The sequence below is a fragment of the Taudactylus pleione genome, unplaced genomic scaffold (genome assembly GCF_031769625.1).
Source record: "Taudactylus pleione unplaced genomic scaffold, aTauple2 ptg000019l, whole genome shotgun sequence".
NCBI classification, from domain to species: domain Eukaryota; kingdom Metazoa; phylum Chordata; class Amphibia; order Anura; family Myobatrachidae; genus Taudactylus; species Taudactylus pleione.
Window position 1 is genome coordinate 26,251,438 of NW_028284421.1, and position 510,077 is coordinate 26,761,514.

At 43.4% G+C, this 510,077-nt stretch overlaps 1 protein-coding gene, 1 long non-coding RNA gene and 1 other non-coding gene across 8 annotated transcripts; 2 read left to right on the forward strand and 1 right to left on the reverse strand.

Annotated features, from left to right (window-relative positions):
• Positions 1-34,436: 34,436 nt before the first annotated feature.
• Positions 34,437-34,555, reverse strand: LOC148540447 (U5 spliceosomal RNA). The gene has a single exon (XR_015869843.1). It is a non-coding gene; the product is annotated as a U5 spliceosomal RNA (small nuclear RNA).
• Positions 34,556-107,231: 72,676 nt separating this feature from the next.
• LINGO1 (leucine rich repeat and Ig domain containing 1) lies at positions 107,232-427,115 on the forward strand. Of its 6 annotated transcripts, none has more exons than XM_088443838.1 (6): positions 107,232-108,074; positions 177,454-177,514; positions 283,775-283,898; positions 286,467-286,610; positions 356,905-356,989; positions 424,757-427,115. In XM_088443838.1, exons 4-6 carry the CDS (start codon positions 286,474-286,476, stop codon positions 426,593-426,595), a joined length of 2,061 nt encoding a protein of 686 aa, XP_088299964.1. In that variant the 5' UTR covers positions 107,232-108,074; positions 177,454-177,514; positions 283,775-283,898; positions 286,467-286,473; the 3' UTR covers positions 426,596-427,115. The 6 variants fall into 6 exon arrangements, with proteins under 6 accessions (XP_088299964.1, XP_088299969.1, XP_088300002.1 ...); XM_088443843.1 differs by having other exon boundaries at positions 107,232-108,062; XM_088443876.1 differs by lacking the exon at positions 286,467-286,610.
• Positions 427,116-474,829: 47,714 nt separating this feature from the next.
• On the forward strand, positions 474,830-480,251 carry LOC148540449 (uncharacterized). The gene is made up of 3 exons (XR_015869531.1): positions 474,830-474,940; positions 476,449-476,493; positions 479,982-480,251. It is a non-coding gene; the product is annotated as an uncharacterized LOC148540449 (long non-coding RNA).
• The last annotated feature ends 29,826 nt before the right edge of the window (positions 480,252-510,077 follow it).

Consider the following 510,077-nt stretch of genomic DNA (forward strand, 5'->3'; position numbering starts at 1 on the left):
GAACACTTCAGACTCAGGGCACATTCCCAATGCCACAGTATCAGTAATATTATGAAATGGGTCTAGGTTATTTACTTCTAAATATCTTCCCAACAGAGCATAATACATTAAAGAAGGAATAATCCCACAGCGACTACAGTGGGACCACACTGTGTTTCTATGTTGACTTCAGCAGCAACATAATACCCAGTATCCCTGTGTATACAGGTTATACTAACAGTTTTTCTTGATGTTTTGAGTGGTCATCAACTCGACTTTTGCAAGAGTAACCAGACTACTAGAATCAGAGCCTCAACCCATTTGCCCTCTTCAGTGATTATACACATTTGCTTACCTGTCGGTCTGCAGTGCAGGCTACCTGAGCAAAGAAAAATACTCTGCGGTTCACATAAGCAGTATCACATTGCATTGGTTCAGGGGAAAGTGGACCTTTAACAGCAACATAGTCAAAGCCACCACATCTAAAACATCTGATCCACGTTTATCAAATCTTTTACGATGTAGGAACCTTCCTGGCACAGCTGGCCAATCTCCAGATTCCAAGCCTGCCATCTCTGAATTTTTAAGTTCATTCCACTGCCCAGGACCCTTTTTTCCCCTGATACAGTCTTACCAGAATATGCAGGACTAGGACCCATTGGGGTACACTCCACATACCTCTCCACTATTTCCACCAGCTGGTCTGCTGTTTAACAGTCCCCGTGGCTCACCCGCTTGCGCAGAGTCTCTGGTCATTGCCAATTCTTGGTGAGATGAATGAGGTCATGCATTTTGAGAGTGGGGAGGCTTATCCATTTGATATTTCCAGCGATTAACTGTTGTACTCTAACAAACATTGTGACACCCAGATAAGTCAAAATCTCAGTTTTAAGTTTCTCATTGTCCTTAGATAAAATATGCCTTTTGTGGTTACTCTGACAGGAAGGGTGCCAAAAGGCCTGCTCACTGATATTTAGACCAGCGTTCTCTCTCTTTGCTGATCTTTTTGAAAAAAATTACTAGCCTTTATGGAGTTGGTGCTTGTTGTGAAATCCGTGGAAGCATTTCCAAGCGGTGCTGCCAGGTGCTGTTCCACTTCTTTCAAAGCTGCATGGTTTTGGTGCTGCTTTCTCAGGGTTAATGCAGTATATATATATTTGTTGTTGCCTTTGGAGTTCATCGATAGGCAATTGTTTTTGCTTACCGCTCCCTAAACCTAAGCCTCCCAGGGAGGTGCCTAACCCTAATCTCTCCCTGGGGCACCTAACCCTAACCCTCCCCCTAGGAGTTCCTAGACCTAATCTCCCACCCCCAAACCTAACCCCGCTAGACTCCCTAATCCTAACCTTCACCTTCCCCATGGCTAACGCTAATGGCGTCCCAGACTTACCTTCGTTCAGGCTGGCGTCCTTGGCGTTCCGGCATCGGGGTTAACATCGTGTTGGTATTTCGACGAGTATGCTAAATCCGGTATTCCGCTGTTGGAATTGAGACCGGTGACCATGTGGCCGCCGGTCTCATAACTACATCCACTAATCAATAACTAATTACTGCACCCTGGTAGCTTTCTTCTGAGCTGCTATAGCCTTTAGCAGCACCTTAATTATGTCTTCCATATTATCTTGTGGGATAGGTGAGAAGCAAATTCTGGCTCCCCTAACCATCTGATAACGACCACACCAGGAATTTCACAACATAACAATCATTTCCAAACAGTAATAAAAACAAATTGGGTGTCTGTCACAAATGTTTCACAGAAATTTTTTTGGCTGCAATTTAGGTGCAATGCTCTCATTCTCCACCATGTGTGGAAAGATCAGGGTAAGGGTGCTCCTATGGTAAATGGTTGTACTTGTCATGCAGCAGCCAAGTACTAGTACATCATTCCAAGGCTCTGGTCACCACAGCTAGTTTTATTAGTAGCACAAAGATAAACAAAACATAATAGTAACTCCTGGCCTGTCCAGCTCCAACTAAACAAAATGATTCCCTCTCTCAGAGTGAAGGGACGTCATGTCCGTCTCACAAAACAGTGAGTCTTTAGCACAGCACTTACATTTTGTAATCACAGTGTCTCTCAACAGGCTTTTGACCTGTTCCAAGGCAGTGAGAGACTGACTACAGAGAATGCCACACCCTTTATCAGACTTTCACCGGTCATCTGTATTGCTTCCGTCTACCAGACAGAAGCTAAAAACCTAGGGCATATACAGTATATCTCCCACTTACAACCTTTTCAGTGTTTGTGTCACACTAAGTTTGCAGGGAAAATACAAAGAGGTCCACTGTGCAAAAGTGTAAACATCATAACAAATGTCCAGGTCTTAGACCTATAGAGACATGCAAGTAGACATGCAAGTAGGAAAACAAGTTGACAATGTTTGACAATTAAATGTTTTTATTAGTTTCAACATTTGCAAACTCAGGGGAGGTACTCGTAAAAGGGCTGAGATTCAGTTTACTGCTATTGACACTTCACAAAGTGACTCTGATAGAAGCCCTTTTTTAGGAGAAAGGATGTACATAAGGGGTGCACTGAAAGATGGGAAGGAAATAAGAGACCCTGTAGGAGAGGGGGCCGCAAGTACAAAAAAGCGAGGGAAAGGATACAGGGGACCAAAGAGGTAACTGTGCTCTCGAAGGGTTTATCTTTTGTACAAACATTTAAGCAACGCAGTTTTGATCATGAAAAGGAGCTTTATCATTTCCACAGGATGCTGAGACTTAAAGATTTTTTTGTGAGGAAGGGAGAACAGGAGTCTGTTACTAGACCCTTTAAGGTCAGTAGCACTTTTGATCCCCCTCACCAAATGCCTCTATTGAAACATTCATGAGGTTGGTTAAATCTGAGACATTACCACAAATACAGAAAGCTAAGATTTTTCATTCTAATCTTTCTAAGCAAGAAATAGCAGCTATTAAGTCTTTACAAAACAATAATGCTATTGTGATTCGCCCCGCCGATAAGGGCAGGGGGGTAGTCATCATGAACCGTACAGATTATGTTGATGAGGTTATGCGTCAGCTGAGGGATGTGGATTGTTGTAAACCGCTTACCTTTGATCCTACGGATAATTTTAAGAGAGAGATTGATGCTTTTACTCAATTAGGCCTTGCTAACGGTTGGATTGATGATTACACAGTACGCTTCCTTAAACAAGATTTTCCTAAAGTGCCTTTATTGTATATTTTACCAAAAGTGCACAAGTCGCTTGTGCACTTTTGACCAATTATAAGTTCTCGAGGGTCCCTTTGTCAAAGTCTGTCGCAGTATGTAGATTACTATTTACAGCCGGTCGTCCAGGGTACTCCCTACTTTCTTAGAGATACTTCTGATTTCTTACAAAAATTATCATCTGTTGGCCAGCCAGCAAAAGACTGTCTGCTGGTGACATTGAATGTCAACAGCTTGTATACTAATATTACACATGTTGAAGAAATAGAGACAGTTCGGGAAGTTCTCTCCTCTAGTCCGCAGTATGTGGGTCCTCCTATTGAGTTTATTCTTTTACTGATGGAGATTATCTTACATAAAAATTATTTTTTATTTAATAACACTTTTTATTTACAGCTTAAAGGGATGGCCATGGGGTCGAATATGGCCCGTCATTTGCTAATATCTTTCCGTATTATTTTGAGAAATTACACTTTATGGCCAATCCGTATTTTTCACATTATATTCATTTTTATGTTAGATTTATAGACGACCTTTTCATGCTGTGGACTGGGGGAGAGGAGGCCCTTCAAGAGTTTGTAGGGGGTCTGAATCAGTTACCGGGATCTATTAGGCTTACCTATAGTTACAGTACAGAAAGATTAGACTTTCTGGATGTTTGTGTGAAGATCACCCAGGATAATTTTTCTACTGAAATCTTTAGAAAGCCAACGGATAGAACACTCTTTTATCAGCGATAAGTTTTCATCTGTCACCCCTCAAAAGGGGCTTGCCATATTCCCAGCTTGTTAGGGTGGTTCGAATTACATCAAAGGCATGTCGTCTACCAGATGCACTGGAAAGTATGGGCAACAAATTTATCGAGATGGGATACCCTCAAGGAGAAGTTAATGAGGCAATAAAGAGATGCCTGGCATTGAAAAGAGATGATCTGCTTAATCCATCACCTATAAGGGATGATGATATGCGGCTGTTTTTTTCAAGTACATATTCTATCACCTCAGGGTTAATCAAAAAAAGCTATATTGCGCCATTGGCACATAATTCAGACTGATCCTATATCAAAAGATGTATGCAAGCATGCACCTTTGTTCTGCTACAAAATGAGCAGCAATACAAAAGACAAGATCTCAAAGTCTGATATTGGCTCCAGCAGCAAGTCTACCAGCAGTTTGCTGAACCCCCAGATTGGGTCTTTCAGATGTTTGGGATGTGTTAATTGTCGACATATGAAGATCGGCAGTTCTATTACACACCCTACTAAGGGGACTGTGTATCACCTTAAACACCGAATGTGTTGTGATACAAAATTTGTCATATATGCGATTATTTGTCCCTGCAATAAGATCTATGTGGGGAAAACCATCCGCATGCTTAAAGAGAGGATCGTGATGCATCGGTCCTCCATCAAGAAAGCCTTTGTGAAAATTGAGCCTAATACACCACCAGTTGCTCGACATTTCGTCGCAGAGGGACATACCCTCAAGGATTTTCTCTTTATGCCCATTGACCATGTGCCCCCCCCCTCGTAGAGGAGGTGATAGGCATGGATTACTGTTGAGACAGGAATGCAAGTGGATCCATAAACTTGGAACCATGGTTCCCCATAGACTGAATGAGGAGTTCAATTTTGCCCCTTTCTTGAGTGTAGAAATAGAGATAACAAAGGTAAGTTCTTACCATATCTCTTATTTTTAGTCAAAGTCCATAGGGTTCCACAGGATACCTTGGGGTATAGGCAATGGCGGCAGCATCGGGCACCACAGAGTTAAATCTTTTAGCCTCCCAGGACGCACTGGGGTCCCTCCTCTATACCCCACCCCCTAGCCAAGGCCATCAGTTTTGTAAAACAAGCCATAGGCCAGAGGAGGAGAAGAAAGAGAGAAGAAAGTCTGGAACACACAAGAATCACGTTCTCACCAGAGGAAGACGGAAAAACTGGCGACCAGATGAAAGCCCATCTGCAGTACAGGTGCGACAGGGCGGGAGTCCTGTGGACTTCGTAGAAATAGAGATAACAAAGGTAAGTTCTTACCATATCTCTTATTTTCTACTACAGGGTCCATAGGGTATCCACAGGATACCTTGGGGATGTCCCAAAGCAGTATCCTTTAAGGGTGGGGACGCTCCTGTGCTGGAAGGAGAATCCGCCGCCCGTAGGAAGCATCCTGAGAGTCGAAGGTATGAAAAGCATAATACCTTACAAAAAGTATGGACAGAAGACCACGTGGCTGCCTTGTAAAGCTGAACAGCAGAGACACCACGGTGAGCTGCCCACGACGGACCCACAGACCAAGTAGAATGAGTTCTAACAGAGGATGGAACAGGAAGGCCTTTATGAATGTAAGCCTCTGAAAACTCCATGCGAATCCATCCTGCCAAAGTTTGCTTAGTGGCAGGCCAACCCATCTTATGCAAACCATAGAGGACAAACAGGGAGTCCGATTTTCTAAGGGAACTGGTACGATCAACATAAATCCTTAGAGCACATACCACTTCCAAGGAGGCCTCACTAGCGTAGAAGTCTGGAGAAAGAAAGCCAGTACTATGATTTCCTTAGTAATGCGGAAACTATATACCACCAGAGGTAGAAAACCAGGGCAAGTGCAAAGCACCGTCCTGTCACTATGAAAAATCAGAAAGGGTGACCTGAGAGAGACCCCAAATCTGACACCCTTGTAGCTGAAGTAATGGTCAGAAGGAATACAGCCTTAGCTGTAAGCCATTTTAAATACACTGAGCCTAGCTGTTCAAATGGCAGTCCTTGGCGAGCTCTTAAGACCACAGCCAAATCCCAAGGAGCCACTCGTGGGATGAAGGGAGGCTGAATACGAAGTACACCTTGCATAAAGGCGTGGACATCAGGAAGTGTAGCAATCCTACACTGAATCTAGACTGATAGGGCAGAAATTTGCCCCTTCAGAAAAGCAAGGCAAAGACTGTGATCTAATGGCCGCCTGTAGGAATGCCAAAACCCTGGATATCCTAAAGACCTGAGGATCATATCCTTTAGGATGACACCAAAGAAAGTACGCCACAGACAGTGGTAAATTCTCGTAGAAGTAGATTTTCCAGCTTTGGTGTTAACCACAGAGCCGGAAAAACTCCTGGACCTTAAGAGGGCTGTCTCAACAGCCATGCTGTCAAAGACAGATTACCCAGGTCAGGTGATGGAAAGGACCCTGAGACATCAGGTCTGGACGTAAAGGCAACTGTATCGGAGTGTCTACTAAGAGACCCCGAAGATCTGAGAACCAGTGCCGTCTGGGCAACTCTGGAGCTATCAACAGAAGCGTGTCACCTTCTTGCTTGAAACTGCAAATCAGTCGAGGAAGAAGGGAAAACGGAGGGAATAGGTACACAAACCTGTAGGTCCATCTTATCGACAGAGCGTGTACCAGAAGAGATCCTGCGTCTCTTGTTCCTTACCCGTACACAGGCAGCTTGTTGTTGTGTCGGGAGGCCATGAGGTCTATGTCTGGAAGGCCCCACTTGTTCACCAGTTGTTGAAATACCTCCCGGGGAAGAGACAATACCCCTGAATGCACGTCTTGATGGCTGAGGAAGTCTGCTTTCCAGTAGAGGACCCCTGGAATGAACACTGCTGATATGGCAGGGAGAGTGACCTCTGCCCAAGCAAGAATGCGGGACACTTATGTCAGAGCTGCCCGACTTTGGGCTCCATCTTGGAGGTTATGAAAATCACCGTGGTGGCGTTCCAAAGTTCCAAGAGATTTATTGGAAGTGCAGATTTTGTTAGCGCCCACCTTCCTTGAAAGAAGTGTGGACCCTGCGCTGCTTCTCAGCCTCAGAGACTGGCATCCATCGTCAGAAGGATTGAGTCAGCAAAGCAAAAGGGACGTCCCCTGTCCAGGTGAGCAGTCCGCAGCCACCAGGCTAGAGACAGACGTACCTACAGGGAAAGCACAAATGTCTATGTCTTTATCCAATTGGGCAACCCCTCACAGCTGTAGTGGATCAACTGCTGCAGAGGCCTGGAGTGGAACTGGGCATATTCCACCATGTCGAACATCGACAACATGGAGCCCAGTAACCTAATTGCTGAGTGCACAGGCAACCGACGGCTGCGAAGGCAACTGCGTATTCCTGCCTGTAATGCAGAGATCTTGTCTTCTGTTACAAAGATCACCAGGAGATGGAAGACCAACAGGGCACCGAAATGGAGCATCCTCAATGAGGGAACTAGGGTGGACTTCTTTAAGGTTATCAGCGAACCATGATTCTGCCGCACAGATATAGTTAGTAGCAGATTGTGCTGAAGGATTCCTGGAGACCCTGCTAACAACAGGAGATCGTTCAGATAGGACAACAGGCAAATCCCCTGCATCCGCAGGTGGGCTGCCATGACTGCCATGACTTTAGTAAATACTCGAGGCTCAGTGGTCAGACCAAAGGGCAGTGCCTGAAACTGAAAATGGCGGCTTAGCACCGCAAACCCGAGGAATTGCTGATGCGCTAAGATAATAGGGATATGCAGATAGGCATTCTGAATGTCTAGAGACACCCTGAAATGCCCGGGTTCCATTGCCAATATAATGGAATGAAGAGCCTCCATCCTGAACCGAGGAACCCTGAAAGACCTGTTTAGGGACCAGAGGTTGGGCCGGTAAAACCCATTGGGTTTCTATACCAGAAAGAGATTCAAATAATATCCCTTTTCCCGCTGGGATAACGGAACAGGTACCATAACTTCAACCTGGAGCATAGAGTGCAGCACTTTGTGGAGTCTCATGGCCTTGATCTGATGGAAGGCCTGTAGTGAAAAACCATTTGGGAGGCCTTTGCCGAAAGGAGAGGCATACCTCTCTGGCCCAAGTGTCCACGGTAGTCAGATACCAGCATTGGGCGAACTGAAAAAGCCGGCCTCCCACTTAGGGGTCCCCCCAAGGGGAGTCCCGTCAGGCTGAAGGCTTATCCGACTTGGGAGTAGGACGTGTTGTACTCTAAGCCTGCTGCTTTGGCATGGCCGATATGCTGGTTGCTGACTGCCTAGGAAAGGACTGCACTTTGTATTTACCCTGGGTCCCATAGGGCCAAAAGGACAAAGCACCAGACCAAGATGGGACCGTAGCTGATGGCAGACACGTAGACTTAGCTGCTGCCATAGTATCCACAATTCAAATGAGGGCCAAATAGGACATGTCTATGAAAGGGCAAGTATTCCAAACTCTATTTGGAATCTGCATCCGCTGTCCAAGAGTGCAACCATAGGGAGCTGCAAGCTGCCACGGCTGCCGAGAAGAATCTGGAAGCGAGGAAACTTATGTCCAAAGCTGCCTGATTAATATACGTGGTTTAGTCTCTGAGATTGCCCACCAACTCCGCCTATTCCGGCGACGAGTCAGAGTCCAGAGACAATTCCAAGCTATCAGCCCAGCGCTCCATGGATCTGGCCACCGAACACACGGCCATAGCCGGTCCGGACGCCCCTCCAGCAAGGGAATAAAGAGAATCTAGGCATATTTAAACCTTACGATCCATGCATCCTTGAAAAAGGACATGGAGGACATGGGTAACGCAGCACTCCTCAATAGGCGTGTTACATGAGAAACTACCTGAGGCGGAGTTTCCCACTTGGAAAAACAATTATCCGCAAAGGGGTATGCGACAGCCAAATATTTCTGGGGCTGGAATCTTCTACCCGGATTTCTCCACGCTTTCTCTAAATGATCCATCACTGACCAGATAGAGGAACGCAGTGGCTTCACCTTTAATATCCTTAAAGAAGGCATATTAAGTTTTGGGTACGGGGGGATCGTTATCCTTAATAACCAAGACCGCACAGACTGCCCGTAGAAGGCCTGGTACATATATTTTTGACTTAGACTCCACCTTTTAGCACGAAGGGGTTCCTGGTCTGAAAGGTCAAACACAAAATATCACCGTCATCAGATGTCATGGCAACATTATAATGCAGAACATTCTGATACACTACAGGCCGCAATGATGACTCCCCTGCAACACTTCCTTTAGGTGCTGTACCGTATTGGACAGTGAACTTACACACGCAGGGTCCTGCAAGACCTGGGTGGACAAGAGCGGGAGATACTGGGGTATCACCAGCTGCCTGGGGCACCCCTGTATTTGTGAGAACCCGACCGACTGCCGTTATAACCCATTTGGGGTAACGCAGATGGTAACGCCGGGGTTGTGGCCAGCTGACCCACAAGGGTTATAAGTGCCTTAGCAAAATAAGGCCAGGGCATTCCTGCACAAACGCCGGCACAGTAATTGGGCGTGATATCAGAAAACATGCCCTGCATAAACCCCCAGTGATTAAATCACCCTCCGCTATTGGTACCATACAAGTGGTACACTGTTGCCGTAGTGGAAATTCACGTTCACTCTCAGACATAACGAGTGCAACGGAGTGTATGTGACTCCCCTCACAGATAAATATTTTTATAGTGAGGCATAACTACCCTGCAGCACCGCACCGCAAGGGCTGGATAGTAAAAAGGCTGATAGTCAGAGTGAAAGTACAGTCACAGCGCTAGCATAAGTCACATACAATGCAGAAATAACATGCTGCACTACCAGCGCTGAGATCAACTACACAGACCAGAGTCTGGTAGGAAACAGCGCAGCATACACTGACCTTACCTTAGTTGAAGGAGAGGTATGCAGGGGGACCCGGACCACACAGCCACCAGCTACAGCGTCCAGCAGCGCTTGCACATTCAGGTAAAATGGCTGCCGAGGAGCAGCAAGGAGGTGGGCCCCGGGGGAGGAACGTTTGAACAGACTGTCCATGCTGTCAGCTCTATATGTGCAGCCACAGCTGCCTCGGAAGATCTTCAGGGGCTGTAACAGCCCCACTCTGCGACATGTGCTCCGACTCCTGGCTGGGCACCAACGAAAATTGGTGGCCTTAGCTAGGGGGTGGGGTATAGAGGAGGGACCCCAGTGCATCCTGGGAGGCTAAAAGATTTAACTCTGTGGTGCCTGATGCTGCCGCCATCGCCTATACCCCAAGGTATCCTGTGGATACCCTATGAACCCTGTAGTAGAAATGTAAGCGTTTTTCTGGGTTATATAGGTTGATCCCCTAACTGATTCGGCCCCCTCCTTGGATGCGTCTGTTTTGACGCATCAATATAATTTTTAGGAAGTTGTTCTGCCTTGTGATTTATATGTTTCATGTCCTGTCTGTCATGTGTATGTCTTATCTTTAATAATGCTCTACTCCTTATTTTGATTAATATAGCTAGGTATGTTGGTTATCTGTATTGACTATACTGTTGTTTTTAAATAATATATCTGTCATTATTGGGTATCGACGCAGGATAACACATTGATGCGAGTTGTATAGTACATGTATTCATATGAGCCCTCTCGCATCTGTTTTGTAATTGGGTGTATGTTTGCCAGGTCCGCCGGCGTCACTTCCGGCACCGGGGAACCTTTGTGTCTTCCTTTGCGAGTAGCAATGAGACGATGGTTCCGGCTGTTGTACCATTTCCGGTGCGACGGCTGTTTCCTGGTGTCACGTGCTGCTCCAGAGACACGGGACTCCCAGAGGCTGCATGGTGCGGCGTTTGACCTGGCACAGGTGAGCTCTATTGGTGGGTGATTGGTAGGGGTATTTATTGGCGCCTGTGGTATTGTGATTTGACAGTCCCCTGACGAAGGAGGTGCAAAATGGCTGCTGTTGGGACTCATCGGGTTATGAGCTTGTCTCCCCGAGCCCATTGGAGGCTATCTGTGTTGGACATTATGTGCTATCATTGTGCAATGGCTGGTTTTTACCCCTGATGGTGATTTTTTCATTAAACCTGTTTTCAATTGGTGTGCTGGATCTGTCCCTTTTTGGGCTATGCTACTATATATATATATATATATATAGCTTGAGCCAAATATGGCAGAGCCTAGATCATATATCTGAGAGTCAGATTAGGGACTGGCCAGATGGGAAGACCGTGAAGTGGTTGGTCAGCTTGACAAGTTATTGCAGTATTTTGGAACTAACACTCCCTCTACTCAAAGGAATTACAGTTTGAAAAGTGATATATATATATATATATATATATATATATATATATGAAAAAACAGCAGCACTCACAGGACTTGTAAAGAAGACTCAAGACTCCCAAGGTCAAGTTCGGACCATCAGAAGGCACCCAGGCATATGTATTTTGTTTAACCTGTGGAAGTGCCGGCGTTAATTTGAGATATATATATATATATATATATATATATACAAACAAATGGCGGCACTCTCGACGGCTAACAAAACAAGCAGAAGCCCGTTGGTAGTTATCAACGTTTCAGGGACATTTAATCGCCCTTTTGTCAGGATATAGAAAAACATATAGCATACACATCTTACCTTAAGTACTGTCACCCACGAGTGAACAGACGCTGGGATCCCGTCACAGACGCGCTTAACCCTGACGTCATCATGCAGTGACTAACCCATCACCATGGAAACAGACACACAGACAAACAGAGACCTAGGAGGGACATAATAATACATTTAGACAATTATAGATCGCATCAGAAGAGTTTATCATACGGTAAATACAGCTGCCTAATTACAACTGTTAAAAATAAGATCACCTGTCAAGAAAAAAAAATATCTAATCAAAATGCATCTATAACAAATATAGCAATAATTCCTTTTTGAGCAATTACAAAGAAACATTGCAAATCTAACTGTTCATTAATTCCTTTAGGAGCTACCGTATCCAGCAAAAAGATCCATTTGGACTCCAATTTTAATAGTTGCCGTGACCGATCACCCCCTCTAAAATTAGGTGGGACGTGGTCAATAATCCTGTATCTAATTGAGGCTATACTATGTTTTGCCTCTAGGAAATGTTTGGCCACAGGTTGATCGCTATGTCCCCTATCCAAAGCCAATCTAATGGCACTTCGATGAAGCGCCATACGCTCCTTAAACATCCTATCGGTTTTGCCAACATAGTTTTTACTGCAGGGACAAGTTATAAGATAGACAACATACTTGGTAGTACAGGTCAGAAAATACCTAATTGTGAAAGGTTTGTCTGTTAGAGGATGATGGAAAGATGCACCACTGGTCATATACCTGCACGTAATGCAGTTTGGGCATTTGAAGCATCCCTGTTTCTTAGTGCCCAAAAAGTGGCTCGAAGGGCTCTTTAATTTAGAAGTAACATCTGATTTGACTAATAAGTCTTTCAGATTTTTTTCCCCTCGTATAGCAGGGCATCATTTTTATATCATGTACACTTGATAGATTTTTATCACTAGAGACAATGGGCCATAGTCGTGATGTATGTCGTTTAATGTTGGTACTTTCAGGGTTATAGTGATTAACCCAAATTATGCGGTTGTCTATTTGTTTTTTCTGTTTGGTAGTGAGTAATTGCTCACGAGATAATTTCAATGCTTTATCTTTCTGTTTTAAAAGATCACCAATTTTATACCCCATCTGTAGAAATTTTGATGTCTAATTGGGGTTCTAATTCTTCTCTATTGCTGGTGATTCTGCAATCACTCAAAAACTGCGAATAAGGAAGCCCCTGTTTTAAACCTATAGGATGGAACCTTTTAGAATGTAACAGGTTGTTTCTATCTCTCGTTTTGACAAATAAATTGGTCTTAATATTTGTTCCATCTTTTTGAATGATTACATCCAGAAAATTGATTGACTGGGACTGATGGTCATACGTGAACTTAATTGGATGAGAACTGCTATTATGAGTTATAAACAAATTACAAAATTTTTCCAACAGACCTTCCCAAAAAATGTATAAATCATCTATGTATCTTAAGTATAGACATAGATGTTGACTGATTTCTCTATTAGCAAAGAATAGGTCTTTTTCAACTGCAAACATGTAACTGTTGGCAAACGACGGTGCCACCGCAGAGCCCATGGCACATCCCGTGAGCTGGAGATAATAATTACCATCAAAATAGAAGTAATTACGTGTGAGGGTCATTTCCAGTAGTGTAATCACAAGGTGAATGTCCGTACCCCCATAACTTGGATTGTTGGTCAAAAGTTGTCTTAAGCTGGCCACACATCTAAAGATTATCTGTCCAACCAGCCAACTAGTTGATTGGTTGGAATGAAAATCTGGTAAGGATTGAAAGCAAATGACAATCAGCAATTTGCTCCCAAACGGCGGAAAATGGACAATTTCTGTTGTTTGAACTAATTGTTTAGATCAAATATTTAATAAACTTGTCTGACGACCATTTTCACCTGTTTTCTGGCATTTGAGCAAATTGCTGATCATCATTTACTCCCATATGTTACCAGAGTTTCATTCCAACCAATCAACTAGTTGGCTGGTTGGATGAAAGTTGGTCTAGTGTGTGGCCAGCTTTACTGCTGCTAGACCGCTTGAATGAGGGATACTTGTGTACAGGCTTTTTATGTCTGCCGTGCACAAAAGTGATGACTCAGGTAATTCTGGTAGATCTTGTGGCATCCGTAGTAGTGTTGTATCCTTGAGGAAAGTCTTCTCATTTTGCACACATGGTTGAAGTAGACTATCCAAGTATATGGAGACTGGTTGAAAGAGAGAACCTTTTGCCGAGATGATCGGTCTCCCGGGCAGTTTAATGAGTGACTTGTGGACCTTTGGGACCGTGTATAACAAAGGCGTAATTGGAAAATCCTGGGTCATAGCTCTTTGTAGCTCAGAGCTTAATCTGCCTTCCTCCACTGCCTGTTTTAAAAAGCAGTCAAGTTCCTTTTTAAAGATGGACGTAGGGTCACCTCCAAGTTTCTTATAGGTTCTAAAGTCCGAGAGCTGGCTGTAAATCTCCTCCTTGTAGTCCATGATGTTCTGTATTGTGATTGATCCTCCCTTGTCCGAAGGCTGATGACAATGTCATCATAACTGCTTAAATCTTTCAAAGCTTGTTGGTCCTGTTTATTTAAATTAGGATGTACCCGAGTCCTATTTTCACTGGATATAAAGTTTTTTAGGAGTCTAGAAAGGTTTTGATTGAGTGGTTACTAGCTATAGGGTCAAACTTAGAATGAGGTTGTATCGCTTTAAGCTTATGTGGAATGGGATCATCTGCTGAAATTTTAGAGGTGAATGCTTTATCTTTGAAAAAATCTTTTATATTAAGGGTTCTTTCTAATTTGTAGTTCTCAATCTGCCACTGAAATTGATTGAATGTAGTGGTCGGTACAAAGGACAAACCCAAGTGTAAAACTTTCAATTCTTCTTCAGTAAATACTCTGTTTGAAAGATTGAAACTAGGTTCTCGGAGCTAGGGGCGGTTTCTTGCCTCTTCCTTTCCCTTTCATTTTGTTGGCCCCGCCACGTGCGGGTTCTCTTTGTCCAGAGTCGAGGGCTCTGGTTGACATGCCTAAAGGGAAGGTATTTACATTGGAGGTAGTACTAGTACACTCTGTTTCGCTGGCTGTACTATTCGATTCCCCACTGGTTTCTGTGTCAAATCGATATTTACGTATTTTGTATGGCCTAAAGCTTCGTCTTGGCTGTTGTGCCCCCGTCAACCACGAATAGACATATTGTTTGTCATAGTCATGGTTGACCTGTTCCAATTTCGATTTTTTAAATTTGATTAATTCTCGTGTATATTGGCCAATTTGTTTCTCTAATTTCTCTAACCACTTGTTTGAAGTATCATTAATCAGGGTTTCTTTGTGGCGAACTTCAAATGCTGAAATGTGCTCTTTGGTTATGTTCAGCCCCCTGGTAGCCTCCTCTATAACCAATAAATTGAGGTCCAGGGAGCATTTGTTCAAGATCGCCACCCATTTTTTGCAGAACAATACGTTGTTTCTGCCTATCGTCGGTACATTTTTGACTCTGAAACCTCTGGGAATTTTTCTACTTTTAAAATAATCAGACAGTGTTATACCGTGATAGAGGTAGTCTACTTCACGTTTTCAATTTAATAAGATCCCTGTAGATGTCCTCGCAGGTCACTTCCTCTTTGTCGGTAAGTTGTTCTTTAAACAGGATTAATTCAGCCTCCACATCCGAGTAACTATAAATATCTCCAACCTGTAATTGAATCCCTAAAGTTGCATCCTCCATGATGTTCCAAATAAGCGCACAGAATCTCCAATAAGTTTGTTTTGGAAAATATTAGCTGTTATGCCGTTATGTTGCCTCCAGGCAATAGATACCAAGTCTCTGAGAGTAAGCTCAGCCCTGACCGGACTTGAGACAAAAAACACAGAATAAAACACCAGCTCAGTCCTGTTGATGTATTCAGATACACATAGAAAATAGCTGGGTGCCTTGCTGGTAAATTACTGTAACGGGTTAACAGAATAAACCAAACATGTAGTTCAAAAGAAACTGGCACTCATGTACTAAAAAGAGATACTTGCGTCGGGTGCCCTCCGTGTTAGCTCCCCCTGAACAGGTGAGGACACAAATGTATGCAAACAAATGGCGACACTCTCGACGGCTAACAAAACAAGCAGATGCCTGTTGGTAGTTATCAACGTTTCAGGGACATTTGGTGATCTTTTAAAACAGAAAGATAAAGCATTGAAATTATCTCGTGAGCAATTACTCACTCCCAAACAGAAAAAACAAATAGACAACCGCATAATTTGGGTTAATCATTATAACCCTGAAAGTACCAACATTAAACGACATACATCACGACTACGGCCCATTGTCTCTAGTGATAAAAATGTATTAAGTGTACATGATAAAAAAATGATGCCCTGCTATACGAAGGGAAAAAACCTGAAAGACTTATTAGTCAAATCAGATGTTACTTCTAAATTAAAGAGTCCTTCAAGTCACTTTTTGGGCACTAAGAAACAGGGATGCTTCAAATGCCCAAACTGCATTACGTGCAGGTATATGACCAGTGGTGCATCTTTCCATCATCCTCTAACAGGCAAACCTTTCACAATTAGGTATTTTCTGACCTGTACTTCCAAGTATGTTGTCTATCTTCTAACTTGTCCCTGCAGTAAAAACTATGTCGGCAAAACCGGCAGGATGTTTAAGGAGCGTATGGCGCTCCATCGAAGTGCCATTAGTTTGGCTTTGGATAGGGGACATAGCAACCAACCTGTGGCCAAACATTTCCTAGAGGCAAAATATAGTATGGCCTCAATTAGATACAGGATTATTGACCACGTCCCACCTAATTTTAGAGGGGATGATCGGTCACGGCAACTATTAAAATTGGAGTCCAAATGGATCTGAATGAACAGTTAGGTTTGCAATGTTTTTTGTAATTGCTCAAAAAGGAATTATTGCTATATTTGTTATAGATGTATTTTGATTAGATATTTTTTTTTCTTGACAGGTGATCTTATTGTTAATAGTTGTAATTAGGCAGCTGTATTTACTGTATTCTGATGCGATCTATGTTTGTCTAAATGCATTATTATGTCCCTCCTAGGTCTCCGTTTGTCTGTGTGTCTATGTTTCTATGGTGATGGGATAGTCACTGCATGATGACGTCAGGGTTAAGCCACGTCTGCGACAGGCTCCCAGCGTCTGTTCACTCATGGGTGATAGTACTTAAGATAAGATGTTTATGCTATATGTTTTCCTATATCCTGACGAAAGCTGTAGCACATGCAGGGGGGGTTTCCGAGCACACAGAAACCCCCCAGACGAATCAATTTTTTTTTTAAAGACTGAGACGACCATGACTCTGCAGAGTCAGCGGTCCACCCGCATCCGCGATTGGAGGTACCGCACATGTGCAGCAGCTCCTCAGGCAGAGACCTCTGATCGGAAGAGCTCTCTGCACTGGATACAGGATATACGGATGGATGAGGGAGCTGAGGCGCATGTGCGGCATACTATCTGCTAGGGTAGCCGCGGCGGTGAGCTCCTCCTCCTCAGCCCTGGGTTTATGTGAGTACTATATATGCTGTATGTGTGTGTATATTCTGTGTGTGAGCGTATGCTGTGTGTATGTATGCTATGTGTGAATGAATGCATGCATGCTGTGTGTATGTTTGCTATGTGTGTGTGTATGTATGCTATGTGTGTGTGTGTATGTATGCTATGTGTATGTATGTATGCTATGTGTGTGTGTGTATGTGTAAATATGAAAATTCTGTCAAAGTCCCAATATATATATATATATATACAGTCAGGTCCATAAATATTGGGACATTGACAGAATTTTCATATTTTGGCCTCTATTCACCACCACAATGGCTTTGAAATGAAACAAACAAGGTATGCTTTAACTGCAGACTTTCAGATTTAATTTGAGGGTAATTACATCCAAATCAGGTGAACGGTGTAGGAATTACAACGGTTTATATATGTGCCTCCCACTTTTTAAGGGGCCAAAAGTAATGCATTGTTGCAAATCCTTTGCAGGCAATTACAGCCTGAAGTCTGGAACGCATAGACATCACCAGACGCTGGGTTTCATCCCTGGTGATGCTCTGCCAGGCCTCTACTGCAAATGTCTTCAGTTCCTGCTTGTTCTTGGGGCATTTTCCCTTCAGTTTTGTCTTCATCAAGTGAAATGCATGCTCAGTCGGATTCAGGTCAGGGGATTGACTTGGCTTTGTGGAGCTCCCTGGGACTGCAGGGAGATGAGAGATGAGGCAGCAACAGCTCAGCCTTGCTTCTGTATAGTCACCCCCTGCTCTGTAGCTTACAGAGCAGGGGGTGAGGCCACACCACAGGCAGTAAGATGCATAGAAATAGAGCTAATAGAGGCAGGCCTCAGAGTATGGGGGTGTGCTTTGAGCACTGATGGACACCTTGGACGTGTCATGTGACCAGGAAGTGCACTGCAGTGTTTAGAGATTGGAGCTCAGTCAGCTGCAATAAGAGAAGGCACATTGATGCAGGTAGGAGAATCAATGGACATTGAAGCTTAGTGTAATGAGGGGAGAGTTACAGTGAGTAGGGGATGAGACAGGCTCCCAGCCCTCAGACCCATCTCCATTTGTGCCTCCCCAGCCCTTGACCTCACCGCACGTCACTGTAAACAACACCACCCATATTTTGAAGCACACGCTGAGAAACCACCCATGTCCATGGCCACACCACTTTAATGACCTCTCCAAACCTGATGTGGCACAATATGGGAACAGATGATGGACACATGAGGCCAACGAGAGAGACTACATTCTTAATGACCATAAACAACTGCTCATCTTTCACTGTGCCAAAATCTTTAGCCGATTCCTTGCTACCCAAGAAAGTTGCCACTAATCCCAAGTCGCTGAGAAGGTCTTCAGGGTCGATGAGGTAATGGCTCTCCTATCAAACCCTTCCAAATCTGGTAATTTGCCAGACATTAAAAGGTTGAACCCTGTAATAATTAGAGATGAGCGGGTTCGGTTCTCAGAGATCCGAACCCGCCCGAACATCGTGGATCCGAGTCAGATCCAAGCTGGCTCGAGTTTTCCCACCTGGCTCGGATCTGAAAATGAGGCAAAACGTCATCATCCTGCTGTTGGATTCTCGCAGGTTTTGGATTCTATAAAAGGTCTCACGATCGCCGCCATTTTATAATCCGGCTGTGGAGCGTGCACAGGGAGGGAGCGGGGATCTGTTGCTGACGCTGACCATAGGGGCTGGCTGGCTACTGTTGTCTATATAGGGTCTGGCTGGCTACTGTTGTCCATATAGGCACTGGCTGGCTACTGTTGTCCATATAGGGGCTGGCTGGATACTGCTGTCAATATATGGGCTGGCTGGCTACTGTTGTCTGTATAGGGGCTGGCTGTTGTGCTGTGTTGTCCAGGGGGTGCTCTGTCATTCAGGGCTGCTTGTCTTCACCCACCCCCAGTGTGAAAAAAAATATATATTTTTTTGTGTGGCTAACACGCACACACAAAAAAAATATATATATTGTTTTCACACTGGGGGTGGGTGAAGATGAGCACCCCTGAAGGACAGAGCACCCCTCTTTCAGGGGTTCACCCACAGTGTGAAAAAACAAACAATTTTTTTTCTGTGTGTAAGTTAGCCACACCATCAGTGAAAAAATAGAAATTTTTTTTTTTTAATTTTGATCAATATTTTTATTGCATTTTGTAAACAAAACCAGTAATAAAAAAATCTCTTTTTCAGAAAAACCAAATATGAATATTGCAATGAAAACCTTTTTTTTTTTTTAAATTATTGAGTTACAAAAATTTTTTCTTTAATCTGCTGCCCTCCCACAAAAAAACAACAATTTTTTTTGTGTGCATGTTAATCACACCTGTCATTGTCATCGGCGTAGCTGCGCAGGTGTGCTGTGCTGCTGTCTGTCAAGGGCTGCTGCCCCCCCAAAAAATTAAAAAAGTAAAAACCAACAATTGTTTTTATTAGTCACACCTGTCACTGTCATCGGCTTAGGTGTGTAGGGGTGGTGTGCTGGGGCTGCTGCTCAAAAAATGTAAAGAAAAAAAAAAAATTGTGTGCGTGTTAGCCACACCTGTCACTGTCATTGGAGTAGGTGCGCAGGGGTGCTGTGCTGCTGTCTGTCAAGGGCTGCTGCCCCAAAAAATAAATTAAAAAAGTAAAAACCAACAATTTTTTCTGTGTGCGTGTTAGCCACACCTGTCATAGGTGTAGGTGCGCAGGGGTGCTGTGCTACTGTCTGTCAAAGGGCTGCTGTCAAATAAACATTTTTTCGTGTGCATGTTAGCCATACCTGTCATCGACGTAGGTGCGCAGGGGTGCTGTGCTGCTGTCTGTCAAGGGGCTGCTGCCTCTTTCAGGGGTTCACCCCCAGTGTGAAAAAAAATAAATTCTGTGTGCATGTTAGCCACACCATCAGTGAAAAAATAAAAACTATTTTATTTTATTTTTAATTTGCTAAATATTTTTATTGCATTTTGTAAACAAAACTAGTAATAAAAAAATCTCTTTTTAAAAAAAACAAACCTGAATATTGCAATAAAAACTTTTTTTTTTTTAAAGTTATTGGGTTATAAAAAGTTGGTTTTTTTTAATCTCAAACATAGGTTAATATTTCTGCTAACAGCTTATAAAGTTATATGCTCTAAAAAACTAAAGCCTAGATTTACAAACCTATAGAGTGTACATCCTAAATTCTAAAACTGTTCTATTCAAAAACATAAGCAAAAGCAAAGATTATAAGTTTAGTGTGTTATTATGATGTTAGAATGTAGAAAGCCAAATCTTGGGTGGACCACACATGGCTGATTGATCAACCATGGCGACTGGATTAGTGTCATAAGGAAGAGGAGGCTGCAAACTGGGGTCATGTTATGAGTTGGCCATATGGGATATGTCGCTGTTAAGGGATCAGGCTGGTTATCAGTGGGCACATTATTATAGTTGTTGTTATTCTGGGTTGCCATCTCCTGAAGGGTGTTTACCAACAGACAGAGACTACCTATCAGCTCTGGTATAGACACTTCCAGAGGAACAGAGCTCTGTTCTCTGGAGGGAAGCCAAATAGGTGGGAGCCCCTGCTCCAAAATCTGAAGCTCTACTCTCTCCACATCATCTACTATAGATGAAAAAAAATTTCATCGGGGACATCTAGCTCCTCTTTCTGTACCCTTCTCACCCTTTTTGGACAGGAAGTCTGGGATGGATGGTTTGGAAGAAGAAGGCCTAGCAACAGATGGGGATGGTCATTATCAAGACCTGGTCCCCCCAGTGGGTGTAGTCTGGGAGGTATTGGTTGGCATGCAGGCAGCAGAATAACAAAGGCCTCCATGTTGTCTGCGCTCACTATTCCATATTTCAGTTTGCGATTCAGGTAGGAATAAAGTTGGCTACAGAACACAGAATCACTGGATGTCTTCGTGCATTCAGACCAGATACGATCCATGAATTCTCAGACAGATTCCGGACAGATGAATCCTTTGCTTATGATAATCTTTGGTAATTCCTGGCAAAAGTGGGTGTTATAGCCAGACACTTTGAAGGCTGTAACTTTGAACTGCTTTAAAGAGGAGACTTCTGTACTTATTTTTGTACCTCACACCAGTATTATACAAGTTGTAAATTTAATTCTCTACATTCTTTGCCAATTTTTTTCAATGTTTCCAGATGTACATCAAGATTTTTTGCTCCTGAACTCTCTTCAGCAGAACTTCATATAGCGTCTGTACTGTGGTGGTCCGAATCTCTTTAGGTGACTTGCCTGAAGCCAGCATCAGGGAGGAGAGAGTCTTCATTCTTTTACACATTTTCTTTTTTGACTTTTCTATGGGCTGTGATACGTTTAGGGATTCTGGACTCGCCAACAGGTCTCTTGTCCTTTTTGTATCGAGCATAGTGGTTAAGTGTGTCTGAGATTGTTCTCCATCCTCTTCACGTATTATGTCACCATCATCATCATTCTGGATGAGAATGTGCTCTCTCTGACCCATCTGGTCAGAACAACTCTCCAGCTCATCCAGTATCTATACTCTTTGAAATCTGCATTCCAGTATCCTAGCAGCTGGCAAGTTTGATCTTCTTTCTTAGTTTTAACAGGAGAGACTCTGTTCATCATCCAGCGTATCTTCTCCATCACTGAGGTATTGTTCAGAGTAAGTGCATTCACATTTTCAGAAATATGGTTATCCAGAGAATGCTCTGTCTGCCATTTCACATGAGGAGATTTTAGCACGGAGATAAACTGAGCATCGAGAATGGGATCAGACAAGGTGTTAAATGGAGTTTCCACCACGTACTTCTCAATTAATCCCAATAGGCTGTAACATTCACGGTTCTGTGGTGACACAGCAGGGTTAGCTGGATCCTGTCACACGCCGGCCTGGAGACCCCAGAATCAGACCTCGTCGCTTACCTGTGCGGGCGCTGACCCGCGCTGTCTTCCGGCTCCTGCGCTGTACGCTCCTTCCTCTTCTCCCAAGGCAGTCTCCGCTGTTGTCCTCTGGAGGGTCCCGCTGCTGTGCTGCTCCCACGCCGGCTCCTGCTCACCGCTGGTCCCCGCTGACTACCTCCAGGAAGCGCTGTCCTCCGGTCCATGGGCGCGGCCATCTTGGATTGCCCATGTGACCCCACTACCACCAATGAGGAGCCTTCTCCTTCTCTCTCAGCCTGTCAGCTCCCAGTGTCCACTATAAAAGGATCCCCAATGCTCACACAAGTTGCCAGTGCAACTAGTTTCTTAGTTTAGCTAAGTAGCCTTCCCACTGCGCTCTAGCCGCTCCACGTAGCCGCTCAGCTACCAACGTCTACCCACGGCTATCCAGCCGCTCCACGTAGCCGCTCAGTTACCAACGTCTACCCATGGCTATCCAGCCGCTCCACGTAGCCGCTCAGCTACCAACGTCTACCCACGGCTATCCAGCCACTCCACGTAGCCGCTCAGCTACCAACGTCTACCCACGGCTATCCAGCCGCTCCACGTAGCCGCTCAGCTACCAACGTCTACCCACGGCTATCCAGCCGCTCCACGTAGCCACTCAGCTACCAACGTCTACCCACGGCTATCCAGCCGCTCCAGGTAGCCACTCAGCTACCAACGTCTACCCACGGCTATCCAGCCGCTCCACGTAGCCGCTCAGCTACCAACGTCTACCCACGGCTATCCAGCCGCTCCACGTAGCCACTCAGCTACCAACGTCTACCCACGGCTATCCAGCCGCTCCAGGTAGCCACTCAGCTACCAACGTCTACCCACGGCTATCCAGCCGCTCCACGTAGCCACTCAGCTACCAACATCTACCCACGGCTATCCAGCCGCTCCACGTAGCCACTCAGCTACCAACGTCTACCCACGGCTAACCAGCCGCTCCACGTAGCCACTCAGCTACCAACATCTACCCACGGCTATCCAGCCGCTCCACGTAGCCACTCAGCTACCAACGTCTACCCGCGGCTATCCAGCCGCTCTACGTAGCCACTCAGCTACCAACGTCTACCCACGGCTATCCAGCCACTCCACGTAGCCACTCAGCTACCAACGTCTACCCTAGGCTATCCAGCCGCTCCATGTAGCTTCCTAGCTATCTCGTTACTGCCGCATTCCTCAAACTCCTGTCAGTTCGCTGCACCCTCTCATGCGGAGAAACTTCATTAAGCCAAGCCTCCTCCAGCGAGCGTCTGCGCCAAGTAATACAGATCCAAGGCCCAGTCCGGGAACACAGCTCCTAAATTCCACGCTTGTGACAGTTTGCACTGGCCAGATGGACTCGGCAAGTGGTCAAGGATCTGGGATAGAAGCCTCGCAGGATGTACTATCCCGTCTGGAAAGACAGGAGACCTCTCAGGCTCAGCTGATCCAATTTATCCAAGATATGTCGTCACGCCTGGACAACATTCAGTCCTTACTGGCTCATCCCGCTCCCGCTGGCTCCCAAGCCGCCTCTCCTCCTGTGGTGTCACCTGCTCCTCCGGTTCTACCTCCTGCTCGTCTTCAGCTCTCCCCTCCGAGCAAGTTCGATGGCAACCCCAAATTATGCAGGGGTTTTTTAAATCAATGCGAAATCCAATTCGAGCTACAATCCGCCAACTTTCCGACGGCCAGAACCAGGGTGGCATATATCATCTTTCTACTCTCTGGCCAAGCACTCGATTGGGTCTCGCCCCTTTGGGAGAAGTCGGATCCCCTGCTCTCCAACTACCCCGAATTTGTTGCTACATTTCGCAAAATCTTTGATGAACCCGGAAGAACCACCTCCGCATCAGCTGATATTCTACGCCTCCGTCAGGGCAGCAGGACCGTCGGCCAATACGTAGTCCAGTTCCAGACTCTGGCTTCAGAACTCAATTGGAACGAGGATGCCCTCATCGCTGCCTTCTGGAGTGGCCTTTCTGAAAGGCTCAAAGACGACCTAGCTTCCCGTGACCTTCCAACCAGTTTGGATGGGTTAATCTCTCTCTGCAGCAAGGTGGATCTCCGTCACAGGGAGCGTGCCTTGGAAAGAGGCAGATTTGATCGTGGAAGGCCACGTCCAGTTTCCCGCTTACCCTCTCCTCCTCTGGGCGAAGAACCCATGCAGGTCAACCGCTCTCATTTATCGGCTGAGGAGCGTCAGAAAAGGCAGAGGCAGAATCTCTGTATGTACTGCGGATCTCCTCAACATTTAGTTAAAACTTGTCCCATTCGTCCGGGAAACGCCTCCTCCTAACTTATGAAAGAGAGGTTAAGTTAGGAGTTGCCATTGAATCACAAAGGAAGTCTGATTCCACCATCCAGGCTCATTTAAAGTGTCCTCGAGGTTCCAAAGCTGTATTAGCTCTCCTGGATTCCGGAGCGGCAGAGAACTTTGTCACTACTGAATTTGTCCAGAAGCATCAAATCCCCATGGAAGCATTGCCTCGAGTCATCACTTTAACCGCCATCGATGGTAGTCGCATTTCTAGTGGAACCATCACCCATCGTACAACACCACTTAAACTTACCATTGGGGTGCTCCATTCCGAACAACTATCCTTCCTAGTGATTCCCAAAGCCTCTCATTCTTTAGTCCTCGGATTACCCTGGCTACAGAGACATTCACCTCAAATCGATTGGACCACCATGCAAATAATCTCCTGGGGTTCCAATTGCTTCAAAGGTTGCCTTCAGCGAGTAATACCTATCAGATCTTCCGTTGTACGGGATTCTACAGACCTGCCCAAAGCCTACGATGGGTTTCAGGACGTCTTTAGCAAACAGAGCGCAGACCTGTTACCTCCCCATCGTGATTGGGACTGTCCCATAGATCTGATTCCTGGGAAGAATCCTCCTAGGGGCCGAACCTATCCTCTATCTCTCCCTGAGACTCAGGCCATGTCGGAGTACATTACGGAAAACTTAAATAAAGGCTTCATTCGACCTTCCACGTCTCCAGCAGGGGCTGGATTTTTCTTTAAAAAAAAAAGATGGTGGCTTGCGCCCGTGTATTGACTACCGGGGTCTTAATGAAATAACTATTAAGAATCGCTACCCTCTTCCTCTCATTACAGAGTTATTTGATAGAGTCAAGGGAGCCACAGTTTTTTCCAAACTCGACCTAAGAGGAGCCTATAATTTAATTCGTATCCGTCCAGGCGATGAATGGAAAACGGCCTTCAACACCAGGGATGGGCACTACGAGTATCTCGTTATGCCCTTCGGCCTCTGTAATGCTCCAGCTGTCTTCCAGTTTTTCGTCAATGAAATCTTCCGGGACCTCTTGTACAAGTGTGTGGTCGTTTACTTAGACGACATTTTGATTTTTTCTCAAGACCTCCAAACTCATCGAGACCAGGTCAAACAAGTCCTTCTGAGGTTGCGGTCCAATCAACTGTTTTGCAAATTAGAGAAGTGTCTGTTTGAGGTCTCAAGTGTACCATTCCTGGGATACATTATCTCCGGAACAGGCCTTCAAATGGATTCGTCAAAACTACAAGCCATTCTTGATTGGTCTCTTCCTTCTTCCTTAAAATCCATACAAAGATTCCTAGGATTTGCCAATTACTATCGCAAGTTTGTAAAAGGTTTCTCGACTCTGGTAGCTCCGATTACAGCCCTCACCCGCAAGGGAGCAGATCCAACTATATGGCCTGTCGAAGCTACCTCTGCATTTCAACTTCTTAAGCAAGCCTTCATCTCCGCTCCCATCTTAAAGCAACCAGACTCCACCCGGCCCTTTATCCTGGAGGTGGACGCATCCTCTGAAGGTGTCGGTGCAGTGCTCTCCCAGCGATTTAAAGATGAAAAACTTCATCCCTGTGGTTTCTTTTCCCGGAAGTTTTTGCCTGCAGAGAAGAACTACACCATTGGAGATCAAGAGTTACTCGCCATGAAACTAGCCCTCGAAGAATGGCGATATCTTCTAGAAGGAGCTCATTACCCCATTACCATTTTTACTGACCATAAGAACCTCCTTTATCTTAAATCTGCAAATTGCTTGAACCCTCGTCAAGCCCGGTGGGCAATGTTTTTCTCCAGATTTAACTTCAAAGTCTCCCCCAACGCCCCGGTTCACAAAACCTCAAAGCCGACGCACTCTCCCGTTCCATGACGAGCAACCCTGATCTACCCATGGAACAGCCCCAACCAATCTTGAATTCCACTTCCTTCGCCTCTACCCAATTATCTTCTATACCCCCGGTTGGGAAGACTTTCGTCGCTCCGGAACTCCGCAAGAGGTTATTGCATTGGGCTCATGCTTCCCGGTTCTCTGGTCACCTGGGTATGGATAAAACCCTAGAATTTATCCAGCGGTCCTATTGGTGGTCTTCGATGAAAAAGGACGTCAGGTCTTATGTGTCTTCATGCATCAAATGTGCCCAACACAAGATACCTCGACGGGTTCCACACGGTCAACTCCAACCTCTTGCAATTCCATCTAAGCCATGGACTCACCTATCTATGGATTTCATCTCTGATCTTCCTCCATCTCGGGGCCACAACACAATTTGGGTTATCGTGGATCGTTTTTCTAACATCGCTCATTTCGTACCACTTACTGGGCTTCCGTCTGCACCTCTACTCGCCCAGAGCTTTATAAAAGAGATCTTCAAGCTCCACGGCCTTCCTCAAGAGATCATCTCCGACAGGGGAGTACAGTTCGTAGTGAAGTTCTGGAAGTCACTCTGCTCAGCCCTTCAGGTAAAACTCAAATTTTCTACCGCTTATCATCCCCGGACCAACGGTCAGACCGAAAGGGTCAATCAAGACCTGGAACAGTTCCTGCGCACTTTTGTCTCCTCCTCCCAAGATGACTGGATTGAACTTCTTCCTTGGGCCGAATTTGCCCACAATAATCATTATCACACGTCCACCAGCTCAACTCCTTTTTTTACAGTTTTTGGTCAACATCCTCGAGTGCCAGATTTCCCTCTTCTTCCCACATTAGATGTGCCTGCGGCCAAAATGTCCCTTCAACGATTCTCCAACATCTGGGAAAAGGTTAGTTCCTCTCTGACTAAAACGTCAGCCCGGTACAAGAGATTTGCTGACCGCCAAAGACGAGCGGTTCCAAATTTCCGACCTGGGGATATGGTCTGGCTCTCTACCCGAAACCTAAGACTCCGAGTACCCTCGATGAAATTTGCTCCGCGATTCATTGGTCCATTCCCAATCATCAAAGTCTTGAATCCTGTGGCTTACAAGTTAAAGCTTCCTCCATTTCTTCGCATTCCAAGTTCCTTCCATATTTCTCTTTTAAAACCACTAGTCTAAACCGATTTCAGAAGGTCCTGCCTAAAGCTTCTAGTGTTCAAACACAGCAGGGAGAGGAGTTCGAAGTTGACAAAATCTTAGATTCCCGTTGTCGATACAACCGTCTTCAATACCTTATCGACTGGAAGAATTATGGTCCGGAGGAACGAATCTGGATAAATGCCTCCGATGTCCATGCACCCCGTCTGGTCAAAGCGTTCCATGTGAAATTTCCTCATAAACCAAGGAAGTGTCCTGTGGCCACTCTTGAAGAAGGGGGTACTGTCACACGCCGGCCTGGAGACCCCAGAATCAGACCCCGTCGCTTACCTGTGCGGGCGCTGACCCGCGCTGTCTTCCGGCTCCCGCGCTGTACGCTCCTTCCTCTTCTCCCAAGGCAGTCTCCGCTGTTGTCCTCTGGAGGGTCCCGCTGCTGTGCTGCTCCCACGCCGGCTCCTGCTCACCGCTGGTCCCCGCTGACTACCTCCAGGAAGCGCTGTCCTCCGGTCCATGGTCGCGGCCATCTTGGATTGCCCATGTGACCCCACTACCACCAATGAGGAGCCTTCTCCTTCTTTCTCAGCCTGTCAGCTCCCAGTGTCCACTATAAAAGGATCCCCAATGCTCACACAAGTTGCCAGTGCAACTAGTTTCTTAGTTTAGCTAAGTAGCCTTCCCACTGCGCTCCAGCCGCTCCACGTAGCCGCTCAGCTACCAACGTCTACCCACGGCTATCCAGCCGCTCCACGTAGCCGCTCAGCTACCAACATCTACCCATGGCTATCCAGCCGCTCCACGTAGCCGCTCAGCTACAAACGTCTACCCAAGGCTATCCAGCCGCTCCACGTAGCCGCTCAGCTACCAACGTCTACCCACGGCTATCCAGCCGCTCCACGTAGCCACTCAGCTACCAACGTCTACCCACGGCTAACCAGCCGCTCCACGTAGCCACTCAGCTACCAACGTCTACCCACGGCTATCCAGCCGCTCCACGTAGCCACTCAGCTACCAACATCTACCCGTGGCTATCCAGCCGCTCTACGTAGCCACTCAGCTACCAACGTCTACCCACGGCTATCCAGCTGCTCCACGTAGCCACTCAGCTACCAACGTCTACCCTAGGCTATCCAGCCGCTCCACGTAGCTTCCTAGCTATCTCGTTACTGCCGCATTCCTCAAACTCCTGTCAGTTCGCTGCACCCTCTCATGCGGAGAAACTTCATTAAGCCAAGCCTCCTCCAGCGAGCGTCTGCGCCAAGTAATACAGATCCAAGGCCCAGTCCGGGAACACAGCTCCTAAATTCCACGCTTGTGACAGATCCACACTCACTTTCTTGATAGACCTCCGCAAAGCTTTCTCTGGAGCTGTCACACATAATAAACCAGCTGTGTCAGCGCAGCCACCGCTTCATTAGCTTCAATTTGAAGACCACTAACTAACTCTGTTTTTTTTTAATGTCCCTGTACAGGTTGGGAAATGCCTTTACAGAAGATAATCCAAAAAATTATTTAAGTCAATTGTTTCTTTCTTTTTGGAAAGCATGCTTCCTGGTCCCCTTCTGGGATGAAAAAAATCCACTCCCAGCAAGCAGGCATGGTGATCAAGAATTTCCAAAAAAGACACAACGTAAGACTTAAACCTTAAATCTGAAGTGTTGCATTTAATGCTCTGTTCTGCTTATTCACATATCTTATATGGTTAAGTGGACAGTGGGAACAATGGCAGTTTGAACTAAGGACCTGATTCAGACCCAGTCGCTAAGTTGCGCTGGCTCGCTCTAAGCGATTTTCGCCCGTCTGCGCATGCATATAATTCGCAGTGCACGTGTGCAAGCCATTCTTTGCAATCTGTTTTTGGTTGCTCGTAAGCCACTATCAGGTCGCTACTTTGAGTGACAGATAGTGCAGTTTGTAGGTGGTAACAGGGGAAGGTACTTGTAAACGGGGGAATGGTGTTGCGGATGCAGGCGTGTCAGGCCACCAAAACGCAGTTTAAAGGACGTGCATAAGTAGCAAAGTAGCATCATTGTACACATCACCTGCATGTATTTCAGCCCGTACTGATCGCTGTGCTTGCAGCAGGTTAAGGCAACCTCAAGGGCTGCGAGCAGCTCTGATGGCTCTCGATGTTCCTACATTTCCCGGAGATGACGTGTGTTGCGAGTGGCAAGGGGGCGTCTTTATACACTTGCGTGTGCACTTTGCCATTGCTCGCTAAGACATAGAGGGCATTCTTACGCAATGCAGTGTGAGAGCTTCATTTAAATATCCGGCCCCTTTTTTCCAGCGAGCGGCCGCAACTTGTGATCAGGTTTGAATGATCTCCGAAGGCCACTAAAACTAACTGTTTTTTTTAATGTCCCTTTACAGAAGATAATCCAAAGAATTATTTAAATCAATTGTTTTTGGAAGCCATCTTCCTGGTCCCCTTCTGGGATGAAAATCCACTCCTAGCCGCAGAAGTAGGTGCAGGATTCTCAAGAAAGACACAATGTAAGGCCTTAAATCAGGGGTAGCCAACCTTGGTCCTTGAGAGCTCACGTTTTCCAGGTGTATTCATTACTCACCAACACATTTAGAAAGATACACAGGTGGAGTTAATTATTATAGTTGTGATTCTGTGAGAGACTTGGAAAACATGCACTGTTGGTAGCTCTCTAGGACCAGGGTTGACTACCCCTGCCTTAAATCATAGTTCTTACTCTTGAGGCCACTAACTAACTATGTCTATTTTAATGTCCCTGTACAGGTTTGGAAATGCTTTTTCATATGGAAAGCACTACTAGAAGTCTTCCTGGTCCCCTTCTGGGATGAGAAAATCAACTTCCAGTAGCAGCAGCCATGCTCAAGGATTCTTCTGTGGCAAGGACTGATGTGAATGTATCACATTTTTTTTCTAAATGCCTCCTCCCCTCCCCTTCTCCCTTATAAATTTTCTTCGCAATCAAAAAATTAAATAAAATTTACTGCCAATTAAATCAACCCTTCCTGTCACTGCCCTGCCTTCATCTACATACATACTCCAACTGCCTCAGGCGTCTCTTGAATAATAAAAGTGTTTCCTCATGTGCCATGGTTGAAGTTGAGCTGCCATGTGTTTGTGCTGCCCACTGCTGCTGCTTAGCTTAGTCAGCCAGCTAGCTTGGTGCAAATTTTGGGCCTAAACTGGATGAAAACAAAATAGTGAGCTATATATAGGATGTTGAGCCCCGGAGTGCATTTCGTTACCCTACATTGTCTATATATATAGAGCTGAGGGGAGTAGACTGGCTGGTAAAGGGACCACAGAACACAGCAGGGGAGGAGTGGAGGCAAGTGCCAGCGAGCACGCATATATATGCACATCCCAGAGACCTGGCAAGAATGGGAGTTGCTGACAGGGGAGATGAGGCCTTATACAGGAGTAGGTGAAGGGAAGCAGAGTGCTTAGGACAGAGCAATATGGAAGCAAAAACAAAAGGGAACAGAAATCCATAGAAAAAGAAGGAAAAAGGAGTGATAAGATAAGGCAGAAAACAAGTATACAAATGGAGACAGAAGGGAATAAGGGGCATATTTATCACATTCCGCATTTTTGTTGTGCATGTGATAAAAATGTTACGCCTAAATTCTCAAGGTAAAAATTTACATTTTCACGCAAATTTAGCATCAAGTTCTTGCTAAGAGACAGGCACCGATAAGAGCCCATCCTTGGTTTGGCATCTGAGCGCACACTGTGCATGCGGGGCCGTAGGCCAGAGCCGCGGATTCCATAGGCCTCGCCATACTCGTTTTGCTTTGCATTCCGGAGCTTGGTAAATTCAACTGCAAACCCAAAACCTATGGGGGCTGCTTTAAGGTTGGAAATGGAGGAGCCACCGTGATAAATCTGGGAGATCCGTAATATTTGCTGGACAATGGGTGTTTTAGGGGGTTAGCCCACAATTAGTTAATCATTAATATGCCACTAAGAGAAAGCAGAAAAGGATCACAATGAAAAAAAAAAATGCAATAAAATGACAGTAATTTTAGTCATAGATATATAGCACAGTGTACTTATCCACCAGGAAATTGGAAAGAGACCAACTTCCTGTCAAAGGGAATACTTACATGAAACTAAAACCCACCTCTAAGCTACTCTGATGGGTTCATACTAATTTAACAGGAACAACAACAACAAAGCCTGTCCATCAAAACGTGTCAGTACCTCACAATTACCAGCCACAAACTAATGACGCTTGTTCTCACTTTACGCCTAACTGGCCCTCTCTCCTTTTAATGTCCCTGTAGAGGTTTGGAAATGCTTTTTCATGTGGAAAGCACTACTAGAAGTCTTCCTGGTCCCCTTCTGGGATGAGAAAATTCAAATATATTCAATAAATTAGTAATTTTGCAATCATATAATGGCACCAGAATCCAGTGCAATTAATATCCAACAGTCAGTCGTGTCTTATGCAATAATAAAGGATGTGATAACACATAAGCCAGCTAGCCAATATAGTTTTCCAAACTCATATTACAATGACAGCTGTTCCACCTATAGAGATAATTGAGGATCTGGAATTTACAAGTACCTGCAATAATGAAAATAATAAAATAAAATTGGCAGGTACTTGTCATTGCATTAGCAGTTCTGTCTCTGGAAGGTTCTGAAGTCCTCTCACCTATTTCTCCATTCACAATGTTAGAAACCCCATTGGCCAGCAGAAGAAGATACGTTTTCTGTGGCACCAGAAATGCCTCCTCGGGCTTTAAAAGCTCAGTAAATACCATTGAGAATGCCCTGGGTACGAAAGACAATAGCCTTCTAAGCACAGACTTTTATCGCCAAACCACATAGTATGTAATATAGTGTAATGTGATCTATTACATGTGGTAATTGTGTGGCAATTGCAAGGACTACTTATCATGCCAAGGGCAACAATTTACATGTTCTATCCCTTAAGCAAGCTTTCATAACTATTAGTGTATTGTATACTATTGTATAAAATACAACTAATGCCTTTTTAGTCATTTACTGACATTGTATCATCTAATTATTCAGGTAATAGTAACAATGACATTTGTTACAATAGTTCCATACATTTTTATGACCATAAATAAGTGCTGCCTATTAAAGTTGCCTCATTATAGGTACACCCCACGAAGCAGAATACTTGTTTATGGCATGCAAATGCTGAGAAGCACTGGCCTAGTAGTGTACGATAGATAAATCACAAGCCCTAAGAGATCATTATGACTATATTCTAGATAAAGACAATGCTTATCCCTACACAAATAACTAACCATACTGCCCATTACTCAATGTATTGCTGCTGCATCCACATCTCTATCCGGTTGATATGTACAATGTGTTGCTATCAGAAATGACAGTCCGCTCTTCAATCATCTAGCAACCATTCCCGTCCTTTCCCAATGTCCTCCAGTAAATCTCTTAATGTATACAGTACCACAGCTGTTTCCTATCCTAGGTGATCACCAAAAGCATATAGGCCACAAGCAATCTTCCAGTCTATTCATGTGTTCTTCTCTGACATTGCTGCTCCACTGACTCCCTTCCTCTTACCATTTACATCCCCTTGTACACGCCACAAGCAATGCCTTGTGCTCTGTGACCAGCAGCTCTGTCTGTCTATGGGAGGTGAAAAGATTTTGGGATTTAACATGTCATGACACAGTTTAGTGTACTAGCTGCCATCAAAAGTGATGTGCTTTCTGGATTATTCATACATACCGAGGGGTTCAATGTGTTGCTAATATTGGCATCATTTAAGACACCAGTCTATTGTTATATTTCTGAGCCCACATGACAGCGTTACTGTGTGTTAGTGTCAGAAACAGGCTTGCGGCACATGAAGGTCAGTGGTTTGCCTTCATAGATGTTAGTAAATTGTGTGTGTATGTATATATGCATGGCATGAAATTAAATGTCATGTTGATAAATCCTTTTATTTCTGAGAATATTTTTTCCATGCGTGCTGCGTGTGAATGCATCCTATGGAGTGAAGCTGTAGCCTGATTTGTGCACCGGTAACCCTTTCTGTTAAACAGTGACATTTTATAACAATCATGTCATATCATGTGGTGGAGAGCCGTCAATTTGATTTTCTCTTAACTTGAGGTTAATGTAAATATTTCTTAAAATATATTATTATAAAGTATTTTATTATTACAGAGGATGAAACTGTATTAAGTCACATGCCTCTTCTCACTGGACCTATTTAGTTGTAAAAGAATATACTTTATTATTGGAGTAACCTTGGTAAATTAGCTCCCTTGGCAATGACAGCTGTTTAGAATGTGTTATCTCTATATTTAGTAGGAAAAACTGTACATGCAATATTAGGTATCATTTTCCCTGCACTTAAAAATGTCACTAACACTTTTTGCATCACAAATTGCATTGTACAGGTGCAAATCTGCACCCTTTAGTTGGATTTGCTCCTAGCTGTAAATTAGGCCCCTCGTGGTTAACAGGTGCCAATTAGTAAATTATACTGATATTTTTTTTTTACTTCCTTATTATTATCTGAGGTTATGTTCTCCTTTGTTGTTGTTTTTAACATTTATAATGTACCTCTTTTTTATACTTGAGAATATTTGAAATGCAGCAATTTTTTTATGAAATTTATGAGCTAGGTTTGAAATAGGAGTAACTCTTTGATTTGTAATGGACTGTTTGGCATTGGCTATTTGTGTTTTCCTGACTCAAGTGCTTTTTATTTGCTAAGTAATGTACAGTATTTTTCCTTTTATCCTTTCCTTTTATAGCAATAAGCAGTAATGAAAATTCAGCAACACAATAAACCACAGGTTGACCTGGGTGTTCCGTTGTTTGTTTTAAGTCGGGGTTTCCCAAACTCATTCCTCAGGGAGCTTTAAAGGCCCCCATACATCAGCTATCGATTGTGGCAATTCTGCAATTTGCGATCGATTGTGTATAAAGAAATCTGCAATGTATGGGCTTCACAGATCGCAGATTGCAACCAAAAAGTGATTGGAATTGTTAAATCAGATTGTCCAACATGTTGGATTTCACAGATGGATTGGGGCTGTAGATTGTTAATGTATGGACATGATCAGCAGATTTGCAGACCGTTACTAGTAAAATGATGGGCCTTTCAAGATTGGCAGATCTGTGTTTGCAGAAAATGATCTGCAAATCACTGAAAAAGATCTGTAATATAATGTATGGGTGCAGATCGCTAAGATCGGGCAATAAGTCTTCAAATTGTTCAATTGTGGTTTTCAGATTGCTGATGTATGGGGGCCTTAACAGTGCATGTTTTCCAGGTCTCCTCATAGAATCACAAGTGAAATAATTAGCTGGACCTGTGGATGTTTTTTTTTTCCTCTCCACAGAAATCTTTAGTAAAAGGCGAAAGATTTATTCGATCTGAAGAGAAACCAGAGTATCACCTGTGGATCTTTTAAAATGTGTCAGCCAGTAATGAATACACCTGTGCACCAAATAGGAAAAATGGAAACCATACAGTGTTAGTGCTTCCTGAGGAATGAGCTTGGGAAACACTGTTTAAAGTCAATATGAGAGGTGTGTTGTATTACCACTAAACTGGCCAATATTTTTTCACAAAATCACTCAGAAATTACAATTTATTTAAATCTATTTAAGTTAAAAACATATTTTTAAAACCTTATTAATAATTTTAGTGGAAAAACATGCCTGTTTAGCGTCCACCCCCTAATGTCCATATGCCCCAATATAGCATTACGCACACACCATCAGTGGCAATAGCCAACCATTCCCCAGTGGTAATAGATCAGCCAGTGTCTCACCCCACCCCATCCAGTTCTAACCTGTATTTATTTTGTGTTTATGAGTCCCAGTTGAATGAAGCATGCAAACTCCACTGTCTCAAGACTTAAAATTAAGTATTGCTGCCTGTATTACACTACCTGACCCACCACAGACCATCGCAATGACCGCCATACAATACAGAGAGCATCACAGTGTCCACAATAACACAACCTTGACAGCCACGGTAACCACCATGGCTCACGGTAACCATCATATAATGCAGAGAACATCACAGTGGCCTGCACATAATGCAGAGAACTTCAAAGTGACTGCTATACAATACAGAGAACATCACAGTGACACTCATATAATGCAGAGAGCATCGTAGTGACCAGCTCATAATGCAGAGAACATGACAGTGACATAGGCTAAACTGGGGGGTGGTCCCAGGGTGCACTGGACCACCCATTAGCCCTGTTCTGCAATATTTACTGAAGGCAGCAATGCAGTGCCTATTTGGCTGGGCCGCCTGCTGCAGCCGAGCACGATGGTTTAAACAGCGCCATCAGCAGATCAAACACGGCGCTGGCCATGAGGCCAATCACAGCTCACGGAATAGCCAATCAGGAGCAGCCACATCAGGAGCAGACACATATATTATTACCATACCCCCTGTGTACCCCCCTGTGCAGCAAGCTTGCCCTGTGGCCCCCATAAAAGTCCATCCTTCCCTACCTTGTGTCCCCCCAGGTCCAGCCTTCCCTGCCCTGTGCCCCCACAGGTCCAGCCTTCCCTGCCCTTCTATGCCCCTCCTCCACCATATCTATCCATCCCTGTGCGGTGCCCCCAATAGGTCCAACCCTCCCTGTCCTGCACTATCCTTAGTCTAGCCCTACCTTCCCTGTGCCCATAGGCATTAGAACAGGGGGGTAAGGGGGGCGGCTCACCCCTCCAAACACTGAGCTGCAGCCGTGCACGGTCAGGGGCAGTGTATTTATTTTAAAGTGGCCCTGGAAAAGAACTCTGAATGTGGTTCTATGTGTGTGTGGCCAAAAAAAATGGTGAGGCCTCATTGGAATGGGTGTGGCCTAATGTGAAATGCCATACCCGCAAGCCACTCCCCCCTCCCCCTGTTTTCATCATGCTGGGGAGTCCCTCTCTCCAGTGAATAAGCACAGCGAACATGTGAGAACGTTTTTTCTTACCTATATAATTTCTCTGCAACGGGTCTCCACTGAAGAGATTGATCATCCTTGGACAGTTAGTGTCTTGATTCGGTATTCCCTATTCATGCAAGAAGCCATCTGTTTGTGTAGCAATAAAGCCAAGTCATCATAATGCAACAGAGGTTCAAACAGTAATAATAACAGAAGTAATGGGTCAGGACAAAAAGTGAGTTTTCCATATCAATCAGTTTTATATTAATAAAATATATTTGCTCAATTGGTACCTTTTGCATCAGTAATATGGTTTCATTGGAATTGTTGTCTTACCGATGATTACTGTCCCCCTGTCTTTTCTACTAATAGTACCAGTGGTTCTACCATCCTTTATGTGTGTCTCCAGCATCATCGCCTTGGTGTGTCTCCAGCCCATCCCTCTCTGTCTCTTCAACGCCACCCCCTGCTTCTCTTCAGCACCATCCTTCTTTGTCTCCCCAATGCCATGATCCTGCATTTCCCCAGCGCAATGATCCTTCCACTCTGCCCCCCCCCAGGCAACCAGCCTCGATTGACTCCTCTCCACTCTGCCCCTTCCCCAGGCAGCCAGCCCCGATTGTCTTCTCTCCACTCTGCCCCCTCCCCAGGCAGCCAGCCCCGATTGTTTCCTCTCCACTCTGCCCCCTCCCCAGGCAGCCAGCCCCGATTGTCTCCTCTCCACTCTGCCCCCTCCCCAGGCAGCCAGCCCCGATGGTCTTCTCTCCACTCTGCCCCCTCCCCAGGCAGCCAGCCCCGATTGTTTCTTCTCCACTCTGCCCCCTCCCCAGGCAGCCAGCCCCGATTGTCTCCTCTCCACTCTGCTCCCTCCCCAGGCAACCAGCCCCGATTGTCTCTTCTCCACTCTGCTCCCTCCCCAGGCAGCCAGCCCCGATTGTCTCTTCTCCAATCTGCCCCCTCCCCAGGCTGTGAAGTTAAAGTTTAACTTCACAGCCTGGGGAGGGGACAAAGTGGAGAGGAGACAATCAGGCTGGCTGGCAGACAGCAGCTGATGGCAGCCCCGTAACTTACCCCACCTGCTGCCGCCGGCCACGGCCACGGTGCTCTCTTCCTCCAAGGTGCTAGTGGCGTGTGATGCCTCTTCTCGCATTAGAGGAAGGCCGCAGGCAGCTGCTAGCACCACTAGCTGTGACATGCAAAAAAACAGTGACAGCCAGGTTTCATGATTCGGGGGGCGGGGTCAAAGTTGATGCGCCGCTCCACAGACCAATTGGCCCACTGGGATTCTTCCCGCATAAGGTAAGGACCAATCCGCCCCTGGACACTTATATATCTGTGTGCGACTGATACTGTAAACAGAACTTGGCACGGAAAAAAGCTGCGGCAGCTTCATTTTAGCACTTAACATGCTGATTAAGAGACTAAGTCGTACACAGATATACAAGTGTCACATATCAAAGTAATGAGCACAGTCTACTGGTGCATCCTAGTCAAATCACATTTTGACTTAGACGCATTTTCATCAAAAAAGACGCAAAATAGATGCCCAGCGCTAGCAGAGTCTCACAGGACCAGGAACTCCAAGAGGGGCTTTTTGATGTGACTGCAGAAAAGATGATTGAGGATATATATATATATATATATATATATATATAAAAAGCACTAATCCACGGCACTCACCATTCCTAGTTTTGGGGTGCAACATGGTATGTGACCACATTGTTTAAATAGAAATCACTGGGGCTCTGCACTCACCATAATAACTAACAATAATAATAATAAGCATAATAAACAGTGGGGGTTTGGTTCATGAATTGATCAATGCATTCCCCCGTCACGGGACCCCACTTTACTGCAAGTCCCTACTCTATCGCTCAGAATTATAACATGGACATAGCCATCACTCAGGGTATGCTATCAAGGTTTAAAGCTCTAGGCAACTTTGCTTTTAAATGTGAGACAGTTACCAAGCACACCTGTTGCAAAGCACCTAGGACAACAGCTGACACAAGTTAGATAACTAGTTAAAAGGGGTGCATGAGAAAATGTGATCACAAAAATGATTAATTATAAAAATTAATCATAATAAACAAAAAGCACTAATCCACGGCACTCACCATTCCTAGTTTTGGGGTGCAACATGGTATGTGACCACATTGTTTAAATAGAAATCACAGGGGCTCTGCACTCACCATAATAACTAACAATAATAAACATAATAAACAGTGGGGTTTTGGTTCATGAATTGATCAATGCATTTAAGCTTGCAGCCCCCGTCACGGGACCCCACTTTACTGCAAGTCCCTACTCTATTGCTCAGAATTATAACATGGACATAGCCATCACATTAGTGTTAAACTCAGGGAATGCTATCAAGGTTTAAAGCTCTAGGCAACTTTGCTTTTAAATGTGAGACAGTTACCAAGCACACCTGTTGCAAAGCATCTAGGACAACAGCTGACACAAGTTAGATAACTAGTTAAAAGGGGTGCATGAGAAAATGTGATCACAAAAATGATTAATTATAAAAATTAATCATAATAAACAAAAAGCACTAAACCACGGCACTCACCATTCCTAGTTTTGGGGTGCAACATGGTATGTGACCACATTGTTTAAATAGAAATCACAGGGGCTCTGCACTCACCATAATAACTAACAATAATGATAATAAACCTAATAAACAGAGGGGTTTTGGTTCATGAATTGATCAATGCATTTAAGCTTGCAGCCCCCGTCACGGGACCCCACTTTACTGCAAGTCCCTACTCCATTACTCAGAATTTTTTTATATATATATATATATATATATATATATATATAGCCACAATGGTGCTGCACTCGTATAATAAATAAATAACTGTGCCTGGTGCCCCCACAACAAAAATAGTAACAGCAATACCACGGGAGTGGCACTCAGGGCTATGTAGAAGAATAAAAACTGCAACACCGCAAGTTGTTACATCGTTTCAATCACTTCATGGTTTTCATCATTACCTGATGAAAATCATAAAATGATTGAAACGTTGTAACAACTTGCAGTGTTGTAGTTTCTACTCTTCTACATAGTCCTGAGTGCCGCACCTGTGGTATTGCTGCTACTATATATATATATATATATATATTTATTTATATACTGTATATATATATATATATATATATATAGTCCACCAAGCGCTGCACTCAATGGTCTTAGAAATAAAAACTTCCTTCACAAAGTCATAGCTGCAACGTTTCGGGCTTTATTGCCCATCGTCAGGGTGCACGAAACGTTGCAGCTATGAGTTTTTATTTCTAAGACCGTTGAGTGCAGCGCTTGGTGGACTGTATTATTATTTGCAGCTGGCACCGCGGCAGTTGGCATTTAAGGGAAGGAGTGTGCTGAACCTGGTCGGTGATTTTATATATATATATATATATTAGCTGGAGTACCCGGCGTTGCCCAGGATTTTAAGAATGGTTGTTTACACATCATCCTCCAACCAACCTCTCCTTAGGCAGGCCTCATGAAACGAGTGACAAACTTCCCCATCAACAGTCCTAAGGTCTTCGAAGGAAGTAGGACCTGTAATGGTGTAAAGCAAACTTCGGAGATAGCAGCATTCAAAATGTGTCGGATGTACAGTTTAAACACGGCCATGAGCTTCTGTTGCTCAGATACCCGGATGACGATCTACAGCAACTCCCTGTTTTCTGCGCAGAAAGCTGTGGGAGAAGCATTCCATGTGTAATATTTTGCTCACAGTACAGCAGGGTCATTGCAAAGTCATCATTTTGACACAGTTGGAAGAAAGAAGTAAATGTTGTTGCGTAATTTGGTATAGTCAGAGAGCTGAGAATGCTGGCAAAGCCTGGTAAAGCTCTCTTCGATAATAAATATTAAGATCATGACAAAACATTACAACACAAAATGCTTGCTCCGAGGCCCTACCCATATGCCATGACACCCCACAATGAGCGTCCAGCAAAAATTGTGGTTTTAAATTAATTAAAAATTAACAGTAATCAATTTCGATTTAATTTTTTTTTTAGTTGCCTCCGCCGTGTTTTAATATGCTCGTATGTAAAATGTTGTGATCTTTGCTTGTAAACTGTGGATTTGTATAGAAAAACAGAAGGACAAATTTTTGTTTTGATATAGTAGAGAAGATAGAAAAGAAAAATTAGTAGATAAGCTAAATCCTTTTGTAATTCCGTACCTGACCTGTAGAGGGCAAATGCTATGCAAAAATGTTGGTGTTTACTTAATTAAAAAGTAACAGTAATTAATTTCGATTTAGTAGAGAAGATAGAAAAGAAAAAATAGTAGATAAGCTAAATCCTTTTGTAATTCCGTACCTGATCTGTAGAGAGCGAATGCTATGCAAAAATTGTGGTTTTTCATTAATTAAAAATTAACAGTAATTAATTTCAATTTCAAATTTTTTTTAGTTGCCTCCGCCGTGTACATTCGTATGTCAAATTTCACGATCGTGGCTTGTAAACTGTGGATTTTTATAGAAAGACAGAAGGACAAATTTTTGCTTTTATATAGTAGAATATATATATATATACTGTATATACATACATGTACATATATACAAGGCACACAGGAAATGTTTGTTACAATGATCATACTGACTGCAATCTCACCAAGCCCAACTCCCTAACCCTTCCCACTTATTCAATCTATATACTGTATATATATATATATATATATATATATATACTTATGTTTGCGACTTTCAAAATTATTAAGCAGCATCTCTGTTAAAATCCATTTGTAATTACATTGTTAAACACATTTGTTTCCAAGAAACAAATGTAAAAAGTAAATATAAAAAGCAGTTATAGCATGCATAGATTTACACACAGTATTATTATTGCCGTCTGTATTGGGGATGAAATATGCTGTTTACAGCCTGTGCGCAGCTGGCCAATCACACTTCAGCTTTGGCTTTTCCTTGCACTGCTGTAAGTGCCAAGACATCACTTTGATGTTAACTCAATCCAAATGCATTAGAGAAAAAGAGAATGTAGTGGAGAGAGAAGGTAACTTAAGTAGGGAGAGAGCAGGATGGGATGAAAAGGTGAGAGTGAGTGACATAGATACTGTAGTGTTATGGTGCTTTACAAGGGTGTCCAAGGGAGTAGGAAGCAGCAGGGTGGGGGCAATGTAGTTATTCTATTGTGTTACAATATATGTGTTGTTGTTTGCCTGTCTCCAATGAATTTGCTAATGGCTCCCCTCTCAGTACTGGCTGAAAACAAATATATATTTATTCTGCATTTCCAAATATTTAGCTCTCTGTGAGAGTCTGTGATATACATGTCCTGCATTCAGATATGTCTCCTTTACTTCTCCAATGCAATGCATCACAATGCAAAAGACATACTGCAACTTCGGCGTTACTTACGGTGGAGCGAAGGGTGCTGCCACCCAGAGACACAAGACAAAGTGGGCACTGCAGTTGCTACCTCAGCATTATCTTTCTCTAGCTCATTCTTACTAACTTCCCTGATCTGCTCTCCAGGAGATCATGGAAAGAAAAAGAGGGAGGTCTATGGAGGTGGGACGGTAATGTGGATGAATTTCATTATGGCGGGGGAACTTGCCACAAAGGTTTGCCATGATTCCGGACTTCATGTCAAGTAGCGGGGACATAATAATGGAATTCATGACACCTGCTTACTTCACTGCGATGTGGCAAGATGCAAACGCGTTGTCCACTGTCCCGGGAGCCAAGAAAACTCCTACAAATTTAGTGAAATATGATTTGTATGATATTGCAGTAAAGTTCTAAGAGAAGGGGAATGGAGTGGAGCTTACCACTTTTAAAGTGCTAGGCCAGAGGTTCCCAATCACGGTCCTCAAGGCTCCCCAACAGTTCAGGTTTTAGAGATATCCATGGTTGAGCACAGGTGATTTAAGTAGTACCTCAGTCAATTTGATTTAACACCTGTGCTCAACCATGGATATATGTAAAACCTGAACTGTTGGGGAGCCTTGAGAACCGCGTTTGGGAACTTCTGTGCTAGGTGCTAACTTGGCCCATAATCTGGAAATCCCCCCTTACCTCATTTTGTAACATATTAATCATGAGGGGTAGTGCATAAATGTGTCTGCAATCTTGTGATAGTTTAGGCCTGGTATACACAGGTAGTAATATGGCTATTACTTGTGTTTTGATGCTGATAGGCCAAAAGTAATGTGACATATACTTGTATTTTGAGAAGAGTTCACTTTGCCTTGTTTTGCACCAAACATGAAGAAGTTTGAAGCATTCATGGTCAGTAGCATTTTATAAATTATAATATCTATGGAAGAAATCATGAAGTATATAATACACTCTACTGCAAAGGCAATCACTTGGGACATTTAACCCCCCCTTTCCCCCTTCTCCTAGGGGTATATTTACTAAACTGCAGGATTTTAGAAGTGGAAATGTTGCCAATCGCAACCAATCAGATTCTAGCTATTATCTTCTAAGAGGTGCTAGTTAACTGTTGGGTAGACTCTGATTGGTTGCTACAGGCAGCATCACCACTTCTAAATATCTGCACTTTAGTAAATATACCCCCTAGAGAGGTGCAGCACTGCACGGATCAGCAATCTGCTTCAAATGAAGGAAAGTCTGGAAGGGAGCTGAACACACTGAGCTTCACGCCAGGCTTCTTTCATCCATTCACTAAGAATATTGGGCTTGTTTCTGAGATGGATAACATAACCTCTTTATTGGCAGTGGCTGTGCTAAAATATGCAAAAGCCACAGGAAGCTCCTTGAGTAAATAGATGCCCATTGCCGGGTTCACTGATTCTCTGCTGCGTCCGTAGATGTAGCATCGGATCAACTGCATGAACAATGGCATACTGTATTTGCCTACTTTTGAAAAAGCATTTCAGGGATATTGTGAAAGCAACACCTATGATTGTGGTGGTAAAGTGGGCATGTACTGCTACATCTGAGAGTTGTGTCACATGACTGACTTACATCCAAATGTAAACGAGCCCCAAGCCAGTAGTCTATTTGTTGATGAAAACACACTGAAGGGTCTATTTACTAAGTAGTGTTAAGGTGCATACACACGGTCAGATTTGTCAGATGAATGATTGAACGATTGAACTATTGAACGATCTGAACGATTTGATGAACGATTTGACCAACGATCTGAACGATTTGAACAATTTGAACTATGAACGATTTTTGACTGCATTAATATGGATGGAATCGTCCAAATCTGACTGCAAACACATCAGATGTCAGATATCGTTATCTGACCATCGGGAACACGCATCGTTCATCGTTCAAACATGTCAGATATGTCAGATTTTCCTTCAGATATGAATGATTGAACGATTTTTTAAATCGTTATCATTCAGATCTGAAGAAAAATCTGACCGTGTGTATGCACCATTAGGAGACAGAGGCCCTGATTCAGAGCCGGGCGCTCTGAAAGAGCGCTCGCTCTGAATCTGGGCGTTTCATTTTTTTTTTTTGTGCGGCCTCCTGGCCGCTTGCATAGCTGTGAATAACCACCCACAGCTATTGCGGGCGGCCAGGTTGATGGTCGCGATGGTCAAGACCAACGCGACCATCAGGTTTGCGACGAGACCCTTGTGGTAGGGTCTCGTGGCCGCAAGCCCCTGAGAGCTTCTGGCTCTAATAGAGCCGGAAGCTCCCCCACTGACATCACTTGTGATGTCAGTGGGGCCGCCCACAAACGGCAGGCGTTCGCTTGGGAACGCCTCCGTTTGTGAAGCCACCCCCCGGCCACGCGACCGGGTCTGAATCAGGCCCAGAGTGAAAAGTGATAAGGTGCCAACCAATCGGCTCCCAACTGTCATTTTTCAAACACAGCCTGTGAGATGGCATTTAGGACCTGATTGGCTGGCACCTTATCACTTTTAACTCTGTCTCCTAATACTGCTTAGTAAATAGATCCCTGATTCTTTTCAGACAATGCATGTAGCCATCGGGATCATTGTGTCTTATAGTCAAAGCAGGCAAATGATACTAATGATCCCACTTGAATCATACATTCCTACTCTCTCGGGAGTCGCGGGAGGGTCCTGATTTTTCGGGTAAACCCCCGCACCCCCGGAAGAGTAGACAAATCTCCCTCATCCCGCCCACTTCCTAGTGACGCGGGCAGGATGGGGAGATTTTCCGAGAAATTTGCTGGTCCGTAGTGAGGGGGAGGGCTAAATGACGCAAATCGTGCCTTTTAGCCCCGCCCCCTTCTCACGGACCCACGAATCACGGGGTTTTCTTGTAAAGGTGCCTAATGGCTGTTATAGTCAGGCTCCGCCCCTCGAAGATGAGAGAAGCAGGACCTCTCTGGATGCTCCCGGAGGGGCCCTGAAAAGTCGGTAAGTATGATATGAATGTATATCTATGATTATTTTTTTTTTAATATAACAGCTTCATTATGGGGCTAAGGTGCAGGTGCAATCAGGGAGATTGCCAGACTCTTCAGGGAGACAGGGAGGTTGCTACTATTTCATGGAGTCTCCCTGACAATGAGGGAGAGTTGGCAAGTATGCACAAAGGACACCTGAGTAACTCTCAGCTAATTTAGGATGTCTGCAAAATCACGCTGCCAACCCCCCTCTCCCTTTTCTGGAACACTCCCTGATCTTGCCCCCAAATGCGAGCGGCACGTCATTCATGCGGCGGCTTTGGGACACTGCGACCAACACAACGCAGAAACATATCTGCACGTGCGCACATCTGCAAACATCAGAGATTTACATAAATATAAAATTTCTATACATCTCTGACTGAATGAGGCCCACTGTGCATTATGCGTAGCATACATTTTTACAAATGAAGTATGCATTTCTATAATTTTACATTTTAAAGTTAAAAAGAGTATAAAAAGGTGTATACAGTGCATGTATTAAATGGGATGTAGTTTATATCCCAGCTGTCGGGATGGCGGCGTTCAGAATCCTGGCGCAAGAATCCCGACACCAATCGGAATCCTGGAGCCAGCATCCCGACGGTAAGTATTGGTGTTAGGGGAAAGGTTAGGGGTTAGGCTGCGGGGGTAGTTAGGTTTAGGCTGTGTGGGGAGGGTTAGGTTTAGGCTGCAAGGGGAGGGTTAGGTTTAGACTGCAGGGGGAGGGTTAGGTTTAGTTTAGGCGCCAGGGATGGAGGGTTAGGTTTAGGCTGTAGGGAGGGAGGGTTAGGTTTAGGCTGCAAGGGGAGGGTTAGGTTTAGGCTGCAGGGGGAGGGTTAGGTTTAGGCGGCGGGGATGGAGGGTTAGGTTTAGGCTGCAGGGAGGGAGGGTTAGGTTTAGGCTGCAGGGGGAGGGTTAGGTTTAGGCTGCAGGGAGAGGGTTAGGTTTAGGCTGCAGGGGGAGGGTTAGGTTTAGGTGGCGGGGATGGAGGTGTCACGACCGGCTCCTGAGACTACATCTGATGAGGTCAAGAACCGAGGGGTTTCGGATACTGAATGAGAATGGGCGAGGATGACAGACTATGTCTCCCAATTGCGGTCAAACCCAGACCTGCCCAGAGGAGCGGAGTCTAACCCACTTGGTGGTTTTCTCCAGTGACCCCCCCAAGCGGGATATGGTTTTCGCCATACCCAGTGAGCAGGTCGCGGCCCTCTGGACAGGTACCTGGGAGAGACAGAAGACTATAACTATATAACTGACACAGGGAACTCTGGGAAGCAACACGGAGGAATGGATTGCACTGAAACACAGTAATAAGATGCCACTTGAGGGAGCACTGGAAGAGTAGACAGGGCTAGTGTAGAATGTAGGGCTGAAATAGACAAGGATGGGAATATCGGACACAAGGTGCGGCTCTGGACACACTGACAGAAGTTTGGAGGTTAATACACAGGGATGTGTTTTGTACACGAAGGGGCGGCTTCGGACACACTGGCAAATGACTTGAAATTTGCACACTGGAATGTGTATTGGTACACTAAGATGTGGCTCCGAACACACTGACAGATGAACTGGAGGTTTGTACACCATGGAGAGAATAGTACACTAAAGTTCGGCTCCGGACGCACTGGCAGATGAACTGGAGGTTTGTACACAATGGAGAGAATAGTACACTAAAGTTCAGCTCCGGACGCACTGGCAGATGAACTGGAGACTTGTACACAGTAGTGAGTAAGGTGAGGCACACAGGTAGACTTGCACAGGATTCAGGGGCTTGAATACATAAAGGTGCGACTGGAGACAAACAGGAAGCCAGTAATTTGTATGGAATACAGGAACGGTATGCACAGTGGGGACTAATGTGAGGCACACAGGTTTGTCTTGCACAGGACGCAGGGACTTGAATACATAAAGGTGCGACTGGAGACAAACAGGAAGCCAGGAACTTGTAACTTGTATGGAACGTAGGAACGGTATGCACAGTGGTGAGTAACGTGGGGCACACAGGTTTAGACTTGCCGTGAACACAGGATAGAAAGGAAATCATGAGGGAATCACAGGTAACCAGGAACAGTGAGGGAAACAATACAGCCTCTGGAACAGCAGTTGTTGAACAGTAACTTCCTGAAGTTCTGGGGGCAGATTTATACCCAGGGGTAGCAGATTATTGGAGCACAGCGTCAGCTGACTGTGATCATGCTACCATTGGTTAGGAGGACTGTCACCTGAGAGGAACTGTCATGGCGGCACCCATGAAGGGAACTCCGATCCCCAAAACACACAGCCGACCATGGAAGTCTGCAAAAGCACCTAAGGCAGAATACTCAGCATCTCACCCCTCACTGCACCAGACATCGGACCACAAGAAAGTCAGGGGAAGCCGGCACGGAGGTGAGAGATAGCCGATCCTAGGCTGAACCCTGACAGGAGGGTTAGGTTTAGGCGGTGGGGATGGAGGGTTAGGTTTAGGCTGCAGGGGGAGGGTTAGGTTTAGGCTGCAGGGGGAGGCTTAGGTTTAGGCTGCAGGGGAGGGTTAGGTTTAGGCTGCAAGTAGAGGGTTAGTTTTAGGCTGCAGGGGGAGGGTTAGGTTTAGGCTGCAGGGGGAGGGTTAGGTTTAGGCTGCAGGGGAGGGTTAGGTTTAGGCTGCAAGTAGAGGGTTAGTTTTAGGCTGCAGGGGGAGGGTTAGGTTTAGGCTGCAAGTAGAGGATTAGGTTTAGGCGGCGGGGATGGAGGGTTAGGTTAGGCTGCAGGGGGAGGGTTAGGTTTAAGCTGCAGGTAGAGGGTTAGGTTTAGGCTGTGGGGGGAGCATTAGGTTTAGGCAGCAGCGATGGAGGGTTAGGTTTAGGGGTAGGATACATATCTGCAGGTGTCGGTATCCCTACCCTGTCGGGATGCCGGAGTCAGGATTCTGACTGCTGGGATTCAGAGTGCCGGCATCCCATACCCAACCTGTCAGTGTGTGTATACAAGCAAACTATACCTATGCTGGTGGTATACATTGAGAACACACTTAAGGTGCCAATACACAGTGCGTTTTTTTACACGATTTGGCCGTTATCGATCATTCGTAACAACCAACTGTATAAAAAGTGGCGTTTTCTGGACAATTACGATGCCGATCCATGTTTCCGGCGTCATGTATCGGCATCATATATCAACTGAACCTGCAGTAAGATTTCGACTTATCGTGTACGATGTGACAAACATCGTACGGTGTTTGTGCACATCATGCAAGATAGAGATGCACGTAGAACGGACCAGGGAGATCCGTGCTACATGCATCTGTGTCATTGACACATAAGCACGGACGGGTCAGTGAGACCCGTCTGTGCTGCTGTGTATTTCAGTGACACAGATGCACGCACGGACCAGGAGATCTGTGTTACTTGCATCTGTGTCATTGACACAGATGCACAGATGAGTCAGTGAGACCCGTCTGTGCTGCTGCGGTACAAAAAAACAACCTGTTTAAAAAAAGAAAAGTATGGCGTCCCCCCTCCCCCCCCAAAAAAAGAGCAAGAGCAAAAAAGGGCTCCCCTGGCCGTGGCATTAGCCCCCTGCTAGAAAAAGTCAGGTGCTGGTTCTGGATCATACAGGGGGACCCTGCTCATTTTTCCCCCTGTATTTCCTGGACCAGGACCGGATCAGAGCCCAGTGCAGGTTGCTCAAAGTACGGGGACCCCCTATGTCCTTTGTCCCCCATATTTTGGCAACCAGGGCTGGTTCTGACTAGCCCGGTGCTGGTTGTGCTTAAGTACAGGGGACCCCTACATTGTTTGTCCCCTGTATTTAAGCACAACCAGCACTGGGTCACTAAAAGCCCGGGGCTGGTTGCTCCGTTTTTTTGGGGGAGGGGGCACATGACATTTCTTTCTTTTTTTACAGTTTTTTTTTTTTCTACCGCAGCAGCACAGTCGGGTCTCTCTGATCCCGTCTGTGCTCTGTGTCAATGACACAGATGCATGTAGCACGGATCTCCCTGGTTTGTGCTATAGGCATCTGTGTCATATCGCACTCGATCTAATGATTATGCAAATTTTTAGATCGTGCACGACAGATTGGGTGAACATCGTGCGGCTTTTGCTGAACATCATTCACTTCAGCTGCCGGAGAGAGTTCAAGGGCAATTGCATACGAGATCGCATCGTATGCAAATCGCACTGTGTATGGGCACCTTAAGAGGCATATTTACCAAATGTCACTGCGACCGCCGACAGTACTGTACCTTGACACATGCACAGTTCGACTCGGACACATATGAATTTTACAGATAATAGCTCAACTGCATAAACATCGGCATTGCGTCCATCTGTGAATCAGGCCCAATCTTCTGATAACAGTAGGTCTCATTGTGAATCACAAAAAGGGCCAAGGCACAGTGCAAACCTACATTTGTGCAAGTGCACCTAGATTTTTATCACCTAGCACTTAGGTTTACAGAGCAATTTCATAGCATTCACATAAGTTTGCTCAGGCAGAGAGGAGGAGATGGCTGGAGTGATGGCGTGCCTTGAAACATATGGAGGCACAGTATGGCACCTAGTTTTGCGGAGCTGTGCAAAAATTAGTTCTCAATTTCCAGAGCAAGATTACTGAAATGAGGTGTAAAAGTGGAGAGGATGCATTTTCTGCGTATTTCTTGCTGTGTGGGGGGCAGACCACGGAGGTGCACTTGTGCGAAACAAGTGTTTTGTTCTGTACATTGAGTGCATATTGTACATGGAGTCCACTGTCTGCATATGTTCAGGTTAGAACTATTTGTATTTCACAGTTCTGTAATATTGTATGCCTCAGAGCACTGTACGTTTTAACACCTTGGATTTATGTATGCCTTTACGAGATGGATATATTTAGGCACATAACTAGGAACTAAATATTGAGAAGGAGGATTGGACAGAGACAGCTGAAATGGTCTAGGAGGAGTTGTAAGGGAATTGGGGAGAAGAAAGAGCGAGCAGAGGGTTGGGAGAAATGAATAATACGTTGTAATAATAATAATTGTAGAATAAACAGAGCGTAGACAGAAAAGATAGAACACATGGCAGGAGATAGCTGAGAGAGATGAGCATGGATTTATAGGAACATGGATAATGAGAAAGAAGTGTGAAGGAAACATCCATACAAAAGACAGCTTGGGACAGCAATTTTAGGCAGCATAGAAGTTCAGAATGGGTTACTGGGAGCAGCATGAGTTAACTGGTCTTTCTTTTAAATAAAGGATTATCAGAATTGAGTGTCCTGTTCTATTTCTAAACGGAACTTCTGAGGATCATAGGGGATTTGGGGTGACCGAGAAGGACAGATGGTTTCTAGGTTAGTCAGTGTATCCAAATATACACTGATGTTAATGTCCCTCTTTTTGTTGAAAAGGGACACACATAACAATTTATAGCTAGATGTGAAAAAAAATATATCATGATAGATTTGCAATTTGCCGACCTTTTAAATTGAGACAAAGAATAATTTTAGAACAAAAATATGCTGACCTGTAAAATTGAGACAAAGAATAATTTCAGAACAAAAGGAAAAAAATAAAGGAGCGCAAATGGATAGATGATGATTTAATAACCAAAATGATGACAAAATAACACAATTAATAAACACAATAATGTAATTTAAAATCACAAATAACTGAGTAGAAGAACATTGCGCATGTCAGAAAAAAATCTAAAAACGGTCGCCAGCTGACAACAAAACCACAGTTTAGTCTTTTTTAAAAGAAAAAGAAATCCAAATTAGCAAATTACACTCTCAAAGTCTTAAGCAATGAGCTTATTGTAAGTCAGTGGGTAATGCTGGGTACACACTTATCGATATATCATTTGTTTGATTGTCAAGAGGCGCTTAACAAAGCCATGAACCAGTGGCATATTTGATAATATTTGTAAATGTCTCAATAGGAAAAGCCAAATTGATATTGGAGGAATTTAAAGGAGAGATATGTTGGGCACACACTTATCTATATATCGTTCATTCGATCGATGAACTATATATCTGTAGTGCATTGTCAGGTGTTTTGCACCTGATATGTCTGTGAACGATGTCGGTCTGACGTATCAGGTAAGCCCTGCAGCACAGCTGATGCCGATATATCGACCCGCCAACTGCCCGTACACTGGGCCTGATTCTGAGATTTACACAGTGCAGATCTTTACGATCGAGCGATTGTTAGCCATTGCGCATGCCGCACGTGCAGTGATTGTATTGCAATCACGCTCGCACAGGGGATTCACAAAGTGAGTGACAGGTAGTCGGTTTGGGGAGGTATAGGGGGTTGACTAGGCAAATGCAGGTATGCCAGGACTGTTTAAAATCTGATTCATGGGTGTGCATAAATTGGGCATTGTGATCTCCTTCGCAGCATGAGAGCCCTCTGCATATCAAGAGAGCTGTAGGGGTTTGAAGCAGGTCAGACTTGACTTACAAACTGCCCGAACTGCGATGATGATACCGATGTTGACACAGTTACCGATGTTTACAAAGTTGTACATCTTTGGACGGATATGAGAAGGCAGCAGTGTGCGTCCCAATGTTCGGCTAAGTTTTGGAAGGTATTAGCATATTTTAACAACTGTGATCCGTAAGTGATTGCAGTTGTGATCGAATAAGCGTAATTCTCTAAATCAGGCCCATTGGCTGCAGTGACCATCGGCACTGACATCAAAACAGGATAGGCAAATTTAAATGCATGCTCAGTTATGATGTCAGGCCAGACATATCGAGCGGCCGATTGGCAAATGTGTACAGCTTACCAATCGGCTGCTCAGATGGCAGATCGGTCTGCTGACCGATCCGTTGTCACAGTGTGTACCCAGTGTAATGGTGCATAACACGGTCACATCTGTCAGATGAACGACCTTTGTTTAGAGGTGCCCAGTGGTAATCAGATGGGCCCCTTCGATGCTCCTTAAAGTGGCTATTACATGCAGGGACTCACAGTAGTGATAAGGCTAGCAGCGGTGTTGAGCAGGTCTCAGAAGCTGGCTGCGAAGTCTCAGATGCCAATAAGTTAAAATTTTAGCTCAAATTAAACCCTACAAGAGCTCCTCTAACTCTATGTAACATGTTTACTTAGCTTGAGGGTTCCTCAATTTCTGAAAAATACAGTAGGAGTTCGTCAATGATAAAGGTTGGGAACGACAGTGCTGCAGGGAATCGGTATGGTATGTCAGAATCCCGACACTGGCATCCTGACAGGGCTAGCATACTGACACTTGTTGTTCGGTATACCAACCCTCCCCCTCTCCCCACCCTAACCCTAACTCTCCCATTTTGGTGCCTAACCCTAAACTCCCCCCCTAGTGCCTGAACCTAATCCCCCCTCCCCGCACCCTAAACCTAACCATCCCCCCTCAGTGCCTAACCCTCTCCCTAGTGCCTAACCCTAACCCCGCACCCTAACCGCCCCTCCCCCGCTACTTGCTTTGTGATAGGCGTCGGGATTCCGGCGCTAGTAATATCAGTTCTGGCATCGCAGCCGCCGGGATACTGACTGTATCCCTGCTGCAGTATCACTGAAGTGTAATCTTCTAATCCCTCTATTGTAGCTTGGGCAGCTACTGTAGGAAGTGACTTCACAACATGGAACAATGTGGAAAGGACTTCACCAGGACAGTCTCTTTTTGGAGGCGCTGTGCAGGTTTTTATGGTGAGACCGATGGTTTATCAGTGTCTAAGGGCTCTATTTACTACAATCCGCATTTTGAATACAGATTGTAGTGTGATATTACCGACTGAATTCGCATTGCGAATTCAGCCAATATCACAGGGATTTACTAAAAATCCCTTGCAGGGACAGAGCTTGCGATAAAGCTCTGGGCCTGATTCTGACGCGGTCGCAAGCGCTGTGCGCTCGCAAACCAGGTCAATGGTGGGCCAGTGCGCATGCGTACGATGGAGCCGGCTCCATCGTGCGCATGCGCGAGACCCGGATCGCGACGGACAATCCGTCGCTCCGAGTCTCGTACCAAAGGGGGAGTGCTGTCGATGTTGAGTGACAGCACGCCCCCTTTGGTGGGCGGGCCGGGGGAGTGGCTGCCCAAACGGAGGCGTTCCCATGTGAATGCCTCCGTTTGGGGGCGGCCCCACTGACATCACGAGTGATGTCAGTGGGAGAGATTTCAGCTCTGTTAGAGCCGAAATCTCTCTGGGGCTTGCGGCAACAAGACCCTACCACAAGGGTCTCGTCGCAAGCCCAATGGTCGCGATGGTCTTGACCATCGCGACCATCTTCCTGGCCGCTCGCTATAGCTGTGGTCACCCACAGCTATGCGAGCAGCCAGGAGGCCGTTCTTAAAAAAAAATAGCCCGGCCCTGTTTCATAGTGAGCGCTCTGTTAGAACGTCCGGCTCTGAATCAGGGCCTCTGTCCCTGCGAATCCCCTCTGCACACTTATCACGGTATTTGCGCAAAAAATACTGTGACATGCGCCGACCGGTCACTACTAAGCCATGCCCCCTGTCGCTAAGCCCCGCCCCCGCTATCACAACCCGCCCTCACTTAATTGCACTTACCTCCTTTGATCGGGCTCCGGTGATGTCCTCCATGGCTCCAGTCAGCTGACACCCCATCCTGCACTGGGACCTGGTCACCTGATGACCGGGTCCCAGTGCAGTATGGGAGATCACCTGATCGGAGGGAGGTGATCACCAGAGCACCGATCTCCGGTCCCTGTACTCAGGTAAGTTATTTTTTTTTTCACTATTTTTTTAACTTTTTTTTTTTTCGCAGTGTATCAGCGTGTGGTCTGTTTAGACCACACAGCTGATCACTGGGGCCGACTCTGGGCCCTGCTCTGCCTGTTAGACCGGAGCAGGAGTCCGGTAAACGGGGGAGACCCTGGTGGCGTATTATCACAGGGCTTCCCCCGGTATTTTTTTAACAATTTATTTTTAGTAACTACCAGGCAGATCGCATTTTCCATTACAATTATGGGAAATGCAATCTGATTACTAAAAATAAGTGATAATTAGGGGTTGGTGTAGAATTTTACAAATTTTACTCCAGTTGCCCTTTAGTAACTTTAGGTGACACTAAAATAATGTGAAAAGGTTTTCACTTTATTTTAGTAAAAATAATGATAATAATAATAAAATAATAAATAGAGCCCTTAAGGCAACTCAGTCCTTGCACTTTCAGACACATAGCTGTACACCAGGGAAGGGCTTGTAGAGGTATTAGCATAAAGCTAAAGCATCCGACTCAGCCACATAGAGTTAGTGCAAACAGATTCAGGGGTACAATCACTAAAAATAGATAGATACTAGACTCCACAGTAGGGATCCATACTCCCCACGAGAAATACATTCAATTATAGCAAGGAACTTTGGGCCTGATTCAGAGCCGGACGCTATTTGCGCTCGCTCGTCAAGAAAATAGGGGTGGCTATTCAAATGAACCGTTCGCTGTTTGCGGTCTGTTCCCGCCTCTAGGTCTGAACGAGCGTACAAAACTTGCGGACGTTTTTTGGGAAACTACGCCCCCTGGCCGCTCGCATCCTACGTCATGTCCGCTATTTATTAGATTAATCGAGTACATCGACCAGGGTATGAACTGCTCGCTATTCTTGGGGTTGGTTTTTGCTACCACAATTTTGCGAGCAGTTCTGGCTATAAAATAACCCAGTGACGTGGTCAATGACGCTGCTGTTTTAATTATGCACACCCATAAAACGCCCGTTTTGACCTTTAAGCACGCCTGCGTTCGGATCTCCACTCCCTATTTTCAAGCACCTTCCCCTGTTACCACCCACAAATGCCTCATTCTGTCAATCAAAATAGCAGGCATTCGCAATTTAGCGAACAAACGATTTTCGGCCGCACTGACTGGTTCGCGCATGCATATTATGATCCGTACGCATGCGCAGTTGGGCAAACATCGCTCGGAGCGAACAAGCAGCCACTTGCATCCGGCTCTGAATCAGGCCCTTTGATATCAGCCAGACTGACCACTCCAGCATTTAGTGCACCAAAATTGCAACTACAGAAGTATTGTTTAGATATAATTGAACAGATAAAGTACTGTAATCAGGTTTAGCATTATACTTTCAGCACAGTGAATTAGGTCATGGGCAAGACAATGGATGCAGTATGTTGTTGACTCCTTGAACTTATTTACAGTACACTGGGCCTGATTCAGAGATGGATGCAAACCCGATATTTTCACAGTTGGCTGATGTTTTAACTACTGAGCATCTGTCTGAGTTGCACGGTGCATATGTCCCAATGGATGAACGTTGTCGCTAGCGGCGAGAATAAGTAATTGATAGAGAGGGATCATTTGTAGCACCGTTTTGTGGGCGCAAGTATGCCGTGACCATTTTTTGGCATGTGCCTCAGCCTGTAACTGCGATTCTGCACGCAGTTGCAAAGGCTTTGGCATCTCAGTTCCGATTGCCATTCTGAGTAACCATAGAGTTACTCTGAAGTTTGATAATCGACTGATTTGCATCCGGTAGCTTGTCTTTGTAAAAAAGCGCTTGGATTTGCAAAGACACTGTTAGGCGCCTCCATACAAATCAAGGGGGCTGCGCCACTTGCATATTTTCGCAGTTGTTGCTTACAAAGACGCAGTCACAATGGGATTTCTGTTCTCTGAATCAGGTCCACTGTTCACTAGGGTTATCTTACTGTAATAAGTAATTTATTGATAATTGTTTATACAGCCAATGGTGAATCTTGCTAATTATTCCATCGTCAATTAATTCCTTTTTTCCTATGAAAACAAAGTAGCGTTCTCATGTTGGTTTGAGGGTACTATTCTCTGGTTTAAGCCTGGTACACACTATACGATTTCTCGGACGATATGCCCGATTCCAATGGATCAAATCATGAAGTGTGTACCCACTATGTCGGCCGTGGTGTCGTCAGCCGCATCGTCAGGTCGCCCCTACATGCAGCTCAACCTGAAGATGTGACTAACGACCCCATGCAGAGGTATGCGGTGGAGGCCAACATATCGGGCGGTCGGGCACCGGATCGTCTAATGTGTACCGGCCGCTCAATATGTCAGCCCGGGTGGGTCGGCAGTCGCATTGCTGGGTACACATATCGTATAGTGTGTACCCAGCTTTAGGTCAGAGGCATCCCATCTCTGAAGAAAAGACAGAGGGGGTCATTCAGACCCGCTCGTGAGCCGCAGTACGCTCGCAAGCAAGTCGATGTTCCCCCACTGCGCATGCGCACGACGGAGGGAGCTCCGTCGTACGCATGCGCGAGACGCGGTGAGCAACGGGCTCTCCATCGCTCCGGGTCTCGCACCAAAGAGGGCGTGCTGTCGATGTTGATTGACAGCACGCCCCCTTTGGTGGGCGTGCCGGGGGCGTGCCTGCCAGATGGAGGCGTTTCCATGGGAACGCCTACCGTCTCAAGCCAGCCCCACTGACATCACTAGTGATGTCAGTGGGAGTGATTTTGGCTCTGATAGAGCCAAAATCACTCCAGGGCTTGCGGCAGCGAGAACCTACCGCAGGGTCTCCGTCGCAAGCCCGATGGTCGCGATGGTCTAGACCATCGCGACCATCATCATGGATGCTCACTATAGCTGTGAGTGGTAACCCACAGCTATGCGAGCGTTCATGAGGACGCTCCAAAAAAAGGTAGGAGGGCCCTGATTCAGAGCGAGAGCTCTGATCAGAGCGTTCAGCTCTGAATCAGGCCCAGAGTACACATAACAAATCATCTGATAACAGAACCTGGAGACATCAGAATACCTTAGCAGTGAGCTTAGAAAACAGTGCATGCTGTACTAACAGCTAGTGCTATTGATTTAACAGTGAAACTCCAAAAATTAAATAAAATGAAACAAGAAAATATGTATAACCCAAAATAAGATATCAGTTCATACAAACAGATAATTAGGGGTTAGTTGAGTTGGTTTTGCAAATGATCCTGCATGTTTCCGCACAGCGCACAAGTACGAGCAATATAGCATAGTGAGCTACTCAGACACATCTTCATTTGTGGCTAAAGGGGTGCCATTGAGTTGTAATGGTGTAGAGAAAGTGTTCCCCTGGGAAGTTTTGACTGCAGCACTGGAGGAGCAGCAGAGGCATTTAAAATTTGGCACCTGCTGCCAGCTGATCGCAGCTCACGGACCGGCAGCCAACCTGGAGTGGCTGCAGCGAGCCAAACCCGGTTTGCGGCATCATTGCTTCACCTACTCACGCTGGCTTTATTTAGCCGGCGCAAGCATCAAAAAGTCAGAACACTGGCGGAGAAGAAGCAGACGCCTAAGCCCTGTGGTCAGCGAAAGGCTTTTGCGAAAAAGCTTCTGCTAGCCTTCCGCTACCCAGGTGAAGCCCTTGCCAGTCAAGACCCATAAAATGGCCAATACCCTAAGTAGGAAAACATCTTTTATAAAATTTGAAATATTTACTGAAGGTATAGCTATATATTAACAATGAAAATAAAATGTTTCAGGCATCACTGTTTGATCAGAAACTATTTATAGATAATTGTTCCTAGACTTTTGGTGACTAAACTCATCAATTATTTGTAAAGTCAAGACCCTTTAAAACCTCATGCTCTAAGCACATTATACAGTACATAAATGGTCTGTTCTATCTTGTCTCATTTGGCTCCTATGTCATATGTGACATACTGAACATTTTTTAAACTGTTTAAACTATTAAACTGTTCACCGCTGTAACTTGAGACCATCATAGAGAAATATATCTAAATATTTTTTTTCCAAATGATAAAACATTTGGGTGAGTCCTTTCATATGGATAAATGGTTTCTTCCATACAGAAGTATGATGTATGATCTATTGATCATGTTATCAGAGCACTAGAAAGCAGAATTATTTCATTTTCAGGCATCAGGTCCTTTCAAATATCACTGCAGAAGGTCTGCAGCTGATTTCTTGATCTCATGAGATGAGAGAGTAGAATGGTTGGGCAGGAATCCAACTTTGGAACGTCTCTAAGCTTGCAGACGCTGCAGTAAACCACTAATTAGGTGATCTATGAGTGCTAGGAAAAACCTGTGTTGTGAATTTATCTTTTGGTGTGAGAACAGTGTCTTCCGCTTCTCCATCATCATAAGAGGGATTGTGTGTCCAAAAACTTCTAAAAGCTACATTGTGGCCACACAGCTTGATCGTTTGCATTTTGAATGACTCATTCTGCTGAGCTTTCATAAGGGACAAGGGACTGTAGCAAAAACACAAACATATTCAGATTCAAACCAGCCTCTCGCATGGAAAGGTTGATCATGAGCAATCGTTCTAAAACAGTAGCCCAATGAAACAATTATAATAGACAACGTAATCTAACCCACCTGATTTTCAAAGGCAATTTATATAAATTATGAAGTCCATGTCTAAAACATATTACATTTGTAACCTTTAAAAAGAGATATCACTGCTTAATATGTTGTTGACTATCGAGTAGCTGGACTGTCCATATACAAGTCAATGATAAAAGTATATGACCAATGTAGCATATCAAAAAATGTATTAGAATCATATGGATTGCTGTCAGCAAGTGTTTTGCCAACTACATTTAGTGAGACTGCTGTACATAAAAGTATCTTACAAACATTGGCCCTCATTCAGAGCCGTACGCTCTGAGCAGAGCGCACGCTCTGAATGAGGGCCGGCCTCCATGAAAATGGAGCGTCCTCCTGGACGCTCGTATAGCTGTGGGTCACCACCCACAGGCTATACGAGCGTGCAGTTTGATGGCCGCGATGGTCGTGACCATCGCGACCATCGAAACTGCGAGCCGGAGCCTGCGGTTGAGGTTTTCAACCGCAAGCTCCGGAGTGATTTTGGCTCTATCAGAGCTAAAATCACTCCCACTGACATCACTAGTGATGTCAGTGGGCCGGCTTCTGACGGGAGGCGTTCCCGTGGGAACGCCCCCGTCAGAGAGGCACGCCCCCGGCACGCCTACCAAAGGGGGCGTGCTGTCAATCAACATCGACAGCACGCCCCCTTTGATCAGACACAACGAGCGAAGGACTTTCCTTCGCTCGTCGCGTCTGGCGCATGCGCACGACGGAGCTCCCTCCGTCGTGCGCATGCTCAGTCCAGAACATCGACCCACTTGCGAGCGGACAGCCGCTCGCGAGTGGGTCTGAATCAGGCCCATTGTTATTTAATATTACCCTGGACAACATTGTACTTCACACTTATGCTTGAAGCACTGTCATATGATTGCCCAGCAATATTTAATGGCAGTACAGAGGAGAATTTGGATAGATTAACATGGTGAATAATGTCTATTATGTGTCTGGTGTTAGCGATTGCCTGCCGAGAGGGCACAAGGCCCACTTCATCTGGGTTTATCAGGGAGCGAAGCATAGGATTAAGCCTATTAGCTGCAAAGAGTTTAAAATTGTTGTACAGAGGGGAGAAAGGGCGATAGCAACCAACAAGGGTTCCTTGCCCAGTTTTGGTAGAACTGTGATTTTAGTCCTAGTAGTGTCCAGGTGATAATAATTGCCATCTATGATCTTGTTAAATGTAGCAGTTAAATATGGGAGCAAGGATAATTGGAGTGCAAGAGGAGAGGTATGCAGAGGTGGATCGTCTACCGAGATGGACTGTTCCTGTTAATTGTAGACAGTTATAAATGTCTTTTATAATGTCATTAATATCTGTCGAATTACACTGGAGAGCAGCAGCAGGGTCTCAAATAGCAGGTATACCTGAAAAGACCTCGCAGGCTTTTAGGCGGCTGGCGAGCATAGTGCCCACTTTATTACCTTTTTCATAGAAGCATAGGTTGAGCCAAGTGTTTTTTTGATTTTTTTTTTTTGGGGGGGGATAAAATAGAGTTAGGAGCTGATTTAGCAGAGAAAAGCCTTTTGTATACAGTGCTGGTGGGGGTGCGTTTGAGAGGATGTCTAGTTGATGGACCGTATCAGTGCGTTTCGAGAGGTGCTGTTTGCCTTCCTTATTCCTATAGGAAGTGAACAAAATTATATGCTTACAGACCAGGGGGTAAATTTACTAAAGTTCGATTAGAGATTCATTTTTATGAATCACTGAAATCTCCTGAGATCGAATTGAACTTGAACAACAAAATCCCTTAGCAAATCTAAAATTTACTAAGAATCGATTTTGCTTTCGATTTTCAGTTTAAGAAGGGATTTGCTGTTTGATTTTGCATGTCCATGTCCAAATCGAACAGCACATGCCACACAAAAACGAACTTCAAAGCCCCAAATGAATATACCTGCTTCATGCTTTCATTTTCAGCATGAGAAGTTCTTTTTGACACAGATACATTCATACATCAGTGAGATGCATGCATGTATCGTAATGTAAAAAGATTGTAAAGAGTTAATGTTTAATAAAAAAATGATGTGGGGTCCCCCCCTAAATACACAACCAGCCCTGGACTTTTCATAGTCAGTCCTGGTTGTGTAAGTACAGGGAAAAAATTGCGTAGGGTTCCCTTGTACTTAGCACAACTAGCACTCAGATCTGGTCCTGGTTCTGGAATTACAGGAGAAAAAATGCGTGGGGTTCCTCTGTAATTTCCCCAACCAACAACGAACCCTTTCTAACGGTGGGGGGGTAGTGTCACAGCTAGGGAAACCCTATCACCGGATTCCACAGCCAAAACATTACCCCTGACCGCTAGTCAGCCCAGGCTGGGGATCCCTGGGGAGTTGGGGACTCTCCAATAAAGAGGTCCCCCCCTCTCGGGCACCTCAGGCCTAGGCTGATAGCCCGGGGCTATCCCCGGAACCCGTGGCGGTGGGTGGCGGGTTGATAGTGTAACTGTAGTGTAAAAAAAGATAATTGTAAACATTGTCTTTACGAGTAGAACTGTAGGTCCCAGCAAGCCTCCCCCACATGCTGGTATTTGTAGAAACACAAGTACCAGCATGCAGGGCATTAAGGGCCCGCTGGTACTTGTAGTTCACCTGTAAAGAAATGTTTAAATAAACACAATACACACACTGTGACAGTATAGTTTAAATACGTACATACACACTCACACACACTCATCTAGATTACCTGGACTGGTCCACTTCTCCCTTTAGGCATCCTAGGTCTTCGTAAAATAAAAAAAATTAGAAAATCCGAGCCACGCAACAGGTAACAACCACAATGGTTGCTACCTCCCGAATGAAGAGCTCAGATGCGGCTCTTACAGACTGGATTGCTGAGAAGGCTGAAAGTATAAGTGACAACAAAATGGTCAGACCAAGGGTAGAAATAATGGTATAGCCTGACAGGTGTTTGGAGGCGAGGAGGTCAGAGAATAGCATATCAATCCGGGAGTAGGTACGGTTCAGAGGTGCGTAGAAGGTGTAATCTTTGGCTGAGGGGTTAAGGGCGCACAATGTGTTAAATAAACTAGACCCCCTGATGTGTTTGTTGAAGGAACGGTAAAACTGGGCAAGAGCAGGAGTGAGCTGAAGGGGCGGATAAGTCCAAATGTGGTTTCAAGAACACTATTAAAGTCCCCCCCAGGAAAAGAAAACCCTAGGAAAAGACAGTCCTCTGGCAATTTGCAAAAGTGTGGAAAAGAATGAGGAGAAGAAGCGTTGTTGGCCTGTGTTGAGGGCATAAACAATATGAGACATTTCCCATCGGAGTCCGTTAAGATAGAGTGTAGAACAAAGGGTAGGTTGCTGTTATTTAAAATGGTGACACCATTGTACTTAGTAGCGGCAGAAGAATAGAACACAGTGGAGAAGCGTTTAAACTGCGGGAAGGGGTGTCCTTTAATTTATCAGTACAATTTCAAATATTCATGTACCTAGTAGCACAGAGTAATGACACATTTATAAAATGTATGCCACTGGTAGCTCACTGTATATTTGCAGCCTCGTGGTTGGTCATCCCGCTCTGCGGCCATTTTGTCCCATGTCCCTTGTTCTAACTTTCATGATAGTGTTCCTTTTGTCGCTTTATCCGTGCCATTAACAAAGTTCATGTACTTTACACACACATCCCTGTACCCAGTCAAATAAGAGTAACAACACATTTCTTAAATGTATGCCGCTGATAGCTATGTTGGCTGCCTCATTAACCTGAGAAGCATGGCGTGGACCCTCTCAAGGGTTTGTCACAAGTTCTACATGCCGTGGCAAAGATGCCTGTTTTGTGCGACTTAAGCCACAGTGTATGAGGACGTATCTGTACATACCTAAATTTGTAGCCATCTAGTCAGAGTACTTATTTGTAATTTTCATTTGAACTAGGCAGGAAGGATGATTCCAATTGATGGATGTAGCAGTGTTTGTATTTCATTACATTTTATCTACAAAACTTAATTTAGCATTATTAATAACATTGTCACGGCGGATGCAAAACTTATGGGTACTACCAGTGTTATTTTTCAGTAGGGACAAGCAGGAACTCAGGGCCTGATTCAGAGCCGCTCGTAAGCGGCCGCTCGTTCGCTCCGAGCGATGTTCGCACATCTGCGCATGCGTATGGGTCATAATGCGCATGCGCCAACCAGTCATTGCGGTCGCAAATCGTGTGTTTGCAAAATAGCGAGTGCCTGCTAATTTGAGTGACAGGATGAGGCGTTTGTGGGTGGTAACAGGGGAAGGTGCTTGAAAACGGGGAGTGGAGATCCGAACGTAGGCGTGCCAAACGCGTTTTAAGGGTGTGCATAATTAACAAAGCAGCGTCATCGGCCATGTCACTTGGATGTCTCTTAGCCAACCACAAGCACTGCGAGCAGTTCAGACGCCTTGCGATGTACTCGATCAATCTAATAAATAGCGGAGATGACGTATGATGCGAACGGCTAGGGGGCGTCTTTACAAAATAGCGAGCGCATGTTTCGTTCGCTCGCTCAGACATAGAGGCGTCAACAGACCGCAAAGAGCGAGCGCTCAATTTAAATAGCCGGCCCCTTTTTCTGAACGACCGTTTGCAAATAGCGTCCGGCTCTGAATCAGGCCCACAGTTCCTGAACCTCTCATTAACTATGACGTAATGTCCTGGGCCAAAATGTATTTTCCATAAGATAAGTCCATTTTGAGTGCCTTCTTTTATAAATACTATATATATGTATATATAATATATATTTGTATATATAATATACATAATTGTGTTTCTATAGTTCCACCCCCAGTAGCTCCACCCACAGTTCCTGAACATATTTTGCCAGAAAAATAGCCCTGGGTACAATGTAGCAATATCTCCTACCTAAGTTAATCACAGATCATCAGTTTGTTGGAGGATCTGATCTGCAATAACGTTTATGCAACTTCCACATTTGTTCCCATGCTCTAAGTCATTTGACACAATGTCCTGGATTCATCTATCTAAAAAAATGTTTGATATTAGGGTATACAGTAGGGGTGAGCGGGTTCGGATTTCTGAAATCCGAACCCCCCCGAGCCCCCCCGATCCGAGTCCGATCCGAATCAGGCTCGACTTTTCCCGCCTGACTCGGATCTGAAATCGAGGCAAAACGTCATCATCCCGCCTTCCGAGTCTCGCGGGTTTTGGATCCTATATAAGGTACCCGCGTCGGCGCCATTTTCTCACTCGGCTGTGGACAGTGAAGAGGGAGGGTGGGAGTTAGGGCTGTGTAGTGTAGTGTAGTGTAGTGCTGCTGTTGTCCACTACTTCAAAGTCCATAGGGGCTGGCTGTGTTGTGCTGTGCTGCTGTTGTTAATAGGGGCTGTGTCCACTACTTCAAAGTCCATAGGGGCTGGCTGGACTGTGTTGTGCAGTCAGTTCTCCATAGGGGCTGTGTCCACTCCAAAGTCCTGTGCAGTGTCCCAGTCCTAAAGGGGTGCTGTAGTGTTGTCCAGGGGGTGCTCTGTCCATCAGGGGTGCTCCCCCCAAGTGCTAAAAAAATATATATTTTCTGTGTTTGTGAATTGTGTGCGCAGTAGCCGCACGTGTATCAACAAAGTAGTGCCAAGCGTGCGCCTGTGTCATAAGTAAAGGGCCGGCTGGCTTGACCGTTAATTACCAAAAAAAAAATTATTTTCTGTGTTTGTGACTTGTGTGCACTTTGGCTGCACGTGCATCAACAAAGGAGCAGCGCCAAGCGTGCGCCTGTGTCCCATAAGTAAAGAGCCGGCTGGCTCATTTCTTAAAGGGTGGTGTAACCCACAAAGTGCACTACTCTCCAGCAAAAATAAAAAAATATTTTCTGTGTTTGTGTGCGCTTTAGCCGCACGTATATATATCAATATAACATAAATGGAGGACCAAACTTTCTCCGATAAAAATAAAATAGGGAAAGATCAAGAACCACTTCCTCCTAGTGCTGTTGCTGCTGCTGGGAGTTGTTCATCATCCCAGAGAGGAAGTAGGAACATCACTACTTTTACTAAACAATTGACCCTCCAACAGTCCCTAGCGATGAGGATGAAGTACGACAGCAGTCATCCTGAAGCAAAACGTATAACTGAGGCCTTGACTGCTATGTTGGTGTTAGACGTGCGTCCGGTATCCGACATTAGTGCAGTGGGATTTAGACAATTGATGGAGGTAGTGTGTCCTCGGTTCCAAATCCCGTCTAGATTCCACCTGCATCCTCAAAGCAGCAGCGACAAGCGTGCGTCTGTCTGTTAAAGGGTGGTGACACCCTCAAAGTGTGCTACACAAACAATTAAAATATTGTTCTTTTTTTTTCTGTCTTTGTGAATTGTGTGGGCTGTAGCCGCACCTGCATCCTTAAAGCAGCAGCGACAAGCGTGCGTCTGTCTGTTAAAGGGTGGTGACACCCTCACAGTGTGCTACACAAACAATTAAAATATTGTTCTTTTTTTTTCGGTCTTTGTGAAATGTGTGGGCTGTAGCCGCACCTGCATCCTTAAAGCAGCAGCGACAAGCGTGCGTCTGTCTGTTAAAGGGTGGTGACACCCTCAAAGTGTGCTACACAAACAATAAAAATATTCTTCTTCTTTTTTCTGTCTTTGTGAATTGTGTGGGCTGTAGCCGCACTTGCATCCTCAAAGCAGCAGCGACAAGCGTGCGTCTGTCTGTTAAAGGGTGGTGTAACCCTCAAAGTGTGCTCCACAAACAATAAAAATATTCTTTTTTTTTTTCTGTCTTTGTGAATTGTGTGGGCTGTAGCCGCACTTGAATCCTCAAAGCAGCAGCGACAAGCGTGCGTCTGTCTGTTAAAGGATTACATCGGTGACAGCATCCAAGTAGGCATGTCAGACAGTCCGTACCTGTACTGGCAGGAAAAAGAAGCAATTTGGAGGTCCCTGTACAAACTGGCTCTATTTTACCTGAGTTGCCCCCCCTCCAGTGTGTACTCCGAAAGAGTGTTTAGTGCAGCCGGGAACCTTGTCAGCGAAAGGCGTAGGAGGTTGCTTCCACAAAATGTGGAGAAGATGATGTTCATAAAATGAATTATCAACTCTTCCAGGGAGACCAGCCTCCAGAACGTACAGAGGGACCTGTGGTTCCAGCAGGGACGAATTAATACTCTGTGAGGATGAGGATGTACACACTGAAGAGGGTGAGGAATCGGTGGATGAGGAGGATGAGGATGACATCTTGCCTCCGTAGAGCCAGTTTGTGCAGGGACAGATAAATTGCCAGCTTGTTTTGTGGGGGCCCAAACGAACCAATCATTTCAGCCACAGTTGTGTGGCAGACCCTGGCGCTGAAATGATTGGTTTGTTAAAGTGTGCATGTCCTGTTTATACAACATAAGGGTGGGTGGGAGGGCCCAAGGACAATTCCATCTTGCACCTCTTTTTTTTCTTTGCATTATGTACAGTTTGGGGCCTAGTTTTTCAATGCCATCCTGTCTGCCACTGCAGTTTCACGCCTAGATGGGTCACGTGTTTGTGCCGCCCACTCGTGTCGCTTAGCATAGTCATCCAGCTACCTCGGTGCAACCTTTTGGACATAAAAACACTATTGTGAGGTGTGAGGTATTCAGAATAGACTGGAAATGAGTGGAAATTAAGGTTATTGAGGTTAATAATAGCATAGGAGCAGAAAAACCTACAAATTCTGTGATTTTAGCTGTTTTTATGCTTTTTTTCAAAAAAATACAGATCCAAAACACAAAACCCAGAACCCAAAACACGGAAGGGTGGTTTTGGCAAAACCAATCCAGATCCAAAACACGAAGAAAGATCCAGATCCAAAATCAAAACACAAAACACGAAAAGTGGCCAGTGCACACCCCTAGTATACAGTCAATACTTTACTAAATTTATTAAATATGTATATTAAAAACCTCTTCACCCTCTTTCTAATAAACATTTATAGAAAAAACTGGCATGACTAGAGGCACAAATCAGGTGACCTACATAAACACTGCTTTTTAACCTGTCTTTAGAGCCTCTGAGTCATTTAAAATTGGTCCACATTTAAAGGCATACAGATAGGCATACGACACTATAAATACTGCAGCCATTGCAGACGTTCTGCTTCTGTATATTTACAATCTGAAAATATTGGTTTATCATTTTATAGCCACTGTTGAAGAACTTTGAGACAGTTTGGGGATTTTTCAATAATCTTGACAAATCCATGACTATGGCCCTGATTCAGAGCCGGACGCTCTGACCAGAGCGCTCGCTCTGAATCAGGGCCCACCTCCATAAATATGGAGCGTCCTCCGGCCGCTGCGCGTGTGCAGGTCCTAAACATCGACCTGGTTGTGAGCGCTCAGCGCTTGCGACCGGGTCTGAATGAGGGCCATAGCTCCCCCTGTGCTATAATTTTATTTTTGTTTTAATTTCTTATTGTTTTAAATTTATATGTAATTTTATTCAATTGCTATTTTTAATATTATTGACTGAAATTTTTCGTATTTGTTATTTTGATCTTTCTACACTGATTATTTGCACTATTATCATGATTTCATTATAGGATCACTTTACTGCAGGACCTACTAGTGTATTTATAATATAACAACTTGTTCACTTTAAACACAGTAGTTGTTACTGATGCATTCTGCCCACTGTATTGGAGTATATTAACACTGCAGGACAAGGACATTAAAATATGAATTATTTAATAAAGAAAATTTAGACCTTTACTTGCAGTAGTGAACATGTATTTTTACTATAGATCAGGATATTACGTGAGTAACATGATGATCCAGAATTGGTTTGAGATTTGCTATTTATTAGGGTTTTAGACCCCCCCCCAGGAGATACTTTATTTGCATATTCCCTCAGAAGTTATTTTGAGAGCTCTTTCTCTCCCCCAAAGCTGCAGTCTTATTTATCAGCACATACCCTTAAGGCACCAACTATATATCCTATGACCGTTGTTGAAGGGGAGTCAACTCAGCAGGCCCAGCATGAAGATTCTTCTCCCCCTCTACAAAGCAGATAACTTTTATGAGAGCTGCATTGGATGTATTCAGACAGGCAGTAATCATGCATGTCCAACATCAAATTCAGCAAACTAAAGCAAAAAATCATATAGCAAAATCTCAGGAGAGAATGGATACCAGGCTACTAAAAATGACGGGCATTGCAGGGTTTATCTGGGTCTGTTATGGAATTACTGTTCTTTCCCAGTTATGCTGTGAGCAGTTGGCAAGCCTACCTCTTGTGACTCCTTAACTGGAAGTAGTTCTTGCAGAACATTATAATCATATGTGACAGTTACTCATCCAATATGAAGTGTAGCATACTTACCAACTCTCCCTGATTGTCAAGGAGACTCCCTGAAATAGTAGCAATCTCCCTGTCTCCCTGAAGAGTCTAGCAATCGCCTTGAATGCACCGTAACTCCATTATATAGCTGTTATATTTAAAAAAAAAAACAGAGATATACATACATTCAAATGGGATCATAAGTACCATTTCCCTGCATTGGGTATAAAGCACAATGATCCCTATGCATTTTCTGAAAAGTATCAGTGCGTTTTCATCAACATATAGATCTTACTAACAGCTTTTGGGCTTCTCGTTTATATTTGGATGTAAGTCCGTTTTATGACACGCCTCTCAGATGTAGCAGTACACGCCCTCTTTAACATGCGCTAATAGGTATTGTTTTCACAATCTCCCTGAAATGCTTTTCAAAAGTAGGTAAGTATGAAGTGTAGAGGACTAACTAGTGACATCACTAGTGAAACAAATAGGTTATTAACAGATAAAACAAAATATTGTCTTATTTTATGTTTGTAATTCTGTACAGCACTGGTAATAAGTAAAAAGCCTTTTGAAGACGTGAAGTGCTGTTTAATAATATTATGTCTGACCTTCTCCCCACCATATTATCCACATCATCTTCTGGTATCAGGCTTCCTGCTTCCTCACTGTTTACTGGCCTGTGTGCAACACTGCTTTTTATCTCTAACATAAAGGACACCCAACTGTTGTCTGTTCCTGCGTGTACCCAGGCCAATAAAGACTGTTATATTTTCAGCAACCCATGTCTGTTGACATAAATCTTCACACATTCTCAAGAGAATATTCTGGCCTTACTTAGGATCTGCTTGTAGGTTCCCAGCTCCAGCAAGTATGCACACATTTTCTCAGAATCCTAGGAAATCTGCATAATCAGTTCCCAAATCTTTTTTATGAGGTGATATGCAATTGACAAATGTTCTAACCCAATTTATTATGTTCAGGACAATTTTTTATATTACCCAATTTTTCATGTTTCCCCAGCTGAAGAGTCGTGCTCTGGAATGTGCCATTAGACATACTGATGATGACAGCTCAGTATTTAAAATGGAGGCATGTTTAGACAAAGGTTAATTCAGATATTTGAACCTGATGCTCTTCATTAGCCTGTTACCATCATAGAAGAGGACAATCCTATCCCTATTACCATTCTCAGACCCCTATTGCCATTCCCAGAGTAATGGATTGTATCAGGAAGTGAAGAAAGTCCCTGCACTAACCTATAGCAGACTACAATTAATGCATTCTGTCCTAAGGTTCCAGTCAGTGACTTCAGTCCATAGGTATCAGTTACTGCCTAGTGTTTTTCTAGTCAATGCCTCCTGTCCAGAGGTCTTTGATTAGAGTACCCTGGCCGAGGTCTCTGAGATCAGGGCTGTCAAGAGCATTGATGGGCCCTGGTAAAGGGAGGGTGCGTGGTCAAATACCTGAGGTGGGGCCATGCCCCTTCCCAATTATTAAAAATAAAATCCAATTTGCAGTGCCGCGTAGGGGTGGATTTGTCCCCCTTGACCAGGGGACAGATCCTGGGGAGAGAGGGCAGGCAACAGAACAATACACCACCCCCGTAACACTTTCACAGAGAGAGAGAGAGAAGGCTGCTGCTTCTCAGTGGCAGCAGCCTCCCTGGACCCTCCTCCACCCAGTATACAGTGTACATTTCCAAAAGCCCAGGGTTTTGTGAAAGTTGATTCTTAAGGTGTGATTAGTATAGTGTTGAAGGTCCTTCCATAAAATGTGCACTTGGGGGCAGTCTCGTAACTAGTGTATTAGGTTTGCATCTGGAGCATCACATTTGTAACAGTGGTAGTTGGGGACATCTCCAATAAGAATTTTAACTTTGGGCTGCAGTATGCTCTATGTAATATTTTAATATGCATTTCTGGGTAAGAAAATTATACCAAGCGTTTATTCGTTTTAAGGCAAGAAGTAATAGTATCTGTCATGGATAGGTCCAGGAGGTCAGCCTGCCATTTCAACAACCAGTATTTAATAGAGAATGAGAATAAGAAGTACATTTACTATAGAGAGAGTTTTGAGTAATGGAGATGTTGCCCATAGCAACCAATCAGATTCTACTTAACATTTAACTAGCACCTTCTAGAAGATAATAGTTAGAATCTGATTGGTTGCTATGGGCAACATCTCCACTTCTTAAAACACTCACTTTAGAAAATATACCCCTATGAATATATAAAGGAGTTGGAAGATGGGGTTTGGGTTTGTCGAGGCAGCACACCATCCAAACCACAACTAAGATCCCTTTTCAGGCAGGCCATTCAATATTGTTTGTATATAACCCATGGCCTGTAAAAACAGAAATACCACGCATGACAATGTAAAGAGGCTCTGTATACCACGCATACCACGCATGACAATGTAAAGAGGCTCTGCCAGGCAAAAAGGAGGGATTACCCCACAGTGGCAAAAAAGGGATGTATAGACAGACAAGCGGGAACGAATCACACACCCGGCAACACGTGATAAAGAGTAATATTTTGTCTTTTATCTCAGATGGAAGTGAGAGACGGTGTGTGTTTATTAGGGAAACAAGGTTTCGGTGTGGGCTAAAACTCTGCTCCATGGATCTCGTGGTGTAGATATCAAAGCCTCCAATCGATACCAATGCAATGCTAGAATTGGCTGCCAAAGTATACTGCCGAAGGCATGGTAGATTCAGATCCCCCTAAGTCAGTTGTTAAGTTGTTTTAATTTAAAGAGGGAAATCCTACGACATTTACCTGCCCATGTACATTTTTGTAGTGCCTGATTAAGAAATCCCAAATCTATTTGTAGTCAGTAAAATTAGCACCATCTAAATAACGTAAAAAAGTCTGAGAAAACTAATATTATAAAGGTGACATCTGCCAATATAGGACAAGGGTAGGATTTAGTAAAATCTGTATCCAGGCGGTCAGGATGCTAGCAGTTAGAATTCCGGTGCTGGAATGCCAGCAGCAGCCTGAATCCCAGCTCCAGAATCCCGACCGCTGACATCCCGATGGTGAGTATTATGGTTAGGTTTAGAGGTTAAGGTTAGGCACTAGGGGGAGGGGTAGGGTTAGGCTGCAGCAAAGGTGGGTCAGAATTAGGGGGAGGGTTAGGGGTTAGGATACTTCCCAAATTCTGTTGGGATTTTGACAGTCGGGATGCTGCCGTCTGTATTGACTGTCGGCATTCTGACCGCTGGGATCCCGCACCCTACCCTTTCAGTAATAGCGGGGATAAATTCATCTTATATCATTTGGAAGGGTGGGAAGTAATGCTAATGCCTAAGTATGGCTTGTCCATATAAAAGAGAAAGGAGACCTCCCCCCATCCCACTCTGGTCTCCTCGAAAAAGCCAATGCTTCCGTCTTAGAATAGTTCATCTAAAACCCTGCTATCTACTCAAATTCTGTAAGTATCGATAATAAAAGAAGGAAAGCCGTTTTTTGGTTCACAAAATAAAGCAATGTTTAATTAGCACTGAGATCTCTTCTTACATAATAGGTGAAACCAGAGTCTACCCATCAGAGTTCCGGAGCTTATATAGATCAGCCTGTTTAAAAAACTCAATGCCTTTATCTGGTTCATCTGTGGATGCTATGTACAAAGATTCTAAAATCATGGAATCTGTTGTGGATTCGCTTGCGGACAGACAAATAGTGGATATATGTTTAGGGGATGTAAAGGATCGCGCTTAGTTTGACAATACTTTTCCCGGGCGCTTGCCTCACCTGAAAAATTTTCTGGAAGTGAATATTCAATTGAGCCTGTTCCATACAAATACGATCATACAGAGCCTTAATTCTCTGTATTCCAGAGAATGAGAGTCTGAAGGGTCATTTAACAATTTGGAACAGGCAGCTGCCACCTCTTCACTAGCTTGATGGAAACTCTTTTGAAGCTTTTTCTTTCTGTGAGCTACATACGCAATTATGTAACCCCGTAGAACCGGTTTAGATGCCTGCCAAAAGAGATTAATGTCCTGCCTGTGAGTAATATTGTCATCTGTGTAATTCTGAAATGGGTAAGCAAAGTGCTGTTGGAAGTCTTCCGAGGAGGATAAATATAAGTAAAAGGAGCAGAGTCTCAAGTACCAGGACCGATTCTAGACGTGTTTGACCAGTGCGGTCGAACAGGGGCGCCACCCATAGAGGGCGCACCCCTCCCCAACATCCCGATTTCAGCATGACAATACTGTCCCGCTGTTCCACCCGTGGGCCGTAGTGGCCCGCGAGTGGTCAAATCGGGAGGTTGGGGACCCCTACCGCCACAACTGTGCGACGGTGCCGGACCCCGGAGTCTGAATGGATGCTGCATGCATGCGCGCAACATCCATTCAGTGACTGGAGAGGGCTCGGGGAAGCCCAGCTAGTGAGGCTCCCCACCCAGCCTGACGTTGTTTGGAGGCGTGCCATGCGGGCATGCCTACAAATAACGTCACGCAGGAGGCATGACCTATGGTAATTAGGGCACGCCCCCATTTTCAGTCGCGTGCGGCTGCGCCGCTTGCGATGTATGGGCGCACTAGAGAGCCAGCACAGGGTGCTCCGACCACTGGACCCGGCCCTGTCATGTACCAACCAATAATTTAATCTCAAAGCTATGTGCTATGTGGATGTGAATAGAAGGAGTGCTCTCTGGAGTCAGGGTGTAAGTAATTCCAAGGGTCAAACAATTAAAAAGATTCCATGAGCAATTACAGGGTAGATGCTGCTTCTCACTCACCCCAACACCCCCGGGTCCTCCCGATGGATCTACAGCAGATACCATAATTGTATTGAGGTCACCTCTAACTATCAATGAACCCTCCCTCCAGTCTTGCAAAGGAGCATAGGTATCCGAAACAAAGGAGGAGCCGGGGGGGGCATATGCAGAAGCAAAAGTAAATGGCCCATTTTCAATCAACACTATTAAAAACAAAAATCTACCTTCCAGGTCCGTCCACTTCTCAATTATTACAAAGGATATGGATTTGCTAAATAGAATAACAACTCCTCATTTTTTAGTGGTAAACGAAGCACTTCTATAGCCTCCTACTCATGAGTCAAGTAAGGTATTGCGATCACCCTGCCACCAATGCGATTCTTGTGAAATTCCTGTAAAATATATCCAATAGGGTTGTCCATAATATAACGTAAGTCAACAGTGTTTAGATAAGCATGACAAACAGAGCTGTGCGTAAATAGCTACACACATAGATCTGCGGTGTGCAACCTCACAGAGGGCAATGACATCAATATCAATCATTTCTACACTATGTAGACAAAAGTGATTGGACACCATGACAGCAAATAGATCAATGAGCGTTTATTGACGTCAGTACTTTGTAGGTCCACCACATGCAGTGATTACTGCAGACACCCTTCTTGGCAAACTGTCCACAAGTTCCTGGACAACAGCAGGCGATATATTTTGCCATTCCGCCTTATGTACAGTGACCAACTGTGACAGTGAATGTCGAGTCGGCCTAGAATGCACCCGTTGCTCTAATTCATCCCCGTGGTTCTCAACGGGGTAAAGATCTAGGCTCTGAGCTGGCCAGTCCTGACAAAGTAATAAACTTCAAAATGCTGAAGCTACCTGTTGCTACTGGTTTTCTGTTCCTGAGTGTTGCCCCTTCCATGTGTATTATGTGTATATATATATAGTTAAATTCTGACCTAGTGTTTGCATTTTTCCAAGTCCTGTGAGTGCCGTCATCTGCATTTATTTATTGTCGGAAAGAGTATCTTACCCAGGGAGGGCACTGAGGCATGTAATATCTAATTTCTCTGGATTAAGGGAGTGTCGGTCGAGTGGACATATATATATATATATATATATATATATATATTTTTTTTTATATATATATATATATCTGACCTCATTTCTACCACACTCACTCCCACCCCCTCTGCTCTTCCTCTGACTGTCACCACAACTTTACTCTAGTTGCATCCTCTCATGCCAATCTCCCCCTTGGGACTCACTACCTCGAAAAGTCAGACTTCCCCTGATTATTGCCAACTTCAAATGGTCACTAACAACATACCTCTTCTCTAACGACTAAAGCTAAATCTCTCCTCTCTGACTTTCCTATGGAAATTCAGAATAACCCATTGTTGATGTTCACCTGAGCCATGTGGATGTGTATTCACAAAATGGAGCCTCTTAATAGTTATCATTATTTTTGACGCTTCTTAGTAACACTAATTGTTAACATGGTACTGCTGCTTACCCCTTCACCAGGTGGGCTGCCCAATGGCTCATTTGTGTAATTTGTAGATGCTATTACTTGTAAACCCCTGACCCATATCTTTGAAACACACCTAACAATGCATTATGTCTGAATGCTAATTGGCCAAATGACACCAGTTGATTTGTATAATGATCTTTACAAAATGTTAATTAGACCCCTGGCAGCTAACAGAGCTGTCTTTGTGCATTACAGCCTCAAGCAGGTGTTTGATTTCTCCAAAATCATAGCGGGACTCTTTGGCTGGATTGACACATTCTTATTTATTGAGGTATTTTTTAACACTCTACAGGCAAGCACATACAGAGAAAGGTTTTTGAATATATTTCATAGGGGCTATTTGTCTCCCCAGTGATGATTTGCAATGGGTTTGTCTGACTCAGTGGTCTTCCCGAAATTGAGCCAGCATATCATTGCTTGTGGAATTTGGGGTTGTGCCTACATGTGCCTACCATCTGGTAGAATACTCTGTACTTTGCCTAGAGTCAGCAATACTAGGTGTAATCAACCTCTAGCGTAAATTTACTGAGGGCAGTTAGAAATCCTCACTATTATACTGTATCTACAGTAGCGATTAAGTTTATTCTCCAAAATTGGATTAGTTGTATCTCTCTTTGTGAACAAGCTGCTTTTTTGTTTTTAGGATGGAGTGGTTAGAGTCCTCGCTTCAGAAGGAACAATGCTCTTTTTTGATTGGGTTACTCTTTGGGTCCTGTGCTTACCTACTTGTATCTGTCTTAACTAGGGATGTGCAGGCTCGGATAGGTTCGAGTTTGCACGTGGAGTTCGGATTTTTCCCTCCAAAAAAACAGAACTCAGAAAGAGGCAAAACGTCATCTTACATGGACGAACATCATCATTCCTGGACTTTTCATCTTACATGGACGAACATCATCATTCCTGGACTTTTGTCCAGGAATGATGATGTTCGTCCATGTAAGATGACATTTTGCCTCTTTCTGAGTTCCGTTTTTTTGGAGGGAAAAATCCGAACTCCACGTGCAAACTCGAACCTATCCGAGCCTGCACATCCCTAGTCTTAACTTGTATTGATCCATTTTCTTGATGGGACAACTTCTGGAATCACATGGTTCTTTTCTCTTTATGCTATATTTATTATTCTATACTTGTAGTTTATGTGAGTCCTATTGTATCTTATAAATTATTCTGATATTGCATATTCCTTGTTTGTTGTATTTACGCTGACATTGTGCTGTCTATGAATCTTACATATTATGTACTATTATTGATTTGTGACTATTGCTTTGGATTGTATTTTCCATTTGCCTTTATTCCTATAAAGAAAGACTTTGTATAAAAAGAGAAACAAATAAATACATTTACAAAGTGATGATTGTTTTTATATAACCACTAGCCATTCTTGGTGGGTTTCTCCTCTCAAACTTGTGGTATAGGGATGACTATCGTATCATATAGGAGTCATGATATAAACCAGAATAGCCTGCTACTAGGCTCATGACGCTCAGGTTTGCATCACATACCGTCTATACATCCAGGGTGGTAATGTGGCAAATAAGACATTGTTTAGCTGTCGGGTGAGATGGCCTCAGACCAAAATGTATACAATGTATGACTCCAAAGACATTAGGAAGTCCTGAGAGATTGTATAAAGCTAACTTTAGCCCATGCCATTGTGCTGCCCGGCGAGGGAAATAGATGTTACAGGTGTGAAACAGACTTTTTTAGGACAATTAATACTTTAGAAAAGTGCCTTACATTTTTTGCCAGTGTAATGCCTGACACTTGTAAGCACAAAGGGCCGAATTCAATTCAGTGCGATGTTGAATAGCTGCGGGAGGGAGCTCCCACAGCTATTCAATTCAACGTGCTGTTTTCCTGGTCGGGAAGCAGGTAAGTCTGAGAATGCTGGTTCTCGCGACTTAACCTGGGTCTTAAGGCGTGGTAACCGGCATTCTCCAACTAAAGTGCCGGGCGCGCGGCTGTTACAGCTGCACTAAGTCGGCAAACAGCTGCCCGCCCAGCACTTTTGCCGGATTTCTCTTTGCATCCCCAGGCGGGTGCGAAGAGAAATCCTTTAGCCACCCCCAAACAGCGGAGCGTATTGAATAGCTTCGGGAGCTCCCTCCCGCGGCTATTCAACATTGCACTGAATTGAATTCGGCCCATAGATTGAAATGATCCATTGGCCATCAAGCACAAAATGTGCGCACTCCATTAATTGCATTGGAGTGTGCAGGGTCCAAATTATCCCTCCCTGCTCTTAAAGATTAAGGAGGCTCCTTTTGTTAAGCAAAAGACATTTGTATGACTTCCTGGTTTGTCAAGTATTCCAGGGTCAATCTTTGTCTGAACTGCTGACTCTGTAGAAAGTCTGCACCTCGTGCTGCTGTTACTCCTCTTCCTCCCTCCTTCTGACCGCTTCTTCCTCCTATTATATGGAGAGGAAGGAAGGGGGAAGGAGGAGAATAATTGCACAGGAGTAAAATAAATATGAAAAAATCTACAATAGGGATATAGAGTAGTCAGGGGGTGCTCCCTGGAGTAGTAACAGTGTAGAGAACGTGGAATGAGTTTCACTGTTGGATGGCATACATAGAAACAGTGCAGGCTGCTTCTGCTATTAGTGTCACCGTATAAGTGATATCTCTGTTGCTCTAGGCAGCGCAGAGACTCACAGTACAGGCATCTAATGAGAGAGCAGAGGAGAAGATAAAGGCAGTACCTGTAAAAAATGCTCTCCACACGGGTGTGAGGTGAAGGGGTCCTCAGTGCGCACTGGGATGCCCCAGCTAACAAGCCGACGCGCATTTCGCCGGGAGCGGGCTTCCTCCTCCATGTGATCAATCTCACCACCCATCAGCATCTCGAAATTTCCCCAGTAGTAGAAATGCTAATGGGTATTTTTATAGACGTCATAGTCAAATGGAATGCAGTTCGAGTATACCATAACAATTTCTACCATAACAATTTCTACACGCACATAAAACCACCAAAAACCATACTGATAACCATACTGATAAATCTCCCAGAAAATTTCTTCCTAATCAACATTTTCATTCACTAATTTTATTTCATTTCTCTTTGTCAGTCTCATGATGCCAAAATGCTTACATTTTTTTTTTGCTGTCTATTCCTGAAAATACCTATCTATAAATGGTTATGTTTTTTTAAATAAGGTACAGTATAATGTACTACAGGTTGAGTCTCCCATATCCAAAATGCTTGGGACCAAGGGTATTTTGGATATCGGAATATTCCGTATTTTGGAATATTTGTATACCATATTGAAATGTCTTAGTAATAGGACCCAAATCTAAACACAGAATGCATTTATGATTCATATAACACAGCCTGAAGGTAATTTTAAACAATATTTTCAATAATTTTGTGGCTCAAACAAAGTTTGTGTACATGCATGAAATTAATGTATGTTTCATATACACCTTATACACATAGCCTATAGGTCATTTTATACTTTATTTTTAATAATTTTGTGCCTTAAACAAAGTTTGTGTACATCGAACCATCAAAAAGCAAAGGTTTCACTATATCAGTCATGCTAAAAATATTCAGTATTTCGTAATATTCCGTATTTAGGAATATTTGGATATGGGAAACTCAACCTGTATTTAGTAATGCACATAATTTTTTATGGTATATATCTGCTTGGATATTTTTGTATTGTATTTAAAATGTTAGACCATCCTATATGTAAGACATGTATATAAATGTGGTATTCCTGCCAACGTCTATCTCTTTTCTTCCAAACAAATTTAATAATACATAACTTTTAAAAATTACATTTTTTTACTACTCTAACTGCTGCTTCCATAAAAATTAAGTTAAAAACAAAGACATAAATAATACGAATTTGAATGGGAAGTAAAAACCAATGCAACTACTCTCTTTAGTGTCCAAACGTCAGCCAATAAGAAGAGTTTTACCACACTGGCTGCATGAAATTGGTTAGTGGCTAAGGTCACAGCAATTGAGCAGCGAACTCTCATAGTAAGCAGTTGCGTTGGCTTTCATATTCTCTTCTTCATCCAGTGGATTAAAAAGACAGAAGGATTTCAAGTTATATGATGACAAATATTTTAATGTATAGTAAAGTGGTCAAAGAGGAGTTTCGGTAAATTTTTTATTCAGTTACACCGTAAATACAAATATGTGTCGGTGTGTTTCGTATTGCCAGTTTATTGACACTCATTGATGTTTCCTGAAAGTAGTGTGGTTTCTTCAAACCTGTGTATTTAGGAGTGTGGAGCTTATATTTACACTTAGCCTGGAGGCTGTTTAACTGTAAATATACACCAGTCATCCATAGCGTTAAAACCGCAGGCAGGTGAAGTAAATACCATTGATTATCTCATTACAATGGCACCTGTCAGAGGGTGGAATATATTAAGCAGCAAGTGATCACTCAGTTCTTGAAGTTGATTTGTTGGAAGCAGGAAAAATGGCCAAGTGCAAGGATCTGAGCAACTTTTACAAGGGCCAAATTGTAATGGCTAGATGATAGGGTCAGAGCATCTCCAAAATGGCAGGTCTCGTGGGCTATTACCAGTATGCAGTGGCTAGTATCTACCAAAAGTGGTCCAAAGAAGGACAACCGGTGATAGAGTCATGGGCGCGTGAGGAGCGAAGGCTAGCCCATCTGGTTCTATCCCACAAAAGAGCTCTGCAGCAAATTCTGGCTATGATAGAAAGGTGTCAAAACACACAGTGAATCACAGCTTGCTGCGTATGGAGCAGTGTAACCGCAAACCGGTCAGCGTACCCATGCTGAACCCTGTCCATCACTGAAAGCACCTACAATGGGATCGTGAGTATCAGAACTGGACCATGGAGCAATGGAAAGAGGTGGTCGGGTCTGATTTATCACACATTTTCTTTTACATCATGTGGATGGCTGAGTGTGTGCGCGTCGTTTACCTGGGGAAAAAATGGCACCAGGATGCACTATGGTAAGAAGGCAAGCCGACGGAGGCAGTGTGATGCTTTGGGCAATGTTTCTGCTGGGAAACCTTAGGCCTGGCATTAAGGAGGATGTTACTTTGACAAGAACCAACTACCTAAACATTGTTGCAAGCCATGTACACCCCTTTATGGAACGTTATTCTCTGATGGCAGTGGCCTCTTGCAGCAGGCTAATGTGCACTACCACACTGCAAAAAGTTTCAGGAATGGTATGAGGAACATGACAAAGAGTTCAAGGTGTTAACTTGGCCTTTAAAATCCCCAGATCTCATTCCAATCGAACATCTGTGGCATATGCTGGAAAAACAAATCCAAGTCATGGAGGTGTCTCGCAACTTACAGGATGTAGAGGATCTGCTGCTAACGTCTTAATGCCAGATACCACAGGACATCTTCAGAGGGCTTGTGGAGTCTATGCTTTTGACAGGTCAGAGCTGTTTTGGCAGGAGAAGGGGGCTGATTGGTGTATACTGTACATGTATAATTAACTGTATTTCCATCGGTCCACCTGGACTGGCTGTAGATTTTGCTTTGCCTGTTTTTGCAGCACCCACCTCTGTCATTGGACTAGTCTTCACATGTGCAACTTTACATCACCCTGTTCATTTATGGCATTGCAAAGTGCTTGATATAAGACAGGAAAAAAGCATGAATGGAGGTGGTCCACTGCTCCTATGGTGATTCATCAGCATTTTTATATGTTGATGATGCTGGAGGCATTTTCTACACTCCAGCAAGTGTGCTCCCCCCTAGCATGCCCGCTGGCCTACCGCCAGACTGTGTGCCACAGGCCTAACGACCCACAACACCCTAGTAGTCTAGGGTGGTAATAAGTAAAGGGTGTCCCACTGGGACATTACCCACTCCGCCGACCCTGGTAGTCATACCAGGTAACCTTCTACTCTTCTATGCTCCCACTCCACCATCATATGAGTTTCCGTTGCTCGAACCAGCTAATAAAAACTGGAGTGAATGGTCGGTGACAACTTTGAAATGTGGCTACTTCATCTGCACTGGGGTTCAATGCCAAGGAAATATAATTTTTCTTTCAGTAATAGGAAGTGAGACCACTAAACAAACCACAAGAGGGGAAAACAGATTTAATTAATTGTGTCTGTGGGAATAATATTGGATTCACAAAATGAGTACTCTAAAACCTGAAGGTATAAAGGAAACAGTTGAAGTTGATTTCGACAAAATAATTAGTTGGTCCAAAAAATACTTCACTGTTAAATTACCATGTTGCATGTCCCTATAGTTGTTGGTATAATTATGGCCCATTGGTGGTCCCTCAATAGCCATGGAGTACACCAGAGTTCCCCCAGGGTACCCCCACCTCCTGGTGGACGCTCCTTGTGCCATGTTTCTTACCTTTCTGTCTTACATACACCTTTTCCCACATTGTACTTTTTCTTGCATTTCTGGAAATCTACCCTCTCTCTTACATTCCTTCATTCCTACTTTCAACTCTTCCTTTCCCTATTTACCTAATCCTTACCATGGCCATGTTTTCTTCAACTCCCCCCTTCACTAAATGTCTACGTAATCTTTTGTTCTGCCCCTTGCTTCCACCTTTATCCTTTCCTCCTGGTCTACTCCACTTCCTTCTCCCATTTTCTCCCCTGCTCTGTTTGCCTTCCTCCACCTCTTCTCCCACTATTCCACTTTCATTCTCTTATACCCCACCGGGGCCCTACAACCACACTGCTAATCTCTCCTCCCACTCCACCCTCCCCTTCTCTCCCTGTCAGTTCACCCCACCTCTATCCACATATCATTAATCTCCCTCCCTGCCCCCCTCCTACAACAGTGTTTCCCAACCACAGTCCTCAAGGCATACTAACAGTCCGAGTTTTAGTGATTTCCATGCTTCAGCACAGATGGTTAAATCAAAATAACTGAGATACTAATTAAGACACTCGTGCTCAAGTATGGCTATTCTTAAAACCTGGACTGTTAGTGTGCCTTGAGGACAGTGGTTGGGAACCCCTGTCCTACAGGTTCCCCTCCTAGCACTGGAGCCCGTACGATCACTACACTCTATTCATCTCAGTCCCCCAAATTAATCTCACCTCCATGCTACAGCAACCCTGATAATCTCATTCACATCTCTTCCACAAATTCTGTCCCTCTATTCTATGCCCTTTGGAATGCCAGATTAGTCTGTAATAAACTGGTCCCCATGACCTTTTCATCTCCAACTCCCTGAATCTCTTAGCCATTACAGAATCATGGATTTCACCCTCTGACACCACTTCTCCTGCAGCTCTCTCTGTCATTTACCATCCCCCTAGCTCTCCCCCAAGCTCCTTGACAACTTGCTCCTTCACTTTCTCCCCCTCAGATCTTCCCTCCATTATCCTAGGTGACTTTAATATTCCAATTGATATCCCCACAGAATCCTCTGCCTCCAAACTCCTCACTCTCACATCTTCATTTGGCCTCTCCCAATGGACCTCCTCACCCTCCCATGTGAGTGGACATTCGCTTGATCTGGTCTTCACTCACCGTTATGATATTTCTGATTACTCCAATTCCCCATTCCCCCTCTTTGACCATCACCTTCTCTCTTTTAACCTATCCCTTTCTCCTTCCCCTCCTCTACCTCCTAAAGCCACCATCACTAAGCGTAATATTGAGGCTATCGACACAGTCTCCTTTTCTTCCTTGTTTGACTCACTTCTCTCCCCTAATCTTTCTCTCTCCTGCCCTGAACAAGCTGCTTCCCTATACAACACCTTCCTTACTTATGCTCTTGACTCTGTTGCTCCGGTGATCACTACTCACCCTCGCAGATCCACACCTCAACCCTGGCATTCCAAATTCACCAGATACCTTCAAAAGTTTCCGTGAAATGCCGAGAGATAGTGGAGAAAATCACGCTCTAAGGCAGATTTTCCCCATTTCAAATTTATGCTGTCATCCTACAGTGCTGCATATCAGAAGAGCAAAGAGAAAAACTGAAATGTCCAAAAGGTGGTGCACTAAAAATTCTTATATTAAAACATAACTTTTATTATTATTCAAATAATATAAAAAAAATTGCGAAAATGGGTTAAAAATATAGAAAATGTGATAGAGTATGAAATACGTGTCTTAAAACTGATGCAGCATCCTTGCCGTTCTCCCAAATGTCATATTACCATCAATTATTTGGCATTAATCAATTTCTATGATCTCTGGCCCTGATTCAGAGCCGGATGCTCTGACAGAGCGTTCGCTCTGAATCAGGGTTGTCCCTCTTACTTTTCAGAGCGGCCTCCTGGCCGCTCGCATAGCTGTGGGTGACCACCCACAGCTATAGCGAGCGGCCAGGAAGATGGTCACGATGGTCAAGGCCATCACGATCATCGGGCTTGCGACGAGACCCTTGTGGTAGGGTCTCGTCTGCCGCAAGCCCTGGAGTGCTTTTGGCTCTATCAGAGCCAAAACCACTCCCACCTACATCACTAGTGATGTCAGTGGGGCTGGCCCCAGACGGTAGGCGTTCCCATGGGAACGCCTCCGTCCGGGCAGCCACGCCCCCGGCACGCCCACCAAAGGGGGTGTGCTGTCAATTACCATCGACAGCACGCCCCCATTGGTGTGAGACCCATAACGACAGCTTGGCCGTCGTTATTCGAGTCTTGTGCATGCGCACTTGGCCAACATCGACCCGCTTGCGAGCGCTCAGCGCTCGCGAGCTGGTCTGAATCAGGCCCTCTGTCTATGTTTTACAGAATTCAATAACTTAGACCTTCTATGATTGGTCAAGAGTCGTTCGTACTGTTTCAAATTGACAGATCGTGTATATTTAGAAAGTTATCGCCTTTTGATAAATAAGCCTATATCCATTGAGTTATACTCAGACTTGACTGCTAGACAAAAACAATTTAGTTTATATTAATGAGCTCAGTGTATTCTGTATGATTCCTTACAGTAAATACCAGGAATCTATTAGTTTAATATACAGGAATTCACCACTTATTGTATCAAGAGGCATATCTGTTTTTTGTACACAGTGTTGTCAATAGACTATTGATAAGTGGTTCTCCCAAAAAGTTGTTACCCTAATAGTGAGTGTATATTCTTTATGTAACAGATGTAGTTAATACTTCCACATGTCCATCCTCATTAATTAATCTCCTATTCAGAGAGATATATGCTATGTGGTTTTAATTGGGGTGCGTCCTGGGAAATAAGTATGTAAATTAACATCAGGTGTTTCATTTACATGCACTCACCTTTCTCATTGACAAGAATCTAATGGGAAGACACATGTGTGGCTAAATTCACCAATATACGACTATCTCCTGTCAGTATAAAAAGAAGGAGAATATTCCTATACTTAATTTCTCATCTACTTGGTCAGACAGATAGATAAGCCCATATCCAGTGAGTCAGGAACCCACCACTATTTGTATCAGGAGCATATCTATTTTTTGTACTCAGTGTTGTCAACAAACTGTTGATAAGTAGTTCTCCCAAAATGTTATTACCCTAATAGTGAGTGTACATTTTTTATATATTGAATGTGGTTAATATTCCCACATATCTGTCCTCATTAATTAGGGATAAAGAATGATATATAATATTCACCCAAAATTGAATCCTATTCAGAGAGATGTATGCTGTATAATTTTAATAGGGGTGCATTCTGGGAAATGAGTATGCAGATTAGTACCAGGTATTCCATTTACATGCACACACCCAGTTCTCCCATCCTACAGTGCTGCCCTTTCTCTCTCTAAACAGTCATATTTCAAGAATCTCACCTCCTCCCAGTCCACAATTCCACAGCGTCTCTTCTCCATCTTCAACTCCATCCTATGTCCACCCCCTTCTCGTCTCCCCTCCTTGCACTCTACCCTTGACTTTGCTACCTACTTCACATCTAAAATTGATTCCATATGTCATAACATCATATCCAACCAGTCCTCCAGCTCTCCACCTCCTCCTTTCCCGGATCACTCCTCCCCATCCATTTTACCGACGCTGACATCCTTCTCCCCTGTATCCGGAGAGGAAGTCATGGCCCTCATTCGGTCCTTCCCCCCTTCCACCTCCCCCTCGACACTATCCCCTCCCGCCTCCTCCGCTACCTTTCTCCTTCTGCCTGCTCCCATCTTGCTCACCTCCTTAATCCTTAATATTTCCCACTCATTAGGCACTGTCCCTTCTGCATTCAAGCATGCCCTTGTCTCCCCCATTCTTAAAAAAACCTACCCTTGATCCTAACTCTACCAACCCATCTCTCTCCTCCATTTTGCCTCCAAACTCCTTGAGCGCATTGCTCACAACCACCTTACCACCTTTCTTTCCTTACACTCCATTCTTGACCATTTTCAGTCTTGCTACCGTTCTCTCCACTCCACTGAAACTGCCCTCACAAAGTCAGACCTCCTCGCTGCCAAACCAAGGGCCATTACTCTCTGCTCATTCTCCTTGACCTCTCAGCTGCTTTCGACACTGTGGATCACCCTCTCCTGCTGCAAATTCTTCACTCCCTTGGTCTACGTGACATTGCCCCCTCCTGACTGTCCTCCTACCTATCTGACCGATCCTTCTCTGTTTCCTATCATGACTCCTCTTCCCCCCCACAAATTTTTTCAGTAGGTGTTCCCCAAGGTTCTGTTCTTGGACCTCTCCTATTCTCCCTCTATACTTCCTCTCTAGGTGAACTCATCAGCTCTTTTGACCTCCATTATCATCTCTATGCTGATGATACTCAGATCTACCTTTCCTCCCCTGATCTTTCCTCTTCTCTACTGACTCGTATCTCCAACTGTCTCTCTGCTATCTCTTCCTGAATGTCCTAGCAATTTTTTAATCTTAATATATCTAAGACAGAGCTGATCGTCTTCCCACCCTCCACCATAACCTAATTTCCCACTATTTCTTTATCTATTGATGGCACAACTATCTCATCTAACCCCAAAGTGCTCTGTCTTGGAGTTATCCTGGACTCATCCCTCTCCTTCAAACCCCATATCCAGAACCTCTCACAGTCCTGTCGTTTTCATCTCAAAAATATTCCAAGATCAGACCCTATCTCACCCAGGATGCTACTTAAACCCTCATACACTCACTGGTCATCTCAAGATTGGACTACTGTAACCTCCTCCTATCTGGCCTCCGCAAATCCCATCTCTCTCCTCTCCAGTCTGTCCTCAATGCTGCTGCTAGGCTCATCTTCCTCTCCAAATGCTCTACATCTGGCTCCCCTTCCCTTTCAGATCCCAATTCAAGGTTCTCACCCTCGCTTACAAAGCCCTCTCCCAATCTTCTCCCATTTATATCTCTGATCTAATCTCCCTTCACTCTCCTGTCCGTCCTCTTTGTTCAACTAATGCACATCGCCTTTCATGCCAACTGATTACTTCCTCTCACTCTCACCGCCAAGATTTTGCCCATGCAGCTCCACACCTTTGGAACTCTCTCCCTCTCCCCGTCAGACTCTCCACTTCTCTACAATCATTCAAACGGGTTCTCAAAACCCTCTACTTCATTAAGGCCTTCCAGCTCTAATCCTAACTTGCTGCTATATGCTCCTTCCTCCCCGTCTACCCCATCTGTGTCACACCTGTTTGTCTGCCCTTCCCCTTTAGAATGTAAGCTCTTATGAGCAGGGCCCTCTACCCTCTTGTGCTTTTCCCTACTTTACTTTCATCAACTTTTTACTCCCCACTAGGGCACCTAACACTTGGTTGCTTAAGCTCTGCTGCTTATGTGGGGGTTATGGTCGCTAATATAGCAATGTCTATTGTCCATGTTCTTGTCCTGTATTGTATTGTATTGGTCACGTATTTGTTTATATATTTGTAAGGCGCTGCAGAACACTTGTGTCACCATATAAATAAATTATAATAATAATAATAATAGTAATAGCTATATAATATATGTCTCTGAGAACTTGTAACTTTTTGCAGGAATATAGAATATAAACTACATTCTTTTTTATTGAATATAATATCATTAAGAAGCAGAGTATATATTTTTGTACAATCATACTCATGTCCTTATATAATATTATTCTTTATACTTTATTCCTATTACTTTTGATTTTGTTTTTATGGTAAGAAGATTATGTAGACATGAACACATTTTTAAAGGTCTGACAAATATAAGATGCAAATATTCTTAAAGATGCAAATGTCTTTTGTTCATGAATTAAGAAGTGAATAAATACAGATCAACAAAACCAGAGAACCACACCAGTTGACCGATTAATCAATTCATCTATATGGACACTGTCTATACAAGCATTTCCGCCAAGCTTCTCCTAACAGGTATTTCTATCAACAGCTGGGACAAGCTTCTATTCAAAAGCTCTGCATTTCAGACAACTGAATTCTGGACATTTACGGAGATCTCCTAATCGGGACGCCGCATAATACCAGCCAAAATACAGCTTATTGGAACATCCAGCATATGGAACGCTCTGATGTAGAGCACTGTTATTAAGAGATCATTTGTCAGCTATGGTACTGGTTAAAAATGAATACACCGAACATTGACACGTACATGAGCCAGGATCTGTTTAGTAAATAACAGGCTTTGTAATATCAATTCACTCCATTGTTCCCCTCCATTTACCTGGCTTGTATAAAAAAAATTACATCAGCTGGAAACTACTATACCCAGCGAGACAACTGTTTCTTTTCAGTTTTTTTAACTGTCTGCTCTTAATAGAAATTAAATTAAATAATACACTAGTTTATACTTTATTTGGAGATTTTAGCTTATGTAGTAGTTATTGTATATGGCTATGCATTTATTTTTGGTAACTCTTTTGTAATGCTTTATGTAGTTTTAATATTTTCTGTGATGTTGAGTTTATTAAATGTTATATGAAATTGACTGAATATTTGAGACAGCAATTATTATTCTTTTATTATTTCTTTTTTGGATTTCCAGATGGTCCGAAGTAATCCAGAACAGGTGGCACCCCCTCTGGAGGTAGGTCGACCTATGCCCAGGGCTTGCCCTGCCCAGCATGATCTACCTGTCAGTACTATTTTCAAACATCTGATGAATCAAAATTAGTGCAAGATGTATTCATGGTTCATCAGGGGTTTGGTAGAAGCCCAAAGAGGACTATACTGTCCAATAGTTGCATTATTGGACTCCAAAAGATTGGAGCCTATCAGAACGGAGATGTGGATATTGTGTTACTCACAGTGTCCAATGAGATTAAGATAGTGAAATAGGTGCCCTGAATACCTAATATTTATGCTTATATTAAGCGGATTGATCAGAACTTCAGCTGGGAATCTTGAGATGTTACAAATCTATTTTTCACAAGTGATTGCTTTAATGCACGCCCACACAAAGTGTTTTCTCTTGTTGAATTCCAAATGCAATGAGAGCAAATCAGTGGGGAAATGCTTTGGCATACATACAGTATCCCCTGACCTTTATGCCGTGCCCCATATGAAGACAAGAGAGACAACAATCATTTATGTGGCACTCAGGTTACAACAAGAAATTGCAGTCTACACAAAAACTAATGCAGTCATTAGCAAATATTCCGTTTGTCAAAAAAAAGTTACTATCTAGCCCAGCAGTGTTACAAGAAAATGGGAAATTTGAAAATCCAGGATCATTGTTACTTTATAAGAGGTAATTTCACTTCAGCACATTGAGCTGTTATAAATTGTGTCAAATATTTACAACACGTGAAGCTATTTAGTTTCAGCTGAATATATATAATTGGCTTCAATGAAAATAGCACTTACTTAAATGAACAAGTATGTATGTTCGCACATAGTTAAACACTGCACTGTATACTCTAGTGACAATGACAGCTTGGGTGTCCAGAATTGGGGGCGATGCAGAAAAACCTAGGGATTCACCTTTACACTAATGCATTCATGCTAAAATGTAAATATCCTAACCATGCAGAAACAGAATTTGTTATTTTCTCTCCTAACACAAGGGGCAAAATTTGCTAATGCAGTGGTTCCCAAACTTTTTTGAATCATGGCGCCCTAGAGTATCAGCATTGTTTTCATGGCAGCCCTAAGTTTAAGGGGTCTATTTACTAAGCAGTGTGAGGAGACAGAGTGAAAAGTGATAAGAAAGTGATAAGGTGCCAGCCAATCAGCTCCCAACTGTCATCTCACAGGCTGTGTTTGAAAAATGACAGTTGGGAGCTGATTGGCTGGCACCTTATCACTCTCTTATCACTTTTCACTCTGTCTCCTAACACTGCTTAGTAAATAGACCACTAAGTTTGTTATTGAGAAATTCAGAAAAAAATCTAGTAACGTAGTAAAGGAAAGTAAATTGTGCTTGCCTGTCATCCTTAGGTTCAGTTATGTGGTGGTGACAGGTTTAAACTTCTGTTTGTTTACATATTTCCATTACATTGACCATAAATAATTTGATTTGGTGCTGGGCCACCAACCTGAGGCACCCCTGGAAGTCTCCTAAGGCACCCCAGGGTGCCACGGTGCACAATTTGGGAACCACTGTGCTAATGGGTGGTTTATCAAAGCTACTGATCATTGGTGGGTTTGACCGATGGTTTTAAAACTGCAACAGGAATCCATGCTAAATAAGCCTCATTTACTGTAGCATTGATTCCTGTAGCTGTTTTAAAACCACCTTATAGACCCCCAGGAGTGACACAAAATACACTTTGGACGAATAGTAACTATTCTAATTGAGAAATCTGTGACCTCTCTTATCTAATCTTAAAAGTCTTTCCATACCATCTTATAGTCTTATTAGATGTTCGCATTGTACTACTACAACCTAGACAGAGCCCCAGCTTTTCACAAAACGTGTCCCAGCCAGTATTCCACACATGAACTATCTGACTGCCTGGGCTTAAGCTACTCAAGTATCACATCTTGACAAAATCCTTCAAGTAACCTCTTTAACCTAACTAGAGTGTATTCTGCCGTACGTACAAATTAACCATTCAATCATTCTTACTGTTGGGAGGTCTCTCTCACCTGCTGTACTGCAAAGCAGAGCTGTGGTGAACAGATGGCGCATACATGTGTGTGGCATCCAAACAGTAGAGAGAAAAAGACTGGGGGCAGCAGAGGAGCTTGGGAAGCGTTGGGCATACCCCAGGCATGACGAGAATGGAGGCGTGATGCTCAGGTACACCTGTATGATGCAAGGCCATGCTCCCTTTTCTTGTGATCGCCTTTGGTGCATGCACACCGTTCCGATCCCACCTCCCAAATGTTGGAAGGTATAATGTGTAATGATGCAAGAAGAATATAGTGGGTGTGAGTGTGATCAGTTTTTCCTCTCTGTGGGGGCAATTCAATTGTTTTTTAAGGCGTGATAATTAATGAGCGCCCAGAAGGATGCACACACCGCGGGAGGTGCTGGGTGGGAGCCCTCTACCATTAAAATAATAGGCAAAGTTATAGTACTACAGACAGTATTGTAACGGCAGTGGCGTATCTATAATGGGTGCAGTGTGTGCGGGGCACATGGGCCCCTGGGTCCAGGGGGGCCCCACACCGCACACCCTGCACCCATATTATGTTAAACTCATCTGTCCGTGGTCCAGCTTCGGGTATCAGCACTGCTCAGAACACCTGGAAAATGGCTGCCGCAGCCATTTTTCCAGTGTTCTGCGCATGCGCAGTAGACTCCGGGCACACTCTAGTGCCTGGAGTATAGTAATGCTCCGGTGGCTGGCCAGCCACGTCAGTTAGCTGCCGGCCACCAGGGAGAGAGGAGGGGGCCCCGCACGGGCAGTGCACACGGGCTCCCTCCTCTCTTAAGATGCCCCTGTGTAACGGTTTTAGTATCATTAAACATTTTGAAGATAGAAATCAGTGAATCAGTAAAAAATTATTGTACGATTCTTTAGAGTTATGCAGAGTTAGAATATAGTTATTATAGGCTAGCAATTATAAATATCCAAACATTATACAAGTGTTCACAAAACGTATTCCTCAGGAATCACAAGTGACATTATTAGCTCCACCTGTGGATCTTTTAAAACGTGAGTAATGATAACACCTGTGCACCAACTAGGAAAAATGGAAACCATGCAGTGTTATACTCAGGGGTGCCGAGAGGTGGGGGAGCGAGTACCAATTACCCGGGCCCGGGCTTGCTGGAGGTGCCCGGCGGGGGCCGGGTCCGACACCGCTCCCCCCTCCCTCTTATGTCACAGCAGTCCAGCACATGCTGCTGTGTGCTGGGCTGCACTGCTAAAGCAGCAGTCGGAGCAGTCTCCTATGCCTATGGGGGGGAGCGATTACGCTGATCGCACCGCCCATTGGCTGTGCGCCGGGCTGAGGGGCACACAGCGCCCCATTCCCCATCATGCGGCTTCGCGGGGCTGCAAAAATGAATTTTCCTGCTAAGGGGGCGTGGTCACACCTCCCGCAATTAGACCACGCCCCCTGTCACCTGGGCACGGCGCGGCTGTCGGCGGCCCTGGTTATACTGCTTTTGTACCTAAATTCCGGGTCTGACCCAGAGGTTGGAACAGAGGGCTGGGTAGATGCGTTCGCATGCCCGTCAGCCGCCAAAGTATGCATTTCACGTCAAGGAAATTATGTTTTGGCATGCGATCACGGTGTGTATTAAGACGCCCACCAGCCTGTCTTAAGACGCCCACTTATACACGTCATCTCCAGGAAGTGTATGCAACCATCGGTAACATCAAGTACAATCAGTAGCGAGCGCAGCACTTGTGGTTGACCATACCCTACCACAAGCATTGCGAGTTCTTCAGTGTGTAAATCAACCATGTGACATGTACTATGACGCTGCGTCTTAATTATGCACTCCTCTGAAATGGTGTTAAGATGCTCAGGCACACCTGCGTTTGCACTTCCACTCCCCTGCTTTTATCACCAACCCTTGTAATCACCCACAAATGGCTCATCATGTCACTCAAGCTAGCGAGGCATCTAAGCGTAAGGGGCGATCGCTTCGCAAATGCAAATATCAGCAGACTGCGTGCGAACGCCTTTTAGCGAGCAGGTCTGAATTGGGCCCAGGGTTCCAAACCGGATCAGACCTGGAATTTAGCCCGTGCCGACCCAGGATATTTCCGAGTCGGGGCCTTTCACACTGGAGCCGTGTCTGCAGTGACCCGGCTTTTCTGGCGTTGAAGTGGACGCTTGGAGATGACTTCATCTCCAAGCACCACTGAAGCCGACCAATCGGCAGGCATGCGGCACGATCCAGGTCATCGTGACCCGGATCACGCCGTTTACACTGCAGGGTTTCACGGGTTATTCCCATGTAAAACCCTGCAAGTTACCTTGCCGGGTCACTCCACCTGGGAATCCAACTCTGTCCCCTTTTACTCCAAGGAGCTACCTGGGTTAACCCTGCCATAACCCAGGTTTTAGCTCTGGTGTAAACTGGGTATCAGTGTTCCCTGAGGAATGGTATTTATTATAGCAGTTATTGTAGAGAGTAGTTACAGTGAATATCAGCAGATGCAGAGCTCAGAGTGAAGCATGCAGTTGTCCCAGGAAGCAGGTAAGTAGTTTCTGTAGTGTAGTTAGAGAGAGAGCTCTATGATGCAGGGTTTTGGCTTATAAAGGCGAAAACTCCTGCTGCACGCTCTCCCCACAACCATGTGTGGATGGCAACATCACCTAATACACATGGAATGCCTGTAGCCTCCTCACGGGAATGTTTAACTTTAAACACATCTACTCAAGAAGCCAGTCCATACTGTTTAATTGCATGCACCAATTGGGTACATATGCAGCGTGCAGGTCATTGTGTGTATGTGCTGATCAGTGTATATGAAGACTACATTCTAAACTGGCTCCGGCCATAACTGGGAATCCACCCTGGCTAAAACTGTGTTCAACCCCCTCCCCCCCCCCAAAAAAACCCCGGCCACATCCAGATTTCATTAGCCGTCGTAGCCTTCCCCGGGAATGGCCACCGCACATGCATTGCCAGCAGACCACACATGTGCTGTAGCATTGCAGCACCCCGAAAGAGAAGTGATCAGGTTAGCGATTACTTCACCTCTAAAGCTGCATACACACTTAACGATTTTAATAACCAACGATTTTCGTTGACGATTTTCGTTCAGATTTTCCCTTGAAAAAGTGAACGAAAATCATTTACAAAAATTGTTGGTTACTAAATTAATGATTTTCATGAACGATGAATGAACGATTTCATCGTTCATTGCTCATTCTGTACAACATGAACGATTTTCTGAACGAAAATCGTTAAGTTGGACAGTCAGAATGAACGATGAACTATAAACTACAAACGGGAGCGCGCATGAACGATTATCGTTCACTCAAAAAAATGAACGATTTTTTAAACGATTTAACGATAACGACGTTGTTATAGTTAAATCGTTCAAAAAATAATTACATGTGTAAACACCTTAACACATCGCAGGGATGAGCTCCTGTTGGAGCCCCTGTCCCTACATATGATATTTACTACATTCTGGTAAATCGTAATTTCTTATAGCTGCGAATAGTGGTGATAATAATTAGAATTATCACGTCTAAGACCTAATGATTAATAAATATGCCCCTAAGAGAGACCAAATGTCGTCCATTCTGACTTCTCAAGGTCCACACTAGATTCTCCTTTATATATTTATAGTATATGAAATATTTCATATAATGACTACTTGCTAGTGTGGAAAACTAACTAATAGTATGGAGTAAATGTATTGAACCTTTCGTAAAACGTTAGGGTTTTTTCTGCCTGTTTACCTGTATATAAAAAATAGAATTAAAAACATAGGGCCTGATTCACAGGTGGGGAGTAATGCAGCCATGACTGCCTCTTTTTAAGCAGCGCTACTGTGTCTTTATGCGAATGCCGTAGCCGATGGGCTTCGTACAGAGACTGCGACTCAATTTTGCATAATAAGTCGCATCATCGGACGCACATTGGTCGCACCATCGGACTTTAGAGCCGCCCTATCTATGGTTGCTCAGAATGTCTGTCAGCACATGGCTGCTGGTGCCAGTGTATCTGCAAAAAAAGACGCCACCCCCTGTACCCACTCAGGAATGCCCACTGAAATTGTTTCTCTCTGCATCCACATTCGTTCTGCATCCCCCGGTGGTAAGCATGCATGCGCAGTGTGAGAACATTGGCTGCGTGTGACAGAAAATTACATTGCGTCCGTCTCTGAATCAGGCGCAGAGTCCCATATTTGCCTGAAAATAAAAACAATATAAAACTCACTTGGGTAGAATAATAAAGTGTTACACCTGAATCCAGGTCATTAGGGTACAAAGGGCCTGATTCAGTTGTGCGCAAACCCAATGGTTACGTACATCTCCGATGTTTGGCAATCTGCGCAAGCGAAAGATTTGTACTGCGCCTGTGCAGATGTGTCTGCGATGGCGGTCACAGTGCCCCCTAAGCTGCAGCATGGTTGACATGCTGCAGTTGTTTGGGGCGGGGAAGGGGAGGCCAGCGTTACAGAAAACAGGGTCATGTCATACCTATTTTCTGGCTTGTGACGTCCCCGTTTTCTGAGCATGCCGAAGCAGTGGCTGTGTCCTTGTATGCAGCTTCACTGGCCTTGGAAGTGGGAAATACACGTCCATCCTGAGAAACTGGGGGTTACTCAGATGATCAGTGTTCATGCAGATGATCCGATGCTTCGTCTTCTGAATGTTGGGAGTGTAAGAAAGTGCAGGCTTCAGGGTATCACACAGCCATTGGTCCGGGAACAAAGACACTTTGTTTTTTTTTATTGGAATACAGACGGTTTATCAACACTCAATATGTCAATAAACTTGTGGGCTGGATAATGCAGACGTCATGCCGACACAGTTGTAATGTTAGTTAAAGATTATTTTGCTTTGTCAAACATTTTTATTGAGACATTTCAAAGAAATGTACAGGAGAGCCAGTAGGAGCATAGCTACAAAATCACAAAGGCATACAATGATATACAATATAAATTAAATAATAATCTCTGTGGTCAAACTAAATAAGGTGAGGATAAGAATCAGGTGGTTAATACTAGAATCTGCCTTCCATACCGAGAAATTTGCAAACAATAGCAGTATAGGATGGAAGTGTAAGTGGAGTTTGAACAGGTGGTTTACAATAGCCAAAACTTTGTTCCAATAGCAGGGAATCTTCTGACACAACCACATGTTGTAAATGAAGTCTGCACGGGAAACGTTATACTTAGGGCAGGGACCCGATTCTCTCCTTTGCCTTTGTGAAACATACATATGCCCTATGAAGAAATTTAAGTTGAACCTCCTGCAGTGTAGAAGAACCTAATACCTTAAAAATCTTGGCAGTGAGGGAAATAATATCCTGATAATCAGTAACTGTGAGCAAATCCTTGGACCAGGTCAAACCAAGGGGGCCCCATAGCTTAGTAGGGTCTTTTGCCACAAATTCTAAAGATATCTAATTCAAAATATATTGAGAGGATTTATATATTAAAATTGAGAGGAATTATATATTACAAAGGGGTAGATGTACTAAGCCTTGGAGAAAGATAAAGTGGAGAGAGAAAAGTACCAACCAATCAGCTCCTGTCATTTTTCAAATACAGAGGTCTATTTACTAAGCAGTGTTAGGAGACAGAGTGAAAGGTGATCAGGTACCAGCCATTCATCTCCTAACTGCCATCTCACAGGCTGTGTTTGAAAAATGACAGTTGGGAGCTGATTGGCTGGCACCTTATCACTTTTCACTCTGTCTCCTAACACTGCTTAGTAAATAGATCCCACAGCCTGTAAAGTGACAGTTTGGAGCTGATTGGTTGCTACTTTATCTCTCTCCACTTTATCTCTCCCCAAGGCTTAGTACATCTACCCCAAACTGCTTTAACTGCTGGTAGGTGAAAAAGTGAGAACTGGGCAGATGAAACCTGTCTTGTAGTTGTTGGAAGGAGAGCACGAGGCCTCCCGGGTCAAAGACATCTGAAATGGCTCTGATTCCCCTACATATTCATTTGAGGAACCACGCGTTATGTAAAGATGGTAAAAAAAATCAGGGTTTCCCCAAATGGGGATGCAGCAAGAACTAGTGTGGTCTCTTCTCAATACTTTATTGACCGCTAGCCATGCTGCATAGGTATCCATAAAAGAGAGGTGAGTCTGTATATGAGGAGGGATATGTACTCTTCAGAGATGAAGTAGTGCTGCTGGGGCGTATGGGGCAAACAAAGCCTCATACAGAGGAATATTAGTGAAATTACAGCGATTCAACAGCCAATCCGTAATATAGCGGAAAAAGGTTGCATTGGAAAAGGCCTGGAAATTTGTGTTAGGTGTACAGATAATTGAGATATTTTGTTTTTTTTAGATTGCCAAATGTACTGTATTTAGTAAATGCTCTAGAACAGGCTTTAACATCGGCTTTTGAGATGGCTAGTGGGATCTATCTATCTATCTATCTATCTATCTATCTATCTATCTATCTATCTCTCTCTATCTATCTATCCATCCATCTAACTATCATTTTCAAGTATCTTAATTTATTTTATTTTAAAGTCACTAAAACAGCAGAAGCGGATTTATGTTATTGTGACAATTCCATTTTTACAATGAACACTTTCTATTTTGCTTTCCTCTATTTTGAAATATGACTTAATCAAACAAAAATTGCAAAAAAACAGATGTTTTTCTTCTTCGAGCACTTAAAATGGCTCATGGAGAGTGATTTTAAGGACTTGAAGAAGAAAAACATTTGTTTTCACAATGTTGACTTTGACAATCTTGACCTCAAGGTTAGGGACAAAACTAAAGCAAAAAACCCTGCTTAATGTAAGGCGAATTATCATTGCAATTGATTTATTAGGGAAAAAATGTATATAAAACACAAAAACACAGAGAAAAAGGCATTGACGAAAGAGTTCACGTTTTCCAATTCACAGAGCAGTTGCACAGGTGTAGTCATTACTCACTGACACATTTTAAAAGATCCACAGGTGGAGCTAATTATTTCACTTGTGGAGACCTGGAAAATGTGCACTGTTTGGGGTCCTGAGGACCGAGTTTGAGAACTTGTGCACTAGATGATAAATTGAACGATATGGACGATAACGATATTGTTCATGTGTTCAGATCATCCAGTGTGTATGCACAAAATCGTTACCAATGTGCGCTCCCGCGGATCGTTAACAATGTCTTTCATTGCCCGTACTTGCTGCCTGACGATGTCGCCAGTTTCTGCAAGTTCGGGAATGAGGGAGGGTAATGTTACTGAACTATATCATTAACGATATCATTCAGTGTTTATGCTTAATGTCGGGAACGACATTGAGCCCCGGAGTTCAAGGTAAACACTTAACGATATCGCTCATGGAGCATATCGTTAAGTGTGTATGCACTTAAATTCTTGAGTTAGGAGAATTTCCAAAGAAAAGGAGCAATCTTGAAGACGTTCCAGGCACTGCTGCACTTCCAGGTGCTAGTGGCCTGGCCCACATCATACACAAAGTGGGCAGAGACGGTACAGGACGCTACTAAGCCCTGTTACTGCCCTGCATGTTGCACTGCAGATGGGGCAGATTTAAAATATGCAGATATTTAAAATTAGGAAGAGGTGTGTTCTAGCTTAATCCTAATTTTCAGTGTAAAAAGAAAGCTGTCCAGTATTTGTTCACTGCATTCAAAAACTGTCCGTATTTTCCCTGCATGCAAAACAATAAATACATTTGCATCCTTTGCACTGCAACATGGTTTGTTCCAAGAGCAAAAATTTTAAAAAGAAAACGTAATGGTCATATCCCCTAGATTCTTTACAGTTCATCAGTATTTGGAACTGAAAAAAGTCTATGCAGCAAAATTGTTGATCTGGTCAAACATTCAAAAACATGAATGAGGAGGTTCTGGGTGAAGAGTAATGAACGGCACCAGGGATTGTGGATAAGGGCAGGACAACATTTATGCAGAAAATGTCCTCGTTCTGCAGTTCCTACAGTACATGCGTAACAAGGAAGTCTTTTTGATCAAAAACTGACCTAAAATGGTGATATGCTGGGACTTCAGAAAAGCCTCATCGTAACTGTTCATTAAGCTCTTCCCATGAACAACTGCAGCTTTATTCACTAAAATGGTTCATTGTACACCTTTTCCCATATTGATTTATCTTGTTGATAAACTTCCTCCTGCACCCATTGATGATAAGCACACTGCCCCCTCTCACGTCCCTCTGTTAGGTGGAAAATATCAAGCAGACTTGTCTTTAGCACAGACTTCATTACCTTTTGAAAAAACCCCTGTAAGAGGGGAGAAACATGTCAAGGTGTTCTCTGAACTGCTTTTCCAACTCTTGACCCTACTACACTGCTGTATTCCATCTGAGGAACCATTGTTTGGTGATCTGTAGCACCTGCATATGAACACCCACCAGTGTTGCTGAGACACACTGATGGACATTGCTGAGCCTGTTTGTGCGGACCATCATTTCTGCTATCTGTTGCCACCGCTGGACGGGGGGATTCCCCACAGAGGCAGACTGTCCAGCCTTCACCCCTTGCCTCCTGATCGGGAGTCGCTGAGGCGCGAATGGCTCACCATCCTGCATGACTTCCCTGCTTGTGAGTCATTGGAACCACGTACAGTCCCACAGTTAGTCGCTGGAGCGGCGCTGGTCAGATGGGCCAACATCACACCTACTTGTTTCAATTTGTCTGGGAGTTGCAGGAGCAGTTGGTTCCCAGGGAGACTTTGGAACTTTGAGTCCAGTGGGACAGGTGAGATACTGGACTGCGGGTCTTGGTCTGGAGACCCCCCGCTATTATATTCACCATACCAAGATTTTTTGTTAGCTCCACGGCTCCGCTATCTAGGCAGTCACTATACCCTACATTAGGATTAACAGAGTGACTATACCTACTTAACTAATTGATATCATTCTGGTTGCTAATAGCAACATATGCTGATCACCATCAAGGCTCTACATAGAGTTTAAAACATCTATCTTTTTTCCTATGATATATTGGAAACAGCATGTGTTTTGATTATTAATGTAACATTCTATCTCTTTTTTCATTCCATGTGCAATGTTTATATATGTTTTTAGAGTTGAACTGCAGTTAATTTTTTCATATGTTTAATAAAACAATATATTTATAATTTTCACAGCCTGTTTTTTTATATAGTGATTAGTGCAGACACCTTATTTGTATTCTTGTCTTTAGCACATACTGTAGAAAACCATGTGCATGGAGAGCAGTAGCAACCTGCCCAGACACCTCCAGCTCTTGCTGAACCCCACTGAGAACCCCTCTCTTATCTGTGCAAGAAAGCTCTTCCAAACTACACCATCCACTCCTGGCACAGCAAACCCACTTTTCTGAACACTCAGGGCCGCCACATTCACTGCAACTGATACGTTACAGGAAACCCTCTATCCTCGTTATATCATCAGCTACATGGACTGGCCCCATCCAGAATAGAAGTTCCTTTAATGTCCTTAGGTTATATGTGTCCTGCAAGCTGCCAGAGTATTAGATTCATATCCCTAGCTTCAGCACATATATCTGTTTTGCATTGTGGGCCTGCATACTAGTTCCTTGCTTGTTATTTTGATATTGCACCTGAGCTTGTTATTCTGAATTTTTACGTGTATTACCACTTCTGAACCTGAGCCTGTGACCCTGACTTTGGCTACATATGACCACTCTCTGGATAACGATTCTGTACTAAGCTACTGGTTCCATCTGTTCATACTTCCCTACTAGTCATAAAAAAAGGGCAGTTAGAGGGCTGAAACCTGCAGGTTCCTGGCAGCAAAACCGGTATGGCCTTGAGGCCGTTCCTGGTGAAGCTTAGGGGGTCCATTCAACTTCTTGATACAGCCAGTGATAAGGCCTTACTGATTAAATTAAACCAGATATCTGTAGTTGTGATATTGCAAGCATGGTTGTTGCTTTTACTCTGCCATCTTCTCTCTTATAATAATGTTTTTAACATTTCTTTTCTCACCTTTGATTCCACCACGACACTCATTCACACACTCATTAACTCCCGCTTCGACTGCAGTCTTATTTACCCCTCTTTGCATGTGGCTTCACCCCTCTGCTTTACTGGGTCTCTATCTACCACTATGCGTCCCTGTCATTATAGGCACCGCTATCCCTAGATAGGGCGCCGAAAAGGGGAGGCTATGTATTAATGGTCGGTGACACTGACTGTTCCAACAACTGCAGCTATTGATTTCTACAGCTGTCATTGCCGTACCACACAGCACTTTCCCTGGTTGGTCCGACAATGTTTTATTTATTTTTTCAATCAGCCGCGGGTGCTACTTGGAGTTTCCGACATATGCGCAGACTCACTGCAAGCGCCGGTCAGATGACAAAGGAGGGACATTGTGATTCGTCAGAGAGGTGAGTTAACACTCTTCCTATTCGGCAAAAGTTTTTTTGAATACATGTGGTCGGTGTCTGGACCTGCTTCAACTTGATAATGGACGAAGCAGGTCCAGAATTTACAGCACGTTACAAGGTCCTTTCATACATCTCTCCCATAGGGGCCTATTCATCAACACTAAATTAACGGTTTTAAATAAATTTTTCCTTAATTACCGTTTTTTAGTATTCATTAACGCACTTAACACAGGAGATATCATAAATAAGGCTATTTATCAAATTCCAAAACTTATGTATTTTTGGAATTTGATGGTGTTACTATACGCCAAGTTTAGATGACGTACAGCCCCTGTAAGGCTACACAATCTGCAGTTTACAGATTGTGTAGCAGCTGTATGTTATATACTTACCTTCAGGTCTTCCTCCAGCTCTGGCTGTATGTTCACCCCACTGCCTGCTGCCCGAAGGGTCTCCCCTCTGTTCTCCGGTCCTCCAGGTCTCCTCCTACTCCCTCCTCCATGTCCCTCCGCTGGCTCCATCCTCCATGTCCCTCCGCCGGCTCTTTCCTCCACGTCCCTCCACCGGCTCCATCCTCCTGGTCCCTCTGCCGGCTCCATAGTCCAGGTCTCCTCCGCCATTCAGGTCTCCTCCGCCGGCTCTGTCCTCCATGTCCCTCCACCGGCTCCCTCCTCCATGTCCCTCTGCTGGCTCCGTCCTCCATGTCCCTCCGCCGGCTCCATCCTCCATGTCCCTCCGCCGGCTCCATACTCCATGTCCCTCCGCCGGCTCCGTCCTCCTGGTCCCTCTGCCGGCTCCGTCCTCCAGGTCTTCTCCGTCGGCTCCGTCCTTCAGGGTTCCTCTGCCGTCTCTGTCTCCAGGTCTCTTCTGGCTCCCTCCTCTATGTCCCTCTGCCGGCTCTCTGTCTCCTACTCTGGGGCTCTCTTTTGGCTTCCTCCGCCGTGTTTCTCCAGCTCCATCCTCCAGCCTAGATGTTACCTTAAAAGGCTATATATATATATATATATATATATATATACACACACATATATATATAAATATATATATTCAATTAGCACAGCTGTAGTCAGTGCTGCGCATGTGCTGCTTCTCCGAATAGAAGCGTTGCATGCGCAGCACTGATTACAGCTGTGGTAAGTTAGAGCAGGTAGGGAAAAGTATCTATTTCCTGAAAAGCTGTCATCGCAAAAATGATAGCTTTTCGCTATAGATTCTTATGGAGAGGAGGAATGATGAATTCCTCCGGTAATTAGGTAGAACTCCATGCGAGTTCTAAACCTAATTACCTCCAGAGAATATTTAGTAATGATGAATAGGCCCCTTAGTCATTAATCCCTCTTCTAAATCTCTACATCTTATTTATGTTGACACTCTCTCCACTCTTCCACTGCTTGCTGCCTCATCTTCATCCTGGTTACCTCCTTCCATGACCACCTTCAAGTCTTGCTCTATCCCCCTGCTCTGGAACTCTCTCCCTCACCAATTTAGACCTTCTAGAAGGCTTGCCCAATTGTGCACTCAAAGCACACAGTTTTTTTTATTACAAATAACCTAACCTCCTCCTAAATCTCCACAAGCAATAAGAAAAGCACTACCAGCTTCAGAGGTGAATCTGCAATTAGCCAATCAACAGCGGCTAGCTAGTACTGGCAACTGTCATTGTAAAGCTAGGTACACACGATAGATATATTGTCCTTTCCATTGAATGTTCGATATATCTATAGGACATTGGCGGGTGTGTACACCTGATATGTCTGTGAAAGACGTAGTTCACAAACATATCAGATCGGTCCTGCAGCACAGCCGATGTATCTGAAAGATATATTGGTCATCTGCTGGTGTGTACGGGCGATCCGCCATTTGCCCGTACACATGCTGAAGGGACCCTCCTTGAGTGAAAGCTCAACTGGGCGGGCAAGTTTATTTGCCTGCCCAGTTTTGATGTCAAGCCCGGCACATTGGGCAGATGAATGGTAAGTGTGTATGCAAATACCAATCATCAGATAGGTCAGCGGGTCGGCCAACTCGTCAACCTAGTGTGTACCCAGCTTACATAGACAGACGTATTTGCATCTCCTCTCTGCAGTCCTACCCTCCACTAGCCTTTCTCTACAGTACAATGCCTTTAGCATGTACATATAATTCCTTATTGCTAGAATTAAAAGCATAACCTGCCACTTTACTTATCTATTATGAAGACAGAATGTAATAAAAATTAATTCATAAAAGGATGATCAGAATGGACAAACAATTCTGTAAAATGCATGCAATATGGCCACACTACTGTAAATTTGCATTTTTTTGGCATGTCAAGTGAATAACCTTGTAAACATATGAAATCATAGTTGCCGACATTCTGGGTGGGAGATATGAAGGGGGGTGTCATTGTGAGTCTCATTTCCATGGCCCCATCCTCTACTGTTCCACAAATTGAGCCATCAAACACTCAGATCACCTTCTTCACCATCGCCTTCATCACCATCGATCTGGAAGGCTGGTGTACTCCTGGTAGTCCGGAAAGTTCCCCAAGATTCAAGTGTCTCCCAGACATTCTGGGACAATAGGCAAGTATAATTTGTATTCACACAGCCAGCACTTCCAGCTTTACTATTAGCAGGTTACAGTGGCATACGTTCATCCCAGATGCCCTGAGGCAAGTTATAATTTGGTGCCCCCCTCTTCCCTAAAGAAAAGAGAATATATATATGATGCATATCTATCTATCTATCTATCTATCTATCTATCTATCTATCTATCTATCTATCTATCTATCACATATGCACAAAAACACTTATATGAAAAAGCCTTAAATGGGGTGAATATATTGTGGGCAATAGGGGGGGATGATGTATTTAAAGTGCATATGGTTTATATCATTCTGTCATGTTAAATAATTTAACATGGCAGAGCGATAAAATATAAGATCTTTATCTGGTACCTGGCAAGTATGGAGAAAATCACTGCTTATCTTAATAATAAATTCTCTAGTTTCCTACTGGTTTGGAACCCATGGTATAATTTTCAAAACCCCTCACACCACTCCCATTTGTTGGGTGGACTTTCAGCCCTTCTGTTCTGACCGTCTGTTTTTGTCTATTCATTTGTCTTTTTCTTTATGCGTGCTTATGAATGCTTTCTTAAATCTATTTTAGTACCATATGTAAATGTTAAATATATTGTTGCGGTGTTATACCAGTGGAGTCCTCCATCCCTCCCTTTTTTTTTCTCTCCCTTTCTTCTTTCTCAACCTTTCCTCACCCTCTGTTTTTTTTTTCTTGTACTTTTTCTTCTACTCTTTTTTTATTGCAACTGATGTTGTAGTTATCTGCAATATATAGATATACTAGTTACGATTATCTAAGGTTATTAAGGATACTGTTTTGTTTTTATATGAGTATTATATCTAGCGTATCTTCCAGATGTACATTCGACTCACAATGTGTTTTAATCTCATCTAAAAGCTTATGTTGTGACTGCTTTATATATTCCAAATAAAAATAAACTATTTAATAAAAAAATAAAAAAATTTGATCTTTAAATATACCCCCTAACATGACTGAGTGATAAAATATGTGCTTTTTAAATATATCATCCTCTCCTCCCCTCAGCATATGAATTTGGGGGGGGGCTATGGGAGTGGGGTAGGTGCTGGGGGTTGATATATTTGTCATGTAAGGGGGAGGGTGATATATTTAAAGACCATATGTTTTATCACTGTAATGTTAGGGGGCTGATATTTTTAAAGAGCATATGTTTTATCACCCTGTAATTTTAGGGGGGGGGGATGAATTTAAAGAGCGTATGTCTTATCATTCTGTCATGTTAAATAATTTAACATGGCACTGGCAGAGTGATAAAATACATGATCGGCGCTCAGCTCAGCTCCGCTCCTCTACTACTTGTTAGAACTGACTGAAGCCGGTAGGTGGAACGGCTGGGACCCGGGTGACAATGGAGCCAGGTGCCCCCTTTAGGGCTGGTGCCTGGCGACAACTAACTTCATTGTTTCAGGGAGTTCCGCCACTGGAAGGTATAAAAAAAGACATAGGCCTATTGAATGTAACTCCTAGGGGCATATTCAATTAGCCGCAGGGCTTACTGCCGGATTTTAGCAGCTAGGTTAAGAGCCAGGACTTATTCAATTATATTCTACAGTACGTTCCGCGGCTAATTTAATATGCCTCCTGGAGGAGTTGGGTGTTTTAGTTGCCAATTTTACCTCAAAGTGATGGAAATCAGTTTATTTTGGACCCCAAAAATAGCAAATGGATACATTCCCTGGATCAATCACCCACATAATGTACCCTACTAACAATACAATTACCTGTGATAAAGGTATACAGCCCATTTGTACATCGTTAGAGAATTTGCTATCAGCACCTTATGTGGTAAGATATTCCATTGTTTAATCAACTTTACAGTAAGTTATGCTCATATAATTTGTTCTGACATGTGTAACACCACTTCAAAAATACATTAATTTAATAAATGAATAATTCAGAGCATGACTAAATGTTTACAATATGCAAATCATAAATTATTATTTTATGTCATGCATTAATAAAAGCTGTTTCCCCTCTCCCCATCACTCCAGTTTCCTGTTGCACATTGCATGAGTAGCTTGCTAACTGATAGTGTGAAAGGGGATGCAGTCAATATCCCAGGAAAGAGGATGCCGGTGCTTAGAATACCGGCACCAGGGTCCTGACACCGGTATTCCGCAGGTAAGTACTGGGGATAGAGGGAGGGTTAGGATTAAGGTTAGGCAGGAGGAGGAGGGTTAGGGTAGAGCACTAAAGGGGAGGGTTAGGGTGTGGGAGGGGGAGGTTGGGCTTAGGCACTGTGGGGGAGGGTTAGGCACTAGGGGAGGAGGTATTTGGAATTAAAAGGGTACTGCCGGCGCTGTTTATGATCTATTCTGAATGAAAGAGCTTCTTGATAGTGTTCTCAATTTGTTCAGAGATATATGTAAAAAATTGAAAACAACAATATCGTGTAATAAAGTAAAATAAGTTTGTTCTCAATGGATATACTGTAGGTGTACACTCACCCTGTTATAGTGATAAATAGACGTTGGACCCAACTTACACCGTGGTCCTGCGGTGGTTGCGGAATGCAACGTACAGCCCGTCAATATTGTCCGTGAGTACCTCTGGATCGATGTGTATTATTGGGGGAAACACATATAACAAGCCTCCATAGTGCAAATCAGTATACCCAATGCAAGGTCCTATAAGGTCAAGTAATATACTCATCTTGAATGGGAAATAAATTGAGCTTTGGACATTTATTTATCAGTACCTGATGTCCGTCAGTGTTGGCTGGATCGTCAATAACTTCCTGGAACTAAATAGCAGTGTTTGGATCCAAATAACTTATGCAAGATCCAGTTACCATAAAAATGTATTAACTTATTGTGGTGTGGTCATATAACACCAAATGTTTACAAAGGTAAAAGGATATACTACACAAAAAATGAATACAATAAAATAAAGAGTTTACAAAATAAAAAAAATAATCAATCATAAAATAAAAATAAATTTATATATATATATATATATATATATATATATATATATTGTTAAAACATTGCTATCAATGAAAAAGTGGAGAGTACCAATCAGTGGTAACTTGGCAAAGCTTTTCACAGAACCAACGTCTGCTTCCTCAGGCTGATGGCTAAAGAATGAACAACCTAGCCCTTAAGTAGGGAACTATGGGTGTGGTATTGATGATTGAGAGAACACTTAATTCTAATTGAAACTGATTGAAATAAGTGAAATAAAAGGAATTATGTTGATGTAACTGCTGTTAGCTAATGCTAAAGTTGTAAGTAAGAGATCTTACTTAGGATTATGTAATATTAAAAAGTGCAAATAAATATATTTGTAGATGGGAGGGGGTAAATGTTTATTTAACCCATCCCATCTACAAATATATTTATTTGCACTTTTTAATTTTACATAATCCTAAGTAAGAGCTCTTAATTACAACTTTAGTCTCCGATATCCAAAATGCTTGGGACCAGGGGTATTTTGATTAACGGAATATTCCGTATTTTGGAATATTTGCATATCATAATGAAATATCTTGGGAATGGGACCCAAATATACACACAGAATGCATTATGTGTTATATGCACCTTATACACACAGCATGCAGGTAATTTTATACAATATTTTCAATAATTTTGTGGCTCAAACAAAGTTTGTGTACATACATAAAATTCAGTTATGTTTCATATACACCTTATACACAGAGCCTGAAGGTAATTTAATACAACATTTTTAATAATTTGTGCCTTAGACAAAGTTTGTGTACATTGAACCATCAAAAATCAAAGGTTTCATTATCTCAGTCATGCTAAAAAAATCTGTATTTCAGAATAATCCGTATTTCGGAATATTTGGATATGGGAGTCTCAACCTGTATATCCTTTTACCTTTGTAAACATTTGATGTTATATGACTACACCACAATAAATTAATACATTTTTATGGTAACTGGATCTTGCATAAGTTTTTTGGATCCAAAGCCTATTATTTAGTTCCAGGAAGTTATTGTCGATCCAGCCAACACCGACGGTCATTGGGTTCTGATAAATGAATGTCCAAAGCTCAATTTATTTCCCATTCAAGGTGAGTATATTACTTGACCTTATAGGACCTTGCATTGGGTATACTGATTTGCACTATGGAGGCTTGTTATATGTGTTTCCACCAATAATACACATTGATCTGGAGGTACTCACAGACAATATTGACGGGCTCTACGTTCCATTCCGCAACTACCACAGGACCACTGTGAAACTTGGGTCCAACGTCTATTTATCACCATAAAAGGGTGAGTGTACACCTATATCCTATGAGAACAAACTTATTTTGAGCTATTACACGATATTGTTGTTTTCAATTTTTTACATATATCTCTGAACATATTGAGAACACTATCAAGAAGCTCTTTAATTCAGAAGAGATCACAGACAGTGTCGGAACTACCCTTTTAATTCCAAATACTTACCCAGAGGAGCCCTGTTGAAAAGCTCTGACTGCTCCTGGCTGCACATCTGGGTCTCTCATCTGATGTTTAAGGGAACGAGGTGCAAGTCACATGCACTCTTAGTACTGGGGGAAGGGGGTTAGGGTGTGGAAGGGAGAGGTTAGGCTTAGGCACTGGGGGGGAGGGTTATGGGTAGGAGAAGGGTTAGGACACCTACCGACAGATGTCGGTATCCTAACCCTGTTGGGAATTTGTCCACCAGGGATCCCGACCACCGCCATCCCGTACCCAGCCCTGTAAAAAAAGTAGGGACAGGAGACTATTGGGACAGGAGGGGAGGGGCTGTGTTTACACCTAAGCTATTTTTAAAATAGTGGCATTTACTACAGAAAAGCCCATTAGAGGCACATCTAGAGTCAGACAAAGACCTATTGTTGTTTATATTCGGATTAAAATATGCATTTCCATAAGCATACTTGACTTTGTCGCATTTTAAGCAGAAAGGAGGAGGCATACATAGGATGAGTAAAAGTGTGTTGATAAGTGGTGCAGAGAAAGCGAGAAAGTGGGTACAAACATATAACAAATGCTTTTTTTTGCTGTCAAAACAAATGTTTGGTTTCAGTGTATCTGGAAGTTTGCCTGAAGTAAATTTGTCACCTTGGCCACTGGTGTAAAGCTGGATGCTTATGAGATGCCAATGACTCAACATATGGGCACAAATATTTTTTTTTTTCTTCAACTTTTGAAAACATATTGTTTATGCATATGCGACCAACTCGGCATGAACCACAGTGTTTGATGAGCAGTTTAGAAACTACTGATGAAAACAGAAATTAGGAAGGACCTTTAATAATGTTGTAGATTACGTTCGTTATTATAAATTTAGAAAAAAACACCTCACACCTTTGATTGGTACCCACAATGCATCAGCCTATTGAATTGTTCTGCAATAATTTAAAATATATTGACAGCCCAGAACCAGGAAAAGATCAATACAAAATGGCCCAAATTGTTTACTTAAGAGAGATGCATCAGGACAGGAACATAAATCTATAGTTGCAGTCAAGTTATGCCTAGGGTTAATGCATGTATATTTACTATTAATGAAGGACCTTTATTTTCATTGACCACACATTACAAAACTGACAGAGCAAACACAAATCAGTCAGTGTCCAGCATTTAGCCTACCTGCTACTATGGTTAGCACATGTACAAGATGGAGACCCATGGATCTCTCATATTAACGCAAATCCAGAAACTAAAAGAAAGAAAAAAACTTAAATTCATAAAAATATTTGACATAATGCACCAGGCTACAATAACGTATAAATCGCTGAGGGTAATTTTGGATTAAATGCAAATCACACACCTTCATGGTGACTTATAATATCCTTATCATTGTAGTAGACTCTAATTCATTATTCCTTAGAATGCAAATGCTTAATATCTCCTGACAAGGAAATATATATATTTGCTGCGTGTATGTATTAGCATGTATATATATGAAAAAAATTTCAGTATTTTGGTGAATTGGATTGTTGGATTCCCTTGTCAAAATCATTTGCTGGGCCATGATTTGTGTATTACATAAAGAAATGCAAAAGCACAGGGCCCAGATTGCAGTGCACGTGGTTCTGAGGTCAAGATTACACTGACCACAATGCATTGCAAATCAGACAGCTCAGGGTCTTGCTAAGGTCTAGCATACTGTAGGTCTGAGAGCAGCACATTAGATGTGAGCCAGCAGGACTACAGGGCCCAGAATGCACATGGTAATGAAACACAACATCTCTGCAGTCAGCAGTTGCTGGGAGGGGCAGCTGGACCAGTCTACTGCTGCTAGATAGGGAATAAGATAGGGAGGCAGCAGCAGGCACAGAGCAGGGAGGGAGAGGAGCCACTGAATCAGCACAGCCTTCCTGCTGCTGCTCCTGCTCTCACAAGGGCACTGATAGGGGATCCCCAAAACAGCAAATAAGGGTTGTACAAGGAGGAGGAGGGCAGTGAAGATTGTGCGGCTGCGGGATGCTGGGCAGATCCATGTGATTATAGATCCTGCTTACATTGCACTCACTCCTCCCCCGCCTTCGCCTGCTTTCACCTGCGAGCAGGAGGAAATAAGGACTGTGGAAGATTTGGGGAATGAGTGCGGAGAGGCGATCTGCGTGTTCCCCTGTGGGGGGGTCAGAGATCTAGTCGGTGCCAGCTGGTACCCTATCCATCCACAGACCTAGAGAGGATCACTGGGGGCTTCTGCTGCTGGCTCTGTGGCGGGCGATCTTTTCTTACATCTCGCACTGGTTCCTGCCAGGACGCGGCTCGGGGTTTCTGCCATGGAGCGAGGGTGCCGCAGGCTCTGCTACTGCTGCTGGTGCGGATGATGCTCGTCCTGAATTGCGTCTCGGTACCCGTGCAGCACCCATCCCAGTGACACACATCGTCCCCCACCACTGCACAGCAGTCACTCTCCAAGTCACTATACCAATATATAGGGACATATTAGATCTATCTCTACATATACAGTGCATGCCAATGACAGATACACCCTCGTCCACATGGTCCTAGGAGAGAGGCTAGGAAGAGCATCATCTGATGCAGGTATGTTATAAGGTGAGCACGGTGTGGCTGGGTACGTGTGACATCTGTATATACAGTACGTGTGTGCTGGAGCAAGTCAGCATAAATCACCGCCAGGGCATTAATTGTTATCATCTGTCATATTATGATTCCTTTTCCGCTCTTTATATTGTGCTTTGCACTTCTGTAGTGGCCTATGTGATATATATCTATATGCAGCTTTTCTGCAACCATGTATATATAATGACAGGCTTCATGGGTTCTATATCATGTTCTTCCTCTACCTTATTTTGATTGTTTGTAAAATAATGACCATGAACTGAAAGGAAGAGTGATGCAGTATGTGTATTTCCTATGTGTCCTTCATTAAGTGCAGGTCTAGGCTTGCAGACCTTGTACTAGGTTATTTGGGTATATAATGCACTTAAACATGTGTGCACGGAGCATATTTTGCAAGTAATGTCTCATATATCATTGTGCTGCTGTGCGCAAGAGCTTACTGCCAGACACAATTTTACTTGCGTAATCTAGCGGCTAAAATTCACAAAATATATATTTCATTTACAATTATACAGCTGTCAGCATTACCTATGATGCATATACATTTGTGTATTTCCACTACTGTTTATCTTAACTGTAGTTTTATACAAAACAGTAAACTTACTGCTGATAGATGTACTAAGATCGAATGGTTGAAGGTGATGTAGATTAGTTTTTTAAACACATAACTTTTGCGTCTTGTATTTAGGAGCTGTTTTTATGAGCAACTGTCACCCACATACTCCTTTCAAAAATGTAGAGCATCCAATATTATAATTAAGTATGTACTAAACATCCAGGTTTTCAAAGCTGCAATGACAAGGCTTTAGTGTTTCCCCACAAAGATTATGGTGGAAGCCATCTTTGAGTGGCTGGTTAAAAATAATGCTTTAAATCTGTTTTCCATCAACCTTACCTGGTGTTGTTCATTCTCCCTTTCTGTATGTCATGTACCCTACTGCCATTTATTTCATGTATCTCCCCCTTTTCTGTCACTGGCTTATCCATACTAGCTTTACAGTGTGCTATGTCATAATTTCTGACTTTCTCTCCTACCACTCACTGTTCTCTATTTTTCTTTGTTCTTCTAAGACATCATTTTTGACCTATTTCTTTTTGTCTCAAACATTATCTATATAACACATGCCCTAAGCCCTTCATGACATCACAATTATAGGGCAATCCAAGCTGAAGTAGCACTATTTCTGCTAAATGGCTTGTACAGGCCTTTCTACTTTGCGGATTTCTTATTCCAATAGCAGCAGTATCTATCCTGTCTATCAATCTTCTGTCTACTTATCACTGGCCTTCTTGCTCTTTTTCATAGAATTTCTTCCCTTTAATAATTTATTCTGTCTTCTGGTCTCAGCTCAGCTGACTTCACATTTCCTCTATCTTAGGGTTCACACATATGGGCTGACCCAAGGACCGAGCTCAACTATCATTGTACAGTTTGACCACACATGTAAATAACCAAATTGGACCAAGCCAGGTCACTTATAGTTATATTACAGCTTGTAAAAACCACACACACAAAACACAACTAACACAACACACAACTCTGCATTTGCACCATGTCCAGTTATGATCCCATGGTGTGTGGTGTACCCAGCCTTATTTGTTGGCTGTTACTATTCTACAGTCATAGGCCCCCATTTATTAAAAAGTTTTATCACCGAAACGAGTGATAAATGTCACTGTGTATGATAAATGGTGCTCCAGCCAATCGGCTCCCAATTGTCAACTGTTAGCAAAATGACATTTGGGAGCTGATTGGCTGGAGCACCATTTATCATACACAGTGCAATTTATCACTCGTTTGGGTGATAAAACTCGTTAATAAATGGGGGCTTTAGTTTGTTTACTATTGTACCTAGTATATGTTGTAGGTAAGTAAAAGTGGACTCGCGTCAGTTTTTTTCAAAAGGATTTTAGTTGCACCTGTAGCTGTTTTTCCCCTCTCTCTCCTCCCCCTTCTCATCTTTCCTCTGTCTCCCGCTCTCTGTCCCTGTCTTATTCCATCTTAACCTCTCCCCCCCTTCCACCCGTTTCACTCTCCATCCACCCCTCCCTGTCACTTCCCTATCTTTCTCTTTCTCCTTCAATCCATCCCCCGATCGCTTTTTCTACTGTTTCCTTTCTCTTTCCTCGTCTTCTCTCTCTCCCTCCGCCTGTCTCCACCTCTCCACCTCTTTTCTCTCTCAAACTTTTTTCCCATCCTCTTTTCTCTATCTCCCCCGTTTTCTCCTCTCTCCTCCTTTTCTTCTCTCTCTCAAACTTTTTACACTTTCACCTCAAGCTGGGAGTCTTGTTGCTCAGCCCCTTCCGAAAGGTCCAGGCTGCATGGAGAAATTAGGCAGGCTGTGGCCCCAGCCCGCTCATTCTGTGCCAGGACCTCCTTTCTCCCATTCTGGGGGTATAAAGGACAGTTTGGTGGTGATGTGGTTCAGTCAGAGCGGCCAGCAGGAGAGCCCTTGCCTGTGTGGGCAGTATCGCATATATTTTCTTCTCTAGTGGCAATGGATGTGCTCAGATGTAAGGCAGTCATGGAGCATGCGTGTTCCACTATCCGTCGTTCATTGCGCATGTCATAGACACACAGTTTAGTAGGATTATATAGTAGGATTATATGGAGGCTCACCTATTACAATCTGATCTATTTTAAATCTGATTATTTGAAATCCAATTTTAAATAATAAAAAAAACAAGTGATTCAATTGGTTACACACTGGGATTGTATTATAGTTAATAATTAACAAGGTAATTATTAAACATGCCTCATTTTTTATATTTGTTGCATTTATGATCTATAGTGTACAGATTAGTAAAATGAATTTGTAGACAACAGTTAAATATTTGAAAGAAGTACATTATTAATTAAAGACTGAACTAAAGGTCATATTATTGATTCATAGACATAATGGAGTTCTCAACAGAAACAAGTTAATAACTCTGGCTATAGACAATATGTAAGGTAGGTGAGTCACTGTTTACTGTATGTTGTAAAAAGTTTTTGCTGCTGATTTACCTATTAATTGAAAGTCTTGTTAAGGGGTTTTCACAAGGCCAGATTTGCATAGCTGGGTCCTGTAAGCACATCATTTTGTAGATTTGCCAGTTCTAACAATGAGCAGAATCTAATGCTACTACCTACCCTACATTATATCCCTACCCCTGATAAATCTACGCCAGCTGATTATCTTATTCTCTCTCATTATTCTTCTTTGCTGGAAAATAACAGTTTAACATAGGCGCTAATCAAGGAATGAACTGCCTCTCTAGTGCCCTTAGGCCAATGATAGGGAACCTGATACATTACAGGGCCACACGTGCTGTCCTCGAAATTCAAAAGGGCTGCACACTACCCTAAGTCTATAATATCAGCAGGTATTTTAAACAGATGTTGCAAGCTCTGACAAACCTAGATGACCATAAAGCAGGAAGGAGCTGGGGCAGCCACAGGTGAAGGCTTGGATGGCCGCCTCTTGCACGTTACTGCCTTAAGCATTGGCCTTCTGTGTTCTATGATGAATCCAGCTCTGGGCTTTCAGTAATTTGCAATCAAATAGTCATGATATGGCTGGATGCTGTCCGTAAGTTATGTGTGAGGAAAGAAAAACGGAAACCTAAGCTTATAGCTCATTTCTAATTAATTCCTCCCATTTGCTATGTTACCCAGATATCCAAATAGATGTTGAAGACGTTTGATTTATAACTCGACCCACCTACAGCTCAAGTAACGTTCTAAACCCAGAGCATTATCTACCCACTGTTATGAGCATAAAATCCCTGACTATGGCCCTGATTCAGAGGTGGATGCAGCATTAATTTGGTTGCAAGCGGACAATGTTTTTAGTCTGCAAATACACCAGAGTCGAACAACGGTTTTGTGATGGCGGGGGAAAATTTAAAAGCACATCTTACTACAGAGAAGGACAATAGGAATATTGTTGGGCAATCGTTGACGCCATTAGACTTCTCCTTTTGGGGAATTTGGTGGTTCCCTAGTCCCCTTTTGGTTTAGTTTGGGCTGCCATTGTTGACTTGGAAATTGCAGTGCATTTTTTTTGTATGTTCGATTTTATTCTTTGTTTCTTATACTCTTGTCCAAAGCCATTCTCTGTCTTTTTTAAGTATACTACACATTGTAAATGGTTTCTTGTTTGCAAACTATCTTCTCTTTCTAATTTTAACATTTGTTGTTTTGTTTCCCGGTATACTTTCTCACCCACCTCCAGCAATTGCTTTATATTTACATTTAGTTCTGTGTTGTGTTTTATTCTTTACACCACAGCTTAATTTGTTCTTAAGTGTTCTTGCTTTGTAATTCCTGACCTAAATAATGGGTCACTGTGCCAACTAGGGTAGATCTCGATGATCTTTAAAACTGTTGCGTACTGCTAAGTACATTATTTATAATGCATTTGTTATATAATTGTGTAGCATATCATAATTCTTACAATTTAATATGAATAATTGATCATGTAAATTATTAGAAATAGTATATCTAACTTGTACTCAACAGTACAGTTAATAGGAACTATATTATACACTAGAAGCTTAACTACACTTTCCGATATTGACATAACATGAGCTACAGGAAGAAAAAGGTCAAGCGGGAGGTGTATCAAACTCTCCCTCTCCCCCCCCCCCCCCCCACCAGCAGTAACCACTGCTCTGCCATTTTCCCCAACCGCAGGACACTGCTGCCTGCGGGTGGAGGACAGAACCCACAGGATTTTTTAGTGGGGCAGGCACCGCGCTGAAGGGCGGGTGCTTTCTGCCCTTCAGAGATAGGGCAGGGCGCAGCGCCCCGCTGAAACAGCCTAGCGGGAACGCTAGTGTTAGTATAGCATGTTTGAGGAAGGCTGGTAGGAAGTCTTAGTTGTCTCCAAACTATCCACATGTTTATGAGGACACATGTTCAACGATCCGACTGATCTAACGATTTGGCAAGGTTATGCACAAATGACCTTGTACATACACACCAATTGGCTGCCCGATATGTATGGCCACATGAGACAGCTGTGATGTTATCATTGCTGGATCCTGTAACCAGCATATGGATCGTTTGGTCACGTGTACAGACATGCAGTTGTGAAAGATATATCTTACTGATATAATGCATCTGCCGCTCAGCATGGCCAGGGCAATATATCTGTGACAGACGTCTTTCTCTAATATATTGTGTGTACACACTGCCAGATGGACTGAACGATACATTGTCCGACTGGCTGTACGAACGATATATCGCCTAGTGTGTGCCCAGCACTAGCCTCCATGATTAGTGCTGGTGGAATGGTATCCTGGCAACTTGAGTTGGCCTGGTGGTGTTATGAAAGTAATTTAGTTCTGGCTTATGTTCATTACAAGTGGGTCCAGGTAAGAACAGCAACTCTGCCTTCCAAAAACATGTCCTCCCAGGTTTAGCAATTTATTCAATATATCCAGCTACTGTATGAGTATACCCATGAGGTGTTATTCCCAATAGTGGAATTTAAGTGGTTGGAACGTGCAATCAGTTGTGATGTGGCGAGTCTTTATTTAAAATAACATATATCTATATTTCTCTTAACAAAAATGGCCTCCACTATCACATCATTCCTTATTATTATTGTAGACACATAGGTGCCGAGATTATTTGTAAGTCCTGCTGCATTAATGAGGGATCGGTAATAATTTCTGCTCTTGTTGTCATACAGATAGTGGTAGAATAAAGCTCTGCTCTGGCCTGTTTGTTTTCCTTTGCTCACTGGAATATCCATGTTTTATCTGTCTTCTGCCTCCTTCATTATGTTTCTACTCACACACTCAACTGTCTCTCTAGTTGCTTTTTTTTTTCTTCTCTCCTTAACTTCCTAGTTAATCCTATAATTTATACTCCTTTTCTGTGATGTTTCTAAATGCATTCTGTCCCATTTATTACTGTTCTCTGTGTTATATCCGCCTATTTCCTTTCTTTCTTCTCTCATTTTGTCCTCGTATTATATTTTGTTCCTTGATCCTGACCTCATTTAGTGCATCAAATTATTTCCCCTTTTCTCTCTTCTACATCCACAGCGGATGGGAAGATGTGAAGAATGATGCCATGCTGCTAAATGCAGCATGGAAGTACATGTTGCGCCGTGGCCCACTGCATCGCACAGTGTATGTGGACGGCACAACGTATCGTTCCGTCGCTGACTAATCACATTGTGTAGTGTGTACTCAGCGTAAGTCTTTCAATATACCTCAGTCTGCTTTGCAATCCATGTTCCCGTCCCCCTCTCTCCCCCATCTACTAACTCTCCACCCTTTCTACTCATTCTATGCTCCCTACCTCTCTCTTCACACGCTCTTTCTCAACACTTTCTCTATCTCCCTCTCCACTGTCTCTCTACCTTTCCATTCTTTTGCTTTATCCTCTCTCTCTCTCTCTCTCTCTCTCTCTCTCTCTCTCTCTCTCTCTCTCTCTCTCTCTCTTTCTTTCTCTCTCTCTCTCTCTCTCTCTCTCTCCCCCCCTCCCTCCCTCTCTCTCTCTCTCTCTCTCTCTCTCTCCCCCTCCCTCTCTCTCTCCCCCTCCCTCCCTCTCTCTCTCTCTCTCTCTCTCTCTCTCTCCTTGCTCTTCCTCTCCATTTTATCTCTACTTTCTTCCTCTCTTCTACTTTTCCCCTCCCTTCTTTTCTCTCTCTCCTTCTTTCTATTCACTCTTTCCCACTCCGTTCTTTCCTTTTGAATTTGTTCTACTCTCTAAAGCCTGGTACACACTAGATGATATGTTCACATCGGGCAGTTTCTACTCACTATGTCGCTGCTGATGCAGCATGGCCCCCTGGCGTCTAGCCGTCGCTTCTAGCATCTGCAATTGTGCACGCACTTGCCGATGCCAGGACCCGTCGCACGCGACATCGACTGGGTACACATCGCTAAGTGTGTACCCAGCATAACTCATTATTGCTATTCTCTGTCTCTCCCTTTTCCTTACTCCACTCTCCTCCTCTCTCTAACTCTTCCTGTCAATTTTCCCTTTCTCCACACTCTCACTATAACTCTTTCTTCACTCTGCTACTAGCTCTCTTTTGTGCATCCATGCTATCACTCACCCTGTCTTGCGATCTCTCCCTGTCTTGCTTTCTCTGTTGCCCTGTTTTGCGCTCTCCCTCGCTTAGCCTTGGGCTCTCCCTCGCTAATGCTGGGTACACATTTGCTGATGTGTACCCAGCACGATATCGTAGGTGGCGGGTCCTGGCATCGGCAAGTTTGTACACACTTGCCGATCCCGAGAGTGACTGCGTGACAGACATCAGGCAGTGTGTACCCGCTATCACCCCCTCTGATATCGCCCATCGTACCTGCATGCATGTCCAACGGGCGATGTCGCTGACGACGCGCTGGAGCGCGCATCTTCAGCGACATAGCGGTTGCACACTGCGTGATGTGGACGATATGTCATCAGATTCGCCGAAACATATCATCTAGTGTGTAGCCGGCTTTAGTCTTGCGCTCCCTCGCTCGCCCTACCTTGCGCTCCTTCGCTCACCCTGCCTTGCGCTCCCTCGCTCGCCCTACCTTGCGCTCCTTCGCTCGCCCTGCCTTGCGCTCCCTCGCTCGCCCTGCCTTGCGCTCCCTCGCTCGCCCTGCCTTGCGCTCCCTCGCTCGCCCTGCCTTGCGCTACCTAGCTCGCCCTGCCTTGCGCTCCCTCTCTCGCCCTGCCTTGCGCTCCCTCTCTCGCCCTGCCTTGCGCTCCCTCTCTCGCCCTGCCTTGCGCTCCCTCTCTCGCCCTGCCTTGCGCTCCCTCTCTCGCCCTGCCTTGCGCTCCCTCTCTCGCCCTGCCTTGCGCTCCCTCTCTCGCCCTGCCTTGCGCTCCCTCTCTCGCCCTGCCTTGCGCTCCCTCGTTCGCCCTGCCTTGCGCTCCCTCGCTCGCCCTGCCATCCGCTCCTCGCTCGCCCTGCCTTGCCCTCCCTCGCTCGCCCTGCCTTGCGCTCCCTCTCTCGCCCTGCCTTGCGCTCCCTCTCTCGCCCTGCCTTGCGCTCCCTCTCTCGCCCTGCCTTGCGCTCCCTCGCTCGCCCTGCCTTGCGCTCCCTCTCTCACCCTGCCTTGCGCTCCCTCCCTCGCCCTGCCTTGCGCTCCCTCCCTCGCCCTGCCTTGCGTAATCTCCCTCGCTCTGTCTGGCTCCTGTCTTCATACATGCTTTATTTTCCCATTTGCATCCCATATTCTGTGTTAACCCTCTACTTTATCCTAACTAACTACCATTCACAGATTTTACACTTTATTACATTGTGTTTACCTCACTATTACAGTGCTTGTTAAACCTCTTTAATTTAACCTTATAATTCCAAAAATATTTATTTCCTGGCTTTCCTGTATCCATCCAGCCAAGGTGTTAACCCTTTAACTTTCATTGTTTTATAGGACTCTCTAAAAGTAAAATGTTAAGATGTCTCCATCCCTCCTTTTCCTCCATTGTTTGTATGTCCAACCGAGAGAATTAGCAGTTACATCTTTATGTGCTACAGATAAATGGGAAGACGTGAGGAAGAGAGACAGAGGAAGTAGTGTGGAGGAATGGCAGAGGGGGAGGAATGGCAGAGGGGGGGAGAGAGAGAGGGAATATGTGCAGCTAGGTGAGCGCGAGCAGGTATCAGTGAAGAAATAAAAATAGCATTATTCCCATAAGGAATCTTCCTCCATGCATTATGAGCCAGACTTAACAGTTTGTCTGCGGGGGTACAGTCCTTAGGACTAATAGTAACTGATGATGTATAACTCTTTCATTGCTATTTTATAGTGTCCTCAGCCTCCTTCACGTTTAATCCATCTATTCCTGTCCCTTATTGTGTTTCTCTCATGCATTGTTTTTGATTAAAACATTGCCTCTCTCTCATTTAACCCTTTTAGCCATTCAATATGTGCAGGCTCACGCCATGGTCTCTGTCTCGCGGTTATCTCCCCTATAATCACATTGTATTAGCTTGTGCATCTGCACCCCCTACCCTCACCCTCGTGTGCTCCTGTCATTCCCTTTTTCCTTTCCAGTTTCCCAACTTCCCTCTTCTTCCCTCTTGTCCTTTTCCTTTTCTTCTCATAGGCATGAGTCATCTACTCATTATTCCTTTCCAGCCTCTCTCCCTTCTCTCTAACTTGCCCTACTTTCTACCATCCCCGCTCATTTTCTTCTGACACCCCATTTTTGTTCTTAATGTTTTTTCTTTTGTACCATATTCTCTCATTTATCTCTTTTCTGCATTCTCTACCAACAGCCTTTATGCTCATTTTCAGGGTATGTCCAATTGTTTTTAGTGCTCCATTTCTACAATCCTCTTTCCACATTCCCTATTCTATACCAGTGAGGTGTGTGTGTGTATGTATGTATGTGTATGTATATATGTATGTGTATGTGTGTGTGTGTGTTTACCCACTTGCTAATTAGACTGTAACAATTCCAGAGCTGGAATCTTTTTTTCTATTGTATTTGTACATTATGTATAGACTTGCTATTGCAGCCAATATGTTTATCACGTATGCTATAAAAAAAGCATTACATTGCACTAATATATATAAAAATACCGGCACTCCACTGTAACAGGTAAGCAAAATGCCCAGGTGCCCTCATAAAGGTTAATAACCTTATGCACACAACAGAAAGGGGTATAATGGCGGCACTCACGGGTCCTTTAAGAGAAGAATCACTCTGACAAGCTGTGTCAATCCTTGTTCAACGTTTTGGTCACATAGACCTTTATCAAGAACCTTGATAAAGGTCTATGTGACCGAAACGTTAAACAAGGATTGACACAGCCCTTCCCTTAAAGGACCCGTGAGTGCCGCCATTATACCCCTTTCTGTTGTGTGTGTATGTGTAATAGTTATATATTGTATATATATTTCAGTCCTACATTATTCTGTATTTTCACTTGATATGTACTAAGGGCCCGATTCAGTGCGCATCGCAATAGCGATTATGCACGCAGTCGTACAATCGGAGCCTCACGCACACTTGCGCAAGGTCTGAACTTAGGAATTGCTAACCTCATTGCACGCAATGAAAGCCCAAGCTTCCGTCTGGCATCGCAGTGGCTAATTTATGCATGTTCCTGTAATGGCGTTCAAACACACTGGTACGCCTGCGTTTTCGCCGACCACCCCCCTGTCACCACCCCCAAACGTTACTTTCTGTCAATCATTCTGCAACGGGTCTGCGTAGAAAGCAACTATTGGCCGATTGCATGCGCAATTGCAGTTGCGATCGCTGCTGAATCAGGCCCTAAGTCTCCTTAATTAAATTTTTTATTATGGTGGATCTCCCCAAATGTAATAGTGCTTTCTGTTTTATACATAACAGGAGTGTTGGTCTGACTTTTCTTGTACCCTTGTGGGTTTATTTTTGTTAATAAGGCTCACAAGTAAAACTGTTATCTTTTCCCAAGGATAGCTAAAGGTCATGGGTGAATTCCTAAGATGTCCAATCTATAGGAGATCATATATGTGCTTGATGGTACAGCATTAAAGGTCAAGACTGTCTGCTCAATCTCTCTCCTTCTGAATTACCTTCGTCTACAGTCATAATCTAGTCTTGTTTCTGTTTCCAGGGTTTTTATACATTTCTCTCACATTAGTAGATGTTATATGACCTGTGTCTTTGTCTTAAATTGAATGGGTCCCTCATCACTAGAGAGGTAATTGAGTGAATATTCTTGTTACTTAGAGTTTTTTTTCTCATTTTTTATTATTTTTCAATCCATTTCTCTGTCTTCAAAGAGACAAACATGATCATGTTTTTGTTTATGCTATTATCTTATTATTTATAGAACACTGTCCTTTGTCATATTATATTATAAGATATAACTGCACATATAATTGTGAATCATATATCCTTAACCCCATGAAATAGTTACATATTTCAATAAAGCCATTTTTTGTACTCCTTTCCCCTGTTGAAATAATTTTGCTCGATTCAATTGACCGTGAATTAAATAGCGCCGGGAGGCAGCTCCCGGAGCTATTCATTCAATTCAGCGCGCTGTTAAGGATTTCTTCTCGCACCCCTCCAGGGGTGCGAGCCAGAAATCCGACAAAAGTACAGGGGCGATGCTGTTTTCTGCCCTTAGTGCCGGGAAGTTTAGACTGAGAATGCCCGTTCTCGCGACTAAACACCCTGTTTAAGGCGCGGGGGACGGGAGAACATGCATTCCCCGACCTAACTGCGCGCAGAATTGAATAGCTCCGGGAGCTCCCTCCCGCTGCTATTTAATTCGCGGTAAATTGAATCGAGCCCATTGAGAATTCTAAATCAATAAACATTTGTACGAATATTTTTCTTACCTAATTTATGTTTGATTCTGTTCTTATGTTCTTTACCAATAATCACTTCCTGAGAAATGTTTTGTCTTTATTTTGCATTATATTATCAAATTTTTTTACCTAGACTCCTTCAATCGTTTTGTTGATCGACAAATTAGCATTTAAGTATCATAAAATATAAATCTAATATTATCCTTACATACTCTAGAGCCCATTTAACAGCCAATCAGACACTTCCTTGCACTAGACTGATAAAAGATAATTGCTGTTTGGTTGCCGTGGTTCAGTACAAATGCTGCACTTACTGTAAATTTACTGTTTGTAAATGAGCCCTTCTGAGACATAAGGTTAGAGCTTTGACGTGACAGACATAAAATAAGTCATTGATGAAAGTTCAATTCTGATTTGTGGCGTCACAGGCCTACATTTTCGCTATATTTACCCATTTTTATCAGAATCTCAACGTTTTGATCAGATGAAATAGCTTAACATTTTATTATTCAGAATAATGATACCCAAGTGTAAGGGTACTTGTTCAAAGATAGTATCTAAGAAGTCATGAACAGTTTATATAGGCCATGGGCTGGTACTTAGCAAGTTAAAAATGGACAAACAAGAAACATGTCATAATATGGCACGGACAATGCATGTATTGATACTTCATGTTGGCATACTATAGTAACCCATCAATTCTCAATTATATGAATACATAGACTTTTACGGGCACTGAGTATTGAACAAGGAACATCATTATTTAAGCACTATATTGTTCATTTATCTATAGGACTATAAAAAGCCGATGCCACTACTCTTAATTGGATTAATTTGAGCAGACATGGAAAACATCTGCCTAATGAATGAATTGTTTCTTGTTTGAAACAAGGATGTTTACAGATCTTTCATGAATGACTTCATATGCAGGAAGCTTTGTCAATTCTCAATTCATGCAGTAATAGATATAGGAAAACATATGGTCTATTTCAATCTTGAATATTTTCGCTTCTCAAAGGAACCGGATTGAACACATCAGGAGTAACTTTTTACTTAAAACACAGCATGTTGCAATGCACGGGGTGTAAACATTTTTTTTTCCATGCATGCAGGATAAATACTGGCTGCTTTTGCATGTAGCCCAAAAATGCTGGACAGCTTCATTTTTACACTGCAATTTAGATTTGAGCTAGGCTATACTCTGCTAATTCTAAATATCTCTCAGTAATCGCGTCAAGCGAAAAAAATTGTGGGTCCCAGCAACCCCTCGGTGTAAAAAATTGGTGTTTTACTCCACTGTTTCTAGGTCCCATCACATACTATGGGGGGTGAGGGCAGGCAGTAATTAGGACAGTGCTGGGGGCAGGTAGCAGTTGGGATAGAGGGGGTTAAGGGCAAGCAGCAGTGTAGAGCTGGGGGTAAAGGCAGGGAGAAGTTGGGGTAGAGCTGGTGATAGAGGGGAGTAGGGGCAGGCAGTGCTGGGGTAGAGAGAGGTGCAGACAGCAGTTGTGACAGAGCGGGGGGGGCAAGGAGGGGGTTAGGGCAGGCATTACTGGGGGTAGGGCATAGGCAAATGCAGGGGGGTTTCCGGTTGCCTGGAAACCCTTTTCCTCAGCCGACACCATGCCCACAATAGAGATGGTAATATAATTTTACTAGTGCTACATGTTCTTCTCAGTACCGCAAATTAAATAATAAGCACCCCCTGTGGAACTTTTAACATTTGTCAGCCAGTAATAAATACACCTGGGCATCAACTAGGAGATCTTGAAAACATGCACTGTGAAGGGCCCCATACACATTGCATCACCAGATCTCTTGCGCAGAAGGTAGTAAGTGGAGGAGCGATGTATGACCCCAAGGGAGCGCAAGGGCCAATATCATACCCACACACGGAACAATATAGCAGCGATATCGTTCCAATCCGTCGAATCGGCTGCTATATCGCACCGTGTATGGGGGCCTTTGGGGGTGCACTGCTAGAGACCAATATGTTCATTTATGTCCAGGTATATGTACTGGGGGCAAGGTACTAGGTTCTTCTGCTGCTCCCCCAGACTCACGAATTTGCTCCAATGTTCAGGAATGGTGCACAGATCTGAAATAAAAACATTCAGCTCAGGTAGGATGGCTTACTGTGATCGCTTGTGCCGTATATGCTGGAATTAATACACACAATACACTTTGTATGACACACATTAAAGCTGCTTAAATGCTAATTATGTCCTCTTCATGGACTGGCCACACTCATTCTAAAATCAAGCATTTGGAAATCCCTCTCTAGAAATCCTGCATTTGCCACTGATAGATAGCAGCTGGCACAGTACTGGGGGGCAAAGAGGTGGTTTGGGGCAGACCGTACTGGGATAGGGAGGTGGTAAGGGTATATAGCAGCTGGGGCAGTACTGGGGGCAAGGAGAAGGTTAGGGGCAGGCAGTGCTGGGGGTAGTAAGGGTCTAAGGGTAGATAGCATCTTAAAGTAGTAGCAGCTAGACCATCATTAACACATACAGTATTGACACACTAACACATACAGTATATACATATTAACACATACAAATCCATATATACACACACTAACACATATACTGCATACACATACTCACACTAACACATACAGTATACACACACTAACACATATATACAATAACGCATACACATATACACACTAACAAATATATACACACTAACGGGAGGTAGTGAGCAACCTGGCAGACGGGTTGCTGACAGTCAAAATACAAGTGCCGGAATCCCGACAGCAGGCATCCCGAAGGTAAGTATCAGGGATTAGGGGGAGGGTTAGGTTTAGGGTTAGGGGTTAGGCACTAAGGGTGGAGGGTTTGGTTTAGGGTGCAGGGAAGGGGAGGTTAGGTTTAGGCACTGGGGGGGAGGTTAGGTTCAGGCATCGGAGGGGGAGGGGTAGGGGTTAGGGTACTTACCTAATGGTGTTGTTATTCTGACTACCGGCATCCCGACCGCCGGGATCCCATACCCAACCCCACACTAACTCAGAACCCCCCCTCCTGTTTGCGCTAGGGGGTGCAGAGGCCGTCCTTACGCTGGGTCAGGTATCCGCATCATGTTCCTGTAGTGCAGTGGTGTCAGACTTGGGCCCTCCAGCCGCTGCAGCTGCTGCATGCTCCACCTCCACTTTTTATAGTCTGCAGCCAGGCCAGGATACATCAGTCACTTAATTGGCAGACTTTTTGAAAAAGTGAGTCCTCAGTCCTCAAAATCTGGTAAAAAGCGCACATTTTGTGATCACTGTCTGTGCACATTTTAAATCTGTCCCACCTGCAGTCCAACATAGTTTTGCCAAGATGATTTTTTGTTTTGCTTTGCTCCCAACTCTGAATCAGCCCCTTTATGTTTAAACTTAATCATTAGTCACAATGGGGAGCAATTCAATTAAATGTGATGTTGAATAGCGCGGGAATGAGCTCCTGGAGGGGATGTAGTCATATTACGGCAGCCGGGCGTTGGAAGCCTGACCCGGGACTAAAGATAGGCGTCAAAATACCGGGAGTTAGGGTTAGGCATCCTCCCAGGAGGGTTAGCCGCTGGTATTTCATACCCAACCCCTCCTGGAGCTATTCAGTTGTTTCCATTGCGCCCTGCACTTAAGTTAGGAGATGCTGGTTACGGCGCCTAATGCCGGGGGTTGAGTCGTAGTAACCTGTATTCTTCTACTTAATTGGCGGCTGTTAGCGCAAGCGATAAGCCTGCTACTAGCGTTGCGGCACTAGTTTAGTCAGATTTTTGTGTGCACCTCAGGTTAACCGCGCAGCTAATTGAACTTATTCCCAGTACTATTCAACACTGCATTCAACTGAATTCCCCCCATTGCGACTAATGGTGCATACACACGTGGAGATAAGCCAGCGATACGATATCGATGGCTGATCGTCCTGCACCCTCCCTGGTGTGCTGGATGATCGTTATCGAACATCCAGCACACCACCAACTCACTGACAACTATGGTCCCTATAGTAACCCGCTCGATATCGAGCAAGTTGACCTGCATGCACGGCCGATGGACGATATCGCTGTCGTCCATACGTGGCCGCGCATCGCTGGTCAACTGTGAGTTGGTAGAGACCATTTAAATGACCGATTTGAAGGATAGCTATATCGTTATCGTTCAAATCACTAATTTATATCGCTATGTGTGTACGCACCATAAGATGCATTTTCAGGTGAAAAGACGCTCGTCACCGCATGGCGCATTCAGGCTACGTGTCATCTGGACAGTCATTACATGCAATATATATCTTTATTTCATCTATGGAATTGATTGGGTGTTTATTATTGGGTGTTGCTTCTAGAGTCCACCTTTCTTGCCACAATGCAAAATACCAGCTTGCACCAAAAAGTACTATAGATCCATTGCTATTTGTAAAAAAAATGTTTGCATTATAATAATGCAACAAGTAGAACTACATATCCAATTAGCCAGAAGATTTTTGCTGCTGAAATTGAAGCGCCTAACTGGCACAATTTCCGATTAATGTGGCCTATGCACGCTCCCGATTCACTCGCCATCCAATTGAATGAAAAAAACAACTTTTATTTTTGCCGTTAATAGCTATGTTGAAAAATGGGGAAATCATCCTGTACCCTAAAAAACTGCAAACAAATATTGGATAACATTATAGATCTCTGTTACTGGCTAAAAGCAAAATATTTGGCACGCTTAAAAGGTTTCAAATGGCAGCTTTTTCCATGTTTTTTTTACAGTGAACAAATAATTTTTTTTTTTTTGCAGCAAATAAATGCTTTTCTTAAATTAGGAGTACATAAAAATTTCTGTAAGGTGATTTTTGAGTAATTTGAAGTCCTTTAAAATATTGGCTAAAAAGCACCTGTGACTCCCACCTGTATGGTTAAAAACACCTGTCCCATCCATACAACACCCCCATATACCTGCCTCACATCTTTTAACCCATTATTCTGCACTTTGCAGGATATCACCCCCAAAATGACATGTAATTATTACCAAAATTAAGCTAATGAGAAACTTCTAATTGCTTAATTAATCATGAGGGGCGGTGTACCAGGGGTTATGAATTGAGGGCCTGATTCACTACGGAACGCAACTGCGAATGCAATAGCGATTACACATGCAATTCAACTGCAATAGTATGCTAATTCATTGCGGTCGCTATTCCGCAGCAACACTACATAAGGACGCCCACTTTACCTTACACACATCCGTAATGTTTAGCAAGACTGCAAAACCATCAGTACCATCACAGCCTCACGCACACTTGCACAAGCTCTGACCTTACACAGAAATTGCTACATTCCACACACACTATCAGGCCTCAGGCTGCCTAAGGCATCACAGTGGATAATTTATGTACGCATTCAAACGCACTGGCACGCCTGCGTTTCCCCGACCACTCCCCCGTCACCACCCACAAACAGAACTTCCTGTCAATCACTCTGCGATGGGTCTGTGTAGTCACTGCGATCGCAGTCCCAATCGCAGTGGCTGGTTTGGCACTGCAATGCATACGCATGCCCAGTACGCAACAAACGGCCGATTGCGTGCATATTAGCAACTGTGTTCCTTGTTGAATCGGGCCCTAAGTCCCAACATTTTTACCTTAAAATAGGGATTTTCCCCAACTTTACACCTGCTCTGGGGCTGCGAGAAAAAAGCCATGTTAAATCCTACAGAAACTTAGTGCTGCTAATTGAATGCCAAAAACCTTGTACCTGGCCACGTTAACTTGCAGATGGGGTTAAATGGCTATTTGGGTATGCCCCATAATGTGGCTATGTGTGATCATTAAGATTTATATCATTTTACACATCTCTCTACTTGAATACATTTATTTAGCATTCCTTTTAACCTGTCCAAAGATAATTAGTATACATGCAGCATGTATTGAGAGGAAGATAATGTATTATGATGAGGAGCATGTGACTCAGGAAAGTCATTACCTGTATGATAGAAATAAAAGTGATGGGGAGACAGGCGCAGCCAGCCACATGATTTACAGGTGTGTATCCTTATCTTTCAGTCCCACAAGCTGACAGGCCCATCTTCCATTACTGAGAAGTAGACATTCTAGTCTGAGATTTGCAAAATGTCATTATGTGTTATCAGGCATGTTTTCTGAGGTTGTTTTTAGTGCATGGCGCTATATTATCCAGTCCTAGATGTGACAGTTTCCTTTTTCTTATTTAAGATGTATAATAACAATGTACTGTGTCTGCCAGTTTTAGTATTTCTTTAGCCAATCCTGCCATTGCCTGTCACTGTATGCCTGTACTATACATTACCTCAGCACCTTCAGTGCAGACTGTGTTCCTTCCTCTATTGTCTTTCAGGTTCCCAGCTGTACTGTTGAGTAAACACTAGGGTCTGTATTGTTGTATTGTTGTAAACATCGCTAATTAAAGCTAATGACAGAGCATTAACACTCTGCACTCCAGTCTGCCCAAGCACCCATGGGAAGCTCTTTTCCATTCTGCAGGCACAGGATAACCTCAAGGGTCTCTATACTGTGCGCACTAGTCAGCATTTACAAAATGAGTTATTACACACAGCTAGCACTCTAACATTACAGTATTATCCTTGTGTCCTCTGGACCTTGTGCTTGCTCTCTGTAGAGCTGTACATTCTATAGTAAACAGTACTGTAATTTATACATAACATGCAGATATGAGATTACTGTAGAGCTTTAGCTGCCTGTTAATGCTGCTACAGTGATGGGAATAACAGTTTATCATCTCAGCTGTTGAACACTTCTGGTTTAATAGCATTGCTTTGGGGAAAGAGGGAGACTGCTCCTGGTACACTGATCATGTAATGGGACTGAAAGGTGGCGAGATGTAGTGGGAGAGAATGGACCTGCAAATGGAGAGGAAATACAGAGACGAGCACAGATACCTCCTATCTCGCTGTTCATTTTCCTGGATGGTTCTATATGCAGCACATTATACAAAATACCAGATTGGGTAATACTGCTCTCTGCAAGCTACTACTCATCTTTTATATGTCTTTTATATATTTTATTGGGGTAGACTGACAAACAAATGAGATCAAGTTGTAGAATAGATTACAGGATTTTGTGAAAAACATCAGCAGTATACAAAAAAGCCACTAACCAGACGTAGGAACAAAACCATTGTTAACACATGCATACTTGGAGGAGGTCCACATTTGATGTACATCATGTTTTTGTTTCTTGCCTCCCTGTCATTTTACCATGTTGAAGGGTCATATATTTCATCTACTGCCACTGATTTTGGTAATATGGCATACAACTGCATTACGAGGTTCATTCTCAGGTGTCCTTGTGTGGGGGATGTGGAGTTAGTTGGAGCACCATCAGGTACCATATCTACAGCTTTCAGTAGGGAGTGTAGCTATGAGATGGGCTCTGGTTGATGTATCATACATGAGTAGCAACTACTTGTGCAATAATATATACTACAATTGCTATGGTGCAAGATTAGTCTCTTAGCAAGCAAACTCATTGACTTCTCTCAGCTAGGGATGACCATCAACATCGATGGTTAGTAACCATAGGTACTAATAAGGATACTGCCTTTGAACCTCTATATACCCCTGCCTATACCTTCTAATATCCTTCCTATAAACCTCTAAGGATGACGCTAATTTGCGTACGCAGTCATCCAGTAAATAAAGACTCCAGACTTAGAACATGTGGTTCCAAAGCACAAAGTATTATTCAAGTAAAGTACAGCAGTTACACGCTATGATCCTAATATAATCTTAGCGCAAAGAGATTATACAGACCTAAGTACAATTATACATACGCAGCGCTCTCTGGTCCAGATGTTAGGCATCAGCAAGAAACCCCTCGTCAATCAGCATTCAGCACAAAGACTAGGAACCCAGGGTCAGAGCACACATATTTATACCCCCCAGAAATAAACAACCTAAAGGAGAGGGCATATGTTACAAGGCATTTAACAGGTTGATTCAAATAGACACAACCCAGCCTCTAACAACTGGGGGCCTCTGGTTTCCTGCCTCATGCAATCATCCTAACAGTTGTTCATATTATGTACATTTTGTTGCTTGAAGTCTCTGCGGTCCAAAAGTTGAGAATGCATGATGCGATCTCCACACCGATGGTACCGGAATACTGTTGAAAGATTACGCATCAGTACAATACCAATCACGGCTTACTTATCATGTATAAAACCTTAGTTACCAAAAAATCTTTATTTCACAACATTTATGCTAAATGAACAAACTTAAAGCTTATTAAACCTTTTATGTGAATATGTAATGTGTAAGTATGCGGGGTGTGATGTAAAGATGCTAGTTAACTTGGGGCAGATGCGTGCGCATGAAGCTAATAAACAGTGTTTTCATACAGGATCTTATGCATTCGCTAATATGCAATTGTGCGTATTAATGTGTGTATGAGAAATGGTGCACTTAAATCTCACTTAAACTAAGTGAACACCTAGCAGTGTGGAATGCTGAGCATTATAGTTCCACACGCCCCCCCTCTCTCAGCAGCCCCCACCCTTCCCAGGCTCAAAAGCACAGTCCTTTGTTCTCCCAGGTTCTTGTGTAAATGCAAATTAGCACAGCTACAAGACCCAAACCTCAGATAACACTCTTGGCTTTGAAGGTATTTTATTGCAGGAAGCCTGCTAATGTAAAGTGCTACAAATGACCCTCTTGCTGTATTCGAGCAGGGCCACCTGGAGTGAGAGCAGTCTTTATGTCCAGGAAGCTTATCTACACAGGCTAGTTGTCACGTGGCCATTTGCTCTGTTTAGCTAATGCAATCCAATTTTGAAAATATATCCTTTAGGGGAATTATAATAATATACCCTTTATCCAGAGCACCCAAACTACGTAAAGTCATGAAATGGGCTTTTGGTGAATCGCCGTAACTTATGGCGATGGTCACAGATGCAATCGCATGATGCTAATAGTAATATCGCCACATGTACTAAAGTGTGAGTTTATCTAAAATGGCGCTTAGGCGGCCATTCGCAAAATGGCGTCTTGCGATCTCATTTCCAAGATGGCGTCTTGCGGCCAGTCGCAAAATGGTGTCGCTGCGATTCAATTTTAAACTGATCTTGTCTCAGCCAATAATCCAGCTTTGACAGTCCACCCTTTGATAGCGAACAACATGCTATCACAATCTGATTTTAAAATATAATTTAGGCTTACATTTATATACTATTTAGTGTTATGATGGGATGGCACAAGGTGGTTCTTAATCCATCAATAATGTGTCTCTGAGTGGGGGCATAAAACTACTATTATACACACACCGCGGATCTTGGAAGATCATGTGAAAGGTGTGGGGATACACCAGTCCTATAAAGGCAGTCTTGAAGGGGAATTGAGACTTTACATTATCTGAGGTGTTTTTAAAAATAACATTTCAATAATACATTCTATGCATGTCTAAATATAATACATTAAATTATGGTATTTCCTAGTTCAGGGTTGTAATGCAGTTCTGTATTTACCTCAGTATTCATACTGACCACCATCATAATTTCGTTCTTTCGTTTTACTCTATTTTTACATTTTCCACACTTCAACACAATAGGAACACACCGGACACATATGCCAATTATTATGATGACAATCAGTATAAGGATTAAGAATTTGCCTATATTGGCGATCATTTCCTGGACCCATTCCCCTAGACCTGAGAACCATTTCACTGGGTTCAGCCATGAAACCCATCCTTCTATTTTCTCCCTTACTTCAGCCACTGAAGCGTTATGGTTCTTGCAAAACTCCCATTTTAGCTGCAGAATTTCATCCATCTTCCGGTCTATCACCTCCTTGGGGTCGCTGGTATCATTGGTGACATAGGTGCAACATTTTACTCCAAATTGGGTGGCCAACGTTACGCAATACCCTCCAGTAACAGCAGTTAAATAATTTAACACTAGCCTGTGTTGCACCAGTTCTTTCTTGTACGCTTGCAATTCTCTCCCTGTATACCTGAATGTGTCATCGTACATTTTGGTGATATTATCTATCAATTTAGCAAGTTCCTGAATATATCTAAAGTTTAATGTACCCCGAGCGATCCTGGTGGGATCCAATGCGACTAAAACTTGAAAGCCAGTTGTCTCACCAATTAACTGAGTGGCTTTGTGCACGTCACCTGGTATCATATTTCGTTTGCCTCTGTGTTCACATTGTGTGTGAAGATATGGTGACGGTGTGTTTTTATGTATACCAAGCATTTCAACATGTGTGAGGGTCATAACTTCTGGGACTACTCTTCCCAGGTAACACAAACCTTCGGAACTCGGGGAGAGCCAATTATACGCTTTTCTTCCACATATAAAATATACATTATCAGGGAGAACAAAGGAATGGTATGCATCATTATCATTAAGCACATTTCCCTTGCAAACAATCCTATTTCTGGGTCTTTCATCTGGTACATGCAAGTTTCTGGCTGTATTATTTCAGCACAATAACCATCTGGCATCTTACCAATAATTTCTTTGGTGGAACTCAATGTATACCGATACCTAAAATGTTTCCCACTACATTTAATTGAGCGTAACAGATCATGGTTTATGGACTCATTATCAGCTCATTGTGAGAAGGTCATCGTCTGATTATTCCCCGTCACTTCCCAACTCCCGGGTTTATTGGAGTTGGTTATGTTTAAACACAAAAGTGATCTATCTACTTGGAATTGATATAGGTTGAAATGAGGTGGTTTGGATGAGAGAAGTTTTCCATCCAATGTTTTCCCTTTTTGTAATTCTTAAAATTTCTGTGATATTCAGCGGAAATGGCACCAACCCTACATTATGCTGTCCCTGTGGCACATGTGAACACACCCAGCAATCAGTTTGATTTAACACTTTGCCTACCATGCTATGATAATCCTCTAAAGGATACCCACCCCAGTACGGGTTATATTTAGGTTGGCACTGTTGGATACAGTTCTCATCAACTAGGGACCCACAAAGCTCACAAATACAGGAATCTTCAGACGATAAACCTCCACACCGTCCCCGAGTATCCTGAGTGACAGCTCTCTTAATAACCGTACTAAGATTGGTCAGACACTCCCCTGTTTGGCATTGCACTCCTCCTGACTCCACTCCATCAGCACTGCTATCAGCTCCCATTTCCTCTATCGGTCTCCCATCACAGAAACTGGATAATCCCAAACCGACCAGGATGGTGAACACTCTAAAAGAGAATATGAAAATGAACACAACAGGCCCGTCCATTGTCACAACAAGACCTGCAAATTTCTCTTAGTTCAGTTAACTCACTACGACCTTTTCAATCCTCCCGGAACAAGCTCGCGAGTGACAGGTCCACGCTATCAGCCTTGTCTCCGACTTGTTTCTCCACCGGTTGATTGACCTTTTTGCAGTGAGTGAAATGGACCCAGGTATCTCTCTCAGCCACCTTCAAAGATGTAGTACTTGTCAGCAGTACCTGGTACGGACCTTCCCCCCGATCAGTCAAACAACCTGAACGCAAGAAATTTCTGATCATAACATATTCTCCTGGTTCAACATCATGGCAGTTAGTTTCAGGCATATCATGGGACAACAATTTCAGTTTCTGCTGCTGTTGCTTTAACTGCTTACTCACTGATATAAGATACTTTACAGTTACCTCGTTGTTACCCTTCAAGTCTTCATGTGGACTTATAATCAAATGAGGTTGTCTACCGAACAGTATTTCAAATGGGGACAGATTTAGAGGGGGTCTAGGAGTGGTCCTTATGCTATGTAGGACCAAAGGTAACGCTTCTGGCCATCCTAGTCCAGTTTCTGCCACGATTTTACTTAACTTATTTTTAATAGTCCCGTTCATCCTCTCTACCTTGGCACTGGCTTGCGGTCTGTAGGGGGTGTGAAGTCGGCTATTAATACCCATCAGCTTACACATATTTTGAAAAACATCACCTGTGAAATGAGTACCCCTGTCACTCTCAATGATTTTAGGGATACCGTACCTGCATACAAATTCCTGAACTATTTTCTTGGCAGTAAACACAGCAGTATTAGTGGCCGCTGGGTAGGCCTCAACTCAATTAGAAAATACATCAGTGCACACTAATACATACTTAAGATTCCTGCAGGGTGGTAATTGGATGAAATCAATTTGTATCATCTGGAAAGTTCCATCAGTCGGTGGAATGTGGGACGGTTTGGTAGGAATCGCTTTCCCTATGTTCTTCCTCAAGCAGGTCAGAGAGGACATTGCTATTTTTTCTGCTTGTGAAGAAAAACCTGGTGCGCACCAGTATGCTCTCACCAACTTGCATACATACCTTGTTTTCACAGATGAGTCAGACCGTGTGCTGCCTCAGCCAGGCTGGGGTAATATGCATTGGGGGCTACTGGTTTACCTTGTCCGTCCCTCCAGAGCCGGAGGACTCTTGCCCACATCCCTTGGACTTCCAAATTTACTTTTTCTGAATTGAACACAAATTTTGCATCTCAATTAATATCAGCATATTGTTTGGAAAGACATAATTTTTTCAGTGGGAGAAAACATTTTTAACCCTGCTGCCCATTTTGCAACTTCATCGGCTCTGTTGTTGCCCAGTGACACCGGATCATCCTCACATGTATGGGCTTTACATTTAATTACTGCCACCGCTTTGGGCAGTTGGATTGCTTCTAAAAGATGTTTTATGTGTCGGGAATGTGCAACTGGTGTGCCTGCTGCTGTCATAAAATTTCTCAGACGCCATAGAGCCCCAAAATCGTGCACCACCCCGAACGCGTACCTCGAGTCAGTGTAAATGTTAGCAGATTTTCCTGTTGCCAGTTCACATGCTCTAGTAAGTGCTACTAACTCTGCCACCTGGGCTGAGTGAGGAGGACCAAGAGGTTTAGCTTCTATGATGTCTGTGTCATTTACAACAGCATAACCTGTACATAATTCACCTGTGTCTGTTTGTCTATGACAACTCCCATCCGTATAAAATGTCACATCCACATTCTCTAAAGGTGTGTCGTGTAGGTGAGGTCTAGCAGTAAAGGTCTGATTCAGATCTTCCATACAATCGTACGTATCATTATGTCCGCTGAACTCACCTCCCGCCAGCAACTCGCCTCCTTCCACCCTTTGTACATCATGTTGTACATATGGTAAATAAGTTGCTGGATTCAGCGTGCTGCAACGTTTAACAGTGATGTTTGCGGGTGTGATTAGAGCTAGTTCCCATTTGGTAAACCTAGCAGAAGAGACGTGTCTGGTTTGAGCTGAGTTCAACAGAGCAGATACAGCATGGGGAGTGTAGACAATCATATCATGACCCAATACTACGTCCTCACTTTTACTCACCAATAAAGCGGTAGCTGCTACACTTCTCAAACAAGTGGGGAGTGATCTTGCCACAGTGTCCAATTGGGCACTGTAGTATGCTACGGGCCTACTGGCATCGCCATGTTTTGTGTAAGGACACCTGCAGCACAACCATCGACTTCCGTACAATACAAATCAAAAGGTTTTTCATAATCAGGTATTCCCAATGCAGGAGCTTTTGTCAGACTATCCTTAAGATTAAGAAAAGCCTGCTCTGTTTCCTCTGTGTGTATGACGTGATCGGGTTTTGAGGAAGAGACTAATTCCTGTAAAGGCATGGCCAAAATAGAAAAATCTGGTATCCACATTCTACAGTATCCACACATTCCCAAGAAGGTACGAATTTGCTGTTGATTCTGCGGCAGTGTCATGTTTTGTTTGGCCTGGATTCTATCTGTTGTAAGGTGTCGTAACCCCTGGGTTAGGCAGTGTCCCAAATATTTAACTCTGGATTGGCACGGCTGTAGTTTGTCCTTAGCCACCTTGTGTCCTGTATGCGAGAGATGAAGCAACAAAAGTTTAGTATCATTCAAACATGACATAAACGAGTCAGAACATAACAATACATCGTCCACATATTGAATTAGAACAGATCCATTGGCAGGTTGAAAAGATTGTAAACAGTCGTGCAATGCCTGGGAGAAGATACTGGGGCTGTCTATGAAACCTTGGGGTACCCGTGTCCATGTGTATTGTACACCTCTGTATGCAAATGCGAATAGATACTGACAGTCAGGATGGAGAGGCACAGAGAAGAAAGCAGAACAGAGGTCAATGACAGTGAAATGGGTTGCATTTGGTGGGATCTGCATCAGGATGACAGCTGGATTTGGCACTACAGGGAATTGGCTCTCTACTACCTTATTAACACCTCTAAGGTCTTGTACCAGCCTATAACCCCTCCCACCACTCTTCTTCACTGGGAAGATGGGACTGTTGGCTACACTAGCTGTACGAACTAAAATTCCCTGTTGCAATAATCGCTCAATTATTGGAAAAAACCCTAATTCTACCTCCTGTTTTAGTGGGTACTGGGACATTTTTTGAGCTTGCCTACCGCTTTTTAAATTTACCATTACAGGGCTTACGTTTGCCATTAATCCAGTGTCCTGTCCATCCTTAGTCCAAAGGGAATCTGGAATTTGGGACAACATTGCATCTACCTAAGATGGATTTTCATTTAAACTTGTAGAGTGATACATTATCCTTTGGGGAGTGTCCAACATATCCCGCACCTCGTGTGCAACTCTCTCTGGGATATCTAAAAATACACCATCAGGGGTGCAATATATAACACATCCCATCTTACATAACAAGTCTCTACCCAGCAGGTTAGTAGGGGTTGCAGCAGCCAGAAGGAAAGAATGCCTGGTATGCAACGGCCCAATAGTAACCTCTGTGGACTTTGTTAAAGGATAATGTTCCACTTTACCTGTTACACCCATTGTTGGTACTGTCTCGTTGGTCACCTGTAAATTAACGGGAGATTTTATCACTGACCTGGTCGCCCCTGTGTCTACAAGAAAAGGATACTCAGTACCAGCTACATCAACCATCATGACCGGTTCTTCCCTAGTACTTCCCGTTAACCTGACTATCTGTAGACTGCAGGTATGACCTGACCCCTAGCGTTGGCTACCATTCTCCAATAAAGCATTTACGGCCACAATTGGAGCTGGTGCCTGCTGGACATTTGCTGGTCTCTGTGCATATCCCTTATGGGGATGTCCAGGTCTTCCCTGATTTGGGGTTCCTACTCTTTTTACTGTACAGTTTCTACTTAAGTGTCCTGTTTGTTTACAATTAAAACATGTTCGTGGATCGGGTGAAGACACGTGTTGTTGTGAGGTTTGAGCAGAGGGTAAAGGTGGTGGATATGGGTAAGGATAGGGAGGGTAAGGGTATTGTGGGGGATATGAGGTTTGTGAGTAGTATGGGACCTGTGGGTGTATAGGGTTTGTGGAATAGAGCTGTGTTTGTTGTTGCGTGGGGTTAGTGAGGGCATATAACTGTTCAGGTCTAAGTGTGTGTGCAGATGCGAGTGTGTCTGTTGGCTGTGATGTTACCGTCATTCCCTCCAGAGCTTGTATACTGACAGCCATTAGTTTTTCACTTTGGGTCTCTATCTTCTTTGAGATGATTTTATCATGTTCTATGGCAGATTCTATGAGTGTATCTATTGTGACTCCCCTCCAGCCAGGTTGTGAGGTCTGAACCTGAGTCTTTAAATTCTCTTTCAGACCGTCCATGAGTACCGTGACTATCATTCCCCTGTGGTGAGTGCTATCTTTAATATCTTCTAAACCAGTGTACTGGGTGATAGCCTGCAGAGCCCGGTCGCAATAATCTTCTGCAGATTCACTCTCCTTTTGCTTAATGGTGAAAATTTTGTTCCAGTTAACTACTACCGGAAAATATATACCCATTGAGTTACAATGCGGTAAATGTTACCTTGGTTTACTTGGTCTGTTAAGGGAACGTCACCATCCAATACACAATCCGTGATAAATTTTGTCACGTCGGTATTGCATGGTAGACAGGCCCTTAACACCACACGCCAATCTTTATTAGTTGGCTCATGAGAACTACCCAAATTTCTCAAAAATCTTTGACATTTGGTTAGTTCCTTTTTGGGATCGGGGAAATCATTTATGATGGAATTTAGTTCTGCTCTTGTCCAGGGACAATGCATTACTACTTCCCTCGTGGGCACTACACCGTTCGCATCTGCATTTCCATTCGGAACGGTTATTGTCCAAATGGGATGCAGACCGGCAGCGCTGCTACCTTTGACCTTGTTACCTGGCTGGGGGTTTAATCTGTTGCTGCTACGTATGGTATTAACAATTTCCTCTACGGGTGCAGAGGGTGGTAGCACTTCCCTTACTGCTACTGATGGAGATGACGGGACCACTCGTGATTGTTGTGATGCAGCATCTATCATCTGTACAGCATGGGAAATGGCAGACATTACAATAGGCTCATCATCCACATCATGAACATTTTCTTTATAGTTGCTTAAGAGAGGGTACATATTGCTTGTTACATTTTTGTGGGTATTTTTGGTAACTGCACTTGCACCTCCATCCACATAAGGTGGGGGTGGTGAGCGTGAACTGCAGGCAATACTCTCCACAACGCTACCTTGCTGCATGTGCACGCCATTTTGCGGCTCGCCCGTACTGCAGTTCAGCGTCGCGGATGTATTCTCTGGCAATGCGCTCGCAACGCTAGTTTGCTTTGCTTGCGCATTTTTAAGCCACGCATCGCCTTCATGCTACCACAACTTTAATCATTCATAATATTTGACCTTTTTCTCTCGGGAGCGCATCAGACTGATGTGATCCCGGACATTATCTAGTACATTTTTATCAAAACTACCAATTCTGGGAAACGGACTAACACTCTTCATCGTCATTTTAAACCATACATCACAATACCTTATCGCATAAGTACCGTACTTAGTATGCATAATACGACGGGCCGATCCAAACGGCGCTTCCATTAGCAGCACATCATTGTCTAACATCTCTATTGTTTGCATGGCCCCCATTCTGAGACAACTCCTATGCTTTTCAATAAAGATTTAAACTGGTGAAAGACAATCAAGATACTTTCACTTAACTCTGGACGATTTAAACGGCAGCGCCCACACACCTGGATAAGATTTGAAAAAGGCAACTTGCACACCCGGATAAGATTTAGTAAGGCAACTTACACACCTATGGAAGTTTAAGTAGGCTACTTCCACGCACCTCTCTACAACAAAGACAACATGTACACCTGCTACTGTGTATAGAACGGTAAGCTGCTTACCGAGCGACTAGCACTTAGCCCTTAAAGGTCATACGGTACCTCTAACTATAGGGAACAAGTTACCCCTACCAACAAATACTCACTGTTACACACTTTTTCCTGCGCATAAAAATACACGTTAACCCAGATATTGATAACAATTGAAAAATATCAACCTCAACGGCTTTATTTAAACACGTGGCAGCACAACCAGAAGTACGTATACGCTATTGTGCGACCAGTCACATACACAATAATGCGACTACCACACAACCGTATGACAACTTTTTAGCTGCGTACGCAAAAGTGCGTCTTTACTGTGCGCAAAACTGCGACTCAGCCGTGTGCTCAATACTGCGGCACCCCTTTAAACGTTAGGTTCTATCAACAAAGGAAAACAAACTTTTTCCTCTCTTGTCCCTGGATTCTAGTCAGCTTCCTTGGCTCACACGAAAACGGATAGCGATCTTTGAGCACAAAGCGGTTGCAGGTAAACCCTGCATCTGGCCACTCCACCCTTTGCTGAGATATCGATAACCGTATGTGCCGTGTGAGTAGGTAAGTGACTTCGCTATGAGCCCTCAACTAAGGATACTGCCTTTGAACCTCCATATACATCTCTGCCTACACCTTCTAATATCCTTCCTATAAACCTCTAAGGATGACGCTAATTTGCGTACGCAGTCTTCCAGTAAATAAAGACACCAGACTTAGAACATGTGGTTCCAAAGCACAAAGTATTATTCAAGTAAAGTACAGCAGTTACACGCTATGATCCTCATATAATCTTAGCGCAAAGAGATTATACAGACCCAAGTACAATTATACATACGCAGCACTCTCTGGTCCAGATGTTAGGCATCAGCAGGAAACCCCTCGTCAATCAGCATTCAGCACAAAGACTAGGAACCCAGGGTCAGAGCACACATATTTATACCCCCCAGAAATAAACAACCTAAAGGAGAGGGCATATGTTACAAGGCATTTAACAGGTTGATTCAAATAGACACAACCCAGCCTCTAACAACTGGGGGTCTCTGGTTTCCTGCCTCATGCAGTCATCCTAACAGTTGTTCATATTATGTACATTTTGTTGCTTGAAGTCTCTGCGGTCCATAAGTTGAGAATGCATGATGCGATCTCCACACCGATGGTACTGGAATACTGTTGAAAGAGTACGCATCAGTACAATACCAATCACAGCTTACTTATCATGTATAAAACCTTAGTTACCAAATAATCTTTATTTCACAGCATTTATGCTAAATGAACAAACTTAAATCTTATACTTTAAAGCTTATTAAACCTTTTATGTGAATATGTAATGTGTAAGTATGCGGGGTGTGATGTAAAGACGCTAGTTAACTTGGGGCAGATGCGTGCGCATGAAGCTAATAAACAGCGTTTTCATACAGGATCTTATGCATTCGCTAATATGCAATTGTGCGTATTAATGTGTGTATGAGAAATGGTGCACTTAAATCTCACTTGAACTAAGTGAACACCTAGCAGTGTGGAATGCTGAGCCTTATAGTTCCATGCCTTGCTCATGCCCCAGCAGCCCCCACCCTTCCCAGGCTCAAAAGCACAGTCCTTTGTGTTCCCAGGTTCTTGTGTAAATGCAAATTAGCACAGCTACAAGACCCAAACCTCAGATAACACTCTTGGCTTTGAAGGTATTTTATTGCAGGAAGCCTGCTAATGTAAGGTGCTACAAACGACCCTCTTGCTGTTTCGAGCAGGGCCACCTGGAGTGAGAGCAGACGTTATGTCCAGGAAGCTTATCTACACAGGCTAGTTGTCACGTGGCCCATTTGCTCTGTTTAGCTAATGCAATCCAATTTTGAAAATATATCCTTTAGGGGAATTATAATAATATACACTTTATCCAGAGCACCCAAACTACGTAAAGTCATGAAATGGGCTTTTGGTGAATCCCCGTAACTTATGGCGATGGTCACAGATGCAATCGCATGATGCTAATAGTAATATCGCCACATGTACTAAAGCGTGAGTATATCTAAAATGGCGCTTAGGCGGCCATTCGCAAAATGGCGTCTTGCGATCTCATTTCCAAGATGGCGTCTTGCGGCCAGTCGCAAGATGGTGTCGCTGCGATTCAATTTTAAACTGATCTTGTCTCAGCCAATAATCCAGCTTCAACACTAAGTTCTAAGCCATTGATGGTTGAGATGCGCCAATGGCTTTTCCTTTTTTTTTTCTCCCAGCACAGTGGGGGAATGCAGCTAAGCACCTCCCCAAGATCTTGTTCAGTGCCACTGCCCTATCTGATTGGTTCACAATTTAGCCCCACCCTCCTTTTAAGCTGCTTAGTTTGCCGCCGCCCACTGTGTCCTGCAGCAGGGATAACCATTGATGGTTCTTCTCTTTATGGTTTCATGCCATCAGGGTTAATTCTTCAATGACCTTCCCTACCCTTAGCAAGCAGTAATTGTCCTTTTTGGTGTTAACTACATCAGCTCCTTAAGCAAGGAAAGTTGGAGGACATAAAACATACAGGTAAACAAGTTGGGTTTGGGGAAATAAAATATAAATGATGGAAGGTTGGGTTGTAGAAGTTAGAAGTATGACTTTTGTATTGCTCTGTTTGAATAAGCCATTTTTTGCAGTAGAACTGGCATCGGCGGCCATGTCCCGAAGGACATTCTCCGCAACCATAGGGCTGCTCTAATTTCTTATGGTGCGACCTATGCGTCCGATGGTGTGACTCATTATAATTTGAGTCGCAGCCAGTAGGCATCTCTGGATGAATACCATCGGCTGCAGCATTAGCATAAAGACGCAGTTGCGCTACGTAAGAGGACGCAGTCACATCTCTCATTACCGTCCATCTCTGAATAAGGCCCTAAGTAACAGTGTTGTGCAGTTGGTAAGTCTTAAGCTGGCCACACACCTAAAGATTATCTGTCCAACCAGCCAACTAGTTGGGAGTAACTGACAATCAGCAATTTGCTCCCAAACTCTGGAAAATGGACAAAAACTGTTGTTTGAACTAATAGTTTAGATCAAACATTTAACAAACTTGTCTAAACGACCATTTTCATCTGCTTTCTGGCATTTAGGAGCAAATTGCTGATCATCATTTACTCCCATATGTTACCAGATTTTAATTCCAACCAATAAACTAGTTGGCTGGTTGGACAGATAATCTTTAGATGTGTGGCCAGCTTTTAGAATGAGTAACACATCTCTTAACCTAGAACTGAATATGGAAATTGTGATAATTGACTCTTATTTAACGCACCCCTTAATATTGTACTAAATATTGTACTATACTGTACATCTGCAACACAGAGCATCCACTACAGCATACTCGGCAGCCAGGAATGAAAAGGTTCTTCTGAGCTTCCGGATACCCTGCATCTCAGCCACCTGCTTTCATTATAATCTGGACAAACCTTTTGCCAACACCCTGCTTCAGCATTGCAAGCAACTACCAATTTGCTGCACATTTAGTTTTTGTATGTATGTTTTTCTACTCTACACTGTTTAAATCATTCCAGTACCACTGTCAATTTATATCTATACCACTGTAGTATCTACCATTGTTTCACAGCTATACATTTTTTAGTATACTTTATCCTAATTCTAAAGTCCTGCAACTTTAACAGCTCTAAACGCCTTTTGGTTATAATATACTATTGTAGTTGTGCCTTTTCATCTACCAGCACTGTTCTTCCTTCTATCTGATTTTGACATTTGAACTGTACTGTTCCTGTATCTCACGCTCATTACTACTACTGACGTTTCCTTCCCTCCAATTCCCTCATCTACACTATGTCTTTTTTCTTCTACTCCCCCCTCACTCAGCAGCTACATTATTCTCTCCTCTACTACCAATTCCAACCTCTTTCCTCCATCCATAGTCTCCTCCACCTTCTCCCCCTCCTTCCTCTCCTCTGTCTCTCTTCATCCCATCTAATACTCTCCACTGTATCTCCCATAACTCCAGTATTATTCACTTCTCTTCCACCATGGTCCTCGTGCACCACCACTAAACCCTGCACCCTCCCTTTTCTCCAAGTCACCTCTCCTCTTCTCCACCCACACAACACTAAACCTCCACCTTACCCATCACCTGCTGTCACCCTTCCTCATTCAGAAGCCCGCCACATACCCACACTCTCTTCATCCCCCCGCTCTAAATCAATCTCACCTCCACACTACATCAACCCTAATAATCTCATTCTCCTCACGCCTCTTAACTATGAGCCTCTCTCCTGTGCCCTCTGGAAAAGCCAGTTCTGTCTATAATAAACTAGTCCCCGTTCATGAGCCCTTCATCTGCAACTCCTTGCTTCTCCTTGCAATCACCAAACTCTTGATTTGTCAATCTGATACCACTGCTCTTGCAGCTATCTCCTTTGGTGGCCTCACATTCTCTCACACACCCTGACCTGGAGGTGTCCATGGTGGTGGTCTTTGGGGTCCTCTATCCTTGGATCACTCCTACCAACTCTTACCTTATGAACCCTCCTTTTCATTCTTTCCATTCAACACTCGTAACAGTCTCCTCTTCCAACTTCTTTGAGTAGCTGCCTTTTTTTTCGTACCCCTGGCCTTAGATCAAAATTCCTCTGTAACTTTGCTTCCCGGCTCTTAATCTCCTTTCACACTATCTAGCCCATCTATGTCTCCCCTGTTTGTCTGCCCCTCCCCTTTAGAATGTAAACTCTCACGAGCAGGGCCCTCTTCCCTCATGTGCTTCTCCTTGCCTTTTACTTTCATTTGTAACGGCACCTAACACTTGGTTGCTGACACCCTACTGCTTATATAGGTGTTATGCAGCAATGTTTATAAATCATGTACTTGTCCTGCATTGTTTGTACTGTTAATAACTGTTTTCTTGTGTGCTCATTTGTTTCTGTACTTTGTAAGGCGCTGCGGAACCCTTGTGGTGCCATATAAATAAAGGATAATAATACTATACTAATTTTATAATATATATAAAACATCTTAAGATGTTATGTTATTTAGCACTTATGATATTTGATGGTGCTTTTATTTGTAATTGTGTTTGATTTGAAATGCATTAAACTAAATTATACATGTAGTAATTAAAGAAGAATTCCAAACCGTCAACATCTAATGCAGGACTACTAGAACAATTCTTTCTATTTTATAGAGGTTTCATTTTAAAATGACGATACAAACCTTAGTTTTACAGGTATTATTTGCCTCCTGATACCTCACCACAGTTCTCTTACAGATTTGCACTGCTGATAGGAATGTCTGTTTAGCAGTAAACTCTCACACTTTTTAAACTCAGCCAATGTAATAGAGTCCGAGAGCATGCAAACTTACATGTTTTTAGACTAAAAAAACTCACGATTTAAACTTTCATCCAGATGTTTTCCCATTTAGAAGAAAAAACTCGACCAATGTGAGAGATTACTGCTAAACTTCACATTTTCTTTTTTTTTTTTCAAGAAAAAGTTTTTATTGTCTTTCAAAGCACTGAACATCAAAAATACATTCATGGTTGAACATGGCCGTACAGAGTTGGTTAGGTATAATAAAATATACATATTTGAAGAAATAACATCTGGACCCCTCAAGGCACAATTCAAATAACTATCATTATTCAGTGTGATATGGTCATAGTGAATCATTTGGAATTTCGTATAATGTGGTCATCTTGGCTCAAAGAAAGTAATCATCCATTAACCAACACATAATAGAACAAACATACTTCACATTTTCTAAACTCACCCTATTACATTTGGCCCAAAGTCTTATTTTCTGTATGCTGTAGTACACTACCTAGCTTCTGATCTCCAGGCTCACAACCTAGATCTCACTCCTGGCTGAAGCAGAGTATTGGGGTGCCAGAGATTCTGGATGTCACTTACTAGTGACGCTGAGAGGAGGGAATGGACATTGTCAATTTACTCTCAGGAGCACATGCAGAATGTCTAGAGTGGAATTTCCATTTTAAATCATGCCACCAGAGGATTCGGATATCATTTAAGACTATGAGCTTGATTCAATTGAATGCGAATCAAATAGAGCTGGGAGGGAGCTCCCGGAGCTATTCTGTTCAGCGCGCTGTTAGGTCAGAGAATGCCCGTTCTCCCGCCCTTGCGCCTTAATCAGGGTGTTTAGTCGCGACAATGGACATTCTCCGACTAAACTTCCCGACACAATGCTGGTTCCGCGGCGCTCAGGGCAGAAAACAGCATCGTGCCTGTACTTTTGTCGGATTTCTGCTCGCACCTCTGGAGGGTGAATTGAATAGCTCCGGGAGCTCCCTCTCAGCACTTTTTTAATTTGCGTTCAATTGAATCGAGCCCTATGATAGTTTGCATGTAAGACATTGGTAGGTTGAATGCACACAGCTCCCCCTTCACGACAGAACGGTGTCAAGTGAGACATAACTCCTGAAAGTGCCTACAGTTGGGTCAAAGTCCTGACTAAACGGGACAGTCACCCAAACTCGAGGCCCATCAGAATTAGTTGGGAGATTGTCCTGATCTTTCCTACCTGTCCTTGTAGCTTTCACTATTTGCTACTGCTACTTGTGTCTTATGCTTAGTAGCTGCTTGTCTGGCTTCTCGAATATTTAAGCATTGTTAGGAAAAAGTATAGGTACATGAGAATTAGGAGAGCCAAGCAATGAGTGAACATTCTGTGACTCCTTCCCCCTAACTAGCCAAACTTTAAATCAAAAGCACCTACATTTAAAAGTTAGTACTCCTTCCATGCAAACAGCTCGTTCTCCCCAATCAGCAAAGTAATAGCTCAGTGACCTAACTTTAAATTCTTAGGCCTCACCATAATCTTGAACTTAAAAAGTCCCCATTTTATATCCCAAATATCTCTTATGCTGGCCACACACATAGCGATATTTTACCCGATCTGGCCATTTCCAACACATTGGAACGACAGATCGTGTAAAATATGGCCAAATCTTCAGTAAATCGTGAGTCCCCACTCACGATCACGATGCAATGCGCGTCCCCGCTGGTCGCACATCGCATCGTCAGATCTGCCGTGCAGTAGGACAGATCTGACAATCTAGGACACGATGCACTGTGAAAGTCTGGATGCAGGAGAGATCGTATGAAGATTGGACACCAAATTGTGTGCATATCGTGTGCAGAGCTGCCGGGTAGAGTTTCAAGGGAAATCGTACACAAATCGTACACATCGGCTGATCGTGTGCAGATCGCCATGTGTGTGACCACCTTAAGGTATGTATATGAAAATTATACAGGGAATTTTGTAATACAGAATTCTTGTATTTAGATGTAATTTAAAGAGAGGAACATGCCTGCACAAACTGGAGTAGATTTTTCCACAGTAGATTCAAACCACAATGGTGCCTGTTAATGACAATAAAGTTGTTGTATGTGGTCACTTTTTTTATGTTCTCTATATGTGGCCTGGTCACTATATGATTGTAAAATAAACCTTACATTCCCCATACTAACCTTGAAAATGCTGCATTTCTCTATACTAGGCCTAAATGCAGAATTGTATTTTTCTTTCTTTGGGCCCATTTATTAATTATCTGGATGTGGTGAGTCACATCCAGGGAAGGGTTTCCGATGGGGAAAGTAAGGAATTCCTGCAGAACATCACACCTTATACACCGTACAGAGTCATGCTGTCTAATTCTGTCTCTCCCATTACATGGCCCCATTACGCTTTGTCTGTGGCTATCACTGGGACCTCAGAAGTTCAACATTTTCCTGTGTCCTGCAGTTACTCTACTGCTTAATTGTAATGTAAGTGTACCTATACCTGTCTGTTGTGATAGGAACAGAACATGTTACACACTGCACACTTTTTATCTGCTGGATGGCACATTCTGCCTGACTTAGCCATTTTCACTGTGACACACTAGTGTTAGTGTATAGTTACACAATTTGACTCATAGCCAGGTAGAGCAAAAGATCCAGACCTTTTTATGTGGCCTACAAAAACACACAGGGTCTAATTCACAGGTAGACACTGCTGCGTCTGCTGGTGCACCTCTTTGCGGAGTTACTGTGGCGAAAATATGCAAATGATTGTATCAGCCTTTCCATTGCGCATGCACAGTAGTAAATAATCGCTCATCAACGACAATGGGATGTAATTATGAGACCGGCGGCCGCAATGCCGCCGGTCTAAATCCCGATGGGGGAAGCCTGACAAGGGACTTAAGATAGGCGTCAAAATACCGACGCCTATCTTAAGCTTGACGCCGGAATCCAGAAGGACGCCAGCCCGAACGAGGTAAATCCGAAGCAGCCTTAGCTGTTAGCCGGGGGGGGGGAGGGTTAGGTTTAGGTAGCATAGCGGGGTTAGCGTTAGGTTCTGGGGGGGGGGAGGTTAGGGTTAGGCATCCCTAGAGGAGAGGGTTAGGGTTAGGCACCACTGGGGGGGGGGGGTAGGGTTAGGCACTAAGGGGGGAAACTTAGGTTTAGGCACTAACGGGGAGGGCTAGGGTGCGGGTTAGGGTAAGGAGGGTAAGACTACAAGAAGAGAGGGTTAGGGGGAGAAGGGGGGAGGATAAGTGTACTTACCCGACCCCTGTCGGGATACCAACCATCGGGATGCCGCTGTCGGAATTTTGACAGGAGGCATCCCGACAGCCAGCATTACATAATCATTCCACGAGAACATCTGCATTGTGTTCGAATTGTGTGCACCTGTGGATCAGGCCCGCAGTCTGTTATTGATTCTTTCTACTTCAGGGTCCATAGGGGGTCCACAGGGTTGACCTTGTGGTATAGGTTGGGAACCAAATCCGGGCACCACGCAGTTAAAGCTTTTAGCTCCCAGGATGCACTTGGGTCCACTCTCCCTATAACCCCACCCCCAGCCAGAGGCACCTCAGTTTAAGTTGGTGCCCGGCCGGAATCGAGTCACCGTTTAGTGCAGTGGGGAGCTGATTAGCAGCCCCTAAGCTTTATTTTTTTCTAAAGGACAGAGTTTTTTATTTTTCCTTTGGATTCTTCAGAGCGGCAGCGTCAGACTGTCCATAGGACGTCTAAGCTGCCTCTCCGTCACCCCGCCGGCGCTGAGACGCCAGTACAGATCTGGGGATCTCAGCGGGACCCCAGAGTCTGTACTAGCCGGACTCTGCGGGCGCCCAGGACTGCTGCCGGATTCACGGGGAGCAGGTAAGGCGCGGGTCACCGCTTGCGGTGATCCGCGCATTTGAAATGCAGTCCTGTGCCTCCGGTCTCTGGGGACAGACCGGAGGCGCCGGCAGTGGCGGCGGGCCCCCCATACCCCGTGTGTCCACTAGACCACCAGGGACTTAGTGTTCGGTGCAGGGAGCCGGCGTCCCGGGGGTTAATAGCCGGCCAGGGGAGACAGCCTTCCCTGTTACAGCGGCTCCTCCCCTCAGCTCAGCGCGCCTTTCAGTATCCATAGTCTGGCGTCGCTGAGCTGCTTCCTCCGCGGGCCACTCTTCTTCTGAGGTCTCCAGCGGCCATTTCTTTGTGGTGCAGCAGAAATCTCCGGAGATGGCAGTGAGTCCAGTCCCCCTGCGTACCTCACCATCAGGTCAGTGTACACAGCGCTGTAGCCTTCCCAGACACTGAATCTGGGTAAGTTGCATGCAGTGTAATAGTGCAGTATATTATATGACATGTTTATGTATATATGTGTATATCTGCATTGTATGTGACTTATGCTAGTGCTGACTGTACTTTATTCTCTCACCTGACAGTGTATATCTATCCCTTTCCTTATCTGCCCTAATACAACTGTACTTGGGGTGGTTCTGAAACCTCACATTTATATACTTGTTAATATTTGTGAGGTTTGTCACATACTGTTGCGTGCTGCACGTTGCCATATTTTGAGTGGAACTGTGTGTTGCATACGCTGAAAATGGGTCCCTGCAGCTAATTTTTAGTTTCAGTCAGGACCAGTATAGCGCTGCTTGATCACAAGGCTTGGTCAGATATGTCTGACCAGGAGATAGAGCGTTATACTGCACCCATTTTTACTATCCTGCAAGCCATGTGCTGCAGGTGTTAGTGCGGAGGATTTAACTCTTAAAGGGTTCTGTATGTGGCGTCATCGGGTGCCGGCCCCTTTCACGACCCCCTTGGGCGGTTTGTTTTCTCGGGATCCTCTTAATTGCGGATCGCCGGGCGGGCCCCATTGTTGTACCTCACTTGGGGTTACTTCACCATACTGCCCTTTTTCATCTCAGGGTATCTCGCAGTTTCTTGCACTCTTCGCCTGTGACACAGACTACCGCTCCCTACAGGGGTTTTTTCGAGTATATGAATTCCCCCTGGTGCCACGATAGTCTGTCATGCCCCTGGCAGGGATTACCACAACAGCCACCCTGGGTGGAAGTCGTTTTTCTATGAAACGCAAATTGGCGTGGTGGACGCCCTGTGCTTACTTCCCACTTGGCTCTACCGTGAACTGGATACTGTTTTGGGCTCTTTCCCTCTTACACGGGGGGGAAGCCTATCTCAAGTATTATTATCCCTGTTTTAGGGCTGGTAGCAGGTCCATTCTGGTTAGAGTGAATGTTGACCTGCACCTGTATCATACACCCTCAGTATTACGTGCCTTCTGGGTCCCTGTTGCTGACTAGCGGGTGGATCGCATGGCGGGACTCTGGCTGTTGCCAGATATGAGGTATTACAACAGTGTTTGGTCTCCTGTCCCAAATTCCCTGAGGGTCATCATGAGCCCCTCCTGGGGTGGATGGGCGTGTTACTCGTCGGATTACAGACGTTACTACGCATCCCATTCCTGCGTGGTCGGATACTTCTGATCCGTAGGTGGTAACTCTGCCTGAAATCAGTATACTCGCTTTCAGGGGTTGTTACCCATCCTACCATGGCGATAGCATGGTTGGTTAATACTATTGCATACTGAGCTGATGCATTTGTAATGTTTTTTCCCCTCCAACACGTCTGGGGTTCAAATGTATTTGGTCGCTCACGTAATATATGCAGTTGTCATAGGTGGACATGCCTATATTGGATACCAGCTCCAAACTTTGAGTTCCGGCTGCGACGGTATCCTCCGTAATACCCTATGGCTGCGCTCTGGGAATGCAGAGGTGCAGATACCATCTATAGGGTATATCTGACCTTGACAGTGGCAGTACAAATTTCCCGCCGTCAGCTATGCTCACTGCGGGGCCTCAGACTATTAAGTCTTTTTGTCCTCTGGGTCAGCCTAAAGGTCTGTTTCTTCATAGACTGTCGGCCTTTACAAGGGCCGACATATCCAGTTCCGAGCAGGCCTGGGCTGCCAGCCGATCCTGCTTCTGAACCTACGGATATATCGTCAGCCTGACGAGACAGGCCTACCACTGGGAGATGGCGATTTCTCAGTTTGCCCGGTACTAGTGTCTAGTTGCCGCGGCTACGTGGGTAGGAGGGTACGCCCTCTCTTTGCTCAGGCGGCCTATTTCCATGTGATGGTACGCAGGCCCTTATTCGGAACAGGGCCTTACAAATCCAGAAAGCTATACAGTTGTTGCGGTAAGCTGAGCTAATTGGGCCATCCCCACTTTCTCAGCGAGGGACTGGTTGTTCTGCTTTCTTTCTGGTGCGGTGGCTGAATGGTCCTCTTTGGCCTATTCTCTGTCTCAATTCCCTGAACCAGTTCCTAAAGCTACCTGGGTTCAGGAAGCAATCCCTATGCTCCATCATACTATGTTTGGAACCTGGGGACTTTATGGTATCACGATATACAGGACGCGTGCCTACGGGTACTTACAGAGACCTTACCTCAGCATGGACTGAGGTTTGCTGTATCACAGCACTTACGATTTTTCGGGCTCTGCCTGTTGGGACTGATCTCAGCCCCACAGGGGTTTACCAGCGTTTTGGATTTTCTGACAGTTCTTCTGTTCAGTATATCCCAATGCTCCTGTACCTGGATGGCCTCCTGCTCTTAGCAGGATCACCGGGGTACTTTACAGCCGGGTCTGGTTGACTGTGGCTTCTTCAGGGTGCAGACGTTTAATCAATGGGAAAAACAAAAAAGTCCTCCCTGCATCCCTCTCTGGGTATTCTTCACCTAGGAGCCCTGCTGGATTCTCAGAATCTGAGAATTCTTCTGGCATAAGACGGCATCTTCACTCTTCCATTAGGAGTACATGGATGTCTGCGCAGTCGCCATATGTCTTTACACTCTGGGATGCATGGTCCACTATTCAGTGTCTGCCTTTGGAAGGGTGGAATGGGCTTAGTTCCATTCTAGGCCTTTCCATAATTGGCTTATCTCCAGATGGAACAAGTTTTTTCTGTCTGATCACTGTTCAAACGATGATGCTCTCCCCGGAGGCAAGTCGGTCCCTTTTCGGGTGACTATGGCCATCTCATCCAGGGTATTCTTTGCTAAGGACAGTGTCTGGTTCGCATCCATTTCAGTGCAATTGGATGTCTGTCGATTCCACCCTGTCAATTAACTTGTTGGAACTTTAGCCTATCTTGGGCTTCACTCTGGCATAGCCCTTGTTTCCCGGTGAACCTGAAAAAGTTCTGTCCGACAGGGTCAGAACAGTGGCTTCCTTTTTAGCAATACTGTTCGTTGGGTGGCAATGTCAGGTATGTCATACATTCGGACATTGTCTGAGGGTCTCCTCCCGACCATCTCGACAGTGTTCATTTCAGGTGCTCTCCATTGGGAAGCGGGAGTCCTCAGCCGTTACGACGTGCATCCCGGGGACTAGTCTCTTCCCCAAGAGAGGTTTCATCTCCTGGTGAGCAGGGGGGGGGGGCCCTCCTGAGGTGACACTCATGGCCTTCTGACTCTATCACACTATGGTGTTACAGTCCAACTCTGGGGATTCTGAAGCAACCTTCAGTGACTCTTTGTCGGTGAAGGGGTTCTTCCAATTTACGTACCTGTGTTCTCCAGTCTCCATTCTTCCTCGAGGGAAGTGTTTCAATCGAGACAGAGATGCTTTCCTGCTGGTGGCTCCTGGTTGCCCCAGATGTCGGGGGTACTTGGTTTTTTGGAGTCTCTCCATCGATACTCCATTCCTGATGCTTCACTACCCAGACCTGTTGTCTCAGGGTCCTGGGGTTTGCCTTGGACCTGGGTCGTTTGTCTTTGACTACGCCCCTACAGTGGTCTTACGGCTTCCATGGCTTTGTCATCGTTGGAATGATTGGAGCACATGGATCAGCTTTTGCGGGGACCTACCACAAACTGTGGCAGCCATAATTCTTATGGTATTATACCTATCAATACGATCCTCTGGTGTCCAGGATTTCCAGATATTCTGGCATTCCTTCCGGCTGGCTTGGGTTTCTCCCTCGGCCTGGCCTTCCTGACAGTGCAGATCTCTACACTGTCAGTATGATTAGGTTATGGAATTGCTCCGCTCTGATATCCAGTTCATCCTTTGGAGTGTTTTCTGGATTATGCCTCCATTTGTCCTCCCTAGGGACTCCTTGGGAGTTAGGAGTGGTTCTTCGTTAACTCCGGGGAAAGTTAATGGAACCGCTGGTTGTAATAGCCATTACATGGTCTATTGCTTTGGCTTTCTCTCTTTCTATCAGGGAGTTTATATCAACCAGGTGAGTGTCGGAATTGGGAGCGTTCTCATGTGGCTCCCTCTTCTGGAGGGCATCTTGTTAGGGTGTGAGTTGCTCTCACCCTGTGTTTCTTCTTAGTGATTTTCAGGTTCCATATTATTCTGGAACTTATGGTGCGGCCATTCAGTCCCCAGTCCTCTCGGCTGGTGTGGCCTCATTGACTGTGGTCCGGCCTCTGTGGATTTATGTGATCCATTCAAGTTCCTGACGGAAATCGGACTCCTTATTGGTGGTCTGAGATTTCTGGTTTTAACAGGAAAGGATGGCCGGCCTATGGCCATATGTTGGCTGGATGGCCTCGTATGTCTTCTTCAGGGGCCTACCCATGGGTAGGCCTTTCTGTTGTTGCTGCTTGTTTTTTCTCTGGCCATGTAACCCTCGTGGGTGGCTCGCTGTGGCGCCTTGGCTGGTTTGCCTTGCTAGGTGGCCACCTGGTCTTCTGTCCACACCTTTTTAAGGTTCTAGGCATTGTTTTCCTTTGCCTCTCAGGATGCTTCCTTTTTGGCGGCGGATTCTCCTCTCAGCACAGGAGCGTCCCCTCCCTTGGTTGAACTGCTTTGGGACATCCCCAAGGTCAACCCTGTGGACCCCCTATGGACCCTGAAGTAGAAAACAAGAGATATGGTAAGAACTTACCTTTGTTATCTCTGTTTCTACGAAGTCCATAGGGTCCACAGGGCGCCCGCCCTGACGCACCTGGCTTCAAATGGGCTGTGTGACTGGTCACCGGTTTTCCGTCTCCCATTTCTGTGAGTATGGTTATCGAGTGTTCCAGTTTTCTCTCTTTTTTTCTCCTCCTCCGGCCTTTGGCTACTTACAAACTGAGGTGCCTCTGGCTGGGGGTGAGGTTATAGGGAGAGTGGACCCAAGTGCATCCTGGGAGCTAAAAGCTTTAACTGCGTGGTGCCCGGATTTGATTCCCAACCTATACCCCAAGGTCAACCCTGTGGACCCTATGGACTTCGTAGAAACAGAGATAACAAAGGTAAGTTCTTACCATATCTCTTGTTTTTTTGTTTTGTATTTTGTTATACCACTATAATACAAGACAAATGCATAATAAATGGTATGTACAATTATTTTTTTGCAGATATCACATGCAGTTACACTGATTGTTTTACAAGTTTGTGATTAATCTTGGAAACATTTTTATTATCTCTCATTAAATCACAAATAATACATGTAAAGTTATCACTGATAAAGCTGAACAAAATCTGGATCAGTCCGTTTTCTAGTGGTCGTGCTGTATAATCTAGACTGCAATGGTTTTTTTATGCTGTCACCTGCTAACTGAGTTGATTGACTGGGAAAAGGGTGCCACAAAAAGTCACTATATAGCCATATATGGCCATTTACCATTCAGACCTTGCCCAATTTAGTACTATGAATATACACAGATCAAGGAAAAGCACAATTGAAAAAGAACAAGTGTTATGACAAACATACCTCCTTATTTATGCGATTTTATTAAAGCGTTCTGTGAATATGATATAACTGTCAGATAGTTTGACATGTTGAATTGTTATAGGTGAAGATTATGCTAAAATGCTGGATATTCTTCATGTTCTTGGATGTTGTAAGGTTTTTTTTTGTCTTGAGTTCTATAATTAGAAGATGCTATCTCAAATCTGAGATACAGCTAACATTAGGGTACCTTCTGCTGAAGTGTATACATGTTGGATAATCACAACACATGAAGAAAAGGAAATCTACTGACAAAATAAATCACAATTTATACATCTTGGAATATGTGGAGTCTGTAAACTACTTTTCAGAAAATAGTTTCAAGCTTAAGGGGCTTATTTTATTATCGCTTCCTTTTTTGCCTCGTTAACATCTGTCATGACTACACCTAATTGACAGCGCCTTCATGATAGCTTATTACATGAAGCTGCAGTTCCAACAAATTACTATGTCATACACAACCCAAGACTTAACCGCAGGGGAGGGGGGTGGCAATCTGCTTTAAAAAAGAACTTAAACTTAGGGCCCACCCAATGGAAATTACTCACTCATTTGAGTGCATTGCTGCTCCTAGTTCTACACACAGGATTCAGAGTACTTCTCATTTACCGCCCCCTGGAGATGGACAGATATTTCTACAAGAATTTGTATACATTGTTGCTGGACTAGTTCTGGAGCATCAAAGATGGCTGATCCTTGGGGATTTCAATGCATGGGTTGATGATGAGCTCTCTCACCTTGGCCAAGATCTCCTGTGCACAATGAATGCTCTGGGCCTCACACAACTCATATAAGTGGTCACACTCTGGATCTTGTCTTCCAGATTGGATTAGAAGTCTGACCTAAATATAAACCCAGTCACGTGGTCAGATCACCACTCAATTCGCTTCTCAGTTGCAACCCCTCAAAATAGAACTTTACCCATGGAGTTGACAAGGTATCGTCCAAGGAGGGGCATGACCCCCCAGGCTCTTGCAGCAAACCTGGATCTTTCTGTGGTAATGGGAGCCTGTGAAGATCCTTGTTCTCTAGTCCATTACTATAACAGAGATGTGACAGCTGCAATGGATATTATCGCCCCTGTGCGTATACGACCCCGCATACCACACCGTCAAGCCCCTTGGTTTAACAATAGTGTTAGTTAACTCAACAAAGGGGGCGTAGACTTGAAAGACTATGGAGGAAGACTAACCTGGTAAAGGATAAATTAACACTAATCAATCATATTGGAGAATATCAATCAACAATCACCCGTAAGAAAACAGAGTTCCTTTCAAATGAGATCAAGGCAGCAAACAATAGGCCAGCTCAGCTTTTCCGTACAGTGGAGATGCTTTGCAAACCAGCATGCCTGCAGCTTGATGAAACCCTCTCCCAGTCAAGATGCAATAGTGCAAAATTCTTTGCAGATAAAGTATCCTCCATCCGGGCTGGAATCCGCACAGTGCCATCAAAGGATTGCCAAACTACCAAGCCTGCCAAGGAAGCCACCTGTCTCCCTGGTCATAGCTTTGACATAATGGATGTAAAAGACATTGCCGAAATTATCAGAATGTTGCGACCAACCACCTGTGATCTGGACCCTGCCTCAACCAAGTGTCTCATAGGGTGTATGGACATGATTGGCCCTGTAATTGCAAAAATAGTTCAATGCTCTTTGCAAACAGGCTTTTTTCCAGAACCACTAAAGGAAGCAATTGTTAGACCACTTCTTAAAAAACCTAATTTAGACCCCGACTGCATGACCAACTATAGACCAGTATCAAACCTTCCTTTTCTAGGAAAGGTCATTGAGAATGTGTTGGCAATGCAACTGGAAACCCACCTGTCTAACCATGATATTTATGATCCATTCCAGTCAGGATTCAGGAGAAGACATAGCACTGAAACAACTCTAGTATGTGTGCTTAATGATCTTCTGATGGCAAGAGACAGAGGTGATTGTTCAATCTTATTCCTTCTGGATCTCTCAGCAGCATTTGATACTGTGGACCACGGGATTCTAATTGAGCGCCTGAAAAATTTCTGTGGACTGGATGGCACAGTCCTTAGCTGGTTCAAATAATTTCTGACCGGCAGGTCACAGAGAGTTCCATGCGGTGTCCCACAGGGTTCTATACTATCTCCCATGCTTTTTGCAGTATACACGCTACCATTGAGTGAAATAATCAGACGTCATGGCCTGGTCTACCACTGCTATGCAGATGATACACAACTGTACCTGTCCTGCTCCAGGTACAAAGGACCCCATAACAACCCTAAATGCTGCCTAGCTGAGCTTCAGAAGTGGATGAGTACCAGTTGGCTGCCACTGAACCCTGATAAAACAGAAGTCCTTATGATAGGTCACAAGTCAGGGATACAGCATAGCCAACCAACAGGACTTGCGCTTGGGTGATCAGAATTACAAAAAACTGAACATGTGTGGAATCTTGGTGTTGTCCTGGATAGTGGCTTGACACTAAAACATCAGGTATCAGCCACAATGAAATCCTCATTCTTTCATCTGAGGAACATTGCCAGAATCAAGCACTTAATGCACTCAGAAGATCTGCCTAAAGTCATACATGCATTTATATCATCACGCCTAGACTACTGCAACGCCCTCTACCTTGGACTCCCAGCAAAAGAATTGCACCGCTTGCAGATGGTACAAAACGCAGCTTCCAGGCTATTAACCAACCAGCCCCGTTCCAGCCACATAACACCCACTCTCTACTCCTTCACTGGCTGCCTGTCAGATGGCAAATTGTTTTCAAGATTGGCTTACTAACTTACAAAGCCCTACATGACCATGGCCCAAGGTACCTAAAGCAGCTTCTGATTCCTTACCGTCCCACTCCATTACTGCGATCCGTTGACGAAGGACTATTAACAGTACCTAGAATCTCCCGGAATTCATCTGGGGGTCGAGCTTTCAGTTTTGGGGCTCCAACCTTATGGTACTCACTTCCCCAAACAGTTCGAGAGGCCTGCACTCTAGAATCCTTCAAAAATAGACTCAAGACTTGCCTCTTCACCCAAACATTTCACTAATGTCCCTTCTTTAAACTTATTTTGTAATGTTTAAGCTTATTTTGAAAAGCGCTATATAAATAAGATTATTATTATAATTATTATTATTATTATTACAGCAGATAAGGAGTTGTTTGCACTCAATGGCAACACAAGCGCACTGTCTAGCTGCCATAAAGGGATCTGAATATCCCTCTCTCGTGATACTGTATCCAATAGGTTACAATAGCTAATGCCACCTGAAGATCTGAAGCTAATGCCAATCTCTGAAAAGCCAAGTGTTTTGGACCTTGCTAAATTTAGTCCCTAAAAAGAATAATGGGTACCTTGGTCTGCAGAGTTAATTTACCTGACAGGAGGTATTAGGATTGTATTGGGCTTTTTTTTAATCGTCATGATACTTAAATCATGAGGAAAATGGTGGTAGCATAGACCTGTATAAAGTGGTGGTGGTATACACCTTTACAAATTCTCTAATTTCGTTATCAAAATGGCAAAAGCAAATTCTAGCACCAACGGTAGTTTCCCGAATCAAGTAATTTAGGCCTCATTAATCTATATGTTGTAGGTGCTCTTTTAAATTGTTAAACTATTTACTATAAAGACCGGTATCCCAATTTGACACAGCAATTTGCTGTAGCTAATTACTGCCAACGGGGCTATCCAATTAGCCCCGAAAGCCGGCACTTATCGGGGATTGTGCCGTTTTCGTGTCCGCGATTGTGAAAACACACAGGCTTCACCTGACCCTGTGTGTGTTCTCACGAAAATGGGATATTTTTCTCATGAAAAAAATGGGCTTTAATTGGATAGCCCTACCATATGGTTAGTGCAAGAAGGGTTCAACTGCCGTACTTAATATTTTTTTACTCCTGTTCCCAAAGGCTTCCAAAATTAAACTTATACCAAAGAGATATTGTATTTAAATGTATAACAAACTTTATGTACAAAAAAATTAAACTTACATTTTTTTAGATGTTCAAGGTCAAAGGTCACATCATGTGACCTTGAAATATAAAAGTCAATATTTAAACATAAAACCATTTTGGATGAAAACTATGGTGCATTAGCTTCAAAATAAGACTAACATGAAAGTTCTACCACAATTATAAGTTATGATTTGTTTTAGTTGACCTTGCAAGCATAAATTTTTTGTCATGTTTGCAATCCTGTTGCATGAACACCATGTGTTGTCTACCATCCTACCAAATTTCACAAAAATCTGAGATAGTCGGGTTGAAAAGTCACTCACTGTGATGGTTTGGCATGGAACGACCCAGTCATCCTACTTTTTACACACTCCACTTTTTTATGTGCCGCTGCTGGTGCTGTCTTATCACTTTGTGTTGCTACTATCCTCATTAAAATTATGTTTCTCTGTCCTTTTTCATCTTCCTTATCCCCATTTATATTCCTTTTAATGTGTAAGTAGAATAGCTATTACCATGGCTTAAGCATGTATAAACATTATCATGTATCAACATTACATGCCACCTGCCATGTTGCCTCAGGTCTCCAAATCTTAAATAAATCTTTTTGTAACAAGTTATGGTTATACTTTTACAGTCTAGGTCGGACATCTACAAGGTTATTAGTAAAGAGAATACAACAGACATAACCCAGTATTGATCATTGTGGTACACCACTTATTAGTTTAGCCTAGTCTGAAAGTGTTTAATTTATTACTACCATTTGTCTTCTAGCTATCAACTAGTTTTTTACTTATGTACATCATTTTTCCCCATACCCCTTGACCTTGAGCCAGAGAGATAATCACAAGCTGCAACCGACAGATTGCAGCTTGTGATTGGTCCTCCCACTGACACTCCTCCCCTCCACTTGCATTTTAAAGTAGTTAATGATTTCAATTGATGTGTTAGCTCTGTTTGACTGTACTTAGCAGCCCCGGAGTTTCGGTTAGGAGAGTAAGGAGGTTAGTAAAGTTTAACTTGTAGATGACGGCGCAGCTTTAATGATGTACATTGGCTGTTGCTACACAACCTATTTGTCAATATTTGTTTCTCATTTTGGAAATCGATTTAATTACTCAATATTAAAAATGTGGTACAGGTTGAGTCTCCCATATCCAAATATTCCGAAATACGGAATATTCCGAAATACTGAATTTTTTTGGCTTGACTGAGATAATGAAACCTTTGATTTTTGATGGTTCAATGTACACAAACTTTGTCTAAGGCACAAATTATGAAAACTATTGTATAAATTTACCTTTAGGCTTTGTGTATAGGGTGTATATAAAACATAACTGAATTTTATATATGTACACAAACTTCGAGCCACAAAATTATTGAAAATATTGTATAAAATTACCTGCAGGCTGTGTGTATAAGGTGTATATAACACATAAATGCATTCTGTGTGTATATTTGGGTCCCATTCCCAAGACATCTCATTATGATATGCAAATATTCCAAAATACGGAATATTCCGTTATCCAAAATACCCCTGGTCCCAAGCATTTTGGATATCGGAGATTCAACCCGTACTTTGCTGTTAAAAGGACTACCTTTGTTAGTAAAGGGACTGCTACCTGGGACTACCTGTTATTGGTCTTTTTATGTATTTATTTAGTGAACAACAAGAAACAAAAGAAGCAAATGGGTCATTCATTATTCAATTGGAACACATCACAAAAAGATTTTCAGTAGTGTGACAATGAAAAACATTGACACTTCAGTCAATTAAAATAAAGGAAAGGAGAGAGAAGAAAGAAAATAGAATAGTGGAAAAACGAGAGAGACTAATGTAAAAGTAGAAAAGGAAAATAAAATCAGAGGGGAGAGACAAGAGGAGACAAACTCAGGAACACATTACAGGAGAAGAAGCACGGCCAGAGGAGACCTCAGTTAAGAAACCATGAAGGTTGTAGCGTAACCTAGGGGAAAGTATATTAAAGTGATCAAGGGCCTTAATAAGAGCGGTAGGTATCTGATTCTAGCCAGTCGAACCAGGTGGAGGACAGATTGAAGTCATCCATCTGCATGTAATTTCTGTCCTGCCTAATCATTCAGAATTAGAAGGAGGGTTGGTAGACTTCCAATGTACGGTTATTTGTGCCTTTGCTGCTTTCAAATGCTTTAGGAACGACTTATAAGTGGAGATGGGAATTGTAATATGCAGGAGTAGCCAGAAAACCAGGATCAGAGGGAACTGCAGAGCCTAGGATTTGATTGGAAAGTCCGAAGACTTGGTTATAGTAGAGTTTTAAACTGGAACAATCCCACCAGATGCGGATGGGATATTTTATTAAGGATGGGGTGGTGGTTATGGCCTGATCTAATTCCTGAGAAGTGAAAGACTGGTCTAGAGCAGGGGTTTTCTCATACTTTTTAAACTCAGCTAATGTAATAGAGTCCGAGAACAAAGCAACAGAGCAAACTCACATGTTTTTCAGGCTCAAAAAACTCTCACGATTTGAAATTTAATCCAGATGTTTTCCCATTTTGTAGATAAAACTCGACCTATGTGAGAGTTTACTGCTAAACTCTCACATATTCTAAACTCTCACCCTATTACATTTGGCCCTAACAGACCAGGTTTTAAGGATAGCCATACTTGAACACGTGTCTAGTACCTCAGTTATTTTGATTTAACCATCTCAAGCATGGATATCACTAAAACATGCAGTGTGCCTTGAGGGCCGTGGTTGGGAAACACTGGTCTAGAGAGTGGGCTTCCTGTGCAGGCAGTTTTGGGAAAGCAACAGATAGGCCATAATATCTGTTTTAAGGAGGGACACATCAACAGGTGCGCAGTTTGAGCCAAGTTGTATAGGTTATAGTAGTGAGTATGGAAGGCGTTAGCAAGGTCTTTTGTATCGTGGCAAAAAATACCACATTCATCCTTGAAATAGAATGCATGAAAATCAAGGAACGTTGGTCCCTAAGAACCATGGCAAACAGTCTAGCCAGTTTAACACCCCACTGGTAATATCGATTGCAGCATTTCCCAAATGATAATATAATACTGTAATTTAATTGTTTATTTAGATCAGGCAAAGCCTTGAGTAATTCTACTCAAAGTTGGAGCGAAAGATTCTGTCTGTGGTTAGTTTCAAGTGTTTTTATCGTAAGCAAGAGGGCGTCTATTTGATCAGTCTGTGTTTTTAAGAAAAAGGCTTAGCTGAATGCATCCATTGACAGTGCATTTATGGGCCTTCCACACTGCGGCCTTGGAAGTCGCATCATTATCATACAGGGAGATATATTCATCCAAAGTGGCTGCTAGTTGTGCACACAGTGTAAGTCCTGTAGGATGATCAATGTTTAGGGAGGGGATCCCGGAAATGTATTGAGAGAGGGACAGGTGCTTGATCTGACCACGTAATTTTACCTATTTACGTGTGGTGGAGCATGGGGAGATGTCTATGATTAAGACAAAAGTAATCAATCCATGAGTAAGTGTTGTGAATGTGGGAATAAATTATGTAGTCTCTGTCTTAGAGTTATTGGAGTCTCCAAGTATCAGCCAGCTGGTGGTCTTGATGTGCGTGCCTTACCTTAAGGTGATCCCTTCTGGAGAATCTAGCAGTGCTGTTAGAGAATTCAAGAGAGTCAACCCTGACCATCAGGATACCAGCATGTGGAGTTTCAATCTGTTTGAAAATCTTTGCATGTTAACTGACCCTTGTCAGGAACATAGAGATTTACTTACTAGTTTACTAGGTGTAACCCCTGCTTACTGCTCTTCTGTAGTATCTTTCTGGGGTTCAGCAGAGTTACAAAGGTCTTGTTGCTGTGTCACCTTGGCGATGCCTTCACCTGAGTTGTTAATGACCCACTACTTCATCAAGGCCTATCAGCTTTCATTCTAACCCACTACTACATGCTCTTTCCTCCCTGTCTATCCCATCTGTGTCACTCCTGTTTGTCTGCCCCTCCCCTTTAGATTGTAAGCTCTTGAGCAGGGCCCTCTTCCCTAATGTGCTTCTCCTTATACTTTCTTCTACTCCTTACTCCCCACAAGGGCATCTAACACTTGATTGCTGACTCCCTGTTGCTTAATTTGATGTTGGGTCATCCGTGTCAAATCAACACACTGATTTTACCTCACCAGCTAAGATTTTGTTAAAATTTGGTATATGGAGAGTATATATGTAGTCTAAGAAAAATACAAATTATTATTTAAATATCTAATGCTGTTTCCAAAATATGTAAAGTGTTCAAAAATCTGTCAAAAATGCACAACCAGCATATTTTCATATAGCAGCTCTCCTAATTAAGCTAGAGAGGTGGGAGTTGTGTTTTTTGACTGTTTTTTTATGCCCTTTCCTATGATATACAACACAATAGGCTTTGTGAGGAAATAACTTTTTCCAAATTCAAACTTAAATTTTTGATCACGATTTTCTCAAAGTGCGTCGACAAAAAAGTTTAAAAAATGTCTGGAAATAGTCTATACTAATGTTAAATGTTTGTCAAAATTTTAAAGTGGGAGGTTAATGAGCTCATAGTTAAAAATAATTGTTAAGCAAGGTAGTTTATTTAAAAAAGCCAGGTGTATTACAAGTAGTAGTAGGCAATAATAGATTTGATGGCTTCATTAGTTTAATTATATAAATCAAGTTGAATAGAAATACTTGACATCGTATTAGTCAGCCAACAATGTTAGCTGAAGATAGTTTGACAATACCTCAGTGGTTTTTAAAGTGTTATCAGGAGATATGACATAAATTCTTCCAGTTGGAGTTATAGGGTCGACTTTGCATCAGATATCTACTAGAAGTATACATAGTACATCAGGCTTCCTTGGATAGAAGAATGATGGTGAAGGTCCAGCTGGATGAAAGAAAGTCACTTTTAATTAGTCTTCATCTTCATTCTTGTCCATCACACATGCAAGCCACCATTTCTTGTTATACACAACGGATATATAGCTATATATATATTATATATATATATATATATATATATATATAATAATATAATATATATATCTATCTGGAATTAATTTGACGTTCACAACGTCAGAAGACTATATTGAGTCTGAAACATTTTTGAATGATTGTTTCAGCCAGTCAGTAACTATTCAGGGGACAGAACATTATCATGCTTTTATACCTGTTGATTCAAGTACATCAAAAATATCTGTGAAAACCTTTTCTAAGGCTACAACATCATCTATAGTATTTGTTAGACAAACTCCAGTTAACACAAATAAATAGCTACATATAGATGTCTTATGCAAAGTTGACCCTATAACTCCAACTGGAAGAATTTTATGTCATGACTCTTGATAACACTTTCAAAAACCACTGAGGCATTGTCAAACTATCTTCAGCTAACATTGTTGACTGACTAATACAATATCAAATATTTCTATTCAACTTGATTTATATAATTAAACTAATGAAGCCATCAATTCTATTATTACCTATTACTAGTAATACACATGGGTTTTTTGAATGAACTACCTTGCTTTAAAATTATTTTTAACTATGAACCCCTTATCCTCCAACTTTTAATAAAATGTTAACAAACATTTAACATAAGTATAGACTATTTCCAGAAATGTTTTGAACTTTTTTTGTCGACGCACTTTTTGAGATAATCATGATCAAAAATTTCAGCTTGAATTTGGAAAAAGTTTTTCCTCACAAAGCTTATTGTGTTGTATATAATAGGAAAGGGCATAAAAACACAGTAACATGGCACCACATATGGCGAAATATGCTGGTTGTGCGTTTTTGACAGATTTTTGAAATGACATGAGATATTTAAATAAATTTTTTTTTTTCTTAGACTACATATATACTCTCTATATACCAAATTTGAACAAAATCTGAGCTGGTGAGGTAAAATTTTAACAAAAGTGTGTTGATTTGACACGGAATGGTCTTGTTATAATCGCTAATGCGGCATTTCCTTGTCCTGTATTATACTGTGTAAGTCACTGGTTTCTTGTTCAGTTATGTTTCTGTACTTTGTAAGGCGCTGCGCAACACTTGTGGCTCATTGTAAATAAAGGATAATAGTAATAATGCTTGTTGGATGACAGTGGGCTTGGGAAACCCCTACAAATAGTGAATGGGTGTAGAGAAAGGGCTACTACCTATTAAGGTCTCAAACATTAACACCACACACACCACACACCAAAGGGCATCCCAACAAAAGAATATTTTTTTTTTTTGTTGGAACACTACTGTTTGATAGTCTTAAAAGGAAAGGTTAGTTATGGATTGTTGAATATATTCTGACAATATCACTTGGAATATTTATAACATTTCTGTACACTATGGTAGGTATTCAATTAGCCGCGGGGTTTACCCCGTGAACCATTGCCGGCCAAAATCCCCGCAGCCAGGGAAAAGCCATTCAATAAAGTAGCCTTTTTCCCGCGCCGAAAAATCGGGACTTGCACGGAAACACACTGATTCCGTGTAAACTGCGGAATCAATGGGTTTTTTCCCCATGCGCGTGCCTTTTTTTGTGTGTTTTTACCCTGATTTTACTTCGCACCTCCATGAGCGGCGAGGTAAAGTCCGACTGCGGGGATTCTAGCGCGAAATCTCAGACTCTCGCGCGAGGAATCCCCACTAATTGAATACATCCAGCGCTGCAATTATTAAATATGCCCCTATGTATCAAGATAAAACAGGCACCTATAAACTAAGATATATCTATTAAGTTTCTAACTCCTCCACACTGAATACTTATTAATTTTTAGTCAATAGAACTACCAAAGTTGCATTAAATTCTAACACTTCGGAGATACCCACCATAACATTGTTTTAAACATCCAATTCAGCATTACTAATTAAACCCCAGTACAGAAATATGTATCTAGTACAAGGTTATGCTCAAAACAGTACATTGAAATATATATATATATATATATATGTATAAACATATATATATATATGTGTGTGTATATATACAGTACATATGTAGGCAATTATATTATATATATATATGTGTGTGTGTGTGTGTGTGTGTGTGTGTGTGTGTGTGTGTGTGTGTGTGTGTGTGTGCATGTCTATGTATATGTGTTTGTGTATATATATTGTGATAGGATCACTGGTAAAGTGGTCTGTGGCAGGTATATTTGTCCCAGATTCCTGTCTTATGTGTTTTAAACCTCCAGGAGAAGGTCTGCAGTGTAGCAGGCTTGAGTCTCGGCTTTTTGAAAAGCCGGTTTGGGACCTGGGGGTTGTGGGTGAGAGGAGAGGGAGGGCTCCACCCACGGCCTCTCCAGGTTTTGGTTCTCGCAGGTCGCCATCGCGGAAAACAGCCAGGCCATAAAAGAGGTGGTACAGCACCTGGTCGCCCGGCCCAGAGATGTTAATACTGGCCCTCCCACCACCACTCACTCCGTACGAGCCAGTCACTTCCTCCAAAAGATGACTTCGGGCGATGATGTGGAGGCCTACCTCACCACATTTGAAAGAACGGCCGAAAGGGAGAGTTGGCCCAAGGAGCAGTGGGCAAGTCTGGTGGCACCTTTTCTGTCTGGGGAGCCACAAAAGGCCTATTACGACTTATGCCTGGCTGATGCCAAGGACTATAAAAAACTAAAACAGGAGATCCTAACTCGTTTGGGAGTCACCACCTTTGTTCGTGCCCAACGGGTCCACCGCTGGGAGTTCCATATGGACAAGCCTCCACGTTCACAGATGCATGACCTCGTCCATCTGTCCTCAAAGTGGCTACAGCCCGAGACGCTGACGGGGCCACAGATCGTGGAGAGGGTCGTGATGGACCGGTACCTGCGATCATTACCTGCGACTCTGCGCAAGCGGGTGAGCCATGCAGACCCTAAGTCCGCGGACCAGTCCGCGGACCAGTTGGTCGAGCTGGTGGAGAGGTACGTGGCGGCTGAGGAGCTGATGAGTATGCCTCACCGAGCCCCGATGGTGCACCGGCGACCTCCCACAGACACTGGTGGGACAGTGGGAGAAGACTGTTCCAGGGGAGAAGGGTGCTGGGCGGTGGGATGTACCTAAGACTGAGGGTGTAGAACCTGGAGACAGGCCTGCCAGGCCAGGAAGGTTCTTGCCCCGTAAACGAATAGACATTAATATGACTCAGTGTTTCCGATGTGGTGACTTCGGCCATATTGCCGCTAATTGTTCACTTACAACTGAACCTATGCAATGTGATACTGCTCATGTCTACCGCAGGGCGTCTTTCTTTGCACAGACAGCCTGTACGGCTGACCAGCAGGCTGAGACTGATAAGCACATGTGTGTACTCACTGTAGATGGCAACCGAGTAGAGGCACTGTTAGACTCTGGTAGCTTGGTGACACTTATGAAAGCTGAGCTGGTGAACCCCTTGAGGCATAAAGGGAAAACTGTTGGTGTGACCTGCATACATGGGAATACTCGATATTATGTTACTGCCGAGGTGAACATCGAGACACCATGTGGTTCGGCTATAGTTTCTGTGGGTTTGGTGCATGGTCTGATGTACGATGCAATATTGGGGAGAGACTTTGCTCACTTCTGGAAGTTGTGGGAAAGTCGTTTTGTTCCAGAGGTGAACAACCCCGGTCCATTTGAGAGGGTTGTCGATGTAGTGGAGGAGGGAGTTTCCTCTGAGTCAGAGTTATTCCCTCTTTCTACTATGGTTGGCGAACTAGAGAATGCGGAGCGTGACGGTGGCCCGCCAACTGATGTGCCTCCCATTGAGGTGGGAAGTGTTGTTGGCCCAGTGGATCGTCTGCCTGATTTAGAGGTCTGAAGAGAAGTCTTTGCCGTGGAGCAGTTGAATGACCCTACTTTGGTAAAAGCCAGGGAGAATGTAAAAGTAGTTGATGGTAAACCCATAGACCCTGATAGTCCTTTGTCCTATCCCCACATGGCAATGTGTCAGGATTTGTTATATCAGGTGACTAAGAAGGGGGAAGATGTTGTGGAACAACTAATAGTTCCCAAAGCCTACAGAAGAACAGTGTTGAATCTGGCCCATGGTCATATAACGGCAGGCCATCTAGGGGTAGAGAAAACCACTGAGCGAATAATGCAGAGGTTTTTCTGGCCCGGGCTTCATAAAGAGGTATCTGACTTTTGCGCATCCTGCCCTGAGTGTCAGTATCATGCTCCCAGACCACATTTTAAGGGTCCACTAGTTCCATTGCCTATTATAGAGGTGCCGATAGTGAGAGAGCACCTGGAACAGGCTCAACGGGCACAGCAGAGGGTATACAACTGCAATGCTCGGTTACGCAGCTTTGCTCCTGGGGACAGAGTGTTAGTGTTGGTTCCCACTGTGGAAAATAAACTTTTGGCTAAATGGCAAGGGCCCTTTGAAATCTTAGAAAGAGTGGGACAGGTCAATTACAAAGTTTACCAGCCGGGGAAAAGAAAGCCGGAACAGATATACCATATAAATCTGTTAAAGCCCTGGAAAGATAGAACGGTACCGTCGGCCGTCCGAGCCCCTCCAGTAAATCCAGGGCCCTTAGTTCCCGAAGTGACAGTGGCAAAAACCCTGTCGGCAAATCAACAAAGAGAGGTCAAGGAGTTTCTGATCAGAAATAGGGTGCTGTTCTCCGACATACCTGGGAAAACCTCAGTCATTAAACATGACATAATCACTGACCCAGGGGTTAAAGTTAATCTAAAGCCCTATAGGTTACCAGTAGCACAAAGAGAATCGGTGTCGAAAGAAATTAAAAATATGCTAGAGTTAGGGGTTATTGAAGAATCACATAGTGAATGGTCAAGTCCCATTGTGTTGATTCCAAAGCCTGACGGGTGTGTGCGTTTCTGCAATGACTTCCAAAAGTTGAACAGTGTTTCAAAATTCGATGCCTACCCGATGCCACAGTGGAGAAGGAGGCGTTGGCCATAAAGTGGGCGTTAGAGGCTCTCAGGTACTACTTGGTTGGAAGAAAGTTCAAATTGACCACTGACCATGCCCCTTTGAAGTGGGTGTCCGAAAATAAGGACAGTAATGCGAGAATTACGAGATGGTTCTTGGCGTTACAAACTTTTAAATTTTCAGTGGAACACAGGCCAGGAAGCCAGCTGGCAAATGCAGATGCGTTGTCACGCGTTCATTGTTTGGGGGCTTCAGTTGTTCCTCCCCACAGGTCGAAACAAAGGGGGGGGATATGTGATAGGATCACTGGTAAAGTGGTCTGTGGCAGGTACATTTGTCCCAGATTCCTGTCTTATGTGTTTTAAACCTCCAGGAGAAAGTCTGCAGTGTAGCAGGCTTGAGTCTCGGCTTTTTGAAAAGCCAGTTTGGGACCTGGGGGTTGTGGGTGAGAGGAGAGGGAGGGCTCCACCCACGGCCACTCCAGGTTTTGGTTCTCGCAGCCTGGTAACAGGCTTGTTAGGGTTTCCACCTGAGAGTGGCCAATATAAGCCTAGTGTGTATAGGGCTGAGTGTCTCACCTGGGAGAGCAGGCAGGGAGTTTGCTCAGAGACACTTGGAAACCTAACTGTGAGTGTTGTGCTGTGCCTGCCAGGTTCTGGTAGTGAGGGAACCACCTGTGAAGTTAGTGCCCCGACAGGGCTAGGATTTATGTTTGTTTTCTTTATGTTATTTCTGACATTGTACAATAAAGACTGGCGCCGACCAGCTTGTACTCGCATCCAGACTGGTGTGCTGCTTCCCTGCTGCTGTGGGTGTGTGTAAGAAAGGAGTCCTTCTACCCAGGAGAGGGAACCCCTAATCTGACTGTGTCACAATATATATATATCTATTTGATAATTCTGTCAGTCTATTTACACAGTCCCGTTTAGCTGCCAGGATGAAAAAAATTGTGAAAGTTATAACAGCTGGTGTATCAAACCATAAATATTATGTGGAACAGTTTGATGGGCAGAGTGACTTCTTGTATGTTCCATATACAGATACTCCACACAGAGATAATGTTGTTGAGTTCGACACCTGTTGAGCTTTAACTACAAGTGTTGCAGTGTGGGCGAATTAGAGCTTAAATAGATATATCTTAGTTTATAGGTGTCTAAGTTGTCAGGAACAGAAAGAACAGCTCGCTTACCATAATGTTGGACCTGGAAGCTCAGAGGGAAACCCCATTTATATTCGAAAGATCCTGAAAGATTTGAACTTTGAGGCTATTGAACTCAGCTCCCTCCGGGCTTCTGAAGCGACTGAGAATGTCCTCATTAACAAATTATATCCCTCTGGCTGTCAGGCTGTAGAGTTCGAGGACATGGAGTTCTGTGGGCTCTGTCAAACAGAATTTGGTTATCTAGGTTGCAACCAAGGATCTTTATGAGGACATCAGTAAGACCACGGGAGGAATATCTGCCAGGATGCCTCTGCTATCTAGAACATCAAGACGTAATTGGAAGGCACAAAGAGCTTGTGCTTGCGACGAGATGGTCTCCTGCATCTTGCAGAGAATGTCCTCCTGGGCCTAATGAGCCTCCTCCATTAGTGAGCCGAGTTGCCACATGAGAGATATTACTTTGGAGTGCAGCAATCTCAGATCTGAACTTGGCTTGTAGATCACGGGTAATGTCTTGTTTCAGAGACTGCATGTCCTCCTAGGTAGGCAAGGAGTTGAGGTAATGAAGCAATTTGCAATGTCAACTGGGACAAGCAAGAGAGCAGGAAGATCTTGTTGCAACTCAGCCATCTGAGGACTGGGAGAAGTAGGGGGTAGAGGAGAAATGGTAGGCTAATTATTGGTAGGTGCGGAGAAGAACAGGCACATACCATAACGTTGAGGAGTAACTGATTCATGAGGGCCGCTGCATTGATTTATCCAATTAGCTTTTTTCATTGCAAATAATAGTCCAAACATAACAAATGCAGGATTGGCTTAGCAACAACCCCCAGAGGAAGAAGTGGAGGCAGTCAGGCCATTTTAAAAATCCATCAGTTGAAAGTGGCAAGGAGACTGAGGAGGGGGGTGCATCCCTGGCACCGGGTGAAGCATCAGACTTTAGACACGAAAGTAGTAAAGTGATGTCAGAGGAAGAGGGACACATACAAATGAAGTTACAGCAATCCAGGGATACTGGTCAGGAGCTTACAGAGGGAGATGTACAGATAGCATTATGATGATTATGCACAGAGGGACAGGGGGAATTCAGAGGACTAGTGTCACTAGGAACACAGAGCTGCGTGAAATATACTATATCCCAAGAGCTGTGTGGAATAAAGGGTATGCACTCAGAGCGAGCGAGCTCCCAGGACCAACTCCAGCCAAGACAGGAGGCTTCACAGCCAGGTGCAGGAAGACGGGGGATAATAGCCAACACCACACACAGGGTATGAGGGAACCGACAAGCAGGAACAGCAGAGCAGTGGAAGCAGCACTGGACTCTTCACTGGGCAGAAAAAAGAGGTAGCCTCAGGAAATCCAGAGAAGCAGCCGCTGATCTGTCCTCTGCCGGTGGCTCCACCCAGGTAAGGGCACCGACACTGGGCATCTTTAGTGGAAATGCAAGCTCCCCAGAAGGTCCTACACTGCAGTCCCAGAGCTCTAGGAACTCCGCAGGTGCCGGTCGAGGAGTCATGGGCAGCCGCATAGATATGTATTAACAGGTCCCTAGACACAGATGAGACCCCACGAATACCACCTCATGGAGTAGCTAGGGCTTCTGCTCCCAGAGTGAGAAGCTAGTCCGGAAGCCTAATGGTGGGTTCACCAGGTAGCCCAAGAGGTGGCAAGGCAATACCAAGGGCACAGGAGAATGTAAGGTGCCAATGAGCCTTTTTCTTCTGCAGCTAGGCCACACCTCAGCTTTTTTTTCTTTAATGCAGATAATGACAGCTGATCCATTGTGCTACCTAGCTCCGCCCCTTAGCTGTTTGATTGTAATGTCTTCCTGGTTGAGGTGCCTGACAGAAGCACCAAAACCCTGTTAGCTGTCATCACTGACATAATAGCCGAGGGCGCCATGATTTATTCTACAAGAATCTGGCATCAAGCACTTCCAAGGAAAATCACAGGTACCATTTTGTGGACCCCGGCAGCAGTGCCCACACACGTAGAAAGGATGTGGGGTTGTGCCAGGCGGAGCAACAAAAAGCACAGAGGTACAGCAAGACACCACCTCAAATACTACGTAGCTGAGGGTCTCATTCAGACCCGCTCGCGAGCGCAGGTCGATGGTACCCAAATGCGCATGCGCACGACGGAGCCAAGCTGTCGCTCCGGGTCTCGTACCAAAGGGGGCGTGCTGTCGATGGTGAGTGACAGCACGCCCCCTTTGGTGGGCGTGCCGGGGGCGTGGCTGCCAGACGGAGGCGTTCCCATGGGAACGCCTACCGTCTGGGTCCGGCCCCACTGACATTACTAGTGATGTCAGTGGGAGTGATTTTGGCTCTGATAGAGCCAAAATCACTCCAGGGCTTGCGGCAGCGAGACCCTACCGCAGGGTCTCGTCGCAAGCCCGATGGTCGCGATGGTCTTGACCATCGCGACCATCATCATGGACGCTCGCATAAGCTGTGGGTGGTAACCCACAGCTATGCGAGCGTCCAAAAGGCCGCTCCAAATTTAACTAGGACGGCCCTGATTCAGAGCGAGCGCTCTGGTCAGAGCGTCTGGCTCTGAATCAGGGCCTGAGTTTCTGAGGCAGAACAAAATTGGAAAGCAAGATCCTTTCAAAGCCATACTTGGAGCAATCCATCAATTCAAGGCTCTGGATATACAGTACCAAGCACTACTTAGTGTTTGGTTAAAACCAAACCAAAATGCTAGCTTTGTTAGGAAGATGTTATTGAAACATTGTTAATATATTTGATGAAAAAATAAAATTCGTACAAAAACCAATAACAATTAAAGGTAGTCCTTTTAACAGCAAAGTACCAAATTATTGTATTATTCTTGCTTTATATGTACTAGGAAAATGTTTTGATATTACATTTGCGATCTCATGAAAGCCGTTTCTCTGCGTCAGTCTTTGCTAACCTCATTGCCTCTGTAATATCCTGCTACTGTACATTCCTTATATCTCCATAATCAATTTAATTTTTCTAATTTTGACCATTTGTATTTACTCTTTTTTTTCCTTTTACGTCACAAACTTTCTTACACATTGTTTGTTTTCTATTTCTACAAATTCTTTCTCCGTATGGTATGTTTGCAAAAGTATTTATTTCAAACTTTTTTTTTTTTTTTTTTAAATCTCATTTTTCTCTGTGGTTTTAAGAGAATACTTTCCCAGTCTGCAAGCTTCAGTGCTTCTCTAAGATTATCAAACTTTGGCCTTCTAAAATTCATTGTTTTTATAGCTCTGTTACAAAACGTTTTATTGAAACTCAAGTCAAGTGTTACCATGTTTTGATATCTATTTTCTAAATGTCCACTCACCTGTACCTTAGATATGTCTGCTCTATTACACAGTACCATCTGCAGCAGCAGCCCCATCCCCATCCCCCTCCCCCTTCTGGTTGGTTCTTCTACTAGGTGCAAAAGCTTGTTGTCTTATTTATAAATAGAGATAAAAAGTGTCTTTCATTGCCACAATCAGAGCTATTTGTACCAATTTATATCTGGATAAAATAACCCATAACAAAGTCTGCCATTTCAGTTTGGATAATTGGATTTCATTACTATCATATGTTAAGTGGCTTAACAAATTCCAGTCAATACTTCATTAGTGTCTACTATCTCTCTCTCTCTCTCTATCTCTCTCTCTCTCTCTCTATCTATCTATCTATCTATCTATCTATCTATCTATCTATCCCGTCCCATCTTTCTCCTGCCTTTTGCCTCCTTTAGCGTGTTATCTACAACCACCTTAGCACCTTTCTTTCCTCCCACTCCCTGCTCGACCCTTTTCAGTCTGGCTTCCGTTCTCTCCACTCCACTGAAACTGCCAAATCCAAGGGCCACTACCCTCTGCTCATTCTCCCTGATCTCCCTGCTACTTTCTACACTGTGGACCACTCTCTCCTGCTGCAAATCCTTCACTCCCTTGGTCTACGAGACACTGCCCTCTCCTTGCTGTCCTCCTACCTCTGACTGATCCTTCTCTGTCTCCTCTCATGACTCCTCTCCCCCCCCCACAGCCTCTTTCAGTAGGTGTTCCCCAAGGTTCTGTTCTTGGACCTCTCTAATTCTCCCTCTATACGTCCTCTGTAGGTGAACTCATCAGCTCTTTTGACCTCCATTATCATCTCCATGCTGATGATACTCAGATGCACCTTTCCACCCCTGACCTCTTCCCCTCTCTCCTCACTTCTGTCTCCAACTGTCTTTCTGATATATCTTCCTGGATGTCCCAGCAATTTCTTAAACTTAATATGTCTAATACTGAGCTGATAATTTTCCCACTCCCAACATAACCTCACTTCCCACTATTTCTTAATCAATTGCTGGTACAACTATCTCCTCTAGCCCCAAAGTGTGCTGTCTTGGAGCTATCCTGGACTCCTCCCTCTCCTCAAACCACCTATCCAGAACCTCTCGCAGTCCTGTCGATTTCATCCTAAAAATATTTTTGAGGTCCCTGTAGTTTGGTCTGACCACTCATCTGTGACCTTGTCGTGCTCTCAGCTTCCCCCTAAACAATGGAGATTTCCTGAGTATCTGTTGCACTCACCTGAAGCAGCCACTACTCTACTGGATACCTTCTCAATTTATAAGGCTACTAATGCCCCAGAAGACACGTCAATAACCATGTATTGGTGTGTTCTAAAGGCAGTCCTAAGGGGAGTGGCTATTCAGACAGGTTCTAGACTACATAAAAAATACCTCCAACAACAGACTGACCTGGAAACCCGCCTGGCGCAGGTAGAATCTTTAAATCGTACTCGTCCATCTCGTCTTCTTAAAAGAGAGTTGGTATCCATTAGAAATAAACTTAAAAAATTGTTCATGGAACGTCTAAAAGGCGCCCTGTCTAAACTACAACAGAAATGTTATACCCTAGACAACAAAGCGGGCAAATTTTTAGCACATAAATTACGTCTACGCCAAACAAGAAATAGATTACAAGCCATCAATACGCCAGATGGACAGAGATTGCTTAATCCCTCGTCCATCGCAGGCGTATTTACCAAATATTATGACAAATTATATAATTTACATAACGATCCTAATACTCCCCAACCCACACATAACCTTATTTCCTCTATTTTGGAAAAACTACATTTACCTAAACTGACGACTGATGAGTTGGAGTCTCTTAATACCCTATGGTTGGAGAGAGAGATTGTGGATGTCATTAAGGCCCTCCTTTTAGGTAAAGCACCTGGCCCAGATGGATTTTCCAACTCTTTTTATAAACACTTCTCACTTGAGGTTGCCCCTGTTCTTACTACTCTTTTTAATTCAGCTGCTGAACAAGGGTCTCTTCCAACTGAGATGTTAGAAGCACGGATCATCACTATACCTAAGCCTGGGAAAGACCCCTCTCTATGTCAGAATTACAGACCAATTGCCCTCCTTAATTCTGATGTGAAGATTTTTTCTAAACTAATTGCCAATCGCCTCTCCCCATTGATTCCTCAGCTCATATATCCAGACCAAGTGGGGTTTTCTTAGAGGACGTCAAGCCTCGGACAATACTCGCAGGGTTTTTGATTTGGCTGAAATGCTAGTTAAAAGGAAACAGGAAGCCCTTTTGCTTTCATTAGACGCCGAAAAGGCATTTGATCGCCTGCATTGGGAATTTCCTATAGCTACCTTAACGAAATTCAGATTTCGGGGAGCAATACTCTCTTCTATATCAGCTCTATATAGTAACCCCACTGCCAAAGTATTGAGCAATGCTTTCTTATCTTTCTATTTACTATCTCTTAACGGTACAAGACAGGGTTGCCCCCTTTCGCCATAAATGTATGTGCTAGCCATCGAGCCTTTTGCCACTTCTATCTGAGAAATGTCATGTTTCCCAGGAATTGCTGTAGCCTCCACGTCACACAAATTATGTTTATTTGCCGACGATGTTTTATTATTTGTTACCAGCCCGGAGACTTCTTTGCCTGTCTTACATGAGGTTATAGATAGATACAGCAATGCATCTTTCTACAAATTAAATACCACCAAGACAGAGGCATTACCCTTCCATCTATCTCAGAAGACACTTACATAGCTTCAAAGAAAGATATCAATGGAAGACAGAATCCCTTTTATACCTTGGTAACCATATTCCAAATAATGTCTCTAAATTTGCTGAGATTAACTTTTCTCCGATTATAATACATGTTGCTGATCTTTTAAAGAGGTGGATGAGCTTTGAAGTCTCCTGGCTGGGTAGATTGGCAGCGTTCAAGATGATGGTTCTACCCAATTTAATGTATCTGTTCAGCACAATTCCTTACTTAGCACCACAGCGCTACATAGCTCAAATACATAGACTTATTCTACAATATATTTGGAAAGGTAAAACTCCACGAATAGCTTACAGTCGTTTAACACGTCACAGACATCGAGGTGGCCTAGATGTCCCGGAACTATTAGCCTATCATAATGCATGCTTAGTAGCCAAGATTAGTGACTGGAGAAAACTTTGTCTCCTCAGTTCCCCTTAAAATAAATGATTTGGACTCCTAGACAATTTCGTCCATCTTCGACCGACTCCCCTAGACCAATATTTGATTCCCTTACAGCATGGTTTGCTACTATAGGAGTCTCTTGTTGTATGATTCTACCTACCTAATATCTCTCTTTTGGCCCTTTCCCGTTTAATTCCAGATTTGCACATTTTACCATGGAGCTCTAGAGGTATAAACACAATAACCGACGTACTATGTAATAATTCTATGTGTTCCTTTTCGTATTTACAGAAGCAATATAATTTACCCTCAAGCGAATTCTTTACTTATATAAGTATTAGTCACTGGGTCTCTGATATGTTTCGAACCACAGGTTCACTGGCTTTACCCCCCTCTAATATCTTAGCCGAAATGTCGTCAGGAAATGTTAGAGGTGCTATAAGATTTTGGTATTCCCTATATATAGATAATAAGACCCTTACTAAATCCCCTGCACAATTACAGTGGGAAACGGATTTACAAATTGTACTCACCCCCCCAACAATGGGAAGAAATTTACTTAACAGCTCATAGATTCTCTAGATGTTCTAACCATTTAGAGATGCAATTCAAGCTACTACATAGGTTGTATTTTACACCTGAAAAGCTATACAAAATATGGCCCTCCCAGTCAAAATATTGTTGGTGGAAATGTTCGGAACAGGGAGATATCTTTCATATCTTTCATATATTTTGGAATTGTCCAATTATCTGAAATCTTTGGCATGTAGTATTTGTATTAGCACACAAAGTTCTCATGTCCAGTTTCAAGAAACTCCTCCATAGCTCTTTTCCATATGTATCCCCAAGAGCTGTCTAATTCTGACAAATATATTCTAGGTCACATATTGATTGCCACTAGGGCAGCTATAGCACAAAACTGGATGATTCCGTCTCCTCCATCCTTACAAAAATATTTAGGCAAGATTCAATACGTTTTCCAAATGGAAACTTTAGGTATCCCATACTCCTTTGTGGCCTCCTCCCCTCTGGTAAAATGGTTCAAATGGCATGAATTTGTCACGAATGGAGAGGACGCCACGCTGCTTCTTGATGCTAATTGATTTCTATGTAGGAGAGTGTTATTCGTTTTGTATTATTATGTCTGGTTTGGCTAAACTGTTGGTATTGGGGGTTTGATGCTTTGATGCTTTACTTATTATTGTGTTATTTTATTACTTTATAATATTTATTTGTGCAGTATTGTGAATATGTTAAATGTTTTTCCAATACAATGTAATTAAGAGGTTTATTATATTGACAGTAATGTCTGATTCCCCCCCCCCCTTTTTCCTCCTGTCCTTATGTTTTCTTTTTTTCTGTAGCCCTCCCTTTCCATGTTGTTAATGGAACAAAACTTTAATAAAAATTATTGATGTAAAAAAAATATATATATATATTTCTGAGATCAGAGCCTTTCTCACCCAGGATGCCACTAAAACCCTTATACACTCACTGGTCATCTCCAGATTGGACTATTGTAACTTCCTCCTATCTGGCCTTCTCATCTCCCATCTCTCTCCTCTCCAGTCTGCCCTCAATTCTGCTGCTTGGCTCATCTTCCTCTCCAAACGCTCTACATCTGCCTCCCCTCTCCTACAAGCCCTCCACTGGCTCCCCTTCCCTTTCAGAACCCAATTCAAGGTTCTCATACTGTCTTACAAAGCCCTCACACATTCCTCTCCCACTTACATCTCTGATCTCATCTCCCTTCACTCTCCTGTCCGCTCTCTTCGCTCAACAAATGCTTGCCGCCTCTCATGCCAACTTATTACTTCCTCCTACTCCTGCCTCCAAGATTTTGCCGGTGCTGCTCCCCACCTTTGGAACTCTCTCCCTCTTCCCATCAAACTCTTCACCTCTCTATAATCCTTCAAACAGGCTCTCAAGACCCACTACTTCCACATCAAAACCTTCCAGCTCTCATCCTAACTACATGCTCCTTCCTCCCTGTCTATTCCATCTGTGTCACACCTGTTTGGCTGCCCCTCCCCTTTAGAATGTAAGCTCTTATGAGCAGGGCCCTCTACCCTCTTGTGCTTCTCCTTATTTTTACTTTCATCTACTTCATACTCCCCAAACACTTGGTTGCTTATGCTCTGTTGCTTATCTGGATGTTATGGTCGCTATTGTAGCAATATATATTATCCATGTGCTGTATTGTATTGTATTGTACTATAAATCACTGGTCAACCTATTTGTTTATGTACTTTGTAAGGCACTGGGGAACACTTGTGGCGCCATATAAATAAGTGATAATATATATAATATAAGTCTGTCTGTCGGTACACAAGTATATAACCAACTCTACATTGTTTCAGCCCTCACGATCTTCACCTCCCGCTGGGCAAATCTTAAACAAGTTTGTATATAAGCCTAAACCCCTTCTCCCTTTCTTATTACTATCTTTACTAAGCATGAAAAATCCTCCCAATTTCACTGCCCAGTCATTACATTTATTCATCCAAGTCAGTTACTCCACCTATATAATAATCCTCTTCCAAAGTCATTCATTCTACCTCACCTATTTGTTACTATACATTTGCTATATCTATTAACAATTCATTTTTGCAACTCAATTTTTTAACCTGTGGTGGACAAGAATGAAGAAATTAGGAGCCCACATAAATAATCATACTATTTTGTAAGCCAACCTCATCCCTCAATTTGTTTCCCTCCACATCTATATTTTAGCCACACATCTCATTCTTCAGTCCACCGGAGCATCTCATTCCCTTATTTTTATCCCATACATGAGCCCTCAGATTAAACATTGCAGTGATCAACATCATCACAAAAATACACACCGTAGCCTCACGGCTGCCAGCTGCTCGTGTTCCTGCCCAAACAGCAGATCGTCATTTGCATAACAAAAAAAATACAAACTGTGCTTGCTTTGTAGGTTTGTTCCCACCCTGTGTCATCTACAGTTTGTAGTATGGTCAAACTATCTGTGCGGGGGGAGAAGTGAGGACAAAAATGTTTTTCACTGCAGACCAACATCTACAATGAAACCACTACATCCCATGTCTAACATTGGTACATCAGTCACTGTTAGAGAAAAAATACAGTGGCTGCCAATTGAATGCCAACACTCATTCTAAGCAACTGGGCATGCAGACTTATTCCATCCTGTTCTAACTTCTCTAAACACTCTTCCCCATTTCTCTTAACTAAGGCCTATTCCCTGTCTGCTCTATATTGCACACTGCTTTTATTGTATCATTACTCCACCAGTTCTTAGTTTAAAATCTCTTAAAGGATTATAACCATGTTCTTTCCATCACTATTGAGGTGCAGCCCATACGTACTCTGAATATTGTAGATGATGGACAGTTCGGCCTTGTCCCAAAAATCTTTTTCCTACACCATCTTCTCAGCCAGTTACTAACCTTGCTTCAGAGGTGTGAAAGTGTTGCTTTAAGTGTACAGCGTAGATCCCTGAGGACTGTACATCTTCCTCTAATTTATTAATTTATGTTGATATGTACCATGACCGTTGACTTCTCCTCAGCTCCTACCAACAAACTATCTACCCAGCACCTACGTCCTTCTTACAGTTGAATCCCCTACCAACAGCACCTACCTGCCGTATGCTACACTGATTTTCCTATATTCACTGAAGCAGTCATTCCCCTGGTTGCGTAGAAATGGAAAAACCTGAAAATGTCTTCAAGTTTACAAGAATTAGAGAATAAAGTGAACAAAGTTTTAGGCAAAATGGGCGAAATAATCAAATGACAATAATTCCCCATGACCTATAAACATGATCATAGTGCATGTAAATGACTCATTAGCAATATAAGAGAACAGAACACACTTAACTTTCCAACCACGAATTTTATAGAATAGAACATGTTAGCCATTAATTATTAGTTTTCCAGTGGTCATTTTATGTATTGTATCTACAGCATGTAACCATTACAATAACAGCTATGGGAAGAGAGCTAGTTGTAAATACCTTATACGTTCACTGATCTTTACTTTTTTTAAGGAATTTATAAGGGCAAAGGTAGGAGTACTATGCTGTTCATGTGTTTTTTCAAAACGCTCTTGAATAACAACTATTTGAACTGAAAAATGAATAGCAGCTGTATTAGAGCCAAATATGTATTTCAATTTAGTGATGTCTTAAATGATATATTAATCATGTTTTATATAAACCCATATACTCATACATAAAGGAGTATTTACCAAAGTGTGATATTTCAGAAAGAAGCTGTTGATTAACGGTATCTTAGTTGAAAAAAATATTAATTTGGTGTAATAATAGTTGTTTGTTTTTCAATTTCACTATAGTTGTTGTTTAACTAGGCAAACAAGCGAGAGGCAGTTAGGAGCAGAAAGCTTACCATCCAGCATTCTATATTTTAATAATTATATAGGGTATTGTAATAGAATATTTTATTAGACAATCTATTGTATGCCATTGGGAAAACTTGCCAACATGGAGCTTCTATTTAGATGTGTAACCCTCTGCTGCTTGTCCTAAGTAACCTGTGCTTTTTCTTTTGTAGAGTTAGAGAACTCTTTGGAATGACCCGTGAGTGACAGAAATCTCTGACATCTCCCTGACAGGTAAGACATTATCAGAGTACATACAGAACTCCATACATGGCCTGCTAATACTGCAAATAAGTTATATCACTGCAAAAATATTTAGAGTTTTTAGGCTTAGTATTTAGAAGCGTATGGAGTAATAGGCTGTGTATTGTAAGCGATCATTTTTGGTCAGTTTTTAGTACTACTAATACCCCTTTACCACTGCCTAAAAAACCCGGGTAATTGCCGTGTCTACCCGGGACTTGGCTCAGTGGAAACTGCTCCAAGGATAAAATCCCGGGTCTACTGACCCAGGATTTTTTCCCGGGTATCGAGCAGGGTTTTTAGTGGGTAAAACCCGGTAACACTGCAGTGGAAACAGCTCTTACCCGGGTTTTTCGACCCAGGTAATTGCAAAAGCCACTGATTGCCCCTTCCAGGGTGCTGGCTGCAGATGTAATCACCCAGAGACCAGAGGAGACACCTGAATAAAGGATGTCATTAAAAATATCATTAAATAAATAAAATAAATAATAATAATAATTAAATAAATAATAACAAAAATAATAATAATTAATAAAGGATGTCTTTAAAAATGTCATTAAATGTGGATGTTATTAAAATAGCCTGAATAAAGGGAAATTTTAACAATATCCACAGGTTTTGCTGGGCTTACCCGGGTTCAGTGGAAACGGAGGCGATGCGGGTAAAAACCCGGGACGAGGGTGCAGTGGAAATGGGGTCTAAGCCCGATACAACCTGGCAAACTGCCGGGTAAAAAAATCTAGGGACAGACCCGGGATTTTGGTGGAAAAGGGGTATTAGAGAGTCAGCATTGTATTATTAGTGGATGCAACATAAACGGTACACTTTTATCCATTTTTGCAGGGCATATGTTTCAACAAGGCCTAAAGCATGTAATTGCAATGGTGTGTTAAGGTTGTAGAACAATATATAGAACTGATAACAGCCTGATGAGTTATTACTACTTGCATGTTGTACTATATTTTCTCAGTACCTTTTATCTTATTCAGATGTGAGATATTGTCTTGCGGTAAGGTTGCAATTAAAGCAGGACTAGCGATGTGCACAGTGTTAATGGTGTGATGACTGACCGGTGGATTATGTAGTACATTATCTTACAGCCCTAGTAAACTACAGTGCTTAAAGAATAGTTGAAGCAGAGTTGGGAAGAAATTGGGGATGTAATTAATATCCTGGCTGTTGAAATGCCGGCGCTAAGTATGCCAGCGCCGGAATCCTGACACCAGTCAGAATCCCGACTCCAGCATCCCGACTGCTGGCATCCCAAAGGTAAGTACTGGGGTTAGGGGGAGGGTTAGGCACTAGGGGGAGGGTTGGGCTGGGGAGGGGCAGGGAGGGAGGGGCAGGGGAAGGGTAGTATACTTACCTGCTTCTATCAAGATTGTAACCCAGTCGGGATTCTGAGCACCAGGATCCCGTACCCAACCCAGAAATGTTATCTCATGGCAGAGCAGGCTAAATCTTCTAATGGCATTCCACATTATTTATATAAAAGAGACAATAACTGTTATTTTATTCTGTGTTGTGGTTTGTTTGGGGTATGATAAAGGAGAGCTCTGGGCAAAGCAAAAAAGAGTAATGGGAATTTGGTTACAACAAAAACAATCAGGGGAACAAGAGAATGTGCAAAATGACACATCCAAACACAAAATGACACATCCAAATACAAAATGACACATCCAAATACAAAATGACACATCCAAATACAAAATGAAACATCCAAATACAAAATGAAACATCCAAATACAGTAAGAAGCAAATAGTCAGATGAGCAGCTCTGCAAATATCACTGACTTCTAATCTCCAAATATCAGTGTTACAGCAATGTGTAAATACCTTTCTGGATATAAATGAACAACTTATTGTATATCTCACAGACCCCTTTAAGCTGAAAGATGAACACACAGTAACACAGAGAATGGAGGAGCTGGACACATTTGTATTAGAAGTGAACCAGTTAAATGTATCCATGCATGAGTCCCAAAGGAGGGGCACTATGAAAATAATTAGGTACAAGGGCATTTGTCTCCAAAAGATGTCGATAAGGGACACGTGGGCGTTATGAGCGTGCAGTGTTTGGGATGGCAGTAGAGATTTCGATTTGTTGTCTCATTGCTTGTTTAGAAGATAGAATTGTAAACTGTAAATGTGTTATAGTTATGTGTTTGTGGGCATGTGTGTGTGAAATGGCTCAGTATAGATTTCTGTGGCTTTGTTATACTTTGCGCTCATAAACAATTGTGCAGTCTCTCTGTGCAGGGCTACAATACTTTTATGTGCGGTTTAATAATGTGTTAACATAGATGTTATTAGTTGTCTTTGTTGCTGTCTATTGTTTTGTGGGTGAGTCAGTACTATATATACACACTCTGTTAACAGACAAGACAGATTTGTTGAGTCGGGCTGGTTAGATTAGCAATGGGAGTTTTGTGGTTCAGAGATGGTTTAAAAGAATGTTACACTGTGTATATCTTAATTGATATGTACATTGTAGTGTTGGGTTAATACAGTAGCTGCACGATATTAAATAATAAAGTCTTAGTGCTGGATTATGATATTGTAATGAGTCTGAGCTGGGTTATTAAAAATACGTTTTTGATGTACCAATGCTGTGGTAGCAGAGTGTGTTATTTGATGTTTTATTAGTCTTTTGTGAGAGGTTTTAGTCTGGTGTTAATAGTGGTAGAGCAGACGAGACTAGAATAAACATATCAGTTAGCTATAGTACATGTATACTTCATTATGTGGATTGGGTTAGAATAGATAAAGTCAATCAAACCTGGACAAGTTACTACAAATATTACGAGCCAGGGCAAATTTTAGGACCCAGCAATTCAGTAGTTTCAAATTTGAGACGGATTATACAAACAAACAAGATTTGAGGGCTACAGTATGTACCTGTGCACATACGGCTGTGACATGTTTCCTTCTGTGCAGGGTTGGCTGGTTTAAACCAAATGGTTTTTAAAAAAAAACGAAAACACTCTGTTTTTTCTTATTATGCTGTGACTACAGGCACAACGCTGTGACTGCTATTATTCCACATTCTTGTTGCTTGTGGTCTTTATCTGAGTAAGCTGAACCAATGCAGTAAATCACACACACTACAAAGATATATGGAGGATGAACCAGATAAGAGAGGTGCTAAATCTGCCTTGCATCAAGCTAAGACTTCTCCCCCATCAATCCCATAGGGCAGGAAAAAAAACCACAGCTAACATTCTGAATCTTAAAGAGTAAACACCAACACATAAAACAGGCAATATACAGAGAAACACGTCATGGTTTAATCTCCATGTTTACCTTTGTATTTCAATTCAAAACCTTCAGTCATGTTGAGATGGGTGCTAGAAAGAAAGACTTATGGTGCATACACACGTAGCGATCAGCCAGCGTCACAATATCGCTGGCTGATCGTCCTGTACCCTCCCTGGTGTGCTGGATGATCGATATCGAACATCCAGCACACCACCAACTCACCGTCACTATAGTAACTTGCTCGATATCGATCAACTTGACTGGAATGCACGGCCGATGGACGATATCGCTATCGTCCATACGTGGCCGTACGTCGATGGTGAGTTGGTAGGGACCATTTAAATGACCGATTTGAACGATAACGGTAATGATAACGATATAGTTCAAATCGCTCATTTATATCGCTGTGTGTACGCACCATTAGTCTCTGTAGTGTCACAAGTATCATCTTATGAATGGTGGACGAGCAAAAAAAGCTCAATTGAAAAGAAAAAATAACCCCAGTGTATTTCCCATTATTAACTTCTGACTGCTCAAGCATCTTCAGCTAGTGTAGAAAGAATTTTTTCTTCTTTCAGTTTAGTTCATTCGAAGCTTAGAAACAAACTGGGAACTCAAAATGTTTAATGCCAGTGACATTTCCAGTTCTAATGCTTATCTCCTTTTTTTGTGTTTCTGTGTTTCTCTGAAAAGTGCTTTTACATGTTTTAATTACGTTTAGTCTAAAATTTGGTTTTATTGAAAGATGTTAAATAGATCATATCAAACCATATCAAAGAATTAAAACGTGATTGATCAAGGTTTCTAATACATAGCAAGATTCATTATTTTTTTTTCATTTAAACATTAATGCAAAAAAACTGGTTTAGAAAAAAAAAACGGTTTAAACCAAAAAAAAAAGTTTTAAAAAAACCAAAAAAAACAAAACAACCTGTTTTTTTTCCAACCCTGCTACTGTGGCATGTGAAAATGCACATTATATCAGGCATAATACCAATGCATTGTTCCAGACATATGATCATACGGGATGTAGTTAGCAGACCGATGAACGGGATGCCGCCAGTCTGAATCCCGACGCTGGAAGTCTGACGCGGGACTTAAGATAGGCTTTGAAATACTGACGCCTAGCGGCATTACATACCGATTCTGATCATTCATACTACACCAGCCATATGCAAACACCATACAGTATACTAGTCCTATGAACCTACATATAATGTATCAGTCATGTGCTCACTTTATAGTATCCCTGTGTTTTCAAGCATATGAAAACGTGGGCTCAAAGGATATGTGCAGCAACATTGCCCCACTTATCACTGAAGTGGCCATGGACCATTTTCTACTGTTTGCTTACAATTACATATCCTATGTGCAGTGTCCTGTAAAACTGCTGTTTACAGTGATAGAAGACGCTTCTACACAAAACAACCCCAGTTCTTACATGACCGATGTTTTCAGCAAATACAGTATTTTGCAACTCTGGCTACATTTCTACAGTGGTGCTAATGTCAGTAACCAGTTTTAAAAGATCCCTGGCTTATGCACTGGAGATCAGGTTGTCCTGGGCAACCTGCTTATGGGGAATCATTCTAGATGGATTGCCGAGTGCATAAGAGAAACATATTCCACGGCACACTTCTTAGTCCCTATGGCGACCCGGTGATTGCCCAGACATGGATGATGTTACACAACCCGTCTGTATTTTCCACAATATTTTCACTTTAGTGCTACTGAACAATGAGGCTCATTCTGAGTTGGACACATATGCGTTACAAAAATAAGCTCTAAAAAGCAACATGTAAAAATGGCGTATTTGTGCCCATGTGCTGAGCCGCAACCATCTTGAAAGATGCATGTGAAGCAGGACTTGGTATAATTCCAAAATTACATTAATGGAGTAAATATGCAGTCTGTTGGGACTGCATATGCCAGTGGCATATGTTCCAGGTTTATATTTATAATCGAACTTACACACAGATACACTTACATGCAACCAGGTCATTAGCACAAGCGCAAGGTTTTTTTTATAATTGTTTTGCATGTAGTTTCGGACAGATGCAAGTACACACTGATGACGATGACTTGTAGTAAACCAACATATGTTGCAGATGCAGAGGCTTGTGTATCTCCAGATGCGTACAGCTCTGCATGTGTGCAAAAATATGCTATTTTCTGCACACCTTTTTCATACGGCAATGTACGCGCATTTTACCCCTAACTGTATCAGTCCCTTAGTGTTTTTAATGTTGTATCACGGTATTGAGTGAAATTCACTAAGTGCCTAATTGTTTAATGGCAATTGACTTCAATGTATTTTAAAAGTAGTAAACAGAGATTGCTGTCTTTTTTTTACTGCAGTTTGCACATGGTGTCTGAACAATTAGAAGGCCTACTTCGAAAAAGTTTAGCATTTGTGTCAGTATATATAATCATTTGGCAAAATTAACCAATTATTTGTAATCATTGGTCTCAGAGATATCACTTAACCACCGTATTGTAGTATTTTCTTGAGATAAAGGTTTGCTCTTCCAACAGTGAATGTATAAATGACCTCTCTGCATCAGTGCAGTAGAATGGGCAGCAGGATGCAGCACACTCAGTGCTCGAAGTGAGCCAGTACACCATTGGAATGAGATAGATCCCCTTCCGTTTCTGTACGATGACGTCATCAGTCAGCGTCCAACTTCATTCCCTACCATCCAAGTGGGCATAGAGGGGGAAAATTTTCATGTGGCGTGCGAAGCCACCGTGCCCGTAGTGTGGCGAGCGAAGCGACCCTGCAAGGAGCAGTCTTTCTTATTTTCCTGGAAAGTGTGGGCAGAAACCTCCACTTCCGTCCTCACCCAAGTCACTTCCAGGTACAGCTACTGAAGGGGTTTTATACTATTCCGTATACCATTGTATCTAGACACATCCCTTCTCTGAATGTAACTCACCACTTTGTTGACAAGTGTGACAATCCAATTAGTCTTCCAAGCAGAAGCCATAGTGCATGGGTCTTCAACCTTTGGCCCTCCAGCTTCTGTGGAACTACAGATCCCAGGATGCCCTGCCACAGTTTTAGCATGCTGTTATATCAAAACAGTGGCAGGGCATGCTGGGATGTGTAGTTCCATAGCAGCTGGAGCCCAGATGTTGAAGACCCCTGCCATAGTGGGTGAGCTATTAACATAGGCCTCAGTTCATTTTGGTTCTCCAGAAAAATGGCTGCAATTTGCACAACATGAGTCAATAATAGGGACAAAACAAGGAGATAAATAGAAGCAAAACTTTATTTAGAACCTTCTTTTTAGCAGAATGAACAAACCAGGAGTTTTTCTATTCAGTCCATCATTATTTAACACAATTCTCAGTATCTGTCTCGGGACACAGACAGGTACTTTACCAATAGATTTCTGCACACTGTTACTCCCAGTCTCTCTTCTATGTCTGTCTGTCTGCACCACGTGTGTGTGTGTCTGTCTGTCGTATGTGTGTGTCTGTCTCGTGTGTACGTATGTGTGTTTTTGTACAATGTGTGAGTGTGGCTGTGTGCACGCATTTGCCATGAGAAAGGTAGGGGACAAAGCCATAATTTTAGATACATTTTTACACTATTATGCAAATTAGGGCTACTATTTAAACCTTTCAAAATCACTAAATCATTGGGGACATTGTGGCCGATCATTTAGCTTCATTTACCACTCCTCCGCTTCTAAATTCCTACATCTACTATTGAGCACAAGGTACGCAACAATTAGCCATAAAATTAAAATCACTGATAGATGAAGTGAATAAATTTGATTGTCCCTGTACAATAGCAACAGTCAAGGGATGGGATATATTATGCAGCAAGTGAACACTCCGTTCTGGAAGCTGATGTGTTGGAAGCAGGAAAAATGGCCAAGCGTAAGGATCTGAGAGACTTTGACAAGGGCCAAATTGTGATGGTTAGAGGTCAGAGCATCTCCAAAACGACTTGTGTTGTGGGCTGTTCCTAGTATGCAGTGGTTAGGACCTACCAAAAGTGGTCCAAGGAAGGACAACCCGTGAACCGTGTCATGGGCACCCAAGACTCATTGATGCATGTGGCTAGCCTGTCTTGTTCTATCCCACAGAAGATCTACTGTAGCACAAATTGCTGAAAAAGTTCATGCTGGCTATGATGGAAAGGTGTCAGAACACACCGTGCATTGCAGCTTGCTGAGTAGCTGCAGACCGGTCAGCGTGCCCATGCTCATCCCTGCCTACATCAGTGCATACAATGGGCACATAAATGTCAAAACTAGACCATGGAACAATGGAAGACTGTTGCCTGGTCTAATTAGTTAGTTTTTATTTTACATAATTTGGATGGCCAGGTGCATGTGCATCGTTTACCTGGGGAAGAGACGACACTAGAATGCACTATGGGACAAAGGCAAGCTGGCAGATGCAGTGTGATGCTCTGGGCAATGTTCTGCTGGGCAACCTTGGGTCCTGCCATTCATGTGAAAGTTACTTTTACACGTACCACCTACCTGGACCTTGTTGCAGACCAAGTACATCTTTAATGCAATGGTATTCCTTGGTGACTGTGGTCTTTTTAAGCAGAATAATGTGTCCTGCCAGACTGCAAATATTGTTCTTGAGGAACATGGCAAAGAGATCTTGTGTAGTCCATGCTTCGATGAGTCAGAGCTGTTTTGACGGCACAAGGCGACCTACACAGTATTAAGAAGGTTGTTTTAATGTTATGGCTGATCCATGTATATGCGCATCACTTTCTGAAGTATAATCACACGAAAAATATATTTTTTCTATTTTGTAGTTTTTGTGTAGATGGGATTTATATGCTCATATGACATTGTCCCAATCTTGCATGAGAGGGAAACACTTTTTAATCTTTATGGTATACACATCATCCAGGTCAAAATTTGTTCAGTATAAGTTTTTCTGTGTAAAGCAATGTGATATGTGATTATAGGAGCACAAGTACACTTTTATGGGATCACAAAGGCACTCTAAGGACATTATGCACTTTTAAATAAACCTTAATGAATAGAAGTAATTTTAGTATGGAATGCCATGTACTATTGTAATGGTGGGCATGTGGAACATGTAGTGCCCCAGCTAAGCTCTTTCTGAGAACAGATTATATATGCTGTACCAGCAGGGGCGGACTGGCCCCCAGGTGTACAGGGGAAATCCCCGGTGGGCCCTACTACCTGAGGGCCCACCTCTTCCTCTAGTTGTCAGTTTCCAGACTCTCCACTAAAAATATACATAGTTAATTAAATGGTCAGTTACCCTGGTGGAGCAGAACCACTGATGAACATGGGTGCTTGGTTCACTTCTATAGAAACTGCACCAGGGGTTCAGTGCATGCACTCTCTAATGGTTAGCCAAGCCTCTGTGGTGGCTGGCCACATCCCCTCTGGTGGCTGACCACACCCCTTAAGCATAGGCTCCTACCACTACATTCCCCTGGTGGGACCTTTCTTGCCCCAGTCCGACACTGTGTACCAGCCAAGCTTACCTTGTTTCTACAGTTGTTTAATAGACGTTTGTTTATGGGAAATCTACTGAACATTCTTTTAATCCGTTATTGGCAAATAGCATAATGCATTTTTTACTCCTGCATTAGTAGAGCACACAATGATTTGATTTTATTACTGTGTTAGTAGAGGTTGCATTATCTTAGTCTATACTATTTTTTTTTTTTTCTAAGTGCTGTACAAAATTCCAATTCTGGACTAGGGGAGTTGATTGAGATGTTCCATATACAGTTGTTCCTTGTCTTTAATAGACTATTATTACATACCCAGGTACTCTGCTTTAACTGAATATTGCGTAGCCCCTAACCAACCACTTTGCACTGAAATGTTACTCGTGAATTTTTAGTGCCACAGAAAATCACAGGAAGTTTGGACTGATAGAGCTGTATAAAATGCCATATGTGTTTAGCAAGCGGCTAATGCTCGAGGTCTCCAATTGGTTTGTCATGGATGTAATTACACCAAGTGCAGTAGCAGGCAGTATGAAGACTTATGGTTAGTTGTAGTAAGCCTTGGAGAGAGGTAAAGTATCAACCTATCCTAACTGCCGTTTTTCAAACAGAGCCTGTAAAGTAACAGGAGCTGATTGGTTGGTACTTTATCACCATTTTAGCTCTCTCCAAAGCTTAGTACATCTCTCCCTTATACAATGACACTCTACCTCCGCCTCTATTCTTCTCTACTCTAAACTAAATAAAGCCATATTGCTGTTGATAAACTAGTATTCAGCAATTTTCATTCTTGATATATACAGTAGACGGGATGTAGTGGTCTCTATCTCGACGCTAGAATACCAACAAGGGAGTTAAGATAGGCGTCGAAATACAGACGCCTATCTTATTCCCAACGCCGGAATCCAGGAGGAAGCGTGCTCGAACGAGGGTAAGCTTGGGGCGCCTGTAGTGTTAGCTGCGGCGGGGGGGGGTAGGTTCAGGTCAGTTAGCAGGTTTAGCGTTAGGAATTGGGGGGGGGAGCTTAGGGTTAGGCACCCCTAGGGGGGAGAGTTAGGGTCAGGCACCACTGGGGGGGGGTTAGGTTTAGGCACTAATGGGGGAGGGTTAGGGTCAGGCATGAAGGGGGGTGACTTAAATTTAGGAACTAACAGGAAGGGTTTAGGGTTAGGCTACCAGAAGGGAGGGTTAGGGTTAAGGGAAGAAGGGGGGTGGGTAAGTGTACTTACCCAACCCCTGTCGGGATGCCAACCATCGGGATGCAGCTGTCGGTATTGTGACAGGAGGCATCCCGACAGCCGGCATTACATACCCATTCCCAGTAGACACCTATAACATATTCAAGAACATATCTTTTTATTCAGGTCCACTGATCCCATTCTAAAATAATAAATGAAAATGTTAATTTGGATAATAATTATACAGACAATCAAAAGACATTTAAGGCTTGTCCAGTTTTTCTCTCACATGGATCTATTGATGAAAGGGCAAAAAGTCCCTGAAGGAGTTACTTGCTGTCACTCGAGATGGGATGTAGTTTGGAAGCCGACGGTCTAAATCCCGACCGCCGGCTTCCAGACGTTCTAATCCCGGCGTGGTACTAATGACAGGCGTCTAAATCTAGACGCCTGTCATTTTACTGACGCCGGAAGACCGACGCCTGGCATCCCGATCGAAGTGATGCCGGGCACGGACAGCCGCGGGGGGGGAGGGTTAGGTTTAGGGTTCCTGGGGGGGACTTAGGGTTAGGCACCCCCCCGGAGGGTTAGGGTCAGGCTAGGGGAAGGGAGGGTTAGGGTTAGGCACCCCCGGGGGGAGGTTAGGGTTAGGCACCCCCCCCGGGGGACTTAGGTTTAGGCGGCGGGGAAGGGGGGGGTTAGGTTTATGCACATAGAGAGGTTAGGCACTTGGGGGGAGGTTAGTGTTAGGGGGTAGAATTAGGTTAGAACATACTTACCTTTTGCCGATCAGGATTTTTGCCCTTGCTGGGCTGCCGCTGTCGGGATTTGAACCGCCGGACATGCGTCCGGTGGTAATACCTACTGCGCCCCTGGAGATAACCCCCCACCAGCAATTATCAGCAGACTGTGCATTCACAGAAGAAAGCAATCGCAGGCTGCACATGCATTGCACTATGCATATGCACCATAACGTAAGATACAAGAGTGGATGGTTTTGCTTCAAGTGCGGCCGCTTCTCTCCATCCTTAAAATGGACATGTCTTATTCAGAATCAGGCCCACTATATCTACAGTAAGTTGACTGACTGCAGGCAGAGGATCTGTGCAGGAGATGAGATAACCATGGAGGGTACTATGTGCACTTTACTTATAGACTCTGTCTCACTAATTAACTAAATTGGCACTGAGAATCGCGTCATCATGGCGCAACTTGTGATGTAAAGCTATGATTTGGGTGGGGGGTGGGTCCATAACTAGGTGAATTCTTAGTGAATTGTGTTGTCACCCCCATGCACTGCACTCGTCGCAGGAGTAATGGTTGGGATCCAGGATGGTTGACTACTCTGGAGAACACCCCGGTAAATCAGGGATAAGTATGCTTAAAATGCTGCTCAGTTTAGGAACCCCCCCTCACAGCTCTCAGTGGCTGCTAATGACCGTGAAAGCAGAATGGAGGTCTGTACCTTGTTCTATTGATATTAGACATGTGCCTGAACATTGGTCCAATTCAAGAGCTGTTGTCTCACTAATTTCACCATCAGGATAGCATGTATCTATGAAATATGTCAAAGATCGGACAAGTGATGGGTTACCCAAAATGCAGTAGTAAAAACGAGAGTGCAGAAGAAAATTTGCCTATATGCAAATAGCATTTATTCATCTACCACTAAATCATAACCTATATTTACTTGCTTACTAATTAACATCTTTTGTTTTTTGTTTTTAACAATAGTACAACTGAGCTTACTGAGTGATGTCCTTGCTCTAATATAATAAAAAAAAGTAAATGGTATTACGGAGTAAAACATGTGGTCTTAATACTGGGATACACGGAGTTTATGGGGGCTATTCATGAAACACAGCCTGTAACGTGACAGTTAGGAGCTGATTGGTTGGTACTTTATCTCTCATAATTTTATTTACCTCCGAGCTTTCATGAATAGCCCCCTATATGCAATAGCCTTACTTATCTGTCCTATTTATACCTTGTCCTTCACTGATATAGCAAGTTATTTCTTTAACAATTAATTCACTGCAAATCTATACGTGGCAGCACATCCTTCTACACATTGTCCCCAGCAGTATGAACCCCAATCCAGGCACTGCAAACTGTCCCACCACTAGCAGAAGTGTTCTCATACCTCCAAGAGCCAATGCAGGAAATCTTGCTTCAATGGCTGACTTCCTCCACTACAAATGTATTGTGTTTTCTTCACACTACCCTTCTTTATTTCTAAACAATCCAGGTCCCTAATATCAGCCTAGTCAACCAGTCCACACTAACCTGATTTCCTAGCTGCTTACAACTTTGCCACCTACTTCATATTCAAAATCGACACCATCCACAAAAAACCCACAATAACTCCTGCCCAGATCCAGCACCTCACACCCATCTTCTCCAATTCCTTACCCACTCTCAGGTCTTTCGCTCGTGCTACTAAGGACAAGGATTTTGCAGGTCTCTCTTCCTCTTCTACCTCATCTTGCCAATTTGGCTGCCTTCCCGTCCCTGTGCACTTTGGCTTCTGGTCTCTAGACTCCATGGGGTAAATTTACTAAGAATCGAGTCTGATCAAGTTTTTTTTTTTTTAACTCTATTTGCCTCGCCGAAACTCGGGTGATTTTTCCAGTTTTTAAACTTGCATTTTACTAAGAAGTGAGTTTAGCTGAAAGTGAAATGGCCGTTGGTGAAGCAGATCGAGATTTCTCCCCCGAGTACCAAATTTAGATGAGATTACTCAACCGAGATTGCAATGTTATCTGTCTGCAAAACTCTCCCGTGCAACCATCCTGCACATATCAGTGAGATATGTGAAGACTGCTTGTGTGTTGTGCCTATAAAAAATGGGTTAAATGTTAATAAAAATGATGTAGGGTCCCCCCCCCCAAAAGCATAACCAGTCCCGGATTGCTCAGCCAGTCCTGGTTCCTAAAATGATGGGGTACAAAATGAGTAGGTTCCCCCAAAATTTAGGAACCAGCACCTGGCTGCAGGGCTAGTGCTGGTTTCGTAGGGGGGGTCCCCCTATATTTAAAAACAGCACCTGACCCAAACCGACCGGGGTGTAATGCCACAGCCAGGAGACCCTATCACCGGGGCTCCATGGCCAAAGCAATCGCACCACAAGCCAGTCAGCCGAAGCCGAGAATCTCAGGGGAGGTGGGGACCCCCCCAAGAACGGGTCCCCACTCCCCTGAAACCCCATGCTTGGGCTGAAACCCAGGGCTCTTCCCTGCACCCCTGGGCTGTGGGTATGGGGGTAATAATGTGGAAATAGTTATGAACAATTGTATTTTACAGTGGAACTACAGGTGCCCTTTTGCACTTGTGGAACTACAAGTGCCAGCAGGCGGCCAGCACCCGTACCTCCACTGCAAAATAAACAGTTAAAATAACACAGTACACACATACCGTTTAAAGTAAAACTTAATTACACACCTACCTACCTCACTCACACATACTTGTGCCAGCTGGTCGGTCCACTTCTCCCATGTAGAATCTGTTTGGAGTACCTGGAATAAAGATACTACACTTACCTCCATCTTTGCGCTGCTCTCTGTAGCATCCAGGGGTCTTAGCAACATAACAAACCGAGTAACCGAACCCATACGACAAGTATTGGTATGTGTTGGCGCACATACCAATACTTCACGAAAGCCAGCTGACGGGCCACCTCGGGAATTCCCACAGTCCACCAGTCAATTAGATGCCGCTTTACATATAGCGGCTGCTCATTAGCTGGTTACACGTAGAGAAAGTATGCATGCCCATTTCAATTTTCCATGGAAGAAAATGAGCTATCCACACAGGACACACGTGACGCTAAATATATCAAGCAATCCTACATCTATCTCTTTTACTGAGTCTTAGGTGCTCCCAAGAATAACTATAATATACTCAAAGTATGAGTATATAGTGGCTTTGCCCAGCCTCACCTGGGATATGCAAATATTCAACAGAAAAAGTGGGCAGCAATCTAATTATTATATGGCCTCAAGGTAATTGCTAAGCATGCACATGGGAGATCCCTGCTCAGAGCATGTTGACTTTTGTAATCTTATCAAAATTGCATAAAATTAGGAAAAATTTAATAAGATAAAAATAATAAGACTTTATATCACTCATGCAGTTTGCAGTTAACATTTGTTTAAAATTCTGTGTATTTCTTTTTAGAATGTTAATAATAATAATAATTTCTGCTGAAAGGAAATTGATCTACAAGCAGTTAATTTAGCAGTTGCATTTAAATCTAATTATTGCAAATTGCAAATGTTGGGAGACCTCAATAAGCTGACTCAAATTTGATGGTTGACAAGCTACAAATGCAATAAAAGCAATACATTTTGCTGTTCTGTTAAAATATATAAAGTGAACTTTTACAGACTATAGTTCCTAGTGATTTTATTTCATTAGTGCAACAAAATGCTAGCCCACTATAGACCTTATATACAATGTGTATTGCAAAATACAAATGCACCTATATGACCAGCCCTATGCACACATCAATGTGCTGCTTCCCCTCTGCTCCTAGAGATGCCTTTGCCAACTAGAAGAGCAGCAAAGTCTGCAGAGAAGCATCAGATGAAATGTCCACCCTACTGACCGTCTAGAGCCATCCCTTCTAGTTAATAAACTTGTTTCTGCTCTAAAAGACTATCAGATACTGGCTAAAATCATATCTCCCAGCCGTCCCTATTAAGGCATTATGGTTATGGTTCTAGGGGACAGTGCTACTTTTCCAGCAGCAAGGACTTTTGTCTCAGACTGCTGGGATGTTGGGAGGTAGGTGTGTGGATATCCCATGCATCTACCACTTGTGGTTGTGGCATTGTACAGATGTTTTAGGGAAGGTGAGAGGAACTGTGGGTGGCCTAACACTTCAGAAGTGGTAGGCACACTCTCAGGGACATGGGATACCCCAGTCTGATGCAGCCATGCCCACATGACATGGCATATTGGGGGGGTATACTAAAAGTAATGAGAGTGAGAGAAAATTGGGATTGTCTTTACTTTGTGGCACGTTTTTGTTAGAAGCTTAAATTTACATTGGTGAAAGTGCACCTAGAAATATGCTTTTCCATCAAAGTGCAACTGGGAACCACAAGATATATCCTATTAAATACACAGAACAAGACACAATCTGCCAGTTCAAAGCTGATGCCAAAAAGCGGGTTCTTTTGTGGTGTGGGAATGGCTTTGTGCTTCACTGCATAGCAAGGATTGTCCCTAAAAATGTGACCTCTCCACCCTTTATAGCAGTAAACTCATTCCAGAAAGGAAGTCTCATTTCTACACTGCTGCACAAAACTAGGTGCACCAGAGTGTCTACTCCATACTTGGCAAGGAATACCGCCTTCAGCCGGCAAACTTCAGCTCCTCCATTAGCAGGTTGAGTCTCCCATATCCAAATATTCAGAAATACGGATTTTTTTAGCATGAGTGAGATACAGTAGTGAAACCTTTGCTCTTTGATGGTTCAATGTACACAAACTTTGTTTAAGGCCCAAAATTATTAAAAATACTGTATAAAATTACCTTCAAGCTGTGTGTATAAGGTGTATATGAACATAAATGAATTTCATGTATGTACACAAACTTTGAGCCACAAAATTATTGAAAATATTGTATAAAATTACCTGCAGGCTGTGTGTATAAGGTGTATATAGCACATAAATGCATTATGTGTGTATATTTGGATCCCATTCCCAAGATATTTCATTATGGTATGCACATATTCCAAAATACGGAATATTCCGATATCCACAATACCCCTGGTACCAAGCATTTTGGATATGGGAGACTCAACCTTTCAAAAATGTCCATATTATTATAACCTAAAAGAGCAGATGAAACAAGTGCCTTTAATATACAGTATGTAGAATTCCTATTCGCAACCAGAGCAATACCCCCAAAATCAGGACACACTCTAATAGTAATGGTTTTCATTAGTGGAGACAGGGAGAGGAGTTGGCAAGGGTGAACACTGGGGCAATCACTAGGAATTGACTCGAGCGCAGTTCTAATAAATGACTAAATAAAATATTAAACACTCTACTGAATTTTCAGTATGATTAGCTTACTCTAATTGCTATCTCCAAATGAAGGAATGTGCCACCCGCAATGCTTGTTCTCTTTTATTATCATCTCAGGATACAATAAATACATTATAAGCTAGTCTATTATTTAGACCAAAATGTCCAATGTTCAGTTACTGACAATAGGCCTTATGGATTGAATAACGTGTCTACAACTATTTTAGTGTTGATGTTAGCTTTTGTTGTTCCTAGTAGAGAGATAAGTTCAGATTCAATACAGTTCTGAAGTGGTAAAGACCTTCACTAATTTTTTTAGGTATCAACTTGCAATGGGTGTTTCTTTGTCTCTGTCACGATCGACTCAGGAGGATCTCCTGCTGAGGAGCTGAAAACCGAGGTCCGGTGTTGTGGAAGGAATCGGAGGCGAGGGACCTTGATGTACGACCTCCTCATTCACAAGTATCGGACGTTGGCAAGACCTGACCAAAGGTGCGGAGTCTAACCTGCTGGGAGGTGTTCACCAGTGACCCCTCCAAGTGGGATATGGGTCTAAGCTGCACCCAGCAAGCAGGTCGCGGCCCTTTGATCGGGTATCCGATACACGTGGGTAATGGAGGTTAGAACATTGATGAGGCCCAGGCGGTTGTACTTCATAAAGAAGCACTAGAGAGGTCACAGTACGAGGATGTAGTAATGAGCATACAGGCAAGGTATCAGATGACCGCTTGCACAGGAGAATGACACTGTGGTAGCACTCGGAGGATGTACTGAGTACACGAGCAAGGTGTTTCAGACGCTCTGCTGGCACAGGAAAGAACTAGAATAGACTCGAGAATAGAACAGTTGTCCAGAGCCTGTTAAATACCCTAAGATAGCAGTCCATTGGAAGGCAGCATCAGCTGACAAAGACCATGCTACCATTGGACGGAGGGTCAGTCAGGTGGTGAAAACTGTCATGGCTACGCCCATGATGGCAACCTCGGTAACCAAATCACGGAGCAGCAATTGGAAGACAAGTGCACCTAAGGCATAATCCTCAGTGCGTCACTCGCCACTGCAGCAAACGTCTGTTCACACGAGAAGTCAGGGGAAGTCGGCGCTGTGGTGAGTAACAGCCACCCAGCAATAAGCTGCAGATTCGGGCGAATTGTACAAAAAGTTTTCTCCGGAGAAAACTTATCGTTATCACAGCTATTCGGATACCCCCTTAGTCAGGGCAGGATTAAGGTTTCTGGGGGCCCCTGCCAATAAAATTATGAAAATGATATGCTGGCTATATTTTTCAATGTCCAGCACCACAAATGTGTAAACACGCTGTAGTGACCCCAGTTCACATTATGCAACACAGAAACTATAAAGTTCACATATTTCACAGTTCCTACCACACCATGTGTGTGGGGCCCCTCTGTGTGTGTGGGCCCCTGGGCTACCACCTCGGCTGTCCTGTTGTTAACTCAGCACTGTAATTAGTGGCGCCTCTTTCTGTTCTTGGTGAGTCCACTATAAGCTATTTGTCTGTCTTTGTGCCCCAGGTAGACTTGTTTCTGAATAGTTGTAGTTAGGCAATCTTAACCTCCTTCTTGGATGTTATAGACAAGTTCCTTCTTGTAGATCTGTTGGATTGTCTGTTTTGCTCATTGAGCTCCACACTCTAAACTCCTTTCTCACCTGCGCTTCATTCTCTGGGCCTGATTCAGCAAGGATCGCAATTGCAAAGCTGCATGCAGGCAGCTTTGCAATTGTGATCCTTGCAATAATGCAAATGTAGCAGGATGTGTATGACACCCCCTGCTGCATTTGCAATCCCAGTACTGTGACGGAGGTCACAGGCTGTGATCACCATTGTTGGACAGCCCCTGGCGCTGTCCAGCAATGGTGATCCCAGCCTGTGACCTCCGTCTCAGCTTACTCAGGCTGGCCAGCTTGCGTGCCCTTGTGAGCCCAGCAGACTATGTGCATCCATGCAGTATGCAGTCCCTGGGCTGTCCACACCCGGAAAATGGCCTGAAGTGAATGCTGGCCGCCCACGCCCCCGCGCCGCCCACGCCCCCGCACCGCCCTGTCAATCAGGCAGAGGCATTCAAGGGCTTGCGTGCATCTTAGCAGGACTCACTCTGCACACATGCAGAATGGGTCCTGCTCACACGCAGATTCCCGATAATCGTGAATCTGTGTTCAGAAGTGCACACTGAATCACTCCATCTGTTCTCTATTCTCACTGATCCTCTCTCAGATGCTTTCCCTCATTATGCTACTCTGCCTTTCACTGACTGAACTTTTTCTGTGACTGAAATCTGCTTTTTATTTAACTTTGTCTATAATTTCTTCATGTCAAATGACTAAGGGCCTCATTCAGACCCACTCGCAAGCGGCTGTCCGCTCGCAAGTGGGTCGATGGTGTGCACTGCGCATGCGCACGACGGAGGGAGCTCCGTCGTGCGCATGCGCCATACGCGACGAGCGAAGGACTTTCCTTCGCTCGTTGTGTGTGATCAAAGGGGGCGTGCTGTCGATGTTGATTGACAGCACGCCCCCTTTGGTGGGCGTGCCGGGGGCGTGCCTGCCAGACGGAGGCGTTCCCAAGGGAACGCCTACCATCAGAAGCCGGCCCCACTGACATCACTAGTGATGTCAGTGGGAGTGATTTTGGCTCTGATAGAGCCAAAATCACTCCAGGGCTTGTGGTAGAAAAACCCGACCACAGGCTTCTGGTCGCACTGGCGATGGTCAAGACCATCGCGACCATCATCCTGCACGCTCGTATGTGCTGTGGGTGGTGACCCACAGCTATACGAGCGTCCAGGAGGACGCTCCATTTTTATGGAGGACGGCCCTCATTCAGAGCGAGCGCTCTGCTCAGAGCATCCGGCTCTGAATGAGGGCCTAAGTTCTTTTGCATTCCTAAATGTAATTTGCTGGAAGTACTTTACCCTAAAGCTGCATACACACAATGATTTTTTGAACGATTAATGTTAAACAATATCGTTTAACGATAATCGTTTGAAAAAAATCGTTCACTTTCTGAGTCAAACGATGAACGATAATCGTTCATGCGCGTTCACGTTAGTAGTTTGTAGTTCAGTCAGACTTGTCAACTCAACGATTTTCATTAAGGGAATATGCAAAAATAGTAGTTCAAAAAATTAGTTCATTACACTTTAAAAAATCTGACAGATAATCTGACAGAAAATCGTTTGTAAAATCGTTCATAAAATTGTTAGTAACAAAATCGTTGTGTATGTATGCAGCTTAAGTCTGTTTTTCTTTACTCTAATCACTTCCCTCTTTTCTGTCATTGTCATTACTTGCCTTTTACCAATCTATTAAGAGGAAATGTAGGCACACTGGAGAAATTGCTGTTTTCTCCACCAATTGTCTTTTAATAGCTTACATATTGAAAAGTAGTAATAACCCCTTAGTCTGCGAAAACAGGGGTACACTGATGTCTCTGGGGGCCCCATCTCCTCACCACCACCCCAGGCCTCACCACCTTCGACTCAGCACCCACACATCCCTCCCCAGCATGTGTGCTATAAAGACATTTTTCACTTAACGATGAGTTCCATTACTACAACTCGGTCGTTAAACGGATCGGTCGTTAAGCGAGGTTGTATAGTGGCTGGGAAGTTGCAGGACCCAGGCAGAGGGTGACGTGCCTGTGTGTGCCCCACCTCCTCTGAGAGCGCGCTGCATCCCCGTCTGTCCTTTCCCTCATGGGAGGCAAAGTCTCCCGTGTGTCCCGCGCCACAGCCACATCCCCCTCTCGCAGCAGAGTCTGTCTTTTTATTTTTTTTGTATCACTGCAAGTCACAGTTAGCTGGCTGGAGCAGAGGTTGTAAGTCCGAATAGTCGTTAAACAGGTAGGTCGTTAAGTGAGGAGCATCTGTATGATACATGACAATGTGATTTGAAAGATATGCCAGCCTTTAAATAAAGTAAAAATACATTATGACTTAACACACTGTCTGTCACCGATGATGCAGGCTGTAGTTCTTGTCTGCCGTCTCTCCCAAGGTCTTCTTGTTTACAAGTACTGTGGATGCCTCAGGGATAGGAGGGATGGTGTCTGCTACCAGCCATCGTCAGTCCTCAGACCCTCATTACAATTCTCAGCCCTCCGCCTCTCATCACCATCCTCAACTTCATCACCTTTGTCAGCCTTCAGCCTTTCATCACCTTTCTTTTCTCAGCCCCCATCACCTTTCTCAGCCCCATAACATTTTTCAGCCCTCATCACTATCCTAAGCCCCCAACACTTTCCTCGGCCCCCATCAAACTTCCTAAGCCTCCATCACCATCCTCAGCTACCTATCACCATCCTCAGCCCCCAATCACCTTCCTCAGCCCTCACCACCATCCTCAGCCCCCAATCACCTTCCTCAGCCCTCATCACCATCCTCAGTCCAATCACATTTCTTAGCCCCATCACTAACCTAAGCCCCCATCACTTACCTCAGCCCCCATCACCATCCTCAGCCCCCATCAACCTTCCTCAGCCCCCATCACCATCCTCAGCACCCATCAACCTTCCTAAGCCTCCATCACCATCCTCAGCCCCCATAACTATCCTCCGCCCCCCCTAACTATCCTCCACCCCCATCACCATCCTCCGCTCCCATGACCTTCCTCTGGCACTTTATTTGTATAAATTAGAAATTTTTAAAGCTTCATGAAGAATATCTTATACCTTGATCTAGATAAGAAGGATGTTTGCAGTCAATTGGAGTTGCAATGCAGAGTATACAACATTTTGATTTGAAGTCTTTATGTCTTCATGTGATCATAAGTCATCATATGTTGTACATACAGTAGGTGAGTACAGGGAGTTTTGGTTTTAACTGGACCTGGCCACACACAGGGCCTGATTCAGAGGGTGCACGCAATTCTAATGCAGTGCAGATGCTCACGTGGTTGAGCAATTATCTGCAATTGCGCATGCGTGAAAAGTCCTACGACACATTCCTATGACACAAGGAAGCCATTGCAATTGGGACAGATGGTATCAAATATGGGGCGGCAAAGTGATGGGTGTTCCTGGGCGGTGAGTAGGAGGCGGCCTGAAGTGAATGCAAACAAAGTCTGTCTCATGTGCGTGTTATGGGAGTAGCATGGGTGTGTCAGTGATAGTGGCTGCGTTCTCAGACACACGGCCACAGAAGCCATGTCCAGACGGAGTAACTGCATCTGCCACAAGGCTGGTGCAAGTGATGGTGTGCCGATGGTAACATGTAGAGAATCACCGGTGGTATTACAGTGTGCCAACTTGCTGAAAGTGGGCATTTTAGTTATTGCATATTCAGGTGCGTCTTAGTACACCGGGGGAAGGCAGAAACTAGCATTTGCATATTATCGCAGCTCCGGCATCAGAAACAAGAGCGGATGCAGCAGCATCTACCACTGAATCAGTCCCACAGTCTGATCTGTGACTGATTCGACCGCCTAGCAACAGGAACACACTCCAGTTTAGCAGCGCCTCACTCTGGGTGGCCAGTCTGGATGTACTTAAGCAGTAGGATCTTCGACTGAGTGACCAGAATACTTCTGTTTTGTTCTAGTGCCTATTAGTGCAAGCAGAACATAAATGCACAAACAGGATGGGAGATGTTTAGCAGTCACCAACTCGGTTTCTTTAGATTGTGTGTAATGAGATATGTTTCAACCTTCTTGGGGTATCGGAGGGCTTCCCTTAGACTGACTGACTATTGATTTATTATGCAGTATGTATAGAGCTCAGGCACCTGAGCCAGATTACTGCAAAAGCAATTAGTACTCTGCATTGTTAAGTAGTGTTTAAGAATAGAATAGGCCTCTGTTCTGGGCTTGACATTAAAATGGAGCTTCAAAAGCTAGAAATCCAAATAACTATGGCCCTCATTCAGAGCCGTACGCTCTGAGCAGAGCGCACGCTCTGAATGAGGGCCGGGCTCCATTTTCATGGAGCGTCCTCCTGGACGCTCGTATAGCTGTGGGTCACCACCCACAGGCTATACGAGCGTGCTTTTTGATGGCCGCGATGGTCGAGACCATCGCGACCCATCGAAATTGCAAGCCGGAGCCTGCGGTTGAGGTTTTCAACCGCAAGCTCCGGAGTGATTTTGGCTCTATCAGAGCCAAAATCACTCCCACTGACATCACTAGTGATGTCAGTGGGCCGGCTTCTGACGGGAGGCGTTCCCGTGGGAACGCCCCCGTCAGGGAGGCACGCCCCCGGCACGCCCACCAAAGGGGGCGTGCTGTCAATCAACATTGACAGCACGCCCCCTTTGATCGGACACAACGAGCGAAGGACTTTCCTTCGCTCGTCGCGTCTGGCGCATGCGCACGACGGAGCTCCCTCCGTCGTGCGCATGCTCAGTGCATAACATCGACCCACTTGCGAGCGGACAGCCGCTCGCGAGTGGGTCTGAATCAGGCCCTATGTTTCCTAGCAATTTATAAAAATCATTTCTAGTGTGGATGATTCCTTACATTGCTGTACCCAAGTCATTGACAGCAGCCCATAAGAACTCCATTTATCATTAACCAGAATCCTTCCCACATACTCTTTTTGGCTGAGACAAAATGGAATAAATACCCACAGCAAACCAGATTAATCCTCCTAATTCAAATTTGATTTAAACCAGGCTGAAGCAATAAAACATGACCTTGATGCAAACAATGACCTCACTTAGATATTCGTCTCATCGCTGACTCTTCATTTTCACAGGAATGGTTAATAAAGAGATAAAGATGATTTTTTTATTGCTGCTTGTGTTAGTAGGTACAGTATTTACTAAATGTAAATGGCATTTGCAGATGTTGCCACTCATGAAATGGAGATGCAGATATTTATTTTCAGATAGAATATTATCTTTGTCACATTTTATTAATTCCACAGTTTATTTGTCCTAAGATTGCCTTCTCTTCTCTTTGATACATGTTAGGTCAGCATATTAGCATCAAAGCGAGGTGACGTTTTGTTGTGGAACTGACATCTAGAGGATGGTATGCGGTACAAAGACGTTGTGTAATAGAGCAAATACCGTGGTGTTAGTAGAGGGTACTCTGCCGTGTAATAGTTGTCCAACTCTCCTGGGACTCGCTGGATAAATATTCCTTCTCTGGATTCGCTCTGCAGATTTTATAGCCGTCATGTTAACCCCAACAGTAGATCATTGGATACTGTCCTGTCTAATCTCTTGCTTTTTTTTTGTTTTATCGTTTATACACAATTTTCTGATCCTATATCAATGATGATAAATGTTTTATGGCCACAAATAGTAAATATTGTATAGAATTGTCTGTGTGTAATATGGCACATACAAATAATGTGTGAATAATGTCATGTATCCCCTTGTGAGACTACTAATTTTTAGACACCTTGGAAACAGTGAACCCTCCCATATCCCACACACTTTTCTTAGTGCAGTGGACGGACTTTGACGCGTTCTGTGTCATTATAGCCATCCGTTGTAAGTATTACAGTGGTGTAAGTACCACACTGGCAATAACAGAACAAGTATTGCAGAGGTACAAATATCATCCTGGCAAAAGCCGAACAAGTAATACAGTGGTGGAATTACCATCCTGATGATAGCAGAACAAATACTAAAGTGCTGGAAGCAGGGGCGTAACTAAAGGCCCCATAACAAATGTCTGTAAGGGCCCCTATGTACCACCCAATGGTGAGAAATGAATGTAACATATGTAACTTTGACAAGGAAGATGGGCCCCCCTCAGCCCTGGGCCCCATAGCAGCTGCACCCCTTGCAGTAGTTACGCCCATGTCTGGAGGTACCAATTTGGCGATAGCAGAATAAGTATTACATTGGTGAAAGTACCATCCTGGCGATAACAAGTACTACAGTGGTGAAAGTACCATCATGATTCTTGTTAAATAACATAGCAATTCTTACTGTATGCATGGTTACTGCCAGCAATAGCCGTGCTATCATTGCAGAATCCCTTTAATGTTTTTGCTGGCAATAGGATTTTCAGTCACACCCAAAATAGGAGAGAGAGAGGTCTGGTCCAAAAGTGTCTGTTCTTTAGGAAAAAAAGGGAGGGCAATTGGAATATCTTATTTATAGTCCATGTTCTATACGAATAAATATATTTATAATATAAAATGTATTTCCATCAATGTATGCGATGAACAACAATAAGTGCCCAATAAATGTATTTTTTTTTTATGTAAATAATTTTTTTTTATAGACCCTGGAAACATTTCCTGTTGGTTCTTTTGTAAATCTTTGAATCTTTTCAAACTGCAGTTCTGATAGGACAGGAGTGACATTATAGCTCACATACAGAGTGCACTAGCTTGGGCTTCCAGTAGTAGTTTCACAAAGAAAAAATTAAATTATATATATATATAAATGTAATATTATGTATTTAATAAAAAATCATAATAAAGCATTTTTATTTTACCACCAATGCTATTGCCATCATGAGATTGTGATAGCAATTGTCTGAGACCCCCAGTAATGGCTACCGCAGTGATACTCAGCGATAGCTACAGCCGCCGGTAGTCTTTCATAAAGAGAAGAAACTACCTTCTGTGAAAACAGACAGAGATGGGGCTTTCTGAAGCTTCATAAATAATCCCTTAATTCCTTTAGGCCCTTTCCCAACTGTTACATGAGTATGTTATTGTTAAAAGATGCAGAAGGATCACAGCTAGACAGGGTAGTTGTAGGAGAGAGGATTAGTTTTAGTGAGGATGAAAAGTGGATCTGGCGAGTGCATTTAGTTGTCACTGTGTGTGCGGATCTATGTGCAATGGGGTGAAGGAGAATGAGTTAGGATATTACTTTTGAATGCAAATTGTAAAGAAACACAGAAGCATAAAGTGTGCGCAGTTTTCCCAGCAGGAACTGATGTATCATTTATGCCTGCGTCCACCCACATAGCAGTAACTCATATCTTCCTTAACTATATCCTTTCTGGGTAGTTGACTTCTGAATTCACTTAGGGCAGTGGTTCCCAAACTGTGCCGTGGTACGCTGGGGTTCCTTGGGACACTTGCAGGGGTGCCTCAGGTTGGTGGTCCAGCACCAAATCAAATTATTTATGTTCAATGTAATGTAAATATGTGGACAAACAGAAGCGCAAACCTGTCCACCCCCACATAACTGACCCTAAGGATGACAGGAAGCACAATTTACTTCACTTTACTACTTTTACATTTTATTTCTGAATTTCTCAACAACTGGACTTGGAACAGGGTTCCTATCCGGATCAGACCCAGAATTTAGCCGGCGCCGAGTCGGAGCCGCTCACACTGGAGTCGGGTCTGCATAGACCCGGCTTTCCCGGCTTGAAAGTGGACGCTTGGAGATGACGTCATCTCCAAGCGCTACTGAAGCCGGACCAATCGGCCGGCTAGCAGCGCACTCCAGGTCATCATGACCCGGAGTGCGCTGCTCTCACAGCAGGGTTTCATGGGCTACGCACATGTTAAACCCTGCTATTTACCTGGGTTGGATTGCTGGGTCACTCGACCCGGCGATCCAACCCTCTCCCATTTTACACCAGGGAGCTGCCCGGGTTAACCCTTCAATAGTTTTTAGCTCCGGTGTAAAAGAGGTATAACAAACTTTTGGCTTAGGGGTGCTGTGAAACAATGCTGATACTCTAGGGTGCCTTGGTTCAAAAAAGTTTGGGAACCACTGACTTAGGGCAACAGTAAGGTCATGTTTTCTTTTTTTTTTAATTATACATTTTAGAAACTGATGGAGGACCAGGTTTCCTGTTCATTTAGGGGACTATTTATAAAAGGCCGTATTGCATCAGCACGAATGGGCCCAGGACTGTCTGATGAAGCAGTAAAGGGGCCTATCCATTAGACGACTTTTTAAACGATCCGACCAAAACTAGGAGATTTTGGACGCATCATTAGAAAGTCTTCTAATGGATAGCCGGCAAGGACCAGCGATGCGCGTGCACGCTGGGTCCTTGCCGACCCCGACTATCTGCCGAACATGCTGGTCAACCTGACGTAGCTTGTCAGGCTCCACATGTTAGCAGATAGGGAGGTCGGTCTCCTGCACTGAATGACGTTCAGTGAACGCCGTTCAGTCAGGGCAGCGGACCCGGCGACCTGAAGGACTGAACGCTAGATGTTTAGTTTTTCAGGTCATGTAATGGATAGGCCCCTTACAAAGAGTACACTTACATCTGCCAGACAAATCCGTTTTCACTATGCAATGATAAATAGCAGTGTCATGTTGCAATGTATAGTAATATATTTGAAATAGTTTAGCTGTATTTGAAAATTAAGATTATTCTTGTTTTATTTTAGAGGAACATTAACTGAACAAGTAATTTACACCTGTTTGAAAGGAATCAGTATGCAATACCGACAGACGGGATCCATGCAGTGAGAATCCCGACGCCTGGATCCCGACAGGGTTAACATATGGACACTTGCTGGTCAGTATGCTAACTCTCCCCCTCTCCCTACCCTAACCCTCCCGCCCTGGTGTCTAAACCTAACGTCCATCTCCCTGCACCCTAACCCAGGGCTCGAGAAATCCCGGGGGCCAGGTCACCATGGCTACCGGATTTTGCTGCCTGGCTACTAGGTTTTGCAGTGAGGGAGGAAACAGATCCTCATCAGCTCCGATGGAGTTTCATGCCTATAGTATTGCGGTGTTCATATTATGCAGAGGAGTGCAGGTGCTGAGTGTCGCCTGCGGTGACTGCTGTGCCTCTGTCCATCCTGGCCTGCACTGACGACTCCTCTACATCCTGGCCTGCTCTGACCCATGCTGTCTGTCCCAGTCTACACTGATCATCCTTTACGTCCCGGCTGTCAACTGTCTCCTATCTCTGGCTGCATAGGGCAGTAGGGTCTATGGTGTGACCACGAGGGGAGGGGGGTTTTGTTGCACTTTCTGGCACCATTATGTTATGTGAAATGTGGTCCGTTATCACTGGAGGGTGGGGGGTGGAGCAGGGGAGCTGTGCCCATTTTGTGGACTAGTATAGTGTATATAACAGTTGCATAACACACACAGCTGTGCTCCTCACTCAGCCTGTAATATTTTTGGGGGGACGGTGGTGGCTCCTACACTTTCATCCTGGCTCCTAGATTTTCGAAAAATTTGTCAAGCCCTGCCCTAACCCTCCTCCCTTAGTGCCTAACCCTAACCCCTAACCCTCCCTCCCCACTCCGCTACTTACCTTCGGCATCCCGGCAGTCGGGATGCCGGCACTGGGATTCTGACCCGCGTCTGTATTCTGGCACCAGTAGGTAAGAGTCGGCATCCAGACCACCGGGATACCGAACGCATAACATTTGAAATCCTTAATGCTAAATCTACATTAATGTGCTCCCTTAATCCTCTAACTATAAAGCTCAGACACATATATCCCCAATCCTAAATATTATAAAAGCTGTGGGGACTTATTATTGATTAATATAATCATGTAATCAGTAAATACTAAATTACAGATTAGGTGTAGTGTACATATAGCACTGAAAATAAAAGATTTACATAGGTTTATATGATGTACCTAAATCCAGATGGAACCGTATTTTTATTTTTTTTATGCAGAAAGATGGGATATATGTAGTTCTTGGCATTTCTGGCAATGACGGCATTGAGCTATAGCTTGTACATGTAAGGTGGGAGATGTATCAAACCTTGGAGAGAGATAAAGTGGAGAGAGACAGTACCAACTAATCAGCCTCTAACCGTCATTTTTCTAGCACAGCCTGTAATGTGACAGTTAGGAGCTGATTGGTTGGTACTTTATCTCTCCCCACTTTCTCTCAAAGGTTTGATACATCTCACCCTCAATGTCTTTTCAATGACATTTTAAGGCCATCTAATTTGATGAAGCAATGAGTCATAAAACACAACGAACGTCCTAAAAAAGTGTTTTGTAAACTCAGACAGAATAACGTGGCAGGAGCACCAAGCTCCAAAATGTTCTCTCCACCACAACAAGAAATAAAATACAGTAGTGGACGTCTCGGATACAGCTTCCCAGGCTCTGTTGAAAGCGCTCTCATGCACTCATTACCCACGAAGGCAGACATCTAAAAAATATGTACCGTATGTTTCTTTTATTGTTATGCTTTTCCAAATGTAAAATAGTACAAACCATTTCTACAGTAATGTTGCTATAATAACCCTTTAATCGGGAACACATTAATTACGCAGATTCTATGGCTGTCTGACTTCCATGTCTGCATTCCCCTGGTTTTAATCGGGATGTACAGTAGTCATTAGGTCGACAATATCAATGTAAACATTCATAATGTTAAAAACACAATGTCGACAGGTATTTAGACAACATTGTTGGATGGGAGGGTTAGGTACTAGGGGAAGGTTAAGGTTAAGCTACAGTGGGTAGGTTAGTTAGGCACAAGAGGGAGGGTTAGAGGTAGGGATTAGGGATAAAGGGGAACTGTACTTACTTGAATGCTGGTGCATCAAATGACTCTGCCGGAACTGACTGTCACATGACTGCCAGGACCCGTAAGCTGCTGCTGGAGACACTGCTGCCGCCGGGACCAGGTAAGTGACCCCTGCGTCATCGGGTATGACATCTTACTATGCCGACATTTCATCACTGTCTACATGATGAATATAGACATTGTAAATGTCGGCATTATGACCATGCCGACATTCTCATGTCAACATTATGAATATCGACATATCATACCTAACCCTTTTAATTAGCAATAGATTCTGTGTAATTCATATGTGTCTCTTATTAAAGGGATAGTATAGCAACCCTCTTCTACAGTGATAGCTCCACACCCTGCACGGAATGTAATCTCCCTAAAACGTTGTGTGTTGTACATCTGTATTCCACATACTACCTGAACATAACCACTGTATTCTATAAAGCTGTGAGTTTCCAAAAGTCATTTTATCTGTGTTGTGAATGTATGCATATGGTTTTGTGCCAGGTTTTATGTCAATAGAATTACCTAGCAAGATGGCATATATAAGGTAGATATTTGAAGGTTCACTCTGGATAATGGGACTATTAAGGTGTTCTGTATGTATAATAATCATGTGCAATGGTACGCTAGGCTAAGCATGAACAATGCAAATGGACATTTTGTTACGGGTGTGGGTAAAAGCCAGATTCACACTAAAATCCCACAAAAAGCTGGTTCCATGCTAAATTCCCACAAAAAGCTGGTTTCACACATAGCGATTGCATTGCAATTACTCTCATACATAGGAATCACTTGCAAAGTGAGTGACAGGTAGTAAGCGCTTGAGGGTAGTAACAGGGGGGTGGTTAGAAAAATGCAGGTGTGTTGGGCCGTTTAAGTGCTGTTTTCTGGTCATTCATAAATTAGCAATTGCTATCTCCTTCACATCATAAGAGCTCTCTGCGCGTCAGGAGAGCTGCATTGTTTTCGGCTGGTCAGACTTGACTTACATGCTTCATGACTGCGTCGATGGTACCGTTGTTTACGCTATTGCACGTTGTCGGACGGATATGAGAAGGCAGCAGTGGGTGTTCCTATGCTCGGCTAAGTTTTGGAAGGCATTGGAGTGTTTTAGCTACCTGTTATCAGGAATGATGTCACATCCTGTCTGCTTTATCGTAATGTGTTGTCATCATTCCTAGTAACAGGTGGCCTCCATCTTGCCTTGTTAGTCTGGTATAAATATGGCTGACTAGTTAAGTATGGGTTGGGTATGGGATCTCAGTGGTTGGGATACCGCTGGTCAGAATACCGACAGCGGCATCCTAACAGTCCATACGTAAGTATAGTAGCTCTAACCCTAACCCTCCCTCACCAGTGCCTAAATCTAGCCTCCCTCTTCCCGCACCCCCCTAAACCTAACCTTCCCTCCCCGGTGCCTAAACCTAACCCCCCCCCCCAGTGCCTAAACCTAACCTCCACCTCCCTGCTCCCTAAACTTGACCCACCCCCTTAGTGCCTAATCTTAACCCTTCCCCTAGTGCCTAACCCTCCCCTAAAGTCCTGATACATTCGGGATGCCGGCGGTTGGGATTCTGGTGCCAGGAATCCGATGTGTTGGGATTTCAGAGCTGGTATTTCAACAGTCAGCATCCCGCACGCCAGGATGCTGACTACATCCCGTTCAATACATGTATCCCCATGATGAAGTCAAAATCATAGGACGAAATTCGTTGGGGCCCCCGTTGTATCCTGATAATCCTCTATGAGCACATAAGATCTTAAATTCTTTACTTCTGTACGTGTATTAACTGCTCTTTGTATGTTTTTACGCCCTAAATAAATTTGCATATTTTTGGACAATTTGATGTCATCGGGACTGATAGTTCCTTTATATACTGTTTTTAACTAAACGTGCTGTTTAAAGATGGTACACACTTTGTTTAATTTTTTGGTGTTATTCCACATATCCTGATTTCAAAATGATGGTCATGTGACCGAAGATAACCCTATCAGATAAGTGGTTGGATCTATATCTTATTAATTATTTGTTTTTACACTAGCTGGCGCTACACTAATCTTCACTGGTTATACTTGCTTTTATGTGTGGTTCACCAACACACATATCACTGATTGCAAGCAGCAACTCACATATTGGGTGAGGAGTGTGTTTTTCACATTATATTTTATGTGTGTGTTCTTATTTTACCTGAGCACTTTTATCTTCATTGTGTGTGTTTACGTATTTTATATATATATATATGGTTATATATAGATTCCAAAGCAAAACGTTTCTGGAGTTACCCCGTCGTCGGGTACAATCATGACAGACATTTTTACTTGTACAATCTTTGGGTGTGAATCTATGTATGTACATAAAGAAAAAGGCATCAGTGTAAATTCGGGTTGTATTCAGTCGGGTTAATCTCCAGAGAGCCTCTAGTATATGAAGGAAACTTATTTTGGCCATGGAAACAAACCTTGAAAACTTCTGGCAATGGTGCTAAACAAACAGGACATATTTTTTTTTATTTTGCTCATTGACAAAATAACAAATACATTGTATTCTTAGAAAGTCCGACTTTTACAAGAAATGTTACACAAACTGTTTTTTAATTTGTGTAGCAAAACGTATAAAGCAGATTTTAACTGTGATTCAAGGGTGGGTAAGAAGACTAAATCATGAACTTAAAATGCCTTCAGTAAACCTCCTCTGGTAGACGTGCTTCACCATATGTCGGAAACTCTCTGTAACTAGTTGTTGAACAAACCTAGAGCATGGACTTAGATTTAATATTATTATATAAGATTTCAGGGGATTTTTTCTTTTTTTATCTTGGATCAAGTCATTAGCTGCCCCTCCATCTGCCAGACTTCACATGTTTATGCAATGGTTACTCAAAAAGAAGTGAAAAAGAAGTGAAACAGTCCGGTGTTGTGTGGGAGTAAATGGCCATTTTTACCTAAAATTACTGATGTAAAACTTTTTGCCAGGTTATTGCGGAGAAGGAAAAAGCAGAACTCCTTTGTACATACTGATCAAGTATTCTTTAGACCTTTGTTAATAGGCTTTGCCCCAGTCTTTTGGGTAACTGTGTTTATATCATGTTGGCTGTGTTTGTCAAATATATTTTTCTCACTGTCAATTGTCCTTTGATCTCTCTTCCAAAACTAAGTTTCTTTTCATCTTTAACAATATTGTGTCTAGTCTGTTGCTGTAAGTTATTTTCCCTTTATTATGTGGAATGCCAGTATCTATTCTAGAATCTGCACCAACATTGAGATAGACAAACAATAAAGCCATACGATCTGACTTGGATTGCTCATTGCCTCACTACTTGGTTTCTGAGAATTGGAATCCTAAAATGTGATGTTTTTCTCTTCCTTCTTTATTCATTTCAACCCTAACTCTTCCCTTACTGGCAGATTTGTTCTCGGCTCTAAATAGTTTTATTTAACTTTGTAAAATGAGTCTGAGATGCTTCTATGTCATGATGTTGCATTGTGATGGTTCGGTGCGTGGTTCAGTGTCTGACGTTGGACGTGGTGTCGTCACGAGCTGTCCCAAGCTGTTTGTTGCAAGGAGAACCGGACGGGATTGCCACTTTGTACAACGTGGATATCCATTACCCTGGGTGCTATCCGGAGGCCCCGGAGGGTTGAGTGTGAGCCGGCCGCTGTTTACTTTGATGTATGTGAGCTTATTACACTTAGTAAAAGTGATTGTTGTTTTTTACTTACGTAGATGCGCCTCATCTTATTCTTTTCGTTATATATATATATATATATATATATACATACATACACACTGTAGTGCCAAAAGTCATGGGATAGATGCTTAGTATCGAGTAGGACCCCCCTAGCCCGGCGAAGCGCAGCAACTTGACGTGGCATTGATTCCATATCCCATAAGTGGTCGAATTGGTTCATGTTGGATGAACGAGTGGCCACACCATTCGTCAGAACTCTCCAGAATGCTCCTCGAACCAATTCTGGACAACTTGGGATCGATGACACGGTTCATTATCCTGCTGAAATATTCCATCGTTGTGGGGGTACAAGAAGTCCATGGAGGGCTGCAAATGGTCATCAAGCAATGCAATGTAGCAGTTACCGGTCAATGACATGTTCAGGCGGACCAGTGGACCCAACCCATGCCACGTGAACACACCCCACACCATAATGAAACCACCTGGGGTCCATGGCCTCATTGAGTCTGCACCACACCTGATCCCTACCATCAGCTTGAAACAACTGGAACTGTGACTCAACCTCGCCACATGTTTCCAGTCCTCCAGGGTTAAATTAGCGACGTCACAAGCCCAGATGAGGTGCTGCATCCGGTGTCGTAGTGTTAACGGCACTCTGGTGGGTCTTCTGTTCCCATATCTCATGGAAGCTATTGAACGCTGTACTGACCTGCTGGATATGCGTCTGGTACCTCCTGCATTGAATGTGGATGTGATGTCAGTCATTGGCACTTTTTTGTTACCTCTGACAAATCTGGCCAGACGCAGCTGGTAATGATCATTAAGCACCCATGGTTGGCCACTACGCTGTCAATGGTGGGTTGTAATGCCTTCCATGAGATATTCCCGGTACACACGTGACACCGTAGTTTGAGGATTGTTGAATTTCAGCACAACTTCGGAAATGGAATGTCCCATCTGTCGGGCACCCACTATCATGAACGAGTCTCCTGATGAAGCCGCTGATACCTTAAAGGCGGAGAAATGCGTAGGGTGGTGCCTGACTGCTTGCTGAATAAGCGGACCTCTGGCTGCATAAACTGGGGACTGGTTTAACTGTATACCGAAGCATTCGATCGCCGACTGGTGACTGCATCAAACTTATTATTCTCACACCGGTGTATGAGTATCGTGGCAACAGAAACCCTAAAGAAAAGTCCCAGCAGGAAGAGTGGATCCAGGTAGGGCCGTGAGTTATATCCAAAAAGCATGCATGCATAAATTGTTGTATACTCCTACCTTTGGCATATTAACTACATAAAAACAATGGCTTTGCAGTCTGTACTAAATAGGAGTGGTCTGCAGAAAGGAGCAGTCACCCTATTCGGAATAACTAAAGAATTTTACCCTGATATAGAGAGAATTTTATACGGATTTTGTGAACACATTCAGATATAACAAAGGTCCCAATACCTATACAATCAGAAGTATACTGTATCAAGTATCTGGACAGGGAAATTACCATCTGTTGTTCAAGTAACATTGGGCCTGATTCAGACCCACTCGCGAGCGGCTGTCCGCTCGCAAGTGGGTCGATGTTATGCACTGAGCATGCGCACGACGGAGGGAGCTCCGTCGTGCGCATGCGCCAGACGCGACGAGCGAAGGAAATTCCTTCGCTCGTTGTGTCCGATCAAAGGGGGCGTGCTGTCAATGTTGATTGACAGCACGCCCCCTTTGGTGGGCGTGCCGGGGGCGTGCCTCCCTGACGGGGGCGTTCCCACGGGAACGCCTCCCGTCAGAAGCCGGCCCACTGACATCACTAGTGATGTCAGTGGGAGTGATTTTGGCTCTGATAGAGCCAAAATCACTCCGGAGCTTGCGGTTGAAAACCTCAACCGCAGGCTCCGGCTCGCAATTTCGATGGTCGCGATGGTCTCGACCATCGCGCCCATCAAAATGCACGCTCGTATAGCCTGTGGGTGGTGACCCACAGCTATACGAGCGTCCAGGAGGACGCTCCATGAAAATGGAGCCCGGCCCTCATTCAGAGCGTGCGCTCTGCTCAGAGCGTACGGCTCTGAATGAGGGCCATTGTTTCCTTGAAACTTACCTAATTGAAACAAATTGCCACAGTAGATACGAATCATTTGAATATACTGTGGCTTACAAAATATGAGAAACAGCTACAATACTGATTGCTGCTAAGTGCTGATGAATTTTGTGCTCATATTAATCTGTATTAATATATGTTTTTATGAACAGGGCAATTTTGTGCATATTAACTGCTAAACTGTCTCAAGTCGATTTTCTTTTAAAGGTGCATTATTTTATGCTTTGTGCGTTTTATTTTTATTAATTTTTATGTGTACTTTTTCATTTATTTATATATAATTTTTATAAATATTCATTTGCATAGTTAAACTATGTAGCTGTCTCAGTGCCTGATATTGTTTTTGGACCCACTATCATGCCAAGTTCGAACTCCGATAATTCACTTTGCCTTGCTATGAGCAGTCTAGCTGGTTTTCAAACTGACTCACGAGATAGCAGATTACAACTGATGCAGGTTTGTGCATTTCCAAGTCGTCACAGTACAGTGACGCTCCCTCTGTATCATGGGAATATCATAGAAGTGTATTGGGTATGTAAGCCGGCTTCCATGCTTGGTTGTACCATGCAAATGGAGGTGGAATGCCTGTTTCAGATGGTGCATTTGCACCCAGCATGGGATGAGTGCAAGTTCAGATATTAATGATGACAGCTGCGGAAGTAAACACACTGGGTTAAATAGGCTTCCACATGCAGACACATGGATCTATATCAAATACAGGCGGGTTCTCGCATAAGAAACATACCTGTATGCGGCCATACAGAAAAGCGTCTGTAAATGTGTCCGACTCAGAATCAGGCCCTCTGTATTCTAAAGATATACACAGTATGTATACATACCGATCACTGGGGAGGGAACTTTTTTATTTTAAAGGCACATTCTTTTCCTTTGTGTGCCCGAAGTGGGGCATGGTCTTGCATGGAGAGGGTGTCGCCTCATGGCACTCCTCCTTTTTCATTATTCTAAGGCGTATCCAGCTTTTTACCACCCCACATATCCATCAGTGCCCCTCAGACCACAACACATGCCCATTAATGCCCCTCCTGTCTCCAAATCCAGATTTACCAGTATTTAATTCCTTCACTACTTTCCTTGATCTCATGTGTACAGTTGCAAACATAACTTGGAGTTAATGTTATGCTGGTCACCTAATGTACTATGCAATGACAGTAACCAGCAGTGATTATATAAACTTTGTGTACACTGTAAACATGTCAGACACAAATTTTACAGTGATGATTTTCATAATAAACTGGAAACTAGCAGGAGTAACATGCACTCCTACCTGCTGGGGACAGTGTGTGGTGGTCATTGGTTTTTGATTCAGGTAACCTATCACACTCTCCAGATGCCCTTTATGCTGAAAAACCATTTTCTAGGTCTGGGGGGCTGTTGTAATTTCTATCCATACCTGGCCCACGCAGGGCATAGGAGAAAAGATGTAGAAGAGGTGGTGGTCTCAGGAGCAGTTGGTGCTATTGGGTCACCCAGGGCATGCCATGCAACTGTTGTTGCGGTGGTAGCTGTCTCTACCACTGCCGCTGTCACCATCTCCCACTGGGTGCTTCTGCTTGGAGTCCCAGAGCCTGTGTGCTTGGACTGGATGACACTGTGCAGAGGCTGGAGTCCAGAGGGGTGGTCTGTACTGAGCCGGAGGTAATCTGCATCAGCACAGCACTTGATACTGGGCATTTCCGGAGTCCAAACACCAGTCTGTGGAGCCCAGCCACCCTGCCTCTCCCCGTGCACAGGCATAGCATTTGTCCAATCTTATCCTAGCCCTCCTCCTGTTCTCTGTTTAAGATTCATCCATTATGGATACATTTGTGGCATCAACCTCAGCCTCTAAAAGCCAGTGGTGGCAGACATATGGAAATGTCCATACAGTACCTTCCACTGAAGACTCTAGTAATACCAATGTCTGTAAGTTGACCCTGCTCCAGTAACGCTCTTGGCCCCATTATCATATGCTGAGGTTGTTCAGGTGATATGTGAAACAATTAAACTGTTGCTCCATAAACAGACTGATACATTTATGAGTGCAGTCGCTGACCTCAAAATACAGTTAGCCTCCGTCTCTCATCAAGTCTCTGAAATTGAAAACAGGATTGGGTCTAATTTCCACAAAATATCGGAAATAAAACATGTCTCTTTGCTTACTCCTAACCAAATCCACCTACTCTCTAAAATTGACAACCTTGAAAATAGTTCCAAAAGCAACAACCTCCAGCTATTGGGCCTCAAGGAATGGATTAAAGGATCAGATCTCACAAAATTCCTCTTATCCTATTTGCCAGCTTTCTTGGGTGGTTCTGAGGAGCTTTTCCATCTGTAAAATTGAACGAGCGCATAGACTTTCTGTGATGCACATAACACCAAGCCATGGACTGTTATCTTTAAATGCTACATTTTCTTAATAAGGAAATCATCTGTTCAGCCACTCGGGAAGAAAGGACCACTTCACTGGGGTGGCCACAATATTTTTCCTTTTCAGGATTACTCAGCATAGGTGTCGAGGTCCGGCAGAGAAATCTCTCCTCTATGCTTCCAATTGGTGCAGGTGGTTCACAAAACTTTATCCTGTCAGGTTGCAAATTTTTACTCCCCATGGAAACAAAGATTTCACTGATGTGTCTGTTGCTTCGGCTTACATTCAGGAGTAGAACGAGGCCTTGCAGTCTCATGTGATGGACCAATATACTTGACTCCAGGTCTTGTATGGCTCACATTGTTTGGTGTTAGTGTTAGTTTTCTGAAATGCTTTGCATAGGTTTTCTTATAATGCATGGGACGCACCCTAATACTTATTTTATAATAATTTTCATATGCTTACCTAGAGCCCTACTTTTAGCTAATATTCATGATGTGCTACTACCCCTGAGTGCGAGGCTAATTTTTTCTGATTATCATACCTGGTGTGCTTTATTTATACTTGTCTACTCCCCTGGAATGGACAGGAGGCTCCCAAAGTCAGGTGACACTCCCGCCCACCCGGAAGAGTGGGCAAATCTCCAGGAGCCTGCCGCCGTCATGCCCGCAGGTGTCCATCGAGCGAAAGTGGGTAGTCCGGGCAACCAATGATGCGATTCGCATCAAATGACGCAATCGTGGCCTGTTCCCCTGCTTCACAATGCTGGTAATTGTGGCAATGTGTATTGGGTCCAAGATGATACAATCAAGTTATCATGCCTAATGGCCGTTCCACTTTCCCCCGATACCCCTTTTTTATCCTTTGGTTATATTTTAATGATGTGATGCCGGTCAGGCTACACCTGTTCACTTTAAAATATCTGTATGCCATGGTGATTTTCAAGTCTAGTGTCTTTACTTTTTTGTTTTGGGGAATTTGTCTACGGTTAGTGGAGACAGCTGTAAATTGTACCCTTTCTTTGTAAATGTTTGATTTATGATTAAATGATTTACTTAAATTTGCTCATGGGACGTTAGGTGCATTAAGTCTCCTAATAATAATAAATGGAGACTTAGAGCCTACTTTAATACATCACATGCCAATATAACGTTTCTCTAGGAGACCCACCTGACCCCCACTGAAAATGCTGGCAGATAACCTTACATTCCTGTCCACATTCCATGAGATCACTGGACAGCATGTCACAGTCTTAGACCCCAGTTGTAATTCGGACCTACAATGGCCTCCAACAGACATGATCAGACACAAATGCACAATACATAAAGTTAAGCCAATGTCCATTAAAGTCTCTGGATGGTACAGGCCCAAGTCACAGCCTCAGACAATGACAATAAGGAGAGCACTATTATGGTAAATATACCTTAAGGCTCCATTAGGTGCAGAGGTTAATGTAGTTGTTAAGATAATGTATTTGTTAAGAACTCATAGGGGTTTCAGAGGGGAGTTGATAACAGCAATGACTATTGACAGCAGTGACAGTAGAAGTCATAGGAGGCGATTCAATTGTTTTAGTCTATACGACGAAATTCAATCGTTGCTCCGTTTGGATGCCTAAAGCTGCGGGGACACACATTTCTTCTCACAGCCTCCTGGTGCTTGTAGTTGCGATACATACTAATGGACGCGCGGACAGAGAAACAATTGAGTTGCTCCGTCGGGTGCCTATTCGTATAGGATGACACTCCTTAGTACTGTTCCTCCTTTATTCTGCCTTCACAAATGTAAAATATTTTATATTTTTGGGAAGATGAATATGTGGGATGTTAAGCACAGAACTAATTATGAATGTTAGACTGATTATTCATCAAGTATTTTTATTAATTTTGTCTTTTACAAGATATAAAAAATAAAACATAAATACACAAACGTATACGAGCAAAATGTCACATCAAAATATCAAGTGAGATATAAAAAGTAATCAAGTGGTAATCTAGCAGTAGATTTAATCATGTATATTCAAAACATATAGTAGGTCAATTCGGAGAAGTAAAATATAAAGTGTACAATAACAAAGGTATGTTAAAGAGCATACTAACTAGCAAAGGTACAAAACAATGGATTGCTGGCTGGCAGAGGTACAAGAACAATAGAGTACTTGAAGAGCCAGAGGTGTTCAAGCAGAACCACTAGAGGGGGTGAGCAAGGCATAACAGGACTCCTGCCATAAGGACCAGACCTTATCAAATTTATTTGGGCAATTGCACTTCTGATACATAAAGCGTTTGTGAGAGACTGTTATATTGACTAAAGCCACCCAAGAGATAAAGGTAGGAGGGTCATAGGCCATCCATGTGTGAGCAATGCATACCTGGGCTAAAGAGGTTATTGACATATAAACGAAGGGGGATAGAAAGAGACTTTCCAAATCGAAGCCAAGCAAACAGATACATGAGGTCAATAGAGGGATTCGGATACCCATATTCTGCACACAATCAAATACCTTTGTCCAAAACGAAGGGACTCGAGGACAAGACCAAAGGAGATGCCAGAAATCAGCAGATGGTGCAGTACACTTAGGACAACAGTCCATGGTAGAACCCCCAAACTCTCAAAGCTTAAGTGGTGTCCAGTATACTCTATGTAGAATAAATAATTGACTCTTGCTGAAACCTGGCATAAGCCGTGGCATCCCGGGGAGAACCGATAACAACTTTCCAGTCATCATCAGATAAAGTAGCCAAACTGTGACTCCAATGAGATCTAAGCTTATTCAAGCCCTCTGCACTACTGGACGACAAGAGTGAGGAATAGGCTACAGAAATAGATCTATTAGGTAAAGTATGCACTAGCAGACACACAGGAATTCTGAGAAATTAGGAACAGTCCCCCTCCACTGTGCACAGAGAGCATGCCGGAGCTGGAGATATCTATAGATAAAAAGGAGCTGGGAGGCCATAAGTAGAGGACAAATATGTAAATTAATGTAGAACTCCCTCCTGATATAATTGCCCAATAGCAACCATCTCATATGACCGCCAAACCGAACTACCCTCCAACCCCCGAATCTCCGGAAAAGCTATATTACCCTAAAGCGGAGAGCAGGAGTCAATCACAGAATCCCCCCAATTTTTTACTGCAGCAAGCCAGATTCTCCGGGCCTGCTGTAGCAAAGGCTCACAACGAGAGAGCGAGGTCTGAGCCAACAAAAACTTTAGAGGGGTAAATTTCAATCCTGCCTTATCGAGAGTCAAAGGAAGATCTCTATTGAATGGGGTGACTCACTCCTTTAACTGAGTCAACTGAGCAGCAAAGTAATAAAGGTGCAGATCAGGCAATGCCAGACCACCCTCCCCTCGATATCGACAAAGGGTCTTATACGCTATGCGTGGTCTCCTATTCCCCAAAATAATAGAAGTAATACAACTAGAAATTGTTAAATTAGGAAAGAGGGCCATACACAGGGGAATTTTGTAATACATATAAAAAATTTTGGTTGAATGACCGTCTTGAAAAGATTCACATGGCCAGTGACTGAGAGAGGTAGCTTCCGCCAGACTTGGGAATTAGGGCCTGATTCAGCAAGGAATGCAGTTGCTTATACGCACGCAATCGGTCGATTGTTGCGTACTGCGCATGCATCATAGTGTGCGAACTAGCCACTGCGCTCTGGACTGAGATCACAGAGGATATGCAGACCCATGGCAGAGTGATTGACAGGAAGTGCCGTTTGTGCGTGGTGACAGGGGAATGGTCGGGCGAATGCAGGCGTGCCAGTGCGTTTCAACGCCGTTGCATGGGCATGCATAAATTTAGCCACTGCTAAACCAGACGCAGACTGAGGACTCCTAGCGTCCTCCACCTCTTCCAATGTAATAGGGGAATCCAAAAATAGTTGTCTAGGTAGAACAATTTTGGCCTAAATATGAATATAGCTCGGAAGGAGAGTAACAAACTCTAGATCATGAATGTTCGACTTATACCGAATCTTGACACTGATCACTATTTTGTACACACCTAGTTCAGCCCAGAGCAAGATTTTTTCCGTTTACTCTTCTGTCAGAGGTTCTGACAGTGTCTACTGGCTTGTTTAGATGTCTACATTTACAGTACTGTACAGCAGGTTTCATTAATGACATCAATTGCATTTAATCTGCTCTCAGCAGTGCTGTGTGTAATGGACTCTGTAGTAGCATACATAGTTGCAAACGAAATCAAGGAAAAGGGATCTAGATGAAATGAATAACAGTTTGAGTATAAATATAAAGAAATATTTATTCAGAGGCACTTTTGAATTAACTTCTCTTTTTGTATGTACAATAAAGAGTTGTACATGGATACAATGCCGAAGACACTGGTCACAGATAACTGTTGATTAATCTGCAACCTCAACAGTTATCAGACTGTAAGGTACCAGCATGAGGCAATGGATGAAAGTATTCCTCACAGTAACATAGAAAATAGTGTGGCATCACAGTTACCACTGAATATACATGGACTGTATTTGAACATTTATTTGCTTCCTGTTCAGTCGAAGAGAATTATGCATGGAGGATGAACTATATGTCTCTGTTATGGCACTCAATGGAATATGTAAGGCCATTTACTCCGAAACTCAGATTAAGAATACCTTTTAAAGATTGCATACTCATGATAGCCTAGACATTCCAAAGGCTGCAGTGTGAATTTATATACAGATAAATGCATCCAGTAATAGCATGGCTGCAAACTCTTCAAACTCATTACTGGCCAGTTCATCCTTTATCTCAGTAACAGGTTAGAACTTTGTAAAATGCTGAAGACTGTTCCATAAGATATTCCATAGCTTGGCAGCTGTTGCTGCGTCATGTACATTAATGTAACGTGCACATAACTTAAATTTTACCTTGTAAAACTTTTATTGTAAAATCGAGAAATCATACAAAATTCAAAACAAACATCACACTACTGGGTAGATTAGAGTTGAAAGAAAGATAATCTAATCTAAAAACCAAAAATCGTGACTAAGCATGTGCCCAGGGCAACCCTGGTAATGAGGCAGCATGGAAATCTATACAAATATAATAAGAACGTTGTGTCTGTCTGTTTGTTCCAAGTTGGCACAAAAACTACTGAACCGATTTTCATGAAAACTGCTTAATTTTGTAGTGGAAACTCCTAGAATTAACCTGCACTTTGTTTCATCTGGTTCTGTCAAGTTAAAGCTGGGCAATAAAATAAACAAAATGTATTGATATCATCAATGCAAGAGATAGTTGTAGAACCGTCCGGTAAGGGGTGGGGGGATAGGTGCTTTGGGCCAGCGTTCACTTCAATAGGATAGGCTACATACAGTAGCAGTCTGTACACAGTGACATTGGTGTGAGTGGTGGGTAAAGGCGCTGCTGCCATCAGTCTGTATAGCGCTGTTGGTCACGTGGGCCACTCCTGAAACAGGGCATTTATGCAAATCAATACAACTAGAACACCTCAAATAAAAAAAATGTTGGCAGAAGTGATATCATCGTGGGCGAAGCCTCGGGCGACAGCTAGTGTCTGTCTTTATATCAATGTTATTTTCTTCTGGGATATACTACCACTAGTTTAGACTGCTATCTCAAAATTTCTAGTGCTCACTTACAACCAAGTGTATTCATACTTGCCAACTCTCCCAAGAGAATCCAGAAGATTCCTGAATCTTGGGGCGGGTCATCCTTTCTTCCCTGGTGAGTAGGCTAATCTCCCAGGTAGGAGAGCATTAGGAGCAGATGGTACTGGGGACAATGGTACGGAGGGGGTAAGTAGGCCAATCTCCTGTTTTGTTTCTCCTAAATCCATCATATATCTCTGTGGAGGATTCACCCAGTCCAAGACAAATATATCCTAGAGAGGGACTGTTGATATACAATGTACAGTGAATCCTCACTATAAGTAAGCAGGGGATGTCGTCAATTTACATACGATCGGGATGCCCATGGTCGAAATCCCAGCGCCGGAACCCCCGATTCATAGGCAGAACACTGGCGCCGGAATCTCGACATCAGTTGAGATGGCGATGCTCGAATCCCAACAGCTGGCATCCCGAGCGTAAGTATAGCAGGCCGAGTTAGCTGTTAGCTGCGGGTGGGTGGGGATTAGGTTTAGGCACCCAAAGGGGGGGGTGTTAGGATTAGGTTGCGGGAGGGGGGAGGTTAGGGTTAGGCTGCGGACAGGGGCCGTTAGGGTTAGGCACCTCCAGGGGGGAGGGGGGTGTGTGTGTTAGGTTTAGGCACTAAGAGGGGAGGATTAGGTTTAGGCACTAACTGGGAGGGTTAGGGGTACGGAGGGTTAGGATGCCGGAAGAGAGGGTTAGGGGGTGAAGGGTTAGGGTGCTTACCTAGCCCCTCTTGGGATACTGAGCAGCGGGATGCCAGTGTCGGTCGTTTGACAGCCGGCATCTCGACTCCCATACCCAACCTGTATGCAGAATACCTTTGACATGACACCCCCCCACAAATTCTACACTTGTGGATTTCTATAGGACCTTTCTTCACTTGGCAGAGTTGCACTATTGCGTGATATTTTTTGTTTGTTTCTTTTTACATATATGATCTATGAGCAAGAAAACTCCACCTATTGAGGAGAGTTTTGTTAAGGGAAGTCATTTTCCATATTTTGTGGTTTCATTTAAAAGAAACACCTGGAGGGATTCCTTCTTCCATTGTTGTTGTCTTATAATGTCTCTGGGTGCAATTAGGATACACTTAGGCTGCATCTTTAGGAGTAACATTGCACACCCTATCACCTTTTGTTCCAGCACTGGTTTTGCCTAACACATTGACATAAATAATTTGATTTGGTCCTGGACCACCAACCTGTGGCACCCCTGCAAATGCACGTGCCACGGCACCCAAACTAAATGGTGTCTGAATTTATGCCATTGGAAAGCTTTCAGTAATATTTTTATCCCTTGGGGTTGCATGTCATTACATAATTTAAGCTGTACAATAATAATAATAATAATAATAATAATAATTATACATACCTCATGTAAAGTCAGTATGGGTGGAAAACTAACAGCTACAGGTTTTTTTCCTTTACAGCTTTATCTAATAAACGCTTTCAGTTATGCAGAATATGCTTTGTGTGACCAAAATTATGCATCACATATATCACTCTCAATTACATTTTGCCACTGAGAATAATTAGGTGAATGTACAGAAGTGATATTACAGACAAGAAAAGAGTAGCAAAAAATGTTCAATCTATATACTTGTGTGACATACAACATATCTGACATTATAATCCTTTGAATGTAGATATTATTGTGATTTTCGACAGTAGAGACAAAAGGTGGGGGTGAGGGAACAAGTTTTCATCTAACACACAGGGGCATTTATGAAGCATTTGTCTAAACTGCGGGTTTGTAAAGCTGCACATCGCTGGTGATTTTGGCCTCCAAACCACCAAATTTATTATCCAGAGGTTTATAGCGGTATCGAGCAATTACAACTCCCTATACTGAGCGTTGTTTAAGTAAAACTACTGAACTATTATGTTCGGGCCCCTGAACCTAGGAATGCCAGGGTAACTGCTCACTGGGAAAATGAATGGTTGGGACACCACCTAACAACATGTAGAGATATAAAACAGAATTAGAGGCTTTGCCACATGAACATCTACCTATATAAAACATGGAGAATGTAATATTTATCCTACCTGTAACTGCCGAATATCTGTGACCTCCTGATTCTTCGCTGTGCTGGACTGAAGCTACTCTAGTCCTGGGCCCCTGATGCAAACCCATTTCTCCAATTACCGCCTCCCCTTGTTTTGGTTTATTTCTTAGTTGTCAGTCATTAATACCCCTGAACCGCAAATTGACTCTCTCCTGACATCTCAGCCCTCTCCTCTCCACCCCAAAAAAGGTGTAATGTGTTAGCAGTGATCGCAAATACGTACTATAGTGTGTATTTTACCCGGTATTGAGAACCGGGGACTCACTTTTTCAGAATGGGTGGGTCCCCTAGGACGTGCTCCACTGTGGCCAATCCCTGGGCTTCTGATTAAGTGATTGAGGACCTGGGCCCCAGCTGCAAGCTATAAAGAGTGGAGGTGGGGCCAGACCTCTTTGGCGCCTTTCCTTGATCACCAGAACTCCAGGGACATGAGGCCCCTGCACCCGGCATGATGACTGCCCCAGCACCCGGAATGAAGATGACCCCTGCATCCAGCATGAAGATGGCCTCTGCACCCTGCGTGAAGACTGCAGCTGCACCTGGCTTGGTTGTAGACCACTTCCAGTAAGTGTACGCGGATAGTAGTGGCTGGAGGTTTGGTGCTGCAGGGGTGAACGGGTGACTGATGCTGTGGCGGGTGGGGATGAGCAGGTTAGCAGGTGACGTTTTGGTGCTGTGGCAGGTATGGGTGCTTCATGGGTGAGCAGGTGACTGGTGTTGTGCTGAAATACCTATGACCTGCCCCATGGCCTGGCAATATCAGGGTACCTGTCACCTGCCCCCCTTGGCCTGGCAATATTGGGGTACTTTATTCACTGACCCCTGGTCTGACAATATTGGGGTGTGGGTTTCGGCAACATAGGGTTTGGTATAACCCAGCACTAGGCTAGGGCTGAGACTTCAATGTGGCAAAGGTCAGGGCTAATCAGTGATCCAATGTATCTTTGGCATGATGGGACACATGTAATGCATTGGCTCATCCCAAGGCATTATGTTGCATTCTACAGGTCTGGGGGTGTCCTGTGTAATCTAGAGGCATAGATAGCTCATGAATATCCCCATCCTTGCCCCCAGTACTGCCCCAACTACAATCTACCCTTACCCCATCCGTAGCACTCTCCCAGTATGGTCTGCTGATTACCCCCTCTTTGCCCCCAGTACTGCCCCAAATACTGTCTACCCTTACCCCATCCATAGCACTGCCCCCAGTTTGATCTGCTCTTTGCCCCTAGTACTGCTCCAAATAATATATACCCTTACCCCCTCCGTACCATTGTCCCCAGTATCGTCTGCTCTTAATACTTTCCTTGAACCCAGTACTGCGCCAACTACTATCTATCCTCACCCCCTTCCTGCCTCCAACGGCTGCATGCTCTTACGGCCCTCTACCCCAGCTGCTGCCTGCCCCCAGCACTGCCGAAACTGCTGCCTACACTTAACCCTCTTCCCTGCCCCAACTGCTGCCTGCCTCCACCCTAGCTCTACCCTGACTGCTGCCTGCCCTTAACCTCTTCTACCCCAACTGCTACCTGCCCTTAACCCCCTCTAGCCCAACAGGTACCTGCCCTCAGCACTGCCCAAGCCGACCAGTCAACCTAGTGTGCAACCAGCTTTGCACTTGGTAATAGATAAGGAGTGCATATATATTATATATACATCACCCTTATCTGTTGTTTGTCCAGTTGTTTACTTCCCCTGCATCCCATTTTTATGATCTCTTATCCATCTCTAAGACTCATATTGTATCTGGACTCAGTTTTGTCTGCTGCCCACTTTACTTTTTTGTGTTGTCTGTGCTCTTACCATGCTTCTCTGCCCTCTCCTTGTCTCTTGGCAGTTTTCAGGCCCCACAAGGGCCTTGAGCAGCCGCAACCTGTGGCGTCAAAGTTAACAAGCATATGCTATCTGTAGTGCGCATGTGCGGATTTCCTTCTGTGAGCTTGCTCGCAGTGCCCAGACACTGCAGCCTGATTGACAGACTTCGGACATTTGGGGGCAGCCTCAGGCAGTATCCCAGAAAAGAGGAGCATGTCTGCCTCGTTTTCTTTGCGTGCTGATGCCAGTGGCTGCGTCCTTTTACGCAGCTTCACTGGCTTCAACTGTGTGAAAACACCGGCCAGCCTAAGTAACCTGAAGGTTAATCAGATGACTGATGGCCATGCAGAGAGATCCGATGCTGTGTCTTTCAACGCAGCAGCAGATCACACAAGCCGACGGGAGGCTTCTATATACACAAGACACCCCTTGCAACATTAGCATAATATTGCACAGCTGCTGCGTACAAAGTCGCATCACCTGTGCAATAGTGTACAACTCTGAATCAGGCCATAAATTAACACAAAGTGTACACACATTTTACACAGCACAGTATAAAAAATAAAAACAATGCAAAAACTGAACACAAAATGACTACTCTCCAGTTTTGTGTTTTGTTCTTTTTAAACATATGTTCAAAGTTTGACAGTTATAAATGATATGTTAAAATGGCTAAATATGATATCTTGTGAGCCACCATTGCTGGACCTCCGCTGTCAGTGACCCTAGAATTTGGCTTCTCGGCCTCTGATCATTGTGCAATGTTTACGGTTATAGCTTTTTGCTGAAATGGTACAAACTTCTACCTAAACTAAAATATTAACTTTTATATCTACATCCACCCACAACTCAATAACTCAAATGTTCATTAGAATGTATCTATATCATAGTGGTATAACATTTTTAATTTTACATTTCCATCTGGCTACAGGTCAATGACGACTTTGCTAGTGTTCCAGAAAAAAATCAGCTCAATCATATTGCTACTTTATCTCCAGATTTACTCGCCATTACATGGTGCTTCAGTGAGTTCTGTCAGTTCCCTCCCTCTATGATGGGTGCAAGGATCCATATTACAACAGTGCATACTAATAATCCAGTACAACTGATTATCATATTTACTAGAACATGGGACTTTTGTCTAGATTGCCAAAATCCTGTTTCAAAAGTTCTCATCATCCTAATTTTCTAGTCAGGTGTCCTTGCTATCATTTTACCTGCACTTGTATGGTCTATTGATTCATTTATAGGATGCTCTAATAGTACCTTTACAATTCTGTATACTCTAGAAACATGGAGCCACAATGTAAACATTTGTGGCAAATGGCAGGATTGTAAACAGCGGCTGGGATTAAGGTGTTCTTCTCAGTCGCTTTCTACTGTTTACACTGGTTGCTGTGACAATGCCAAAATTCTCTGATAATCGGGTTCTTAGCATTACTATCAGCACTAGAAGAGTTCATTGATTCGCTGCTGGGATTGGTCAGTGTTGGTTTATTAGTCTGTGTGCACCATTAAACCTGGGGACACACTATGCCGATCACTCGGTCGATCAGATAAATGCTCCGATCTTCAGAGCGATTATCCGATCAGTGTGTACCCCGTACTCACTGAGCTATTTCTAGCTCGGTGTGTATGTTCTTTAATGGAACATACCCGAGGTCAGGTATCTTAAACATTAAAAAGCTCATAAGATGATACCTCCCAATCTGAACGTTTGCCGGAGCTTTTCAAGTAATTATTACAGCTATAACATTATCACACCAATCATCTGATATCGGGTGATCGGCCTGATAATTGTATAGTTGCATACCTTGCTTAAGTCATTGCTTGTTATAGGGTTAGCTCACTTAGGTATTGTGTTCTCCATCAGATCTGGATAAGTAGGGACTGTTAAAGGTGAAGACCGGATGCAGTTCTATAGGTTTATCTGGGAAACTGGTGGCATACATTACTGCAGGACAGATGCATGGTGACCTGGGATACTGAGATAGAAATACTCCAATAATATTTCTGTCCTGTGGGGAGATTTATCAAAGCTTGGAGAGAGATAAAGTACTAACCAATCAGCTTTTGACTGCTCTATTTCTAGCACAGACTGTAAAATGACAGAAGTTGATTGGTTAGTACAGTGCTTTATCTCTCTCCACTTTATCTCTATAAGCTTTGATAAATCTCCCCCCCTGGTGTCCTGTGTTCCCCTTTATCTGCACCATTGCTGCTGTGATAGTGGGGTCACAGGACATTGAGGTCAGACAGTCTGGCTGGAAATCAGAATTAATCAGCTGCACTAATTTGGGGTACGAGAATAGTGTTGCAAGGCAGATATGTGCTATTGATGAGAAAAATGTGGTACAGAGTTGAGAGGGACAATTATTACAGGGGAGGGGAGGGGAGAAGTGTAAGTAAGAAATGTATCATAAGGTTTGGGTGGGGGGGACACAAATGTCTTACAGACGAGGGACAGGGCATTCCCCCTATATGATGTGAGACCATGTCCACTTCCTGACATGAGCATCTGTTTGTACCCACATACTGTAGGATTTCCACAGTGTAGAAAGGCATGATATAACTGTAAAGTGGTTCCTCTTTTTATGTACTGCATTTTGCATATATTTAAATTTTATATTTTATGTAAGATGACATTTTTCAAATGAACACAATCGCCCAATGTGGCCCTCAAACGAAAAAAATCAAAATACATTTGGCTCAGCTATTGCATACAAAAATTGATATTGTTACCTCAACCATGTCGGGCTTACTTACAGAAGAACATGTGCGAATAGATTTGTGACAACTTGATAACACTTGTATTTATCTTGTAGCAAATGCCATTTTGATCTAGCCAGTTTCCAAGCAGCCATATTTTCTCAGTGAACCTGCATCACAGACTTTCAGTCATACATATTTTTGCTAAGCTTGTTGTTTGCAGCAAATGCGCCTTGTTGTCAAGTAAGAGCATGTCTTGTGTGCCTACTATAATTGCATTATGTCTCCAGCTATGTGCCTCTGTGCTGCATTTCCCCCAAAAGCAGCACTTTCCATTTTTTTTTTATTCTTTTTGTGATTGAAGTATAAAAATGCTGTTTATGGAGCCTGAATACAGTATACAACACAAGTTATTATACATAGCTCCGTAATATAAGAATTGAGTGCATATCTTCAAAGAAAAAGAAGACGAAAGTTGGGGGGCAAGGGTGCAATGAACAGTGATTCGTCAATATCAATGATTTTCCACAATTTTTGCTGCAAACCAGGGAGGTTTTGCCTTTTTAAATATTGTTTTAAAGTATGCATCAGAAATCACTGAAATTCTGCAATTTTAACAAAAATCGCTGTTCATTATACTGTATTTCCCTTCCTCAGGAGACTTGGACAATTACATGGGTGCTAAAAACATATGTTAGAACATCTGGTATTCAAATCAGCAAAAAACTAATCTCACATCTCAAACCATTCAGGAATAGCAGCATGCTGAGGTATGGGGAGACCGATACAGGTAAAAAAATATCTTACTTAAAAGGGTTTAAAACCTATGAACGGATCTTGTGAGCGCAGGCGAGTTTTATATTATTCATTGTGGCACCAGTATCTCCAGACTAGTTCCATCGTGGAGAGGGGAAGGATGTGAACTTCCTACATTAAAAAATAAAAATGTTTATGTTTTTCCTTTCATAGCAGTGCTTCCACCTAGTCCATTTTGAAACACAGCTGGTTGCAATATTTTGCTGCCTTTCTACCCTCTGATGCCAGTCGGTAAGATGACCAGTATTGCCCATTTTTGTGTTAAAGGGAGAGAGTTAATGAACTGCTCGTTGGAGTATCTCCAAACCAGGATTCAGAAACATTTGATTTTAGGACAGCACCAGAAGCAGTGGAAAGAGTCAGCTATCGGCACATGCATTTTGGGCGATTATAGTTTTCAGAGTATCCTATTAGAAATATTTAATGTAATAATGGAAAGGCTTTGTGGTATATACAGAAACATTTCTGCATAGGTGGTAGCAGAAAGAAGTGTAATGGACTGTAATAGGCACTGTGGCGATATCTCTAGGGACAAACAGTCATCACTTCAGATTTAGTTTTTTGCATGGTTTAACTGGACACAAAAAAATTATAATGTAGAGAGAACTAGTTTGTGTATTAGGATGGGTGGGAGAGGGGGTGTTGGAGAGGCAGGCATGTAGGGGGTTATTCCAATCACAGGCTAGATTTCCCTCGTCCAAACACTGGCATCATTTGGACTGGCACATTTGGTCAGTTTAAATGGTCTGATAAGTTAATATTTCTACATGGCTTGTGCATAAATGTATGCTTTTTGCAGCGTCGTAGCTAGACGGCAGTGCGCCCTGTGCAGCACTGCCGTCCCTCTCCGCCCCCTCCTCCCCCCCCCCCGAGCTCTTACCCTAACTTCCGAGGGGAGGAGGGAGGGCGGGATCTTGCGCCGACTTTCAGTGACCCCTGTCCGGCGCGCACCACTGCCGGAGGTCTCTATCTGCAGACCTCCGGCACAAAGAAGTATGTGGCCGGTGCTGCTGGAGGATGGCACCCGGTGCACATGACCCCTCAGCCCCCCCCTAGTTACGGCCCTGCTTTTTGGTTCTATCTAATAAACTAAAGATAATTTGAGATTCCATATTTTGCAGTTAAGGCATAGATTTATAAGCATTAAGTCATTATGTTATAACATATGCCAAATTTTCATGTGGCCATTAGTAGAGAGTTATCTCTTGGTAATGAAGGTGAGAAAAGTCTATCTCAGTGAGATGTAGGGGTAAATTTACTAAAGTGAGAGTTTTTAGAAGTGAGTTTTAGAAGAGATGTTGCCCATAGCAACCAATCAGATTCTAGCTATCACCTTCTAGAAGGTGCTAGTTAAATATTAAGTAGAATCTGATTGGTTGCTATGGGCACCATCTCTTCTAAAACTCACTTCTAAAAACTGTCACTTTAGTAAATTTACCCCATAGAGTTGGCAGCCTACTGTACATATGTTGTTTCCTGCCCATCTGGGTGGGATGTTTTTTTGCCTAGGGGTCCTGTGCATTCCTTTTTCTGCACAATTACAATAGACTTATCACATTGTGGTAACTACAGCCTGAGGTGACGACATTATGATAATTACAGCCGGGGAAGTGGGGTGATGTCACAGGGTTGCAATCAGGATCTCGACAGCGGCTAGACTGGGGGAGGGTTAGGGTTAGGATGCCGGAGAGGATGGTTAGGGTTAGGCTGCCGGATAGGAAGGTTAGGGTTAGGCTATGGGAGGGTGGGTTAGGATTGGGATTAGAATACTTAACAAAATCTGTTGGGATGTCGCTGTTGGTATTCTGACCGTTGGCATTCTGACCCCGTACCCACATTAAAGTAATTACAGTAGAAGGGCACATTATAGTACTTACAGCTTGGGAGTGGGGGGCACATTATAGATATTACAGTAGCGGGGCACATTATAGTAATTATAGTAGGGGGGGACATTATGTTAGAGGGAGGACATAATAATTACAGCCAGGAAGTGGGGAAAGTTAGGTGACATAGAGGGGCACATAAAAACATAGAGTGTCACATATTGAAGGACAAGACAAAGAAAAAAAAGTCAAATGTAAAGAATAAACTAAATAGAACATATATTACTATTGCAATTGTAATGTTAAGGTTAAAGGCTGTCTAAATATATAAACCTAAAAACATCTTATAGAGAAGGTAATTGGAGTATGCAGTCAGTATAGCTAATTGACAATTATTATTATGTGCCAATTATATTTTTTAACTACAGATCCCATGTACCTTCTCTATAATATGTGTTGACATTTGTTTATGTGTTTACAAATATTCTACAATTTTATTTTGGTGTTTTTTATTTGTCAGATTACAGGAAGGGTATTTCTGCGCGTGATGTATAATGCCAGGGAATGGTAGTAGGTGAGGGATAAATCAGGTGGTGAGGTATAATCTCAGAGAGTGATGGTAAGTAAGGTATGGTTTCAGGAAGCGATTATGAGGGCAATTACTGTGGGTGAGCTTTTGGGACATGTTTTATGAGGCACAATTCATGGGCCCCACAAAATGTAGGGTTATCTGTACAGCCATACCCCCTCCATCATCTTTTACTAAATTGCATACTGGGCAGCTCCTTGCCATGCGTTCTGAGACGTCATGAGTGAAGCCCTTCTTTGTGGACAGGCATACTAATACAAACACATGCCTGCTCCTAATGCTGCACTGATTGGTGGATATGTTGATTGCCCCACTTGTTGGCTATTTGGCATTGGCATGAACTGTATGTATGAAGATGGACAGTGTTTTTTTACAATGTGTGGTTTTCAAATTTATTTTGCATACATAGTAATGTAACAAGAGTGGGGCAGAGCTGGGCATGTGCTCTTGCTTCTGGAATGTAGGGGGCGCTGGCATAGAGGTTACAAAGATTTGCAAAGTGGTGGCCACAGTGGCAGATTCAGAGAGGTGCGATTGCAACATTTGAATCTCAACCGGTGATAGGAGTGTTAAATAAGCATCTAAATTTTATTTCACACTTTCAAAATTCCTACAATTTCTGGTGGCTTTGGCGGCCCCAGGCCCCGTCCATTTGCTTTCAATGTCCATTCCACAACAGTGTTTGTGCACATGACTGTTATCACTGTCATATAGATGTTTAGTCTTGCACTCACGCTTCCCTAATTTGTGTTTCCGGTGTACATAAGAATTTTAAACAACAGTTTTAAGGGGTGCCATTTTTTTTTTGCCCTGGACGCCATCAACCCTAGTTACACCTCTGATCATTGAGGACTGTAAAGACCGCTTGTACAAGTGGAAGGGCAACAAGTAATGAGACAATCTTTGTTTTGCTTAATAAGACGAAAGTTATTGGATACAAAAGTTACATTCATGCTGCATGTGATGCCGTGACACTGTGATTGGTAGACATGCAGGTAAAATTCTGTCACCAACATTAGAGAAGAAGCTAACTTGGCAGCACCCTAACTCAAACCCCCAGCCCCCACTGCTGTAAAGGGATTTTTTCATTCCTCTCCAGAAAAATAAAGGTGTTTTTACAATTTAAAATGTGGATTTTCTTAGTTGGGAATCGTGAAATGATTCTCTCAGCCTTCTATCCAAATATGATAGAACTATTTTTTTTAAACCTGCAAAATGCATTTTCTAACTATTAGCTCTATAAAACACTGTCCGTAAGAGATCTTCTGCAAGCTCAGGAGACCGAGAGGACGAAGAGGTAATTAATGTAAAAAGCTAACATTACTGGAACAAGTGGCTGCCATGATATGGTACAGAGCATCTGTTGCCTTAGAGATTAGCAAAATTGCAGTGATATTTTGCTTGAATAGTAATTTGTTGAGGAACTGCTGTCTTGCAGAAGTAAGACATTCCTGAGATACAGTTTCCCAGTTCTACTATTGCTTTGTCATTCTGCTGATTGTTATTCTGCACAGTAGGCCTGATTTATATTGGCATGTTAATGCATTTGCTCAACTTAAAGATATGGCTTAGTGTGTACTGTATACACACTTCTTCTTTTTGGGTTCCATGTGCAGATTTGTCTTCACCTAACTATCCTTCTTTTCGGATACCTCATCACAAGCCCTACTGTTGCACAATTCTCGTGATTCACGTCATCACACAAGAGGACTGGGCCAAAGTGACTCGATTTTGTGTGACTCACGTTCCCGAACCGTTCATTTCTTGAGTGTAGATGGCATGATGCGGGAGGGTGTCCTTATCTTTTGAGAATCCATCCTGAAATTCTGGAACTCCCAGACTTTCCAGAGGAGTAGGCAAGCATTAATTTGTAATATTGGATTACAATTTTTTTTTCTTTATATTTCATTTCCAGTATTGATTAAGTATACTGCCTTATTTACTGGCTCATGGCAGTTGGTCATTTTAGGCACTTTGTTAATTCCTGGCTCCAGTCAGTTAATGATTACAGATACAGCGCTAGTTCTTGGCTCTGGGAAGTTGGTGATTACATATACAGCGCTAGTTCCAGGCTCTGAACAGTTGGTGATTACAGGTACAGCACTAGTTCCTGGCTATGGGCAGTTGGTGATTACAGGTATAGCGCTAGTTCCTGGCTATGGGCAGTTGGTGATTACAGGTATAGCGCTAGTTCCTTGCTTTGGGTAATGATGATTACTAACAAGAAAAGTCTTTAATATAAACTTACAGAGCTGTATAGAGCTACGGTGATTATGGAAAATTAATTCTGCTGTGTGGTTTCTTCTAAAGGGGCACATCCACTAGGCGATATTAATGAGCGATTGAACGATAGCGATATCGTTATCGCTTAATCGCTCTTTAATAGTCCTTGAATCGGGCACTATAATGTCGGAAACGCCCAGCGATGCGCTCTCCCGCTGGTCGTTTTCGTCATCAATCATCGTCTGAACACTCCTGTCAATCTGCCGATAACGACAGATTGACCATGTTTAGGGATGAGGGAGGGTGCCTACACTGAATGATATATCGTTCAGTGTGGGCACTACATAGTTTAATGAACGATAAACGATATGGTTATTGTTCAGTCCTTCACTAGTCGCCTAGTGGATGTGCCCCTTAAGTATGTGAAAATATTCCATGTATTTGTAAATTCTCATTTAATTATATTCTATTATTATTTTTATGTATAATGTACCATCATGTTATGTTTTGTACATTTATGGGATCATGATACAAGCAAATATTACACATTTGTAAAATTACATTAATCTCATGTCTTCTTTTAGTAATAAAGTTAAAAATCTTAATTTTCACCAAAAAAAATCATGCAATTAGAGCTGCCCTAAAAATGCAAATGTAAATGATAGAAAATCTGACCTTTCTAATGTAGAGTTGGACATTTCATATAACTCAATGTGCCTTCGGCACTGTCTTTATTTGATATGACACATATATTGTAATTTTCTGTTATTACGGTAAATATGTTGGTTTAAATGTACTGTACATAGTTAAGTGAAATTGCATTATTTGCTTGTTAAGAGGGTCTTACTTGAGATTGCAGAAATATTTGAAGTGGTGTAAGTGATGTCATTTATAATTTGTCCTGCTTAAAGCTTCGTGGTGACCTATAAAATCAGGATGCACAAATTCTCCCTTCCTATCTCTTAAAAAAGATACTTGTATTAATAGATTATGAGCATATTTTGACACATGTCCTGCTTCTATTTTGTAGGGCCCACGCTTTATTACAAAGGACACTTTATAACTGTACAAATAAATGATATTTCCTTAGTTTTAAAAATCTTATTATGCTTATAGTGGGGGGAAAAATGCCTTCAGGTCAATTGGCAAAGCTCCCTTTATCACAAGGATCATAAACTGAGAATATTTTTGGACCAATACCTTCCTCCTTCTACATCAGGAATTTTTCAGGCAGCTCAGAAACATTCTCGGTTTCTCGTTTCATGCAGCCAAGTCCTGTGAAATTATGGGCATCCTTTGGGGTTGCTGTCAGACGAGAACGTCACAGATGGGCACGATATAGCTATGCCTTGTGCTTATGCGTTTTGTCCCTTCCAGACTTCTTTCTGAGCATTGTGTTGTACTTAGGGAATATATATACATTTTCCTGACTTTACGTTGTTAAATAACATCATCATATCGTCAATATTCGCCATGATTTCAGATGTTATTTTAGGACAATTTATTAAGACTCTTTTGCCTGTACAGAGGATCCGATAAGAGGCTGTCTAGGTGAAGAATTTCAGCATAGTGATCGCAATAGTTATTATCACTACTTCCAGAGCTTACTTACTGCACATACATGTCCATTGGATAGTCTGAGCAAGGAGTGAGGGGAGGAGGGTCCTGCCTACCGGGAGGGGATCAAACAATTCCTCTGAAGCCTTCCCCCACAGACCGAACAAGCTAACACCATCTGCCAGCCCCATATAGCTGTCCCCAAAGAACTATAAGGACATTGGTTCTTTATTGAAAGCTGCGTTAAGTAAACACATCTCTGGCGTTTTGAGTATAGTAAATATCAGTGAAACAAATTAGCCATAATCCTGCCATCTGTGTTCATCTTCGCAGGATTTCTGATTTACTAATACCCCTTTTACACCAAAGTCCCAGGTCTGACCCGGGATTTGGAACACGTTTCCAACCTGGACCAGACCCAGGTCAGCACTGACCCAGGGGTCCTGCGCAGGTGAGCAGCACTTCTTACCCTCCCTCCTATGCGGCCCCCTCACCTTACTCTGAAGCGCTCCAGAGGCATGGAGGGTGGGTGGGGTGCACTGCTCCATTCTAGTCGTCCTGGCAGTGGACACTTGGAGATTATGTCATCTCCAATCGCCACTGAAGCCGGCCAATCGGGCGGCATGCGGCGCGACCCGGGTCATCGTGACCTGGGTCGCACCGTTTACACTTCAGGGTGACACGGGAATGACCCGCGCTCAACCCTGCAATCCAGCCAGTTTGGATCCCCGGGTCACTGGACCTGGGTTGATCCGTTTACACCGACAAAAATCCTGGGTTGATTTTTTAGTCGGTGTAAAAGGGGTATAAATAAACTTCTCTCATCCATGGTTTTTTTGCTAGTTTCTGAGAATTTTTATATTAGCAATTATTTTTTTGTAATGTGCTTTTAATATGAGCTGTAATATACTGTTCAGGTTTTAGGGGGGGTTATTAATGCTTGGAGAGAGATAAATTGTTAGCAATAAAGTACCAACGAATTCGCTTCTAACTTTCATTTTACAGACTGTTTGAAAAAAAAATGACAGGAGCTGATTGGTTGGTACTTTATCTCATTCAATTTTATCTCTCGCCTAGCTTTGATAAATGTTTTTATCAGGTACTTTGTTTGAAGTGAGTGCTCGCATGTATTTGTTCAGTCCAAAGGTATACTTATAGTTGAGCTGCAGTTCCACGTTCTTTATACAGCTTTCATTATACCCAGGGGCTCTCCTTCCTACAGGGAAATTTTGGTGAGGATGTCACCCAGGACTTCTATAATACAAAATGGTTTCTGGCTGATGTAATGGAAGCAGGACTGTTATTAGGAGCCCATTTCCAGCACAGGCAGTGCGTGTGGAGTGTTGCTGCATAGCAACCAAGATGTATATATAACCAGGACAAATATATACTGCTGCAGCTGTAAACCTGGTAATGTTACCTACAGTGTCATAAAATGAGCGACATTCAATTTTTAAAGCTGCATTAAAGTGAAACTTAAGCTTAACATGTTGTTGATATACATATTTTTTTCTTTCCTTCTGTCAGAAAAGATCAGAAAGATCTCTTTGCTCATGAAATGACACCTTGGTTTGCTAAGTCTAGATAAAATGAAATATCTGCTATGGAACAATGACAGCAGTGTCTCATTTGTGATTGCAAATATTACAATATTGCTTTAATAAACAATTAGACTCATTTTTAAATGGAAATGCTTGTACATCTGAGCGCAGATGTGGGTATGTGTACATCTGCACATACAACCATGTGTGGCTAGAATAGTGTTTATTGCATGCAGGATAGCATTGGCACACAGAGTTAGGTGATAGGGTGGGCGTTGTCAGGTGGTTGCTAGGCATAACTAGTTTTTAACATTTTTTGTGCAAATGTTTGAATACAATATGGTGGATGTGTCTGTCTCGCACTTAATTTCACTGAAAAGAGAGTGAGAAGTGTGGGGTCCTGGAGTACACAAGTTGATTTATTATATAGCGAGTTATCACATTTTGTTGAAGAGGTATAATATAGATCATGTCTTACATTTATAATGTGTCAAATATAAAGTATAATGCAGGTTGAGTACTGTATTGAAATTGGTTTAATCTTATTAGGAACTATGGAATTTGGGACTTCAGTATGATTTGTCTATGGTTAAAAGGTCGACAATTATACTGTCGGAATGTTGAAAGCTACTGCATGTTGACAGAGTACATATTGACATGTACATTATGTCGACACCTATTTTCAACATTGACCCTAACCCTAAGATTTGTATTGTTGATATTATGACTGGATAGACTTGTCATATGTCGACATTTTAACAATGTAGACATGGTAAAATCCAACATTGTGGTGTTGACAAAATGATTATCTATATAGTAATTGTCAACATAGTGACTACATACCGTAATTGGGTGGCACCCCAGACACCCTCAGTGATGAGTTCAAGATTGTAGAACATGGCTGAACCAAAGTGATCTGAATCTGTATGGAGTCTTGCAGCTTTAACATGCACCAGAGAGCATCAGCACGTATGTGTGTGTGTATATTATTTATTAATTTTTTCTCTTACGCTCCCCTACCACCTACCTGTGTTATCATTTTTTTTACAGCTGGCTTGCATGGCTGTACACGATGTAGAGGACAGTCACTCCCAAGCCTGCATCTTTTGCAGCAATGTAAAGTAGCTATAGCAATTGGCCATTGTGAATTTAATGCAAAAAAAATGATAAAGGTAGAGTTATTCTTTTACCCAACACTCGGTTAATAGCTCTGGGCTGTAAAGATATATTGTAGAATCTGCTAAACAAAAGATAAGAGTGGAAGAGGGAGTAAACACATAGCAGGACATTCTGCCTATAAGTCTGTTGCTGTTTGCTACAGTACTTACCACCTCGCAAACATGTAGTGCTGTGAATTTGTTGTTGCTATATTCAGAACTTGTAATAAGTTATATGACTACTCATATGGAATATATAGTTCTAAGTGTATAAATTAGACATGAATCACAAGGATATACTACATTTTACATTGTCAAGTACTCAGTCAGTACTTATAGTAAGGCGTTCGCCCAGAGTGAAGGTTGGCACATCAGCATGAGGACAGCTACTCACTGGTTTGTTTTTGGTCAAAACTACATGTGAAAGTGTATTTGTGCTTGTAGTATACCAGCAGTTGATAAGTTCTGTACTCAAGTAGCAAAGAGCTTCTTAGTTTATTTCAGTGTCTAGAAGCCACATTGAAAATAATTGGCTCTTAAAATTAATGAGAAGCTTAACTGGTATATAAATTAAGAACAAATCAAACAGTATGCCACCCCAAAGATGACCAACCAGCCCAAACGCTAGACAGCCTAGGTGGTTCATCACTGGAACAGGGGTGAGAGAGCATGGGTTTTCCATTGGTAGAGGGAAAACCAGCCAAGGCCAGAGTGGTTCCCACTATTTACAGGAAAATTTGAGGTTGCCCTATTGTAGCCAAACTAAACCATACGGGTTAGAATTGGCACTTCAATTAATGGGGATCAAAATAACAGTGTTTACCCCGCTGCTTCCTGTTAATGTGTTTACTATTTGGCGGTGGAATGCAGAGTAAATAGTATACACGAGTGGATTCACCAAATGTACTAGACAGCGCAGAACTTAGCCATGGGTTTGGTTTATTGTGTCGCAGTAAGGGCCTGATTCAGAGCTGTAAGCTATTGCCAATGCAGCTGTGATGCACATATGCAGCTGCTGTGTGAAAATATGCAAATTTTTCAGGTGCCAGGATATGTATTGAGACGCTTTGCAAATCCAAGCATCTGTGTACAAAGACGCGGCAACGGTCGCAGATCATTCGATGTTAGCAGTCCTGAGTGTCTCTATGATCACGCAGAATAGCCACAGGAAATGAGACGCAGGACCCATGTTTACTGCGTACGAGATCGCAGACGCAGGATGTGGCACTCTTGAATTTTCAGTGGGGAATTCAGTTATTTGACGGGAGCTATGTAATTGTTTGCCAATCGGACGCGACTGCATGATTTCTGCTCGTAACCTCCTGAGGTGTCAAGCAGAAATCTGCGAAAAGCCGGCTGTTTTAATGCAGTCACTTACGATCGGCAAAACATCTGAATTGCTCTGTCGGGCGCACACTACTTATCACCGCCCCAAAAAGCTATTGAATTCCCCCCTTAGCTGACACTCCTTGTAGCGCATTCCATATTTCAGCACTCCCGAAGACTACCAGCCCTGAACTGAATAGCTTGGATCTTCTTAGCACCCCATGGCTGGGTACCAGGGTAAGCAAGCATATTGGGACCTTCACAACTTTACCACATTAGTGGTGCCACTATAATTGTAAGGTGTCTTTAAGAACTCCTTCTTGTCCTGCAGGCAATAATACAAGAACATTAATGCATTTTTTACATTTTATAGTTTTTAGCCCAAAGGAAAATGTACACAGCCACAAGTATAAATGCAACTTGTTATGGATACATGATTTTATTTTTACATGCGTTTGTATTGTTTTTCTGTTCAATGATCAAAATAATTAAGTGGAAAGTTGCTAAAATAATAATAATAACACATGATTAAGGGATCCCTAGTAACCTTGGGCCTGATTCAGAGCCGTTCGCTATTTGTGGTCGCTCGTTTAAAAACAAGGGGTGGCTATTCAAATGATCCGTACGCACATTGCAGTCTGTTCACACCTCTAAGTCTGAACGAGCGAGCAAAACATACGCTCGTTTATTTGTTAAAAACGCCCCCTGGCCGCTCGCATCCTACGTCATGTCCGCTATTTATTAGATTAATCGAGTACATCGACCAGCGTATGAACTGCTCGCTATTCTTGTGGTTGGTGTTTGCTACCACAAATTTGCGAGCAGTTCTGGCTATAAAATAACCCAGTGACGTGGACAATGACGCTGCTGTTTTAAATATACACACCCATAAAACGCCCGTTTTGACCTTTAAGCACGCCTGCGTTCGGATCTCCACTCCCCATTTTCAAGCACCTTCCCCTGTTACCACCCACATACGCCTCATTCTGTCACTCAAAATAGCAGACACTCGCAATATAGCGTACAAACGATTTTCGGCCGCACTGACTGGTTCGCGCATGCGTACTAAAAAGCGTACGCATGCGCAGATGTGCAAACATCGCTCGGAACGAGCGTACTGCCGCTAACGAGCGGCTCTGAATGAGGGCCCTTATCCGTAGTTTACAAAAGTGATTAAAACATAAAAACATGTTTTAAAAATAAGGTTTAATTAACTAAAACTTCACAATACCCTAGCTCACCACATTATAAATATACATTCTTTATATAGTTTACTGCTATAATACAATGAAAATGTGTGTACTGTACTTATTTTTTTACTCCCAAGGGAAATCTAGTAGATTTTTAATCTAAAGGAAACTTGTATTTTTTTAATCCAAAAGGGATGCAGCCACAAGTATGACCACAATTGGGTATGACATGTAGAATTGGTTTCATTTTTGCGTGCCTTGCACTTGTGTTTAAGACACAAGTCAAACAGAGCATTTGAACGCCAGTGGGTAATAGCCCTACCTCTAGGATATTACAGTATCAGCAAATATGAAACACACTTAATATAAATTAACTGATAAAAAATATATAGCCTAATTTGAGCAATAGCGGACATTTATGTCAAAATGACCTAAATACAAGCATTTTTAAATTGACACAAGTCAGGGAGTAGCGTAGGGAGTAGCTTACTACATAGACAATCTATGAACAGTATATATTCCTTTCAAATTCGCATGAATATCTTTTACATAATCACACAAATAAATAGAATAGCAAATACAGTTACCTATTGAAAGTAGTTATTATTTAAATAGAGATTGAAGAACACGTTGTAGGATGAAATACCCGCTGAGAATGACTTGCATGCCATGGTTTCTTAAACATTGAGGTGCTCAATTAATGCTTATTTCTACCAGAAATGCAATGAATGCCCTTTAGCAAAAGCCCTGGAGTTTCGGTACTAGCGCCAATACATTGTTTATACCTTTTCCGAGTACTATAGTGCTAATTCTATAACTTGATGTACCCTAATAATATGGTAGGATAATGCAAAAATTCACCCTCTGACCACCTGATAGAGGGTCTGGACAGGAGAGCTGTCACCTAAGTAATCAACATCACTAGTATTCAAATCATTGAACTGGGCAAGTTTCTGTCTCACTACTTTTACCAACAAGGTGTGCCGAGTGTTAATGTGCTAAAGTGCTGACTCTGCAGAGAGATGCCCAGCTAAGTGGTTGGCATACTGGGACTGCTACCTAAGAACCAACCCACCAGGTAAAATAAAACCGGGGAACATTATTTTTCCTTTAGGTTTACAACAGTATGTAGCTAATATACCAAAGCTGTATTTAATACATGGTTGCAGTATTCCATCTGACCTGCCACTTGGATGGCTGCTCTGTACGGTGAGCTAAGAAAGAGTAATTGAATATATATTTTTTTACACTAATTATTATTTAGAAATACCACCAAAGATTTCAATATGGCTTAAATGTATTGTTTTTTTTTATTTTCTGTGTCCAAAATACTTAAATTCCAGTTTGTTCAGTTATTGGGCAGATCGCTAAAATACAAAAAAAAATCAAAATAAATTAAGTCACATGTAATGTGGTTGCGATTCCAGCGATCATAAGTCCACTTTGTAAGTATGAGCCCATTTTGTGAGTTATACGCATCTATGTGATTGCACCCCCATCCATTCGCAAGAGCAGCTATTATCACTACCAACGCCATACCTGACCCGTGCTAGGTGCAGAAGATACGACTGAAAATGCTGTGCATGTGTATGGCCCAGAAAAGGTCACCACTCTGGCCACATGCCCATGGGACTTTTCTCTTACATTCAAATGCCCCATTGAGACGTGTACCAGTCAGAACCGCTCAAAGATGTTTAAAGATGCACGCAAGTCTCAATGTGTGGCCACAAGCCCTAAGGGGTAGATTTACTAACCAATGGATTTAAAACAGCAATAGAAATAAGTGCAAAAACAGACTTGTTTAGCATTTATTTCTATTGCCGTTTTATATCCATTCATCAAAGCCGCCGATAATTGGGGCTTTATAAACACACTGGTTAATAAGTCTACCCTTTAGTGTGCACCATTTTTATATTGCATTGAATGTAACAACTACTAACAAACTCTTTGCCAGTTTGTATATAAAATGGTGCAAACAATAGAAAATACAGAAGCAAAAAGTATATACAGGTTGAGTCTCCCATATCCAAATATTCCGAAGTACAGAATATTCCGAAATACAGAATTTTTTTGGCTTGACTGAGATAATTAAACTTTTGATTTTTGATGGTTCAATGTACACAAACTTTGTCTAAGGCACAAATTATTAAAAATATTGTATAAAATTACCTTCAGGCTATGTGTATAGGGTGTATATGAAAGAAACATAACTGAATTTTATGTATTTACAAAAACTTTGTTTGAGTCACAAAATTATTGAAAATATTGTATAAAATTACCTGCAGGCTGTGTGTATAAGGTGTATATAACACATAAATGCATCCTGTGTGTATATTTGGGTCCCATTCCCAAGATATTTCATTATGATATGCAAATATTCCAAAATACGGAATATTCCTTTATCCAAAATACCCCTGGTCCCAAGCATTTTGGATATCGGAGACTCAACCTGTAGCACAAATGTTTCTTCTCGTTAGTGGGATATAGCCTGTATTTGAAAAACATAATACATACTCCAATGAGTCATAACATCGAACCACCTGCCTAATATTGTCTAGGACCCCATCGCGCTGCCAATAAAAGCTCTGACTCGTCGAAGCATGGACTCCACAAGACCACTGAAGGTCTCCTGTGGTATCTGGCACCAAGATGTTAGCTGCAGATTCTTCAAGTCCTGTAAGTTGGGGGTTGGGGCTGCCGTGGTTCGGACTTGTTTTTCCAGCACATACCACAGATGCTCGATCAGATTAAGGTATGGGGAATTTGCAATGAGGTCCCTTATCCCACAATAAGGGAGGCCCATAAAGCTGTCATTAGGAATGCGGTTATCAAGTATGCTACATATAGAAAGAAACAACAGACTAAGAGAATTAGCGTTAACTGCACAATTAGAACAACAAGAGCGCTCCTACAAACACACCCTCTCCCCTTTAGTGCTTAGGCAACTCCAAAGTGTTAGAGGCGAGCTCCAGTCTGTACTAGCAGAACAGACTGAAAAATTATTACGTTGAGCGAAGCAAAATTCTATGAAAAAAGCAATAAGTCTCACACTCTGCTAACGTCACAATTAAAAACCAAAAGGGCTTCCCAAACTATTGTATCCCTCCGCGATCACACTGGAGCTATCACCTACGGCCCAGTTGCTATTAATCACTCCTTCTATAATTACTACAATACACTCTACAACCTCAGTGGCCCACAGCAAGCCTTGGTCCCTCCTTCCACGTTAGCCCAGGAGTACTTAGACTCCTGCAAACACCCCAAGCTTTCCAGATCCGCAGTCTCAGGGCTGAATTCACCCGTCACTACTGAGGAGCTAGATCTGGCTTTGAAATCGCAGAAATCATCTAAGGCCCGTGGTCCTGATGGCTTGCCCTCGGCATATTATAAAAGATTTTTGAAAAGTATTTTTATGCAGCGCAACTGAGGAGGGGTGTAAAAAATGGATTTTGCTCGAAAATGACCTGGTGGGCGATCATCTCGTAAATTTTTTTCCATGGCTTACTACAAGCCTGAGACCAGACTCGGTGCCAGATGTCCCATGTGTTAGAGCCGTTTTATCTGTGTGGGACAAATTAAACAAAGGCTAGAATTAGCATCCTTCCTATAGCCCCTGACCCCGTTGTGGCGCAATCCTCTGTTTCCTCTGGAATGTATGTCTTCCTACATGCGTCCCTGAGGTATCTGTTGATATAACCAGAATCTTCCATAGTAAAGGTGAATTTGCACCCCAGAATTTTGCAGACTTATGTGAAAAACATTGTATATCTTCCAATTTTTAATTTGCTTACTTGCAAATTTGTAGTTTTATTTACTCTCTAAATAAGTCTCATAAAAAACAACTGACTTCATTTGAACGTATACGATCCAGGCTGTAAGGGCTCTATCTCAATTTTGAACTCCGTTATACCCCTCACCTCCTGTGTTCAAGGAATCATTTGAATTAGATTGGGAACGAGACTTGGGGATATGTCTTGAGGATAACGACGGACATTAGACGATGGGTGGCTAAATCCTCCATCTGCACTAAAATGAAATAAAATTCTTATAAAGTGTACTCCCGCTGGTATATGGTGCCCGAAAAGCGGCATCATATTTTCCCTGGGTCGTCTGACCTCTGTTGGAGATGATGTGGATATATTGGTTCTTCTCAGCATATATGGTGGGCTTGCCCCTTGATCTCTAAATATTGGGACAAAGTCATAGCCTTAGTGTCTAAAGTTATCGGCATTTCTCCTCCTAAGGATCCTCTACATATGCTCTTATGCAAACCCATCAGATCCTTTTTTTAAGTTTCAAAATAAATTTGTTGCCACATTTATTATGCTGCAAGACTTCTAATTGCTGTGAATTGGAAGCAACTGGAAGCTCCATCGATTAATGCCCTGATTTAATAAAATTTGGTACCTGGCCTCCATGGAATATATACAGTAATTGCCCTTCTCAATGAAAACGTGTTCAAATTTCATGCAACATGGGACCCTTGGTATTCTACATTTAATAGACGGTTACCCGGTACAGATTGACGTTGATTTCATTTGGTGTTGCAGTACTCTACATGTTGCCTTTACCACTATCCCTTACTTTTATTTCCCATTTCTTTTCCCTTTTTTTGTGTTCAATTTTATTTGATTTCTCTTTTTTTTTTTTTTTTTATATATATAATTGTTTTTGCTGTGCTAGTATTATTATATAAAATCAGTTGACCATTTAAGGTGTTGTTTAAACCATTTATATGCATTAATCGGGAGGATTCGGATGGAAAACCAGCCCGGGAAATTTTTGGAAGCACCCCTAAATGGGTGGTGGTGGGGAAGCCAAGGATGGGGGAAGAATCTATGGAGGGGGGGGGTCTATAATCTACAAAGATGAACACTTTAGGACTTTCTCTCCTGACTAGCCCCAACACCCAACATTATTCAGTTGCAACTTGATTTAAAAATTGGCCACCTTACTCCAACTAGCCCTGTGTTATATATTATCCCCCGTCACTTACACGTTACATTAATATTCGTACTATACAATCTTAATAATTTACTTTTAACTCTCTTCCGGGATAAGAGTTCTCGCAAGCTCTGTCCTGGCACCTAAAGATTGACAAATATACATTTTTGCTTTGCAATTTTGGGGATGATATTATTACATCAAAACTACATCAAAGCTGCGGAATGTTATAAATATGCCCCTGAATGATCTGTCACCTACCAGTAAGTAGGTTAACCCTAGCCCTACCCCTAAACCCAACCCTCCCCACAGCCTAAACTTAACCCTCCCTCCCATTCCCCGCAGACTAACCCTAACCCTCTCCCTAACCCCAATACTTACCGTTGGGATGTCAACGGTCAGGATGCTGGCGTCAGGATTCCGACGACGGCATTCTGAGCGCTAGTATCTTGACCGCCGGGATCATAACTACATCCCATATAGTCATCTTTTGCATAACTTTAAAACGTGACATGTAGCAGCATAGCATTTCCCTTACAGACTGTTGGATAGAACACAGGGAGGAGTAGGGGGGATAGGTGCATGCAGCACAGTCATTTATAAAGGAGCCAAGAGATAGTGGGCGTGCTAATGCCTTACGTGCGATCGCCTGCCTTGCTGGGCTTGCGCTGGATTTGCATACGCTGGGAGTGAGCGACCGCATCTAGCGAGCGGCTCTGAATCAGGCCCTTAGTGTGCAGCGACCTGGGTAATATAGGGTGTTTTTTTTTTTTTTGCTGCTGCTGCTGCTGCTGCTGCTTTTCTTGCCATAAGCTTTTGCTTATTTTATAGTTATTTGGTTCATTTGCAGCCCTCTGATTGTGGCTTCATCCAGCATATTCTCCATGTATGTGCAGGGGCGCCGAGAGGGTGGGGGGGGAGCGGGTACAGATTACCGGGCCGGGTTTCCTGAGGGGCCCGGCGGGGGTCCGGCACCGCACCCCAATCCCTTCTCCGTCTCTCAGCAGCCTAGCATGCAGCCACAGCAGTCTCCTTTGCCTGTGGGGGGGGGGCGATCACACTGATCGCGCCCCCCCTGGCTTTGCGCCAGGCTGATGCAAAACTTCTTTTTTTTAACTCGAGGGGGCGCCGGCCATGCCTCCCGTGATTAGGCCACGCCCCCTCTGTGCCTGGGCCCGCCGCAGCTCTCTACGGCCCTGTGTATGTGTGGTTTGTTTCCACCCTCCTCATACAGTGCAATATACAGAATATTAGACAATCCTGCACAGATCACCTGGGTGATTATATTATATTGCACAAACATACCATGCAGCACTTACAGAGACTATTTGGCCATTCACATCATTCCCTGCCCCAGTGTAGCTTACAACCTATGTTCCCTACCACATACACACTAGGGTTAAATTTTGTCAGTAGATAATTCACCTTCCAGTATATGTTAGGATAGTGGGATTTTACTAGAGTGCGTGAAGTACACCCAAGCACATACAGGGAGAATATACAAACTCCACACGGATATGGCTGTGGCCAGGCCCGCCAAGAGCCTCGGCGGGTCCGGGTAACGGGGCGTGGCCTAATTGAGGGAGGCTTGGCCACGCCCCCTGCCCGGAAAAGTCTAAAAAAAAAATTCAGCGCCGCGAAGCCCGGCGCAAAGCGTGATCGCTGTGTGATCGCTCCCCCTCACAGGCATAGGAGACTGCTGTGGCTGCTGGTCAGCAGCCACAAGCCGTCTCCCACTGCAGCTCAGCACACGCTGTGTGCTGGGCTGCTGTGAGGGAGGGGGGTGCGGCGTCGGACCCGGGGCCCCCGCCGGGCCCCTCAGGAAGCCCAGGCCCGGGTAATCTGTACCCGCTCCCCCCCCTCTCGGCGCCCCTGGCTGTGGCAGGAATTGCACCCATGACTTCAGTGCTGTTAGACAGTAAATCTAACCATTATATGAATCGTGCCACACAGTTTGAGTAGTTTCTCACTTGGGCAGGGTATGTAGGGCCCCTACATATCCTGCCCAAGTGAGAAGCTACTCAAATTGTGTGGAGTAGGGGGATTGTATTTGCCTTTTAGTCCAGAGCTAGTCCAGAGCTACTGCCCTCCATCTGTGCAGCACTTTTTCCCCCATCATCCCTAGAAGGCCACTTCCCCGCAGAGCATCTGCGGAGTCCTGGGATGGAACCATGACTGGCACACACTGCTAAAGATAACAAGTTAGTTCTGTCTCAGGGGTATGCAAGGAGGGACAGTGCCAATTTGGGTAATACAGGAACATTTTAAATGTTAAGGGGCTTAGGGGGACTTTTTGCTCAGGAACAATATCTGACAAAGGTTTGATACTGTCTGAGCTGTATTGCTGTGAGTTTAATGATCCACCCTCGTAACACTGCAGCCAGTCCCCTGAGCCCTGAGCCCCTTACCACCTCACATTACTGTAGCTGCACTTGGAGCTTCTGTCCGTGCAGCCCACGCCGTTCTCTTCTAACACAGGCTCCTTGTCTCTGTTAGTACTCTATGTGCCTCTACAGAGTACACAAAGCTTCTGTGCATGTGCAGACGTTGTCACTGCTGCCTGATCGGAGATGAGCTGAGTTCCGATCGAGGCTGTCTGTAGCCACTGAGGGGAGTGCACAGCCCGGTCGGGGGAAGGCTGCCTGTGCAGTGCGCGGCACCTGCCTGTGTAGTGCGCGGCACTGACCAGCCCGGAAGGTGTAGGGGGCCGGCTGGATGACTCTGTAAGTCACTGGGGGGAGTGCACAGCACGGTCGGGGGGAGGCTGTGGAGTGCGCGGCGTGGCCCAGAAGGGTGCGGGGGGCGGGCTGTCTGTGTAGTGTGCGGCGTGGACCAGTCCGGAAGGGGTGGGGGGCTGACTATGTAATCCACTGGGGTGCCATGTCCCAACTGTCCCGGTCTACCGGCGGCCCAGTCCGCCCCTGGCATTAATGTATTGCTAGCATTATGCTGTGTATATTTGTATTAACTCTTTGGTATACTACACCTTATGTCATCTATTTAAGTAAAGAGATAAAAAAAAGAGATCTGGGGAATTTGGAAGCCAAGTTAACACCTTGAACTCTTTGTCATATTCTTCAAACCATTCATGAACAATTTTTGCAGTTCGGCACGGCGCATTTTCCTGTGGAAGGAGGCCACTGTCATGAAGGGATGTACTTGTTCTGCAGCAATGTTTAGGTAGGTGGTAATGTCAAGGTAACAGCCACATGAATTACAATTGCCATGGCAGTGGAAGGGAGCTGTATGGTGGAGTTCTGCATCGATTCCAGGGGTCACATTAATAGATGCTGGATCAGGCAGTGTCCGGGGACCTTGATCCACAAGATTGATATCTATATGCGCCTAGAACACAGTCTTCTGGTATAGTTTGCACTCCTATATGATTTTATATTGAATTATTTTTAAGGACAGTATTTGTTTAATACCTTTTGTGTGTTGAGAAATAAATTTTGCTAAACTGTATTACACGATTGGGAGAACATTGTCTCCTTTTTCTGTATATCTTTTACATATATATTGAACGTTCCCTGTCCTGAAGGACGTGTGGAGGAAGAATTTAAGAGAACAGGGCACAGGCATAGCATAGGCACTCTGACTGGTCTAAGGCTACGCACCCTCATATGCAGCAAACTGCAATGCACTGTGTGTTCTGACACCTTTCTATCATAGCCAACATTAACTTTTTTAGCAATTTGTACTACATTAGCTCTTCTGTGGGATAGGACCAGTCGGGCTAGCCTTCGCTTCCCATGCACATGAATGAGCTTTGGGCACCCATGACCCTGTTGCAGGTTTACTCGTCGTTGGACCACTTTTGGTAGGTACTAATTACTGCATACAGGGAACACCCACACAAGACCTGCCGTTTTGGAGATGCTCTGACCCAATCACCTAGCCATCACAATTTGGCCCTTGTCAAAGTCGCTCAGATCCTTACACTTGGCCATTTTTCCTGCTTTCAACACATCAACTTCAAGAACTGACTGTTCACTTGCTTCCTAAAATATTCCACGTTGACAGGTGCCATTGTACCAAGATAATCAATTTTATTTACTTCACTGGTCAGTGGTTTTAATGTTATGGCTGATGGGTGTAGATGTGCCAATGTAAACCGCAAACTAATACAATATAGAAACCTATTTCAAAGTGTAACAATTTAGATAATTGGGAAATTAGGACATTTAGACCTTTTATATTGATGAGATTGTTGGATGCAATCCAGTGTGTAAAAAGAGATATATTAACATTTTTTTTCTCTCTGCACAGGGCTCAGTTAACTTGACTGAGTCCTGGGCAAAAGCAAAATACAGCAGATAATTCTTGTCTACCCCTTATGGCTGCTTCTCAGGTGACTGGCATGCATGTTACCATGACAGCAGTCAGAGGGGGAAGAGTACAACGTCATAGTCTCATTTTAAGTTTAGAGTTAAACTAAAGTGATGTTTTATAAAAAGCACATAGTGTAGTTACTCAGAAGCAGTGTATCAGCGCCCATAATATATACAAAAAAGGGCTGTGTTATACAAGGCACATAATGTAACTTCCCCGAAACTTTGCAAAAGTATTCAGCCCCCTTGGCTTTTTACCTTTTTTGTTACATTACAACCTTTTTTTTATCTGAATTTTATGTGATGGATCTGCACAAAATAGTCTAATTTGGTGAAGTGAAATGAGAAAAATATATATAAAAAATAATCTTTATAAATAAAATTCTGAAAATTGGCATGTGCATATGTAATCACCCCCTTTGCTATGAAGCCCCTCAAAAGTTCTGGTGCAACCAATTACCTTCAGAAGTCACATAATTAGTGAAATGAAGTCCACCTGTGTGAAATCCTAAGTGTCACATGATCTGTCAGTATAAACACACCTTTTCTGAAAGGCCCAGAGGCTGCAACAGCACTAAGCAAGAAGCATCACACCATGAAGACCTAGGTTTAGGGTTCCCGGGGGGGGACTTAGGGTTAGGCACCCACTCGGGAGGTTAGGTTTAGGCCAGGGGAAGGGGGGGTTAGGGTTAGGCACCCCCGGAGAGAGGTTAGGGTTAGGCACCCCCCCGGGGGACTTAGGTTTAGACGGCGGGGAAGGGGGGGTCAGGTTTAAGCACTTAGAGAGGGGATTATGGATAGGCACTTAGGGGGGAGATTAGGGTTAGGCACCCCTAAGGGTTTTGCCATTTTAAAACATGTTCAGCCATGACCGTCTGATTAAGGGCCTGATTCAGACCCACTCGCGAGTGCAGGACGCTCGCAAGCGGGTCTATGGTGCCCTACTGCGCATGCGCACGATGGAGGGAGCTCCGTCGTGCATGCGCGAGACCCGGCTAGCGACGGGGTAGCCCGGCTCCGGGTCTCACACCAAAGGGGGCGTGCTCTGATAGAGCCAAAATCACTCCAGGGTCTCCGTCGCAAGCCCGATGGTCGCGATGGTCTTGACCATCGTGACCATCATCATGGACGCTCGCTATAGCTGTGGGTGGTCACCCACAGCTATGCGAGCGTCCAATAGGCCGCTCCATTTTCATGTAGGAGGGTCCTGATTCAGAGCGAGCGCTCTGGTCAGAGCGTCCGGCTCTGAATCAGGCCCTAAGCCCACTATGCAGCCAATTTTTGGGTAGGTGGTGTTTTCTCCTAACAAGTCTATTAATCCCATACAAAGGGAATGCTAGAACTGTGGAACTCAACTAGTTTAAGTAAAGGTGCACTACTTGGGTTTTCTGTAAATTGAGTGTTCAACTTAAGCTGGGTACACATTTAACGATGTGTACCCAGCCGACCTGTCATGCGACGGGACCCGGCGGAGGACCTGGGATTGTCAAGTGTACACACTTGCTGTTGTCTGAAGCGTTCGGCAGCATGGCCCTCGCTGACTATGTTACCCGTCGGACCTGCATGCTGGTCCGGCAGGCGATGTCGCTGATGATGCGCGGAACTGCGCAATGTCAGCAACATTGAGTATACACTCTAGTTAATGTTGACAAATTGTCGCCCGTTCAGGCTGTATCGGACGGCATATTGTCTAGTGCAGTGGTTCCCAAACTGTGTGCCGTGGTTGGTGGTCCAGCACCAAATCAAATTATTTATGGTTAATGTAATATAAATATGTGAAGAAACAGAAGAGCAAACCTGTCCACAACCACATAACTGAACCGAAGTCTAGTGTGTACCGGCCATAAAAGTCCCACATTTCCCACTAGGGCTGTGTTGTGTATCTGGTCCACGTGTTTTGAGGCACTTCTCGCAAGGCCATACCGATCAAGTACGAGAGGTGCATGACGTCATAGGGGCTCCCTTCTGGAGGACAAAATGATGCCCACTCCCCCCAGTTATACCTGGCAGTTGAGTCATTTCACCACCAGCAGACAGAGCTGTAATTGCTCTGCTCTCCAAAGTGTGACCCTGCCTGTGGGCATGGATTTAGAGAGCAGAGCAATTACACCTCTGCCTGAATATTTTAACCATAGGCGTGCTCAGCACATTTCCCAGTAAGATGTGTATCCATAAATGTTTATCCATCAATCATTATCCTTATCTGTTTAGCCCTCTGTAATCCATCATTAACACGTCATCCTCAATCAATCATTAGCCCTCCGTCATTAACCCCTCATCGTCTATCATTCATTAACCCCCTTTTGTCATCCTAATTCTTGAATCTCTTCCACATTATCGCTCCCTCACTCATCCATCCAGCTCCACTTTGGAAGTGATCCTACATCTGTTGTGTTCCTCTCTTATTACTTCAGGCTGGGGATGCGAATTCAATAAAAAATATTGATTGTTTTTTGATATTTTTTACAATAATTTTTTTTTAAAGTCGATAGAATTAAAAATCGGTTACCACATATAGTTGGTTTTTTTACCTACTGTATTCATTGGTTTTGCACTGAAAAACATCTGAATCAGTTATATAAGCCTGATTTCTTAGTAAAAAAACTATTAAATGAACCCGGTGAGTTAAATATCTACTACTCGTCTGCAGTCTCTGACTCTCGCTCTCTTAGGGGCTGATTTTAAGTTGGACACAGAGACGGCCACAGTCACTTCTGCGACTTTATACTGATGCCGCTATAAAGCCCTTCCCTGGTGTACATCCGTGTGTCTGAATGTACAAAGACTGAGACGCCCACGCGCAGCTTCTGCATGCGCTGAAATACTGCTTGCTGCATCTTTAAAAACACCATTGGTCGCACCTTCGAAACTCCTAATACTATACAGCACACCTAAAAGGCCGCATGGTGCTGACAGTGACATAAAGGAGACAAGACTGACCCGATGCTGGTTCAGGTCAGTCAGGTGACTTATCACAGGCTGCTCTATTTAGTGCGAGTTGAGGAGTGGACGAGCACCTTCGAAACTTGCAACAGCTCTATGGCATGTGCAGTTTATCCATCTGAGTAGTGGAGCTTCTCTGTACGCAACCACTTTCAGCGACGCTCCCATAAGATGCAACATCTCAGTGCGTCTTTTCAGCAACCTCCCTGTTACCTCCTAGTCAGAACGCTGCTTACATTTCTGCTACCTTGCATCCAAGTCTGTACTGCGACTCTGTACATTGGGAGGCATGCGCAGTGCAATTCAGGCACATGCACAGATGAATAAATATGGACCATTTGTGTGAATATCGGAATAGCGTCCAACGCAGAATCAGGTCCTCTGTGTACTGTGGTTGTGCTGCTCGTCCACTCCTCAACTCGCACTAAATAGGGCTGCCTGTGACAAGTCACCTGACTGACCTGAACCAGCGTCGGGTCAGTCTTGCCTCCAATATGTCACTGTCAGTACCATGCGGCCTTCTAGGTGTGCTGTGTGCAGTGCCTGCAGCTGCCAGTTTCTAAGTCCCAAGTGGGATGCAACAAGGGGGGTAGTTTGGGGCTGTCCTGCCACTGGAGCCCGTCAAAAAATAGAGACTGACGAGAAAAAACTCAATAATGAGGTTACTGTAACTTCACTATTGATAAAAACAAATAATAAAAATAAAATCAGTCATCAAATGTGTAAAATTGATTAAAGTGACATTTACACAATCGATTTCCACCCAGTGCTGTTTAATCGGAGTGGAACTCATCAGCTACTTTCTATTCAAGTGTAAAATCGGCACTCCAGAGTTCTGCACCACACTTATAGTATTATTATGAGGCGTCAGTTACATGCTGGTGCTGGCTGTTACATCAGACCATGCTTTACAGATCTCTCTTCTCATGGTTCCTAACTAAAGCTTTCTTTCAAAGAGGGAAATGTATTACACCTATTGAGTGGACAAGAGGAGATTGGTTGCCCATAGCAACCAATCAGCTTCTACCTATTTTATAGAATGTACGTATAAATGATAAGGATTGGTTGCTATGGGAAACTTCTCCACTCTTTAGAAGGTTTGATACATTTCCCTTGTAGGGGGCAATCCTAGTAAGTGCTAGGGGGGCGTCTTGCTGTTGTAACGGAGTGGAAACCCTGGCAATAGCACAGCAACTCACTTCCCTCATGGCCTGATCCTGCCACGACTTGCAGATGTTTGTATGTAGTCCTATGGGGCTACAAAGCTAGTCCGGAGGTACGGTAAGTGTGGTGTATAACCGTACTTACTCCTGCAGCCAGCTGACTCGCAGCTAATAGGAACTACCCCTTATTGTGTGTATCTGAGTAGGGAAGAAACTGAGATATGGGGTCTTCTGTAATATAGATTGGTGCGTCCTTATATGCCACCATCGTTTGCAACATCGAGACTTGCACCAGCACTACGACAGGTGTAGTTTTCTGTTCGGCCACTTTCTCCTATGCCTGCAGCCAGGGGCGGGCTGGGCCGGGGGGCAGGGTGCCATATGCCCCCCGGGCCGGTACACTTTTCCTTCAGTGAGGGCCGGTGTCACTGCACATGCAGGACTGACGGCCGGGTGACAGGCAGAAAGTGCTCTACAGTCGCTTCGACAATAGAATCATCAGAGCGGCTCGGCAGCATTCTCTGTCTGTTACCCGGCTGCCTGTCACATCCATGCAGCTTGTATCTGCACACTGAGCACTGTTCCGAGTCCGCTCCACAGCAGTGGCTGTGCAGGGTGCACTACACTACCTGCTTCCTGTCTAAGAAAAGTCTGTGTCGGTCCCTCCCTGCTTGAGACACCCCTAAGTCTCCACCCCTGCTATCTCCTGTCTGTCACTACTGAATCCACTCTCTTCAGTGTCCCGGACAAGATCCCGCCCCCTCCTCTACCCTCTCTGGCTATTCTAAACTTGTTCCTATCCCACTCCCTCACCAGGAGGCCTGCCCCCTCTCTTGCCCTATCTGGCTATTATAATCCACCTCCTCCTGTGCGTGCCCAAGACCCCACCCCCTAACCCGAGTCTCCACCCCCTCAAGTCCATTTTGTCTCTTCCTGTACCTGGAGTTCCGCAGGGACCAGACAGATCCTTCCAGACAGGTATGTGTCAGTGGAGATATGAATTATATAAATGATATTTGAGGGGGTGGGGGATGGAATACTTATGTAATGGGGAGTGTTATAGTTGCTTTTTTTTTGTTTTCTGTGGGGGAGGGAGGTGTTTTAATACTATCTGTGCTGGGGTTGGTGTAATAATGTGTGTTTATAGGGGGTATTATTATTGTGTGCTAGAGGATATTCATAATATCTGTGTTATAGATGGGTCTCTGTTGGTCTCTGCATTATCTGGCGATTACTGCGATGCTCTGCATTATCTGGCAGCCAATGCAATGCTCCCTGATCTAGCGGCACTGCACGCTTCCTGTTCTGACGGTCACTGTGAACCTTTCTGCATTATACGGGCACATCACTGCGACTCTCCCTGATCTGGCAGTCACTGTGAACATCTCTGCGTTACATGGCACATCACTGCACTGCTCCCTGATCTGACGGTCACTGGTAACCTCTCTGCATTATATAGCACATCAGTGACTAGAATGGTCCCTGCATTCTATATTGGTCACTAGAATTGTCTCTGCATTGTATATTGGTCACTAGAATGCTCCCTTTATTATATATCTATCACGAGAAATGTACCTGTACTGTGTCTTAGTAACGAGAATAATCCCTGTATTGTATAATAGCCACAGGAATGGTCCCTGTATCCCTGTATTGTATATTGGTAAGTAGAATGGTTCCTGCATTGTATATCCATCACTGTGAGCATTTTGCAGTGGTCACTAGAATGGTTTCTGGTTTGGGATGCGACTGGTCTTTGTATTTGTTTATAGCACTTTGACATAACAATTTTTCATATATTTAATTGGCTATTTAAAGCATGCCCACATTAGACAAGCCACACCTACAGAGGCTATTATCATGCGACTTTCTCCACTGCAATGCGCTGGTGGAAAAACCGGGCCACTTACTTGCGCCTGCCCCCCAGGCTTAAAGTTGCCAGCCAGCTCCTGCCTGCAGTTGTTCGTCTGGGAATGCAGCCGCTTTCACTGACATGCCTGCAACGCTCCCATAATACACCCACTGAACGGACCATGTTTGCGTTTTACTAGTAGCCACCTCCCAATCACTGGCCAGGAACGCCCATCACTTTTCCACCACCTTTCTGATACTGTCTGTCCTGTCACCTTTGTGCATACACTCTGTGTAATGCATACGCCATAGGGGTGACTCAGATCAGGCCCATTGTGTCAGTGTGTTTACATTTGTTCACTTTGTCCCATGTATCCAAAGTAACATTTGAGGAATCCTAATGGTTACTTCTTATTAAAGGCAATGTTTTATTCATTTACAGTATACAGTATTTTTATATAGCATTTTTATTTCTGGCATAAAATATTTTCAGTTTTTTTTAAAGGAGGATTTAACTGATGGTGTGCATATCCTCCTGTACCTATGGGAGCCTGCATGCCGCTCCTCCCACACAACAACTGAACATCGGACACTGACAGGGGAGGTCCCCAGCAGGCCGATGATTCTAGCAGCAAACTGTTTCTTACTTAGACATCTGCTTGGGAAAAGGTCACTGGTAAAATCATCGGCACACTGCAAGCCACTCTCTGAACCCGGGTCCGGTACATTAGTTTGTACATTCCTGGTGGCGACCTGCTTGTGGTCTGAAAACCATGTGATTTGCTAAAGCCAAACTGCAAATCTAAACACATCATTAAAACCCACCTGATCTGAAACTACAATCCCAATTTTTTGTTACTTCAAATGGGATGAAGTCAGATCGGGTATTGTATTAATCAGTATTAACTATTGCAAACCACTTTCTGTTTGAGCTAACCTGCCTGTCGGAATGGAGAAAAAAACAAGCAAACCCTTCCTTCAAACCTGGTCATCTAGTGCAGGAGTTCTCAACACCAACAAATGGAGGAAATTCCAGACCATTATTTCCCTCCCAAGGAGTGGTCAACCAACAAAGATCACGCCAAGAGCAAGGCGTCTGATAGTTTGCAAAGTCACAAAGGAACTCAAGGTAACCTCTAAGCAACTGAAGGCCTTTCTCGCATTAGCTAATGTTCACACAATGGTGTGCATGGCAGGATTGCAAGGAGAAAGCCGCTTCTTTCCAAAAAGAATATTGCTGCCTGTCAGAAGTTTGCTAAAGATCACCTGTACAAGTCAGAAGACTATTGGAACAATATTTTGTGGACAGATGACTCCAAAATAGAGCTTTTTGATTTAATTGAGAAGCGTTATGTTTGGAGAAAGGAGAACACTGCTTTCCAGTATAAAAAGCTCATACCATCTGTAAAACACAGTGGTTTTAGTCCCATGGTTTGGGCCTGTTTTGCTGCATCATGCCAAGACTGCTTGCCATCATTGATGGAACAATGAATTCTGAATTATACCAGAATACTCTAACGGAAAATGTCAGGACATCTGTCCATGAGCTACATCTCAAGAGGAAACGTGAACCATGCAGCAAGACAACGACCCAAAGCGCACAAGTCATGCGACCAAACAATGGTTTAAAGAAGAATAAATTTAAAGTTTTGGAATGGCAAAGTCAAAGTCCTGAGCTTAATCCAATCGAAATGTTATGTAAGGACCTAAAGTGAGCAGTTCATTGGAGGAGCCCACCAACATAACAGCTGTTTTGTATGGAGGAATGGGGTAAAATTCCTCCAAGCCGACGTTCAGGACTAATCAACAATTACCGGAAACATTTAGAAGCAGTTATTGATGCACAAGGGGGTCATACCAGACACTGAAAGCAAAGGTTCACATACTTTTGCCACTCACATATGTGATATTGGATCATTTTCCTAGAAAAAAAAAAAAATGAACATGTCTAATTTTTTGGCCTCATTTTTTTGATTTGGTTCTCTTCATCTACTTTGAGGACTTGGAAATCTGAGGTAATTTTAGGCCAAATTTAAGCAGAAATTTCTGAAGGGTTCACAAACTTTCAAACGCTACTGTATCTAATAGATACTTGCACTTGTAGTATCTCTTTTGCTCTACTGGTTAGTTATTAACTTAACAATTGATCATTTAACACATTGATTATGGGCAACATGTTGTTTCATATGCCTAACAAATTCAACCCTCTCAATTTACATTGTGTGGTTCCCTTCACACTCTGCAACTATATTTTTAGTAACTTGCTGTCTAAAAAAAAAGTAAATAAATTGGTAAATATATTTGAATTACATGCAGGTGTTAGTTTTACTTTCTTTAGCAAACAGACAGTTGTTTGTTTTATTATTAATAAATCTGACCAAATGCACTATTGTGCTGTTAGTCTTTGAATAAAGAGATATTGCAGTCTGCAATGTGCATTTACTCATCAGTGAAGCATAATTATATCAAGTTAATTAAAGGTCTTGCAAGATTCAGTTACCAGAACCACTTTCAAAGCATCTAAGATCTTATTTTGAAGTCAATCTAGCCATAATTTTAGTCAAAATTGTCTACCCAGACTTTTTATGCATGACCATAAGGCATGTTTGGATGCGACTATTTACACAAACCACACCTATATATTCACTTTACCTCATTCACTTAGAACTTCTCAATGTATCTAAGTGCTATTCGGTAGCAAGTAAAGTTTGCATATGTTCATAAAGATGGCTCTGTGTTATGTTTTCAGATAGTGGTGTGTATGTGATTGTACACTTCCTCTCTCCTTGTGCGACACTCAAGTGGTTGGGTTTCCCCGCTCTCATCCTCTGAGTGCCTCTCACACAAGACACTGCTTGGCTCAAGAGGCATATAATCCCCAAGAGGCCTGTGGGAAATTGCTGCCTAATTGCTACTCATCACCCCTACTGATCAGGTACTTAACCCATGCCATGCTGGAGGGTAGCCCGTTCCATGGTGGTATATGCAGAATTTACAAACATTTGAATATTGTTGTGTCTTTGTATTGTATGTTTTTTTTTTTTTTACATTAAACTGATATACTACAGCAAAAAATGTACAGCGCAAAAGGTTAAAAGTGGGCATATCATGGTCGGCCTGTGTTAGCAGGCTTGTTTGTTATCTGTACTTGGTACAGAGCAAAACCAAACTGTTTGTTTAAACTGTAGTTTAAATCCCGGCTGTTGGAATGCCAGCTCTCATTATGCCTGCGCCGGACCCCAGACACCAGTCAGAATCCCAGAGACAGAAATAGGGGTTAGGGTTAGGAACTTGAAGGGAAGGGTTAGGTTTAGGCTGCGGGGGGGGGGGGGCGGGTAGGTTTAGGAGTATGGTTAGGATACTTACCGACAGGTGTCGGTTACTAACCCTGTCGGAATTGCCGGCGTCGGGATTCTGACCGCCAGAATCCTGAGCACTGACATCCCGTACCCAACCCGTCTAGACTCATGAATGATATACAGAGCCATTGTTTCCAGACTAGTTAGTTGTTAATCATTAATGTGAATATCGAAAGAAGAGCCATTGGTAAATTCTTCAACAAGACAAACTTTCCTACTTGTTGGATCCCCTTCCACAAAGTTCCTGGAGGGTTGCTCTAAAGGGCAAGTCTGGGTGGGTGATGATGCAAAATGAGTTATTATTCACAAGATACATCATGGAGTGGAGCTGTTGAGATGTGTCATCGCACAATAGTGGGTTGTTGATGATGACATGATCTGCTGTAAATGTGATAATCAGGGCTTGCCTACTTCTCAAAAAAAAGAGGTGTGGTCCAGGTCTATCCTGGGAGGGCTCCCTAAAACATGTGAGTCTCTCGGATATTATGGAAGAGTATGCAAGTATGAATAAAACATGTTTGGGGAAGGCATTTCTTAGTGATAATTAGCATTTTCAGATGTACTCAGAATTCGTCGTCTAGCTTGCGTAGGATTTGCAAAAGGATTGCAAAAAAGGTGACGCCATTTGTATATAATATATACATTTATATCCAAAGGACATGCATGGTTACAACAAGTGGTAAAATTTGCCATCCTCTCCATGTGCAGTGTTTCATCGGACATGGGACACCTAGGGTTTTATTTCGGCTTTTACTACTACTTCCCGGCAGGTTGCATGTAAAAATTTAAAATGGCACCCGCAGTCCGTGTGAAACACGCCAGGCCTTACACTGACTGTGGGTGCCGCTTAAAATTTTAATCTGCAGCCCACTGGGAAGCAAGTAAAGCCCATAGGGTCGAATCATTTTTAGGTATTGGTTCTTTAGACCTTCTTTGTGTGTGCCGTTTGTAGATTATACCAGGAAATACTACTCCACTAAATCAGTGGTTCTCAATTTTTTTTTTCCGGTGTGACACACAATTTAAAAAATATAAAAGTAAAATGGTAAATAACCTTATTGTATTATTAAAATATGTTAGACATACCTGAGTGTATGTGTGTATATATATATATATATATATATATATATATAGTTTGCCAAAAGGCATGTGGGCGACTCCCCAAATGTATGGAGGAAGGTGCTTTGTTAAGATCAGACTATAATTGAACTTTTAGGCTACCAAGGAAAACGCTATGTCTGGTGCAAACCCAACACATCCCATCACCCCAAGAACACCATCCCCACAGTGAAACATGGTGGTGGTAGCATCATGCTGTGGGGATGTTTTTCAGCAGCAGGGACTGGGAAACTGATTCGAGTTGAGGAAAAGATGGATGGTGCTAAATACAGGGATATTCTTGAGCAAAACCTGGTTCAGTCTGCCTGTGATTTGTATGTATATATATATATATATATATATATATATATATAAATAAAATATACACACACAGCCTTGGCGAAAAGTTTTGAGAATGACACAAGTATTGGTTTTCACAAAGTTTGCTGCTTCAGTGTTTTTAGACCTATTTGTCAGATGTTACTATGGTATACTGAAGTAAACTTACAAGCATTTCATAAGTGTCAAAGGCTTTTATTGACAATTACATTAAGTTTATGCAAAGAGTCAATATATGCAGTGTTGACCCTTCTTTTTCAAAACCTCTGCAATTCGCCCTGAGATGCTGTCAATCAACTTCTGGGCCACATACTGACTGATGGCCGCCCATTCTTGCCTAATCAATGCTTGGAGTTTGTCAGAATTTGTGGGTTTTTGTTTGTCCACCTGTCTCTTGAGGATTAAACTACAAGTATATAATATGGATTGGACATACAGTATATAATATGAATGGGGATGTAGTCGGCATCCCAGCGTGCGGGATGCCGACTGTCAAAAATACGGGCGCCGGAATCCCAACAGCATCGGGATACTGAAACCAGGATCCCGATGCTGTTGGGATTAAGGCTTCCTGGTTTCAGTATCCTGACGACCAGCATCCCAAATGTAAGTGTTGGGGGGAGGGCTAGGCACTAGGGGGAGGGTTAGGGTTAGGCACTGGGTGGGAGGTTAGGTTTAAGCATCGGGGAGAGAGGGGTAGGGGTTAGGGGTAGTGGTAGTATATTTACCTACCGCTGTCGATATTCTGACCAGTGGCATCCCGACCAACAGGAACTCATACCCAACCCTATGAATGCACATATACTATATGCATTGTACATATACACCCCCACCATAGCCACCCGAAGCCCACACTTCCAGCAGTTTTTCATATAAGGCCACACCAAGAACATCCCTTACCCTCCCACCATACCAACTAAAAGCCCAATTCTCATACTTTCTCCCAGTAAGTTTGCGATAGTTTGCTGAGTGGTTGCTGCTGCGGCTCACCTGCTTCCTCAGTGCAGCTCCTGAGGGAATCCAGGGGCAGATTACATTGCATCTGGTGCAAACAGCAGCAGGGGAGCGGAAAATCACTCTTCCCACATATCAAATTAATCAAATTAAAGTGCAGTCTCATGGTGTATATTATTCGCATCGCATTTTCGGGCGATGCATTTTCAGGCGAAGAAGACATGAGGCTCGCCGCTAGCAGAATCGCACAGGACCTGGCACACCAAGAGGAGGTTTGCAACTGCAGCAATAGTGTATGAGGACACATCTATATGGACAGAAATGTCAGACATATATTCGGAAATGGATACACACTTCAAAATGTTCATTGTTTTGGAGAAATGTTGTGCACTAGGACAAATACAATCATCCTATCCAACTGCTTTTATACTAATAATTGGCTGTGGGTACTGCGTACACACTCTGCAGTCAGACCAAGTAGCTGAAAATCATTTGAATAAGCCCTATTATTGCATAGTGTATGCAGTTCCCCTGCAGTATCTGTGTATACTAAAAGCTGTAATGCAGTTAGAGGTGCCGCACTGAATTACAGAGAGTGGTGATATATCCATTCATAATTCCAGCTCAGGGTTTAAAATGCTTTATCATCTAGTTAGTGATAATACAGCAGCCTACTGTTTTCCAGCATAGTACAAAGTGACAATCCATTGAAACTGAAGGAGAAGAGCTACAGAGATAAGAATTGCTACTCACCGTAGAGACATTTATTCTAAGAATAGAACTTTAGAAATACGGACATTTATTTTTATTCATACAGAACAGCAAATTATATATAATTTATGAAATTAGCTTCCCTCTAAAGCAGTACACATGCCAGTAACTAGTCTCGCCTAGCAATAATATGTCCTAGATTTAGGGGTATATATTTACTAATGGGCTGTTTGTCAAAGCTGCTGATCATAAGGAATTTTGACCAATAGTTTCAAAACACTAACAGGAATCAATGCTAAACCAGGCCTGGCTTAACACTGATTCCTGTTTACTTTTTTAAACTATTGATAAAAGTCGCCAATGATTGGCGGCCTTGAGAACCCGCCAGTCAGTAGATATACCCTTTAGCCTTCATTTGTAAAATGATATTTGCATCTATCGTCACACCATGCCAAAACACGACTGCCAAATTCCCGATTTTAATCATCCAGAAAAGGTGAAATTTGCCTGTTAAAATGTGGGGATGATCTCACCGGGTATGGGTATGGCAATTACACTTCAGGGGTTAAGGAGGGTTATGGGGGTGTTGCCAGGTACGCATACTATGCAACAACACCAGACACTTGAGGGTGGGGGGGATTCAATTGTTTTATGAGGTCGTTAATCAGTGGGTGCCTGACGGAGCAATTCAATTGTTGCTCTATTTGGGCATGAATGCCGGGGTGGCACACATTTCTGCTCGCAGCCTCCTGGATTGGTGAGCAGAAATGTGCGAAAAGACTGTGGTTTGGGTGTCCAAACAAGGACTTTACACGGTTTTAGACGCTTTTTGCGGCTAACACCGTTCTAGTTGGGAGCGACAAGCATGATAATTAATGGGCGCCCAAAACATTTGAATTGCTCCTACAGGCGCCCAATAATTATCACAGCACTAAAAACAATTGAACCACCCCCATACTATGTAAACAGGCTATATGCCACTAGGCCTCATACAGTGTGTGTGCTCTTCCTTATTTTTTATATATTGGGGCCTGTAATAGTCCTACTGCATATATATTTTTGTATAAAACTGTCCTCTCTGGGTAAGCAAAGCTTAAATCTGGCCTCATCCTCTCTCCTCTAAGCAGATCGATGTTCAATATAGATACCTGCCATTCACTTAAGAAATAACGGTCCACGCACACTATCAGACCCCTTACCTCTTACACTCTGCTGTGGATTCCAGCTATTGCAGATCTATGTAAAGCCTGATACACAGTGCAACAAAGCTTGCTGTGTTGCAGGATTGTTTCAGTCTAGTTTTTCATTTTATTCTGTGCAGTCAGAAAAACAAAAAACAAATCTGAAGTCTGTAGTCCGCAGGGAGAGGGACTGGAGGGATCAGCCTCTTCTTCATGAGGAGCCAGGTGATGACTTAACATTAACAAAGTAGTGAGCAGAGGCAGCTGATTGATGATCAGCTGACAATACTAGATGGCAGCCGTAAAAAGAAACGTACTGCTTGCCAGGCCAGTGTGAGTCCAGTCCTGGCCTGGCAAATTCCATTGCAGTGTATATTGCACAGGGGCTTATTCATTAGCTTATTTGCAAAAAAAAAGAAAGTTGTTACAAATAGAAAAAAATGTAGTTAACAAAAAAGGCTTTGTTAATAATAAAGTATTTTTCCGTTACAGTTCTCACTTGCCATCCTGAGATGGATCTTTATCCATTGCTCTTTATCAATTGCTCTAAATACATTTTAATCACCAAGTTGTGTAGGGGAAGGAGGTTTGGGGAGTAATCCCTGTCCCTGCTAGCTTTTGAGAAAGAAAGGAGTCAAAGCAATTAAGTTAGTGTACAAATAAAGAATCATAGAAACCATGAAGTGAATGTTTCTCTGGAGGGACCTCAAAGGACAGGTTTTGCAGGAGCCTTGTCTAAATTTAGGTCCAAATTGACATTTTTTATCCCCCCTCCAAGAATCACACGCGAGATGAAAGAGCACATCATAAATATGAGGTGGGCTATAATTAATGTTTAATTATGTACATTTTGACTCCGTTCCCCTTCTATGTACTCCCCTTCTGCATCTGCACACCGCTGCATTCTTATCTTCCATTGATCAAAGCCATGCTGTAGCTCATTATCTGTCAGCTGTCTTAACAGCTCAGTAATTTTCTCTGTTACCTCAGTAACTTATGCAAAACGGGTTCCCTTGAGTATAGATTTGACTTTAGGGAAAAGAAAGAAGTGACACGGTGCTAGGTCTGGCGAGTACGGACGGTGTTCTAGCATTACAATTTGTTTCTCGGACGCTGCGTTGTCCTGATGGAGGATAAAAACATTTTTCTCTTTCTTCTGATTCTTTCCCTCAAACTTGCTAGAACATTTTTATAGTAATGTTGATTCATCATTCGGATGCTGAGTCAATGGTCAATTTGAACAATTTTCTAAATTTTTTCCACATTTTCATTTGTTTTCTTGATGCAAAGCATTTCGGGACGTTCATCAACTTCAACATCCTCACGACTGTCACTAAGTCTTTTGTTGTTTTTATTATTATTATTATTATTATGTTTTATTTATATGGAACCACAAGTGTTCCGCAGCGCCTTACATAGTACATAAATAAGTGATTAAGAAACCAGTGATTTTATAGTACAATATAATGCTGGACAAGCTCTATATACGTTTTGTTCCACTCAAACTCACTTGCACCTGACATACAATCTGCTTGGTTAGCATACAGAAAGTTTTGATGGGTGTTTTGGTCAATTTAACTTAAAATTTTAGGTTAACATGTTGCTATACTTTTGAACTGTGCATTTTCACAACACACAGGAAAAACAGAACTTGTTTGAGTGATGTGTGACCGCACACACTATCTGTGCGAGAAAAGTGAAACTTGCAAATCCATGGTATAGACCAAGGTCAGTGTTTAAATCATGCAGTGTGGTTTATTTTTTTTTATAAGTACAGTCTTGTTATTTAATAGCCACACCACGTATATGCAAAATAAGTTGCCCTGGAGTATATTTGGGGCATATGGAACATATATGGAGGTCAAACTGATCTGTAACTTAACATGGATGATGAAATACAATAAAAATATGCCGTCTGATTGTCATTTGTCAAACAATGGACTCTGACTCCCTCTTACTAGATCCTGCATTGTCATTTTACAGTATTTGCTGGGGCACTCCCGCTGGCCACTGCAGTAAACATAAACATAATGAGCCCAGTTAGCTGCTGATGGCTTGGCACCTGTTCCTGGATTCTGTGCTGCATGGGCACCGCCATGTTAGACTAATCATCTGACTCTGGTTTCTCCCAATCTTAGAGGGTTAGCCTCCACCTGACTAGAGTCACCAATGACTGACCAGAGCGTCCTATTTAAACCCCTCAGTTGCATCAATTTACATCTTACCAGTTCTTGGTTCCAGTATCAGCAGCTCCAATTCCAGATTCCTGTTTGGATTGCTGAATCTGCTAGCTGGTGCATGCTCAAGCTCTGAGTTAATCAGTTGCTTGTTTCTGAGCAGTTCCCACACTACTAATCATTTCCAGATTGCAGAGCCTCTGCAATTAACCACTGCTGTTCTCTGCAGTCCCAGTCTGCTATTCATTCCCACAGCCAGTACCTGCGTGCATTATCATTCAGCCTGTAGTGTGCACATTCATTACATGCGTGCATTATCACGCTTAACCCACATAGTGCACATCCTACACCTACGTCAGGACTGGTTCTAGACATTGTGGAGCTAAGGGCAAAAGTTCCCAGGTGCGTCCGTCCCCCCCCAAACAAGATAAAAAAATAACTTTTTTTAGATGGCGTTCCTCTGCGCGCACACTTCCGGAAAGGGGGCGTGTCCTTGCGGAACACCCACAATTCATCAAACTGTGGGGCGTGCAAAGTACTTACGAAGGTGCTGGGCTTCCCCCAAGCGCTCCCCTCGTGGCGAATAATTGCCATGTGCAGTAATGCGCCTTACACAGTATCTCTTACACAGTAATGCCCTTTATAACACATTATACCACATGCAGTAATGCCCTGTGTAACACATTATGCGACACACAGTAATGCCCTTTATAACACATTATGCCACACGCAGTAATGCCCTGTATAACAAATTATGCCATACGCAGTATTGCCCTGTATAACACCTTATGCTACACGCAGTAATAACCTGTATAACACATTATGCCACATGCAGTAATGGCCTGTATAATACATATACACACACACAGTACTGCCCTGTATAATACATTGTGCCACACACAGTAATTCCCTTTACAATACATTATCCCCAATTCAAATTACACCACACAGCATTCCCTTATTCATGTTATGACACACAGTGGTGCCCCTTTTACACAATGCAAAATTAGTGCCCCTTATATACAAGCCCCACAGTAGTAGTGCCCCTTATACAATGCCCACAGCAATGGTGCCTCTTACACAGTGGCCCCGGTAGTGGTGCCCCCCATGCAGTGCCCTCATTAGTAGTTCCCCCAATAGTAGTGCCCACAGTAGTAATGCCCCCAGTAGTAGTGCCCACAGTAGTAATGCCCCAGTTGTAATGCCCCGATTAGTAATGCCCACAGTTGTAATGCCCCCATTAGTAGTGCCCCCAGTAGTAATGCCCCGTATAGTAGTGCCTCCAGTAGTAATGCCCCTTATAGTAGTGCACCCATTAGTAATGCCCCCTATAGTACTGCACCCATTAGTAATGCCCCTATTAGTAGTGCCCACAGTTGTAATGCCCCCATTAGTAGTGCCCCCAGTAGTAATGCCCCCCTATAGGCGTGCCCCCTCCTGCGTCCACTCCCGTCCAGTCCCACCGCGGATCTATGGAAGAGACGTCATGACGTCCCTCCTATAGTGCTCTCTGCGGGAAGCGGAGCTCAGGAGTGAGCTCCAGGTTTCAGCTGCTGCTGCAGGGAGGTAGCCGGGTGCCCGCTGGTAACAAATCTCAGCGTGCACCCGGCAAATGGAGCCTCCCTGCTGGTTTTTTTTTTTCTTCTGGGGACTCAGTGGCGCCCTCTAGGGGCCGGCGCTCAGGGCGATGGCACTGTTTGCCCAACCCTAGAACCGCCACTGACCTTCGTGCATTATTATTTAGTCTGCATAGTGCATATCCATTGCCTGTGTGCATTGCAAGTCTTAACCTACAGAGTATACATACTACACCTGCATGCATTACTATTCAGGGCCATATTCAATTAGAAATGAAAAGCCGAGATCCGCGAAAAAGTAGCGACTTTTCACCTGTCGGAAACATATTCAATTCCATCCACTTTTCACGTACGCGGAAAGTCAATGCAATGTAATTGCCGAAAAAGATTTGCCTCTGAATAACAGGAGAGAAGAAGTGCAATTTTTTTATTTTGGAGTGCAAAGGTGGGGAAACCACTCAGAACCCTTGGAACAGCCCCACAAAGGACAACTGCGACAAAAAATTCCAGGAAAAAACTTAAGTATTCCCCAAAAAAGTGCTTTGAATTTGGGGGCAAAAAAGCACAAAGAGCTGCAGAGTGCACATCCATTACCTGTGTACATTACCATTCTTAAACCTACAGATTGCACAACAAATACCAGTGTGTGATTACCCTCGATCACCAGCAGGGTGCGTGCCCTCACCAGTGTTTCTTCGCACAGCCTACTCCTGTACACCTGTTTGCAATGTCCCCCAGCAGGTGCCTGCTTCCATTGCAGAGCAGGATATCAGTTATGCTGGGTACACACGGAACGATCTGTACCACCAACAACTTGAAAGATATCTTTTAGTGAAGTCATCCTGTCACATCTCTGAACAGAGCCAAACAAAACACTGATCCTGACATCACTGGAATGTGAAAGATTTGTGCAGTCAGTTCTGGTTTAACACAGCTTTCCCAGAGTCACGGAGTCTAAGGCGTCACTGGACCAGATATGACTATATTGAGGATGGAAGAGAAGGCACAAAGGAGAGTCTGTTCGTAGGGCTGTATAGGAAGCACTGGGTTACACTGGCAGAGAGCTAGGAATTAGACTGTGATGTAAGATACACAGTGTACCTCTGAAGTCTACAACATGTGGAGACACACAAATAAGGTGTAGAAATTGGCCTTAGTAGACACACTGTAGTATAGAGAAGAGATGGTTGGCTTCAGGAGTATATCCAGACATAGGGGAATGGTGTACTAAAGACCAAACCGGGGATCGCACTTACGCGCTATAGGCTGACAAGTGACCCAATTTTGCAAAATGAGCGGGTCCTATAGAAGCTGGCTATGCGCGCTACAGCCAATAGGAGCTGCCTGAGCACGCTGCAGCCAATAAAAGCTGGCTTAGTGCACTACAGCCAGTAGTCTCCCTTCCCTGCCCAGCACATGGAATCTTCATCATCAATCTCCTCAATAATTGGAGGTAGTCCTCCTGCATCCAATTTGCGAAGGCTAACGGACTCCTCACCTATCCAGGTTTTCCCAGAAAAATCCTTGTGCACTAGAGCTGATGCTGGGGGTTAATCTTCATCCCAGAAGTTGACCAAGAACACTAGTAGTGTCAAACAACAATTGACTTTTAAACAATCCTTTGTAAGAGGAAGCAAGTATGAAAGCTACCATCCAGTTGCACAGCGGATCACTGAAGCCATGATGGCTATGCTAGCATTGGATCTGCGTCTAATATCCGCCATCATTGCAGGAGGTTTTAGACAGTTAATTGAGGTCCTGTGTCCCTACTACCAAATTCCTTCTCAATTCCATCTTACCAAAACAGCAGTTCCTCGCCTGTACCGGGATATAAAAAAAAAAACTAGTTATTTGCCTAGAAAATGCCATTGTATCCACTTAACCATTGATATGTGGACAAGTGGTACTGGTCAAACTATAGAGTACATGACTGTGACAGCCCACTGGGGTGCGAGTATCACCTTCAGCACCAGTATCTTATCACACAGCGCCAGCTCATTCACAGGCAGGCTACTCTCTGTATCACCGGCTTCACTAAGAGGCATACCGGTGTCAACATGTTAGAAAAATTAAGGGATGTCATAGCAAAATGGCTTACCCTGATAGGACTCTCCTCAGGATTTGTCATTTCCGATAACGCAATTTACATTTTGAAAGCATTACAACTGGGTGAATTTCAACAATTACCATGTTTTACACAGACTATAAACTTTGTAGTTCATATATATTTTTTTTAAAATGACGGGTGTGCAGTAGATGCTGTCTGTGGGCCGAAACATTTCTGGACAATTTTGGCATTCTGCAACCTCAAGTAGATGATTGCAGCAGCTGCAAGAACAGTTCAATTTTCCATGCCACTAATTGAAGCAAAAGTACCCTTTATATGCTTCAGCTAAAGGAGAAACAGTAACAAACCATCCAAACCTACACAACAAGCCATGACATAGGTTGAGGAGTAGGAATGTACCTTAGTCCAGCACACTGGAGAAAACTCTACTCTATGCAAGCTACTGACACCATTTGAAGTAGTAACTAATGAAGTGAGTTCAGAAATTACCAGCCTGGTTAGGTGATTTCCTAAATAAAACTACTGGAAAAGAAGTAGAGAAACTGCAAGAAGAGATGAAACGAAGTGATTCCACTAAAGTATTTTGGATTTGTAGATCAAGTTCTTTATTCTCTTCGACAGGACCAAAGGATTGTCAGCATCTTGCAATTTGATCACTACATTTTGGCAACCATGCTTGAGCCTAGGTTTAAATCGTACGTAATTTCTTTCAAACTGACACCGATCTTAAGAGATGCAAAGAGCTAATTGTGAGCAAGTTGTCAGCTCAAGTGGTTCACATGACAAAGTCTCCTGCTTCAGTTTCTCCTGCAGGTGCTGCTGCCAGGAAAAATCTGATCTTTTCCTTGAGACCCACTTGTGGTGAGGATGAGTTAACTCAGTGCACCAAAGTGAAACACCGTGTTGACTTCTGGTCAGGCTTAAAACAATTGCCGACAATTATTGACACCTCTACCGTCACTCTATCTGATACACTAAGCATCAATAGAATGGTGGAGGATTATTTTAACGACAATTTACAAATTAGCATACAAATTAGCACCTTTTGATTACTAGGAGGAGAAAAAGGCAATTTGGAGCCTCTTGTACAAACTAGCTTTGGTGTACTTAAGCTACCCACCCTCCAGTGTGTACACTGAAAGAGTATTTAGCACAGCCGGGAACATTGTGAGCAATCGGCGTTGGAGGCTACTTCCTCAGAATGGAAAAACTGATGTTCATAAACATTAACTACAAATTCTATGAGAAATACTTTTGCAGCCAAATACAATAAGTACAGAGTCTTCTGTAACGATGGATTCCATGGGGATGACCTAATATTGTGTGATGATGATATTAACAACACTGATGAGGGTGTGGATGATAATTAAATTTTTCCACTGTGGAGATAATTAGTAACTCTGATAGCCATCTTAAGACCATTGTTAGCTTGTTCTCATCGCACGTACTGAAAGCCCAAGCTGTGTCTGACATCGCAGTGGGCAATTTATGCACGCCCCTGTAACAGCATTCAAACGCACTAGCATGTCTGCGTTTCGCTGACTACCCTCCCATCACAACCCCACCGTCACCACCTGCAAACGGTACTTCCTGACAATCACTGCGATGGATCTGCGTAGTCACTGTGATCGCAGTTCCGATTGCAGTGGAGTCTACGCGCACGGCGCGGCATGCGCAGAGCGCAACAATTGGCCGGTTGCGTGTGTGTAATTGCAGTTGCGATCCTTGATAAAATCAGGCCCTAAGTTCACATATAACATATAACAAAAGCGCAAACCTGTCCACAACCACATAACTGAACCTAATGATGACCGGTAGGCACAATTTACTTCACTTTACTAAATTTTTTTCTGAATTTCTCAATAACAAAATTTTGGCTTAGGGGGTGCCATGAAAACAATGCTGATACTCTAGGGCTCCGTGATTCAAAAAGGGTTGGGAACCACTGCCCTATGGAGTTAAATGAGCCCCTCGGGTTGCATTGTTTATGTGAGGTCTTACATTGGGAATATGCTGATTTTTGCATAATGATACATTATATGTGTGGTTGATCGCTATTGCTGGTTTATGTACAACATATATTAATATATTACACTTTATATTTCTGCGGTTTGTGATTAGTTTTTATTTATGGTTGATTCTGGATTATATGCAATGCACTTATATAATATTGTCATATTTCTGCTGTTTGTAATGAAACTTTATTTGTGACGATGCTTTTCCTTCTGGTGGATCCACTTTGTATATTTGCATTTTTTGTTGATGGTTTCCATGGCAACGGGCTACGGGAGCTGGCATCATCTGTGGGCATTCTGTTCCGAGTAAGGATGTTGTTTTCATTACCTGAGTGCCACCGACATTGTTCTATATTTTGGACTCTTGGCTATGGGCTACCTATGAAGGGCATCGGGGCTGTTTATGATTACTTGTATATCGTGAGTGGAGCCTGACTGTAGTGTGTGTGTGTATATGTGTGTGTGTGTGTGTATATATATATATATAATTATACTGTCAGGTCCATAAATATTGGGACAATGGCAGAATTTTCAGATTTTGGCCTCTATTCACCACCACAATGGTTTTGAAATGAAACAAACAAGATGTGCTTTAACTGCAGACTTTCAGATTTAATTTGAGGCTAATTACATCCAAATCGGGTGAACGGTGTAGGAATTACAACGGTTTCTGTATGTGCCTCCCACTTTTTAAGGGGCCAAAAGTAATGGGACTATCAACTCAAAAGCTATTTCATGGACAGGTGTGGGCTATTCCCTCGTTATTTCATTATCAATTAAGCAGGTAAAAGGTCTGGAGTTGATTCTAGGTGTGACATTTGCATTTGGAATTAGTTGCTGTCGACTCTCAATATGAGATCCAAAGAGCTGTCACTATCAGTGAAGCAATCCATCATTAGGCTGAAAAATCAAAACAAACCCATCAGAGAGATAGCAAAAACATTAGGTTTGGCCAAATCAACTGTTTGGAACATTCTTAAAAAGAAAGAATGCACCGGAGAGCTCAGCAACACCAAAAGACTCGGAAGAACATGGAAAACAACTGTGGTGGATGACAAAAGAATTATTTCCCTGGTGAAGAAAAACCCCTTCACAACAGTTGGCCAAATCTAGAACACTCTCCAAGAGGTAGATGTATATGTGTCAAAGTCACCAATCAAGAGAAGACTTCACAAGAGTGAATATAGAGGTTTCACCACAAGATGCAAACCATTGGTGAGCCACAAAAACAGGAAAACCAGATTAGAGTTTGCCAAACAACATCTAAAAAAGCCATTACAGTTCTGGAACAACATCCTATTGACAGATGAGACAAAGATCAACTTGTACCAGAGTGATGAGAAGAGAAGGAAAGGAACTGCTCATGATCCAAAACATACCACCTCATCAGTGAAGCATGGTGGTGGTAGTGTCATGGAGTGGGCATGTATGGCTGCCAATGGAACTGGTTCCCTTGTATTTATTGATGATGTGACTGCTGACAAAGGCAGCAGAATGAATTATGTGTTTCAGGCAATATTATATGCTCATATTCAGTCATACTGCAAAAGCAACCAAAGAGTTTTTTTAGGCTAAAAAGTGGAATGTTATGCAATGGCCAAGTCAATCCCCTGACCTGAATCCGATTGAGCATGCATTTCACTTGATGAAGACAAAACTGAAGGGAAAATGCCCCAAGAACAAGCAGGAACTGAAGACATTTGCAGTAGAGGCCTGGCAGAGCATCACCAGGGATGAAACCCAGCGTCTGGTGATGTCTATGCGTTCCAGACTTCAGGCTGTAATTGCCTGCAAAGGATTTGCAACAAAGTATTAAAAAGTGAAAGTTAGATTTAGGATTGTTTAGTTTGTCCCATTACTTTTGGCCCCTTAAAAAGTGGGAGGCACATATAGAAACCGTTGTAATTCCTACACCGTTCACCTGATTTGGATGTAATTACCCTCAAATTAAATCTGAAAGTCTGCAGTTAAATCACATCTTGTTTGTTTCATTTCAAAGCCATTGTGGTGGTGAATAGAGGCCAAAATATGAAAATTCTGTGAATGTCCCAATATTTATGGACCTGACTGTATATATGTATGCTATATAAATATATATATATTTATATAGCATACGTGAGGTTAGGCCTGGAAAAACACGGGCACACAACAGAAAATAAACAAACAAACATAAGTCTCAGCACTCCTTGTGCTAATCAGTCAGCAGTGGCTTGCAGCCACATTTGGGCATGCTTTCCCAGCATAGCCCTTGGATCCTCCAGGTCCTGGCACCCTAATGCTACCCACCACCCCCAGCCTATCGCTTGACCAGTTTGTCCAGCATCAGGAGCAATGAGCAACAGGTGTGTGAGGGTTTTCAACCCTTCCTGTGCTGCTGACTTCCTGCTGGCTCTGGGTGACCTGGAAAAGGAGTTCCATATCTCTACTTTGAGCTGTGTAGCCCAGAAAACCCAGAATTCCAAACTTCTATTGTAACTGCAGAATGTGCCGGTGTTGTTTTCCTCTCCCTTGGAGGGAGCTTATCCCACCAGAATGTGGGCAATTCAGGTGAGAGACTACCCCTCTCACCACAAAAAAAAAAAAAGGATGAAGGAAAGAAGGGAGGGGGTAACATAGAGGGAGATAGGGGGTCAGGTGCTCTATGACCCTGTAAGGAAGTGTATACAAAAAGGTTTATAAATAGCATTAGTCGGACTGAGACTGTATTAGAAAATTTGTAATTACTTAGATGTCTATTTAGTCAATTAAAAAAACGTATCACTGATTTCTCCACCTTTTTGTTTGTCTGTGCACATTCCCACAAACCAGTGGGTTTTTATAGGGCAGCGCATGAACAATATTTATATAGATGACGGAAGCGAAGATTCTCTCAAAAACATAATGCCATCTCTAGATGGTGTTATGTCTGCGCCCACGGGTGAGTCCCGGGGAGATGGCGGCCATGCAAAAGAGCTTAAAGGCTGCAGCCCCCCAAGTGAATATCACAGATGAAGACCCCCAGATGCCCTGGGTGAGGAGGTGGCCATGCAAAAGAATTTAAAGGCTTTTTTAATTTTTCATTCCCAAACTACATGTAAAGCTGCATACACACACAACGATTTTTTTAATGATTATCGTTAAACGATATCGTTTAACGATAATTGATGGCAAAAATCGTTCACTTTCTGAGTCAAACGATGAACGATTATCGTTCATACGCGTTCACGTTTGTCGTTTGTAGTTTGTCGTTCAGTCAGACTTGTCAACTCAACGATTTTCATTAAGGGAATATGCAAAAATCGTTTGTAGTTCATAAAAATCGTTCATGACATTTAGTAAATGAACAACTTTAGTAAACGATTTTAGTAAATTTTTTCAAGGGAAAAAATCGTTTACTCAAATCGTTCATTAAAAAAATCGTTGTGTGTGTATGCAGCTTAAGATTTCATTCCCAAACTACATGGAAGATTTAATTCCCAAACTACATGTACGAAGGCCCAGGTGTGTGATTGGTTTCACATGTAAACCAGCAAGAAAGTAGGCTGGCTGGGGAAAGTAAGGGAGTTGCAATAGGCAGTAAACTGAGGAGCAAGTGAGAGAAGTATTCTTAGTGGTTGATGAGGAGCAAAGGCAGAACATGTATCTCTGACAGGACTCCTCTGGGAGGGCATTGCTATTCAGATAGTGTGAATGGTTCAGAACATTGGGCAGTGGAGGATCAGTCTAAGATCAGCAGGTTATGTAAAAAAAACATGACAATCTACGTTTGAAGTAGCAAAAGCTAATAAGAATCAGAAATGTGAAATTGCTTACAGTGCTGCAACACAGACACCTTGCAAATCAGGATAAATAATGTTAGTACATTTATAAGCTGCTATTAAAATAGTATATGAAGACAAATAAAGCAGAGTACTGTGAATAATACCATACACAAATTACATAGAGCAATGACAAAAAGAGCCAAACTGAGTACACTCTGGGTCTGATTCAGAGGTGGACTGTAATGTCGCTGTTACTGCAACCTTTTGCGTAGTTGCAGTGCTGATAATATGCAAATGCTAGTTTTAGCCTCCCCCATGTGTGCTAGTGTGTAGTGTGTGCTAGTGTGCGCCGAACTATGCAAGTCATGACACGCCCCATTTCAATACCAGTGGATGGTGCAACGCCGACGGTGTTTCCAAACACTCCATCATCGGCGCACCATCACTTTCACCATCAACACTTGCACCAGCCTATGGCAAGCGTAGTGTCTCCTTTCTTAAATTCCACTGAACATGGCCGCTGTGGCTGTGGCTTTGCGCCTGGTAACACAAATGAGTTGACTGACACGTCCGGACCCTTCCCATAACATGCTCCTGAGACTGACTGTTTTTGCGTTCACTTCAGGCCACCTCCCAGTCACTGCCGTTGAGCGCCTATGTTATTGCCTAGCTTTATGTAATGCCTTCGACTCCGTACACAACATCGTATGGAGCCGCACACTCAGGGTGACTCATGTACCATAGGGGTTTTCAGGTCTTTTGGTGCATGCGCAATAGGAAATAATTGCTCAACTGCGCAAACATCACTGCGACCACCTCTGAATCGAGCACTCTGGGCCTAATACAGAGGTGAATGCAAGTTTGTCATAATTGCTCCTGCATTGTGTGCATGCAAATAATAATGCATGTGTTCTGCCGTATGCAGAGTTGTACGCATGTATTTGGCCCGACCGGCTCCCATCATCATTAGTTCGCACTTGTACCAGCCTATACTTGGTGTATTTATACCAACTTCATGGCAATAATGCCTTCTGTAAATACAAAACAGAAAGACATTTATTGTTGGCGCTTATCCCCATTGCAAACCTTTCTCTGTCTAGCAGAGTGAAAGCATGGGGAATTAGTTCATATTTTGATGAAAACGTTAAAGCTTGCAGGCCAATGGCACGGCTTCATCATTTCTTTCTGCAAGTCCTACACTATCATACATATTTTAAACACCATTGATTTGCAGTTGAATGCACTCACCTCCCAGATTCAGAGGGCTAACACACAGAGGGCCTGATTCAAAGCCGGACGCTATATGCGAACGGTCGTTCAGAAAAAGGGGCCGGCTAATTAAATTGAGCGCTCACTCTTTGCAGTCTGTTGACGCCTCTATGTCTGAGCGAGCGAACGAAACATGCGCTCGCTATTTTGTAAAGATGCCCCCTGGCCGTTCGCATCATACGTCATCTCCGCTATTTATTAGATTAATCGAGTACATCGAAAGGCGTCTGAACTGCTCGCAGTGCTTGTGGTAGGTTTTACTTCCCGCAATCACTGCGAGCAGTTCAGGCTAAAAGACAACCAAGTGACATGGTCGATGACGCTGCTTTGTTAATTATGCACACCCATTAAACGCCCGTTTTGACCGTTTGGCACGCCTGCGTTCGGATCTCCACTCCCCGTTTTCAAGCACCTTCCCCTGTTACCACTCACAAACGCCTCATTCTGTCACTCAAATTAGCAAAGACTGGTTGGCGCATGCACATTACGACCCATACGCATGCGCAGATGTGTGAAAATCACTCGGAGAGAGCGAGCGGCCGCTTACGAGCGGCACTGAATCAGGCCCAGATTTTGGGCTTTCTTGTAAGCCACATACATATAGGCCTGATAGCTGCTTACTTCCAGCTTTGCATAGTCCACAATTCCATTGACATGCCCTCTATGAACACTGGCTACATGAGAATGCCTTTACAGCCTAGTTACTCAACTTCAGTTGCAACTGGGGATTGGCATGAAATGCATACAACTTCTGCATGCTTGGTTCACAAGTATGCGAGTGCAAAAACACGCAGGATACACTCCTTAAACAGGCTTATATTCAACTCTGTAACAGGCCATTTATATTCTAACAGCACCACCTTTAAGTGACTGATGAAGCTGGTCACCACAGGCTGCAGGTGATTTAGAGTGCTATCTGCCCTCTTTAAATACAGGAAAAGATGCTGTGGCCATGTACTATGGCCCTCATTCAGAGCCGTACGCTCTGACCAGAGTGCTCGCTCTGAATCAGGGCCAACCTCCATAAATATGGAGCGTCCTCCTGGACGCTCGTATAGCTGTGGGTCACCACCCACAGCCTATACGAGCGTGCAGGATGATGGTCGCGATGGTCTTGACCATCGCGACCATCGCCAGTGCGAGCAGAGGCCTGCGGTTGAGTTTCTCAACCGCAAGGCCAGGAGTGATTTTGGCTCTATCAGAGCCAAAATCACTCCCACTGACATCACTAGTGATGTCAGTGGGGCCGGCTTCTGACGGTAGGTGTTCCCTTGGGAACGCCTCCGTCTGGCAGGCACGCCCCGGCACGCCCACCAAAGGGGGCGTGCTGTCAATCAACATCGACAGCACGCCCCCTTTGATCAGACACAACGAGCGAAGGAAAGTCCTTCGCTCGTCACGTCTCGCGCTTGCGCACGACGGAGCTCCCTCCGTTGTGCGCATGCGCAGTGCACACCATCGACCCACTTGCGAGCGGACAGCCGCTCGCGAGTGGGTCTGAATCAGGCCCTATGTTTGCTCTTAAGGTGCCTACACACTAGACGACTCGCAAACGATGCAATGTCGTCAGTGATTTCCCTTGAACTCCCCGGCACTCCTGGACATTTACGATATCGAGCAAAACAGTGAAATGTGACATACGACCTAACGATATATCAAGCGTTGTGGTTCTCCAAGTACCAGCATGCGAGGGTAGGCTTGCTGGGACCTGTAGTTCTACTGCAAAAGACAATTTAACTTCAACTATTTTTACACACACAATAACACTATCAACCAGGCACCCACCTCCCAGGGGACCCGGCGGATAGCCCCAGGCTATCAGCCCAGACCTGGTGTGCCCAGGAGAGGGGGACCACTTTATTGGGGGAGGCCCCCCTCCCCAGGGATCCCCGCCCTGGGCTGACTAGTGGTCAGGCGTAATGTTTGTGGCATTGCCCCCCCCCCCCCCTCCCGCTAGAAAGAGTCTGGTGCTGGTTATGGCAAATACAGGGTTCCCTATTCATTTTGTCCCCTGTATTTCCAAAACCAGGATTGGCTCGTTGAGCCCTGTGCTGGTTGTGCTAAATACAGGGGACCCCTACGTCTTTTGTCCCCTGTATTTCTCAACCAGGACTGGCTCTGAAAAGTCCAGGGCTGGCTGTGCTTTAGGGGGGAGCCACGTCGTTCTTATTTTATTTGAACTTGACAAGCATTTTTTTTTACACAGGTGCATACACGGATCTATGCATGCATCTGTGTCGTTAGGGAAATGCCTCTCAAGTGACATCGGCATCATTCGGGACAGAAAGACTTATTGTTCGTGCCTAAACACTGAACGGTATGCCGCAAATTGTTAATGAGGTTACCAGATCTGACTGCATGTAGGGAAGATCTTAGGATATGACAAATGACCCGTGGGACAGTGCATGGGCATTGTTAGTGTACACTGCACGATTTGTCTTTCCCATGTGTTGAAATCGGCCAAATTGTGCAAAATATCGTCGTGTGTAGGCACCTTTAGTGGTGGCCAGTGGTGGGAAGCTTTGCTGAAGTTGTTATTTTGGTGTCCACAGAGTTAAAATCTCCCTGTTGATTTCTGATGATGATTTCTTGATGCTGGGGATACTTCTCCGGTCAGTATGAAATGAGAGTAAATATCACGGGAATGTGTTGACGTCATTGTAGGAGGAATATCTGTAAGGTGGATCAGGTCCCAATGCTAAATAGGCAGGGGAGTTGCTCTTCCTGATAACATGCCTGGTATGTATGTTAGTAATACACATAGTTGAGAAAATGACTACAAAATTGTTGCTGTCTAGTACTTCCTGCTAAAATTTAGGGGCATTATTTAGATAACGGTTAGTGTGGGCTGAAAATCAAGTGCCACTAATGTCATATGATTCGGAGTCCTGAAAGCAGGGATATACCTACAGTTTAATAATCATCCACTCATTAATGCCTATGAATAATTATACCTGCCGGTAAGATGAATAACTTCATACTATCATGTGAAAAGTTATAAAATATAAAGCTCCAGCACAGATTAAATGTAACATGTTTATGTATATTTTGAACTTCCAGATATGTACTTAATGTGCACTTGTGTGTAGGTGACAGGTACTCTTTCAGTATGCTTTGATATATGGAAATGGCTGCATGTAGATGACTGACTACATTCTTTAAGATAATTCACTTGCTCATTGCACTGTCAACTTCATGCTGTATCAGAAGTCACCTATGGTCGTCTGAGCCATCTTGTCTAGTCAAGTATTTCAGTCTAATTCCTGGTTCCCTGCTGATGTTCTCTATCTCACGGTTATTTATCATCGTCTGACAATGATGATTGGATGTCAGCTAGTGACACCTTACTATTGCATAGGCAACCATGAAGAGTCAACATTAATAGAATTCCTTAATAGAATTCCTTCAGGACCTGCCACCATCGGGTCAACATCAGGTCCTGCAGTGTGATACCTTAGCTTGGCGGATTCCTTAATGTATACAGCAATACTGAAATAGAATAAAAAATTTCAGTGTTTGTAGTAGCTCTGCAATAAATTGAGCCCTTGGTTCTCAGCGATGTGCCATCCTGATGTCCAGCTGCACACATTGGGCCTTATTCAAAGTCAGAACCAAGTGTCAGATGAGACTTTTTTCTGTCTCAGCTTGCGATCTTTCACAGTACGCATATGCGTCTTTTTTATGTTTTACGTCTGACACGCGACTCTCTGCAACTGGGAGACTGAATTTGGGGCTGGAATGGGAGTGTAATCACATGAATTGGGTGTGACTGCAACTGCAGTGGGTGTGCAATTGTGACAAAAATACAGCAAGGGCATGTTTTGTGCATATAGTGGGCCTGATTCTGATGTGGATGGAGATAGTATTACTGCTGCGTCTTTGGACACATATGCAAAAGCAGCAGGGGGTGTCTATTGTAGAAATTAATCACCTTTGTTTGTACCAATCAGGTCGTTTGAGTTATATATTAATTTTGACATTTTTTAAATATTTTTTTGTCAGAAATGTGTATTTCTGTCAGTGATGTGCTGCTTTTCTGTGAGCAGTGGCCCTATGAGAGATGTTATTGTTTACACTTGGTGATATAGCTGTGGCTTTGTGATTGGGTTTTGGTAACAGTGGGAAGTAGATCAGACGTGAAGTGTGTGGTCATTGGGAAATAATGCACGGCCATATGATCTAGTGTGTCAAATCACCTATATCACGTGTATATATATATATATATATATATATATATATATGCTGAAAAACTGAAAAATAAGAAAATGCGCCTAATAGTGCAGTATTTAAAATAAAGCAATTTGTGCTCAATTCAAGTAATGTGCGTACCAAAAAATAACTTTCAAAAAAGCTTATCTGATGTCCAGGTCACACTACTATGGTCAGGAAACAAAGTATTGCCAATAGGTTCCGGATATCAATCCAAGGACAGGTACCCTCTTAAATGGACCTTAAAAGAGAGGGCCCCAACCAAGCCCATAAACATAATATGGTGTATAGCTGCATAGTCTGGCCAATAACTTCAATATATTGACATTGTGCGCTGCCATTTTTAGCATTTTCAGTGCTGTCAATGAAGCCATGTAGTTACAATCCAGTCTCATCTCAGGGAGTCACAGCTCCAGATTTGCAGATGGACTTAAGGGACCCATACATCTATACCACAATACCTCGATCCGCTACCGGCGATCAAACCCACTGACCAGCAGGAATTGATGAAATCCGGGAAATTGTGCATGTTAAAAATCCCTGTTCTGTTGATCCCGATCATTTTGTGGTCGGGATCGGCAAATCAGGGAAACCCAATATGTGGATTTCTGGCGATTGTGGAGTTGCAACAATCCGTCGCTGATGTATGGGCGTCATTGCTTTGAATAGGATACAGAGAAGCATATTGTTTTAAAAATTGCAATTGTGATTAAGTTTTCAGATCGGCTCTGAATAAGGACTTTTATCACTTACTAAGGTAAGCGAATATTGGGGTGGAAAAATGAGAAAAGAAAAATCACTGCTGAGTATCTTCATGGTTTTCCGTAGACATATCGTGGATAATTGAATCAACCTATTAAGGCAGAGGTTCCCAAACTCGGTCCTCAAGGCATCCTAACAGTCCAGGTTTTAAGAATATCCATGCTTGACCACAGGTGACTTAATAGTGCCTCAGTCAATTTGATTTAACCACCTGTGCTCAACCATGGATATCTCTTAAACCTGGACTGTTGGGGTGCCTTGAGATTAAGGTCTTATTGTGAGTGCAGTTAATATCTTTACCCTTAATATGTAAGTAAATATCTAGCCTAACATAATATGCATTTTGTGGAGAAATATACAGTTTGTCATATTCAGTATATATTAATATATTTTATATACAAATGTGTTTGTATAGTGTGGGGATGCCGTCCCCTGTAAGGAGGGCAGCTGAGCAAGTATTATGCATTGGTTTACCAGTGAGTGCCGGATCATTGTTGAATTTTAATATATTTTATATAAAATTAATTGGTCTGTTTGTTTGTCTGTCCTGTTATGCATTCGGACAGACCTGCTCCGATTGGGATGAAACCAATGCGAGGTGGTCCAGTTGAATCCTGGCCCGGTTTTAGGGGGTTAGAGGCCCGGTCATACCTCCCATTACTGTATGCTGAGCAGAATGTTGAACAGGGGAGCCTGTTCTGAACTTTCCATTGGATGGATTTGGATGAAAACTTCACAGAGTGATAACATTGTATCCCAGAAGACATACTAGAGGGTTAAGGTCCCAGTCGGGCAGAACTTTGACCGGAGGACGCTGGGCAGAACTTTGACCAGGGGACGCCGGACAGAACTTTGACCCAGGAACACTTTTCTGGGCCTTCCACTGGATGGATTTGTACAACATCACATAATTTGGATGCACACTTCAAAGTGCGGTAACATTGGATCCCAGAAGACATACTAGGACAGGCCTAGCCAACCTGTGGCTCTCCAGCTGTTGTGAAACTGCAAGTCCCAGCATACCGTCCCACTGATCAGCTGGTAAAGCATGCTGGGACTTGTAGTTTCACAACAGCTGGAGAGCCACAGGTTGGCCAGGTCTGTACTAGGGGGTTGCGGTCCTGGTCGGATCTCCTGTTGGTGTACGCTGGGCAGATCTTTGACCCTGGGAGCCTGTTCTGATCCTTGGATTTGGATGAAAACTTCACAGAGGGGTGGCAATTGGTCTGGGATGCCTAATGGAGTGGTTGGGGTAGCGGTCCGACCTCACGGCACAGTGCGCCAGGCAGAACTTTAGCCTGTTTGGGTTTTGGGCGACATCACATAATAAATCTTAATAACTTGACGATTTAAACTCGGGCAATGCTGGATACTGCAGCTAATTGGCTAAATAATTATTTGTAAATGGATTACTGTACACAGGCTCTTTTTGACAAAGGGTGGCTGCAGTCGCAGAAGACAAATTACACTACAGAATTTGAATGCATGGAAAAAAAGAAATGGGTTTAATATTCAGTAGTGCATTTTGACTGGAAACTCACACAATCTGCCCATTACTTGACAGGGTCACTGATCCCTTTTTGTGTTTGTGGCCAGCTTACAGCTACCATCAGAATGCACATAAGGTGGATACGACACGCACAACCTCAGAAATGATACACTGTATGGATACAAATGACAACATACAGCTGTGGAATCTTTACTATGCACTATTGTATGTTTTGTACATTTGTAGCTGTAAAGTGCAGCTTTGGTGTACTTTGTACTTCATATTGAACTAGTAATGTGGATACATTTGCATTTTGATACTTAAAATCAGTGGGCAGTGAATCATTCTGAATAGCATATGTATTTTGCTCCACAAAAAGGAGAAGTAATACATGTTAAATAGGACCTGTCAGATTTCAGCTGAAGGATGTTTTACATAGTGCCTTGGGAGCACTAAATATCACCATACGCTATATGCATATGCAGAATGTATGCAGAGAGACAGCCTCGTGCTCGCTGCTGGATGGTTTCCTCATAAGACAGGTGATCTGTGATATGATAGGAACCCACTCGGGAACAAGTAAGAGTCCATCTCTGCATCCGATTTTTGCCATTTACATACAGTGTACAGATATTTCATGCTTTTCCCTGTGCACGTGGCACTTTATAAAGCTGGCTTTCACTTACAAGTCCTCTTTAGTGTTACGGTATTGTGTAAAGACATGCAAAGTGGGGGCTCAATTCAGTCCTGACAAAAGTTTAAGCCATAAATTGAAATGTTGAACTATGTCAGGTTTCTCGTAACCCTTTGTTTTTTTTCTCCAAGAGTTGTTGTTGTTATTATTATTATTATTATTATTATTATTATTATTATTATTATTATTATTATTATTATTATTTTTATTTAAAGCCAGGCATCAACTTTGTGGGAGGAAACTGGAGCATCTTGAGGAAACACAGACACAAGAACATAGAAACTTCACACATATAGGACATCATTTATCACTGAGCTTTATCACTCGCAACGAGTGATAAAACTTGCTGTATAATGTATATGATAAATGGTGCTCCAGCCAATCAGCTCTCAACTGTCATCTGTTTGAAAAATAACAGTTGGGAGCTGATTGGCTGGAGCACCATTTATCATACACTGCGAGTTTTATCACTCGTTGAGTGATAAAACTCGTTGATAAATAAGGGCTGTGAGGCAGTAATGCCAACCACTACTCAAACTTCCTCTTCAAGAAGTTTTCTCTATTGAGGTCTGCTGATGGTAGAGAAAACATTGTGTTAGGCTGTTTTGTCTAAATGTAGTCTTTGCTGTTCCATAAACAATACACTTCAAAAGTGGGTAGGTAGAAAGAAAGCTGGGCCTCGATGGGGGCTGGGAGTGTATGGCAGGTGCAACGAGGCCCCCAAGATGGCATAGCCACACCCATGCAGAGACACACGTCTTCCACAGAGGCCACCCGGCAGGTCGTAGCTATGCTCCCACGATTGCTATAGTATCAGGACCCGAAAGATCTCGGTATATTTACTAATGTGTGGGTTTTTAAAAGTTGTTGCACATAGCAACCAATCAGATTCTACTTATCATTTATCTAGCAACTTCTAGAAGATAATAGCTAAAATCTGATTGGTTGCTATGGGCAACAACTCCTCTTGTAAAAACCTGCACCCCCTTTTGACAGCCCTACCTTTAAATGCTTGATTGGGTCCAGATATGGTCACTGAGAAGCCCATGGCAAGGATCTTTATTACGGTAGTCAAATTATAGGGGGACCTTAAGTGCTCTGTGGATGGGACATTATAATATATCAAGAAGAAATGCTGCAATATGGGGTGAAAATTATTGCTCAGTACCATTAAGCATGACGTTGATGCATTCCACATCATTATGGAACCAACACAAGTCTTCACTATTGGAAACGAGAACTACATGTGTACATTTCTGTTTGTCGTTAAAGGATAATTCATCTGGCCATATCACCGTCTTCAAAGGCACAATAGTCATTGCATGGACTTTTAGCACAACTTATCTTACAAATGTGCATGGGATTATGAGTGTTTTACTAAAACCCAACTATGAGATCCTGCTCTGTGGAGCTCTAGTCAAAATGTTTTTTGTTTTTTCTAGAGATCAGCAGTTCGGTTTTGGCTCGGTTAAGTTCAGATCTGAAAAACTAATCTTATTGGCTATTGGCTCTTATGATTTTTGAATAGCTAATAAGATAAATCCGAAACTTGTGCTAATTTGGCAAAAAGAACCGAGTAAAGGTGCGTATCCACTATGCGATATTAATCGACGATAAAAGGTGACAGTGGTTCCGAAAAAGAATACATAAGCTCCAAAATAAAAAGGGAGACGCAGCTCTAGAAGATGGAAAAACCTGGACTGTAGTAGAGAGACTCAGGTGCAGAGTTCCACCAGAGAACGCTCATCGAAAATAAGGTCATTGAGAACACTAACCAGAGAAACCCTAGTTAAGAGCAATTGGCAATAGACATAAGATGTACCAAAGAGGTTGGCTCACCTGAAGGGTTGTTGTGCGGGCAGTGATCATGCAAGAGAGTCTACATATATGCTGCACTCTGTAAAGTCCAACCAACCCATGCAAGTAGTAATAAACTTAGATAATTCATCTACTACTGAAAGGTACACATCATCCTTGTACATAAACAAATCAATAAGATGAAAGCAGACAAGAGTCGTGCCAGTGGCCCAGGATGATAGCCCTGGCAGCATTGTTTAGGTGTTTTAACAGAGATCTCTTATTTATAGAGATGGGAAAAACGGGGAGAGAGAGAAAAGCCAAAAACCAGGGCCAGCCAGGACAAAATGTTCTACAATTACAGCAGACAACCTAATCACTACTGTCCACAATAACCTCAGAGCATCTCCGCCCCACTAAATATGGAACAGAGTACCCCTAGATTTATTACAACGCCATCAGGCTGCGGAAACTGAGAGGGAATATTAGAAGATGGCTACAGAGCGGGTATACCAGCGAATAAGGAGGTTATAATGAGCCCCTACCACAGATGTAGCTAAAGAACAACCATGTGTTGCCTGATAAAATTCGCTCCAGCATTTTTATACATACCCCTAATAATGCCAGGATGTTGTTTGCTTCTTTAGCATATGTGCCATGTGGTCTACAAATGGGATGCGGTCATAATACCAATCGGCGATAAGAATTTCGACGTCGGTATCCCGACACCTGTCAGAATCCCGGGGCATTCCGACCGCTGACATCCCGAAGGTATGTGGATACTTTAGCATAGAAATGTCAGGTGGTGGCAAGTTGGGAGCAATGTACTGTATTGAGTATTGAGAACTTGAATAGCTGTCTTTATTTATTACTGGGCGGGTGTTTTCTGGCCAACACAGATATGTATTTTTATAAATGACGGAACTCACACACCAACTGAATTAATTATTTATTGTACTCATGTACAAAATGACATTGTCCTTTTCCAGGTCTTGAACCCAAAGCGCTAGCTCCGGGTTACCCACCTTACCCATTCGCCCACACATGCCAGCCATATCAGCAGTTACCGCAAGTGTGCTGCATAAAACGCACAGTCAGTTTGTAATTTAAAGATATCTCTTCTGGGCTGAGACTTGTAGTTCAGTAATGGTTTTATACAATGCCCTTCAAACGTAACCATTCATTTCAAAGGCATATTATCACAATGTAAGTGCCACACATCATAGCAGAACAATGCGCGGCACAAGTTGCACAGACTGAAACTGACTTCTCTAATATGAGGAGTTATCATGTTGATGCATGTGTGTAGCGTTCCCTCTAGGCTGTTTTAGCGGGGCGTTGCGTCCTGCCCTCCTTCTGGAGCGCCCTGCCCTCCTTCTGCCACGCCCTGCCTGCCGCCGGAGCTAGAGTGAACACTAGTGTGTATAGCATAATATACTGTAATAATAATGGTAGAACACATTTATAAATACTTTTTCAAAAGTGTACTTAGGACTCGCGCACCGAATGATTTAATCCTTTATTACACACTCAATTACAGCTCTCGATCTGTGACAATAATAGCGTACCGAATTACAGGTTCAGTCAGCCAATCAGCGGGTGGTTCTACAGACAGTGCATTAGATTTTTTACACATGCGCAATGCATTTTAGGAAAGCGACATCTGGTGGACAGAAGGTTGTATTACACTCTCCGGCTTTTCCAACACTTCAGTACGCTGCGATGCGACTCATGGAATATCGAGCAAAGATGTTGCCGGACACATCTGTATATACCCAGGTGTTTGCATATTTTGTCCAATATTCCAGGGAAAATAATAGAGAAAAATTGGACACAACTCCGATCCATTAAACCCTGTTCCCAAACATCAAGCCTTTTTCCTTTTCGGCCTCTCGCAATGGTTAGGAATACAAATTTGTCACTCAGTATCTGAGGTATACATTTTCTGTCCAGAAAAACATGGCATTCTGCAGGTATGAAATGGTCCGCTGGTGACTTGCTGTTGAGTGGATAGAAAATCAATACATCATGAAACATTTGTGTGCTATGGCTCGAAGTGAATAGTTTGTTTTAAAACTAATTTTAAGGTTTCACTGAATGTGTTTACTGCAGTGGATGTTAGTGCTCCAACTATGTGGTACATTTATAATAGAAGTCAGTGCACTACATGTGCCTACAGGGATTGCAGTAGTAGCTACAGCTGGATTTACACAAAAGGAATATTTTCTATATTTTAATTATTATGCATTTTTTTAAGGGCCTCTATATACCTCCGTTCTGAATGTATTGAAATAGGTGCTGAATGCTTGTGTAAAAAAACAATATACCGTATATACTCGAGTATAAGCTGAGTTTTTCAGCACAAAAAATGTGCTGAAAAAGTACCGCCTCGGCTTATACTCGAGTCAAGTGTAGTGCTGACCGGACGGAGTTCAGTCAGCGCTACACACTGCCAAACACACAGCCGCCGGAGCCGGCAGCTGCGTGTTTGGTGTAATCAGCAGCCGCTGAGAGTCTGTCAGACTCTTAGCGGCTGCTGCTGCTTCCACTGTGGGAGCCATCTTCCGGCTCCCGCAGTGGGTGATGGGAGACACGTCGTCATGACGACGTCTCTCTCCCATGCAAAGCGGCCGGAGGAGCGGACAGCGGCGGGATCAGGAGCGGGAGTTTCAGGTAAGTGATTTTTTTTTTTATTCTTGTCACGTCTCTCTCTACTGGGGGGGGGGGCACTACAGGGGGCACTACCAGGGGGCGATTACTACAGGGGGCATTATCAGGGGGCGATTACTACAGGGGGCACTAAAAGGGGGGATTACTACAGGGGGCACTACCAGGGGGGGATTACTACAGGGAGCACTAAAAGGGGGGATTACCACTGGGGGAACTACCAGGGGGGATTACTACAGGGGGCACTACCAGGGGGGGATTACCACTGGGGGAACTACCAGGGGAGGATTACTACAGGGGGCACTACCAGTGGGGGATTACTACTGGAGGCACTGAAAGGGGGGATTACCACTGGGGGCACTACCAGGAGGGATTACTACTGGGGGCACTACCAGGAGGGATTACTACTGGGGGCACTACCAGCTCCTGCCATTTCCCACACTAGGCTTATACTCGAGTCAATAAGTTTTCCCAGTTTTTTCGGGTAAAAGTAGGTACCTCGGCTTATATTCGGGTCGGCTTATACTCGAGTATATACGGTACTGTAATACATGCAACAGGCGTCCGAATGGTGTCCAGTGCCGTTTGTACAATATTTAATATGTATCTAACTGGCATTGCTACAAAAAATATTCCAACAGATTTCCATGTTCTGTCTATATAAATATACAGGGAGAAGATGTCAATGGAGATGGTTAAAAGCAGGAACCATACTGAAGACCTCTACAAGCTTATAACAGCTATCCTTATCCTAAGGTTGAGCCCCAGGGTTTCAGCAGCTGCCCAACACACAGGGACAGCTGAGGCAGCAGAGGGGTATGCATTAACAGGAGGGAGAAGCCGAATACTTGTGCAGTTTTGAAGAGTAAGAAGTCAGAAAGCCAAAGGTCAAAAAGCCAGTAGCAGAAATTCAGAGGCACTTGAGCAAGTTAAACGTATATACTTATATAGGAATTTGTTACATTTTGGTTATACAAATGATATGCAATGGAGGTTGGAATTACAGATTTTTATCACGATGGGGTTAAGTTTTGTAAAACAAAATCTTCCGAAAGGAGCAAACTTTGTAAAAAGAGATACTGATACCTTATTGTTAACGCCCAGTGAAATAATATTCTTGATTCTTACGAGCTGTCTGCATTTGCATGAATAGTTCAGCTCCAAAAAATGCAGCCTCCACTTTGGCTAATGTTGGGCATACACTCTACAATTATTGGGCCGATCCGCCCAATATCCGCGGATCGCCCTGATAATTGTAGTGTGTGTATGGCCGACCAAGGGTTAAGTATTGATCGGTCAGGCACGCCGGATCATCCAGCTTCCCCGTCCGATGCGATATCTGCAAGTTAAAATGTCGGCCGCATTGGGCAGTGTATTCCCAGCCGCGACCGACAGACAGACATTTCCCCCTTTTCCTTCCCATGGAAGTAATGGGGAAATGTCTCCTCCCCCAGGGGCGGACCACAGATATCTGGGGCCAATACACTGTGAGAAGTCTCACAGTGTATGCCCGCGATATCTGCAGGGTGACCGGCTGCCAGATAAAATGTCTGTCGGTCTGACAGGCATTTTATCTGGCAATGTATGCCCAGCATTAGTGACACGTGTATTGTTTGTATGTTTTTGTTTTAACCATTGTATGTATTTACCCAAATGCACTATACCCTCTGTGCTGTATTATTTCCTCTGTCCCATTAGAGAATATCAGAGTTCAGCACCTTGTTGAATACAGAGTGGTGACAACCACAGGAGTGGGAATGAAAGCTGGAACTGTGCACTTATCAGTTGAATATTTCCTCAGAAAACAAGTTAGCCCTTGACCTGAGGTTGAGCATCTGCCCAGTTTACAGGAACAGCTAGCTGATCAGGAGCTAAAACACAGGCCTAGGTCAGTAAGACGGCAACAAATATTCACAAGCTGATAAACCAGCTTAGTTTAACATTCAGAATCAATCCCACATTGCATGACTAAAGTAGGCTAAAGTCTAAGGGGCCTATTCATCAACACTAAAATAACGTTTTTAAGGACATTTTCCTTAAATAACGTTATTTTGGTATTCGTGTAGCCACTTAGCACAGGAGATATCACAGATATCTCCTTGCTAAGTTCCCCTGCGTTAATTTCCACACTCCCCATACATTAGTACATTAGTATGGGGATGTGGAAATTGTGGTATTCATCAAATTCCGAAAATTATCAATTTTCGGAATTTGATGCAGTTACTAGTCGCCACTGTGAGGTGGCGAATAGCAGGTGAAACTTACCTGTATCCGCGTGTGCAGGTCCTCGGCGAGTCCCTCCGGCGCTCTGCTCCGTCCTCAGGCTCCGGAGGCTGGTCGGACATGTGTGCTCCCCAGCAGAGCACAAGAAAGTTTAGACATAACATTTTTTTTATTTTTTTTTCTAATCTGTCATGTGGTCTGCTGGGAAACAACATGACAGACCAGCAGGACGGAGCCGGAGGCTGCTGCGCGGACAGGTAAGTCGGGGGGGTGAGCAGAGGGGGGAGGGGGGTCGGGGGGGGTACACAAATTTAACGCATCTGTGGGCAGTGCTGTGCATGCGCTGGTTTTACAGATGTAATAGCGCATGCGCAGCACTGTTTCCAGATGCGATAAGGTAGTGTAGGCAGTGAAAAGTATCTATTTCCCGAAAAGCTGTCATCGCAAAAATGACAGCTTTTCGGAATAGATACTTATGGAGAGGTGGAATGATGAATTCCACCTATAATTAGCTAGAACTCCATGAGAGTTCTAAAGCTAATTATCTCCAGAGATTTTTTAGGTTTAATGAATAGGCCCCTGTAACAGCCTCATTTATCAACGAGTTTATCACTCAAAACTAGTGATAAATATCACTTTTTATGATAAATGGTGCTCAGCCAATCAGCTCCCAACTGTCAACTGTTAGAAAAATGACAGTTGGGAGCTGATTGGCTGGAGCAACATTTATCATAAAAAGTGATATTTATCACTAGTTTTGAGTTATAAACTCGTTGATAAATGAGGCTATAATACAGTAGCTGGGTCATGCTTGCCAATTCTCATTCAACATCCTCTGGGAGAGTCCAATGGTTTGTGGGTGTGGTGGCGAATTTTTGTCATTGTGGCTCTGCCCCCTACTTTTTAAAGCTGCAATTTACTGCATTTTCTATTGGGATAGAGCTACCAGTACCGTCCAGGAGACTTGGCAAGTTTAAGCTGGGTGCAAGAGGGAATAGGATTGCATGGAGGGGAGGGATCATTATGACTTAATTATGGTCCTTGGGCCGCACGCACCATTGCACTATCATGCAAGTTGGAACTTCAAGGCCCCATCCACTTCAGTGCCATGAGATCCAGGAGGGTGCCCTTATTTTCCAGGAGTCTGTGAGGATTTTCCAAATTTCGTTAGTTTATCAGGCAATATAGGAGAGTAGGCAAGTAAAGTGCCTGTAAGTATCAGAATGCAAGTTTGATGTACTGTTGTTGCGGTAGACACCCTTCCAGGAATGGAAGACAACTGCTTGACTTTATGCCGATATTTAAGGAATGGTGAGATTTATAATTGGTGTAGCATAATGTATGTAAGCAGTGAATTGTAAGGGTTTGGTGTAGATTTGTGGGTCAGTTTTTCTGTCATGCTGTCAATTTGTGGGTTTCATGTAACTTGAACACTGTCACCTAGCAGTTGTCATCGAAGCTGGCTTATTTCTTTTTGTATGAAAATTTGCTAAACATTGTGAGCACCTCTTGAAGAAAAACATGACTAATGCTGGGTACACACTGGCAGATATATTGGCTGTTGGTCAGTGTGTACAGACAATATGTCTGTGAACCGCGTCGTTCACAGACATACCGCTTTGGCTGTGTTGTGCTGCACTGTCCATCGGCAAGTGTGTACGGGCGCCTTGCCGTTGGGAGGGGGTGGCCCTGCCCCCGACCCTCCTTCCTGCCAGCGAGACCCGCAGCTGGCAGATAGATGATGGCCGTTCAGTGTGTATGAATGACCATCATCTAAAGATATATCTGCAGGTCACTCGATCTGCAGATATATCTTTCAGGTGTGTACCCACCTTAAGTTTCTAGAGATAATTTTAGCTTCTTGATCGAGTAGGACACTTAAGGGCACATCAGCGCACTCTTGCCCCCAAAAAGGGGCCTGGAATCTCTGGGGAGCGGCGTGCTACCATTCAAGGGGGGGTGCCCAGCACTCAATGAGATGCTGGGCTACTCCCAAGCTCTCCCCGCACTGTGAATAGATGAGGAACACATGCAGCATCTATTCACCCTCAACTTTAACCCCCGCGGGCCACAGTGGCAAACACAGGGAGAGACTAGGCGTCACGTCAGGCTGTGATCACCAGGGTGTCGGGTGCCTCCATAAGTGCAAGGCACATCTTAGCCTTTTGAAATTGGGCGAGGCGCGGTGCCCCATTGAAATAGCATAGTGGGAATGCTATGTTTATTCTGCAATGAGAATGGCCATCTGCTTAGACATTGTCGGACAATCATAGGTATTTCAGGCCCTAGATGAGTCCAAGGTACATCATATTGGAGAGTAGGTATTTTCCTCTACAATAACAAATCAATATTAAGTCATGTAGGTCCTCTGTTTAACTTTAACTTATTTTTTACATTGTTGGGCTACTGTAACATTCTTGATATTTAATTTGCTTATAGTATAGTCATTCCCTTTGTTGGCTTAGATTTCTTAGTTGATGGGTCAGAATGTTAGAAGGGTAAATTAAGAATAACACGTTACCTGTAATGGACAGGATCCATTTAGAACATATTTCTTTTTATTTAATTCCCTATCCTACGTTACCTGTAGTGCTGGGCTATCTGTGGTTGTGTAGCCACAATCCTGTGGACTAAAAAATAGGAATACCAAATACCAATATTGCATTACATTGCTTTTGTGCATTGCTTCTTTGTCCCTTAAAGAGCTGAACAATACCAGGAGTTTGCTTATGTTTTTACCAATATTCTGCTATAAATCTATCTCCATATAGAAGGTATGTATGTCTCATTAATCTCTGGTTATAAGTCCCCACCCCAGGGTAAAATAGAGGATCTCCTTGTCACAGCGCCAGTGCACCTAGATGTTAACCTTCCTTTTATTGTTGAGCTTGATGTGTTTGAGGTTAGAAATAGAGCAGTTTTGTCTCAGTACTGTGATAGCCATAAAATGATACATTCCTGTGACATCTTATACAGAAAGTTTTCAGAGGCCTATTCTGACTTTGCTAATAGAACATTACTAGCTATGAAATGTACCTCTGAGAAACTTGGTTAGAGCAGTGGTTCTCAAAATGTTCTTCCGTGATATACTGAAGACTGACATCCACATATGTGACACACAATTTTAAAAGTGTAAAAATAAATGTTAAATAACCTTATTGTGTTACTAAAATCTGTTAGACATACCTGAATAAAGCACACACTTCCAGCAGTTCTTTACATAAAACACCAGTAACACTCCCCCTCCCATCTCACCATACCCTCCCAAAACACACATTTCCAGCAGTTCTTTACATAAAACACCAGTAACACTCCCCCTCCCATCTCACCATACCCTCCCAAAACACACATTTCCAGCAGTTCTTTACATAAAACACCAGTAACACTCCCCCTCCCATCTCCCCATACCCTCCCAAAACACACATTTCCAGCAGTTCTTTACATAAAACACCAGTAACACTCCCCCTCCCATCTCACCATACCCTCCCAAAACACACATTTCCAGCAGTTCTTTAACTAACACTCCTAACCCCCCCTTCCCATCTCACCCTACTCACCCACAGTACAGACTCTCAACGTGTTTTTTTTTACAAATCAACCCCACCCCCCGCTATCTTTATCAATTGTACTTTACTTACACTTATAATTGCCCCTGCGGCTGCCTGCTCCTGGCTCCTCTCTGATGCTGGGTACATGCTATGCGTTATGTAGATATATCGGTGCATATGGTTGTATGTACGGGTGAAACAGAACCACCCGTACATTTGCTGCAGGGACCGCCAGTGACTCTCATCTGAACTGCAGATACCTGGGTCGATGGACAATTTGCCCAGTTGTGTACCCAGCCAGACTCTTCTGGAATCCAGGGGGCAGATGACACTATTTGTTTTGTAAGCCCAGTATTAGGATGCTCCACCTGACCGCTGCAGATTTTCTAGATATCGATGCATTATCCAGTGGAGCAGAGGGGCTAGCGGGAAAGCATGCTCTCCTCCCATTGTTGTGCTGATTGGCCGGAACGCACCCTTGCGCGGGACCTGGCCTTTCATCCTGCTGTCAGGGATGTCATTGTGTGCAACACACCAGACACTTTGCGAGTCGCGACACACTAAGGTGTCATGACACACAGTTAGAGAAGCCCTGGATTAAAGGGAGCATTTCACATGATCACAGTCCACAGCAGGGGTGTTCAACATGCGGCCCTCTAGCTTATGTGGAAGTACACATCCCGGCATGCCCTGCAACAGTTTTGCTATTAGGGCATGCTAAAACTGTGTCAGGTCATGCAGAGATGCATACTTCCACAGCAGCTGCATGGCCGCATGTTGAATACCCCTGGACTACAGCGATTACACAAATGTGAAACTTCTAAGAAGTTGATTTCTCAACAGGCAAGATTAAACTTTATTTTAATCTTTATTACTTCAGTTACCTCTACTAGGTCAGGATCTAAAGTCTGAAGGAGTTTTCTTCACAGACATCCTGGGCCTTGTGAGGTTCTTCCTGTTTTACCCAACTCCCAGATCATTGTTTTCTATTGAGATTTTACAGACTCAAGACCAGTTTCCAAAAGAAATTCCACCACATTTGTTCTTTTTTCCAAAAATGATTGACAAGCTGTTTATTACGAATACACAACTATAATCTCCTATAAAGTCCTCCTAGTGACAAATAATTTATCATCTCAGCTTGTCTGGTTGCCCTCTCAAAGAAAAGATACAAAGGAATATGTTGTAATACTTGAGACAAGCCAAAAAGCATCACTCAGCAGACTTCTCAGAAACCCCTTAGCTGCTGAGGGTTTTCTCACCATTGTGCTGAGGCCATTTTCCAATGTTCGTGCTCGCCATGTTCCTACATCAATAGCACTGATTTTTGTATGCGGTACCCATATAAATTTATACCTTGGGCCTGATTCAGACCCACTCGCGAGCGGCTGTCCGCTCGCAAGTGGGTCGATGTTATGCACTGAGCATGCGCACGACGGAGGGAGCTCCGTCGTGTGCATGCGCCAGACGCGACGAGCGAAGGAAATTCCTTCGCTCGTTGTGTCCGATCAAAGGGGGCGTGCTGTCAATGTTGATTGACAGCACGCCCCCTTTGGTGGGCGTGCCGGGGGCGTGCCTCCCTGACGGGGGCGTTCCCACGGGAACGCCTCCCGTCAGAAGCCGGCCCACTGACATCACTAGTGATGTCAGTGGGAGTGATTTTGGCTCTGATAGAGCCAAAATCACTCCGGAGCTTGCGGTTGAAAACCTCAACCGCAGGCTCCGGCTCGCAAATTCGATGGTCGCGATGGTCTCGACCATCGCGGCCATCACAAAGCACGCTCGTATAGCCTGTGGGTGGTGACCCACAGCTATACGAGCGTCCAGGAGGACGCTCCATGAAAATGGAGCCCGGCCCTCATTCAGAGCGTGCGTTCTGCTCAGAGCGTACGGCTCTGAATGAGGGCCCTTGTTTTTTTTTCCAGAAGACTTTAACCCAACTGGCCAAAAAAGTGTTTTTACTGAAATGTGAAGAAAGGGAACGAAAAGCAAACGTGTGTTTTTTTTTTTTTTCCATCGTATAAACACCACAAAGTAGTACTTAGTGGCTCTTATTTCGATGGTAATCCACCTTTACAAAATAGTAATAATAAAAAGAGAACCATTCTGGGCCTGATTCAGTGGTGAACGCAGAAGCGGCTGTAGCTAAATCTTTTGCTGCAGCCGCGGTTTGCCAATGCCGCGACTGATGATCATCTTACTAAGACACCTACTGGCTGCAGCGCTAATATGTTTTGGTGCGTCTTTAGACCCACCATCACACCACAATCTGTCGTACCATCGAAGCTTGCACCAGAGCTATGACAGCTGCAATTTCTTCGTCTGAATATGGCATCCTGTGTCAACGATACGCCCACGTCTCTCTAACCACCCTCGTTACCTCCCAAAAACGGGCACTAAAATCCACGGCTTTTGCGTCCACATTCGTTTCCCAGCAGAAACCATCAGGATACACACGCAGTGCGGCTCGGACACATATTTCCAACATCGGCCAACTGTGTGAATATCAGCATTGCGTACGTAGCTCTGAATCAGGCCCTTACAAACAAATTTCAACTTGAAATTAAACTTTTCACTGTCTCGATTTAAACACTTTCTATGTGTCATAAGAATATGGCAGCCAAACACGGCCTACAATTTTATACGAGAGACAACCAGCCGCATTAAATGAGGGGCCACTTTTTTTTTATTAGACACACGATGGGTGAGATAAGGGCTTTAGATCCATCCATCTGTTGAAAATGTAATGTTTTGGGCACTGTTTCTGTCTTGGGGCCAGACAATAACCACTAAGGGGGCACATCGTTTGAAAGATTCTGCAGGCTAGTATTGGGGAGATAGGTCACAATGGGGGCGATTCAATTAAAAACGAGGTGAATAGTGCTGGGAAGTTGGTCCCATTGCTATACACTCTCCTCTTTCATATGTGAGTGATACCACACTTACAGGTGTAATTATGGGCATGAAAACTTCTATTTTCCGTAGTGCAGGGTAATATGTGGTGATCACATACAATAGCTACTAGTGGGCCACAACATTTGAAACTACAGACTCCCCTCTTTCAAATCTTGTGCCCACAAAGTGTCAGTATGGGGGACCTCCCCATATACGGAAAACTTATATTTTCCGTAGTCCAAGTTAACATTGTTCGGTAATCACCAGACAATAACTTGTAGCGACCACATTATCTTAAACACTATACCCCCCTTTTTCAAATGTGGGTGTTCCTGATATTTTTTGATGCAGGTGGGCATCAAAAAATGTATTTTTGGTGATCACACTGATCACCAGAAATACATTTCTATGGAAGCACATTGGTTGCAAACAGGCACTCAACTCTTTCAAACGAGGGTGGCCTAATCTTTCTATGTAACACGGTGGGGGAGATCGAAGGACTTAAAGTTCCTCACTCCACCTTCTCCTCTTTTTTTTTTCTTTACATTATAGTGCCGTCAGTATGAACGCCCCACCGAATGCCTTCATGTCCCCACCGGTCATTTGGACCAGTGGGAAGGTAAGAAATATAAAGGGTTTTTACCCTCCTCAAAGTGGCGACGAGTCCCACTCCTAACCCACAGTTTTGGTGTACATGCAGATGATGAGATGCCTTGTCCTCCACAGCGAAAGGGTTAAATATTAAATCATGCACACATTGTAGTATTATCTCCTTAGTGATATACAGTTATCTGTGTATTGAGTTGTGGATCGTTTCAGCAAAATGAGTCACATTGGCGGAAAGCACCTGGGTGAGAGATACAGAGTATTAGCTTCCATTATCATCCTTGAAAGTTCAGGAAAGCTATTTTTCAAATATTAGGGATTGAATTATCAATTCACTTCATTCCATCACAAGAGTAATGGTCACACAGAATGTACCAGCCAGCCATTAAAGTAGTTCCTAAAATGTGTGTATCCAGTCTCCAATCTGAATGGTCAAATGATTCGCCTTGGATGGGTTAGCACATAATAAGTGTTTACAATAATCAATTTTGACTTGATCACTTTTCTGTATCTACAGTAACCTACCTTTCATTATCTCACAGCTTAAGTATTACTAATACAAACTCTATTGTGCATATGGAACACATTTGGAAAATGATTCTTTCATCTTTACATGTCATTTCAAAGCACACACTGACCAGCAGCATTGCTACAGGACTCTAGACTTTAGTAGGAGACAAAGTAGGGTCATAAACTAGAAACATTACACTCTTATCAACTTTCAGCCAAATTAGGCCATTGGGTACATTGGACCCTATGAGATTATTAAAGCCATAAATCCAGCATTCTGTATGCCTACCATCATCCCTTAAAATCAATATATATGTTCCAGGCTCCAAACCGGTTGGTTCATCTGGACCATCATCTTCACTTTCTCACACTCTTCAAGTAACTCAAAACAGGACACAAAGTTCCTGATTCAGAGGTGCACACTAAGGTCATACAATGCGATTTTCAGCTGAGCGATTATTTGCCACTGCTTATGCGCAAAATATTCTGAAAATCCCCATGGCGTATGTGTTACGCACAAATGTACTGTTGCATACCGGACTGCTGGTATCAGACCTGGCAAGGGAAAACCATAGGCCTTCCTGGACGGTGACTGGTAGGTTGCCTGTAGAGAATGCAACAAAAATCTGTTGCTTGGGTGTGTTACGGGAGTGCCATGGGCGTGTCAGTGAAAGCTGCTGTGTTCTCATATGCAGAGCCTCAGTCACAGAGGCCATGTTCAGACAGAGATACTGTATCAGCCACAGGGCTGGTGCAAATGTCAATGGTGCACGCGATGGTGCATCAATGGTGGATTGTCCAGTACAACCGGCACTGTTGCAGCGTGCACGGGCACTGAAAGTGGGCATCTCAGGGCTTGCACATGCCAGGGCATGCCAGTCCACAAGGGGAAGGCTTAAACTAGCATTTGCATATTGTTGCCGCCGTGGCACCGTAAAAAGACACGGCAGTGACTGTGTGCCCCTCTGAATTAGGCCCAAAGTCTGGTCATCCACTAAGAACATTAAGCTCTGACAATCTTATGCCAAATTAGGCTATTATGTACTTATGTACTGGGGTCTATGTACTAAGCTTTGGAGAGAGATAAAGTGGATGGAGATAAATTACCAGCCAATCAGCTCCTAACTGTCATTTTTCAAGCACTTTGTTTCCTTTAAAGTGAGTTAGGAGCTGATTGGTTGGTGGGCGTGGTATGGTAGAGAGATAAAGTGGAATCTCCACCCACTTTATATCTCTCCAAGGCTTAGTATGCTATGATGTAATTATAGTCATAAATTCAGTATCCTGTATGCCTATTATAATCTCTTAAAATCACTAATGTGTTCCATGCTTCATTACTAAAACCAGTTATTCCCTCTGGACTCTTTTTTTCTATAGGGTTTAGATGTGGTCACATTTTAACGGTGCTCCCCATTTGTTGCATAGCTCCTATATCCCTCATTTCTGCATCCAGTGCCCAATATAGTTATTGTTTAAATGATATACTGTGTGCTCTGCTATTGATTCTCTGCGTAACTACTATCTGTCTTATCTTGCTCTGCCTGCCATGACCAAGTGCCGGTTTCTGACTACCATTGTCTGCAGCCTGCCCTGATCTGCTGCCTCTTTCTTAGCACTGCTTCTGCTGTCAGCCCTGACATGATGTTTGTTATTTAATTTTGATACCTGTCTGCAGCTCTGGCCTCATTGCATGATTTACCTCTTTCTAGTGCCCTGCATTATTACTTGGACAGATGTCATCTGCATTTTTGATAATCTCTCAACTTGTCTTACTTGTCTTTCAACTTGTCTGGGTCCAATCTGAATCAGGCAATTAGAGGGCCTGATTCAGATTGGATGCAGTGCCAATAGTTACACAGTTGAGCGATATTTTGTTACTGCGCATGCACTAAAAGGCCAAAAATCCCTTACTGCGCATGCACGAACCAATGTGGATAACATTCGCAATTGTGTACGGTATCGCTAACACTGCGATCAGGGTGGAGACTGGGAGATGACCTAAAGTTACTGCAAAAAGGGGCCATTTCATGGGTGTGTTATGGGAGTGTCACGGTTATGTCTGGGAACACTGCTGCATCCCCACATGCAAATTCAATGCTTCAGAGGCCATGTTTGGCTGGATTTGAGGAGAGTAGCTGAAGTAGACTCTAGGCTACCGCAAATATCGATGGTGCCACTAATATTGGGTTGATGTTACTGTCTTTACAAGCTCCATCGCAAATGCACAGACCACACAGCTCTTACACTCCATCGTACCTTCCCGCAACCACTATTGTGAGAGCGGCTTTGACCGTGGCTGATTACCAAATATCTCTAAACCAGAGTCGGTATTGTAAACACTCAAAACTCTGTTGTAATGTTCTGGGAGAACACAGTACCGGTGACCAATGGGAAAGCTGCTATGGATGAAGCACAGAAATAGTCTGTCTTTTGCCAAGTTTTACAGTAAATGGCATAAAAAAAATATGAGAATCTATAGCAGTTACACTGATACACTGGTGTGTGTGTGTGTGTGTGTGTGTGTGTGTGTGTGTGTGTGTGTGTGTGTGTGTGTGTGTGTGTGTGTGTGTGTGTGTGTAAAAGATACATAATATAAAGTAAGGCATACCTTAACATTATAAGAAGTTGAATAACGAAAACTAAATCCATGTACAGAGGATGACGTGTGAGATTGTTAAAGTAATAACACTTTGCTTGAAAGATTTCCGTTTCAAATTGGGTTTTGTGTTTGGAAATGAAGGTGGTAATGGTAACTGCATGATAAATTACAGAAACATGAAGTACATGGATGCCACGCTTTATATCCAAATATTCTAAGAAAGCTCTTTGGGAACGAGATGATTTCATATTTTTGATCTACAAAAATAAAATCTAATAAGACATACGAATGTGATACACAGTGTATTAATTCATAGCAAACATTGTACAAATACATAATACATATAAATACAAAATTCATCTATTAAAACTTAATCTAAAATTCTAGTTCCTTTATGTAAAAGAAATACAAAAACATGAGTATGTATTTAAAAGTTCCAGGAGCTTATCATGCCTTAATAGATAAGACAGATCATAGGGAAGGCAATTCTTCCTCTCAGCCAACTAGAGAACATTGGGCCTGATTCAGACCCACTCGCGAGCGGCTGTACGCTCGCAAGTGGGTCGATGGTCTGCACTGAGCATGCGCACGACGGAGGGAGCTCCGTCGTGCGCATGCGCCAGACACGACGAGCGAAGGACTTTCCTTCGCTCGTTGTGTCCGATCAAAGGGGGCGTGCTGTCAATGTTGATTGACAGCACGCCCCCTTTGGTGGGCGTGCCGGGGGCGTGCCTCCCTGACGGGGGCGTTCCCACGGGAACGCCTCCCGTCAGAAGCCGGCCCACTGACATCACTAGTGATGTCAGTGGGAGTGATTTTGGCTCTGATAGAGCCAAAATCACTCCGGAGCTTGCGGTTGAAAACCTCAACCGCAGGCTCCGGCTCGCAATTTCGATGGTCGCGATGGTCACGACCATCGCGGCCATCAAAATGCACGCTCGTATAGCCTGTGGGTGGTGACCCACAGCTATACGAGCGTCCAGGAGGACGCTCCATGAAAAAGGAGCCCGGCCCTCATGCAGAGCGTGCGCTCTGCTCAGAGCGTACGGCTCTGAATGAGGGCCATTGTACCCAGTCTTGCAGTCTTGCAGTCACTAAAATGGCTGTTAAATGAGAACAATAACATGAACTTGGATACATAGATTCATTGTCAAATATCTCAGACGGCTGAGTCAGTGAGCACTGGAATGCATGGGCTGTGTGAGAGACATACAATTGTAGCAGCATTCCTGGAAAATAAATCCATAAAGGTCATTTATCAACCACAGAAGTGCAAAACCGCAGTGCAAATGCTCTTTTATTGCGTCATGCGTCATCTTTCCAGCAAATGTACCTAATGTTACTGAGGAGCGCCTGCATTTGTGAGCTAAGATGGCAGCATCTGTGGGGTGCAAACATTATTTGTACTGGCTGATGGTATGGGTTGAACATATTTGAAGTGCAAAATCTATTTTTTTTAATTGTTATACTGCATTGTTTAAATAAGAAAGGGGTGGGAAGGCTGCATTTTGCTTTGACGAAAGGCACATAATAGTCTCTGTCCGGTTTTAAAGTGTCCTCCACTACTAATATTATAGAGATAGGTTCTTATATCTTATGTTATAATGGGGCACACTTTTATGCCTCCTTGCTGACCTGATTTTTGAGGTACAGTACCGAATCTGAAAGAGGAGGAGCTTGTGTGAAATGGGTTTAGTTTCACAGATAACCTCACAAATCAGCGGCAAGGTTTAGGTGTATTGGAGGCAGAGCTTGGTTTTCTACAATTTTTCAAATATAGAAGTGTAAACACTGCATCTTCCCCCTGCACTTCTGTGTAAAAGTACATTTCTAGTACACTGCAACCGTTCTTTTGAAAAGCTTCCAGAATACATGTAACAAGACAGCCCTAGTGTGCCCTCACTCTTGTGATTGATTTGAGAATTAAATTAGCATAAGCTAGGCAGTAAAAGGGTTATGTTTAACTGATTAAAGTGAGTGGTCTTAATGTGGAACTAGAGTAGGTTACTTTGATTCCATGTTAACAGTTTCCGTCCTGCTCATAAACTTTGTGTAGATTGCTACTTTCACAGATGGGGAAGTAGGCGTTCATCTTGAAATGTGCAAGGTAAATAAGTAGGGGTACTTGTGCCCACAAAGGAGCATTGCAGGAGCACACATTTTCCAGTTTGTAGATTCTCCTTTCTGTATAGTGCTCCCCTTTGTGTATAGTGCTCCCCTTTGTGTTTTTTCATGAGCATATAGTTGCTCTTGATGCTAGATAGACCTGGAGAGACGCTGGCATTCCTTGCAGAATACCGATGCAATTGCTGTTGTTTATGCTCAGCTCAGCAAAGTTGTACAGTATCTTGTTTTGTGAGTGATAATACTTAAAATAAGCCTGTGTGTGAGTATATTTACAGTGTGGTGGCTGACCCTAATAAATCCTTGCTGGCCAGACCACCTCATGTACTCATTCCAGCACAACTGTTATTGGAGCCATAAAACAAAGGGTTGACACGAGAGCCCCCTTGAGACATAGGTTTGTGTACACTGCACAACCTGCACCCAAGGTGGATACACCACTACACATACAACACTACTCACCCTATATATGTGATAGTAGACCGAGGAAGATTTGCCATGTTGTTATAGGCAGTGGAAAGGATTGAGTGACCCTATCTGTTCTTCCATCAACTTGAATGAGTGAAAATATTATTATGTCTACCATGTGAAGCAGACAAAGTAATTCAACTGTCTCGTAACAAAGGGGCACATCTTGATGGATATGTTAGATAGTAAGCTGACATTAGATACTAGTAGTTGACGTGACTTTGAGAAAGACTACATCATTATGACCAGACAAATGGGTCAGAGCATTTCCGAAACAAGAAGGCTTGGGGGGTGCTCCAATGTCTGCGATGAGTAGCTACCAACAGTGGCCCAAGGATAGGAAAATTACGAACCGCCAACAAGGTGTTGGGTGTCACGACACTTTGAACCCTGCTGTGTATGGATGGGGCTTCAAACCTAGTGCATCGAACTCTGCTGCATATGGGACTTCACAGATGAGTCAAAGTGCCCACGCTAACCCCTGTCCACCTATGAAAGTATCCACAAAGATCACACAAATGTCAGAACTGGACCTTGGCTCAATGGAAGTTGCCTGGTCCAATGAATCTTTTTTTCTCTATTATCTTTTGGACGGCCACGTATGGGTGCATTGTTTGCCTAGAGAAGTGATCGCAACACTATGTTTTTTGCGAAGAAAACAAGCTGGTGAAAGGAATGTGATGTTTTGGGCATTGTTCTGCAGGGAATCCCTGTGTACGGTCATTCAGGTAGACAATAGTTTGACATCTTTTCATGGCAATGATTATTCTCCAATAGAAATGGCCTCTTTCAGCAGGATAATGATCGCTGTCACACTATACGGATTGTTCGAGAATGGTTTTTTGAGGAACTTGAAAAGAATTTAAAGTGTTGCCCTGGCCTACACACACATGCACACACAGGGTGTTTAACTCGTAGGAGGCCCCGAGCCACCGCTCACCACAGACACAATATACAAGTGTTAGGAATGTGACATCTGAAGCTGGCACCAAGCAGGCGAGATATGCCAGAGCCATGTTCATTTTAAATACACATCTATTAATGTCGATACTCCTGTGGCTGCACCTGTCTTGTTTGTATATTGTTTTTGTGGTGGGCGGCGGCTCCGGGCTTCTTACAAGTGAAACACGCTGTATGTATATGTATATATGTTCCCCTCTAACAGAAGGGCACTCAGTGGTGCAGATGAAGAAAAGTAGAATTTATTCACCTCATTATTCATCTCAACGTGCCTAAACATAGTCAGCATTTCACTTTTATTTAACACCTAAAATTAAAATAGAAAAAAGATTGGAAAAAACTGAAAAAAGGAATGTAACCCCTACTTGTGTTAAAAGATGAGATGCTCACTCACTGGCTAACCAAACAAAATGCAGATGAATTCCTATAACTCTACAACGTACAAACCTATTATTAAAAGAAACATTTCATATTATTGCCCTCATTAAGACCTTTTTTCAGGTGACACCTTGTTGAGTCTTGTAATCCATCTTGCCTCCATTTGTAGGAGGAAATGCTCTTTGTTCATTTCCTCTAAAGGGTAAAGGTAAAGGTTAAAGGTATAGGGTAAAGGGTAAAGGTATATGATCAATAACCATACATTTCAATGCTGAGATTTGATGTCGAAGTTGTACAAAATATTGCACTATGGGCATATTGACAACATAAGGTTTGGTATTCTTTTCCTACATGTCTTTCTATTGTACAAAAAAAGTAGTAGGTCTCATCAACGGTTCCATAAAATGAGGGCCTCTTACATTGATTCATTTTAATTTGGGATCTGATTGCACTATGGGCCAATGGCACGTACAGTAATAGTACTTCTGAAAACTGAACGTCTGTACCATCCTGTCTCCCACATTTTTAGTGTTGTTTTGACTTTTTGTGTACAGGTGTCTTGGGAGAACTCTCAGGTTGCACCTCCACCATTCTAGTTTCTGAATTGACTTGTAGCATTTCCTTTCTGTGTGTTTGTAGCACATAGCACAAAACAAGACAATAAACATAGCTGTATCATGGTAAACTGATAATGGGAATCACAGCTTTGAAATGGCAGAAATGTTGTGAAGTAGATGAACTAAACTATGAGCAGGCCTTCATTGCAGTATTATACTGAGATATAGCCAGACGGGCAGACTGTGCGTGTGCTGAAGTAATGGAAGAAATAGAATGCTTGTATTTATTAGTCAGCCGTTTAATCATGTACTATTTTCCTGCTTCAGGGTGGTAAATCAATTGGGAATCATGTTTCCAGAGTGTTCTGTTAACAAAAAGTCTACAAAATTATGCAATCAGATGTTTTTAAACATATTTAATAATTTATTAAAGTAAAATGTTAATCAGATGAAAATAAAAAAATCTTTTTCTTTATTTCAGATGAAAAAACCCGCATTTTTTTGTCACATTCTAAATGTGTCGTCAAAGTAAGGGCAAGCAATAATACAAATTCAAGAGTGGGTGTTGGGGATGGCGGACTGTGTGTATATGTGTATATATATATATATATATATATATATATATACAGTCAGGTCCATAAATATTGGGACATTGACAGAATTTCCATATTTTGGCCTCTATTCACCACCACAATGGCTTTGAAATGAAACAAACAAGATGTGCTTTAACTGCAGACTTTCAGATTTAATTTGAGGGTAATTACATCCATATCAGGTGAACGGTGTAGTAATTACAATGGTTTCTATATGTGCCTCCCACTTTTTAAGGGACCAAAAGTAATGGGACTATCAACTCAAAAGCTATTTCATGGACAGGTGTGGGCTATTCCCTCGTTATTTCATTATCAAATAAGCAGGTAAAAGATCTGGACTTGATTCTAGGTGTGACATTTGCATTTGGAATCAGTTGCTGTCGACTCTCAATATGAGATCCAAAGAGCTGTCACTATCAGTGAAGCAAGCCATCATTAGGCTGAAAAATCAAAACAAACCCGTCAGAGAGATAGCAAAAATCAGCAACACCAAAAGACCCGGAAGACCACGGAAAACAACTGTTGTGGTTGACAGAAGAATTATTTCCCTGGTGAAGAAAAACCCCTTCACAACAGTTGGCCAAATCAAGAACACTCTCCAGGAGGTAGGTGTAGTGTTCCCGCTAGGCTGTTTTAGCGGGGCGCGGCGCCCTGCCCTCCTTCTGGAGGGCAAAAAGCACCCTGCCCTCCAGGAGGAGGGCAAAAAGCGCCCTGCCCTAACAGCCTGCGGGAGCCGTTCTCACCCGCGGGACGCAGTGTCCCGCGGGTGGACAAACATGCGGTGATCCGGTCACCGCCGGAGAATAGACGCCGGGCGCATGCGCCCGGCATCTATTCTCCCTTTCTGCAGCGCTTGGGGGCGCCGGGCATGCCCCCAAGTATGACGAAAAGGGGACGGGCACGCCCCCAAGTATGCCGAAAAGGGGACGCATCTTATAGACACGCCCCCTTTTCATAACCACGCCCCCTTTTCGGACGCGCGCGCGCACAAGATTGGCCTCTCTAGCTTTGGAGCCGGAGCTAGAGGGAACACTATAGGTGTATATGTGTCAAAGTCAACAATCAAGAGAAGACTTCACAAGAGTGAATATAGAGGGTTCACCACAAGATGTAAACCATTGGTGAGCCACAAAAACAGAAAGACCAGATTAGAGTTTGACAAACAACATCTAAAAAAGCCATTACAATTCTGGAACAACATCCTATGGACAGATGAGACAAAGGTCAACTTGTACCACAGTGATGGGAAGAGAAGAGTATGGAGAAGGAAAGGAAATGCTCATGATCCAAAACATACCACCTCATCAGTGAAGCATGGTGGTGGTAGTGTCATGGCGTGGGCATGTATGGCTGCCAATGGAACTGGTTCCCTTGTATTTATTGTTGATGTGACTGCTGACAAAAGCAGCAGAATGAATTCTGAAGTGTTTCGGGCAGTATTATATGCTCATATTCAGTCAAATGCTTCAGAACTCATTGGACGGCGCTTCACAGTGCAGATGGACAATGACCCGAAGCATACTGCAAAAGCAACTAAAGAGTTTTTAAGGCTAAAAAGTGGAATGTTATGCAATGGCCAAGTCAAACCCCTGACCTGAATCCGACTGAGCATGCATTTCACTTGATGAAGACAAAAATGAAGGGAAAATTTCCCAAGAACAAGCAGGAACTGAAGAAATTTGCAGTAGAGGCCTGGCAGAGCATCACCAGGGATGAAACCCAGCATCTGGTGATGTCTATGCGTTCCAGACTTCAGGCTGTAATTGCCTGCAAAGGATTTGCAACAAAGTATTAAAAAGTGAAAGTTAGATTTAGGATTGTTTAGTTTGTCCCATTACTTTTGGCCCCTTAAAAAGTGGGAGGCACATATAGAAACCGTTGTAATTCCTACACCGTTCACCTGATATGGATGTAATTACCCTCAAATTAAATCTGAAAGTCTGCAGTTAAAGCACATCTTGTTTGTTTCATTTCAAAGCCATTGTGGTGGTGAATAGAGGCCAAAATATGAAAATTCTGTCAATGTCCCAATATTTATGGACCTGACTGTATATATATATATATATATATATATATATATATTATACGCAGACACACACAGAGCGTGAGAGAGGGATAAAGTGGAGGAAGAGAAAAATAATGGATATAAAAACATACACAACACAGCAGTTATTATAAAATATGTTTGGGCTACAAAATAACAAGTATTCTCAGCCAGTTACTGCCCCAGGTTGGATATCTGTTGGATATCACGGATCAATCATGCCTCATCCATGGAGAACGAAAACCATTCCTAAAATCTGCCTTTTGTGTCAGCATGTTCTATATCTCATTGCTATTGCTGCAGCATGGGTTTCCCTGAGCACTGTACACTTTTCTTTCTGTACATCTTGTTTCTCAGAGGAACCCTTTACTATGAATGCTTAAATGATACATGTGTAAGTTTCACAATACAGGATAATGTATGTCTCCCATGCTCACATTCTCACTTCTTGTTTTCTTCATTAAGATTTTTGGCTGCTGTTCTCTGCTGTGGTCACCAATTCAGCATTTCCTGAGATCCTGTCTCATTGGTCTGTGTCAGACATGCGATTTTCTCTCATCCGTGTGCACTGTTTTGCAACACACCACTTATCTGTTTTATCCGTGACACCACCAGTGATGTGTGTGTGCCACTCTGTTACACACCTATGTCCTTCTTGCTTGGATTGCAGTACTGGGTTTTTGAGATACACTGGTTCCACTTATCTAATTAATTTAATCGTTACTGAATGTTTCTGTTCATCAACTTCTGTCTTTTGTATTGATTTGGATTTTCTATGGGCCTGAAGGAAAGTGGAGCTCAGCCAGCTTAAATATGCATATTTCTACTGCACATGCCACAAAGAGGATATAAGGAAATTTGCCAATACAGATTAGTTTGTATCAAGGTTACTATGTTAAGTAGTTTATTGTCTTTCTTTATCCATAGACACCTATTTACTCGCATATGCTGATTCTTATGGATCTTCACCTTCACACCACTTCAAATATATTCATTTATACACTTTATTTGCATGTATCTTATTTTATAATTATTATGCCAAATTTGTTGTCAACTCAGCGTCAGGCCCTATCTCGTTACAGGTGCCTTGCACAGCAGTTAAATCACTCTGTGACATGTACTGTATTAGTAATAGCTTAACGAAGTAGTCCAGTTTTTGGTTTTTAATTGAATTCCCCCCCAATTTGCCTACATCGTATCATCCTCTCAATGGTCAATATTTGATTGATAAGCCCACAATGTAATTTAGTCATTACGTGTTTCTGCTAGGCAAAATGATGTGCCTAAAAAGTCATGCCAGATGGTAAAAATTGACAGTCCTCACATGCTATAGACCTAAAAATGCCTGCCAATGTCTATCAACATCTATGTCCTTATCTATAACAAAGTATGGGACGTTATACCACTTCCTTAGACAAAATACCAGTCACATACCAGTGTCTAAAATTCAACACCTTGACTTTCCCAGAGCTAGTGTAGCTGGTTGTAGAAAAATTAATTCCTTTTCTGGTCATCAATTTTTAGTCTATCTGTAAAATGTGGTTCTGGGATATATTTACGCAGCTTTCAGTAGGTTTTATTAACCACAGTAATAATAACCTCTCACAACTTACTCTGCACAACACAACTCCCCCTCTCTTCACTCGCTCACCTCAATACACAGCTCCCTTCCTTCACTCACTCACCACAATACACAGCTCCCTCCCTTCACTCACTCACCTCAGTACACAGTCCCCTCTCTTCACTCACTCACCTCAACACACTGTCCCCTCTCTTCACTCACTCACCTCAATACACCACCTCCACTCTTCACTCACTCATCTCAATGCACAGTACCCTCTCTTCACTCACTCACCTCAACACACAGTCCCCTCTCTTCACTCACTCACCTCAATACACCGCCTCCACTCTTCACTCACCTTGTACACAGCTCCCTCTCTTCACTCACTCACCTAATGCCAGATGGTAAAAATTGACAGCCCTCTACAAGCTATAAATCTACAAATGCCTGTTTTTAGGACAAGTCAATGTCTATCAACATCTTTGGCATTATCCATAACAAAGTATGGGAGGTTATACCACTTCCTTAGACAAAATACCAGTCACAAACCAGTGTCTAAAAATCAACACCTTGACTTTCTCAGAGGTAGTGTCGTTGGTTGTTAAAAATTGATGACCAGAAAGGAATTAATTTTTGTACAGAATCCATTTGTAAAATGTGGTCACGGAATACATTTACGCAGCTTTCAGTAGCTTTTGTTAATCACAATAATAACCTCTCACAACTTAAGGCCCCCATGCATCAGCAATTGATTGCAGCAATCGTGCAATTTGCAATTGATTGTGTATAAAAATCTTTCCCTTTTTCAATCGATTACGGAAATGCCACAATCGATTGAAAAAGGGAAAGATTTTTATACACAATCAATTGCTGATGTATGGGGGCCTCTACTCTCCCCAACACAAGCCCACCTCTCTTCACTCGCTAACCTCAATACACAGTCCACTCTCTTCACTCGCTCAGTCACTCCCCTCAATACACAGTCCCCTCTCATCACTCCCCTCAATACACAGCTCCCTCTCTTCACTCACCTCAATACACAGCTCCCTCTCTTCACTCACTCACCTCAAAACACAGTCCCCTCTCTTCACTCATGTCAATATACAGCCCCTTCTCTTCCCTCACTCCCCTCAATACACAGCTCCCTCTTTTCACTAACTCACCTCAATACAGTCCCCTTTCTTCACTTGCTCATCTCAATGCACAGTCCCCTCTCTTCACTCGCTCAGTTAGTCACTCACCTCAATACACAGTCCTCTCCCTTCATTCACTCCCCTCAATACTCAGCCCCCTCTCTTCAATCACACCTCAATACACAGTCCCCTCTCATCACTCACCTCAATACACAGCCCCCTCTCTTCACTCACACCTCGATACACAGCTCCCTCTCATCACTCACATCAATACACAGCTCCCTCTCTTCGCTCACACCTCAATACACAGTTCCCTCTCTTCACTCACCTCAAAACACAGTCCCCTCTCTTCACTTACTCACCTAAATACACAGCTCTCTCTCTTCACTCAATCACCTCAATACAGTCCCCTCTCTTCACTCACGTCAATACACAGCCCCTTCTCTTCACTCACTCCCCTTAATATACAGCCCCCTCTTTTCACTCACTCACCTCAATACAGTCCCCTCTCTTTACTCACTTGAATACACAGCCCCTTCTCTTCACTCACTCTCCTTAATACACAGCCCCCTATTTTCACCCACTCACCTAAAATACACAGTCCCCTCTCTTCACTCACCTCAATACACAGCCTCCTCTCTTCACTCACTACCCTTAATACACAGCCCCCTCTTTTCACTCACTCAGCTCAATGCACAGTCCCCTCTCTTCACCCACTCACCTAAAATACACAGTCCCCTCTCTTCACTCACCTCAATGCACAGCCCCCTCTCTTCACTCATTGACCTCAATACACAGCTCCCTCTCTTCATTGACGCTCCCCAATACACAGTCCCCTCTCTTCACTCACTGTTACCCTCTTGTCGCAGACACTAACAGAGGACAGGGATGTTTTTGTTTTTGAGGTAAGTGCATATTGCACATTAACACCAACATTCATGCACACTCTGATGTATTGACATATTCTGAATTCCTTATGAAATATGTATTAGTTATAGCTACCTGGTTTTGGGATTCAGAGAAAAAGACGTGCTTGGGCTATTGGTTCCAAATAGAAATAATGGGCCCATCCTTATCTGAAGAACTGAGGGCCTGATTCAGACCCGGTCGCTATGAGCGTATGCTCGCTCGATGTGTATGCAAATATTTTAAAGTGACGAGGCAGGGAGAGATCGCTCGCCAAGGCATAAGCACGCCCATCTATCCTGTACGAGCGTTCGCTGTGTGTATGCAGACTCCCATGTCATCTCCTGGAAGTTTGTGAAAACATTGGTACATAGACCACTATCGGATGTGAACGCAGTGCTTGTGGTAGCTTTTTTCTACCTCTAGCATTGCGAGGAAAACACAGTAAAAAATGGCTGGTGACGTGTACTATGATGCTGCCTGTTGATTGTGCACGCAGATTAGCAACCATCGGCAATAGCGAGCGCACTGCGGATAGCGTCCGGGTCTGAATCAGGCCCTGAGTGTTTAGGTGCCTGACCAGATTTAAAAAAAAATACTCTTGTGGTTTATGTACCAGAATGTCAGCAGAAATCATGATGGCTACACTGCAGTATTCTTCTGATGAAGAATTATGCATTATACTCTATCATTGCTTCCTCACTCTGATATATAAACCAGATAAGTGGGTTTTGTAATCTGGTCATCTGAGCATCATGTCTAGCCAACAATGGTCCCTGTAGGTATGTGGTAGCAGTGTTAATTCAGGAGGCCTTCTTATTGCACAACATCTTTATTACTGTGAGATACAGGAAAATGTAGTTACTGTGGCCCTTTTAAAGGAGAACTACGCCCCATGCATGTCAACTTATATGAGAGAGTCCTGAGAGGGCAGCCATATTGGAGTGGCAGAGGGGAGTCGCGCTACGATCAAGTCATCATGTTCCACCCCTTGCTGTTAAAAGCCGGGATCTGTGGCATGGTACATTGATGTTGATGATTCAGTATGGATTGCTTCCTCAAACCCCCGGACTGCACACTTCACTTAAGAAGTGGGAGGGAGGCTGGCCAACTCTTTTGAAAGTGCGGGACAATCCCCCGAGATTCAAGACTCTCCCAGACATTCCGTGAGAGTCAGTAAGTATATTATTCATATTTACTCAGAGAAGAACTGATCATATATCCATGCCCCTCTGAGTACTCCAGTGCCACAAGGGGCAGATCAAGACTTTTTTGTTTGGGGGGGGGGTGGATAGTTTAACAATTTAAAAAAAATAGTAAATGTCATGCCATTAATCTACATTCTACCCCAGTGTGATTTTTTAGGATGCTATGGGGGGAATTCAATGAGCCCCGATAATTTTTTTCCTACAGGCAATTCAATTTGAGACCTTTGTTTAAATGATCTGTTTTCAGGTGAAAACACATAGAATGCGTGATAATCAAATGGACCTATGTGTCTTCTCTGCCCGATCCGTGAAAACGGGATAGTTTTCACAGCTTTTATTTTCAGAGCCTGCTGAGGTCCTCGAAAAAAATCCCAGATAAGTGCTGCAGGGTGGTTAATTAGGCCGTGGTAAATTACGTGGTTAATTGAATTTCCCCCTATGTCATAGAGCAAATTAGTAACCTTTTCCAGCAATGAATAACAATAAAGTAGCTTGGATTTTACAGGTAAGATATCAGCAACTCTAGGTAGAGATAGTAAAGTATATACTTAAATCATGCTTACATACTTTTAACTACTCCCCTCCTGGAGATCCCAGAGGGTAGGTAAAGGGGCAAATGTGTGGAAGGATTGGCTGATGTTGATTCCATTTGCGTCCTAACAGCCTAACTGGAAAATGCCATAATTTGCATCATCACGCTCCCACCCACTTCATTGGGGAAGGAGACAAAATCCAGGGGGGTGGCCTCCTTGAAATTTGGGAGTCTCCCAGATATCTTGGAGGAGTAGGCAAGTATGCTTTAACTAGACTATTGATAATTCAATTCAAATTCTTTATTTTAGAAGGAACCCCCATTTCAGTTTCATTCTGATATAACTGTGTACATGCATTTTGGAAGTAAGGTCAAAGAGGTAAGTGCAAAGGGCATGACGATGCAATATCCCCATTATGGCTCCACACTTCGCAACACAATGACGCAGTTTGCGGTAATGATGACGCGAGTTATGTCACTCATGTTGTGTAATTGTTTAAATGGCTTCCTTACGCAGCAGAGGCTGGGTTTAATGGTAGAAATCGTATCTTCATGGACTCCCCCAGAATAAAAAGTCACACCTACTAGTGTTTAATTAGAGAAGAATCTACCAATATTCTAGGGTGTTACTTAGATTCTGCTGTCAGTAGTCAGAGCATAGAGCGCATCGCAGTGACATACTACCCAGTATTATGAAAATCCAAACGGGGATACTGGGGTGTGACTGCTTCAAATTGGGCATGGGGATTCTCCCAGAGAGCGTGCTAAACTCTTATAATGCTAGGCTGCACTCAGTATCCATACCCTCTTCCTGAAACACTCTTGACATGACACTTACAACAGGCGCTTCCTGCCATACCAGCTCATGAGCTCTCTGCTCCTATGTGCACCACACCTTTGGCGACTTTGTTCAGTGGTAACAGTGGTACCTTCCAAAAATCAAACTTGGTTGGAAAATAGAAAAACTGAGAATGCAGCCATCTGGGCAACTGGACATCAGTGTATTCATTTATCCACCTCAGCAACCCTGTAATGATGTCATTCAGTCATCTCCCTCCTAACATAGCAACCAGCTTCTTTGTGATGTTATTGTGCTTTAGTAATCGTTCCAGGTACTACAGTCAAATTACAGATTTGATTTTATCATTTAAGCCCCATCTGCTTCATTATGATTTATAAATAAGGGTTCAGAATGACTTCACCATTTAGCAAAATGTTTTGTAAAAGGATTGGGGATTTGAGAGAATACTAAAATGTGGCACATTTAGTTTAAGTGCACCTATTTATACACTTGCTTTTTATAATGCTTCTCCACTGAGCAAAATATGCCTCATTGAAAGTAGTAGATAAGCAATGGATATTGCCTCCCCCAAGTTAATATCTGGACCTTATCCATACCTCCCAACCATCCGATTTTGGCAAGAAAGTCACAATTTCTCTGTCACATTATCCTGATCTGCTCAGCAGTTGAGAGGTAAGTACAGTCCCATTAACTGCTGCTCAGCATAGTGGAAGTATGGGTGATTTGAGGAGACCAGGGGAGCTAGCGTGAATGTGCTAGGCATGTCCCCATATGTGGTCATTCTCCCTTCCATGATTTTTGCACAACCCTGCCCTGCTCATCGCACTCCCAGTGTTGGGATGTAAAGCTTATCGCACAAATTCTACTGTGCTCATCTTCCATAGTAAAATCCATCCCTGTATTTGGTAGTGTAAACATAGGCACCGAGAATACAGGAGCATCATGATGGTACAACAGTAGAAAAACACCTTTGTACATTTTAACACTACAGTATGTTGCTGCTTTATTATCAAACTAAACAACCAATCAGATTCTTGATATTATCTTCTAGAAGGTATTAGATAAACGATGAGTAGAATCTGATTGGTTGCTATGGGCAACAGCTCCACTTCTAAAAACCCGCACTTTTTGCAATAGGTGTGATTAGCTGTACTAAGCTATGGAAAGAGATAAATTGGAGAGTGATAAATTCAATAAATGCCATCCAATCAGCTCCTGTCATTTTTCAAACACAGCCTGTAACATGACACGTTAGGACCTGAGTGGCTGGTAGTTTATTTCTTTCTAATTTATTACTTTCCAGAGCTTAGTACATCTAATAACCTATCGCAAACAGCCAGGAAGTAATGCAGTAGAGCAGCATGCCTGGAATGGATCATGCGATGCTCACATCCACTCCCCTTTTGTCAGGTATATACTTCCGCTGCTGTCGATCCTTCTGGTCGCCACGTTACTTTTTGCAATTATTTGCAATAAGGGGGCGGGGGGGGGGGTGTGGAATACATATTCTTATGAAATCAACAAGCCATGCAGACATTTGTTTTATTTTTACTTAAGTAACATTGGGGTATATTCACTAAGCCTTGGAGAGAGATATAATCAAGAAAGATAAGTACCAACCAATCTGCTCCTAATTGTCATTTTTCAAACACAGCCTGTAAACTCACAGGAGCTGATCGGTTGGTACTAATCTTTCTCCATTTTATCACTCCAAGGCTTAGTGAATAGTCTACAATGTCTTTGTGTGTAAAATAAATGAATACTTTGATATTGTGTTTCTCGTATCCCAAAGATGACACACCATGTTACAGTATATGCCTCATCAATTGGGACCTTGGGGCTGATGTATCAATCAGTGAAAAGAGTGGATAAGTGGACCAGTGGAGAAGTTGCGCATAGCAACCAATCAGCTTCAAGAAAGCAATTATGCAGTATCAGGGCCGTAGCTAGGGGAGTGCGGCCGGTGCCAGCGCACAGGGCACCACAGGTCAAGGGGTGCTGTTTGGGCCTGTCAAATTTCTGTTTATTATCACTCTTGCTTGTAGCTTTCTCTTATTTCATCCCCAGCATCTCTCGGCCTCTCCTATCTCTTCCCTGACCCTTCCCCATGAAGCCATGGCCCTTTTTTGGGTGCATTATGTCCCTTTGAAAAATGATGGGGCGCCAATGCTCTTTCTGGCACAGGGCACCAAAAAGTCTAGTTACGGCTCTGTGCAGTACATTCAATAAAATGATAGGTAGGTGCTGATTGGTTGCTCTTTTACTCTTGTGTAAATAGGGTTTAGAACCACTTCTCTACATTGAACAATACTATAGAGATAACCAGATGCAGTCATCATGTCGACAATCACAATGTCGACAGTGATGTTTATATTGTTGTTATATCGACGTGAAACTTGTCGACATCTGCAAATGTCGAACTCTGAAATGTTGATATATAAAATGTTGACATTCTGCAGAATGCTGACACTATGGTTAGGCTGCGGGAGCTGATGGTTAGGCCTAGACTGTGGGAGGGGAAGGGAAGGGTTAGACTGTAGGAAGGTTAGAGTTAGATGATAGGAGCTGGATGAGAGATGGAAGTCATCATTACCTGACACCAGACCCTAAAGATGCCGCCGGAAACCTGCTAGCAAGTGATCTTTGCACCACCAGGACTGTTTTGTCGTCATCATTTGGTCGACCTGAGGTAACTTATATGAAAGCAATGTTTGCAGACACACATAGGGCCTGATTCAGAGATGGACGCTAATGCAATCGCAGCTTTGATGTTGCATGGTTCACAATTATGCTAATATTTCCAAAAGCCTACCCGAGCATAGGGACGCCCACTGCTGCCTTCTCATATCCGTCCGACATTGCACACCAGCGTAACCATTGGTAATATCGACGCAGAATGGGCAGCCATGCAGCATATGCGGCAAGCCTGACCTGTCTCAAACACAGCGTCTTTCCTGTCACGCAGAGAGCGGTCATGCTGCGAAGGAGATCGCAATGGCTAATTTATACACACCCATGAAACAATGTTTAAACAGTCAGACATGCCTGCGTTTACCTAGCCACCCCCCATTACCTCCCTCAAATGCTGACTGCCTGTCACTTATGCTGGCCATACACGGTAAAATTTTCTGTCCAACCATCCAACTAGTTGATGGGTTGGAATGAAAATCTGGTAACGTATGGGAGTAAATGATGATCAGCAATTTGTTCCTAAATTCCAGAAAACAGATGGAAATGGTCGTCAGACAAGTTTGGTAAATGTGTGATCTAAACAATTTGTTCAAACAAAAGTTTTTGTCCATTCTCCCGCATTTGGGAGCAAATTGCTGATTGTCATTTGCTTTCATACCTTACCAGATTTTCATTCCAACCAATCAACTAGTTGGATGGTTGGACAGAAAATCTTACCGTGTATGGCCAGCATTACTTTGAGATTGAATCCTCTGTGCGAGCATAGTCGCAAAACAATCACTGCCTTACACACATGCGCAATGGCAAACAATCGCTTGATCTGCATAAATATCGGCATTGTGTATATCTCTGAATCAGACACATAGCTTGTCATTGTGCACAAATGCACCTAAGTTTCTGCCTTGTGCATACATAAGTGCATGGCAACATTCCAGATTTCAAAACTGCTCAGGAAAATCAATCTGGCTGCTTTTGCAAGATTGCAGTTCTGGCTGGAAATGGGCGTAGTGGAAAAAAAAACATCTCCACCTAAAATTTCACCAGCATGTCTTCTAAAATACTGTTACATTTAGCCTCTTCTAAATATTTGAAATTAACATACAATGTAGGTATCCAACATGTTGGCTGAACCATTGTGCACCCTATCAACTTGCAATCAATTAAATGTCACACTCTGGTATACTTATACCCCTTTTACACCAACCGAATAACCCGGGTTATTGCCGGGTCAATCCGGGTCGATGCTCTGTGTGAACGGCTTCCAGAAAAATTTCCCGGGAATCTTACTCGGGTTGAGAGCAGGGTTGAACATGGGTTGTTCCCGTGTCATGCGGCAGTGTGAACGGGTGCTACCCGGATTATTTTACCCGGCTACATTCTATTAGCTGATTGGAACTTCTGGGGCGCTGGCAGATTATGTCATTTGTCAGGGCCCTGCAGAGAGACGCACACGCAGCCGTTACTTGCCTGCCTAACCTCCTGCACACAGCCTGCACCACAGCCTGACCAACTCCCACAAAACGCAGGCTGATACACAGGCTGCCACAGTCAGAACTGCAGCCTGACCAGCAGCTCCAAACACAGGCTGATACACAGCCATAACAGCAGCCTGACCCACAGTCTGTTGCTACAGCAGCATGTGTGCTGCATCGAACTGGACCGATGCCGATATCCGAGAGCTACTGCTCATCAGGGCGGAGGAAGAAATTAAACGCCAGATGACTGGCACAGTGAAAGATGCAGTAGTGTACCACAATATAGCCAAGATGCTGGAGTCCCGATGGAAACGCACACAGCAGCAAGTGGTCAATAAATTGAAGGCCTTGCGTAAGCAGTTCACTAAAGTGCACCATCATAACCGCAACAAAAGTGGTGCAGGCCGCAAGGAATGGGTGCATTACCAATTGTGCTACAGCGCTTTTGGAAATACAGCGCTTTCAAACCCCATAGTACTGTCCTCCTCAATTGCGCCATCCTGCTCCAGCCAGCAGGAGGATAGTCAAGAGGTACCGGCTACACAGGTTACCCTGCCGTCCTCGCAAAGCAGACCAACATCACAGCTCCTGACCGATGAGCCTGGAGAAGGTAGTGGGATGGATACATCTGTGAATGCTGACAGTATCGCTTCCATCATAGATGAGGTAGTTGAGACAAGCTCAGAGACTGCGCCCCCTAAAAAGACCCCTCCGCTACGCGCTAATAGTAAGTATTTTAAAAAATAAAAACAACCACATTACACACACACACTACATTCACTTAAATCCAAATGGTAACTGTTGCAGAGTGCTGCTAGCGTGCAGGTAGATAGAAGGCCACAAGCACATGTACGCAAACACCACTGCTATCTTTATATCGCCTCAATGCATATTATATATTTTTTTTTGGTTTCACCCCTTTGCAGTCTACAATGTGCCACCCAGAAAGAAGAAGCTCAACAGGTCAGAGCAAGCAGCTAGAGCGATGACTTCTGTGATCGTGGAGCATCTCCGTGAATTGGATGCTGATATTCAGAGGCAGGAGGATGCTAGATTGGATCGGTTTCTATAGTCCGAAAGGCAAATGCAGTAGTCATTTATGAGGCACTTAATGGATATGCAAGAGAGACAGATGTTGTTTTTTGAGCGCACATTTGGTCGTGGCTATCCAAACCAAACACAGGCATTACCACAGGCCCCAGTGTACCCAGAACACAGATTTGGGCAGTGCAATATGGGGCCCAATTATTACAACCCTAGCACTAACCCTAACACAACAAAAACAAACCAAGAGTCACCACAGTATACAGTGTATAGGCAATTGCCGTAAACATGGCCATTTTAAATATTTTATCGTTGTACCAACCGGTACATGTTCTATTTTAGTTTTATTTTTTCTATTGTGTGGCTAAAAGTATCATGTTTATTGTGTGATGGCATTTTTCATTTTTTTATTACTTTTATAGTATATTGTTTTGCCCGCAGGGATCTATAAGGCACTTTTCTTTTATATTGGGCATACGATGTTTGACATTTCTTTTATACTGTTTTTATACTTTTTCTACAATCTAAGAATGTGTTAAAACTGTTCTATTAAAAAACAGAATATATGCACATGGTTAAAGTAAAAAAAAAAAACTTTCAAACCAAATAAACCAAAAACATGTTTGAAACATGAAATTTTGCCTTTTTATTTTAAATCAATAAGGGAAGGTTTTAGAAATGGTGGCCCGTATGAGCTCGGCGCTGTCCTCATGCTCCCCCACGTAGCTTACTGCATCACTTGCAATGCCCCCTACCTCAGTGTCCTGCACATTCCACTCGGGAAGGAAGTGGTCCTTTTGAATTTCGCAAATGTTATGCAGTATGCAGCAGGCTGCTACTACATGGGGCATGATTTTTAGGTCCACATCATTCCTCTTCATGAGACAGCGCCAACGTCCTTTTAAACGTCCAAAAGCATTTCCCACAGCCATCCGGGCAGAGCTAAGGCTGTGAGTGTAGGTGACCTTTTCCGGGGACAACTGTACATGTTGTGTATAACCCTTCATTAGCCAATGCTTCAAAGGATATGCCACATCGCCAATGATGTGGACCGGGACCTCCACGCCATCTACGGTCACCGATTTCTGTTAAAAAAAAAAATATGGTCACTATAATGAGAAGTGGCATAAGGTGTATTCACATGGTGGTCAAGTAGGTTTAAAAAAATTCATGTATTTTATAGCACAATATATATGTTGGCAAATACTTTTGAATATCATGCATTCCGCACCATTTCACACTTCATATTTTGCTAAAGCACATAAGAATAGTGGACATAAAGAGAAAAAGGACCATATATTCTTACCTCTCTAGGGAAAAGCCATCCACCCCGCTTTTCCTCTGCTATGCTGTACAAGTCAGAGTTGGCTAGTACTCTGGCGTCATGTGCCCGTCCAGGCCAGCCTATGAAAAAATCAGTAAAACTAAAAAAAAATAAAAGAATTGAGTATTCTAACAACAAAAAACATAAAATAAATGTAGATATGAAAAAATAATTTGTACAAATTTACTTACCAGTATCGGTGGTCCACAACAGCTTGAAGAATAATGGAATGCCACCCTTTACGATTATAATAATCTACAGGGTTTTCATGGGGGGCGATAATGGGAATGTGGGTCCCGTCTATGGCACCAGCACACTGCGGATACCCACGCCTGAGGAAGCCTTGGATAGTTTCATGTAGGCGCTGTCCTTCTGGCAAGGAGATAAAGCGCTGGTACAGGGTATCCACTAATGCCCGCGTCACCTGGTAAATGATCTTGCAGACTGTGCCAATCCCAACACCAAATAGACAGGAGAGTGTGCGGTACTCTCCGGGGGTAGCATACCACCAGAGTGCAGTGGCTAATCTCCTGATTGGGGTGATGGGCTTTCGGTAGTTGGTGGTCTGCATCATCAGTGCTGGTGCCAGTAATTCCAATATATAATAAAAGGTGGCACGCGACATCCGAAAGTGTTCCAGCCACTGCTCCACTTGGAAAGCTTCTACAGTCTGCATGAAAGCTTCTCCATGGTGGCGGTCTCTGGCCCACATTCTTCTATTTCTCATCGTGGTCAATCTCATCATGGTGGTGATGTTAGCTGATATCAGTGCTCTCCTCCTGCGCAAATATTGGCGTTGAAATCTGGTCCTCTCAGCCAAGAATTGCGCTCTCCTCCTCGAACCCTGCACAAGGTGCCACATCATAAAAAGCTGCATACAATTCTCTGTTGCTGAAATCAACAGAAAGCTGAAAACAGTGAGGACATCGGGAATACCCACATGTGCTCCGTCTGCCATCATTGCTGCAATGCTGTAAGCAGTCCCCGCCCCTCTCTTTTGTTGCCTTTTGTGACCTCATCTTTGTCAGCCCTTAAAAAAGTCAATTTTTAATGACATCTATAGGGAAAAGCAGGGATTACCCGGGTTCAGTGTGAACGGGGCAAACCCGGGAATAACCTGGGTCGAATTGCAGTGTAAACGGGGTCTGAAGCCGAGTTCGACCCGGGATTGACCAGTGTTCAAATTCCAGGGTCGGACCCGGGATTTTGGTGTAAAAGGGGTATTACTGGGGTTGGTGAACTCTCTAGTGCCACCAGGTAGGATTATCCTTTGCACTGATGATCCTTTTTGCTACTGGTAGTCAAAAATCTTGGATTGCTTGATTAAGAGTGGGCAAGCCATCGGCAGAAGCATTGTATTTAAGCCTGTAACATGCCAGACCTTCAGAATGTGTAATGATACTGTTACTTGGCTCTTGATACCAAACACTACTACCTGAATTCTGCAAAGACACAGCACACATGCTGGGACTGAGGACCTCATTCAGAGGCAGTCGTTAGATTCAAGCGGTCGCTCTGAATCAGGGCGGCCGCTTGCATCCTGAACGGCCGCCTCCTTGTCGATCGTTAAGCTGTGGGTTAACACCCACAGCTCTAACGACCAACATCGGTAGGGTCTGGACACTCGTAAGCCCCAGGGAGCTTCCTGCTCTGTTCGAGCAGGAAGTTCCCCACTGACATCAGCAGTGATGTCAGCGGGGCCGCCCCCAAACGGTAAGCGTTCCGACTGGAACGCCTCCATTTGGCCGGGCACGCTCACGGCCCGCCCAGCAAACGGGGCGAGCTCTCACTCAACATCGACAGCTCGCCCCATCTGCTATGAGACCCCTAATGACGGAGCGCCGTCCTTAGCCGGCTCCATCGTGCGCATGCGCTGTGAGGCAACATCGCGTCGGTTGTGAGCGCTCACGACCGACTCTGAATGAGCTCCTTAATCTCTAGACTCACTGAATGCATTGTGCTCCAGAGACCAATTATTGGCCAAAGATCGAGCACTTACAGAGGTCTGTTTGAAGGGAATGGGATTGAAATATCGGCGGCTGTTTAGCCTAATCCCGACGAATGAAGGTAAGTATCTTAACCCACCTCTCCCCGTCCCTAACCCTCCCTTGGTGGTGCCTAACCCTACAACTCCTGGGGTGGTGCCTAAACCTAATACTTACCTGCCTCCGGTCTCTTACGATCGGGATGCCAACTGTCAGGATTCCTTGGTTAGCAAACCTCCCATTGCTTTTTCTCCTTGGGACCTCACCGTGTCCATACTCACATCACCTTGCTGTCATAGTACCTGCTATAGTCAGCATATACCTACCAGTCACATCTGGTGCCTGTATGGGGGCAGCGACCTGCGTTGTGTTAGCAGCAAAGCGAATACCTTTTTGCAGAAGTCCCCAGTGAACACGTCTGTCACGTTATATTAGCAACAAACTAGAATAGCTGAATATGATGCTCTCGCTGTTGTATGTATAACTGGAAAATGTTTTTTTTTTTTAGCAAGTCAGTCCTAACTTCAGGGGGCCGTCTCACGATCAGAAGTTTGACACAATTTTCGTGGGTGGACGCGGGGTTTTGGGAAAAGGGGGTGGCATTTATTAATTTTTAGCACCGCTCTGGTGTGTGGTTGCAACCACCGGGTACAACAACGATGACGTGATCATCCCCACAGCAGGCCATGGCCTCACCCCCGGTCCCAGTTACATACATCCCAGTGTTGGAAGGTATGCTTTGTGTTCCTGGCATTACATCGCTGAGGCACCCTGTTTATTGTACTGACTGTTGTGGCTTCTCCTCCCTTTGCATTTCAATGACCTTGTCTTGCAAAACAAAACTTTATTTTAGTAAGTTTAAAAAAAAGTTTATTTTAGTAAGTCATTGCACCTGAGCCTTCATGTGCAATGACCTGATCCATCCATTGGGCATGATTCAAAAGTGGAGGTAAATCGAGTATGTTCTGCAGATCTGAGAAGATCTGCAAATGCTGCAGGAGCCGTCTATTGTAAAGAGACGCCCCCCGGTGTCTTCTTGTATCTGCCACTTGCATCCAAAGATGCAGCATCAGATGAACATTGGGAACATAGGTCGCACCATCAGTTCTCTGAGCAATCATATGGTTGCTCAGAATGTCCGTCACAACTGAAAAGCCGTGGCTGTCCTGCCCCCAAAGCAGTCGTGACATGCCTGCATTTTAGTCGACACTGTCCGTTACCTCCCCCAAATGTCGCTGGCTATCAATCAAACTGTCGTAAGACCATCGTGGCACATATGCAGATGAGGCTCAGATGCAAGCGCAGTAGACATATCACACATCTCTGTATCCACCTCTGAATCAGGCAGAATCTGGAAATGGGAGAAATATATGTACTTTACAATTGCACCGAGGGCAAATGTAGTTTGCAAATCATTTTTGTTGTGCTACAGCACAAGGTGATTGCTTTTAATGTTCTTGTTTATGAAACCGTGTAGCTTACATAGTTTTTTCATTTCTCAGCAGCTTCATTGTATTATTAGCTTATTTTATATATATATATTATTTTTTACAAACAAGCAAGTTACCTCCATTGAACAATAAATCATGAGTAACCCGCTATCAAAACTGGAAAAGAACTGGTCAGAAATCACCAATATGTTCCAGTCACCTCATGTAATAATATGTCTGCAAGTCAGGAACAGTGTCACAGCAGGGTAGCCCTTGGTGAAGCTTATACTACCAAAACACAGCACAGCGGTAATAGCTCCGGCCATTGTGTATTTGCAGAAGTGTTACTAGCACATCTGAGTTGTGAAATTAGAGTAGCGTTCACCTTTTCAATTCCAAGCATATATTGCATGAGTTCTGGGCGCAGTAAAGCAAACATTTTTTTCATTTACATTCGCAGTTCCCCTTGTCCCTGAGAGGACTAAATGTTAGGGGTCACTTATGTGCGCATATACAGGTTTACGCCCCTTTTGTTCTGTAAAGGACATCCGTATAAACGTGTCGCATGTCAGTCTGCAGAACCCCCCTTATATAACTACATATTTTTCTTTGTTCTTATACGGTGCTGCTGCTTAAATAAGTTATATGTACGGTATAAGGGGATTTTGAGGCTGTCATTATTTCGTCCATCTTGCCCTTGCGGCAGCTCTGACTGCAAGATCGTCAGCTCTCCTGACACACAGAGGGCTCTCATGCTGCAAAGGAGATCGCAAGGGCTAATGCGTCCATGTAACGGCAACGGCATTTAAACGGTCAGACGTGTCTGTGTTATTCTGACCACCCCCCTGTTACTACCCCCAAACGCTGACAACCTGTCACTCACTTTAAGATGGATTCCTCTATGCGTCCAATAATTGCAATGCGATCGCTGCGTGTGCTTAGTGCAGCTTATAAGCATGCGCGATGACAAACTGTTTTTTGATCTGAATACATAATCAATCACTGACACAGTCACTCGGACATTCTGCATCTGCCATTGGCAGGTGCTTAGGGCCTGATTCAAAGATGTACGTTCATCCGATGATGGACGAGCATCTCCGATGGTTAGGGGTCCGCTCATGTGCAGAACGGGTCCTGCGATTACGCTTGCAGGCCCCCCCAAGCTGCAGCATGATTGACATGCTGCGACCTTTGGAGCGGGGGAGTGGCAGGTCAACGTTCCTTGAAACGAGGGCATGTCATCCCCTTTTTTCCAGGACGAACGAGGCCAGGGGCTACGTCGGCTCGGCATGACCAGCTGCCTGAACGAAGGAGCAACCATCGCGACCATCGGTCGAGATGGTCACACTGATACGCGCAAATGCAACAAGGAGGTGTCTGCTTTTGCATTAAGATGGACGGAATTGCATAGCGGTTTGTGTGTAGCTGTGCAATTTCGTCCATCTCTGAATAAGTCCTCATGTCCAATGGTGTGCTGATAATGCATCTTTGTATTTACATCGGCAGATTAGCACGGCAGCCAGTGGACGTCTCAATGGGACGCCCATCGGCCGTGGCATTCATCTCTGAATCACCCACAGAGTAGCCAATTCGTCAATCAGAGTAACTCTAAAGCTAGAGAACATGTATTACCAGACTTCTGCTCTCTGCTGGAGAAATTGTGGAAACAATGAGTCATTTGTGCAGATCATGTCTTGTGGAATTGTCCCTTAGTAACTAACTTTGGGTGTGGTATATTATGTTGACCATCAGCATGTCAGTGTATTCTGATTATAGATCTACAGAATGTCAATATGTTTAGAATATTGACTTTCACAATTTCGACATTGCCTTTCACTGCTAGAATGTCAACTATAGGTCTTTCAATGTAAAGCTAACCCAAAGCCTAACAAAGCATAATGTTGACATGATGACAACATACCACTCATTTCTGCCATATGTTCATCAATCTATTTCACCAAATAATGGAATACCAGTGACCTCAGGTACCAACAATATTACTTCGTAATAAGCTGATTAAATCAACTGACAAAAATATGGATATGTTTATTTCCTATTTAAGTAACACAGCTCAGCTTCTAATTGTGAGAGAATGGATGAGGCAGTCCCTCCAACTAGGAATGCCTTGTTAACCCATAAATGGTGTTTCCTCAATTGAGTCCAGTCTATTTATCCACAGTGATTGACTTTTACAACATTTGGAGGCTTTGGTAATAATATAACAATTCTCTTCTTACAGCAGCTTCATAAAACTTCAACAACCCTGGCTTCCTCTCTGCCAAACCCCCATCATCTTCACCAATACCTCCACCTCCTGTCCCTCTCTCCCACTTCACCATATATTACACCCAGTGTACTCCCTTTTCCCCTCTCTTTAAAGTTTAAACCTTTAGTTTAAACCCAAAACCACGACAGCCGTACATTTATTTGTTTATGGAGAAAATGTGAAGTTATCACTACCGCTCAGCAATGAAAAGATTAAAAAAAAGTTTCTGCTGCCAAAGAGGCTGTGTATACACTTGTTACGCTGAGACAATCGCTCTAACTGCGACGTAACCACCACTAGAATTAGAAAATAGTCAGCATTCAGCAAAACACACTGAAAGGGCGGAATCTGCCACCAGAAGGAACAAAACCTTGCTCTCCCGCGGTTCCCTTCATCTTGACATCCCGTCCCATGCGCTTACTCACAGAAACAGGCATATAACCAGGCAAAAATAACATTTGTTCTGCACCTTTGCATTTATAAATATTCAGAAATGACCTTTAGTACTGCCATGGTAAACAATATCAAATGCTGATCTTTAAAACTGTCATTTTCTACATTTCTTAAAAACCATTGTGTTTCTACCATGTTCCATTTGATTTAGACGTATTTTAAATGGGTCTAACACACAATAAACAGGTGTCTGAAGGAACAATATTTAACTAAACGTATTTTACTGTTTGTTAGAAAACTGAATATTTGATTCCATAGTAACATTTTTAAATAACAGTTTGAAGGTTGATAGGAGATAACATATTTGCCAGTATCATAATATTATTAGTAATCTAAATAAATAATTGTTATATAGGTTTAGTGAAATAAAAAGTAGTAGTTAGGAGCAAACGTTGCTGGTCATTAAAAGTCCACTACTACCTACAGTAAAATGTAACATGCTCCTCATCTAGCTGCTAGCCAGGGACTGTTCCATGCAGGCATTTATCTCAGGGATACACCACTTCTATAAGCAGATCAATTCATTGTGGAGCAGTCAGTTGCTGCAATCTCTATTGCTCTCACCTCCTAGCCACCTGCTCCAGTTTTCCGCCAGGGCAGTGAGAAGACTGGAGCATCCTTTTCTCTGGATTCTGGATAGGAGCACGATAGGGATGGGTACGGGATCCCGGCGGTCAGAATCCCAACAGGGTTAGAATACTGACACTTGTGAGTCAGTATTCTAACCCTCTCCTTACCCTAATCCTCCTTCTCCGGTGCCTGACCCTAACCTCCCCTTTAGTGCCTAAACCTAACCACCCCCTCCCCACACCCTGAACCTAATCCTACCCCTTAGTGCCTAACCCTCCCCATAGTGCCTAACGCTAACCCTTAACCCCAGGCGGTCGGATGCCGGCACTGAGATTCTGACAAGTGTTGGGATTCCGGCACCAGCATTCCGAGCACCGGAGTCCCCGCTTTTGGGATATTGAATCCATCCCGCACGATGATATCACAGTAGGTTCTAGTGCAACTATAAAAGGTACTTTCAATACTTTAATTAGTTTTGAGGAGCAAATAATTTCCTCCATATTTACATTGAAGGTGGTTTTTAAAGTGACTCTTTCTGTGGGAATGGGACTTGGATATTCAGGTCAGCCCAGGCATTTGGTGGTAAAGTTTACTTAGGGATAGCTACAGTGTAACTAATAAATACAGTATCTAATACTATAACACATTCTGACTATGCAGATACAGGGCCTGAGTTGCACGTAAAGCACTGGCCAATGTGGCTGTCTTATGTGCTCGGAAATAAATGCGAATATCCATCTGCTTTCAGAGTCGGCCACATCTTTGCTACTGCACAGTGCCCTATCCATCCGCAAGTGACAGTTGTCATCACTATAAGCGCGCATTGGCATCAGCCTGGTCCTTGCTGCAAGAGATACGACTGAAATCCAGCCTAACCCTAAATATATGCAACTAGCCCATACTTCCGCCTACATGCCTGCAACACGCCCACGGCACACTTATCCTACACGTGAACACCTATTTGCCGCACAGTTACATCTATTCAACAGCTAGTGAAGATATGACTGAGATCCTTACAACTCTAAATTTCCCGTAATTGTCCTTATCTGCATATGCAGGCTCCACCATATGTCCACAGTCAGACTTATGTGCAACTGATCCTAATTTGTTGTTTCATCCTTTAGGGTATATTTATGATAATTGTTTAAATTATAAATGCAAACTAACAATTTTCATCACCACCCATACACATAACACGTTGACAGGGCTTTGCTGGTCCCCCATAGCTGGGTATAGGTACCTTCATCTTGAGATTGTGTTGCCTAGCATCGAAAAGCTAAACTTTTGCAGCTTTATAATTTGAGCCTCTTTGCAGTGGTAACATGTAAATAGAGGCACGGTATGGGAAATCAGTGATTCAGGGGTCTATTTACTAAGCAGTGTTAGGAGACAGAGTGAAAAGTCATAAGAAAGTGATAAGGTGCCAGCCAATCAGCTCCCAACTGTCATTTTTCAAACACAGCCTGTGAGATGGCAGTTAGGAGCGGATTGGCTGGCACCTTATCACTGTCTTATCACTTTTCACTCTGTCTCCTAACACTGCTTAGTAAATAGACCCCTTAGGGAGAATCGATTATATCCCCTTAGCAAAACCACCAGAGAAAAGTGGTTATCACTGCTTCGTAAATAGACTCCTGAATGTTACGTTGCTGCACAGCACTGTGACATTGCAGAACCAATCGGCCTTGGAATCCAGAAGGTTACTGTACTTTAACATTGATCAAATTAGCTGATCCCGTTGTTACACTTGTAGCCTAACTCTTAAGCATCTCATAGACAAGCTGCCGAATTATCTGAGAGATGTGGCAATTCCTATTGTCGGTAACTGTAGTGTTTTTCATTCTTCTATAATCAACTTGTAGTTCTGAACAACATGAAGAGAAAATAAAAACAAAGGAAAATCAGTCTCTGCTAGAAAATCAATATAGACATATAATCAACAGACATGCGTTGAAACATCTCAACAGTAGAGTACAAGGTAAAGTGTTGGAAATAGTACAGAACAAGAAGACAGAGGGGCAGATACAGGTAGCTGGGGGGTCATGCAATGGACGGCTACGCACATTGCTTGTTTTTTTCTTTCACTTGTATGGGACATGAGCAAAGACAAAGTTTTCCTGCCCTAAAGTTCTATGGAGTATTAGCGTGCTGGAATCTCACACTTAAGTGAATCTGCCCCTTGTTTTCATAGGCTTTACTACCATTCATTTCTTTTATACTGTTCAGGAAAGTAAGAAATATGCATATTATTAAATATTTATAGTGCCAGTAAATCTTTCAGTGTTTCTACACAGTACAATTTCTCAAAGGATGGGTTTACTGTAGGAAATTCCCCGAAAGTACCCCATTTTTCCCTTTCTTGTGTCTGGAACTCGCTACCCTGGACCAAAATGGACTTACTTCTTTCAGGGGTCCCTTCAGACACAGAAAGATGGAGTACAATATTAGGAACATTATTTGCCGGTACAGAGAGGTGTACTGTAAGTGACATTTTAGACTCTCATTTTGTTTGTCATTACATTTTTATGACTACTTTTGCAGTTATCCCCTTTTAAAAAAAAAATCTTTATTTCACTTTTGACACTATCCCCCACTGTATAACATTCCTGCTGATCTATAATTGCTGCTTCGGTTTGTAGAGGATGAGCTTTGTCGAAACAAAGTTTGACGGCGGGTTCTAAACCCCCGGGTTTGGTGGCGGTTTCTAAATGACAGTCCTGTTTTGATGGCGGTTTTGTCCTTAATAAATCTGTGGATAGCAAAACTGCCGCCAAACCACCAGAGTTTAGAACCCGCCACTTAGTGAATTTTACCCTTATCCTGTAAATACTGAATTAATTTTTTTGTTGGAAATGCTTCTATAGAATTTTATATGATTGTTATTAATGATGTATGTGGGAGGGTGGGGGGTGTAATCCTTCAAACATATACAGTGTCTCGAAAAAGCAATTAGTCCGTTACAAATTCCCTCATTTTGCTGACAAACATGTCCTACACTGAAATGTTCTCTGTGATGTTTTTATATCAAAGTACTGTAACTCACAATTAGTTTTTTTTATGTGACATTTTTATGTTACAAAAACATCTTAAGAAACAAACAACTGAAGTATGCCATTTTTGTAAGTATTTATTGCCGATGTTGTGGAAGCTTGAAGTTGACGCTGGTGAGTAACAATAGTCATATGTTTGGCCTCCATTAACATTACGATAACGGCCACCTCTGGATATATACCCAACAGTAAGGGATTATTACTCAGGTTGTGAATCTGAAGATAGTTGTGATAATGACAACTAACAAGCATCCCAAAGAAACAGAGATAAAGTAACACAAATCCAAATTTTAGAAAACAGTATCGGAATGTTGGGAAGTTACAGCAGACTTGTGGTACGTTGGGATGGCTATTCATCAGCAGGTACTGGGCACAGCCTCTGGCATGTTAATTAGGAGCAAGACTGTATGGTGTGAAACACAGGGAAATATTGCAAGACAGCCTATTTTAATCTGCTAAAACACTGAAGTTTGGGCAGTAATTTGGCTTTTAACAGGATATTGATCCCAAACACAAGGCCAAGCTAACATTGATATGACATCAAGCCCAGTTACAACCCTGATCTATATAATTTGAGAATCTGTAGCACTATTTGTAAATGTGGTGAAATCTGATGGAACAGTTGCCCTCATTCAGAGCCGGACTCTGTGACAGAGCGCTCGCTCTGAATCAGGGCCATCCCTCTGTTTTTTTTGAGCGGCTTCCTTGCCGCTCGCATAGCTGTGGGTGACCACCCACAACTATAGCGAGCGGCCAGGAAGATGGTCAAGACCATCGCGACCATCGGGCTTGCGACGAGACCCTTGTCGTAGGGTCTCGTTGCCGCAAGCCCTGGAGTGCTTTTGGCTCTATCAAAGCCGAAAGCACTCCCACTGACATCACTTGTGATGTCAGTGGGGCCGGCTCCAGACGGTAGGCGTTCCCATGGGAACGCCTCCGTCTGGCCAGCCACGCCCCTGGCCCGCCCACCAAAGGGGGCGTGCTGCACTCACCATCGACAGCACGCCCCCTTTGTAGCGAGACCCATAGCTTCCCCGTCGCTATCCGGGTCTCGTGCATGCGCACGACGGAGCCGCCTCCGTCGTGCGCATGCGCACTGGGCTAACATCGACCCACTTGCGTGCGCTCAGCGCTCGTGAGCTTGTCTGAATTAGGCCCAGAGGCTCGCTCTGAATCAGGGCCGGCCTTCTTGTTTTTTAGAGCGGCCTCATGGCCTCCTGCATAGCTGTGGGTGACCACCCACAGCTATAGCGAGCGGCCAGGAAGATGGTCGCGATGGTCAAGACCGTCGTGACCATCGGGCTTGCGATGAGACCCTTGTGGTAGGGTCTCGTTGCCGCAAGCCCCAGAGAGATTTCGGCTCTCACAGAGCTGAAATCTCTCCCACTGACATCACTCGTGATGTCAGTGGGGCCGGCCCCAAACAGAGGCGTACACATGGGAGCACCTCCGTTTGGGCAGCCACTCCCCCAGCCCGCCCACCAAAGGGGGCGTGCTGTCACTCAACATCGACAGCACGCCCCCTTTGGTACGAGACCCAGAGTGACGGTTTGCCCGTCGCTATCTGGGTCTCGCGCATGCGCACGACAGAGCCGGCTCTGTTGCGCGCATGCGCACTGGGCCACCATCGACCCGCTTGTGAGCGCATAGCGCTCGCGAGCGGGTCTGAATCAGGCCCAGAGTGACCTGGAGATTTAAGGTGCCCACACACTAGTCAATATTTTACACAATCAGTCCGATTCTGACGCATCAGGACGACAGATCGTGTAAAATACAGTCAGGTACATAAATATTGGGACATTGACAGAATTTTCATATTTTGGCCTCTATTCACCACCACAATGGCTTTGAAATGAAACAAACAAGATGTGCTTTAACTGCAGACTTTCAGATTTAATTTGAGGGTAATTACATCCAAATCAGGTGAACGGTGTAGGAATTACAACGGTTTCTATATGTGCCTCCCACTTTTTAAGGGGCCAAAAGTAATGGGACAAACTAAACAATCCTAAATCTAACTTTCACTTTTTAATACTTTGTTGCAAAACCTTTGCAGGCAATTACAGCCTGAAGTCTGGAACATAGACATCGCCAGATGCTGGGTTTCATCCCTGGTGATGCTCTGCCAGGCCTCTACTGCAAATGTCTTCAGTTCCTGCTTGTTCTTGGGGCATTTTCCCTTCAGTTTTGTCTGCATCAAGTGAAATGCATGCTCAATCGGATTCAGGTCAGGGGATTGACTTGGCCATTGCATAACATTCCACTTTTTAGCCTAAAAAAACTCTTTGGCTGCTTTTGCAGTATGCTTTGGGTCGTTGTCCATCTGCACTGTGAAGCGCAGTCCAATGAGTTCTGAAGCATTTGACTGAATTTGAGCATATAATATTGCATATAATATTGCCCGAAATACTTCAGAATTCATTCTGCTGCTTTTGTCAGCAGTCACATCATCAATAAATACAAGGGAACCAGTTCCATTGGCAGTCATACATGCCCACGCCATGACACTACCACCACCATGCTTCACTGATGAGATGGTATGTAGAGCAGTTTCTTTCCTTCTCCATACTCTTCTCTTCTCATCACTCTGGTACAAGTCGATCTTTCTCTCATCTGTCCATAGGATGTTGTTCCAGAACTGTAATGGCTTGTATAAATGTTGTTTGGCAAACTCTAATCTGGTCTTCCTGTTTTTGAGGCTCACCAATGGTTTACATCTTGTGGTGAACCCTCTATATTCACTCTTGTGAAGTCTTCTCTTGATTGTTGACTTTGACACATATACACCTATCTCCTGGAGAGTGTTCTTGATTTGGCCAACTGTTGTGAAGGGGTTTTTCTTCACCATGGAAATAATTCTTCTGTCATCCACCACAGTTGTTTTCCGTGGTCTTCCGGGTCTTTTGGTGTTGCTGAGCTCTCCGGTGCGTTCTTTCTTTTTAAAAATGTTTCAAACAGTTGATTTGGCCACACCTAATGTTTTTGCTATCTCTCTGATGGGTTTGTTTTGATTTTTCAGCCTAATGATGGCTTGCTTCACTGATAGTGATAGCTCTTTGGATCTCATATTGAGAGTCGACAGCAACTAATTCCAAATGCAAATGTCACACCTAGAATCAACTCCAGACCTTTTACCTGCTTAATTGATAATGAAATAACGAGGGAATAGCCCACACCTGTCCATGAAATAGCTTTTGAGTTGATAGTCCCATTACTTTTGGCCCCTTAAAAAGTGGGAGGCACATATAGAAACCGTTGTAATTCCTACACCGTTCACCTGATTTGGATGTAATTACCCTCAACTTAAATCTGAAAGTCTGCAGTTAAAGCACATCTTGTTTGTTTAATTTCAAAGCCATTGTGGTGGTGAATAGAGGCCAAAATCTGAAAATTCTGTCAATGTCCCAATATTTATGCACCTGACTGTATGTCCTAATCGTGAGTCTCTGCTCACGATTACGATGCCGATGTGTGTCCCTGCTGGTCGTACATCGCATCTTCAGATCTTGCCTGCTGCAGACAAGATCTGTAAATCTCAGTCACGATGCACTGGAATAGTATTAGGATGCATGATAGATCGTGGGTAAATTTGGATAGTGTTTACACCAAATCGTGCCCACGGCTGCCGGGGGAGAAAGCGGACACGATATTGCATCGTCACCAGATTGCCTAGTGTGTGGGCACCTTTACTCCCTAACAGTGTGCAAGTACATACTTGCCCAAAAGTCTTACAGCTTTTATTGCCACAAAAGGTGGCTCTACAGAATACAGAATTTTGGGATTAACTATGTAAACAGTTTATTTTAGTGGTCTTTTTATTGAATAATTTTGTAGCACAATGTCGCTTTAGCAGGCTAATTTTGAATTTCAGCGCTTTGAAATAAAAATATTACAGAACAAAATGTCTCTGTAGGATTTGCTTTTTACTAAAATGAGAGAATTAGTCGGGGGTCTGAGTCCTTTTGCAAGACACTGTATAAGTATACTCCGAAGTGAGAACATTAATGCGGAGGATCCATTATTAGCAAAGTGCAAGAGCATAATAGGCCATTCATGGAGATTTAAACAAAAACTAAAAATGTTGTAAGAAGCTGGGAAATACCACGTCTCAAAGTTCAATGGGGTCCAGTTGGAGATTCTCATTTCCATTGTCTGCTAAATCTACAGAGCATAGGCACACAAATTACTGGGATAAGTGAGTGGTGGCATCTGACGTCTTTTGGACTATACAAACATGGAGGGGCCATGAAACATGAGGATGGATGTGTTAGCTTCCAGGCATAATGCTCGCGAAGCACAGTTATTACTGCTTAAACTGCTTGTTTCTGTGCATCTCATTGGATAGCCTTTGGATATGTTTGCAGAATGTTTCCTAGAGTAGCAGAGCCCACATGGAGTAAGGTATTTGCTGCAGATAATAAGGAGCTCAATTCCAAAATGAAACAGTGACTTTCTCTTTTTAGCATTATATAACACCGAGAGATAAAATAGTGCAGAATGAAAATATCATTATTGGTTTATTTGCTAGGATTGAGCATATGCAGGTGACAGGGCATGTTTGTCGTGGATCTACAGTAAAACTGAAGCATGAGACAAGCCGAAAATGTAATAATGGTTTATTTTTTCTAGTTTTGTCATTTTACCCTGTAAATTCGCAGTGGTCTAACCCTGTTTTCTCAGTGGGAGACCAAGTTTAATCAAAATGTTTTCAACCTTACAAGATCTATAACGTTCAAATGCGGGATTGTAATGAAAACTGATATTTTAATTCATACCAACCCTATGGGTTATAATATCTCTTTTGCAGTTTATTGTATAGCACTTTTCATATCAACAGTTTCTCAACATTTTCATTTTCCTGACGTCCCTTTTTCCAAAAGTGTGAAACTGTGAATGGCCATCAGAATTCGAGTTGTGGATTTGGTATGGTCAGTGTTTCCACATATGCATGGGTTGGATACAAAAGGTCGACAATTGGGAAAAAAAAAAGTCGACACTGATTTGGTTGACTTGGAAAAAGGTCCACATGACAAAAGTTAGACTGTACAGAAAGTCGACAGATACAAAAGGTCGTTGTGGAAATGGTCGACACTTTTTTTTAATATAACTTAATCTTCACCTTAACCCTCCCCTTTATGACTAACCCAAACCGGTAGGTTAAGTCCCTAACCATCCCTCCTAGTAACTAACCCTCAAAATTATGCTCATTAAAAAAATATCGACCATCTCCGTGACGAATATTTCCATGGTGACCTTTTGAACCTGTCGACCTTTTGTACCCGTTGACCTTCTGTAATGTCAACCTTCTGGTGTCGACCAAATCATTGTCTACCTTTTGTATGTAATCCGATATGTATATATATTGAAAATGAATACTACACAGGGCATAGTTCACCAGAGCCCTGAAGGCTGCTCACTGCATTAATTTTGCACTGGGGTATGTGGTTCCATGGTAAGGAGTGTGAAGAGCAATAACAAACTAAAATCTGTGTAACCTCTTTGTCATATCACAGAGATTATGGTATCTGATAGGTCCTCCCAGTCTTGCAACCCTCAGCAGACACTTAAAAGAGCAAAACAGAAACAACTGCCAACTCAAGGTGGCGCTGTTTTATAATTCTCTACGGAAAATATTGTTGCTTCGTTCTCACAAGGCAGTACAACAAAAGTTTCTTCATTTATTTAAACCTGTACATATGTTAATATTGTCTCAGAATAACTATTGTCGTGTCAACACATTTTTAAATAACCGTGAATCTTGTCATGTATACCTCTCTCTTGATATTGCAAACTATATACTTAAAAATGAATAATGTAAAGCATATGAACTAATAGGCAGTTGTTTTCTTGCAAATTGACAATATAATTCTTCAAACAAATCTGAATGTGTCTGCTGGCCCAGTAATCTATTTTAATTGCGACATGTTAAAAATGATCAATGCCCATAAAATCATGTCAGTTATAATATTTTATGACTTCCATTAGATCAACCAGTTATTTAAAGTATATTTACGTATATCATTTATTTTCTACATCATTGTGTCTACAGTACCGTAAATCGCTGTAGTGTTGCTCTTCAACACTGGAAATATGCAAATTTAGATTTTCTTAGAATTCACATTCAGCTGGACTAACCATTGTATTGGTGGGGATAGTCATACTTCTGAAGTTGCCTGCATAGTTTACAACAGGTTTTCAAAAAATCAGTCCTCAAAGCACCCTAACAGTCCAGGTTTTAAGGATATACATGCTTGTGCACAGATGGTATAATCAAACTGGCTGAGCTACTAATTAAGTTAAGATGGATAGCCTTAAAACCTGACCTGTTGAGGACCGAGTTTGGGAACTACTGGTTTACAGGGACAGTGGGCCCGATTCAGAGTTGTTCTACATGATTTTGTAGTTGAGCGATTATCGGCCATCTGCGCAGGCGTCTGAGTTGCACTGCACATGCATCAAGGTACATTACCGTAGTCACTCACAGCAAGTATTTATTCACAGCGTGATTGACAGTCAGGGAGCATTTGGGTGTGGTACCGAGGAGTGTCGGCTAAAATCTCTGGCATGTGGCAACCGTTTTAGAGGTGTGTCATCCTGCATCTGCTATCCAAAACGCAAGAAACATGGCTACGGCATCTCAGTTCCCGTAGCCATTCTACGTGACCATAGAGTCACTCAGGAGTGCTGACATCGAATGATCTGCAGCCAATGTTGTACGCAGATACTTGGATTTGCAAAGACAACAGTGGGGGTCTCAATACATATTCTGGTGGCTGCTACAATTGCATATTTTCACACAGCAGCTGCGTATAGGATTAGCGTACATCTCTAAATTAGGCCCACTGTGCTACTGAGCCTTGGACCGTGGTGCACTATAGTACCAAATAATGTCATGATTTGTCAATTTAATTCTAGCATACTTTTATTGCATTAAAAATAACTAATTGTAAAGACCATAAAAAATAGAATAGGTGTTAAGAATTGCAGAAACTATGTAGCAGGTCAGTATTGAAAATAGAGACGATTCCAGGCACCATATATTTACAACCTGCAATTAGGGAGCGTTGGTACCTGTATGAGGGAAGCAAAGACCAGCTGTCACCCTCCGCTGTTGCTCTTTGCTATATTATCAGTTTGGCAAATCCTGCTTTGGATCTCTGTACAAATAGTGATGTATAGCAATTACAGTGTCAGTACACACCAACTCTTCCCTAATCCTGGTCTGTCAAGTGTTAGTAAGAGTGTCACTGTTTACTGGCATTGCATTTACTAGAGTGATCAATTATCCTTATGTTTACAGGTCTTTAAGCTTCATTCAGCAAACATTAATGAATAGATGTAGGATTACACACCATTATACTAATAAACACTGTGTTGATCCAATCTGTTAATTCATATCCAAAAGTCTTAAGGGTATGTGCTTAGAATACTTTCCTACTCTTCAGAACATCCGGGAAACTCCCAAATTTTGGAGAGTCCACATGGACATCTGGCAAAGCAGGTTACCCCTCTGAATCCTGAAGGATGGGGGAGTGATGACGAGATTCTTACAAATCATATCATCATAGCCCCCAAATCACATCATCATAGCCCCAGGCGCTCTGAATGATGCTGCGATTTGTGGCACTGCGGGAGCAGGGCCATTGTGATGTGATCCGACCCACCGTTCTGGTTCTTGGGTATTTTAAAACCCACAAAAATTGCTGTGATTGCCCCCTTCTACAGGAAAACTTATAAATGCACATCTGAGGTCAGTGGATGGATTTATTGAAGCCCACACTGGGGCTTTACTTTCACTGGTCCTGGTTCCATACAAAAGGTAGAAAATTATTTGGTTGACACCAAACGGTCGTCATGACAAAGGTTGACGGTACAGAAGGTCACCAGTTATACATTGGGTGATTGAAAAGTTCTTGCCCTAATGTACAAGGATTTATGTGTAGGCAATTTAATTGTGTTCTTTTTCAACATAATCCCCTTGTAAGTGTACACACATACATATCCCTGTCTTGTAAAAGTCAGCATCTTGTACCCTCAAAAACTGATCAACTGCTTCAATGATGTCATCGTCTGTGGCAGAATGGAGATCTTTCTTCAGTTTGGGGAAGAGGTAGTAGTCAGAGGGTACCAAAGCAGGTGAATCAGGTGTGTGTTCAAGCAGTTGGAATCCACAATTCTGGATGCCAGTCATGGCCATCAGTGACTTGTGAGCTGGAGTATTGTCTTGGTGGAAAAGCACACCTCTTGTCAACTTCCCACGTCGATTCTTCTTGATTTTTTGGCGTAACTGCTTCAAAAGATCAGCGTAGTATGGCCCGGTGATATTTTCACCCTTTTCAAGGTAGTCCACCAGCAGTACTCCTGCATCGGAAAGATGGAGGCCATCACTTTTCCAGCAAACAGCACTGGCTTCGCCTTCTTTGGAGCAGGAGATCCCTGATGCTTCCACTATTTTGATTGTTGTTTAGTGTCAGGTTGGAAGTGATGCACCCAAGTCTCAGCTATGGTTACAAATTGCTGAAGAAACCTCTCAGAATCTGCATCAAGCAGAGGCCCTGATTCAGAGCCGGACGCTCTGACACAGCTCGCTCTGAAGCAGGGCCATCCCGCCTTCATTTTGGAGCGGCCTCCTGGCCGCTCGCATAGCTGTGGGTGACCACCCACAGCTATAGCGAGCGGCCAAAATGATGGTCGCGGTAGGGTCTCGCTTTCGCAAGCCCAGGAGTGCTTTTGGCTCTATCAGAGCCAAAAGCACTCCCACTGACATCACTAGTGATGTCAGTGGGGCCGGCCCCAGACGGTAGGCGTTCCCATAGGAACGCCTCCGTCTGGGCAGCCACGCCCCCGGCACGCCCACCAAAGGGGGCGTGCTGTCAATCACCATCGACAACACACCCACTAGGGCGTGCGCACTAGGGCAACATCAACGGGTCTGAATCAGGCCCAGAGCCCGATTGGTCTTTTCCATGGTGAGATGTTCAACACTAAGACGTTTTGGGACCCATTGAGATGAGACCTTTGTCATTCGGAGTTTGTTGTGAATAACAGCATGAACACCTTCCTGTGAGATACACAGATGTTTGACAATGTAACGCTCTGTTATTCTTTGATCTTCCAATATCATGTGGATTTTGTCAATGGTTTCTTGTGTGGTAATGGTGACGGGCCACCTGGGATGGGGTTCATCTTCAAGGCTCTCTCTTCCTCTTTTGAATTCTGCTGCCCATTTCATAACCAAGCTGTAAGATGGATCAACCTCCCCTAGTGTCATAACCATTTCCTCATAGATCTCTGTTGGTGTTAAACCACTTTTGATGATGTAGCAGATGACCGCGCGATGCACAGTTACGTCCATTTTTTTTAAATCAGGCATCCTGTCCATTTGAAATGTTTGTAAAAGAAAAACAACAGCAGTTATTAATTTGAAACTTGTTATGTAATCCTAAAATAAGTAAAATTTTATGTGAAAATAATAACAACTGTTTAGCATAGTGGTTCCCAAATTTTTTTGAACCATGGCGTCCTAGAGTATCAGCATTGTCTTCATGGCACCCCTAAGCCAAAAGTTTGTTATTGTGAAATCCTTAAAATATGTAGTAAAGTAGTATAGTGAAGTAAATTGTGCTTCCTGCCATCCTCCGGTTCAGTTATGTGGTGGTGGACAGGTTTGTGTTTCTGTTTGTCCACATATTTACATTACATTGACAATAAGTAATTTGATTTGGGGCTGGACCACAAACCTGAGGCACCCCAGGATGCCACGGCACACAGTTTGGGAACCATTGGTTTAGCACATTTATTGTACCTTTAGGCCACAAACTTTTCAGTCACCCCTCATTAAGGTCAACATGTAAATGGTCGACACATTTTTTCATTTTTTTATATATTTTTTTAAGGGTTATACACTCACCGGAGGGTTAGGGTTAGGCACTAGGAGGTTTGGTTAGACTTAGGCACCAAAGGAAGGGCTAGGGTGAAGATTAGGGTTAGAAAAAAAAACTCCTAAAAAACATACAGTATGTTGATCATTTCTGTGTTGACCATTTACATGTCGTCCTTTTGCACCTGTTGACCTTCTGTACAGCTTAACATTTTTAATGTCGACCTTTCCATTTAGACCTTTTCGTATTGACCAAATTAGTGTCAACCTTTTTTATTTTTGACCTTTTGTATCAAATCCCCTGGTCCCAGTGTATTAGTGGGGAATATTGTCTATCATTGAGATATATATTCTATCCGGGAGCATTATAGGAACGGATATCATATGCCTATATGGACATGCAATTAGGGTGGATTATTGTTCTAATATTTTAGCTTGCTGATCCACAGCTCATTTTTATTATACTATTTTTTTTTATTGTGTTTGTTATCAATTGCTTTTTATACTATATTTGTTTTAATAAATATATCATTTTACTAAGTAATTAGGCGTATATTAATTCATTTATATCATCAAAAGCACTACTACCCACTTTGTGTATATTAGTGGGGAATGTTTTGAATAGATTCCACGCTTTTTCATTGCTTGTGTCGTTTTCCAATATGAGCTTAAAAGTAAATCTATACCTGAAGTTATTAACCAATGAAATGCATATTTTTTATTTATTATCTCATTTAAATGCCAGAGTTAACTATGCTTACATTTATCCCAACATTTCAGGGCCAAGTCATACCCACCTATTAAAAAAATACCCATAGTTCACTGTGACTTACCCATTATTGTTAAGCCCAACTGCTGGAAAATCAGAAGTGTTGGGGGTATTTGTGCTAATGTTATTGCATGTTACCAAATGCTTTTTCAAATAAATAGACTGTACCCCAGGAGATGTAGGCGGTGCAGGGGACATGGCACATATAATTGCCACAAATTGCATCATCACGGCCTGTGCCATGCAGTGATTTGTGGCAGCAGTGTTCGAGGCTGTGATGATGCAGTTTGCCGTAAATTGTGTGATCAAGCCCCCAGGATACCTGAGGCTGGTCTGCTCGTCAGGGACTACAGGGAACTCCCCGAATTTCATGAGTCTCACAGATATTTCAGGAGAGTGGGCAAGTATGCTGTATAGCGTCATAAGAATAGATAAAAACACTAATGAACATCAAACCCAGATATATTAAACATAAAGATCATGTTCAAGCCAGGAAAATCTGCAAAAACTGTATGCTAAAGCCATCTGAAGATGATGTTAGCTTAGGAGGACTCCTGAAATAAACCCAACAAAAAACATTTGCACTTGGTAAATTCAGTAATACCGCACTTGTCATTAGAGGTATGGGAAATGCGATAATGAAGCGAATTTTAGGACATGGAGATATTTATGAAATCGCCTCCAAAGCCCTGTGGTAAATATGAGTGATGTAAAAAATGGATCTTTTCACATTATTTTAGTAAAAAAAAGGATTTATGAATATGCCCCTAAAGGTTAATTCTTAAGAACAAACGGTACCATGGCGCAAAATGATACGCCTTTCTTTGTTTAGTCTGTATCTGTTCTCAGTTGCCCTTACTGTACACCCTCTATGTTAGGATGCCCATTCCCTCCTCTGTCCTGCCTCTCCAGAAGAAAGAGGTTGTATTTTCCAGAATCCCAGAAATCTGCATAGACCCTTATGCGTGCGGTCACTTTTCAGGGCATGCACAAATGTCACACTTTGTAAACTGGCTTAATACTCACCCTTTAGTTTTACCATCTTAATTCTAGGCTGTGATTAGGCCCGGTGCTACCATTAGGCAGCTGCCTAAGTGCACCAGCCACTGGAGGGCACCGCTGAATCCGCAAAAAATAAATAAGGCTGTCTCTTGTAGGGGCACAAATGCATGGCATATTATTTATTGTAGGCACAAATGTTTGGTGTAATATGTTTTGGAGGCATTGATGTGTAACATAATTATGAATTTGGGATACAGCTGTGTGGCATATTATGAAATGGGGCAGTGTTATGAGGCACAGTGTGAGTTTGAGGATCTGCTGTGTTGCATATTAGCTGGGACGTTTGTATATAGTATATTATGACAATGGGGCACTGCTGTGTGGCATATTATATTATAAATCGGGTCACTAATGTGTGGCATATTATTATTTGGAGAGAGCAGGGTAGGTGGGTGAAATTTTGCCTAGGCCATCCAGAAACCTTGCATCGGCCCTGGCTGTGACTCTAACACTCGGAATTCCTGCCAGTCACTTTGCATTCTACTGTTAGCGGGTTTGCATTTTAAGTATATCTCTTAAATAAATATCTGCTTATAAAGAGTAGAAAATAAGAATATATTATAATAATTGTAGGAAGAAGAATGTTATTACGCAGTTGCTATACATTGGAATTTTAGTATGTAGTTAAGTCAATATTGAAAATAGGAATATTAATAATACTGAAGCCAAGGAGTTTTACAGATAGCATGAACATACTGTAATACAAAGATTTAGATTTTCAGAAAATACAGAAACCATGAACATAGTATAGAGGTCTAGAAGTGTAACATTAGTGGGGAATTACTGAAAAAAAGATTGATATGCACAAATCTCTACAATCTGCAATTTAGGGACCATTGGTACGTATGGATGAAGCTCACACTCAGAATTCTTGGATGTCAATCTACATTATACTGTCAATGGGTTTGCATTGGGTTTACCTCAGTGGTCGAAGTGGGGTGGTATACGGTGGTATGAGATACCGCCACTTCCCAGCCCCACTTAATTTTAGCCTCAGAAGAGAGAATTTATCAGCGCTGGGTTCCAGTATAGGATCCCAGCACTGGAACAGCGGCAGCAATGTGTAGAGAGGTGTCCCGCAGGGGATGCATCTCGATCAGCGGCAGCGGCACTGGCATGTAGCCGGGACAGAGCATTGGGTCCCGGCTGCGCTAAGTAAGCAGCACGCTCTGACTGCCAGCCAATCGCGGGGTTCGCGGGCCACCAGCCAATGAGAAGCTTTTCATTAGCTCACAGCGGAGCCGGATTAGCTGCATGTAGCCGGGACAAAGCATTGGGTCCCGGCTGCACTAAATAAGCAGCTCGCTCTGGCCACCAGCAAATCGTGGAACTCGCGTGTCGCTAGCCAATGAGACACTGCAAAGTGGCAGCGTCTCATTGGCTCACAGTGGCGCAGGATTAGAAGACCCGATGCTCCCGGCGGCTCCATTCCAGCAGCGCAGGTCAGTGGGAATTAGAGAAAGGGAACGGAAGGGTGTGAGAGAGGGAGCAGACACAGGGAAGCAGGCAGTTAGTATTGTAGGGGTAAAAGAGAGAGGGAATCAGTGAGAAGGGCAGGGTGTGACAGAGGGGAGCAGGGTGGAAGAAGTGTGTGTGTGTGTGAGTGGGGGGGGTGAGACGTACAATGGGGTGATATGGAAGGGGGGGGGAATTCAATCTCCATACCCCCACCTCTAAATTCCAACTTCGAGCACTGGTTTATCTACATCTAAAGATCAGCAAAACTTTTAAAACTTCTTTGGAATATTTGCTAATTTCACATCTGTCCATGACATTCTCTGCAGCTTACCAGAGGAATTTCATCTTAAGCGTACATGTAAAATTCTGTGAAATTAAAATGTTAATATACAGTGCAAAATGGCCATGTTGTGGAAAAGTAAATTTAAAGAGGGACTCAAAGATTGTATCACTGAAATTATGCAGCCCTCTGAAATGGCCTGCTCCATTGCAGCATTGCATTCAAGTAAAACTCTGCTTAACTCTACATATACTGTATGTGTTTTGTTTCATTACAGTGGGATACAGCAATACTTGAAATATATATATATTTCCAGTATTTCTGTATCCCATATATATATATATATATATTGAAATGGTTGTAATGCATTCCATTCTATTACTAATGAATGTTTTCGCCTCAATCCTCAGGTAATTTTGATACAAACTAGCAGATGTGGGCATGGAATACATTTCAGCAAAAAATAAACACTTCAATAAACTTAAAAAAAAAAAAAACTATTAAAACAAAATTATTATTCCAAAATATAGGATAGTCTAAAAAACTGTATTTTTACCAAAATTTTCTCTCCAAGACGTCTTAACTATTGTTTACTTTATAAGACATCTGTTTCATTAACATTGTAACAATTCTTTCTAGAACAAGGACTTATATAATTTTTTTATGTCATTATTGTTTTAAGAGAGGATTGTTTTTACCATGAAATGTTTTAATAATGTTATACTACTTTGTCTACTTTTACCTTTCTCCATGTATGTAGAATACTTTTTTATTCAGAGACAATACAAACTAAATGATTATTTGTGTGCGGTATAAAGATACAAATATTGGCATAGAGCATTAGCCTATCAGGAGAAAGAAGCAAGCATTACTACTGAGCATAGTGGTGCATGGGCACACTGTTCCATGGTGCCATACGCTGCAGTGGGATGTCCTCTAGCACTGCTGTGTGTTGCCATACAGTATATTAGGTAGAGATTTGTATGAAAGCTGCCATTGAGCCCCTATGTAAATATTGCCCAGAGCTCGGTGTCTGTGTTCTGCTCCCTAATGTCAGCTCCCTACACCTTGTTTTCCCTGCTCTCTCCCCACTCTGTGACACTTGCTAATTAAAGGTGAGAAGTTGTCATTTCTCAGCTTTATATGTCTTTCTCACATTAGTATCACCTTTGAATAACACTTTCAATGCCAGGCTTTGCGTCTTACGTGATGGATTGTTTTCATCCTATTACTTTCTCTTTCACACTTTAAATCATTGTGGTATTTCCACTTACCTCTTGCTTAATTCATTACAGTTTACCTCCTTTAGCTTTTACTGTAATCATGTTCTTGTCATTAAACATTAATTCCTGAATGCATCGCCTACCCTATGTCTATCCGGTTCATTCTCTCCTTGATCTCTAATCTCCGAGCGCGCTAACTGCCTCTTCAACCTCCCCAAATTTCTGTGTCGCTCGCTTTTTATCTCGGCATTCCACGGCAGTCCCTCTTGTCCTTTCCATTCTCAGGCAGTGAGCTCTGTCCTTGTCATTGCTGTGTAAGTGCCATATGGTAGCTCAGATTAGGGGCACAGTGCCACTGCCCTAGGCTGTGTCACCAAACCAGACAGTGCTGGTGACATGTCCTGAATGTTCTGTGGGTCACCCTGCAGGCAAACACCCTTCATTTATTCCTGCTGATCATTCCTTATCCTGAGTTGTATTATACTCATTTACCTGAGCAAAACATTGCTTCCCACTCATTTCATTACTGTCTCCCAAACCCATTCACCTGGGTCAAAGCTTTTCTTCCCTTGATCTGTCTCATTGATGGCTTCATGCTAGACCATTTTTTTGTTTTGCACTTGTATTGCATTTGGACCTTATGTGTAACATTGTCGTAGGACCCCCTAAGTATGTTCTAGGACCCCCAGTGAGGTCTCACTTTACAATGTCTTCGGTAATATCTTTTTCTCTTACATTTTCCTACAAACCCGATACCTCTCCCTCTGCTTAGTTTTCTCCCTTCTCCATAACCGCAACCCCCCTTCTCTCTGGCTTCTCAGTCTACTCCCTCCTCCTCTCATCATGCTGTAATTACATAGATCAGTCAGTAATCTGTGATACGCTATGATTACACATTAGACTGTGTGACTATCAAGACATTCCTTAGCATTGCCAGTCCAAGAGGTCTCTGCACTCCTCCGCTGTGTGCAACCTGAGCTCATTTTCTGCCTTCATTGCAAATAGGAAGATTAGTTTTGTTAACTATCTGAATTATGTATCAAGCAGAATCACTAGTGGTAAAACAATGTCATGTTTGTATGGAAAGTGGAGACTCAACCATAAAAGAAGTTACTGTCTCTCCTAGATCTGACTGATTTGCCATTTGTAATGATACCGTAGACTTATTTTTTTATCATTCATACAAATATTCTAATTCTTGTTACTTGAAAGGTTTAAAAATTGGAAGTGCTTATCTGCGAACCTGTACTTATCCAGGGATGTCCTATTTCTCCAGAATATGGGCCTGATTCTGAGGCGGACGCAGTCACGGATGTCCTCGCCCTTTTTTCCGCAATTATGCTAATGCCACTACAAAGCCCTTCCCTGGTGCACATCCGTGGGTTTGAATGTGCAAGAGACGTCCACTCGCAGTGTAAATAGACGCTGCATTACCATTTGGTGCGACTGTAGACACATCATCAGTCGCACCATCATACAGTTTGCATGAATATCGGCATAGTGTGTAACTTAAGCCCTGTATGTGCAGTATATTATGCCTCCAACATCAATGGTTCAAAAGAAGAAAATAAACCAAACATCATAGCATATAAAAAAAATATGGAATACTGTAATAATAAAGGTAACACACGTACAATAATAAAATGAAAAAAAAAAACAGCTTATCTCAGGCTGGGTACACACTAAGTTTCCCGCCAATGTGATGCCCGATGATACCAATGAATATATCAGGCGGTACACACTGGTGAATGACCGCCCGATAAATTGTTCATCAGCTGGGTCGCTTCATCAGCTGTGCATGCAGGCCAAAGGAAAGACCCCAATGAATGACCCGTGAAACGCGCATAGTAGGTACACACTAGATGATGTGCCCAATCCGCGGGATTGGACAACATATCGTCTAGTGTGTACCCGGCTTAAGGTATCTTTCAACAGCATTCATCATGCATTCCGGTACCAGCTGTCAGGACAGGGTATGTAAACCAATTTATTCTGTAGCAGGAAAACAACCCCAAACATTCAGACAATGTCATTAAGTACTATCTTCAGCGTAAAGAAGACCAAGGAGTCCTGGAAGTGATGATATGGCCCCCACAGAGCCCTGATCTCAATATTATCGAGTCTGTCTGGGATTACATGAAGAGACAGAAGGATTTGAGCAAGCCTACATCCACAGGATCTGTGGTTAGTGCTCCAAGATGTGTGGAACACCCTCTCTGCCGAGTTCCTTCAAAAAGTGTGTGCAAGTCTACATAGAAGAATTGATGCTGTTTTGAGGCAAAGGGTGACCACATCAAATATTGATTTGATTTAGATTTCTCTTCTGTTCATTCACTTTGCATTTTGTTAATTGATACAAAAAATGGAAAAAAGACTGCGCTAATATGCAGACATGGACATATAAAAAGTTAATTTAATACAATACAATGAAATACACATAGCAATGAACAAAGACAATGAATAATGAATAGATGAAATAATATTGTTAGATAAATAAATAATTAATAATAAAAAAATAAATAAATCACAATAATCACAATAATAAAAGAATGGATAGAATGTTCTTGATACAATATATAATGTAATAGCCCCAGTGTACTGTGTCCCGAAAATGAATCAATAGTCTGTGGTTTTGTGCAGCTTGACCTATCTTGAAAAAGTCCCAAGATCGGGACGAAACACGTAGCTGCCCCCCAGCCCCACTATTCGTTCTGTTGTTGCCGATCACCACCGCTAAAACACTCTGTACCTGCCGCTCTTTCCGTGCTGTGGATACTACAACAAGTGTATATCTCTACATTCCAGAAGTCGCGGCCGCGCCTCCTATATGTTGGACTTCACACAGCACTGATACAAATCCTTTATCCAGGTGGCCTTCTCACACATACGTGAGCAACTCATAGAGCCGGCCTTTCACTCAGTCGGCTCTATTATACAGACGTGAGTACCGGTCACCGGAACAGCTTTACCTGCTTTGAGTTTTTACACCGTCTACCATCATCTATTTCATCTAAGCCGGCTGGATGCTGTAGTGGCTGACAGGGTGATTTGCTATAGGTTCCTTATACAGTGGCTCTTCCTATTATTATATTGAGTCCTGTCTTAGCCACTCCTATGAACCTGATACATTTAGCGGACACATGGTATCAATACAGTTACTATTGAATCCAATTGGTGGATACTAACTTTTGCAACTGTTGCACTTTGACTGTGCACAAAACCACAGACTATTGATTCATTTTCGGGACACAGTACTAGGGCTATTACATTATATATTGTATCAAGAACATTCTATCCATTCTTTTATTATTGCGATTATTGTGATTTTTTTTTTTTTATTATTATTATTATTAATTATTTATTTATCTAGCCATATTATTTCATCTATTCATTATTCATTGTCTTTGTTCATTGCTATGTGTTTATTGGTATGTGTATTTCATTGTATTGTATTAAATTAACTTTTTATATGTCCATGTCTGTATATTAGCGCAGTCTTTTTTCCAATTTTTGTCTCTTGTGGGGTTGCAATTTCCCCTTTTTTATTGACTGCTGCATTTATAGTTATTAGTGTTATTTAAGCACCTTGGTGTATTTTCTCTCTTGAATTGATACAAAAAAAACATTAAAACTTCTGTTTTTTTAAAGTATTCTTACTTTGCAGCATTTTTCCACACCTCTCGTCCAATTTTCAAATAGGGAAGCCACACCAACTGCCAGTGATGTTTGGCAGCAGTTGGGGTGACAGTTGGTGTGGCTCCACTATTTGAATACTGGACTGTCTGCAGCCACACCTCTGGAGTCGCCACTGCTAAGGACTACAGACTAGGTTTTTTCCATTTGGATACTTCACTTTCTTTGTATTCGGATATTTCATTTTCTTGAATACGACAATTGAGTTTTTGAACGTTAAAGGGAAGGGTGCCTCACACCATTGTCCCCATCACAGGAGAGGAAGCCTGTCTGTTCTTGTCTCTCTACTATCTCACATATGACAATCAGCTAATGGTCAGGGAGGTGTGTTAACTAATTGTGTGGCACATTGTGGACAACTGGGAGGAGTTCTCCATCATGTCCCGCGACATCAAGGAGGACAACTACACCAGCTCTGCTGTGTACCTCCTTGACATGTCCCAACCCTTTACCTATGGTGGTTTATGTGAACTGGTTGTGGTTGGGCAACTGTTGAAGTTAAGCTGGCCACACACTAGACCAACTTACATCCAACCAGCCAACTTGTTGATTGGTTGGAATTAAAATCTGGTAAGGAGAGGAAAGGAATTCCTGGGAAGGAATGAAATGACAATCAGCAATTTGCTCCCAAACGCCGGAAAATGGACAAAAACTGTTGTTTGAACAAATTGTTTAGATCAAACATTTAACAAACTTGTCTGACGACCATTTTCATCTGTTTTCTGGCATTTAGGAGCAAATTACTGATCATCATTTACTACCATACGTTACCAGAATTTCATTCCAACCAATCAACAAGTTGGCTGGTTGGATGTAAGTTGGTCTAGTGTGTGGCCAGCTTTAGTCTTCGAGGTTTACCGCAATGTTGAGCTCTATATGAGTTTTTTGTGCTGAATATCACCCCGTGAGGAGGCTACACTTTACACAGGACCTCTCTAGAAGCCATTGTGATGCGTATCTGCCACGTGAACCTCAAAAAGTGTGCACCACACCACTCCTCCCCCAGCCCGACTCCGCCTCACACCTCTTAAAGGCATAACCTCTTCTTGTCCCCAAGAACCCTCCTACCAAATGTCAAGCCAGATACACCCACACCAAAAAGGAGGAAGCAACTTCAGGATGCGGCAAGGAAATATGCGCAGTTTAATTCTACAGTGCACGGTGCTGCCGTGGATAAGTACCAACAAAATAACCCTGAGGGGAACAGAGCAGCAATGGCAAGGTACCAGCAATATCACCCCGAGGTGCGCAGAGCAGGGGTGGCCAGGTTACCAGCAAGATCACCCCGAGGTGCGCAGAGCAGAGGTGACCAGGTACCAGCAAGATCATCCCGAGGTGCGCAGAGCAGCACAATCTCAATATGAACAAAAATATCCTGGAAGACTAGTTGAAAGGCGAGCACAGTGTATGATCCTGATGTGGCTTATGAGGCAGATAGCACTGTAGCCCTAGGTAACATGAGTCACAAGTGTCAGTACTGCAATGCCCTCAAGTGGTAGGAGAAGGCCCCCAGCATGTGTTGCAGCACTGGTAAGGTGCTGCTTTCGCCCCTCAAACATCCAAACCATGGACAGCCTGCTAATGGATAGCCACCCCGAGCATGTTCACTTCATGCACTGTATTTGGAAGTACAATGGCTGTTTCCAAATTACATAAGGTTGTAGAATACGGCATTATGTTGACTTTCACGGTTCAGGGGCAGGTGTAACACTTGGTGGGAGGTCTGCTGCCAGCACTTCAAAAGGAAGCCCAATTCTTCCAAAGCTATTTTGTGGGCGAAGACAACAGGGAAGTGCGCTTGAGCGGCAAATCGCGCCACATATGGTGAGTTGCGCAACCAGGTACGAATGCGTTCGCACCCACGATCCATAGAATTGCATGGTGCGAACACAGCCATAATTTGGAGGTGTGCTTTGGGTCATTGTCCTGTTGGAGGTGGAGACTGGCTCCAATCAAGCGCTGTCCGCAGGGTATGGCATGGCGTTGCAAAATGGAGTGATAGCCTTCCTTATTCAAAATCCTTTTTACCTTGTACAAATCTCCCTCTTTACCAGCACCAAAGCAGCCCCAGACCATCACATTACCTGCTTGACAGATGGCGTCAGGCACTCTTCCAGCATCTTTTCACTTGTTCTGCATCTCACAAATGTTCTTCTATGTGATCCGAACACCTAAAACTTCGATTCGTCTGTCCATAACACTGTTTTCCAATCTTCCTCTGTCCAATGTCTGTGCTCTTTTGCCCATATTAATCTTTTTCGTCTCAGATATGGCTTTTTCTTTGCCAATCTGCCTAGAAGGCCAGCATCCCGGAGTCACCTCTTCACTGTAGACGTTGACACTGGCGTTTTGTGGGTACCATTTAATGAAGCTGCCAGTTGAGGACTTGTGAGGCGTGTATTTCTCAAACTAGAGACTCTAATGTACTTGTCTTCTTGCACAGTTGTGCACCGGGGCCTCCCAATTCTCTTTCTACTCTGGTTAGAGCCTGTTTGCGCTGTTCTCTGAAGGGAGTAGTACACACCGTTGTAGGAAATGTTCAGTTTCTTGGCAACTTCTCGCATGGAATAGCCTTCATTTCTAAGAACAAGAATAGACTGTTGAGTTTCACATGAAAGTTCTCTTTTTCTGGCCATTTGGAGAGTATAATCAAACCCACAAATGTGATGCTTCAGATACTCAGCTAGCTCAAAGGAAAGCCAGCTTCTCTAACGAGCAAACCCGTTTCCAGCTGTGCTAACATAATTGCACAAAGGTTTTCAAGGGTTTTCTAATCATCCTTTAGTCTTCTAATGCGCTTAGCAAACACAATGTACCATTAGAACACTGGAGTGATGGTTGCTGGAATTGGACCTCTATATACCTATGTAGATATTCCTTTAAAAACCAGACGTTTGCAGCTAGTATAGTCATTTACCACATTAATAATGTATAGAGTATTTCTGATTAATTTAATGTTATCTTCATTGAAAAAAACAGTGCTTTTCTTAGGACATTTCTAAGTGATCCCAAACTTTTAAATGGTAGTGTGTATGTGTGCATGTATATATATATATATATATATATATTAGTATTTATTTTTACCTGTCATTATTTGGGTCTCTAACTATTGTGCAGGGGGAGGTTTCTCTCTTTTCTCCCACTTTCCCATCACTCTCACCATGTTCCTACCATTTCCCCCTATTCTTATTCCCTCTGCCTCCTCCTATTCTTCGCCCTAATCCACCTATCTACCACTATTTTTCACCCTATTCCTCCAGCCTATTTCTCTCGTCTACCCCTATTTCCTACAAACTCCCCCTATTCATCCCATAACCACCTATTTTTGCCCCTATTGTTCCTGTCTCCCTCTATTCCTTCCCCTCATCTCTAGTGCATAACTGTGGAGAGAGAATGTAAACTCATTATGTATAATAGATGTAATGCCTTGACTTGCCTTGTATCATCCAGAGCAAACAATTATCAGTCTGAGCCATGTGCAGTCGTGTTAAGGCGCATCGGAACGTCAAATCGTCAATAGCGTGCAGGGTGTAATCACTACATTGTGTAGTGTGCGCTCCCGTGGGGTCGTCAATCGCATCGCCTGATTTTTTGTACATAGTGGGGAAGATCATACGATGCGGTTGATGGCATGCGGCGGGGGCCAGCATATCAGGCGGTCGGGCACCAGATCGCCCAGTGTGTACGGACCACCCAATAAGTCAGCACGTCGGCGCTGGGGTCGTGTGTTGCATCGCTGGGTACACAGTCGTTTAGTATGTACCCAGCTTTAGACATGCACCAAATCTGTCACATGATATAACAACAGGATAAACTAGGTACAAATCCAACCTTTTTCCTGTTATTTTATCTCAATATCCTTCCCTTGGTGAGTTATGTGCGCCTTTTGTTTTCTGCCACGCTTTATGATGCCTTATAAAGCGTTACCACATATTGTGCATGGTGTCCCTACATAAAACTTCTAAAGGTGCCCACACAGTGGATGACTCGCAAAAGAAGCAACGTCGTCAACGATTTCCCTTGAACTCCCCAGGCAACTCACCGGCACTCCTGGAAAGACGATATCTTGCTAAACTGTGCAATGTGACTAGTATTGTGTGTCCTTAATGATTTCCAGTGAATCGTTAAGGAGATTGCTGTGGTAGGTAAGATCTGAAGATACGACAAACAACCCGCGGGACCGTGCATGAAATCGTTATCGTTCCTGGAAGCTGTGCGATTTGCACGTTTTTCCGTTCCGATGCCCTGTTTTAGTGCAAATCGTGGTTAAAATCGTCCAGTGTGTGGGCACCTTAACATTTATTTGAAGATATTTGAAGGTCTCACTATTGGACTGCTTGCTATATCCAGAGAGTGCCCTGAGTAATAACCTTTCTATAACTGCATAAGCCATAGTTCCACAGATTGTCTTTTTCTTTTTAATTAATAACAATTTTGATTAAAGTGCTTTCTTCTTTCCTTTGCATATATTATTGTATTAACAACTAAAGAACTGGAGACCACTAAAAAGATACATAACTTATGTATTTCTGAAATAGTGGTTAGAATAATGTATTTGTATTGTTGTATATTACTGAGGATAAAAGGGTTTATTCATAGTAGATGAACTCTGGATGGCCAGAAAGTGTAAGGCAGGTAAATTATGTTGTTAGGATTACTGTATATCTTCGTAATAATATTTTTTGGTTGTTTGATTTTGTTTTCTTTAAAAAAAAAATGTTTATATTAAAAGTTTTGGGAGTATTAATTAGATTGAATTTGGAGTCACACAAAGAGGCGGCCTCCTGTATCCTTATTTTATTTGGTTTGTAACAAAAATCAGGAAGATGGCAAAAGCTACATGTTTAATTAAATCCTAAAATTGCCTAATTGCATTGGACTCCTTCCTTATCCACAGTCTTAACAACTTTCCAAAAATGCTGCTGCAAACAGAATGTGAACACGGTTGTTGCTGGGTACCTTAGTGCAGACTGCATAAGTGTTACAAAAATAGAAACCATAAAAGGAGAGATATGGTGGTTATGCTGCGTGCACAGATGGCTGTGCATCAGTTTCTCTGCATGCAAAATAAGGTGTTTGGGCTCCACGGAAAAGGTCTGTGACATGGCAATCTTTATACCATCAACCCAACCCACCCTGCTTTTCCGTACAGTTCAAGAATGTGCAAAACATGATCCTTCCTTCCAGTCTCGCTGGATTTAATACCAGATGCCCCACCGTAACTGCGTAATGGCACATACTAGGGCTTGTTTACCATATACACTATGCACTATCTGGTTATAAGGTACATCCATATGTAATGGGTTATTCTGCCTCAACCTAGCTCATGTCAGCCTATTGCATGTACAGCAGTAGATGCTTAATGGTATTTGTTATGATTTCCATACATAGCTATTTTAAAGGTGATGCTTGTAAAATATGGCTGCACTGGTATTATTCATATTCATTCTTATAATACATCTGTGTCCCTGGATTATGTATACTCCCCTGTCTTTGTCGCTTCCCAATAGCAGGAATTTGTCATCAGTCTTTTAAGCTGTCATAAACTTGAGAGCGAGCTGCTCAGTCCTCAAGGTGCTGTCCATTCCGCTCACTCTTGTAACAGTTAATTATGGCTCCATTGTGTATATTGAGATAAGTAAAAAGGTCAGTAATGAAAAAGTGATTGGAAGGGGAAGGGAGAAGGGAAGGAACGAGGAAATGGGATGGGGTCTGATAATAGAGAGAGAAATGAGGGAAATAGTGTGTGAAGAGGTAAATACATCTGTTTGGAGAAGAGGGAAAGCAAAGAGAATAATGCTGTGTAAGGTAAAGCTGGCAGAGTAGTCAGTAAGATTATACACTATAGAAAAGACCATTGAGGCATGTAAGACTATATACAAACTATAGACAAGCAAAGAAATGATGTGATTCATTGTGATTTCTGTTCCTTGTGGCTGGAGACTTCTCACTGTCTGGGTGCCCCTTAAAAAGTACATATAATTAAACAGGAGGGGGGAATACATTAAAGGTCTTGGTAGCAGCCTGTAAGTAGGTTGAGAATAGGTTGTAAGGATTTGGCAAATGTTTAGACAGTTATTTATATATTGTGGTTTTTAATGGCCAAAAAAATATTGCGGTAAAGATACAGATGTGTCCACATACATCTATCCTCCGTGTGCTACAAGTTGCACTACACATAAAGCGTGAGAGCGTAGGGTGTCTTTTCCTGCGACTTTTTCCCATAACAAGGCATTCTATTAATGATGCGAATGGGATACACAAGCAGCTTCTGCTGATTAAAATGATATGCAGCCTATATTCTGTGAGCGACTGTGGTTATATCTGCATGTGAAATGCTATGTTACAGTGTCAGCAGCTGTGACACTGTAACATAGCGTTTTGCATGCAGATACAGCCTCAGAACATAGGCATGCTGCATATCATTTTAATCCACTAGCCTCAGATTAGACAGCCTTGGTCTGGTTTGAATAAAACAGGTTTTCCGACAGCATGGGATCTTCCCATCATAGTGGGAACCAGACCCAGGCATATTAGTGTGGGGTTGAGCTTTTTTAAAAAATCATCAATGTTTAACCCTCACCCATAATCTACCAACCACATGCTGTAAAGCAGGGGGTTCATCACTAGGCTGTGGGGACCAGAATGATGAGGAATATTGGGACCCTTGGAGTGGCATATTTATTACCTCTATGGTCCCAATATAATAGTAAAGGATCACTATTATACTAGAATAATAAAATGCACATCACACAGAAATGTGTAAAATAAAGTTTAATTCGATAAGAAATCTACATTCACGAAAGAGAACTTCCCAGAGTCTGACTGCACGGTGACTGTGAACTGAGCCAATCATAAGTGACTTCCCACTATAGCCTTCAGCTATCGATAATGGGACTTCTGGGGACTCCATGCTCTGATCACACATCAATAGAAATTAAGGAAATATTTATTGATGTGGGCAAAGAAAAAGCAACTAACAATGCTGTGAAACTCATTCACGTCAGCTTGCCATTCATTTCATTGGCATTTCTACATGTCACATCAACACGACTGGATTGAAGGGGCCTGTGAAATGAATGAGAAATTGAAATGAATGGAAAATATGACACAAAGCAAATTAAACTATTCTCATTAACTCTTGTTGGGTAATACACACAGTGCCTGTCATAGAGATGATTGGACTGAGCCCTGAAATGCACATGCATGAAGACTTTCCTTACACATGTATTTGCATGCTTTGCACTTATAATAAAATCAAATGAAAGCCATATAAAATGTTAAAATACCAGGGGGTAATGTAAGGTTAGTTTTACTTCTCGCAGGTTACCTTTTTGTCGCCAACGGGCTTGATCATTGTAATGCACGGTGGACAATAGAAGCATGTTGGTTGCTATGAGTCACTACACGTCTGCTTATTTGTACTTTGTAAACAATGTCAACTTGTAAGAAAATCTATCAGCGATAGCAAGTCTGATATATCTTTACAGACAACTGTAATTCCTTTTCTAACCTAGCTGTCCATGTCATAATGCCAAGACACATTTTATAGTAATCTGCTTCTTTATAACAATATGTCCATTGTCAATATTCCTACTTTTCGCAATGCTAGGTAGTACTGTACTTCTAGCCTTGAGATGTCATTGTTGCCTCTGCAGCCCAATGAAAGATTTTGCTTAATCAAAAATGAATTCTCTGTTTGGCTAAGAATATGACACCCCCTACAGGCTGTTAGGGAATATACATTTTTAGACCCCAACTAAATCTGTCAAAATTCCATTTCTTCTTTACAAATATGTGTACATTTCATAGATACATTAAGCATATAGGACCTTGTTAATATACCAATTATATAGATTCCGTATGAAACTACAAACTCTAATTGTTTTTCTTTTGTCATCTTGCGGTCTTTCCAGATTCCTTTTAGTTTGAGTTTCATCCTAGTAGTATCAGATTTCTCCAGTCTTTGGCAGGATACAGTTCTTTATTGTCCATTTAAATGTGTCACTTAGTAGATTACTTTTTCTCGAGCATGGGACTAGCCCTTTAACCCATTAAACATATCACTGTCATCAAGTCACTGCGTTACTGCCCCTCTGGTGAAGAGAGAGATTTTGCTCTTCGCCTCAGGTGACAGAATGAAATATATAGGGCAGAATAAAAGGTTTCTGGGAGTTTGGATGGATTCAGAAAGTCAGATGATTTTGAAGGAGAGAAAACTTGTTTCACTTAATACTACCATAATCTACATGTTATTGTAAAATTCTGTATATCTATCTATACATCTGTCTCATAATCTGATCACTAAAACACACTCCCACACATAGATTCATTAGCCATGTTCAGATATTATTCTATCTCTATGAACTGGGTGCATTTTCTTATGTATGAAAAACAATTATGCTTTTTAATTTGGTGCTTTTTAGGTTTTATACTGACCAAGCAGAATGTATCAGACCTATTTCCAGAGGAAAACATGCCATTTTGAAAGCTTTATTCCTGCGTTGTAAATTCAGGCCTATGTCTATTTTCATCTTTATGGCTCTCTCTCTTCGCTAGCCTTTATTCCCTCCTCCCCACCCGCTTATCTGTCATCACAGTTTTATCCCTCACTTTCTCATTAATTAATTTTTTAATTAGAAGTATCGCATATGGCAGTGGGGGTTTGTTAGGATCCTATCCAATTCCTTGACTACCACTCCTGCACTACATCTTACAGCAGTCCCTCTGTGCTCTACCCAGTACCACTGTACTCACTCCTTAGTGCCCCCCAAACATTCTAGGTGGAAAATGAACCTTCATACAGTTGTAGGTAAAGGAGCGAGTGGCAGGTGGAGACTAGAGAAGCAGAAGGAGAAATCAGAGGCATAGATATGAAGGAAATCTGAATAGAGGAGAGAAGAAAGAGCAAAGAGGGAGGGAGGCGAGAGAAGGAGAGACGGATCGATTAAAACAGCAGCTTGAATCCCTGGCAGTTCCTGCTTCATACATGGCTTCTTGACCTGGATTATAGACATATACACTCTGTACAGCATTATACAGTATACAGTGCACGTCTTGTGTATGTGTATTCAAGTCCCACACTAACACAATTGTGCAGTTCTACTATTAATCATTAATTTCTTAGTATTGCAAGAAATGATGTGGTCTCAGCTTTAAAAGTCTACATAGGATGTTGGTGCAGTAAAACTCTATGAAATGTGTCTCTGTTGCCTGTCACAGTTCAGTACCACAGACAGCAGCATCTTTCATGTTTTTGTAGCTCTCTTGTCTCTACCCTTCTCAGACTCACATTCCCTTTCTCTATTGTCCTTCCTTCCTTTATCTAATCGCTATCTTCTACTGTATATCCCATTCTTTCTCTCCTTATCAGTACTTTTATGCTCATTCTTTCCCCACATTTTCATCCTTGTTATACTATAGCCAAAGACTGCATCAGTCTTACAGTACTCGTTCCTTATACATATACTTTCCTCTATCTCTGTTTGCTTTCCCTTTCACCAGCTCTCCCTCCTACTGTCTCCCTTGTGCTCTGTATTTAACAGGACAGCCCAAGCGGACGGCTGGATGCTCTCTGCGCTTCGTTGAGTCCTATTATCTGTGCAAAAACAAAACCCACAAGCCCTCCTCCCCTCGAGAGTCCTCTTCCGTCCTTCCACTCCTTCTCCTGTCTTTCTCTGTCTCTTCTTCTGTCCCGTGCTCCATTTCTTTGCTTCTCTAGCAAGATGCTATTTTCATAGCTTTTTGCATCCTTCATAGACCTTTAATAACATGTTCAGTGCTAGGTGAAATGGCAGTATGACATAAGATTATAATAGAGGTGCTGAATTTATGTTCATCTGTACTTCAAAGTCTCTACGATGACTCCATGCATGGCCGTGCCTTATAATTTATCAAAATATCTATATTGCTAGTTTTTATAAAGTGATTGCTACTCTATCTAAACAATAGGTTAATGAAAAGGGTTAATTATAAGAAAGTACATCTCTATTAATAGCATTTTTTTTGCTGTATTTGAGCAAAATAATATGATTAGGCTGGTAATGTGAAGGTGAATATAATTAGCAGTTTGGTTGAACGTTAATTACATTTTTAGTGGTTATGGCTGAAAATATAGTGTTAAATTCCGGTGTTATGACTGCAGCAATTTTGTACATAGCTGCTTAATCATCAGTGTCTCTTCCATGTAAAAGGTCAAGGACAATTTCTCCATAATTCTGTTGAGATACAGGCATTTGAAGATAACTGCTACACGCAATGTCTCACGGTGTGCAATCCTATTGACATCTTAATGCATGCAACCAGGTGGCAATGACAATGCCACTACTTTTCACCAGTAGCTACAATACCCACAAACCTGTATGCTTGTGTGATATATTAGTGCAAAGTTATTACAGGTAAACATTTAACAATTTATTTATTATTGTAAGTCTGCACTGAACAAGTCTGTCTTAAAGGGGAGTTCACAAGGGAAATCTTCTCACCCTGCATCCTGCTCACTAATTTAGTAAGGAGGATGGGTTTTCCTACCTTATACTCCTTGTACCTGTCCATGCCATTTTTTTCCCAGCAGTGAAAGCTACTCATTAATGGTGGGAGCCAAGATGAAAATCCCCTGCTCAATTTTTACACAGAAAGATGCAGGGGGGAGAGTTTTGTTCCAAATAGCGTTTATAGGCCATCCTTTATAGACCATGCTGATTTTAACATTTTAAATTTTGGCATTCATTTTATATTCAGAAAATCTGTGATATAGGCAAAACTGTAATTATATTTATGGAAAGAGCTAATTGTCACTTCCTTTTTTCAGGGTACATGATTGGGCATTGGAAGATAAAAACACTCCAAATCTGTTTGCAGCAGCCAATCAGTGTCCTTCTATACGACTCATCAAGGTAATAATGTAATGTCTACTTATATTTACCAAATGTATTGCATGTGTTTATCAAGTAATTAAAAGGGTGGATGGAGGTGTTATTCTATTATGAGAGAGGGGAAATGTTATAACATGGAATGTGATGTTGCCATGTGCCTCTCTAGCACCTCTCTATCCAGAGCTGACAAAGTTGTACAATGTGGAAGTGACTGTTTTCTATAGGTCTCCATTGTGTCCCAGATCAACAGGTACTTGCTCTGAATAGGGTCCAGACAATACTCATACAAATCTCATTTGCCATCTGGAAAGATATAGAATAAAAGGATACTTGTGTAGTATTTATGTTTAAACATTTAAGAAGGTATAGGCCCGTATTCAATTTGAGGCGAAATGCCATTTTTGCCTGTTTTTGGCGGAAACTTTTCTCCGATGACATCATTTCGCCAGGCGGAAAAGTATCGCCGTATTCAATTTGAAAGACTTTCCGCCTAGGCGGAAAGTCAATGCAATGTAATAGGCGAAAAAGTTTTGCCTATGGATAGCAGGCGGAAAAAGGTGCAGAATTGGGGTTTTGGGGTGCAACGTTGCGGGAACACCCGTGCAGCCTTCAGACAGTCCCCCAAAGGTAAACTGTGTCAAATTTGAAAAAAAAAAAACACTTAAGAACACCCCAAAAAAATCACTTTGATTTTGGGGGCGAAAAAAAAAAATGTTGAGGGACAAAGTTAAAAACTAGCGAACTTGATTCTGGGGGAGTCCCCAAGTATGCCCCAAATGTTTTTTTCCTTGCAGGTGCTTGCGGCAGGTGGATTTTTCAAGTTTTTTTTAACTTAACTTTACCAACTTTAAAATATGCTGGCCCCCATTTTCAAGTACCCCAAATTTGCTGGGATAAGTTATTTTCTGCAAGAAAAACTCCTGAATACTATTCTTCACCACTTGTACAAAAACGTTATTTAGCAGCTATTGATCCGTTTAAAAACACCAAATACCTTCAGCAAGCCAAATCGGGGTTACCATAGCTAACCCCCATGTCAGAGCATCTTTTGAGGGGTGTCAGTCTGATTTCCACAAATCTGACAGGACTTTCCGCTTCTTTCAGTTTTGCCGGGTCCCATTTTCGCCTACTTTCAAATTGAATACGGGGATTAGCGGGCATGCGCGCTATACTTTTCCGCCTGCAAAACACGCGATGTAGGCGAAAAGTCCGGGAGGCAAAAAAGTATCGCGGCTCCGCTCAAATTGAATACGGCTCATAGTTGTAATCTTTAAATAAAAATAACACTATATACGAAATCAAACAAATATTTTTTTCTTTTATTGGTCATTTATATTTCACGCCATGGTAGATTTGCAATGGTTTCCTCTGTAGATTACTCCACTCAGCCTCTATGAGTTCAGTTTTCATTGTGCAGCAAATAATAGGTAGCTATATTATCACAAATTAGCTGATAATGATGTCAATAGATCAGGCATCCTGAGCTGTCAGCACACAGTACAGTCTGGTAGCAGATGCTGTGCGCTCCATTTCACTTCTGGGCTATTTGATTATTTCACATATAAAATTGGTCATTGGACAATGCGGTTTTCTAACCTACAGATCAATTCTGATAAGTCAGGGCTGAAATTGTGTGTGGGCTACATGCAATGTCTCTATAGGTATCTGTAGAGCTTTATTTACTGGCCAGAACAACTTATCCTGCACAGAGGCCAGGACATACCAGAGCTGATTCAGAATTGGGAGCAAATAAAAAGTATAGGGAGTAACATCGCACCTGGATAAACCATGTTGCAATTCAAGAGGTGCAAATATTTGTATTCTTTTTGCATGCATGGTAAGTACTGGCTGATTTTGCATGCACAGATGTGCCCTCATACACTATTACTGTAGTCGTGTCAAACAGCCATTTGGAGCACCAGGTACTCAGCTTGTATCATGCATCTTATTGGCTTGAAAATGCATCATGGTCATAATGTGATGCGAAAAATCCGCTTCACAAGACTGCGCTGATAAATCTGATATGCAACACTTGTATACCTGTGTGCGACTGAGTCTATGAACCTGTATAGGGAATGCTACGATACAGCGGCCACGGCTTTTTTCCGCGCCAAGTTCTGTTGTGCTTTGTATACAGATTCAGACGCAGTTGCACACAGATATACAAGTGTCATATGTCAAATTAATCAGCACAGTCTTGTGAAGCTGTTTGTCACATCCGATTACACCCAAGACACATTTTGGGGTAAAAAAAGACAATACACCACTCAGCACAGCCCACTCGCTACACCTCTTGGCACAGCTCACAGGCGTCTCGCACCACATGGCTTATTAAGGCCAGTTATATGAAGAATTCATATAGAATTCCGTTAAGATACCCCCACGCATTTCTCTCGGCCCATCTTAAATCTGCAGTGCAATATGGTTTTTCCAAGGTGTTAATTTACTTTTCTTTACTTTCCTCCCAACTCTGAATTGGCCTCACTTTGTATAATGTTAGAATATTTATGAAATAACGCATTTTTGCCACAATAAATTAATGTAATTTTGTATCATCGCAATTTGCAGCAAATAGAGATGTTATGTTGAGACAATTAATAAAGAGACTCTTGCCAGGACAGGGCATATGGTAACATGCAGTCCCTACAAAGAGTTCCCAGTATAGTGATAACTTCTGAAGTGCAATGTCGGTCCTGGCCGAGCCACTACGCATGTGTAGACACGAGGCTGCACATGCCCATAACGAAAACCCTTGTGAAGAGGAGGGAGAGGAGAATCCCCATAAGGAAAACTGGATAAAGGTGGTGTTAGCTAATGGATTATTACACCATATGGCCATCCCCATAGCGAACTACAGGGACAGCTGCTGCAGGTGGTGTTTTACCGAATACATGAGGTAGCATTGTTTTACTGAATGCAGGAGATAGTCACCTTAAACATGAGATAACAGCCCTTCCCACGTTATAAGGATATAAGTCATGGGACAAAGAGACCATTATGTGTGGCTTACCACATAAGTGCCCACAAACACTGAGGACTGTGTAAAGAGCATAGGACAAGTGCTACTATCCAGCTCACAAATATCATTTTAAAAAAGTGACATATTCAGGGACATAAATATCCGAGGATGTGATTAATAACCGTGATGGCCCTGAGAATTAAGGACACTTTATAATTGTGCATCATTCTGCTCAGTTCACTTACAGTATAGCAATTTTTTTAAAGTTTCTTTTACATATTAACATTCGCTATGAGTCCTGTGTTCTTACTTTCTCATGCACTACCTTATCGCTACTGCACCCCTCTCCAGCTCTCTCCGTCTCTTTGCCCTCCGGCTGAGTGTTACACACTGTGACAGCTCTGGCTGGATGCAGTCATATAATTTACATCACTAAGCTTCTTTCCTACAAACCCCCCCTCTTCCTTCATTCTTTATAGGCCAGATGGGATGGTCAGTCTGTCCACATCCCTCACATCTATCCGCGTCTTCCGTCCTGCTCATCATACTCCATAGCCATGTATCATACTCTGTGTAAATGTATGGAAGTTTTATTTCTCTTTTATTGTAATTCATTAACTGTCAGTGTTTATCATGTTTTAACATGTTCTTTGGCAAATTTCACACTTAAGAATAGTGGGAATAATCTAGATTTCACATTCCATGTTTATACAATTTACGTGCAACCACCACATACACAGTAACATACAGCATAACAAAAATATGTACTGTAGCTACTAAAAGACACATTACATAAGTGCACAGATGCAGTCTCACCGTGTAGCTGCTGCTTAGTGATGTACCTGGATGTAAGGGGAAGTGCATGAAACTGCCAGACGTGATGGTGACGCACTATGTCATGGGGAGAGCTGGGAGGGGGCTTTGTGGATTAGTGACTAATATGCCAAAAGGGGATTTTGTTTTGCGGGACAAGATAATTTAAAATATGAATTGGTTGGAAAAGGGGCAAAGGCGTGTTCCCTGCTTTTTTATGGGCACTCCCCTTTTTCATCCTGTACTTTTAATAGGATGTATGTTTTGTTTGCACGTCTAATAAAAACACACAATTTTAATAACTACAGTCCTTACGTCTCCTTGCTGTTATGCTTCATTTAATAGATAAATGAAGCCTAAACCTAGCAGTATATAGGAGTAAAACGGTATACGTTTATGATGCCAGCGGTCACAATGCAGAATCCCGGCGAGGATTAACGGACACCCAGCATCACGATCAAAGGGATGCCGAGCGCGGACAGCCGCGGGGAGGGTTAGGTTTAGGGGTACGCGGGAGGTTAGGGTTAGGCTAGGGGGAGGGAGAGTTAGGGTTAGGCACCCCCGGGGGAAGGTTAGGTTTAGGGGGACTTCGTTTAAGATGGCGGGGAAAGGTGGGGTTAGGTTTAGGCACTTAGAGGCGGGATTAGGGTTAGGCACAGGGGGCGGGAGGTTGGGGTTAGGCACCCTAAAGGAGGGTTAGGGTTAAGGGGTAGAGTTAGGTTAGTTTATACTTACCTTCTAGATGATCGGGATTTCCTGGCGGTGTTTCAAACCGAATCCGAGTAAAAATCAGACTTTACAGTGAATAAAAGTTTGGTAGCAAAGTGTTAGTAGGTTGGAGGTAATGCTCACTCCCTCTACCTTGCACATTTTCCGATGAGCTAGTTGCACAATTCCCAGTGTCAGATTAGAGGCATTCACACCTGTGCACATAATTAGTTTATGTTTCATAAATGACTCTTCAGGAGTTCAAAGCACTTATATTAATATGTGTAACTCTGTATATATTTAGTGTATTCCATATATATTTGGTAGGGGTCATCAGACGGTTGAATAGTACTTATTAGATGAGATCTCAACGTGAGGAAATGGAGAAGGAATGCAGAATTGTGGTACTAGGATAAACTAATGTAGAGCTAGTTTTATCTGCTCTATAAGTTCTCCCAACAGATCATGTTCTGAGAACTTACCTTTGATGGAGCAGAAGATATAATTAATGACCCAATCAGGTAGCTTCATTCACCTGTGCAGGAATAAGGAAATCTATAAAACATGATCTGTTGGGTAATATGATTTAGAGAAATATAAAAAGCAGGGCACTGTTATATATCTGGGGACAATGGTTACATCTTCAGCAGAAGAGACTTGTATACAAAGAGATATACAAATGTGAGATCATACACTTAGCAGCTTTACACCATATGGTGCGAGACGCCCGGTGTGACTGAGATACTTTATACCCATGACGAGTAGCGTACAGATGTGTCCTAATACACTACTGCAGCAGCCCTTTTTGGCGCACCAGATCCTGTGGCACTTGGCTTGCGCCAAGCTTCTTTTTCGTGTCTTTTTTTGCCCGAAAAATGCGTCTTAGTCGCAGTCTGATGTGACAAGCCACTTCACGAGACTACACTGATTCATTTGATATCGGACACTTGTATATCTGCAGTGGCTGCAACTTTTTCACACACTAAGGCCCGTATTCAATTCGAAGCGAAAAGCCGAGATCCGCAAAAAGTATCGCCGATTGCGACTTTTCGGCAGGCGGAAACTTATCTCCATATTGAATTGCTAACACTTTTTGCGTACACTAAAACGTAATGCAATGTAATAGGCGAAAAAGATTCGCCTCTGAATAGGTGGAGAAAAAAAGTGCAAAATCGCTATTTTGGGGTACAAAGGTGGGGAAACCACTCTGCACCCTTGGGACAGCCCCCCAAAGGATAACTGCATAAAAAAACAACCTAAAAAAAAGTAAGGAACACCCCAAAAAAGCACTTTGAAAATGGAGAGGAAAAAGTGCAAAATGGGGGTACAAACATAAAAAGTAGCGAAATAGACTTTGGGGGTCTGCAACTATGGGTGTGGTCGTTTTTTTGATTGCAGGTGTATGCTGAAGGTGCGTCTTTTACGTTTATTATAAGTTCATTTTAGAGACTATTAAATATGCTTGCACCCATTTTCAAGAACCCCAAATTTGCCAGGACTGCTTATTTTCTCCTAAAAATACTGCTTAATGCTATTCTTCACCACTTGTGCAAAGACGCTAATTAGAGGCAATTGTACGAACTTAAGTTCCCCCAACTGTTTCAGTAGGGTTAATCGGGCACTACTACATTAATCCCAATATTTGTACATCTTTTTGGGGGGTTCAGGTTGATTTCCCCGATTCAGACACCACTTTTCGCCTGTTCTGACTTCACGTGTCTCCGTTTTTGCGTCTTTTGGAATTAAATAGGGCGAATCGCGGGTATGCGCATGATAAGTTTCCGCGGCTAAAATTCGCAATGTAGGCGAAAAGTCCAGCAGGCGAAACTTTATCGCGTACACGAAATTAATTGAATACAGGCCTAAGCTTTGTATACAGATGCGCACAGATATACATGGTTCGCATATCAAATTAATCAGTACAGTCTAGTGAAGTGGTTTTTCTAATCCGTTAGTCAGTAAGATGCATTTTCAGGTGAAAAAGATGCTCAGCGCAAGTCAAGTTGCATGGGGCTTGGTGGCACACTCGTCCCGGGCGTCTCGTGCCACATGGCGTATTGAGGCTAGGGGTATCTCATCTGTACAGTATCTTTAAACTTAGGGCCTGATTCAGAGCTGAACGCTCTGACCAGAGCGCTCGCTCTGAATCAGGGCCGTCCCAGCTAAATTTGGAGCGGCCTCCTGGCCGCTCGCATAGCTGTGGGTGACCACCCACAGCTTATGCGAGCGGCCAAAAAGATGGTCGCGATGGTCAAAGCCCAGGAGTGATTTTGGCTCTATCAGAGCCAAAGTCACTCCCACTGACATAATTACTGATGTCAGTGGGCCGGACTCAGATGGTAGGCGTTCCCATGGGAACGCCTCCGTCTGGCAGTCACGCCCCCGGCACGCCCTCCAAAGGGGGCGTGCTGTCAATCAACATCGACAGCACGCCCCCTTTGGTGCGAGACCCGGAGCGATGGAGAGCCCGTCGCTATCCGGGTCTCGCACATGCGCACGACGGAGCTCCCTCCATCGTGCGCATGCGCAGTGGGGCAACATCGACCCGTTTGCGAGCGTCCTTTGCTCGCGAACGGGTCTGAATGACCCCCTTAGAGTCTTAGATTGCATATGCAACACTTTTATATCTGTGTGTGACTGAGGGCCTGATTCAGCAAGGAACGCACGCTAGCAGACATACGCACCCAGCCGCTGCGAGAATATGCTAATCAATGCATACGTGCGGAGACCGCAGCACAAGATGCAGACGCCCAGCCCCATATTAAACTGCCCATCTCCCTTTACTCAAAGCCTGATAGACGCAAGATAGCATAAACATCGGTAACATCGAAAACCATCGACCACATTTGCATAACCAGACCTCGCGCAGGATCTTGGCAACTTCCTGTGTGCACGCAATCTCATTACTGCGTCCGTAGCCACACTGGCTTAATTATGCACGCCCCTAAAACTGCGTCCCAATGAACAGGCACGTTTGCGTTTGCCTGACCACCCCCCATCACCACCCACAAATGGCACTTCCTGTCAATGTCGGAAGGGGTCTGCGTACATGCTGCGTATGCTTACCAGATCACACTGGTTAGTTTGCACACGCGGAGTGCGATGCATGCGCAGTTTGGAAAAATCGGCCAAGTGCATGCGTTCTCTCATGTGCTGTCCTTGCTGAATCAGGCCCTGAGTCTTAATCTGTACAACGGAATTTAGGGCCAGATTCCAGGCCGCTCGCATAGCTGTGGGTGACCACCCACAGATTTTGCGAGCGGCCTGGCGATGGTCGCAATTATCGCGACTATCGGGCTTGCAACGAGACCCTTGTGGTAGGGTCTCAGTTCCCGCAAGCCCGAGTGAACTTCCTGCTCTAATAGAGCAGGAATTGGGGTTTTGGGGTGCAACGTTGCGGGAACCCCCGTGCTGCCTTCAGACAGTCCCCCAAAGCTAGACTGTGTCAAAAAAAAAAAAAAACCACTTAAGAACACCCCAAAAAATTACTTTCAATTTGGGAGCGTAAAAAAAAATGTTGGGGGACAAAGTTAAAAACTAGTGAACTTGACTCTGGGGGGGTCCCCAAGTATGCCCCAAGTGTTTTTTTTTTATTGCAGGTGCTTGCGACAGGTGTATTTTTCACGATTTTTTCAACTTAACTTTAGCAACTTTTAAATATGCTGACCCCCATTTTCAAGTACCCCAAATTTGCTGGGATAAGTTCTTTTATGCAAAAAAAAACCTCCTGAATACTTCTGTGCACCACATGTACAAAAACGCTATTTAGCAGCTATTGAGCCCGTTTAAAAACACCAAATACCTTCAGCAAGCCAAATCGAGGGGTACCATAGCTAACCCCCATGTCAGAGCATCTTTTGGGGGGTGTCAGGCTCATTTCCCCAAATCTGACAGTACTTTCCGCCTGTTCAAGTTTCGCCGGGTCCCGTTTTCACGTAGTTTCAAATTGAATACGGGGTAAAGCGGGCACGCGCGCGATACTTTTCCGCCTACAAAACATGAGATTTTGGCAAAAAGTCTGGGAGGCAGAAAAGCATTGCGGGTCCGCTCTAATTGAGTACGGCTCTAAGAGGCACATTTTGACCAAAAAAGGAGTTCGGTGCAAGGAAAGTCACACAGGACCAGACGCGTCATGAATGGCTGTTTGGCGCAACTGCGACAATAGTCTATGAGAACACATCTGTATATACATGGTCATGAGGCTGTATCATATGCCTGATATGTTGGTGTATTATATTTCTGATCAAGAGGCTGCATTAGATAACATTACGAGAGGTGTATTATATATCTGCTCATATATTCTGTCCTGGTCATGAAGTTGTATTATATACCTGCACAATGTTTTGTATTATATGTTGGCCATACAGCTGTATTATGAACTGTATGTTATAACTGGTAAAGGAATGCAAACACAGAGGGCCTGATACAACAGTACTCGCTAATGCGCTGCTGAACACAGATTCCCGATGTTTGGGAATCTGCGCAGGTGCAGGACCCACTCTGTGAGTGTGCAGAATGGGTCCCGCTAACTCACTCGCAGACTGGCAGTGATTGTGGCCGGCTGCGAGACCCCATGGGTTACCGCAGCCGGCTGATGTTACACAGATTATCCGATGCTGCGTTGGACAACGCAGCTCGTAAAAGTAATGCACAGGAGGAGTGATGCCTCTTGCTGCATTATCATTTGTGCAAGGGTCGCAGTTGCAAAGCTGCCTGCGTGCATACATCATATACCTATAGCCTGCGTGCATACATCATATACCTATAGCCTGCGTGCATACATCATATACCTATAGCCTGCGTGCAGCTTTGCAATTACAATCCTTACAGAATCGGGCCCAGAGAGAACAAGCTAATTCTGCACAGCAGCCTAAGTTGACATTAAATCTAAAACCAAGTTCTAAGAGGTAGCAGGAATTACCATAGTGCTATCATGCTGTTCATTGTGTTGATTAATGTATTGTACACTGTAAAACAATATATTTTCTTTTTATGCATTCTTATCTCTGGCAACATAGATATAGCGACAAATATAGATCTTTACAACAATTTAATATATATATTTTCAATATAATGCTGCACCAACCTCTAAACCCATAGAATATGCTCTTTATTTCTGGGGATGTGGACAATGCAAAATAAGGGGGAAAGCTCTTTAGGGGTACCCAGGTATATTTGTTAGACTGAGAAGTATATTATCACTCCAAATGCTCCACTCTGTTCTTCCGCTTAAGTATGAATGACTGCACAAATAAAATGACTCTTATGGGGTATATTTACTAAATTGCGGGTTTTTAGAAGTGGAGATGTTGCCCATAGCAACCAGTAGAAGGTGCAAGATAAATGTTAAGTAGAATCTGATTGGCAACATCTCCAATTCTAAAAACCTGCACTTTAGTAAATATACCCCTCAATGTTTGCTGGCTGTAATTTTCAGTATATTTTCCTCATGTTGTATAATGGTCAACTTTGAAATATTTGCCTCGTCTGTATACTATCTTCTGGCGCAGAGTTGGAATCAAACTGGTCCGCATCCTTATGGCCTTCCGCCCACATTCATAAGCCAGCGCCTATACATGGTGCAAATGATACTCCCAGAAACAGGCGTATTTACTCTTACGTCAAATCTGATATAACCCACAGTTACTTTAACGCATCCTTACTGAACTTTGCCTACATTACAAACATCACCCCCTGCATCTACTGTACTTGTGCAGTCTTTGTTCCGGAGCAGGCACAGTGTCATACACTCCACAAGCAGGTGCACCTTATTACAGGGAAAATATTACATTGATTTGCTACATTTTTTTAAATAGTTAATTATGCAGATGCTTAAAATAGTAAATTGTTTTAGCAGACATTTCAGTTGCCTTGGTCATATCAGGCATGGACTTGATCAACATGGCAGGCTAGGGAATGACAAATCCACAATATGATGTCATTATTCACATTGGCTTAGGACAGTATTAACCCTAAATACAATCCTGGTTATAGCCATCACTCTGTGTACTCTACTGCAGCATGACAAGTAATACTATTTATATCCCTTCTATTCTGATATTTGTGCATTCTGCTTTCTGTTGTCTCTATTCCTGTATCTGTCTCGTTTCCCCCCAAAGACCCTTCCTCTCTTGCAGTCTCTCCTCTCATTTAACTCTCCTTTCCTGTATCTCCAGTGTCACTACTAGTAGACATTAGATCCTCTCAGACTGATTCATCCTCTATTAATCCCCTGATCAATAGTAGCATCAATCACCACCTATACCCCAGTGCTTCCTTGGTTCATGGGATAATTAACTTGTTCCTTACTGGACCTTTAGTCTTGTATCACAGGATTTATTTGGCTGCAGGTAGTTGGCCTTTGCTGCATGTTTATTTTTAGTTGTATTTCTACTGTTACACCTACCGATACTATAACAGGCATCCACAGTGCGCACCTAACGTGATGCAGACATTTGTCCAGGTCATGGATCTGTATTGCTGGGCGTGCAGTGGTATTATACTGTAAGTATGACCATGACTGTAAATGTGCTGGAATACATACAACCGCAGATCTGGCACATCTTTTGACCTGGCCCCATACAGTAGTATTCTGTAATGAGTTAATTATGTTCTTGTTTGGTTATAGAACCATATTACATGGCTATTGTTTGGATATTCAAATGACAACATGTGAGAACATACATCCAGACACAATGCTATATGGCTCTTCATTCATCTGCCTGGCGATACAGACTGGCCGTGATAAGAGAATTCTTCTCCAGCGAACCTTTGGGGCATCTCCCCTTGCCTGATCCAGCTCTGCTGCTTCACACGTGGGAATGGAAGACTAGACTTGGGCTTCCGGTTCCATTTTAAAAATGTTCAAAAATAATGAAAGTATCAAATTAAACATTTTTCCTTTATAAAAATAAATAAAAAATGTTTTCATTGATTATATCCTGGTATCCCCATCCTGAGTTGGTGATAATGATAGGAGGAATGCGGCTGTACATGTACCTCCACAATCCTTATGAAATAATCTTCTTAATTACTTTGTAGTATTTGTAGAACTACAAGAACCAGCATACCCAAAATTTTAAGACAGCCATGGCATGCTGTAATTAGTAGTGCTCCATGGAAAAAAGCTATTTTTTTCTTACATTTTACATATTACGCAACTCTATTCTAGCTGGGCGCTAATTAAAATAATTGAATCATTTATTGAGAAAATAGCATACACCTGTAGGTTTGTGTGAACCTACTTAAAACAGACTGTCCAAAGGCAATCGTTACAGAACTATAAAACACTTATATGGTGTTTTGCACTAGTGTTCATAGATATTTTATAACGCTTGACATGTCATAAATAAAAACCAAAACGCCATTCTAATAAATAATCATACATTTTTTATATAAAACAAAATAGCAAAAAATAATAGTAAATAATCATGCACAAGAAATATGTCTCAATATACTGTAGACCAATTAGGAAAGCTTTGTATAGATGTATAAATTACTGACTAGTCAGTGTAAAAAATGTCCTTGCAAAACATTAATTTCAATTAAGATAATGAGCCGTATTCAATTAGAGGCGAAAAGCCTGTTTTTTGTCGAAAATATCACCTAAAGACTTTTTGCCTAATTCACTTCCATGACTATTTCGTCTAAGTGGGAAGTCGATGCATTGAATTCAGCAAAAAAGATTCTCCAATCAATAGCTTGTGAAAAGAAGTGCAAAATCTTTATTTTTGAGTGCAAACATGGGGAAACGACTCAGAACCCTTAAAACAGCCCCCCAAAGGACAAATCTGAAAAAAAAAACCCCTAAGAACACCCCAAAAAAGACATGTCATTTTTGGGGTAAAAATGTCAAAAGTGGGGTGACAAGCATAAAAACTAGTGAAATAGGCTTCTTGGGGGATGGGTCAGGTGTTTTGGGGATTGTAGGTGCATGCAGCAAGTGGATTTTTCATGTTTTTAAAAAGTTCACTTTAGAGACATAAAAATATGCTACCACCCATTTCCAGGTACCCCAAATTTGACAGGACTACTTATTTTCACCAAAAAATACTGCTTTATGCCATTCTTCACCACTTTTACAAAGATGTGAATAGCAAGCAATTTACACAACTTAAGTACCCAAAATAACTTTATTAGGGCCATTAGTACATATCTATATTGATTCCCTATGTTAGTGCATCTTTTTCTGGGGTACAGACTGATTTCCCCAATTCTTTAAGTACTTTTCGCCTGTTCCGCATTCGCCTATTTCTGTTTTTGCCTGTTTTGCAATTGAATTAGGCGAAAAGCGGGGATGAGCACGGAATTAATTTGCCTCTGAAACAAGCAAATGAGGCGGAAAGTCGACAGGCGAAAACGTTCCGATTTTTCGCCTCTAATTGAATACGGGTCCATGTATCAAAAAAAAATCATAGTTCTCACCGGACATATATCAGAGAATATAGAGTATTTTAATCCTCATTAATCAGACCTCCATGTCTGTAGCATCGGTGGACGCGGTGTAATAGCGGTGCTTTATAAAGATGAAATAAGGAGTTCTGGCTTGAGGACAAACAGCCCGATTTTCCCAGTTTGCGCAGTTCCGGAGGTAATAATTCAGTCAGCTCGTGACCGCCTTTGTTTAGCCGATGTCTCAGTCCGAGTATTAGGAACTCCGTCTCCGCATACAGCAACACAGCTCCCACTTCATATAGTTAAACCACCGGTTATAATTAAATGGGGGCGGGCAAGGTAAGTGGCAGATACCGCTGATGCGTTTCGCTTCCGTTTGAGGAGGCTTTTTCAGTGTTTTTCATATTACCCCATATCTACAGCACCAGGGAAGTAGAAAGAGCTCTAGTATTTTCAGCGTGGGGCTGGTTTTTTCCCAGGGTGGTTCCAATTTCCCTCGGGAATACAGTCTACCAGCCTGATATTGGCTGATATTTCTGACAGGATGGCAGGTGTAACCTGGTGCTTGTTTTGGCAAATGCAGGGGCATCCCACGTTATTTGTGTTCGCACTCCCCACCACCACCAATTGACATCAGCCTATCCTGGCAGACCTCAAGTTGCTTTATTTTTTTAACTGGGTGGAAGGGGCACTTTTAAAAGAGAAATATGAATTTATTTTAATCTGATGCAAAGTCTGTGCTGATGATCAGCATTGTCAGCATGGATCTTATGGTGCGTACACACGGTACGACTTTTATGAGCGATTTGAATGATAACGATATCGTTCATATCATTATTGTTCATATTGTACACTTTTTGCAGTCACCAACCTGACAACGACCAACGATGCGCGTTCCTGCATGAACGATAACGATATCTATGGTCGTCCACGCATGCAGGCCAACTTGGCCGATTTTGTAAAGATTTGCCTGTATAAAGATGGCTTCACTGAAATATTCATAATAGATATCGATCAGTGTGTACAACCAAAATCGTTTGCCCTGCACTACAGTAAGTTGGAGGGAAATTATCCGCGATATCTATGGTGGTTCAAGGCGTACCGCGTGTATGCAGCATTAGACTGGGCAGAGCAACAGATACATGTGAAAAAAGGCATCCACCCCCCCATGGTACATGAAGTTCATTAAAAGCCCTTTAGTGTACTCGGGCTATGCTAGTATGACACTTCCCTCCCCATGTCCATCTCTTTAATGTAATGAGCCATAGGCCTAAGATAGGCTTAACTCAGCATACACAGCGGCCACTATGTCAATTTACTGCACATGCACAGTAATAAAAATGGACTTATGTTCAACTCTAAATGAACTTCAATAAGTGCAAAACCAGAGCCAGTGTACTGTAAATGACCACGTTATATTTAAACACCATTCTTTTTAATATAGCATTGTATTAAATACAGGTTGAGTGTCCCATATCCAAAATGCTTGGGACCAGGGGTATTTTGGATAACGGAATATTCCGTATTTTGGAATAATTGCATACTATAATGAGATATCTTGGGAATGGGACCCAAATCTACACACAGAAAGCATTTATGTGTTATATATACCTTATACACACAGAGGGTCTCATTCAGATGCGCTCGCAAGCGGGTCGATGGTACCCAAATGCGCATGCGCACGACGGAGGGAGCTCCATCGTGCGCATGCACGAGACCCGGCTAGCGACGGGGTAGCCGTCGCTCCGGGTCTCGCACCAAAGGGGGCGTGCTGTCGATGTTGAGGGAACGCCTACCGTCTGGGTCCGGCCCCACTGACATCACTAGTGATGTCAGTGGGAGTGATTTTGGCTCTGATAGAGCCAAAATCATTCCAGGGCTTGCGGCTGCGAGACCCTACCGCAGGGTCTCCGTCGCAAGACCATCGCGACCATCATCATGGACGCTCGCATAAGCTGTGGGTGGTAACCCACAGCTATGCAAGCGTCCATAAGGCCGCTCCAAGTTGAGGTAGGAGGGCCCTGATTCAGAGCGAGCGCTCTGGTCAGAGCGTCTGGCTCTGAATCAGGCCCAGAGTGCAGGTAATTGTATACAATATTTTCAATAATTTTGTGGCTCAAGCAAAGTTTGTATACAAAAATTAAATTCATTTAAGTGTCATATACACCTTATAAGCACAGCCTGAAGGTAAGTTTATACAATATTTTCAATAATTTGTGCCTTAGACAAAGTTTGTGTACATTGAACCATCAAAAATCAAAGGTTTCATTATCTCAGTCATGCTAAAAATTATTCCATATTGCGGAATATTTGGATATGGGAGACTCAACCTGTACTGACACTGTAAAAATAAAAGGTATAATGTAGTTACATGTGTACCTGTCTACCTATTTTCTAGTTGAACAGCACTAGCAAAGGTCACTCAGAAATGTTAGCACACAAAATGGTTAATTGCTGCAGGAGCTGAACAGATTGCATAAGGGTTAACGCCAGTACATTTTCCAGAAAGCTTTAAATGTCATGATTTGGCTGGAATCTAAGGGTTAATGTCTAGGCAGCAGTAGGTGAAGGGTTAATCTTGGTAAATTGTTTTACTGAAGCTGCTCAGTGAAGCAAAATATTGCAGAGGAAATCAATATCTTTGTGTGTGAGTGGTATATAGATATGTCTGTGTGGTTCATAGATATATCTATGTATGTGGTATATAGAAATATGTCTCTGTGAGAAGTGACAATGTATTTTTAGAATTTATACAAAATACAACAAAACCTACAACATCGCCTACAGTGATATATAGCAACAAAGGAACATAGTGATATATAGCAACAAAGGAACATAGTGATAAATAGCAACAAAGGAACACAGTAATATATATCAACAAAGAAACACAGTGATACACGTGTGTCCTCGTACATCATTGCAGCAGTCGTACCAAACAGCCCCTCTCGGCGCACAAGGTCCTGTGTTTCTCTGCTAGCATGGACGTCTTTTTTGCATCATTTATTGCTGACAATGCATTTTAGTCGCAGTGTGATGCGACCAGGACACACTAGGACACTGTGCTGATTAATTTGATATGCGACACTTTTATATCTCTATGCGATTGAGTCTCTGAATCTGTATACAAAGTGCCACGAAGCAGCGACCGCTGTTTTTTAGCACGCCAAGTTCTGTTGTGCTTGGTATACAGACTCTGTATCACACAGATATATACAAGTGTCGCATATCAAATCTATTAGCACAGTCTCCTGGTGTGTCTTAGTGCACCGCATTGCAAATAAGATGCATTTTCGGCAATGAAAGGTGCAAAAAATAAACCTGGCGCTGTGGCACAGGATCATGTGCCAGGCATCCACGTGTATGTATATAGCAACAAAGGAACACAGTGATATAGAACAACAAAGGAACACAGTTATACAGTATATAGCAATAAAGGAACTCGATGATACATATAGCAACAAAGAAACAGTGATATTTACCAACAAAGGGACACAGTCACATATAGCAACAAAGGAACACTGATATATAGCAACAAATGAGCACTGATATATAGCAACAAATGAACACAGTGATATATAGCAACAAAGGAGCACAGTGATATATAGCAACAAATGAACACAGTGATATATAGCAACAAAGGAGAACTATGATATATAGCAACAAAGGAACACTGTGATATACTTTAAATAATGAGAACCCATTGTGTGTACATGAATTTACCATATCATGTATTTGCCACAAAAATAATTTCTCAGTTTGCAGGTTCGTCATACTATACAGATGAGGTAGTAGGCATGAATAGTGGCACATTGAATGTAAATTACTATGGGTAGTGCAAGTTCTGCACAGTGTCCCAGAACTAAGCGCATGCAAGTCTGGGCGATGCAGAGTCTCATGCATTTCAGTCACATGGAAGACCTGACTCAGAGGTGGACGCTGATGTTTGTGCAGTTGAGCCATGTTTTGCTATTAAACATGTGCGAAAAGTCCAGAAAACCCTTGGCACGCGCTAACCACGGTATGTATGCAGTTGCGTACGACATTGCTATTATTTGTGACTGCACACGCCCAAATATACACATTTATTTTTTCATGCCTGCTTCTTTGGAGCAAAGTACTGCCCATTTCTGCAGGAGATCCTGTGTCTGATAAGCGCCACCTCACACCATTTCGGAGATCCTAAGGGGCCTATTTATCAATCAATATTTATTGCATCTCCCCTGTAAACACTATTTAGGATACTCCAATATCTGCTGTGCCCCCTCTATTTCCGACCGCAAAGCAGCACCTATAGTTTGGACCTTGTAGCTAACCCTACCTGAAGATGGTGTTAGTTTATAGTAGCCTATGGGTTATTGTACCAGGGATTGTTTCAGAGAGGCATTCTCTGCGTCCCCTCACTGACACAAACGCCAACAGACGGCCGTGCATGGGCAGTGTGCGTGGAAGACACGAATGAGGAAGCAGAGCAGTGGCGTAACAAACTTTTATCAGAGTCCGTATCCCAGCAAGATATCACATTGTAAATTTGTGGGAAAATATTAATTTTCATGATGCGAATTTACGCAGAAAATATTTATTACATTCACATTAATAATTTGAATTGTTATAAATAGACACGGGATGATCATCAACAATAACGATATCGTTGAACGATCTCCCAGGTGTGCTGGATAATCGATATCGATCATCCAGCACACCGCCAACGACCCACGATCAATGATCGCAGGTCCCTATAGTAACCTGATCGACATATCGACCAGGTTGGCCTGCATGTACGGGCAATGGATGATAGTGTTATTGTCCATACGTGCCCACGCATCGCGGGTCGTTGGTGGGTTGAAGGCACCAAAAAATGCACGAGATGAATGATAACGATATGATCGATATCATTATCGTTCACATCGTGCATTTTAATCGTACCGTGTGTACGCACCATAAGAGCAATGTGGGTAAAATTGAAACATGGGATTGTGGGGCAGATTCAGACCTGCTCACAAGTGGGTCAATGTTTGCCCCCTGAGCATGCGCCATCTCCCGCATGCGCGAGACCCGGCCAGCGACGGGCGCTCCGTCGCTACTGGTCTCGCACCAAAAAGGGGCGGCTCTCGATTGTGATTGACAGCTCACCCCGTTTTGGAGGCGGGCAGGGGGGGTGGCTGGATAAACTGAGGCGTTCCCGAGGGAACGCCTTCTGCTTGTGGGCGGCCCTACTGACATCACTAGTGATGTCAGTGGGTGGACTTCCAGCTCTATTAGAGCAGGAAGTCCACTCGGGCTTGCAATGGACGAGACTCTACCACAAGGGTCTCGTCGCAAGCCCGATGGTCGCGACCATCGCGACAATCACCTGGCCGCTCGCAAAAGCTGTGGGTGGTCACCCACAGCTTAGCAGGCGGCCAGGAGGCCGGAACAAAAAAAAACAAAAAACGCCCTGATTCAGAGCTAGCGCTCTTAAAGAGCATGCGGCTCTGAATCAGGCCATGTATGTAGTCAAAATGTTGATTCCAGAATGTTGACATGGTCTGAATGTCAACATGGACGTTATGTCAACATTTAAAATGTCTACATTAACATAATGTCAACTTTGTGAATGTCGACAGGCACAATGTCAACAGCTGATGTTAGGGTTAGGATTAGGCTGCGTTTAGAGTTGAGTTAGGACTGGAATGCACAAAAAATGTCGTCATTTTTTCAATGTCAACACTTTTCGTGTCTATATAACCTTCATTCTGGAGGTTATAGTTCACACCATGTTGACATTCTGATGTTAACATTTTGTACCACATCCAATCAAATCATATCCCCTTATGTGTTTGACAATATCACAGAAACAAACAGGGTGCTTTGGTATGACTGCTAGAGTCCATCAACTACACATAAGGATCACAGTCCCCCACAAATGTACTTTGTTGTGTGCACTTATTGTGTGACTGAAGCAGAGTATCACGTGATACTGTACTTGCTGTCACCCACAATGGAATGGATAAAATATGAGCACAAGAATGCCGATAGTTGTTTTAGGGTTATCGATATCATCAATACATGAAATAAGCAATGACAAATTCAACCAAATGCCCTATATCTTTTTCACATATTATTTACATTGTATGAGTGTTTATTAGAGCTGGACAAGGAGAAGTGCCTGTACAACAATAGTATGAAATGATTACAGAGCCATTTCCTGGCTGAAATTAATTATGTAGGAACTCCACCCATCGCAGAAAACCCATTATCAGATAAGGGAGCATAGGTGTCCTGTGCTAATGGGGAATGTCTGTATCTTTACCTCTATAGAGCTGCTCTTCCTATGACCGTCTCCGGATTGCGTGTATTTACAGCATGATTTATGGCTGATGAAAGTACAGCTTTGTTGATTCTTACTTCTGGACCATGTAGATTGTAATACATAGAAAGTCAGTTTGCATATGGTGAGCCAGCAGGCCTGAGTGCACTATATAACTTGGTTTTAGGACTTATGCTGCGTACACATGGTACGATTTAAATGAACCATATGAACAATAACAATATCGTTAAATCGTTAATTTTTATGCTGCCAACGATCGACCAACGATGCGTGTTCCCGCATGGACGATAACGATATATCACCCAACCTGGGCGATATCTATCAGTGCCTGCAGGAGGGATTGGTCGTGGGTGATATTGTTGGTGTGTGGATAAATTATATCATTCAACCAACACACCGGGAATTTCAAGGGAGATCGTTCCGTGTGTATTTGGTAACCACACTAACACAAGAAATCCAAATCCTCATATTAGTAACTTGTTTAATCTTGGCAACCACAGGAATTTGGTTAGATTTTTATTTTATTTTTCATTTATGCCCAGGGAACATTTACCACCAGTTAGCATCTGAAATATATATTGTGACTGAGCAACAAGGCTGCTTGTCCTAGTATTTACCAGATGTCTTCATCACTTTCCAAATGTATACTATTGGCAATTGGAGGGTCATATATGGTAGAAACAATAAGTGTCATACAGAGGGGAGGTGCTTCCTTCCAAAACATTGTTGCATTGCATTCTTGCCTTGTTTGTTTGTGGAGGTCCAACCTGAATAGGAAGGAAGAAGAGTCGGCCATTTGCTTATGGTTGGTGCACTGGACAAATCACAGAAGCCAGGTAACTAGTGCACCTAAAACAGTTATTACTGGCCACTACATTTTTGTGACATTTCTATTAATTTCAATAGATGGCAGTGATTGCAAATACGCGCTATTTTACCCGGTATTGAGGAACGGGGACTCACTTTCTCAAAACGGGTGGGTCCCTGGGGACGCGCTCCGCTGCGTTAGAATATACAGCTGTCCCCAACACAGTGTTGTTGTTTTTTTAATATATATATATATTTTTTTTACTTCTCTCTCAACCCTCTTCCCCATGTGTGCCTGTGCCCCAACCCCGATGTCTGCCCTAGTTGTCAGGTTCTAAGTTGTCAGGTTCATTCTTTCAAATGTATAGAAGTGTTGGCCTGGTTCTGAGCTGTACGCTATTAGCAGAGCAGCTGTAGTACTGAGGTGAGAGGAGAGGATAATGCCACCTCTGCGGCCATAGGAGGAGACTCTGGGCTACTAAACATCTACTAATATACATCATCTCCTCCATTTATACTGTAGCTCATTTAAATATTTTGGGACTGATTCTGAATCATAAGCAAGTCAGAATTCGACATCAATCTGAATACAAATGGATTGCAATCGGGATGCTAATACAGCTGTATACACGTCCTAATGCGCGCACGTCATTGCGCCCCACATTTTCCTGACACGAGAGCAGCCGTCATCATTATCATCAACACTTACACCTACACTATGCTGGGTGCAAGAAATATGATCGGCATGCACATGACTAAGAATATGGTAACCCTGACAACACAGCCAAAAGATGGTTCTCTTACATACAGGTGTGTCCTCATACACCTAACCTTCATACGCCATCCGGCGTAAGATGTCTAGTGCGAGTGAGCTGCACTGAGCTGTGTAGCGTCTTTGTCTCATGTTTTTTGCCCAAAAATGTGTCTCAGTCTCAATCGGATGCTACAAGATTGGTAATGGCAGAAATATGCAAATGCTAATATCAGTCTTCCCTTTGTGCTCCACGATGCAATGGAGTATATGAGCGCTGAGGCCCCCACTTTCAGGCTGTGCATTGGAGTGCAACATCAGAAGCACCATCGCCATTTGTGGTAGCCTAGGGTCTACTCTAGCTAGACTCCTCTACTATATAAAACATGGCCTCTGAGGCTGTGGATTTGTGAATATGAATGTAGCAGCGTTCCCAGACATGCCTATGACACTCCCATAACGCCCCTGAAACGGTCCCTTTTTGTGTTCTGTGTAGGTCACCTCCCCGAAATGCCCATGGAGTGCAAACCCCTTCGCAAATGTGAGTGAGCCCATGTTCAATAGTGAATGCCATCGGACACTTGAGTTTGCATATGAGCAGTAATAGTTTCATTGGACTTTTCACACATGCGAAGTAGCAAAAATTAGCTCAACTGCAGGAACATTGAAACTGCATCCATCTCTGAATCAGGAACCTTGATGTGGAGAAAAGCCACGGCCGCTGCATCATAGCACTGCGTATATAGATTCAGACTCAGTCGCACACAGATATTGAAGTGTCGCATATCATATTAACCAATGAAGTCTTGTAAAGCAGTTTTGTCATATTGCATTACGACTAAGACGCATTTTTTGGGGGAAATAAACGCAAGCTGAATAGCACAGGACTTGGCATGCAGAGAAGGGCTGTTTGGTGCGAATGCAGCAATAGTTTATGAGGACATATCTGCCAAGTTGACACCCAGTAACGCCAATTTGACAGATGGAGAGAATTGCCCGAGATGCATTCGTCTCAGAATCGCTTGGCGATACGCAAAGATGCATATTTTTGTTACGCTCGTTGCGCAGGATGCAAAAAAAAAAATCTGGTTTCATTTGGTCTTGTAAGCAACTCAGAATCAGGGCCCTTTGTCCTCCAAACTAATCCATTGATCCATTAAGCTTTAACTATTGAGGTATTATGGGATTATAGGGGGTATTAAATAATTGAAAATACCTTAATGCCCATAAGGAACTGTTAAGATTTGCCCATAATTTCAAGCATAAAGTTGATTCTCCATCCAAGAGTCTATAATTGTAGAAGAATTCTAGAAGCTCATTCATTTGGTGCGTATATAATAATAATAATACATGTGTTTTGAGCCTGCTTTTGGGGAATGTGATTTCTAGAGACTTCGGGGGTCTATTTACTAAGCAGTGTTAGGAGAAGTGAAGAGTGAAAGTGATAAGGTGCCAGCCAATCAGCTCCTAACTGCCATCTCACAGGCTGTGTTTGATAAATGAGAGTTGGGAGTTGATTGGCTGGTACCTTATCACTCTTCACTTCTCCTAACACTGCTTAGTAAATAGACCTCTTCGGGTCTTGGTGCAGTGTGGGGAAAGACTTGAGGGCCAAAAGATTTTAAGTGGATTCATATTACCTTTCAGTTTCACTGTCACCGGAATGTTTAGTGGTGTGAGGGATAATATGCTCTCTTAAGTTACCTCATTTCATAGAAGAACTTATTTAGAACAAATTTAGAACTTCTACAAGTTTAGGGAACAAAACACCTGAGTAATGTGGCAATAAAATAGATAAATCACAGCCTGGATGCTGTTTTGTTCTTAAAGTCCTTGGAGGAGAACACTGCAGAAATGTGCTCACAAGGATGATTGGATGGATGGATATGTTTGTATAATTTTGGTACAGGTTGAGTCTCCCATATCCAAAATGCTTGGGACCAGGGGTATTTTGGATAACAGAATATTCCGTATTTTGGAATAATTGCATATTATAATAAAATTACTTGGGAATGGGACCCAAATATACATACAGAATGCATTTATGTGTTATATACACCTTATACACTCAGCCTGCAGGTAATTTTATACAATATTTTAAATATTTTTGTGGCTCAAGAAAAGTTTGTGTACATACATGAAATTAATTTATGTTTCATATACACCTTATACACAGAGCCTGAAGGTAATTTTATACAATATTTTTAATAATTTGTGCTTTAGACAAAGTTTGTGTACATTGAACCATCAAAAATCAAAGGTTTCATTATCTCAGTCATGCCAAAATTATTCCGTATTTCAGAATATTCCGTATTTCGGAATATTTGGATATGGGAGACTCAACGTGTATAAACCATAAAAAAAAAAATACCCATCTAGTGTCACACCTAGGCTGCATTTTATTGGAGCTCTGAATATTTGCACTCCTAAATTCTAGTTCATTGTTTTTTATTCCAATCTTGTAATTAGCCTCTGTCCTTTGACCACAAGTATTTCTGTTTTATTGTTTTTTGTTTTTATGCAGCTGCGACATACATTCTTGCAGGTCAGCTATGCAGTTTTTTAAAAAGTGGAAGGCACATATAGAAACCGTTGTAATTCCTACACCTTTCACCTGCTTTGGATGTAATTACCCTCAAATTAAATCTGAAAGTCTGCATTTAAAGCACATCTTGTTTGTTCATTTCAAAGCCATTGTGGTGGTGAATAGAGGCCAAAATCTGAAAATTCTGTCAATGTCCCAATATTTATGCACCTGACTGTACATGCACACACACATGTACTCACACATGCACACACTGTCTCGCATACTCACCTAGTATCCCTGAAGCCATTTTGTCCTCTTCTCCAGTAGATAATCCAATGGGTAGTGCCTGTAATAAAAATTCCATACTCACCTCCTCCTATGCGTGGATCAGGTCCTCTTCACACAATCCAGGGTCTTGGCAAAAAAAAACGAGATACCCGGACCCTCGCACATTAGTAGTGTTCTCTAAGAACACTACTACCCGAGTGACAGCTCCGCCCGGGAATTCAGTACAGAAATCCCGGTGCGGAGTGCTCATTGGCTGAGAGAGGCGAGCCTTCCGCCTCTCAGCCAATGAGCTGTTCTCACCATTGACTTCAATGGTGAGAACCGAGCTTGCCCTTTTCAAAAATGGCACCTCAGCGGCATTTTTGAAATTCAAAGATGGCCACCGCGAGCCACTCCCGGCTCGCAACATCATCGCCCCGCCCCCTCGGCTGGCTTAAATACAGCCAGCGCAAGGCCCCGTCCATTCAGTCGTCGGCCTGGGAGCTGGAGAGACCAGCTGAAGCATGAAGATGCTGCAGAAGCCCTGGATGGGAGGCGGCCACGCAAAAGAGCTTAATGGCCGCCGTGCTCCAGGTGAAGACGCCGTTGAAGTCCTGGGGGAGTGGCAGACGTGTAAAAGAGCTTAAAGGCTGCCACTCCACATGTGAAGGTGCGGCATAATAAAATATTTTCAAAAACAGTGTCTGTTTGTTTTCTTTTAATATTTCTTTGCTGGGGTACTATAGGTGCTGGCAGGCCCTTAATGCCCCGCCTGCTGGTACTTGTGGTTCTCCAAGTACCAGTATGCGAGGTTGCCTGCTGGGACCTGTAGTACTACTGCAAAAGATAATATTTATATTTTCATATGCACCACACTTTACATAATCAATCCAGCACCCACCGCACAGGGGTGCTGGGGATAGCCCTGGGCTATCAGCCTGGGCCTGGACTTATTGGGGAGTCCCCAATTCCCCAGAGACCCCCGGCCTGGGCTGACTAGTGGTCAGGGGTGATGCTGCGGCTGGGCAGCCCGGTGAAAGGGCTCCCCTGGCTGTGGCATCACCCCCGGCTAGAAGGAGTCTGGTGCTGGTTCTGGTAAATACAGGGGGACCCTACGCATTTTTTCCCCCTGTATTTCCAGGACCGGCTCAAAGCCCAGTGCTGGTTGCATTAAATACAGGGGACCCCTACGTCATTTGTCCCCCGTATTTTGGCAACCAGACTGGTTCTGAAAAGCCTGGTGCTGGTTGTGTTTAATATGGGGTACCCCTACATCGTTTGTCCCCTGTATTTAGCATAGCCAGTACTGGGGCTTCAAAGATCGGTGCTGGTTGTCTTCTAGGGGGCGGGGCTACGCCTATTTTTTTTACACATTCAATTTTTAACATGCGTAGATGGATCTCACTGCTGCATACGTGCATCTGTGACTTATTGATTTGATTTTCTCAGGTGCATACGCAATGCAAGTGAGCCCACCAATGCCCCCTTTGCACTGCACCGTTGCCACTGCTCTGCACCGCCGATGCTGCCGCTACCCCACACGCCTACAGCCGTCTCGCACTCTGCACCTCCCAAACCAACCTCCTGTGTGCTGTCCCCTCTTTCACCTGCATTAGTGTACCATTTTGTTGCCCTTCTCCCCTGCAGGTTGCATGGTTTGGTCATCCAAACCCTGATAGTTAATACATTTTTGAAAAGCTATGAAATTCCATAGACACAAAACACGGTTTCACATGTCCCATTAAGGCTGCTTACACATGATCTGAAAATTCACAAAACCTATTGATTTTCTGCCACTCAAACTTCAAAAAGCAATGAAATTACGATCATTAAGGCTGACGCCTTAATGGACGTGTTCCTTGCACAGTACAGATAAAGTTTGTTTTTTAATATATATCTCTTTCTACCTTCTTTTAATATCTGGGGTGTGCCTCAAACAAGGAGTACTTTTCTTTACACACTATATATACTTCAGGGAGCACCCCCTGATTTATTTATATCCCTATTTTTTCGGTGATTTCGTACTCCTGTGCAATTGTGTTTCCTTTCCCTTTTCCCTTTTTTATACAGCAATACAGGTATGGTAGGCCATCACACCCTGTGGTTAACTGCAGATTCAGCACTCTCACAGAATGAGATTGCTGTCACTCAAAAAATGGTGGAGCTGCTAATTCACAGAATTCAGTGCTCATTGGAATACACGCATGCAGTCTATGCACCTGAGGTCAAAGCAGAAAATAGAGCTGTGCAGATAGGATAAAAGTGGTGTGGATGGGGGGAGGAGACACTGCAGCGTGGATAGGTGAGACACAAAGGCGTGTAGAGGATGGAAGGTTATGCAGTACAGAGGGGGGGTAGTCAAAGTAATGCAGATGGGTGTTAAACAGTGGTGCGGATCAGGGGAAACAGAGTGGCACGGTTTGGGGGGACAGCGACGTGGAAAGGTGAAGAGAGTGGCATGGACATGGGAAGACAGAGCAGTGCAGATGGGCAAAGACAGATTGGTGCGGATAAGGGAATACAGACTAGCACAAATAGGAGAACACACAACAATAGGGATTGGGGAAGACAGATTAGTGTGGATGGGTAGGAAGACAGAGTAATGCGGGTGAGGGGAGGAGACAGAGTGGTGCAGATGGAGGAAGAAAGTGCCACAGAGGAAAGGAAGACAGGGGAGTTGCTTAGGGGAAGGCAGTTGTGCAGAAGGAAACAGTGGCACGGATGCAGGGTGGTGCAGATGGAGAAAGACAGATTGGTGCGGATGAGAGAACACAGACTACCATAGTTCGGAGACCACAGAGCAGTAGAGATTGGGGAAGACAGATTGGTGTGGATGAGGAGGAAGACAGAGTGGTGCGGGTGGTGGGGGGAGACAGAGTTGCACGATTGGGGTACCAGAGTAGTGCAGATGGAGGAAGAAAGAGTGCCACAGATGAGAGAAAGACAGCAACGTGGCTGTGGAGAAGGTATGGATGCAGGGCGGTGCGGCTGGGGAAAAACATTGGTGCGGATGAGGGAACACAAACTATCACACTTGGGAGACCACACAGCAGTAGGGATTGGGGAATATATAGCAGCATGGAGGTCATATGGGAAGAAAGTGTAAATGTATAGAGTAAGATATTTTTAAAAATAAGGGAGCTGAATGTGTATTCTAAATGAGATAAATGTATGCAGTGAGAAGGATGTTGGAAGCCAGTGAGATTCTTTTGGTGATCAAATGGGAAGATTGTGGGCACTGAGTGGGATGTGGGAGCTACATAACTGCTCAAACCTCAGTTGCATAGACTGTATGTGTGTATTCCAATGAGCACACAATTCTGTGAATTAGCAGCTCCACCATTTTGTGAGTGACAGCAATCTCATTCTGTGAGAGTGCTGAATCTGCAGTTGACCACAGGGTGTGATGGCATACCATATCTGTATTGCGCAAGGAACACGTCCATTAAGGCGCCAGCCTTAATGATCATAATTTCATTGCTTTTTGAAGTTTGAGTGGCAGGAAATCAATAGGTTTTGTGAATTTTCAGATCATGTCTAAGCAGCCTCAATGGGACATGTGAAACCATAAGGTTTGTTTGTCTATGTAATGTGTGTATGTATATATATATATATATATATATATATATATATATACATATACACACACACACATGTGTGATGGATTGGCTGATTATATACTGCAAACAATGAGGATAACACTGAGCTATAATTGGTAATGATACCGAATAATGTATAATTGGTAATGATGCCGAATAATGTATAATTGGTAATGATGCAGAATAATGTATTCCTGTTGAGACCCTCTATGATCTTGCTTTTAAAAAGAACTTGAACCAACCGAACAGACAACACAGTCCATCAATATTTTATGGTCCACCGTATCAGATGAATCAGTGAGATCAAGTAGGATAAGGATAGAACACTGACTCACCAATATTCTCTAGCCATCAGCAAGTCATGTATAACTTATAACAGTGCAGCTTCAGTCCCATATTCACTCCTCAACCTTAACTCAAATTTATCATAGATGTGTACTTGATTTTGGACAGCCAACATTTCCTACAAGAGATACATTGTTTGAAACAATTATATAGTTAACCAAACTGATTCGAGTGTAATACTTTTCAGCGGTCCAGGACACATATTTGTCCTTGTTTTATGGACCTGTTACACCTTGGTTTAGGCCAGGGATTGCTGTAATCACCGGCGACTGTGGCCCCACCCCTATGTGATGTCACACAGAGGGGGCGTGGCCTGCAAATAATGTTATATATATCAAAATGGCCCTCGGCAGAAAAAAGGTTCCCCACCCCTGGTTTAGGCAATTATTTGAGGGGAGTCATTTTGTGATTTTCACTATTTATCCTCATGTACAAAATCATAATGTATCCTCCAAGCTGAGGATTTGGGGCGGGATGTAATAGAGTGCGAGTTTTGCAAAATTGCGAGTTTGCCGCAAAATTCACACTTTTTGTAATGTCGACCAATGTAATAGCGTTCGAGAACATGCAAACTCGCATTTTTCAAAACGCACACTTTTCAAAATCGCATTCAGATGTGTTCAACAGTTTATACATACAACTCGTCCAATGTAATAGGGTGCGAGTTCAAACTCGCACATAAAACATTACTATTATCTCTCCAAAAAATAGACCGAGGTGAGAATGGAGAGTTGTATGTGACAATTTATAAATGTTTACGAAAAAATGTTAAAAAGTAATCTTTCAATCCATAAACATATATAAATATTCATATAAGTGTAAAAACATGTTTTTACAAATTAAAATACTCATATTTATGTAATTTTTTCAAAGTATATAAATACCATTACCCAAACCCATAAGCTGTAATGTTTTACTGAATTAATGTTTCTAAACATCTGTACAATTTTAATATAGTACAAAATATACTTTAAAATCTAAGTTTAGTTTAGAAAGAAAGACAGACATGACTTTAAATGAACTTACTTTAAACTAGTAAGATATCTGAAAAATGAACAACAAACCTGTTTTTAACAAAAATTACTTTGAGGCAGATGAGCCTCTACCCCTCCCTGCCCCTTTAGTTGCACCCCCCCCCGTGTACGGGCACTTCGCCTTGGGGGACAGATTGGTGAGGCCTTTTTGGGGACTGGTGGCTTGTGAGCTGGGTGTAGATGCTGATGGCACTTCCCTAAGGTCCCTTTGTGCCACCAGCTCCCTTTGTAATGCCACAAAGGCCTGTGTTTGCTCCCATATGGCAGCATTTTGGTCTCTGGATGCCTGTGTTTGCTCCCGTATGGCATCTTTTCTTCTCTGGTGGCTTGTGTTAGCTCCACCAGATCACTGGCCATATGGGTCCCCTGGGCTACTGCAGAGGTCCTATTTAGCTTCCCGAGCTGGTGTGTGATGCTGTCCATTTGTATTTTTTGTGTTTCCATGAACTGCATCTGGTGTTGATGGAAGCTGTGCAGGGAAGGAGCCAGCTCACCTGCACTGGGGGTGGGTGGCTGTGATGTGTGCTGTGTGGGTGGCTGTTGCTGCTGGGTAGGTGGGATTTGGCTTGTTACCTCCACAGGACTCAGAGGAATTGTGAACTCAGGCTCCTCCTCCTCCTCAGACGTGTAGGTCACCAAGCCAAAATGTTTGCCTGAGACCGTAGACGCTGGTGGCGTGGGCCGCGGTGATGGCACAGAAACTCCTGATGGTCCTGAAATTTAATTTTTAAATTTAGTATAACTAAAATGTTTAATAGTGTGATTGAAGTAATTTTGGATAACTCACAACAATGTTTGTGTTTTAAATATCTATGCTTAAAGACAGGTACATTCAGTAGTGACTGCAATAAAGTGACACAACGGGTCTGTCTGTATGTAAAATGCTACGTTAGTGTCAGCGCTTGTGACACTGTAAAGTAACATTTTGCATGCAGATACATCCGCAGTCTCACCAAAAATATAGGTATGCCGCATATCATTGGAATCAGCAGAAGCTGCGTGTGCATCCTTTTTACATTGATGTGCAAATAAGACACAGTTAAAATTAAAATGGCAAAAAAGAAAAAACAGCCATCCCACGGCATGGCAAAATGATAAGGCCTGTTTAACATGCAAGGAGGCTATATGTATGTGTACACATCTCTATCACTACCTTTTAATTAATACTTTCAAAACAATAATATTTTGGGCCCATCATTTCGGCAGTTCATTGTTGTAGTCCTTAATGTCACAATGCTAAGGTTAATTAAGTAATGTGACATGTATTTTAGATTCTAAATAAGAATAAACACATGTAAATCTGTGTAATTTTTATTACATTTTGTTAACTCACCAGCCTCCTCCATTGAGCTTTCCATGCGAGGCCTTTTTGGAGTTCTTGTCCTCCTTGGTGCAGCAGCTGGGTTTTTAAAAATTAAAAATATATTTTTAGTAGACAAAAAACAATCAATGATAAACAATTACATAACATGCATCCTAAAATGTGCAATAATGAGTACATAATGTAATTATGTGAGTGCCTACACCAAATATTTTAGATTAATGTCCAGTATGAGACATAATGTTGCGTAAATTTTTTATTATAAACATAAATTTAAAAGCTCAAGGATACTGGCACATACTGTATGATTGCATTTTTGTACCTAAGCAAAATGTATCATATTATTATACACATTTCATTTGCAAAGTTGAAAGTAAAAGTGGCCATACACGGTGCGATAAAGCAGCCGATCTGACGGATTGGTACGATTTGCCTGCTATATTGCACCGTGTATGGGCCTGATGTTCGACCGGGCGTGCACCCGTGGGGTTGTACATCGCACTTCCTGATCTTACTGCAGGTTCAGTCGATCAGGGGATGCGATGTGCGATCCCATGCAGCGCTATGCTGGTAATGGAGGGGGGAGCCCGCATATTGGGCCTGATTCAGAGCCGTTCGCTATTTGTGGTCGTTCGTTCAAAAACAAAGGGTGGCTATTCAAATGATCCGTTCGCAAATTGCAGTCTGTTCCCACCTCTAAGTCTGAACGAGCGAGCAAAACATACGCTCGTTTATTTGATAAAAACGCCCCCTGGCCGCACGCACCATACGTCATGCCCGCTATTTATTAGATTAATCGAGTACATCGTACAGCGTATGAACTGCTCGCTATTCTTGTGGTTGGTGTTTTCAACCGCTATTTTGCGAACAGTTCTGAGTTAAAAAAAACCAAGTGACGTGGTCAATGACGCTGCTGTATTAATTATGCACTCCCTTAAAACGCCCGTTTTGACCTTTAAGCACGCCTGCGTTCGGATCTCCACTCCCCGTTTTCAAGCACCTTCCCCTGTTACCACCCACATACGCCTCATTCTGTCACTCAAAATAGCAGGCCCTCGCTATATTGCGTACCAACGATTTTCGGCCGCACTGACTGGTTCGCGCATGCGTACTAAAAACCGTACGCATGCGCAGATGTGCGAACATCGCTCGGAACGAGCGTACTGCCGCTAGCGAGTGGCTCTGAATGAGGGCCATTGTGCGGTCGGCCACCCGTTCGCAGCGTGTGTGGGAACCACTCCGATATGTTGGACATCGGATCCCCCGTCGCGTCGCACGGTGCTTATCGCACCCTGCATGGGCCGCTTTAAGGTGTGTACACACTAGACATTATTTTTTACGATTAGCATCGAAATGACAAATCGTGTAAGATATGTCCAAATCGTGAGTGTCGACTCTCAATCACGATGCCGATGTGCATACCCACGTAACGTACATGGCATTTTCAGATCTTGCCTACAGCAGGCAAGATCTGAAGATGCCATGTACATTGGTAATCGTGAGAGACTCACGATACATCGTTAGTCAGATTGGAAACCTTTGTATCCACATCATCTCCTGGGTATCGGGGGAGCTGCCTGGGAAGCTTCAAGGGAAATCACTCACAATATTGTATCGTGAGCTGATCATCTAGTGTGTCGACACCTTAAGTTTTATACTATTTTGACTTTAAAAACTGTTTCTACTTCAGGGTCCATAGGGGGTCCACAGGGTTGACCTTGGGGTATAGCTGGATCTGGATCCACGGGCACCACGCAGTTAAAGCTTTGCTGCTCCCAGGATGCACTTGGGTCCGTCCTCCTCCATACCCCGCCCCCGAGCCACAGCACCTCAGTTTTAGTTGGTGCCCGGCCGGAGTCGGGTCACCCTGGGCAGTGGGGCTGCATAAGCAGCCCCATAGCTTTATTTTTTTTTATTTTTTAAAGAAGATTTTATTTATTATTTTTTTACTATCTTCAGAGCGGCAGCATCAGACTGTCCATCTGGACGTCCACGCTGCCGCTCCAACAGCCCCGCTGGCGCTGCGACGTCAGTACTGATCTGGGGATCGCAGCGGGCCCCCGGAGTCAGTACTAGCGTGGCTCCGGGACCTCCCACTGACTGCTGCCGGACGCACGGGGACAGGTAAGCCTCGTGCAGCGCTTTGCGCTGTGCGCGGGGGAAAATGCAGTCTTCAGCCCCCGGTCTCTGGGGACAGACCGGCGGCGCTAGTAGCGGCGGCGGGCTCCCCCTTCGTGGCATACCCCGCGTGACCGCTGGACCACCAGGGTGTAAGGACCGGAAGGGTACCAGCATCCCCGGGGTTAAACACTAGCCAGGGGAGGCAGCCTTCCCTGGTTTAGCGGCTCCTCCCCTCAGCCCAGCGCGCCTTCTCTCATGCATGCTGGCGTCGCTGGGCTGTTCCTGCTGCGGCCACTCCTCAGAGCTCTCCGGTGGCCATCTTCTCAGTGGCAGCGCAGATCTCCCAGGCGGTGCGTGGACCGGTCCCCCTGCGTACCTCTCCCCTGCAGACGGATTGTGTTCGCAGCGCTATAGCCCTCCCAGACACTGAATCTGGAAGGTTGATTGTAGCGAAAGGTGCAGTGAGTATAACTTCTCTGCATGGTATGTGACTTTTGCTAGTGCTGCTGTCTGTGTTTATTTCTACTTACTGTCAGCCTATACCTATCCCTTTCCTTCTCCTACGGCCCGCAGGTGCGTGGGGGAGGGGTGTTCTTTCTGTGTACCTCACATATAGATCTACGTATTTGTGAGGTCCGTCACATACAGGGGTGTGCTACACAGTACCATATTGTGGGCTGTTTGTGTTGCATACGTGGGAGTGCGTGGGTGTTATACGCCTCACCTCTTTTCGGTGATACACTTTTATTGCAAAAGTTGTTGTGTCATGTCTGATGAGGAGAATGAGTGCTCCGTGGCTCCTGTGTTGTTTTCCTGCCGGCGCTGTTCGGCAGGGGTTGATGGGGTGGATTTGTCTCAGGACGGTCTGTGCGGGCGATGCCAGCTGGTGCCTGGTCCCTCTAAACCCCCGGCGGCGCAGGATCCTCCTTGGGCGATGTTTACACAAGTGCTGGCGTCGATCGGGAACCGGCTTGCGGTCCCTTCTAGGGTGTTGCCCCAGCCTACCATCCCCCGTTCCCTGGGTGTTACGCATCTGGTGCAGTCTCCTCCCAGGTCTCAGACTGTGGGTCCTTATGCGGGATTGCCTGTATACGTGCAGTCTCCCACGGTGACGCAGCAGTCAATGGTACCCTTTCAGGGGTATCCTCAGACGGTACCCCCTCCCTGGGTGGATGTCCTTTCCAGCTGTGTTCAGAGCTTGGCGGCCTCGTCATCGGCTTTTCAGTCGATGTTACACAGTGATTTGCCCCCAAAGGCATCCAAGCGACCCGTTCCGGCTTCACTGGCGTGTCTTCGGATGACGGAGAGATCCATGAGGACTCTGACTCGGATGCCGGGGCCCAGGAGGTGGAGATTAAGTCCTCCATTAATGTACCGGCATTAGTTAGGGCGGTGCGGGCCGTCCTTCATATAGAGGAGGATGCGCCGGCTCCCAGGTCTAAGTACCCTAATTTTAAAAAGGCCAAGGTAGCTTCGACTGTTTTTCCCCTGTCCGACCAGTTGACGGATCATATGGCGGGGGCCTGGCAGTTGCCCAGCAAGAGATTCCAACCGCAGAAACGGTTGGCATCCAACTATCCTTTTCCTGAGGCTCATTGTAGGAAATGGGAAACTCCGCCTGCGGTGGATTCCCATGTCACCCGCTTAATTAAAAGCGCTACGTTGCCTTTGCCGTCTATCTCCTCCCTGAAGGATCCCACGGACAGGAAAGTGGAGACTTGTTTAAAGTCTATCTACTCTCTCTCTGGGGCTGTGGCCCGTCCGTCCATGGCCATCTCTTGGGTGGCTAAGGCCATCGAGAGTTGGGCCAACGCTTTGGAGGATACCTTTCCGGATGATGCTCCAGATATCCAGAGAGCGTTGATTGGACAAATGAGGGATGCGGCTTCCTACATTGGGGAAGCATTGTTGGATGCAAGCCTGCTGACCTCTAGGGTGTCGGCTGCAGCTGTGTCGGCGCGTCGGTCATTGTGGCTGCGGTCCTGGAGAGCTGACGCAGACTCCAAAAAGAGCCTGGAGGCTTTACCTTTTAATGGAGTGTTGCTTTTTGGTCCAGACTTGGACAAAATAGTGGATACTCTGGCTAAGTCTAAATCAGCCTTCCTCCCTTCGGCTTCAGCACCTGCCAAAGTACGGAGCACTGCCTTTCGGTCCTTTCGGGTTCAGGGCAAGGCCAAGGGTCAGTCCTTCCCGAGGCAGTCGGCGTCCAAGACCGCCTCTAAGCCCAAAAAGCAGGCCTGGAGTGCCAGGCGCCCTTCTTCCAAGCAGGAAGATAAACCTTCTGCCTGATGGGACGGGCCTCCCTCTGGGGGACCCCAGAGTGGGAGGCCGACTTCTTCAATTTGCCCAGTGCTGGCACAATACCACCACGGATGCCTGGGTTCGAGAAGTGGTCTCCCAGGGGTACGCCCTGTCTTTTCGGCACAGACCGCCCCACCAGTTTTTCTGCACGAGTCCTTCTCAGGACAAAACCAAGCCTTTACAGATTCAGGAGGCTATAGAGTCCTTGCTGAAAGCAGGGGTCATTGTTCCCGTTCCTCAATCACAACGAGGGACGGGGTACTATTCTACTCTGTTTCTGGTGCAGAAACCCAATGGTTCTCATCACCCTATCCTCAATTTGAAGTCTCTGAACAAATTCCTCAGAGTTCCCAAATTCAGGATGGAAACATTACGTTCCATCATTCTGGCGATGGAACCTGGGGGTTACATGGTGTCCCTGGATATCTAGGACGCCTACCTCCATGTTCCGATAGCACCTTCGCACCAGCGGTATCTGTGGTTCGCTATCCTTTAGCATCATTATCAGTTCCGGGCGCTGCCCTTTGGCCTCTCCACGGCACCGAGGGTATTCACAAAGGTGATGGCAGTCATGGCCACACATCTTCGGAACCAGAATGTACGGCTGCCGCCGTATCTGGACGACCTCCTGTTGCTGGCAAGCTCCCCGGAGGTACTGCTTCAACATCTCCACCTGACTATCGCTTGCCTGCAAGCGCACGGGTGGTTGATAAATTGGAGAAAGTCCTCCCTGATTCCATCACAGCGGATGGTTCATTTGGGAGCCCTGCTGGATTCTCGTCAGCAAAGGATCTTCCTGACTCCGGACTACAGCTGCGGATACACAGTTGCCTGAGCAGTCGCCGCCTGTCGGTCCATTCAGCTATGAGAGTTCTGGGGTCCATGGTGTTGACATTTGACATGGTGGAATTTGCCCAGTTCCATGCAAGGCCCCTGCAGGGGATGATTCTATCGGAATGGAACGGGTTACCTCACCGGTTCCGCTCTCAGATGCTGGTATTGTCCCCGGAGGTTCGGCAGTCTTTGGCTTGGTGGCTTCAGACAGCTCATCTGGTCGAGGGGCGCCCCTTGCTCACGACGGATGCCAGTCTCCGGGGTTGGAGGGCAGTGACCGGCTCATTGTCACTTCAGGGTCGTTGGTCAGCGGAAGAAGCACTTCTCCCCATCAACATCCTGGAACTGCGGGCGGTATACAGGGCCCTGCAGTCGATCCGGACCCGCTCTTCACGGAAGGGCGGTTCAGGTGCAGTCCGACAACGCCACCTCGGTGGCATATATCAACCATCAAGGAGGAACTCGCAGTCGGGCTGCGATGTCGGAGGTGTCTCGCATCCTTGCTTGGGCGGAGGGCCACATTCCAGCGATCTCGGCGGTCTTCATCCCCGGAGTCCTCAATTGGGAGGTGGACTTCCTCAGCCACCACGACGTGCATCCCGGGGAATGGTCCCGTTTACGGGTCAAGGACAAGAGACGCAGGCACCTGTCTGGTGGACGCGCTGTCGGTGAAATTGACGTTTCACCTGGCGTATCTGTTTCCTCCGATATCCCTGCTTCCTCGGGTCCTGCGGAAATTCAAGCAGGACGGCGGCACGCTCGTGCTAGTGGCTCCGGCATGGCCCAGACGTCCTTGGTACTCCGATCTGAGGAGCCTCTCCATCGACGCTCCGTACCTTCTTCCTCAGCATCGGGACCTGTTGTCTCAAGGGCCCTGCCTTTACCCGGATCTGGGTCGGCTGTCTTTGACGGCGTGGCTCTTGAGACAGCCGTCTTGAGGTCTCGGGGCTTCTCCAGTTTGGTTATTGGTACTATGCTCAGGGCACACAAGCCTGCTTCCACACGGATTTACCACAGGGTGTGGCGCACTTACTTTGAGTGGTGTGACTCCAGAAGCTATGATCCTCAGGTGTTCCGAGTTTCTAGAATCTTAGAATTTCTTCAATCAGGTTTGGACCTAGGCTTACACCTTGCCTCTCTGAATGTTCATGTGTCCACTTTGTCCGTGTGGTTCCAACGACGGATTGCTACACTGCCAGAAGTTCACACCTTTTTCCAAGGTGTTCTCCGAATCCAGCCTCCCTTCGTGCCTCCTGTGGCTCCTTGGGACTTGGCAGTGGTGCTACAGGTCTTGCAGGGTCCTCCTTTTGAGCCTCTTGAGTCAGTGGAACTCAAGTGGTTGACGTTTAAGACCGGTTTTCTCCTGGCAATTGCTTCTGCCAGGAGGGTGTCAGAATTGGGGGCGCTTTCCTGTCACCCTCCTTTTCTGATTTTTCACCAGGACAGAGCGGTGCACCGCACTCGTCCTGAGTTTTTGCCTAAAGTGGTTTCGAAGTTCCACATCAATCAGGAACTTGTTGTGCCAGCTTTTCAGTCACCTGATCTTTCAGCTGGTGAGGCTTCCTTAGATGTAGTCCGGGCGCTTAGAATCTATGTGGACCGGACTGCTTCTGTTAGGAAGTCTTATTCATTGTTTGTCCTCTTTGGTTTTCACAAGAGGGGTTGGCCTGCCAACAAACAAACGTTAGCCAGTTGGCTTTGTTCCATTATTTGTGAGGCTTAAGCACAGGAGGGTTTACCTGTGCCAGCCTCTGTTAAGGCTCATTCCACTCCTTCTGTGGGTCCCTCTTGGGCTGCTAGACGTGGCGCCTCTGCTGTTCAGCTGTGTAAGGCGGTCACTTGGTCTTCAATTCAGACGTTTTTGAGGTTTTATGCGTTTGACACCTTCGCCTCTCAGGATGCATCCTTTGGGCGCCGGGTTCTCCTTTTAGCACAGGAGCATCCCCGCCCTTAGTTGAACTGCTTTGGGACATCCCCAAGGTCAACCCTGTGGAACCCCTATGGACCCTGAAGTAGAAAACAAGAGATATGGTAAGAACTTACCTTTGTTATCTCTGTTTCTACGAAGTCCATAGGGTCCACAGGGCACCCGCCCTGACGCACCTGGCTTCATATGGGCTGTGTGGCTGGTCACCGGTTTTCCGTTTCCCATTTCTGTGAGTATGGTTTCTTGTGTGTTCCAGTCTTCCTTCTCTCTGTTTAGTCTCCTCCTCCGGCCTTGGCTGCTTACCAACTGTGGTGCTGTGGCTCGGGAGCGGGGTATAGAGGAGGACGGACGCAAGTGCATCCTGGGAGCAGCAAAGCTTTAACTGCGTGGTGCCCGTGGATCCAGATCCAGCTATACCCCAAGGTCAACCCTGTGGACCCTATGGACTTCGTAGAAACAGAGATAACAAAGGTAAGTTCTTACCATATCTCTTGTTTTTGTTGCACCACAATATAATATTTAAAAAAAAAATTGTGTTCCCCAATACTTGTAATTACAATATTTTTTTAAAAGTACAGTTAAGAGTAGTAACATTTGTTTGCATACTCACCAGGACGCCTAGGGGATGCTGGCCGTTCAGTGTCAATATGTGGACCTGGAAAAACCTCAGGAACAAAAACCTGCCTCAGCTCCTGTTCATATGGAGTGAAGTGTACTCGCACTGCTCGTCTTCCTCCTGTCCTGTCGCTGTCTATGCTCCTCAGCCGTTTTCTCTTTTGTGTTCCTTTTTAATATCATTATAGAATTTTTTATATTTTTTTGATCACGACGGAAATGGCTTACTGCGTTCACTGCATCAGTGATGTTACGCCACATCTTTCGCCGTGCTGCTGACGTCCGGTGTGACTGTTCCCCAAGCAGGGCGCAATTTTCCTCATAACTGAAGCGTATATTACGCCCAGTCTGTGTTTTCCGGGAGCTGGGGGAGCTTCATCCTCCTGATCATCAACACTACTACCCTCAGACTCCACCTCCTGCGCATCCTGCTCCTCACTGTCCAGCTCCTCCACCTCTTCACTGCTCACCTCCTCACCAATCTCATGTACAACCTCCTCTTCCTCCACCATCCTGGCCACCCTCACTGCTTTTCTGGATGCCATGCTGCAGCACAATAACCAAACAAAAGTACTTTTTTTTTCCCTCTCACCACTCCTTCACAAAGCTCCTCACTACCTTTCAAAGGACAAAATGGAGGACATGGGTTTATATAGGGTGTGTGAGGTAGGCATCAGGAGACTTTTGTGGGCCAATGAGTGTTTAAAACTCTCCATAACACTAAATGAAACTCGCATTCCGGTTGGTCCAAAAAAACACATACTTCCGGATCTGTATTCTCGCGCTAACACGCATGCAAGTTAGTTTTTTTTGGGGGGGGAAACTCGCACCCCATTACATTGCGCGAGTTGCAGGGGAAACACGTACAGTACAAAACAAATGTGCAAGAATGTGCAAGTTTAAAAAGGTCTAAAAACTCGCACTCTTACATCCCGCCCTTGATGTTAGAACTCACTCCACCCTCTTTCTAGTTTGAGTCTCTAATGTTTTTTTTAACTCTGTGATAAAGCCACCAAGTCAAGATGGTGGTGGGGAGTGTTTAGTCCACAGTGGTGCTATGGTATCAAAAGCAGGAGCCACAGTTGTTATAGTTAATAACTGATTGGTTGCTATGGGCAACATCTCTCACTTTAGTAAATTTACCCCACGGAGTGTATTTTGGACCTTTCATGTAACAGTTATAGGGCCGTATTCAATTAGGTGCTAAAAGTCATGTTTTTCGAAAAGCGTTCGCATGTCGAAGTTAACGCCTCATTCGCCAGTTTTGATGCAATCTTTTTGCTTACTTTCTCAATGCACGCTCCCGCTTTTCGCCCTATCCAATTGCAATACACACGAAAACGCATATGTGCAGTAATTGCGGATGGCGAAACTAGCTAAGTTCAACACATTTTTGGGAAATCAACCTGTACCCCATACAAAGCTTAGTTGACACTGGAAATCAATATAGAAGTGTATTAATGGCCCTAATAAAAGTATGTTGGGTTCTTAAATTTAGTCAAATGGCTGTTATATGTATATTTGCATAAGTGTGGAAAAATAATATAAAGCTCTTTTTAAACAAAAAAAAAAATTGCTGCAGTTAAATTGGGGGTACATTAAAATGGGTGCTAGTATATTTTTGTGTTTATAAAGTGCAGTTTAAAAAAAAAAATTAAAAACACACCTGCTGCAGTCACCTCCAATCCTAAAAACACCTGTCCCATCCATGCAGCCCCCCAAATACCTGACCCTGTACTTTATACCCATTTTCCAAAACTTTTTAAATTTTCACCCCAAAAATTATATGTCATTATTAGGGGGAATTAAGCTAAATTGAAAAAATGTTTTGCCTAATTAATCATTGGAGGGTTGTCCAAAGGGTTCTGAACCAAGCCTCCACATTTTTTGCCAAAAATAGGGATTTTGCTAATTTTATCACCGGCTCTGAGATGGGGAAAGCTTTTCGCTGGATTCTGCGTATGGAGTTTTCACAATTGGATAATGCAACTCGCACTTATGCATGAAAAGTTCGCACCCACGAACGCTTTTCGCCAAAAGCGACTTTTCCCACCTAATTGAATACGGCCCATAGTTTGCCAGTGGCACCACTTTAGATTAGAGAAGTGATGTGGAGGAGAGCTTAGGGGCGCACATTGAGGCAGTTTGCAGTGTGTATTGCTTCGTGAATGACCTCCACTGCGGCCAAAATAATTGTTGTAGATTATATTGGCATTCGTCGGTCGTATCGAATAAAAGTAAAAAATAAAGATTTTGTTTCAAGGTGTTTTTGACTTCACAACTGTCTACTGGTGACATGACGAATGGATCCTAAGTAATGGGGGATTGTAGGGGTTGACTGACACACACACACACACACACACACACACACACACACACTTTCTATTTGTTGCTTGCAAAGATTTATTTATATGATTATATTATTTGCTTATCTCGTGTCCCTCTCCTCTGTGGCTTCTTACTGATCTCCTTCTTTCTCCCTGTGCTTTTATTTCCTCTCATTTTCCTTCCTCTTCCCCCTCCTCTGCTGATCCTTGTTTCTGCCTTGTCCCTTGGTTTCTCCTTCCTCCCTCTGCTCTCCCTCCTCCCTCTGCTCTCCCTCCTCCCTCTGCTCTCCGTTTCTCCCTCCTCCTTCCTCTCGCCCTCAGTCTTCATGCACTCCTTTCACATTATCGATCGATTGCTTTATCAAGTCTCCCTGACTTTGTCCTCAGGGTGTAAGAGAGAGGGGATTTTACTTGTTAGAGATCAGCAGTTTTGTTTCAGTGTGTCACCACACATACTACATGTAGGCACTGTTATGTCACCTGAGGAATTGTTTTTAAGTTAAATTAAAATTATGGGATTCCCATAAAGTTTTCTTAAGTCCATTAAATCTACTTCTTTTTTATGTGAAATAGAGGTAAATTGATATATCAATCTATACCCACTAAACATCTATATCCATGGCTATAGGGGATCAAATTAAAAATAGACATTAAAAATTAATTTATCCCAAAACAGAATTATTGGTTTTAGATGAAATATAATAAGTTTTAGCCCATCACAAGTTGCACTCCATGGTAACCTCTCATTTCGCAAATCGGCCACCACTCCTGGCACCTGCCATGTGTGCCTTCTCTTTCTACATATCAGCCACCACTCTCCTGACACCTGCCATGTGTGCCTTCTCTTTCTACATATCAGCCACCACTCTCCTGGTACCTGCCATGTGTGCCCTCTCTGTCTACATATCAGCCACCACTCTCCTGCCACCTGCCATGTGTGCTCTCTCTTTCTACATATCAGCCACCACTCTCCTGGCACCTGCCATGTGTGCCCTCTCTTTCTACATATCAGCCACCACTCTCCTGGCACCTGCCATGTGAGCTCTCTCTTTCTACATATCAGCCGCCACTCTCCTGGCACCTGCCATGTGTGCTCTCTCTTTCTACATATCAGCCACCACTCTCCTGGCACCTGCCATGTGTGCTCTCTCTTTCTACATATGAGCCACCACTCTCCTGCCACCTGCCATGTGTGCTCTCTCTGTCTACATATCAGCCGCCACTCTCCTGGCACCTGCCATGTGTGCTCTCTCTTTGTACATATCAGCCACCACTCTCCTGGCACCTGCCATGTGTGCTCTCTCTTTCTACATATCAGCCACCACTCTCCTGGCACCTGCCATGTGTGCTCTCTCTTTCTACATATCAGCCACCACTCTCCTGGCACCTGCCATGTGTGCTCTCTCTTTCTACATATCAGCCACCACTCTCCTGGCACCTGCCATGTGTGCTCTCTCTTTCTACATATCAGCCGCCACTCTCCTGGCACCTGCCATGTGTGCTCTCTCTTTCTACATATCAGCCGCCACTCTCCTGGCACCTGCCATGTGAGCTCTCTCTTTCTACATATCAGCCGCCACTCTCCTGGCACCTGCCATGTGAGCTCTCTCTTTCTACATATCAGCCGCCACTCTCCTGGCACCTGCCATGTGTGCTCTCTCTTTGTACATATGAGCCACCACTCTCCTGGCACCTGCCATGTGTGCTCTCTCTTTCTACATATCAGCCGCCACTCTCCTGGCACCTGCCATGTGTGCTCTCTCTTTGTACATATCAGCCGCCACTCTCCTGGCACCTGCCATGTGTGCTCTCTCTTTCTACATATCAGCCGCCACTCTCCTGGCACCTGCCATGTGTGCTCTCTCTTTCTACATATCAGCCACCACTCTCCTGGCACCTGCCATGTGTGCTCTCTCTTTCTACATATCAGCCGCCACTCTCCTGGCACCTGCCATGTGTGCTCTCTCTTTGTACATATGAGCCACCACTCTCCTGGCACCTGCCATGTGTGCTCTCTCTTTCTGCATATCAGCCGCCACTCTCCTGGCACCTGTTTATTGTGCTGTTACATCTGTTTGAGTGTTGAATTACATTGGAGTTACATGGGAAAACTTAAAGTGAAGTTAGTCCGAGCTGACATGGCTTCCCCATTAGTACATTTGCACCTAGAGCACTTTAAGTACCACTTAAATGGCACATTACCCTTTGACAAATTACAGGACTAAACAACTGAGGGGAGTAAGAGATATACTGGCTGTGGGTTGTTCATATGGCTTGTCCGCCAGCTTCAACCACTTTATGTTGCTTAAGTAGAGGTTCTACTCTTACTGTACACAGCTTGCAAAGAAAGGACAACTTTTTGTCAAACCATCTTTCACTATGCACTTTAAAATATGAGGTTTACAAGTCGGTTTTTATTTTTGTACTTTACCCAGCACCCTGGTAATAGCTTGAACTGATCCACCCAAAACTACACATATTCACAAAGACATTGGACCATATTCAATTAGGAGAAAAAAAAGTCTGTTATCTGCGATAATTTATCGCAGATGACGTCATTTTCGCCATTTTCACTTATGCCCATATTCAATTTGAAAGACTTTTCGCAGGTGCGAAAAGTCTTTGTAAAAAAACGGGGATCATTTTTCACCTTAGAATAGGTGGCGAAAAAAAGTGCAGAATTGGGGTTTAGGGGTGCAGCCTTTGGAATATCCCCTAAAAGCAATCTGTGTCAAAAAATTTTTTTTAAAAAGTAGCCTAGGACACCCCAAAAAAAATGGTTTCATTTTGGGGGCAAAAAAAAAAAGTTGGGACAAACTTAAAAACTAGCAAAATAGACTCAGGGCGGGTCCCCATGTATGCGGCAGGTGTTTTCTAGAATGCGGTTGGTTGTGGCAGGTGGATTTTTGAAGAATTTTTAGAGTTCACTTTAGGGACTTCAAAATATGTTTGCACCCATTTTCATGTACCCCAAATTTGATGGGACTAGTTTTTTTTTAAAAAAAATTTTGCTAAATGCTATTCCTCACCACTTATTCAAAGACGCATAAAAGCGACTGCCAAAACCGTATAAAAACCCCAAATACCTTCAGCAGACCAATTCGGGGGTACACATAGTCATCCCCCATGTCAGACCATTTTTTGGGGGGTGACAGGCTGATTTCCTGAAAAGTGACAGGACTATTCGATACTTACCTTTCCGCCGGGTCCCGTGTTTGCCGATTCCTAATTGAAAATGGGGATACGCAGGCACGCGTCCGATACTTTATCCCCAGGAAAAAAGGTGATGATGGCGAAAAGTCCGACCTCTGACTTTTCGCCTCTAATTGAATATGGCCTATAGTGTTTATGCACATGCGATGCTGTTTCTGATATGTCACAAGAGCAGAATGCAACAATTGTACTGTTTGTTCACTGTAAGTGACCCCCAAAATATTACAATTCCTCTCCATATTTCTGCTTTTGCTTTTTCTCTGTTATGTCTCACTACTTCTGCTGGCTCCTTGTCTGTATTCCCTCATCACTGTATTCTTCCCACCATGTCTGAGGTTGTGCTCTTTGGTCAATCACAGGTATATAGGGTGAAGTGTAAGTGGCTGTTGATCCTGCTCTGCTGCCCTCTGTTCTACACATTCCATTTCTCTATATTCCCTGTATTATCAACTGATTACTATTCCCAGCACTCACCCTTCCACGCCTTTCCTATTACTCCCATTTACCACCTAAAGGGTATTATTCAGCACCAGCAGTGTGGACAGAGGTAATAATCACAGAGGGGATGTAGGGGGAAAAAGTTGTCACACAACTCAACTCCTTCACCTTAATTATCCTTCTGTTCTGTTCCCATATTTCTCTCTATCTTTTCTTACAAACGCTCCTTCTCTCCATACCTTCTGCTTCTATTTAATGCCTCCTGTGTCTTTCTACCTTTCCAATCTCTCCCATCTCCTCCCCTCCTTTACTGACAGCCGTTAGAATGTAGGAAATCTATTTAATCCTATAATAGTATTACAGGCCTGAGGAGGCAGAAAGGGCCATGTACTAGATGTTAACCCCAGCACCACTAGGAAATAATGGAACAGAACATACAACCTGAAGGATATTGAAAAGAACTTGTCTTAACATTGCATCCTAAGTGCATGCCGCTGACTGTATGAAACAAGGTAGAAATTAAAGCAGTGTTCTGTACATTGCCCAGCACTCAAACACAACATTCAGCCATTTTGTTGTAAAGTATGTGTCTCTCTGCATCTATACGTATCGTTCCTCGCTGCATCTATATGTATTGTTCCTCTCTGCATCTATTCATATATCGTTCCTCTTGCACCTGTACATATCGTTCCTCTCTGCATCTATAGGTATCGTTCCTCTCTGCATCTATACGTATCGTTCCTTGCTGCATCTATATGTATTGTTCCTCTCTGCATCTATACGTATATCGTTCCTCCTGCACCTGTACATATCGTTCCTCTCTGCATCTATACGTATCGTTCCTCTCTGCATCTATACGTATCGTTCCTCGCTGCATCTATATGTATTGTTCCTCTCTGCATCTATACGTATATCGTTCCTCCTGCACCTGTACATATCGTTCCTCTCTGCATCTATACGTATCATTCCAATCTGCATCTATACGTATCGTTCCTCCTGCATCTGTACATATCGTTCCAATCTGCATCTGTACGTATATCGTTCCAATCTACATCTGTACGTATATCGTTCCTTTCTGCATTTCTACGTATATCGTTCCTTTCTGCATTTCTACATATATATAACATTCCTCTCTACATCTGTACGTATTTCGTTCCGCTCTGCATCTGTACTATTTATCGTTCCTCTCTGCATCTATACGTATATCATTCCTCTCTGCATCTTTACTTATATCATTCCTCTCTGCATCTGTAAGTATATCGTTCCTCTCTGCATCTGTAAGTATATCGTTCCTCTCTGCATCTATACGTATATCATTCCTCTCTGCATCTGTAAGTATATCGTTCCTCTCTGCATCTGTAAGTATATCGTTCCTCTCTGCATCTTTATGTATTTCGTTCCTCTGTGCATCTGTACTATTTATCATTTCTCTCTGCATCTGTACGTATATCGTTCCTCTCTGCATCTTTATGTATTTCGTTCCTCTCTGCATCTGTACTATTTATCATTTCTCTCTGCATCTGTACGTATATCGTTCCTCTCTGCATCTGTAAGTATATCGTTCTTCTCTGCATCTGTACGTATATCATGCCTCTCTGCATCTGTACGTATATCGTTCCTCTCTGCATCTGTACGTATATTGTTCCTCTCTGCATCTGTACCTATATCATGCCTCTCTGCATCTGTGCGTATATCGTTCCTCTCTGCATCTGTACGTATATCGTTCCTCTCTGCATCTGTACGTATATCGTTCCTCTCTGCATCTGTACGTATATCATTCCTCTCTGCATTTGTACATATCGTTCCTCTCTGCATCTGTACGTATATCGTTCCTCTCTGCATTTGTACATATCGTTCCTCTCTGCATCTGTACATATTGTTCCTCTCTGCATCTGTACATATCGTTTCCATCTGTACATATATTTCCTCTCTGCATCTGTACATATCCGTTTCTCTCTGCATCTGTACATATATTTCCTCTGTACATATCGTTCCTCTGCATCTGTACATATCGTTCCTCTGCATCTGTACATATCGTTCCTCTCTGCATCTGTACGTATCGTTCCTCTCTGCATCCGTACGTATCGTTCCTCTCTGCATCCGTACGTATCGTTTGCATCTGTACATATCATATCCTCTCTGCATCTGTATGTATCGTTCTTCTCTGCACCCATACTTTTCTTTTCTGCGTCTGTACATATCGTTCCTCTCTGCATCCGTACAGATGTGTCCTCATACATCTAGCCTCCTTGTAAGCTAAACAGCCCTTCTAGGCGCGCCGAGGCGTGGCTCTGTAGCGCTGAGCATCTTTTCGTACAACTTTTTACCTTCGAATGCATCTTATTCACACAGCAATGCGAATAGTTATCATTTTAATCAGCAGAAGCTGCTTGTGCTATGTGGCATGCCTATATTCTTTGAGCGAATGCGGGTGTCTCTGCATGCGAAATGCTACGTTACAGTGTCATCGGCTGTAACACTGTATCGTAGCGTTTAGCATGCAGATACACCCGAAGTCGCACATAGAACATAGGCATGCTGCATATCATTTTAATCAGCAGAAGCTGCTTGTGTTAACTATTTGCATCGCTGTGTGCGAATAAGACGCATTTGAAGGTAAAAAGTTGCACAAACGACGCTCAGCGCTACCAAATCACACAGAGCTCCCATGTAATGTGTAGCGCATGGAGAATAGATAGATGTGGACACATCTGTACATTTCGTTCCTCTCTGTATCAGTATGTATCGTTCCTCCGCATCCGTACGTATCGTTCCTCTCTCCGTACATATCGTTCCTCTCTGCATCTGTACACATCGTTCCTGTCTTCATCCGTACATATCGTTCATGTCTGCATCCGTACATATGGTTCCTCTCTGCATCTGTATATATCGTTCCTGTCTGCAACCATACATATAGGCCCAGATTCAGACCCGCTCGCTGCCGGAGTCAGCTCGCAGGTCTGAAGGGGATTTTTCTTTTTTTTTTTACCAGCCTTCTGGCCGCTCGCTAAGCTGTGGGTAACCACCCACAGCTTTAGCGAGCGGCCAGGTGATGGTCGCGATGGTCCCGACCATCGCGACCATCGGGGCTTGCGACGAGACCCTTGGGGTAGGGTCTCGTCTGCCGCAAGCCCCAGTGAGCTACCGGCTCTAATAGAGCCGAAAGCTCACCACTGACATCACTCGTGATGTCAGTGGGGCCGCCCCCAAACGGCAGGCTTTCCTTTGGGAACGCCTTCATTTGGCAAGTCACCCCCCGACCCGCCTACAAAACGGGGCAAGCTGTCGATCAACATCGACAGCCGCCCGGTTTGTAGCGAGTGAATTTCTCAGTCACTCCGGGGCTCACATGTGCGCACTGCCGGGCCACCGACCCGCTTGCGAGCAGGTCTGAATCAGGCCCATAGTTCCTTTCAGCGTATGTACATATCGCTCCTCTCTGCATCCGTATGTATCGTTTCTCTCTGCATCTGTACGTATCATTCCTCTCAGCATCCGTACGTATCGTTCCTCTCTGCATCCGTACGTATCGTTCCTCTCTGCATCCGTACGTATCGTTCCTCTCTGCATCCGTACGTATCGTTCCTCTCTGCATCCGTACGTATCGTTCCTCTCTGCATCCGTAAGTATCGTTACTTTCTGCATCCGTACGTATCGTTCCTCTCTGCATCTGTACGTATCGTTGCCCTCTGCATCCGTACGTATCGTTCATGTCTGCATCCGTACGTATCGTTCCTCTCTGCATCTGTACGTATCGTTCCTCTCTGCATCTGTACGTATCGTTCCTCTCTGCATCCGTACGTATCGTTGCCCTCTGCATCCGTACGTATCGTTCCTGTCTGCATCCGTACGTATCGTTCCTCTCTGCATCCGTACGTATCGTTCCTCTCTGCATCTGTACGTATCGTTCCTCTCTGCATCTGTACGTATCGTTCCTCTCTGCATCTGTACGTATCGTTGCCCTCTGCATCTGTACGTATCGTTGCCCTCTGCATCCGTACGTATCGTTCCTGTCTGCATCCGTACGTATCGTTCCTGTCTGCATCCGTACGTATCGTTCCTGTGTGCATCCGTACGTATCGTTCCTGTCTGCATCCGTACGTATTGTTCCTCTCTGCATCCGTACCGTTACTTTCTGCATCCGTATGAATCGTTACTCTGCATCCGTACGTATCGTTCCTCTCTGCTACCGTACGTATATTTCCTCTGTGCATCTGTACGTATATTTCCTCTGTGCATCTGTACGTATCATTCCTCTCTGCATCCGTACGTATCGTTTCTCTATTCCAAAAATCTTATTGTGTAGAACTGATAGACACACTTTAAATAGCCACATTTCCGTTTCTGGGTTAAATGTTCAAAATTAACAATCTGTCTTCCTTGTATATATTATGAGTATTATATTAAACTTTAACTCCTGCACAGTGAAACATTTTCTCATTTACATGAGCCTAGATTCTTCCTCAGACAACAGCCTATTAATGTAGCATATCTGCTGTAAAGCTGTGTGCAGGCACACACATACAAAATACAGTATCACTTGCTAATATGTTGTTTGCGTAATCCAATCACACCTCAGCACACACAGTTTCCGGTACAAATATCCAGCTGTAGCCTAAATGATCTGGTACAGGGTTCCTATGTGTGACGTTAAACCCTGCAGTGAGCTGTGTCCCTCTCTGATGTTTATTTGTTAGCTGCATTAATTATTAATAAGCCACTGCTGTAATTACCTGCCCCAGCAGCAACACTACTTTTTCTGAGCAACAGCTGCTCTCCAGGAGCTCAGAGACAGCACAGCTGTAACTCAGTGTATGGTGCTTGGTAGCACAGTAGTGTACCTTTGGGCAGCCCAGTAATCTCTAATTATTTTGCACAGGGCAGCAAAGTTGTTTCTCATTGTGAACCACTAGACAGCATATTTATCTCTCACTTATACAGTGCTGGGCAGCAGTCTTTCATAAAGGCCTAGTCATAGTTATCTCCTGCTGTATTGGATTAAACATTATTCCTCTCCATGGACAGTGCTGGGGTTCCTAGTTATCTGTCACTGTACAGTGATGAGCAGCTTTATTTTCTTTTACTGTGTTGCACTGAGCAGAATAGGTTTCTGTCATTGTACATTTCTGAGGGTACGATGGCTGCATCCTCGGACACAGCAGCGGATCACAGAAGCAGACGTCTCTTTATAAAAGACGCCTCCTGCGGCATTAGCATATTATTGCACAGCCGCTGTGTACAACTCTGACTCCGTCCCATAGTCGTGCTGCATTGTATAGTATTCTACAGCACAAGGCTCTTTGTATATTGTTGAGCAGAAGACATCACAAGACTCTTGAACTGTACACTACCATATTACAATGTATAGGAATGTATGTATAGTAATCTTTGAAGCATTGGATAGTGGGAGTGGTATGTTAGGTCGGCAGTTCTTATGTCGACATGCATAAGGTCGACGTGGTAAAAATGTTGACATGCTTAGCATGTTAACAGTGACCATTTTGATATTCATCATTTGTACACAGATGACATATCGACATGATAGAATGTCAACTTGCCGTCCCTGGTGATCTATCGACTACTTACTGGGTCCCAGCGGTCATGGTCACATCGGTCATGTGACCAACAGATCCGGTGCAGAACCACTGTGCCCAGCAGTCACTTACCTGGTCCCGGCAGCAATGGAGTTTCTGGGTCCCGGCAGTCATGTAACCAGCAGTTCCAGTGCATGTGTGATTGAGCAGCATTCGGGTGAGTATTTTTCCCTAATCTTAATCCCTAACCCTCCCTCTAGTGCCGAACATTGTGACCATATTGACATTCTGAGGATGTCGGCATGTTAAACCATGCCGACATTCTGGTGGCCACATTATGAATATTGATATGGTGACTATTGACCACGTGACCGGATACCGTATAATTAGACCTCTCACTGAAAGTGTTATGCAGACCAGGTATGTCATTGTACAGAGCTGAGCAGCACTACAACACATCACTGACAGTACAGTTATTTGTCAGTAAATATCACCTCTAGTTCTTACTGTATAGAGCTACACATCGCAACTATTTCTTATTTTACAGTAATGGACTGTGCAACTATCTCTTAAGCTGCCCACACACATAGCGATATTTTACCCGATCTGGCCGATTCCGACACATTGGAGCGACAGATCGTGTAAAATATGGCCAAATCCTGAGTAAATTGTGAGTCCCCACTCACGATCACGATGCACGTCCCCGCTGGTCGCACATCGCATCGTCAGATTTGCCGTGCAGTAGGGTAGATCTGACAATATAGGACACGATGCACTGTAAAAAGTCTGGATGCAGGAGAGATTGTATGAAGATTGGACACCAAATCGTGAGCAGATCATGTGCAGAGCTGCCGGGGAGAGTTTCAAGGGAAATCGGACACATCGGCTGATCGTGAGCACATCGCTATGTCTGTGGGCACCTTTACTGTACAGTACTTGACAACACAACTTAGCTTTCTTTTACTGTACAATGCTGGACTGTGCAGCTATCTCTTACTGTACAGTGCTGGACTGTGCAGCTATCTCTAGCTGTCCAGTAATGGACTGTGCAACAATCTCTTACCGTACAGTACTTGACAAAGCAGCTTTGCTTTCTTTTACTATAAAATGCTGGACTGTGCAGCTATCTCTTACTGTACAATGCTGGGTTGTACAGCTAGCTCTTACTGTACAGTGCTGGATGGCAAAGCTGACACTGTACAGTGCTGGACAGTATAGCTATCTCTGACTGTACAGTGCTGGACACAACAGCTATATCTTACTGTACTTTGCTTGTCAGCTCAGCTGTTTCTTACTGTACAGTGCTGGACAGCACAGTATCTCTTACTGTACATGCTGGACAGCACAGTATTTTTACCATACAGTGTTGAACAGCACAGTATCTTTTACTACACAGTGCGCAGATATCTCTTACTGTACTGTGCTGCACAGCTCAATTGGGTTAGGTATGGGAGACCGGCAGTCGGAATGTCATCTGTCAAAAGACCGACAGCGGCATCCCGATGCTTAGTATCCTGACAGGGGTTAGGTAAGTATTCTAACCCTCCCCCAGTCACCCCATAACCCCCCCTGCACCCTAACTCTCCCCGTCAGTGCCTAAACCTAACCCTCCCCCCTTAGTGCATAACCTAAACCTAACCCTCCCCCCTTAGTGCATAACCCCCCTGTCTGCAGCCTAGCCCTAACCCTAACCTCCCCCTCCTGCAGCCTAACCCTAAACCCCCCCCCCTCCCATGGTGCCTAAACCTAACGCAACAGCTAACAGGGCCCGCGACTGTTGGGATTCCGGCGCCAGCATCTCCACTGATGTCGGGATTCTGGCACCGGTGTTCTGGCTGGAAGCCAGTATTCCGGCGCCAGGATTTCGACAGCCGGCAGCCCGGCTGTAGGTAAACGAACTACATCCCGCTCAGTTATCTCTTACTGTACAATGCTGGACATCACAGTATCTCTTATTGAAGAGTGCTGGACAGCACATTATCTCTTACTGTACGGTGCAGCTATCTCTTACTAACCGTGCTGGACACTGCGCAGCTATCTCTTACTGTACAGTGCTTGGCAGCACAGTATTTCTTATTGCACTGTGCTGGACAGCGTGCTGCTATCTCTTACTGTATTGTGCTGCACAGCGTAGCTATCTCTTACTGTATAGTGCAAAACAGCACAGGCATCTCTCACTGTAGTATGTACAGTGCAGGATAGCACAGTATCTCTTACTGTACAGTGCGGAACATAGCAGCTATCTCTTACTGTACATTGGCAAGCAGTGTAGTATCTCTTACTTTACAGTGCTGGCCAGCACAGCTATCTCTTACCTGACAGTGCTGGATGGGATACGTTCAAAATCCCGACAGCGGGGATTCCGGCGGTCACAATGGCGACGCCGGTATCCTGACACTTATCGGAATACCAACGCCGGCATCCCGAAGGTAATGGGGGGAGCTGGGGGGAGGGTTAGGGACTAAGGGAAGAGGGTTAGGTTTAGGCACCGGGGAGGGAGAGTTAAGGGTTAGGTTAGATATACTTATCTTCAGCCGTCGGGATGCTAACCTAGTCGGGATGCCGGCGTCAGGGTTCTGACCGCCGGGATCACGAACGCCGGCATCCCGTACTGGATAGTGCAATTTTCTTTCACTGTTCAGCGTTGGACACAACAGATATCTGTGAATTTGTATTATTTGCTCACACTTTTTACTGAATGGGTATGTAATGCCGGCTGTCGGGATGACTCCTGTCAGAATACAGACAGCGGCATCCCGATGGTTGGTACACCGATGGGTCGGATTAGTATACTTGCCCTCCCCCTTCTCCCCCTAACCCTCCCTTCATGTAGCCTAACCCTCCCCATCCTAACCCTCCCCGTTAGTGCCTAAACCAAAGTCTCCCCCCTTCGAGCCTTCATCAGTGAAACGCAGGCGTGTCTGTCCAATTGAACGTCGCTGCATGGGCGTGCATATATTAGCCACTGAGACGGCATACGCAGCTTGAGTACTCATTGCGTGCCACACGATTTGCAGTTTCTGCGGCAGGTCAGACCTGCTGTCATTGTGCGTGAGGGGCAGATGTTCCCGATGTATACCACAAGGTATTACTGATTTGAGACAGCGGCAGTGGGCGTCTCTATGCTGGCTGTGCGACGCCTTTGCGATTGCAGTCATTAGCATATTTTCGCAGCAGATCTCTGTGCGTAACCGCAGCTGTGATCGTAATAGCGACCCGTAGTGAATCAGGCCCATTGTCTCTTTGTACTTTACTAGGAGCAGATTTGAGTGGTTCTAGTAAGCATAATTTTTCCTTTCACTGTATTGTGCATTTGTCAGTGTGTGATAGTGTCAGGTCTAACTGTGCATTTGTCAGTGTGTGATAGTGTCAGGTCTAACTGTGCATTTGTCAGTGTGTGATAGTGTCAGGTCTAACTGTGCATGTGTCATTGTGTGATAGTGTCAGGTCTAACTGTGCATGTGTCATTGTGTGATAGTGTCAGGTCTAACTGTGCATATGTCATTGTGTGATAGTGTCAGGTCTATCTGTGCATATGTCAGTGTGTGATAGTGTCAGGTCTAACTGTGCATGTGTCATTGTGTGATAGCTCTGCAGCTCAGCACTGAACAGAGGTATATACTGAGGTACAGTGTTTGGGTCTCCCTGTACAGGACTGGCCAGTAATATATCCCAGTGAGTGATATCTACAGCCCAGCACTGTACAAAGGCATATAAAGAGCTTCAATGCTTGACAGCATTAGGTCTCACATTGTAGGATTGGCTAGTGTATTTGTGTGAGTGTTAGCTCTGCAGCCTAGCACTATCCAGAGGTATACAAAGGTACATTGCTTGGTAGCATTAGATTTCACTGTGCAGGATTGACAGTATTTCTCAGTGCGTGATAAGTCTGCAGCCCAGCACTGTACAGATGCGTGCAGTGCTTGACTGCAGAATTATCACTCAGTGTACAGTGCTGGTCATTAATCCTTCATTGTACAGCATTGAGGAGCATAATTATTCTCTGTTTTTAGTGCTGGCAAGCAGTGTGATGTCTCATTGTATAGTTCTGGCCAGCATAGTTATCTTTCACGCTTCAGTGCTAGTGGCATAGTTTCATTTTACTGTATATCACTGGGCAGCACAGGTATCTCTCATTATTAAATCCTTGTTACACTCTGTGCAATGCAGCACTACATCGTATCGCTAATGCGGAGTATAACAGTTATGTCGTGATTAGGGTGCTGTGCAGTACATGTCTCACTGTATGCTTTGGCCCCCACTCTCATCTGTCAGTATACATTAATGTAAGAGTACAGTAAAATTAGAGTCTGGTGACCAAGCCATCTGTTTTGGACATTTTAATTGCACCAAATTATACATTTATATATGTTTTTTTCCAATCATATATAAATGGACGGGTTGGGTATGGGAGACCGGCAGTCGGGATGCATGCTCTCAAAAGACCGACAGTGGCATCCCGTTGCTGCCAATCCCGACAGGGGCTCCATAATTATCTTAAACCTGCTCCCTTCACCCCCTAACCCTCCCTTCCTGCATCCTAACCCTCCCCCCTCAGCACCCTAAAAGTCCCCATTAGTGCCTAAGCCTAACCCTCCCCCCGCGGCTAACAGCTATCCCGGCCCGCTATACTTATGTTCGGGATGCTGACAGCCAAGATTCCGGCGTCGGCATCTCAACTGATATTGGGATTCCGGCACTGGTGTTCTGGCCACAGGTTGGGATTCCGGCGCTGGGATTTCCATCGCCAGCATCCCCTGCGGCAGTAAGCTGACTACATCCCTAAATGGACCATAGTGTAAAATTTGTGGTTACTCCAATTAATTTAAATGAGGGAACAAAGTGATACCACTCAGCGTATAGTGGCTAGTCTGACCTCCAGGATAGGGATTACAATCTCCCAGCTATACTGTCCAGAGTTGTGTAGTATCGCTATACACAGCAATCACTATAATAATGCCACCTGGTAGTTTATAGTATTGTGCAGTACATTTCTTATTACATTATGGTATAACAATGTAAGAATGTATAGACTGTTGGAGAATAGTGTTGCTTCAGTATGGATGACAAAGCAGTGTAGCTGCTAGTTTCCAGTGTAAATGAATAGATACAGCACAGCTATCATTCAGTGCATAAATCTGAGACACACAGTTATCTTTTACCAGCCAGAAGTACAGTATGTCAGCATACAGAGATGGGCAGAGTAATTATCTCTTTATGTGCAGTACTGGGCAGCAGCTTTATCTCACAGAGGACAGCTATCTATCCATGGACACTAGACTTCTCCCAGGATGCAGTAGCTAGGATAGCAGGCACTCTGTATACTGTACACTGCTTATATATAGGACTGAGGAGCCGAGTCATTGCTCACAGCTGCTACTTCTCTCCAGCTCATTGTCATAGTTCCTCCTCTCCTCTTCTCTCCCTCTCCCCACTTTCCTCTCTTCATTCTCCTCCCTGTTTCCCTCTGATTCTGTATTTGTTTGTCCCTCCTCTTCGCTAGCTTCTTCTCCCTCACACTGTGTATTTTCCCTGCTCTCTCACCCTTCTCTCTCTGATTTGCTTTTCCCTTGTGCCTCTCCCTCATTTTGGCTTTCTCTATAACGTGTGTATACTCGGTAATATTACTGTTCTGTCTCTGTGCTCTGCAGCTGCAGACTAACCCCTGGATTTGTATTTTTGCTGAGTGTCAGTGGATGTGTGTCCTTGTGCGTCTCCGTGTTTGCGTCCTTGTATGTGTGTGAGCCTCTGTGGCTTTTTTTTCTCTTGTTTGTGCATTGTCTTTTCCCCCAGAATATCTATGTCATTGTGTCTGTATGGTTAGTGCTGGACCTCTGTGTTACTGCAGACCAGCGTAGGTGAATGATTTGTGCATGTTATCCTTTAAATGCAAGAAGTATTGTATTAAGGTCTTGCACTATTATTCTTTGATTGGAAATGGAAAAAAGAAAAGGCGTCTCGCAGCTGCGGAAAATGAAGGCCAGGTACAGATATCATCTATTTATGCTTTTGATATTGATGTTTCTGTCTTTATAGCCAGTACTGCTAGACTAACAAGTGCTATCTGCAAGGATGGCTGTGAGCATCTCTATGTATATCATTATATCATTATAGACCTTTATATACAGCTCATTCCATTGCTTGGTTTACATACTTAGATTAATAAATCATGTTTAGAATAGACCGTGATAATATGCATAATATTGTATATATGACTCAATAGATGGATTTTCTTCCATGTTAGCTATGTCTGGTACAGTTTATTTATTTTCTCATGTCTGTCCCCCACTACTTTATCTTATATACATCATGCAACATTATCCAAGGCATTATCTCTCATCCCACCGTCCCTGATATTGTACTCCCCATTTCTCTCCCCTTCATTTCTTATTCTAACTCCTCCATCCGCACAATTCCTCCCCTGTCCTTTTTATGTTAAAATTCAGCTGGTATCTTGTGCTGTGAGTGTACCTGGCCTGTTCTCTATATTCATCTCATGTAGATGTACTTCAGAAGCATTACTGACCCCCATTCCACCAGCTGACCCAGGAGACCTGTGCGCTGAGAGGAGGGGGAATGATTTTGAGAACAACATAGAGAAAGAAATAGCAGCACATAGGACAAAAGAAGATAATGCAAGCGTGCCGCACATATGGAGGCTGAGTAGTGGGAGATAACCTAGAAATGTTAAGAAGGAAGATTAAGAATGTAAAAATAGACAATTTGTATGGATGGATGATAATAGTTGATATTACAGAGAGAGCAGAATATGGAGATTGCTGTACATCTTACCATGAAACCAGAGAGAGGGAGCAATGTGTACACAATATAAAGGAAGAGTAATAGAGGGAGACTGCTTTGTACATTAGAGAGATGGATAGGCAGATGATGGTACTGGTTATAGATAAAGAGAAATAGAAGGTTATAGGTATACAGATCTAAAATGAGCTAGAGACAGATACCCTGGAAACCACCAAAGCCAAAGTAATGCCTGAGCTGCACACAGATTTCACAAGATCGGCTTCTCACACGTCTGGGCTTATAGAGCTGTGTGGATTAGTGAGACCTAGTGCACAGCTAAGCCCTACCCGGTTTCTATACACCGAGAATGTGCATTGCTGAATGCATCTAAACTGTCCCATGTGGGCCTAAGTGATGGCCTTCATTAGTAACAACAACGGTAGCCCCAGGGAAGATGCCCTTCTGCACTTTTTTACATCTTTCCTTGATACACCACTCTCCTTATACTACAGTCAGGTAAATTGTATTATACAATATGCCACAATAATTCATTTATACAGATGTGTCCTCATACATCTAGCCTTAATACGCCACGCAGCACGACTTGCCTGGGTGAGTGAGCCGCCAGGTCCCGTGCTACTCTGTTAGCATCAGGCGTCTAAGTTACAATGTAATGCGACTAGGATGCACCGGCACTGTGATTAATGTGATATGTGACACTTGTATATGTCTGTATATGAAGCACAAAAGGACTTAAGGTCCCCATACACGGTGAGATTCAAAGTTGGTAAGATCATTTGTACAATTTCCCTTGAAATTCTTCATAAGATGTGGTCAAATGGTGTACGATTAATCACTAAGATCATAGGATAAGATGCATAGAAGTGTATCACATCGTACACGATCAGTTGAGATCTCTCTGCAAAACCATCTGATCTGCGATCCAACTAGACAACGGCGGGGACGCGCATCGGGGTCGTAGAAGACTCAAAATACATCTATTTGCCATCGATTGGTCTGTCCAACCTGTAGAAACTGCCCAAATCGTGTGATCAATCGTCCCGTGTATGGCCAGCATTAGAATAAAAATAGCTGCAGCCGCTAATTGTAGCACCTCATGTACAGATTCGGAGACTCAGGTGCACACAGATATACAAGTGTCACATATCAAGCACAGTCTGTTGGTGCGTCCTAGACTCATCGCATTATGACTTAGATGCGTTTTGTAACAAAAAAACAAAACCTGCCCGGTGCTAGTAGAGTCTCACGGGACCTGGCGCTCAGAGAGGGGCTGTTTAGCGTGACTGCAACAAAGATGTCCATAACTGCCAACTGTCCTTGTTTCCCAAAAAAAGAGATTGTCACAGGATTATTCCTGGAAGTGCAGAAAGAGGGACATGGTGATTGGTCTTTGTGTCACTATGGTGGGCTTCCACCTTCATCCAACATTTGAGGAGCGCAATGGTGGGAGAAATCGTAAATACGCTTTGCTAAGTAGAAGTGACATAGACCAAGTAAAGATCCTAGATACCTGTAGTTACTAGTAATAAATAAATAAATGTAGATGTTGAAGACAGCTTATTTATATGTACAGGAGGAAAGCCAGTAGCTTTATATATAAGGACACATTTACTGGTGCAGCACTTGTGTTTTTTTAACACTGCTAAGTGTGCATGTCATGTGTGTGGTTTGCTACTAGTGTTTAAAGTTGTCAAAAAGAAAATTGGTAAAACTGCAAATGGGTGTGGTAACACTACTTCTAGTGTGAGACCCATTTACATGCATTTTACTAGCTTTGCAAACGTTAGTAACGCATACACAATAAATACTTATCTATTCTTTGGACTATCCCTGCAGAGTGCATGTGTGGGAGGTGTCAAGACGCGATTCTCATCACCAGTCCCCGTCTACCACTGCATGGTAACACTGATAGCATCTTTTCACGGCGGGGGCAGGTCTGATGAGGCGAATGTCGCAACAGACAGACAGAATCTGGGGGGGTGGTTTACTCTCCCAGCAGCCCTGTCTCACGGGCCTTACATGACAGTAGGTAAGTATGATGTCATAAATTTCAGGGGATATGAGGAAGATAGTACTTGATACCTATTTATATACCACACCACCTATAGTCGCTCTTAGAACAATTTAAGCAACTATTACATCTAAAATTGAAAAGGTGATGGCAATCATAAAGTAAGAGCATTTTGTCCCTACTGGAATGGATCATGTTGGGAAGTATGATCTAGTGCAGCGGTTTTCAACCGGTGTGCCGCGGCACACTAGTGTGCCGTGGCCGGTTGTGAAGTGTGCCGCGGGACTGTCAGAGCCACCGGGCACATTTTACTGTACTTCAGCATCCCGGGCCGCTGAGCTCCTCTGGGAGACTCAGGCACGACCGGATAGTGACCTGCAAATATGCGGCGGCGTGACATCACAGGTCACGCACGCCACGTTGTCCACTGCCCTCCAGCCCGCTCTGCCAGCCAACGCCCTGCGCCAATCAGCCAGCCCGCGCTCTGTCCAGGCAGGCTCTGCAGCCTGCCTGGAAGCCCGCCCGCACGCGATCCTGCTGCAGTGTGAGTGACAAGGGGGGAAGAAATGTGGGTTTTGTGGGGACCAGACATTTTTTTCTTCTTCGTGGGTACCAGCCATAGTTTATTTTTTCGTGGGAACCAGTCATGTCATTTTTTTTAGTGAGAACCAGCCATTTGTTATCCAGCCATATAATTGCCTATTTAGTGGGGAACAATGTGTTTTGTTTTTTGTTTCTGAGGGGCCAGCCATAGGTTTCTTTTTCTGTGGGGAGCAATTCTGTGGGGCGCAATGTGGTATGGTTGTTTTTTTTGTGGGGAGCAATGTGGTTTTTTTTTTCTGTTAGGCCAGCCAATGGGATTGTTTTATTCTTGTGGGGGCCAATGTAGTGTGTTTTTTATTCTTGTGGGGGCCAATGTAGTGTGTTTTTTATTCTTGTGGGGGCCAATGTAGTGTGTTTTGTTCCTGTGGGAACTAATGTAGTGTGTTTTTTCATACCGCATCGCCGGATAGTGTGCCTTGGCAATTTTAAAATCTTGTGTAGTGTGCCGCGAGTTAAAAAAGGTTGAAAATCACTGATCTAGTGCATTATCTGGATTATGAGCAAATGCTGAATGTTGGCATAGATTGATATTTCTGAGGGTGCTTCCAAAGACAAGGAAATAAGCATACACCTGGAGATGTGCCAAAGTGCACTTGTGCTTGCAGTGGTGCTAAGCGGGACAGGGTTTGTGCAGTCCATATCTGAACCTTTGGGGTATATTTACTAAAGTGATGGTTTTTAGAAGTGGAGATGTTGCTCGTAGCAACTAATCAGATTCTTCTTAAAATTTATCTAACACCCTCTAGAAAATAATAGCTGCTATGGGCAATATCTCCACTTCTAAAAACCCGCACTTAAGTAAATATATCCCTTACAGCGGTGGTAGAAAACGGGATCGGTATGATTTACTGCCGGCCACATGGCAGAGGTGAAGATCCCGACAGCGCTACAGGTAAGTATAAATTAACCTAACCCCCCCCCCAACCCTAACCCTCCCTTAGGGGTGCCTAACCCTAACCCCCCCCAAGTGCCTAACCCCCTCCCAAGTGCCTAACCCTAACCCCCTCTAAGTGCCTAAACCTAACCCCCCTTCTCCGCTGCCTAAACCTAAGTCCCCCGGGGGGGTGCCTAACCCTAACCTCCCCCCAGTGGTGCCTAACCCCAACCCCCCCTTCCCCTAGCCTAACCCTCCCGGGGGGGTGCCCTAAGTCCCCCCCGGGAGCCCCTGACCCCCCCCCACCGGCTGTCCGCACCCGGTTCACCTTCGTTCAGGAAGCCGAGCGTCGTATCCTGGCATAGGTAAAATGACTAGCGTCAGGAGCTCGACGCCTGTCATTTAACCCTTGCCGGGATTAGACATTTGGTAAGCCGGCGGTCGGGATTCTGTCCGTCGGCTTCCCGACTGCTTCCCGTAGAAAACATTGAGCAAAAATGTAATTACATGGAATAGTGCGTAAAGGAGATGATCATAAAAGCATTCTGATATTCATTAAAAATTAGCATTACTATAGAAACATAGCATTTGGTGGCAGAGAATAACTGGATTGTTCCTTCCCAGACTTCCCTTTATTTGTGTACTGTATGTACAGTCAGATATAGACATGACAGAAATACATTCTACTTTCTTTCTTTACGATGTTCTAGATCGTTACCTTTATAATTAACAAGCCAATCTTTTTGCTAGTACGATATAGAGCAATGGAGGGTGAGTGTGTGCTCATTCTAGAGAACAGAAGATATAAAGATGCATATCTCAGAGTTGATGGAGATAGCTTTATGACAAATAGAGAGTAAACATACATAAAGTAATTATAAGGAAAATGCTTTAAACATTATAGAGACTAATATGCCGATAGTGCTATATACAATACAGAGCAAGAGAACATTGATTTATACATATTATACCACTAATACAGAAATATACACAAAAGAGACAAAGAAAAATGATAATATAGCCGCATACATTAGATAGGTAGAGAGGGGATAGGGCTATAAATTATAGAGACAGAGAATAAGGAAATAGCCGTCTATCACACAGAGAGAGAGGAGATTAGTAAAAAATAACTGCATATATCATATTAAAGACAGAGGGACAGTGTGAGAGATGGCTGTTTATTATATTAGAGAGCAACACAGATTGATGAGCAGATAGAAAGAATATAGTAGACACTGTAACTGTTCTTATACAGATTTTATAATACTCTAATACAGCGCTTCTCACACACTGAAGAGTGACATCCACATACATAACACACAATTTTAAAGATATAAAACTAAATGTAAAATAACCTTATAGCATAAATAAAGTATGTGTGGGTGGTCACATATTTCCAAGATAATGTGTGTGTGTGTGTGTGTGTGTGTGTGTGTGTGTGAGTGTGTGTGTGTGTGTGTGTGTGTGTGTGTGTGTGTGTGTGTGTGTGTGTGTGTGTGTGTGTGTGTGTGTATATATATATACATACACACACAAAAAGGATCAGCATTAATCGCAGCTGACCCCACTTTTATTTATACACGTATACACTTATTGTTTCATTAAGTTTTCCATTTACATACAGATGTGTCCTCACTCGTCTTTCTTGTAGATGCGTCATACAGCCCCTCTTGGTGCGCCTGGGCCCATGAGACTGCTAGCTTTTTTACCAAAAATGCATCTGTTGCAATGTGATGTGACTAGGACGCGCCAGCAGACTCTGCTGATTAATTTAATTTAATATGTGACACTTGTGTATCTGTGTGCGACTTATATCTGAATCAGCATGTGAAGTGCTACAATGCAGCGGGCACAGCTTGTTTCCAGGCCAAGTTCCGTTTACAGACTCAGATGCACACAGATATACAAGTGTCACATATCAGATTACTCAGCACAGTCTCCTGGCGCGTCCTAGTCACATCACATTGCCACAGATGCATTTTCGGAAAAACAAAGACGCCTGATGCTAGCAGAGCTGCATGGGACCTGACGGCTCACTTACGCCAGGCATATTGCGCTGTATGGCGTATTGAGGCTAGATGAGCAAGGACACATATGTACAAGAACTATTCACTAGTAAGAAAAATGTTCTACAGTTCTACCATCTGTTTCCCTCCCCTCTTCTCTTACCCCAACTCTATTCACACTTACCCTTTCTGTTCTCACATTACCTACCCAAAGCCCCCATTCCCGGCAGTTCTTTGTATACAACCTCACCAAAAACAGCCCCGCTCCCCCTTCGACCATACTCACCCAAAGCCTGCACTCCCTGCTGCTCTCTGACCCTGGCCTAATGGAAGCTAGGGGGCGGATGTGTATCAGTATGCGGCACCAGGCTGACAGCAATCAGTGGGGCAGGGGGGAGAGCAGGAAATCAGTCTCCTCGCTCTGCCAATTCGCTGGACTCTGGAGCACATACTGGTGCGGGACCCGGCTGTCATGTAATGCGACATTGAGCGCTATTGAGGCCCATTCTGCCTGACACACTCGGCATTAACTCGTTACACACTAATGTGTCACAACACACACTCCGAGAACCACTGTTCTAATATATAAACAGGCTTTGTAGTGAATACATAGCAAGTATAAAAGATTGCTGCATTCTATAGTGATGGATGTGTGTCACAAACAGACAAGCGCATGGAGAAATAACTGAAAGCAGTGAGGAAGATCACTATGTACTATACTGTAATTTTACTATATAAACAGGAAATGAATGACAGATGATTATAATACAAACATAAAAAGAGATGTCTAATTCCTTACTTTGTTCAGCAGATGCATGTTTTATAGATGGGCTCAGAACAATCCTGTAAAATAAGATACAGAAAAGTCATCTCATCGGGTTTATTGTATCAGGGCCGAAACTAGGATATCTGTCACCCGGTGCAAGGCAGCAATTTTGCGCCCCCCTCCCTGCCCGTACCTGGATTTTGTCCTTGCTCCTCCATAAGGCAGTGCATTACTCAGACGTCCCTGGTATAGTGACTTACATTATTCCATACACCATAATGCCCATTACACATTATACCACACACTGTAATGCCTATTAAAAGTGCCACTTACATATTTGCCCGACACCATTTTATGCCCCACAGTAATGCTTCTAATTACTTTAAAATTACTTGCTCGTTGCCATGGAGTTTCATGCTTGTTGCCAGGGGTTACATGCTCATTGCCAGGGGGTTTCATGCTTGTTGTCAGGGGATTTATGCTCATTGTCAGGGGGTTTCATGCTTGCTGTCAGGGGTTCCATGCTCGTTGCCATGGGTGTTTATGCTCAGCCAGGGGGGTTTATGCTCGTTGCCAGGGGGGTTTGAAGGGAGAAGATGCAGCTCTCAGCATCCTCTCCCTGCAGGGCCAGCGTTCCCGGCACTTCCGGGAACGCTGTGTGCATTGCGCTCTGCTAACAGACACTAGAGGTCCAGTAGGACCTCTAGCATCTGTCTCTTCCTTGGCGGCGGCCATTTTTTGATGGCCGTTTTCAGCAGAGTCCATGCGGACGGCTAGTCCGCATGGAATCTGCTGAAAACGGCCATCCAAAAATGGCCGCCGCCAACAAAGAGACAGACACTAGAGGTCCAGTAAGGACCTCTAGCATTAGTCTCCTCTTCGGCGGCGGCCATTTTCAGATGGCAGAGTCTTCTTTTTCACCCCCAGGCAATCCCCTCCCGGTGCACGTGCACCTCTAGCCCCCCCCTAGTTGCGGCCCTGATTGTATGGATAGGATTCGTATGCGGCAACATCTAGACAAGATGTTAAAGTTATGTACTAAAACAGTTTATAAAAAGAGAAAATGTAGGGTCTATTACACCTTCACTACCAGCTAGGAAAAGGTAGTAATGCAGGGGCTCCCTCTCCTAGCACTGGAACTGCCCCATGCCATTCTTTCCCAAGGGCCCCTCTGTTTCTCTTACAGCCCAAGTGCATAATGGACTGCGGTGTAAATGGGAGGACTAATCATAAGTCGCAATCAAGGGATGATGGGTTGTGATTGGTCTCCCCCTCACACATATTCTGTATGGGTTGTGATTGGTCTCCCCCCTCACACATATTCTGTATGGGTTGTGATTGGTCTCCCCCCTCACACATATTCTGTATGGGTTGTGATTGGTCTCCCCCTCACACATATTCTGTATATCAATTTACAGTGTATACATGTAACTGCTTTTATGGTTCTGATATTTAAGCCCGGTAGAGATCCAGGTAAAACGGTTGCATGTAACAGCCCACAGGATGGATAGAGTGAACCCATTTACTGTACTAGGTGGTAGTCTTTTAAAGACATAGGTTACCAGTCACCGACACACACTGAAGGTATACAGTATGTGGGCTGAGCCAATGTTCATCAGAATGCAGCTTATCAAATGACCAGAACAACACCTGTACAGCGTTTTATAATCTTTCAGAGTTTACATTGGTTTCTTCTAGGTGCATCAATTTTCTCCCAATAGTCCAGAAACAATGTATGTCTTAAATAGAACATTAATGTTTAGTATTGTGTATTGTGAACAGCATGTTTTCTTATTTCTCTACACATGGATGTACAGATACACCCCCCTACCCCCTAGAATTTGCTACAACGAGCAGGAAGCATACTGTATATTTGTTTTGCCAACATTGCCACCTTGTAAAAGAACTAAGAGGGAGCAAGTTCACTAATCACATATGGGAGAAGATAGGTACAGAATTCTGCTAGTGTGAGTTATTTATGCCCATGTTAGACCAGCAAAGAAGCCACAACTACCACAGTGCGTGTTATCATAAACTGCACAGAGGGCCTGATTCAGACCCGCTCGCGAGCGCTATGCGTTCGCAAGCGGGTCGATGGTGGCCCAGTGCACATGCGCATGACGGAGCCGGCTCCGTCGTGTACATGCGCGAGACCCGGGTAGCGACGGGCAAACCGTCGCTCCGGGTTCTCGTACCAAAGGGGGCATGCTGTCGATGTTGAGTGACAGCACTCCCCCTTTGGTGGGCGGGCCGAGTGCGTGGCTGCCCAGATGGAGGCGTTCCCATGGGAACGCCCACTGTCTGGGGCCGGCCCCACTGACATCACAAGTGATGTCAGTAGGAGTGCTTTCGGCTTTGATAGAGCCAAAAGCACTCTAGGGCTTGCGGCAAGGAGACCCTACCACAAGGGTCTCGTCGCAAGCCCGATAGTTGTGATGGTCTTGACAGCTATGCGAGCGGCCAGGAGGCCGCTCTAAAAACACAGAAGGCCGGCCCTGATTCAGAGCGAGCGCTCTGTCAGAGCGTCCGGCTCTGAATCAGGCCCAGACTTCCCAGAGAGTTGGCTAAACACCCAGGTGGACACTCATTGGCCTGCAGGAGGCGGTACCGACATGACACAAATCATGCCCTTGTATTCCCATTTAACTTGAGATTAGCATTTCCTTATTAATTCAGCACCACATCATCACATACAACACTCCCATACACTTAGTATATATCACCATTCTATCTGCTTACCAACCGCTACTAGGTAAACACCTTTCCTTTCTTTAGGCAGTCATGTCCTTCATTTTATCTTCTGTGTTGTACAATTGTTTACCTATATACATTTTCCATCTCTCTATAACACTGACCGTACTACCTCACTACAGCTCACTGTCTTATTGGGTATCTTATGATTTAAATAAGTGTCACAATCACGGAACACATCAGATCATAGAGGCAATAGATATATCCCTGTGGTAACCCACAGCCATGGGTGTCCTACTTATCTGGGCCCCACGCTGTCATTTTTATCACTTGTAGTTTTATTCCAGGTTTTGTATTTTATTAAATAAAACTTTATTTGACAGTTTAAAAATGAGGATTACACACAATCATAACATATGTATTTCCCCATATACTGGGAAGCTTAGGTACTTCTGTGTTAGACAAAGGAAGATTAGAGTAGTAGATTGTGGTACATCACATCATTTATTCACAACAGTAACGGTTTTTACTGTCACAGTAGGTATCTTAGATTTGCATTACAACTACATGAGAAAATGGCTACAGCTTGCATACTGTTAAATATTTTCACATGTGCTAATCTGTTTATAAAGCATTTTGTCATGCCCCCCAACTGCGAGAATCCACCAACGATGGGGTATCTCTGCGCAGTATGGGGATAATTCTGAGTCGCGCAATTGTCTCCTAACTGATGCAAAGGCCGTCTTGTTGCATACAGCGATATGTGCAGATGCCAATGTACACATCTTTGGGTATGTCCATCCTGTTCTGAGTGGAGTGCAACTTGGCCAGTTCTGTCTTTCCCTGAAAGAGGGTGTTTCAGACCATGAACAGGGCGATGACAAGCAATCACACATAACCAACCCGGCTCATGGGAGTGTCGTGGGCATTTACTAAAAACTCTGTGTGATTCTGAGTCGTGGGTACGGGGAAGGGAAGTCTGGTTCTGGCACATCCCCTGCACCTAGCATGGGGCTGGCACAAGTGCAGATACTAATGATGATGGTTGCTGCTGGAGTAAAATAATCGGGCAGCACGGGTTGCCACTTGCACCCGCATTAGTTGAACAGATACATTATCATAAACTGCGGTTAGTATGAACATGGCTTTGGAGAAGAAGTCTTTGCTAACAGATATTGCTTTGTATTGTGATGCAAATAAAATTCAGCTCAGGAAGAGATGTGAGAGACAGCTGTATATCTGCTAGCAGTTAGTTATAGCTGTGCACAGTATAGTGTGGAGAGGAGCTGTGAGATAAAATGTGCCATGTCACTAGCTACATGCGGAACATCAGACAGGAGCTGTACTGTGCCGCTTGTCTCTATGTGCTAATTCATCCTCCTTTTTCCGAGACTCAAGTTCCTTGTCTGTAATTATTGTTAATCACCTAATTGCCCTGTCTGTGATAGAATAGAAAGGAGGTGGGGGCTGTGTCTTTATTTACATCTGTAATGTGCAGGAAAGGTGAAGCGAAGCATTTATAACGGAATCCTGGTGACCACATTAGAACTCATTCTATCACTGTAGTTATATGGCACCTATCGGGAACATTTCTATAGCAAGGGTTATGTATAGCTTACACATACATATATGCCAGGACTCATGACATAAATGTATATATTAGCTTTCTATACATCCCTTTCTATAGAAAGCTCTATTTTATGGCTCATGAAATAAAGCTACACCATTGCTTAGTACGGTGACTTGTGAAAGTATTCATACCCCTGACCTATAATTGTACTGGATGACAAATGCTACACTGGTATTATGTTCTACTTTTTTAAGGCATTTGTCAGTCAGGGTCATTTCCAGGGGTGCCCAGAGGGTTGACAACTCGACACAAGTTTACAAAAGACTCCATTCAAAGTCAGATTTTATAAACTATTTTCTGAGGAGACTTGACCTCGTTCATATCAGAAAATCACCCATAGTTGCACTAAATAAAGGATAAATCTAATTCAGGTTATCTGGTAAGCCGGAGTTCTCAAAGAAAAAAAATCTTTGGAGTGCTGTATATTGCTTGTATGCTATCAGCTTAATAGCCCCTATCCCACGTCTTGCCATTTTGTGAATAAGAATTGAAAAAATTGCCTTTTCACATAAAAAATATAATGCACCCTCAACAATAGACATCATTAATGTTGCTGAGCTGAGGGGACATGAAATATGGGTTTGTAGTGCACTAGGGCTGCCTACACTGCCCACACATGGTGCACCTGCCAAGCAGCAGTGTCACTAAAAGCAAATTAATGCATAAACAATTTAGCTTAGATCCCTCCTTACATTTACATTGTGTTTTAGTTTCAAGACCATCCTTCCTATGTACTAAAATACTAATGTATATATTGATCTATTCTTTATTGTCAGATACTCTCTCAATAGTCATATTTTTATACACAGCTACTAATACATGTGGAATATTTTATATTATTCTATCATTTGAAACTGATCTAATAATATATTTTTGCTCTGTGCAGTGGCTGGCATGTAAGTAAAATAATTCCAGTACTTTGTTTATCTAAATGGCACCCCTACTGATGATCTGAATTACGGGAGTGCAGGCTACTGCTTGATATGTATACCCAAGTGTTAAGAGAGACGAAATGTAATTGTTAAATACGTATCATGTATATTAACTCATTAGTTAACCTGCCCTTACATTCTCAGAGCTGTAGCAAATGTATTTTCCAATAAATAAAGTGATTTACCTTATCTGGATTGTGAGCAGGATCTAGCCTTGTAAAAATAGGTGGTAATTTTTATTAATTTGATCTTTGTACAACACATTTTAAGCATGTTCAATTTTTCTATAGCAATCTCACTTCTGTAATGTAAATCAATATATTTGGATGTTTCTCAATATAGAAATACTGAAAATTTTTTATTCTCTCTAGGTGAGTCCGCAGTCCAGTATGATTCTCCCGCTGCCATCCTGCCTGTGTCCCATCCTCCTGCTTGTAGTGGGCTCATTCCTGTCTGGCTCAGCCTCAGGTTGTCCCCAACGCTGTGATTGCTCTGCTCAGGATCGTTCTGTTTTGTGCCACCGAAAGCGTCATCTCAACGTGCCTGAAGGCATTCCCACTGATACACGTCTTCTGGACCTCAGCAAAAATCGCATTAAGGCACTTAACCAGGACGAGTTCTCTGCCTTTCCTTATCTGGAGGAGCTGGAACTCAATGAGAACATTGTGTCTATGATTGAACCAGGAGCCTTCAATGGTCTCTTCAACCTACGCTCATTGGGACTGCGAAGTAACCGTCTCAAACTCATTCCTTTAGGTGTGTTCACAGGACTCAGTAACCTCACACAACTTGATATCAGTGAAAACAAAATTGTTATTCTCCTGGATGACATGTTCCAGGATCTCTATAATCTCAAATCTCTGGAAGTAGGAGATAATGACTTGGTCTACATTTCTCATCGTGCCTTCCGTGGACTCAACAGTCTGGAAGAGCTGACGTTGGAAAAGTGCAACCTCACTTTGGTGCCCACAGAGGCTTTGTCCCACCTACATGGTCTTTTCTCTCTACGTCTACGGTATCTTAATATCAATGTCATTCGTGACTATTCCTTCAAAAGGCTATTTCGGCTGAAAAACTTAGAGGTAGCACATTGGCCATATTTGGACACAATGACATCCAATAGCCTCTATGGATTGAATTTAACTTCGCTCTCTGTTACACACAGCAATCTGAGCAGTATACCATATGTGGCAATCAGACACCTTGTGTATCTTCGATTTCTCAACCTTTCCTACAATCCCATCTCATCTGTGGAGGGATCAATGATGCATGAGTTGCTCAGACTTCAAGAGTTCCACTTGGTTGGGGGTCAGCTGGCTTTGGTGGAACCATATGCTTTTCGTGGTCTTAACCATTTGCGAGTACTAAATGTCTCCTCTAATCTCCTCAGTACACTGGAAGAATCTTCCTTCCATTCTGTAGGCAATCTGGAGACACTAATTTTGGACCACAACCCATTGGCTTGTGACTGCCGCCTACTATGGATCTTCCGACGTCGATGGCGCCTCAACTTTAACCGGCAGCAGCCATCCTGCTCAAGCCCAGAATATGTGCAAGGGAAGGAGTTTAAAGATTTTCCTGATGTCCTACAGCCCAATTACTTCACATGCCGACGTGCACGCATCCAGGATCGAAGTCCACAAGTGGTACATGTAGATGAAGGTCATACTGTACACTTTTTCTGCCGGGCTGATGGCGATCCACCACCAACTATACTTTGGCAGTCACCACGAAAGACTTTCATCACCAGCAAAAGTAATGGGCGCCTAACTGTATTTCCAGATGGATCTTTGGAGGTACGTTATGCCCAGATACAAGACAACGGGACTTACCACTGTGTGGCAAGTAATGCTGGTGGCAATGACTCTTCATTGGCTCATCTCCATGTACGTAGTTATTCACCAGACTGGCCCCATCAACCCAACAAGACCTTTGCCTTCATCTCAAACCAGCCGAATGAAAGCGATGTCAACAGCACTCGTGCAAATGCCCCATTCCCATTTGATATAAAGACTTTAATCATTGCCACCACAATGGGCTTCATCTCCTTCTTGGGGGTGGTCCTGTTCTGCCTGGTCCTACTTTTTCTTTGGAGCAGGGGAAAAGGAAATACTAAACACAACATCGAGATAGAGTATGTGCCACGAAAGTCTGATGCAGGGCTTTCTTCTGCAGATGCACCTCGCAAGTTCAATATGAAGATGATCTGATGCTGGTTGAGCACTGGGGAAGATAAGGATAGTAGGGGCAGGTAGTGAAATGCACGGAGCTCTTTATTGTCCCACCTTCCCTGTGTAGTCATTAATAGACAAGCGATATGACTTTCTGGAGGGGAGCAATGGTCACAGGAATTGCTTGTCCTGTCCTTTTTGACCCATGGATTTGTACATTTGGGGAATGACCTTTGCACTTTTAACCTTGTGAGTTTGACCCTCTAAACTTCCCCAGATCTCAAAATGCCCACCTGGATAATACCAATAGTACAATTGTTGATATTAGGGCCATAAGGCTTGGTTGAATTCAATCAATATGACAATTGTTAAAAAAAGAATATGCGCATCCGCAATGTGGAGCTGGAAGTGTTGAAAAAGTGGGAGGCCAAGAGACTCTAAAACTGAACTTTGACCTCTGTATCTTCTCCTAATTTCATTACTTGTGATTTTTATGAAAAAAATAAATAAGAATATTATTGAAAAAATAAAGAAAGAAAAACTGTAAAACTCCAAAAAATGTGCTCTCATTGCAATAACATCATTACAGTGTTTCCTATTTATTGCCTGGCATGGAATTTTATCTTCCCAGTGCATCTGACTGAAGGCACTTAGGAAAGTGATACGTAAGGTTATTGTCACACCTGCATTTTGGAAGCTATGTTTCATGTGTCAGATATTTAATTTAAATGACTAAAGTCTATGTGACCTGCTCTATGCTAGCACAATAGCTTTTTTCTAATGGTGCATACATACGGTCAGATTTGTCAGATCTGTCAGATGACGATTTGAACAATTTTACCAAAGATTTGAACGATTGAACGATTTTTGACTGCATTAAAATGAATGGAATCGTCCAAGTCTGACTGCAAACACATCAGATGTCAGATATCGTTATCTGACCATCGCTAACGCACATCGTTCATCGTCCAGGAATTGTCAGATTTTCCTTCAGATATGAACGATTTTTTAAATCGTTATTGTTCAGATCTGAAGAAAATTCTTACCGTGTGTATGCACCATAAAGCTACAGATGTGTCCTCATAGATCCAACTTCCTTTACGCACTAAACAGCCCTTCTAATCGTGCCATGCTGTGACTCAGCGCTGAGCATCTTCCTGCAACTTTTTATGTTCAAATGCATCCTATTCACATAGTGACGTGAATAGCTGCACAAGCAGCTTCTGCTGATTAAAATGATATGCAGCATGCCTATGTTCTGTGTGCGACTGCGGGTGTATCTGCATGCAAAACACTACGTTACAGTGTTAAGGTGCATACACACTAGACGATATGCTCCCTGAGCGATATCGTCTAGTGTGTCCCCGGCAGGCTGTGCTCAATGTCGTTTATGACATTGAGCACAGCCGCTGAACGATATCATTAACGATATCGTTCAGCGCCGGGCTCTCTCCCCCATTCCCTGACATGCAGCAACCTGACGAGATCGTCAGGTTGGCCTGCATGTCAGCCCGATGAACGATGATGACGAACGACCCGCGGGAACGCGCGTCGTCGTCATCGTTCATCTTTTAGGGCTTAAAAATGGACGATAAAGTGGACGACTGAACGATAACGATATCGTTATCGTTCAGTCGTCCACTTTATCACCCAGTGTGTACGCACCTTAACAGCCGCTGACTTGTAGCGCATGGAAGCTAGATGTATGTGGACACATCTGTACTGTCAGAGGGAAAAAAATAAATCCAGGTCCATTGAAATTAATATGAAACTCTCTAGGCTGTCACACACAGGCTATAAAAATGTATTTAGTTATCTAAGCAGCGTTTTCCATTGCACATAAAGTGCTCATTCAATATTCTGAAGGCCTGTAAGCAGAATAAATATACCTCTTCTAGAACACAATTATGACAACACACATTACAGTTGTATCAGATGTAAAAAGTTTTTTCGTTCCATTTTTGGGAAATCACAAACATGAGACTGATTATCTGCCCACAGCTGGCCTGATGACAGTTGGCACTACCAACAACATTGATTGGATAATTGATTTTCAGGTGGACCTCAAATTTGATTAGCGTATGGCTACTTATGGCATCTGGCAACTGCATTATCAGGCCTGCAATGTGTTCTGGCCACTTGACTTGGACACCAATACTATTAAGTTTGGAAACATGTCAAAGTGGCAAGATAGGCCTACGTGTGCCCTCCAATTAGCATAGATATTTGTCCAGAATGCCCTCAGTTCAAAGTGGCCGGAGATAGAATGACTTGTAACTAATTAATACATTGGAATGATTGCAGCAGCAGAAAAAGGTTGGTTATGAGGTGCTAATTTGTGCATTCATGTTAATGAGGGCAGAACTGCATAAAACCAGGGCAGTGCTATGATATCAAGAAGAGAATGCCCAATGCACCTCTATATACAGTATAACCTGGTTTACATCCAATTTTTTTTTTACTTTAAATTATTATTATCCTTTATTAATATGGCACCACAAGTGTTCCGCAGCACCTTACAAAGTACATAAACAAATAAGTGAACAAGAAACCAGTGACTTACAGTACAATACAATGCAGTACAAGGTCAGGGTTTATACACATTGATGCATTAGCGATAACACTCAAAATAAGCAGCAGGGAGTCAGCAATAAAGTGTTAGGTGCCCTTGTGAAAATATAAGCAAAGAGAAGGACATGAGGGAAGAGGGCCCTGCTCATGAGAGCTTACATTCTAAAAGGGAGGAGTGGACAAACAGGCGTGACACAGATAGGGTAGACAGGGAGGAAAGAGCATGTAGTAGTGGCTTAGGATGAGAACTGGAAGGCCTTGATGAAGTAGGGGTCTTGAGAGCCCATTTGAAGATTTGTAGAGAGGTGGAGATTTGGAGAGGGAGAAAGGTAGGGAGCAGCACGGGCAACATCTTGGAGGCGGGAGTGGGAGGAAGTAATGAGTTGACAGTAAAGACGACATGCATTTGTTGAGCGAAGTGGACGGGCGAGAGTGTGAAGGGAGAGGAGGTCAGAGATGTAAATAGGAGAGGATTTGGTGAGGGCTTTGTAATACCGCTTTCACACAGAAATTGGTAAAAATCCCGGCTTTTACCCGGCATTTGAGTGACTGGTCTTTTTGTTGGTTCTAGCCTGACCCCCTCTTTTACACAGAAAACTAAATTACTGGGTAAAGCACTTTTACCCGTTAATTTGCTGATCAACATGGGTATTTTTTCTGTGTGAAAGGGTCAACCTGTGTCGAAATTACCGGGTCTCTGACCCTGGTAAAAAACCAGGATTAAAGTCCCGGGAATTATGTCCCAGGTTGATCCTTTCACACAGAAAAATGACCCGTTTTGATCAGCAATTTACCGGGTAAAAGTGCTTTACCCGGTAATTTAATTTTCTGTGTGAAAGGGGTATTAGTGAGTGTAGGAACCTTGAATTTTGTTCTGGAGGGGAAGGGGAGCCAGTGTAGGGCTTGAAGGAGAGGGGAGAGATATGTAGAACGTTTGGAGAGGAAGATGAGCCGAGCAGCAGCAATGAGGACAGATTGGAGTAGAGAGAGGTGAGAGTCTGGGAGGCCAGATAGGAGGAGGTTACAGTAGTCCAATCTGGAGATGACCAGTGAGTGGACGAGGGTTTAAATAGCATACAGGGTGAGAAAGGGTCTGATCCTGGAAATATTTTTGAGATGTAAATGGCAGGACTGCGAGAGGTGCTGAATGTGTGGTTTGAAGGAGAGGGAGAAGTCCCAGATAACACTTTGGGGCTAGAGGAGATAGTTGTGCCATCAATTGATAATGAAGTTGTGGGAAGTGAGGTTATGCAGGAGGGTGGTAAGATGATCAGCTCAGTCTTAAACATGTTAAATTTAAGAAAGTGCTGGGACATCCAGGAAGAAATAGCAGAGAACCAGTTGGAGATACAAGCGAGGAGAGGGGAGAAAGGTCAGGGGAGGAAAGGTAGATCTGAGTATCATCAGCATAGATATGACATTGGAGGTCAAAGGAGCTGATGAGTTCACCTACAGAGGACATATTGAGGGAGAATAGAAGAGGTCCAAGAACAGAACCTTGGAACACCTACTGTTAGTGGAAGTGGGGGGGAAGAGGAGACAGACAAGGAATGGTCAGATAGGTAGTAGAGCAGCCAGGAGAGGGCAGTGTCACGTAGACCAAGAGAGTGAAAGATTTGCAGGAGGAGAGGGCGTTCCACAGTGTAAAAAGCAGCAGTGAGGTCAAGGAGAATGAGCAGCGAGAGTAGTGGCCCTTGTATTTGGCAGCAAGAAGGTCATTGCTAATTTTTGTGAGGGCAATTTCAGTGGAGTGGAGAGAACAGAAGCCAGATTGATATGAGTCAAGAAGGGAGTGGGAGGAAAGAAAGACTGTAAGGAGGTTGTAAAGAATATGCTCAAAAAGTTTGGAAGCAAAAGGGAGGAAAGAGATGGGTCTTAGTTGGAGAGTGGTGTTAGGATCAAAGGTAGGTTTTTAAGAATGGGAAAGACGAAGGGCATGTTTGAATGCAGAAGGGACAATGCCAGATGAGAGGGAGAGATTGAGGAGGTGGGCAAGATGGGAACAGGCAGAAGGAGAGATGTAGCGGAGGAGATGGGAAGAGATAGGGTCAAGAGGCGGAAGGGGAGGAGAACGGATGAGGGCCATGACTTCCTGTACCAAATACAGGGGAGTAGGATGTCAGAGTTGGTAAGATGGATGAGAAGGGGTGTTCTGGGAAAGGAGAGGGTGGAGTGCTGAGGGTCTGGTGGGATATGATGTCCTCACATATGGAGTCAATTTTAGATATAAAGTAGGTGGCAAAGTCAAGGGCAGAGAGCAAGGAAAGGGAGAGCAGAGGACGGAGTTGAAAGTGGCAAAGAGATGCCAGGGGATTGAGGACTGGGAGGAGACGAGGTTCTTGAAATATGATTGTTTGGAGAGGGACAGGGCAGCACTGTAGGATGAGAACATAAATTTGAAATGGAGGAAGTCTGCCTTAGAGTGTGATTTCACCCATTGTCGCTCTGCGATTCGTGAACACTTTTGCAGATACCTGGTGCATTTGGAATGCCAGGGTTGCTGTAGCAACAGAGTCAAGATCAGAAAGAAGTAAGGGAGACATTGTACAGGGAAGTGGCTTGTCCAGGGTAGGAGAGAGAATGGATAGGGAAAAGAAGTGAGTCAAGCAGGGAGGAAAAAGGAACAGTGTCGATAGTTTCAATGTAGTAATGGTGGGCTTAGGAGGTAGAGGAGGGGAAGGAGAGAGGGATAAGTTAAAAGAGAGAAGGTGATGGTTAGAGAGGGGGAATGGGGAATTGGAAGAGTCAGAAATATCACAACGGTGAGTGAAGACCAGGTCAAGTGAGTGCCCACTCACATTGGAGGGTGAGGAGGTCCATTGGGAGAGACCAAATGAAGAGGTGAGGGTAAGGAGTTTAATGACAGGATTCTGTGGGGCTATCAATTGGAATATTAAAGTCACCTAGGATAATGGAGGGAAGATCAGAGGAGAGAAAGTGAGTGACCCAGAAAGCGAAGTTGTCAAGGAATTTGGAGTGAGGGGAATAAAGGGTGTGTGTCAAACCCACAAAAATGGTGTTATACCTTGCCTTTATCCCCTTTGTGCCATGAGGTGCTTTGTACCTTAATGACCAGACCAATTTTAATAGTATTTGAAAGCGTACATATTTATATTACACTTGCATAGTTTCGACTTTGATGGCAAATAATAGCTAATGTATCGGGTAATAAATACATGTACTTAATCAAAGATTTGATGCAGTTACAGCGATAATTAAATTTTAGCCTGGGGCTGTTGTAACTGGCAACTCACCTTTATAGCATATATAGACCCATTATGGACCCTTCAAATGATGCTGACAGAGGAGTCCTAATTCAGATCACACTGTGAGGCAGGTGTATTATCCTTGTGATTAAAGATCTTTATGGCCCTGCTTTGCTCATTATCGAGATGAAGCAGGACCATTTACTGATGGGATGTATTAAAAATGCAGTTGCCGAAGAGGGAGTTTACTCTGGCCAATCGCACTCTCCCTCTTTCGGCGTCTGTGACCGACACTTGCAGTGATTCTGCATATGCGCCGGTCTGGATTTCCTAGCTCCACCCGCGGCTGACAAAGTACCGTTAAAAAAAAAAAAAAGTTAACATTTTGTGTTTGCACAATCCCTGGCTGCGTGATCCGACAGCCAGGGACAGTGCTGAATGTGTGCCAGCACCAGCCTGAGCTGGCAAAATTGATATAGCTGCACACTTCGGAATAGTCAGTGCCACGGACTGTTCATTACTGTCAAAACCAGACAGGCACCCTATATCTAGGTAAATCGGCGCCGATACTGACGGAGGGCGCATAGCGCCTCCGTCATTCTGATTACTTTCTTGCATAAATACATGCAAGGAATTGGTAATTTGCACAGTTACCAGAAATTAGGGGTGTGCACCGGCCACTTTTCGTGTTTTGGTTTTGGATCTGGATCTTTCTTCGTGTTTTGGATCTGGATTGGTTTTGCCAAAACCACCCTTCTGTGTTTTGAGTTCTGGGTTTTGTGTTTTGGATCTGTATTTTTTTTTAAAAAAGCATAAAAACAGCTAAAATCACCGAATTTGTAGGTTTTTCTGCTCCTATGCTATTATTAACCTCAATAACCTTAATTTCCACTCATTTCCAGTCTATTCTGAACACCTCACACCTCACAATAGTGTTTTTATGTCCAAAAGGTTGCACCGAGGTAGCTGGATGACTATGCTAAGCGACACGAGTGGGCTGCACAAACACGTGACCCATCTAGGCGTGATACTGCAGTGGCAGACAGGATGGCAGTTTGAAAAACTAGGCCCCAAACTGTACATAATGCAAAGAAAAAAAAGAGGTGCAAGATGGAATTGTCCTTGGGCCCTCCCACCCACCCTTATGTTGTATAAACAGGACATGCACACTTTAACAAACCAATCATTTCAGCGCCAGGGTCTGCCACACAACTGTGGCTGAAATGATTGGTTCGTTTGGGCCCCCACAAAACAAGCTGGCAATTAATGTGTCCCTGCACAAGCTGGCTCTACGGAGGCAAGATGTCATCCTCATCCTCCTCATCCACCGATTCCTCACCCTCTTCAGTGTGTACATCCTCATCCTCACAAGGTATTAACTCGTCCCCACTTGAATCCACCACCACAGGTCCCTCTGTACGTTCTGTAGGCTGGTCTCCCTGGAAGAGCTGATAATTCATTTTGATGAACATCATCTCCACATTCTGTGGAAGCAACCTCTTACATCTTTCGCTGACAAGGTTCCCGGCTGCACTAAACACTCTTTCGGAGTACACACTGGAGGGGGGGCAACTCAGGTAAAATAGAGCCAGTTTGTACAGGGGCCTCCAAATTGCCTCTTTTTCCTGCCAGTACAGGTATGGACTGTCTGACATGCCTACTTAGATGCTGTCACCGATGTAATCCTCCACCATTCTGTCAATGGTGACAGTATCATATGCAGTGACAGTAGACATGTCAGAAATTGTTGCCAGGTCCTTCAGTCCGGACCAGATGTCCAAACTTGGTCCTGCCTGCCCTGCATCACCGCCAGCGGGTTGCTTAGGTTACCTAAGTTTTTTCCTGGCAGCCCCAGTTGCGGGAGAAAATGAAGAAGGAGCTGTTGACGTGTCACGTTCCGCTTCAGCTGACAGTGTGTTCACCAGCAGGTCTTTGCACCTCTGCAGACTTGTGTCGGCTGGAAAGAGAGACACCACATAGGCTTTAAACCTAGGATCGAGCACGGTGGCCAAAATGTAGTGGTCTGATTTCAACAGATTGACCACCCTGGAATCCTGGCAAAGCGAATGAAGGGCTTCATCCACAAGTCCCACATGCCGAGCGGAATCGCTCCGTCTTAGCTCCTCGTTCACTTTCTCCAGCTGCTTCTGCAAAAGCCTGATGAGGGGAATGACCTGACTCAAGCTGGCAGTGTCTGAACTGACTTCACGTGTGGCAAGTTCGAAGGGCTGGAGAACCTTGCACAACACGGAAATCATTCTCCACTGCGCTTGAGTCAGGTGCATACCCCCTCCTTTGTCTATGTCATAGGTGGATGTATAGGCTTGAATGGCCTTTTGCTGCTCCTCCATCCTCTGAAGCATATAGAGGGTTGAGTTCCACCGCGTCACAACCTCTTGCTTCAGGTGATGGCGGGGCAGGTTCAAGAGTGTTTGCTGGCGCTCCAGTCTTCGGCACGCAGTCGCTGAATGGCGAAAGTGGCCTGAAATTTTTCGGGCCACCCAAAGCGTCTCCTGCACGCCCCTGTCGCTTTTCAGAAAATTCTGCACCACCAAGTTTATTGTGTGAGCAAAACATGGGACGTGCTGGAATTTGCCCAGATGTAATGCCCGCACAATATTGGTGGCGTTGTCAGATATCTCAAATCCCCAGGAGAGTCTAAGTGGGGTAAGCCACTGGGCGATGATTTCCCTCAGTTTCTCTAAGAGGTTGTCGGCGGTGTGCCTCTTACTGAAACCGGTGATACACAGCGTAGCCTGCCTTGGAATGAGCTGGCGTTTCTGAGATGCTGCGACTGGTGACGCTGCTGCTGTTGCTGCGTAAGGTGATACATCTACCTAGTGGGCTGTCACAGTCATATAGTCCTTAGTCTGCCCTGTTCCACTTGTCCACATGTCCGTGGTTAAGTGGACATTGGGTACAACGGCATTTTTCAGGACACTGAGGACACTTTTTCTGACGTTTCTGTACAGTCTCGGTATCGCCTGCCTAGTGAAGTGGAATCTAGACGGGATTTGGAACCGGGGACACACTACCTCCAGCAATTGTCTAAATCCAACTGCACTAATGGCGGATACCGGACGCACGTCTAACACCAACATAGCAGTCAAGGCCTCAGTTATACGTTTTGCTTCAGGATGACTGCTGTCGTACTTCATCCTCCTCGCTAAGGACTGTTGGAGGGTCAATTGTTTAGTAAAAGTAGTGGTGTTCCTACTTCCTCTCTGGGATGATGAACGACTCCCAGCAGCAGCGGCAGCAGGAGGCGTAGCAATGCAGGATCCTCCGGAGGAATCCGGGATAGGAGAGTCTGTCATGCCAGTGACATGGCCTGCAGGACTACTTCCGATCCTGACTAAGGAGGAAATTGACGAGGAGGGAGTTGACGGTGTGGTTTGCAGGCGCTTGGATACAACAGGACAACGGGATTTAGGTGTCCCTGGACTGCTTACGGTCTTAGCCAAAGTTTCTGAACTTGACAGTAACTTATTATGAACGCGCTGCAGGTGCCGTATAAGGGAGGATGTTCCTAGGTGGTTAACGTCCCTACCCCTACTTATTTCACCTTTACATAAGGTACATATGGCAAGACAGTTGTTGTCTGGATTTGGATAGAAATATTGCCAGACCAAAGAGGTGGAATGTTTGGTCTTCTGCCCAGGGCTTTTTCATCCCACGGACAACAACTGTCTCTCCCGGAGCCTGATTTAAACAAACCACATCACCATCAGAATCCTCCTCGCCAACTTCCTCCTCAGCGCCAGCTACACCAGTATCCTCATCCTGTTGTACTTCAACAGTGACATCTTCAATTTGCATATCAGCAAGTGGACTGTGGGTGCTCCTTTCAGCACTTGCAGGGGGCGTGCAAATGGTGGAAAGAGCCATCTCTTCCCGTCCAGTGCTGGGAAGGTCAGGCATCGCAACCACCACCACACTTGGACTCTCCTTGGGGATTTGTGATATCTTCTTAGAAAGCACAGTTCTTCGCTGTGCTTTTGCCAGCTTAACTCTTTTGATTTTTTTAGTGGGAGGAGGGCTTCCATCGTCATGTGAAGCTGAACCACTAGTCATGAACATACTAGGGATCGACCTTAGCCGTTCCTTGCCACTCCGTGTCGTAAATGGCATATTGGCAAGTTTACGTTTCTCTTCAGCTGATTTAAATGTTTTTTTCAAGGTCATTTTCCTGAACTTTGTCATTTGGGATTGTATGTGCCCTCTATTATGACATTGGGCATCGGCCTTGGCAGACGACGTTGATGGCATGTTATCGTCTATGTCATGACTAGTGGCAGCAGCTTCAGCACTAGGAGGAAGTGGTTCTTGATCTTTCTCTATTTTATTTTTATCGGAGAAAGTTTGGTCCTCCATTTATGTTATATCGATTTGATATATACGTGCGGCTAAATACAGAAAATATTTCTTTATTTTTGCTGGAGAGTAGTGCACTTTGTGGGTTACACCAGCCTTTAAGAAATGAGCCAGCCGGCTCTTTACTTATGGGACACAGGCGCACGCTTGGCGCTGCTCCATTGTTGATGCACGTGCGGCTACTGCGCACACAATTCACAAACACAGAAAATAATTTTTTTTTTGGTTTGGACTTGAGTGTACTTTGGGGGTTACAGCACCCTTTAACGGTCAAGCCAGCCGGCCCTTTACTTATGACACAGGCGCACGCTTGGCACTACTTTGTTGATGCACGTGCGGCTACTGCGCACACAATTCACAAACACACAAAAAATATTATTTTTTTGGTTTGAACTGGAGTGTACTTTGGGGGTTACAGCACCCTTTAACGGTCAAGCCAGCCGGCCCTTTACTTATGACACAGGCGCACGCTTGGCACTACTTTGTTGATGCACGTGCGGCTACTGCGCACACAATTCACAAACACAGAAAATATATATTTTTTTGGTTTGGACTGGAGTGTACTTTGGGGGTTACAGCACTCGTTAACGGTCAAGCCAGCCGGCCCTTTACTTATGACACAGGCGCTCGCTTGGCACTACTTTGTTGATGCACGTGCGGCTACTGCGCACACAATTCACAAACACAGAAAATATATATTTTTTTGGTTTGGACTGGAGTGTACTTTGGGGGTTACAGCACCCTTTAACGGTCAAGCCAGCCGGCCCTTTACTTATGACACAGGCGCACGCTTGGCACTACTTTGTTGATGCACGTGCGGCTACTGCGCACACAATTCACAAACACAGAAAATAATTTTTTTTTTGGTTTGGACTGGAGTGTACTTTGGGGGTTACAGCACCCTTTAACGGTCAAGCCAGCCGGCCCTTTACTTATGACACAGGCGCACGCTTGGCACTACTTTGTTGATGCACGTGCGGCTACTGCGCACACAATTCACAAACACAGAAAATTATTTTTTTTTTGGTTTGGACTGGAGTGTACTTTGGGGGTTACAGCACCCTTTAACGGTCAAGCCAGCCGGCCCTTTACTTATGACACAGGCGCACGCTTGGCACTACTTTGTTGATGCACGTGCGGCTACTGCGCACACAATTCACAAACACAGAAAATATATATTTTTTTGGTTTGGACTGGAGTGTACTTTTTGGGTTACAGCACCCTTTAACGGTCAAGCCAGCCGGCCCTTTACTTATGACACAGGCGCACGCTTGGCACTACTTTGTTGATGCACGTGCGGCTACTGCGCACACAATTCACAAACACAGAAAATATATATTTTTTTGGTTTGGACTGGAGTGTACTTTGGGGGTTACAGCACCCTTTAACGGTCAAGCCAGCCGGCCCTTTACTTATGACACAGGCACACGCTTGGCACTACTTTGTTGATGCACGTGCGGCTACTGCGCACACAATTCACAAACACAGAAAATAATTTTTTTTTTGGTTTGGACTGGAGTGTACTTTGGGGGTTACAGCACCCTTTAACGGTCAAGCCAGCCGGCCCTTTACTTATGACACAGGCACACGCTTGGCACTACTTTGTTGATGCACGTGCGGCTACTGCGCACACAATTCACAAACACAGAAAATAAATTTTTTTTTGGTTTGGACTGGAGTGTACTTTGGGGGTTACAGCACCCTTTAACGGTCAAGCCAGCCGGCCCTTTACTTATGACACAGGCGCACGCTTGGCACTACTTTGTTGATGCACGTGCGGCTACTGCGCACACAATTCACAAACACAGAAAATAATTTTTTTTTTGGTTTGGACTGGAGTGTACTTTGGGGGTTACAGCACCCTTTAACGGTCAAGCCAGCCGGCCCTTTACTTATGACACAGGCACACGCTTGGCACTACTTTGTTGATGCACGTGCGGCTACTGCGCACACAATTCACAAACACAGAAAATAAATTTTTTTTTGGTTTGGACTGGAGTGTACTTTGGGGGTTACAGCACCCTTTAACGGTCAAGCCAGCCGGCCCTTTACTTATGACACAGGCGCACGCTTGGCACTACTTTGTTGATGCACGTGCGGCTACTGCGCACACAATTCACAAACACAGAAAATAATTTTTTTTTTGGTTTGGACTGGAGTGTACTTTGGGGGTTACAGCACCCTTTAATGGTCAAGCCAGCCGGCCCTTTACTTATGACACAGGCGCACACTTGGCACTACTTTGTTGATGCACGTGCGGCTACTGCGCACACAATTCACAAACACACAAAAAATATTATTTTTTTAGCACTTGGGGGGAGCACCCCTGATGGACAGAGCATCAGGGGGGACAACACTACAGCACCCCTTTAGGACTGGGACACTGCACAGGACTTTGGAGTGGACACAGCCCCTATGGAGAACTGACTGCACAACACAGTCCAGCCAGCCCCTATGGACTTTGAAGTAGTGGACACAGCCCCTATTAACAACAGCAGCACAGCACAACACAGCCAGCCCCTATGGACTTTGAAGTAGTGGACAACAGCAGCACAGCACAGCACAGCACAACACTACTCTGCACTACACTACACAGCCCAGCCAGCCCTAACTCCCACCCTCCCTCTTCACTGTCCACAGCCGAGTGAGAAAATGGCGCCGAAGCGGGTACCTTATATAGGTTCCAAAACCCGCGAGACTCGGAAGGCGGGATGATGACGTTTTGCCTCGATTTCAGATCCGAGTCAGGCGGGAAAAGTCGAGCCTGACTCGGATCTGCCTCGGATCGAGGGGGCTCGGGGGGGTTCGGATTTCAGAAATCCGAACCCGCTCACCCCTACCAGAAATACATTTCACATATGTTCCCTTGGTCTTACGGAGTTTGCCTTACTACTATTCTAATGACATCACAATGTTAGTAGTTTCATTGTCCACAAATAGTCACTGATCTATTTACAAGTACATTCACTTATTTAAATCTGCTCCAAGATTAGTTTTGTAGTTTTTGCCCTAAAATGACTTTAGGCATTTGGAAATCTTTTGCATAGGAATAACAGAGAAGTAGTATGCATCATATAGGAGTATTTGGAATGATTATAGGTTCCTATGATTACTATATAGAATAATTGATAGAAATAATAAGAATAAATAATATAAGGGTGAACTAATACCTTTCATAGTGACTTCTAAGATTAGTTATATGGCAATTTTACATGAATAAATGGGATGAAAAATTAAATGCAATTTATCAAAAATTAAAAGAAATATTTAGAAGGTATTGATTTGTGTGCCCCACATGGAAGTGTTTCTTAACGTGTAGCGATAGAGCTGGATTTCTATCACAGCTTAGCGCAGTGGTACAAAAAACCTTCCTATCCTATCGCCACTAATTTACCAATAAAATATAGCCAGAGCAACAGAGTAATACTCAGCAATACTGGCTGGCAGCAGTAATACTAGTCTTTCTGTCATGGATGCCTCTGCTCATACATACATGACCTGGCTTTGCCGCATCATACCTGCACAGTGGGACTGGAAGCTCTAACATGGGCTATTAGTTTCACTTCATAAAAAAATAGTCTATGACAAAACAGTTTAAATATATTTAAAAATAAGTAATTATTTGGTGACCTTTCCAATAGAAACAATGCTTTATTTCAATAATTAAACACAGTCTCCTACTAGCTGGTACAGTATTTTACCTCAGTCCAAGTGAGCCGATATAATGATGCACCCTGAAATAATAAGCGGTCCACTGTGATCGCGTGGCCACGCTGTGAAAGTCCGCGGACCAAGTGCTTGCGTCCGTGCAGGAAACGATGGCTGGCAGTGAGGAGAGGAGATGGTGTGAGCGGCCTCTGCTGCTGTCGATCCCAGCTATTTGGCAATGAGACTAATGAGTATACAACATCTGGAACAAGAAGTATCTGGGGGGTATACGGTCGACGCATTTCGTCCCGTGGAATGCCGGGACTTTCTCAAGACTTTCTTGTCTATGTTTTAATAAAACCCATTAATTGGTGTAATCTTAACAAGCCTCCTGTGTTTCAATAGAGAGCAAATGTTTAAACATCTATTGAGATTATTACTGAATAGATACTATATATCACCATGTGCAGTAATACCATCAGAACTAAATAAGATGCGGGGGCTACAGGATAGCGACTGGGTAAGATGTAAGAACCTATCAGAGCTGTGCATAATGCAGGAGAAGGCTGACTGACTTTATTAATACTCATAAAATGGGAACTCCACATTATCAATATTGCACTAGTGGCCAGTATTCCTAAATGTTATACAGTATACAGCAGTAGGATATAGGGGTCTATGTACTAAGCAGTGATAAGAGACAGAGTGAAAAGTGATAAGGAAGTGATAAGGTGCCAGCCAATCAGCTCCCAACTGCCATCTCACAGACTGTGTTTGAAAAATGACAGTTGGGAGCTGATTGGCTGGCACCTTATCACTTCCTTATCACTTTTCACTCTGTCTCTTATCACTGCTTAGTAAATAGACCCCATAGTATTAGTTAATTCAATATTCCCCTTCAGATTGTATTAGAGGGGCAGTCCATTGTGGTTAATTGTGTTTATGAATCTTTATAACATCAATTCTACTGCTTAAAGAGGATATAAGATAAATGTTTGTGTTCTTAAAGGATGTGATAAGTTATTAGATCTCAAATAAGGAGGACACAATAAATATAAATGCAATAAAGAGAATAGGTGTGCATAGTAATTTTATTGCGCTCATGGCAGGGTATGAAGCAGGTTCTTCTGCCTCTTACCCTGCCATGAGTGAAATAACAATGCATTGAAGCTGACTGAGCTGCGAGAGGATGCTACTGTAGCTGGGTAACATAGAGAACCTGTCATTGCTAAGTAAGATGTAAGGAAATGCTGTCGCAGCTGGGTAAGAGCAGAAGGTATTAGTATTGTAAAAATGTGAAAGAATTCTCCCATACCTGTGTAAGTTATAAAACAAAAATGATGTATCCTACCTAACAAATATATAAATGTTTCTCTTGTAACTGGATAAGACATGCAGGAGCACTAACAGCTAGGTAAGATGGAAAAAACACCATCATAACTGGGTGCGGTGGGAAAAACATCATAGCTGGGTGTGATAAGAAAGAACAATATCATAGCTGTGTGTGATGGGAAAGAACACCACCATAGCTGGATGAGATGGGAAAGAACACCACCATAGCTGGGTGAGATGGGAAAGAACACCACCATAGCTGGGTGAGATGGGAAAGAACACCACCATAGCTGGGTGAGATGGGAAAGAACACCACCATAGCTGGGTGAGATGGGAAAGAACACCACCATAGCTGGGTGAGATGGGAAAGAACACCACCATAGCTGGGTGAGATGGGAAAGAACACCATCACAGCTAGGTGTGATGGGAAAGAACACCATCACAGCTGGGTGTGATGGGAAAGAACACTAACCCAGCTGGATGAGTTGGGAAAGAACACTATCATAGCTGGATGAGACGGGAAAGAACACCATCATATCTGGGTGTGATGGGAAAAAACACTAAAATAGCTTGGTGTGTGTGATGGGAAAGAACACCAAAATAGCCGTGTGTAGTGGGAAATAATACTATCATAGCAAGATGTGACGGAAAAGAACAGTAGATTGGTAAGATGAGAGAGACCACTTTCATAGCTGGGAAATAATGGAAAGTACACTATCACAGTTAGATGTTACAAGAAATAACACTATAATAGCTTGGAGAGACGGGGTAGAACACTTATAGATGGGTGTGATGGGAAAGAGCACTCAGATTGGTAAGATGGGAAAGAACACTATCATAGCTGGGAAATAATATCATAGCTGGGTATGATAAGAAAAAACACTATCATACTGTAGCTGGGTAAAAATTTAAAGAAAAATATCAAAGCTGGGTATGATAAGAAAGCACACCATCATAGCTGGGTAAGAAAGGTAAGAACAATACCATAGCTGGTTGTGATAAGAAAGAACATGATAATAGTTGGGGTGATAGTAGAGAACACTATCATAGCTGGGTGTGATGGGAAAGAACATGATAGTACAGGTTGAGTCTCCCATATCCAAAATGCTTGGGATATTTTGGATATTGGAATATTCCGTATTTTGGAATATTTGCATAAAATAATGAAATATCTTGGTAATGGGACCCAAATCTAAACACAGAATGATTTTATGTGTTATATACACCTTATACACACTGCCTGAAGGTCATTTTATACTATATTTTTTATAATTTTGTGCATCAAAAAAAGTTTGTGTACATACATGAAATTCATTTATGTTTCATATACACCTTATACACACAGCCTGAAGGTTATTTTATACTATATTTTTAATAATTTGTGCTTTAAACAAAGTTTGTGTACATTGAACCATCAGAAAGCAAAGGTTTCACTTTCTCAGTCATACTAAAAATATTCCGTATTTCGGAATATTCCGTATTTCGGAATATTTGGATATGGGAGACTCAACCTGTAGCTGGGTAAGATGGGAAAGAATACTACTATAGCTGGGTGTGATGGAAAAGAACATGATAGTAGATGGGTAAGATGGGAAAGAACACTATTATAGCTGGGTGTGATGGGACAGAACATGATAGTAGCTGGGTAAGATGACAAAGAACACTGTCATAGCTGGGTGTGATGGGAAAGAACATGATAGTAGCTGGGTAAGATGGGAAAGAATACTGTCATAGCTGGGTGTGATGGGAAAGAACATGATAGTAGCTGGGTAAGATGGGAAAGAACACTATCATAGCTGGGTGTGATGGGAAAGAACATGATAGTAGCTGGGTAAGATGGGAAAGAACACTGTCATAGCTGGGTGTGATGAGAAAGAACATGATAGTAGCTGGGTAAGATGGGAAAGAACACTATCATAGCTGGGTGTGAGGGAAAGAACATGGTAGTAGCTGGGTAAGATGGGAAAGAACACTATCATAGCTGGGTGTGATGGGAAAGAACATGATAGTAGCTGGGTAAGATGGGAAAGAACACTATCATAGTTGGGCGTGATGGGAAAGAACATGATAGTAGCTGGGTAAGATGACAAAGAACACTGTCATAGCTGGGTATGATGGAAATGCTGTGGTAGCAAAATATAAAACTGCATAATAACAAAGTAAATTGATCACAAATTTGACCTGAAGCTGGGTTTCATATGGCAGAGCATTGACAGCTACTTGAAATGCTCTGTGACAGGATACATTTTAGGACAATATTCAAAAGAAGAAAATATTTGAAATGTGAAATAATACTTTTCACTGGGTGATGCTGTAATAATGAATAAGTTCATCCACCATTGCAAAATAATGTGGCACATAACATTGATGGTAACTGCAATCATCAGAACGCAGACAGCAAAAGATAATGTGTAACAATTATAAGATCTAGGCACAGTAAATATGAATTATTTGTGAAAGAAGGTTAATTATGTTTATATATGGAATTATTAGATTAAATGACATTTGAATAGTCTGAACAGGTTTAAACCACAGGAAAGGATTGCTCCATATAACTATGAGTTATTGAATGAATCACTATAAGGTGTATGGGTATTCAGGAGAATTCCCTAGTGAGATGATAAACTGTATGCTTTGTGACAGATAAGAGTCTCACTTCATTACTTTCAGGCAGTAAACAGGTCAGCGTGCTAATTGTGGGTGTGACTAACGAAGATTTGCTATTGAATATCTCCTCAGCACAGTGTGTGGGGGACTGGCCACTTCAACTAATCAATATAAAATAAGTACTGCTAATTAACCAAGTAGAATGCTAATGAGCTGTAATTAAGAAATGATTCATATTTCATGAGATATCCTTCCTTGTGTAACAGATGCTGAGAGGTTATGTAAGCTATATTATGGCAGAACTTTCCAATACTACCATTGTAGCGATAAGAATAATTATAATATATCAGTCTTTGTTCCTGGTCCATAGTATTACAAATCCCCTTTTCTGGCACAGTTATTGTACATAACCACATTAGCAATTGTGTTAACTATAAAGGTTCAAGTCTCTGTCTTAAAGGTGTTTAACATAAGCAGCTAACATCTCCTAATGTAATTGAGTTCTTATCTAATCTCCTAGCAGACAGCTCTGATCCTTGTTAGTGACAGATCACAAATGACTGGCTCCCATCTTCCAGAACAGCTTAGCGACAGCTACACTTGAACAGTAGAAATGGCTGAAGTATATGTTTCATGTGTTATGCCATAACACAGAAGTGAGCACTGAGCAAGCTACAGTCAGTATGAAAGCAAAATGCTTCACTTGTTTTAGCCCATATTCCCAATCTCACGCAAAATGGGTGAATTGCAACCACTTAATTATGCATAAAAAAGATTTATAAAATTGTGCCTAAAACAAACTCAGGTGAAGGTAAAAGAATGGTGGGAAGTTGTTCAAGATGTTCTATTTAAATTTACTATTTGCTCACCCTCCATGTACACCATTTATATATTTGAGGTTTGCAGTGATTTATTTTGTGGTAAAAATTATTTAAAAACATCTTATTTACAGCAATACCTGATGGAAAGCGTTTTCTAGAAGAAGGGACCTTAACGTGTACCTAATTGTTGGTATTCCAGGTTTGATGGCTCACAGTAGTGTCTCTCACACCCCTATAGCTATTCATACCTGGTCCTGGTGAGGTGCATTCTGCCTACACATCTACCTTCTATGGTCCACAATCACATACCCCTATCTGTGGACACCAGCTCCTGTACACCACCACGCCAACCTCCTGTGAGCAGTGCTCCACGTCCACAGAGGAATAAACATGGCCCTTGTAGGCTCTAGGAGGTCATAGACCAAGAGATCATCCAAAACAAGGAATACTACTTTTAAAAAGGTGCTGAGTAACAATGAAATGACATATGCAGCTGTATTAGGAGTTTGTAAGCTCCTACCAATAGTAATCCAAGAAAAGAAAAAAACTGCAACTAATTCAGTTTACTAAAATGAAATTAAACAATCACAAAAATGAAAACATCAATTTATTATAAATAAGACCACATTGTAAATAATTTTAGAGCTCTAATGCTGGGCATACACTATACAATTTTCTGTCAGATATCTGTCCAATCTGGCTGTTTGGAATGAAAACCTGGTAATGTATGGGAGGAAATGACAGTCGTCCATTTGCTCACAAACACTGGAAAATAGCCAAAAATGGTCATTCAGACAAATTGGTTAAAACACACAAATGTAACCAATTTGAACATTTTTTTTTTGTCCTTTTTTCAGTGTTTAAACCATATGATGGACTGTCATTTGCTCTCATACATTACCAAGTTTTCATTCCAACCTGCCAGATTGGACAGATATCTGACAGATAATTGTATAGTGTATGCCCAGCTTTAGGATGGTAGCTTTCAACAACCATACATTTCAATCAGGATTACCACGTTATCAGATAGATATTGGAAGCCGTGATACAAGGCCGTAACTTGGGTGGTGCAGCCGGTGTGCTCGTACAGAGTGCACATGCCCTGTGGGCGGAACCAGCCTCCTACCCTCGCGAATGGCAACGGCCGCCTGCTGCAATGTATAATAGTAGCGTGTGCCCTGCTCCTTCACTGCCAGGCGCACCGCTACTAATACACATTACAGTGGGCACACTACAGCTGTGTGGACTGTGGCTCCGCCTCCTCCCCGTCTGTCGTAGTGTCTTCTGGGCCTGGGAGAGACGTCATGCTTTTAAACGAAAGAGAACAGTCTTGTAATTTAATGAGTAAAATGTTTTAATATAATGTGTTAACAGTTTAAATCCAAAGGGTGTAGAAACAATATTTGCAGTGGTTTATATTATTCTGTATATCAATTAGGAACACAGTTGCCCCAACAAAGAGTCACAAAGTCTCAAATTGTAAATCTGCAAGCAATGTACATATCCAAGGCTGTAACTGCAAGTAAAGACTCAGGTTAGCAACAGGTACTTGCATAAGAACTTCTGTGTCTTCAGCTGCTTTACAAAATCACTTAATCTGGTGCCAGACCTTTGTCAGTGTATGAAGCTTGAAAAGAAGATAATCTTCATTCGCACTGCAGATAATGTTCCGACGTCACCAGCACTTATTAATCACCATTGTGATATTTAGTAACACATTTTTTACAAAATAGTTTGTGCCTGGGCTGCTGTGAGGTAAGAGGGAGGGGGAGCCGGACCTCACAGTAATTAGTACCCGCTCCTCCCCCCCCTGCCCTCCTATTCCTCTTGGCGACCCTGTGCACAGGGGCCTATTTTGCAAACAAAAGTGTTACTTAAATCATGCTGAAGTGCTTTTGGTGGACAGCACAAGCTGAGGTAATGTAGCCAATCAGGATTTCGAGTAATCATCTCCAGTAACAATACAACTTTTGCACACAGGTGAATCAGCTCACTCAGAGTCCAGAGCACAAGCCAGGTCAGTACATAGGTTATCAGATCTCTCAAAGTTTAGACATGAACCAGGTCAGTACATACAATAACTTATAAGACTTCTCAATGTCCAAATATGAGCCGGATCGATATCGATCGTTATCAGATCAAGCACGGAGGCAAAGGAAAAGAGGTGTGTATACAGGTAGGTCTCCTAATTGTATGCATGTGCAATCTGTAAATTATAATGATGGCAGCTGTTTCTCCATTTACAGCCTTGGGCGATACTGTTAAAGGGGCTATAAGTTTGATAAACATCACTGGTTGGAGTCAGGTCAGTCACGCCAAGGAAGCTATACCCCAGATACTTGTCTGGATAAATAAGTGTCAGAATTGTCTCAACGTCACACGCAAGAAGGTTTCCTTGGTGTCAGGGAGCAAAAGCAGATGCAGAAGTGATATTTTGTGGGGTGTAGAACACTGTCACCTGTCGGGTATCCCAGTTTGGTTTTGACTAGGTCAGAGCCTATAACCCTATCATCCTGACTGGCACTACACTAGTATCAGGACTGTAATCACGCAGATCCCCAAATCCTGATGTAGCCAGGGCAGAGCCTAATATAATACTCACAATTGATATTCTATCACTCTGCCCATTATACTGTACACCCATCTTGCTTGCCACCGGCCATGGAAACATAGCAATAAATAATATAGTCTAACCTTAGCGATCCAGTAGCTTTTTCAAAGATTGGGTTCTGGACTGTACTACAGACTAATAAAGGAACACTTTATTTACAAAAAGGAATACAATGATTACTTGCAAATATGATATAAATAAAAAGGGTTACAGAATACATAAACCTGTGTTGCAATTTCACAATAAAAAGGAAAACTTATGCTGGGCATACACGGCCAGATAAAATGTCTGTCAGACCGACAGACATTTTATCTGGCAGCCTGCCAGCCGCAGATGTCGCCGGCATACACTGTGAGATTTCTCTCACAGTGTATTAGCCCGACATCCACGCTCCACCCCCGGGGAGGAGACATTTCCCTGTTCCATCCTTAGGAAGGAACACAGGAAATGTCTGTCGGCCAGGGCTGGTGTCGAAACTAGATTATTGGCCGAGACAAGATCAGTTTAAAATTGAATCGCAGCGACACCATCTTGCGACTGGCCGCAAGACGCCATTTTGCGAGATGGCCGCCTAAGTGCCATTTTAGATAAACTCACACTTTAGTACATGTGGCGATAATACTATTAGCAAGTTACGGCGATTCACCAGAAGCCTATTTCATGACTTTACGTATTATAAAGGATATATTTCAGAAATGACTTTACAGTATGCCAAAATTGATTGCATTAACTGAATAAAGCAAATGACTACGTGACAACTAGCTTGTGTAGATAAGCTTCCTGGACAGTGTCTGCCCTCACTACGGTGGTCTGGCTCGAATACACACCTACATTAGCAGGCTTCCTTCAATGACATGATTTCAAAGACTGGAGTCTCTATTTATTGTGTCGAAACCGAATAATTGGGTAAGACAGAATCTTACGCGATGTAGCAAAAAGTAGCAAATTAGTGGTGCTTTCCCTGCACTTCATGTTAAACATAGGACAACGCAAAATAGCGATTTAGAAGCACAGCCAGCTTTTTAGTGACCTTTCCCAAACCCATACTGGCATGCTCACACACATACACAGAAGCCTTTCCAACTTAGTGCTGGTCGCTAAGTGCCCCACAGACCCTCAAACGCACAACGCAATTTAGTGTCATTTCTCCTCGCATACACATTTAGCAATGGTCCCGCAGCGCAAAAGGAATGATTACTACTTGGTTTAATCGCAATGTCAGCATATAAAGAAATGAATGTTTTCTGTAACTATGGCTTAGTAAATGACAATTGGACCGTGTTTGGTGCCGTACTGATCTACTCTGTTCCCACAGCGTTCCGGTGGCATCGGTGAGAAGATCAGAACATGCGGCTATGAAATATGAATGTTAGAGAGAATAAATTCTTGAAATGTTGTATGCCATAGTTAGATTAGATTTATTATGCAGCGGGAAGGTGAACACAATCAGGCTGTTAGAGGCTGGGTTGTGTCTTTGCACTGACCTATGAATTGTACCGTAATGGAAGAAGCAAGAAGAGGAACCAATGAGAACCTGCCAACGTATTCTATTGTATTGCTTATCCCAGTACGGGTATATATGTGAGTGCTCTGAAACAAAATGCCAGTCTGCGGTGTTCCTGTTATGCTGTTCAACGGAGGTCTAATTATTGATGCCGGTATCTGGTCCCAGAGCGCACGCGTATGTATTGACTGTACCTTATGACCTAATGTTTGTACAATTTATTTTGCGCTCATTGTTAGATCATAGCGTGGTAACATCTGTACTTTTACCTGAATAATAATCTTTAGCGCGTTGGGCCGCTATTCAACTGTCTTAGAGTTTTATTAATGGTATAATTAAACACAGCGCTAATTAGCGACATCTTGTGGTTTTAGAAAATATAGGCAGGTTTTGTCTTAGAGTTTCTAGGCAGTTGAATCTTAGAGGTTTATAGGCAGGAATGTACTAAAGGTTTACTTACGATACAACAGTTGGGGGCTCGTAGGTTTATCACGTTATCTGATACACGGTAACACTCGGTCAGTTCTCTCTCAGCAAAAGGGTGGAGGCGCCTTTTGAGAGACGCATTAGTCTTTCATTACCACAGTGTTGCTGAGAGCGTACTGCCGGTTATTGTGTAGAGGAAGCGCTGATCAGAATCCAGGGACAAGGAGAAAAAAGTTGTTTTCTCGTTGATAAAAGTTTAGAGGGAGTCGCATAATAGCGTTAAGGTAATACCACGTGGGCCTGGTCGCATCACTGTGTATGTGACTAGTCGCACAATTACGTACAGGTACTTCCAGTTGTGCTGCCACGTGTTTGAACAAAGCCATTGAGGTTTTCATTTTTTTTCCTATTTCCAATATCTGGGTTAACGTGTATTTTTCTGCGCAGGAAAAAAGTGTGTAACAGTGAATACTTGTTGAACAAAGTTAAGGGTATGTATGATCCTTAAGGGCTAGGTGCAAGGGTTAGCCTAGCCGCTCGGTAAGCAGCTTTACCGTTCTATACACAGTAGCAGGTGTACATGTTGTCTTTGTTGTAGAGAGGTGCGTGAGAGTAGCCAACATACAAACTCTCATAGGTGTGGAAGTTGCCTTACTAAATCTTATCCGGGTGTAGAAGTTGCCTTTTTCAAATCTTATCCAGGTGTGGAAGTTGCCTTACTAAATCTTATCCAGGTGTGTGGGCGCCGCCGACTTAAATCGTCCACAGGTAAGTGAAAGTGTCTTGATTGTCTTTCACCGGCTTAAATCTTTATTGAAAAGCGTAGGAGTTGTCTCAGAATGGGAGCCATGCAAACAGTAGAAATGTTAGGCAATGATGTGCTGCTAATGGAGGCGCCGATCAGATCGGCCCGTCGTATCATGCATACCAAGTACGGTACTTATGCAATAAGGTATTGTGATTTATGGTTTAATATGATGAGGAAGAGTGTTAGACCGTTTCCCAGAATTGGTAGTTTTGATAAAAATGTGTTAGACAATGTCCGGGATCACATCAGTTTGATGCGCTCACGAGAGAAAAAGGTTAAATATTTTGAATGTTTAAAACTGTGGCAGCATGAGGGGGAAATGTGGCTGAAGAATGTACCCACGACGCAAACAGGCGTCGCGGGCACAGTCTCAGGCAATGCGCCGGTGATGCTAAATAGTGCCGCGGACGCATCGCTTGATAGCGTGCACACACTGCAAGGTAGCGTCGCAGAAGGTAGTACAGATGGTTCACGCGCACCACCACCGCCCTATGCGGATGGGGGTGTAGGTGCAGTCAATGTAAAAAATACCCATAAAAATGTAACAAGAAACTTGTACCCTCTCTTAAGCATTTATAAAGAAAATGTTCATGATGCGGATGACGAGCCTATTGTAATGTCTGCCATTTCCCATGCTGTGCAAATGATAGATGCTGCATCACCACAATCACGAGTGGTGCCGCCATCTCCATCGGTAACAGCAAGGGAAGTGTTAATGCCCTCTGCACCCGTAGAGGAAGTTGTTCATACCATACACAGCAGCAGCAGACTAAACCCCCCAGCCAGGTAACCAGGTCAAAGGTAGCAGCGCTACCGGTCTGCATCCCATTCGGACAATAACTGTTCCAAATGGAAATGCAAACGCAAACGGTATAGTGCCCACGAGGGAAGTAGTAATGCATTGTCCTTGGACAAGAGCAGAACTAAATTCCATCATAAATGATTTCCCCGATCCCAAAAAGGAATTAGCCAAATGTCAAAGATTTTTGAGGAATTTGGGTAGTTCACATGAACCCACTAATAAAGATTGGCGTGTGGTGTTTAGGGCCTGTCTGCCACGCAATACCGACGTGACAAAATTTATCACGGATTGTGTATTGGATGATGACGTTCCCTTAACAGACCAAGTAAACCAAGATAACATTTCCCACATTGTAACTCAATTGGGTATATATTTTCCAGTAGTAGTTAACTGGAACAAAATTTTCACCATTAAGCAGAAAGAGAGTGAGACTGCAGAAGATTACTGTGATCGGGCTCTGCAGGCTATCACCCAGTACACTGGGATAGAGGATATTAAAGATAGCACTCACCACAGGGGGATGATAGTTACGGTACTTGTGGACGCTCTGAAAGAGAGTTTAAAAACTCGAGTTCAGACCTCACAGCCTGGCTGGCGGGGACTTACAATAGATACCGTCATAGAAACTGCCATTGAACATGATAACATCTCCAAAAAGAGAGAAGCCCAGAGCGAGAAACTAATGGCTGTCAGTATACAAGCTCTGGAGGGAATGACGGTAACATCACAGCCAACAGACACACTTGCACTTGCACACACACTCACTTCTGAACAAGTATGTGCTCTCACTAACCCCACTCAACAACAAACACAACTCTATCCAACTAATCCCATGCAACCACAGGTTCCAGGCTATCCACCAACTTCTTATCCTCCACAATACCCTTACCCTCCCTATCCTTACCCATATCCACCACCTTTACCCTCTGCGCAAACCCCACAACACCACATGTCTTCACCCGAAACACGAACATGTTTTAAATGTAAACAAACAGGACACTTAAGTAGAAACTGTACAGTAAAAGGAGTAGGGATCCCACATCAGGGAAGACCTAGATATCCCCATAAGGGATATGCACAGAGGCCAGCAAATGTTCAGCAGGCACCAGCTCCAATTGTAGCCGTAAATGCTTTATTGGAGAATGGTAGCCAACGCTAGGGGTCAGGTCATACCTGTAGTCTACAGATGGTCAGGTTAATGGGAAGTACTAGGGAAGAACCGGTCATGATGGGTGATGTAGCTGGTACTGAATATCCTTTTCTTGTAGACACAGGGGCAACCAGGTCGGTGATAAAATCTCCCGTTAATTTGCAGGTGACCAACGAGACAGTACCAGCAATGGGTGTAACAGGTAAAGTGGAACATTATCCTTTAACAAAGTCCACAGAGGTTACTATTGGGCCGTTGCGTACCAGGCATTCTTTTCTCCTGGCTGCTGCGGCTCCTACTAACCTACTGGGCAGAGACTTGTTATGTAAGATGGGATGTGTTATATATTGCACCCCTGATGGTGTATTTTTAGATATCCCAGAGAGAATGGAATACGAGGTGCGGGATATGTTAGACACTCCTCAAAGGATAATGTATCACTCTACAGTTTTAAATGAAACTCCATCACAGGTAGATGAAATGTTGTCCCTAATTCCAGATTCCCTTTGGACTAAAGATGGACTGGACACTGGATTAATGGCAAACATAAGCCCTGTAATGGTAAATTTAAAAAGCGGAAGGCAAGTCCCAAAAATTCCCCAATACCCACTAAAACAGGAGGTAGAGTTAGTGGTGTATCCCATAATTGAGCGGTTATTGCAGCAGGGAATTTTAGTCCGTACAGCAAGTGTAGCCAACAGTCCCATTTTTCCAGTGAAGAAGGCTGGTGGGAGGGGTTATAGGCTGGTACAAGACCTTAGAGGGGTTAATAAGGTGGTAGAGAGCCAATTTCCCGTAGTGCCGAATCCAGCTGTCATCCTTATGCAAATTCCACCGAATGCAACCCATTTCACTGTCATTGATCTTTGTTCTGCTTTCTTCTCTGTACCTCTTCATCGTGACTGTCAGTACCTATCTGCATTCACATACAGGGGTGTACAATACACATGGACACGATTACCCCAGGGTTTCATAGACAGCCCCAGTATCTTTTCCCAGGCATTACACGATTGTTTACAGTCTTTTCAACCCGCCAATGGATCTGTTGTAATTCAATATGTAGACGATTTATTGCTATGTTCTGACTCGTTTATGTCATGTTTGAATGATACTAAACTTTTGTTGCTTCATCTCTCGCAAACAGGACACAAGGTTGCTAAGGACAAACTACAGCCGTGCCAATCCAGAGTTAAATACTTGGGACACTGCCTAACCCAGGGGCTGCGACATCTCACTACAGATAGAATCCAGGCTATACAAAACATGACACTGCCACGTAACCAACAGCAAATCCGTACCTTCTTGGGAATGTGTGGATATTGTAGAATGTGGATCCCAGGTTTTTCTATTTTGGCCTTACCTTTACAGGAATTAGTCTTTTCCTCAAAGCCCGATCGTGTCATACACACTGAGGAATCAGAGCAGGCTTTCCTTAATCTTAAGGATAGTCTGACAAAAGGTCCTGCATTGGGAATACCCGATTATGAAAAACCTTTTGATTTGTATTGTACGGAAGCTGATGGTTGTGCTGCAGGTGTCCTTACACAAAAACATGGGGATGCCCGTAGGCCCGTAGCATATTACAGTGCACAATTGGACACTGTGGTGAGATCACTCCCAACCTGTTTGAGAAGTGTAGCAGTAACGGCTCTATTGGTCAGCAAAAGTGAGGATGTGGTATTGGGCCATGATATGATAGTCTATACCCCACATGCTGTGTCTGCCCTGTTGAACTCTGCCCAAACCAGACACGTATCCTCAGCTAGATTCACCAAATGGGAACTAGCTCTAATAGCACCCTCAAACATCACTATAAAGCGGTGTAATACGTTAAATCCAGCAACGTACTTACCGTATGTGCATAAGAATGCACAAAGGGTGGAGGATGAGTCTCTGGTAGAAAGTGAGTTTTGCAAAGGTATTGATATGCATGATTGTATGGATTATCTTAACCAGACCTTTACCGCTAGACCTGACATACGTGACATATACCTTTAGAGAATGCAGATGTGACATTTTACACGGATGGGAGTTGCCATAGACAAATGGACACAGGTGAGTTATGTACAGGTTATGCTGTTGTAGATGACACAGACATCATAGAAGCTGAACCTCTTGGTCCTCCTCACTCAGCCCAAGTGGCGGAGTTAGTAGCACTGAGAAGAGCGTGTGAATTGGCAGCAGGCAAATCTGCCAACATTTACACTGACTCTAGGTATGCATTCGGGGTGGTTCACGATTTCAGAGCTCTATGGTGTCTGAGAAATTTTATTACAGCAGCAGGCACACCAGTCGCACATTCCAGACACATAAAAGGATTATTAAAAGCAATTCAGTTGCCCAAAATGGTAGCAGTAATAAAGTGTAAAGCCCACACATGTGAGGAAGATCCGGTATCATTGGGCAAAAACAGGGCGGATGAAGCTGCCAAGTGGGCAGCAGGTTTAAAAACAAATGTACCCATAGAACAAGTAATGGTTTTACAAACAGTTGACATGCAGAAATGAATTGAGATGCAAAATTTGTGTTCTACCCAAGAGAAAGCAACCTGGAAGTCTAAGGGATGTGGGAAAGAGCCCTCTGGACTCTGGAGAGACGGACAAGGTAAGTCGGTGGCACCTAAGGTGTATTACCCAAGCCTGGCAGAGGCAGCGCATGGACTGACTCACTTGGAAAACAGGGTATGTGCAAGTTGGTGAGGGCATACTGGTGCGCACCAGGTTTTTCTTCACAAGCAGAGAAGATAGCAATGTCCTGTCTGACCTGCTTGAGAAAGAACATAGGGAAAGCGATCCCTACCGAACCGTCCCACATTCCACTGACTGATGGACCTTTCCAGGTGATACAAATTGATTTCATCCAAATACCACCCTACAGGAACCTTAAGTATGTATTAGTGTGCACAGACGTATTCTCTAACTGGGTTGAGGCCTACCCAGTGGCCACTAATACTGCTGCGTTTACTGCCAAGAAAATAGTTCAGGAATTTGTATGCAGGTAAGGTATCCCTAGAATGATTGAAAGTGATAGGGGTACCCATTTCACCGGGGACGTCTTACAGATAATGTGTAAATTGATGGGTATTGATAGCAAACTCCACACCCCATATCGACCCCAAGCCAGTGCCAAGGTGGAGAGAGTGAACGGCACTATTAAAAACAAATTAAGTAAGATCATGGCTGAGACTGGACTAGCATGGCCAGAAGCACTACCTTTGGTCCTACATAGCATAAGGACCACTCCTAGGCCTCCACTTAATCTGTCCCCATTTGAAATACTGTTTGGTAGACAACCTCATTTAATTATAAGCCCACAGGAAGACCTGAAGAGTAACAGCGAGGTCACTGTTAAGTATCTTATAACAATGAGCAAACAGTTGCAGCAACAACAGCAGAAATTGAAATTGTTGTCACCCGATATGCCAGAGATAAACTGTCATGATGTCAAACCTGGAGAATATGTTATGATCCAAAAAATTTTACGCTCAGGTTGCCTAGTAGATTGATGGGAGGGGCCTTATCAGGTGCTGTTGACGAGTGCCACATCCTTGAAGGTGGCCGAGAGAGATACCTGGGTCCATGCCACTCACTGCAGAAAGGTTAATCAACCGGTGGAGAAGCAGGGCAGAGTTGAAGCAGATAATGAGGATCTGGCAATTGCGAACCTGTTCCGGGAAAATTAAATGGTGACAGTGAGAAACCTGAGCTAAAAAAAAATTGTAGATCAGTGTCACAGCAAAAGAACTGTTCTGCTGTGTTCATGTGTGTACTCTTTCAGAATTTCCATCATGATTGGTTTATCTGGAGATTCCTGGTTCTTGTGATGGAGGATAGATGGAGGAGGCGGGAGCTGATGCTGGTGTAATGGAGTGAAATCGAGAGGAGGAGTGCTATACCAAACCAGGGAAGTGCCGGTCCAATTTCAGTACAGTAAATTGTTGTGAAAATATGAATAACAATAATAAGGAAGAACTGTATTACAATCCTGAGTAATGATGTAGTGTATAACAATGTAGCCTGAGTTTGAGTGGTCATGCATGGATATAACATTTATGTTGTTTTAAGTCATCTTAGGTAATGCAGTCCCAACCCCTTCCAAGGCTCTCCTTATAGGATAGGTGCATCCCCACATCTTTCCCATGATCCCTTAAGGATCCGCGGTGTGCGTATAAAGGCAGTTTTATGTCCCTCCCGGAGACGCATTATCTGAATGGTTCAAATGACCACACTGTGTCATACCATAATAACATTGAACGGTATATTCTCATGCATGGCTAAACAGATTCAGAATAGGTTGTGATAGCGCTTGATTGGCTATCAAAGGGTGGACTGTCGAAACCGAATAATTGGGTAAGACAGAATCTGTTTGGCAATCAGGAAAACCTGCATGACGCCATCTTGTGAATGGCAGCAAGACTCCATTTTAGAAAAGAAAGCTTACACAAGCGCCATTTTGTCAAAAATACATAGTACACAATCCACAGTGCAAAATTGATAAAAGTAGCAATTTTGCTACTCACAACGCAAAGTTGCTAAAAAGTAGCATGAACAGCTTTTTAACAATCTTCCCCTAACACCTACCGATGGTGTTTAGCAGACATAAAATAACTTTGCAACACATTAAAATCAACACAGATTATATTTGAGCAGTAGCAAAGTAGTGGTGTTTTCCCTGCATTCACATTAACACATACACGATGTAGCAAAAAGTAGCAAATTAGTGGTGTTTTCCCTGCACTTCATGTTAAACATAGGACAACGCAAAATAGCGATTTAGACGCACAGCCAGCTTTTTAGTGACCTTTCCCAAACCCATACTGGCATGCTCACACACATACACAGAAGCCTTTCCAACTTAGTGCTGGTCGCTAAGTGCCCCACAGACCCTCAAACGCACAACGCAATTTAGTGTCATTTCTCCCCGCATACACATTTAAAAGCAATGGTCCCGCAGCGCAAAAGGAATGATTATTATTTGGTTTAATCGCAATGTCAGCATATAAAGAAATGAATGTTTTCTGTAACTATGGGTTAGTAAATGACAATTGGGCCGTGTTTGGTGCCGTACTGATCTACTCTGTTCCCACAGCGTTCCGGTGGCATCGGTGAGAAGATCAGAACATGCGGCTATGAAATATGAATGTTAGAGAGAATAACTTCTTGAAATGTTGTATGCCATAGTTAGATTAGATTTATTATGCAGCAGGAAGGTGAACACAATCAGGGGTTCTGTCTTTGCACTGACCTATGAATTGTACCGTAACGGAAGAAGCAAGAAGAGGAACCAATGAGAACCTGCCAACGTATTCTATTGGATTGCTTATCCCAGTACGGGTATATATGTGAGTGCTCTGAAACAAGATGCCAGTCTGCGGTGTTCCTGTTATGCTGTTCGACGGAGGTCTCATTATTGATGCCGGTATCTGGTCCCAGAGCGCAGGCGTATGTATTGACTGTACCTTATGACCTAATGTTTGTACAATTTATTTTGCGCTCATTGTTAGATCATAGCGTGGTAACATCTGTACTTTTACCTGAATAATAATCTTTAGCGCGTTGGACCGCTATTCAACTGTCTTAGAGTTTTATTAATGGTATAATTAAACACAGCGCTAATTAGTGACATCTTGTGGTTTTAGAAGGTATAGGCAGGTTTTGTCTTAGAGGTTCTAGGCAGGTGAATCTTAGAGGTTTATAGGCAGGAATGTACTAAAAGTTTATTTACGATTCAACAATTGTATGACTGCGTACGCAAATTAGCGTCATCCTTAGAGGTTTATAGGAAGTATTTTAGAAGGTACAGGCAGGGGTATATAGAGGTTCATTTTAATATCGTCAGATGGGGGCTCATCGAGTGAAGTCACTTACCTACTCACACGGCACATACGGCTATCCATGTCTCAGCAAAGGGTAGAGTGGCCACATGCAGGGTTTTCCTGCAACCGCTTTGTGCTGAAAAATCGCTATCCGTTTTGTGTGAGCAAATGAAGCTGACAAGAATCCAGGGACAAGAAAGGAAAAAGTTTGTTTTCCTTTGTTGATAGAACCTAGCGTTTAAAGGGGTGCCGCAGTATTGAGTATGTGGCTGAGTCGCAGTTTTGCGCACAGAAAAGAAGCACTTTTGCGTACGCAGTTAAAAAGTCATGATATGGTTGTGTGGTAGTCGCATTATTTTTTTTATTTGGCTGGTCGCACAATAGCGTATACGTACTTCCGGTTGTGCTGCCATGGTGTTTAAACAAAGCCGTTGAGGTTTACATGTTTTAATTATTACCAATATCTGGGTTAACTTGTATTTTTCTGCGCAGGAAACAGTGTGTAACAGTGAGTATTTGTTGGACAGTTAAGGGTATCGTATGATCCTTAAGGGCTAGGTGCAAGGGGTAGTCTAGCCACTCGGTAAGTAGCTTTACCGTTCTATACACAGTAGCAGGTGTACATGTTGTCTTTGTTGTAGAGAGGTGCGTGGGAGCGGCCAACATATAAACTCCCATAGGTGTGGAAGTTGCCTGACTAAATCTTATCCGGGTGTGGAAGTTGCCTTTTTCAAATCTTATCCAGGTGTGTGGGCGCCGCCGACTTAAATCGTCCAAAGGTAAGTGAAAGTATCTTGATTGTCTTTCACCAGTTTAAATCTTTATTGAAAAGCGTAGGAGTTGTCTCAGAATGGGAGCCATGCAAACAGTGGAGATGTTAGACAATGATGTGCTGCTAATGGAGGCGCCGATCGGATCGGCCCGTCGTATTATGTATATTAAGTACGGTACTTATGCAATAAGGTCTTGTGATTTAAGTCATCTTAGGTAATGCAGTCCCAACCCCTTCCAAGGCTCTCCTTATAGGATAGGTGCATCCCCACATCTTTCCCATGATCCCTTAAGGATCCGCGGTGTGCGTATAAGGGCAGTTTTATGTCCCTCCCGGAGACGCATTATCTGAATGGTTCAAATGACCACACTGTGTAATACCATAATAACATTGAACGGTATATTCTCATGCATGGCTAAACAGATTCAGAATAGGTTGTGATAGCGCTTGATTGGCTATCAAAGGGTGGACTGTCGAAACCGAATAATTGGGTAAGACAGAATCTGTTTGGCAATCAGGAAAACCTGCATGACGCCATCTTGTGAATGGCAGCAAGACTCCATTTTAGAAAAGAAAGCTTACACAAGCGCCATTTTGTCAAAAATACATAGTACACAATCCACAGTGCAAAATTGATAAAAGTAGCAATTTTGCTACTCACAACGCAAAGTTGCTAAAAAGTAGCATGAACAGCTTTTTAACAATCTTCCCCTAACACCTACCGATGGTGTTTAGCAGACATAAAATAACTTTGCAACACATTAAAATCAACACAGATTATATTTGAGCAGTAGCAAAGTAGTGGTGTTTTCCCTGCATTCACATTAACACATACACGATGTAGCAAAAAGTAGCAAATTAGTGGTGTTTTCCCTGCACTTCATGTTAATCATAGGACAACGCAAAATAGCGATTTAGACGCACAGCCAGCTTTTTAGTGACCTTTCCCAAACCCATACTGGCATGCTCACACACATACACAGAAGCCTTTCCAACTTAGTGCTGGTCGCTAAGTGCCCCACAGACCCTCAAACGCACAACGCAATTTAGTGTCATTTCTCCCCGCATACACATTTAAAAGCAATGGTCCCGCAGCGCAAAAGGAATGATTATTATTTGGTTTAATCGCAATGTCAGCATATAAAGAAATGAATGTTTTCTGTAACTATGGGTTAGTAAATGACAATTGGGCCGTGTTTGGTGCCGTACTGATCTACTCTGTTCCCACAGCGTTCCGGTGGCATCGGTGAGAAGATTAGAACATGCGGCTATGAAATATGAATGTTAGAGAGAATAACTTCTTGAAATGTTGTATGCCATAGTTAGATTAGATTTATTATGCAGCGGGAAGGTGAACACAATCAGGGGTTCTGTCTTTGCACTGACCTATGAATTGTACCGTAACGGAAGAAGCAAGAAGAGGAACCAATGAGAACCTGCCAACGTATTCTATTGGATTGCTTATCCCAGTACGGGTATATATGTGAGTGCTCTGAAACAAGATGCCAGTCTGCGGTGTTCCTGTTATGCTGTTCGACGGAGGTCTCATTATTGATGCCGGTATCTGGTCCCAGAGCGCAGGCGTATGTATTGACTGTACCTTATGACCTATTGTTTGTACAATTTATTTTGCGCTCATTGTTAGATCATAGCGTGGTAACATCTGTACTTTTACCTGAATAATAATCTTTAGCGCGTTGGACCGCTATTCAACTGTCTTAGAGTTTTATTAATGGTATAATTAAACACAGCGCTAATTAGTGACATCTTGTGGTTTTAGAAGGTATAGGCAGGTTTTGTCTTAGAGGTTCTAGGCAGGTGAATCTTAGAGGTTTATAGGCAGGAATGTACTAAAGGTTTATTTACGATTCAACAATTGTATGACTGCGTACGCAAATTAGCGTCATCCTTAGAGGTTTATAGAAAGTATTTTAGAAGGTACAGGCAGGGGTATATAGAGGTTCATTTTAATATCGTCAGATGGGGGCTCATCGAGTGAAGTCACTTACCTACTCACACGGCACATACGGCTATCGATGTCTCAGCAAAGGGTAGAGTGGCCACATGCAGGGTTTTCCTGCAACCACTTTGTGCTGAAAAATCGCTATCCGTTTTCGTGTGAGCAAATGAAGCTGGCAAGAATCCAGGGACAAGAAAGGAAAAAGTTTGTTTTCCTTTGTTGATAGAACCTAGCGTTTAAAGGGGTGCCGCAGTATTGAGTATGTGGCTGAGTCGCAGTTTTGCGCACAGAAAAGATGCACTTTTGCGTACGCAGTTAAAAAGTCATGATACGGTTGTGTGGTAGTCGCATTATTTTTTTTATTTGGCTGGTCGCACAATAGCGTATACGTACTTCCGGTTGTGCTGCCATGGTGTTTAAACAAAGCCGTTGAGGTTTACATGTTTTAATTATTACCAATATCTTGGTTAACGTGTATTTTTCTGCGCAGGAAACAGTGTGTAACAGTGAGTATTTGTTGGACAGTTAAGGGTATCGTATGATCCTTAAGGGCTAGGTGCAAGGGGTAGTCTAGCCACTCGGTAAGTAGCTTTACCGTTCTATACACAGTAGCAGGTGTACATGTTGTCTTTGTTGTAGAGAGGTGCGTGGGAGCGGCCGACATATAAACTCCCATAGGTGTGGAAGTTGCCTGACTAAATCTTATCCGGGTGTGGAAGTTGCCTTTTTCAAATCTTATCCAGGTGTGTGGGCGCCGCCGACTTAAATCGTCCAAAGGTAAGTGAAAGTATCTTGATTGTCTTTCACCAGTTTAAATCTTTATTGAAAAGCGTAGGAGTTGTCTCAGAATGGGAGCCATGCAAACAGTGGAGATGTTAGACAATGATGTGCTGCTAATGGAGGCACCGATCGGATCGGCCCGTCGTATTATGTATACTAAGTACGGTACTTAAGCAATAAGGTCTTGTGATTTATGGTTTAATATTACGATGAAGAGTGTTAGACCGTTTCCCAGAATTGGTAGTTTTGATAAAAATGTGTTAGATAATGTCCGGGATCACATCGGTCTGAAAAAGGTTAAATATTTTGAATGTTTAAAATTGTGGCAGCATGAAGGGGATGCGTGGCTTAAGAATGTGCAAATGACGCAAACTAGCGTTGTGAGCACAGTGCCAGAAAATACATCCGCGACGCTGAATTGCAATACGGGCGAGCTGCAAAATGAAGTGCCCATGCGGCAAGGTAGCGTCGTGGAGAGTATTGCCAGCAGTTCACGCTCACCTCCCCCACCTTATGTGGATGGAGGTGCAAGTACAGTTACCAAAAATACCCACAAAAATGTAACAAGCAATTTGTTCATTTCTTAAGCAACCATAAAGAAAATGTTTATGATGTGGATGATGAGCCTATTGTAATGTCTGCCATTTCCCATGCTGTGCAAATGATAGATGCTACATCACCACAATCACGGGTGGTGCCGCCATCTCCATCGGTAACAGCAAGGGAAGTGTTAACACCCTCTGCACCCATAGAGGAAGTTGTTAATACCATACGTAGCAGCAGCAGATTAAACCCCCAGCCAGGTAACCAGGTCAAAGGTAGCAGCGCTACCGGTCTGCATCCAATTTGGACGATAACTGTTCCGAACGGAAATGCAGATGCGAACGGTGTAGTGCCCACGAGGGAAGTAGTAATGCATTGTCCTCGGACAAGAGCAGAACTAAATTCCATCATAAATGATTTCCCCGATCCCAAAAGGAATTAGCCAAATGTCAAAGATTTTTGAGAAATTTGGGTAGTTCACATGAACCCACTAATAAAGATTGGCGTGTGGTGTTAAAGGCCTGTCTACCATGCAATACCGACGTGACAAAATTTATCACGGATTGTGTATTAGATAGTGACGTTCCCTTAACAGACCAAGTAAACCAAGGTAACATTTCCCGCATTGTAACTCAATTGGGTATATATTTTTCAGTAGTAGTTAACTGGAACAAAATTTTCACAGCAGAAGGAGAGTGAAACTGCAGAAGATTATTGCGATCGGGCTCTGCAGGCTATCACCCAGTACACTGGGATAGAGGATATTAAAGATAGCACTCATGATACTCACGATACTCGTGGACGGTCTGAAGGAGAGTTTAAAAAACCCGGGTTCAGACCTCACAGCCTGGCTGGCGGGGACTCACAATAGATACCCTCATAGAAACCGCCATCGAACATGATAAAAACATCTCCAAGAAGAGAGAGAGACCCAGAGTGAAAAATTAATGGCTGTCAGTATCCAAGCTCTGGAAGGAATGACAATAACATCACAGCCAACCGACACACCTGCACCCACACACACACCTGCACCTGAACAGTTACACGTCCTCACCAATCCCACACCACAGCAAACACATCCTTACCCCACATATCATACACAACCACAGGTCCCATACTCATATCCCCCACAATATCCTTACCCTCCCTATCCTTACCCATACCCACCACCTTTTCCTCTTGCTCAACTCCCACAACAATCCTTTCATCCAACCCATTCAAAACATGTTTTAACTGCAACCAAGCGGGACACATAAGTAAGTACTGCAAAGTAAAGAACACCACACAGGAACACGAGTTTCCCATGGGTTCATAGGCAACCCCAGTATCTTCTCCCAGGCCTTATATGACTGTTTACAATCTTTTCAACCTGCCGATGGATCTGTTCTAGTGTAGAATGTGGACAATTTATTGTTGTATTTAGGTCATGTTTAAATGATATTAAACTGTTGTGCTTTGTCTCCCACTCACAGGACACAAGGTTGATAAGGATAAACGGCAGCCATGCCAGGCTAAGGTCGACTAATCAGAATATTATCCAACCCAGTGGCCCAGGCATTATTTAGAGCAGTAGCTGTTTATAACAAAATTTAATTGCAGGAACCTGTATGCAGATACTATGGCCCTCATTCAGAGGCGGTCGGAGGATGCAAGTGGTCGTTCAGAAACTGGGCGGCCGCTTGCCTCCTGACCGTCCGCCTCTGTTTCGGTCGTTAGGCTGTGGGTTTACACCCACAGCTCTAATGACTGCTAGGGTGATGGTCGCGATGGTCATAGACCATCGGGGCTTATGACGAGACCCTAGGGTAGGGTCTCACTTGTCGTAAGCCCCGGAGAGCTTCTGGCTCTGTCAGAGCCGGAAGCTCTCCACTGACATCACTAGTGATGTCAGTGGGGCCTCCCCCAAACGGCAGGCTTTCTCATGGGAACGCCTCCGTTTGGGCTGCCACCCCCCCAGCCCGCCTTCCAAACGGGGCAAGCTGTCAATCAACATCGACCGCTCGCCCCCTTTGGAAAGAGACCCGCTACGACCAGCGCTGTTGGTCGTAGCGGGTCACACGCATGCGCACGAAGGAGCCGGCTCCCTCGTGCGCATGCGCACTGGACAAACATCGAGGCAGCCATGCGGTCGTAGACCGTACAGTCGCCTCTGAATGAAGCCCTATATCACTAGAATTATTAAAAATGATAGGGGGACTTATTTTACAGGTGACGTTTCCAAGAACATATGTAAGGTGATGGGTAACAAGATTATCCCAGACTGTCTTTTCCTTTATTTGCCCCCCTTTGAGATACTGTTCAAACAGGCAGCCTCATGTGAAAATATGATAATGAGGTTACTGTAAAGGGTCTCACGAAGATGAATGCGAATAACAGAAATTGAAAGTGTTATTAACTAACATTTTAAATGCAAACTGTCATGATGTCAAATCTGGAGAATTTGTTATGATCCAAATTTTTGTAGCTCAGGTTGTTTGTCTGATCGGTGGAAAGGTCCGTATCTGACGATACTACATCCACAAAGGGTGGCCGAGGAAGATACGAGGGTCCATTCCACTCACTTTAGGGAGGTTAACCAACCGGTGTAGATACAAGGCGGAGACAAGGCTGATAACGTGGACCTGTCGATTGCGAGCTTGTGCCGGAAGGATTAAAAAGGTGACGGTGAGATATCTGAGCTAAAGAAATGTGTAGATCAGTGCTTCCAGCAATGGAGTGGTCTGCTGTGGTCATCCCAGTTCTTTTTTTTTTTCCAGAGTGTTTGTCATGATGATCTGTTTGGGGATACTCAGTGTCTGTGATGGAGGACCGATAAAGGAAATGTGAGCTGATGGCAGAGCTGATGGAGTGGAGTCAGGAGGAGGAGTGCAGTGCCAATCTGGGGAGTGTCTGACCAATTTTAGTATTGTAATTATGTTATTTGGGAAGAATACTTCCAGAAGTTATGACCCTCACACATGTTGAAATGCTTGGTATACGTAAAAACATACCATCACCATATCTTCACACGCAATATGAACACAGAGGCAAAAGAAACATGATACCTGGTGATGTGCATAAAGCCGCTCAGTTAATTAGTGAGACAACTGGCTTTCAAGTTTTAGTCGCACTGGATCCCACCAGAATTGCTCGGAGTACATTAAATTTTAGATATATTCAGGAATTTGCTAAATTGATAGATAATATCACCGAGATGTACGATGATACATTCAGGTATACAGGGAGAGAATTGCAAGCGTACAAGAAAGAACTGGTGCAACACAGACTAGTGTTGAATTATTTAACTGCTGTTACTGGAGGGTATTGCGTAACGTTAGCTACCCAATTTGGAGTAAAATGTTGCACCTATGTCACCAATGATACCAGCGACCCTAAGGAGGTGATAGACCGGAAGATGGATGAAATTCTGCAGCTAAAGTGGGAATTTCGCAAGAACCATAATGCTTCAGTGGCTGAAGTAGGGGAAAAGATAGAAGGATGGGTGTCATGGCTGAACCCAGGGAAATGGTTCTCAGGTCTAGGGGAATGGGTTCAGGAAGTGATCGCCAGCATAGGCAAATTCTTGATCCTTATACTGATTGTCATCATGATAATTGGCATATGCGTCCGGTGTGTTCCTATTGTGTGGAAAATGTAAAAAATAGAGTAAAACGAAAGAATGAAATTATGATAGTGGCCAGTATGAATACCGAGGTAAATACAGAACTGCATTACAACCCTGAGCTAGGAAATACCATCATTTAATGTATTATTGAAATGTTATTTTTAAAACACCTCAGATAATGTAAAGTCTAAATTCCCCTTCAAGACTGCTTTTATAAGACTGGTGCATCCCCACACCTTTCACATGATCTTCCAAGATCCGCGGTGTGCATATAATAGTAGTTTTATGTCCCCACTCAGAGACACATTATTGATGGATTAAGAACCACCTTGTGCCATCCCATAATAACACTAAATAATATTTAAATGTAAGACTAAATTAAATTTTATGATCAGATTGTGATAGCATGTTGTTCGCTATCAAAGGGTGGACTGTTGAAACTAGATTATTGGCTGAGACAAGATCAGTTTAAAATTGAATCGCAGCGACACCATCTTGCGACTGGCCGCAAGACGCCATTTTGCGAGATGGCCGCCTAAGTGCCAGTTTAGATAAACTCACACTTTAGTACATGTGGCGACAATACTATTAGCAAGTTACGGTGATTCACCAGAAGCCTATTTCATGACTTTACGTATTATAAAGGATATATTTCAGAAATGACTTTACAGTATGCCAAAATTGATTGCATTAACTGAATAAAGCAAATGACTACGTGACAACTAGCTTGTATAGATAAGCTTCCTGGACAGTGTCTGCCCTCACTACAGGTGGTCTGTCTCGAATACACACCTACATTAGCAGGCTTCCTGCAATGACATGATTTCAAAGACTAGAGTGTCATCTTAGGTCTGTCTCTTGTAGAGACTGGGAGAATAAAGAGTTTTTCTTTTGAAGCCTGGGACAGGTGGGGGGGACTGCTGGCAGAGTGGGCATGTGGAACTATCTGGCTCAGCATGTCACACTGTTAAGATGTTCACTTAGTGAGAGTTAAGTGCACCCTTCCTCATACACACATTAATACATCTTTATATCAAACCCCAAATACTCACACATTACATATTCACACATAAGGTTTAATAAGCTTTAAAGTATATGATTTAAGTTGGTTCAGTTAGTTTAAATGCTGAGAAATAAAGATATTTGATAACTAAGGTTTTATACATGTTAAGACAGCCGTGTTTGGTTTTGTATTGATGCGTACTCTTTCCACAGTATTCCGGTGTAATCGGTGGGGAGATCGCATCATGCATTCTCGAGTTATGGATCGCATATGTATATGTATATTTTATGAACAACTGTTAGGATGACTGTTAGGGGGCGGGTGGGCAGAGACCCCTAGTTGTTGGAAGCTGGGTTGAGTCTATTTGAAGCAGCCTGTTAAACGCTCTGTAACAGATGGTTCCCCCATGGGAACCAATGGCATAAGCAAGAAACATCTCGATTGTCCTGTCTATTCTGGGGGGGGTATAAACATGTGTGCTCAAACACTGGGTTTTTAGTCTTCTTGCTGAATGCTGATAAACGGAGGTTTTCTTTCTGAATGCCGGATCTGGTCCAGAGCGCATGCGTATGTATACTGAACTTGGGGTCTGTATAATTCCTTTGCACTAAATTGTACACAGATCATAGCGTGTAACTGACTGTACTTTTACTTGAATTATACTTTGTGCTTCGGAACCACATGTGCTGAGTCTGGAGTCTCTATTTATTGTATGACTGCGTACGCAAATTAGCGTCATCCTTAGAGGTTTATAGGAAGGATTTTAGAAGGTACAGGCAGGGGTATATAAAGGTTCATTTTAATATCGTCACTGGGCATACACTGCCCGATGCGGCCTACCGCTTACCAGTAAATATCTTTCAAATTGTATGGCAGATGGCTGGGAGGTAATTGACTGGCTAATGTTCATTTATAGCATGTAGGCTGTCAATGTACAAGCAGGGCTGACGCTACCACTAGGCAAACTTAGGCAGCTGCCTAAGAGAGCCGGCCATTGCAAGGCGCCACTGGATTGCTGTGTAGTGTGGACCGCACATAAGTGCAGTCCGCACTACACTACTAGTATAACAAACAGCCGCCGGTACCGGCAGCTGTGTGTGTGTTTTAGCAGCCGTTGAGAGTCAGTCAGACTCATCGGCTGCTGCACCCACTGCCGGAGCTGGGCTGGAGCTCACTCATGAGCTCCATCTTCCGACTCCCGCAGTTGGTGATGGGAGAAATGTAATGAAGTCTCTTCCATCATGCAGAGCGGGCCGGCCCGGGAGGACGACGGACGGAGGAGCAGATGCCGGAGCGGAGATTAAGGTAAGTGGAGGGTTTTTTTTTTTTGTGTGTGTGTCTGGCTGTGGGGGGGGCACTGCTACTAGGGGCACTGCACACTGGTGGGACCACTACTGGGTGACACTGCATAGAGGGGGATTACTACTAGGGGCACTGCTGGGTGTACTACATGGGGCACTGCTGGAGGTTCTACTGGGGGCACTGCACACTGGTGGGACCACAACTGGGGGACACTGCATAGAGGGGGATAATTATTAGGGGTAATGCTGGGGGGACCTGCTACTGGGGGCACTGCTGAGGGAATTACTATTGGGGGCACTACATAGGGGGCTACTACTAGGGGCACTGCTGGGGGACTACTACTGGGGGCACTACATAGGGAGGATTACTGCTGGGGGGGCTACTACTAGGGGCACTGCTACTGGGGGCACTTCTGGGGGGACTACTACTACTGGGGGCACTGGTGGGACCACTACTGGGGGCACTGCATAGGAGAGCCACTACTGGGGGCACAGTATAAGGGGTACTACTGTGGGCACTGTATAAGGGGCACTATATTGAGGGCACTGCATGGGGGGACCACTATTGGGGGCACTGCATACGGGGGACTACTACTGGGGGCACTGTATAAGGGCTTGTGTAGCTATCGAGGGAGGGGGGACGTAAGGCTGAAGAAATGCCTAGGGTGCCAAGAAACCTTGCACCAGCCCTGTGTAAAAGTTGTTAATATCTGTGGTTTTCTTGCTTGGAACACTGATCAAAGACTAGGGTCTGTATAACCCCACAGGGGGTCAGACTTACGAGCCAAAGAGAGCCAGACCAGCCAGCAAGGTGTCAAATCTTTTCCTAGCTAACTGTAAGAATTGTCCAGATCTGTTAACACAGGCCTGATCTCCGAACTTCAAACAGGATGGAGTAATTAACTAACCCCTGCTCATGTGACCAGGAGAACCTTTGTTACACTCATCTAAACCATTAACTCTGATCTGGGAAGGGTTAAAACTATCCCAAAGGGGGGAGTGACCAAGAGTCGCCTGCGAAAGGGCATAAAAATGTGTGTTTCATGAAACACTGGGCCTGATTCAGAAGTGGACGGAATTGCACAGCCGCACACAAGCATGCAATTCTGTCCATTTAAAATGCAAATTGAGAAGGAGGCATGCACCCACGCAGACCCTGGCCTCATCCCTCCTGGAAAACGGGGGCAACACCCCCCATTTCCAGGAACGCTGCCAGGGAACGCCCCCGCTCCACCTCCCAAACGCCGCAGCCTGTCATTGGGACACTGCGAGCGAGCTCGCAGTCAGAGGGCTGCACATGTGTCCTCCAAACATTTCAGATGAGCGCTAACCATCGGGTTAGCGTACATTTCTAAATCAGGCCCACTGCATTACTCATGAGGAGGCGAAGACGCACCAGGGTGCGACCATACCTGCAGGAAGATACCTCACTTCCGACATCGTTTGGCCCTGCTTAGGTGATCCGAACGGTGATTCTTCCCTTGTTTGATATTTTCTTTTATTTCTTGAAATTGTGAGTAACTGGTGTGACCTTTTAAAATTATCATCTTTGTAACTTTTTTGCAACATAAGCTTTGAAGATATTCTTGGAATTAAATACTTAAAATTCTAGTTCTGTGTTCTTAGAGAAAAGACATACAACATGTAACACATACCTGACCCAAATATCTCATTGGCTCTTACATATTCAATAAACCGGTCTAGGAAAAAATATAGATATAGATATATATGGAAGTACAACATGTATATGCCCATTGGAAGTTATCTATATGGTTCAATGTCCAATTTTAGATTGTCCCAACTGGGAGGTAAGAAACAAATTTTGGGTAGGTAGGAAGTTTTAGTGCCTCCTTTTTCACAAGAAATAATAATAAAATATTATATTTAATTCACATTAATTAATACATGTAACCTCAAAGGCATAATTCAAACAAATTATTAAAAGGTGAAGTATTCAATTTGCAGTAATTTTCATATGTTGCCTCAATAGCATAATTCAAAATTCTACCAGTTGGTGTATATTGCACCCTCACTCAGATGAAATATCAGGATGGTCAGGGTAAAGACACTGTTGCTCTTAATTCTACTTCTCCTCACTTAGCCATAAAACATCAATGAGGAGTGAGAGATTATTTGAGCGCAATCTACTTATACTTGAGGAATGTGATAAAGAGATAGACAATCTGGGGAAGAAACTCTCCCAATGGGAAAAAGACCTGCAGTTCCAAAAGAGTTTTGATAAAAACAAGAGGGAACTATAGACCTTTGAAAAAACCATAATACAACAGAAACGTTATAACTGTGGGGAGAAAGACTTGCACTTGTTTGGGAGGCAGCTCCTCCTCACAAAATTCTCCAATCAAGAGAGGATGAAGGAGATGAGAAGCATCATTCCTGACGATGGTGATTTTGATTCAATCTCATGAGACACTAATTCTAGATACTGGCTTGGATGCTGAGGCACTTTCCTTACTGGAAGAACTGGCTGGAGAATCCACTTCTTTACTCACCCCCGAGACTAGTAGTAACAGACCAAGTTGTAAGAAGAAGTCTACTTTCTTCCCCCCCGGAAAATACTTGTGCACAAGTTCAGGTATTTATGGAACTAGAATCCCGAGATATGGTCAAACTATCTGAAGATAATTCACACATTATTACTATGAACCACAATATTACAGTACCAGAAAAACAGGCATTGAAACAGATGCAGGAATGGAACCATATAATTATACAGCCATCTGATAAAGGGGGCAACATTGTCCTTTGGCCAAAGGCAACGTATGTGAAATAAGTTTTGAGACAACTTCAGGATGTTTTTTGTTACACACAACTTATGTTTGATCCCACAGATAATTTCCATACTCTGTATATCAGAATGATCAAAGAAGCTGTATAGGAGGGTATCATTACCAAAAATTAATTGGAATTCCTACAGGTTAAGACCCCTGAGTTACCTACATTCTACTCACTCCCTAAGGTGCATAAAAACAGTAAGAACCCCCCAGGTAGACCAATAGTCTCCAGGATAGGAAGTCTAACGGAGCAAGGGAGTAGGTTCGTAGATTTACATCTAAGAGATCATGTCCTGACCCTTCCATCTTACCTCGGAGACACGAGAGATGTATTACAACAAATACATGGTATCAAATTAGGAGATAAACATCGACTGATCTCCATAGACGTGGAATCATTATATACCTCCATTAGACATAAGGATGGCCTTCTAGCAGTGAAATATTTCTTGGAGATGACTAACAATGGAGAATTTAATGAATTTCTAATCAGCTTATTGTCTTATTTTGCACAAGAACTATTTTACTTTCCAGGACAAATTCTACCTGCAAACAAGGGGTACGGCCATGGGTTCCACCTATGCTAATTTATTTCTTGGCTGGTGGGAACGTGAGGTGGTATTCGCAGAACCCAATGAGAGATACACACAGCATTTTCTACAATGGCTGAGATATATCGATGATATATTTGTCATATGGGGGTGAAGAAAAAGAGTTCCTGGAATTCAACAATCAATTGAATTTAAAATTTACCTGAGAGATAAGCAGTGAGAACATTTAAATTTCTTGATCTGAAAATACGAAAGGAAGCAAATGGAGAGATAACTACTAATCTGTATAGAAAATCTATGGCAACCAACAGCCTCCTGTATGAAGAGAGTTGTCATTTCCCACCCACTATCTCAAACCTGCCGAAGGGCGAATTTTTACGCCTGAGGCAAAATTGTTCTAGTGAAGAGGACTTCAAAAGTCATTGTGAAGACCTTTCCTCAAGACTACGGAAGAGAGGTTACAGCAACTGCTCTATCAAAAAAGCTAGATATGTGGTGTCAAAAATTGAGAGAGATACCCTAGTCTTCCCAAAACCTAAAATCAAGGGGGACAAGAAAGAGATTAGATTTGTGGGAGAGTTCTGTAGAGAATGGTAAAAACTCAAAAGGATCATACAGAAACACTGGCCAGTTCTCCTGTTGGATGCAGTTTTGAAAGCACATCTTAAAACAGAAGTATCTATGAGCTGGAGGAGAGCCAGAAATTTGGGGGATCTCCTTACACACAGCCATTATGAACATCTTCCCAGAAGACAACCCAAGGTAGAGGGAACTTTTCGATGCGGAAATTGTAAAGCCTGTAGGTACATAGGCACAAACTGTAAAATACAGGACAAACATGGGAAAAATATCATATGAGACTTCTTCAATTGTAACACTACAAGGGTATATACTGTCTGATATGAGTGTGTGGCTACAAATATGCAGGAATGACCACTAGAGCTCTGAAATCTAGGGTCTTGGAACACGTGAGTAATATCAAGATGCCAAACCAGACAATGCTAAAATGAAGAAGGGCGCTGATTCAGAGCCGGACGCTCTGACAGAGTGCTCGCTCTGAATCAGGGCCGTCCCTCTTACTTTTTGGAGCGGCCTCCTGGCCGCTCGCATAGCTGTGGGTGGCCACCCACAGCTATAGCGAGCGGCCAAAATGATGGTCACGATGGTCAAGACCATCGCGACCATCGGGCTTGCGACGAGACCCTTGTGGTAGGGTCTCATCTGCTGCAAGCCCTGGAGTGCTTTTGGCTCTATCAGAGCCAAAAGCACTCCCACTGACATCACTAGTGACGTCAGTGGGGCCGGCCCCAGACGGTAGGCGTTCCCATGGGAACGCCTCCATCTGGGCAGCCACACCCACCAAACGGGGCGTGCTGTCAATCACCATTGACAGCATGCCCCCTTTGGTGAGAGACCCATAATGACGGCTTGGCCGTTGTTAGTCGGGTCTCGCGCATGCGCACGACGGAGCCACCACCGTCGTGCGCATGCGCACTTGGGCAACATCGACCCGCTTGCGAGCACTCAGCGCTCGCGAGCGGGTCTGAATCAGGCCCAAAGTCTCTTCGGTAGCAAGACACTTATACTGAAACATCGGAGTGATCGAGGACAACTACAAGTGATTTGTCTAGAAAAATTAAAGATGGGTATAAGAGGAGGGGACCTAAGCACAGCTCTACTCAGAAAAGAAACCGAGTGGATATTTAATCTGGACACCCTCACACCAAGAGGACTAAATGAATACAATAGTTATAGTCCTTTTCTATAGGTTTTCTTGTAATTTCATAATCAAAAAGGAACTCTTATCTTTCCTTTTTTTTCCCCTTTTCCTTCTTTTCTTATGAATGGACAGATAAAAAGATATGTAAGACCTACTAAATGTACAATCTATGGATCTTATAAGGCCCCAGGGCAGTTTTTTTCTTCATTTTTAGAGCTTATTTCTGAATATTTTAATTTCTTATCAATATTAAGTACACTATACAGTTATAATGTTTATACCGATTTATTTACAGTAACAATATTGGACACTACTATGATATCCTTTGACACCACACCAGTTATCTATAGTGTTTATGTGTGTATATATGTGCATATGTGTACGTGTGCAAATGTATTCTTGTGAGAATGTGTAATTTTACTTTTCTGTATTATTATTAAATAAAAAAAATTTGTTTCACATTAAATGAACTTTAGACCTTTATTAGAGTGATTTAAGCACGTTCATACTATAACACTGGGCACATTATACACTAGCACCTTTATTTTCACCTTTCTTTTACACCTACATCAATTAATTTTTAGAATATTCGCATAGGTAATAATTTTAATCAGAGACACTATTAAATTGTTAGATATTATATCAATTAAATCTTTATTCTTAGCACATGCACTTGGGCACTCAATTTTATTAGGCACATTTTACTGTTAATAGGAATTTTCTGTAAATAAGCGTGTAGAAGGTCACGCAGAAATTTCATGTCAGAATATATGGTTCATTATCTAGACCATAGGATCTGAGTGAAGTAAATGCTAACTATAACCACTATGTTGGTATAATTTATTATTATATATTTTTTTTGCTATCTTAAGTTATCCTTCTCTTACTTTATATACAGCTTTCTCTCTCTCCATCTGCTCCCCTCTGTTTATGGGTTTGTGGTGACTAATAAGGTTGGCACTCCACTTCATTTACACCTAATGTTTTAACTATATTCAGGATAATATCTACACTGCATAGAGTGACTTGTTGTTTTTTTTTAAAGAAATCGTAATGATCAATACCCTGTAATAACATATAACGGTCATCTGAATGCTTGTTATAAATAAGAGAAACCATATGATAATAATGTATATCATATAAGGATTATTTCCTCAATACTTCCCTGTTAAGAAATACCCCTCCTTCCCCCTGTTTCTGAACAACATAATTGTTCTGGAGCATTCATACTGCAGGATATCTCCCTATATGTGAGAATAGGTCTGGTTTTCCATTTTTATTCATAAGGAGATACTTCTATGAATATAACCTTAATCAATCCTTTTTTAATCATTTATGCGCCTGTTGTTTGATATACAAATTAGCTGACAGCCTAGTAATTACTACGGAGCAATCCAGAACATCCATAGGACAGCTGCCCTATCAATCAAACCTAGGGGAGGTATGAATTAATCTTCCCCACCACTTGACTCTGGATTCCTATTGGCCTCTATGCCTATTGGCCGGACATCGTGTCAAGTACAGACCACTGATGCGTGATAGGCCAGTGCATAGCACATTAGTCTAGGCTAACCAGGAACTCTTACACAGTGCTGCTTCCTCCGTGAAACAGCCTGATTGCCGAAACGCGCGTCGGCAGGACGGGTGCCTATGTCTGTGCAGAACGGGACACCCCAGTTACCAGTTTGTACTCTATTATTATGTCTTCAACTCAATGCATATTGTAACATATAGGAAAACCCTTTTTTTATGTTTACCACGCTGATTATTTAAATACTTGGATCTATCTGTTGATTTCAGATCAGAGCATATAGATGTCAGCATTTCTTTTGCTGTTTATTGTGAGTCCATGCATGCTTAGCGATATGCTGATTATATAACTATGTATCTTTTTATATGCTTGGCAACCACATATCGGAGCATTATAATGTTATAAACATGTTTTTTTGCATGAGTAATTACATATATAGATGTTTAGCTATGGATGCTGAACTTTCTGTAGCCACTTTTTTTACAGTGATGATACCAAAGAACTAAAAAGTATATGTTTGAAACATCTCTTTGTGTTATAATTTGTCTTTATGTATTGAAATTCCTGTGTTATATCCATTACAAATTAAGGCTCCAAAATGTATCCTCATGCATTCAACCTTTGTGATACACTTATTATCAACTAAGGATTAAAAAAACGTTGTTATACATCTAAATCCTAGTGTTATATCCGTTGCTAATTAAGGACTACTTACTATTAATAACTAGGGATAATTAACACAGGTGATGATATATCCAGTTTCCTTTGCTCATTTAGATAGAAGAGCAAGGGTTAAGTTCGGTATATTGGATCCCTGGGACCTATAGTATGTATGTTACACAAATTATATTGCATTAAATTAAACACAAGGATATGTGCATGCATAGTTACGAATTTTGATGGTGATGATTGACTAACATTTGTATCAATCACTTTGTCTATTGTCATTTAGGCTTGGTGGAATCATTTGCTCTTCTGTTCATCAGCATTATATAATTAGCTGAGATTTGTGCCAGGGTATTAAGTACAGGATGATGAATGATTAGGATCTTACATTTATAATGTCTTGTACCTTTTCTATCTACTCTATTAACTGATGACCATCTCGTTTAGAGTAACTCTCTCATTGGGGTCCAATGCTTTATGTAAGACCCTCGACAGCAGAAGTGAAGTATTGAGTAACGTTACAGTTTCACTGTTATTTCTAAGGGCTACTACTGCACTCAAATAATCTCTCACTCCTCATTGATGGCTTATGGCTAAATGAGGAGAAGTAGAATAAAGAGCAACAGTGTCTTTACCCTGACCTTCCTGATATTTCATCTGAGCGAGGGTGCAATATACACCAACTGGTAGAATTTTGAATTATGCTATTGAGGCAACATATGAAAATTACTGCAAATTGAATATTTCGCCTTTTAATAATTTGTTTGAATTCTGCCTTTGAGGTTACATGTGTTAATGTGAATTAAATATAATATTTTATGATTGTTTCTTGTGAATAAGGAGGCACTAAAACTTCCTACCTACCCAAAATTTGTTTCTTACCTCCCAGTTGGGACAATCTAAAATTGGACATTGAACCATATAGATAACTTCCAATGGGCATATACATGTTGTACTTCCATATATATCTTGAATTAATATTTTTTTTTCCTAGAACGGTAGATTGAATATGTAAGAGCCAATGAGATATTTGGGTCAGGTATGTGTTACATGTTGTATGTCTTGTCTTTTGTCATATACATTGTTTTTTATTTTCTAAAACGTTATAATAAAAGTTATGTTTTAAATAATTTCATTAACCAAGAGTGCTCAAAAAACAGAGTTTCTTTTTTTCTTATCTTTCCATATTGTGTTTTACTCTAGTGAGCACTTCCACAGCCCGATGCACCTTGTGCACGACTTTAATATTATGAGTAGGGAATAGCGGATTTATTAATATTTGATATCTAAATTCAGCCATTACAATTGCCAGTGCGTCGATCTCCCCCTCTTCCCCTTTCCCCCATTTTTCACTTCTTAGAGAAAAGGCCTTGTGTGGCCCATTTTACCTATTTTACTAATTGTTCATAATTGTGTGTGCAGGTGAGGGGGGGTATTCTAAGATTGGCGTATCTGGAAGGTCGGCCCGCAGGACCATGACACTCCATATATTTTAACAATTTTCCACCCCCCATAGTGATGTCATTACCAAGTTGCTAATAACGCAGGCTCCATGCCAGGACCGCCCATAATTGTACATAATTTCCCCTGTGTAGTAGCCACATGAAATATGGTATGTTTACATTAATCTCTATTATGTAAGCTATAAAATGATTGTAAACAAGACCGCTCTGGGATGTGTGATAGGTTAGATACCTAATTGTTCCCAAACCATATGTCCCAGGTACCCTCAAATCACACCAGCCCAACATACAGACTTCAGGTATATTTCTGAATCTCCAGGCTATTGTAGAAATATTCATTTTACATCAAAGCACATAAGCATGAACAAAGACTAAAACCATATGTTAAAGTTTGTGCACACCTTTTGTTCAAACTACTGTTTGAATAACCCTGTTGTTTTTGGTGTTCAAAGATAGCTTTCATGTACAATCTAACCAGCTCCAAGGCATCTATGTGCAGACTTGAATGAAAGATCTGTCCAGGTAAGGGTTTTCCTGCCCACAAGTTACCATAATTGATGTACTTACTAATAAAACTACACAAACCCCCTTTGGTTTCCAGAGTGGGATTAAAACTCCTATTTATCTGTGTGGGCAGAGTTATAACATCATCAAAAGAACAACTTGCAATATGCCCTGATATACCCATAGTCTTTACAAATCCCAATTTTAAAAGGATTTTATAATATTGCTCTGCAGTTCAAAGCATGGGGCTGATACTGAGTCGCACACAAAGTAGCTGTAGTAGCGGGCAGCCGCAGAAGCCTGTGTTGGCACTTTATGCTTCATTCAGCTAATGCGGAGGATTGTGTGCGCCGGCATTTGGAAACCAGTGCTGCCTATTGATTTAATGCCGCCTGCTGCAACCATCATCATTAGTGTCTGCACTTGCACCAGCCCCATTCTAGGTGCTGAAGATCAATCAAATACTGGCTTCCCTTCCCCATACGCACATTAGAATCATACTGTGTTTTTGGTACACGCCAATGACATTCCCATGACACTTCCACAAGTCAAAGTAGATCTGTGTGAATGCTTTGCCACCATCTAGTTCACGCCCCTAAATGCCCTATTTCACGGAAACACATCTAGCCAAGTTGCATCTGAATAGGACGGACATACGCATAAATGTGTAAAGTTGATTTTGCGCATACACTATATGCAAAAACTCACTATTTGTGTCACTGAAGAGATATCCGTGCAATTCAGAATCGGCATCCAAAAGTGTATCTGCACTATTCAGCGCCCAAGCCCTACACATCTTTATATGTTAAGCATTCTCAGTATAACACAGTTTCATGAGAGGAAACATATCGATCACGATGGTCTGTGTTGCTACCTGTGGAACAAATCAAGGCGTTATAGCTTCAATATCAGAAACCTACTAGAATCTGTCAAAGTTTCTGAGCTCTCCACCTGCCTGGATGGGTTACTTACTCAAGTACTATTTATGTTCTTGTGCCCATTTAGTGTTGTAGCCTAAACCACTGGCATAGCAGACACCTTGTGATATTGTACATTGATTCCACTATTACAGCAGACAATTACAAATCCTTCTGGAATGCAGAAACTTGCCTGCCAGTCCTCACAAGAAGCAAATTTCCTCATCTTCTAGGATTTGGCACCAAGCTTACTTAAGAGGTGACAAGACATGATCCTGGTAACAAAAGCTCTTCACAATCAAAAAGTACGGTATAGATGGGGATTCCCTTTCCAAAGGGCAACTGAAATAGTTACTCCATGCACCATGTCACAGAGACAGACTTGACCGTAACTGGGGTTTTCTGTCTCAAGACACGAAAGAGCTCATCCTGACTATACATTATGTCACTGAAAGCTCAATCTCTGGGCCTGATTCTGAGCTGTACGCTGTTAGCATCGATATGTCTTTATACGCAGCGGCGATGCAAAATAATGCTAATGGCGCAGGAGGCGTCTTGTGTAAATAGAAGCCAACAGGAGGTCTCTGTGATCCGCTGCTGAGCGAACATCAGCCATTTGCATAACCCTCAGGTTACTCAGGATGGCCGTGAATTTTGTTGCCCCTTCCCCACCACTAAACAGCCGCAGCATGGCAATCAGACTACTGCCGTCAAGGAAATGATGGCTGAAGACCAGCTGCAAAGAAGGAGGTGCTCACCCATACACAATACTATTTCCTCCTATGTGAACGAGCGAAAACCATAATTTACCCCTGGGGTGATAGACGGGCTGAATATAAAGATACTGATATAAACATAATCTTAGGCTTGTGAGAACAGTATTTCCTCCTGCTTCATATTAATGATTGAATTGTCCTTAATTCTGGCAAATAAATGTACAGAAATGACCATACATCTGCATACAAAATAACAGAAATTACAATAATTCTTCAAAAAATGTAAATGAAATTACCATAATTCTTGCTAGTAAGTGACAGAGACAATGCTGTACATTTTTGGGTTTGCATACCAACATATGAGCTTCTGTATACTAGTTCTAGAATGTGGATGGTAATATTGAACAGTTACATAAAATCAAAGTAATTTGGTTGTTTTGTGTTTTCTGCACTTTAACAGATTCATCACAAAAACGTCTGATGCCGTCCAGAAGGCAGCTACCTTCTTAGGGTGTTGGGAAAATAGCTAGTGAGAATCACTAAAATAACATATCATGCCCTATATATTCCACCACTAATGGGTAGCATAAGGCAACATATGCATGTGAATAAACACTTTACATCTTCTTTACAAATTACTTCTGTTATATCGTAGAGCTGATCACATGCTGAATGGCATTATATGTTATCTACAGCAGTTTGTGCTTCATGTGTGTGCAACTCACAATCTGGGCTGTGAAATAATTAATAAAACAGTGTTTTTGTACTTCCAGCATGCTTGTTTAATGGAGTAAGTAATAATGTGTTTTTAACAATGTATTTGTGCACTTCAGTTAGTCATACTGAAATATTTATCCTTTACCATATTTACAATTAAACTGTTAAAGTTATTAAAGAAATTGAAATAATGTGATTTTCTATTCACAGATCCATTGCATGCCGATCAGCCAGCTGCACCCCCACAACAGGAACAGCAGAATGGGAAGCACTTCCTTACCCTCATCCCGGAAGATGTTGCTGCAGAGGAAGCAGAGCTTCCGAGTCCATACCACTCATCTCCACAAGCTTCTGTACCACCACACACTGCCACACACTACACAAGATCTAGACATAGCCACTATATATACACAGGACCCTAGATGACTTTTGCAAACGCCTGTTTGAATTTATGTATGATTAAAAGAAACAATTCTCCAACACCCGTTTAAGAAAAATCAATCACACAATGGCAGCAACTTACATCTCTGTACATTGCATTGGTAATTCTGTTAAGCGAGTATACTTCCGGATGATGGCGTAGACACATTCTAGAACAAACAGTTACACCAACTGATGATGAACCAACTATGCTCTCCACTGAATCGGCTGCAAAATGCTCTATCGCTCCAAGTATCTGTCGGAAAACTATTTTTGGTTTAATGAACCAAAGTGCATCACCCCAGAGCCGTCAAGAATAGTGATTGATACTGGGAGGTGGCGTGGCCACAATCTCCCAAAACATTTTTTGAAAAGTATAACGGCCAAGAGATTTGGGGGGTGATCACCCGGAATGCAGTCAGGATGCCAATGGTCGAAATGCCGACCGCCGGCTTCCCGACTGTCAAATCCCGGCAAGGTACTAATGACAGGTGTCGAAATGCCAATGCCTGTCATTAGACCTACGCCGGGAGCATGACACCTGGCATACCGTTCGAAGGTAAGTCGGGAGGGAGGGTTCGGTTAGAGGCTCCCACAGGAGGGTTAGGCTGCGGGGAAGGGGGGGTTAGGGTTCGGCACTAGGGAGTGAGGTTAGGCACCCCTAAAGGAGGGTGTTAGGTTAGTTAATACCTTTACAGCTGCCGGGATCTTCACTGTGCCGGTCTACCGGCGTCGGGATTTGAACAGATTACGATTACCCACCCCGTAACACTTGTAAGGAGAGAGAGCAGACTGCTGCTGCTCAGTAACAGCAACCTCCCTGGAACCTCCGCAGCCCGGCATACAGCAGCGTATGCTGGGCTGGGACTGCTACCACTGAATAGCAGCAGTCCTCTCTCTCCCTGCCCAATGTACGACTGACCCGGGCCCCTCTGCATGCAATTTTGATCTGCATCTTTTTGGGGTAACCATCAGGTTACTGAAAGCATTGGCTGCTTGAATGCGGCATCGACATTACATGCACTTTTGAATCAGGCCCATTGTGTGCAAAGGTTGCATTTATGGCAATATTTATTAAAATTTGCAAATAAAATTGTGATTTTTCTCACGAAAATATCAACTATAATCGCATTGCGATTTTTTTTGATCAAATCACAAAGATTTTCACAAGCCGGGACACAGCTTGCAAAAATGCTGTGTCACAGCGCAGGGGTGCATCTAGGGATCCAAGCGCCCCTGGCAATGTAATTGACTGGTGCCCCCCCCATACAGTGCACCCAGTAGTAGTCCCCACTATGCTGCATTGCCCCCAGTAGTAGTCCTCCCTAAACAGTGCCCCCAGTAGTAGCTCCCTATACTTTGCCCCCAGTAGCGGCCAAACCCCCCTAAAGTGCCCCCAGTAGTGGTCCCCCCTATACAGTACCCCCAGTAGCAGGCATCCTCCCCATAAAGTACCCCCAGTAGTGGCCATCCCCTATACAGTACCCCCACCCCTGCTGTGCCAGGCTTACACACACAGAAGAAAAAAAAATACAACTTACCTGATCTCCGCTCCTGATGCAACCGCCGCTGTCCGCTCCAAGTCCAGGCTCTTCTTGCACTATGGGAGAGATGTCATGACGTCTCTCACATCATCCGCTGCGGGGGGAGCCGGAAGACGTAGCTCATGAGTGAGATCCAACCGGTTCCCTCTGTGGATGATGCAGCAGCCAATGAGAGTCAGTCTGACTCTCATTGGCTGGCTGCTATAACAAACACAGCCTCTCCTTTTCACTGTGTTAAGTGATTTTTGCTCTTTAAACTACAATCTGTTTTTTCTGTTGTTTGTTCTCTTTTTTTTCTTTTTTTTTCTTTGCCTTTTATGCCAGTGATATGTATAATACTAAATGAATATGTCCTACTGTCTCCATGTTTCCTACGCATGCCAATGCCTATGATCGTCTTAACTTTTCTACCACTCACTATGACTAATTTAAATATTGTTTCTATCAACGTGAGGGTTCTTAATGTCCCTGAAAGGAGGTCACGAGTATTAAGAGAATTGAAAGCTGAACACGCTGAGGTAGCGTTTCTCCAAGAAACACACTTCAAAGAAGGTGCTGCACCACATCTCAAGAATAGAGACTTTCCTTGTGGATTCTTTTCCAATAATCCTGAGGGCAAGTCTCTGGGCATTGCAATTTTATTTGCTAAGCATATTCCCATTACTGACATCACTTGTTTACCGCTGATTGCAGGCAGGGTCTTAGTAGTAAAATGTAAAGTATATACTTTTGCTAATATATATGCACCTAACAAAGCCCAACCTGCCTTCTTCGAAAGGTAATTGAACCTTGTCCAGGCCCACGTTGAAGGCATACTGGTTTTCGGTGGAGACCTTAACTGGTCTTTAGACCCACATCTAGACTCCTCTAACCAATCACCTAGGTACTCTGACAAGTTCCACCGTCAGGTGAAGAAAACTCTCCATACACATCAATTAGTAGATATCTGGCCCATACAACATCCTAATACACAAGACTATTCTTTTTTCTCTCACCCCCACAAGCTGTACACTAGATTAGATTATCTTTTTCTTTTTATTTCACATAGATTTCTTCATTTGATAAAAGAATCAAAGACTGGCCACATCTCCTGGTCAGATCATGCTCCCGTTTCATTGAGTCTTACACTTCCGTCTTCTCACCCAAGATTCTTACTGTCAACAACATATTTGGAGGACTATATAGCCACTAATGATCTCCCTGACATGTCTGAGATAACAGTTTGGGAAGCACATAAATGTGTTTTAAGGGGGAAGCTAATTCAGCTGGGGTCTTACTTAAAAAAGCAATGCTTAGGGGTAAGAGATGCACTAGTACAAAAGATTCACGCTTTAGAACTAACACGCAAATCCTCCCTCTCCTCTGAGACATTCCAAACACTCTCTGATGCTCGTCAAGACCTTAATATGCTTATGTCCGATAAAATTAAATCAGATATTCGTAAATGTCACAGTCGATACTTTCTCTGGGGAAATAAACCGGGGAGACTACTGGCCAGGGCACTTAGGGAACAACGTGCAGCTTCATTTATTGCCCAGGTAAAATCACATTCTGGCTCCCTTTGTAACTCCACAAAGGATATTGCAGCAGCATTCCAATTTTATTATTCCCAATTGTACAATCTAAAAGATTCCAGGGCGGGGAATGACATGTTCTCGCGGGAGGCTTCCATTAAGGCCTACTTGGAGGAAATCAGTTTTTCTACTTTATCAGATATAGACATAGAATCATTCGAAGAACCATTTACTTTAGAGGAGTTAGAAGCAGTGATCAAATCTACACCTAGCGGCAAGAGTCCAGGCCCAGATGGGTTTACTATTGCCTATTACAGAATGGTCGGAGAGAGTTGCTTTCCCTCCTGATGCTCCGTACTTTCAATGAGGTCTCAGATATTTCCTGTTTTTCTTCCCAATCTTTGCTTGCCCCTTATTTCAGTGATACCTAAGAGGGGAAAGACCCGGCCCATTGCTCCAGTTACAGACCCATCTCCCTGTTAAATGTCGACCTAAAGCTTTTTGCTAAGCTAATGTCTAACCGTCTCAAATTGTTTCTCCCCAATTTGATCCATTCAGACCAGGTGGGATTGTCCACGGTCATGAGGCCAGAGACAATACGACTAAGGTCCTAGACCTGATCCATGAGGCCGTCTCTCTGAAGATCCCAACTATACTTCTGTCTACAGATGCTGAAAAGTCGTTTGACAGGGTTGATTGGGATTTTTTGATGGGAGTCCTGGAGCATACGGGCCTGAGTCCGACGGGCATTCAGTGAATTTGAGTACTTTACTCCTCTCCATCTGCGCGTGTGAGGATTAACGGAGACCTGTCTGAGCTGGTTTTAATCACTAATGACACTCATCACCACTAGTATTTATTTTATGTATGGAGGCCCTGGCGAAGGCCATTCATCTTAATATTAATGTAACTGGGCTGACTGTGGGAAAGAGGGAATACAAGTTTAGCCCTTTTTGCAGACGATCTTTTGGCAGTAATTACAAACCCACAGATTTCAATCCCTAACATCCTTCAGGAATTTGACCGATTTGGAGCTCTTTCCAATTTTAAAGTACATTTGTCCAAATCTAGTGCGCTTAACCTCACAGTAGATCAGAAATGCATGAATATACAATCTTTTTGTCACTTCTCCTGGCACCCCATGCGTATATAAAATATCTTGGAGTTTTCCTCCATAAAGAATTCTCTCAAGTATTCTCTTCTAATTTTCTTCCTCTACTTTCTAAGCTGCGAACAGATCTTTTTGCTTGGCGTTCCAAGAGGATCTCGTAGACAGGAAGGATAGGAGTTATTTAGATGAATGTACTTCCTAGGGTCCTTTATCTTTTACAAACTCAACCAATTACAATACCCCGTTCCTGGTTTACTACACTTCACCGAATTGTTCGGGAATTTGTTTGGGCGGCCCGCAAACCCCGCTTCAAACATGATATACTTTGTAGGAGAAAACATCAGGGAGGTCTACAATTGCCACATTTTCTCACCTACTATCATGAAGTTCTACTTTTGAGGTTGATGGAATGGAGTAGGTTAACTGATAGAAAGCAGTGGTCTGATATTGAGGCAGCTTCCCTTCCGTCTGCTGATTCAGGTTTTCCTTGGCCTGCGAATTTCCCCCGAACTACCCACCCTTTACTGGGCCCAATCATCTCCTGTTGGGGTCGTCTCTGTTCACATTCCCTTCTTTCCCCTACCCCATCTCCTTTAACCCTTTTATTTGGTAATCCGGCGTTTCCTCCCAGGATCATTTGGATTTTGGCGTGCACAGGGCATTCTCAAGATTAACCAGCTATTTGAAGGTTCGGAAATTATGAGTTTTTCCCTCTGTTCAAGCTAAATGAGTCTTGCCTAACAGCGAGATTTGGAAATACCTGCAAATAAAGCATTTTCTCTCGACATTGGGGCCCCATAAAGCATATGGGAGGGGGACTACTCCATTTGAAAATGTGTGTAGCTCGGGGCTTTCCGCCACACCCACTGTCCTCTATTTACACAATATTGATTTTTCTGGTAGACCCAAATTTATCTCTGATACTTTCTATTTGCAGTTCTGAGAGGCATGAAAGGAGCCAGCATTGGGAGGATGTGCTGGTCTGTATAGTGCCATTTGGAGGTTTTTGGGGGTACCTCCTAGGTGAGTCAGCTCTCAGCTTTTATACATGTGCTGTTATCATGCAGTACATGAATTGTAATTATATGACCCAGAGTGAGGCTACTATTTTGTAGCAATAATTATTTTGGGGTGAGCGTTTGGACATGGGGCCCCCGGAGTGGCTCTGGCTGGGCCTTTTTCAGGGCATCACCACTTAATTCACATAGATATTTTTTCATCACCTTTCCATTTGTTTGTTTATTATTTATGTAACTTTAATTATTTCTTATCATATTAACACTTATTGATTATCTTGACACATCTATACTTTACACTTCACTATCACCTTTCTTCCATTTTCGTGTGATGCCCTGGGAGTGGTCCTTGGCTGGGTTCTTTTGGGCTGCTCTGCTCCTCGGACGTGAACCCCTTAATGTTAGGGACGCTGGTATGGAGGAGCCTTGACGCTGGCCCGGCGCTTAATCATATATTTGCAAATGTATGCAACCAATACCTCTGAATTTCTATTATCATGCAGTATTCAAGTATTTTTGCTAATATTGCTGCAGTGTGCTGGAGGGAGTCTTCTTTTTTCTGTGGTTCAGTATAAACCCCGCCCTTTACAAGCACCTGAGCAATATCATTAAGCTGATGTGAGCAACCACCATTTATTCTATTTGCGATTCTCAAGATTAACCAGCTATTTGAAAGTTCGGAAATTATGAGTTTTCCCTCTGTTCAAGCTAAATGAGTCTTGCCTAACAGCGAGATTTGGAAATACCTGCAAATAAAGCATTTTTTCTCGACATTGGGGCCCCATAAAGCATATGGGAGGGGGACTACTCCATTTAAAAATGTGTGTAGCTTGGGGCTCTCCGCCACACCCACTGTCCTCTATTTACACAATGTTGATTTTTCTGGTAGACCCAAATTTATCTCTGATTGGGAATCAGATCTACGGGGAACAATAGGAGAAGATGATTAGATGGAAGTTTTCAGAAATACTTTCTCCGCATCTGCAAACACAATAACAATGGAGACACATTATAAAGTCCTCTCACTTTGGTACCGCCATCCTAGCCAGCTTTCTAAAATGTTTCCAGGAGTCCCTAGCACTTGTTGGAGATGTGGGATAGAACTGGGAACCCCTTTACATATCTGGTGGGAATGCTCTTCTCTTAGACCTTTTTGGGACAAAGTAATTGAAATGGCAAGTCTCATTCTTCATGAGGATTTGCCTTCTTGCCCTAGCTTCTGGCTATTGAATCTCATCCGGAAACCCTATGCTCACTTCAAAAAGTCACTATTACGTCATATACTGAGCGCTTCTAAAGCCGTGATCCCTGTTCACTGGAAGTCCAGGTCGGCTCCCTCCATGTTTGAGTGGTGTACACGTTTTAATCATTATATGGCTATGGATGATTTAATGTTACCCCACACAGTCAAGGGCCTAAATTTCACTGTGATTTGGCATCCATGGTTGCATTATAAGGAGTCGGACCACTATAAGACGCTCAGTCGTGAATAAGGAAGATAACAAACAGGCCCTGGTAAATATCCCGTAGTTCACTAAAAGTAGATGGTCGGATGTATCAGCTTTGCTATCTGGTTTGAGGCTTTTCTGTATTCTTCACCTTTTTTTTTTTTTTTTTAATTTTCTTTTTCTTTTCATTCTTATGTAATTGTTTATGATATAGGTTTTGTTGTAAAATGTGACCATATTTTATATTATCTATAGCAAAATTGATATACCAAATGTTGATTTCTTTGCTATGTTTATAATTAGAATTTTTCTGTGTGAGAGATTTAATGTTTGTATTTTGTCATGGTTTTCAATAAAAACATAATGCGTAAAACAAACACACAGCCACCACCGGCGGCTGTGTGTTTGCAAACTGTGTAGGGCAGACCGCTCTCACTGCGGTCTGCCCTACATTTGTGGGGCCGAGGGACTAGTGGGGGTAAGTCCACCCCTTGGCTGCCAGTGGCACTGCCAGACAGTGCCCCCCCCTTTGGTCAGTGCCCCTGGTGAGTGGCATCCTGGCCAATGGGTAGATATTCCCTGTCACAGCGAATCCACCTCCCAGCACTGCTCATGCTTGAATTGTACTGCACATGCGCCGGCATTAGAACGGAGGTTTAAACACACTGCGCTCATCTCCACAGCTCTTCTGTCTGTGTTGTGCACTACATGGCAGGAGAGAGGGGGGAGGCAGGAGTCTGAAAGGATAACAGAACAGACATTGCTATTGTCTCCTTGTACAGTCATAGCTCTACTGCCTGTTTGTGCACTCAGAAGCTGCCTGCAACTACAGGCTTATCGCAAGACACATTATTGTACGGCTCTCCAGCCCTTTGGTTCAGAACTGGCAGAAACCAGTGGGACCCGGGTACACCCAGCTACTGTTCAAAGAAGTCTGGCCAGAAATGGTCTTCATGGAAGAATTGCAGCCAAAAGCCATACGTTCAACATGTAAACAAGGCCAAGCGACTCACCTATGCACGAAAAATGGCAGCAGGAGCTCTGGACTGATGAATCTAAATTTTTAATATTTGGCTGTAACAGAAGGCAGTTTGTTCGACAAATGGCTGGAGAGTGGTACAATAATGAGTATCTGCAGGTAAAAGTGAAGCATGGTGGAGGTTCCTTGCAAGTTTGGGGCTGCATTTCATCAAATGGAGTTGGGGATTTTGTCAGGATTAATGGTGTCCTCAATGCTGAGAAATACAGGCAGGTACTTATCCATCATGCAATACCATCAGGGAGGCATCCGATTGGCTCCAAATTTATTCTGTAGCAGGACAACGACCCAAACCTACAGCCAATGTCATTAAGAACTATCTTCAGCACAAAGAAAAACAGAGTCTAGGAAGTTTTGAAATCGCCCCCACAGAGCCCTGATCTCAACATCATCAAGTCTGTCTGGGATTACATGATAAAACAGAAGGATTTGAGCAAACCCACATCCACAGAGGATCTGTGGTTAATTCTCCAAGATGTTCTCCAACATCCCTGCCGAGTGCCTTCAAAAACTGTGTGCAAGTGTAACTAGAAGAATCGATGCTGTTTTGAAGGCAATGGGTGATCACACCAAATATTGATTTGATTTAGATGTCTTTTCTGTTCATACACTTTGCATTTTGTTAATTGATAAAAATAAACTATTAACACTTCTATTTTTGAAAGCATTCTTACTTTGCAGAGCCATTAAAGCATGTTGGTCTACTATCATCACCAGTGACAAAGATCTAGGAGCACTTCACAATAAAATCCCTATGATGAGTTACAAAAGAGGAAAAAGCTTAAAAGGACATGCTGGTTAAAACAAACGCCACTAATTTACAAGTACAACCGTCCAATGTACAGTTAAAAAAACCTGGTTGTTATCGCTGTCCTTTGTGCAACCTGCAAATACATGGATCCTGGCCACTACTTTCATTCTCATACTGGTAAAAAGTATCAAATTCGTCATGTGGTAACAACGTGCACTTCAAGATTAATTATTTACCTAATTACGTGTCAATGCGGATTACATTATGTTGGCAAAACCACATTCACCTTTATAGAATAATGGCTCTGCACCGATCTGCCATCCATGGAAAGGACATTGACCAACCAGCCACTAAACATTTCAAAAGTGCCAATCATCCCTTAACCAGCTTATGGTACAAAATCATCGACCACCTTCCAACATCGTTACGTGGTGGTGGCAGGGCTAAAAACCTGGCACAAATGATGGCTCGTTGGATTTTTACCCTGGACACTATACCACCAATGGGCTTGAATGAGAAATTATCGTGGAGCATTTTCCTTAAATTTTTGTATTTTTCTGTGATTTCATAATGAGTAAAGTTGTAATATCTAAAGCTGCATACACACACACAACGATTTTGTTACCAACGATTTTATGAATTATTTTCTGCCAGATTATCTGTCAGGTTTTTAAAGTGTAATGAACGCTTTTTTTGAACTACAAACGATTTTTGTAACTTCCCTTAATGAAAATCGTTCAGTTGGTCAGTCAGAATGAACTACAAACAGGAATGCGCATGAACGATAATCGTTCATCGTTATAACTCAGAAACTGAACGATTTTTTCAACGATTGAACGATGACGTCGTTATAGTTAAATCGTTCAAAAAATCGTTACGTGTGTATGCACCTTTATAAGTAACTATGTAATTTTATTCATATATAACCATTTTTTATTATGATATACAGTATATAAACAAACAAAAATATACTTTACACAGCTATACTTTACACTGCACTGTCACTCTTTTTCCATTTTCATGTGATGCCCTGGGGGGGTCCTGGGCTGGACGTTTTTTGGGGTGCACTGCGCCCCGGACGTGAACCCCTTAGTGTTAGGGACTGCTAGTAACAGAGAAGCCGTGACGTGGCCCAGCAGCCTCCCATGTATTTGCAAATGTATGCAACTAATATCTCTGAATTTCTATGACCATATAGTCTTCATATATTGTTGCAGGTATTATTCAGTGTGCTGAGGTACAACAGGGGGTTAAATCCCCCTCCTTTCTCTACGATATACAGTATATAACCATGTTTTGTTTTTAACATGTTTAGTATAGTTAACACTTAAGGTGCCTATCCACTAGACCAGTGGTTCTCAAACTCGGTCCTCGGGACCCCACACAGTTCACGTTTCGTAGATCACCCAGCAGGTGCACAGGTGTAATCATTACTCACTGACACATTTTAAAAGGTCCACAGGTGGAGCAAATTATTTCACTTGATTCAGTGTGGAGACCTGGAAAACATGCACTGTTTGGGGTCCTGAGGACAGAGTTTGAGAACCTGTGCACTAGACGATTAAAATGAGCAATTGAACGATAACGTTCAATAATCATTCGATAATCGTTTGAAAATCGTTTGCAGATTGTTTAAAAAATTGGTCTTTTGGACATCTATCATTGTGCAAACATGCTGGTCAACCTGATGATAATGGCCCTCATTCAGAGCCGTACGCTCTGAGCAGAGCGCACGCTCTGAATGAGGGCCGGCCTCCATGAAAATGGAGCGTCCTTCTGGACGCTCGTATAGCTGTGGGTTACCACCCACAGGCTATACGAGCGTGCATTTTGATGGCCGCGATGGTCGAGACCATCGCGACCATCGAAATTGCGAGCCGGAGCCTGCGATTGAGGTTTTCAACCGCAAGCTCCGGAGTGATTTTGGCTCTATTAGAGCCAAAATCACTCCCACTGACATCACTAGTGATGTCAGTGGGCCGGCTTTTGACGGGAGGCGTTCCCGTGGGAACGCCCCCGTCAGGGAGGCACGCCTACCAAAGGGGGCGTGCTGTCAATCAACATTGACAGCACGCCCCCTTTGATCGGACACAACGAGCGAAGGACTTTCCTTCGCTCGTCGCGTCTGGCGCATGCGCACGACGGAGCTCCCTCCGTCGTGCGCATGCTCAGTCCAGAACATCGACCCACTTGCGAGCGGACAGCCGCTCGCGAGTGGGTCTGAATCAGGCCCAATGTCAGGTTCAGTATGTAGGCAGATGATTGATTGTGTCTAAACTGAACGACTGCTCGTTCAGTGTAGGCACATCACAGACTGACAAATGGCTGCACGATTACAATATCGTAATCGTGCAGTCTTTTGCCTGTCTTCTAGTGGATAGGACAAAAATTAACCCAAGCGCCAATGGTGGTGTATTGCTCTCCTACTGGTATAGAATGCTGCACACCCACAGAAAGCTTTGCCAAACTTCCAACATAAACAGAAATGTACACACAAAGAAGTGGATGGCGCTTAATACACACAGCAAGGAGTGTTAAATGTTGTTTTATTAAAAGTATACCATAAATATGGTGAATATATCCAAAGATAATGACATTAATAAAACTCCCGGGAGTGGGGATATATAGGCAACATATGATTACAATGAATCACAGAAATATAAACAAATAAGAAAAATATATATAATGATAACAAAACCCCCAAAAATGTATAAAGAAATATGATAAAAATATCCACAGTAAAAATTCCTCTGATAAATGTAGGCTGATGGCTGTCAGTCACATCGGTGCTAGTTGCACAAAGTCACAGGGAGCCCGATGTGATAGAAATGTATCCAGCGGCTCTCACATGTCTGCTCCAGCAATGTGAAGCTTTCTCCCAGCACAGCGATAAGCCATCCCTCTCTGTGGATCCACCGTATGCAGCTCTCTGAGTCACTCCCACAGAGCTGTGCGGGTCACGTGGGTACCAGCTGCTGCAGATGAATGAACCGGGGAAGCATATAAGTAAATCCAGGATGGTAGATGACAATGATCACTGAGCTGGCAGCTCTGTAACTGCCGTATCCTCAGCCAATACTCTGTGTCCTCAACGCGTTTCACCGCACACCGGCAGCTTTTTTGAAAAAATGCCTTCTTTGAAACAATCATACCTGCTAATTCCAGGTCTTTCTGAAGCTCTAAACAAGTGGTTCTTGGCTCTTGGACAACTCTTCTGATAATTCTTTTCACTCCTGTCAGAAATGTTGTGAGGAGCACCTGGTCGTGGCCGGTTTATGGTGAAATGATGTTCTTTCTACTTCCAGATTATGGCCCCAACAGTGCTCACTGGAACATTCAGAAGTTTAGAAATCCTTCTTGTAACCAATGCCATCAGTATGTATTGCAACAATACGGTTGCAAAGGTCTTGAGGGAGCTCTTTGCCTTTACCCATCATGAGCTGTTTCTTGTGAGACACCTTGATAATGAGACCCCTTTTTATAGGCCATCCGTTGGGACTGAACCAGCTTATATTAATTTGCACTGACAAGGGGCAGGGTTGCTTTTTAATTACTGATGGATTTCAGCTTGGGTCTTGGCTTTCCATGTCTTTGCATCTCCCTTTCTTCATGTGTTCAATACTTTTTTCCCTGTGTAATTATTTCCCGCTGGTGCATACCAAACAACTGGGACTCATATTGAAGTATTACATTGGAGGAGGCACCCCTGTATTTACAAACCTATTACAGAGTGCCAATCTACACCTATCTTTCAACATACACATATATATATATATACATATATATACACTGCGTAGACAAATGTTTGGGCATCCCCGCACAAGTGAAAATCATACCATATCATTGCAATTGAGTTCCAAATGGCCACTAAGAACACTTTGTAGGGAGTCTCATGCACTTGAAGTTCTACGGAATCAACAAATAATTTTATCAGGATAACAATGTCACCTGTCATATTTCCAGGACAGCGCTGGACTGGTATACAGAAAATTCGATAACTCGGATGGACTGGCCAGCTCAGAGTAAAGATCTTAACCTCATTGAGAACATCTGGGCAAATTGGAGCAACGGGTAAGTTCTAGGCCAGCTCGACCTTCAATGTCACAGTTGGTCAGTGTACTTAAGGCAGAATGGCAAAATATACCACCTGCTGTTGTAGAGGAATTTGTGGACAGTTTGCCAAGAAAATCACTGCGCATGATGGGCCTACAAAGTACTGACGTCAATAAAATCTTGTTGATCTATTTGCTGTCAGTGTCCAATCACTTTTGTTTACATATTGTACATATACACACACACACACACACACACACACACACATATATATATATATATATTCACACACACATATACACACAGAAGTGCTAAAAGTCATGGAATTGATGCCAAGTATCGTGTAGAACCCCCTCTAGACTGGTGAAGTGTAGCAACTTGATGTGGCATTGATTCAACAGGTGGACGAAAGAACTCTGGAGAAATGTTGACACATGCTGTCTGGTGAGATTCTCACAGTTCCCTGATATTTTGTAGGTGTAGGATCTTGGGTGCAAAAGTACCTCTACACATTCCATAAGTGCTTGATTATGTTGGGCAAATGTGGTGGCCACATCATTCGTCAGAACTCTCCAGAATGTGCCTCGAACCAATTCTAGACAACTTGGGACAGATGACATGGTGCATTATCCTGCTGGAATATTGCATTGTTGTGGGGGTACATTAAGTCCATGAAGGGCTGCAAATCGTCATCAAGCAATGCAACATAATGGTTTCGGTCAATGGTGTGTTCAGTGGATCAGCATACCCAACCGTGGAAAGTGAACACAACCCCACATCATTGTGGAACCACAAGCCTGCATGGTGCCTTGTTGACAACTGCGGTCCATCAGCCCAAAACAACTGGAATATGACGCATTGGACTACACCACGTTGCCAGTCCTTCAGGGTCCAATTAGCAATGTCACAAGCCCAGGTGAGGTGCTGTGTCCAGTGTTGTAGTTTTAACGGGCACTTTGGTGGGTCTTCTGCTCCCATATCCCATGGAAGCTAAAGATCGCTGCACTGACCTGTTGGATATGCATCTGGTACCTCCTGCACTGAATGTGGATGTGATTTGAGCCAGTGTCACTTGTCTGTTACCATGGACAATTCTGCCCAGACGCTGCTGATCACAATCATTGAGCACCCATGGTTGGCCACTGCGCTGTCCGTGATGGGTGGTAATGCCTTCCATGAGGTATTCCCGGTACACATGAAACATTAGATCAAGGAATGTTGAATATCTGCACAACTTTGGAAATTGAATTTCCCAACTGTTGGGCACCCACTTTCATACCCCGTTCGAACGCTGATAATACACAGTGGCTTGCCATGAGCAGCCTAGCTGGTATTTTATTAAGTTACTTATATAACACCAGCATATTCTGAAACAAACAGTAATGAAACAAGACTGGGTAATAGGGCCCTGCTCACAAGATTACAATCAATAGAAAATAAACATTGATACATAAGGATAGGTGCTACCTATTGGATGTTAGTCCAGCAAGATTGCAGAGGTTCTTGGTGGGCTGTATAATCCAGTCACATGGGAAAGTTGGACAAAGGTCAGGAAGTTTTGAAAGTGAAGAAAAAAAATATGTCAAGTTATATGTGGAGTGTATAGAGGGAATGTAATTGGAAAGTATAGCTTATGGAGGTTATGTGGGTACATTTGTCTGAAAATGTGAGTATTCCGTGAACGCTTGTAGGTTTGGAGACTTGAGCAGTGGCATCACTAGGGGGGTGCAGGGATGCGGACTGCACTGTCACCCTCTGAGGGGGGTTAGACCAAAATGATGGCTCCTCCTCAGTGACAAGGAGCTGGGCACTGCACTGTGATGTTAGTGTGTACGGCGCGGCTCCCAATCCCTGAGGAGTCAGCAGTGTGAGGAGAGTCTCGGTGCAGCACAGCATCTCCATGAGAGCTGGGCATGCCCACAGAGTGATCAAACCAGGGGCGTGCTGTGAGGTCACATTCCTTTCCCGCGAGGTAATGCCCCCTTCTCAAGCACAGGGGGGCTATTTGGCACACTAGGTGTCACCGACCCCAGTGATGCAACTGGAATAGAAGAAAGTTTTATTGTGCACGGGTGGGTATTCCTCAGAGTGGATGCAGCCCGAAACAAAAGCCCTGTCACCGTGAATGGTAGCAGTTAATGCATGTGGATGAGACAGATCTTGTGCAGAGTAAATAGGTTGGGAGATATTTTGACATAAGCAAAAAGATGTATGTTGGCGTAGTTTTGGTTAATAGCCTTATGTGTAAGTAAGAGTATTTTATATTGAATTTGGTAGAATGCAGGTAACCAATGGAGGGATTGACAGAGCGGAGCAGCAGATAATGAACACTTAGCGGAGAAGATCAGCCTCACAGCTCATTCAAAATGGATTGTAGTGGTGAGAGTCTGTTTTTGGGAAGACCTGTAAGGAAACTTTTGCAGGAAATAATGAATTAGAGATTGTTCGGTGTCTTGTGTAAGGTATGGTCATATTTTTTTAGATGTATGTAATATGATATGGAAACAGATTGAGAACAAAGGACAGTTCAGAGTCAAGATATATTTACTAAAGTGAGAGTTTTCAGAAGTGCAGATGTTGCCCATAGCAACCAATCAGATTTTAGCTATTATCTTCTAGAAGGTGCTAGTTAAATGTTAAGTAGAATTTAATTGGTTGCTATGGGCAACATCTCCATTTCTAAAAACTCTCACTTTAGTAAATATATCCCTTAGACAGCAAGTTTGTGAGGTGGGGTTGATTGTAAAGTTATCAACAGTGATTGAGATGTCAGGATGGTAACTACTATTGGCTGGTGGAAATATTATTAATTCTGTTTTGGAAATCTTAAGTTTGAGATGGTGAAATGAGATCCAAGATGTAATGGCAGAAAGACATTCAGTAATGTGGACCAATACAGATAATGAAATCAAATAAGCTGATACGTTTTCCAAGAGATATGGTATAGATTGAAAAAAAGCAGAGGACCCAAGACTGAGCCTTGCAGTACTCCAATTGATAGAGGTAGCGAAGAGGAGATGGATTTAGAAAAACAAACAGTAAAATAGCAATTAGATAAGTATTATTACCTTCCTTTATTTATATGGTTCCATAAGGGGTCCGCATCGCTTACAAGGTACATAGAAATGTACAAACAAAACAAGACTGACAGTACAGAACATTGCAGAACAAGGACATTGTATAAACATTGCTGCATCAGCAGTCCTAATACTCAAACAGCATACAGGGTGGCAGAACCCAGGGTTGGGTGCAATTGGCAGTAGGAAGTAGATGGTGTAAGAGAAGGAAGATGGTCCTGCTTCTGAAAGCCTACATTCTAAAGGGAGGAGCAAACAGACACTAGTGACACAGAAGGCGAGACAGTGAGCAAAGAGCAGTGGGTTAGGGTGAAAGATGGATGGCTTTGATAAAGAAGTGAGTTTTGAGAGCTGGATTGAAGTTTTGTAGAGAGGCGGAGAGTCTAATATGGATAGAGTTCCATAGGTAGGGAGCAGCACAGGAACAATTTTGGAAGTGGGATAATGTGATCAGTTGGGAAGAGAGGCAGCATTGTTTTGTGGAGCGAAGTGGGTGGGCTGGAATGTGAAAGGAGATAAGGTCAGAGGACCGGATTCAGCACTGCTGATAGCAGATTCTGATTATCGGGAATCTGTGCATGTGCAGGACCTGTTCTGCGGAAGGGGCACAAAAGGTCCTGCAAAATTGCATACAGGCATTGACAGGCAGAGGCATTTGCAGGGTGGTGCAGGTGTGGCCTGCGTTCCTGGAAACGGGCGTGTTGCCCCCATTTACCAGGAATGGCAAGACCAGGATCCTCATCCATGGATGCAGACTTCTTGGCCTCACAGGCTGACAGGACCCAGCCAGGCTGCAGTAAGCTTCAACTGGTCGCAATGGAGATCTTAGGCTGTGACCTGGGATAACATGCAACAATTAGGTGTCAGACACCTCCTGCTGCATTTGCATTTTTGCAGGACGGAATTGCAAAGATACTTGTATGTGGCTTTGCAATTCCAACCTCTGTTGAATCAGGCCCAGAGATCTAAATAGGAGTGGATTGGGTGAGGGCTTTGTGAGTGTGACATTTTTAAGTTGAGTTCTAAAGGGGAAGGGATGAGAACCAAGATGGGATGGGAAGATCTAGGGAATGTAGTGTTTGTATGAGAATAGAGTGGTCAACAGTGTCAAATGCAGCAGAGAGATCTAGAAGAATAATAAGAGAGCAATGTGCAGTGATCAGATCATTCACTACCTTAGTCAGTGCTGTCTCTGGAGTGTTGGGAATGAAAGCCTGACTAAAGTGGATCCAATAAGATGTGCGAATGAAGAAAGTGTGTGAGGTGGGTGTAGACAAGTCTCTCAAGTAGCTTGGAGGGACATGGGAGCTGAGACATGGGATGGTATTTTGAGAGTGATGCTGGGTACACGCTGACAGATATATTGGCCGATCAATTGATCGGTCAATATATCTGTTGCACATCAGCCAGTTTGTACCAGCGATATGTCTGTGAATGGCGTCGTTCACAAACATATCGCATTGGCTGCGCTGCACAGCCGATGGACAGGTATGTCTGCAGACATATACAGTCAGGTGCATAAATATTGGGATATTGACAGAATTTTCATATTTTGGCCTCTATTCACCACCACAATGGCTTTGAAATGAAACAAACAAGATGTGCTTTAACTGCAGACTTTCAGATTTAATTTGAGGGTAATTACATCCAAATCAGGTGAACGGTGTAGGAATTACAACGGTTTCTATATGTGCCTCACACTTTTTAAGGGGCCAAAAGTAATGGGACTATCAACTCAAAAGCTATTTCATGGACAAGTGTGGGCTATTCCCTCGTTATTTCATTATCAATTAAGCAGGTAAAAGATCTGGAGTTGATTCTAGGTGTGACATTTGCATTTGGAATCAGTTGCTGTCGACTCTCAATATGAGATCCAAAGAGCTGTCACTATCAGTGAAGCAAGCCATCATTAGGCTGAAAAATCAAAACAAACCCATCAGAGAGATAGCAAAAACATTAGGTGTGGCCAAATCAACTGTTTGGAACATTCTTAAAAAGAAAGAACACACCGGAGAGCTCAGCAACACCAAAAGACCCGGAAGACCATGGAAAACAACTGTGGTGGATGACAGAAGAATTATTTCCCTGGTGAAGAAAAACCCCTTCACAACACTTGGCCAAATCAAGAACACTCTCCAGGAGGTACGTATATGTGTCAAAGTCAACAATCAAGAGAAGACTTCACAAGAGTGAATATAGAGGGTTCACCACAAGATGTAAACCATTGGTGAGCCACAAAAACAGGAAGACCAGATTAGAGTTTGCCAAACAACATCTAAAAAAGCCATTACAGTTCTGGAACAACATCCTATGGACAGATGAGACAAAGATCAACTTGTACCAGAGTGATGGGAAGAGAAGAGTATGGAGAAGGAAAGGAACTGCTCATGATCCAAAACATACCACCTCATCAACAAAGCATGGTGGTGGTAGTGTCATGGCGTGGGCATGTATGGATGCCAATGGAACTGGTTCCCTTGTATTTATTGATGATGTGACTGGTGACAAAAGCAGAATGAATTCTGAAGTGTTTCAGGCAATATTATATGCTCATATTCAGTCAAATGTTTCAGAACTCATTGAACGGCGCTTCACAGTGCAGATGGACAATGACCTGAGGCATACTGCAAAAGCAACCAAAGAGTTTTTTAAGGCTAAAAAGTGGAATGGTTATGCAATGGCCAAGTCAATCCCCTGACCTGAATCCGATTGAGCATGCATTTCACTTGATGAAGACAAAACTGAAGGGAAAATGCCCCAAGAACAAGCAGGAACTGAAGACATTTGCAGTAGAGGCCTGGCAGAGCATCACCAGGGATGAAACCCAGCGTCTGGTGATGTCTATGCGTTCCAGACTTCAGGCTGTAATTGCCTGCAAAGGATTTACAACAAAGTATTAAAAAGTGAAAATTAGATTTAGGATTGTTTAGTTTGTCCCATTACTTTTGGCCCCTTAAAAAGTGGGAGGAACATATAGAAACCGTTGTAATTCCTACACCGTTCACCTGATTTGGATGTAATTACCCTCAAATTAAATCTGAAAGTCTGCAGTTAAATCACATCTTGTTTGTTTCATTTCAAAGCCATAGTGGTGGTGAATAGAGGCCAAAATATGAAAATACTGTCAATGTCCCAATATTTATGCACCTGACTGTATGTCCATCGGCAGGTGTGTACGGGTGGTCTGCAGACCGCCCGTACACACACTGTGGCAGCTGCAGGGAGGGGGGCGGGACACGCCCCCCGGCTGCCGGGACCCACTGCAGCATGCAGATGATGGTTGTTCATTGTGTATGAACGACCATCATCTGAAGATCACTCGATCTGCAGATATATCACTTAGGTGTGTACCTACCTTTGGGGTCAGACTTCTGTTTTTAGAAAAGGAGTAATCACTGCATGCTTGAATACTGATTGAAAGATATCAGAAAATAGGTTACAGATTTTAGATAAGGTTGGGATAAGCACTGGATACAGAGCTCTACCGATTTGTGAGGGTATAGGATCAAGAGGAGAGGTAGTAGAGTAGGAGGATGAGACAACTGTGGATACTTCATCTTTATTAGTGGGATCAAATGACGAGAAGACACCATAGGGTTCATTTAAGGAATTGAGGAGGTCGCTGGCTGAGAAAGAGGACATAATTTCATTTTGGATCTTATCAATTTTGTCTAATAATAGCTGGAGGGTTGGGTTTGGGAAAGGTAAAAAGTTATAGAAATGTATTAAAGTCTCTTGGGGTTAGAAGTTCGAGCAGAGTTGAGCGATTGGGAATATGTGTGCTTGTCAGTGTCCAGAACCTTACGATAAGCCTTATATGTGAGGAAGTCACTTGGGGGTATATTTACTAAAGTGAGAGTTTTTAGAATAGGAGATGTTGACCATAGCAAAAAATCAGATTCTACTTAACATTTAACTAGCACCTTCTAGAAAATATTAGAATCTGTTTGGTTGCTATGGGCAACATCTCCACTTTTAGTAAATATACCCCATGGAGTACAAGATTTATGCCACTGACGTTCCACTTTACGTGAGTTTTTGTAGGTGTCTTGTTAATTTAGAATGATACAGTTGACATCAACGTTTAGGAGAAGTATGATGAGTAGCTACTTCATGGAGGGCTATTTCTAGAGTTTGGTTAAGATGTGATACTGCAATCTCAGGAGAAGTGAATGTACAAATGACAGTTGTTTCAGAGAGATAGAAAGTTGTTGAAAGTAAATAGCATTAATATTTCTGCGGGTTAGTGGAGGCTTGAAAGACTTCAGAGAGACCGAGTTTGAAGTAATGGAGGTGAGCGTGCAGATGATAGTCTGGTGAATACACGATGAAGACAGTGGCCATCCAGGTGAGAAGGAGTTAGTACATTGGGAGAAGCAGAAAGAGGAGGATAGAGGCAGTAGTTTGGAAGAAAAAAAGAGCTTATAGATTATCAATAGAATATTGAAATCACACATGATCTTTGTGCTGAATTTACAACAGGTCGGCCGGTGCCCCCACACATAGTTACTTCACTAGAATGGGGGGCACTATGACAAATGTGAGCTGGGGGTTGTATGTAGCATAATGTGAATTGGGGGAACTACAGTGTGCTCAACACGGATGTAGTTGGCATCCCCGCGTGCGGGATGCCAGTGGTCTTAATACTGGTGCCGAAATCCCGACAGCTCACCAGTATCCCGACTGTGGGCATCCCAAAGGTAAGTATTGAGGTGCAGGGGGAGAGTAGCGTTAGCTAGCAGGGTTAGGCACTAGAAGGAGGTTAGGCACTGGGGAGGGAAGGGTAGGATTAGAGTGCGGGGAGGGGGAGGTTAGGTTTAGGCACTAGGGGGGAGGTTAGGTTTAGGCACTGTGGAGGGGGAGTTAGGTTAAGGGTACAGGGAGAGGGAGGCTAGGTTTAGGCACTAGAGGGGGGGGAGTGTTAGGGTTAGGGACTGGGAAGGATGGGTTAGAAAACTACCCACCATTGAGTCCTATGGGTGTCGGGATGCTGCTGTCAGTATTCTGACTAGCGGCATCCTGACAGCCGGGATACCATACCCAACCCGTTTAACACATTTGTGGTGCTAGGAGTATTTAAACATTATACTTTTTAATATCAATAGCATATCATATTGACCATTTCATTTGTAAGGACCCCACAAGCTTTAATCTTGCCCTGTAATGCCACACTGAAATAAATACAAGATAATCTCCAGCGCTGGCTTTAGTGTATAGAAATTTAACTTTGAGTAAACACATTAAATATGGATAAATAGTGCCCTGTATGACTAGGACTTTGTCCAATGAACATCCTCTTTCTTTACTCATTTTACCCCAGAAAAGTAGAATTGTCCACTGCAATAGTTTAAGTGGGAAAGAAATTTATTTTATTGTAAAATTATCCAGTATATAAGATATACAGTACATATGTCTTGGAACTCAGTTCCTCTAACAGACCATTACTAATTTAATAAAACAAAAAATAAATGTAACTAGGCTGTTAGCATTAAAAAGTCAAATAAATACAAACACTTAAAAATGTGAATCTTGCAACATTTCACAGCTCAACCGCTTCCTACCTGAGGAGGTGGTTGAGCCGTGAACATGTTGCAAGATTCCAAATAAGTGAGACTCATTCTGTTTTTATAATTTTATGTTTTATTTTCTTTTATTAAAATAGTCATTGTCTGTTATAGGAATTGAAGGCCTGATCCAGACCCGCTCGCTAGGCTGCGTTCGCATGCGCAAACCAGTGCAAGCAATCAGGAAGCATTCGCTCGCTGCGCATAGACAGCCGGCAGAATGAGTGAGAGGTAGACGTTTGTGGGTGGTGACAGGGGCTAGAACGGGGGAGTGTATGTGTGAACGCAGGCGTTCCTGAGAGTCTTAACACCGTTTCAGAGGCGTGCATAATTAAGAGGCAGCGTCATAGTAAACATTTGGCTGAAATTTTCACCGTGTCACTTGCAGTGCTTGCGGCAGGGTATGGTCAGCCACAAGCGCTGTGATGGCATCCGATGGTACTCGATGTACCGATGGTTGCATACATTTCCTGGACGTGACATGCGCAAGTGTGCGTCTTATGAAGAGGCCGGTGGGCATCTGCATACACAATGCGATCGCACGCTAAGACATAGTGGGCGTGCTAATGCCTACCTTGCCGAAATCTGCATACGCATCTAGTGAGCGAACGCATCTAGCGAGCAGTGCTGCAAGCATAAAGAGACAAATGCAAGTGCACACTCTAACCATGCTGAACCTAATAATATAACTGCTAAATAGCATCAAAGAGGTTCTTTGCATAATAATGGCCATAATTATGGGTCTGCCCACTGCGTCCAGGTGACCTCTATCAGGCAGGTCCCTAACACTCCCATGGAACAAATATAGGGCACGGGACCCCCAGGCCAACCCAGCAGAACCGCCCCATGGAATCACACTAGTGTGAGATTTAAAGTGAGGGTTAAAGTATAATAAAGAAAGCCTATGCGAGCAGGTCTGAAACGAGCCCTGAGTTCCAAGACATATTTGTATCTTGTATCCTATATACTGTGTGATTTAAAATAAATGTATTTCACACCTTAACTATTGTAGTGCACATTCTGCTTTTCTTGTGTGCACAGCTCACATAAAGCGGTATCCAATTAGCAGTGCTAAAGTAGCACTGCTAATGGATTGTCGCGGGGCTATCCAATTAGCCCCGAAGTTCTGCCTAACGCTGGCACTGATCATGGCTTTTTTTCGGGACATGGTGTCCCGAAAAAGAATCCACGAAAATTGCAGTTTTTTCACCCCCACAATGGCGAGAACACATAGGCCCGTGAGCTTATCACGGGTCCTATGTGTTTTTGTCCGAAGTAATAGGATATAGGGAGAAAAAACAGTGGAGAAAAAGAGGGATTATCAGCGTTTTTCGCCCTGATATAATATCGGGGCTAATTGGATACCGATCATAAAGTGAGTAAAGAAGAAGGTTGTTTATTGGACAAGCAAAGTCATACACACAGGGCACTATTTATCCAAATGTAAAGTGTTAACGCAAAGTTACATTTATTTACACTAAAGTCAACCCCGGAAATTATCTAGTATTGTATATCCATCTTTGGATGTCAGTTCGGAAGCTTCCGTTTACCTCCTTCGTGCATCAAAAAAATGCATAAAAAAACATAGGACTTCAAAACACATATCTTGTGCAAACAAAATCACCACCAGTAAGCAAGGGCTTTCTATTCTATGCCATCATTACCCACACCTTTTATATTTTTCTCCAAAAATGCTACTTGACCCAAATTTGTTTCACATAACTTTTGACAGTAGAATCTTCTCTCTTTGGTGTCTATGTATTAAGCCTTGGAGAAAGATAAAGTACCAACCAATCAGCTCCTGTCAGTTTACAAGCTGTTTGAAAAATAACAGGAGCCATTTGGTTGGTACTTTACCACTCTTCCCTCACAGAGAGCTGGGTAGGAGCTGCAGTATGTATTGGAAAGAGAGACAAAGGAGAGAGAAACAGACAGACACACAACTCTTACTCACCCAGTTGTACAGACAAAGGAGACTGCTTGCCAGAGGCGTCACTTACCTGGGTGACACCCGGTGCGGCTGGACTGATCTTTTGCGCGCTGTAGGTGCTCTCAAAAGGGGGCATGGTTGCAACCCATGAAGCCATGCCCCCTCATGTGTGCCAATTTTGGGGTCGTTACCGCCTCCCATTCTTGGCACACAGTGGGCTTTCCCCTCGCTCCTGCAGCTGCTGGGGCAGCCCACAGTTTCCACCCTCTCCGTGTCCTGGCTTCACGGTGACACCATCCGACGGGGGTCTACTATTTTGGTGTCACCCAGTGCGGCCCGCACCCCCTTAGTGATGCCAGTGCTGCTTGCCAGCTGGTATACAGTGCCACCACCCCCACTATCAACCTTACCTTGGATTACAAGTACCAGTGCTGGGATGGCATAGGATAAGAACACCCACATTGGCTTTAGCTCTGGAATATTATCAGGTGGGCTCCCCGATCCCTCACACCTGGATGTCTAAAGGAGGTCAGTTGTGCCCAGAGTAATTTTTTTTGTTAGGGGTCACTACTGGTGCAAAAGGATTTGACACCTGGAGATCTGTGGAATAAATTGAAGTGTGAGCCTAAATCACACTGCCAACTACAGTTTACTTGGAGCCCCCAATTTTAAGGTACTCCCAGCAGGAGAGTCAGCAATGATGAAAGTAATCCAGTGACAGTGATGTAGAATATGGCAGAATGTTACTGCATTGCGTGGATAGTGGCATATTAGTAATATAATATCAGTAGACCTTCCCATATAGGTTGTCCTGTTGAAATCAGGGCTCCTCAGCTTTCATGAAACCACAAAAATAAAACATGCTCTACAAAGAAAAATCACCTTCACCAAAATAGATATTGATGTGGAGGATAGAACCATAAGGAAGAATATTCCTTATCTGATCCTTCCAAGAGAAGCTAGAGATCATATGAAACGCCTAAAACAACTGTTTCCAGTAAAGGAGAATCCAGGGGAAGGGATTCAGGTTCTTAATGTATACACCAATGGTCTCTAAATGCATTTGTTAAAAAGTATCACATGATGGGCGGTATCCAAATGCCGCCACAAAGGCAAAAACACATAGGGCCTGATTCAGCAAGGAACGCAAAGGAGAGAACGCACGCACCCGTCCACTACTAGAATATACTAATCAATGCATACGCACGGAGATAGCAGCAGAAGATGCAGACGCCCAGCCCTATATTAAGCTGCCCATCTCCCTTTACTTAAAGCATGATCAGTATGCAAGATAGCACAAACATCCGTAACATCGAGAACCATCAACTACATTTGCATAATAATGGTTGACCAGACCTCGCGTAGGATCTTGGCAACTTCCGGTGTGCACAGAGTCTCATCATTGCATCCGTTGCCGCACTGGCTTAATTATGGATTTCCCTAAAACGGCATCCCAACATACAGGCTTGCCTGCGTTCGCCCGACAACCCCCCGTCACCACCCACAAACAGCACTTCCTGTCAATCAATATTGTGTAGTCTGCTACAGGCTACAGCAGCTCAGCAGGAAACTGCCAAGGTGCAGCAAATAGCAATTGAGAAGGCCTGGAGGCAACAATAATTGGATATTGATGAACTCCAAAGGCAACAACAAATGGATGCTGGGAAAACCTGGAGACAGCAGCACCAAGTCCGCAAAGCCTTGAAAGCGGTGGAGCAGCACTGTCTTAAAATGCTTCCATGTATGTCACAACTAGCTCCAGATCCATACGGGCTAGTAATTTTTTGCAAAAGATGACAAAGAGTTATGATGTTGGCCTAAAAATCAGTTCCCTTCTTGTCAGGGAACCGCAAAAGGCATATTATTAAACTAAAAGCTGATATTTTCACTCCTTTGGGTGTCACAATGTCTGTTTGAGCACGAGTTCACCACTTGGGATACAAAATGGAAAAGCCTCCCTGCTCTCAAATTCATGACCTCATCAATCCCACCAAGAAGTGGCTACAACCAGGAAATTTAAACAGGGTCGCAGATTGTGGAAAAGGTTATTACATTTTTTGGGGTTAGGATTGTAATGGACCAATACCTATCGTCACTGCCTGCAGCTCTGCGCAAGTAAGTGAGCCACGGGGAACCTAAAACAGCAGATCAGATTGTGGAAATGGTGAAGCGCTATGTAGCAGCCGAGTAACTGTTGAGAATAACCCAGTGGCCACTAGACCCACAACTGCGATCTCCAATGAATTCTGGTAAGACTGTTCCAGGGGAATAGTGTGCTGGGTAGAGATGGCTAGTGAGTGAGTGTCTCAACACACTGACTCGAATCATTTAGATGAGTGAATGATTTGAGACACTTAGTGTTTGGTGAGTCGAGACACCCACCTCCCCAGCCTCTCTGTCACTGGTAGCTAGTGAATGGCAGCTCCGCCCCTTACATTGCTGATCTGACCTGATCATACTTCTCCACTGTGTCAGATCAGCAGTGTAGGGGGCGGAGTTGTCAGCGACTCACTCTGAGTCATGCAGCTACTGCCAGGGCTCAGGGCAGTGCACTGACTCTCCTGAGTCAGTGCAGAGGCTTGAGCTGGGCTGTGGGTGGCGGAGCTGTCAGCGACTCACTGAGTCGCGCAGCTACAGCCAGGGCTCAGGGGAGTTCACTGACTCAAGAGAGTCAGTGAGAACCCTGAGCTGTAGTGCTGGGCTGTGGGGGGGGGGGGGGGGCGGAGCTGTCAGCGACTCACTCTGAGTCTATCTAAAGAGCCATGTCTCAAGACACTGTCTCGAGGCACTTCACCGAGTTGAGCCGTGAGGCTCAACTCAGTACAGTGAATCGATCTGCCCATCCCTAGTGCTGGGTGGTGGAATGAACTTAAAAATCCAGAGACTGTAGGCTTGGAACCTGGAAATTGGCCAGCTGTGCCAGTAAGGTTCCCACCTTCCTAAACAGCTTGATAAAAATATTATCAGATGTTTTAGATGTGGTGGCTTGGGCCATGTTGCTGCTAATTGTCCACTTACCTCTGAACCTATGCAATGTGATGCTGCTTATTTGAATGGCAGAGCATCTTTCTTTGCTCAGTTAGCCTGTACTGCAGACTGACAGGCTGAGCCAGATAAACAAATGTATATAATCAGTGTAGAAGGCAAACATCTGAGAGGTTCACAGTGGGCTCTGACAGCTAATCCAGCTCCAGCCCTGGGTACTTAAGGGCTTTTTGGGAGTCTTCAGGTTGCCAGTGCAACGTCTAACACAGCTAGTCTGTGTGCTAGTTCTCTGTGCTCCTTTGCCTTGTTTTGCTTCCAGTGTTCCAGATGCAGTACTCTGTTGGAGGATTCTTGTTGCTGCCAGCTCCATTTCACAGTACCACTGCCTGCATCCCATCTGTCTCATTTCCGGTAACATGATCGCCACTGCGCTATGTTACAGAGCCTCCTCCACCAGCGACCTTTGACAGTACCCATACTTGGGTTAAGCGTACGCAGACTAGGAACCATCACACTGGATAGTTTGCGCATGCGCAGTACGATGCATACGCAGTACAAAAACATCGGCCAAGTGCGTACATTCTCTCCTTTGTGTTGCTTGCTGAATCAGGCCAATAGATCTGTGAACTTATCACGGATCCTATGTTTTTTCAGCCAAAATAATAGGATAGGGAGAAAAGAAACAGCGGCGAAAAACTGGTATAATCCGCGAAAAAAGTCCAGTTTTTTGCCGTTTGCAGCTAATTGGATACACCTATATATATATATATATATTTTTTTTTTTTTACTTTGTATATGTCATTCCTATTGAAAAATATATTATTCGGTGAATGCCTTAAAGTGAGTACTTTCTTTTATATTTGTTTTTGAAAGGTGATTCGATCTAGAGTACACATCGTCTGCTCAATTTTATCCTGATCTAGTGCACATAGGCCTCTTCACATTCTTGTCACCAATAGTAACTGGTTTGTAAAGTGATGAACTGTTCCCACGCTCTGACCAACCATTGTGCCTCAAGATGATGAGGGTATGCTGGCACTTGTGGTTCCTACATACCCAGACATTTAAATTTGGAATGACCGGGTTAGATGGGCCATGTAGTGCTCCTGTAAATAAAACTATTTATATAAGAAAATATTAAAACCCCACCACATTAAGGGTGTAGAGAATAGCTCTTTGCTTTCAGAATGGGGCTGGTTAGTCCTAGGGTAGAGAATCACATTTTGTTTGAAGGTTCAATCCCCTGTGGGGACTGACACCCCACTCTGGCCATGATTCTGCTACTGTCCCACCTTACATGCTGCTAAATGCTAGTGCTGGTTAATGGAAAGGTTTTTTCTGCTTTTTAGAGGGGGGAGCTGCCCGCCTATGTCCTTTCCGCTATTTTTTCCACTCTCAGCCTAGACTATGCCAAGTGCCCCAATACCATTCTTCTATAATTAGCAATATAATATATGAACGCTGCTTGGATCCTAGCAAGCAGAATTTTTGGCCTGGGATCTGGGTTTAGAAATGAATGGGAATCGATGGTGGGTTTAGTATAAAACACCTTTAGTAATACAGTCATGGCAGTCCGCCAGTCTATGATAAGCTGCTGCCTCTTTGCTTATTGCCTCTCTGCCTCATTGTCAGGGTAAAAAAATAATAATTCTTATTTACAACCCAAGAACACCGGTGTGTCTTATGGACTGCAGTGTTTTAACAACGAAAATATATGGTAAATCTTTAGTTAAATGTAGTACATTTCCCACGTGTCACTTTCCAGATCCTACAGATGAACAATTCATACTATTTGTTTCCATCTGAGCCGTAGTACTACTAGATAGAGTTAATACTTATAATCTTGCTTGGTGAAATAATTTCCTGTTATTTGTTTATGCATTCTGCATAACATGAGTGGATAGTGCCCCTGGTGCTTGGCAATAATTAGCATCTTCATGCATATTAAATCGGATGGCCGCCATTGCCAGTTACTAACAAAACTAACAATGGCACTATAATGCAGAAATGTAGGACTAAAAATATTAAAGACATGGTTTTTTTCCACCCTTGTGGACCTTTTTATAAAGCCAGTTTGTTTATATGTTACGTCTCCCCTTTACCTGCATACCTTATGATCTATCAACGTGTCATACTTTAATGGAAATAAGTCCCACACAGCTGAAGATTAATAGACTGTTCTTTCATTAACTGATTATAAAACTAAGACCCTCAGCTCTGTGACAAAGAGGATAATGATCTTGCAAATAGAGGGTGTAAAGTTTTGCTCAGTAAGGGAAGAGGTTATGTTCACATGCCATAAATTGCATACTTTTATAGAGCTTCCAAAATAATCCAATTTTTTTACCATGTTATTAAATCAGCGAAGAACGCAAATGTTTTTTATATTAGACATGTGGTGCAGTGAGCATATTTTATGTTATCTGTTATTAGACTGCAGCTTAGATAAAGTGTAATTATGTAATGATTATGTAATGAGACCCAGGTAAGTGTTTCTTTTTGTTGAGAGACAAATAGAGATCTGGCAGCCATCACAATATGAACGGCCCTATTTTAGGACTTTAGAAGTGTAACATATCACCTTCATGCTCAGGTAAAAAGTTTGGACCAACTTTTAGCCATTAACAACATGCAAGAATGTTACAAAATGGGACTTAAACTGTCAACAAATAGAGAAAAGAGCCTTAATACGGAAAACTTGCAAACATCTAAGGTAAAGCGTCCGAAAATACTGTAGATTTTCAGCAACTGTCATGGGACATAGGGCCTGATTTAGAGTTGTACGCAAACCCGTTGGTTTGCATACAACTCCAATGGTGGCCGATCAGCACATGCACAGGATCTATACTGCACATGTGCCGAACAATATCTGCGAACGACAGTGGCAGTGCCCACTAAGCCGTTTGGGTGTGGGGAAGGGGTTGCAACAGGGAGCGTTTTTGAGGTGCGCCGAGGCCAGTGTCTGTATCTTCATCTTCACTGGCCCAGCTGCGTGAATGGCACAGCCATCCTAAGTAGCCTGAGGGTCACTCAGATGACCGATGTTCACACAAGTGATCGGATGGCTGCATCCTCGGATGCAGTAGTTGATCACAGAAGCCGGCAGGAGCCGTCTATTTACACAAGATGCCTCCTGCGGCACTAGCATTTTATTGCGATAGCGTACAACTCAATCAGGCCCATAGCACAGAATTTTGTATGCTCATTTTGTTTCTTTTTTTACTACAGAAGGGCCCAGGTAGTTTGTTGCTCTATACTTCATGTAGCGTGCCATGCAGCTCGCGCCACAGACTACGCCTTGAGTCGCGCCACACAGAATGTTTCATAACGGAAAGTAGCATAGCACTGGAAAAAAGTCAAAGTGTAATACAACTTCTAGTCCTCCAGGTGTCACTTTCCCTAAACTACACAGCGCATGCGTCAGATTTCCAATGCATTTCTGTATCACCGCCCGATGATTGACTGACAGAAGCTGTGATTCTATACACTATAGTACAGCGTTTTCCTCATGGAATCAGAGCTGTAGAAGAATGTCTAATAAAGTTTTAAAACATTACATAAAGTGTGTGAGTCCTGTACTTTTGTCTAAAAATATTTCACACACACGCACAGCTCTGTATTACACACCGACTGTGCGTTTGAAGCTGCAAACTTGCGTCACTCATGGCACTGTCCCAGACGAGTGGTTTTATGACTTTAGGAACTAGCAGCGGTCTGTTTCAAAGAGGGGTCTCTGTATTACAAACTGTGTGCATTTTAAGATGCACTCTTGCGGCACTGTCGGCGCTGTGGTGGCTGCCAGCTCTGGGGGTTGCAATGGGATCTCTGACGCATGCCCAGTGGAGCGGCTTCAT

Excerpts from the sequence above, each read along its gene's own strand:
- LINGO1 (XM_088443838.1), top strand. The coding sequence starts at position 286,474 with ATGTCAATGGAGATGGTTAAAAGCAGGAACCATACTGAAGACCTCTAC. Across the intron at positions 286,611-356,904 it reads ACAGCTGAGGCAGCAGAGGG|GGTACATGATTGGGCATTGG; the intron begins GTATGCATTAAC and ends TCCTTTTTTCAG. Across the intron at positions 356,990-424,756 it reads CTTCTATACGACTCATCAAG|GTGAGTCCGCAGTCCAGTAT; the intron begins GTAATAATGTAA and ends TATTCTCTCTAG.